Source organism: Orcinus orca, chromosome 2 (assembly GCF_937001465.1).
Source record: "Orcinus orca chromosome 2, mOrcOrc1.1, whole genome shotgun sequence".
Classification (NCBI taxonomy): Eukaryota; Metazoa; Chordata; class Mammalia; order Artiodactyla; family Delphinidae; genus Orcinus; species Orcinus orca.
This window is the reverse complement of record NC_064560.1, coordinates 107,932,666-108,424,128: the sequence shown is the minus strand read 5'-3', so window position 1 is coordinate 108,424,128 and position 491,463 is coordinate 107,932,666. Positions and strand designations below refer to the sequence as shown.

General features: G+C 37.5%; 5 protein-coding genes and 5 pseudogenes across 27 annotated transcripts; 3 read left to right on the top strand and 7 right to left on the bottom strand.

Annotated features, from left to right (window-relative positions):
* Positions 1–28,236: 28,236 nt before the first annotated feature.
* On the bottom strand, positions 28,237–107,866 carry GABPB1 (GA binding protein transcription factor subunit beta 1). 9 transcript variants are annotated; one of them, XM_004281282.4, is made up of 9 exons: positions 107,726–107,866; positions 63,455–63,562; positions 57,319–57,486; positions 55,523–55,717; positions 54,138–54,285; positions 53,673–53,786; positions 38,057–38,242; positions 34,699–34,814; positions 28,237–29,744 (listed from the first exon to the last, which is right to left on the bottom strand). In XM_004281282.4, exons 2-9 carry the CDS (start codon positions 63,560–63,562, stop codon positions 29,592–29,594), a joined length of 1,188 nt encoding a protein of 395 aa, XP_004281330.1. In that variant the 5' UTR covers positions 107,726–107,866; the 3' UTR covers positions 28,237–29,591. The 9 variants fall into 9 exon arrangements, with proteins under 9 accessions (XP_004281330.1, XP_004281331.1, XP_049562034.1 ...); XM_004281283.4 differs by having other exon boundaries at positions 54,174–54,285; XM_049706077.1 differs by lacking the exon at positions 107,726–107,866 and adding an exon at positions 107,665–107,687 and having other exon boundaries at positions 34,680–34,814.
* Positions 107,803–207,718, top strand: USP8 (ubiquitin specific peptidase 8). 6 transcript variants are annotated; one of them, XM_049706050.1, is made up of 21 exons: positions 147,798–147,931; positions 148,245–148,348; positions 160,173–160,341; positions 164,031–164,175; positions 169,184–169,269; positions 170,920–171,082; positions 173,875–173,917; positions 174,510–174,533; positions 176,039–176,183; positions 180,589–180,751; positions 184,074–184,218; positions 184,520–184,740; positions 188,117–188,701; positions 197,922–197,999; positions 198,409–198,671; positions 200,417–200,629; positions 201,656–201,866; positions 202,774–203,010; positions 203,735–203,877; positions 206,587–206,719; positions 206,888–207,718. In XM_049706050.1, exons 3-21 carry the CDS (start codon positions 160,238–160,240, stop codon positions 207,071–207,073), a joined length of 3,288 nt encoding a protein of 1,095 aa, XP_049562007.1. In that variant the 5' UTR covers positions 147,798–147,931; positions 148,245–148,348; positions 160,173–160,237; the 3' UTR covers positions 207,074–207,718. The 6 variants fall into 6 exon arrangements, with proteins under 6 accessions (XP_049562009.1, XP_049562008.1, XP_049562006.1 ...); XM_049706052.1 differs by lacking the exons at positions 147,798–147,931; positions 148,245–148,348 and adding an exon at positions 107,803–107,941; XM_049706051.1 differs by lacking the exons at positions 147,798–147,931; positions 148,245–148,348 and adding an exon at positions 108,515–108,693.
* On the bottom strand, positions 120,409–121,094 carry LOC101271389 (peptidyl-prolyl cis-trans isomerase A-like; annotated as a pseudogene).
* Positions 191,870–193,290, bottom strand: LOC105748604 (ATP synthase F(0) complex subunit C2, mitochondrial-like; annotated as a pseudogene). Its single transcript, XR_007475573.1, has one exon. The product of XR_007475573.1 is annotated as an ATP synthase F(0) complex subunit C2, mitochondrial-like (transcript).
* Positions 207,664–240,376, bottom strand: USP50 (ubiquitin specific peptidase 50). Of its 5 annotated transcripts, none has more exons than XM_049706080.1 (8): positions 239,769–239,877; positions 239,091–239,126; positions 238,002–238,196; positions 237,568–237,763; positions 235,728–235,937; positions 234,330–234,472; positions 230,908–231,040; positions 207,664–208,975 (listed from the first exon to the last, which is right to left on the bottom strand). In XM_049706080.1, the coding sequence occupies exons 2-8, from the start codon at positions 239,111–239,113 to the stop codon at positions 208,784–208,786; spliced, it is 1,092 nt and encodes a 363-aa protein (XP_049562037.1). In that variant the 5' UTR covers positions 239,114–239,126; positions 239,769–239,877; the 3' UTR covers positions 207,664–208,783. The 5 variants fall into 5 exon arrangements, with proteins under 5 accessions (XP_049562037.1, XP_049562038.1, XP_033264301.2 ...); XM_049706081.1 differs by having other exon boundaries at positions 239,785–239,871; XM_033408410.2 differs by lacking the exon at positions 239,091–239,126 and having other exon boundaries at positions 239,769–240,367.
* Positions 217,433–221,274, top strand: LOC105748603 (acyl-coenzyme A thioesterase 9, mitochondrial-like; annotated as a pseudogene).
* Positions 240,377–246,943: 6,567 nt separating the features above from the next.
* On the bottom strand, positions 246,944–247,043 carry LOC117197229 (uncharacterized; annotated as a pseudogene).
* An 11,207-nt stretch (positions 247,044–258,250) lies between these two features.
* TRPM7 (transient receptor potential cation channel subfamily M member 7) lies at positions 258,251–379,075 on the bottom strand. 5 transcript variants are annotated; one of them, XM_033408416.2, is made up of 39 exons: positions 378,809–379,072; positions 352,697–352,776; positions 348,532–348,570; positions 346,589–346,787; positions 344,261–344,474; positions 341,768–341,892; positions 340,786–340,957; positions 332,155–332,329; positions 330,951–331,074; positions 328,169–328,241; positions 326,281–326,381; positions 319,208–319,342; positions 315,794–315,847; positions 313,101–313,241; positions 312,677–312,811; positions 311,811–312,091; positions 310,559–310,787; positions 309,328–309,483; positions 309,107–309,250; positions 302,899–303,027; positions 301,146–301,424; positions 295,072–295,246; positions 292,614–292,740; positions 291,354–291,538; positions 290,211–290,343; positions 288,726–289,441; positions 286,644–286,711; positions 282,140–282,236; positions 279,740–279,810; positions 276,463–276,497; positions 274,498–274,523; positions 272,953–273,003; positions 272,801–272,866; positions 271,901–272,184; positions 271,693–271,775; positions 271,142–271,347; positions 268,479–268,530; positions 268,271–268,377; positions 258,251–259,691 (listed from the first exon to the last, which is right to left on the bottom strand). In XM_033408416.2, the coding sequence occupies exons 1-39, from the start codon at positions 378,809–378,811 to the stop codon at positions 259,687–259,689; spliced, it is 5,475 nt and encodes a 1,824-aa protein (XP_033264307.1). In that variant the 5' UTR covers positions 378,812–379,072; the 3' UTR covers positions 258,251–259,686. The 5 variants fall into 5 exon arrangements, with proteins under 5 accessions (XP_033264307.1, XP_004281326.1, XP_033264308.1 ...); XM_004281278.4 differs by having other exon boundaries at positions 258,251–259,738; positions 378,809–379,070; XM_033408417.2 differs by lacking the exons at positions 301,146–301,424; positions 302,899–303,027 and having other exon boundaries at positions 258,251–259,738; positions 378,809–379,070.
* Positions 379,076–392,700: 13,625 nt separating this feature from the next.
* On the bottom strand, positions 392,701–445,066 carry SPPL2A (signal peptide peptidase like 2A). The gene is made up of 15 exons (XM_004281277.4): positions 444,835–445,066; positions 427,467–427,586; positions 426,556–426,738; positions 426,043–426,132; positions 425,422–425,555; positions 421,361–421,512; positions 417,036–417,132; positions 416,511–416,612; positions 415,448–415,529; positions 414,409–414,483; positions 410,535–410,591; positions 409,752–409,854; positions 407,160–407,234; positions 405,209–405,369; positions 392,701–396,499 (listed from the first exon to the last, which is right to left on the bottom strand). The coding sequence occupies exons 1-15, from the start codon at positions 444,892–444,894 to the stop codon at positions 396,428–396,430; spliced, it is 1,563 nt and encodes a 520-aa protein (XP_004281325.2). The 5' UTR covers positions 444,895–445,066; the 3' UTR covers positions 392,701–396,427.
* A 39,950-nt stretch (positions 445,067–485,016) lies between these two features.
* On the top strand, positions 485,017–486,063 carry LOC101271137 (60S ribosomal protein L32-like; annotated as a pseudogene).
* Positions 486,064–491,463: the final 5,400 nt, after the last annotated feature.

Below are 491,463 nucleotides of genomic sequence, written 5' to 3'. Positions count from 1 at the left end.
CTCATGCAAAATTCTTATAAGCAGGACCAGTCCCAGACAAAACTGTGAAAACTTCCAGCACCCTTCTCTCTTCTTTGTGCTCTCCTCCAACCCTCCAATGGCCCGATGCCTTTCATAACTGCAGCAGCATCCCTCCAGAGCTCTGAGAGCCCTGGATCTAGCCCTCCACTTACCCAGGGACCACATGGAATGTTTTTGTGTTCCACTCACAGGATAAACATCCACAGCCGATAAAACCAGCTCTCGGCTGAGTGCCTTTGGAAAGCACTGGAATAAGCTAATGTCCACTGAAGTGTAAAGACTGATAGTCATTCAGCCTGGATGGGAGGGGAGTTTGGGGGAGAATGGATACATGTATATGTATGGCTGAGTCACTTTGCTGCGCACCTGAAACTATCATAACATTGTTAGCCGGCTATACTCCAATATAAAATAAAAAGGTTTTTTTTTTTTAAAAAAGACTGATAGCCACTTAGTGAGTTATGTCTGGGTAGATGAAAGAGAGGAAAAGTTGGATTTTTAACATGGGACCACGCCTTACAGCAAAGAAATTTTAGGCAAAATAACCTACTAGAGGGGATGAGGATATAAAACTTTATGGAGAGAGAAATTATAAGCAACTACTTACTTTCCCTCTTAGGACAGCCGTCCCTGAAGACAAGATAACCATTTGGTTTTGCTCATCACACAAGGCTTGAGACAGAGTAGGTGCTCTTTAAATATTTATGGAATGAATGACTAAATGAAAGAACTCTACAGACAGATTCACACATAGAGAAATGAAGAGGAAGGAAGATGAGATTTTGCATGACTGCAGAAGACTTAGGGAAATCCTTTTCTACTTCAGAACATGAATAATCCCCCTGCACCCAATTAGTATTTCAGAAACCCAAATCCCCTATTCCGTGGGAAAGAAGAAAGGAAAAGGCTGGCACAGTAGTGTGGACGCATACGAGAGTTGGTGTATGAGGGGGAGGATGAAAGAGAGGTTGAGAAAAGTTTTAAACTCTGATCCCACATTCCCTTCTCAGGAAAAATTTTGTGGAAGCCAACTCTCAGAAGGCAATTCTAACACTCCAGTCAAAAGATACCCCAAAGGGCTTCCCTGGTGGCGCAGTGGTTGAGAGTCCGCCTGCCGATGCAGGGGACACGGGTTTGTGCCCCGGTCCGGGAGGATCCCACATGCCACGGAGCGGCTAGGCCCGTGAGCCATGGCCTGAGCCTGCGCGTCCGGAGCCTGTGCTCCGCAACAGGAGAAACCACAACAGTGAGAGGCCCGCGTACCGCAAAAAAAAAAAGATACCCCAAAATCTAAGCAGCAGTTCCTACAAGAGTGGCAGCAGGGAAGAGGGCCAGGGATGCCCGTGCTCACCTCTCCTTCTGTACTCCTCAGGCTCCAACATCTCCCTGGGGCTTAGCTCCTTCTCACCGACAACACGGAGGAGGTGGAGGGTGTGCTCCTGGGCAGCCCATGTGCGCCCATTATTTAAAGGGTTCTCCTCTCTTCCACCTTAGCTCCGCCCTTCAGTGGCCCTTCCTCTAGGTTTAATTAATTCCACCCCTCCTCCCCCCAGTCCTTGCTGGGAACAGTGACCACAACTTTAGCTGGTCCAGAGATCTAGGATAAAAGGCACCTCTAAATTAAACAGTGCACTTAGCAGGCAGCCTCCAGGTGGATATGGTAAAGAGCCCTCATTTCTTTCTGGTCCCAGATTCATACAAGAGGTCCCGAGCCTCACACAAAGCTCCCAGCTCAGTAGCCCAGAACAAAGGCAAGGGTGTGCAGAATAAGTAGCAAAGATTATTATCATTCCTGCCACTGCGTCCCTGTCCATGGCAGGGAGGGAGAAACAGGCACTTACAGCGATGCTGCTTTTCTGGCCACGCTGTGCTCAGGAACAGACAGACGTTATCATCTAACACGATGGATTTTTGTTGTTGTTGTTACTACATAATACTTATTGCTGTAGAGAGATGAGAAAACGCAGATAAGCAAAAACCAAAAAAACAAAAATTGAAACATCACCCAGATTTAACACGGTTAGGACTTAAAAGGCTGTGTATGCATGTGCTTGTAAAGGGATGTGCAGAAACTACTGTGGGGAGGGGAAACACTACTCTTGGAGCTTTATTTCTGAGTAAAAAGTGAGCGAATGCTTTCAGGTTGCCGAAGAGAACAGACTATTTGGTTTGTTTCCAATCTTCATCTTCCTTGTCCTCGGGGTGGAGTTTGGTGGTTACTCCTTCCAAGACATCGCCCCTCCTTCTCCTACTGCCAGGTCTCTGGCTGTTTGTCTCCTCCATCTGGCCCTTAAATGTGGGCATGCTTCAGGGGATTGCCCTCCTCTCATCTTTCTTCCTCGGTGGCCATATCCATTTCTATGACTTTAAATGCTACCAGGTGATATTCTTATAAGTATAAACCCTGTGTCAAATTTATACCATGAGGCCCTGCCAGCCTTCTGAGCTCCAAAACCTTACATCCAACTGCCTACCTGACAAATAAGCTTGCATGGCTCTTAGGCACCTCAAACTTAACATGTTACAAAACCGAATTTTAGTCTTTCTCCAAAAATCTGCTTCCCGTTCAGTCTTCCCCATCTCAGTTTATTGTATCTCCATCCATCCAACCGTACAACAGAATATTATTCCATAATAAAAGGGAATGAAGTACTGACACAAGGTACAACATGGATAAACCTTGAAAACACTACGCTAAGTGAAAGAAGCCAGTCACAAAGGGCCACATATTATAGGATTCCATTTATATGAAATGCCCAGAATAGACAAATTTGTAGAGACAGAAGGTAGATTACTAGCTACCAGAGTTTGACAGCTAAGGGGAACAGGGTTTGGGTTTTTTTTGTTTTTTGTATGGGAGGAGGGGATGGTAGTGATTAAAATGTTTTTAAATTATTGTGATGGTTACCAACTATGAATATACTAAATGCATTGAATTGGACACTTTAAATGGTGGGATTTACTATGACAAAGGAGACAAGAATATACAAGGGAGAAAAGACAGCCTCTCCAATAACTGATCCTGGGAAAATTGGACAGCTACATGTAAAAGAATGAACTTAGAACATTCTCTTACACCATATATGAAAATAAACTCAGAATGCATTAAAGACCTACAAGACCAGAGACCATAAAACTCACAGAAGAAAACATAGGCAGGACACTCTCTGACATGAATTTTAGTCATATTTTTTTTGATCTGTCTCCTAAAGCAAAGGAAATAAAAGGAAAAATAAACAAATGGAACCTAATTAAACTTAAAAGCTTTTGCACAGTACAGGAAACCGTCAACAACGTGAAGATACAACCTGATGAATGGGAGAAAATATTTGCAAATGATTTGACCAGTAATGGGTTAATATCCAAAATATATAAATCAACACCAAAAAAGCCAAAAAATGGGCAGAAGACCTGAATAGACATTTTTCAAAAGAAGATATACAGATGGCCAATAGGCACACGAAAAGATGTTCAACATCGTTAATTATCAGAGAAATGCAAATCAAAACCAAAATGCAATATCACCTCACACCAGTCAGAATGGCCATCATCAAAAAGTCTATAAGTTGGGCTTCCCTGGTGGCGCAGTGGTTTAGAATCTGCCTGTCAATGCAGGGAACACGGGTTCGAGCCCTGGTCCGAGAAGATCCCACGTGCCTCGGAGCAACTAAGCCCATGCGCCACACCTACTGAGCCTGCACTCTAGAGCCCATGCTCCACAACAAGAGAAGCCACTGCAATGAGAAGCCCACGCACAGCAAGGAAGAGTAGCCCCCGCTCGCCACAACTAGAGAAAGCCTGTGTGTAGAAACGAGGACCCAATGTAGCCAAAAATAAATAAAATTTTTAAAATAAAATAAAAAATAAAAGATTCAGATTTTTCTTAATAAAAAAAAAGTCTACAAATAATAAATGCTGGAGAAGGTGTGGAGAAAGGGAACCCTCCTGCACTATTGGTGGGAATGTAAATTGGTGCAGCCACTATGGAAAATCGTATGGAGGTTCCTTAAAAAACTAAAAGTAGAGCTACTGTATGATCCAGCAATCCCACTGCTGGGCATATATCCAGAAAAAAAGAAAACTCTAATTTAAAAAACTACATGTGCCCCAACGTTCATAGCAGCACTATTTGCAATAGCCAAGACATGGAAACAATCCAAAAGCCCATCAACAGATGACTGGTTTAAGAAAATGTGGTATATAGATATAATGGAATATTACTCAACCATAAAAAGAATGAAATATTGCCATTTGCAGCAACATGGATGGACCTAGAGAATATTATGCCTAGTGAAATAAGTCAGAGAAAGATAAATACTATATGACATCACTTACATGTAGAATCTAAAAAATAAAGCAAACTAGTAAATATAAAAAAAAGAAAAGAAAGAAATGGGAGGGTTTAAAGTATGGCAATCTCAATAACGCTATTGACAAAGAAGGAGAAGAAGAAGGAGGAGGGGGGAGGAGGGGGGAGGAGGGGGGAAGAGGGGGAGGAGGGGGAGGAGGAGGGGAGGAGGAGGGGGAGGGGGAGGGGGAGGAGGGGAGGGGGAGGGGGAGGGGGAGGGGAGGAGGGGAGGGGGAGGGGGAGGGGGAGGGGAGGAGGGGGAGGGGAGGAGGGGGAGGGGAGGGGAGGAGGAGGGGGAGAAGGGGAGGAGGAGGGGGAGGGGGAGGAGGAGGGGGAGAAGGGGGGAGGAGGAGGGGGAAGGGGAGAAGGAGGGGGTAGGAGGAGGAGGGGGTAGGGGGAGGAGGGGGTAGGGGGAGGAGAGGAATGCCCCTGGAACATAAGGTCTTTGGTGAAAAAATGTCCTAGTGGATTTGGACTCCACTGATATTGTCAATAGTATAAATCTTTCTTAGGAGCAAGAGTAGGAAAAATAGTAATATTGACAGTGATAATAGCTAACATTTATTGAGCACATGAAAACCAAGTTAGGAACTTTAGATGAAAAAGTATCAGTTATTTTCTCTTCAAGTGTTGCTTCTGCTCCATTTTCTCCCTTTTATTCTTCTGCAACTCCAATTATGCCTATGTTAAACTTTTTACCTTATCTCATATATATATATTATATTTCTGTATATATATTACATATTATATAATATGTTATATAAATTATATTTTTATATTCTTTTCTTTGATTTCCATCTTCTTTTCCCTCAGAGTTTCAGCTTGGAAATTATTCTCTGATGTATCTTTGATTTCTTTCTTCAGATGTTTCTAATATGATGATAAACCTGTTTATTGATTTCCTAATATCAGTTATATATTTTTCAGTTGTAGAATTTCCATTTGGTCTTTTTTTTTCACAATTCTTATCTTCAACAGAGGATACATCCAGATATATAAAGAACACCCATAAATCAATTTTAAAAGGCAGTATACCCAATAGAAAAATAGATAACAGATTTGAGTAGGTACTTCTTCAAAGAGGATATCTAAACAGTCAATAAATATGCAAAAGATGTTCAATCTCATTAGTCATCATGGATGCTACCACAAAACCCAGAATGGCTAAAATGAGAAAGACAGCAAATATCAAGAGCAATTGGCTCTCATACACTCTGGTGGGAGTATAAATTGAAATAACTATCCTGGAAAATATTATCTCGTATCTTCCAGAGCTGAACGTATTATATGTATATATATATATGCTATAACCCAGCAAGTTTACTTCTAGGTACTTAACCAACAAAAATACTTTTATATGATCAACATAAGACATGTAGAAGTATGCTCACAGAAGCAGTATTCCTAACAGGCAAACACTGGATTCAAATGTTCATCAATGCTACGGGTAAATACATCCAGAAAAAAAAAAAAAATAAGTTGCATCCAATCCTCATATGAGGTACCCCGATAAATTAAAAAAAATTAGATTTAAATGTAAAAAATAAAAGCATAAAATTACATGAAACCATCACTATAATCATGGTAACAGACAGTTTCACAGGTGTATGCATATGTCCAAAGTCATCAAATATGCACATTTTTTGGTATATCAATTATACCTCAGTAAAGCTGTTTAAAAAATGACAATGAAAATTACATGAAGAAAACTTAGGTGCTTTTCTGGTTAACTTCAGAGTGAAGAATATCTTTCTAACTATGGCCCAAAAGCCAGAAACTATAAATTCAACCATATTTAAAAATAACCCAGGGACTTCCCTGGAGGTCCAGTGGTTAAGACTCCGCACTTCCAATGCAGGTGGCGCAGGTTCAATCCCTGGTCGGGGAACTAAGATCTTACATGCCGAGTGGCACAGCCAAAAAATTTTCAAAAAAAAAACATAAGGAAAGTCAAAAGACAATGACAAACTGAGGAAAAATATTTGCAAGTCACAGCACAAGGGCAAGAAGAAAAAGACCAGTACTCTGACATATAAAATGGGCGAAGACTGGTAAGAGAAATTAGCATAAAGGAAAACACAAAACCCATAACTAAGAAAATCAACTTAAATCTATACTCAACTACATATCAGAATAGCACACCCCCAGTTTGCTAATACAGCCTGTGGGCAAGGCTGTAGGGAAATGGGTGCTCACATGGAAAGAGAGGTGGCAGGGCAATCTGGAAATATCTACCAAAACTGCAAATGTATACTTGCCTTTGACCTAGCTATTCCACTTCAGGATATCCTTGTACATGTGCGAAATGACAAGCGTACGAGATTATTCTTTGCAGCACAGTTTGTAGTAGCAAAAGATTGAAAACAACACAACTGTCCATGGCTAGGAAACTAATTAAACTAAGGCACATGCACACAGTGCAACTCTACAAAAAAAGGAGTCTGCTCCAAGGGATGAGGAAAACAGCACGGTGCAGAACACAGTGTACCACTTGTGAAAAAAAAGCAGGGGAAAATGAGAATGCAGACTATATTTGCTTTTATGTGCCCCCACACCCCGTGCAAACAAACATTGGAATTATTAGTAAGCAAGTAATAACGGTAGTTACCTTGAACAGGAATTGAGCAGAGGGGCCCAGAGGTGGGAGGAGGACTTTTCACAGATGCCTTTTATAACTTTACTTTTTGCTGTATTTATTTATTTAATTTCTTATTTACTTACTCATTTAATGAGCATTTACTACCTATTAAAATTAAACTAATTTTTTTTAATTTATTTACCTTATTTATTTATTTTTGACTGCATTGGGTCTTCATTGCTGCGTGCAGGCTTTCTCTAGTTGTGGCGAGTGGGGGCTACTCTTCCTTGCAGTGTGTGGGTTTCTCATTGCGGTGGCTTCTCTTGTTGCGGAGCACGGGCTCCAGGCATGCGGGCTTCAGTAGTTGTAGCTCGCGGGCTCTAGAGCACAGGCTCAGTAGTTGTGGTGCACGGGCTTAGTTGCTCCGTGGCATGTGGGATCTTCCCGGACCAGGGCTTGAACCCGTGTCCCCTGCATTGGCAGACAGATTCTTAACCACTGCACCACCAGGGAAGCCCCAAACTAAATAATTTTTAAATAATGTAATTACAATAAAATTTAACCTTCTTAAAATGGCCTTCAAGACCTTGCATGACCTGCCTTTTTCCCCCGAGCTTCTCCCTCACTCGCACCCCCTACTCCCTTTTGCCACAGCCTCAGGATCTCCTTTTAGCTTCTCAAATAGCTCAATTTACTCTCAATTTATTTCCCACCTCATGGGCTGCTTGCCTAAAAGGTGCAACTCAAAATTCAGCTTAACAGCTCTCGTCAGAGGCAATAATGATGAGGCTGGGCACCAGGATCAGCTCTGTGGATCCCCCCGTGGATTCCTTTTCTCAAAGAAAGAACAAAACATTCCCGGAAGTTTGTTCAGAGGACACTTGGCAAAATCTGGAGACATTTATCGTTTTTAAAGCGGAGGAGGGAGGTGTTATTGGCATCTACTGCGTAGAGGCCAGGGATGCTGCTAAACACCCTACAATGCACAGGACAGCCCACAACAAAGAACTACTCAGCCTAAAATGTCAATAGTGTCAAGGTTGAGAAACCCTTGTCTCTTTGGAAAAAAAAAGGAAAAGAGCTAGGGTTAATTTCTGATGCTCATTACTTGGGGAAGTTTTTTTATCTCCCTCATTTCCCTGTCTGTAATATAGGCACAATTAGCATTATTTCATTTTTTTTAAACTTCATCTAGAAAAATTAGGAGCTCTGATACACGAGGAGAATGTAAAACACCCCACCATCCAGAGAACCAGAGCTGATTCTCACCCATTCATTCAACAGGTATTTGTCAGGGACCTTCCTTGTGTCGGGCACTCTTGTGAATGCTGAGGACATCACGGTGAACTCCTCATGGAGCTTACAATCTGGTGGGACAGAGAGAAAATAAACAAAGGAAACACATAATATATCAGAAGTTATAAGTGCAGGGAGGAAAAAAAATAAAAAAGAAAGCCAGGGAAGGGGTAAAAACGGTGTAAGACAGGATAAGTCAGAAAAGATCTCCCAGAAAAGGAGACATTTGAGCAAAAGTCTAAAGGAGGTGAAAGAAGGGAACTTAGGTATATCTGGACAAAAAATGCTCTAGGTAGAGGGAATGGTACATGCAAGGTGGTATGATGAGAGTGAGCATCTTGTGTTTGAGGAACAGCTAGGAGGACACTTAGCTTGGAGTTCAGTGATGGAGCCAGAGACTGGGAGGAAATGGGGTCAGAAAAGTAATGGGAAGAGGTGGGTCAGATCAGGGAGGGCCTCTCTAGTCATTATAAGTACTTTACCGTTTACTTTGAGCAGGATAGGAAACCGTGAAAGTATCTGAGCAGAGGAGTGACATGAGCCAGCTTCATTCTTGAAAGAGTCACTGTGGCTGTTGTGTTGGGAATTGATTTGGGGGAACAAGGAGTCAGGCAGACCAGATAGGAAGCGATTATAATTATCTAGAGAAGAGATGATGCTGGTACTAATGGACCAGTGTGACGTGATCTGACTCTAGATATATTTTGAAAGTAAGACAAACAAGATTTGCTAATGGTTTCACAGATGTGGGATATGAAAGAAAGAAAAGAGTCAAGGGTGATTTCAGTTTGGATCTGAGAAACAGGAAGGAGTAGAGAGGAGTTCAGTTTTGAGCACGTCAAGTTTGAGATGTGTATTAGAAGTGTCAGTGGGACTATCAAGGGAGTAGTTAGATGAGTCTGGAGTTCATGAAGAAAGCCTGGGCTGCAGATACAAATTTGGCAGTCATCAGCCTACAGATATTTAAAACCTTGAAACTGGATGAGATCATCAAGCAAGTGAATATTCAGATAGAAACACAAGGATGTTGTGTCACGTAGCCTTCCAAATACTTTTGTATTTAGAGTTCTCACACTTTATTCTCCACTCCTGCCCACTCATACTCCCAGTCTTCCTCCCCATCCCATCTCACCTGCCATACTCATACTCACATTGTACGCCTACTTGTAAGTCCCTCCTTGTAACTTGGTGTATAGACTCGTCACGCGCACACACCTCACACTTAGACATGTAACATAAAATTTTTGAAAATTTAATCATACTGCATTCAAGGAAAAGAATCTGTTTAACAAGTTAATGGTTGTATAATATTCTATCATGTGCATATACTGCAATCTTCAACCAATCCTGTATTTGGACAATTAAGTTTTGGGGTTTTTGCTTGTTTGTTACTATTAATAAGAAAGAGGTAGAACAATTTTTCCCCTTAGATATTTCCTTAAAATAAATTTCTAGAAGTAGAATTGCTGAGTAAAAGAGTTTTGGTCGGTTTTACAAAATGCCCTCCAGAAAGATAGAGTAAGTGTATCAGTGTTTCCCCATCTCTCCACACGTAGGGACAGTGACTTCTGTTCTCTCTTTCTTTTAGATGTGAACAGATTATATAAAACTAAAAGTTGTAGTAACAATTCTTCTTTTATATAATTTGCTGTTTGGAATGTTTTATTAAATTCTGCTTAAGAGAGCTGAGATGTGAAGTCTTCCACATTTGGTCCATCCTTCCTGCTTATAGCTGAATTTAGCGAAAAAAAGAAGTTAATGGCGTGTGCCTTAAAGCCAGGCAACAACAGAAATAAAAGCCTGGAACTCCAACTTCACTGAGAAACTCCATAAAGAAGTATTATGCTTGTCTGATTAACGGAGGGAGTGTGAACTTAAATGAAGTGGTGCAACTGTCACTATTACTGGAAACAGAGGGATTACTAGGACTTAAGACAGGGAGCTGTGCTCTCCAAGGAACTGCTTAGAACTGAGGAATTGGTTTCATTTTCAACCATGTATTGAAAGGGGATTTTTGTGCCCATCGTAATGGTATTTTGCCCTCTGAAAAAGCACTGGGTACAGACGTGATACAGATGTAGGCTAGGGTTAGTCTACAATAGGCTACATGATAGGAAGGAAAAGGAAGTCCAACTTCCTCCAGGGAGCAACCAGCTGTACAAAGAGCAATCAGGCTTAGCTGCTCACTTAGGAAGGTAGCATAAGGATGGAGTTGACAAATACTGCCTTAGGACAGCAGAAAATCACACATTTTTGTCCAGAGGGAGAGGGTGGGGCTGGGATGATTGACAGTCCTTTATATACCTTCAATAGGTTCTATCTCTTCTACATATTTCTTCAAAATATACTTAGCAAATGTTTACTATGTACTGACCACTGTACCTTGCACTTTTAATACATATGATTAGATTCAATCTTCACAACCTAGTGAAAGCCATCTTCTATCTCATTCTTGAGAAACTTAGTCTCAAGGAAATTGAAACAATTGGCTAAAATTACACAAAATAATAATTGAAGGGGCCAGGATTTGAACCCAGGATTATCTGATCCAATACCCATGTTCTTTACAACACACCAGGCTGCTTCTCTCAACTTTGGTATCTACAGACCTCTAGGATAAGGGGCTAGTGGAATTTTAATTTTTGGAGGCTCTGCTAAATGTTTCAGAACATTTTAGTATACATCATGTGCAATAATCCAAACACTCATTGTCCTTTCAAATATAATTTAAAACACACAACTATAAATATCAAAAGAAAAACAGTGTAAAAATGGAAAAAAATTACATTAAGTAGTATATTACATCTTCTAAAAATGGTTTAAGTGTGAAAATTACATCTTTCCCTCACTAATTATCTGGAAAAGCATATATTATAAAAAGGAGACATTATTCAGCTAAAAGAGAAAAAGATTCAAGTTGTAAATTAAAATTCCATTCCACCTTTAATAGGCTCCTTGAGTATTAGACCGATATAACACTTGAAATTCTAACTCAGCCTCGTATTGAGAGTTGCACATAATAGATACTCAGTAAACATGTACTAAGACAATTAAAAAAATTTTTAAGTCAGACAGTGGGAGAAGATATTTACAACTCATGCAACCAGCAAAAGATTAGTTTCCAGAAAAATATTAAACTTCAACAAATCAATAAGAAAAACTACCCAATAAAAAACAGGTCATGAACTAGCAATTCACAGAAGAATAAATGCTAACGGACCAGAAACAACAGGGGAAAAAATGTTCAGCCTCACTAATAATAGGGAATTGCAAATAATGAGAACAATTTCATATCAATGGAGGCTGGCAAAAACAGTGTGACAATATCATGTGTTGGTGAGATGTGGGGAAATGAGAATTCTCATCACTATTCAGAGCCACTCTGGAAAGCAATTTGACAATGTCTATCTAGTAAAATTACCTAGCCTCAATCTAACAATTCCATTTTCTGGGGAAACCTAGCACATCCCTGCACATAAGAAGATAAACATACAAGGATGTTCATTACATCACTATTTATAATAGCCAAAAATAGGAAGTGACACATCTATACACAGAACAAAGGATAAATACATATGGTATATTTATTTAATTTTATAAGTCAAAATGAATGATTAGATACTCAGATATGAATGTCTAAAATATTGATGAACTGAAAAACTCAATACGCAGAATGACATATGTATAAAATGATAACTTTAACAAAGTTTAAGAACCACAGAACCTTACCCTATATTTATGAAATTTGGTATGCAGAAAAAGCATGAAAATGTAGACAGAACAATACATTTCAACCTCAGGATAGTGGCTGTCTTTAGGAGAGAGGAATGAGATGAGAAAGGAGAAAAAAGGGACTTCAACTACACCTGTAACATTCAATTTCTTAACAGAAAAGATTTGAGGCAAAGAAGGTAATTTTAAGATTTATTAAATTTGTAGAACACTCCCTAACACCATACACAAAAATAAACTCAAAATGGATAAAAGACCTAAATGTAAGGCCAGACACTATAAAACTCTTAGAGAAAACATAGGCAGAACACTCTATGACATCAATCACAGCAAGATTCTTTTTGACCCACCTCCTAGAGAAATGGAAATAAAAATGAAAATAAACAAATGGGACCTAATGAAACTTAAAAGCTTTTGCAAAGCAAAGGAAACCATAAACAAGATGAAAAGACAACCCTCAGAATGGGAGAAAATATTTGCAAATGAAGCAACTGACAAAGGATTAATCTCCAAAATTTACAAGCAGCTCATGCAGCTCAATATCAAAAAACCAAACAACCCAATCCAAAAATGGGCAGAAGACCTAAATAGACATTTCTCCAAAGAAGATAAACAGACTGGCAACAAACACATGAAAGGATGCTCAACATCACTAATCATTAGAGAAATGCAAATCAAAACTACAATAAAGGATCACCTCACACCAGTCAGAATGGCCATCATCAAAAAATCTACAAACAATAAATGCTGGAGAGGGTGTGGAGAAAAGGGAACACTCTTGCACTGTTGGTGGCAATGTAAATTGATACTAAAAAACTAAAAATAGAACTACCATACGACCCAGCAATCCCACTACTGGGCATATACCCTGAGAAAACCATAATTCAAAAAGAGTCATGTACCACAATGTTCACTGCAGCTCTATCTACAACAGCCAGGACATGGAAGCAACCTAAGTGTCCATTGACAGATGAATGGATAAAGAAGATATGGCACATAGAACGCTGCTTGAGAGAGCTCCAGGGACGGGCGCGAGCCGCGGCTAAAAGTGCAGAGCCCAGAGACAGACATGAGACGCTAAGGCCGCTGCTGCCGCCACCAGGAGGCCTGTGTGCGAACACAGGTCACTAGCCACACGCCCTTCCGGGGAGCCTGTGCAGCTCGCCACTGCCAGGGTCCCGGGATCCAGGGACAACTCGCCCGGGAGATCGCACGGCGCGCCTCAGGCTGCAACGTCACGCCGGCCTCTGCCGCTGCAGGCCCGCCCCACACTCCGTGACCCTCCCTACCCCCCGGCCTGAGTGAGCCAGAGCCTCCGAATCAGCGGCTCCTTTAACCCCGTCCTGTCTGAGCAAAGAACAGACGCCCTCCGGCGACCTACACTCACAGGCGGGGCCAAATCCAAAGCTGAGCCCCTGGGAACTGTGAGAACAAAGAAGAGAAAGGGAAATCTCTCCCAGCAGCCTCAGAAGCAGCGGATTAAAGCTCCACAATCAACTTGATATACCCTGCATCTGTGGAATATCTGAATAGTCAACGAATCATCCCAAATTAAGGAGCCCTGTGGATGAAAGGCTCTTGGTGCTGCAGCCAGGAGTCAGTGCTGTGCCTCTGGGGTGGGAGAGCCAACTTCAGGACACTGGTCCACAAGAGGCCTCCCAGCTGCACATAATATCAAACAGCAAAAATCTCCGAGAGATCTCCATCTCAACGCCAGCACCCAGCTTCACTCAACGACCAGCAAGCTACAGTGCTGGACATCCTATGCCAAACAACTAGCAAGACAGGAACACAACCCCACCCATTAGCAGAGAGGCTGCCCAAAATCATAATAAGTCTACAGACACCCCAAAACACACCACCAGACGTGGACTTGCCCACCAGAAAGACAAGATCCAGCCTCATCCACCAGAACACAGGCACTAGTACCCTCCACCAGGAAGCCGACACAACCCACTGAACCAACCTTAGCCACTGGGGACAGACACAAAAAACAACAGGAACTACGAACCTTCAGCCTGCAAAAAAGGAGACCACAAACACAGTAAGATAAGCAAAATGAAAAGACAGAAAAACACACAGCAGATGAAGGAGCAAGATAAAAACCCACCAGACCTAACAAATGAAGAGGAAATAGGCAGTCTACCGGAAAAAGAATTCAGAATAATGATAGTAAGGTTGATCCGAAATCTTGGAGATAGAATGGACAATAGAATGGACAAAATGCAAGAATCAGTTAACAAGGACCTAGAAGAACTAAAGATGAAACAAGCAACGATGAACAACACAATAAATGAAATTAAAAGTACTCTAGATGGGATCAATAGCAGAATAACTGAGGCAGAAGAACGGATAAGTGACCTGGAAGATAAAATAGTGGAAATAACTACTGCAGAGCAGAATAAAGAAAAAAGAATGAAAAGAACTGAGGACAGTCTCAGAGACCTCTGGGACAACATTAAACGCACCAACATTCGAATTATAGGGGTTCCAGAAGAAGAAGAGAAAAAGAAAGGGACTGAGAAAATATTTGAAGAGATTATAGTTGAAAACTTCCCTAATATGGGAAAGGAAATAGTTAATCAAGTCCAGGAAGCACAGAGAGTCCCATACAGGATAAATCCAAGGAGAAATACGCCAAGACACATATTAATCAAACTGTCAAAAATTAAATACAAAGAAAACATATTAAAAGCAGCAAGGGAAAAACAACAAATAACACACAAGGGAATCCCCATAAGGTTAACAGCTGATCTTTCAGCAGAAACTCTGCAAGCCAGAAGGGAGTGGCAGGACATATTGAAAGTGTTGAAGGAGAAAAACCTGCAACCAAGATTACTCTACCCAGCAAGGATCTCATTCAGATTTGATGGAGAAATTAAAACCTTTACAGACAAGCAAAAGCTGAGAGAGTTCAGCACCACCAAACCAGCTCTACAACAACTGCTAAAGGAACTTCTCTAGGCAAGAAACACAAAAGAAGGAAAAGACCTACAATAACAAACCCCAAACAATTAAGAAAATGGGAATGGGAACACACATATCGATAATTACCTTAAATGTAAATGGACTAAATGCTCCCACCAAAACACACAGATTGGCTGAATGGATACAAAAACAAGACCCATATATTTGCTGTCTACAAGAGACCCACTTCAGACCTAGAGACACATACAGACTGAAAGTAAGGGGATGGAAAAAGGTATTTCATGCAAATGGAAACCAAAAGAAAGCTGGAGTAGCAATTCTCATATAAGTTATATATATATATATATATATATATATGTAGTTTGCTTGAGTGCAGTGTTTTTTGTTTTCTGTACTGAATTCATTAGCATGGGTCGGTATAAAATTTAGCATAGGTCAATATGTAATTTGTAAACTAATAAGGTCTTAAAAGTGAGGAATTAAGTCTTTTAAATTTAATTATTTATTGTAAAGAGCAGAATAGCATACATAAACAGGTGCCTAAGGAAAACTTGTATTCTAATATGGAACTCTCATGAACACCTTTTTTTTTTTTCTTCTAACGGTATGACAGTAGGCCATTTGATTATTTTTATGGCTTTAACTTTACAACAATGAAATATTCGTAAATTTTAAAAAGTATTTTTCTTTATTTGATGCGGGTGGGATACTGGAGAAATGAAAGGTCAAACATCTATTGAGGAATCCTTACTTGTCTATATATTGTGTACTTTTATTTCAAGAACTGATTTAAAATTCCTAAAAGGATGCTATAATAAGTTATTATGCCATTTTACAGACTGAATTAAGTGAATTTCAGGGAGGTATGAAACTTGCCTAAGGCTATCCAGCTACCAAGAAGTAGAAGTGAGAATTAAATCCAGGTATACCTATAAAAAAAAAAAAAAAAAAAAAAAAGAAGGCGAGGGCAGCACCAGGGTATGGGGTTGTTAGTTTTATAGGGGTGAGTAATTTCATACGCTGATGAGTGGGAGGAGTATTCCAGCTATTTTGGGGAAGGGGTGGGGATTTCTAGGAATTGAGCCACCGCCCACTTTTTGACCTTTATGGTCATCCTTGGAACTGTCGTGGCACCTGTGGGTGTGTCGCTTAGCTTGCTGATGTGTTAACAATGAGTGTATACTGAGGCTCAAGGTCTAGTGGAAGTAGACTCGTCCGCCATCTTGGACCTATTTTGTTCTAATCAGTTTATGTTGTGTCCTCGGGCTATGTAATTCTTTTAAAGGTTGTGCCCTGCCCCCTTTCCTCCTGTTTCATATTGAATATATAATATTTACCAGAGTATGTTTTAATAATTAATACACGATATATTGTAAAAAAAAAAAAAAGAAGAAGATATGGCACATATATACAATGGAATATTACTCAGCCATAAAAAGAAATGAAATTGAGTTATTTGTAGTGAGGTGGATGGACCTAGGGTCTGTCATACAGAGTGAAGTATGTCAGAAAGAGAAAAACAAATACCGTATGCTAACACATATATATGGAATCTAAAAAAAAAAAAAAAAGGTCATGAAGAACCTAGGGGCAAGACGGGAATAAAGACACAGACTTACTAGAGAATGGACTTGAGGACACGAGGAGGGGGAAGGGTAAGCTGGGACAAAGTGACAGAGTGGTAGTGTATATATGGACATATATACACTACCAAATGTAAAATAGATAGCTAGTGGGAAGCAGCCGCATAGCACAGGGAGATCAGCTTGGTGCTTTGTGACCACCTAGAGCGGTGGGATAGGGAGGGTGGGAGGGAGACACAAGAGGGAGGGGTTACGGGGATATGTGTATATGTATAGCTTCACTTTGTTATAAAGCAGAAACTAACACACCATTGTACAGCAATTATACTCCAATAAAGATGTTAAAAAATTTATTAAATTTGGGTGGTAGGTACATGGATGTTTGTTAAATTATTCTCTATGCCCTTCTATATGTTTTGAAGTTTTCATTAAAACAACTGAGTATTAAATTGTATCTAACAAAAGTAGTAAACATTCTTAATATGCTTCAGTGTTTGATGCTGAGAGTCTATTACTCTTCGCAGAAATGTTTGGAAGTAGAGTCAGTTCTCTGGCAGACCGATAGTTTTTTATAAAAAGAGACTACAGATTCATTTAAGTGTAAGCTTTCTTAATGTATGTTATTTTTGTATAGCAAAACATGCAAATGCAATTTAAACTTTAAATAATTCTTGAGAGTTATAAGGATGGCAGGCAAAGGATAATTATGAAAAATAGTAATACAAAAAATGAATGCTTTACTGACTTTTATCTGGCATGCAAGAAAAATATTTTCGGGCTTCTCTCGTGGCACAGTGGTTGAGAATCTGCCTATTAATGCAGGGGACACGGGTTTGAGTCCTGGTCTGGGAAGATCCCACATGCCGCGGATCAACTAGGCCCGTGAGCCACAACTACTGAGCCTGCGCGCCTGGAGCCTGTGCTCCACAACAAGAGAGGCCGTCATAGTGAGAGGCCCACGCACCGCGATGAAGAGTGGCTCCCGCTTGCCACAACTAGAGAAAGCCCTCGCACAGAAATGAAGACCCAACACAGCCATAAATAAATAAATAAATAAATAAAAAAGCCAAGCATTTGAAGCCCTTTAAAAAAAAATATTTTCTTACAGAAAAACCAAGGAGACATTAAAATAATTCATAAAATTCAAAATTATAATCCATGTAATTAATCAGTAGTAAGACTGTAATTGCATATATTTATATATGTAGAAAACATTACGTATCAGCCATGCACATGAGATCTAAACTGTTCAAATGAAAATTTGAGTAAGCAATTAATAAAGTACAGTGGATAGAATCACAGAGATCAGGTCAAAATTTTTCCAGGAAGAAAACAGTAGTTTTGGGGGGAATTACAATACTTAATCTAAAAATGAAGAGCCCCAAGAACTATATCTAAATTATATTCACTACTTGATTATCATTAATGTGAAATATTTTTAAAGGATCTCAGGGTATCAAAATGATGTAAAAAACTATAAGACTATCTATATATTTGGAAAATACTTTTAATAAGTCACAAAAATAATGATATCAAAATTTTGACTTGGAACCAGAAGCGTATTTTCCATCACAAATTACACAAAGTAATCTGAGAATGAATTCAAAGAGCTTACGTCAAACTGAGTCCATGTGCATTGAGATGTTCTCACCTAACATAGAGAAAGCAAATAGCAAACATCATTCAAAACTACAAGAGACTAGTTATCTATAATGAAATCCAAGTACAGTAAATATGACTTAATAAAATAACAAATATATTAGTTAGTTCATTCCTAAGTTGATCTGACATGATGGAAGGAGATATTTACTCAATAGAAGCTAGATGAATAGAATTTTTTTTTTTCTATTTGCTATATAAGCCTGAGTCCTAATGCCTTGGGAACCCATCCATATGGATATAAAGGTTCCTACAATTGTTTTGTGATTTTATCTGAAAAGGGTCTTCTTCTTTTTTTTTTTTTTTTTAACATCTTTATTGGGGTATAATTGCTTTACACTGGTGTGTTAGTTTCTGCTTTATAACAAAGTGAATCAGTCATACATAAACATATGTTCCCATATGTCTTCCCTGTTGCATCTCCCTCCCTCCCACCCTCCCCATCCCACCCCTCCAGGCTGTCACAAAGCACCGAGCCAATATCCCTGTGCCATGCGGCTGCTTCCCACTAGCTATCTACCTTACTGCGTTTGTTAGTGTGTATATGCCCATGACTCTCTCTCGCCCTGTCACAGCTCACCCTTCCCCCTCCCCATATCTTCAAGTCCGTTCTCTAAGAGGTCTGCGTCTTTATTCCTGCTTTACCCCTAGGTTCTTCATGACATTTTTTTCTTAAATTCCATATATATGTGTTAGCATACGGTATTTGTCTTTTTCTTTCTGACTTACTTCACTCTGTATGACAGACTCTAGGTCTACCCACCTCATTACAAATAGCTCAATTTTGTTTCTTTTTATGGCTGAGTAACATTCCATTGTATATATGTGCCACATCTTCTTTATCCATTCATCCGATGACGGGCACTTAGGTTGTTTCCATCTCCGGGCTATTGTAAATAGAGCTGCAATGAACATTTTGGTACATGACTCTTTTTGAATTTTGGTTTTCTCAGGGTATATGCCCAGTAGTGGGATTGCTGGGTCATATGGTAGTTCTATTTGTAGTTTTTTAAGGAACCTCCATACTGTTCTCCATAGTGGCTGAACCAATTCACATTCCCACCAGCAGTGCAAGAGTGTTCCCTTTTCTCCACACCCTCTCCAGCATTTATTGTTTCTAGATTTTTTGATGATGGCCATTCTGACTGGTGTGAGATGATATCTCATTGTAGTTTTGATTTGCATTTCTCTAATGATTAATGATGTTGAGCATTCTTTCATGTGTTTGTTGGCAGTCTGTATATCTTCTTTGGAGAAATGTCTATTTAGGTCTTCTGCCCATTTTTGGATTGGGTTGTTTGTTTTCTTGTTATTGAGCTGCATGAGCTGCTTGTAAATTTTGGAGATTAATCCTTTGTCGGTTGCTTCATTTGCAAATATTTTCTCCCATTCTGAGGGTTGTCTTTTGGTCTTGTTTATGGTTTCCTTTGCTGTGCAAAAGCTTTGAAGTTTCATTAGGTCCCATTTGTTTATTTTTGTTTTTATTTCCATTTCTCTAGGATGTGGGTCAGAAAGGATCTTGCTTTGATTTATGTCATAGAGTGTTCTGCCTATGTTTTCCTCTAAGAGTTTGATAGTTTCTGGCCTTACATTTAGGTCTTTAATCCATTTTGAGCTTATTTTTGTGTGTGGTGTTAGGGAGTGATCTAATCTCATACTTTTACATGTACCTGTCCAGTTTTCCCAGCACCACTTATTGAAGAGGCTGTCCTTTCTCCATTGTACATTCCTGCCACCTTTATCAAAGATAAGGTGTCCATATGTGCATGGGTTTATCTCTGGGCTTTCTATCCTGTTCCATTGATCTATCTTTCTGTTTTTGTGCCAGTACCATACCGTCTTGATGACTGTAGCTTTGTAGTATAGTCTGAAGTCAGGGAGCCTGATTCCTCCAGTTCCTTCTTTCGTTCTCAAGATTGCTTTGGCTATTCGGGGTCTTTTGTGTTTCCATACAAATTGTGAAATTTTTTGTTCCAGTTCTGTGAAAAATGCCAGTGGTAGTTTGATAGGGATTGCATTGAATCTGTAGATTGCTTTGGGTAGTAGAGTCATTTTCACAATGTTGATTATTCCAATCCAAGAACATGGTATATCTCTCCATCTATTTATATCATCTTTAATTTCTTTCATCAGTGTCTTATAATTTTCTGCATACAGGTCTTTTGTCTCCTTAGGTAGGTTTATTCCTAGATATTTTATTCTTTTTGTTGCAATGGTAAATGGGAGTGTTTTCTTGATTTCACTTTCAGATTTTTCATCATTAGTATATAGGAATGCCAGAGATTTCTGCATTCATTTTGTATCCTGCCACTTTACCAAATTCATTGATTAGCTCTAGTAGTTTTCTGGTAGCATCTTTAGGGTTCTCTATGTATAGGATCATGTCATCTGCAAACAGTGACAGCTTTACTTCTTCTTTTCCAATTTGGATTCCTTTTATTTCCTTTTCTTCTCTGATTGCTGTGGCTAAAACTTCCAAAACTATGTTAAGTAAGAGTGGTGAGAGTGGGCAACCTTGTCTTGTTCCTGATCTTAGTGGAAATGCTTTCAGTTTTTCACCATTGAGGATGATGTTTGCTGTGGGCTTGTCATATATGGCCTTTATTGTGTTGAGGAAAGTTCCCTCTATGCCTACTTTCTGCAGGGTTTTTATCATAAATGGGTGTTGAATTTTGTCAAAAGCTTTCTCTGCATCTATTGAGATGATCATATGGTTTTTCTCCTTCAATTTGTTAATATGGTTTATCACATTGATAGATTTGCGTATATTGAAGAATCCTTGCATTCCTGGAATAAACCCCACTTGATCATGGTGTATGATCCTTTTAATGTGCTGTTGGATTCTGTTTGCTAGTATTTTGTTGAGGATTTTTGCATCTATGTTCATCAGTGATATTGGCCTGTAGTTTTCTTTCTTTGTGACATCCTTGTCTGGTTTTGGTATCAAGGTGATGGTGGCCTCGTAGAAGGAGTTAGGGAGTGGTCCTCCCTCTGCTATATTTTGGAAGAGTTTGAGAAGGATAGGTGTTAGCTCTTCTCTAAATGTTTGATAGAATTCGCCTGTGAAGCCATCTGGTCCTGGGCTTTTGTTTGTTGGAAGATTTTTAATCACAGTTTCAATTTCAGTGCTTGTGATTGGTCTGTTCATATTTTCTATTTCTTCCTGATTCAGTCTTGGCAGGTTGTGCCTTTCTAAGAATTTGTCCATTTCTTCCAGATTGTCCATTTTATTGGCATAGAGTTGCTTGTAGTAATCTCTCATGATCTCTTTTATCTCTGCAGTGTCAGTTGTTACCTCTCCTTTTTCATTTCTAATTCTATTGATTTGAGTCTTCTCCCTTTTTTTCTTGATGAGTCTGGCTAGTGGTTTATCTATTTTGTTGATCTTCTCAAAGAACCAGCTTTTAGTTTTATTGATCTTTGCTATTGTTTCCTTCATTTCTTTTTCATTTATTTCTGATCTGATTTTTATGATTTCTTTCCTTCTGCTAGCTTTGGGGTTTTTTTGTTCTTCTTTCTCTAATTGCTTGAGGTGCAAGGTTAGGTTGTTTATTCGAGATGTTTCCTGTTTCTTAAGGTGGGCTTGTATTGCTATAAACTTCCCCCTTAGAACTGCTTTTGCTGCATCCCACAGGTTTTGGGTCGTTGTGTCTCCATTGTCATTTGTTTCTAGGTATTTTTTGATTTCCTCTTTGATTTCTTCAGTGATCTCTTCATTATTAAGTAGTGTATTGTTTAGCCTCCATGTGTTTGTATTTTTTACAGATCTTTTCCTGTAATTGATATCTAGTCTCATGGCGTTGTGGTCAGAAAGGATACTTGATACAATTTCAATTTTCTTAAATTTACCAAGGCTTGATTTGTGACCTAAGATATGATCTATCCTGGAGAATGTTCCATGAGCACTTGAGAAAAATGTGTATTCTGTTGTTTTTGGATGGAGTGTCCTATAAATATCAATTAAGTCCATCTTGTTTAATGTATCATTTAAAGTTTGTTTTTCCTTATTTATTTTCATTTTGGATGATCTGTCCATGGGTGAAAGTGGGGTGTTTAAGTCCCCTACTATGAATGTGTTACTGTCGATTTCCCCTTTTATGGCTGTTAGTATTTGCCTTATGTATTGAGGTGCTCCTATGTTGGGTGCATAAATATTTACAATTGCTATATCTTCTTCTTGGATCGATCCCTTGATCATTATGTAGTGTCCTTCTTTGTCTCTTTTAATAGTCCTTATTTTAAAGTCTATTTTGTCTGATATGAGAATTGCTACTCCAGTTTTCTTTTGGCTTCCATTTGCATGGAATATCTTTTTCCATCCCCTTACTTTCAGTCTGTATGTGTCTCTAGGTATGAAGTGGGTCTCTTGTAGACAGCATATATAAGGGTCTTGTTTTTGTATCCATTCAGCTAATCTGTGTCTTTTGGTGGGAGCATTTAGTCCATTTACATTTAAGGTAATTATCGATATGTATGTTCCTATTCCCATTTTCTAAATTGTTTTGGGTTCGTTATTATAGGTCTTTTCCTTCTCTTGTGTTTCTTGCCTAGAGAAGTTCCTTTAGCATTTGTTGTAAAGCTGGTTTGGTGGTGCTGAACTCTCTCAGCTTTTGCTTGTCTGTAAAGGTTTTAATTTCTCCATCAAATCTGAATGAGATCCTTGCTGGGTAGAGTAGTCTTGGCTGCATGTTTTTCTCCTTCATCACTTTCAGTATGTCCTTCCACTCCCTTCTGGCTTGTAGGGTTTCTGCTGAGAGATCAGCTGTTAACCTTATGGGGATTCCCTTATGTGTTATTTGTTGTTTTTCCCTTGCTGCTTTTAATATGCTTTCTTTGCATTTAATTTTTGACAGTTTGATTAATATGTGTCTTGGCATATTTCTCCTTGTATTTATCTTGTATGGGACTCAGTGCTTCCTGGACTTGATTAACTATTTCCTTTCCCATATTAGGGAAGTTTTCAACTATAATCTCTTCAAATATTTTCTCAGTCCCTTTCTTTTTCTCTTCTTCTTCTGGAACCCCTATAATTCGAATGTTGGTGCGTTTAATGTTGTCCCAGAGGTCTCTGAGACTGTCCTCAGTTCTTTTCATTCTTTTTTCTTTATTCTGCTCTGCAGTAGTTATTTCCACTATTTTATCTTCCAGGTCACTTATCCGTTCTTCTGCCTCAGTTATTCTGCTATTGATCCCATCTAGAGTACTTTTAATTTCATTTATTGTGTTGTTCATCATTGCTTGTTTCATCTTTAGTTCTTCTAGGTCCTTGTTAAGTGTTTCTTGCATTTTGTCCAATCTATTGTCCATTCTATCTCCAAGATTTCGGATCAACCTTACTATCATTATTCTGAATTCTCTTTCAGATAGACTGCCTATTTCCTCTTCATTTGTTAGGTCTGGTGGGTTTTTATCTTGCTCCTTTATCTGCTGTGTGTTTTTCTGTCTTCTCATTTTGCTTATCTTACTGTGTTTGGGGTCTCCTTTTTGCAGGCTGCAGGTTTGTAGTTCCTCCTGTTTTTGATGTCTGTCTCCAGTGGCTAAGGTTGGTTCAGTGGGTTGTGTAGGCTTCCTGGTGGAGGGGGCTAGTGCCTGTGTTGTGGTGGATGAGGCTGGATCTTGTCTCTCTAGTGGGCAGGTTCACATCTGGTGGTGTGTTTGTGGGTGTCTGTGGCCTTATTATGATTTTAGGCAGCCTCTCTGCTAATGGGTGGGGTTGTGTTCCTGTTTTGCTAGTTGTTTGGCATAGGTTTTCCAGCACTGTGGCTTGCTGGTCGTTGAGTGAAGCTGGGTGCTGGTGTTAAGATGGAGGTCTCTGGGAGATTTTCGCCGTTTGATATTATGTGGAGCTGGGAGGTCTCTTGTTGATCAGTGTCCTGAAGTTGGCTGTCCTACCTCAGAGGCAGAGCCCTGCCTCCTGGCTGGAGCACCAAAAGCTTTTCATCCACAGGCTCAGGATGAAAGGGAGAAAAAGTAGAGGGAATTAGTAGAAGTATGAGGAAAGAAAGAAGGAAAGGAGGGTAGGAAGGAAGGAAGAAAGAAAGAAAGAAGCAAAGAAGGAAAGAAGGCAAGAAGGAAAGAAAGGCGGGAGGGAGGAGGGAGGAAGGAAGGAAGGAGGGAAAGAAGGAAAAAAGACAGAAAGAAAGAAGATACAGTAAAAATAAAATAAAGTATAATAAAGTTATTGAATTAAAAACTTCTTATTTAGAAAAAAAAAAAAGGGACGGAAAGAACCTTAGGACAAATGTTGGAAGCAAAGCTATACAGACAAAATCTTACACAGAAGCATACACATACACCCTCACTAAAAGAGGTAAATGGGGAAAAATCCTAAATCTTGCTGTCAGAGACCACCTCCTCAATTTGGGATGATTCGTTGTCTAAAGGAGGGAAGGAAGGACGGAAAGAAAGAAAGAAAGAACGAAGGTAAAGTATAATAAGGTTATTAAAATTAATTATTAAGAAAAAAAATTAAAAAAGAAACATGGACGGATAGAACCCTAGGACAAATGGTGGAAGCAAGACTATACAGACAAGATCTCACACAGAAGCATACACATACACATTCACAAAAAGAGGAAAGGGGAAAAAATCATAGATCTTGCTCCTAAAGTCCACTTCCTTAATTTGGGATGATTGGTTGTCTATTCAGGTATTCCACAGATGCAGGGTACATCAAGTTGATTGTGGAGCTTTAATCCGCTGCTTCTGAGGCTGCTGGGAGAGATTTCCCTTTCTCTTCTTTGTTCTCACAGCTCCCAGGGCTAAGCTTTGGATTTGGCCCTGCCACTGCGTGTAGATCGCTGGAGGGCGTCTGTTTTTTGCTCAGACAGGATGGGGTTAAAAGAGCCGCTGATTGGGGGCTCTGGCGCACTCAGGCCGGCGGGGATGGAGGGGCACAGAGTGCGGGGCGGGCCTGCGGTGGCAAAGGCCGGCGTGACTTTGCACCAGCCTGAGGCGCGCTGTGCGCTCTCCCGGGGAAGTTGTCCCTGGATCCCGGGAACCCGGCAGTGGCGGGCTGCACAGGCTCCGCGGAAGAGGGGTGTGGAGAGTGACCTGTGCTCACACACAGGCCCCTCGGTGGCGGCAGCAGCAGCCTTAACGTCTCCCGCCCGCCTCTGGCGTCCGCGCTTTTAGCCGCGGCTCGCGCCCGTCTCTGGATTCCGCGCTTTCAGCCGCGGCTCGCGCCCGTCTCTGGATTCCGCGCTTTCAGCCGCGGCTCGCGCCCGTCTCTGGGGTTCGCGCTTTTAGCCGCGGCTCGCGCCCGTCTCTGGAGTTCCTTTAAGCAGCGTTCTTAAACCCCTCTCCTCACGCCCCAGGAAACAAAGAGGGAAGGAAAAGTCTCCTGCCTCTTCTGCAGGTGCAGGCTTTTCCCCGGACTCCCTCCCGGCTAGCTGTGGTGCACTAACCCCTTCAGGCTATGTTCAAGCCGCCAACCCCAGTCCTCTCCCTGCGCTCCGGCCTCAGCTCGCAGCCCCGCCCGCCCCCGGCGGGTGAGCAGACAAGCCTCTCGGGCTGGTGAGTGCCGGTCGGCACCGATCCTCTGTGCGGGAATCTCCCCGCTTTGCCCTCCGCACCCGTTGCTGTGCACTCCTCCGCAGCTTCGAAGCTCCCCCCTCCGCCTCCCGCAGTCTCCGCCCGCGAAGGGGCTTCCTAGAGTGTGGAAACTTTTCCTCCTTCACAGCTCCCTCCCACTGGTGCAGGTGCCGTCCCTATTCTTTTGTCTCTGTTTTTTCTTTTGCCCTACCCAGGTACGTGGGGAGTTTCTTGCCTTTTGGGAGGTCTGAGGTCTTCTGCCAGCCTTCAGTAGGTGTTCTGTAGGAGTTGTTCCACGTGTAGATGTATTTCTGGTGTATCTGTGGGGAGGAAGGTGATCTCCGCGTCTTACTCTTCCGCCATCTTCCGCCTTCTCTCAAGGGTCTTCTTCTTGATACATTTTGTCAGTTCTCAAGATCTTCCAGGTATTAAGACACAAAGAAACTTTATAGATTTCATCTGGAAGAAACTTTGTACAGAGTAAGACAAAAAATTAGTCATATCAGCATAAAGTATCCATGAATATCTATCAACTCATCAGTTCCTGTTATGGGCAAGGGTTTCTTCCGATTTTCAATAAATAGTATCATAAATGACCATGTTGAAGAAACATACTGGCATAGATTTTCATTAGCAATATGTTTTGGATAAACATTTTGTACACAGACCTTTTTGTTAAAAACAAGTATAGTCCAAATTATATATTCACATTTATTTCCTTCTCTCTTTAGCTGTTATTTTGAACATCACAGAAGAAAGCTCTCGAACTCCCAACCCTCCACCATCATAAACAAATAAAGCAATCCAGTGGTAGAGTAAAAGAAAAACTACCTGCTGTTGATATCAGGAAAGACTGACATAAAAAAATAACTTCTAGGGCTTCCCTGGTGGTGCAGCGGTTGGGAGTCCGCCTGCCGATGCAGGGGACACGGGTTCGTGCCCCAGTCCGGGAGGATCCCACGTGCCGCGGAGTGGCTGGGCCCGTGAGCCATGGCCGCTGAGCCTGCGCGTCCGGAGCGTGTGCTCCGCAACGGGAGAGGCCACAGCAGTGAGAGGCCTGCGTACCGCCAAAAAAACAAAAACAAAACAAAAATAAAAAATAAAAAATATAACTTCTAAAAGCCAGTAAAAATAAATGACAACACAAGCCCTTTGGGGAAGTAACTGAGACATAAATAAAGTAACAATAAATGAAAATTAGTTGAGAAGCACAGTCTCTGCAGATACCAGTTGTCAGATGAGGCTTTCTGAAATCATCACAGACCCAACCTAGAATTTGTAACCCCAGAGTTCTAGCGACTGTACACAGGGAAGTTTTAAAATCGTAAACGAGTAATTAGACAATCAAGACATCTAGTGAACTCAGTGTCTAGAAAGTACATAACCAGTACTATTCCAGATGCACGGAACAGAAACTAATTAATTACAAGGAATTAATTCATTAGGCCCTAACATTTAGGGCATCAGAGCTTGATTCTCTCGCAGAACCCTGGTTGAGAAGGGCTGCTCAAGGTGTTTGTTCATTTAAAATCAATATCTCATTCCCTTCATGAATATACAAACAGAAACATCCTCAACCCATACGAAAATATCCCCATGCATTTTTGTTTACCACACAAATATTGAAATAAAGGAAAGTGTGGACTGTTTTCTAAAAAAAATAAAATAAAGAAGGTGTTTGTTCACACATAAGTGGAAATAATTAGCCATCAATGTGGCAACCTGATGACCTTTAACTATGAATCCATCATTATGTACTGGAAACACATTAAGTGTGGATTTCTGAAAACTTTATTATTTTATTCTGTCAGTTCTCTTAATCTTCTGCCCATAACACCATTGAGAATAAGTAGAATGCAAAGCTTTCCCAGCCCACCTCAAAACGGGCTAAAAAGAAAAAGCAAATGCTTTTTTTAGTTATAAGTTCTTGTTGAAGTTCTGATTTCATAGTACAGTGAATCAGGTGTAGATGATTAAGGAATTACACAAGTCCAACATACAGACTCTGAAAAACGTGGACTTCCCCCCAAGACATTTCAATGTCTACCTGATACTATCATACACTTATTCCTCTTAAGTATCAATTATTTTCTCCCATCTATGGCAAATGTTATTATAGATCAAAATTCTTTCGTGCACCAGGTAAAGTTTCTAGCAGAACAAAAGACTAGAAATCAAAGAAGGCATTAAATTCACTTTCAGAAGCTAGTTTCCAACACTTTCTCAAGGATCTTCAGGGCCAATCTGGTCTTGGAAGCAAAACTATACAGTGGGGTGAACACGCTGCCCCTGCTCTACTCTGACACTGCACACGTTAGGGTACCCTCCCTAACATAACAAATCCATAAGTGCACTAACGTACTAAAAAACAGACACAGAAAAGCAGCTTCACTCAACTGAAAATATGACTTGGCATTTGTAAAACCCAGTTTTAGATACTTTTAAGACACTGTGAAGAATTTATAATATTTTCATACGTGGAATATGGCCGTAATACACAGAACAAACCTTTTAATGTGTGAACAAAATGTGGTCAAAATATAAGTCTACACTGAACATATGTGGAAAAGATATTTAATTGTAAAATAGAAAAGTAGGGCAGAGTACAGTTTTAAGGGTAATTGCTTCTTTATACAGTATAGGTAATCTAGAAGGGTCTTAGGGTTAAACATTTTCATAAAGCAATAAAACATTTAAAAATGAAACAAGAAAAAGAACTTGAAGTTATGTTTACAAAAAAGAAGGAACACTATGTCAGAGTTTAATGTCCATACATTGTGGAATTGAACAATATTGTGATGAGAGCCAGTCACAGCACAGACATACAGCTTTCACAGGGAAAGTAAAAGTTATGTCAGACATATCTATAGCATCACCGTAGTACAAAAAGTTCCTGTTCTACCATACAAAAGCAATTTTTTTTCGTAAGAATAATTTCCTGGGGAGGAAATGAGTCCATGAAATATTTCAGAAACCCATATGCTTTGAGTTTTCTGAAAAGATTATATTAAAATCCAGTGCCTTAAAGTGCTTTCATGTGGAAATCATGATGGAAGGCACAGAATTGTTTCACATCCCCACTATGAAATTTTCAAAAAAGCATAGATGTTGCAGTTTGCAAATTCAAGGTATCTTGTAAGCTGCTCCTTCCAAGAACATTGTCATTCCAATAAAACCAGCTGCTAGCTTACTTAGTTTCAATGACCTATAGAATAAAAGGGTTTCTTTCTTTCCTAGTAAGTTTCATCATCTTTGTGGGAAAAATACCTATGCAAGTGATGCATTTTGAAATTATAAAACATGCAGAATATGTACAAACAGAAAGTTTTAAAAATATCTGCTTCATATACATGTAAATCTACGTGGGTATAGCTGAAATTGAACAAATATAAAAATTTGCTTTCTAAAAAATGTTTTCAGAGAATCTGAGACAACTTAAAGCTGTACAAGATTTCCTGGGAGAAATCTTCTCTTCATATAGAAGTTTATACCTACAGGAGTAATTCCAGCATCAGTCCACCACATAATTATTACACAACATTTGGTCTAATCAACAACGATCACCCTTAAAACTGTTCTGTTTCTGAGAAATTAAGGTTTGTACTAAAATCAAAAAGAATTCACAAAAAACAGTGGCTTATTGTGTTTTGGGATCTCTTCAACAATCTTTATCAACGCATTTGGAACTGTAAAAAAAAAAAAACTATTTACAGAATTCAGTTTTAAATACATTTCACAACTTCTAAAGTAAAGTTTTATGTTACAAGAATCCAGAGCTCATGGCTTAAGTCCAATTATCAAGCTGCAGTCTCTTTTATTATCCTGTCTTCCCATGACTGCACCTTACTGTGTACAGTTCAAGACTGTATTCTTTCTTGACCAAAAGTAAACTCAAACTATATGTTCATTTCAATTAAACAGCTTCTTTATTAGTCTGAAGACGAGTCATAGCTTCTAATTTCTGTCTGTAGGCCTCTGCTTCCTGTTCTTTCTTTAGAAGTTGCTGTCGATATTTTTGTGCTTCTCGATTAGCTTCATCCAGCTGTTTCTGAAGAGCTTCTCTCTCCTAATTTAAAAAAAAAGTTTTTTTTCAATTGTTGCACAAATACAATAACACATACAAGCATGCATCTTTCAAATAAAAAAATTTGTAGTTGCTAGAAGTAGCCATGTATTGGTATTTCTGAGACATCTTGCCTTTTTCACCAATTCCCTTATAATTAAAGCCCTAGTTTCGAGCTCCACACTACGAGATACAGATTAGTTTCTGACCTCAAGGAAATTATTTTCTAATTAGAAATAAGACTAACATAATGAACCCAAATTGGGTACCTGTATTTTTATACATACTACAAAAACTAGTGAAGAACTTTAACAGGGAAATATACCACCATACCTCTTCACATCTTTATCTGTGATGTTAAAAAGCTACTAATTATAAAAAACTTAATATTTAATGAGCACCCATTATATATATAAACAAGGTAATTTCCAATAACAAGTCTCTAAGACAGACATTATGCCCATTTTACAGATGAGGAAAATGATGCTCAGAGACAATGTAGCTTTCTCATGGTAACACAATAAGGAGTCAGGGTTATGAGGTTCTAATATTACTGCCTTTAAAACTACCTTTCCTGGGACTTCCGTGGTGGCACAGTGGTTAAGAATCCGCCTGCCAATGCAGAGGACACGGGTTCGAGCCCTGGTCCAGGAAGATCCCACATGCCGCGGAGCAACTAAGCCCGTGCACCACAACTACCGAGACTGCGTTCTAGAGCCCACGACCCACAACTACTGAGCCCTTGTGCCACAACTACTGAAGCCCACGTGCCTAGAGCCTGCGCTCCACAACAAGAGAAGCCACCGCAATGGGACGCCCGCACACCGCAACAAGTAGCCTCCACTCGCCGCAACTAGAGAAAGCAGCCAACGCAGCCATAAATAAATAAATAAATTTTTATAAAAAAGTAAATAAATAAAACTATCTTTCCCTATGACAGCAAGCAAGATTCCTCATCTTTAAATGAACAGTGCTGGTCTAGATTAGTGTTTCCTAAATTATACCATTTTACAAACCAATAAAATACTAATTTCTTTACTGTGATTCATTATATTATATGCTGTAAAATATATGTATCAAATTCCTGAACAAATTGAGAGGAAAAACACAAATCTGGTCCAATGTAAGTGGTATTCTTTCTCCTCTCCTCACTCTGTCCCTATACAGTTGCCTAAGGGAAAACACTTCAAAGATTCCTTTCCCATACCTCTAGTAAGCACATGGACAAAAACTCAACTTGCCCAGGTCCAAGCTCAACCTCATTACAGAAGCCCAGGCCTTCTGCTTGGGGTGGGGGCTGAGGGTAGGACTACTAATGGCAAAGAGAGGCCAGGTTCACACTGGACAAGACACTTAAAAGAGAGAACTGAAGGTAAAGGCGAGGAGTAAGAAGCTTGCTGGGAAAGAGGGCACTGTGGTCTCTTCCACTGCCTCCTAGACCCTTGTCCATTGTGAACACCGAAAGATTCCCTACCCTCCACTATTCACATGGTCCACAAGGAGGAACATGTAAAATACTCCTGCCTTCCTGTGATCCCACTGCCTTCTCCACACTGAGAATGAAGCTAGATCTAACATTTATTTTTCCCATGAGTCCACCAAATGTAAGAGTGATTGATTATATAAGTAGTCTCCAAATCTTCCAATTACACAAAATGTACAAGTAGAAGAAATGCCTACGCCCTACCCTGCTATCCTTTTCTCCTTACTTCAGGCAAGATGCCAGCCTCACGTAAGCAAATGACACCAGTCCCTGGCAGTGAACTATGCAGGAATTTGGGCACCAGTGGAAGGGTGGGAGCTAGACCCCTACCTCTGGCAGGAGTACAGCCTGTGAGTACAGCCATGCATAAGTGTTTTATACTTTTACATGTACTAAGAAATAAGATCCTTTGGCAGCCAAAGTTTTGAATATGGATAAAAACTTGCCCTGATTTGGTTGGAAATATTAGAAAAGATTAACTCTAAGGCATCTTCTAGTATTACCTATTTATTCACACTTAGAAACAGCAAGAGATTCACAATTATTTCAGGAGATGAAAGCAGTAAGGAAGATACCTTACACTTCAACTCCAAGCCCAAGCAATATATTATGATTACATTAGGCAACAGAATAATAGAACAAAGAAAGACTTCGAGTTTGCTTTTTAAATTCCAAACAAGATTCTTGAATTCTGCTTCAGCTATTAACAATTATCTTTTAATAGTTTATATGTAATTTTCTAATATTCAAATTTATTTTACTTTAGCTATTATAAAGCAAAAAAAAATCATTAAAGTGATTTATCTTCTACCATACCACAATATAAATTTTAGAAGATAATAATAATACAACTAACAGTTACTGAGCATTTACTATATGCTCACCACTGTACTAGTCCTTCACATGCATTCTCATTTAAACCTTACAACACTCTGATAATGTAGGTGCTATTATTTTCCCCTTTTTACTGATGGGGAAGCCAAGCCTTGAAAGGCTAAATAACTTGACCAATCACACTCAGAAAATTATCATTCAAACCTAAATCTGCTTCCAGACTCATATTCTTAACCATTAAATGTTTTTTTTAAAAAAGAGATAAACTAGGCAGGGTGTATGAGCTCTCTCCTTGTCTATTGAGCTGTCCATTTTCTAACTGCCATGGGTCAAATATGATCCTGTTTTTATAGTTTTACTGAAATACAGCCATACCCACTCATTTCCAAATTGCCCGTGGCTGCTTTCCTACCACAACTGCAGAACTGAGCGGCAAAACACACATTGTAGGATGTGTATAGTGTTTAGCAGCATCCCCAGCCTCTATCCACTAAATGTCAGTGGCATGTCCCTCATTGTGACAACCCGAAATGTATCCAGACATTGCCAAATGTCCCCTGGGGTCAAAACTGCTCCAGGTGAGAAGCACTGCTTTAGAGAAACTTTTTGGGTTAATGGCTAAGCAATCACTTAGAAAGGAATATAAAAGTATACCCCCAAGATAACTCTATTGGTCACCTCAGAAAATAAAATCAAAAGAACTCTTATGTACTATAAGGAAATGATTACCTGGTTTTAGAAAACATTGGAGGTCTCTCTTCATTCTGTATCCCCTGCCCACCTCTACCATCTCTTCTCACTGCATGCTTCAAAGTCTCTCTGTAATAGCTCTAACATCCTGCAACTTTGGCTTGAACATTTCCAGTGATGGAGAATAAGACTTCCATTACCAGAAAGCTCTAATTACTAAAATTAAGCTAAAACTAACTCGTGAAGTTCTTTATATCAAGCTAAAATTCCATCTCCCTGAAGTTCTAATCTCCTTGGTTCTAGTTAATTTATATACCTCAATTCATACTTTCTTGTTATTTGCGATTATTCTCCTTGGTCTCTGAAAGACTGTAAGAGTGGAATTAGGTTGATCTTTGATGAAAACAGAAATTCTCACTGGTTGTTAGGTAAATAAAAGTACAGCCTGCACATTCATTATTTTGAAAATGTTGAATTGACATATTAAAAGAAATGTTGAATTGAGTCAGTTTATGTTCAATGAAAATTCAAGTAATTTAAAAATGTTTTATTAAATAGTTAAAGCAAAGTACATCACAAAATCTTTCTCACCTTATATGCCAGAAAACAAGATCCACTGATTTATCAGTAAAAGACATTAAAGATTTTAAAATAATAAGTATACTGATACCATTCAATGAAATAAATGGTTAGTTTATAAAAACTTCAGTGTACTGAATATCACTTTAAATTTTGAAGAATTGAAACAACTCACCCTCAATAATTAAAGTCACAAGTCTATCAAACATTCTGGTTAAACCATGAGTCAAATTCTTCGTAACTCAATAATATGTCCTTTGAGATTGTGGCCAAAGATGTACCAGTCTTACATGTAAACGAATTTGGGCAAGGATATTTTCTAATTGTCCTCAGTCAGAATTATGTTGCCTTTAGATGGCATTTTTTAAAATCCTCTCTTTTCTATGATAACAAAGAATTCCTAAATATTCACCAACATTTATTATTCACACATATTAGATATTATGAATGTGTATATAATGAGTATGCTGACTTTTTCAACTCTCATAAAACCCCCAAAATACAGATATTGTTATCTTAAATTCCAATTTGGGAGAAAATAAACAGGAACTCAGAAAGGTAAGATAACTTGCCTCAAAGCTAATAGGGAGGGGCAAGAGGTGGGATTCAAATCCAGCTCATGTAATTTCAAGTCCAATATTCTTTTCTTTACACTGCAGCTGCTCTTTCAAAGTTATTCAAGAATGATCTTATTTTCATTTGATATAAGTTAATATCAACTTTGGAAAACATAACTTTATTTACAGTCATGTGAGAAAAAAATCTGTGAGGTAATAACTATGGTTTGGTTACACTTACAAACTAGTTTACAATTACAAACTAGTTTGGCAGAGGGAAAAGAAGGTGAATCCTATCAACAGTCTAAATTTAATTTCCTTAAGGGACTTAATCGTGAAATAAACAGTTACCTATGGCTTTTTACAAAATAACTCAGCTGACAAACTTCAACATTCTTTAAGAGCACCTTCCAGCCCAAATAGGCATTCGCCTTTCACTTTTGAAAGAAAAAAATTTTTTTAGTCAATATATAGTGACATTCCCTTTAGTGACGTGGGAGAATGATGTACGTAAATTTAATAGAAAATAAAGGATGCAGTACAAGAACAAAAGACATTCCAATGTTACCATGATGACAGACTTTGTTACAAACAAATTCTTTACTCATTCATTCATTCATTCAATATTTATTTATTGAAGGCTTGCTATATGGATAAGGCCAAAAAATTAGACAAAAAAGTACTCATGCTATATCAAAACAATACTGTCAGTAATAAATATAAAAGACAAAAAAAAAAAAAAGAAAGAAAGAAAAGCAAATGGAATTTATTTTGGATGACTGCAGCAAAACACACCGGGTAAAAGACTCCTTACTTCTATTTCTGCAGACTCCACCCGGTTTTCAATTATTTCAATACATTGTCTCTTGGCTGGTGGTTCTTCACTTATAACAGTTTCTTCAGCAATGTCTGTTGCTGGTACTGTTAATACTAAAATGAAAAAATGTACACATTACTTCATTTACAGATAGGTTTAGAAGAATTAAAACTAGTCTTGAGATTGTTGATGCAACTCATCTAAAATAAATATATTCCAAAAACAATAATTTCAAAACACTGATTTGCTGTTTATGAGAAATGTCCATATTTGTCTTCAACTTCTTGTCTATTTACTGAAAACTACTTATTGTTTAAGGTACCTACTTATGTTTTTTAATTTTATAGATAATACATTCATTGGCTCAAAATCAAAATAATACTTAACAAGCATATTTTGAGAGGTCTGACTTCACCCTTGCTAAAACAGATACTTTTACTGGTTGCTTATACATTGTTCTTGTGTTCATTTATGTAAAACCAAACATGAATATACATTCTCCTTTTTCTCTCTCTTACACAAAAGGTAGCATACATACAAAACATACATTCAAACATACATAAGATAGATATATCGTTCTGTGTCTGCTTTTTTCACTCCATATATCTAGGGTATCTTTCACCAACACACAGAGAGCTTTCTTTCATTTAGCTGCATTATATTCCACTGTGAGGATACACCATTATGAACAATATCTGTTTATAAACTTTGCTTGTTTTTCCACTGGGTTGTTAGACTGTCCCAATTTTTAGTATCTCTTTACATAAATGTAAATATACAGACAGCAAGAGGCTGTCCTTGCTTTGCATAACCAGTGCGGGAACATAAACATGACTGTGCAAGCTAAAACTATGCAAAACAATCTTAATCATCAATGGGAAAAATTACAACTGTCCTACAGCCTTTAAGGTTGTCAAAACATTAAAAACTCTCCTACTGTCATTTATAAATGTAAATAAATGAAAAAATAGTAAAACTATTATTTATTTAGTACAATGTAATTAAAAACATTAGAAATATTGAGAATTAAAGTATTTCTTTTAACTCATACCATATTACATTACACTTATAAATTCACTCAAGAAGAACTGAGAATTATATCTGTTTCACTGGACTACCTAGTCTATATATTCATTTTCCAGTTATAATTTTTAAATTATGAAAGCTTTAAAAGTTTATTTTAATATTCAGTAGGGTCCTCTCATTGCTCTTCTTTTCTAGTTATCCTTATTCTTCTTCCCTCCTCCTCTATCAAAATAAACTTCAGAATCTGTTTGACTAATTCCAGAAAAAGACCTATTGGTCTTTGTTATGGCTTGAATTGTGTCCCCCTCAAAATTCAAATGTTTTAAGTCCTAACCCCCAGTACCTCAAAATGTATTTGGAGATAGGGCCTTTAAAAAGGTTAAAAAGGTAAAATGAGATTTTGGTTTTATTTTTGGCTGCGTTGGGTCTTCGTTGCTGTGCACAGACTTTCTCTAGCTGCGGCAAGCGGGGGCAACTGTTTGTTGCAGTGCACAGGCTTCTCATTGTGGTGGCTTCTCCTGCTGCGGAGCATGGGCTCTAGGCACGCAGGCTTTGGTCGTTGTGGCTCGCAGGCTCTAGAGCACAGGCTCGGTAGCTTTGGTGCACTGGCTTAGTTGCTCCGTGGCATGTGGGATCTTCCCCGACCAGGGCTTGAACCCATGTCCCCTGCATTGGCAAGCAGATTCTTAACCACCGCGCCACCAGAGAAGTCCAAAATGAAGTCATTTAAGTGGGTCCTAATCCAATATGACTGGTGTCCTTATAAGAGATTAGGTCGCAGACAACACACACAGACTGAGGGCTGACTATATCAGGACACAGCAAGAAGGCAGCCATTTGCAAGCCAAGGAGAAAGGCCTCAGAAGAAACCAAACCTGCCAACACCTTGATCTTGGACTTCCACCTTCCAGCACTGTGAGAAGATAAACTTCTGTTAAGTCACCCAGTCTGTGGTAGTTTGTTATGGCAGCCCTAGCAAACTAATACAGTCTTTTTTTTCCTATCACATTACATTTATCAATTAACTCAGGAAGAATTGAGAGCTTTATAATAGTGAGTCATCCTATCCAAAAACATGAGTTTCTTTCCATTTGTTCATCAATGAGATTAGACTGTGTGTATAATGTCAGGTTTTGGAAACAATGTTATATCTGCTTAAAACAAATACTTTGAAAGTTTCTTCTTTTCTATATAATTAGAATTAGTTCTTTAAAGTTTTGTGAAAGTACCTGGGCTTGATCCAAATCTTGGACCACCAGCAGGAGATTTCTGCATAGCGGTGAGAAAAGCCTCCCAGGCTCCACAGGTCAAGGGTTTCCTCCTCCACTGCTATGGCAACAAAATCATTCCTTGAGACCTGGCCTCTCTGCAGGGCCATACCTCCACTATCACTCTAAACCAAACCTGGTTTAGGAGAACTTCTACCTCCAGCCCTTCCGTTCCCTAATTCCTTCACAGGCCATGAAGAGGCTTGGTCTCTGCAATCCTAGTCGTTTTCTAAAAGGTTATGTGTGCACATACTTTTTTTGGTGGGGGGTGGGGGAGTACAGAGTACTGGGTACTGGGATGCTTGTTCAGATAGGAACTTTCTGCACCTTCTCTTTCTGCTTCCTCCAGCTTTCATGCTCTAGTCTATCTTAATCCTACTTGCAGCACTTCCTACTCAGATTGGGCCCTGTCTTACTGGAAGTGTATATTTATTGCTGATTTCTGAGCTCAACCCCTTTTCTTGATGCACGACTGGGGGTTTCCCTGATACTGCCCTGGCTTAGATGTTAAGATGTTTTTGGCAAGCACTTAAAATATGGAATTTTGTGGTTTTCTCAGTCTTTTAGGTTCACTAAACATGAAACTGGGGCTTATGTTTCATCTATCTTATTACTACTCTCTTATTACTCAAAAGGAAAAAATTGGGACAATTATCAACAAAGCTGCTAAAAGTTGTCACTATGTTCCTACCATAACTCCTAAGTCCAACTTCTTTTTAAGTAGCTTTTTTTCACATGGTGTTTTTAAAAGCCCGTATGATATCTGAATTGCATTAAATGGCCTAGGAAAGTATTGTCCAATACTGATTTTGAATTATTTATTTAAGCTCATTTTCCAACCAGAATACTTTGGGGCCAATTCCTCTTTGTACCTAGTATACAACCAGAGAAAGCAAGCTAATTTTAACAGTAGCCTAAGCAAATAAAACTAGGCAATTAAGTCTGCTGCAAAAGGTTACAAAAACAAAATTTAAGGCAAAAATAAATGCTTTGAAAAACATGTCACAATTTCCTGAGGATTAAGAATAAATGCAAACTTTATGTAAATGCCTTCTACCAACCTTGTTGTCCATCTGGCATGGTCACAATGATGGGCTGACCTATTCCACTGGTTGGAATGGAGTGCAAATTTCCAAGCTGAATTCCATCTGTAACTATTGTGATGACTTGCTGACCCCCTGAACTAACTACTTGCTGAATTGCACCATCCACAGATTCTGCAGTAACTACTTCCTCCGTAGCCACTACTGGAAAAAAATATATATATGTAAAAATCAGTGAACGTATATAAAAGTATGAACAGAAGTTTATTTTTGCTCTGCTACCTTTGCTGTCCGTCCTTCTTTCTTACACAGAAAAGCTTTTACATGATTTTTAAATTCAGTCTCCATTGGTGTTGTAGATACCTATGTAAACAGTTGACTACAAGTCCCACAATTTACAATAAGTGAGTTCCAACTATCTATGCCTGCACATGTTTAAATAAACTATCTTCATTTAGTTCTATGAGGTACGAAATTTAGAAGCTCTCCTAAGGTCACAGATATGACAAAGGTTATGCCAGCTTAATAAGATTCCACAATCCAAAAAATAAGATATTGTATGTGGTTATACTCCATTCAAATTTACATATATGAGTTGATATACATTTCCTATCCAACAAAACATGGAAATTTGTATTCTTCAAGCAGAGAGAATAAACAGTATTCCCTTTTTGGATTGTGTGAGCAAGGGTTGCCTTCATAATAAGTGGCAAATAGATCTGGTACTGTAGGCTATGAAAAAATATATTAACATTTACATAAATAAAATTCAAAACTATGTTCTCAATGTTTTATGAAAGGTTCAGAGAGGATTCTGGCAGCTGAACACAGCACTCCAGGTCTTGCCTAGGTAAAGAAATTGCCAAAATCCCTTCCCACAAGCTACGCCCAACTACTGATCCCAAAAGACTACACATAGCAGCTTTACTCATAATAGTCAAAAACTTGAAACAAATCAGATATCTGTCAAAAGTAGAATGAATAAACTGGTAGATTCATGCACTGGAATACTACACAGCAATTAAAGTGACTCCTGATGTGATGCAACAGGAGATTACAAAATATCCCTGTGTTCTTATTGGAAATGTTTGACCTGAATCTAATTATTAAGAAACAAATGAATCTAGAATGTGAGTGATCCTGCAGACAACTGGCTTAAACTCTACAAAGATTTCAGTGTCATAAAGAACAAGTGAGGCAGTAAGACTGTCCTAGATTGGGGGAGACTAAAGAGACATAATAATCGAATATAGTGTGTGAACTTTGATTGGATCCTGGGTGAAAACAAATAGTTATAAAGGACATTTTGGGGATAATTGAGGAAACTTGAATATGGACCATATGCCAGATAATATTACTAAATTAATACTGTTTTTAAGAAACATAATAGAACTGTGAATACATAGGAAGCTGTCCTTGTTCTTGGTAGATACATGCTGAAGAATTTAAGGATGAAGTGTCATGATGTCTTTAGCCTACTTTCAGATAATATGGCAAAATAAAAGCATGTGTCTGTGTTTGTGTGTGAACATGCAGGTGTGGCAAGATGTTAACAGGTGGTGAATACAGGTGCAAGGTATAAAGTTCATTCTCCAATTTTTCTATGGGTTTTAATAACTATCAACATTAAAAAACATTTTAATATAACTAATTCTGAAAAAAGAAATGACAAAAAAAACTATTTCTAAATGATATGGTTTTTTGAAATGTGTTATTTGAGGCAACACTTTACCAAAAGTGTAATGAAATAAAATCATTCTCTCCTGAAGTCACGCTACCCTTCAGATACAGTTACTCTGAAACACGCCAAGTTGCTACCAAATTCCAGCAGAATGTCATGGATATTAACGACCAAGGGATTTACTAAATACAGAGATGCTCTAATTAAACAAACTCCTTTTTTAATAAAAGGCAAGATAAGTACTAGGACCCTAGTTTTCAAGGATGAACTCATGGTAACAGGCCTGGCTGCAACCCTGTTACTGTGTTATTTGGGTAATCAAGGGTCACAAGGCAAACCACAGATGATATTCAAAATGCAAAAACCTTTATGTTTTGAGTTCTCTCATTTTTGTTTGTCTTAAACCATAATTAGGCTTTATCACCAAGCACTTAAGAAAATTTCAGGAAGATAATTATTAAAATGAAATGTAGAGCATAAAACAGTAATGTATTCAATAGAACAACTACTGAGGTTTTCAAAGACATTAACTATTGCTTTGATCTTGTAAAAAATATCCATATGAAAAACAAATGTTCACTATGGTTGAATGTTAACTATAAGTAGCAAGTATTTTTAAAAACATAATCATATGTAAGAAATTTCTGAGACCACATATGATCAAGGCACAACTCAAGAACTTTCATCTTTGCACTATTTGCAATGACTGTCATTAAGATAAGAGAGTTCTTGCCTTTCATCTAAAAAGCTTTCTTTTTAAGTTGTGCTATGGTAAGGAATTTAAGAAAAAATTATAAGGAAACCAATTATGTAAGAAAACAAAGAACCCCCTCAGTAATCCTAAAAACAACCCAGCAGTGAAATGTTGAAACATGTAAGAATAAAACAGAAAGCCTAAAAACTTTAAAAAGAATGTTATTTAAAAAAATATACATAGACAGATATATCCAAATATAAAACCCCCGGATAAAAAAATAACTAATAAATATTCATTGGTCTAATTTAAAAGTCAAGTTATAATATACAAAGAGAGCCTAGATAATCTACAGCATCTCTGAAAATGTTTGAGACCTCTTGTTCAACATGACTTTTGAATTTTAATGCCATAAAAGTCAACTAAGACAAGGAAAAAACTGTCTTTGAGATGTTACTAGAAGATTGAAAATTCTATATGCATATAAATATTTCAATAAAATAGAAACTAGGCTTACTGAAGAAAAAAATAACATTTCAAAAGTAGGATTGCCTGCAATAGAACCTGACATTTTTTTTAAAAAGGCAAAAACAAAACAATCTTACGAAGCCCAGTAATATATACCTGAAAGCCAATTCACTTTTATTGATCTACTTTAGGAACAGACAAAAAAAAATAACAACATGCAAAGGGGACCTGACTCAAATTTCACTATTAGGAGAAAGGAGGGAAACAGCCACCAGATGCATTATAACTTTGGAAAAAACCACCTTATTAACAATTAGCTGAAGTTGCTCTAAAGACAAAAAGAAGGGTAGTCACAGATGTCCATTTAATGGGATTATATAGCTGGGCCGCAAGAAAGAATAAGACTAAGCAATGCAAAATCAATGTAAAACTGTAGGTTAGAGCCATAAAATATTGTTTTATGAGAGTTTCATAAGGACTAAACTACACTGCAGATGTAAGGCCTACATCCAACCAATTTTAACTTCTGATTCTACAACTAAATAACTCTCAAATCTATTCACTTCTTATTATCCCTTTGCCAAATCCTAATCCACGCTACCATTATTTCTTCCCCAGGTGACTGCATTAGACTCCTAACTAAACTCCCTTCCAGAGCCCACCAAAGAAATCATTTTTAAAGTCCTATATAATCTTACCTTCAATTACCGTGACTTACTCTCCCACTTGCTGAGCTCAGCCACGCTGGTCTCTGAGTCCTCTGAAAGGACAAGCTTTCCTGCCTCAAAAGCTTCACATGTGTCCTCCTTCCTAAAATGTTCTTCCCCCAAGTTTTGCTCCACTAATTCCTATGTATATTTTTTAATATATATAGGAATTAGTTTAAATGTAGTATAGTAAATATATATAGGAATTAGTTTAAATTTAGTTTAAATATCTCTTCCTCTAGAAAGACTCACCAACTTGGTCAAAATCCTGTATTCTTTATATATACCACGAATCACAAGTATTTATCTGAGTGAATAACTTTAATATCTCATTCTACTGAAAGACTACGTGTTCCACAAAGGTTGGGACTGTATATGATTGTTTACCAGAACATAAGAGATATTCAACAACAATCTGTTCAATGAATGAATAAATATTTTTCTAATTGTAAATGAACAGCTATTTGTAAACCAATATATGGAAAACTTAGCTCAAGAACAGTTTTGAGTTATTCCTTTAACATAAGCATGATATATCCCTCCATGAATTTTTATTATTTGTACATTTTAATTTTGTCCTAAAGCAAGAAGTGAGAGTAAGGGTGAGAGCTTCCTGGAATTTTGATTTTCCAAATAGGAAACACCTGTAACAGACTGGTGTGTAAGCTTTGGTAGAAAAATAGGACAACATGATTGCCTCTGTTTAATAGTGTACCACCAGGGGTGGTTTTCTTATGAGGAAAAAGGCAGCTGCAATCCCCAAAAGAAAATATTTACTTTTTTGTATCTTCATTTTGGAATACATTCCAAAATGGAATAACTTGAAATGAGTTCTTATCTATCTAAATCCTTAAATCCCATTCATTCTTTAGGGTACAACTCAACCTCACCCCACTCCCCTAGCCCCATGCCCCAACTCCAGCTAAAAGTAATCTCTGTCCTCTGAAGAACTATAGTGCCGACCGGCACTCACCAGCCCAAGAGGCTTGTTTGCTCACACGCCGGGGCGGGCGGGACTGGGAGTTGAGCCTCGGGCTTCGGTCGGAGCGCAGGGAGAGGACTGGGGTTGGCGGCATGAACACAGCCTGCAGGGGTTTAGTGCGCCACGTATAGCCAGGAGGGAGTCCGGGGAAAAGTCTGGACCTGCCGAAGAGGCAAGAGACATTTTCTTCCCTCTTTGTTTCCTGGTGCACCAGGAGAGGGGATTAAGAGCGCTGCTTAAAGGCGCTCCAGAGACGGGCGCGAGCCGCGGCTAAAAGCACGGACCCCAGAGACGGGCATGAGACGCTAAGGCTGCTGCTGCTGCCGCCACCAAGAAGCCTGTGTGCGAGCACAGGTCACTATCCACAACCCCCTTCCGGGGAGCCTGTGCAGCCCGCCACTGCCGGGGTCCCGGGAACCAGGGACAACTCCCCCGGGAGAACGCACGGCGCGCCTCAGGCTGGTGCAACTTCATGCTGGCCTCTGCCGCCGCAGGCTCGCCCCGCACTCTGTGCCCCTCCCTCCCCCTGGCCTGAGTGAGCCAGAGCCCCTGAATCAGCGGCTCCTTTAACCCTGTCCTGGCTGAGAGAAGAACAGAGGCCCTCCAGCGACCTACACGCAGAGGTGGGGCCAAATCCAAAGCTGAGCCCCTGGGAGCTGTGAGAACAAAGAAGACAAAGGGAAATCTCTCCCAGCAGCCTCAGAAGCAGTGGATTAAAGCTCCACAATCAACTTGATGTACCCTGCATCTGTGGAATACATGAATAGATAACGAATCATCCCAAATTGAGGAGGTGGACTTTGAGAGCAAGATTTATGATTTGTTCCCCTTTTCCTCTTTTTGTGAGTGTCTATGTGTATGCTTCTGTGTGAGATTTTGTCTGTATAGCTTTGCTTCCACCATTTGTCCTAGGGTTCTATAAGTCCGTTTTTTTTGTTTTTTTTTTCTTTTTCTCTTAACAATTATTTTTTATTTTAATAACTTTATATTTTACCTTACTTTATTTTATTGTACTTTATCTTCTTTCTTTTTTTCCTTCCTTCCCTCCTTCCTCCCTCCCTCCCTCCCTCCTTCGCTCCCTCCTTTCTTTCTACTTCTACTAATTCTTTCTTTCTACTTTTTCTCCCTTTTATTCTAAGCCGTGTGGTTGAAAGGCTCTTGCTGCTGCAGCCATTAGTCAGTGCTGTGCCTCTGAGGTGGGAGAGCCAACTTCAGGACACTGGTCCACAAGAGACCTCCCAGCTCCACATAATATCAAACGGCGAAAATCTCCCAGAGATCTCCATCTCAAAACCAGCACCCAGCTTCACTCAACGACCAGCAAGCTACAGTGCTGGACATCCTATGCCAAACAACTAGCAAGACAGGAACACAACTCCACCCATTAGCAGAGAGGCTGCCTAAAATCATAATAAACCCACAGACACCCACAAAACACACCACCAGACGTGGACCTGCCCACCAGAAAGACAAGATCCAGCCTCATCCACCAGAACACAGGCACTGGTCCCCTCCACCAGGAAGCCTACAAAACCCACTGAACCAACCTTAGTCACTGGGGACAGACACCAAAAACAACGGGAACTACGAAACTGCAGCCTGCAAAAAGGAGACACCAAACACAGTAAGATAAGCAAAATGAGAAGACAGAAAAACACACCGCAGATGAAGGAGCAAGATAAAAACCCACCAGACCTAACAAATGAAGAGGAAATAGGCAGTCTACCTGAAAAAGCATTCAGAAAAATGATAGTAAAGATGATCCAAAATCTTGGAAATAGAATAGACAAAATGCAAGAAACATTTAACAAGGACCTAGAAGAACTAAAGATGAAACAAACAGCAATGAACAACACAATAAATGAAATGAAAAATACTCTAGATGGGATCAATAGAAGAACGGGTAAGTGACCTGGAAGATAAAATAGTGGAAATAACTACTGCAGAGCAGAATAAAGAAAATGAATGAAAAGAACTGAGGACAGTCTCAGAGACCTCTGGGACAACATTAAACGCACCAACATTCGAATTATAGGGGTTCCAGAAGAAGAAGAGAAAAAGAAAGGGACTGAGAAAATATTTGAAGAGATTATAGTTGAAAACTTCCCAAACATGGGAAAGGAAATAGTTAATCAAGTCCAGGAAGCACAGAGAGTCCCATACAGGATAAATCCAAGGAGAAATACGCCAAGACACATATTAATCAAACTGTCAAAAATTAAATACAATGAAGCATATTAAAAGCAGCAAGGGAAAAACAACAAATAACACACAAGGGAATCCCCATAAGGTTAACAGCTGATCTTTCAGCAGAAACCCTGCAAGCAAGAAGCCAGTGGCAGGTCATATTTAAAGTGATGAAGGAGAAAAACCTGCAACCAAGATTACTCTACCCAGCAAGGATCTCATTCAGATTTGATGGAGAAACTAAAACCTTTACAGACAAGCAAAAGCTGAGAGAGTTCAGCACCACCAAACCAGCTTTACAACAAATGCTAAAGGAACTTCTCTAGGCAAGAAACACAAGAGAAGGAAAAGACCTACAATAACGAACCCAAAACAATTTAGAAAATGGGAATAGGAACATACAAATCGATAATTACCTTAAATGTAAATGGACTAAATGCTCCCACCAAAAGACACAGATTGGCTGAATGGATACAAATACAAGACCCATATATATGCTGTCTACAAGAGACCCACTTCAGACCTAGAGAAACATACAGACTGAAAGTAAGGGGATGGAAAAAGATATTCCATGCAAATGGAAACCAAAAGAAAGCTGGAGTAGCAATTCTCATATCAGACAAAATAGACTTTAAAATAAAGACTATTAGAAGAGACAAAGAAGGACACTACATAATGATCAAGGGATCGATCCAAGAAGAAGATATAGCAATTGTAAATATTTATGCACCCAACATAGGAGCACCTCAATACATAAGGCAAATACTAACAGCCATAAAAGGGGAAATCGACAGTAACACATTCATACTAGGGGACTTTAACACCCCACTTTCATCAATGGACAGATCATCCAAAATAAAAATAAATAAGGAAACACAAGCTTTAAATGATACATTAAAAAAGATGGGCTTAATTGATATTTATATGGCATTCCATCCAAAAACAACAGAATACACTTTCTTCTCAAGTGCTCATGGAACATTCTCCAGGATAGATCATATCTTGGGTCATAAAACAAGCCTTGGTAATTTTAAGAAAATTGTATCAAGTATCTTTTCCGACCACAATGCTATGAGACTAGATATCAATTACAGGAAAAGATCTGTAAAAAATACAAACACATGGAGGCTAAACAATATACTACTTAATAACGAAGTGATCACTGAAGAAATCAAAGAGGAAAGTAAAAAATACCTAGAAACAAATGACAATGGAGATACGACGACCCAAAGTCTATGGGATGCAGCAAAAGCAGTTCTAAGAGGGAAGTTTATAGCAATACAAGCCCACCTTAAGAAACAGGAAACATCTCGAATAAACAACCTAACCTTGCACCTAAAGCAATCAGAGAAGGAAGAAGAAAAAAACCCAAAGTTAGCAGAAGCAAAGAAATCATAAAGATCAGATCAGATATAAATGAAAAAGAAAGGAAGGAAATGATAGCAAAGATCAATAAAACTAGAAGCTGGTTCTTTGAGAAGATAAACAAAATTGATAAAGCATTAGCCAGACTCATCAAGAAAAAAAGGGAGAAGACTCAAATCAATAGAATTAGAAATGAAAAAAGGAGAAGTAACAACTGACACTGCAGAAATACAAAAGATCATGAGAGAATATTACAAGCAACTCTATGCCAATAAAATGGACAGTTTGGAAGAAATGGACAAATTCTTAGAAATGCACAACCTGCCAAGACTGAATCAGGAAGAAATAGAAAATATGAGCCGACCAATCACAAGCACTGAAATTGAAACTGTGATTAAAAATCTTCCAACAAACAAAAGCCCAGGACCAGATGGCCTCACAGGCAAATTCTATCAAACATTTAGAGAAGAGCTAACACCTATCCTTCTCAAACTCTTCCAAAACACAGCAGAGGAAGGAACACTTCCAAACTCATTCAACGAGGCCACCATCACCCTGATACCAAAACCAAACAAGGATGTCACAAAGAAAGAAAACTACAGGCCAATATCACTGATGAACATAGATGCAAAAATCCTCAACAAAATACTAGCAAACAGAATCCAACAGCACATTAAAAGGATCATACACCATGATCAAGTTGGGTTTATTCCAGGAATGCAAGGATTCTTCAATATATGCAAATCAATGAACGTGACACAGCATATTAACAAATTGAAGGAGAAAAACCGTATGATCATCTCAATAAATGCAGAGAAAGCTTTTGACAAAATTCAACACCCATTTATAATGAAAACCCTGCAGAAAGTAGGCATAGAGGGAACTTTCCTCAACATAATAAAGGCCATATGACAAACACACAGCCAATGGTGAAAAACTGAAAGCATTTCAACTAAGATCAGGAACAAGACAAGGTTGCCCACTCTCACCACTCTTACTCAACATAGTTTTGGAAGTTTTAGCCACAGCAATCAGAGAAGAAAAGGAAATAAAAGGAATCCAAATCGGAAAGGAAGAAGTAAAGCTGTCACTGTTTGCAGATGACATGATACTATACATAGAGAATCCTAAAGATGCCACTAGAAAACTACTAGAGCTAATCAATGAATTTGGTAAAGTAGCAGGATACAAAATTAATGCACAGAAATCTCTGGCATGCCTATACACTACTGATGAAAAATCTGAAAGTGAAATCAAGAAAACACTCCCATTTACCACTGCAACAAAAAGAATAAAATATCTAGGAATAAACCTACCTAAGGAGACAAAAGACCTGTATGCAGAAAATTATAAGACACTGATGAAAGAAACTAAAGATGATACATATAGATGGAGAGATATACCATGTTCTTGGATTGGAATAATCAACATTGTGAAAATGACTCTACTACCCAAAGCAATCTACAGATTCAATGCAATCCCTATCAAACTACCACTGGCATTTTTCACAGAACTGGAACAAAAAATTTCACAATTCGTATGGAAACACAAAAGACCCCGAATAGCCAAAGCAATCTAGAGAACGATAAACGGAGCTGGAGGAATCAGGCTCCCTGACTTCAGACTATACTACAAAGCTACAGTAATCAAGACACTATGGTACTGGCACAAAAACAGAAAGACAGATCAATGGAACAGGATAGAAAGCGCAGAGATAAACCCACGCACATATGGTCACCTTATCTTTCATAAAGGAGGCAGGAATGTACAGTGGGGAAAGGACAGCCTCTTCAATAAGTGGGGCTGGGAAAACTGGATAGGTACATGTAAAAGTATGAGATTAGAGCACTCCCTAACACCATACACAAAAATAAGCTCAAAATGGATTAAAGACCTAAATGTAAGGCCAGAAACTATCAAACTCTTAGAGGAAAACATAGGCAGAACACTCTTTGACATAAATCACAGCAAGATCCTTTTTGACCCACATCCTAGAGAAATGGAAATAAAAACAAAAATAAACAAATGGGACCTAATGAAACTTCAAAGCTTTTGAACAGCAAAGGAAACCATAAACAAGACCAAAAGACAACCCTCAGAATGGGAGAAAACATGTGCAAATGAAGCAACTGACAAAGGATTAATCTCCAAAATTTATAAGCAGCTCATGCAGCTCAATAACAAAAAAACAAACAACCTAATCCAAAAATGGGCAGAAGACCTAAATAGACATTTCTCCAAAGAAGATATACAGATGGCCAACAAACACATGAAAGAATGCTCAACATGATTAATCATTAGAGAAATGCAAATCAAAACTACAATGAGATATCATCTCACACCAGTCAAAATGGCCATCATCAAAAAATCTAGAAACAATAAATGCTGGAGAAGGTGTGGATAAAAGGGAAGACTCTTGCACTGTTGGTGGGAATGTAAATTGATACAACCACTGTGGAGAACAGTATGGAGGTTCCTTATAAAACTACAAATAGAACTACCATATGACCCAGCAATCCCACTACTGGGCATATACCCTGAGAAAACCATAATTCAAAAAGAGTCATGTACCAAAATGTTCATTGCAGCTCTATTTACAATAGCCTGGAGATGGAAACAACCTAAGTGTCCATCATCGGATGAATCGATAAAGAAGATGTGGCACATATATACAATGGACTATTACTCAGCCATAATAAGAAACAAAATTGAGCTATTTGAAATGAGGTGGATAGACCTAGAGTCTGTCATACAGAGTGAAGTAAGTCAGAAAGAGAAAGACAAATACCGTATGCTAACACATATATATGGAATTTAAGAAAAAAAAATGTCATGAAGAACCTAGGGGTAAGACAGGAATAAAGACACAGACCTACTGGAGAATGGACTTGAGGATATGGGGAGGGGGAAGGGTGAGCTGTGACAAAGCGAGAGAGAGGCATGGACATATATACACTACCAAACGTAAGGTAGATAGCTAGTGGGACGCAGCCGCACAGCACAGGGATATCAGCTCGGTGCTTTGTGACTGCCTGGAGGGGTGGGATAGGGAGGGTGGGAGGGAGGGAGACGGAAGAGGGAAGAGATATGGGAACATATGTATATGTATAACTGATTCACTTTGTTATAAAGCAGAAACTAACACATCATTGTAAAGCAATTATACTCCAATAAAGATGTAAAAATAAATAAATTAATTAAATAAAATTAAAAAAAGAAAGCCATTCCTCTCTCCCACATCTTTTCCTTTTAGAGATTCACCTATGCACCCCATAAACAGTTGAATAAATATTAAATTACACATAAAAATGAAATAAATAAGAAATATATATTATTCAAGCAAATCTTTGCTGTAGTACACTCACAATCTTTAGATATTTACTATACAGTCTATTAGTAGTAAGAAATAGAACTTTTAAAATTTGGGTCAAATTCTTAAATTCTGGTGTGCCATAGGATCACTTTTGAGAGCATGTTAAAAATATGGATGTCACGGTCCCACCCTAAAGTTACTGAATCAGAATCCACTGGGGTAGAATTGGGGCAAATGATTGTTGAGAAGGTGATTCTGATTCACACAAAATTTAAGAATGCTGCTCTTGTTGATATTATCATATTAATTCAAACTAACTGAGAGGAGTTCAAATTAGTAGAAAACTTGAATCACAGAATATTTAAAGTAACACAGCCTTCTAATCATTGGGTACATAAATTAACAAGATAATTTCCAACTATTTCCAAGCAAAAATTCTACTAGTTTGTTTGAAGAACCTAGGGGCAGGACAGGAATAAAGATGCAGACATAGAGAATGGACTTGAGGACATGGGGAGGTGGAAGGGTAAACTGGGACGAAGTGAGAGAGTGGCATGGACTTATATACACTACCAAATGTAAAATAGATAGCTAGTGGGAAGCAGCTGCATAGCACAGGGAGATCAGCTCGGTGCTTTGTGACCACCTACAGTGGTGGGATAGGGAGGGTCGGATAGGGCGGGTGGGAGGGAGGGAGACGCAAGAGGGAAGAGATATGGGAACATATGTATATGTATAATTGATTCACTTTGTTATAAAGCAGAAACTAACACACCACTGTAAAGCAATTATATTCCAATAAAGATGTTAAAAAATAATAATAATGTAAAAGAGGACAATTATTATATTAATGTTAGAGATGCCTGATACTTCTGAATTATTCCACTCCAAAATTATGAAGGATGTTTTAAACAAGTATCTTGAAAACTGTGTCTGCATATTTTTAAAGGCTGTAAATTTTTTCACTGATTTGTTTCAAAATGAGTAAGGTAATTTCATGTATCAAAAGACAGTTGTATCCTCCCTTTAAAAGAAATTAAAAATAAATAACTTAGTATTTTGATTTATGTATCACTTTCTTATGAGTTTGCTGAGTGTGAGTAGTCCTTTATATTAACCCAGGATATATTAATAAAATATTTCTGAAACCTCAGAGCTGAAAACTAAACCTCAGTCAATGATAATATCTTAATTCAGATGACTATTGCGAGATGAGATAATACACATAAAGCACTTAGCATAATAACAAGCTTATAGCAAGAACCCTATACATATTAATCATTATTTTTCTATAATTCATCATGCCAAGTTAAATTTATGACTTACATCAAGTGTTTCATCATGTTTTTCTGGCCTGGCCTGGACCTAGATAGACCTAATGATTATTTAATATAATTATGCACATTAGCATAGGCCTGTGGGCTCAGGAACTGAAATAAAAACTCCCAAAAAACCAATTTAATAAAAATGAACATTAGCAACAAACTCTTCAGGGTATACTGAGATTTATCAAATTTTTTTTTTTGTACTTCTATCAAACAGACAAAGAATCATGAAAATTATGCATGGAGATTAAAAATTTAACAAGTTAAATGCTTGGAAGAATAAAGGTTTATGAGAAAAGAATAAAACTGGAAATATTTACATAAAAAATGCTAGTAAGGAAGCAATTCAATCATCAAACAGTGACAATCTGAAGTTATATTTGCTTGTAACATCAAGAAGACATTTCATTTCACAATGAAAGCATTATACTAGACTGATTTCCTTTATGATGTTCCCATTGGACTAACATTAAGATTTGTTTTATATGTCAAAGATAGTCCTAATGTAAACATGAAAGAACTATTTAAAGCCATAGTTCAAATGAAACAGCATGGTATTCTGGACTATCAAGGGTACCTCCCCTCTATATATAGGACCATGTCAGCCAGCTAGCTTCCATTTCAAATGCAGTCCATTTGCTGCTACACTGGCTATTTATTATCAGAAGATGTATTTACTGTACTACTTAGCCAGTAAAAGAAAAGAATAAGAGCAGTACCAGTTAGTGTACTGATGGTTCTTATATTTTTTTTTCAATCATTTAAAAAGGGCAAACAGGAGAACATTTATTTCAAAAGACTGCTCCAAAAGATACACCTCAGAAGTAAAACTAGGAATAGCAATGCTTTTGTTTCATACAAGACAAAGTGATGATTACACAAATATTTATTCCTATCACAAACCAAATTATAAACATTCTAGAAGAGACTCGGCCACTGATCACCTGAAGAAACTGCATAGAGGAAACAGTATATTTAGTGGTCACAGACACACAACTTGGGAATCAGTCAGACCTTGAGCACAAACTTCCTTTCACCACTTAATAGCCATGCTACATTAGACAAAACTATTTAACCTCCGCAAACCTCAATTTCATCATATATAAAATGGGAATACTACTTCATTTCCCAGATCCTGAGATGTCCTTGAAAAAACATATAAACATTTCTAAATCAGGATGAGTCTGACAAATAATGTTAAAAGAAACTGGACGGCCAAGAGGCAGAGAAATAACTTGACTGAGCATGTGCAAACTGACCTGCGAGAAGATATTTCTTTATGTGATTACACACCTCAGCTGAGTTGTTTATACTGGTGGCAATGTACTCACCTGAATTTTAACTTAATTCAAGCTCTTAAAATACCTTCAGAAAGATTTCACTATGATGTAGTATTGAAATAAAAAAATTGTTGTGCTCACAGAAGACTGTAAGTCACATGCAATAAAAATCAACTAAAATTGTCAATTCTCTCACACTAGACCACACATAACATTTTCAAAGGTAGAAGTTAGAGAAGTTGGTATGACCAATTTGTGGAGTCAAACATCTAAATGTAAAAACTTCGAGCTGACTTTGAAGAAAAGATTAATTTTCAGAGATATGTACTTTAATAAAGGCAAAAATTTTACAAGTTTAATCAAATAGAAATCCACCAATGAAATTAATTTTCTTTGATATACTTATGCAATTACAAAGGTGCTGAAGAGATCCAGGCATAGGTCATAAAAGCAGCATGTCAATAGGATGATACACGTAGCTGTTAATGGCCAAAAGTGATTCAGAAAAATCTTAAGACTCCCAAATATAAAGGTTTAGATTCAAACATTGATTACAATGCTAAAGAAGCTGGAGAATGAATAAATGTTTACTATTACTAGTTGAGGGGCATAGAGGGAGAGAGGGGGGAGGAAGGGGGAGGGGGGAGACGGAGGGAGAGAGGGAGAGAGAGAGGGGGAGAAAGGCGAGAGATAAGTAACCACCCCACCACCACCAAAAAATACATCATCCAATCATCACCTTGAAGAGTCAAAGCCAGTAATATCTACCTTCGATCTTTTTGGTGAGGATTAAATGAGATGTGTAAAACATCAGCCACAGTGCATAGCACACACAGTAAACATGCAGCGAACTGTTGCTGTTATTATTATTATTAGTCACATTTTGAAAAAAAATTAAATAATGAATGACAACAAATTATTCTTTACTTTCTTAAGCATTGGTCCAAATAAAATGGCTTAAACTACAGTAAGAAAAATAATTTTGTGGAGTCTTTTAAATTCCCTAATTAAAAAATATTTTACTTACATAATTATAGCAAGAATTATTTTGGTTAAGTATAAAGGTAAACCTTATCAAACCAGCTATTAATACTGTTTGTAATCATTTAACCCCAAGTTATACTTTAATGGTGGTTGTTGATGTGCTATTTCCTAGTTTTGTCAGTCATTAAGATTTTATGTCATTCTAATAGAGCTGCCAAAAATTAAAAGTTATGAAAAAGACAGCAGGTTCATATATACTTAGCTAATTTATTTATACAAAAAGTCAGACTAGTAAAACAAAGCCAAATGGGGTACACAGACATGTTTTCTGTGAACCACACAAGTTTGTTTTTAATTTTAATTAATTTTAATCCTAATTTAATTTTAAATAATTGCCAAGATTTAATGTTCTTTTAAAATCCAGATTTTCAGCTTCCCTTGAAAAAAACAGAGTCTGGCAACACTAACTGAGCATTTTACTATAATCAGTAAGAGCTGAGAAGGAGATGCACCCTTGCCCTGCCCCACTCTCCTCAGATGGCCATAACCTCAACCCTGCCCCCTTTAGTCTTTTAAATTTCCTTCCTGGCCTGTGCAAATATTTGAATCTCCAACTTTCGATGTACACATTTGACTCGTTTTTCTAACCTGGAGTTTCTGAAGAATTGGACAATGGAGCAGATGCTTCAGCTAAGGCAGCTAATGTAGCTAATACTGATGTAGAGGAGTTTCCAAATTGAACAGCAGATACACCCGTTTCATCTACGATAAAGGAGAAAACATGTTTGAATTTTTAAGGAATTTAATCTAGTGAATTTTTCTGATAATCTGTTTTACTTTATTCAACTCTTAAATGAAGCTTAGCTAATATTAGTTTTGTGAAAAATGAGCTTGGATAGCATTAACTTTTGAAAGGTAATACTGCAGTACATTTTGCAATATCACCTTTCTTTAGATTATTTTGCCTCATAAAAATTTTTTTGCCAATTATAACAAAGAAAACCAAGGTGGCTGATATAATCTTACCCTCATTCTCCAACAGTCCTTTCTTAAAAGGATGAATACCTACTAAAGCATAAAATCCCAACAGCTATCCTATATGCATCTCAATACCTGTTGCCTTGGATGAATTTTCTGAAGATACCAGACCTGTTAGGTTCACCACCCCTCCAGGTCCAATGATAAACTGTGGTGTTGCAGCGTGTATCGTCACAGTGTCGGGACTCTCTGGGTTTGTGTTGATTTGGTTCTGCATAGCAATCTAGAGGACAAATTACCACAGTGTTTTCAGAATTATAACCAGAACATATAGGACAGACTTTTAATGTAACATCCTGTAATCTAAGAATCATATAATACAAATGGAAATCTTTGTTTCTGGTCTACTGAAAGTATAGTGGTAAATCATAGATATGTATTTATATCCTGAGTTCCCCTCTTAGGTAAAGCAGCAAAATCCCATGTGAGGCGAAGTAGGTATCTGAAAGGATTGTATAGAACTCAGTTGAGTGAATTCCCTGGTGGTCCAGCGGTTAGGACTCTGCGCTTTCACTGCCAAGGGCATAGGTTCAATCCCTGGTCAGGCAACTAAGATCCCGCGAGCCACGCGGTGGGGCCAAAAAAAAAATCTGTGTTCTATATATAAATAGAACACAGTTGAAAGATATTCTGCTGCCCTGCAGCTACAGAAATTAAATTACTTAAATCAAATTATGTTCTCTACTATATTCAGCAATATATAACACTACCTATATAAAGCACATCCTTCTCAGTTAATTGTCCTCCATCCTCAACCCTAGGCTCCAAACTGCACTCTTGGGAGTAAAAGAATTGGAAGAAGCACAGCACAATTTATTTTCCTGAACACATAACATCTTTTAAGTAACTAGATGAAGTTCAACAGACTCAGATAGTCTTAGAGAAGAGTTCTACTGGGAAGGAGAACAAGAAGATAGGCAAGAAGACGCAATAAGTAAAGAAGAAAATTTACATCAATGTTGTCTAGCTAAAGAAAAGAGAAGTAATGTTGGTTAGTAGGAAAACTTGTCCAAAAACCATAAATAACTATGTTCATAAACAGATTTTTTTGAGGATGGTGAAAAAATAAAAGAAACCAATCAGAATGATGAAGACTGCATCACTCACTGAGGGGACATGATTATGATTCCTAAAAAAAAATGTTAGTGGAAGTATAACAGACTTGAAAAACCATAAGGTATCCAAACATGCATCAAAATAATTAATAGACTAAAATGTATAGAAGGGAATTCAGAACCTTACAAACACTGAAAGTAATCACTTTATCTAATCTTCTAATGTTACATGCAAAGACTGTGGTCTTACAATTAGGAAAATGAACAGCAATGAACAAAGAGGAAGTGAAAAAGGAATAGGACTGTCCAAAATAAGTCCAAAATGAAAAACTACAAGCTAAATAGTTCAAATCATCCATATGACAGAGATCCTTTTATTTTCTTAAATTAAAAGCCAAAAGTTACCTGTAGTATCTCTGCTAAATCTTCATTCCCATTGTCTATTGAAATATCAAACGCAGTTTTACAAAATTTACTTTGCGTGTGTACATCAGCACCATATTTGATTAAGAGTTCCACCACCTCTTGATGATTATGTTCTGTGGCCCAGTGTAGAGCTGTCATCTTCAACATGTCCTTTGCATTGACATCAGCGCCATGCTATACAAATATTTCAAAATAAGAAATTTCTAAAATACGAAATATAAAGAAGTCCTGATATGAAAATACTAGCCACTGTGCTTTAAACCAAGAATTTGCTACTAATATGACCAACTCTTTATTTTTGTGTGTTGAATGATCTACACGTTCCAGGAATCACCACACATCTGTCACGTAATCAGTTTCCTATCATGTTGGCTTTCCTAATTGCATTCCTTCTAATTTCTTAGGCGTACAGCAATTATTTTTTCAGTCATCCAGCCATGAGTATGAAGGGCTAGAATGGCATAAGGTGTGAAGGAAAACTATGAACATTCCTCCAAAACCCTCCAGCTCCTTATTTACACAAAAATATCCCTTGCTTTCAAAACCAGTGCAATATAATGAATTAATAGGGAGCTATCAAGAGATACACTATCCATTATGGTTGTCACTAGACACGTGTAGCCGAATACAGTTATGCTGTGCATGTAAATACACACTGGAATTCAAAGACCTCACACCAAAAAAAGGATGTAAAACATCTCAATAACTTTTAAATTGATTTCATGTTGAAATTATAATTTTTCTATATACCGAGTTAAATAAAATATAATATTAAAATTATTTTGTTTTTACTTTTTTAATGTAGCTATACAAAATCTAGAATTACACGTGACTTGTACTCGTGGCTTATATTGTATGTTTTTTGGATAAGTTGATCTAGAGGCCAGAATAAAAAGAATTAAGAATATCTAAATCTATCACTCTCTGTTTCAGAATTTTCTCTTTGGCATTTAGATGATTAAAGAAAAAGCCCTGCCTGTATTATTTGTTTGTTAATTATTCAAGCCTAACATTCCCTTCCATGTGCGTTTTAAATATGTTGAGTAAGACAAAGCTGTAGTCCCTCACCACAGCAAAGACCAAGATCTAAGAAGTCAATTGTCTGACTTAACTAAAAACATACAATGAGGAAGTTTTTCCCCCCACAAAATAACACTTTAAAATAATTTTCACTCAAATGAATGCTTACACACAAAAAATGAGATAACATGGGGGAAAAAAGTAGACATTCAATAAAACAGAGACAGGCTCGGACCTGGGACCCTTTGCTGCAGTGCTTTCACCTAGACAAACATCTCCTCCAGCGACAGAATACAAAGAAACTAATATAAGGGACTAAAAATAACTGCGTGCATGTGCAGTTGGGGCAAATTATGAAAAATAAGATACAAAAGACCAAAAACCCAACTGCCACTTCTGAGGTGTTGGGAGCAAAAGCAGGGTACTGCATACAGCACCACTAAGGGGGTGGGCAGACCACCCAAGCCACCCCTCCCATGTGACCCCTGGACTGGCCCCTACCTTCACTGCATTTAAGGGACCAGCTCCTCCCCTGTCAGGGAGCGAGCAAGGGAACCTGATACTTGTTTTCGCTCCCTAGTGCTATAGCACAAGTCCTAATAAAGCCTTGCCTGAATTACTTGTCTGGCCTTAAGGAGTCCAAGAACCCTGTCAGTAACAAAACTAGTTCCCTTCTCCCTCTTATAAAACCACTATGGTTTTATAGCCTTTGGGGTCTTACTTTCAAAAGCAAAGTGCAAAAAGAGAACACATACCTTAAGCAAAACCTCCACTATGCTGGCATGGCCCTCAGAAGCTGCCATATGCAGCGGCGTTCGGTCCACTTTGGTTCTGGCATCCCTACTTACACCGGCTCGGAGTAGTACTTCTGTGGTGGAATAATGTCCGTACTGTGCTGCCAGATGAAGTGGAGAAGTTCCAAGCTATACCACAAGAAAAAAAATCCACATCTATAGTCATTTTAAAATATACTTCTATCTTCTACTTTACATATTCTGTTTACAGAGCAAACAGATTCTCTTTATATCAAATGTTTACACAGTAACTCAAAACTGAAAAGGAATAATTTTTGCTGACCACAGTCTCTTCATAGGGGCCTTCAAGAATTCCCATTCATTTCTCAGTGAGGAAGAAATGACAATATTTCACTTAATTCAAACTTGCTTTCTTTATTTTGTTATCAGATAGTCTAAACAAAATTAATTTCATCAGGAATTAGACATAATTAGGGTCAGAAACTTTTAAGCATTAGAAAGTTTTCCTCACACCATTCACACAAAACTTTTCATCTATGAAATTCACATCAAATAATTGTAACAGTGTACATTTTTACATTAAACTGTTTCTAGGAGTTAAAAATAAATTAATTAAAGCACCTCAGTGATCTTTTTAAAGGAGTTCATATAGTCATTTTTCAAGGAAAAAATCTGATGTGAGGTGCACTTGCTAAAGGTGAGTTAAGACGGAACCAAAACATGCAGCAGAAACTAACACAACATTGTAAATCAACTATTCTCCAGTAAAAATTTTAAAAAAAGAACCAAAAGAGAGCCCAGTTCTCCTGAAATTGGTTCCACGTGGCCTAGTCACGCTACATTCAAAATATACAGAAGTACATACTAAAATGTGAAGAAGAGCCTTATCAGGGGTATATTTTTGTGTGTGTGTGTGTGTGGTACGCGGGCCTCTCACTATTGTGGCCTCTCCCGTTGCGGAGCACAGGCTCCGGACACTCAGGCCCAGCGGCCATGGCTCACGGGCCCAGCCGCTCCGAGGCATGTGGGATCCTCCCGGACCGGGGCATGAACCCGTGTCCCCTGCATCGGCAGGCGGACTCCCAACCACTGCGCCACCAGGGAAGCCCAGAGGTATAATTTTTAATAGGTGAAAACTAGAATTACATTATATCACATGCACTTAGAAGCACAAAAAGTCCCTACAACTCTCTGATTACCAAGGCACTCATGTTCTAAAGAACCAAGATAGTTCACTAGAACATGCAATTTGCTAAGACCACTGCTGTAATAATAGCAACTAAGGTTTTTATTTAAGCACTTTCCATAGCAAGCACTATTCTAAGACCTTTACACCTATTGTATCATTTAATCTCCTCAAAACACAGGTACTACTACTATCCTCATTTGGCAGTAAAAGAAACTAAGGCATGACCAGGGGATAAGGGGGGGATAAACTGGGAGATTGGGATTGACATATACACACTACCATATATAAAACAGATAACTAGTAAGAACGTGCTTTATAGCATAGGGAACTCTATTCAATATTCTGTAATGGCCTATATGGGAAGAGAATCTTAAAAAAAAAAAAAGAGTGGATATATGTATAACTGATTAACTTTGCTGTTCACCTGAAACTAATACAACAATGTAAATCAACTATAATAAAAAGTTTTAAAAATTTTAAGAAAATAAGTAAGGCACAAAGAGGTTACTAATTTGCCTGAAGTCACACAAGTAAGAGTCATAATACAAAGCTAGGTATGTGCTCTCAATATATGGTAAAAATGGAAATCATTTACCCTGGGAATAATTATTTTATTACTATTAAAAGCCTTGTATTTTTAAGGGAAGGTCATTCCTGCAGATTAAAGAAGATTTTTAAACAATCCTTTCTTCCTCCATGCTCTATCATACTTTTCTAAAACTGGCCTTTTCTATACTCTTAAATTCTAATATTTAATGAAATATCTCCATAGCCTATTTAGCAACCATGAGTTCTGCTCAGTGTGATAAAATGGTTTCTTTTGTAATTTTTTCTTCTCGAGACCTTACCTTTTTGGTTGATGATACAAAATATGTATATACGTACATATATGTAGTTTGAAGGAGGAAAATAAAGTAAATACCATCACAGTCTATAAATAAAACATTACCAGCAATTTAGAATCTTCCCACGTGCCACTCCCTAATAAGCCCCTCCCCCAACCCCTGAGGTAATTACTAGTCTGAATTTTGTAATAAAGATTGCTTTACTTTGCTTTTTTAAAAATTACTATGTATCCCTAAATAATATACTTTGGTTTTGTCTGCTCTGAAATTTATTTAAATAGAATCACATTGCATGTATTTCTCTGAGACTTGCCTTCTTTGGCTTAATATCATAAGATTCACCCACGTTGATGAATATAAGTATAGTTCACTAATTTTCTCTGCTCTATGATTTTATACCAAATGAATAAGCCATAATCAATTTAACCAATCCACTGTTGAGCATTAAGGTTTCCAGTTTTTTATTATGAATAATGCTGCTACTAAAAACAGTCTTATACATGAACAAGAACTTCCCTTGGAAATATTCTTAGAAGTTCAATAGTTATGCCAGAGGGTATGTACACATTTAAATCTACTAGGTACTGCCAAACTGTTCTCCAAAATGTTTCTATCAATTTATGGATCTCCTCACCAACGGTTGGTGCTGAAAGACTTTTTTGTTTAGTTTTTTCTTATCTGATGGATAAGCAATAGTATTTCATGATTTTACTTTGCATTTGCCCAATCATTAATGTAGCTGAGCATCTTTTCACGTTTATTGGTTATTCAAACATTCTCTTTAGTCAAGTACCATATCAAGTCATTTGCCCTATCTTCTTTGTCTTGTTTTTCATCACTGTCATGGGAATCCCTATGTATTATGGACACTAATCCTTCTTAAGATTTTTGTCTTTTTTTTTCAGGGTTTATACATTTTTTTTTAATTGAAGTATAACTGATTTACAATATTATATTAGTTTCAGGTGTACAGCATAGTGATTCAGTATTTTTATAGATTATACTCCATTAAAAGTCATTACAGGGGCTTCCCTGGTGGCGCAGTGGTTGAGAGTCAGCCTGCCGATGCAGGGGACACGGCTTCGTGCCCCGGTCCGGGAAGATCCCACATGCCGCGGAGCGGCTGGGCCCGTGAGCCATGGCTGCTGAGCCTGCGCGTCCGGAGCCTGTGCTCCGCAACGGGAGAGGCCACAACATTGAGAGGCCCGCGTACCGCAAAAAAAAAAAAAAAAACAAAACAGTCATTACAAAATAATGGCTACAATTCCCTGTGCTATACAATATATCCTTATTGCTAATATGTTTTATACATGGTAGTTTATATCTCTTAATCCTATACCCTATTTCGTCCTTCCCCACTTTACTCTCCCCACCAGTAACCACTAGTTTGTTTTCTGTATCTGTGAGTCCAGTTTCTGTTTTGCTATACACATTTGTTAATTTTTTAGATTCCACGAATAAATGGTATCATACAGTATTTGTCTTTCTCTGACTTATTTCATTAGGCATAATACTCTCCAGATCCATCCACATTGCTGCAAATGGCAGAACTTCTTTCTTTTTTATGGCTGAGTAATAGTCCACTGTACGTGTACATACCACATCATCTTTATCCATTTGCCTGTTGATGGACACTTGGGTTGCTTTCATATCTTGACTATTGTAAACAGTACTTCTATGAACATTGGGGTGCACGTATCTCTTCGAATTAGAGTTTTCATTTTTTCCAGATATATACCCTGGAGTGGAATTGCTAGATCATATGGTAGTTCTATTTTTAGCTCTTTGTGGAACCTCCACACTGTTTTCCATAGGGGCTGCACCAATTTACATTCCCACCAACAGTGCACGAGGATTCCCTTTTCTCCATATCCTTGCCAACATTTATTTGTAGACCTTTTGATGATAGCCATTCTGACAGGTGTGACGTGATATCTCATTGGTATCTTGAAGGCTCTTTTTGTCTTGATGTACTACGGGATCACTATGATGTATCTAGATATAGATTATTTTTACTGATTCTGCTGGCGATTTTCTGGGCTACTTGAATCTGTGAGCTGCCATCTTTCATCAGTCTTGGAAAAGCTAAACCATTATGTTTTAAAATTATTTCATCCCTATTTTCACTCTCCTTGTGGATTTATGATTAGATATATGTTAGACTTTCTCATACACTAGCCTTCATGACTCCTGACATCTTTTATATTTTTTTGTTTTTCTCTGCACCGCATTCTGAATGATTTTTTTTTGTTTTTCAGTTTACTAATTTTCTCTTCAGCTATTCCTAATCTGCTATTAAAATCTTATCTAAAGTCCTTATAGGTCTGCTTATGTTGTCAGTTGTTCCAGTGGGTTATTGTCCAAGCTGCCTTGTGTCCTTGTGTGTTCAGTTTTTGTTGGGTTTTTTTTTTTCGTTTGGCCGCACCACGTGGCATGCGAGATCTTAATTACCCGACCACAGATCAAACCCGCACCCCCTGCAGTGGAAGCACGGAGTCTTAACCACTGGACTGCCAGGGAAGTCCCAGTGTTCAGTTATTTTTGACTGTTCATTTTCCTTGGACTTTCATTTGTAGATATGAAGCCTGGGAGGAAGGTAGGTTCCTCCAAAAAGGATATTCATTTGCTTGTGTCAGGAACCAAGGGTAACCTCTAGTCCAAAGATAATTTTAAATTCATTCTTCAGTTCAGAGTTTTGCAGAATACATAAGTATTTATGAGTTAAGGCCACAAATGTGTGCAAAGGATGGCTTTTGACTCCAAATTCTCGTCAACAACATTTTTCCTCTCTCCATTTGGTACCTTAGTTCAAGCCAGTTCATTTGCCTTGCAGTATCCTAACAACAGGGGCAGGGGCAGGGGCAGGATCAGGTAGGAGGATGGAGGGGGTATTTCTGGTTTACCCTTACAACGAAGGTACATCTCTTTAGGATTCCAGTATTATGGGGAAAGGATCTCTAGGAGACTTCCCTCTATGAGCAGTCTCAGGTCTTTATCTTAAGTAACCTATGCCGGGGATGTAGAACACCAACTGGCAAATTTACTGAGTTAGCAAATGTTCTAAGGGTGAAATTTCTCTGGGTTATGGCCTTTGCTTAGTTTTTCAGCTTGATAATCCCTTACTTTCTTTCTAACTCATCAGTGCCCTTAAGATTTTTTTTTAATATACTCAGTCAAAAATTCTTTATCTTTTAAAGACAGATGCTGAAAGCTATGGATGAAACAAAATGGTTCCTGAAATTTACTTTAAAATAATACTAAACAAAGAAAGTAAATGGGGTTATAGAGGAAATAAGATTCATTTGATTTGATAATTTTTGAAGGGTATACAGGGGTTGATTTATGTTTGAAATTTTCCATACTAAAAAAAATTGTTTTGAATGAAAAGTTAAAAAGAACATGGAACAAGTAAGCTAAAAACAACAAAATCAAAACTCTGGAGTTTTTAGTTGTTACCAGTGGGAGAATTAATCCATATTCCTAACCCTCCACATTCCCAAGAATATCCCTTGTGATTTACCTGCAGAATTAAACAGAGTTATGGTTTCTGTCTTCTTCACAATTGCCTTCTGTAATTACTAAGAACTCCTTCTCATTCCTTTCTTCCTTCTGAGTGATGTTTGCAATAGTTTTACAAGTATCAATTGAAATGCAAACATTTTTCCTTTTTTAGAATCAATTATAACATTAACACCAAATTTGCTTTTTCTGAATTGTAAATTCTACCTGTGCTATTTATAAGGCCTTTAAATTAAATCCCAAGCAGCTACATTTTACATTCATCCTGCATTACTAAACTCCGTAATTTAAAGAAAAACCCATGTGTGGACAGAATATTTGGATAAGGTGGTCTATTATTAAAAAAAAGTATATGAACCATTCTCTTTAAAAGCAAGCTATAATTCTAAAATTGCAAACAAATTTGCAAAAAAATTAAATTTTCACCACTTATAAACACAATACTGGCTAAACTTTTAACTGGAAAAACTCAAAAATGAGAGGAAGAAGAAGAAGGAGAAGGAGGAGGAGGAAGAGGAGGGGGAAGAGGAGGAGGAGAAAACAAAAAACAAAAAAACCCCACAACATTAAAACCATTCTTTACCCAGTCTGTAGTAAAAGGAGCTCCATTAGCCATCAAAATACGAACTTCATCATCTTGACCTGCTCGAGCCGCTTCTAAAAGCTTCTTTCCCAAATCTACCAGGGACATCTAAACAAAACATAGATGAATTTAACATCTCCATTTATACATTATGACATAATTTTTTTCCCTTCTATCTTCACTAATAAGTCAGTTCTCAATTAGACCTTCAAAAGGTTGTGATATAGTTCCTCTGAAACTACAGATCATATAAAAGCAATTTTTATTTGAATTTTGGGAACAGATTTTTCTTTCTTATCAAATTTTTAACTAGGATAATAAAATTAATTTGAATTCTCCGAACACAGCTGGTAAAAAATAGAAGAGGTAAGTGGCAAAGAAAGCTTGTCTAAAATTTAAAACTAGCAACAAACTGTTTTCACTGGAGGAGTTGCAGCAATAAAGTTTTCTCACAAATGTAAATAGAAATAAGGTAAATATACTATCCTCTTTAAGTGGTACAAAATTTAAAATAAATCTACCATAACTTTTTTTAGCAACAGTGAATGTGCTCAGAATTTGAAAATAAGTATTTTCAACCCTCATACAGGCAATGTGCATGTAAGTTCTTTCAGAAAAAGGCACAATTCAGGGCTTCCCTGGTGGTGCAGTGGTTAAGAATCCACCTGCCAATGCAGGGGACATGGGTTCGAGCCCTGGTCCAGGAAGACCCCACGTGCTACACAGCAACTAAGCCCATGCACCACAAGTACTGAGCCTGCGCTCTAGAGTCCGCAAGCCACAACTACTGAGCCTGCGTGCTACAACTACTGAAGCCTCCGCAACAAGAGAAGCCACTGCAATGAGAAGCCCATGCACCGCAATGAAGACCCAATGCATGGGACTTCCCTGGCGGCGCAGTGGTTAAGAATCTGTTGCCAATGCAGGGAACACAGGTTCAAGCCCTGGCCCGGGAAGATCCCACATGCTGTGGAGCAACGAAGCCCATGTGCCACAACTACCGAGCCTGCGCTCTGGAGCCTGTGAGCCACAACTACTGAAGCCCACGCACCGCAACAAAGAGTAGCCCCTGCTCACCGCAACTAGAGAAAGCTTGCACGCAGCAATGAAGACCCAATGCAGCCAAAAATAAGTAATAAATAAAATAAATATAAAGAAAAAAAGACCCAATGCAGCCAAATAAATAAATAAAATTAATTTATTTAAAAAAAGGCACAATTCACATTCAGTGAAAATAATGAAAAGAGAGTCTAACAGTATTATCAATAGAGTATGTGTCTCACTAAGAACCTATAAATTAAGTATGCCCCACATCCTGAATACAAGATATCTGAAAATGTCACAGCCTAGGATGGATGTGTGTGTGTGCATGTGTGTGTATGTGTGTTTGTGTCATCTTGAATAAGAAATATTGAAATATGTGTTAAGGAAAGATCATGTCAGGAGTACATAGGAGAAGAAAGATTTGAAAGTATCAGAAATGCTCAAATTCAAAAGATGACACTTCTAGAAGAAGAAAGTTCCCAAATCCAGAAAGACTATTCAATGATGTTATATGTATCTGGAAGAAAGGCAAACAGGTAGAATTTGAAGGTTGTGGGGATGGGAAGATATGGAACCCCTGAAATTTACACAAGAAAAAATGTGCCTCAGGTATGAATTTGTCTCAAAAAGTGAATACTCTTTGAGTTGAGGGGAAATAAATTATAAGAGAGGAATGTCAGGTTGATTAGTATATCCCAATCTGGTATGAACAGGAATTACTCAAGAAAAGAGGGGAAAGGAGTATGTGTGTGAGAAGAATGTTGACAGAGCTTGCAGAGGTTATTTATACCAGAAAGGAACAAAATGCATCTCATAATTAGAGGTGTTAGGAAATCTAAAAGGGTTGATTAAAGGTTGATTAAAAAATGTCCCCAAAAGAACACAAGTTTGTGCTTAAATTATTGTATTTTTTAGTAGATTTCATAACACAGAAATAACCAAACATAAAAAGAGTGACCAGGAGCAGATGTTAATACTGGGAGGCTCACACAATGATTAGGTGAGATGTACATGTCCAAAACAGGCATTTGTCACCAAACAGGAAAGAATTTTTTATAGTTGTTCTCTTTGTAAGAATAGAAATAATTCATAATATATCCTATGGTGAAGAATAAGAAAAATAACCACATGCACTTGTGGGTTTTATGTGGGGGGTCTTTTATGCCTTTTTGTGACATTCACGTTTTCACCCTTGAATGTCTGATTTCCTTTCCTTTTTCCTCCCATTCTCTCATTCATACATTGGTGGAGTCACTGGAACCCAAAATATTCCTTAATCCCACTAAAAGCACTAAAATCAAGAGATTACTGTTCTTTAACGAAGGATTTTTCCTAGGGAATATGTACCAGCTGGATATAAATTAATAGCATATTCAATAGGCAAAGAATCAGAAATAATAATGTCCTACTAAAGGCAGAATAAGGTAAAAAAAAACTGATCTCTCTTCTACAGAAATACAGTAAAATCTAAACTGGCCATACTAACAAAGACAGTGTTCTATAGTCTGGATGACCAAAATTTAATATTAACCTGGTTTTACAATGAAGTAAGTATTTCCCCCAAATACACATTTTTAAATATGTCTTACACAGTAATATAAAATCAATCTGCATTCATTCAGCATAGATACTGCCAGATGGTTTAAATATCTGGATATCTTTTATGAAGTGGTGGTTTAGGGCTTTTCCTCATTCTTTAGAAATTGGATTGTCTGCCTTTTTCTTAATGATTTGTAAGCATTCTTATATACATTCTGGATATGAGTGCTTTGTCAGATATAATATGTATTATAAATATCTCCTTCCAGAACCCTGATTTCTTGACTCCACATCCCATGTTCTTTCCTTGATATCACATACTATCTTGTACAAGTAGATAACTGTCGTCTCATAAAAATAAAAATAAAATAATCAAACTAAAATCAAAGATAGCATAAAAATGAATGTAAGAAACATTGAAATATTATTTAAAAGGTCTGATTCGAAAAGAGAAAACAAACAAACAAAAAAAACCACCAAGCACCCAACAGATCAATAGTCAAAGGGCAGATCACACATTTTCTAAAAGAGAAAATAGAAATAATTCACTAAACATGTTCAGTATCACTGATGCTCAAAAAATGTGAAGTAAATAACTTTTAAAGTCAATTTGCAATTTTAACAGAAGTTATAAAAAAATGTAACTTTTGTTAAATATTAGCCTAATCCTAATGACCTAATAAATGACCCCAGTTCTGAAGACCTATCCTAAAGGAAAAATGAAAATACTGAAACAGATAAAAAATATGTGTGTATGTTTTTATAATGTGAACAAACTAAAGGTAGGAAAATAGTTAAATTGTGGAACCTAACAGAATAGGATGCAGTAATTTAAAATAATATTTTTGAAGTTATATAATAATATTAAAAAGTTATGCCATGTTGAGTGAAAAGACACAAAACTAATTTTTGAATGTCAAAATATGCATATACAGAAAAAAATACTGAAAATATTAACAGTTGTTAGGGTGGTATGATTATGGGAAAATCTGCCTCCATTTCACAAAGTTTCTGTAATATCTTCCAAATTTAAACAATGGGGTTTTTTTAAGGGACAAATTGTGTGACTGTTAAATAAGTAAACAGTGACATTAAAGAAAGTTATATACTACTGACTTACTAAACAGAAAGAGTGGAAAAAATAAAGACTATGGAGGCTACTAGGGACCTAAAATAGCAAACATATTGATCTGCTTATAAGAACTGCAACAAAACAATGATGCATTTGAACAAATCAACTTATTACATAATTCTGCAATTTTCTTAACTATTTAAAACATCATATTTAAGGACCTAGGATGCTTAAGTTACTTTGGTTTTGAAATTCCATGAGAAATACAGGTGTTTAGATTAATGTAGCTAGATACTTTTAAATTGGTGGTTCTCAATGTTAGCAGCACTGCCCCCTAGAGGATCCTCTGGATTTATATAGAGGCATTTTAGGGATTACTGGGAAGAGGGATGGGACGAATACTTTACCAGCAATTAAAAGGCAAGTGCCAGAGATACTAGAGGTCCAGCAATGCAGGAAACAATCCGGTATGGCAAAGAATTGTCATATGTCTTGTTGACTTTCAAAGGTCCCACTGAATATATCTAAGACTAGAACTAATATGTAAACAAAACGAATTTTCCCACATATTAATGCACCCCAAATTTTCTAGACTGCAACAATGCATCTCTTTGTTTTATTCAGAACTTTACTAAGAGTTTTTCACCATTTTGGAAAATCATGTCACCAATGCCAATGCCACTTGGGTATCTGAATCACCAATATGTATTATAATCAGCTTTCACAGCTATCCCATTCACAGTGATTCATAGTCATTCTATGTACAGGCGCAAGCATTTGACTACCTCTTGTTTCATCTAGTGTAGTCTGCTCCAGTACTTACATATTGAAATACACATTTTATTATAAATTGCTTTCCTTCTACTTCTCCTTTACATTAAAATTAGGGCATCATAATGATTTGTTGAAATTGTGCAGATAGATAATATTAACTATGATTTTCATTTCAAGTTAGTAAAATGGGCAATACTAAATATTTATTATAAAAGAGAGCAATAGAGGTAATAATATTGAAAATCAATGGAAGAAAATACATGTGAGATCAAGTAAGACCAAAATCAAAGATGTTCTAATTTTCTTGTCAAGAAATTTAGTGAAAGTTAAGATGACAAAAATACCAAACTGTAGCAATTTCACTCCTGATTCTCACTGGACAGGAACATGCACATCATAGTAGAATAATTCGGACCCTTAGAAGAACTCAATTGAGTTAGGACAACAAAATTGACCAAGGGGACCATAGTTCCATGTCGAGCCCTCAGTTTACTTAGTTCGTTACCTCTATATTAAATCCTCAGAGATAAAGTGTTGGATTTACATAAGATCAGTTAAAGGCTTAGCAGAAAAGGTTGCTTTTTTGGTGTGGCAAATAACTTTTCCACAAGCATATGGAGAAGTCTAATTAAATTCAATAAATTTTAATTAATGTTTAAAATACTTACTGAAAATATAATGTGTATGGTACTGAATGTCATTTAGTTTAACACTCCGTTCTTCTTGAGAAGAAAACCAAAAAACTCCCACTAATAAATTCCACCTTGAATTTCTTTACTACTTCTAAAAAAGCTTATCATATAACCTGATATAAACCATTTTTAACTCCAATTAAAATGTCTTTTAATAAGATCTATAGAGGAAATTCAAACTGTCTATAAACTTGCTACTTTTGCTCAAAAGTACATGCTGAGAGGGCCATCTAGTGGTAACAGGAATTACTACCAATAATTACATTTGCAAAGTTTAAAGTCTATTTTGTTGTGATTTTCTATAATTCATAGTTCAAAGAGCTATTGTGAGAATTATAGCATCTATTGGACATGAAAAATCTCTCTAAGACTACAAAGTACTAGTTCTATGCGAATTGTTATTAGCACTCAAAAAAATAATATGAATAAAAACACTTAGAAAATTTAAGCCTACTATAACAATTCTTAATGACAAACTTTGTCTCACTAAAAATTTTAGAATAGGACTTCCCTGGTGGCGCAGTGGTTAAGAATCGGCCTTCCGCAAAACCATAGAGGCGGACGAGGGGAAGATGGCGGAAGAGTAAGACGCAGAGATCACCTTCCTCCCCACAGATACACCAGAAGTACATCTACACATGGAACAACTCCTACAGAACACCTACTGAACGCTGGCAGAAGACCTCAGACCTCCCAAAAGGCAAGAAACTCCCCACGTACCTGGGTAGGGCAAAAGAAAAAACTGAGAAAAAAGAATAGGGACCTGCACCAGTGGGAGGGAGCTGTGAAGGAGGAAAGGTTTCCACACACCAGGAAGCCCCTTCTCACCAGGAAGCCCCTTCGCGGGGGGAGACTGCGAGTGGCGGGGGGCGGGGGGGAGCTTCGGAGCCGCGGAAGAGAGCGCAGCAACAGGGGTGCGGGGGCAAAGCGGGCAGATTCCCGTACAGAGGATCGGTGCCGACCAGCACTCACCAGCCCGAGAGGCTTGTCTGCTCACCCGCCGGGGCGGGCGGGGCTGCGAGCTGAGGCTTGGGCTTCAGTCAGAGCACAGGGAGTGGACTGGGGTTGGCGGCATGAACACAGACTGCAGGGGATCAGTGCACCATAGCTAGCCGGGACGGAGTCCGGGGAAAAGTCTGGACCTGCCGAAGAGGCAACAGACATTTTCTTCCCTCTGTTTCCTGGTGCGCGAGGAGAGGGGATTAAGAGCGCTGCTTAAAGGAGCTCCAGAGACGGGCACGAGACGCGGCTAAAAGCGCGGACCCCAGAGACGGGCAGGAGACGCTAAGGCTGCTGCTGCTGCCGCCACCAAGAAGCCTCTGTGTGAGCACAGGTCACTATCCACACCTACCTTCCAGGGAGCCTGTGCAGCCCGCCGCTGCCAGGGTCCCGGGATCCAGGGACAACTTCCCCGGGAGAACGCACGGCGCGCCTCAGGCTGGTGCAAAGTCACGCCGGCCTCTGCCGCCGCAGGCCCGCCCCGCACGCAGTGCCCCTCCCTCCCCCCAGCCTGAGTGAGGCAGAGCCCCCAATCAGCGGCTCCTTTAACCCCGTCCTGTCTGAGCGAAAAACAGACGCCCTCCGGCGACCTACACGCAGAGGCGGGGCCAAATCCAAAGCTGAGCCCCTGGGAGCTGTAAGAACAAAGAAGAAAAACGGAAATCTCTCCCAGCAGCCTCAGAAGCAGTGGATTAAAACTCCCCAATCAACTTGATGTACCCTGCATCTGTGGAATACATGAACAGACAACGAATCATCCCAAATTGAGGAGGTGGACTTTGAGAGCAAGATTTATGATTTTTCCCCTTTTCCTCTTTTTGTGAGAATGTGTATGCTTCTGTGTGAGATTTTGTCTGTATAGCTTTGCTTCCACCATTTGTCCAAGCGTTCTATCCGTCCGTATTTTTTTAAATTTTTTTCTTACTAATTAATTTTAATAACTTTATTTTATTTTACTTTTCCTTCCTTCCTTCCTTCCTTCCTTCCTCCCTTCCTCCCTCCCTCCCTCCCTTCCCTCCTTTAGACAATGAATCATCCCAAACTGAGGAGGTGGACTTTGAGAGCAAGATTTATGATTTTTTTCCCCTTTTCCTCTTTTTGTGAGAATGTGTATGCTTCTGTGTGATTTTGTCTGTATAGCTTTGCTTCCACCATTTGTCCAAGGGTTCTATCCGTCCGTTTTTTTAAAAAATTTTTTTCTTACTAATTAATTTTAATAACTTTATTTTATTTTACTTTTCCTTCCTTCCTTCCTTCCTTCCTTCCTTCCTTCCTTCCTTCCTTCCTCCCTCCCTCCCTTCCTCCCTCCCTTCCCTCCTTTAGACAATGAATCATCCCAAACTGAGGAGGTGGACTTTGAGAGCAAGATTTATGATTTTTTCCCCTTTTCCCCCTTTTGTGAGTGTGTATGTGTATGCTTCTGTATGAGATTTTGTCTGTATAGCTTTGCTTCCAGCATTTGTCCTAAGGTTCTATCAATCCGTTTTTTGTTTTCTTAAATTTTTTTCTTAATAATTATTTTTTAATTTAATAACTTTATTTTATTTTACTTTATCTTCCTTCTTTTTTTTATTCCTTACTTCCCTCCTTCCTTCCTTCCTCCCACCCTTCTTTCCTTCTTTCCTTCTTCCTTCCTTCCTTTTCTTTCTCTTTCTTTCTTTCTTTCTTCCTACTTCTACTAATTCTTTATTTCTACTTTTTCTCCCTTTTATTCTGAGCCGTGTGGATGAAAGGCTCTTGCTGCTGCAGCCAGGAGTCAGTGCTGTGCCTCTGAGGTGGGAGAGCCAACTTCAGGACGCTGGTCCACAAGAGACCTCCCAGCTCCACATAATATCAAATGGCAAAAATCTCCCAGAGATCTCCATCTCAAAACCAGCACCCAGCTTCACTCAACGACCAGCAAGCTACAGTGCTGGACAGCCTATGCCAAACAACTAGCAAGACAGGAACACAACCCCACCCATTAGCAGACAGGTTGCCTAAAATCATAATAAGTCCACAGACACCCCAAAACACACCACCAGACGTGGACCTGCCCATCAGAGAGACAAGATCCAGCCTCATCCACCAGAACACAGGCACTAGTCCCCTCCACCAGGAAGCCTACACAACCCACTGAACCAACTTTAGCCACTGGGGACAGACACCAAAAACAACGGGAACTACGAAACTGCAGCCTGCAAAAAGGAGACCCCAAACACATTAAGATAAGCAAAATAAGAAGACAGAAAAACACACTGCAGATGAAGGAGCAAGATAAAAACCCACCAGACCTAACAAATGAAGAGGAAATAGGCAGTCTACCTGAAAAAGAATTCAGAATAACGATAATAAAGATGATCCAAAATCTTGGAAATAGAATAGACAAAATGCAAGAAACATTTAACAAGGACCTAGAAGAACTAAAGATGAAAGAAGCAGTGATGAACAACACAATAAATGAAATGAAAAATTCTCTAGATGGGATCAATAGCAGAATAACTGAGGCAGAAGAACGGATAAGTGACCTGGAAGATAAAATAGTGGAAGTAACTAGTGCAGAGCAGAATAAAGAAAAAAAGAATGAAAAGAACTGAGGACAGTCTCAGAGACCTCTGGGACAACATTAAACGCACCAACATTCGAATTATAGGGGTTCCAGAAGAAGAAGAGAAAAAGAAAGGGACTGAGAAAATATTTGAAGAGATTATAGTTGAAAACTTCCGAAACATGGGAAAGGAAATAGTCAAGTCCAAGAAGCACAGAGAGTCCCATACAGGATAAATCCAAGGAGAAATACACCAAGACACATATTAATCAAACTGTCAAAAATTAGGGCTTCCCTGGTGGCGCAGTGGTTGGGAGTCCACCTGCTGATGCAGGGGACGTGGGTTTGTGCCCCAGGCTGGGAGAATCTCACGTGCCACGGAGCGGCTGGGCCCCTGGGCCACGGCCACTGAGCTTGCGCGTCCAGAGCCTGTGCTGCGCAACGGGAGAGGCCACAACAGTGGGAGGCCCGCGTACCACAAAAAAAAAAAAAGAAAAAAGTGTCAAAAATTAAATACAAAGAAAGCATATTAAAAGCAGCAAGGGAAAAACAACAAATAACACACAAGGGAATCCCCATAAGGTTACCAGCTGATCTTTCAGCAGAAACCCTGCAAGCAAGAAGCCAGTGGCAGGACATATTTAAAGTGATGAAGGAGAAAAACCTGCAACCAGGATTAATCTACCCAGCAAGGATCTCATTCAGATTTGATGGAGAAATTAAAACCTTTACAGACAAGCAAAAGCTGAGAGAGTTCAGCACCACCAAACCAGCTTTACAACAAATGCTAAAGGAACTTCTCTAGGCAAGAAACACAAGAGAAGGAAAAGACCTACAATAACGAACCCAAAACAATTAAGAAAATGGGAATAGGAACATACATATCGATAATTACCTTAAATGTAAATGGACTAAATGCTCCCACCAAAAGACACAGATTGGCTGAATGGATACAAATACAAGACCCATATCTACAAGAGACCACTTAAGACCTAGAGACACATACAGACTGAAAGTAAGGGGACGGAAAAAGATATTCCATGCAAATGGAAACCAAAAGAAAGCTGGAGTAGCAATTCTCATATCAGACAACATAGTCTTTAAAATAAAGTCTTTAAAATAAAGACTATTAGAAGATACAAAGAGGGACACTACATAATGATCAAGGGATCGATCCAAGAAGAAGATATAACAATTGTAAATATTCATGCACCCAACATAGGAGCACCTCAATACATAAGGCAAACACTAACAGCCATAAAAGAGGAAATCGACAGTAACTCATTCATAGTAGGGGACTTTAACACCCCACTTTCACCAATGGACAGATCATCCAAAATGAAAATAAATAAGGAAACACAAGCTTTAAATGATACATTAAACAAGATGGACTTACTTGATATTTATAGGACCCATCCAAAAACAACAGAATACACATGTTTCTCAAGTGCTCATGGAACATTCTCCAGGATAGATCATACCTTGGGTCACAAATCAAGCCTTAGTAATTTTAAGAAAATTGAAATTGTATGAAGTATCTTTTCTGACCACAACACCATGAGACTAGATATCAATTACAGGAAAAGATCTGTAAAAAAATACAAACACATGGAGGCTAAACAATACACTACTTAATAACGAAGTGATCACTGAAGAAATCAAAGAGGAAATAAAAAAATACCTAGAAATAAGTGACAATGGAGACACGACGACCCAAAACCTATGGGACGCAGCAAAAGCAGTTCTAAGAGGGAACTTTATAGCAATACAAGCCCAACTTAAGAAACAGGAAACATCTCGAATAAACAACCTAACCTTGCACCTAAAGCAATTAGAGAAAGAAGAACGAAAAAAAACCCTAAGTTAGCAGAAGGAAAGAAATCATAAAAATCAGATCAGAAATAAATGAAAATGAAATGAAGGAAACTATACCAAAGATCAATAAAACTAAAAGCTGGTTCATTGAGAAGATAAACAAAATTGATAAACCATTAGCCAGACTCATCAAGAAAAAAAGGGAGAAGACTCAAATCAATAGAATTAGAAATGAAAAAGGAGAAGTAACAACTGACACTGCAGAAATACGAAAGATCATGAGAGATTACTAAAAGCAACTCTATGTCAATAAAATGGACAACCTGGTAGAAATGGACAAATTCTTAGAAATGCACAACATGCCAAGACTGAATCAGGAAGAAATAGAAAATATGAGCAGACCAATCACAAGCACTGAAATTGAAACTGTGATTAAAAATCTTCCAACAAACAAAAGCCCAGGACCAGATGGCTTCACAGGCGAATTCTATCAAACTTTTAGAGAAGAGCTAACACCTATCCTTCTCAAACTCTTCCAAAATTTAGCAGAGGGAAGAACACTCCCAAATTCATTCTACGAGGCCACCATCACCTTGATACCAAAACCAGACAAGGATGTCACAAAGAAAGAAAACTACAGGCCAATATCACTGATGAACACAGATGCAAAAATCCTCAAGAAAATACTAGCAAACAGAATCCAACAGCACATTAAAAGGATCATACACCATGATCAAGTGGGGTTTATTCCAGGAATGCAAAGATTCTTCAATATACGCAAATCAATCAATGTGATAAACCATATTAAAAAACTGAAGGAGAAAATCCATATGATCATCTCAATAGATGCAGAGAAAGCTTTTGACAAAATTCAACACCCATTTATGATAAAAACCCTGCAGAAAGTAGGCATAGAGAGAACTTTCCTCAACATAATAAAGGCCATATGACAAACACACAGCCAACATCATCCTCAATGGTGAAAAACTGAAAGCATTTCCACTAAGATCAGGAACAAGACAAGGTTGCCCACTCTCACCACTCTTATTCAACATAGTTTTGGAAGTTTTAGCCACAGCAATCAGAGAAGAAAAGGAAATAAAAGGAATCCAAATCGGAAAGGAAGAAGTAAAGCTGTCACTGTTTGCAGATGACATGATACTATACACAGAGAATCCTAAAGATGCTACCAGAAAACTACTGGAGCTAATCAATGAATCTGGTAAAGTTGCAGGATACAAAATTAATGCACAGAAATCTCTGGCGTGCCTATACACTAATGATGAAAAATCTGAAAGTGAAATCAAGAAAACAGTCCCATTTACCACTGCAACAAAAAGTATACAATATCTAGGAATGAACCTACCTAAGGAGACAAAAGACCTGTATGCAGAAAATTATAAGACACTGATAAAAGAAATTAAAGGTGATACATATAGATGGAGATATATACCATGCTCTTGGATTGGAAGAATCAATATTGTGAAAATGACTCTACTACCCAAAGCAATCTACAGATTCAATGCAATCCCTATCAAACTACCACTGGCATTTTTCACAGAACTAGAACAAAAAATTTCACAATTCGTATGGAAACACAAAAGACCCCGAATAGCCAAAGCAATCTTGAGAACGAAAAACGGAGTTGGAGGCATCGGGCTCCCTGACTTCAGACTATACTACAAAGCTACAGTAATCAAGACAGTATGGTACTGGCACAAAAACAGAAAGATAGATCAATGGAACAGGATAGAAAGCCCAGAGATAAACCCATGCACATATGGACACCTTATCTTTGATAAAGGTGGCAGGAATGTACAGTGGAGAAAGGACAGCCTCTTCAATAAGTGGTGCTGGGAAAACTGGACAGGTACATGTAAAAGTATGAGATTAGATCACTCCCTAACACCATACACAAAAATAAGCTCAAAATGGATTAAAGACCTAAATGTAAGGCCAGAAACTATCAAACCCTTAGAGGAAAACATAGGCAGAACACTTTATGACATAAATCACAGCAAGATCCTTTTTGACCCACCTCCTAGAGAAATGGAAATAAAAACAAAAATAAACAAACGGGGCCTAATGAAAGTTCAAAGCTTTTGCATGGCAAAGGAAACCATAAACAAGACCAAAAGACAACCCTCAGAATGGGAGAAAATATTTGGAAATGAAGCAACTGACAAAGGATTAATTTCCAAAATTTACAAGCAGCTCATGCAGCTCAATAACAAAAAAACAAACAACCCAATCCAAAAATGGGCAGAAGACCTACATAGACATTTCTCCAAAGAAGATGTACAGACTGCCAACAAACACATGAAAGAATGCTCAACATCAGTAATCATTAGAGAAATGCAAATCAAAACTACAATGAAATATCATCTCACACTAGTCAGAATGGCCATCATCAAAAAATCTAAAAACAATAAATGCTGGAGAGGGTGTGGAGAAAAGGGAACACTCTTGCACTGCTGGTGGGAATGTGAATTGGTACAGGCACTATGGAGAACAGTATGGAGGTTCCTTAAAAAACTAAAATTAGAACTACCATATGACCCAGCAATCCCATTACTGGGCATATACCCTGAGAAAACCATAATTCAAAAAGAGTCATGTACCAAAATGTTCATTGCAGCTCTATTTACAATAGCCCGGAGATGGAAACAACCTAAGTGCGCATCATCGGATGAATGGAAAGAGAAGATGTGGCACATATATACAATGGAATATTACTCATAAATAGAATAAAAAAACGAAATTGAGCTATTTGTAATGAGGTGGATAGACCTAGAGACTGTCATACAGAGTGAAGTAAGTCAGAAAGAGAAAGACAAATACTGTATGCTAACACATATATATGGAATTTAAGAAAAAAAAATATCATGAAGAACCTAGGGGTAAGACAGGAATAAAGACACAGACCTACTAGAGAACGGACTTGAGGATATGGAGAGGGAGAAGGGTGAGCTGTGACAAAGCGAGAGAGAGGCATGGACATATATACACTACCAAACGTAAGGTAGATAGCTAGTGGGAAGCAACCGCATAGCACAGGTAGATCAGCTCGGTGCTTTGTGACCGTCTGGAAGGGTGGGATAGGGAGGGTGGCAGGGAGAGAGACGCAAGAGGGAAGAGATATGGGAACATATGTATATGTATAACCGATTCACTTTGTTTTAAAGCAGAAACTGACACACCATTGTAAAGCAATTATACTCCAATAAAGATGTTAAAAAAAAAAAAAAAAACCCATAGAGGCAAAATGTAGAATGGTGGCAGAGTGACAAAAAAAAAAAAAAAAAAAAAGAATCTGCCTGCCAACGCAGGAGACAGGGGTTCAGTCCCTGGTCCGGGAAGATCCGATATGCTGCAGAGCAACTAAGCACATGTGCCACAGCTACTGAGCCTGCGCTCTAGACCCCACGAGCCACAACTACCATGCCTGCGTGCCACAACTACTGAGCCCACGCACTGCAGCTACTGAAGCTCGCATGCTCTAGGGCCCCGCGTGCCACAACTACTGAGCCCACGTGCTGCAACAACTGAAGCCCTCACACCCTAGAGCTCACACACCGCAACAAGAGAAGCCACTGCAATGAGAAGCCCACATACCACAACAAAGAGTAGACCCCGCTCGCTGCAACTAGAGAAAGCCCATGCGTAGCAACGAAGACCCAATGCAGCCCAAAAAAAGAAAAAGTTAGAAATTTGCAATATCACCCCTCTGCTCAATGAGTACAATTATAAATCCAGTAAAATTCTTCTAAAGTTTTGCAACAAGAAATTTAGCACTGTGTATGCATCGAAAGTTTTTATTTATTTTTGTATAATTTTTAAAAATTTATTTATTTTATTTATTTATGTTTGAATGCATTGGGTCTTCATTGCTGCACGCGGGCTTTCTCTAGCTGCAGCAAGTGGGGGGCTACTCTTCGTTGTGGTGTGCCGGCTTCTCATTGTGGTGGTTTCTCTTGTTGCAGAGTATGGGCTCTAAGCACACGGGCTTCAGTAATTGTGGCACGTGGGCTCAGTAGTAGTGACTTGTGGTCTCTAGAGTGCAGGCTCAGTAGTTGTGGCACACAGGCTTAGTTGCTCCGCAGCACGTGGGATCTTCCCGGACCAGGGCTCGAACCCGTGTCCCCTGCATTGGCCGGCGGGTTCTTAACCACCTAGCCACCAGGGAAGCCCTGCATCTAAAGTTTTTTTAAATGTTCATACTCTTTCACCTAGTAATTCCACTCATATAAATCATAAGAAAACTATTTAAAATATAAATATATTAACAGCAATGTTATTTAAAATAGGGAAAAAACTGAAATGCCCTACTACAAACAATAGTTAAATTAAGATAGATCATAATGGAATGTTGGAGTCTTTTATTTATATTTTTTACTTTTTATTATGGACAATTTTGAGCATATATAAAAATAGACACAGCAGTATAATGAAACTCCACATCGCCACCACCTAGCTCAAATATAGATTATGCCCAGCCCATTTCCCATCCACACTCACAACCTTGTAATAGAGGAGAACAAATCTGACTCCATATTGGATCTGTTTCTTTTACTTTAACCTTTGTATTCTATTGCTTTTGCTACAAGTTAAGAATGTTGTCTATAGACTGAAATGTACAGGATAGCCCATTCTCAAGGCTCTGACCTTTAAAGGTATAACACTTTTCCATTCACACAGAGATATAAAATTGCAGAACAGATAATAGCATTTGTCTTATTGGAGGTTTACAGGAGCATCAATGACCTGACCTACGTGGACAGATGCAAGAACAAAGGATTCCGACACAAAGAAGTTTGCAACAACCAACCACGCCCCCTCCCCTTTTAGTATAAAAGAAGCCTGAATTCTAACTAGGGTAAGATGGCTCTTTGGGTCACTAGTCCACCATCTTCTCAGTCTTCTGGCTTTCTGAATAAAGTCACTGTTCCTTGCCCCAACAACTAGTCTCTCAATTTACTGCCCTGTTGTGCAGTGAGCAGTACAAGCTTGGACTCAGTAACAACATCGTATCTTTTTTTTTTTTTTAATTTTTGGCTCTGTTGGGTCTTTGTTCCTGCGTGGGCTTTGTCCAGTTGCAGTGAGCGGGGGCTACTCTTCATTGTGGTGCACAGGCTTCTCATTGTGGTGGCTTTTCTTGTTGCGGAGCACGGGCTCTAGGCGTGCGGGTTTCAGTAGTTGTGGCTCGCGGGCTCTAGAGCGCAAGTTTAGTAGTTGTGGCGCATGGGCTCAGTTGCTCCGCAGCAAGTGGGATCTTCCCGGACCAGGGCTTGAACCCATATCCCTGTACTGGCAGGTGGATTCTTAACCACTGCGCCACCAGGGAAGTCCCCATACCGTTTTATCTGTAAATATTTCAGTATGTCTGTCCAAATGACAAAGGTATCTTTTAAACAAAATAATGTAGTTATCTACAAATATTATTTACAAAGAATATGTAACAGTATAAGAATCAGGACTCTAATTTGAATACATCATGATCTTAACTACGTAAAAAATCTATAGAAAAATACCTAGAAACAATATACCATGATAATGAAAATTACGGATTTTTTCTCCTTCCTTCTAGTCTTCCCTATTTCTTAAGTTTTCCATAACGTGCAGATATTGCTCATGTAATTAAAAATAAACTTTTAGGCCCTTCTCACCTTCTGAGATGGCCCACGCCCTGTCTGTGGAGCGTGTTTCTCCCAAAGCTGCTCTCGCTTTCTGAGATGGCCCACACTCTGTCTGTAGAGCGTGTTTCTCTCTAAATAAATCCCCTTCAGGACTTCCTGAAGAGTAGCCCCTGCTTGCCACAACTAGAGAAAGCCTGCGCACAGCAATGAAGACCCAATGCAGCCCCAAAATTAATTAATTAATTTTCTAAATAAATAAATAAATCCACTTTTACCTATCAAATAAACTTTTATTAAAAAGTTTTTCATCAAAGTTAGATTACATATAAGCCTTTAATGTAGAAAATTAGATGTTGAAAGAACATTAATGGTAAAAAGATATAAAATGGGACTCCAAGTAAAATTAAGCATATTATTAACCATGTGTATAACTATATGTATGAAGACACTCTTGGGCATCAGATTTTACATTCTCATAAGCAAACAACTTCAGTAATAATAAAAGTAGTGCCTGGCATCTTGTTAAGTCTTAATCTGCATCTAACCTAGACAGTTATCGACTCCATTTTGCAAAAGAGGCAAGCGAAAAGTAAAAATTACCAAAGAGCACTGGTTTTGGTCAAAAGAGAAGATGCATATTATGACCTCCTTTCAATGTAGAAAACATTGGGAATCTGTTGGGATGTAAAATAGCATGTCCTCCACGGACTTAAGCTTAGTCTCTCCCTGTGTAATTCCTTTGAAGGGAAAAATCATCATATGAACTCCAATATATTTGGATTTTTCTCCCATTCCCATTTTGTCTAGTGGAATTTTTCCTGCTTTTTAACCTTAAAAATAAAACGACGTTTTCAAATATACCTTAAAAAAATGATCTCCCATTTACTTTTTTTTCAGAAAACCACTAGAAGATATGTTTCACCAAAGCCAGGAGTAAACAAGAAAGAAGAATTAAGGGCTTCAGGAAACAAGGAATCCAATATAAACAGAGTGGAGGAAGACCCCACAGATGATGGTAAAGGGAGACCCCAACATCCTGCAGACTTGGAAAGCAAATCCAGGCTGGAGCCAGAGGACAGAGTTTCCAAGGAAGGAGGTTCCCAAGGAAAAGACATGCTGGTAAATCTCCTAAGAGTAAAGCTTTTCTCTTTTTTGAGGTGGGTTAATAATGGGTCTAAGAAATCTCAGCAAAAGAAAAAGACTAGACAATTTCTTTTTCAGAGGGAAAAATAACTATACAAGAAAGGAATTGTAATCCCAATATATACATATATGACAGAGGTTAGCAAAGAATAATAGTTCTAGGGCTGTAGTAAACAGTGAAAACTAATCCAAGAAAAATTTTTGGTGTAATTCTATTGAGAGGATAAAGGGCAAGGAAAATATGCATAGAGATTGTTTGGTTTAAAAGAACTAAAACTTCATCTTCATAAGTAGGAAGTCAAAGATATCTAAAATAGAAAACTCAAGAAATAGCATACCCTTGTGATTTAGAAATATGAAGGGAAGTACTAGAGGAAAAAAAAACTAAAACATAAGATAGATGCCTCTGGGAAAGAGCGTTCTGGAATGGAAAGGGATGACACAAGGGACTGCAGGTTTTTTACCATAAGCCTTGTATTTTTTACTTTTTCAACTATGGACATGTACACTTTCATAAAAATAAAATTACAATAATATGTGTTCACTGTATACAAGAAATGTATAGTTCAAAATCAAAGTCATCCCCACACCTCCTTGTGTTTTTACTCCTGAGAAGTAACCACTATTTAAATGTTTAGTGTGTATCCTTCCTGATCTCTTCTACGCATGTTGAAACACACATACACACAATGCCTAGTTCTTTTTAAATAAACAAACCAAAAAAACACACACAAAAAGGGAACATATTACATTGTTTCGCAGCTTGGTTTTTTTCACTTACCAGGGATTCCCTTTTTTATCAGTGACATCTTTCTCTGTCAGTATACACAGACCTAAACATCCTTTTTACTGGCTGCACAATATTACGGAGTGTGGTAGGTAGGCTGAATAATGCCTCCCCACCCCCAGACATCTAGATCCTAATTCCCAGAATCTGTGAATATGTTAGTTTACTCGGCAAAAGGGACTCTGCAGATGTGATTAACTTAAGGATCTTGAGATAGGAAGATTATCCTGGATTGTCCAGGTGATCCTAATGTAATCACAAAGGTCTTCGTAAGAGGGAAGCAGGAAAGTCAGAGCCTGAGAGAAGGAAGCACAGATGAAAGAAAGGGAGATCTGAAGATGCTACAGATGCTAACCTTGAAGACAGAGAGAGGGGTCACCAGCCAAGAAATGTAGGCAGTTTACAAACTAGAAAAGGAAAGAAAATGGATACTCCCCTAGAGCCCCCAGAAGGAACACAGCACTGCTGAAATCTTAATTTTAGGTCTCCTGACCTCCAGAACTATAAAGTAATACATTTGCATTGTTTTAAGGCACTAAGTCTGTGGTGATTTGTTACAGCAAATAGGAAACTATTACACTATAGACAGAGGAGACAAATACACGGAGTATGAGTCCATTAATTATTCTATCCTATTTTAAATTTTCATTTTTACAAATAGTGCTGCAACACTACATACATAAAACATTCACTTGTGTTTGCATTTTTATAGAAATTATTATGAAAAGTTTACTTGCTAGATTTTTTTAAATCACATTTTAATTGTAACAGACACTGTCAAATTATCTACCAGAAGATTATACCAATTTACACTCCCACTATCAGTGTACAAGAGTGACTGTTTCTCCATAAGGTTCCCCACTCCCCTAAGAACTTGATCATAGGTCAAGATCTCCTCAAGTTAAGGCCAAGGATCCAGTGAAATCATATTCACAAAGCTGATGAGAAAACTTCCTTCCATAATAACTTTCTTCAGGAATCATGACCTGAAGAAATTTCACTACTACACCAGGAGAGCAAGACTTAAGTACAACTCTTTACCATCTTTAAAGCCTCTATTAAAAGGACATTCTTTGCCGCCAGCTGGGAGTCAAGGAGAAAATACCCTTCTTGGATTCTCCCATGACATTTTTCACCCACTTTACCAGTGAAAGCCTGCTCAAAACCCTGTGTGTTCTCATTTGACCCACCAACTCACCAATTATTAAATGACAATAATTTCTGACATTTATAAAACAGACAGTCTAAGAATTTTACACATATTAACTCATTCAATCTCACATAATATAAAGTAGGAATTATTATCATCATGATTTTACAGATGAGGAAAGCAAGGCACAGTAGATTACACTGCCCAAGGTCAGTCTGCTAGTGGGGATCTGAACCAAGGCAATCTGGCTCCAGAGTGCAGACTCATAGTCACTATGCTCTACCCCTGGTCTGAGCCTCCTAGTAACCATAGGCCAGACATCCCCACTGAATGCAGGCACTACCAGTGCTACTCCCTGGCCTAAACACTAACCACTATCTCTATCCACCTAATTTTATTTCACATTGAACATAGAGGTAAAACAACAAAACTCGCCACCAAATTATACTCTGATTTGCATTGGTCACCAAATAGTTCATGTTTATGTGTCTTATCTAAATTACAAAATGACTGGAGGCTAGGATGGTAGCTAATGTGTCTTTCCACAGGATTCCTTTTCTTTTCCCCTTAAATATTGGCAGTTCCTCAGTGTTTCATTTTTTAGCCCTTTTTTCCTTTCTCTACATTCTCTCCTCTAGCAGATTTTATCTTTCTTAGCCATGGTTACCTGATGACTTCCAACTCTATCTTCAGTCCAAGCCTCTCTCCAGAGCACTAGACCCAAGTATTCACCTGCATAGACACCTCCACCTGTACATCCCAAGGCACTTCAAAATTCAAATTGTCCAAGTACTGGCTTGTTCCCTAGGGTCAGAAACTTTGGAGTTGTTTTTGACTCCGACTCCTTCCTCAACCCCCTCAATTCCAAACAATCATCAAGACCTGCCACTTTTACTCCCTAAATCTCAAATACTCTACCTCTTTCCACTGATACATAGTGGGCCTTCAATAAATATTTGTTGACTGGATTTTCTCCTCTGCCACAATCCTTGCCCATGCTTCCAACCTTTCTCTCTTAGAGCACATCTAAACTAGTGTCTATGCCTCAGTCTTGCCTTCCTCTAATTTATTCTCCACTCTGTTACCAAACTTCTTAATCATTCTTAAAGAGAAATCATGTCCCTCCTCAGTTAACTCAGATAAAGTCAAACTCTTTGCCATGAGATTCAAGGCCTTTCACATTTGGCATCTGCTGCTGTTGCTCCCCACTCACACTGAATTCTATACTCCAGACAATATGTTGCACTAGGCTCTTTTTCTCATCTTTGGGCATCTATACCCAACATTCCCTCTGCCAAAAACAGTGTTCTTCTCTCCATACCCACTTTGCCATATTTATTCCTACTTGTTTTTCAGAGTTCAGTTTATCTCCTTGGAGAAGTCTTTCCTGATGGCCCCCAAATTAACTCAGTTATCTTTCCTGTGTGTTCTTCTAGCACCCTAAATTTATCTCTATCATGGCATTTATCAAACCACATTAAATGTGCCCATTTACTTGGCTACAACTTGTTACTGAGCCTGGGCTATGGTGCCTGGTAAATGCTCAAGTATTCTTTCACTGAATAAATAAACAATGTTTGGGCACTGTAGAAACTGCAGAAATACTTGGGATAACCAATAAAGTCACAACATTTGACTTTTTAAATGTAAATTTGGCTGAGAGCTTCACAAATTCTAGAAAATAGCAGAATCAGTAGAATGCTCAATGAATTCCTATCAACCTTGTAACTAAGTTCCTCATAACTGAATGAGGCTGGGACTTGCCTGGATATTCTCCTTTTACTGGCAGCAACTCAAATTGACAGATTTGATCCAAAATAATCTGAGGTCAATTCTATGTTTGCTGAGTCAAAGGAGAAAACTGTGAACATAATCAGTAAGTATGGATAATGGCTTTGTCTGGGACCCTCAGAATCACTCTTGGACCTGCCAGGTTAGTAATCTGGACAGCAAGCCAGAACTTATCTAATAACCAGCAACAGGAGAGTGAAGCAAGATCAGCTCAGGGCCACTCTCAATGACAGTGGATCAAATCAGTACCAAACTGAGTTCAAAGGTTTCAACTCAGTATGTCCTAGAACTGAACCGTCCAATACAGCAGCCACTAGCCATATGAGGCTACTGAGCACTGAAATGTGGTTAGTCCAAACGTAAAATATCTCAATAATTTTTATACTGATTACATGTTGAAATATTTTGGATATATAGGGTTAAATAAAATATTTTAAAATTAATTTCACCTGTTTTTATTTTTAAATAAATTTTACTTTATTAAAATTTTATTAAAATTTATTTAAATAAATTTTTTTGGCTATAAAAAGTTTTAAATTAAACATGTGGCTCACATTATATTTCTATTGGACAGAGCTGTTCTAGAACCACTAGTCAAAAATTCTTACAGGCACCGACCTTAGAATTTGCAAAAAGTTGCAACATTTTAAAGTAAGATATGGGACAGGGGTATGCTGTGGGAAATGAGAGAAATAAGTAAGGGACATTAAGATGCACAAATTTCTAGCTACAAAATAAGTGAGTTATGGGTATGAAATAGACAGTGGGGAATATAGTCAATAATAATGTAATATCTTTGTATGGTGGTAGATGATAACTTGACTTATTGTAGTGATAATTTTTAATGTATAGAAATATCAAATCATGATGTTGTGCACCAAGAAACTACCACAGTGTTGTAGGTCAATTATACTTCAAAAACAAAACTCATAGAAAAAGAGATCAGATCTGTGGTTACCAGAGGCAGGGGGTGGGGGGAGGGGGAATTGGATGAAGGCAGTCAGAAGGTACACACTTCCAGTTAAAAGGTAACTAAGTACTAGGGATGTAATGTACAACATGACACTAATGTTGTACAATATTAATGTAATGTACAACACTATATTAACATGGGTTAATATAATTAACACTGCTATATATCAATATAAAAGGTTTTTTTGAATTTTTTAATCTTATTTTATTTATTTTTTCATACAGCAGGTTCTTATTAGTTATCCATTTTATACAGATCATTGTATACATGTCAATCCCAATCTCCCAATTCATTACACCACCACCACCCACCCCCCTTCTTTCCCCCCTTGGTGTCCATATGTTTGTTCTCTACAACTGTGTCTCTATTTTTGCCCTGCAAACTGGTTCATCTGTACCATTTTTCTAGGTTCCACATATATGCGTTAATATACGATATTTGTTTTTCTCTTTCTGACTTACTTCACTCTGTATGACTGACTCTAGGTCCATCCAGGTCTCTACAAATGACCCAATTTCATTCCTTTTTATGGCTGAGTAATATTCCACTGTATATATGTACCACTTCTTCTTTATCCATTCGTCTACCGATGGGCATTTAGGCTGCTTCCATGACCTGGTTATTGTAAATAGTGCTGCAATGAACATTGGGGTGCATGTGTCTTTTTGAATTACGGTTTTCTCTGGGTATATGCCCACTAGTGGGATTGCTGGGTCATATGGTAATTCTATTTTTAGTTTTTTAAGGAACCTCCATACTGTTCTCCATAGTGGCTATACCAATTTACATTGCCACCAACAGTGCAAGAAGGTTCCCTTTTCTCCATACCCTCTCCAGCATTTGTTGTTTGCAGATTTTCTGATGATGGCCATTCTAACTGGTGTGAGGTGATACCTCACTATAGTTTTGTTTGTTTGTTTGTTTGTGGTATGCGGGCCTCTCACTGTTGTGGCCTCTCCCATTGCGGGGCACAGGCTCCGGACGCGCAGGCCCAGTGGCCATGGCTCACGGACATAGCTGCTCCGCGGCATGTGGGATCTTCCTGGACTGGGGCACGAACCCGTGTCCCCTGCATTGGCAGGCAGACTCTCAACCACTGTGCCACCAGGGAAGCCTCTCACTATAGTTTTGATTTGCATTTCTCTAATAGTTAGTGATGTTGAGGAGCTTTTCATGTGCTTCTTGGCCATCTGTATGTCTTCTTTGGAGAAATGTCTACTTAGGTCTTCTGCCCATTTTTGGATTGGGTTGTTTGTTTTTTTAATATTGAGATGCATGAGCTGTTTATATATTTTGGAAATTAATCCTTTGTCTGTTGCTTCATTTGCAAATATTTTCTCCCATTCTGAGTGTTGTCTTTTCGTCTTGTTTGTAGTTTCCTTTGCTTTGCAAAAGCTTTGAAGTTTCATTAGGTCCCATTTATTTTTGTTTTTATTTCCATTACTCTAGGTGGTGGATCAAAAAAGATCTTGCTGTGATTTATGTCAAAGAGTGTTCTTCCTATGTTTTCCTCTAAGAGATTTATAGTGTCCAGTCTTACATTTAGGCCTCTAATACATTTTGAGTTTATTTTTGTGTATGGTGTTAGGGAGTGTTCTAATTTCATTCTTTTACGTGTAGCTGTCCAGTTTTCCCAGCATCGCTTATTGAAGAAACTGTCTTTTCTCCATTGTATATCCTTGCCTCCTTTGTCATAGACTAGTTGAACACAGATGCATGGGTTTATCTCTGGGCTTTCTATCCTGTTCCATTGATCTATATTTCTGTTTTTGTGCCAGTATCATATTGTCTTGATTACTGTTGCTTTGTAGTATTGTCTGAAGTTGGGGAGCCTGATTCCTCCAGCTCCGTTTTTTTCCTTCAAGACTGCTTTGGCTATTCGGGGTCTTTTGTGTCTCCATATAAATTTTAAGATTTTTTGTTGTAGTTCTGTAAAAAATGCCATTGGTAATTTGATAGGGACTGCATTGAATCTGTTTTTAAGTTTTTAAAGGAATAAATCCTAAAAGTTCTCATCACAAGATTTTATAACTATATAAGATGATGGATGTTCACTAAATTTACTGTGGTAATCATTTCATGATGTATATAAGTCAAATCATTATGCTGTATACCTTAAATTTCTACAATGCTGTATGCAATTATAACTCAGTAAAACCAGAAGAAATATATATATGGCATTCTTTTAGAAAAACTGCATCTGATGAATTTTCCCTGTGTTGTTCCTGGATAGACTTTCCCTCTAAAAACTATAGGAGGATATAGCCTTTGCCCTTGTAAGACTTCACAAACTGATTTGGGGATGAAGGCATCCATAGATTCTACTAAATTCTCTTCATCTTTGCAACCCACTGTCCCTTTACCCCATTCAACTACTAGTCTCTTTTAAATCACATGTATTCACCCAAGGAAGAGACTGAGGCTTGAAAGGATTATGAGCAGAGAATGAAGATAAGGCTAGAATTCTATTAGACCTGGACCATTAGATGGTTTTGAATTAATCAGGAAAGCATACCTTACCTGTTTACTATAAAGTGAAACCAACAAACTGATAGATGTTGTAAGTCACAAGAGTGAACCATCAATATCCTGCCCAACGATAAGAATGCATACACTTTGATCTTTTCTCTCCAAGATTTCTCTCATAGTCATCCCTTCCTCTCCACTACCTCTAGTCTTACACACTCACTGCCTCATACTTTAAACAACACAGTAGCCTCTTAGCTGACCTAACTCTAGTTTCTCCATCCTGCTGCCAGGCAATCCCCCTAAAATACAATTTCATTCAATTTAAACATTTCTATATGGGTCTCTACACAGTACCTACCCTCAAAGAATTCACCATCTAGTAGAGAAGACATACGTTTCATGATCCCTTTGTCTAAAATTCTTAACAGTATAATCATTTTGAAGAACAATTCATTGGTATCTAGTAAAGTTGAAGAAGCATCTACCCTTTGATCCAGGGATTCCACTGCTAGGAAGCTAGCCTATTTCCTTGTGTACTCTACAATATGCATACAAGGAGAGGAACATGTGTAAGAACATCTATAGAAACATTATTTGTAATAGAAAAAAAGAAACTACAAGCAACTTAAGTGTCCATCAACAGAAAAACATTTTTAAAGTTTTTATTCTAAAAATTTTCAAATATAGAAAAGTATATGTATATGCATATATGTGTATATATTTGTGTATGTACACAAACACACATACCCATATGCCTATCACCCACATTCTAAATTAAAAGTTGGCCATCTTGCTTCATCCTACTCCTTTCTAAAAAAAGTACTTTACAGCTGACACATACTGCAGTTGGTTGTTACATCTCTAAATTAGTTTTATTCTAGGTAAATTTCCCTTTCCCCCATCTACCCCAATGTTTTTCTCCCCCGTGACATTAAATGACTAGTTCATCTGTATCTCACATTCTGGATTTTTCTAACTGCTTCCTCAAGGTAGTACTTAATTTCTTTCATCTTCCATATTTCTTTATAAACTGAAAGTCTTAAAAGTTTGACTAAACTCAGATTTTAAATTTTAGACAAAAATATTTCAGATGATGCTATATACTTGATATTGAATCACATCTGGAAGCATACATTTTTTGGTTCATTTTTAGTGATGCTACAATTAATAATTAGCCTGATCTTTCCACTGATCCAAAGTTTTATCATCTTACTTTGAGACCAACCAGTACTCTGTGGAGTTGCTTTGGTTCCATGAATATCCAATTCCCAATGAACCTTTTGCCTAATGGTTTTAGCATCCATTAATGATCCTGGCCCAAGTCAATTATTTCATAACAGCTTGTAATAAATTGTGATTTCTAAATCTATAATTTCTTCTATATTTATTACCTGGCATTCCTCATTAACTGTAATATAGTTTCTACTAAAAGGGCAGTTCGAATGTTTAATTACCAATTTTCAGAGTAAAGAACAGGTATAAAGGCCATTTCCATTTGTTTTGTTTTGGTTTTTGTTTCAATAAATACTCTCCTTATTCTTTTTTGTTTTTTTGTTTTTTTGTTTGTTTTGCGGGTCTCTCACTGTTGTGGCCTCTCCCGTTGCGGAGCACAGGCTCCGGACGCGCAGGCTCAGCGGCCATGGCTCACGGGCCTAGCCGCTCCGCAGCATGTGGGATCTTCCCGGACCGGAGCACGAACCCGTGTCCCCTGCATCGGCAGGCAGACTCTCAACCACTGTGCCACCAGGGAAGCCCTCCTTATTCTTTTTGATATTCAACCTGTCCCAATTTTGGCCAACAAGAGCTTCTCTGGGTTGGCTTTTTGTTATCTTTGAAAGCTTTCTTGCTTCTGGCAAAACATGTTCCAGTTTCACTATGTATGCTCCCTGCCCCAGTCCTGGAATCAGTCATTTCTTTGAGGAGTGCTGGATTCTAAGTAGAAGTATTTAAAGACCAAAATTAGAGTGAGAGCAGTACTCATATCTACCAAAGGGACACACTGTTTCTAGGTCCTTTCAATGGACAGAGATAAGAAAGAAATATGTATTTGGATAGAATTAAGAAATAAATATTTTAAATCGTGAATTCATATTGATATTTATAATTCAAGTTCAACATTGCCAGGTTTTTTGCTTAACTTCTTTGATTGTACACAAGTATCTCTACTGTCTCCTAATATATAAACATAAAAACTTATGGGCTTTATCCTAACAATACATAAAAAATGCTGTCAAAATAAAAATACCAATAATTCCTGAGCATATATCCAGAGAAAACCATAATTTGAAATGATACATACACCCCACTGTTCACTGCAGCACTATTTATAATAGCCAGGACATGGAAGCAACCTAAATGTCCATCAACGGAGTAATGGATAAAGAAGATGTGGTACATATACACAGTGGAATATTACTCAGCCATTAAAAAAGAATGAAATAATGCCATTTGCAGCAACATGGATAGACCTAGAGATTGTCATACTAAGTGAAATAAGTCAGACAGGGAAAGACAAATATCATATGATATCGCTTATATGTGGAATCTAAAAAAAGGGTACAAATGAACTTATTTACAAAACAAAAATAGAGTCACAGATGTAGAAAACAAACTTATAGTTACCGGGGGGAAGCAGGGGGCAGGGGAGGGATAAACTGGAAGATGGGGACTGACATACAAACTATTATATATAAAATAGACAACTAATAAGGACCTACTGTATAGCACAGGGAACTCTTCTCAAGACTCTGTAATGACCTATATGGGAAAAGAATCTAAAAAAGAGTGGATATATGTATACATATATTGATTCACTTTGCTGTATAGCAGAAACTAACACAACACTGTAAATCAACTATACTCCAATAAAAAAATTTTTTTTAGGGCTTCCCTAGTGGCGCAGTTGTTGAGAGTCTGCCTGCTGATGCAGGGGACACGGGTTCGTGTCCCAGTCCGGGAAGAGCCATGGCCGCTGAGCCTGCGCGTCCGGAGCCTGTGCTCCACAGTGGGAGAGGCCACAACAGTGAGAGGCCCGCGTACCGCAAAAAAAAAAAAAAAAAAAAAATTTTAAATACCAGTATTACAACTAGCAATAAAATGAATGAATAAGATTTCTTTGCAGTTCTTTTTGTCTTTAGCATATATGCCATTTAGTGTTGAGCTCAAAAGTCACGTGAGATACTGTTTTTCTTCATGTATTTAAATAACTATTTTGATATATACATTGGTTCATTTGTTCAAGTTCTCAATTTTAGGAATTGTTTTTCAACTACTTTGACTTAGTGTAATTTTTGAATATGTAAAATATTTCCACATTTCAAAAGTCAAAACTAAATAAAAAGGTAAACCCAGAAATCTCACTTCCATCCCTGTTTCCTTCATGTCATTCCCACCCACCCCACCACAGGGCAACAATTCTATTCTAGTTTGTCTTTTCGGTTTTTCTTTTTGCAACATAAGGAAATTAGTATATATATTCTTATTCCTCCCCCCCACACACCTCTTAACACCAAAAGAGCATAGTACATACATTGTTCTGCACTTTGCCTTTTTCTACTTAATATATAACCTTGAAAATCTCCTTAGAGATTTTCGTCATTCTGTTTTACAGTAGCATAGTACTCAGCTATGTGAAAATACCAGTTTATTTTTAATTTTAAAAAAAAACCCTAGCAATCGTTTACTCTCCAGCAATCAAGTCAAGACTTCAACTTATAATTCAAGGTCCTGTATCAACTCCTTCAACCTCACACATTCACCTCATCCAGTTTTCTCACCTCCCACTTAATAACCCCCAACAGTCATCAGAATCTAAACAGTTTTTCCTCATCCCATACATGCCCACCTTATTCCAGACCCAGTGCCTCCCCTCATGCTATTTTCCCAGTTTGGAATGGCTTCATCCCTTTTCTCCAAATCCTAGACTCCAACCAAAACCCATTTCAAAAATTCCCCTTCCCCAATAAGCTTTCCTTAAATGAGCTAATCCTTCCTTTCCATTTTTTCTGAGCAATTTATGCCATAGTTCATGTATTTCCCTTTCATTCATTACACAAATGTTTACTAAGCATACACTATCTGCCAACAGAAAGGTGAAAAATGACAGACAAATCCCTACCCTCATGGAGCTTGTGGTCTGCAAGGAGAGCCTGGAAATCAACCAATCAATCAGTAAAAGTAGTAGTAGTAGTAGTGATAAATGCTATGAATAAAATCTAAGAGAGGGTAAGAAAATATAAGGCAGGGTAAGAAAATGGAGAGTACTGGATTAGGGACAGAGAACTGCCATTTTAGACAAAGTCTAAAGACAGGCCTCTTTGAGGAGGTGACATTTGAGTAGAAACACAAATGAAGGGAAGAAGCAAAGCAAGGAAGGATTCCAGAGAAAAGCATGATGGATATGTCACTCTTTTAGCTGCTCAACATCAGAACACCTTCATATATCTAGGGAATTCTCCTCTTGAGTCTTGAAAGGCAGAAATGGCCACCTATTACTAAAGCTAGATATATACTTTCCCAGCTTTCCATGCAGCTAGGGCACAGTCATATGATCTCCTCTCAAACAGAGAAGTAACTATACTGGAATTTAACTTACATGATAATGCATATAAAAAGCAGGAAGTACACAGAATCCATTATGGCAAGAGTGGCAGCAGATTCCAACGACAGTAGTGGTAGCAGTTTCTTCCTCTGATAAATTCCTTTTCTGTGAAATTAACCAGAGGCAGTTTCTGGTGCTTAGAACTAAGAGTTCTGACTGTTCCTGGTGAACCAGGGAGATGCAATAGCAAGTATAAGGGCCCTGAGCTAGAGTGAAGAAGAACAGCAGGATATGCAATCACAGAGATATGAATGGGCCACTTCACGTAGGGCCTTATAGGCACTACTAAAGCGTCTGGATTTTATTGAGTTTACTAGGAAGCTGTTGGAATATTTTAAACGTGTTGTGATGTGGTTGATCTAGTTTTTAAAAACTACTCTTGTTATTATGTGGGTAATACATAGAAGGTGGCAAGAATTGAGGCAGTAATACTAGTTAGGAAAATATTTTGGGCTGATGGTGCCTTGTGCTAGGATGATACCTGTGTGATCATTTAGACATTTTACCTTTAAGTACTATCTATCTAGGTTTAAATCTAGCATCTTATTTTGTGCTTTCCATTGTTCCCTGTTGGGTTTCTTTTCTCTCTTTCTTGCCTTCTTTTGGATTGATTCATTTTTTTTTTTAACATTCTATCTATTTCCTCTAGTGATTTGGAAGTTATACCCTCTCTTCTTTCAGTGGTTCCTTAGATATTATACCATGCATTAAAGTCTAAAGTTAATCAAAATCTTTAGTTCCCGCTTCCCCAAAGAGCCTATAGAGTTTAGAAAACCCAAGCAACACATCAACCAAATGCCATGTGTGGACTCTGGATTCAATTTGAAGAAACTAAGTGTACATTTTTAAAAGTCATTTTTTTAGGGCAGTGAAAAAATACTTGTATGAGACCATAATGATGGATACTTCTCATTATACATTTGTTCAAACCCATAGAATGTACAACACCAAGAATGAATCATAATGTAAACTATGGACTTTGGGTGATCATGATGTGTCAATGTAGGTTCACCAATTGTAACAAATGTACCACTCTGGTAGGGGATACTGACAATGGGGGAGGTTATGCATATATGGGGAAAGATGGTATATGGGAAATCTCTGTACTTTCCCCTCAATTTTGCTGTGAACCTAAAACCACCCTAAAAAAATAAGTTAAAGAAATCATTTTGGAGATTACTGGGGAAATGTGATCACTGCTTAAATATGTACTGATATTAAGAAATTATGTTGACTGTTTTTCTGGATCTGATAATGATACTGCAGTTTAAGTTTATATCTTTTTAGAGATTAAAAACAATATATTTACAGATTAAATGATGTGATACTTGGAATTTGTTTTAGAATAATTGGGGGATATATCAATATATGAAACCAGATTAGTCATGAGCTGATCACTGTTGAAGCTAGGTAATGAATGTGGGGTTCATTATACTCTTTCCTTTCCTTTTATATATTTAAAGTTTTCCACACAGTTTTTTTTTTTAAATTTACCCTCCTACTAGATAAGGACCCTAAAACCCCACTTATCCCCCTTCTCCTATTGCCTTGTTTTTTAATCCATTAGATATTTTTTTTACTGTTTTATGCAGTCCATATTCATTTTCATTTTCTAAATATACATCACTTTCTTTTCAGCCCTTCATACATTTTATTCCTCCCATATGAGATTCATTCTGCCTGATGTATATCCTTTAGAACTGCACTAATATGGTACACGTGACCATTTAAATTTAAATTAATAAAACATTCAGTTCCGGGCTTCCCTGGTGACGCAGTGGTTGAGAGTCCATCTGCCAATGCAGGGGACACGGGTTCGCGCCCCAGTCTGGGAAGATCCCACATGCCGCGGAGCAGCTGGGCCCGTGGGCCATGGCCACTGAGCCTGCGCGTCCGGAGCCTGTGCTCCGCAACAGGAGAGGCCACAACAGAGAGGCCCGCGTACCGCAAAAAACAAAACAAAACAAAACAAAAAATTCAGTTCCTCAATCACAATAACCACATTTCAAGTGCTCAATAGTCCTATGTAACTTATAACTACAATATTGAACAGCACAAAGAATATTCCTATCATCACAGAAACTTCTATTGAATGGTGCTGGTTTAAATTATTTATTTATTTATTTTGCGGTAGGCAGGCCTCTCACTGTTGTGGCCTCTCCCTCCCGTTGCGGAGCACAGGCTCCGGACGCACAGCCCCAGTGGCCATGGCTCACGGGCCCAGCCGCTCCGCGGCATGTGGGATCCTCCTGGACCAGGGCACGAACCCGTGTCCCCTGCATTGGCAGGCGGACTCTCAACCACTGCACCACCAGGGAAGCCCTTAAATTATCTTTAATAAATGTTGGTAACAATCTGTTTTAGTTTAAAATATCTTTATTTCACTGTCATTCTTCAATGATATTTTCACTGGGTATAAAATTCTAGGTTGGCAGAGTTTTTTTTCATTTCATATTGCAGACATCATTTCACTATCTTTTGATTTCTTTGTTGTTGAGAAGTCATCTGTTAGCCTAATTCTTGCTACTTTGATGGTTATCTTCTTTTCCTCCAGCTACTTTTAGATTTTTATGGGACTGGTTTTCTGCAATTTCATTATGCTGTGTCTAGGTGTGGAATTATTTCCATCCTAATTAGGATTCATTGGGATTCTTGAACTCTGGTTTGGAATCTTTCATTGTTTCTGGAAAACATCAGCAATCACCTCTTTAAATGTCCTATTTTCTCTCTCCTCTTCTGGAATTCCAATTAAGGCTTTCTTACTCTATCCTCCATATCTCTTACCCTGTCATCTATATTTTCCATCTTTTTGTCTTTAACCTACATCCTGGATAATGCTGTCTGATCTATATTCCAGTTCAGTAATTTTCCTGATGTGTGTAATCTGCTGCAAATTATATCATTAAGTTTTAATTCAGTTACTCTATTTTTTATTTCCAGCAGTTGTATTTGGTTGTTTTTTTCAAATCCACAACGCAACCTTTTTTTCCTGTTTCCTGTCTTCAAGTTTGTTATTTATTTCTATAAACACAGTAATCATGGTTGCTTTATCATGTATCTTCTAATTCTAAAACTAATATATGATGCCTATGACAATCTTTTTCTGCTATTGCTTCCACTGGTTCTTGCCCATGTTTCCTTGTCTCCTTGTATGCTTGGTTATCTTTGACTATGTGCTGGTCATTGTCCTTCAAAAATTAATTGTGGGGAGGCATAAGATGAAGGAGCATTCCTTAAAGGAACATTTGCATTGCTTCTGCCAAACACCTGAGGGATAATACCAGTCAGGGACCAATCTAAATTAAGTCGTGACTTAAGTTTCCCTTACATAGCTAGGCTGTGATCACAGTTTTGTAGAGAGTTTTGTTTCCTTTTTTTTCTCCTGTTCTGCTCAGTACCAAGATAACCTGCCCTGAAGTCCCTTCATATTTGACTGGGAGGTAGGCAATGAAAGGGGATCAGGAGTTAGTTCTGGTTCATCCTTCCCTCTCAGGTGTAGACATATGGAGTTCAGGCCTAACAAGGAAGGATCTCTTAAAAGACTTTACCTGTCCACATGTGGGTAGGCTCTGAGTCTTGATTTCTGTCCATCTCATCCCACAAGGCTGATAAAGAGAAACCTAAATTTCCTGGTATCAGCAAACATACTCAAGGCAAAAGTGGCTTTAGTTCTCTAGGTATTCTGCTAACCTCTCTTGGTTTAGGCTTTCTTCCAGAATTTGACTTACCAGATTCCACTATCTCCCCAGTTCTTCAAAGCTCTTAAGGTAGTGCTTTATATATCTTATCCAGCCTTTTCAGTTGTTTCCAAAAAGAGAACTGGTTTAAGTAATCTATCCCACCATTACCCAGATTCAAGGTATATTTCAAAGTAGAGTTAACAGGTCTTCCTGATGTATCAGATGTCAATGCACACAAAAAAAAGAGGAGTCAAAGATAATAACTAAGTTTTTAGTCTGAACAACTTGATGAAAAGTGGGATTATTTACTGAAATAAAGATGGCAAAGTGGGATAGGGTGGGTCATGTGTTAAAGAGTTTGGCCACAGACTTGTTAAGTTTGAGATGCTTTAGCTAGGTTTAAATTCTTATGGGGAGAGACAAAACTTTCTTTTAGTGTCATTTGCACCCATAACTACTTTAGAGCAGTGCTACATACATAGTGGGTATTCAACTAGCAAGGCATTCTCCACATTTAGCAGCATCTCTGGTCTCTACCCTTAGATACCAGTAGCAACCCCCTCCCCATTTTATGACATCAAAAAAATGTTTCTTGATATTGCAAAATCACTCCAACTGAGAACCACTAACTAAATCCTTCTTGAATTAAAGTTAATTTCTATACACTGTGCTATCACCATCCTTTCCATCACCGTCCACTCAACTGGACATATCAAAGATATATAAGATATATATGAGTTGATCCAAGCCAAAACTGTAGCCAAGCCCAATTCAGCATTTCCCAAAAGCTCCAGAGGACTGCAGTACTGAGAAAAACATAGGGTGAAGGAGTAAGTACAGGTTGGAGGCTACAAAACAGTTTCACCCTCACTCAAATAAGAACATCTCCAGGGACTTTCCTGGCTGTCCAGTGGTTAAGACTCCACGCTTCCACTACAGGGGGCATGGGTTCAATCCCTGGTCGGGGAACTAAGATCCCACATGCCACGCAGCGCAGCCAAAAAAAAAATTTTTTTTTAAACAAAAACAAAAGAACAAGGCCATCTCCAATTGTTACATGATCCTATGTAACATTATTTGCAAATTTTAAAGCATTTTTAAAAGAAAACTATTGCCAGTTCAACATCTTTTCATCAGATATAAAATGGTTAAAATTTTAAATCTCAAGCAGGAATTACTTAACAGCTCTTTTTTGTTGCTACTCCACACCCAAATCCCTGTTAACATAAACCCAGAAAAGAACTACTAATTCATTTGCAAGTCCTGGCATGTATGTACTTTATCTGTGCTCCCCTTTTATTTTTTTCACTCTAGCCAAATAGAAATCAAAACTCATATGGATAAATTAGGGCCTCTAAAATCAGATTCTGAACTATAACTCATTCAAATAAAGTTTAAACCCAAAATTATACAGCAAGAGCTTGTTTTAGGCAACATCCATGCATTTCATGATTCCTTTCCTTCATTAGGTTAAAACCTCTTTGTCTTACAGTTACTCCCCAATGTACCATATAAAAAAAAATACTTTTATGATCTCCTATAAAGTTCCTTAACTCAGCTTTAATATTGTTTTAAATATTATAATATAATCTCAAATACCTTAAAGATCACTTTGTTATTCAAAAGCCATTTTTATTTCTTTGAATTTCAGGCATCAAAAGATGTAATTAATTTGGACCCATGCTAATAAATTCCTACTTCCCATATAAGCTATGTATTTGTCAGACATACATCCTTCTATCTACATTCTATCAGTATCTGTGCACACCAATGTCCCTATTTGACTGTAAAATTATGACATCATTACAAAGCTGTTCTCAAAAAAAAAAAGAATATGTCTGTAATCTAAGCATAAAAAATGTTTATTTATGACTGTTTACTATTCATGTTTAACCTCTAGTACCATATCTAAAGCACATAAATTATACACACACACATACACACAACAGAAAAGGAGTAAGCATTCGTCAATTGGCACGACCAGAACTTCTCATGCACATGTCAAAACCTAGTCTTCCTCTTGTATCCCTGATGACACTACCACCACGTTTACCTCCCAAATTAGAAATCCAGGAGCTATCCTCAACTCCTTCCTCTCTCTCATGTCTCTACATACAGTTGATCAAGTCCTACACAGGCTACTTCACTTCTCCTTTTCTGTTTTTTCAACAGTTCAAAAATCCAAAACACAGAAATGTATACATTGAAAAGTCTCAATGAAAGTATTTATGCTATTCCCATCTTCCTCCCAGCCACAATTATTCACCTTTACTAGTTTCTTGGGTATCCTTCCAGTATTTCTATAGTTACCAAAAGATTGCATTACTATATACACTGTTCTGCACTTGCTTTTCTTACTTAACACATCCTGAAGATCTTTTCCTATTAGTTCATAGAGAGCTTCCTCATTTTCTGTATAGCTGCTTAGTATGCTATTGTGTGGATATGCCTGTTTATTACAGGTGGACATTATTGCTATTATAAACAACACTGCATTAATAAGTTTGTAGATGCATCATTTCACTTCATATAACTGTAGGATAAATTCCCTTAAGTAGGGTTGCTGAGACAAAGGTAAATACAACTGTAATTCTGATAGATACCAAACTGCCCTCATGTCTTTTTTTTTTTTTTTTTTTTTTTTTTTTTTTTTTGCGGTACGCGGGCCTCTCACTGTTGTGGCCTCTCCCGTTGCGGAGCACAGGCTCTAGACATGCAGGCTCAGCGGCCATGGCTCACGGGCCCAGCCGCTCCGCGGCATGTGGGATCTTCCCGGACCGGGGCACGAACCCGTGTTCCCTGCATTGGCAGGCGGACTCTCAACCACTGCGCCACCAGGGAAGGCCTGGTTTGTTTTTTTTTTAAGTGGGTATGTACCACACATCAGTGTTTTTCAAACTGTGGTCATAACCCATTAGCAGACTATGAAATAATTTTAATGGGTTAAAACCAACACTTTAAAAAATATCAGCATATATCAAATATAGTAAAGTCATGTTTCATGAATTTCTTCCAACCATACGCATGTGCACACATACACACAATACACAAACAACAATACATTTGTATGCTAACAATGTTAAATACACTTCTTACCATGGGTCACAATAAAAAATAATTTGGAAGCTACTTCCATAGTTGCTAAATGGGTTTGGAGAAGCTTTAAATTAACAAACAAAAGTATATAGTCAGGAAGGCTTCTTCAGTGAAAGACTTAACCATCTGAAGCATCATCTGGCTCCCTACTACCTCTCTAATCTCATCTATCACTTCCCCTTATTTATTCTGCTCTAGCCACACAGGTCTTAGTAACTATTCAAACAAGCCAAACATGTTCCCAGCTTAGGATCTTGGAGACGTTCTTTCCTCTGACTAGAAAGCACTTTACTTGGATAACTGCATGATTTACTCCCTCATTTCAGGACACCCAAAGAGAGAAGCTTTCTCTGACCACCTAAAATAGGAGCCACTTCCCACCATTCTATCCCCTTATCCAGTTTTACTCTTCATTGCACTCATTACCACCTGACATTTGTTTACTGTGCCCTCTCTCCCCCCACCCTGAATGACAGCTTCAAGAAAACAGACTTTGTCTTCTGTGTTGTTCATTACTGTAACACTAGAGATTAGAACAGTGCCTGGCACAGAACACTGTTAAGCTGAATAGGTTTTGACAAGCAAGGAAAAGGAAAAGGAAGAGCACATAGAGTTATGCCTAAGCATGGTGTAGTACAGAGAGGAAATACTACCTTGGTAATGTTAAGGAGTAAAGAATAAGGCTGAAGAAGCAGACTGTAATATGAAAAGATCTGAAAGCCAGAAAGTAGAGTTTGGACTTTATCCTGCAGACAATTGGGAGTCGTTCTATGTTTTGAGCAAACGGTGATCCATTCAAACATTTATTCAGCACAAGTTCAATTCACTTTGCTTGGCACAATGCAGAGTGCAAAGGTCAACAGTACATGTTCTCTCTTCAGACTGCTTAGGTTTAGCAGCAATGGGTTCAAAAAAATTTTTAGGAAAATTATTCTGGCAGCCATATGAAGAATGGATTGGAGGAAGGTGACTCTAAAGTTAGAAAGGGCAAATAACAGGCAATGCAGAATCCCAAAAACAGAGATCCAGGAGAGAAATCTAAAGAATCATGCTGACTGATGGATATACAAAATAAAGGAGAAACATGTATCACAGACAACTTTAAGATTTAAGCATGGGGACTTCCCTGGTGGCGCAGTGGTTAAGAATCCGTCTGCCAACGCAGGGGACACAGGTTCGATCCCTGGTCCGGAAAGATCCCACATGTCGCAGAGCAACTAAGGCTGCGCATCACAACTACTGAGCCTGCGCTCAGGAGCCCATGCTCCGCAACAAGAGAAGCCACTGCAATGAGAAGCCCGTGCACCGCAACAAAGAATAGCCCCTGCTTGCTGCAACTAGAGAAAGCCCATGCACAGCAACGAAGACCCAATGCCGCCAAAAATAAATAAAATAAATTAATTAAGCAAAAAAAAGATTTAAGTATGATGATAAAACAAAGAAAAACAGAGTAGGTGGAAAGTGGGTAATAATAAATCAAAAAGTGAAGGAAATTCCTTGAGCCTCTCAATGGAAGTATTCAGTAAACCACTGGAGATACAAACCTGGAGAGTACACACTGACGAACATATAAACATATAAAACATCCATGGAGAAGAGACAAAGAGAGGTGAGCAGAGGGCTAAGTACTGAGAAGAATAACGACCGTGGTTAAGAGGATCATGACACAACAACTAAAAGAAAAAAAATAAACGTAGTAGCCAGAAAATCAGGATGCACACTAACATGAAAAGCAAGGAAAGAAAGTTAAGAAGCCTAGGTGGAAGTCAACAGTAACACATATACACTAACTGAATAAAATCAGGATGAAGCCAATACCATTGGAAAAAAGGATGTCCTTTGAAGCAGCAGTCTGAATACGTCACATTCACATGTAATGTCATTACAAAACTGCAGTAAGTTAGGGAAGAAGTAGTAAAAGGGCTGAGGGCAGCAAGAGCTGAGGGCAGAAATTTTAACTAAGATCTTAAAATTTTTGAAATAAAAAAGAGAAATGAGGAAGATAGCTAGAAAGAACAGTAGCAATAGTTAATCAAAGTTTATTTTCTTCTCCCAAAATATGGAAGTCTGTATATACTTGAAGGTAAGGAGGAAAAACCCCTGGAGATAACCATCGAAGTGATCAGAGGAAAAGTTAAGTATAGCAGCAAGATTCCTCTTCCATTCAGTTTACAAAATAAGGTGAAAGAATAGAGATTTGTCATGGTGAAAACAAAACAAAAAAATGCAAGCTTGTATTCTATTTTCTTTTTCAATTAAGTAGAAGTCAATGGCACCTTCTGAAAGAGAGGAAGATATATGAGACAAAAGCAAAATATTAGATTAATAAAATGATTGCCAAGTAGCAAGCGTCCATTGGATCTGTCCAGCATAAATTTATAGTGGCCAAAAATTTTCATAATTACCCACCTTCCTCCACAAATACACTGTGACCTATGAGGAAGAACAGAGGAAATAGATGGGTAGGAAAATTTGACAACAGGAGCCCAGTAAAATATGAAAAAGTGACTGATGCAAGTTCAGGCTATATATAATGCACACAGGAATAAGCTAAGGGAGAGAAATTGAGGGTCCCTATGGAAAAAAAATAGATAAAGGAACATAGGTGGAGTAATCGCAAAGATCAGAGTTCACACGAGCCAGTTAGGATGTAAGAAATTTTTTAGATCATTCACTTACACACCATACTGTATGCTATGGTCTGAATATTTGTGTCTCCCCACCCCTCAATTTTATGTTGAACTCCTAATGCCCAAAGTGATGGTATTGGAAGTGAGGCCTTTGGAAGGTGATTAAGTCTTGAGGGCAGATCACGAATGAGATTAATGTTCTCATAAAAAGACCTGAGAGAAGTCCCTTTGCCCCTTCTACCATGTGAGGATACAAGAGAAAAGTCTGCAACCCGGAAGAGGGTCCTCACCAGAGCCCAATGATGCCAGCACGTTGATCTTAGACCTCCTAGACATGCTTTAATATTAAAAATGTTTTAATATTAAAATAAAATAGGACTCAAAATTGAGTAAATTCCACAGGTTCCTTAACTGCAATTCCAAAACCAAAAAACAGCTCTGAAACCCAAAATAATGCATTTGGCAGTGAAACCTTACCGAAACTGACATGAAGCTATTTATAGTCTTTATTTACCCCGTTTAGTGTAAACATTCATACATTTTGCTGCAGAAATAGTAACTTGTTTGAAGAAGGCTACTGCACTGGACTGTTGAAAGGTTACATAACACTACCTTAGCTATATCCAAAAAATTCTTAATTCCAAAACCTATTAGACCACAGGGTTTTAGTTGACTATGATCCTACAATAATTGCTAACATTTACTGAGCTATTAACCATGTGTCAGACACTGTTCTGATCACTTTATATGCAGTAACTCATTTAATCCTTCCAAGCACCATGAGGCAGTTATTATAATTATTCAAATTTTACAAAGGAGGAAAGTGCGGCACAGAGAGATTAAGCAAGTCACAGAGCCAGAGAGTGACTAAGCTGGGATGAATACAACATTTAAAATATTACACTTAAGGTGAAGAAAACATTAACAAAATATAGAACTGATTATAGTAGGGTGGTAGGAGTCAGTGATATTTTTCTCTATTCAATTAATGTATTACTTTTAGAATGGTAAAGATTCAAACACTTCATGTGTTCATTAAATACAGAACACTTCATGCACTTACAAATTCTCATTTATGTGCAATTCCTTAGTCAACTTGCATAAACTGCACAGTATAAAATCCAAACTCCTCAGCTTATGCTAATATTTTTAATTTTTTATTGAAATATAACACCTTAATATCTTTTTAATCACAAGCAATACACAATAATATTCATTGTAGAAGTAAGAAAATTTGTATAAGTAAAAAGAAAATAATCACCTATAAATTTACACTCAAAAATAACCACTTAACTGTTTGGCACATTTCCTTCCAGATGTCAATGTATGTTATTTAATCAAAATAAAATCATGTTTTTAAATTTACTTTTTTCACTTAACATACACCAAGACATAATTTCAAGTTTTTATTCTTCTAACCATCATTTTAATGGCTAGGCAGTACCCCACTTTAGGGATGTACCCTAACAATCACTGTGAAATATTTAAGTTGTTTATAATTCCACAGCATTGAGTCACCGGCTCTGGGAGTCAAACTGTTTGGAATCAAGTCCATGCTCTACATTACTAACTCTGCTACCTTGGGCAAGCTACCTAATTTCTCTATGCCTCAGTTTTCTCTTCTGAAAAATGGGGGATAATATAACCTACTACATTATTAATGTGGGGAGGAGGGTCAAATGTGTCAATATACAGCTTTTATTATCAACAATGCTGCAATTGGTATGTAAACAGCTACCAATTTATTGGCATATCTTTACTACCCCAAAATAAATTCATTTAAATAGGAATTTCCGCATCAGAAGGTATGCCTATTTTTCAGGCTTTGAATCTGCCAAATCACAGCTGGGTTTAAAACCTTCATCAAATAGCTCTCTCACTTAATACTCATTTCTCTTTATCCAAGAAAATGAAAACTATGATCCAGTTAAGCTAACCAGCTTGTTTCAATTAGCTTTTGCTCTTCCACTTTTGTACATGCAAACCTAGACGGATTTCATAAAATCTCAGTTTGTAGGGAACTTAACGAAACCTGGCCCAAATCCTCATTCAGCACATCATTTCCTCTACCCTTGAATCCCTAACTTTAACACTGCCAGTGGGAGGGGACAGCCTGCCACCCAAAAGAACACATTATATTTTTACTGTTTTGAGGAAATTTTTCTTGGAAGAATGCTGAAATCTGCCTCCTTCTAACTTCTACCCCTTGATCCTACTTCTTTCTAGTCAAATCAAACCTGATTTTTCTGTGTGACAGACCTCCAAATATTTAAATACTACTATCATTTCTTAGATGAGCTCCTTTTTTTGGGGCCAAACATCACAGTTTTTCAACTTTTCCTCCTTTCCATTTCCCCCATGATCAGAATTCTCTGGCTATGCTCTATAGTTCAGTGGTTTTTAAACCTGATTGTCTGTCACCTAAGGAATGTGAGAAAAACAGAGTGGCCCAGTTCCTATTTTACTTAAGCTTGGGCCTCATGGTTTTTTTAATTAGCTCTCCAGGTGATTCTGATACAAAGTTTGAGAACTGACTGATGCAAGGTCCCACTTACAATATGATATATCATATGCTACCTGAAAATCTGACATAATACCCCAGGTATAACACAACTAGTAAAAAGTAAAGTGGGGCTAACACCTTGCTCTTTCTATATGCTGTTCTACCAACTTCAAAATGACATTTACTTTTAAAAAAATTATAAGTGTTGATTCTTATTAAATGTACAGTTAAAATGATCAAGTCTTTTCCACACTATTTGTGCATTAGCATCTTGGGCCCTAACTGCCAACCTTTATAATCATTCCCATTAAAAGGTAAGAGAACTCGGGCTAAGAGTTTAGATTTCTATTTCTAGAAATCTAGATCAATGGCCCTGCATGTGGATTTACCTTCAGTGGAGAAATCACTTCATGCTTAAGCCTCTACACTTACATTATGGACATACTCAGCCCAAATAAAAGTGCACTAGCCCACCAACGACTGAAATGACAGTTGACTGCACCAAAGCATCTCCTCTGTGCAGAGCACTGTTGTCAACATTATGAGGTAACACACTAATACTAATAAATTGACCTTCTAGAGAGCATGATGGAACAAACATCTTCAGAAAAAGTTAAGTATAATACTAATTATCGTTGTCCCAAGGTAGACACGTTAGTGCTGTAGAAACATATGATTACTAGTTGGAAAGCTCTGGAACCAAAGAAATGATTCATTAGAAAACTAAGTTGCCCTGAACGCTAAGGTTTTGTTTCAGTTTGTTTTTTAGCAATTGCAGAGAAGAGATGGAGCCCATCCACACTCAAGCTGCTTGCAAAAGGGCACTGCACCCTCAAAATTAATTCATGAGTCAAAATTTCTTGCAATGACTTCTGAATCCCTAACGATTTGTTTGCTTTACTTGTTACTATTTCTAACTTGAGGTACTCAAGGGCCAAAAAAAAAAGTCCATTCTATGGACAATGAGGCCCATTATAAATATATCTTAGAGTTGAGGGTAGGGGGGACAAACCAAGATCCAATCTATTTATTTTCATTTGAATAGCAAACATCAAAAATATACCTGGCATTTTCTAACAATTACATGAAGAATGACCAGATGCTTCCTGTTGATGGAACAGAACTACAGACTGACAGAATCAGACTAAAGTTCACAAAACAACTAAAAGTGGATTTAGCTTCATTTCAAAACCATTAAACCAAAGTAAGTATGGCCTTAAATTTTCACACATCTACAATTTAATTGCCCCCCAACCTAGAAAACCCAGATTGATTCAAAGAGATAGACAATTCGAACTCTAAGTTACAGACAGTTAACTCTAAGTTTGTATACACACTACAATACAAAAGCACTGTTTCACCAAAGGTTTCACTGCAGGATTCCTTTTAAATCTGGCACTCCTATATTGCTTTGAAAGTGTCCTATCTTCAAAAATTACATTTACATACAAGTTTTCACAAGCAAATCTAACACGGAATTCATGGTTTACTTGGTACATCATTAAAAATAAGTTGTGGAATTAAAAATTAAGTTTAATCACTTAAAATTTTTTCAAATGTTCTAAATCCCAAACTGAAAAAAAGTTGGAGTCCAAGAAAAAAGCACAGGAATCAACCTTCTTATCCATATTTTTAAAGTGTGTCTTGTATAATAACATCCTGATTTGACTTGTGAGACGATAGAAACGACACATTTTTTAGTTTTTTAAAAAAGGCATGAGCATACAGTGTTTTCCAGTGGTTACATGGTGTGACACCACATCACACTGAATGCAGAAGTAGGTTTAAGAATCTAGCTATCTTCTGTTAAACCTGACATTAAAGACTTGCAGCAATGCAAAACAATGTCACTCTTGCCTAAAAGGTCACTGATGTGAACATGCAATGGATTTTTCTTTTGTTATTTTTGGAAAAATAAATACTTCAAAAGAGAGAAAAGAAAAAAGATAAAGCCGTCTTTAGTTTCCTTAAATTCAAAATCTGAGCCTGAAAGTGGAAGTGTCAAGGTCGATGGTTACAAGTCAATGAGAAGAAATTTAAAGTAAGCTGGCTGGGTCTATGTGTGAGATAAATATCTGCAAAAAGAACTTTTGAACACGAATTTCTGCATAATAAACTATGGTGCTTCTTTAATTCTGGGATGGCAAACTACTGTACAAGGATCATTTACTCACTACATCAAACCATTTTCCAAATAAAAACTACTTCAGAAAGTAACTTGCCTGAATCGAGACAGCAAATCAGTGTCCAGAGACAGCACTTAAAATATTTCCATATTACCAAGCCCCCTTCAGAAGTACTGTGGTCTCTGCCCCTCCTTTGAACAGATGTCTGTTCGCCAGAGTCCAATCAGCTTTAAAGCAACAGTCTGTGTACTGAAAACAGGCTTCAAGTGGGAAAACACACACAAAGCAGGCCTATATCGTTCCTTTGGTTTCAGTTTTCACGATGCACTCTTGAGGCTAGGCACGCTGGTTCAACACGGTAGGAGAGTTTCAACGAAACACACTAAATACACACTGATTAACTGTGCCCAGGCAGAAATGACCTGGCAAAATTCCCAACTTCTTCCCCGAGGCCCTGCACCCGCAGATCCCGGCGGCTAAGTCCCAAGAACAGAAGTGCCCCAGCATCCTGAGCGGCTGGCTTCGTCCCCTCAGAGACTCGAGTCCCCAAGGCTGAGGCAGTCGACGGCGCGGCCCAGCGCAGGACCGGCCAGGCGCTCCCGTTAACCCTGTCCGGGCCGGCCGCTCCCGCCGCGGCCCATGCGCCACCCGGCCCCGCGGGCCCAGCAGCACAGCTCACCCGAAGCCGGCCGCCCCCGCCGTCCCTTCCCCGCTCCGGCGAGCCAGGCGGTGCGATCAGGCCGCCCAGACAAAGAGAGCGGCGGCTCCCGGGGCGGCGGGCGCCAAGGCCGTGCCGCGCCTGCCTGCCTGTCTCCCTCCCTCCCTCGCCCGCCTCCCGCAGAGCCCCCAAAGCCCCGGCCCGACCCCATTCCGCCCCGGGGCGGCCGCTCGGGACCGGCCGGGCTATGAGCCGCGGGGAGGCCGCAGCTCGCCAGGGCCGAGGAGGGGGCGGCGGCCGCCACCATGTCTGCCCGCCCCTCCCAGAGCGGGGTGCGAGCGGACAAAGCGCGCCAGCAGCGCGGGCGGAGCGGGGGCCCAGGCCGACCCCGCCGACCCCCGCGGAATAAGCGGGGCCAAGAGCCCCGGAAACCCGGCGCCTTAATGCAATAAACAGGAAATCGCGGGGATGATCTGGGTTCCGGGGGAAGTGGAATTATTTTTTACCAGCGAAGAGATCAACTTCCACATCCGGTGGTAACAGGGCCCTACACAGACCCGCACTGACCTGGAAAAGCTTCGGGAGCGGCGGCCGGGGAGCAGCAGGAGGTGGTTCGGGGACCCGAGGCGCCTCGTACCCGGCCGGGCTGACGCGGCCCAGCTAAACACAAAGCGCTTCAGCTGCACAAGGCGCTATTTTCCGAAAATGCCGCGTCTGGTCGGCGCCCAAAATCCCCACCGAAAAGTCCCCCGTGCTGCGCGCGGAGGGACACATGGTGTGCGAGTGAGTCAAAGCTCCCAGCATCCCTCCCGTACCCGGCCCTCGTCAGCCCCTCTTCTGAGCCTTTCCGCCCCTGCCCTGGTCAGCAGATCCCTCTCCCACCCACTCTCCGATCCCATTCCGGCGGGAGGAAGGGGGCGAGACGGCCTGGTTTTTCTTTTTAACAAAGGGGAGGAAAATATGCCATCTCTAGAACTTGAGCCACACAAAGAAAGCGGCGGAATGATCCGTTGTCGGCGACCGCAAGTCCCGGCTCGCCCGGCGCCTGCGCGGCACGGGGGTAGGAGCTGCGGCCGGCCATGTGCGCGGCGGGGCTGCAGGCCGGCCGCCTAGCCTTCCCGCCACTTTCTGCGGGGCTAGTAGTGGGAGGCTGAAGTGCGTGTGCTAACGTTATGTCTTCGGCATGAAAGCTGAGAGATGGGGAATCCTGCCTCCTTTCAGGTTAAGCTGAGACATCTAGCAGAGTCCTGGGAGACGGAAGGGCAGTGAAAAAGCTAGGATTTAACTTGAAGCCGCCCTAGATTCCACTAGGCTGACTGGGACAGGAGTCGCTGTTGAGGTACAAGGGGAGGAACTACGGATGTTATTTCTCCACTTCACCTAAACTGAGCAAGTCAAGTTCGTGACGAAAACGTACATATTCCTGTAGCCACCCCCGCCTTTTTTTTTTTCTTAAACATTCTTTTGATGCCTTATACTTCGTAGACCTTTCGTAACTGCTCGCCGAATTCCCTTGGATTACTGTCACCTCAGAGGTAGAAGTCTTGTTTTTCCGTGGCTGGAATGTCAAGATTTTTGTTGTGTTGTATTTTATTAAGAAAGCAGCAAAAGTTTATTTGTGGATGGTGATTTACAAAGTTAGAGTCTTAGGAGTTTAAATTACTTGTGATGATTTTGCTAGAATACCCACCACACTGGTAATGTTTTTAACAGATGAGCCTGGGAATGACTTTTCCAACCTTCTAACCGTACAATTTTTGGCTTCCTATATTTAGGAATTGGGAATATGTGAGAGAGCGCCAAGATTTTAATCTAGAAGAGTTTACAAACAAATGAAATAACATGTTGTCTACAGATTTTGGGTGGCCTCAGATAAACAGTCTTTCTCCACTTACCCTTTTGTGTTATTGATGTAGAGATTTGTAAAGTCTTTGTGTAACTTATTAAAGCGTTGTGCCTAAAATAGAAACAAAGTGAATGGCATAGGAGCCTGTATTCTATTTTTCTTTCAATTTAATATTTTCAGTGCTTCTTTCGATAGTCACATGCTTCTCTTTAACATTGAGTTTATCTGAGTAAACATTCAGCTAATGGTTGTTGTAGAATCCTTGCCCTCATTAATCTTATGCTGTAGAATGCAGACAAGTAGGCATCATCAGTAGTATAATGAGGGTAAACTGCTGAATGCTGTGAAATTTGTTATAGGAGGAATCCCTTACTTACCTGTCAGGGAGGCATGGAATGGGACTGGAGAAGCAATCAGCTTTAATAAGGGAGTCGGGGAAGAACCTTCCAGACAGGTGAAGCAACAAATGCAAAGGTTAAAAGGAAAACTCTGGAGAAATTGTTGGGCAAAGAAGATAATGCTTTTTCAGGAATGCCTAAAGATGTGTCTGAAGAGGTCTAGTCATAAAGGCCTTGAATGCCATTTGCAGAAATTAGCTTTTGAGAGCTAAGAGGATGGCATTGAAAGATTTTAAGTAGAAGCATAATCAGATTGGATTTGTATTTTAGACAGATCACTGTCATGCAAAAGTCAGAGGCAAAGAAAACAGTTTGGAGAAAACAGCAATCTATGAGAGAGTAATGACTTGGACTGAGATAGTGGCAAACAGGAGTGAAGAATATGACCAAAGATGTTGAGAGCTTGGTGATTTGGTTGACTGGATACGGAATGACTGAAAAGATGTCAAAGATGACTCCCAAGTGTGTTGAGGGAGCATTTAGGAGGATGTCTTCACTGAGATTGTATGTCTAGTAGGCACTTAGGTATTCTTTCATGTAAGTTGTCTCGAGAGCAACTGTCACTGGCACTGTTCTACACATTAGAACAGATTAAGCAGGAACAAGACCAACAAGGTTCCAGCTCCTGTTTCCGTGGAGGGAACAGACTATAAACAAGTTTTATAAAAGAAGAGGAAAGGTAATATCACATAATATCCTTTATGAAGAGAATAAAAGGGTATTTGGATGAAGCATTTCTCTGGGAAGAGAGAGCAGGCATAATTTGGAGATTGTTCAGAAATGGCCTCTCTGGGAGTTTCCTGGTGGCCTAGTGGTTAGGATTCTGGGCTTTCACTGCTGTGACCCAGGTTCAGTCCCTGGTTGGGGAACTGAGATCTGGCAAGCCGTGTGGCACAGCCAGAAAAAAAAGTGGCCTCTCTGAGAAGGTATTCTTTGAGCTAAGACCTGAATGGGAATAAGTTGAGGGCAGTGTTCAAGACCAAAGGGAATAGTAAGGCAAAATCTTTGGTGAGAAAGCAAGAAAGGCAATGTGGCTAAAGTCTAGAGAGCAAAGAAAGGAATGGCAGAAGATGAAGTCTGCAGCCTTGGTAAGTTTCAGAGCTCTAGAAGCCACTGAAGGGTTTTAAGGTATGGAGTAACATGGATAGTAACAGTAGAGATAAAGTGGATGCATTGAAGATATATTTTGTGATTAGACCCGACCTATATTGCTAATGAATCAAACAGGGAAAGGGAAAAATCAAGAGTGATTCCTAGGTTTGGGGCATGATTGTCTAGGCCAACACTGTCCAATATAAATATAACACAAGCCACATATGTAATTTTACAGTAGCCACATTAAAAAAGTGAAAGAAAACAAAAAGAAATTTAAAAAATCTTATTTGACCCGATATATCCAAAATAGTATCATTTCATATGTGATCAGTATTTAAAAGTATTAAATATTTTGCATTCTTTTTCTCATTACCAAGTAAGTGTTCAAAATCTGGTTGTTCTTTACATTTATAGCATATCACAATAATTGATTTCATAAAATTTACAGCTGAAAAAGTAGATTCACATACTCGAATCATTCCAAACATATTTCAAAAGTTTTGCAGTAATTGAATTATGTATAAGATTTTTTATTTTAAATTAAAGTTAAGATTAAAATTTTACTTACTAAATTAGCCACATTTCAACTGCTCCATGGCCACTTGTGGCTAGTTGCTACTATATTGGACAGTGCAGGTCTACGAGAATAAAGAATAGTGGAAAATCAGACCAAAAAAGTTGTGTGGAACCAGCCTGGAAGGCCTTTGATGCCATGTTAAAGGATTGGGATCTTACCCTTTAAGACAGAGGGAACAGTGGGTCGTTTTTAAGCTAAGGAGTGACACAGCGTTGTGCTTAAGGCTAGAAAAAGTCCAGTAGGCGACCAACTGATGACTCAGGACCAAGACTAACCCTTCAGTAGAGTCTCCACATTCTAGGACCTACCTCAGCCCTTCAAATTCAGAAGTCTGATTTTTGTCAGTGCGCTAGAGCAGTGCTACCGAAAGTATGGGCCACGGGCCACCGCCGATCTGTAAACCCTTTGTTATTGGTCCAAGGCATTTACAGAAATCGAGAGTAAGAATTTAGAAACTTTTATAGCAATTAGTGTTACACTAATTTTATGTTTATGGTTCTAATAAAAATTGGGGGCTTGTATTGTTGTATCTTGTATATGCCTTTGTTTTATTTCCCTTCTCTAGTTAATTTATTTTTATATTTTATAGAAATGTCTATGATCTTTCACCACATATTATTTTTGCTTTTGTTTTTGTTTTTGTTTTTGCGGTACACGGGCCTCCCACTGTTATGGCCTCTCCCGTTGCGGAGCGCAGGCTCAGCGGCCATGGCTCACGGGCCCAGCCGCTCCGCGGCATGTGGGATCTTCCCAGACCGGGGCACGAACCCGTGTCCCCTGCATCGGCAGGCGGACTCTCAACCACTGCGCCACCAGGGAAGCCCACCACAGATTATTTTTGAAGCACTGCTCTAGAGACACTCTGATGAAGGGAGTCAGAAGGACCAAGTTCCCAGAAGACTAATCTAAACCCAGTGCCTTTTTTTTTTTTTTTAACTTTATAGTGAGAACTATAATGGCTAAGAGGGGAATGGACATCTACTCAGTTTCTCCCACTATAACGAAATGGCAGGCTACATGGAAATAACCAAATTTATAATGGTTACCACTTATTAAATGTTCCTGTTTGCCAGCCACTATGCGAAACCTGTTACATATTATTGTCTCATTTAACCCTCATAACAACTCTTAAAATAGGTATTATTAGCCCCATTTTTCCAAAGAGGATACTGAGGCTAAAACAGTTTAAATAACTTGCGTAAAGTCACCAAGCTGGTAAATGTTAGAGACAGGATTCCAATACAGGTCTCTTTTCAAAGCTGTTGTCCCTAATCACTTTTTTTGACATTATATTCCAAGTATCTAGCAGATTCCATGGCACAATAACTCTACATTGGTTTAGAGAGAATGTGCAAAGTTGACTGCATTACCTCCCAGAGGGTCATTAGTGAATTTGGGGTTCTGCAGAGTAAGAGGAGTTTGTGGTATTCTAATAGCATCCAACAAATGCATTCATTTCTACAATAGAAATATGTCTGTTTTGCTGCCATTCAGAATTTATAGACTCCCACAAATCAGTAAAAAATAGAGACAACCCAACAGAAAAATTGGTAAGATTTAAAGTCACTTCACAAAAGAGGATATCTAAATGGCCAATAAACATGTAAAGGTGCTCGACTTCTGTAATCATTAGGGAAATGCAAATTGACATCACAATGAGATACTGTGGCACACCCACAATAATGGCTAAAATGGAAAACAAAATGTCAAGTATTGGAACAAATGAAACTGTACACTGTTGGTGGGAATGTATATTGGTATAGCCATTTTGGAAAATTCACAGTTCAAGAAAACACATGAAACCAAACTAGATTTAGGGATACAGGTTTAGGTAGTAAAATCTATGAAGAAAAGAAAGGAAATGATTAGCTTTGGGTGGGGGAGTAATGCTTGGGAGGGTATGTAGGGGTGCTTCTGCAGTGCTAGCAGCGTTCTGTTTCTTGACGTGAGTGGGGGTTGCATAGATGTTCACTTTGTGATTCATTGAGCTGTCAGTTTTGAGGTGGATGACTTTTCAGTATATGTATTATATATTTCATGGTTTTAAAATTTTTGCTGAAGTTAACAAGTTAGAAAAAATATCCCATGCTGTATACAGACTACCAACTATTACCTTACTGAGCCAAGCGTTACGGATGTGAAAGATAAGGCAGGCTTGAATTCTGAGGTTGGCAGTGGTGAAGGAGAGGAGAGACAGATGCAAAAAAATACTGCAAAACTTGAGGCAGTATGAGATGGTGAAAGAGCAGAGCAATTGGAGTGAGGAGTCCCAAGTTCAGGACTTAACTGGTTTTTCATCTAGACTAACCACTCTCTAGCTAATGACCTGGGCGTATCTCCTAACTTGCCTTAATATCATTTTTCCCACCTGGGGCTCAGGGGAGTTTGATAAAACGTACATTTTTGTTTTGTTTATAACACTTCGTAAGCTATTAAAATGTCATATAAAATTTTTACTGATGTTCAATTGGATGTGATGGGAAAGGGGGAAGGAGTTAGGATGATTGATATTTTGAGTCTGAGTGATGGAGGTTATGGTGATAGCGTGAACTTAATGATTTGGAGAAAGATTTTATTTAAACTCTATTTTATACATGTTGAGTTTAAGATCATGCCAGAACATCAAGGTGGAATTTTCAAACAGATTTAGAACCTAAGTTTTGCTACTCTGAAAAAAGTGTCAGAATTGGTGATAGAAATTAGAAATTACCCACATAAGGGTAATAATTAAAGCCATGGGCGTGAATACGATCATTGGAAGAGAATATAGAAAAACAGTACTGAGGACAAAGAAGGAGAGAGGTAAAGGAAAAAGAGGAAATCCGCACTTACTGAGCACCTGTTGAACTGTGTGCCAGCTGTTCTCTATTTGTTATCTCGTTTATTCCCCTCAAATTCCAGGGTAGCCAGTTGAGCTTCATTTGGTAGACTGACTTTGTAGACTCACAGTAAGGTAAAGAACCAGCATTTAAAAGCAGCTTGACTCCAGCTTGTATGGTGCAATACACCATGCCTGTAGAGCCAAGTATCCAAGTCCATGGGGAGAATTTGAGTCAAGGAAAGATATGCCCTGAGAAAAGACCATTGGATTTTTGTGATTTGCGACCAAGGGTTTCTGGAGCATAAAGCAGTGCCTGTACTGTCATATTTGTTGTGCTTCTGTGAGCATGGTTAATCCAGACAAACATTCGTGTTCTAGACCTCTGGCAATAAGAAAAAAGTCAAGGTGGTAACTGTGAAAACTAGTATAATGAAAACAAAGTCAGTTATTAAAGCCTAGCTAGATACTTTTTTGCCAAGTGCATTAAATCATGCCAAAGCATGAAAGAAATGGGAATAACTCATACGTGATTCATTGTTGTTTGCTGCTTTGTTCGCATACTGCCAAGAACCATCTCGCATATCACCAATGGTATGGGTCCTTCACATTGGAAAATGCTGAAATGTTATATAATAGTGTTCACTGTTCACAGGGCATTTTCAGTCACCTGAAATTTTAAGGGAAAAGATCAAGATGGCTTTGCCAGCCAAGGACATTATAACTTAGAATGAAAGATAATTTTGCTGGTGATAAACACTTGCCTTTTGGAAAGCAGCAATATCTCCTCAAAATTTAGAGTAATCCACTGTATCTACGAGGAAGACTTTTCCTTACTAGGTTTACTAAAACTATTTACTCTTAGAATAGCATCTTAACATTAAAAAAAAGTAAAAGAAGAATGTTCCGCCACAATACAATTACCGGTTTCTTACTGTGTGTTTTTAGATTTACAGATGAATAATGTGTGCATTTTTGGAAAACAGACTGTTGAGGAATTTTAACTTGATTGCAGGAGCATGATGTCTTCTGTCTTTATCTACTCCCTCTTTCCAAGTTCTAGAGAAGACCTCCAATAAGCAAGTGAAACTCTTTGGCATAGTCACTGATCTCAGAATCGCTTAGGAGCACCGAGAACTTTGATTTCCAGGAATTGGTTAGGCACAGCCACTTCACTCAACCTTATATTTTACACCCCAGAGTACAGGTTGCATTTGGGCAACCTGATTTTCTTTCTTTCTGTTTTAAGGCAGTGGGCAGTTAATAATTGTTGGTTGGTTACAGCCTCCAGCCAGATTTGTTAAAATAGATAATCCACCCACAGGTGCAAAAAACTTTTTAAACATCATCACTGTCTTCCATCTATACATTTCCCACCCCCAAGGTAACCTCTGCTCTTACTTTCTTGTGTATTTTTCAAGAGTTTTTCTTCATGCTTATACGTGTAATTATTTTCATGCCTTTACATGTTATTTTTCCCCATTTTTATATAAAAGGGAGGATACCGTATACAATATTCTGCACTTTGCACTTAGACATCTTGGGCTTTTCCGTATAAATGCATAAAATGCATCCTTTTTTCTTACCCCTGCAGATTATTTAACCAGTCATTGTCCAATTGAAGAACATGAGTTTCTTTTTTCTTTTTTTTTTTGGCTGTGTTAGGTCTTCATTGCTGCATACAGGCTTTCTCTAGTTGCATTACGTGGGCTTCTCATTGCAGTGACTTCTCTTACTGTGGAGCACGGGCTCTAGGAGCACAGGCTTCAGTAGTTGTGGCCCGCAGGCTCAGCAGTTGTGGCGCATGGGCTTAGTTGCTCCATGGCATGTGGCATCTTCCCGGACCAGGGATCAAAGCCATGTCCCTGCATTGGCAGGTGGATTCTTAACCACTGCGCAACCAGGGAAGTCCAGAACGTGAGTTTCTAATCTTTTATATTCTAATTAGTGCTTGGATGGGTATCGTTGTACACACATCTTTTCTTATATATTTAAGCATGTCTCATCTCAGTTCCCAGACTGGAATTACTCTGCAAAAGGGCGTATGTGTATTTTTAATTTTAATAGGTACTGCCATATTGCCCTCCATGTACCAAATGTTTCTCCACAGCATTGCTGATAGACTAGAGTATTACCAAATTTTTGGATATTTCCCTGTGAACTTTTGAAGGGTAGATTATTTCAAGTCCTACCTAATATTTTCAGGACCAGTAACAGAATCATTTGGTTAAACTGGGGGAAATGAGATTTGGTTTACACAGTTTGTTCAGGACACAAATTATTTGCTGCAGATCCTGCAGCTACACACCCACGACTAGTAAAAACATGGCTGCTTATGCAGTGGAAGCAGCCAGCAAAAACCTGGAAAAGTGCCAAGAATGACTACAAACAGCTCCACCTACTCTTTTTGTGTGTGTGTGGCAAATTTGCAAGCTTAGCAGTATCTAAAAAGATCCTTCAGCCTTTGTTTGAATTACAGAGAATCAACCTGGTAAGAGGGAGGGAGTTACTCATTTCATGGAAAATTCCCCTGATATGATAGGAGCTGAAAATGATTTTTATTTAATTTTGCTTCAGTGCTGAAGTGGCACAGGGAGGGAGAAAATAGAGCTGTTAGGCTGTGGGGTCCACCTGCACTGGGGTTTATGTTAGAGTGTGAAGAAAGATTTCCAGGAATGATAATCTCAGTTACTTGGAGCCGAGGTAATTTACAGAGGAAAAAACAGAGTTCAATGTGGTATGCTAGCTTACTGGCTTTTCAGACTTTTTTTGTTTTTGTAACATTTTTCTAAATTGAAGTATAGTTGATTTACAATGTGTCAGGTATACAGCAAAGTGATTCAGTTATATATATGTGTATATATATATATATATATATATATATATTCTTTTTCAGATTCTTTTCCATTATAGGTTATTACAAGATATTGAATATAGTTCCCTGTTCTATACATTAGGTCCTTGTTGGCACTTCTAAATCATTTTACAAATTTGTAGGCTTGTTATGGACTGAATGTTTGTGTCTCCCCCTCTCCCCCCAAAATATTCATAACTCCTAACCCTTAATGTGATAGTATTTGGAGATGGTGCCTTTGTAAGGTAATTGAGGTTAAATTAGGTCATGATAGTGGGGCCCTTATAATGGGATTTTGGCCTTATAAGAAGAGGATGAGAGAGATCTTTTCCAGCTGGAGCTCAGAAGCACAGAGGAAAGGCCATGTGAGGACCCAGTGAGGAGGCCATCTGCAAGCCTGGAATAGAGCTTCCTACCAGGAACTGAAATGGCCAGCACCTTAGTTTTGGACTTCCCAGCCTCTGGAACTGTGAGGAATAAATTTCTGTTGTTTAAACCACCTACTCTATGGTAGTTTGTTATGGCAGCCGAAGTTGACTAAGTGTATTTTTAGTTTTCCACAGATTCATAAAGGTCCATCCAAAAAAAATTGTGATGATTATTAAGTGTCACGTCTTTTGTCAAATTAACTACAACCAACATATTGTCTGTGTAGTTCCTGCAAAATTTGGAAACTGTTACCTCTTTAGGCATGGCAGGTGACTATTGGGGAATCCTTCCATTTATTTAATATACCCAAATGTTAACTTGCATCTCAGGAGTGGCTTAGAATTTGGAATCCTTCTGTCTCTTGAGTTTGAATAAGAGGCATATAAATGCAGGCCTAAACTCATTCACTTGATGGGCTGTAAGTAGTGGTACACACTGGTGATTGATTGGATATTCGATGATACCAAGAAAACATATTACTTTTATTGAACTTTGGTGTTTTGTTATGATAATAGTATTATGATTAAGTTTTTAAATCCAGAGTCTTTTAGACATGATATCTGGGGTTTGTTTCAAAAGAATGTGGTGTTGCAACAGGGTGTAAATTGTTGGCAGTATCAAGGAAGTAATAGTGGTCTAGGGTATGATCATTGGAGAAGCTAAATGATGGATACTTGGGGGTTCTTTGTGTTGTTCTGTACTTCTGTATATGTTGACATTTTCTGTACTAAAAAATTGTTAAAGTAATTTATCATTGTGTATAACTAGTGACTCATAATTTTACCTGCTGAAATTAACATATAAAGAATCCTCAACTTAAATGTCTTCTTAAGCGTGGAAATTTAAATGCTGGCCATGAACATGAATTGGACTTCACTTACCATGCATTTATTTAGCAGCTACTAAATGCTTTCCTGTAGATTTTTCTCATTTAATCTCTGCAAAGGTAGGTGTCATCCCCATTTTACAAATGAGGGAAATGTAAACTCTAGATAAGTAGTACACAGGTAGAAAATAGCATAATTGGAATCTTCCCCCCATTTGGTCTGTCTCCCAAAATTCATGTTTTATTTCTACCATACCATGCTGCTTCTCAGACCTACCTGACCACCTTTTCCTCCATGCTGTTTTCCTTTTAGTAGTGAAAGCTTGGCACGGCAGGTGGACAAACATATATGAAAATGTGGAAGATTTCTGGGGTCTTTGTCCTCTCCTTTCCTCTTAGGGGGTCTTTGTCCTCTGGGGTCTTTGTCCTCTCCTTTCCGCTGGAGTCCCAAAGCAGGAGTTAAAGGTTTGTTGCACCTAAAGGAAACCATGAAGCAATGAATTGATAAAATTCTAGACCTAACTCACCAACCTTTGGTTCTGCAAGAATTCATTTGACCATTATTACATATATTTGTGTCAGTTACTGTTCAAGATACTGAACTGATACTCTCATCTCACTTTCAGAACATAAATTAAGAGGTCAACCTTGAGGACTTTATGCTAACCTTGAGGGCATTATGCTAAGTGAAGTAAGTCAGAGAAAGACAAATACTGTATGATCTCACTTATATTTGAAATCTAAAAAAACCAAACTCTTAGAAACAGTAGATTTGTGGTTGCCAGGCGTAGAGTAAGGGGAGGGGATGTGATGAAAGAAGGAGGAATGGGTGAAGGTGGTCTAAGGGTACAGCCTTCAGTTATAAGCTAGATAAGTTCTGGCGATCTAATGTACAGAATAGTGATTATAGTTAATACTGTATTGCATAGTTGAAACTTACTAAGAGAATAGATCTTAAAAGTTCTCACCACAAAAAAAAAATACAAGAAAAAATGGTGAGTGTGAGGTGATAGGTGTGTTAACTAAACTTATTGCAGTAGACATTTTGCAATATAAACCTATATCAAATCATCATGTTATGAGCCTTAAACTTAATGTTATGCATCAATTATATCTCAGTAAAGCTGGTGGGGGATGGTGGTGCTCAGTCCTAACACACTTACCTCTCTCCTCCTCCCGCCTATATCTCTACTCCACCCTCAGAAGCAACGGCAACACAGCTCAGGAAATGGACTAAGTGCAAGGTAGAAACGCTGAGCAGCCTGTCCAGTCACTCATTGCTTTCTCCTTTCTCTTCCCAAGAACATGCCAAGTTTGCAATATAAGGGAACTTGGGACAACCCACTACTTCCATGCCAGTTGTAACAATGGAGCTTTAAGAATACTTAATATATAGTGTGGCACAGCTTAACAAAAGTCCCATCCTGAAGTGTGTGGAGAGAAAATACCAGATTTTATAAGCACTTGTGGTTAAAGCAAGACTTGAATCCAAGAAAGGCTTTATGTGCAATCTAGATATTTACACTCCCTTTATTCTCCGTCACCCACCCATCCCCAAATAAAAATCACCATACTTAGGCAAATCTAGACTTACCTGTGCTTAAAATAACCCCATGCTGACTAGCCTACAGAGTGGGTCATGTGGGATAGACTTTCAGCTCCATGGTGTACTTTCCCTGCCCCTGAATTTCCACATCTCTAGGCCAGAGAAACCTAACATGACAGAGTTAATAAGAGCACAAACTCCAGTTTTATCCACAGAGCTGTCCTTTGACCAAGCAAGAATGCTGAATTACTGGAGAAGCTATAGCATGTTTGATTCTTTAAAAAAAAAAAAAAAAAAAGATTTGATGCTTGAGCCCAAAGAGTTGGAAAACTAAGAAGAAATGAGAGATTGAGAGTTTCAAGTTAGAGTAAGAGAATACCTACAGGTTATTTAAGGGCATAAATTCAAAACTGCCCCTGCCCAGCCTCCTGAGAAGGCTTTCAGTAGGATGGAAAGCTGAGAGCCGCCTTTCCCCCTGGCTAACCCACCTTTCGCTGGCCGCAGGCAATCAATAGGTAGAGTAATGTATTATTTAGTACAGCACTGAAACCCATAGCTTGATTTAAATTTAGATGTTTAGTTTTTCACATGTACTAAAAACTGATTTGTCTGCCTTTCTGCCATCTGCACACATGTGTACAGGATCTAGAAGAAGGTACTTAGGTTTCGCTCTTCCCCTTAAACTCTTCAAATGAAACTTGTTTTGCTTTTTGCCTTCCCATCTTTTTTATCTTAACCAAGGTTCCACCTTTCTAAATAGGCCAGACTCAAAACTTTTTCATTTTTCTCATTTAGTTTTTATTTCATAATCATAAACTTAACTATGCAATCCAACTAGACTTGGAGGGGAATAAGGAAAATATAGAACCCAAAGAGCTGCAGCACATGAATAGATGTTGAGTATTTTCAGACAGCACAAAGATTATAGGATAGAGTGAGCAGATGAAGGTGGTGGGGTACACTCCTGAGCTATAGAAGGAATGGTATGGAAGTTAAAACACAAGTCAAATTTATTGGAGTTGTCTGTAGTCAGCATTAAAGAGCTACTTGGTGGTTCTCCCATTCCTGGACTGAAGCACTCCATAGCTTCCACAATATTCATGCCCTCTTCTACCTTGCCAAAGACCACAGGTCTGCCATCCGACCATTCCGTCTTGGCAGTGCAGGTGAAAAACTGGGAACAGTTTGTGTCGGCCCCAGCATTTCCCATGGACAAGATACTAGGACCCATATGCTTCAGGATGAAACTCATCATCAGATTTCACCCCGCACATGGATTTGCCACTAGTGCCATCATAGCCTGTGAAGTCACCACCCTGGCACATAAAACCCACAATAATTCTGTGAAAGCAGGAACCTTTACAACGAAGTCCATTATCCCCAGTGTTCAGGGCATGAAAGTTTTCTGCTGTCTTTGCAACTTTGTCAGCAAACAGCTTGAAAGAGATGTGGTCCAAGGGCTCACCGTGGACAGTGATGTTGAAGAACACAGCAGGGTTGACTGTGGCTGGGTGATGGTGATATCTGCAAAGCCAAACTTTCTTCATTCTTTAGTCCAAATTGCTTGTCCTCCTGGGAAGAAACCTCTTGTGTTTTTACCTGTATCTCCACAAGTAAGGACTTCACCCTAAATGAGTCTTTATCACTTTTCCTTAACGTGACTGAGTCTTGTTGCCCTCTTTGAATTTAACCTTTCCTTCCTGCCCCCAGACTACCCTGCCTGACTACCATTGTGATTTTCTTCACATATTGCTTTCATCTTGAGACTCCTCTGAGCATTAGCCTACAGAGTATCTAGGCCCTATCCAGCCCTGGGTATGAGCAGACCTGCAGTCAAAGATGATAGGATGTGAAAACACCTAGCATCGTTCCTGGCACATGGCAGGCACTGTTGACTTCTTCTTTCTCTTCTTACAAGTTAGTTTCTTTACTGTCCCAAAGACTACCAATGGTTGTACCAGCCTCATAGATTACAGCATACCTTGGAGATATTGCAGATTTGGTTCCAGACCACCACCAGAAAGCGAATATCACAATAAAGTGAGTCACATGAATTTTTTGGTTTCTCAGTGCCTTTGAGTTATGTTTACACTGTTCTGTAGTCTGTTAAGTGTGCAAAGTATTATGTCTAAAAAAAGATCTTAATTAAAAAACACTGTATTAAAAAAATACTTTATTGCTAAAAAAAATGCTAACCATCATGTGTCTGCAGTGAGTTGTAGTAACATCACAGATCACCATAACAAATACAATGAAAGTTTGAAATATTACCAGAATGTGACACAGAAACATGAAATGAGCAAATGCTCTTGCAGAGATAGCGCCAGTGCACTTGTTTGATGCCACAAACCTTCAATTTGTAAAAAAACACAGTATTTGTGAAGTGCAATGAAGTGACGCTCAAGCTTTTTGATAAAATGAAATATGCCTGTATTCTCCCTCCAAGAAATATATTCACTCCAATCTTTTGCCTCTCCAAATCTATCAAGCATGAACAGATACAAATTCTATATTAAAACTTTAAAACAAGCTTGAAGGTCACAGAAGTAGAAACAAATGGAAAACCATACTACCTTGTTCTTGGCTAAGAAATTTAACATCATAAAAACAATGTTATTTAACATGTCAAAAATACTAATAAGGTTCTGGGGGGAACAAAGGAAATGGGAGGAGGGGAGCTAGCCAAGCTGATTCTAAAGCTAATATGGGAAAAATAAAGCAAAAATGGGCAGAAAATTTTGGCAAAGAAGAGCGATAAAGGGAGATGAGCATCTGTTAGATATTAGTCAGATTATAAAGCCTAAGTAAGGGCACTAATCTACCCTTATGACCTAAACACCTCCCAAACATGCCACCTCCAAATACCAATACATTGGGGATTAGGTTTCAACAGAATTTTGGGAGGACACATTCAGTCTGTAGCATCAAATGTCCATCGATAGGGAGCTAGAGGAAAAAAAAAAAGCACAAAGTATAATATAAACAATATATCATTAAGGGCTTCCCTGGTGGTGCAGTGGTTAAGAATCCACCTGCCAATACAGGGGACACGGATTCGAGCCCTGGGCTGGGAAGATCCCACATGCCACGGAGCAACTAAGCCCTTGCGCCACAATTACTGAGCCTGTGCTCTAGAACCCGCGAGCCACAACTACTGAAACCCATGCACCTAGAGCCCGTGCTCCACAACAAGAGAAGCCACTGCAATTAGAAGCCTGCACACTGCAATAAAGAGTAGCCCCCACTCGCTGCAACTAGAGAAAGCCCGCGGGCAGCAATGAAGACCCAATGCAGCCAAAATAAATACGTTATTAAAAAAAAGTACACGCACATTTTCTAAAAATATATATATCACTAAGTTAAAAAGTAAGGTGCATAAATTATATATAGTGTGCTACCTTTTAATAAAAAGAGAAGATATAGATATATGCCCATGGGGACAGTAGTGGGAGCAGGACCTTTTAGTGTACCCCTTTTGATACTGTTTTGTTTTTGAACCATGTGAGTTAAATGTATTACCTGTAAAAGAGAAAAAAAAAAGATGCTTTCCCAACTATAAATAGAAATTTAAAAATTAAGAGTTGGGAAGGCCTTCAGAGATCACCTACAAGTTTCTTCATCTTAAAAGTGAGGAAAAAAAAGAATATAAGAGGGAAATGTTCATGAGATAGCATAGCTAATTTGTTACAGAACTAGAATACAGGTCTCTTGAGTGCTTTTCTCTTAGGTTTCTTCATAAGTGCTATCTACTCTAGCCCATGCTGATCTCCCTTTTTACTGACTCACTGATACCTTATTTGCTGATTTCATGGGTCTTAATTTTTTCTCATAAATGTTTACATCTTTGAAGGTATTCCCCTGTATTTTCTATAGCACTGCACATGGTGTTTGGCCCATAACTACTTTGTTCATTTATTCAATATTTTATTGAGTGTTCACTGAAAATGCCAGACACACTGCTTGGTTTTATGGATAGCTGTCAATTGGGATACTGGAAGTAGAGGTAGAAGTTTTCATCCTTGTTCTAAGCATTGAACATAAAGTCAATAAAGCCTGTAATTCATTCACCTACTTACGTGAAGCCATATTTATGTTTACTTTCTTAATAATTCTTTTGGGTAGGGCCTAAGCAGCGGGTGATATACATCCTGCTGCTCATATGTAGGTGTTAGATGAATAAGATTACTGCTCATCAAGCCCAGAGTTAAGTGAACAGAGAAAACCTTTAGCCTGCTTGTGTTAGTCAGATTCCCCTTCCATCCTACTTCTGGGGACTGGATCACTCTGGGTTTTCAGAAACGTTTTAGAAAAGACTCTCTCCCCTGGTACCCAGTCTCCTATTTCTGTCAACAGACTGCCTATGCCAGACTTTCAGTGTCTTGAAAGCAGGAACTCTTTCTTTGTATTCCTAGTGCCCGTTAAAGTGCCCAGCACAATCATTGTTAGTTGAACTGAACCAAACCTCTAGGGCCATACACACCTATACTTAAAATACAAATGTGTCTCCTCCAATGTGTTTCCACAAGACTGAATTTCGTTTCATTTCCAATCTATTTTAATGTTTCTGATTCCCAGCTATAAAACCTGTAGCCTCCATTCCCTTTTCCCATAACCATAACTGCCATCTTTCCTCTGTCCCTTCTGGAAAGTGTGCTAACCGTAAGTGCCCTAAGACTACTGGGAAGCAAGTGTTTCCCTAGTGCTCAAGATAAAACTTGGCAAATAGCCAAAGTAATCTCGAGAAAGAAGAATGAAACTGGAGGTTTCACACGCTGTGATTTCAAACTATACTACAAAGCTACAGTAATCAAAACAGTATGGTACAGGCACAAAAGCAAGACACATAGATTAATGGGACAGAATAGAAAGCCCCAAATGAATCCACACTTATTGACATATTTTGTTAGTTAATATATGTCAAAGGAAGCAAGAATATACAATGGGGAAAAGATTCCTCTTCAATAAATGGACTTGGGAAAACTGGACCACTTTCCCACACCATATACAAAAATAAACTCAAAATAGGTTAAAGACTTAAATGTAAGACCTGAAACCATAAAACTCCTAGAAGAAAACACAGGCAGTACACTCTTCGACAACATTCTCAGTAATATTTTTTTGGATATGTCTCCTCAGACGAGGGAAACAAAAGCAAAAATAAGCAAATGGGACTACACCAAACTGAAAAGCTTTTGTACAGCAAAGGAAACTCAACAAAAGGAAAAGGCAGCCTACTGAATGGGAGAAAATATTTGAAAATCATCTGGTAAAGGGTTAATATCTAAAATGTACAAAGAACTTACACAATAGCAAAAAAAAATTTTTTTTAATGGGCAGAGAATCTGAATAGACATCCTTCTAAAGAAGACATACAGATGGCCAGCAGGCACATGAAAAAATGCTCAACATCATTCATCATCAGGGAAATGCAAATCAAAACCACGAGATATCACCTCACACCTGTTAAAATGGCTACTATCAAAAGACAACAAATAAGTGTTCACAAGGATGTAGAGAAAAGTAACTATTGTGCGCTATTAGTGGGAATGTAAATTGGTGCAGCCACTACCGAAAACAGTATGGAAGTTCCTCAAAAAATTAAAAATAGAATTACCATATGATCCAGCAATTCCACTTCTGGGCATTTATCCAAAGAAAGTGAAAACACTAACTCGAAAAGATATATGTAACCTCATGTTCATTGTGGCATTATTTACAATAGCCAAGACATGGAAACATCTAGGTGTCCCTCAACAGATGAATGGATAAAGAAAAAGTGGTGTATATATATACAATGCAGCATTACTCAGCCATAAAATAAGAATGAAATTCTGACATTTGCAGCAATGTGGATGGACCTAGAGAGTATTACACTTAGTGAAATGTCAGACAGATAAAGACAAATAATGTATTACGCCACTTATATTTGGAAAAAAATAATACAAGTGAATATATGCAAAACATAAACAGACTCACAAATATAGAAAACCAACCAATGGTTGCCAAAGGGGAAAGGGGAGGAGAAAGGGGGAAATTAGGGGTATGGAATAAAGAGATTAAAAACTACTATGTATAAATTAGGCAACAAGGATATATTGTATAGCACAGGGAATTATATTCAATATCTTGTAATAATTTTAAATGGAATATAATCTGTAAAAATATTGAATCACTATGCTGATAGATCTGTAACTAATACTGTAAATCAACTACACTTCAACAAAAACAAAACTTTTTAGAGAAAGACAAATATGTGATCTCTCCTATATGTGGAGTCTTAAAAAGAAAACTCAGATACAGAGAACAGATTGGTGGTTGTCAGAGGCAAGGAGTAAAGGGTGGGCAAAATGGATGAGGGGAGTCAAACAACTTGCAGTTATAAACAGGTAATGGGGATGTAATGCACAGGGTGGCAACTATAGTTAATACTGTATTGCATTTTGAAAGTTGCCAAGAGAGTAAATCTTAAAAGTTCTTACCACAAGAAAAAAATAGTCTTTAACTATGTATGGTGATGGATGTTAACTAGATTTATTTCAGTGATCATTTTGCAGTACATACAAATAGCAAATCATGTTGCACACCTGAAGCTAATATAATATTGTATGTCAATTATACCAAAATTTAAAAAAAGATAAAACTTGGCAAGTTTATTTTTGTTCCTCAAGGATTTCCTCAATAAAAATTTCATAAAAGCCTGATCCTTGGTCCTGGCAGGTTATGCTACCCTAGATTCAAGTGTTTCTCTAGTGGTTTCTCCAAAAACCTTCTGAGTATATTACATGATAAAGTGAGAAAGAGCTTGTGCTTGACAGTCCCATATACTACCAGCCTTCAAATCTCCTTATTTGTAAATTTAGAAATAATAATGCTCATCTCATAATGTTATGGTGATGTAGAGATAAGGCATGTGAAAATCCCTGGCATATAGCAACTGCTCTAAACACATCCCACTTCTTATCCACAAAGTAGTTTACAAATTAATGAAGAAACAAATGAGCAGCTTTCCCAAGCAGTAATATTTACCTTATTTATAGAAACCTGTGCTACCAGTTCCTGAAGAAACCAGGTCTTCAGAAACCAGGTCTCTTAGTAGCTTGCCTTGGCCTGTCTCTAGCAGTTTAGTTTTGGAACATTGTGCTCTTGAGGTGTGTCATAGTATGTCCTGATCAAAGGACAAGCCTAGTTTTGTCAATGATATTGGTATGTAAGGATCCCTTTTACTAGGTTCCATGAGGTCCTCAGATATGACAAGGCAGAGTCTCTGCCCCTTAGGTGATAACCATCTATTAGAGAATATAAGGTATTTACATAAATAACAGTTACAAAGTAATGTATGTTTTAAGTATATAAGAGATATACAGATAAAAATGCTATCGCGATTTAATAAGGAAAAATTACAGCTGGAGAAGATCAAAAATGGGTTCACTCTGGGACTTCCATGGTGGCACAGTGGTTAAGAATCCGCCTGCCAATGCAGGGTACACGGGTTCAATCCTTGGTCCAGGAAGATGCCACATGCCGCAGAGCAACTAAGCCAGTGCGCCACAACTACTGAGGCTTCGCTCTAGAGCCCACGAGCCACAACTACTGAAGCCTGAGCGCCTAGAGCCTGTGCTCCACAACAAGAGAAGCCACCACAGTGAGAAACCCCTGCACTGCAATGAAGAGTAGCTCCCGCTCTCCACAACTAGAGAAGAAAGACCACGCAACAATGAAGACCCAACACAGCCAAAAAAATTAATTAATTTTTAAAAATGGGTTCACTCGGGCTTCCCTGGTGGCGCAGTGGTTGAGAGTCCGCCTGCCGATGCAGGGGACACGGGTTCGTGCCCCGGTCCAGGAAGATCCCACATGCCGCGGAGCAGCTAGGCCCGTAGCCATGGCCGCTGAGCCTGCGCGTCCGGAGCCTGTGCTCCGCAACGGGAGAGGCCACAACAGTGAGAGGCCCGCGTACCACAAAAAAAAAAAAAAAAAAAAAAAGAATTCACTCAATCATTCAATAGACATTTATCATAGATGTGTCTCTGCAAGGTATTAGGCTAGACACTAGGGATGCAAGATTTAAATTATATCACACTTGTTCTGGGAGAGCTAAGAGCTTAGTAAGGGAGAAAGTCACAGAAAGAATAATTGCGGTACTGTGTGGTAGGGACTGCTTTATAAGTGGGATGTTCAATGTGCTTTGGAAGTAGAGATCAAGAGTGATTAACTCAGTGTACAGAGACTGGGGAAGAAATGATGTTTGAGCTGGGTCTTGAAAGATAAAGAGGAGTTTCCCAGATAGAGAAGATTGGAAAGGGTATTTATTAAGAAGTTGCCTTTTTTTTTTTTTTTTTTTTTTTGCGGTACGCGGGCCTCCCACTGCTGTGGCCTCTCCCGCCGCGGGGCACAGGCTCCGGACGCGCAGGCTCAGCGGCCATGGCTCACGGGCCCAGCCGTTCCGCGGCATGCGGGATCTTCCCGGACCGGGGCACGAACCCGTGCCCCCTGCATCAGCAAGCGGACGCCCAACCACTGCGCCACCAGGGAAGCCCAAGAAGTTGCCTTTTTATCTTGAAAAATGGGAAGAATTTAGACATTCAGAAGTGGGGAGAATCCAGAATTGCATCAACAAAGATTGGAAAATCAGAAGAAAGCATGAAGTGAAATAGTTCTCATGGGTGAGTAGAAATGCATGAATTTGATCCAGTTTGTGGTGGGATTAAAGACAATGGAGAAAACTATTAAAGATCTTCAAACTGGGACAGGATAAGGTTAGAACTTTGGATTAAGAAGATTGAGCTTATAGTTTTGTACAGGAAAGTTTGGATAAGGCCACACTAGGAGCAAGGAGGGCAAGTAAGAGACTATTAAAATAACTAGGTAAGAGGTAACAAAATCATGTAGAAAGTGGCAGGAGGAATGGAAAGGAGAGGCCAAATAGCAGAAGTGTTGCAGACATGGGGTATGGTTATTGGCAACCTGAGTGCTTGAGAGGATGCTGTACCATTAACAGTAAGAAACATAAGAGTTAAGGCTCGGGAGAAGTGAAAAGTAGATGCACTAATTTTGAGAATCTGCAATAGACTGGTAGAAACAATAGACAAGATGGGACAAGTGGTTAAGGAGAAATGGGAAGTGAGAAAGAGACAACAAATGTGACAACTTTTTGTGAACTTTGGCAGTGAAGGAAAAGAGTTTATGAGGCAAATCTTGAGGGTTTTCACTGTATGATGAACTGGAGAGATTGAGCTAATTTGTAGGTGGAAAGGGAAAATGAAGAGCAGACCAAAAATTGAAAATGAAAGAGAAGGGGGTAAATGATGGAGCAAGGTCATAGTTTCAGAGGTATTAGTGGAGGAAAGGATGTGAACTGTTGCTGTGACAATTAATTTGTAGGCATAGAGGTGAAGAATTTCAGTTTCTACTTAAGATGATGTCAGATGATTTGCAGATAATTTTTTTCCAGTATGGAAAATCTCACCCTGTTTTGTTTTTCCAGTCCCTTGTCAATTAAACCAATTTCTGACTGGACATGGCCTACTTAGTAAGAGACACTTCGCTGTAGTAGAGTGGGAGTTGTGTAATTGTTTTCCCTAGTATTCCTGCTGCAGAGAGCTGCTTGTTCAATCACTTCAGATTTGATATCATAATACTCTGTGACTGGCTCCTCAAAAAAAGCTCTTCAATTTGGATAGATGTTGATTTTCACAACTTTCCCAACTCAGACATTTTAAAAGTCAGGAGTAAAAGAATAAAGCTTCTAGAAGAAAACATAATAGAATAGCTCATGACCTTAGAATAGGCAAAGATTTCTTAAATAGGACAAAAACCCGCTAATTATAAAGGGGGAAAAACGTGATTAATTGGGACTATTAAACAACTGTAAAGTCTTGTTCATCAAAAGACATCAATAAGACAATAGAAAAGACCAAGACACAGTGAAAGATGTTCTCAATATGTAAATAAAATAGACACACACTCAGAATACATAAAGAATGTCTATAAATCAGTAAGAAAAAGTTCAATCGCAAAATAGGCAAATAATTGAACAGGCATCTCATAAAAGAGATTATTTGAAAGACCAATAAACATTTTACAAGGTACTCAACTTCTTTAGTCATCAAAGAAATATACGTTAAAACCACAATAAAATATTTTAGCCATCAGAACTACTAAAATGAAAACACAAAATATCAAGTGTTGGATAAGGATTTGGAGCAACTAGAACACTGATACACAGCTGGTGAGAGTGTAAATTGGTACAACCACCTTGGAAAATAGTTTGCTCTTATCTCATAAAGCTGAACAAATGCATACGCTGTGACCTAGCAATTCCAATCCTAGGTGTCTACTCAGCAGAAACAACTGGATTCTATGCAAATGTCCTAGTAGAATGAATGAATAAATATGGTGTATTCATGCAGTGTAATACTACTCTACAATGAGAATGAATGAACGACAACTACACACAACAACATGGATGAATTATACTACATCATGATGAGCAAAAGAAGCCAGAGGCAAAAGAGTTCATGCTGTATGATTCCATTTGTATAGAGTGCAAAAACAAGCAAAGATAATCTATTCAGTTAGAAAAGAGGATAGTGGTTGCCCGTGGTGTTTGTGTATGATGTGGCGGGGGGGGGGGGGGGCAATGGAGCAACTGAAAGGGGGAACAAGAGAAATTAATGGGGATGGGTAACGTTATCTTTCTTGATCTGACAATAGGTACACAGGTGCATTCAATTTGTGAAATTCATTGAGATGTACATTCATAATTTGTGCACTTTTCTGTGTGCTTGCTATACTTCAGGATTTTTTTTTTTAGTCGGAGTTCTCAAGTCTGTCAACCTTGTTCTCATAATAGGCTTAAATCAAGACAAGATCAAAATTGTAATTTATCATTTTCCTTCTGATTTAATCTATGAATATTTATTAAAATTATTCATGTTTCTCAGTTTCTACCTTCCAAATCTTTAACTGCCCAGTTCTCCACATCTTGAAACCCTTTAACGGTTTCCACACAAGAGAATATTACCCCAAGTTCTGTGCTTTGTGGTCTGTGCTTTTGTGTTATAGAGCACAGAGTATCTCCCTTAAAATACACAACTCTAATGAAATTGATCAAATAACCAAATGGATAATAACATCCATTTAGTTTGGAGTTCACAACCATAAAGTCCTCTCAGCACTACTACAACTATGGACATCCTCAGTTTGCTCAGTGCTTTTGATGTTTCTTGTTGCCACATGCTAGTCTTCTGGTCTCCTGGAGAACATTTTGGATGTTAACACCAAGTTCAAGGGAAAATAATGATAATGGAGGGATATTAAGGTCAGGAGTTCCTTGTTTGGGGCAGCTTCCTAGTTTATTAGTTATTCACCATTCTGGAGAGACAACTAACTATGCAAAAATACCTTCAATATGAACATCTGGGTACTAGAGGAAAAAAAATGAAACATGAACTAAGTTTTAAAGAATAAAAATAAGCTTAATATCATGGATTCCTGGGATTTTTTAAATAATGCATTACTGGTTCAGAGGGCATGAACATTTTGATTGGTATTGCATTTCACTGAAAATGTGATTTGGAAGAAATGACATTTTTAATAATGTTCCATTTTCTAATCCAGGAACATGATGTGTCTTTCCATTTATTTTCTTGTTCTAATATGTAAAGTTTTAAAGATTTCTCATTTAGGCCCTGCCCATTTCTTATTGTGTTAATTAATTTCTAAGTAAACACGAGTGATGACTTTGAAATTCCTGAGGACTCAGGGCTCCCAAGGGAGCCCAAATGAGCACAAAGTGAATCCTTTTAACTCTTTAAATTGTTTCTCTCCTAGTATAATTCAGGAAAGAAAGATTTCCTACTCATGTAGCCTCAGATAAATCTGTCTTTTTATTTTGGCTGGGACAAAGGAAAGAAGAGAAACACATGGTCGTGTTTTACCATTCTGTTGTTGGGGTGGAAATATTAATGTTATCTCTCTTTTTTTTTAATTTATAAATTATTGGTTCACAGCTTTCATCCTCACGACACTGTGAAGAAAGGCTAATCATTCTTTATTATTATTATTTATTTATTTATTTTTGGCTGCGTTGGGTCTTCGTTGCTCCATGCGGACTTTCTCTAGTCGTGGTGAGCGGGGGCTACTCTTCGCTGCAGTGCACGGGGCTTCTCATTGCTGTGGCTTCTCTTGTTGCAGAGCACGGGCTCTAGAGCGCAGGCTTCAGTAGTTGTGGTGCATGGGCTTAGTCGCTCCGCGGCATGTGGGATCTTCCCAGATCAGGGCTTGAACCAGTGTCCCCTGCATTGGCAGGCAGATTCTTAACAACCGTGCCACCAGGGAAGTCCCAATATGTTACCTCTAATCAGCTAATTTTCTCATTATTATTGCCCTTCTACAGTACTGCCATTAGGCCCAGGAAAAAATAAATTATTAAAGAACACAGAAGTGTCTCTGACACTCAGGATGGGATGAAACCCTTAACAATCACTCCCATGATTATTTTCATTTACTTGTCAAGGAAGCACTTCACATCTCTTTCTCTGTCTTTGAAATAAAAGGCAACTATGTTCAAATGCCACAGAGCAGGGTTCTCAAGCGTTTTAACTCAAGACCCCTTTACATTCTTAAAAACTGACGGCCCTAAAGAGCTTCTGTTTATGTATGTCTATTGACATTCACTATAATCTAAATTAAAACTGAAAAAAATTATTAAATCACTTAGAAATAATAATAAACCCATTATGTTAACATAAATAATATATTTTATGAAAAATAACTGTATTTTCTCCAACCAAAAAAATTTAGTGAGAAGAGTGACATTGTTTTACATTTTTGCAGATCTCTTCAATGTCTGGCTTAATAGAAGACAGAGGGATTCTCATCTGCTTCCACACTCAATTTGTTAGAATATTACACATCATACAGCCTTTAGAAAATTCCATTGTACATTTGTAAGAGAATGAAAGTGAAAGTGCAAATGATGTCATAGTATTCTTAGGAAAATAGTTTTGACCTTGTGGACCCCCCAAATGGAATTGGTAACTTCCTGGGATCCCCAGACCACAGTTTGAGAGCCACTACCACATAGGGTTGGCAATTTCACATGGTTCAACCTCATATACATCTTTCTTCAAAATATTCAGTGCCAATAAGTCAAATAAATACTTACATCTTTTTAAACATGGTATTCACTGCTTCTTAATACTTGCCTTTTATAGTAATGTGTGGGTAGTGTGACACATGTATCCAACTTTTACCCACATAGATTCATGAAATCAGAAAATATACCAGTAGAAAAGTGCTAAAGGATAAATGATACATGTGGGAAGTTCAGGAAAAAGAAAGACTAATATACATATAAAAACATTTTTTCACTACCGCTAGTCAAAGAAACCCAAATAAAGCAACACTAGGTACTATCCTTCAATAGTCAAACTGACAAACTCTTGGGGGTTTTATTGTAAAAATATGAATCCATATCTATCATCATCACTTAATGTTATCATCATTTAATGTTATCAATGTAAATCAATAACATTTAATGTTATAAAGCTTTTTATAATATTGTTAAATAGGAATAATCTAAGTGCCCAATGGTAGAGTTAAATAATTAAGAGATTATTGAATAATACTGTGAGGTTATTAAAAATGATATTAGAATAATTCAATAATGACAAGGAAAAGTGTTCATGAAATATTAAGTGAAAAGGAGTATGACAAATCAGTATGTATAGCACAACACAATTGTGTAAATGTATGTGTGCCTTTGCAGAGAAAGGAGGTTAGAAGGCAGGTGTGCCATGTCCATGTTGCATGTTGAGCTCTCCAGAGGGAGCTTAACAGGAGAGTTAGAGCAGAGGTCAGGTTCTACTCCATTCGCCTAGCCCTGCACCTTGTGCACAGGGGCTGTCTACAGCCAGGGGAAGGGGATATCTTTTTCTGAATTGTTCAGAAGCATCAACTGGACTATTGATAGCCCTGGGATTGTGACCAGTATATATTTTCTTCTCCTGGGTAATCTGTATTTTCTATATTTTCATCAATGAATAAGTATTACTTCTGTGAAAGAAAAAATACAATTATTTTTAAAATTTATTTAATTTTTATTTTTTTATTTTTGGCTGCTTTGGTTCTTTGTTGCTGCACACGGGCTTTCTCTAGTTGCAGCAAGCCGGGGCTACTCTTTTTTGTGGTGCGGTGGCTGCTCTTGTTGCGGAGCATGGGCTCTAGGTGCACGGACTTCAGTAGTTGTGGCATGTGGGCTCAATAGTTGTGTCTCACAGGCCCTAGAGCGCAGGCTCAGTAGTTGTGGCACACGGGCTCAGTTGCTTTGTGGCATGTGGGATTCTCCCGGGCCAGGGATCAAACCCACATCCCCTGCATTAGCAGGCGGATTCTCAACGACTGCGCCACCAGGGAAGTCCCCAATTATTTATCTTTTTACAAACAGACAAGTGATAGTAGTTGAAGCTGGGGGATGGGCACCTGGGTATTCATTATACTGTTCTTTTTTTTCATGTGATATTTCCTATAGTAAAAATATCTTTTTTGACATGCTTATGGACATAATACTTTATATAACCTGCTCTTTGTTAAAATATGAACCCGTATCTTGTCATAACTGGAGCTTTGGTCTCAAAATCTCTGAAAGACTTAATCTAACACCTGAAGAGTCTTTAAAAGATTAACTTTAAAGCTATGCAGCAAATACAAGTATCTGCTAATTTAACCTGGAATGTTTCAGCAAGATTAATAGTGAGCTTTTAGACTCCAGAAAGCACTATACTTACCTCACATATCCACTTAAAATCTAAGCCTGTGGGAGTTTTCAATTTGAAAAAGGTTCATAGGTCTTGGTTGATAGTTCTGACCTGTAGCAGAAAAGTATTCAAAACTAGACACAGAAACTCTCTGTCCTTTTTTCCCCTTTCTTTGAGTAAATAAAATAATTCTTAACTTGATGAGCTGTTTACTTGACAATTATCAAAAGCTAAATTGTCACTTTCTGAAATGCTTGCTTGAAATTTGGTCTTTTAAGCTGTCTAGTTGTCCCTTGTGCTTCAATCAAAAGTCATAGGAAAGTTTTTTCTCTCTTACCAAATGTACTTATTTGCTGATCACTATTCCATCCTTAACTGAAGTTGTCTACTTTAACTTGAATGAGAATTTCCTTTTTCACCTTGACTCTGTGAATTCAAGAGAGATCAAGTCAAATTTTATCTCTAAGCTCTGGACCCATGTATCCAATTTCTCTAAATATCTAACTCCATTTGGAGGTCTCCTAGCCACTTCAAATCCACAGGTTCATGGCCGGGGGGAGATGGGGGACCGTGGCTGACTAAATTAAAATTTTTTATTTTTATTTTTTTAAGTATAGTTGTTTTATAATATTATATTAGTTTCAGGTGTACAGTACGGTGATTCAGTATTTTTACAGATTATACTCTGTTAAGTGTTATTACAAGCTAACACCTGTTCAACAGTGAGTCCTTCCCTTTTCTCCCTAAACCTGATCCTCTTCTAGTGTTCCCCATCTTAATGAATGGCTCTATCATCCACCCAGTGGCTCAAGTTAGAGTCCTCGGCATCATCATGTTTTTCCCCTCCCCCGATCTCCCCACATTTCCTCTCACCTACTTCAAACTATTCTCTCCCACAATAGCAGGAGTTATCTGTAAAAAAGCAGATCGGATCATGCCATCCCTTTGTTTAAAAACCCTTGAGAGGTTTTTCATGGCTTTTAGGATAAAAACAAAATCCTAAATCCTATGTATGGTCTACAAGGCCCCAGATGATCTGGTCCCTGCCCACTCTAGCCACTCTCAGTTCCCATCAGTTCTCCCAAACACCCTGCACCTCCTTCCTGCCTCGGGACTTTAAATATAATGTTTCCTCTATCTAGAAAGCTCTTTTTCCCCACTCCCAGCTGCACTTCTAATTAATTCCCATTAGCCATCTAGAATTAGCAACAGTTAATAGTTGGCTAATATTTAGAGGGAGCACTTCTTAGGTACTAAATAATTTAATCCCCAGAGCCACCCTGTGAGGTGTGTTATCATCTCCATTTTACAAATGACATAACTGAGGTTGCAGAGCAGTGAAATAACTTGGCCAAGGTCACATAATTATTAACTGGCAGAGCCCGGATTCAAAAACAGCCATCTGGTTCCAGAGCCTATCCTCTCTTAAATATTACCTTATGCTGCTCTGCCATTTCATCCAGGAAATCTTTGCTCTAGACCTCGAATTATACTTGCTGAGTAAATGGGAGGAAGAAAGAAGGGAAGAAAGAGGAAAAAAAGAAGGAAAGAAAAGTGAAAAAGGATTCTCAGTTTATGCATGTCAAGTTGCACACTCCAGTTGATTTCAATCTTCTTTGGTTGGAGGTTTTCTGTTACAATTGGCCGAAGATTTAGTTTCTTCAGTTTGATACCATTTGTGTAGGAAAAATATTTCCTGGAAAGCCTAAGAAAAAGGCATAAGAAGAAACATTGAGTGTACAATATACTATTATGTAACAAGAAAGAATTGGCAGAGACACATGAAATTTAAAGACATTTTTAGTAAATGTTATGAAACTTCTGTAGACAATCTAGAGCACTTCTGTGTCCCAATAAGGGGAATGTGCACCTTGGGGTAAGACATAGACATTATTAACAGAATGGTCTGGGTTCAAAGGCAATGTTTTTGAAGATTTTCAGAAGATCATCCATTATATTTTGCAAAGACCATCAGATCATCTGGCTGATAGACTGAGATAGCAAGATTCATTTTGATGGGAAGTATGGATTCCAAAAGGTCCATGAAGAGGAATGGCCTTGGGGGTGGAGAGTAGGAAGGTAGGCTGGGTCAGCTGGGAATGACAGGGTGGCAGCATGAAAGCAGAAAGTGCCTGGTGAGAGGAAGGAGCTGCAGAATAGGAGGAGGAGTAGACTGTGATTTATAGGCTGCAGTTGGTAGACTAAGAAGCAGACAATCACACTAAGTAGGATAAGTATGCGATGCTAAGGGAACTCAGAGGCAAAAGCAAGGAGGGGGTGAGAGTAGTGTCCAGAGAGAGAGAAAACTTGATATGAAGATTAAAAGGACAGTGGGAATTGCCAAATGGTTTCAGGGGAGGGAGAATATTCCAGGTGAACAGAGGGTACAGAAGTACATGCAAGAAAGCTAAGCTTATTGAGAGAACTGCAGCTAGTACAGCATGACTAGAAATTCAAGTGCTGTGGAGACCTGATGGGGAATAAGATTGGAGAGGGAGGAGTTCCCTGGTGTCCCAGGGGTTAGGATGCCACAGGTGTGGCCAAAACAAACAAACAAAGCCTCTTTGCTGCTGCACTGAGGGGGCTTTATCTTGAAAGTGATGGGCAGCCATTTAACATCTTAAGTAGAGAAGTTTTACTTATCAATTAATCAAATATTTTTTGATCACCAGTTGCCTACCATGTTCCAGACCCTACACTAGATGCTAGAAATTCAAACAAGATTTTTAAAAGAAGGGAAAAAAAGATTTATAAGGAATTATTCCATAAATAATGTGACCAGTGCTTAAAGGAACTATTATGTACAAGGTGCAATAGGAACATAGTTGCTTGTTCTGCCTGCCTCCTTCACAGCCTAGGTGAAGATTGAGCTGTGTTCTGAAGGGTGAAAAGTTTTCTAGATGAACAGAATGCAAAGGTACAGACGTATAGAAGTGTGGCAAGCTCTGGGAATGACCAAAGAGTCAGTATGAAAGGAGGAGAAGATGGATGTATAAAAATGGCAGGTGAGGCTGAATAAGTTGAAGACAGTCAGATCATGAAGATTCAAGTGGGTGTGCTAAGGGATTCAGACATGATGTATAGATGATGGGTGTATTAGTCACTGTTCTCCAGAGAAATAGAACCAATAGGAGATAGAGAAAGAGAGAGAGAGAGAGGGAGGGAGGGGGGAAGGAAGAAAGAAAGAAAGGTGGGAGGGAGGGGGAAGGAAGAAAGGATTTTAAGGAATTGGATCATGTATTTGTGGAGGCTAGCAAGTCCAAAATTCATAGGACAAGCTGGCAGGCTAGAGATTCAGGTGAGTTGGTGTTGCAGTTTTGAGTTTGAAGGCTGGAAACTCAGGCAGAATTTCTATGTTGCAATCTAGAGGCAGAATTCCTTTTAGTTTCTTTGGGAAACCTCAGTCTTTTGCATCTAAGGCCTTCAGCTGATTGGATGAGGATGAGGCCCACCCATATTATGGATTGTAATCTGCTTTACTTTAAGTCAACTGATTGTGTAAATGTTAGTCACACCTGGACAAACCATGACACCACTTATATGAAGAATCTAGAATAGTCAAACTCATGGTGATTGCCAGGGGCTGGTTAGGGGAGGAAGCAAGAAGGCACAAGGGTACCATGTACTCCTTTGATCAAAGGATATAAGGTTTCAGTTACATAAGATGAATAAGTCCTAGAGATCTATTATACAGCATAGAGCCTGTAGTTAACAATATTGTGTTGTATACCTAAAATTTGACTCAGAGGGTAGATCTTATAATTGTCCGTATCATACACTAGCAAAAAGTTAATAATCATAAAGAAGGCATCTTAGAGGTAAGGTATGTTTATAGCATAGATTGTGGTGCTAGTTTCACAGGCATATACTTATCTCCAAATTCATCAAGTTGTATACATTAAATACGTGCTGTTTTGTATGCCATTCATACCTCAATAAAGTGGTTTAAAAAATGTTAATCACATCTACAAAAACACCTGTAATCTAGCCAAGTTAACAAATAAAATTAAATGTCACAATGGGGAAACATACAGTCATAGGTGACTAGTGAGCTGTTTATATATTTATTTATGTATCTGGAGATCTGGAAGGAGTATTGGGCTGAATAACTTAGAGCCAAGGAGTAGTTGAAATTATGAATGAATGAAATTTCCTGCAGAGAGTAACAGTGTGAGATGGGGAGAGCACTGAGGGTGGACCATGGGAGACATCAACATCTTAGGGAGGGGGTGGATGAAGAAAGTGATATCTTTGAAGGTGACTGAGAAGGAGCTATCCACGAAGTTGGAGAGGTACCAAGAGAGCATAAAGTCACAGAAATCAAGGGAGGAGAGAGTTAGAATGGATGCTAGAGAAAGGCCAAGGGAGATAAGGACTGAAATGTCTTCACTGGATCTTGCATTTAGGAAATCCCTGGTGACCTCAGCAAGAAGAGTTACTCCTGAGAGAGAGGTGAGGAAAGAGAGACCCTGAATTTAAGCATTCTATTAAGAACGTGAAGGAATCTTGCATGTGAAAGGAAAAAGGGTAAGAGAGTGATGGTAAAGGAGGATATGAGATGGAAAAAGTTGGGGGGAGGTATGTGTTTAAGATAGAAGAACATGTTCATGTTCAGAGAGGAAAGGGCAATAAGAGAGAGACGGAGATAGAAGTTATAAGAAAAAAAGGGTAATTGACAAAGCAGAGTTCCTGAGGAGGCATGAGGGGATGGGATATAGAACACTAGTAGCCTAGGACTAAAAGAGAGATGGGTGGTGATAGATAACAACTCTCAGAGGAAGACATGGCTCTATGAGTGTTGGAGAATAATAAAACCTAGAGTTGGAATGGACTTCAAAATATTTTTAGCTTCAGTCAGGTAGTGCATTAATGTCTCCACTTTATAAATAAGAGGGCTGTGGCCTGGAGAAGTTCATAGTTTACCTATTCATATGACATTATCTTCAGAACCACTTTTTAAACCTTTGGGTAATAAGACTGCCAATTTGTGGGGCTTCCCTGAGTGGCACAGTGGTTAAGAATCCGCCTGCCAATGCAGGGGATGCAGGTTCGAGCCCTGGTCTGGGAAATTCCCACATGCTGCGGAGCAACTAAGCCCGTGTGCCGCAACTACTGAGCCTGCGCTCTAGAGCCTGCAAGCCACAACCACTGAGCCCACGTGCCACAACTAGTGAAGCTTCCGTGCCTAGAGCCCATGCTCTGCAACAAGAGAAGCCACTGCAATGAGAAGCCCGTGCACCGCAATGAAGAGTAACCCCCCTCTCACTGCAACTAGAGAAAGCCTGCACGCAGCAAGAAAGACCCAACAGCCAAAAATAAATAAATAAATTTATTTATTTTTTAAAAAAAGAAAAAAAAAGATTGCCCACTTGTGCCTTCCAGAAAGAACATTACTGCCTAAGAGATCTGTGACAAAAACAGGCTCTGCCTTATTTCACTATTTTTCTGATTCCCTGTAAGAGAACCCAGTTCTGTTCATAAGCTCTACTGACTCTTTTGCTGTATTTAAAATGAGATGCTAGTAAAGAGGTTCTGGGAATTCCGTGGCAGTCCAGTGGTTAGGACTCCGCGCTTTCACAGCTGAAGGCGTGGGTTCAATGACCAGGAACAAAGATCCTGCAAGCCATGTGGCTTGACTACAAGAAAAGAAGAGAGATTCTACTCTTACGTTAGTTATGAAGATGTTTACTTTCTTGTTATTGTTATGTATCACTTGTGAAAAATATTATTTTAATTAGAAATAACTCCTTTTAAACATTTTTATAGAACCAGGCTATAAACAAAGTTTCTATTTTGCCAAAAAGTAAAATGTCCTTAAGTCAGGTTCCTGACATATAAACTTAGAAAAGTGATAAATAGAACTCAAGATGCCCTTTAAAATTAAAAGTGTAATATTGTGTGTGCACCTTCTATATCCTAACAGGTCTTTTTCTTGCCTTTGAAATGCTGTAGGTGGTGTGACTTCCCTTCCAACTCAGCATTTTTCATGGGGGTTAGAGAAGGTATGAGCTAGACTCCGACCATCTCATCCTATAGACAAAGATTTTTAACCTACAGTTTGCATGTTATCAGCTGTGGAGTCTAATGTTTCTAATAATTGTGTAAGCAACAATTTTGTAGTGTTCAAGTGAGACCATTCATGAATTCATTGTTATCTGGCCCTTATAGACATAGCTTTTTGGAGTTTGTTTCCTATTTTTAACCATATTCCACTTCCTAAATCTGCCTTCTAAATTATACGTTCAATTAGGCATTAGCCAGCGGTGGATGACTCTTTTCCCAGAGGATAGCTAACTAGAGACACTTTCTTTTTTTTTTTTAATTAATTAATTTATTTATTTTTGGCTGAATTGGGTCTTCGTTGCTGTGCGCAGGCTTCTGTCTAGTTGCATCGAGCAGGGGCTACTCTTCGTTGCGGTGCGGGGTCTTCTCATTGCAGTGGCTTCTCTTGTTACGGAGCACAGGCTCTAGGCGCATGGGCTTCAGTAGTTGTGGCACACAGGCTCAGTAGTTGTGGCTCACTGGCTCTAGAGAGCAGGCTCAGTAGTGGTGGCGCACAGACTTAGTTGCTCCGCAGCATGTGGAATCTTCCCAGACCAGGGCTCGAACCCGTGTCCCCCGTATTGGCTGGCGGATTCTTAACCACGGTGCCACCAGGGAAGTCCCAGAGACACTTTATTGATGTCATAAACTTTTCTGCACAAGATGCTGCTTTGGAAATAGCTGTTGTCACCTGAGAAAACTCTGTTATATATGTGAGACATTGAACATCAAGGCAGATGACTTGAGGGTGGGAATTCAGGTAGGAATAAAAACAGGCAAGGAAGCACTGAGGGAGAAACATACAGGTTTTATCACTCTGTGGCCCACTGTTACTGGAATATTATAAAATTGTTGCTCACATGCTAGTATGTGACTTACAAAGCAACAACAGCTGAGATGCACGAGGACATGCATTCCATTTCTTTAATATCTGTTCCCCTGAAATCAATGAAATGATGTAGTGTTGAAGACATGCCTTGCAGTATGCCCAGATGTTAGAAGAAAGCAACTGTCAGTAGCGGGACATTCACCCACCCTTGGCTCAGGGTCTCTGGCCTGGTCTGACTCTGAAACCTTAGTGCTCTCTCCTTGGACTTGACCCTCAGTGCCGTGTAACCCCACTGGATCCTGTATTAACCCAGGAATACCTTGCTTGTTTCTGTGCATTTAGCTGTGAACTTAAGTACAATAAACTGAATAAATTGTTTATAAACAAAAAAAGTGGGGAGCTTTAGCCCATGTAACTTCCGTTGTGCACCCATGTGTTCTCCTTTGGTAGGGAGGAGTTCATATGTTCAAATCTCTTTGTGCTGCCTCTCAGCTGCCCAAAGCCTTCTATGAAACCTTGGTTCTCACAATACTCCCATCTTCTTATCTTCTTATCTTCACTTATCTTCACTTTCCAAATCCTATCAAAATTTACCTGTCCTCTGTTTAATTCTCTCTTTAATAGAAAGAGAATGATATGGGAAACTAGTTTAACACTAGGAAGGAAGGTTTTACACTAGGAAGGAAGGTTTTTTCAGAGATGCTCCATTTTCATATGAAGAAATGAATCTTTAATGGTAGCATTTCAAATACCATGATAAGTCAGAGGAGGGATTAAAAATGACCTTGTCTGTCTGTCTTGCTACTACTAGATAGAAGAACTAAATTAATTGTGGAAAACAAATTGCAGAAAGAAAGCAAGATTATTTCAAAGGCAACACATGTCAGTGAGTCAGAGAGCCATTGGCGGTTCCACAGTTTGTGTACAGGAGGGAGCACTGGAACTGTTGGAAGGACAGGCTTAAAGTTGCTTTTACATGTCACTTTACCAAAATACTGATAAAAATGTTAACTGATCCCATTAAAGAACAAAGGGGGGTGGTTGCTGATGGAGTCTATTAAAGGGTATTAAACCATTCCTCAATTTTTCCTCTTAGGTGCCAGCCACCTTTACAGTCAGGTAGCATATTCATTGAGGGCCAATTATGTACCAGGCATTAGTTATAATCCTTTAATTATACTTTTAAATCCATAAAAGTATAAATCATTTGATCTTTTCCATACAGTCCAATCATGAAGCAGTGGGGAAAAAAATCTACTTATGCATTTTTCCCTTATCCCAAATCATCACACTCCTAGACACAGACTGGTAAATAGGCTCATCCAGTCATCCCATTTTTACCTGTGAATATACTATACAAAGACAGGCAGAGACACTCACTCTATTACATTCTGAAATATGCTCACCTCTCCATAGAGGTACTGCATAATCACTGAGATATTTACCCAGTTCACAGACTAATATGACCCACTGAGAGGATGCATGTTCTTACTCTTTCTACATATCTATATATGCAATATACTCACACCTTTGTAATAAAACTCTAGCAGAATAACTGACATGGAAGAAACATCAACCAGAATGGCACCCTATTTTTACACATCTCAGCCACAAAAAGGACCATTAAAAATGGCTTGGGCAGGGCTTCCCTGGTGGCGCAGTGGTTGAGAGTCCGCCTGCTGATGCAGGGGACATGGGTTCGTGCCCCAGTCTGGGAGGATCCCGCATACCGTGGAGCGGCTGGGTCTGTGAGCCATGGCCGCTGGGCCTGCGCGTCCAGAACCTGTGCTCTGCAGCAGGAGAGGCCACAGCAGTGGGAGGCCTGCATACTGCCAAAAAAAAAAAAAAAAAAAAAAGGCTTGTGCATTGTACCTCTGCACTTAGCAGATTATAGAATGACATACTGATGGATTTAGAATTTTAAAATATTGCAGAGACAAGATTATTTATATACTCCCCAGTAATGTATAAAGAATCTCATCCTCTAGTTAAAATCTCAAAAATCTTCCATACGATTTCTCACAGACAGCTATTACAAAAGTAAATTCAGATGTTTTGTCATTTCTTCAGGGGGAATTCATGACCGCCAGCATCAGTATCACCACAGATATTTTTAAACGCAAATTTGTTGTTCCTTTTCCTTTTCTACTAAATGTAAACTAGAGGTTGGTTCTTATGCACACTTGAGTAAAGACACACTAGTCTGTCTGCTGGATAACCTGGGTGCTCTCATTCTCTTTCTGCAGCCTAGCAACAAGCTAGCTCAGCAGGCTGGCTCTAAAGGCTCAGGCAGAAACTAGAATTGATAAGGAAAACTTCACAGGCGATTGGTCTCAAAAACCTTGTTTTTTAAACCGATAAAATTGTAACCCCAATAGAAAAGCTTAGTTTTCCAAATTGGCTGGGTGATCCCTGCTCCCTCTCCACTCCTCTAGAAGTATGTGATGAGGCAGGGGGTTGGGATCCCTCATCCAGAACATTTCCCAAAGTGCATTCCAGTTGTGCCACGCCCAGGCACAACTCTCCATGTGTTGGCTAGCAGCTGGGGCATCCCAAGCATTGGGCTAGCCCAGAGTCTGTAAATTTTTGTTTTGGGTCTGCATTGTTGTTGTGTTTATTCAAGCCACATATTGCTTGATAATACTGAAGTTTGAACCACTGGGCATGTATTATTTAATATATTTACCTATAATTTGGAAGACGTAAATACCACATCAAAGATCGTACTCCTGTTCCCATAGACATTACATCACTTTAGATAGTTAAGAGTTGTATAAATGGGAATAAATTACAGAAAGACTTTTTTGGAATTTTGACTTAAAAAGTATCTTCTTTAAATTAGGTGCTTCATTAAAATGTCGTTATATCGAAAGCTTAATAAGGTTTTTTTTGTAAATATGTAGAAAAGGCTTAAGCATGTGTGTTGATTCTATGATCTCAATTCAATACACTGATAGCTCAACAGTTCCTATGGTTATTGAATGGGATTCTCTTTCTGCCAGTTAGAGTTAGCATGACAAAACTGCAGACAATTCTTAAGAAGTTTAAGTAACTCTTTGATGACCTCAGTCAAGTAGGTGAAAATTCTGTGATAGGATCAACAAACTGAAAACTTTATCTTTTGGGGATAAAACCATGTGCATCACCATTTGTAATATTGTATTCTGAGTATTACAAGGAAATATCTTTCTGCAAGGAAAATCTAATGGAAGCAGGAAGATCCAGAAGACAACATTACAATGGGGAACCACTTGAAGAACATAATAACCAGATTAAAACTTTTCAGTTTAGATAGAAAATCAAAGGGAGAAAGGAAAGAAGACCTAAATCTGTAAAATCATTAAGGGTTGAAAAAAGTAAGTATAGTTGTTCATTAAACCCTGAAATCATAGAATGAGGATATATCTCTAAAACTTTATTAAGTTTAGGCCAATTAGATAGAAGTATAGGGACTTCCCTGGTGGTCCAGTGCTTAAGAATCTGCCTTCCAATGCAAGGGACGCAGGTTCAATCCCTGGTCAGGGGACTAACATCCCACATGCTGCAGGGCAACTAAGCCCACGCACTGCAACTACTGAGCCCACACTCTTGAGAGCTTGCGTGCCATAACTAAGGGCCCACGTGCTGCAACGGAAGATCCCGCATGCCACAACTAAGACCCGATGCAGCCAAATAAATTTTTTTTAAAAAAGATAGAAGTATAACTTCACATTAAAAAAAAAAAGAACTCAAATCACCTTAAGTGGTGATATAGCAAATTTTTTACAACTTAAGATAAACCAATCTGGTAGAGTCTTAGTGAAGTGCAAAGAGTGGTGACTGCCTAAACTTTGAAGTTGATATCCAGGAGAATAGCCAAGACTTACCACCCCTTTTCTGGTGATGCATTCCCTAGAGATAAAATGTTTGATGGGCCATGCAACTGGCCCAATGCGATGATCATTATGATTTTAGGAAATAAAACCCAGATGAATAGAAAAGAATAAGTGATTAATAAAAAAAAACCCACAAGACACTTGTGCTTTGGCTAAAAGATAATTGGGATGAACATTTGTACATAATGTTGTAAATTTTATTATATATATGAAAGCTAAATTTTCTCATAAAATATTAACTTGTGATTCACTTCTTGTGTTATTTTGGGATAAACATGTTTTATTGGCTTACAAGGCCTATATAATCTGTGCTCTATTCTCTCCCCACCCCTTTGAGATCATCTTCTATCACAATGCCACTTATTCACCTTATGCTAGCTATACTGTCCTCCTTGCTGTCCCTCCAGCACACTCTCCTTTTCCTCCCTCACTGCCTTCACCTGTGCTGCTCCCATTGCCTGGATGCTTTTCCCCCACAGGTATCCATGGCTCTCTCCCTCTTTTCACTAAATGCTCTATGGAAATGTCACTTCGTCAGAGAGCTCTTCCCTATTTCACCAAAAATACCACTGTCTTTGCTGGCCGTTTACCCTGTTTTATTTTTCTTTTTAGCACTTAACAACACCTAACATAGTATACAGTTGATCTTTGAACAACACAGGGACCAGGGGCACCAAGCCTCTGCAGAGTTGAAGATTCCAGTATAACTTAGAGTCGGCCATCCATATCCCAGGTTCCTCCGGATCCGCCAGTTCAGTTCCGCAACCACAGATTCAATCAATGTCAGATTGTGTAGTACTGTAGTATTTACTATCGAAAAAAATTCACATTTAAGTGGACCTGGGCAGTTCAAACTCATGTTGTTCAAACTCATGTGTGTATGTATTTGCTTATCATATTTCTCGCTCATCTGAATGTAAGTCAGCTCTCTGTTGAGGAGGGACTTTATAACCCAAGTCCAAAATAATCCCTGGCATAGTATACATATTCATCATATACTTGTTGAATGGAAGGAGGATGAATCAGGTTCAATACATTTTGGACTACTGCTTATGCTGGATGGCCTGGGTACCATAGATACTGCCACCTGGTTTGTTACAGTACAAATTTGAACAAGTGTTAGGGTTTATAATTCCATTCAATAAGCATAGTTTCATCTAGGTAACCCTGCTCCTTAAGAACTCTCATTCCACTAATTTTGAAAAGTCCAGAGCCCGTCCCCAGATTTCTGTGAATTTCCCAGGAATGTTTTGTTTTTTCCTGCTTTCACTAACTCAGTTCAGTTTTGGAATCATCTTGTCATCTTGTGCCTGGTTTCTCTCCCACACCTGTCGACCCACATGTGGGAACTTCTTAGTTTTCAAAAAATGCACGCAAATGACTTATGTTTTAGCAAACTTGACTGATGCTTTAGGGAAGTTGGGGAATTCCACTTACTGGGAGGATGGGATTGGGATTGGGGCAATTACATCAGAGCAACAAAAATAACTTTAGGTGAATGTTAAAGAGTCCTATTTATTAAAACCTTTCTGCCATCCCAGCATAGGAGACTTTTCACTGGTTGATTCATTCTTATGGGCTTCGATCTTTCTTTATCACCTCACATTCCTAGGATCCTCCCTCTCCAAGATTGTCTTCAGAGAACTTTTCTTCCTCTGTCTTTGTTTGGTTCCTACTCCCAAACTAAACTCTGGATTTTTCTTTGCATACTCAAATTCATCAAGATGCTCAGCAGACCAAAAACAAACAAAAAAAAGCAAACAACCAATAACCAATTTACTTTCTTAAGATCCACCCTCGAAAGATGGATGCAATTTTTCCCCTTAGTTATGAAAAATTTTCTAAGGCTTCCTAGTTAGTAGTCTCAGGTAGTATAGTATATTTCATATTATATGTCTTAAATCCTTTGGGAAAATAGTGTATAGCATAGGTATAAAGAGCTACCGTATTTTTGCAGGTATTTCATTGTGATGGAAAGGAAATTACCATTAATGGAAAGACCACTGTATGTGAAACACTATTGGGTTAGGTCCTTTCATTTATTCATTACACGTTTACTGAACACCTATGTGACACACACTTTCACTTAACGCATTTGCTAGACCTCGCCTTCCAGCTTTTCCATCCCTGAGACACTTGGACTGTCCCTGGGGACTTAGTGACCATGGCCCGCAACTCCATCCAAGCAACTTTGTTTACAGATAATCGGAGCATTCAGTCACCTACAAAGAATCACCTCGCGAGAAAGTTCAGACCTCTCGTTTTGTTTCTGTAAGATTGAGCTTTTAACTGTGTATGTGTATATATAATGTGCTTTAGAACTATGTCTATTCTTCTCTTACCAGAGGCGTGGCTTCGGAGAACGTTAAACTTTTAATCAGAATTTGAGATTCAAATCCCTTTTCTAGTCTGCCTTAAATCTCCAACCTGAAGAGGAAGAGGCTTAGCTAAGGCGTTAAGAGCAGCCCTGCTTCCTTCACAGCAAGACCCAGGATGCGAGTAACACCAGGGTGACAGAACTAAGCCCGAGAAATGCAGGGTGCAGGGGACAGGCGGACAAGCTCGCCCCAGCTCAGTGTAGCCTGGACACTACCCAGACCGTCCATCCAAAACGTCCTCCTCGGCCCTCCTTCGCCCTCCCGCACAGCCCTCACAGGCTAGGATGAGGCTGGGAAATAGCAAATAGTCAAGGGCACGCGCGCGCGCGCCGCGCAGCCCCGCCCCTGCGTGACGTCAGAGACGCGACGCGTCGCAACGCAGTGCAAATTGGGAAAGAGGGATGAGCTGAGCTGACTTCCGTTGGGATAGAGATTTTTCTTCGGGTTGGTGGGAGATGGGCCTTTGGCGAGGAGGCCGGCATTAGCGCGCCCGGCGCCAAGGTGAGTGCGGGACTGGGTCCTGGCCTTTGTTCGTCGGGAATCTGTCCTCAGTGAACCCCTTTCCTTCCACCAGCTGCTGGTCACCCGGGAGACAAGCCGTGTCCTCGGAGGGGGTGGGACCACCCCGAACATAGAATCGGCTTTTGGAGGAAGGGCCCTACCTCGAGTCTTTCCCGCTACCCACCTAGGGTTGCCCAGCGAGTTCCGTGTGGGCTCCGGTTTTTCCGGTCTTAGAAGGTGGCCTTGACCATTCTTCCACCTTCTTGGACACTCAGACCGACTTTGACCTCTTTCCTCTTGCCTCCGTTTTCAGATTTTCTGCCCGTCGAGCTACATTCCCAGGCCTTAATACAACCTCTCAGAGTGTTTTCCAGTCCCTCCTCTGATCCAGTCAAACTTGCTTGTAGTGAAGTCCAGGTATGAGTTTAAAGAAACTGCGAGCGCATCAGAGTTAAAACTGTGACTTCCCCAAATAAAAGCTTGTCTTTCCTAAAACGTGGCCTTTCTCCTAGAGTTGTGGGACAAGTTAATTTCACCTCGGAAATTATCAGAACCCTGAATTTGTACTTAAAGCTGCAGACCACACTTCTCGGTTTATTTCTTGCCTCCAGTTCATTTTGTGACCTTGGAGCAAGTCCCTAATCACTAACAAAATATTTACCTGAAGACAGAGGTGTTGCAGAGTCTAAGGAATTTAATATTTGTTAAGAGCCCTGAGGGTTTCAGCTGTAGGGGATGCCGAACTAAGGATTTTACTCTCTCTACGTCAGCAAGCATCCTATGTACTTTCTACTGCAGCCATGAAAAATGTCAGGTGATTTTTGTTGGGGAAGTGTTCCTCTTCTAGGCTTGCGCTGCGGCTTTGCTATGTAAGCAGATTTTGCATTTCAGCAGATTCTGTTTAAGATTCATTGTTGAATGTCTTTCATGATGGATTTAGATCGTTTCTCGTGATTCCAGAGTACTGGACCAGTCTGTCTGAAAGGTTCCATAGGTTGTGCTATGTCTTTAACATGTTGAAATGTGTATTCCTTTTATTGTGACACATTAGGTGCATCTTTTAAATTAGATGGTAAGGACTCTATAATAACAACAACTTGTCATTAATGATATAAATTTATATTAGTTGCACATAGGTATGCATTGTTTTTGAGAAAACAATGCGTGAGAAAAACAAAAATATTTTAAAGATGTCTTTCTAGAATTTAATTTTTAATATATTTACTTGAACTTTGTCAGTCATTATGGTCATTTGTTTATTAGCGTGAACATAATGGGAAAGAACCAAAATGGCTTTTGTAAAGTAAGAGAGTCAGTATATCAGATTTTTTTCCCATAAAATGTCTAGCATTATATTTTATTATGAACATTTTCTACATAAAAATGTACTTATTTTGTAGAGATGAAAGGGAAAAAAGTGTCTATTAAATATGAAGTGTTAATAAAATTAGATATTATTGAGTCTTTTTTGTTTTAATCTTGGTCATTGTCCCAGTTGCCTATTGCTATATAACAGATCACTCTAAAACAAAGTGGCTTAAAACTACAATTCATTATCTCATGTTTCTGTGGGCTGACTGGACTCAGCTCGTTGGTTCTCGGTGAGGGTTTCATGTATTTGTAGTCAGATATCCAGCTAGGGTTGGAGTCATCTGAAAGCTCAGCTGGGCAGGACATCCGAGACGGCTCATTCCCATGGATGGCAATTGATGTTGGCTGGGAGTTCAACTGGAGTGCCTACAACATAGCCTCTTCATGTGTCTTGGACAGATCGTAGCATGGAGGCTGAGTTCCAAGACAGGTGTTTGAAGGGTCAGGAAGTGGAAGCTTTCTCTTAAAGTCTTTTAAAAGCCTGGACCCAGAAGTTGGCACAGCGTTACTTCCAACATTCTGTATTGGTTAGGGCAGTCAGAGCCCTCCCCCAACCAAATGATAGACCTTTTGAAGAGGAGAATGCCAAAGAACTTGTGGCCATCTTTAGCCTACCATAATTTTGTTGACTGATGTTTGGATATAATAGTAAATGCAGAATAAGTTACGCTTCTGATTTCTTTAGCCATTTCATGGCATGTTATAATTTTTGGAGCACTTTTTGTATATATTTTTTCATTGACACCTTTGAAAACTCTATAGAAGCAGATGAATTATTCCCATTTTGCAGATGATGATAAACTGAGCAGTGGCAGTGGTTGTGGTGGAGGATTTAAGGAATTTGCCCAGAGTTGTATGATAATAAGTGGAAAATGAGACTAAGACTTTAATAATACTTTTATAATATAAAATTTATTAGTAAATGATGAACTGTTATGTTAAACTTATTTGTAATAACATTTATAACCATACTAATTCAAGTAACACAGTACTCATGTACAGTGAATAAAGTTAGTGTTGAGATAGCTAAACGTTGCCTCTTCTAACATATTACAGTTTAGTCTTTCATAATACTAAATTCTCTGAAATGTACCAACAGTGATGTGAACCTGCATGTCTTTCTTGTTTTTTAAATTGAAGTATAGTTGATTTACAATGTTTCAGGTGTACAGCAAAGTGATTCGGTCATATATATATATATACTTTTTCAGATTCTTTGGCATTATAGGATATTACAAGATGTAGAATATAGTTCCCTGTGCTATACCATAGGTCCTTGTTGTCCTCATTGTTTATCCATTTTATATGTAGTAGGGTGTATCTGTTAACCCCAGATTCCAAATTTATCTCTCCGTACCCCCTTTCCTTTTGGTAACCATAAATTTGTTTTCTGTGTCTGTGAGTCTATTTCTGTTTTGTAAATAAGTTCATTTGTATCATTTTAGATTCTACGTGTAATATCATATAACATTTGACCTGATGTCTTTGTAATGTAGTAAAATGAAATTAATATGCATTATAATACCAATTTCAAAACAAATTGAAAAGCTGTGGGTGTAGGAATCCTGGGGTTTTTAATTTCTTAATTACAAAATATTAAAAATTTAAATGATTTCTCATAATTTTGGTAGGTTGGGCGTTATATAACTTAAGATGTTGATTTCATGTAAAATAGATAACTAGTGGGAAGCAGCTGCATAGCACTGGGAGATCAGCTCAGTGCTTTGTGACCACCTAGAGGAGTGGGATAGGGAGGGTGAGAGGGAGGGGCAAGAGGGAGGGGATATGGGGATATATGTATACATATAACTGATTCACTTTGTTATACAGCAGAAACTAGCAAAACATTGCAAGGCAATTATAATCCAATAAAGATGTTAAAAATAAATAAATTTAAAAAAATAAAATTCTACCTTAAAAAAACTGTTGATTTCCACTGAAAACTAACTGTCATCTTCATAGTGTTTTATTGCTTCTAGTAACATGCTTATATCCATTCTTTATGCCTATGGTTCCCTGTCTTGATTGCACGCTAGAATTCACCTGAGGAGCTTTATAGAAATACCTATGTGCAAGTCTCACACTCAGAGATTCTGATTGAACCATTTAGGAATGGATCCTGGGCATCAATATTTTTTTAAAGTTCTGTAGGTGATTCTAATATACAGCTAGGGTTGAGAACCATAGCTCTTTTTTTGGTACTTACTAAGTACAGTTGGGTTCCCAGCTCATCAATTTTGCATCTGCTAAAAAAAAAAAATTAAAGAGATAAAGAGGAAGAGGAGATAAGAAATGGATCAAGGTTATATAGGTAGATAGACACCTATTGTGTAAAACAGTTACCCTCGTGTTCTTTCTGGGAATGGTCCTTAATAAAACCAATATTTGGGCATGGTACGTTAGTGCCTGTAATATGGTACTTTGTTTTGTATTACCACTGTGTACTCATCTTTCATCCTAAGAGGTAGAAACTCTGTTAGGAGGTATATTCTTTGTATCCCCTACAGCCCCCAGTGCTACACTTTGAACAGATGTAGGTATTCTAAATGTTTACCACATTGAAGCTGGTTTTTAATCACTCTTCAGAACTAGGGCTAGTTATTTTACTCTGTTTTTCTTTTTAGCATTGTAAGAACTTTGTAACTTTGGACTTCTCTTTTTCTTTGGTTTCCATGATATTGCACTTTCCTGGTTTTCCTTCATTCTGTGTTTCTTTCCTCCTTTAGGAACCACCCCCACCCCCCCAAGTTCTGAGCCCTTCAGGTATCTTGTCAGCTGTAGAGAAACAAGATCTCATTTCCTTAGTGATTCATTCTCCTGATTTCAGTTACTAGTGTAAATGATGTTTATGTTTTTAAAACTATTACAAAAGTTTAAAAATATACATAAAAGTGAAGAGAACAGAATTATTTAAACTATATCCTAGATAGCATATTATTTCAATGTCAATACTTTGTTGTCTCCCAAAACACTGTGGATTATCGAAGTAACATTAACGCCTTAAAAGTTGATTTAATATCTGGTCTTTCTGTAAACGTGATGTCTGATTACGTATTTACATCTCTATCAAGGCATCCTTCTTTAGATGTTATTCCTTTTGCATACACTCAACATGTTCAAATTTTTTTGTAAATCAGTGGTTCTTATTTGGGGGTAATTTTGACCCCCCCCCCAGGGGACATTTGGCAATGTCTGGAAACAGTTTTAGTTGTCACAACTGGAGAAGGGTGGATACTACTGGCATCTAGTGGGTAGAGGCCAGGGATGCTGCGACACATCCTACAATGTGTAGGGCAACCCCACAACAAAGAATTATTCAGTCCAGCATGTGAGTAGTGCCCAAGTTGAGAAATGCTGCTGTAAACTGATCAGTTTTTTAAACTTTTTATTTTTGTTAACAGCACTACCATTCTTCACATTTCTCAGGGTTGAAAGTGTGTGTGTGTATGTGTGTGTGTGTATACTCAAGAGAGAAAATACTGTTTCAGTCAAAGCACATTTCTACCTTTCTGTGTTCTTTTTTGCCATGGCCTGCTAGTTATTCTTTTCTAAAGTATCATTCCCTTGTTCCTGTTTCCTTCAAATCTGTCTTGCGTATCCCCACTTTGACCTGCCCAGAGATACCATTTTCCCTTCAAGATCTGGCTTCTTATTGCCTACTGAATTAAATATAAACAATTTTGGGTGGCTTCAAAAGTCCTCCATCATGTAATTCCATTTCCTTACCTAATAGAATTTATGATTGTTAGGCAACAGTTATTAAGGGTTGACTATAAGGACTACTAAGGTAGATGTTAGAGATCTAGCATGTTAGAGTTATGACTTATAAAGACATGTTAGTATAATCCCTTGATCTTATTTGATTATTTCCTAATAATCCCTATAGCATTCTTTATTTTTCTTATTACCTTCCCGTACTGATTTCTCATTTTGTGTCTTTGTTCGTGTTGATTTCCTCTTCTGGCATGCCCTCCTTTCTCACTCTATTCATAGCTAACTCCTATCCTTAGGGCCGGTTTCTGACTCTATCACAGCATCATGAAACTGCATGCTTATGAGGTATGAGTATCTTAAAGCCTAGTCATAATTGTCATTTGATCCAAATTCTGTACTAAAGGAATGCTATAGATAACAAATATTGATAGTATAGGATTTAGATCAAGAAATAAACTCCAGGGCTTCCCTGGTGGCGCAGTGGTTAAGAACCTGCCTGCCAACGCAGGGGACATGGGTTTGAGCCCTGGTCCGGGAAGATCCCACATGCCGTGGAGCAGCTAAGCCTGTGCGCCAGAACTACTGAGCCTGCATTCTAGAGCCCGCGAGCCACAACTACTGAAGCCTGCACGCCTAGAGCCCGTGCTCCACAACAAGAGTAGCCACCACAATAAGAAGCCCTCGCACCGCAACCAAGAGTAGCCCCGCTTGCCGCAACTAGAGAAAGCCCGCGCGCAGCAACGAAGACCCAATGCAGCCAAAAATAGAATAAATAAATTTATATATTTTAAAAAAAGAAATAAACTCCAAGAACTGGGACTATCAAGGATGGAAGAGGTGGAACTTAAGTTGGTTTTTGCAGGACGAGGGATCAGCACAATAGAGTACACTCTGGGCTGGAAGAAGCTCCCCCCTCGCCCCAAGTTACAGTGAATTTTTCCCTCCTTTTGACTTCTCAGTGACTGGAGTCACGTATTAATGTACAGTGTAGGAATTAATTGTTGGCTTATTATTTAATGAGTATTAATTTGGTCTTGATAAACTAAGGTATTTGTGATCAGAAGCCCTGTGATACTCTATGTCCCTAGAGCAGTGTTACTCAAAGTAGCCAGTCTCTTATAGTCTTGCAGCTTGTGCTAGAATATAAATCAGTACATTGCTTTCTTTGTAAAGAAAGTCTTGCTGCTATGAAAAATTCAGTGTGCTTAATAGGTTTACATTCTGTTATAAGCTTATTTTATCACAGGCTGGTAACCAACAGTTCCTCAACCAGCACTGGTCTGTGGACCACACTTGAGTAGCATTGCTCTGCAGGAGTTTTACACTTTGAATTGTAACCTATAGACATTTCACATTTATACCCAGTGTTCTATATGTGCATACACAGGTACACAGCCAAAACTAAAGTTTCATGAAACAGTTTTAACCTTACTATGTGTGACATGCTCTGATATTTTCTCTTCAGGTTTTTTTTTGTTTTTGTTTTTTTAATGATGATTGTGACCTTCTAAAGGGATTTTAAAAAAACACTGCTATTGTCACTAGACTCATAGTAGATACTCAGAAAATACTAGAGGTTTTTTTAGCAGTGATGAATTCTTAAAAGGGTTGAGCCTTAACTTTAGGATTGCTTTAAAGCAGATTATTTCATCAGTACTTACTTGTCTGTAGCATTTTAACTAGAATGAGTATAGAATGGATTATATGAAATTTAAGATAGTCAGATGATGTAGTGAATACTGTTGCTATCTGAAGGCCAGAGATGGGGTGAGATGAGATGATGGGTGGCCAACAAGGACAAACTGCTTTCCTTTCAGTATTGCCAGCAACCTTGGCAGTGGTTGGTGTGAGGCCCTAGTTAAGATATCAGGACCAGTTTGAATGACAACAAACTTCAATCTTTACTTTTTTGCTTTTTAGTCATCACTCTGTGGTTCAGGTCATCCAATCTCTACTCCTTTCTTTGGAAGGATCAGAAAAATGTCAGAGAGAGAGAGGGGTATATATGCCTTCCATTTTCTCCCTATTGTCAGCTCGTTTTCAGCACTGCCTGGATTTCATTTTTGGAGCATTGCTGTTTGATTAAGCTGTTCTTAAATCTTTATCAGGTTTACACATCTTAAATTTTTTTTTTAGGAGAACTTTTTCTTACATATACTTAGTTATTTTATTTTTTGTACTTACAATCCTTTTTGAAGTATAACATAGTTTTAGTGGGTTATATGTTGTATTTAGTTCTAGAGCTAAACAAATAGATTTTAAAATTATTTGAGTTCTGTAGTTATTGAACATTCCTGTATAAGTATCAGTGGGTTTGTTTTTACTGTTGCAGCCAAAATAAGGAAATTGTAAATCCATTCAGTCATTCTGGCCTTAAGTTATTTTATGCCAGTCTCTTTTGAAATTTCTTTAATGGCAAAATGCAGCAGAATGACTTATCAAAAATTTAATACATTAAAGTTTACATACATTTAAGTTGGATATGTATTCTTTGCTTTCTCATATGATTAGGGAAAAATACCCTTTACCTTGTGCTTTGATTTCTGCAAAAGTATATGTGATTGTAGAGGCTAAAATAGCAATTAAGGCAATGCTGGAAGTATTTTTAACACCAGGCATCTTATTTGACAGCATAACGTATAATTTAATGAAGGAAAATGGAAACAACTGTGGTCCTTTCATGACATTATCAGAGCAAGTTCTTTATTTCAGCTGTTCTCAAAAATCAAATAAGGACAGAAAAAGTAACTTTAAAAAAGCACAATCTTTTTCCTGGAAACCCTCATTAAAACTTTGTTGTATCATAATCTTATCCCTGTAGTTTCCATTGGTGTGTCTGATCGGTTGTCACTCAATCGGAGTCCTGTCATTCTACCTTTGCAGTGTCTCTAGTATTTGTCTGCCTCCTCCATTCCATCTCTACTGCCCTAGTTCTGACCTTCATCATCTTTCCTTAGGATCATTATTATGGGTAACTAATGTCTTCCTTATCTCCAGTCTTTTAAAGCCTAACCTTGTACTGTTAGTTTAGATCATATAACTCTGTTCTTAGAATCCTGCTCTGGTTCTCTGTTACCTTTAGAAAACAAAGTAAATGCTTTAATGTGACATTCACAGCCTTCCATTTATCTGTTCCTAGACTATTTTTCAGGCCTTACTGCCTAGCAAATCCTTGTTGATTCTGTGTACTAGCTAGTTCCTAAAGATGTTCTTTACTTTTTTGACATTTTCCTCAAACTCTTTCTCATCTCTATCAAAAGCCTTCTCTCACCAAGACTCACAGAAATGCTATCTCTTCCATGATGCCTCACAAGATCCCTCTAGTCATACTTGATCTTGTTAATTTTTCTTATTGTGCATTATTTGTAACTCTTTATAGTTTGATATAATACATGTTGTATTAACACTGCTTACAACTTTCTCTTTCACATTAGTTTTTTAAACTTTGTGAGGAAATGGATCACATCTAATTTTTGAGTTCCTGGGAGCACAATGTCTTCTGTACAGTAGGATGCCTGTGAATGTTTGAATGGAATTTAACTTTGAAATAGCTAATGATTTATTATTTTAAGTTGCCTAGGTAGCATATATAGTTTTTATATTCTCTTGTCTTGTAAAGATCCAAGCTTTAAAGGTAATGATGAGAAAAAGATTTGACTGAGACATATTCTAGACCTTCATTTTAGAGGGTTCAAATAAATAGCTTTCTTTTCCCAACCAAGAAACCTAATTGTCATGAATCAACAAAATAGACTCTACCTGACTTTTTGAATATATGTCCTGTGGTTAGACCACTAATACTTAAGATGCAGGTAAAAGATAGAGTAGGAAAAACAGATACTGTCAGACTGGTACGAGGTCACTCTGCCTAACTCTGGCATTAATCCTTATCTTAGTACATTTAGTGTTGCCAGTAAAAAATCATTGGGCTTTTTGGAAATTACATTTCAAGAGCTAGCCTATATCAGGGGAGCATATGTTGGCTTATTGTGGTTGAGTAAGCTTAAGATCCTAGCTGAGCTAGGTGGGGGCAGAAAAGTCAGGAATAACTCTTGTTACTATTATCTTACTGTCCTTTAGCCCTCCTTAATAGTCCAAGCTCCAACATCCCCTGCCCTCTGCCACCATGGTGTCTGTTGTGGCCTCAGTAAGGACTCAAGTTTCCTTAAGCACCTTCCTGAAAAGTTAGTTTCTTGGCCTTACTGTGCTTTCCCTTAGTCAAAAGTATTATTTCTCAACTGTTGCTTATGTTTCAGTAGAAATCATGTTCCTGAAGCACCACTCTATCCCATCATTTTCTTTTTCATTGCCAATTTTTTTTTTAAGTTATCTACAGTCTACTTCCATTTCTTTATTCCTTAATGCTTGTACTCTTGCTTCCACTCACACCACTGTATGGAAGCTGTGCTCAATGAGGTTATATATACTAGGCTCTTAAAATATTCCAGATCTGTTTTTTTCTGAATGAGTATTTAAAAACATATATATTTTATGTTTGCTTGTTTCAACCATAACTTCCTAACTTTTACATCTCTCTGGGTATTCTTTTCATATTTGTAGACAATTTATTCATATTTGCATTGTTATATAATTGCTTTCTTTAAAAATTTTTGATGAAATACATTAAGTATATTACATATTATTTTATGTTATAAAAGCCTGATAATAAAATGATCATCTGTACAAACTATTATATGTAAAATAAGCTACAAGGATATATTGTACAACAGGGAATATAGCCAATATTTTGTAATAACTATAAATGGAATATAACCTTTAAAAATTGTGAATCACTATATTGTACACCTGCAACATATAATGTTGTACATCAGTTATACTTCAATAAATACATAAAACAAAACAGTCATCTCTGAGCATATGTGAACATACCACCCAACTTGAGAAATAAAACCTTACATATCGCTGAAGCTCTTTGTGTGTGCCTCCCTTATTGTATCTTCTACCTCTCCAGAAATAGAATTTTATATTTACCATTTCCTACCTTTATAAATTTATCTGATTTGTATCCTTAAGCAATATATTGCTCAGTTTAGTTTGTTTTAAAACTTCTTACAAATGGTGTCACGTGTCAACTTTTTCACTCAGCTTTAGGGGGATAAGCAGGGGTTGAGGAGGTGGTGAGCATGGGGGAGTAGGGAATGTTCTCTTGTTAAACTGTTTATTCTGGAAGGTCAGGGACCACTTCTTATGTATCCTTCGTGTCTTTAACATGTAACATAATGGTTTTTTACAAGGTAAGACACTCAATACTGTTGTTTGTATAAGTATGAGGAAATCCAGGGGATCCCTATCATATTCTGTAATGGATGCTCTTAGCTGTTTTGGTGGTGCATTGTTGATGAATTATATACCTAATCAAGAAATGAGAAAGTATTAATGTTTAATATAAAATGTGACAAGAATCAAAGCAAATTGGGGTGCTTTTGGAGTTTCACATAGGTGAACAGAAGCCTTTTCGCCCCTAAAGTTGTACCTTACTCAGCATTTTAGGATTCAATGTTCATTGATGTCCATTCGTCTAATAATAGTGAACTGATAGAATGAAGAGCATTAAGGTAGTGGAAATAAGTGACAGAAAAAAAGTTGTAATCTCTCTTTTCTTTAAATTGGAAGTATAGATGATTTACAGTGTTGTGCCAGTCTCTGCTGTACAGCAGAGTGACTCAGTTTTACGCATACATACATTCTTTTTTTATATTCTTTTCCATTATGGTTTATCACAGGATATTGAATATAGTTCCCTGTGCTATACATTAGGACCTTGTTGTTATCCATTTAAAATATAATAGTTTGCATCTACCAGCCCCAAATTCCTAGTCCATCCCTCTCTCTCGCCTACTCCCCCTTGGCAACCACAAGTCTGTTCTCTATGTCTGTGAGTCTGTTTCTGTTTTGTTGATAGGTTCCTTTGTGCCATATTTTAGATTCCACATATAAGTGATATCATATGGTATTTGTCTTTCTCTTTCTGACTTAGTTCACTTAGTATGATAATCTGTAGTTGCATTCATGTTGCTGCAAATGGCATCACTTTGTTCTTTTTTATGGCTGAGTATTCCGTTGTATATATGTTACCACATCTTTATCCATTCATCTGTCAATGGACATTTAGGTTGTTTCCATGTTTTGGCTTTTGTGAATAGTGCTACTATGAACATAGGGGTGTATGTTTCTTTTTGTATTATAGTTTTGACCGGGTATATTCCCAGGAGTGGGATTGCTGGATCATACGGTAATTCTATTTTTAGTTTTCTGAGGAACCGCCATACTGTTTTCCGTAGTGGCTGTATCAAAAAATGTTGTAATCTCTTAAATGTATTAATGCAGCTCTTTATTCAAATTGTAATTAGTTCTTTACAACTGAAGACCTTGTATAAATTTACTTGGGTTCCTGAAGTTTTCATTTGGTGACACTTACGATCTTGCCAAGATTCCCATTTAGTGTGCTCCGCTGATCTGCCCCATCTATATGCATCCCTGCATAGGTACACACACACACACACGCACACACACACACACACACACAACTTAATTGTTACATACCTAGCCTTTCTTCTTCATTTTTTTTTTTTTACTACCTCAATCTTCCCAGTCAGAATTTACCAGAGCAGATGAGAAAACAAAGAATGTCATGAAACATCAAAGACCTTTTCAAAGTAAACCAAAGTATTTGGGTGTATTCTACCAGAAACATGTTCATACATCCCCAGCTTCATATAATGTGCCCTGGCTATCCCTCCCCCCAGCTTGTTTCCTTTTGTAAACTGGTGAGAAAGAAATATTTTTAAATGAAACTTCCTTCTGTTTGTAAACTATACGTTAATGCAGATTTAACAGAAGAAAAATATAAAAGCTTTTATTATTCTGTTCCTTTGACAGGAAAGATTCCTAATACTTAATGCAAAATGATACAAACTAATTCATTTCGTTAATGAAAATTTGGAGGGGAAAGTAGATTGTTTATTGATACCCTGTATATTGAACTCCGAAAATAAATATTCAAGATAATTGAAAATTAACTCTGTTAGCAAAGGACACAGTTTAGGAGGTTTGTTTGTTTGTTTTTTAAACTGCTCACTTGTTTTATTGTTAATGAGGAAAACTAATGGGATTATTTGTGTTCATTTTGTTTCAGAAAAGAACTACTTTTAATGAAGTACACCATCCATTGTGAAAGTGGAGAAGTAAAGATTATTCATCATGCCTGCTGTGGCTTCAGTTCCTAAAGAACTCTACCTCAGTTCTTCACTAAAAGACCTCAATAAGAAGACAGAAGTTAAACCAGAGAAAATAAGCACTAGGAAGTGTGTATACTTTGCTAATTTGAGTCATATACAGGTATCCCCCACTATTCAAAACTAGAGTGTTCCTATGAAGCCTTTTGTAAGCCAAAATGGCATAAAGTGAGGAAACAACTTTTTTCATGAAAGCAAAAATCGCCTCTGTATTTCTTTCGATTAGTAAAAAAGGTACTTAGGTGTTCTGTAAAAGCAAAGTGGTGTAAAGTGAACTTTTGAAAAGTGGGGGGTAACTGTTAACTTTTAGTTCATTTCCATTTTGTTAAATGAGTTAGAGAAGTTCTTAATTTTATCTTGGCAGAATACATATATATTCTGCTAATAAGCATATTATCTGTTTTCTGGACAGTATGTTACATCATAAGTTTAAGAGGTGAAGACTGCGAGGATTCTACAAAACTCATTCAGCCACAGTTAATGTCTTTTCGTAAAACAGTGTAAAAGTACTTCTTAATTAAAGATCATTTTTATCCTTGTGTATTTCACATATAAGATCTGGTTCTAGCATAGTCTTTGATTAAAAAAGAAGAGATACGTATTTTTTATGCAGTATTCAGCAAAGTATTTATACCAATTTGACATGAAGTTTTAACCTAATGATTTTTAAAAATTTATTTTACTTATTTATGGCTGCATTGGGTCTTCATTGCTGCACACAGGCTTTCTCTAGTTGCAGTGAATGGGGGCTGCCCTTCGTTGTGGTGCACTTCTTGTGGAGCACAGGCTCTAGGCACGCGGGCTTCAGTAGTTGCGGCACGCGGGCTCAGTAGTTGTGGCGCACGGGCTCTAGAGTGCAGGCTCAGTAGTTGTGGCGCATGGGCTTAGTTGCTCCACGGCTTGTGACATGTTCCCGGACCAGGGATCAAACCCGTGTCCCCTGCAATGGCAGGCGGATTCTTATATATCCTCTTTTTTTTTTTTTTAAGTCTTGTTTGTTTGTTTTATTATTTATTTATTTGGCTGTGCCGGGTCATAGTCGCGGTACGTGGGATCTTTGTTGTGGCATGCATGTGGAATCTAGTTCCCTAACCAGGGATCAAACCCAGGCCCTCTGCATTGGGAGTGTGGAGTGGCTGCACCACCAGGAAAGTCCCCTAATGATTTATTTTATGTATTTCTATTTTTGAGGGCATGTAGTCTATCTATGTTGGGGTAGACTACATGTTGAGGTAGAGGCTAGAGATGATACTTTCCTGATAACAGTTGCAGAATTTGTCCTGAGATAAAATATAATAGAGATGGAAAGGTCCAGCTATTTTGATATTTACTGGAAGTTATTTTGCTATAAAAATGGGATATCACTAAAATTGTTAACTTGTTGATAGTTTTATTTCTGTTAAGGAGGGACAGGAGACAATAGGGGAACTTTTCCTCTGAATTTATTTTGACCAACAAAGGAGAAGATTTAGAGATATATAACTATATTATTATAGAGCTGGGAGTAAGAGTTTCAGAAAGAAAGGTGGGTCTAGCCAGCCTTACACCCTACACTTGAGGTAAGCAGATTTTAGAAATCGGGGAAAACAGGTGTTCTGTGGCTGGAGATAAATGTGAGGCTCTAAAAAATGATATGTATGATCCCAAATGAACCTGTGAAGAGGCATCTTAAACCTGTGTTTGCACAGGAACATCTTTATGAGTCATTTTCTAGAGGAAATAAACAAGATGGGAAGGAAATAAAACATTAAGGATGAAGACAGGAGAGTAGTAAGAACTTTAAAGAAGGTCAGGAAAGAAAATCCCAGAATTTTTTTACGAACTAATTTTACGAACTAATATTCGTAAACATTACTAAGTATAAAATGGGCTTTTGAAAAGATCTTTGGGTGGGGAAGGGATAGGAAGAGTAAGAGAGGGATTGGCCTACTTCTTGAGCTTAGTTGGTAATGTTGATGGGGTGATAGAGAAAGTAGCGCTGTTTAACTCACATTGAATGATTTTCAAATAGAAAATAGAAGGGTAAAACCACCTTGAAGCTTTCTCAGAGAGCTTCATCTAATCTTAAAACAGATAAATCTGTTTTAGCAATGTCTGGTTTAGCTCTAGGACTACCCTGATCCCACAGGAAGTGGTATGTTGGCCTAAATATACCACCACAACATGTAGCACTATTCTAGAGAATGCTAGAATCCTTTTAGGATATTTGGCTGGTTCACTGGACCCACAGTGACATTGCAGCCATCTCCGCTGGGCCTGCTGCTACATATGGGCCCATGAGATATACATGCATCATGATGAAAGAAATTTGGAAAAACCTAAGGACTGTTGTACCCACTCCTAAACTCCTAGAGAATCTCCTTACTAGCTTTGGTTTGATTTACCTCTATCCTGGAACTTTGATGCCATGCTTAACAGGGCATGCACACGGACTGAAATTGTCCTTGTGTAGGACCATCTTTGGTCTTAAAGACCAGTTTGGCCCTGTTCCTTTGTGTGGTGTTCTATCTAGTTCCTTGGCCTGACCAACTTCATCACTAATCCATGTCAATCGTAGAGCACAGTTTGAAAAATATAGAAAACAAGATGCACTGATTTGTAGAAATAAGTTATTGATAAAGCATATTGTGTATTAGCATTGGCACTACAACTTAGTTGCCAAAACTTTAGTCCTAAGTAAATGAATTCCTCTTGCAGAAATGTCTGTTTTATTAATTTGCTTTCTGAAGACTGTTAAACCAGGAAAATGTCCTTAGAATGAATGCCGTAGTGGACTTCCCTAGTGGCGCAGTGGTTAAGAATCCGCCTGCCAATGCAGAGGACATGGATTCGAGCCCTGGTCCAGAAAGATTCCACATGTTGTGGGGCAAGTAAGCCCATGCACCACAACTACTGAGCCTGCGCTCTAGAGCCTGCGAGCCACAACTACTGAGCCCACATGCCACAACTACTGAAGTCCACGCACCTAGAGCCCGTGCTCCACAACAAGAGAAGTCACCACAATGAGAATCCAGCACACTGCAACAAAGAGTAGCCCATGCTCTCTGCAACTAGAGAAAAGCCCATGCGCAGCAATGAAGACCCAATGCAGCCATAAATAAATAAATTTATTTAAAGAAAAAATAAATGAATGCCGTAGACCCCTCAAATTATTTTACTGAAGTGGAATTTTAAAATGACATGTTTTTAGACTTTAAATCTCTTCTCTTTTCAGGGCCAGTGAATCAGAGTGCAGTTCAGCCATTGTGTAGAAAACTCTAAAAGATTGAACTCATGTCCCCTTTCCTGTCCCTAGTTTCTTGAGTTTTTAGGTGAGGAGAATTTTACATCATGGTTAGAAAGGAGTAAGGAGAATTGAAAAGTATTTGTTTTAACATTAAAATAATAAATATTTTAGCTCCCCTACTTCAGTACAAGTAGTATGCAGCTATGTTCTTTATAGAGTATGACTATTATATGGGTGCCGGAGGACCATTTGCCTCAGGATTATCTATTGTAGCAAATCTTTTAAAACTGGATTTAGAATGCATTTTGTACAGTTTGGTGATATACAAACAACTATTAATGAAACATAAGTATTTAATTGTAGTATAAGGGAAATTTTCATGTTGCATCCAAACTTATATCTAACTTTGTATAATTCTGAAGTAGTGCAACCTAAATTATGAAATGTATTTTATTGAGTCTCTGTGGACTTTATATATGACTTTTTTCCCCCAGATGTCAAGTGTTTCAATTACTTTTTCTCTAATTTTAAGTTATGTACAGAGTGCCCTGAAGATCTTCAAGACCGCAGAAGAAAGCAGATTAGATCGTGATGAGGAAAGGGCCTATGTGCTATATATGAAATATGTGACTGTTTATAATCTTATCAAAAAAAGGCCTGATTTCAAGCAACAGCAGGTACCTTTTACTTCTATGTTTTTATTTGCTAAGTTATTTTTACACAGTGGAGCTATTGATCTCTAAAATTTTTAACTAATACTGAAATTTAGATATTATGTAGCAGCAAGTTCAAACTTCTGCAGATAGAAAAAGCAAACTAAAGATTTTGTTTCATTATTTGCAATATATGTGTATATGTATGGTTACACTCACACTATATACACATACTTAATTTGCTGTGGATTAGTACAGGTTTATAGCAACATACAGACTCATGATTAGTCTTCTGTTGTAATAAATCACTGCCAGGTCAAATAGAAGGATTCAGTTTACTCATGCATTCAATAAGAAAAATATGACTATAGTTGTACTTTTCAAGGGTCAAGGTTTAGTCACTTGTTTTTATGTGACAGCTTTTTATATTTAATTGACACTATAGCCATATTAAAGATCTCAGTTTGCAAAATTAATGTTGATTAATTTATTTAATTTAGATACTCATTTTTATCTATTTATTTATTATTTTTTGCTTTTAATCTTTTGAGCCAGGTGCCTTTCTTCCAATTTGCTGAAGTGTGAGGAGGGAGGGAGGATGGGAGAGGTATAAATGGGTAAAGAGAACTGAGGACTAGGATAAGTGTTGCTAGAGAAGAGGTTGCATTTTTATTACACCAGAAACAGACAAAAGAAGAAAATAGAGAGTGGGTTAAAGAAATGGGAAGAATATTGTGTTGGTGTTTCCACCTTTACCTAGGAATGATCTTGCTACTAGAGAATAATAGCAAAATACTGCTTATAGATTTCTTACCTGGTAGACAAGCCATTTTATTTTTTTGGCCACAGCATGTGGCATGTGGGATCTTAGTTCCCTGACCAGGGATCAAACCCATGCCCACTGCGTTGGAAGTGTGTATGGAGTCTTAACCACTGGACTGCCAGGGAAGTCCAAGACAAGCCATTCTTGAGTTAATATTGAGATTTTTATTTAGTTCACTTTTGGCAGAATTGTCTTGCCTCATTAAAAATTTTTTTTTAATTTGTTTATTTATTTTTGGCTGCGTTGGGTCTTCGTTGCTGTGCATGGGCTTTCTCTAGTTGCGGTGAGCACGGGCTACTCTTCATTGCAGTGTGCAGGCTTCTCGTTGCGGAGCATGCACTCTAGAGTGCAGGCTCAGGAGTTGTGGCGTGTGGGCTCAGTAGTTGTGGATCACGGGCTCTAGAGCGCAGGCTCAGTAGTTGTGTTGCACAGGTTTAGTTGCTCGGCGGCATGTGGGATCTTCCTGCCTCATTTAAGTTGACTTATAGAAGTGAAAAAAAAAAAGTTATCTTATTCTTCGAAATAACCATTTTTGGCCACAGTAGTGGGACTAATAAAATTTCTTTCGGTTGTTGGTTATGGGATAACTTTAATGTTTTATTTAATGGTGACAAATGATTGCTGGTGTTTCTTCTCACCAGCAAAATTATGCTGATAATCTTTATGGGGTTTTAGATCTAGCTTTGGAAAGGTAGCTCCTTGCATTTGGAGATTCATCTTCCTGTCTACAAATGGCTGGGTTGGTCCTGCCCTTGGAACATTCTTGGACATACTTATCTGCAGATAGAGACAGAGGCTTGTCTTGCTCACTCTTTGATGGTTTTTACAGTATCTGTTAAAAAGATACTGCTTAGAGCCAGGATACGGTTCGTGTGTTTAATACTTTCTGTCATCACTGATATTTTTCCTAACCCCACTGGAAGGTTTCAGAAAACAACAATGATGTAATGGTCATTTTACTCAGAGAGTCTTTGAGTCATGTTGTTTCTGCCCAACATAAAATTGAATAAAAGCTACTCTGCTATATACATGATCTATGGGATATGAAGGACTACCCACAACTAAAAGTTTGGCTTAGGGCTTCCCTGGTGGCATAGTGGTTGAGAGTCTGCCTGCCGATGCAGGGGACACGGGTTCGTGCCCTGGTCCGGGAAGATCCCACATGCTGTGGAGAGGCTGGGCCTGTGAGCCATGGCTACTGAGCCTGCGCGTCTGGAGCCTGTGCTCCGCAACGGGAGAGGTACCACAAAATAAAATAAAATAAAAAAAATAAAAGTTTGGCTTATTTATGAGATAATAAAGAGAAACCCAGTGCCGGAAGACCCTGGTGGCATGACAAAAACATCACAAACTGGGGTAGAGTAGACCTGGGTTGGGAATGTGCTCTCTTACTTTGGGCTCTTACTTCATCTTTCCTGAGCCCCCCAGTACGTTCATCTCTAAAGGGAACCTCCTTGGTGGGTTGCTATAAGAATCGAAGATAAGTCTTGTATTATCATTCCTGTCATACTATAAGTATTCTATAAATATTGAATGGGTGAATGAATGAATGGTGGCAATTAATTCTGCTTATTACTATTGTAAATGTATATTTTATTTATTAAAACATAAATCTGAAAAAAAACATAAATCTGAACCCTGTCAGAAATTTAAAAAAAAAAGATACTGCTTAAAAAGAAGTGTAAAAGTATTTACTGAAATAAATATTTTTGAAAGATTTGCGAATTTGGAGAACTTCAGAAGTTTTGGTGTTTCCTTTTTTGTCTGTTGTGGTAGGGCCAATTTTTTATGTACTTATTTAATTTTTGCTTTATTTTTCTAACTTACTGGTTACCTTTTTTCTTTGGCAAGATTGGGAGTGGTTTTGTAGCTACCTTTTTTTTTTTAACTTGAGAAGGTTGGGAGTAAATTTTAATCAGTAAGAAATTTTTCCATTTCCACAGAGTATCTATTGCATTTCCAAAGAGAGTATCTAGTTGAAAGTGGCAGGAGTTGTTCGGGTTAGGAAGCTCCCTGCAAAGGCTCAAGTAACCCAGCCTGTTACTTCATATGCTGTAGATGTTCAGTTCCTGATATTAGTAAAGGGACTGTTTCCATTTGCTCTGTCCAGGGTACCACATCTGCTTCTGTCTTAGAACTGTTTTTTTGTTTTATTTTATTTAGCTTAACGTCTCCAGTGCATTTTAAGTATGTGAAGTGTTAAATTTAGTAACTACATATTTTCTGGGTTTTACCCTTTAAATCAGGAAGTGACAGGATGTAATGTGACCAGCCTTCTTCAGAAACTTACATTTTTCACTTGTTTTACACTAAGATTTAGATAAAACTTGTTAATTTAGCAAGCTCACTAGTAGAAAACACATTACATTATTGTTTACTCATTGAAAAAATTAGTTTATGAACAATTTTTTCAGGGTTATTTGAAAAGGGGGAGAAGGCAAATATATTGAAAATATTAGTATAGCAAAGTCTAGATACAGTTAGAATATTTTTAAATATCCGTGGCAATCATGATAATTAATGCTAAATATTATTAGTAGTGAACCATTTTGTTTGGGAAATCATGAGAATTGCTTGAATTTGTGTGTTCAGGAGTAGGAAAGTTCTACTAAGTAAACCTAAGAAGCAAATGTTTTTAGTTGTATAAGAATTGGACTTTTTTTTTTTTCTGCCAATTGTCAATACTACTGAAAATTGGAAAAAAATTATACTTACTCCAACTGTGTTCCTTTAAGAGCACAGAGAGAGGTAATTATTGACAAGAAACCTCATTAATATTAGGGGAGTGTCTTCTGGGAGTTTGTACCAGACATGCCCAAACATGATTTTTTCAGCATTTCAGCAGTGTTAAGCTAGGCTTTTAAATGAGTTCATGTCAAAAAATTAATAGAACAAGTTATATAAAGCAACCATACTCCAATAAAAATTAATTTAAAAAAAAGTCATAGTGTTTTTTGGTTTTACTTTGTATTTTGTTTTTATCAGAGAAATATTACAGTAATGGCTAATTTTGTTTTCTCTTAAAAAAGTATTGCATCAGAAGTCAGGACATTGTGATAATGGAAGTGATTACAGTTTCCACTGTAATTTTTAGTTGATATAATATTGAACAAACTATATACTTTTATTAAAAATTACATAATGAATGGCCCTTTTATATATTTTATCTCTAATCTAGAAGAATAAAATCAAATAAAACATGATCTACTTTTAGGCTAGATAGACAGACATAGGATAACTGTTATCAACAGATCTATCTTATCAGCTCTTCGTAACTGCCTCTCAAACAGCCAGAGATGGATATTTCTGGCCTCCTGGACTTTCTTTTTATAACTTCTGATTACAGTATCATTTGTGATAAACTGTGTTAGTAGGCTCTATTTGCAAAGTCATAGTGATAAGTTACGGCAAGTTAGATACACTACTCAGTTAGCTGAGTCTCACTGCACTACTGTCATGTTAAACCAGACTTGATTTGGAATTATCTCTGATTGCAAGATCTAATGAGTGACCCCTTAGGGAAGTGATTTATTTTTTTCAATTCATTATGCTTGTTAATAAATTATGTGCTAAATCTTTTGTGTATGTATGTGTGTGTTTTAACGTAGATCATACTATTGATTTATTTTCTACCATTTGATTTTTAGTTACTCAGGGTTTCCTCAAGTGTAAAACTTATTTTATGTCTAAAGTGATTTGACTCCAGTTGGGAGGTAGGTAGGTATTATAAAATACAGGTGGAAGGAAACATCTCAGTTTAAAACAAGTAAAACAAAACAAATTCTATGCTGTGGATCAATACAGAATTTGCTTTACTGCTTCTGAGACTAAAAGAAAAAACTAAGTAACATATTTACAGTAGGAAAATATATTTTGCTTCTAACATATATGGTTTGCTTTTTGGCACTTATTAAAAAACAATAAGAATAGTATTTACACTTCATAAAGGTGCCTTACAAATAAGAAAATTATTACCTACCGGCTTTTTTTTTTTTAAGGTACTAATAGTATGAAAAAATATTTTTGAAACAATTGGAGAATAAGTTGTACACTTTTGTAGGTTAAAAGTTTTAAGAAATATTTCATTCAGTCATAATATTTTTATCTAAACTTTTGTTTATGTGAACACCATAATTTTGTGTTTTTAGCATTAGTGCTATGTACAGTGGCTAGTACTAACAGTATAAGATGGTTTTCCTATAATTTTAGGACTACTTTCATTCAATACTTGGACCTGCAAACATCAAAAAAGCTATTGAAGAAGCTGAGAGACTCTCTGAAAGCCTTAAACTCAGGTACAGACACTATTATGAAATCTTTAAAAGAATGTAAATTTAGAAGATTAAAATTATGTTTAGAATTTGTCCATTTATATATGACCATGCATATAAATCCCAATTCCTAAGAAGAAGTCTTATATTCATGTGTTACCATTAATGTTCTTTACTGAAAATTTTTAAATGTTTAGACTAATACATTGTTAAGATAAGCATTGGTCTATTAGATTATAGCTCAGGTCCAGTTTTTTCTAAGTTTCTGATAGGATTCTTCAGAAAAACATAATATTCTCATATGCTTCATGTCATAATGTGCTACTGGACACTGGACTTGTGGGAATGAAGTATTTAATGTTAGTTTTGACTTGCCTGGTTGCAGAAGTTACATATTTAAAAAAAAAATCTAACTCTAGTATTTGCCATGACTGACTTACCAGGCTTATAAAATAATTAGAAATTAAAAACAGTATGTTTCAATTTTTAGTCCTTAGTCACTCTTTAAATAACAAAATTAAAAGGGAACTATTTTTACTCCACTAGTTTTTTTAAACTTGGATCAGTTAACTGCTATAGTTACACAGGTTTTCCCCTGCTATCTGAAAGTAAAGTGTTCCTATGAAACTTTACCTAAGCCAAAATGGCGTAAGGCAAAGAAGCAACTACCTCAGGACATGTCTTGCTACAAGATGCACAAAATAAATCAAGATAAAGCACAGATGCTCACAGACACAGTTCAAAGCTATGGCAGCTTGATGCTGAGATGCTTGTGTAATTCCTGGGGAAGGAGCTTGGCGGTGCCACTCTCTGATCAGGTGTGGCTACTTCTCTAACAGCTGGCTGCAAAACAACTGCTAAACGCTATTTTCATTTTTCACCTTTTTTCCATAAGTGAATATCCTCTTCAGATTTCTTTCGGTTAGTAAAAACAAGTACTAATGTAGGTCTTTTGTAAAAGCAAAGTGGCATAAAGAAAACGTCTGAAAAGCAGAGATACCTGTATGTATCATAGCCTTTACTTAGAAATTATCTTTTTCAACTAGTGTGTTCCTTGGTCCTTTCCACAATTACTAATCTTGGGGCTGGAATATGTTAAGGTGGATGAAGTCATTTAGAATTACTATTCTCTTTTTCCTTTAGCCAGTTAATCAACTAAGTAGAATAGAATTTCTCCTAATCTTTGGGTTACCCATTATTAACTGTTCTCTCTTAGATTGCCTAATTTTTCCCTAATCATTCTACTGCTAGCAATAATCATGTTCTTTACTCCTCTATCTTTGGGGCTTTAGGTTCTTTCACTTATTTATTGTCTGTACTTTTTTGTATTTTGAGCTATTTTATAAGTAAATCGGGCTTTATAGTTAATTTTAGGATTTTAGGATTGTTGAAATTAGTGGGAGAGAAAGAACAAAAAGAATATTGAACAACTTCAACTTGAGAGCATAGAGTTTCTTTTCAAGATTTCTGAGCAATTTGAAATAAATCTACAGAGGACAAATTTGTGAGTTGTGATTTATAATGGAACACTGGCAGAGTTGAATTTCAACTGGAGGGAGAAAGAATGCAGCCATAAAATACCTCATGGCAGGATATTAACTTTATACAACTGGAAATCCTTTACTTTCCACCATCATGCCGATAAAAGACATGCTGACTTCTTTTTTCAACTAGATATGAAGAAGCTGAAGTTCGGAAAAAACTTGAAGAAAAGGACAGACAGGAGAAAGAGCAGCTGCAGAAACAGAAAAGGCAGGAAACAGGAAGAGAGGATGGTGGCACATCAGCTAAAAGTTCTTTGGAAAATGTATTGGATGCCAAAGACAAAGCCCACAAGGTATTTCAGATTTATTCTGCTAGGTAAAAAGACTGGTTCTTTTTGTCAGATGATTTGCTTAAGAAGAGTTGAGATACCACTATATCATTCTTTTGGGCAAAAAGGATAAAATTTAATGTGTTTTTATTAGAAATTGAATTAATTATTCTAGCTTTAGTTGATTCCAGGTTTTTCTTGAAACTTCTAAAGAAATATGTTGTGTGTATTTGTTAGTTTTTAGCAGTCACTATAGACTTGACTGGAGCAGTGGAAAGAGCATTTGGGCTGTGATTCAGTGTATCTGAGTTCTGGTCCCATATCAAGTCTTGCTTAACTGTTTTGGGACTCAGTTTGGCCAATTAAGATCTTGAAATAGATGATCTTTAAGGTCTCTCCTTTCTAATAAATGTAATTTACATTAGGGAAAGATTTGGTACACTATTTATTTGGTGTGAAACTTTTTTTCTATTTCTGGCGTCTCATTCTCTCCCCTTTGCTTTTTACTCCTTTCTCTGCCTGTTTCCCCTTCCTCTTTCTCTCCCTCTTGTTCCATGTGTTCAGCAACTACTTGTAGTCTTTTCAGCTACATAATTTGTTTGCCAGAAACTGTTAATGACTCAACCTGTACCTGCTAGCTGTCACTGTATCTCCCTCCCTTCACCTCCTCAGAAACTATTCTTTCTAAAATATAATTTCTTCTGCACTGTTGAAATTCATGGAAAGTTTTCTAATTTAATTTTTCTTAAGCATTTTGTAGCTTTCAACTGTCACTTGTATGTGGGTTATCACTGATTTCATTAAGCAGTAGTTGAATTGCTTGTGACATTGGGCTAGGCACTATGTAAAAGGAAGTGAAGAAATCGGTCTTTTGATTTTAGGAACTCATAATGTAAGATTAATAGTACTGCCTTAGAGACATGTTCATTTATAGGTCAAATGGCTGATATAAAAAAATACCAAGATTCCAAAGAACTGTATGAAAGGGACTTTTCAAATTCTTCATTTTGTTGCTTTTCCAACAGCAGGGCCAACTACCTTTCATTACCTTTACTTTTTTGTTTAGCGTTTTTTTGTTTTGTTTTGTTTTTGCGGTACACGGGCCTCTCACTGTTGTGGCCTCTCCCGTTGCGGAGCACAGGCTCCGGACGCGCAGACTCAGCGGCCATGGCTCACGGGCCTAGCTGCTCCGCGGCATGTGGGATCTTCCTGGACCGGGGCACGAACCCGTGTCCCCTGCATCGGCAGGCAGACTCCCAACCACTGCGCCACCAGGGAAGCCCTTGTTTAGCTTTTTTATGTTGAAAAGAGAATACAGTTAAATCCTGTCACCCAGCTTCAGTAATCAACTAAGATTTGCCATGTTTTTTTATCTGCACCTCTCACGTCTTCAGTCAAATTCCAGACAACATATCATTTTACCCCTAAATATTTCAGTATGCATCTCAAAGAAAGGAGCATTTTTTTAAGCTTTTTTTTTTTTTTAATTTTATTTTTGGCTGCATTGGGTCTTTGTTGCTGTGTGTGGGCTTTCTCTAGTTGCAGCTCTAGTTGCTACTCTTCGTTGTGGTGTGTGTGCTTCTCATTGCAGTGGCTTCTCTTGTTGCGGAGCATGGGCTCTAGGTGCACGGGCTTCAGTAGTTGCGGCTTGCGGGCTCTAGAGCGCAGGCTTAGTAGGTATGGCACGCGGGCTTAGTTGCTCCGCAGCATGTGGGATCTTCCCGGACAAGGGCTCGAACCTGTGTCCCCTGCATTGGCAGGCAGATTCTTAACCACTGTGCCACCAGGGAAGTCCAAAAGGAACATTTTATTAATAACCGCAGTGCTATTTTCCCACCTCACAAAATTAACAATAATTCCCTGATACAATCTAAAGCCCAGTCTATACAGATATTTTACCCACTTGCTCATAATGATTTTTCAGAGTCAGTATGTTTGAATCAGGATCCAAACATGGTCCACTCATTGTCTTTTGCTTGCAATTTCTCTTAAGTCTCTATAGCATTCTCTGATTGAGTTTCCTTCTCATTTTTCATTTCCTGCATTTGGCTTTTTATTACTGGATCAGTTCTGTAAAATCAGCCACATTGTAGGTTTGTCTGATTACTTCCTCCTTATGTCACTTAACTTGTTCTTCTGTCTCCTATATTTCCTGTAGGCTGGAAGTTCAATCTAAAAGCTTAATTAGATTGAGGTTCAGTTTTTGTTTTTTGGCCAGAATGCTTCACAGGTGATACTGTGTACTGCATACTGTGTCATATTAGGAGGCACATAATATACATTTCTTTTCTTTTTTACTTTTAGTGATGTAGAAATTGATCAGTAGGTTCTAGTGGGGTCCTTAGTTTTCCCATCTATGAAATGAGTTAGTACCTTAGAGAATTATCCCATGTTATCTTGGTTAGGAAATGCAAATTTATAAAACTTTGTATCACTTCATTTTCCTTTAATTCTGTAATGGAGGACACTGAAGGGATTGACCAGAATTTTTATTTCATTATAAGAAGTGCTCTCTTGTTAAGTTAAATACTAAATTTCTCTAATAATCTGTGCTTTGAAATCATATTTGGTCTTTCACTGGAGAAAATTTTGAGGAAATGACATATGATTGTGATATGCTACTAGTTAATTTTAGTTATCAGAGTAATCTGTTAATGCCATTACTGTTCATCTGTATTTTTATAAAATGCCAGTACTCTGCACATTTCATTTCCTAGAAGGCTTTCAGTTTCAAAGAAGTATTAAAGTTGAACTTCTTCTTTCTATAAAAATGTGTGTTTCTATTAAAGTTGAAACTTTTTTTTCTTATGAAATAGATAAATGGTGAAAAGAGTGAAAAAAATGAGACTACAGAGAAAGGTAAGTGTGCACAGAAAGAGGGAGTTCTTTTAGGCTATTATTGAGATCTCTTAATCAGAATAAGCTTCAGATTTTACACAGTGAGATTCTTAGCATTGTGTTTAGTTTATGAGCTTTATCATTTTTCCTAACCTGTACAATAATATTGAAAATGTATTATAGTCTGTATTTACATGTCATGGGGAATATTTATGGTAATGTGCATTTGAAAACATGAAAACCACAGTTGGTACTTGTCATTGCTTTTTTTCAAGATATAGTTTAGCATAGTGGTTAAGAGCATGGACTCTCAGAAGTCAGACTTCCTAGGTTTGAATACAGGCTCCTCTGAGTTTGCATGTCATCTTGAGCTTATTACTTCACCTTTCTACTTTAGTTTCGCCATCTGTAAGGTGGGAATAATAATCGCATCTATTTCATAGTGTTATTGTGAGAATTGACTGAGTTAATATATGTGACACTCTTAGAACACATAAACTTCATATAAGTAGCTGTTAGTATTTATGACTTTAAGTGGAAAACTTAAATATTTAAAGGCTTTTTCACTCCCCTCAAAAAAAATCTAAACCAGTAATTTGGATGTTATCCGTAGGTGGTGTTGATGCTCCAGTAACAAGTACGTGACCTAAACAACAAGACTTATTAGGCAATTGTCTAAGCTTTCCTCTCTCAGAAAAGGTTTAATTTAAACATTAATTGTATGTAACACTAAAATTATCTATTTAAAATGTTCCCATACAACAATTTAAAAAATAAAACTGAGTGTAGTAAGGTACCTTCCTAAAAGCTGTTATCAATTCATTCTTAGTTGTTGTTTTTTTTTATATATACATTTATTTATTTTATTTATTTAATTTTGGCTGCTTTGGTTCTTCGTTGCTGTGTGCGGCTTTCTCTAGTTGCGGTGAGCAGGGGCTGCTCTTTGTTGCAGTGTGCGGGCTTCCCATTGTGGTGGCTTCTGTTGTTGCGGAGCAGGGTCTTTAGGCACACGGGCTTCAGTAGATGTGGCACGTGGGCTCAGTAGTTGTGGCTTGCAGGCTCTAGAGCGCAGGCTCAGTAGTTATGGCGCACGGGCTTAGTTGCTTCGCGGTATGTGGGATCTTCCGGGGCCAGGGTTCGAACCCGTGTCCCCTGCATTGACAGGCGGATTCTTAACCACTGTGCCACCAGGGAAGCCCTAAGATTAGTTTTTATCCACATGTTCCTTTGTATCTCACCCTGCTTAGGTGTTGCACGTCTTGGTGGTTTGTTCTCCGCTTTAGATTGTTTTGTTATCAGAATGATCTTGATGGTTAGAAAGGGAAGTAAGATGGTTATTAGCAACTGGGTATTTTAGCTTAGGAGATGGTGTGACTGTGTTCTTCGTACAGCTTACTGCTGAAATAGTTCTTTCCATATTTAAGCTTCCTTTTAGTGCTTTTTAATCTTTCACTTCAGGTGGTAGAACCTGGAGGAAAATAGCAACATAGGGAATATTTATTTTGGCTAAATATTAAAGGGCTAGATATTAAACATTTTAGGCTTGGGGGGCCCTGTTGTCCTTTCATGGAAGCAGCCATAGACAATATGTAAACAAATGAGTGTAGCTGTGTTCCAGTGAAAATAACTGGCCATAGTTTACCAACCCCAGATGTGGAACACAGATAACAAATTTTTGGCTTATTATTCTAGGAAACCTATAAGTTTTTCAGATAGCCCCCATAAGACCCCATGGAGACTTTAAAAAAAGAATTTAGAGCCTTTCAAGAACTTTTGAACCACAGATATTTCTTCTGGTTGACATTTCTCAAATAGCTTGATTTTTTAAAATAGAATATTTTCATGAGACACCCATACTAATTTATTTTATACAGCAGCAGAGCCCACACCAGATGTAGTTGTAACATCACCAGCAAGTTTTGGTATTTAAGTCTTTATAAACAAAGCATTGAACTAGTTTTTTGATAAATGTCAAAAACATAAATTGTATTTAAAATTAGTTTAAAAGGTAATAAATAATATGACAGAATAGCAAGTATATGACAGTTCTAGGAAAAGCTATGCTTGTCCTGTATTTAGTGATGTAATAGCACACGGAACTAGGTGTTTCTTGTCACTTACATTGTCTCTCTCGATTCCAAGGAGCAATCACAGCAAAGGAGCTTTACACAATGAGGATGGATAAAAACATCAGCTTGATTATAATGGATGCTCGAAGAATGCAGGATTATCTGGATTCCCATATTTCAAATTCTCTCAGTGTTCCTGAAGAAGCCATCAGTCCAGGGTGGGTCGCTGTATATTTAGATAAAATGGTAAACTGTGGACAGTAGTAAATATTACTACTTAGCATCCAAGCTAAATGTGATAAAAGTACTCTTTTCTTTTCCTGTGGACCTTTTCATTCTTTACTCCTTAAGTGGCACACCTTACCCTTTCTGAAGGGTACTGTAAAGGACATTCCAGTTTGGCTGTTTTTTCTTATCTGTGGCATTTGGAGTCTTATTAGAAGAGAAATGAAACTCCCTTGTGTGTCCTCTTTCCCCAGGTGTTTGTTGACTAATTTCTCCTGCTATTTTTTATTTGAATTGCTTCCTATTTTGAAATTCCCCATACTATTATCTGTGGTAAAAGATTACACAAATACTTTTTCGAAGAAGAAGCAGGATAGCTAAGTGATTAAGAAAAAATACAGGCTCTAAAATCAGACTATATTTAGACTATATATTATAACTCCGTCTCTCATTAGCTACATTACTTCTAGCTAGTGGCCTAACCTCTCTAAGCCCATGTTTCCATCTGTGAAATGGGAATAATGATAGTACCTATCTCAGAAGTTTTGAGAAGTTTAAATGACAAATTTTATTTATGCACACAGATAACACAGTGCCTGGCATTAGTAAGACTTACTAAAAAAAATACCTTTTTCTTTCTTTTTTGATAAGAAGGCCTTTAACCTATTAAATAATTTAAAGTTACTTGCATGAATATATGGTATATTAAAAACTATCATAATAGCGATAGGGCTAAAACTCCAGTCCAGGGCTATTTTCAACTATTATGAGTGTTATAAAAATTATATAACCTCTCTAGGTCTTAGTTTATGGGACCGGATTAGTTAAAATCTATGGTCCATTCCAGTACTAACTTAAGCAACCTTAAAAAGATATATTTTTAAAGTTAAGTAATAAAATTTGCATAGTTTTTAGCATATTGCCGAGGCTTATGAATGTTCGACCTGAAGAATAAAGTGCTTTGTAAGTATGCTATTTAAAAATGAGATTAGAAAGGAAAACAAAAAATTAAAAAAAGAAAGACAAGAAATTTTTTTTAAATAAAATAAAAATTTTAAAAGGAAAAAAAAATGCGATGAGGGTGCATAGTCTAATCAAGTAGGTATGAATATATTTCCGGGATTTGAAAAGAGAAAGTTATGATTAATCTTTGATGATCTAATCTTTACTGACAGGAAGCTGGTGACTTTTATTAACTGTTTCCCAAAATGTGAGAATTTGACTAATCTGAAACTCAAGATGAGTTTAGGTTGAAGATTGAAGATGAATTGCCAAGAAATATGAAAAGATGAAATACCAAGAAAATTCTTACCTTTTAATTTCTGTTTCAGTCCTTCTGAATTAGTTAAAAGAAGTTTCAATTTGGTGCTAGCATTCCTTTTTAGTATTTGATAATATCCCTTTCTTACCAGAGAGCAGGCCTTAGAGCTCACTGTAGGCAACAGTATCTTCAGCTAGCTGATGGTGAATACTATATTACTAGTTTTTCATTGTCTGTTTTAAAATTTTAATACAGCATAATATACACACAAAATCACTCGTATCCTCAGTATTTAGCCCAGTCAGTTTTCAAAAACTGAATGCATCCATTTACCTAGCATCTGGACCAAGAAACAGAACATTACCATCATTGCAGAAGCCTCTCTTATGCCACCTGTCAGTGGCTACACTTATCCCAACCCACCCAAGGGAACCACCAACAGAATAGATTTGTTTTTGTAGTTTATATAAACGGAACCATACAGTCTAAAGTCTTTTATGTCTGGCTTCTTGTACACAACCTTATGTTATGAGAGTCATGTATATTATTGTGTGTAGTTGTAATTTATTTATTCTCATTGCTATATGGTGATCTATTATGTGAACATAGCATAATTTACTGATCTGTTTTATTTACTTTTAGGATTATCCTTTATTTATTGGATATGATGCTATTTTCCATGTATATAGGAATATAAATTTTCCTGTTAAAACAAATTTAAGTAAAGGATCACTTTCAGTTAAATAATTAAATTAAAACATTACACAGTAGACAAGGTAGAGCAGAGTTGCAGCAGCTTGTGAAGGGGTTACATGAAAGACTGAAGTTTGGGGAGTACTGACTGATATTATTGTTTCCCAAACTAGTATTCTGCAGAATACTAATGTTGAGTTTTTAGACAGAGTGATTTAGGCAAGTATATCCGTAGTGTCAGAAATTGTCCTTAAGAATATCATGTTTCAATTTTTCTCATTCTTTGTTGACCAAGCATCCTTCTAATCTCTACATATCAAGTGAGACTTATTACGAAACAGTATTTTTTAAATTTTTTTATTTTTTGCGGTACGCGGGCCTCTCACTGTTGTAGCCTCTCCCGTTGCGGAGCACAGGCTCCGGACGCACAGGCTCAGCGGCCATGGCTCACGGGCCCAGCCGCTCCGCGGCATGTGGGATCCTCCCGGACAGGGGCACGAACCCATGTCACCTGCATCGGCAGGCGGACTCTCAACCACTGCGCCACCAGGGAAGCCCCATGAAACAGTATTTTATATTTCTTTTTTTTCTTTATTTCCTAGAAGGTACAGTAACCAACATTATTATATAGGAACAGGATTTTTTCCCCTTCAATTAGTTAAACCATTTAGTTTTACTTAGAATACAAGTTTCTGCCCAGCTTGCCAATATCACCAGTTAAATACCTGAAATACCTAGGTGCTTTGCTAGGAATAATATGGAGTTCCGTTCCTGGAGGAGCAAATCTGTATTATTCATTCCATCATTCAGCAGATATTTACTGAGCACTTATTATGGGCTGAGTTACTGTGGTTCTAAGTGCTGGGGCTAAATCATTGAACCGACAAAAATTTTTGCTTCATGGAGCTTCTATTTTAACAGGGAGGTGGGATAGGTGAGACAGGCAATAAATCTTTTTTTTTTTCGCAGTACGCGGGCCTCTCACTGTTGTGGCCTCTCCCATTGCGGAGCACAGGCTCCGTACGTGCAGGCTCAGTGGCCATGGCTCACGGGCCCAGCCACTCCGCGGCATGTGGGATCTTCCCGGACCGGGGCACGAACTCGTGTCCCCTGCATCGGCAGGCGGACTCTGAACCACTGTGCCACCAGGGAAGCCCCGGCAATAAATCTTAAAATGTGTATCTGCTGTTGATAAGTGCTATGGAGATGGTTATGTCAAGTGTGTGTGTTGGGGTGAGCATTGAAATTTTTAATCCATGAAGCCTTCATGGAGAAGTTATTCCTGAGCTAATCTTGAGATAAGGGAAATGAGTGATGCAGTTATCTGAGGGAAGAGGGTTCCAGACAGAGGGGACAGTAGGAGCAGAGGTAATTAGGCAGGTGCATACTTGCATAAACCAGGAATTACAAGGGAGCCAAGGGTGGAGTGGAGAAAGGGGGAGTAAGTTAGTAACTAGTGATGAGGAAGTTGAAGTAATAGGACTGGAGAGAGGGGCCATGCATTGGGCCATGGGAAGGCCTTTAGGTAAGAACTTAAGCTTTTGTGTGAGTGAAGGAGAACGTGAACAGCATGCTTTAGTGTAGAGTTGGTATTGTTCACAGGTGATGATGTAGAAGGCAGCACAGCACAACAGCTAAGAGCATAGACGTGAGCCAGGTTGCCTGAATTTGAATTCTGGCTCCACTTGGCAACTGTAACCTTGGGTAGGTTACTTAACCTCTTTGGGCCTGTTTCCTCATCTGTAAAATGAGGATAATAATGCCTGTTTTATAGGAGTGTAGTGAGGATCTAGTGAGAGTCAATGAGAATAAAACATTTAGAATAGCACCTGGCACATAGTAAATGCTGTATGTGTTTGTTAATAAGCATTTTGTTATTTGGTTAACTATTAATTATCTCTATAGGTATAAGAGAACTGAAATATAAACAGTGTTACCCACGTGCCCCCCCCCCACCATTTATTTATATTTGGCTGAGACATACTCAGATGACTTCCTGTGTTTTCATTTTTGGCCCTTTTTTTTTTTACATAAAGGGTCAACTGAGTCTATTTATTTCAGTCTTTAATAATTACTAAAATATATTCCAATATTATGCAGTGGTAAAGGTGTTAAACACTTTAGGCTATATACTATCTTAACATACAGTCTGACCTTAGAAAGGAAGCTGTCTTAAAGTTTGCTATGGTATGGGGAAATTTCCTGGCAGTCCAGTGGTTAGGACTTCAAGTTGTCACTGATGAGGGCCCTGGTTCGATCCCTGTTCGGGGAACTAAAATCCCATAAGCCCCGCAGCATGGCCAAAAACAAAAACAAAAACAACAAACAAAAAAAACGTTTGCTATGGTATGATAAAGACTGAAGAACAAAACTCAGTGTCTTATATTAGTATGTTAGGACCTCTCATCTACTTTTGCCCCAATACAAATGTTAATACATTTCAGAGTCACTGCTAGTTGGATTGAAGCAAACCTCCCAGATGATTCTAAAGACACGTGGAAGAAGAGAGGGAATGTGGATTATGTGGTACTTCTTGACTGGTTTAGTACTGCAAAAGATTTACAACTTGGAACAACTCTGCGGAGTCTGAAAGATGCACTTTTCAAGGTTAGCAAGTTTCCTTGTTAGTTTACTGTAATTGCAAGCCTTCTCTGGTTGTTAGAAAGGTATGTCGACTAGTTGATTATCTTAAGGACATGAAGATCCGACATACTTTGGTTGTAGACTTTTAAAAAATTCAGATTTAAAAGACCAGTTTTGACTCACCCAATAACAATAAACTGATCTTTATAAAGTAGGATATTCGAATTTTCCAAAACAAATTGTCTGGAAAAAAGTGTTATTTTTTGTTACGAAACATAAAGGCAAAGAAAAAGCCACTAAGGAAAAAGAGATTGATAGATTTGACTTAATAAAATAAAAACTTAGGTGTGCAAAAAAGTACCAGATTTGAAGGCAGAAGACAAAAAAAAATATTTGCAACAAATATGGCAGTGATTTAGAACACCTGAAATCTGAAGAGCTTTTGCAAATAAATAAGAAAATTACTTAAGATAAAATGTTGAAATAAGCAGTGGACACAGATAGACGTGAACAGAAGAAGATATGCAAGTGACAAAAACATAAAAATGTCAACTTGACTAGTAATCAGAGAAATGCAGATTGAAACAGAAAATGCCACTTTAATGATCAAATTAACAAAGATAAAAAATAATACTCGGTTTAATTCGTTAAATTATTAAACAATAATAGCACTGAATGCTGGTGAGCATGGGTAAGTATAAAACTCAGTCTTCTGGTAGGAGGGTCAATTGATGGAACATTGCCCTCCAGGAGAGTAATCTTAAAAGCCTTGAAACAAATCATGCTTCAAAGTAAGGAATCTAGAAATATACCCAGATACAGGTCAACATGTGAGATTGCCAATATTCAACTACAGTTAAGTCCCCTACATACGAACGAGTTCCGTTCCAAGAGCGTGTTCGTAAGTCCAATTTGTTTGTAAGTCCAACAAAGTTGGCCTAGGTACCCAACTAATACAATTGGCTATATAGTACTGTACTGTATTAGGTTTATAATACTTTTCACACAAGTATTACATAAAAAACAAACACAAAAAAATAAAACATTTTTAATCTTACAGTACAGTACCTTGAAAAGTACAGTAGTATAACACAACAGCTGGCATACAGGGGCTGGCATCGAGTGAACAGGCAAGAAGAGTTACTGACTGGAGCAGGGAGAGGAGGTGGGAGATGGGAGAGCAGAAGAATCGTCAGCAATAGGAGACGGAGGGCAAGATGCAAGTTCACTCATTCCTGACTTTGATGGAATGCACATTTATATCTTTGAAAGTTCGCAACTTGAAGGTTCGTGTGTAGGGGATTTGACCTAAAAAAGTGGCAGCTTCATAAAGTTACCTGAAAGTTTAGTGTATGATAAAGATGACATAACAGATCAGTGAGGAAAAGATGGATTGAAATAACTGGTTTGAGGACAGCTGGCTAATCAGCAAGTAAAAGAAAGGGGATCCCTACCTTATTTCTTAGACCACACTAGATTCCAAATGGGTGAAAGGTATAAATATGTTGATTCAAACAATGAACTACTAGGAAAAAGCATTGATAAGTTTTTTTTTGTTTTATTTTTAAATTTATTTATTTATTTTTGGCTGTGTTGGGTCTTCATTTCTGTGCAAGGGTTTTCTCTAGTTGTGGCAAGTGGGGGGCCACTCTTCATCGCGGTGCGCGGGCCTCTCACTATCGCAGCCTCTCTCGCTGTGGAGCACAGGCTCCAGACGCGCAGGCTCAGTACTTGTGGCTCATGGGCCTAGTTGCTCCGCGGCATGTGGGATCTTCCCAGACCAGAGCTCGAACCCGTGTCCCCTGCATTAGCAGGCAGATTCTCAACCACTGCACCACCAGGGAAGCCCCTGATAAGTGTTTTTATTACCTTGATCCTGAACCAAGAGGCTAATATTTTTGACGGTGTTAAAAACACCACAAATAAAGTAAAAAGTCAATTAAGGGAAAATATTTGTAACAAATATGACAAAGACCTATTTTCTTTAATATTCAGAGTACATTCACTGTTTACCAAGAAAATAGCAAATTCTATAGAAAAATGAGCAAAAGATGAGATTAGTTAAGCCATAGACTATAAAGGGTTAATAAACATGAAAATATGTTCAGCTTCACAAATAAGTACTAATGAAAACAACCTGGGCTTCCCTGGAGGCACAGTGGTTAAGAATCTGCCTGCCAACGTAGGGGACACAGGTTCAAGCCCTGGTCTGGGAAGATCACACATGCCGCAGAGCAACTAAGCCCATGCGCCACAACTACTGAGCCTGTGCTCTACAGCCCACGAGCCACAACTACTGAGCCCATGTGCCACAACTACTGAATCCCACGCACCTAGAGCCTGTGCTCCACAACAAGAGAAGCCACCGCAATGAGAAGCCCGCGCACTGCAACGAAGAGTAGCCCCCGCTCGCCGCAACTAGAGAAGAGCCGGCACACAGCAATGAAGATCCAACACAGCCAAAATAAATAAATTAATTAATAAAATAAAATAAAACAACCCACTTTATGTCCACCAGTTTGATAAAAATTATAAAGACTTATAATGGGCATTCTCATACACTGTTGGTAAATGTGTAAATTGGTATTGTCTTTTTGAAGGGCAGTTTGGTGGCATCTACCAAACTTGTAAGCCAACAGTTCTCCTAGGAAATTATTGTACAGAATACACAAACATATTTTTAAAAGATCATTTCAGAGATTAGCAATGTACATTAAAAGCCTTAAAATGTTCATGACCCTTGGCTTAGCAGCTCCACTTGTGGGGATTTTCCCTAATGGAGTTGATTGGGTATGTACATGTATGAGGATCTTTAGTTTTTATCTCACCATTGTTTATAATTAAATAGGAAAAATAATAATTGTTCAAATGATTGATTCAGTTTTGGCGTGTGTGTGTGTATGTCTGTATAAAATACAATATTTGTTCATTACAGATGATGAGACAGTTCTTTATTAATAACAAATACTCATATAAGAGAAAAGCAGCATAAGTTTCATTGTTTTATAAAAATAAAATTTAAAAAGAAGTATGTCTATGTAGAAAACTAAAAATAAACTCTAAAATGTTAAAGTGGTATCTCTGGGTGATGAGGTTATAGAAGATTTTTATTGTATTTTAAGTTGTTTTCCTATTTTTCTTCTAAGATCATGGATTACTCGTGTGGTTTTAAAAACCTGATCTATCCATTTGTTTCACTTAATGCTGAATTTTGAATTCAGCTCTCTTTTTTTAAATCATTTAGAAGATGAATCTTTTAAGAGCAATTTTAATATTCAGTTTTGTTGTGTTTTTAGCTGTCAAGAGGCTGCCTCCATGTTAAACATACTATTTCCTTATTTTATAGTGGGAAAGTAAAACTGTCCTGCACAATGAGCCTTTGGTTTTAGAAGGAGGCTATGAAAATTGGCTCCTTTGTTATCCACAGTATACAACAAATGCTAAAGTCACTCCACCCCCACGAGGCAAGAATGAAGAGGTGTCTGTCTCATGTATGTATGTGAAAATTTTTGTTTAAAATTGCTTCGGTAAAATAAACTTTATTTATGTTCTCAGGGTAATGTTTTTGGTTGTGTGTGCATTTGTCCTGTCAGATAGCAGTTTGCTTTTAGGCATAAAAATACAAGATGTCCCCATCCTGGAAGTTAATGTTTATTAATTCTTTAAGGCTGTTGTGGCTGTCACCTCTTAGTTTACATTTAACTATCACATAGAACATGCATGAGATATGAAGTACTGTTTATGGGGTTTGCTTTTCTTTTAAAAATATTTTTATTCTTTTGGGGATTTTAGTGGATTTTACTTACCCCTCACTGGAAGAATCAGTTCCTTCTAAACCTACTGCCCAGATGACACCTCCTACAGAAGTCAATGAAAACACAGAATTGATAAACAATCAAGATGAGAGAGTGGGACCACTGAATATATCAACTCCAGTTGAACCAATTGCTGCTTCTAAATCTGATGTTTCACCCATAATTCAGCCAGTGCCTATTATAAAGAATGTTCCACAGGTATGTTCTTGATTTTCTTTCAACTTTTGTCTCTTTATTTTAATATTATATTAAATATATAGTATAGAAATATGTATCTAGCATATATATGCCTTCAGTATTTTAGAAAGAAAAATATTGAGAAATATCTATATGTTTTGGTACCTTTTTTGCTATAAAAAATTTTCATTGTAATTGTCTTACTGCCACAGCAATATTAGAATAACTAATTGGAAGGATTTTAAACCCAGCTGGGTCCATTTAGTACAGGCAGTACTAATGAAAGACAGTATTAGCACAGTGAAGTTGAACAACACTTTCAGGTGTTTTTTATTATAATTTAATTCATAGTATTTTCCCAAATAATTTGGCTTATAGATGATAGGTATGTGATGTCAATATTTTGGTTTTGAAATAGTATTTTAGTTCCATTTCCTTAGAATTTGACACATAAATAACAGGCATTTTTTATCAATAATTATTTAAAAGAGTTTAAATAAAAGATGTTACAATAGGGGGCTTTCCTGGTGGCACAGTGATTAAGAATCTGCCTGCCAGTGCAGGGGACACGGGTTCGAGCCCTGGTCCAGGAAGATCCCACATGTCACGGAGCAACTAAGCCCGTGCACCACAACTGCTGAGCCTGTGCTCTAGAGCCCGCGAGCCACAACTACTCAGCCCGCATGCCACAACTACTGAAGCCCGCGTGCCGAGAGCCTATGCTCCCAACAAGAGAAGCCATCACAATGAGAAGCCCGCGCACCGCAATGAAGAGTAGTCCCCACTCACCGCAACTAGAGAAAGCGCGCACGCAGCAACGAAGACCCAACGCAGCCAAAAATAAAATAAATAAATTTATTTTTTTAAAAAAGATGTTACAATAAAAAACTTGTAGCATCTTTCTCTTCATTAGATTTTACTTAAAGGAAGGTTAACTGATTCTTTCCTGTGTGTTTTCCAACAAGATTTTTTAGCATTTACTTTTAATTTTTTTTCCTCAGGTATATTTAAATAGTATTTCACATTTGAAGTGGATGACATCTGGTTTGTGGAGCAGAAAATTAGTCATTTTTTTGTTGTAAAATGAAGTGGTTCATTTCTTCATTTTTTATGGCCTGCTTTTAATATTTCTGATTAAATCTTAAGACTAAATAGTATTTGAATAAATTATTCTTAAAATGGAAATTTAAGAAATTTTAAAAAGGGCTTCCCTGGTGGCGCAGTGGTTGAGAGTCTGCCTGCCGATGCAGGGGACACGGGTTCGTGCCCCGGTCCGGGAAGATCCCACATGCCGTGGAGCGGCTAGGCCCGTGAGCCATGGCCGCTGAGCCTGCGCATCGGAAACCTGTGCTCTGCAACGGGAGAGGCCACAACAGTGAGAGGCCCACGTAACGCCAAAAAAAAAAAAAAAAAGAAATTTTAAAAAGAGCTTATGATATTGCACTTCCTTTCAACTTAATCAACATGTTATTTGCACCCTAATCCCTTCGTGACTTTCCGAGATATGTACAATTTATCAAACACATTTTGAGGATTTCCTATATGAAACAAAATATGAAGGTTTACAAATATGGGTCATCCATGGATTCTGTCTGATGTTTAGGAGAGACATGGACAAAATCAACCATAGCATAATGCAGAATATCCTAACTGTTTTTAATAGTCACTAGAGCACACAGCAAAGAGAGAAATTCTGACTGAGAGTGGGTATCATCAGGGGGTCTTCATGGAGGAGGTAGTATTTTTATCTGAGTTTTAAGGATTGAATAGGATTTGAGAAACAAGTGGAAAATTGTATGACTGAAGGCACAAAGCATGTTCTGGGGTCAGTGAGTAGTTTTGACATGCTTGGGCACAGCTCTCAGTTGGAGACAGGTGAGTGTGATAGTAGATAAGATTGGAAAAGTGGACAGAAGTCATCAGGAGAGACTTGGATCTCTTGGAATTTTATCCTGTAGGCGAAAGGAAAGCATTTAAAAGAATTTTAAACTTGAAAGTAACAAGATCATAGCTATGCCTTTAATATGAGTGGAAAATGGATTGTTGCCAAAATATGGATGAAAACATTTATTTTGGTTCTTGTTCACCTTTTATTAACCTCATTCTCATAGTGGTCCTTCCACTTCATTCTCAAATAAATTTAGAAAAGGGGGCGGGGAATAGTTTCATTTTTACTGAAGAGGCAAAAAGAGAAGTAAGGAGCAAAGGAATGATTCCTTCTTCCTATGGTAGTGTTTCTAATGGAAAAACATAGTTCATTTTGTAAGAACACTACACAGGTTGTTACTGGCAGATATTCTCATTTTTGTTTCAGTAAACTTCATTCTCAAGAAATGATGTTAGGGTCACTTTTAACAATTTTGTATGGTTAGTATGTTGTTAAATTGAGATAATTACTCAGTTTGTCTTTAGTATCTTATCTCTTATGAAAGTTGTTATGGAATATTTTATTCATTTGCCCTGCAACATTTATTTACTAAGTGTCAGGCACAATCTCTACCCTCCTGGAGCTTATGTGCTCAGAGGGAGGAAAGATTTTAAACAGACAATTATAGTTATTTAATCAGAATCCCAGTAAGTACTATGAGGGAAAAGAATAGGGTATTATGAGGGCATATATCAGGGGACTTGGCTAGTCTTAGGGATCAGGGAAGTGTTTAAGGAAGAGATATTTAAGCCAAGATCTAATGTTGTGGTGGGGATTATCTAGATGAATAGCTGGTATAAAGACCTGAGTTGGGAAGGAGCATGGCATCTTTGAGGAATTAAGTGGAGGGAGGCAAGTATGGCTGGTGTAACAAGTAGTATGAGATAAGACTGGGGAGATAGGCAGAAGTGAGACCACACAGGCATGGCAAGGATTTTAGATGTAATCTAAGTACAGTGAGTGGCTATTTAAAATAAGGTTTTAAGTAGGTGGTTGGATTTGTGCTTTAAAATGATTACTCTGGTAACAGTGTGGAGAAATAAATTTTCTGGTTTGAGCAACTATTTGCATAGTGGTCACACCCATGTGTTTGTGGGGCGAAATCATGAATTCTGTTTTGTCCGTTTTAGGTTTGTGGTATATGTGAGACACTCACATGAAGATATTGAGTAGGCAGTTGGTTATGTAGAAATGGAACATTAGGTATGTCCAGGTCTGGGTTTTATGTTTTAGAGTGAACTCTTCATGTACAGAACATATCAGTGTATTGAAAGTGTGGAATCAAGAGGACGTAAGTGCCAAGTGCCTTCTGAGAAATCTTGACATGGGATAATTTACAAGTAGATGTTTTGGTAGATGTTGTCTCCACACAGTGATGGTTCTTTTATCACAACTTGATATCAAGAACTGAGGTTACCATGTTCCTGGATTTTGACAAAAGTATGTTTTTCTCTGTTTTTGTTGATATAGATTGATCGTACTAAAAAACCGGCAGTCAAATTGCCTGAAGATCATAGAATAAAATCTGAAATTACAGATCATGAGCAACAGTCTCCTCAGAATGGAAAAGTTGTTCCTGATCGGTCCACAAAACCGGTATTTCCCCTTCCAACTGCCATGTTAACAGATGAAGAAAAAGCTCGTATTCATGCAGAAACTGCTCTTCTAATGGAGAAAAACAAACAAGAAAAAGAACTTAGAGAAAGGCAGCAAGAGGAACAGAAAGAGAAACTGAGGAAAGAAGAAGAAGAACAAAAAGACAGGAAGAAACAAGAAGCTGAAGAAAATGAAATCACAGAGAAGGAACAAAAAGCAAAAGAACAAATGGAAAAGAAAGAAAGTGAACAGGCCAAGAAAGAAGATAAAGAAACCTCAGCAAAGAAGGGCAGAGAAATAACAGGAGTAAAAAGACAAAGTAAAAGTGAACATGAAACTACTGATGCCAAGAAATCTGTGGAAGATAGGGGGAAAAGGTGTCCAACCCCAGAAGTGCAGAAAAAGTCAACAGGAGATGTGCCCCATGCCTCTGTGGCAGGAGATTCCAGTTCAGGCAAGGTAAGCAGAAACAAACAGTACAAGTTGCCAACTAAGTGTAATAAAATGCATATAAATAAATAATAAAATGTATATAAAAAGATGACACCAGTAGCATTCCATAAACAGGGCAGGCATTTTAAGTAATTTTCTTAGGAGATGATAGATTTGTACTGATCCACCTACATTTGCTTACCTACTGTTATTTGATTGGTTGGGAATGGAATTGCTTTTTGTGTCTATGAAATGCAACATATTTTCGATAATTGAGATAAATAGCTACGTTCTTCATTTTATTTTACTAAATTTATTTATTTATTTTTGGCTGCATTGGGTCTTCGTTGCTGCGCATGGGCTTTTCTCTAGTTGCAGCGAGCAGGGGCTACTCTTTGTTGCAGTGCTCGGGCTTCTCATTGTGGTGGCTTCTCTTGTTGCGAAGCATGGGCTCTAGGTGCAAGGGCTTCAGTAGTTGTGGCGCATGGGCTCGGTAGTTGTGGCTCACGGGCTGTAGAGCACAGGCTCAGCAGTTGTGGTGCATGGGCTAAGTTGCTCCACGGCATGTGGAATCTTCCCAGACCAGGGCTTAAACCCATGTCCCTTGCATTGGCAGGCAGATTCTTAACCACTGCACCACCAGGGAAGTTCTACATTCTTTATTTTTATTCTTGATGTATGATCATCAAAAGACTAGAATGAAATATAATACGATCTCCGAATGGAGGAATTTGCTGCCAAATATTTATATAATGAAGTTTGTCTCTGCTTAGAATATGTCCAAAATCAGTGACATCTGAATGAACCAACATTTATCTTTGTGTATAATGTTTTTTTGGTCAGGTCTATGTCATTTTGTTTGTTGATTCATGTAGTCAATAATCTTTGCAATAACCCCATTAATGTTGCCTTTTTCTGCCCTTGGCTATTCTCCAACACTGATTTTCAAAATTTTGGAGGAGATTTTTTTTTTTTCTTTTTTCTTTTTGGCTTCCCCGTGCAGCTTTCAGGATCTCAGTTCCCAGACCAGAGATTGAACCTGGCCACAGCAGTGAAAGCACCAGATCCTAACCACTAGACCACCAGGGAAGTCCCCTGGAGATTTTTTTTTAACCTAATAATATCATGTATGCTTTTCATGGGCTTCTTTTTTGCCTTTTTGTTTTATTTTGTTGCTCTTGTTGTTGTCTTACGCAATTAACAATGCCTTTCCCTTTTGAACACTAAACTAAATAAGTGTTTTGGGTTTTTTTAATCCTACTTTATTTTTTTCCTTCTAGTTATATTGAGATATTAATGACATACAGCACTGTATAAGTTTAAGATGTACAGCATAATGATTTGACTTACATACATCATGAAATAATTATCACAGTAAATTTAATGAATACCCATCATCTCATAGAGATACAAAATTAAAGAAACAGTAAAAAAAAAATTGTGTGATAAGAACTCCTAGGATTTACTTACTTAACATCTTTCATATGTAATGTACAGCAGTGTTGAGTATATTTGTCATGTCGTACATTACATCCCCAGTACTTACTTACCTTATAACTGGAAGTTTGTACCTTACAATTACCTTCATCCAGTTCCCCCTACTCCCACCTCCGATAAACACAAATCTGATCTTTTTTCCTATGTGTTTGTTTGTTTTTGAAGTATAAATGATTTATAACGCTGTTAGTTCCTGTTACACAACATAGCAATTTGGTATTTCTATACGTTTCAAAATGATCACCGTAATAAGTCTAGTTACGATATGTCACCATACAAGGATACATAGCTATTGACTATATTCCCCACACTGTATATATTTCATCCCTGTCACATTTATTTTGCAACTGAAAGTTTATACCTCTTAATCTCCCTCACCTATTTCTTTCCTCCCCACACTGTCCTCCCCTATGGCAACCACCTGTTTGTTCTCTGTATCTATAACTGTTTCTGTTTTATGTTTGTTCATTTGTTTTTTAGCTTCTACATGTAAGCGAAATCATACAATATTTTATCTTTTTGGGGCTGACTTATTTCACTTAGCATACTACCCTCTAGGTCCATCCATGTTGTCACAAGTGGCAAGATTTCATTCTTTTTTTTTTTTTAATGGCTGACTAATGGGCACCTGGGTTGCTTCCATATCTTGGCTATTATAAATAATGCTGCAATGAATATAGGGGTACATATATCTTTTCTAATTACTGGTTTTGGTTTCTTTGGATAAATAACCAGGAGTGGAATTGCTGGATCATATGGTAGTTCTATTTTTCAGTTTTTAAGGAATCTTCATACTGTTTTTCATAGCGACTGTACCAATTTACATTCCCACCAACAGTGTTGTAGTAAGGCTCCTTTTTCTCCACGTTCTCGCCAATACTTGTTATTTGTGGTCTTTTTGATAATAGCCATTTTGACAGGTGTGAGGTAATATCTCATTGTGGTTTTGATTTGCATTTCCCTGATGACTGGTGATGTTGAGCATCTTTTCATGTGCCTGTTGGCCATCTGTATGTGTTCTTCAGAAAAATGTCTATTCAGATCCTCTGCCCATTTTTAAATCAGGTTTTTTGTTTCTTTGATGTTGAGCTGTCTGAGTTCTTTGTATAATTTGGATATTAACCCCTTATCAGATATTATCATTTGCAAGTATCTTCTCCCATTCAGTAGGTGGCCTTTTCATTTTGTTGTTAGTTTCCTTCTCTGTGCAAAAGCTTTTTAATTTGATCTAGTCAAAATTTGTTTATTTTTGCTTTTGTTTCCTTTGCCTGAGGAGACATATGCAAAAAAATATTACTAAGACCAATGTCAAAGAGTGTTCTGCCTGTGTTTTCTTCTAGAAGTTTTATGGTTTCAGGTCTTACATTTAAGTCTTTAATCCATCTTGAATTTATTTTTGTGCATGTTGTAGGAGAATAGTCTAGTTTGATTCTTCTGCATGTAGCTGTCCAGTTTTTCCAACACCATTTTTGTTTTGTTTTTTGGGTTTCTTTTGTTTGTTTTACATCTTCTCTCTTGGTTTTTTTGTTTGTTTGTTTGGTTTTGGTTTTGTTTTTTGGGGGGCTGCTTCACACAGCTTTCGGGATCTTAGTTCCCCGACCAGGGATTGCACCCAGGGCCACTGCAGTGAAAGCGTGGAGTCCTGACCATTGGACCACCAGGGAACTCCTGGCTTATTTTTAATATTAATAAAATGTCAGTGCTCTTTGAATGCTGAACTTTATAATGCATACATACTTTGAATTATTTCGTCCAATAAAAAGAAGTGTGGAAAAAAATTACTTGCTTCCTTATGTATCTCAAAGACCTGATCCATCAACAACACCATTTATTGAAGAGGTTATCTTTTCCCCATTGTATATTCTTCCTCCCTTGTCATAGATTAATTTGACCATGTAAGTGTGGGTTCATTTCTGGCCTCTCTGTTCTGTTCCATTGATCTGTGTGGCTGTTTTTGTGCCAGTACCATACTGGTTTGATGACTGTAGGTTTGTAGTTGAAGTCAGGGAGCATGATTCGTCCAGTTCTGTTCTTTCCTAAGATTGCTTTGGCTATTTGGGGTCTTCTGTGTTTCTGTAAACATTTTAGATTATTTGTTCTAGTTCTGTGGAAAATGCCATTGGTGTCTTTTTTGTTTTGTTTTTATCTTTTTTCTTATTAATACAGTATTTATTTGTCTTCCTTCTGTCAAACCGTGAGCCAACCCCTTTCCCCAGGCTGCCTGGGGTGGTACAGGAAAAGGAACATACAGGGCAGACAAGACACGGGAGAAAGAACTATGGGAGGTAGAAACAGCCCCTTCACATGGTGAAGAGGATGAGAAAGGCCACCATCAGGCAAAAGAGTCCCATGGCTTCCAAGAGGCAAAGCCCAGAATGGTGTAGGAGAAGAGCTGTTGCTTCAGAGAAGGTTCCTGGCATAACCAATGATGAGGCTCCCAAACACAGTCCCAATTCCAGCCCCAGAGCCAGCCACCCCTACTGTGGCAGCCCCAGCTCCAGTGAACTTGGCTGCTGTGTCAGTGTCCCTCGAAATGGCACTGGTTTGGAAGCAGCGACTAGGAATAAGTGAGGTGGTCAGGGGACTCGGGGTTGCCAAGCTGCTGTGGCTCTCATCTGTCAGCATCTCCAGTTGTTTCAGCACCACTGCAGACAGTGATCGGCTCATTAGTGGAGAGGTTCTCCTGATCAAGGAGGGGATGGAAATGAACTTGGCACACGTGTACATTTTCAGGGGCTGAAGGGCCATGGCAGGAGAGCTGCTCCCAGTGCAGAGAAGACAATAGAGAGCACCATTGGTGTTTTGATAGAGATTTCATTGAATCTGTAGATTGCCTTGGGTAGAATGGACATTTTAACAATATTAATTCTTCCAATCCATGAACACAGTATTATCTTTTCATCTGTTTGGGGCATCCTCAATTATCTTTCATTAGTGTCTTACAGTTTTCCAAGTACAGGTCTTTTACCTCCTTAGTTAGATTTATTCCTATATATTTTATTCTTTTTTAATATTTATTTATTTTCTTTATTTAAAAAAATTTTTTTTTGGCTGCATCAGGTATTAGTTGTAGCATGTGGGATCTCTCGTTGCAGCGCAGGCTTTTTGTTGTGGTGTGGGCTTCTTCTCTCTAGTTATGGCATGTGGGCTCCAGGGCATGAGGGCTCTGTAGTTGTGGTGTGTGGGCTCCAGAGCACATGGGCTCTGTAGTTTGTGCCATGCAGGCTCTCTCGTTGAGGTGTGTGAGCTCAGTAGTTGTGACACGCAGGCTTAGTTGCCCTGCGGCACGTGGGATCTTAGTTCCCCGACCAGGGATCGAACCCACATCCCCTGCATTGGAAGGTGGATTCTTTATCACTGGACCACCAGGGAAGTCCCTATTTTATTCTTTTTGATGCAATTGTAAATGGGATTGTTTTCTTAATTTCTTTCTGGTAGTTCATTATTAGTGTATACAAATGCAACAGATTTCTGTATATGAGTTTTGTATACTGCAACTTTACCAAATTCATTGATGAGCTCTAGTAGTTTTTTGGTGGCATCTTCAGGATTTTCTATGTATAGTATGATGTCATCTTCTAACAAATAAGTTTTTATAATAGTAAGAACAGCTATAGCCCTTTTTACATTTCATATAAATGGAAATATATTTTTGGTAGTGTGAAAATGAATTCTAATTGGAGGTGAAATACTGTCTTTATTGAACATCAATTTCTATACTTCTCAAGCAGCAGTTTATGCATATACCAAAATTAACAATTCATATTAGTGCCACATTTATCCACTGAACACTTAACCTAGTAACTTTAATTATCAAAGATGTAGGTCCCATGCAAAAGCCTTCTAAACATCCAAAGTTAGGAAAATGAAGCTCATGTTCTAAAATTCTCTAACTTTATTCATAGAAGAATCAGAACTTAGGAGCTCTTACCATTTAAATATTATTCATTGTGTAGCTAGTATATGCCAGGTATTTCTACTATTGATACATAATCTTACTTATTCCTCCTAATGATAACTCTATGAGGAATTCAATTTACAGATGAAATTGAAGCTTAGAGGTTAAGTAAGTTGCCTGTGAATCACATATGCAGTTAAATTCCAAAGCCACCTTCTATCCAGAGGCAGGTAGTCTTAAGAACTTAAAGCATTCGTATTTCTGGGGTCACTTAGTATAGGTGCCAAATATGCATACAAGTCTAAATAGCCCTGAGATGATCACATGTAGTTTTTTAATGTTTCCTATAATGTAACACAAGGAAAAGTTAAGATTGCATTCATTGTATGATCCTTTTAAAAGTAGGCAAAATGTGTGATTTATTCTGGAATAAATTTTGTTTAAGTTATCACACTTTTAAGTTTTTACTTTACTGTAGTTATTTTTAAAATCTATAAGATTAAAGTGAATTTCTTAAAGCATCTATGAGAAGTTCTAAGAGGATATAAAATGAATTTTGCACTCCTGAATATTGCTCTGTATGAAATTCTATAATCGCTTCATTCTGTTACGTTAATGATTTTAAATCACTACCACTTTCAAGGTAGCCAAAATCATAAGAGATTTAAATAAAAGGATAATGTTCACAAGAGGCCATGGTGTGTGTACACTAATGACCTAACATCTTATATTTGGCCATGTATTATGAATCAGTGTGTCATAATCCACTGTGATTGACATCTCTTCCCCACCACTGATTCATCAAAGTTTCTTAGTTCTTTACCTTTGGAGTTAGGAAATCCCACATGGGCCCCGCCACCTTTAATTTTAAGTGTCTAATTTGACAGTAAAATCAAATAAACTTTTCAGAGCCTCATTTTTTTTTCTCTCTTTTTACATTTGCAGTCTGATGGATTTGCTTGTATTAGCTAGTGATAGGTAGGTTTTTGTTGGGGAAAAGTTAAAGTTTTGCTTCACTTCTGATTTTTTTTTTTTTTTGCGGTACGCGGGCCTCTCACTGTTGTGGCCTCTCCCGTTGCGGAGCAACAGGCCCCGGACGTGCAGGCTCAGCAGCCATGGCCCGCGGGCACAGCCGCTCCGTGGCATGTGGGATCTTCCCGGACCGGGGCACGAACCCGTGTCCCCTGCATCGCCAGGCGGACTCTCAACCACTGCGCCACCAGGGAAGCCCTCACTTCTGATTTTAATAATTTTATAGCCTGTTAAGATTAAAGGACAACCAGAAAGTGGAATTCTAAAGACTGGAACTTTTAGAGAGAATACAGAAGGCACTGAAAGAAATAAAGTAAGCAACAGTTCATTGGATAGGAAAAGAAAACATGGATTATAACCATGTGGTTATCTCTACCATATCATCCTCCTCCATCTTAAGATCTTCTCTATGAGGGTATCTTTGCTATCTTTGGTAGCATTTTTTGCTTGTTTTTGCATGATGGGTCCACTCATATGCTAAAGGGAATAGATCCTTATCTTCCTATTTAAAGTATGATGATATGTTCTATTCATTTTATGAAATTAAAAGATACTTAGGCCTTATTGTATGATCTAGCAATTCTACTTCTGGTTATATACCCAAAAGAATTGAAAGCAGACCCTCAAAGAGAAATTTATACACCCATATTCATAGAGTATTGTTCATAATGGCCAAAGGATGGAAGTAACTCAAGTATACACTGATAGATGAATCTATAAAAAATGTGGTATGTACATATAATGGAATATTATTCAGCTTTTAAAAAAGAAATTCTGACATGGATGAACCTTGATGACATTACGCTAAGTGAAATAAACCAGTCACAAGAGGACAAATGTTCTTTGATTCCTTTTATATAGGGTACCTAGAATGGTTAAATTCATAGAGACAGGAAGTAGAGTGGTGGTTGCCAGGGACCTAGGGGTTGGGAGAAGTTCGGAGTTGTTTAAATGGGTACAGAGTTTTAGTTTTGCAAGATGAAGAGAGTTCTGGAGAGTGGCTGCACAACAGTGTGAATATACTTAATGCCACTTACCTATACACTTAAAAATGTTCAAGATGGTAAATGTTATATTTCATCACAATTTTTAAAATATTTAGGCCTTTTATAAGATGTCTTTGCCTTTGTTTTTATTTAAGAGTTTTCTTGACGTATAATTTGAATACCATAAAAGTAATCCATTTTTAATGTACAGTTCAGTGATTTCAGTTCAGAGTTGTGAAACAGTTTTAATGCAATCCAATTTTAGGACATTTCCATCACACCAAAAAGATCTCTGTGCCCAGCTATAGTCACTCCCCATTCCAGGCACCATGAATCTAATCTTTGTCTCCACAGATTTACCTCTTCTAGGCATTTCATACAAATAATATATGTATAGTCTTTTGTATATTTCTTTCACCTACCGTAATTTTTTGACATTCATCTATATTGTACCACGTATCAGTAGTTTATTCCTTTTGTTGCTGAGTAGTATTCCATTGTATGGATATACCACATTTGATGGACATTGGATTGCTTCTGCTTTGGGGCTGTTATCAATAATGCTGCTGTTAACATTTGCATCTAAGTGTCTTTGTATGGAAATGTATTTTCATTTCTTTTGTGTTGACACCTAGAAGTGAAATTGTCTTTGTGTTTCTATTTTTTTTTTGTTTTGGGAGTTTATTTTGATGAAGTCCAATTTATTATTTTTTCTTTTCTTCTTTTATAAATTTATTTTTTTCTCTTTGGCTGCATTGGGTCTTCGTTGCTGTGCACGGGCTTTCTCAAGTTGCAGAGAGCAGGGGCTACTCTTCATTGTGGTGGGCGGGCTTCTCATTGCAGTGGCTTCTCTTGTTGCAGAGCACAGGCTCTAGGGCACGCAGGCTTCAGTAGTTGTGGCACAAGGACTCAGTAGTTGTGGCTCACGGGCTCTAGAGCTCAGGCTCAATAGTTGTGGCACACAAGCTTAGTTGCTCTGCAACATGTGGGATCTTCCCGGACCAGGGCTCGAATCTGTGTCCCCTGCATTGGCAGGTGGATTCTTAACCACTGTGCCACCAGGGAAGCCTGTGTTTGTTTTTTTAGAGAAACTTTTAAAAGTCACTGTTATTATAGGCTTGTGCACACACACTCCTTCCCCTTGCTGTGATAATTTTAGGACTTTAGAAAAACATATATAAATGGAATATTACTCAGCCATAAAAAGAAATGAAATCGAGTTATTTGTAGTGAGGTGGATGGACCTAGAGTCTGTCATACGGAGTGAAGTAAGTCAGAAAGAGAAAAGCAAATACTGTAATCTAATGCATATATATGGAATCTAAAAAAAGAAAAAATGGTACTGATGAACCTAGTTGCAGGGCAGGAATAAAGAGGTAGACATAGAGAATGGACTTGAGGACTTGGGGTGGGAGGGGGAAGCTGGGGCGAAGTGAAAGTAGCATCGACATATATACACTACCAAATATGTAAAATAGTTGGGTGGTGGGAAGCAGCAATATAGCACAGGGAGATTGGCTTGGTGCTTTGGGATGACCTAGAGGGGTGGGATAGGGAGAATGGGAGGGGGGATATGGGGACATGTATACATATGGCTGATTCGCTTTGTTGTGCAACAGAAACTAACACAGTATTGTGAAGCAATTATACTCCAATAAAGATCTATTTAAAAAAAGAAAGAAAACATGTATAGTTCTTCATCTTTGAACTTGTTTTAAAAAATATTAAGGGCAGCAACACAAGGCTTTTTGGTTCTTTGGTACAAGTAGCTTAAGTTTGTATATGGCAAAATGTAATTTAAAAATCTTTTACTTTTTCGTTTTTTTTTCTTTAGTCTCGAGAGCCTTTGACAAGAGCACGAAGTGAAGAAATGGGGAGGATCGTACCAGGACTGCCTTCAGGCTGGGCCAAGGTAAAATTCAAAATTAGCACAGAAATAAATTACATGGTCACTGTTTTTTTAAAAAACAAAACATGTATTTGTTTATTCTGCATCTTCTCTAATGCAGAGTGGATTCTGTTTCTTCATTATAAAGGACATAACTCATTTCCCTAATTACAGCAGGGTTAGATTTTTCAGTATCCAATCTGGGATGATGGCTACAGTATATGAACATCCTGGCATTTGTCATTGAGAAACAGTGTATCACTTTAAAACCTAAAGTTGTTTGAAAGTTTAATTATAGAAGTGATTATCACCATTTTATTCAAATAATTTTAATCCAGAAGTAAATTCATCAGTGAAATACTTTTGAGTGATATTTTTGTTGTTGTTCTCTCGATGTTCATCATTTTCTGACCTTTGTTTTTCCCCATGTAAGTTTCTTGACCCTATCACTGGAACTTTTCGTTACTATCATTCGCCTACCAACACTGTTCATATGTATCCACCGGAAATGGCTCCTTCATCAGCACCTCCTTCCACCCCTCCAACTCATAAAGCCAAGCCACAGATTCCTGCCGAGCGGGATAGAGAACCGTCCAAGCTGAAGCGCTCCTACTCCTCCCCAGATATAACCCAAGCCATTCAAGAGGAAGAGAAGAGGAGACCAGCAGTAACTCCAACAGTTAATCGGGAAACCAAGTAAGTTTATCCTGACTCCTAGAAACGAATCATCTGCTGTATTTGAAAACTTCTACTCTAAGCATATCAGTTTATTAACATCAGGGCGTCAGAAGATTCTGTGGATGGCTGTCCCAGCCTTTATTTACTAAAGAGGAAAAAAGAAATAAATGGATTAAATGTCCTTGGTTTTTCTCCCAAGTGCTAACTTAAATATATCACAGAGGATTATCATATGTAATCATGTAGATATAAAAGTATACACCTTGTTAAGTTTTAAGGCAGTGTGCCATAGACTGCTTAGATGTGTTGTATAAACTTCCTGTGATCCCTAAATCTCCTTTTGAGGACCATAATTTATGGAATTATTGCGTATGTCTTGTTGCAGCTCTTAAATTCCAAACTTTTTTTTTTTTAACTCAGCCAGTAATGTGGGAGTAAACTTACATAGTATTAAAGTAATGAGCATTATAGTGTGTATCAGCTTCTATTTACCACTTCTGATCATTACTTTTGGGGGATGTAGGATAGATGGAAGTGAAAATAAATGGATTTTTCTATTTATTAAATACAATCTCTTATTGCTAAGGAATTCTAACTAGGCTGTCTTTTTGGCCTCTTCAGAATCACCTCCGCAAAAAGTAGTTAATATATTTTCCTCATGAGAACCTTCCCTGCCAGGTAGGACTTACCTGGAGGAGATTTTGTAAAATTGGTAAATCTAGTTATAGATTTTAGGGCTCACTGTTAAAGCTGGTGAGGTGTAATTCCTTCTTGAATTATCATTCTTATGAAAGTTTGTTAATTTGACAGTTTTAAAAACTACAGCATATGCAGTTCATGTATTTTTTTATCTGTGTTGAACAGAGAAATAGCACATGAGTGCATACACCTGAGCCATGTGTAAAGAAAAGGTGGTTGAAATATCATCTGTTCTCAGTATTCCTTTCAGAGGTGGAAATATACTTAGGATCAATAATAAAAGAAAGACTTATCAATTAGGAGTTTTCTTAATGCTGTAGCAGTTCTAGAAGTTCCACATATACATCAAATACACTAAGTAACAAAAGTCTTGGAGGCATTCTCTAGTCTAGTGCTGTCCAATAGACATGTTGATAGAAATGTTCTGTATCTGTGCTGTCCAGTATGGTAGTGGCTATTTTGAATTGTGGCTAATGTAACTAAAAAGCTAAATTTTAAATTTTATCTTAAATTTATATAGCCACCTGTGGCTAGTGGCTACTACCATATTTGTCAGCACAGCTCTAGACTTTAGGTTATAGTACCCAAATAACCTCTGCCTGCTTGATAATATACTCCACAGTACCATATATACATATACACACATACACTTTTTTTTTTTTTTTTTTGATTCCTTGTTTGGCATTCTGGTTGAATACAACATATGGTAATGCTAAATTTCCTGGGATCATTTAAAGAAGTTTGAAAGAACCTTCTCTACTAGAAGACTCTACCTGTTCATGAGAAGCCAGAGAATCTATCTCAGGGTATCTGTAAAAAACCATGGACTCACATAAGAGGTTAAAGGTGTTTGTTTCATGGGAGGGTCACAGAATATAACCAGTGTTAACCTAGATACTAAATGTCCTGTAAGACCCATTACCTTATGAGCTAACTTAATAACTATTTGCAAGATTACTGAATACACTGGTACAGATGCTGGAGTTTACTGCCCTTTGTAGTGTGAACCTTCATTTCAGGTGCTGTGCATTTTAAAGTATCTTGTACACTTTTTTCTTCCTTAGGCCAACCAGCTACCCTAAAACTGAGATCACAAGGCTTTCTGCTTCTCAAATTCGGAACCTCAATCCTGTTTTTGGAGGATCTGGACCAGCTCTCACCGGACTTCGTAATTTAGGAAATACTTGTTACATGAACTCAATACTGCAGTGCCTATGTAATACTCCACATCTGGCTGATTATTTCAACCGCAACTGTTATCAGGATGATATTAATAGGTAAAGAAATATCATACTTTTTGCAGTACAGTATTAAAAGGGTGATCTAACCACGCTTCCTTACCAGCCAGTTCCAGAGATGTCAAATTAGGAGAGAGGAAAATATTCTTAAGAACAGTGTAGAAATTGCCAGGACATGGAAGCAACCTAAGTGTCCATCGACAGATGAATGGATAAAGAAGATGTGGCACATATATACAGTGGAATATTACTCAGCCATAAAAAGAAATGAAGTTGAGTTATTTGTAGTGAGGTGGATAGACCTAGAGACTGTCATACAGAGTGAAGTAAGTCAGAAAGAGAAAAACAAATACTGTATGCTAACACATATATATGGAATCTAAAAAAAAAAAATGGTTCTGAAGAACCTAGGGGTAAGACGGGAATAAAGACGCAGATGCAGAGAATGGACTTGAGGACACAGGGAGGGGGAAGGGTAAGCTGCGACGAAGTGAGAGAGCGGCATGGACATATATACACTACCAAATGTAAATAGATAGCTAGTGGAAAGCAGCAGCATAGCACAGGGAGATCAGCTCGGTGCTTTGTGACCACCTAGAGGGGTGAGATAGGTAGGGTGGGAGGGAGACGCAAGAGGGGGATATATGCATACGTATAGCTGATTCACTTTGTTATACAGCAGAAACTAACACACCATTGTAAAGCAATTATACTCCAATAAAGATGTTTTAAAAAAAAAAAAAGAACAGTGTAGAGAAAAGCCTCCTCTGATTGGTAAAGGACAACAGGAAAGGAACAGTACAAGAAGGTGGAACCACACTGTCTTAAACTGGAGCCTGTTGATAAGGAATAGGAGACCGTGCAGGGCTGGCAGCCAAAAAGAAGCAAGTTGGAGGGGTGTAATCAAAGTAAGATTCAGATAGGTATTTGGTAATAAACCTGTGAATAAGTATTTTAGTGTAGTGTAGGGTCACATATTACAGTATTGATGTCAAGAACCCACTGTACCTTGGCTTTTTATAATTCCTGTATTGCTTTTTTGTAACTTTAATTTTATTTGCAAAGGTCAAATTTGTTGGGGCATAAAGGTGAAGTGGCGGAAGAATTTGGCATAATCATGAAAGCCCTGTGGACAGGACAGTACAGGTATATCAGTCCAAAAGACTTTAAAATCACTATTGGGAAGATCAATGACCAGTTTGCAGGATACAGCCAGCAAGATTCACAAGAACTGCTTCTGTTCCTAATGGATGGTCTCCATGAAGATCTTAATAAAGTAAGAAATTTTTCTAAGTTGCAGAGGCCCCTTAGGGTTGCTTAACATTGTACTCATTTTTATAGCAATTTAAAATTATAGTTGGTGATTGTTCGGTGCTAATTTATTGAAACCTAGTGACTCTGTACTATGGCATGGAAGTTTAAAACAAATATAACTGATAGGTCTAATATTTGAAAGGAAGTATATGCAATTTGTATTTACTTATGAAAATGTTAACAGGTTGTATTACTGCAAGAAGTTTGTAAACGTTGTAAATTTGTAAAAATAGTTGTCAGAGATGCTGTGTTTGTGACCCACATGACCAAATGATTCATGTGAAAAGTTATTACTGAGGCATCTTAGTCTGTGTACTGTGGCTTCTTTTTAGCACCAAGCTGTCCTCTTTCAGAACCTTTGGGGTCACCTTTCTTACCAGCAACCACAGACATACACAAATAGATACACACACTTATATATGTATATGTGTGTGAATATATGTATGTTGTGTGTGTCTATATGTGTATATGTGTGTGAAGGTAGGTAGGTAGGTAGGTAGGTAGGTAGATAGATAGAATGTATCCATCCATGAGACTAGGACAGCAAAATAACATCTGTCTAGTTGTAGTCCTAACTCCCAGCTATATGTGGAATGTCTTTTCAAAACCAGACTTTTCAGCTCTTTAAATAAAAATTTGTTGAGCAATTGCAACAAGTTACATCCTTTTGATAAAGTGGGTTTTGGTATTTTAGGAGGTTTTCTTGGCTAGAATTTTTTTGTAGCACTTGATGAGATTAGAATTCCTTTCTGAAAAGAACAAGAAGTGTTTCTAAATCTGCAGAGTGTTTGTATTTAATATACTCTTTCAATTTTATATTTAAATGTTGACTTTGAGATATTAATATAGAGTCTAAATTTTATTTCCAGGCTGATAATCGGAAGAGACATAAAGAAGAAAATAATGATCATCTCGATGACTTTAAAGCTGCAGAACACGCTTGGCAGAAGCACAAGCAGCTCAATGAATCTATCATTGTTGCCCTTTTTCAGGGTCAATTCAAATCCACAGTACAGTGCCTCACCTGCCACAGAAAGTCTAGGACATTTGAGGCGTTCATGTATCTGTCTCTACCACTAGCATCTACAAGTAAATGTACATTACAGGTAAGTTTAGGATTGAGAGAAAATGATTTGTTGAAGAAAAATTCTGTTCATATGCACATAGAGGTGTACTTTATTCAGTAATTTATTTCTCTTGTTTGCCCCATAAACATTTTACAGGTTAAAACTTAAACAAAAATTTTGTTTTAATTAGGCCTCTGTAGATTAGGAAAAAACCAGCATTTTTAAAAAGAAATTTTCCTTTTTAAAAGATATTTTCCTATAAAATATTCTTTTAGAGTTAATAATTTTTTTTAAAGTTTGTATTTATTGAAGAAGTTTTAAAAGTTAATTTGGAAAATTGTATGTTGACTTTAATTTAGGTACAGTTTTATAGGAATTTGCTCTACATGGGTATGTCAAATAAATATGTTTTGCAGACAACAGCGGTGTGATTTAGAGAGCTTGTTGACACCCTTTAGTGTTGGCTTCCTGTTAGTCAGAACTTCCGAGCCACCAGGTAGAAGTTCCTCAGTGCTCTCAGGGCATGCAGGACTTCTTCCCTCCACCATTGGCAGCACCACCACTCGCCACACTCTTTGTCACTGTCAGCTCCCATCTGGGTCTGCATCCCTCACTAGATCATAAACTTTGTGGGGGCAGGAACTGTTTTGTAATAGTTTACTGTTGTATTCCTCATGCCTGGCAGAGTAACTTATTGAATAGATGCTCAGGAATACTGTGTTGAAAATATTAACAAGTATCTACTACTTGTTTTTGCCTCTAGGATTGCCTTAGATTATTTTCCAAAGAAGAAAAACTCACAGATAACAACAGGTTTTACTGCAGTCATTGCAGAACTCGACGGGATTCGCTAAAAAAGATAGAAATCTGGAAGTTGCCACCTGTACTTTTAGTGCATCTGAAACGGTAAAAGGGACACATTTTTCTTAGTGTTTAGTACTTTTTAGATGAAGGACTTCTAAGTCTTTTATTCTAAACACTTTGTTTTACTACCTGCTTAGGATGTATAACAAAGGAAGATCATCTGGTTAGGGTATCTCTAGGGAAACTAGGCAGAAATGATGAGATTCTAGTTCACCTTAGTGTTTGTAATAACAGGGCAAAGTGACAGCATCACTCTTTCATATAATTCTGTTTTTAAAAATCTGTGAAACTAGTGGGGAGGGATAGATTGGGAGTTTGAAATTGACATGTACACACTGCTATATTTAAAATGGATAACCAAGAGAATTCCCTGGTTTCCCAGTGGTTAGGACTCTGCACTTTCACTGCTGAGGGTGTGGGTTCAGTCCCTGGTCGGGGAATTAAGATCCTACAAGCCACGCAGCACAGCCAAAAAAATTAAAAATAAAAAATAAATAGATAATGAGTAAGGACCGACTGTAGAGCACAGGGAACTCTGCTCAATATTCTATAATAACCTAAATGGGAAAAGAATTTGAAAAAGGATAGATACATGTATATGTGTAACTGAATCACTTTGCTGTACACCCAAAACTAACACACATTGTTAATCAATGATAATCCAATATAAAATTTTAAAAATAAAATCAGTGAAACTAAATTATTGCATTTCAAATATGAAAATTTTAAATCATTACAAAGCATTCAGTGAAAATGTATAAAAATAATGTTATACAATATAACTAACACACTATTAGATAAAATTTATCATTCAAACAATATAGTAAACATAAAAAATACTGTGCTGAAAATGAAATATATGAGTTTTTTTAAAGTATAATTTTTAAAGATAAAACATTAAGGATGCCATTGTAGAGTGCAGACATATTTTTGCCCATATTTTTCCAGCCAATGAACAAGATCTGGACCTATAGCAGTAGAAGAATAATGGCGAGAGAGTTGTAAAACATGTGCCAGGTCTTTTGCTCTGATTCTTTGTCTTTATGGTATCCATCTGTGGAGTGATACCTTTAAGTCATTTTTTGGAAAAACTTTAAAAGGAAGTTTCATCTGTTTATTGAGAGCTCTAATTTTTGTTTCAAAGAAAGCATTTCTTTTTAATTTTTTGTTTCATCTTATATTATTGGAGATTCTTAGGCAGTTATTTATGTTAATTTCCACATTGATATATTCAAATTCCTCTTGTGTAAATTTTCTAACAAAAGCTTATATCAGTTGTCCTTTTCTGCTTCTTGCAGATTGTGGAGGTATAAACATTCTATAAATGATTACACATTTGTTCTGTTAAGATTTTTAATGCTGTGTATTACTCTTGGAGAATATCTAAAAGTATAAATGGTTCAGAGTTCATTTTTTAAAAAATAATTCTGAAATAACCAGTATTTTGGTGTTTAAAGAAGCAGAATATGTCAGGATAATGGAATGCCATTATTTCAGTCACTAATTTATGTGCTTGCAATTACCAGCTCTAGTGTCCCCAAAAGTACAAGCTTAAATCTAGAGCAGCTCTCCTCTGTCATTCCTCTGTACTTTTGTGGTGATTAGCATTATAAATGGGGGTTTTCATAACTTTTTACCTTTGTAGGAGACTAATCTAATAGCTTTAGCTGGGTCTACGGATTAAGGGACCAAGGTATGGCCCTACCTCTACCACTCTAGCTGTTTGACCTGCGGTTAGACATTTAACTCATTATTGATGGGGGATTTTTGCAGAAACTAACGCCTGCGGCTGGCGATTTGTTATGTAAATGAATATTGAAATGCCTACAGTCAATACGTTCGGGTAACAAAAGACGTATTAATACGTCTCTGGTCAATAATGTGTTAATATCTGTGTACGGCAGTTTCTTCATTTGTAAAACAAATGAAACCAAGTACAGCAAGTCCCCTATATACGAACGAGTTCTGTTCTGAGAGTGCATCTGTAAGTCCAATTCATTTGTAAGTCCAACAAAGTTAGCCTAGGTACCCAACTAACTCCACTATATAGTAATAGGCGTTACTGTAATAGGTTTATAATACTTTTCACACAAATAATACATAAAAAACAAACACAAAAAATAAAACAGGGCTTCCCTGGGGGTGCAGTGGTTGAGAGTCTGCCTGCCGATGCAGGGGACACGGGTTCGTGCCCCGGTCCGGGAAGATCCCACATGCCGCGGAGCCTGCACGTCCGGAGCCTGTGCTCTGCAACGGGAGAGGCCACAACAGTGAGAGGCCCGCGTACCACAAAAAAATAAAATAAAATATTTTTAATCTTACAGTATAGTACCTTGAAAAGTATAGTAGTACAGTACAACAGCTGGCATACACGGGCACATTCACGTCTTTGGAAGTTCACAATTTGAAGATTCGTATGTAGGGGACTTACGTTATCTTTTTCTTCTTCTTTTTTTCTCTTCTTTTTTTCTTTTTTGGCTGCACCATGCGGCATGTGGGATCTTAGTTCCCCAACCAGGGATCGATCCCACGCCCCGTACATTGGAAGCGCTGAGTCTTAACCTCTGGACCACCAGGGAAGTCCCAAACCAGGTGTCTTTAACAGGTCCCTCCACTATGAAAATTCTGATTGTGTGTTTGAAATGGATTTTATGGTCCTGTCTAAAAATCTGGATTGTTAATGAATGAATTAGGGTTCATTCTGATGTCTTTGGTCTGTCAGTGTAATTGCTGTAATGTTATGCTCTACAGTTTTTCCTATGATGGCAGATGGAAGCAAAAATTACAGACATCTGTGGACTTCCCATTAGAAAATCTTGACTTGTCACAGTATGTTATTGGTCCAAAGAACAATTTGAGGAAATATAACTTGTTTTCTGTTTCGGTAAGTATCTCATTAAACTAAATACAGTTTCTTTAGAAGCAAACTAAAAAACCCAGTTTCAAGTGGTTCCTTACCTCATAGGAAAGTAAGAGCAACATAAGTCTTTGAAATTATTGACATATTTTAAATAATTCAATTTGATTTGATTTTCTGTCTTGTTTGGCACAGAATCACTATGGTGGGCTGGATGGAGGCCACTACACTGCCTATTGTAAAAATGCAGCAAGACAGCGGTGGTTTAAATTTGATGATCATGAAGTTTCTGATATTTCCGTTTCTTCTGTGAAATCTTCAGCAGCTTATATCCTCTTTTATACGTCATTGGGACCACGAGTAACTGATGTAGCCACATAAGGAGAAGTAGGTTATAAGCTAGTTATCTTTTAACAGGCTGAGCAACACAATTCTTGAAATGCTTAAAGATTCTGGATAGCTATAGCTGGCCATTTAAAGGAATTCTAGGACAGTGAGAGTTGTGTTACTATACCATATACTTCAGGTCAGTGCTATTATCAAACAACTGACCAAGCACATTTAACGAGTATTGCAGTAAGCATTCCTTACAGGTACCATTTATTTCAAAACAACTTTTTTAGTTTGCTCCAAAGTTAAAATAATTAGCTAAGCATAATTATTCTACTGGTCTAAAAACCATTGTATCCTTTATTTTCCTTTTTACTGTTATGGCCTTTTCACATTTCTAAATCCCAGCTTGATCTATGAATACTCTAGAATGATGTAAAACAGATAGGAATGTATGTGTATATATTTATTGCACACTTGCACATCAAATCGATGTACATAGTATAAGATGTGGTCCTTTTGTGAAGCCTAGAACTCAGAGGATTGCTTTTTTTTTTCTTTCCTTTTGGCCTATTCTGAGTAATTGCAGTGCTTTCTTAGGCAAATGACAGGGCAAAGCTATTTTTCTGTTGGCTTTGGGCTGTATTTGTGCACTAAATCTTTATTCTAAAAAAATAAATGGAAACTTTTCTTTAATTTTTTAAATGAGAATTTTCATTTACACCTACATTAAAATCTTAATGAGAAAAATAATTTAAAACCCTGTAAGTGTTCTGTCTTTAATTTTATATTATTAAACATAGAACAGTAGAATTACAGATTTTATACATACACTCTTTATACCACTACAATGACTTAAAATTTAGTACACTTATTCCTTTGCATCACTTGATTCCACTCATCCTTTACCTTGACCCTGAACTGCACATAGCACTTATGATGCGCTCAGAGTTGGGAGTCAGAGTAAAATACAAATAACTTAATGCCCAGACTCATTCTATCAAGAGTAGTAGAATTCTTAGGATTAAGATAAAAAGAGATGAGTCAGACATGACTGCAAAGTAAACTGCATTATAAACCACATCTTTACAAAGTGATGTATTAAAAGGGATAGAGGAGCTTAGAATTTATCATTTACCTCAGGGACTTGGTTGTTATAGGTAAAGTCAATATATAAATATAAAAACAAGATTCTAAAGGTGCTTCTGAAAGATGTCACCATTAGTGGACACTCAGGAAGAAGATGAAAGGAAGGTGTTGAATTGTGAAACTGACAACTTTTCATGTTCTACAATTAGTCTGAGAGATTATAGTTTCTTGCCTAAATTATCTGAACAATTAAATATTTTCAAATCACATTCCTAACCTCACAGAGCCACTTGAACAAAAGTTATTTTGGTTTAGCTCCATGAAGTATCTTTGGAAAATAATTTGTTGGATATATATAATTATTATGAGATAGTTGTTTATGATAAAAATACACACTAATAAACACTGTACTTTGAAACCTGAACATAATACTTATAATCTGATTGCTTTGAAGGTCCCCATTCGTTAGCATTGCATCATTTTCATGCTGCCTTTTTCAGTGGGCCAGGACCCATCTTTTTATAGACTTACCTTGTGAAGGTTGCGTAACATTCCAGAAAGACTTAAAAATGTCAGTGACGCAAGTAAGTTGCAAGAGTTTTAATGACAAAGCAAAACTTAAGTACCAGGTTCTAATTGCTAGTTTTGCAATTTTCAGGAAACACCATTTTCCTAACTCTTGCGTTTTTGCATAGGTATAGAAAAGGGCTGGCAGCTATAGAACAGGAGATATGCTGTAGCAGTTTGAACTGAAGTATCTGGAATCTCACTGACTCGTGTGTCATCAAAGTTATACCAGGCGTGAGTCACTGAGTTTTTGCAGAAAGCAGTGTAGTGGCCACCATCCAGATCACCAGAGTGGTTCTAGGGGAGAAAGGAATGTCACACAGTATTTACATCTGAATACTTTAAATATTAGAACCCAAATGATAGGGCCAAGAAATATTTTTATAATTGTCCCTTATACTGGATTAAAAGCTAAATCATACATTATGTTAAATCATACATATAGCCTGACGACTGGTATATTTTTCAGGTCACTGAAATGGTTATATATTGTGTCCATCGATTATTTAATAGACTTGTGAATGAAATAGGATAGTATTTGGCATCTTCTAATATTTATCAGTTAATACTTACTGAGCACCAACTGTACATAGAGTATTAAACATCAAAGGAAATTTTAAAATAAGAAAATAGTCATGTTTCCTAAATGAGCTTATAGTTTAATTTTGAAGACAGTCTAAGATAGACATGAAAAAAGATATTTAACATTGGAACAAGACATTAAAACAACTGCATACTGCTACCACACAATTTGAGGAGGTTGTACAGCAACAGCTCCCTTGGTCATCCAAGGCCCAAAAAAGAACCTGTTCTATTCTCTTTTTCCCATGTCTTCCCTAACCCAGTAAAGCAATGTTTGAAACAAAGGCATTGGAGAACCTCACTTCTCAGAAGGTGGTATGGCATAGAGCAGGGGTTGACAAACCATTTGCGCATGGGTCAAAGCCAGCCTGCTGCCTGTTTTTATATGGCCTGTGAACTGAGAATGCATTTTATATTTTTATATGGTTGAAAAAAATCAGAAGAATAATATTTTGTGATGTGTGAAAATTATATGAACTTCAGATTTTTCAATGTCCTTAAATAAAGTTTTATGGGATCACAGCCATGCTCACTTGTTTATGTTTTTAAGTGGCTGCTTTCACACTACAACTGTAAAGTTGAATAGTTACAAGAGAGACTATAGAATACATGGCCTGCAAATCCTAAAATATTTACTATCTAGCTTTTTAAGTTTGTTGACCCCTGGGGTAGAGGGAAGAAAATGGATTTTTCTAGTCAGTTCTATGAATTCAGCTCTAATACTGCACAATGACCTTAAGGAAATTATTTAACCTTTCTGAGCTTTAATTCCCCTATCTTTTAAAATGGGTAATAAGACCTTGTCTTATACAACTACTGTCTCTCTTATAGTGCTAGCACATAGGAGGTACTTATTAAGTGTTCCCTTAGACCTTCATCTTCCCCACATCTCCTGTTAACTCTTAGAGAAATATCCCAAAGCTGACATTTTAAAGATTCAGACTCTGGTCCTGGTCTTGGCCATGTGACCTTAAGCTGATATGCTTGAAATTCCTTATTTATAAAATGGTGCCCATAATAGTGTGATGTAATTTGAGAAAAACAAAACATCTGGTGGATCCAGATGATGAAGTAATGTTCTAAAGTGACTACACAGATTATGGCTGGAATATGTTCTGTTCTGATGACAATGTAAACAAACAAAATTGACATAGTAGAATAGGGCAGGGTGAAGCATCATTCTAGACTTCCATTCTCAGTAATTTTGGCAATTAGCTAGCCTGAAAGCCTTAGTTATGAAACTGTAACGAATGCTCGATAGGGACTTCCCTGGTGGCAGAGTGGTTAAGAAACTGCCTGCCAATGCAGGGGACACAGGTTCGAGCCCTGGTCCAGGAAGATCCCACATGCCGCAGAGCAACTAAGCCCATACACCACAACTACTGAGCCTGCACTCTACATCCCACAAGCCACAGCTACTGAGTCCACGCACCTAGAGCCCATACTCAGCAACAAGAGAAGCCACCGCAATGAGAAGCCCATGCACCACAACGAAGGGTAGCCCCTGCACACCATAACTAGAGAAAGCCCATGCGCAGCAACGAAGACTCAACCAGCCAAAAAAAAAAAAGAATGCTGGATAAAACATGGTAAATACCCTTTGAAATATATGGCTAACTTTAAAGATTGTATAGTAAGAGTAATCTCCAGGGTCCAAGAACAGAGTAAATAAAAGATGAGCATGATGTGTGGTTAATGCTGTGACTGCCTGAGAGCAAAGACAGTTTCTGGTCCCTGGAACCACAGTGCTTGGGTTTTAAAGGTCACACAAGGGCTGGAGGTAAAGTCCTAAGTCCCTGCAAGGTGAGGAGTTGGATTGAAATCCACACACATAGCCACAACCTCTTAAAGAGAGGCACCCTCAATAAAAGAATAAACTAGGGGGGGGGAACAAATCCACCCTCCAGTGCTTAGCTTAGCTTAGGCTTTGGGTACAAAGAATAAAAGTCATTCCTGGAAAGTCGTTACCACAGACCTGGCTTCTCTTTGGTTGGGGATTCAAATTTACACTACTGTGTCTCAGAATCCTGTGAATTTAAGGTAAGAATGAAAAGTGTTTTGGGGTTGCTTGGCAAAAAGAATTACTTTCTGATTGATGCACCTTAATTCAGGCTACACAGGATACCCACATATAAAAACCCAGTGATGCTGAACTCACAATTCAGTATTACAGAGCATACAAGGAAACAATTCACCATGAGTAAGAGTTAGAGGGCAATAAATAGCAAGATTAAAAACTCCAAGGGGACGTGGGAAAGATGGCGGAAGAGTAAGACGCGGAGATCACCTTCCTCCCCACAGATACACCAGAAATACATCTACACGTGGAACAACTCCTACAGAACACTACTGAACGCTGGCAGAAGACCTCAGACCTCCCAAAAGGCAAGAAACTCCCCACGTACCTGGGTAGGGCAAAAGAAAAAAAAATAAACAGAGACAAAAGGATAGGGACGGGACCTGCACCAGTGGGAGGGAGCTGTGAAGGAGGAAAGGTTTCCACACACTAGGAAGCCCCTTCGCAGGCGGAAACTGGGGGGGGCGGAGGGGGAAAGCTTCGGAGCTGCGGAGGAGAGCACAGCAACAGGGGTGCAGAGGGCAAAGTGGAGAGATACCCGCATGGGGGATCGGTGCCGACCAGCACTCACCAGCCCGAGAGGCTTATCTGCTCACCCACCGGGGCGGGCGGGGGCTGGGAGCTGAGGCTCAGGCTTCAGTTGGAGCGCAGGGAGAGTCCTGGGGAGCGCAGGGAGAGAGGCCTGGGGTTGGCGGCGTGAACACAGCCTGCAGGGTGTTAGTGCACCACGGCTAGCCGGGAGGGAGTCCAGGGAAAAGTCTGGACCTGCCGAAGATGCAAAAGACTTTTCCTTCCCTCTCTGTTTCCTGGTGCGCAAGGAGAGGGGATTAAGAGCGCTGCTTAAAGGAGCTCCAGAGACGGGCGCGAGCCGCGGCTAAAAGCGCGGACCCCAGAGACAGGCAGGAGACGCTAAGGCTGCTGCTGCCGCCACCAGAAGCCTGTGTGCGAGCACAGGTAACTATCCACAACCCCCTTACAGGGAGCCTGTGCAGCTCACCACTGACAGGGTCCCGTGATCCAGGAACAACTTCTCCGGGAGAACGCACTGTACGCCTCAGGCTGGTGCAACGTCATGCTGGCCTCTGCCTCCGCAGGCTCGCCCCACACTCCGTGCCCCTCCCTCCCCCGCGGCCTGAGTGAGCCGGAGACCCTGAATCAGCGGCTCCTTTAACCCCGTCCTGTCTGAGCGAAGAACAGACGCCCTCCGGCAACCTACACGCAGATGTGGGGCCAAATCCAAAGCAGAGCCCAGGGAGCTGTGCGAACAAAGAAGAGAAAGGGAAATCTCTCCCAGCAGCCTCAGAAGCAGTGGATTAAAGCTCCACAATCAACGTGATGTACCCTGCATCTGTGGAATACATGAATAGACAATGAATCATCCCAAATTGAGGAGGTGGACTTTGAGAGCAAGATTTATGATTTTTTCCCCTTTTCCTCTTTTTGTGAGTGTGTATGTGTATGCTTCTGTGTGAGATTTTGTCTGTATAGCTTTGCTTCCACCATTTGTCCTAGGGTTCTATCTGTCCGTTTTATTTTCTTCTTTTAAAAAAATTTTTTTTCTTAATACTTATTTTTTATTTTAATAACTTTATTTTATCTTACTTTATTTTATCTTCTTTATTCTTTCCTTCCTTTCCTCCTTCCTTCCTCCCTCCCTCTCTCTCTCTCTTTCTCTTTCTTTCTCTCTCTTCCTTCCTTCCTTCCTTTCTTTCTTGCTTGCTTGCTTGCTTCTTTTTCTCCCTTTTATTCTGAGCCGTGTGGATGAAAAGCTCTTGCTGCTGCAGCCAGGAGTCAGTGCTGTGCCTCTGAGGAGGGAGAGCCAATTTCAGGACACTGGTCCACAAGAGACCTCCCAGCTCCACATAATATCAAACAGCGAAAATCTCCCAGAGATCTCCATCTCAACGCCAGCACCCAGCTTCACTCAACGACCAGCAAGCCACAGTGCTGGACACCCTATGGCAAACAACTAGCAAGACAGGAACACAACCCCACCCATTAGCAGAGAGGCTGCCTAAAATCATAAGTCCCCAAACACCCCAAAACACACCACCAGACATGGACCTGCCCACTAGAAAGACAAGATCCAGCCTCATCCACCACAACACAGGCACTAGTCCCCTCCACCAGGAAGCCTACACAACCCACTGAGCCAACCTTAGGCACTGGGGACAGACACCAAAAACAACGGGAACTATGAACCTGCAGCCTACAAAAAGGAGACCCCAAACACAGTAAGATAAGCAAAAGGAGAAGACAGAAAAACACACAGCAGATGAAGGAGCAAGATAAAAATGCACCAGACCTAACAAATGAAGAGGAAATACGCAGTCTACCTGAAAAAGAATTCAGAATAATGATAGTAAAGATTATCCAAAATCTTGGAAATAGAACAGGCAAAATGCAAAAAACATTTAACAAGGACCTAGAAGAACGAAAGATGAAACAAGCAACGATGAACAACACAATAAGTGAAATTTAAAATACTCTAGATGGGATCAATAGCAGAATAACTAAGGCAGAAGAATGGATAAGTGACCTGGAAGATAAAATAGTGGAAATAACTACTGCGGAGCAGAATAAAGAAAAAGGAACAAAAAGAACTGAGGACAGTCTCAGAGACCTCTGGGACAACATTAAACACACCAACATTTGAATTATAGGGGTTCCAGAAGAAGAAGAGAAAAACAAAGGGACTGAGAAAATATTTGAAGGGATTATAGTTGAAAACTTCCCTAATGTGGGAAAGGAAATAGTTAATCAAGTCCAGGAAGCATAGAGAGTCCCATACAGGATAAATCCAACGAGAAATATGCCAAAACACATATTAATCAAACTTTCAAAAACTAAATACGAAGAGAACATATTAAAAGCAGCAAGGGAAAAACAACAAATAACACACAAGGGAATCCCCATAAGGTGAACAGCTGATCTTTCAGCAGAAACTCTGCAAGCCAGAAGGGAGTGGCAGGACATATTTAAAGTGATGAAGGAGAAAAACCTACAACCAAGATTACTCTACCCAGCAAGGATCTCATTCAGATTTGATGGAGAAATTAAAACCTTTACAGACAAGCAAAAGCTGAGAGAGTTCAGCATCACCAAACCAGCTTTACAACAAATGCTAAAGGAACTTCTCCAGGCAAGAAACACAAGAGAAGGAAAAGACCTACAATAACGAGCCCAAAACAATTAAGAAAATGGGAATAGGAACATACATATTGATAATTACCTTAAATGTAAACGGACTAAATGCTCCCAACAAAAGACACACATTGGCTGAATGGATACAAAAACAAGACCCATATATATGCTGTCTACAAGAGACCCACTTCAGACATAGTGACACATACAGACTGAAAGTAAGGGGATGGAAAAAGATATTCCATGCAAATGGAAACCAAAAGAAAACTGGATTAGCAATTCCCATATCAGACCAAATAGACTTTAAAATAAAGACTATTAGAAGAGACAAAGAAGGACACTACATAATGATCAAGGGATCGATCCAAGAAGAAGATATAACAATTGTAAATATTTATGCACCCAACATAGGAGCACCTCAATACATAAGCAAATACTAACAGCCATAAAAGGGGAAATCGACAGTAACACATCATAGTAGGGGACTTTAACACCCCACTGTCACCAATGGACAGATCATCCGAAATGAAAATAAATAAGGAAACACAGCTTTAAATGATACATTAAACAAGATGGACTTAATTGATATTTATAGGACATTCCATCCAAAAACAACATAATACACATTTTTCTCAAGTGCTCATGGAACATTCTCCAGGATAGATCATATCTTGGGTCACAAATCATGCCTTGGTAAATTTAAGGACATTGAAATTGTATCAAGTATCTTTTCCGAACACAATGCTATGAGACTAGATATCAATTACAGGAAAAATTCTGTAAAAAATACAAACACATGGAGGCTAAACAATACACTACTTAATAACGAAGTGATCACTGAAGAAATCAAAGAGGAAATAAAAAAATACCTAGAAACAAATGACAATGGAGACACGACGATCCAAAACCTATGGGACGCAGCAAAAGCAGTTCTAAGAGGGAAGTTTATAGCAATACAATCCTACCTTAAGAAACAGGAAACATATCGAATAAACATCCTAACCTTGCACCTAAAGCAATTAGAGAAAGAAGAATGAAAAAACCCCAAAGTTAGCAGAAGGAAAGTAATCATAAAAATCAGATCCGAAATAAATGAAAAAGAAATGAAGGAAATGATAGCAAAGATCAATAAAACTAAAAGCTGGTTCTTTGAGAAGATAAACAAAATTGATAAACCATTAGCCAGACTCATCGAGAAGGGAGAAGACTCAAATCAATAGAATTAGAAATGAAAAAGAAGTAACAACTGACACTGCAGAAATACAAAGGATCATGAGAGATTACTACAAGCAACTCTATGCCAATAAAATGGACAACCTGGAAGAAATGGACAAATTCTTAGAAATGCACAACCTGCCACGACCGAATCAGGAAGAAATAGAAAATATGAACAGACCAATCACAAGCACTGAAATTGAAACTGTGACTAAAAATCTTCCAACAAACGAAAGTCCAGGACCAGATGGCTTCAAAGGTGAATTCTATCAAACATTTAGAGAAGAGCTAACACCTATCCTTCTCAAACTCTTCCAAAGTATATCAGAGGGAGGAACACTCGCAAACTCATTGTACGAGGCCACCATCACCCTGATACCAAAACCAGACAAGGATGTCACAAAGAAAGCAAACTACAGGCCAATATCACTGATGAACATAGATGCAAAAATCCTCAACAAAATACTAGCAAACAGAATCCAACAGCACATTAAAAGAATCACACACCATAATCAAGTGTGGTTTATTCCAGGAATGCAAGGATTCTTCAGTATACACAAATCATAATCAACGTGATACACCATATTAACAAACTGAAGGAGAAAATCCATATGATCATCTCAATAGATGCAGAGAAAGCTTTCAACAAAATTCAACACCCATTTATGATAAAAACCCTGCAGAAAGTAGGCATAGAGGGAACTTTCCTCAACATAATAAAGGCCATATATAACAAACCCACAGCCAACATAATCCTCAATGGTGAAAAACTGAAAGCATTTCCACTAAGATCAGGAACAAGACAAGGTTGCCCATTCTTACCACTCTTATTCAACATAGTTTTGGAAGTTTTAGCCACAGCAATCAGAGAAGAAAAAGAAATAAAAGGAATCCAAATTGCAAAAGAAGAAGTAAAGCTGTCACTGTTTGCAGATGACATGATACTATACATAGGAAATCCTAAAGATGCTACCAGAAAACTACTAGAGCTAATCAATGAATTTGGTAAAGTAGCAGGATACAAAATTAATGCACAGAAATCTCTGGCATTCCTATACACTAAGGATGAAAAATCTGAAAGTGAAATCAAGAAAACACTCCCATTTACCATTGCAACAAAAAGAATAAAATAGCTAGGAATAAGCCTACCTAAGGAGACAAAAGACCTGTATGCAGAAAATTATAAGACACTGATGAAAGAAATTAAAGATGATACAAATAGATGGAGAGATATACCATGTTCTTGGATTGGAAGAATCAACATTGTGAAAATGACTCTAGTACCCAAAGCAATCTACAGATCCAATGCAATCCGAATCAAACTACCACTGGCATTTTTCACAGAACTAGAACAAAAAATTTCATAATTTGTATGGAAACACAAAAGACCCCGAATAGCCAAAGCAATATTAAGAACGAAAAACGGAGCTGGAGGAATCAGGCTCCCTTACTTCAGACTATACTACAAAGCTACAGTAATCAAGACAGTATGGTACTGCCACAAAAATGGAAAGATAGATCAATGGAACAGGAAAGAAAGCCCAGAGATAAACCCACGCACATATGGTCACCTTATCTTTGATAAAGGAGGCAGGAATGTACAGTGGAGAAAGGACAGCCTCTTCAATAAGTGACGCTGGGAAAGCTGGACAGGTACATGTAAAAGTATGAGATTAGATCACTCCCTCACGCCATACACAAAAATAAGCTCAAAATGGATTAAAGAACTAAAATGTAAGGCCAGAAACCATCAAACTCTTAGAGGAAAACATAGGCAGAACACTGACATAAATCACAGCAAGATCCTTTTTGACCCACCTCCTAGAGAAATGGAAATAAAAACAAAAATAAACAAAAGGGACCTAATGAAACTTCAAAGCTTTTGCACAGCAAAGGAAACCATAAACAAGACCAAAAGACAACCCTCAGAATGGGAAAAAATATTTGCAAATGAAGCAACTGACAAAGGATTAATCTCCAAAATTTATAAGCAGCTCATGCAGCTCAATAATAAAAAAAAACCCAATCCAAAAATGGGCAGAAGATATTTCTAAATAGATATTTCTAAATAGATATTTCTACAAAAAAGATATACAGACTGCCAACAAACACATGAAAGAATGCTCAACATGATTAATCATTAGAGAAATGCAAATCAAAACTACAATGAGATATCATCTCACAGCAGTCAAAATGGCCATCATCAAAAAATCTAGAAACAATAAATGCTGGAGAAGGTGTGGAGAAAAGGGAACATTCCTGCACTGTTGGCGGGAATGTGAATTGGTAAAGCCACTATGGAGAACAGTATGGAGGTTCCTTAAAAAACTACAAATAGAACTACCATATGACCCAGAAATCCCACTACTGGGCATATACCCTGAGAAAACCATAATTCAAAAAGAGTCATGTACCAAAATGTTCATTGCAGCTCTATTTGCAATAGCCCAGAGATGGAAACAACCTACATGTCCATCATCGGATGAATGGATAAAGAAGATGTGGCACATATATACAATGAAATATTACTCAGCCATAAAAAGAAACGAAATTGAGCTATTTGTAATGAGGTGGATGGACCTAGAGTCTGTCATACAGAGTGAAGTAAGTCAGAAAGAGAAATACAAATACCGTATGCTAACACATATATATGGAATTTAAGAAAAAAATTGTCATGAAGAACCTTGGGGTAAGACAGGAATAAAGACACAGACCTACTAGAGAATGTACTTGAAGATATGCGGAGGGGGAAGGGTGAGCTGTGAAAAAGCGAGAGAGTGGCATGGACATATATACACTACCAAACATAAGGTAGATAGCTAGTGGGAAGCAGCTGCATAGCACAGGGAGATCAGCTCGGTGCTTTGTGACCACCTAGAGGGGTGGGATAGGGAGGGTGGGAGGGAGGGAGATGCAAGAGGGAAGAGATATGGGAACATACGTATATGCATAACTGATTCACTTTGTTATAAAGCAGAAACTAACACACCATTGTAAAGCAATTATACTCCAATAAAGATGTAAAAAATAAATAAATAAGAAAAAAAAAAACTCCAAGGACTTTAGGTAATAGAGACTATACAGAGAGTATATAGACATTTAAGAAAAGGAAGCAAACTGAAAAACTAAAAAGAACTTTCAGAAATGATAAATACTTGAAATTAAAAATTTAATGTAGTGAGTAAATAGTACATAGAATTGAAGAGAGAATGAATAAACTACAGAAACAAAACAGGAAATTACCCTGAGTGTAGTAGCAACGAGACGCTGAATGAGAGACTTCCCTGGTGGCACAGTGGTTAAGAATCCGCCTGGCAGTGCAGGTGACATGGGTTCAAGCCCTGGTCCGGGAAGATCCCACATGCTGCAGAGCAACTAAGCCCGTGTGCCACAGCTACTAAGCCTGCACTCCAGAGCCCACAAGCCACAACTACTGAAGCCTGCATGCCTAGAGCCTGTGCTCCACAACAAGAGAAGCCACCACAATGAGAAGCCTACACAGCGCAACAAAGAGTATCCCCCACTCGCCGCAACTAGAGAAAGCCTGCGCACAGCAACAAAGACCCAATGCAGCCATAAATAAATACATAAATAAATAAATAAAGTTGAATGAGAACATTCAGTATATGCCTTGTAGAAGTTCTAGAGAATATAGGAGCAAAACAGTATTGAAAGTGATAATGACTAGAAATGATTAATGAAAGGCATGAATCTTCAAATTTAGGAAATACAGTGAACCAAGGATAAATAAAAATAATACTGCAAGACAACAAATACAAAGAGAAAAGTTTTTAAAGCAACAAGAAAAAAAGATTACCTACAAAAGAATAAAATGATGGTAGAACTCCATGGCAGCCTTATAAACAGAAATAATAAAATTGTTTCAAAATGATAAAAGAAAGTCATCTAGAATTTGGTCTCTAGTTAAATTATTCAAGAATCAAAGTAAACTAAAGACTTTTTCAGTCAAAGACTTGGGAGACTTCAGGATAAAAGACCCTTGTTGAAAAGTCTACTGAAATATGTCCTACACAAATAAATAAAATTGAATACAAATGAAAAAGTAATATATAAGAGAGATTAGTTTGCAAGAAGGTTGGTAAAGATTCTGGTAAATCTAGCCTGCCCCTGCCCCCTCCCGTGGCCACACTGCAAGGGTGCGGTCCTGGTGAGCAAGGTCCAGTCTGGTGCCTGCTATCCTTCTCCCTCTCCTGCCATCCATTGCCTCAACTTCCCTCCACCGACCGGCACGCAGAGCCCAGGTCTGTGGTCATGTGCGTGGCGGCAGGCAAGCGTGATGAGGCGGGCAGTGTTGCAGCTTTGTACGCTGAGTGAAGGGCTCCTTGCTCCCATCAGAGAACTGACTCAAGGATCTCAGAATCCCAAGAAACAGAGAGGCTTCCACATTCATGAAATTCCAGATAAGTTGCAGGAGATAGTAGGAGCATCCACAAACTGGAGAGACCACGTGAAAGCAATGGAGGAAAGAAAATTACTTAATAGTTTTTTTGGCTAAGTCACAGAAAGGACTGCCACCTAAGGAGAATGAAAGACAGTTACATTGAAGTTCTCTTACCTTTGGGCAGTCAGCCTGAATTACAAGAGAAATATTTGACTGTTCAAATCACTGTAAGGTTTGGCAGGATTCTTGAGGATCTTGACAGCTTAGGAGTACTTATTTGCTACATGCACAACAAAAATCATTCAGCTAAGATGTCTCCTTTATCAATAGTTACAGCCCTGGTGGACAGGATTGATATGTGTAAGAAGAGCTTAATTACGCCCAGAACAGGACATCAAGTTCAGTGGCCATGTTAGTTGGGTTGGGAAGACGTCCATGGAAGTGAGGATGCGTATGTTCCAGTTACACCACAGTGAATTTTCCCGTTTTGGATGTGACATTTGTAATGGTGGCCCGTGATTCTGAAAACAAAGGGTGGGCATTTGTAAATCCACTCACCCTTGAAAGCCCAGAGGAAGAAGAGCTCTTTAGACAAGGAGAATTGAACAAGGGTAGAAGGGTCACCTTCAGCTCCATGTCATTACTGAAAATGGCTCCCACTGCTGAGGAGAGGACAACCATATATGAGATGTTTCTTAACATGCTGGATCCAAAGACTATAAGTTTTTGAAGTTGGGTTTTGCCTCCTAATGCAGTATGGATGGAGAAACCTTTAGAGAGAGTCATCAAGGAAAAAAAGAGAGAGGGCCCAAATCAATAAAATCACAAATGAAAAAGAAGTTACAACTGACACCACAGAAATACAAAGGATCATGGGACTTACCTGGTGGTTCAGTGGGTAAGACTCCATGCTCCCAATGCAGGGGGCCTGGGTTTGATCCCTGGTCTGGGAATTAGATCCCGCATGCATGCCACAACTAAGAGTCCGCGTGCTGCAACTAAGATGTCTGAATGCCGCAAATAAGAAGCCCTTGTGGTGCAGCTATGAGCCTGCATGCCACAACTAAAAGATCCCGCATGCCACAACTAAAGATCCCACGTGCAGCAACTAAGATCCCAAGTGCCACAACTAAGACTTTTCACAGCCAAAAAAAAAAAAAAAAGAAGTACAAAGGATCATAAGAGACTACTACAAGCAACTATACACCAATAAAATGGACAGCCTAGGAGAAATGGACAAATTCTTAGAAAGGACAACCTTTCAAGACTGAACCAGCAAGAAATAGAAAATATGAACAGACCAATGACAAGTACTGAAATTGAAACTGTGATTAAAAATCTTCCATCAAACAAAAGTCCAGGACTAGATGGCTTCACAGGTGAATTCTATCAAACATTTAGAGGACAGTTAACATCTACCCTTCTGAAACTCTTCCAAAAAGTTGCAGAAGAAGGAACACTCCCAAGCTCATTCTATGAGGCCACCATCACCCTGGTACCAAAACCACACAAAGATAACACAAAAAAAAGAAAATTAAAGACCAATATCACTGATGAACATAGACACAAAAATTCTCAACAAAATAATAGCAAACTGAATCCAACAACACATTAAGAGGATCATACAACATGATCAAGTGGGATTTATCCCAGAGATGCAAGGATTCTTCAATTTATGCAGATCAGTCAATGTGATACACATATTAATAAATTGAATAATAAAAACCATATGATTATCTCAACAGATGAAGAAAAAGCGCTCAACAAAATTCAACACCCATTTATGATAAAAAAAAAAAAACTCTCCAGTAAGTGGGCATAGAGGGAAACTTCCTCAATATAATAAAGGCAATATATGACAAACCTACAGCAAACATCATTCTCAATGGTGAAAAATTGAAAGCATTTCCTCTAAGATCAGGAAGAAGACAAGGATGTCCACTCTCACCACTATTATTCAACATACTCTTGGAAGTCCTAGCCATGGCAAGCAGAGAAGAAAAAGAAATAAAAGGAATCCAAACTGGAAAAGAAGAAGTAAAACTGTCACTATTTGCAGATGACATGATACTATGCATAGCAAATCTTAAAGATGCTGCCAGAAAACTACTAGAGCTCATAAATGAATTTGGTAAAGTTACAGGATACAAAATTAATACACAGAAATCTCTTAACACATTAAAAGAAACACTCCCAAGCTCATTCTATGAGGCCACCATCACCCTGATACCAAAAACAGACAAAGATATCACACACACAAAAATTAAAGGACAATATCACTGATGAACAGAGACGTAAAAATCCTCAACAAAATAATAGCAAACCAAAAGATTAGAAAGAGAAATTCCAGAAACAATCTCATTTACCATTGCATCAAAAAGAATAAAATACCAAAAAAAAAGAGAATAAAATACCAAGGAATAAACCTACCTAAGGAGGCGAACGACCTGTACTCAGAAAACTATAAGATACTGATGAAAGAAATAAAAGATGACACAACCAGATGGAGAGATATACCATACTCTTGGATTGGAAGAATCAATATTGTGAAAATGACTATACTAGCCAAAGCAATCTACAGATTCCATGCAATCCCTATCAAATTACCAATGGTATTTTTCACATAATTAGAACAATAATTTTACAATTTGTATGGAAACACAAAAGACCATGAATAGCCAAAGCAATCTTGAGAAAGAAAAATGGAGCTGGAAGAATCAGGCTCCCTGACTTCAGACTATACTACAAAGCTACATTCATCAAAACAGTTGGTACTGACACAAAAACAGAAATATGGATCAGTGGAACAGGATAGAAAGTCCAGAGATAAACCCATGCACCTATGGTTACCTAATCTATGACAAAGGAGGCAACAAAGTACACTGGAGAAAAGACAGTCTCTTCAATAAGTGGTGCTGGGAAAATTGGACAGCTACATGTAAAAGAATGAAATTAGAATGCTCCTTAACACCACACACAAAAATAAACTCAAAATGGATTAAAGACCTAAATGTAAGATCAGACACCATCAAACTCTTAGAGCAAAACATAGGAAGAACACTCTTTGACATAAATTGCAGCAAGATCTTTTTTGATACACCTCCTAGAGTAATACAAATAAAAACAAAAATAAACAAATGGGACCTACATAACATTAAAATCTTTTGAACAGCAAAGGAAACCATAAACAAAACAAAAAGACAACCCTCAGAATGGGAGAAAATATTTGCAAACGTAGCAACTGACAAGGAATTAATCTCCAAAATATACTAACAGCTCATGCAGCTCAATATCAAAAAAAGAAACAACTGAACAATAAATGGGTGTAAGATCTAAATACACATTTCTCCAAAGAAGACATACATATGGCCTAAAAGCACATGAGAAAGATGCTCAAAATCACTATTAGAGAAATCAAAACCACAATGAGGTATCACCTCACACTGGTCAGATGGCCATCATCAAAATATCTACAAACAATAAATGGTGGAGAGGATGTGGAGAAAAGGGAACCCTCATACACTGTTGGTAGGAATGTTAATTGGTACAGCCACTATGGAGAACAGTATGGAGGTTCCTTTAAAAACTAAAAATAAAGCTACTGTATGATCCAGCAATCCCATTCCTGGGCATATATCTGGAGAAAGCCATAATTTGAAAAGACACACGCACCCCATTGCTCATTGCAGCACTATTTACAATAACCAGGACGTGGAAGCAACTTAAATGTCCATCAACAGAGGAATGGATAAAGATGTGGTACACATATACAATGGAATATTACTCAGTCATAAAAAAGAATGAAATAATGCCATTTGCAGCAGCATGGATGGACCTAGAGATTGTCATAATAAGTGAAGTCAGACAGAAAGACAAATATCATATGATATCGCTTATATGTGGAAACTAAAAAAAGGGTACAAATGAACTTATCTACCAAAAAAATAGAATTACAGATGTAGAAAACAAACTTATGGTTACCGGGGGGTAAAGAGAGGGGCATAAATTGGGAGTTTGGGATTGACATATACACACTACTATATATAAAATAGATAACTAATAAGGACCTACTGTATGTATAGCACAGGGAACTCTACTCAATACTCTGTAATGACCTATATGGGCAAAGAAGCTTAAAAAAAGGGTCTATATATGTATATGTATAACTGATTCACTTTGCTGTACAGCAGAAACTAACACAACAATCAACTTACTCCAATAAAAATTTTTTAATAAATAAAATAAATAGCATTAAAAAAAGAAAATCCCAAGATCCCATCAAAGAACTACTAGAACTCATCAATGAATTCGGTAAAGTTGCAGGATACAAAATTAATATACAGAACCTACTGCATTTCTGTACACTAACAACAAACTATCAGAAAGAGAAATTAACACAAAAACGACACATGGATCAGTGGAACAGAATAGAGAGCCCAGAAATGAACCCACATTTACATGGTCAATTAATCTATGACAAGGAAACAAGAATACACAATGGGGAAAAGACAGCCTCTTAGAGAAATGGTGTTGGAAAAGTGGATAGCTACATGCAAAAAAATCAGACTAGATTACTCTCTCACAACATGCACAAGAATGAATTCAAATGGATTAAAGATGTTAAGTTTCTGAAACCAGAAAACTTCTAGAAGAAAACATAGGCAGTATGCTCTTTGACATTGGTCTTAGTAATATTTTTTTTGCATATATCTCCTCAGGCAAGGGAAACAAAAGCAAAAATAAACAAATGGGACTACATCAAACTAAAAAGCTTTTGGACAGTGAAGCAAGCTATCAACAAAACAAAAAGGCTGCCTACTAAATGAGAGAAGATATTTGCAAATGATATATCAGATAAGGGGTTAATATCCAAAATAATAAGTAACCCATACAACTCAACATCCAAAAAACAAAAACCCTATTAAAAAATGGGCAGGGGCTTCCCTGGTGGCGCAGTGGTTGAGAGTCCACCTGCCGATGCAGGGGACACGGGTTCGTGCCCTGGTCTGGGAAGATCCCACATGCTGCAGAGTGGCTGGGCCTGTGAGCCATGGCCACTGAGCCTGCGTGTTGGAGCCTGTGCTCCACAACGGGAGAGGCCACAACAGTGAGAGGCCCGCATACCGCAAAAAATAAATAAATAAAAATAAAATAAAATAAAATAAAAAATGGGCAGAGGAGCTGAATCGAATTTTTTCCAAGGAAGACACACAGATGGCCAACAGGTACATGAAAAAATGCTCAATATCACTAGTCATCAGAGAAATGGACATCAAAACCACAATGAGACATCACTTCACACCTGTTAGAATGGCTATTATTAAAAAAAATAAAGTGTTGGTGAGAATGTGAAGAAAAGGGAACCCTAGTACACTGTTGGTGGAAATGTAAGTTGGTGCAGCCACTATGGAAAACACTATGAAAATTCCTCCAAAAATTAAAAATAGAACTACCATATGATCCAGCAATTCCACTCCTGGGCATATATCCAAAGAAAACCAAAACACTAATTTGAAAAAATACATACACCCTTATGTTCATTGCAGCATTATTTATAATAGCCAAGATATGGAAGCAACCCAAGTGCCCATCAATAGATTAATGGATAGAGAAGATGTGTGGCATATATACACAATCGAATACTAGTCAGCCATAAAAAAAAAAAAAGAATGAAATCTTGCCATTTGTGACAACATGGTTGGACCTAGCGGGTAGTATGCTAAGTGAAATAAGTCAGCCCGCGAAAGACAAATACTACACAATTTCACTTATATGTGGAATATGAAAAATAAAACAAATGAACAAACAAAACAGAAACAGAGTTATAGCTACAGAGAGCAAACAAGTAGTTTCCAGAAGAGAGAGGCATAGGCGAAGGAAAAATAGACGTGAGGGAAATTAAGAGGTACAAACTTTCAGTTGCTAACAAATGAGTCACAAGGATGAAATTTGTTCAGTTGCAAACAAATGAGTCACAAGGGGAATATAGTCAATAACTATATAATATCTTTGTGTAGTGATATAGCATAACTAGACTTACTGTAATCATTTTGAAATGTATAGAACTATCAAATCACTCTGTTGTGTGACAAGAACTAACATATTGTTTTAAGTCAATTATACTTGAAAAACAAACAAACAAACTCATAGAAAAAGAAACCAGATTTGTAGTTACCAGAGGCGGGGGGGTGGGTGAAGGAGGAATTGGAGAAAGGTGGTCAAAAGGTACAAACTTCCAGTTATAAGATAAATAAGTACCAGGGATGAAATGTACAACATAAATATAATTAACACTGTTGTATGTCATATATGAAAGTTGTTATGAATAAATCCTAGGAGTTCTCATCACAAGGAAAACTTTTCTTCTATTTCTTTAATTTTGTATTTAAATGAGATGATGGATGTTCATTAAACTTACTGTGATAATTTCATGATTAAATAATTATGCTGTACATCTTATACAGTGCCGTATGTCAATTATATCTCAATAAAACTGGAAGAAAACAAAAGAAAAGAAAGAAAAGGACAGAAAAAGAACAAATAATATCATCCAAAAGAAAGCTGGAATAGTTTTTTCAATATCAAACTAGACAAGACTTTAAGTGAAAAGGTATGGCTAAGTATAAAAGATTCCCCTACCATGATAAAAGGAATAATTCACTACAAAGATATAAAATTGCACACATAGCTTCAAATTATGACAATTACTGGAAAATTTTGGCAAAATCACAGTCTTTTTTTATCATATATCTTTCAGTTATTAATCTTGTTAAAGCAAACTAAAACTTATTAAGAGTATATATTCAAACAACACAATTAATGCATTATATTTAAAGGACATATGGAACCCTGAACCTAATTTAAAAATTCTTTTCAAGCACACACAAAACTATGACACAAAGTGAGTATCAACACGTACCAAGAATAGATAACATTTGGACCATATTTTCTGATAAGAATGCAGTTAAGTTAGAAATTAGTAACAAAAAGATGACTAAATAAAATTATGTTTGGAATTTTTCAAATGCACCTCTAAATAACATGTTGATGGAAACTCAAAGAAAGTATAAGAAGGGAAATAAAGACCAGAAATTAATGAAATAGAACACAATGGAATAAAGAATCAACAAAACCACAAGCTTGTTCTTTCAGATAACAAAATAGATAAACTTTGGCAAGACTGACCAAGAAAAAACAGATTAGACACAGATAATATTAACAATAAACAAAGGGAGAACTGAGAATTCAATAGAGATATTAAAATGTCAAGAGTATAATGTGAGCAATTTTCTGCCAATAAATTTGAAAATGTAAGAAGTTGGAAGTTTTCAATATAATTTTTTAAACCATGCTAAAGTAAAAGAAAGCTTTTATAAGATAGAATAGGTAAGTGTCTTCATGATCTTTGGGTAGAGCAATTTGTGGTATTTTCACACAGTGTAATACTATACAGCAATGAGAAGGAACAAACTACAATACATGCAACAATATCAATGAATGTTGCATAATTTTGAGTAAAAGAAGCCAGGCACAAAAGAGTACACACAGTATGATTCCATTTCTATAAAGGACAAGAGCTGGCAAAACCTATTCTGTCAGCAGCCAGTGGTCTCCTGGACTAGAAGGGGGCACAAGGGCAGTTAGGGTGCTGGTAATATTCTACTTGAACTGTTTTCTGGTTACATGGGCAGGTTACCTTTACGAAAATTTATTGAGTTTTACATTCATGGCTTGCATTCTTCTATATGTATGTTTTATCTCAATAAAAAGTTTATTTTTTCAAAAATGAAGAAACAGAAACTCCTGAAATAGTCTCATCCTGGCTAAAGCAAATTGAGCAAATATTTTAAAATCCACCCACCAAGAATAAAAATTTCAGGACCAGATAGGTTTTTTGTTTAATTCTACCAGCCTTTCAAAAAACAAGTTATTTTTATCTTCTGCAGACTGTGCCAAAGAATAGAAAAGAATGGCCAGCTTATTTTATGAGGCTAGAAACAGGCTGATCCTCAAGACAAAAACAGAAAAGAACAGTATGAGAAAGTTACATGTTTCTCGACTGTGAAAATAGATATAAAAAATGTGAAAACATTTTTAGCAAAGAAAAAAGAAATTAAGTGTTTTATGTTAATAGATTAAAGGAGAGATTCAGGTCAGTTATCTTCAAAATGTGATCTGGGAGAACACACACACACACGTATATATAGTTTCATGTGTTAGCACATGACAATGCATTATGCAAAGTTGTAGGAGCAGAATGCTGGAAACAACCTAACTGTCCAGCAACAGGAGAAATGATAAATAAATAGACACAACGAATTAGTAAATGCAGTAAATGTACGCACTAAAGCTAATATATCAGTATGGATTAATATCATAAAAATAATGCTGAGGAAAAAAGTTACAGAAGGATATGTACAGTTAATGATACTAGATTTATAAAACACGCAAAACACACTATATCACACATGTGTGATAAAAGTATGAAAGTATAGTATAGACACATAGGAAAGAATGCATGGGTATAATTCCCTCCAAATTCAGGACAGAGAAGGGGGGGAGTGGGGTTGTTAAAGATACACAGGGGCTTGATTTTTTTCTACAATATTCTATTCTTAACATCTGTGTGCACACTTACTGTATTGTTTTCTGTGCCTGAAATATTTCATAATTTTAAAAAGTTTTTCTAGAAACCAATCATCTGAAATGGGCTGAAGGAGGTAAACATTGTTGGTGTATGATCACTATTTTCTAATATTTGAACGGTCATCATGTATAAGAAAGAAGAATGTGTTCTGTTTAACTAACACATATGTACAAGCATTTGTTAACCAAAAAGCCACGCACATATTACTATTACTACCTCAGAGGACAGAATTAGGACAAATGGAAGGAGTTACAAGGATGAAGGTAGATTTGTGCCCCATACAGAGAGACAAGTTAACAGTCAGAGGCAGCGTAACATGGCAGTGCGAGCAGGACTGTTTGGAGCCAGCCTGCCTGGCTTCAGGTCCTGGCTCTGCCCTTTGTAGGCAGTAGATTGGAGCAGATTATTTAACCTCTGTTCCTGTTTCCCATTCTGTAAGATGGGGATAATAATAGTGCCTACACTTCACAGGGCTACATAAGGATTAAATGATTGATTATTCATAAAGTGCTTGGAAGAGTGCTTGGTACATAGCAAGCACTATATGTTTGTAAAATAAATCAAACAAATCTGGCAGATAAAGAGCCTTCCTTATAAAGCAGGAAGCTCTTTAAGGGCTTATTCAAAAGCTGGATAAATCTCTGTTAAGGGTGGTGTGGAGGTAATCCTTCTCTTCTGGTCTGAGTACTGCTCAAACTTCCATATGCATTCAAATCACATGGGGATCTTGATAAAATGCAAGTTTCTAGTCAGTAAATGTGGGGTGGAACCTGAGATTCCTTATTTCTAACAGGTGTCTCCTGGGGACGACACCTTGAGTAACCGAGCTATGGCTGGCCTTTCCCTATGACCATACATCGTAGTTTCTAAGATGCTTAGTTCTTGTTTCTGATCAATCATCAATTTGCAGCAAATCCTAGATATATTTCTCTTTCAAAACCAATTTTTACCCTTCAATTAACAAATAATTTAAACACTAAAGGATTAAGAATTTATAGGAAGCTTGGGTGACTCTTTTTATCTAACTGTAGATAATTACCACGTAATTTTTTATAAATTCTGCTTTTGGATTTTTTTTTGAAGCAGAAACACTTATAATGAGATGTTAAAACAGTAAAATATGGGGGGGGCATATCATTTTGGAATTCACATTAGAGTTTATTATGATAGGGAAGAGGATGTCACTCTAGATTTCCAAATTGGCGAGTGAGACAAGGAAAATCATATTTAAGGGCAGGATAAATTAGAAAGGAGAATGTGAAGGTTTGAAGTAAAAAGGAAAAAGTAAAGAAGGATTTTTTTTTAAGTTTGAAGTATGGTTCTGAGAGATGTTAAAGAGAAAGACCAGTGGGATCAACATTTTATATTAATTCAGTGATAAGCCCAAAAGGGAAATTAGACTTCAGTACACTGGAGGGCTCTGGTGAATCATACTGGGCTCCAGTGCGAGCCCCGCCCATCTGACATTGGACACAACTGGACCTCCAGGTTCAACTGAAATCTGAATGTTCTGAAGCAGATCTTTAACACTGTGATCCAGAACAGAAACCCAGAAAATGTCCTGTTGCTTGGGGTGGTTGATGTTGTGGGAAGTTCTAGATGATTTGGTCTGAATTATACTCCATGCTTTCTTTCCTTCAGGGAATCCTCAATGATGACAGTTGATTTAGAGCCAAAGGGAACCCCCAGAGTTTCCTTAGGACTGACGCACACAGGTAGTGAGTCTATGACTACCGTGTACCTAGTGTTTGGGGCTTTCACCATAGAGGGGCTCATGATTATTCAACATAAAGCTACTGGAACCGACTTCTGCTGCCCCCAGAGCACAGCTCACAAATGTCCCTAGATCTGAAATAGCCTGTCTCTACTATTGTTATAGTATTATTTATTAGTATAAATACTAATAAATAAATACTCTGTAGTATTATAGAGTAGAGGGACAGTGGAGAGGCAGCATAGAGGACATTGTATTCTTTGATGTATTCTTTCACTGCTCTACTGTTCAAGGTCAAAGCAGGGAGTTTCCAGGCTCTATATTTTGTTTTAAAAAGGGCAGTATAGGAGAAGTCAGGGAGAGATAGAAGTAGTAGTCATTCAAACAGATAATTCTACAGTTTTCTTTAAACCTGTGTTACTTTAAATAGTTTCAGTATTTTACTCACCACCACTGCACAGAGGTTATATTTAGGATGTTTCCGAAAAATTGGACAAATGTAAGGAGTAAGGTCCAAGTTAGTGAGCGGGTAATGAATATCTGTCCTCAGTTTCCTTTTCATTGTACCCAGAATGTCAAACCTGCAGAGATATAAAAAATGTGTAAAATAGAAAGTAAGTTTGTGAACCACTCATGAATGAAGTGCACATACCTTCACAAGTTCTAAGTACAGTTAAAAGTAATTTCTTGGAAAGATTATTTGGTGTAGACTTATACATAAATTATTTTTTTCTTATCTATGTATATTTGAATCTCCACAGCCAAAACTGAGGCTGAAGTGGGCCAAGAGCCTGAGTCAGGGAGTGAGACAGGGTAGAGTCAATCCAGCGGGAGAAAAAGAAAGGGATAAAGCCAAGCTCAGCATCGGGGGGAGTAGAAATCACATTGATAACTTCCAGAAGTCTTCCCTCCATCTGATGCTGTTCACTCTAACCAAGCTGACTCAGCTTTTCCGTATGTTGATTTCAGCACACACTGTCTTCGCAGTGTCCTGTTTTCCAACTTGGAGGTTTTAATATATCTTTAATAAGATAAAATTTTGTGAAAATCTTGTCACATTCTCTATGTGTTATACAGATCAGCAATTCCCAAATCTGAGTTCATATCAGAATCACCCCAGAGCTTTTTAAAGAATAAATTATGTTCATTTTGGAAAAACAGCTGGTTTAGGTCAGGGGAAGGGAAATTACTGGGTGAGGCTGAGATATTCTTGTGCCAGAAAGCAAGAAACCTTGTTTGCAAAAACTAAGGGACTATCATATCATATGACCCAGCAATCCCATGCCTAGGTATCATCTCAGAAGAAACAAAGACTTATATCCACACAGAAACCTATACGCAAAATTTATAGCAGCTGTATTCATATCTGCCCCAAGCTGGAAACAACTCAAATGTTCATCAACTAGTGAATGGATCAACAATTTTGGTACATTCATAAAAGAGTATACTACACAGCAATCAAAAGGAAGGAACCATGACTACATTCCACAACATGGGTTAATCTCATTGTGCTAAGTGAAAGAAGCCAAACTCAAAAGGCCATATCTGGTATAACATACGACATGCAGGAAAAGGCAATAAACATGGAACTCAGATCAGAAGTTTCTAGGGGCTGAGGGTGGGAGAAGGAATTGATTATAAAGGAACATGAGAAAACTTTTTGGGGTGATGGAAAGAATCTCTGTTGGCAGTGATGGTTACATTACATTTGTCAAAATTCATAGAACTATATAAAAGAAGGATACATTTTATATATGTAAGTAAACTTAAATTAACTAATGGGGCACAGGAGCTGGCTTGAAGGGGATCCCACTGGCCAACTTTGAACAATTTGAGCATGGAGGAGAATGATAATAGTAATGCATATTAAACCAATTAAGTTTAAAAATATCCACGAGTCCAGAGTGATACTAGTTACAGAGGGGAAAACTACTATACCTTTAAATGGTGAGATCGTATAGTCACCACCTTAACTAAGTGATCAAATTAACATTACCAGTAGTGGGACAAACTTTTATTATCTGCCTCCTGATGTAATGTAATGACAAGTCCATAACATCAGCTATGGCAAATTCTTGCTAAAAAAAAAAAAAAGTTTAGCCTAAATCTAACTATGGGGAAACAATTAGACAAATCCAGGATGGGTGACATAATCTAAACAAACTCAAAATGAGAAAAAATTGTTTAAATATGAAAAAAGAGGGAAGGAGTCTTCTAGATTAAAAGAGACTAAAGAGACAGCCAAATGCAATGTATGACCCTTGACTGGATGCTAGATTGGAAGAAAAGTTATGAAAGATATTTTGGGGATGGGGGAATTTAGATATGGACAGTATCTTGGGTGATATAAAATTATTGTTAAATTTCTTGGGCTATATGATAATGGTGTGATTATGTAGGAGAATGTCCTATTCTCAGGTGATACCTGCTGAAGTATTTAAGCATGAAATGCCATGGTGTTTGCATCTTACTTTAGACGGTTCAGCTAATAAATTGGAAGGGAGGGCTGGAGGGAGAAACAGACAGGAAGAACAAAAGGAAATGTGGCAAAGTGGCCCCAACTAATGAAGATTCTAGGGTATATGGGTATTCATTATATACGTTTTCAAATTTTCTGTAGATTTGTAACTTTTAAAAATAAAAACTGGGACTTCCCTGGTGGCGCAGTGGTTAAGAATCTGCCCGCCAATGCAGGGGACACGGGTTCGAGCCCTGGCCCAGGAATATGCCGCAGAGCAAGTAAGCCCACGCTCCACAACTACTGAGCCTGTGCTCTAGAGCCCGCGAGCCACAACTACCGAAGCCCGTGTGCCCTAGAGCCCGTGCTCGGCAGCAAGAGAAGCCACCACAATAAGCCTGCACACCGCAACCCACGCTCCACAACTAGAGAAAGCCCACACAGCAACTAAGACCCAATGCAGCCAAAAATAAATTAAAAAATAGGGCTTCCCTGGTGGCGCAGTGGTTGAGAGTCCACCTGCCGATGCGGGGGACACGGGTTCGTGCCCCGGTCCGGGAAGATCCCACATGCCGCAGAGCGGCTGGGCCCGTGAGCCATGGCTGCTCAGCCTGCGCGTCTGGAGCCTGTGCTCCGCAACGGGAGAGGCCACAACAGTGAGAGGCCTGCGGACCGCAAAAACAAAAACAAAAAAAATAAAAATAATAACTGAGCGCGGTGGGGGGGGGGGTGTTAAAATTTTAAATAGTGATTCTTAGATTCCACCTCAGACCTGTGTGAACAGAATCCCCAAGGGTGGAGCTAGGGAATTTATTTATTTATTTTATAACATCTTTATAGGAAATTTATTTTTTAAAAGCACTCAAGTGAGTGCCAAATGTCCATCGACAGTTGAATAGACAAACAAAATATGATGTACATACATACGATAGAGTATTATTCAGCTATAAAAAGGAATGAACTTCTGGTACACGTCACAACAAGGATGAACCTTGGAAACATGCTAAGTGAAATAGGCCAGCAAAAAAGACAAATGGTGTGTGACTACACTTAAATGAAGCATCAGAACAGGCAAATTTATAGACACAGAAAGTAGACTGGAGGTTACCAGGGGCTGGGAGGGAAGAGGAATGGGGAGTTATTGCTTAATGGTCCCAGAGTTTCTGTTGAGGGTGATGAAAAAGTTTTGGAAAATCGATGCACAATATTGTGAATGTAATTAATACCAGTGAAATTATATACTTAAAGTGGCAAGTTTTGTTACATATATTTTACCACAGATTTTAAAAAATTAATGTAATATACTCAACACCATTGAATTGTACACTTAAATAGGTGAATTGCATGGTATGTGAATTATATCATGATAAAGCTGTTCAAAAAATCTTCTCACAAAATGTTAAAATCCATACCTTTTTAAGTGAAAGACAATTATTTTTGGTGCTTTAGAAATATTGGCCTTCACAGCTGTTTCTTGCTTGGTTTCGCAAAAGGAACAGTAAATTTGGTTGTCCCAGGCCAGTGTGTCTTGTTGAAAAAAACACTGGAGACAGTCCTGTTGAGGGAAGAAGCATTTGGTGACCAAACTGAATCCACTTCAACCTGGGGTCCTGTCTATATTAGAACTCTGAAAGAGCTGCGGAAATGTAATTCTCTGTGCTTTTCTCCAAGTCCAAGAGATGCCAGCGCCGCAAGCTGCAGCTTGGATATAGTCCACCTGGCAAAGGAGGTGCTGCCTTCTCACTGAGTTATTGAAATAGATCCAAATGTCCATCTCATTTCTAATCTCTGAATCAGCATTTTAACATTTCTGGTTTGTTTCAGAATAATACCAACTATGCAATTTCCACTAACCAAGTCAGGCAGCTGCTTTAAGTTATTCATCTCATCAGAAAAATGATCTGGGGACTGAAAAATGACCGTATCCCTGTATTTGGGGGTGGCCCATAATAAAGACAGCAGAACAGAGAGAATTAGATCTCATGCCCACAGGAGACATCCTCAACCAGCCAGGCTCCCCGCTCTGCAAACCATTAACCTAAAGAGGAGGACGAGCACAGATTGCCAGCACCTCACTTAGAGGCTTTGGAATTCATCTTCAGTAGTGTTTAGCAGTTTGATCTGAGAACAAAGCCCAGTTCTGAATAAGTAGTAGGATTATTTTCTCTAACTCTGGTATTTCAAGACTTTTAGCAATTTAAGAAGAAAAATATAAATGTGTGTTTTCCTGCAAGGAAACTTATTGCTCCCTCCCTCCTCACAGTTCCCTGGCTTTTACTGCCACCTTCCACCCACCCCTGCCCCCGACTCCCACCACTCCTCCGCTTACAGATTAACTTTTGGTATTATGGTAAAGAAAACTCGAGAGGTAAACTAAGGCACTATTCCATTCTATCTTCCCCCCAGATTCCTCAGCTTTTGTCCAAAACATAAGAGCTCAAGAATAAGAGTCAAAGTCATTTCCTAATATGTACCTACAGACCTCTGGGATGAGAAAGGGCCATAAAATTTTTATAAGTATAAATTCCCTATATGCGCCAAGCCATCTCAATAGACTGAATAAAGCCCACCCATCTTTCCAGTTTTACAGTGAGGCTCTTTCATTGAGCACATTTAGAGATACATCTGAATTCATAGTAACTTTTGGCTGTATGTCACTTTTCTACAAAACGTTCTCATCACGGGTTTCCAATTTTTTTAAGTTATAAAGTAGCTCCCCTCATACTAGAAAATGTAGGAAACAGCCTTGGGAAAACCCAGGGTTGGGGTAGAGAAAGACAAAAGAAGTCTCATGGAGTAAGAATCCCTACCTGAAGAGAGCACTCGTATTTGGATGGAATGGGGAGGGAGAGGACGGTGAAGACTTCATTCTTGTAGGTACAGTTCTCACACTTTAAACATATGATGCTATAATTCAGCTGCCCTTCAAACAGCCGGGTGATGATGGAGGACTCGTTGGCAATCATCTTCCTGCAGGATCTCGGAATAGATCTTTTTTCATATGATCTTCTTCGGTGGTACTGAATAAAGGAACAAATTCACCCCAAATCAACTACTGGTTCTCAAAATATTTTTAATAGAATGACCTGATTTTTCTAACAGAATGCTACCCAAAACCACTTAGTTTTGGATTCAGAAAATAAACAGAATAAGATCTTCTTAAGAGCATATAATATGTGTGATTTCTGATAATTCAGTTATTTCCCTCTTTAAGTGTACCTGAGGAACGAGGACACCCTAACCCTGGTAAAACATATATCCATGGCGCCATAAACTGACAGTAAATGATAATGTGATATAGGGTCCTGCAGGCAGTTTTTCCTGGGCAGAGGGTAAGCTGCAAACTAGCTTCTGGTCATGCAAGCTGATCTAGAGGTAAGATAAAGGAATTGGATCTCTCCTCCAGTCCCTTCAGGTTACGTTCCTTAGTCTCTTTATTGTTAGAAAAGAATTTTTTAAAGAGCAAATCTTAAACTCCAAGGGCAGCCCAATTTCACTAGCCTTGTAGCCTGATTTGAATCTAGCTGATGCTCAGGAACAGTATTTCCGGGAGCATACCCTGACTGGTGATTCTACAGCCTCAGCAGAATATACATTCTGAAGGTGCTTTAGCTCCACAGTCAGCTACGCTTTGGAACTGTGCACAAGGCTCCGCTTTGGCTGCTTCTTTCATCACACCCACCTGCCCGTGTCTTCCACCTGACAGTAGTTTGATGCCTCTAACCCCAAGTTTAACCTTGAGAACCAGAACGCTATTTATTTCAGACTCGCTGCAGATGAGGACCTCAGTGATTTTTACTGACCATCACCCTCCCCTCTGGCTAAAAAAAGTGCTGCTGTGAATATCTCAGTAAAAATTAAAAATGGAGCTGAGGATTGCAGATGAGAGGGATTAACAGTAATAGTTTGTGGTCTTTCATGCTAAGTGTCTCCTGGCTATGAGGTAAGCTAACAGCAGCATAAAGACACTGCATAAAATCTAGGGCATATCTTTGGAGAGTGTGGGTCTCAGATCAAGGCTGAAGGTAGTGAGTCTTATAAATAAAGGCAACCTCCTTAGTAACTGGCAATTTCATGTTTTATTAAATGTATGTCCTAATCCAGTGAAGAACTCAGGTTAGGCACATTTAGTATAAAGATGAAACTGCAGTTTACAGATCTGTCCTTTCACCTTACACCAAGCTTAATATTTCCTCGGGTTTGTAGCTACCAAGAACACTTGTTTTAAGTTGTAAATTTTATATATTATACCTCATGAGGAATATATTTTTATAAAAAAATGTAATTTTCACTCTAAAAAGTAGTCAATGCAGATGTTACTGCAAAGGGAACTAGACCAGTGGTCCCCACACCTGCTGATTACTGGAAATCCCAAGTGAGTTTTCCCAGAAGACAACCCAGACATTCTAATTCAATAACACCAGAGGGCCTAAGAAGCTGTGCCATAAAATCTCCCCAGGTGATTCCGATAAACAGCTAAGTTTGGGAAATACAGGCCCATTCAAATACTAACTTGAATGTTCCCCATAGTGACCCCAGCACCTGTGCTCAGCACAGAGTAGGCAATACTGACTGAACAAATAAAAGAATGAAAAGTGAAAGTTGCTGATAGAGCTAAAGGTCTATTTCAAGGCCATTAATTCTACTTACCTTTTTCAGAGTTTCATGAAGTTCATTCAGGACATAAATCAAGAATTCCTGAGCATCTTGCTGCGTCTTTTTCATAAATGCTGGGTAGAGTTTGCCAAAAGCTGACCAAAATATTTCTGGTGAGACACAGTCAGAGTCTCCAAGCCACATGTCTGTCATCACGTAGGCAAAAGCAGTGGCAACCTCACTGCAATCCCTTGGAAGAAGGAAGGGAAATGATTCCGGCTAAGCATGTGGCATCAGACCCCAAACAAAGCTTCATTCATTTCTTGGTTGACCTTCCCATTTTACTCACCCTAGAAATGGGATCTGGGGCACTGCAGCCTCTCCTAACTGGTTTAGCCCTTCATAGGGACTCCAGAGGGTCCCTTCCCTAACCGCACCTTGGAGAGGAGGGGTGAGGGCCCGGCTGCAGGGATGGCAAATTGTCTTACTTTTGAAGAGCGGTAATGTACTTCCCAGAGAGAAAGTATTCCACCAGCGGTGAGATGCTGCAGAGACACTGTAAGATGGCATTCATGTAGCATGTGTTGCCCAGGTTCTGCAGACCAGTCACGCCCTGGAAATGGGGCTGGTTCTCATCAGCCTCATTAACTGGAAAGGGGTCATAGTGATCTGTGCACTCTGTGCTGTGTTGGTGCCACATGGAAAGAAAGGACAGCATTTTGAGGAAACAAAATACGTACAAATGAAATAAGGCCGTCTCAACCTAATGACACAAAGAAGAGTCCTTCATAAGACTTCCACCAAATACATTCCCTATTAAAGACAGAAGTATTCGGACTTGGAGTCTAAAATTGCATTACTTTGTTTGGGACTCTTTGAACAGTGCCTGCGGCCAAATAAGCAGAGATAAAGTTTCTTCCTTAAACCAAAGCAAGAGGACAGAAAAAATTGGCCTTTCAGAGACCTAGAATTGCTTTGCTAAAATGCAGACTTCCTCTCTAAATACCAAAGTATTTCCTTTTTTGCTGGGCAAGTAATTTAATTATTATTACCAGTAATAATAATAATAGATAGTAGTTAATAACAATAGCTATCTTGTATTGACCTGACACTATGTTAAGTACTTAACATGAACTTTCCCATTTAATTCTTTCAACAATTCTATGGGGTAGGTACAGTTATTTTTAAATCCTGTTTTACAGGTGAGATATCATGTGTAAATAAATGGTTTCGTCATTTGCCCACGGTAATATACTAAGGCATGTGCAGTGGCACACAGAGAGAAGGGATATCTATCTATCTATCTATCTACCTACCCATCATCTGCCTGTCAAGAGTTATTTGGATTTATATATCAAATATTAGGAGTATATATGTGTGTGTATATACATATATATGCCATATATACATTTGAGAGCATAATATATACACATATTAAGAGAATATATACATATATTAAGAGCACATACATATGTGTGTATGTTATATATGTATATATAATACATACATATATAAACACACACACATAGAGAGGGGGAGAGAAAGAGCATTTAGTTTAAATTTTGATGGTCATTTACCAGCTACATGATCTGGGACTCATATCTGTTTCTCATCTATAAAGTAGGAATAGTGTTACCTGCCTTATAGGATTGTTGGATTGTGAGGATTAAACAATGCAAGGAACGAGGCACAGATTACATAGTTAATGGTAACCTAAAAAAATTTCTTTAAAGAAATGACTGATCCAGGATGTCCTTAACAGTAGCTACGGAATTCGTGTGTCCATGTGGATCAACCAGACCTGCATAGAGGAGAGGGTCCTCTTCTTTCCACACAGAGCTTCCTTTTGTAATTTGGCTACTGTACCAGGCAGCCCAATATCTTCATCCTTTTAGGTTTTCTTTCCACGTAGTATCTAAAATTGGGACTCCAGGAGACAGCTACCTCATGTCAGTACCTCTACTTACAATTCTGCCAGTTTGAAAAGTGCTCGCTTTTACACGGAGGGACATTTCCCCTTTTATTTACCAATGTCACAGGAGGCCCTGGGCTGTCACTCTTTAGGAACAACTATTGGCTAGATATTAAATAACATCTTCCCATCCCTTCCCTTTGGGAGACCTCCAATGGGTCAACCCTGAGGAATCCATTCAAAATTCGGCATGTACCTCATGACCCCTTTAAGCATGGCTTCCCCGCACCCCACCCCAGCCCAGCTAAACTTATCTAGAAAACCGTAGTAGACAGAGGCTCACAGGACACAGTAGATACCGAAGTCATCTGCAGTGAAAGGCTGTTGTGAAGCCATTTTAGTGAAACGACGTTGGTCTTTCACTTCTATTCAGGAGCTACATCTAATCCTTTTAACTTCATTTCTCCAAGCCTATTACTTTGGTTCTTCTTGTTTGTAATAAACAACTTACATGTTCCTTCCTACTTTCAGTAGCTGCAAACTGATTTCATCTGTACTTCAGGTACCTTCCAACTTGGATTTCCCATACATCACAATCCTTTACATTACACTTCAAAATTCTAGAATGCTGCCTGAGATACTGTTACTTGGTTGCTTTAAAACTTAAAAGATTAGATTTCAGAGAATTAACTGAACATATAACCTCTCTTCATCTTTCCAAGTTTCTCTTGTATATATATATTACAGACACACACACACACACAAACACATACACAGAAGATTTGCCTCCACATCAGTGGACACTATGGCAACTCTGCCCCCTTAGGGCACTCATCCAGCTTCCCAGTGACCACACCACTCCAGGGACTTTGAGGGACTGTGTCTCACACCGGGGAAAGAGGCAGATGGCTTTTGCTGCTTCCCAAAATGCATAGCATTGGGATAGACTGGAGTATTTCCCTTCACGGTCATCAATTATAGTGCAGAAGAGGTATACACACACACACACACACACACACACACACACACACACACACACACACACACACACACCCCTAATGCCACCCTGGGCAAATAAAATTATTCATCAAAGAAGAAGTTATAAGTTGAGAAATAGCAAAGCACACATGAGCTCCTGAGCTCTCATTTTCTTCACAGAGAAGTGTGCTTAAGAAAGCACTTCAAAAAAAAAAAAAGAAAGAAAGCACTTCAGCCACATAGCACACGGAGATCAGCTCAGTGCTTTGTGACCACCTAGAGGGGTGGGATACGGAGGGTGGGAGGGAGGCGCAAGAGGGAAGAGATATGGAAATATATGTATACATATAGCTGATTCACTTTGTTATACAGCAGAAACTAACACACCATTGTAAAGCAATTATACTCCAATAAAGATGTTAAAAAAAAAAGAAAGCACTTCAATAGAGAGGGACCCCCCAACCCCTGCAAAGAACCCCTACCCAATGCTCTGTCTAGATGAAAAGGGTCAGAGAATACATGTTACCAATAGCAGTGATGGCAACCTGGTCGAGGAAGTGGCCTAGTTAGAAAGGGGGAGCCTCTGGAGTTCCGGAGCTAATACCAACATGTTCTTCCTCTGAGCTAACTTAGAATCTGTAGAGAGTAGGTAAAGAAAGAGCCATTAGGGCCAATTCATCTTTTCTCAGCTCTCCATCTAGTAAAATGAATGAGGTAACAAAAGGAAAAAACTCTTCAAAAGTGTCAATGTCAGGAAAGAAAGAAGGCTGAGAACTATTTCAGATTAAAAAGAAACTAGAGAAACAAGACAAATACTCAATCCTGGGTGGGATCCTTGGTCAGGAAAAAAAATAGTATAAAAGGACATTATTGGGACAACTGATGAAATCTGAATATGGATTATATAAGAATAGTTTTATATCTGAATTTTATAAAACTGTATTCTGTTTATTAAAGATAATGTCGTTTTTAAGAAATACACACTGAAGGATTTAGGGATAAAGGGGCATGATTTATGCAACCTGCTTTCAAATGGATCAGGAAAACACACATAGACACAGACACACATGAGGAAAGGAGGGAAGAAGGAGTGATAAAGCAAATATGAAGCAGATGCAGCCCAAATGTCTGGAATTGGTGAAGCCGAGTGAGGGTATATTGGAGTTCTTTATCCTCTTCCTGAAATCCTTCTGTAAGTTTGAAATAATCTCAAACTAAAAAGTTTAAAAAATGAGAATGTAGTAGACATATCTGTAATTTGGATTTATCTCCAAGGTACAGTACTGGTAAGTCAAAAAGCAAGGTGCTTAAGAGTTTGCCTATAGTGTGTCCAAATGCTTATACATATACATTTAAATTTATATATTTATACTCAGGCTACACAAAGACATTAAGAATAATCACTTTTTGACACCAGGATAAGGGATCCTGGCAACTAGAGGTGCTAACTCTTGCAGCTATTTGATCTTTGCAGCCTATTTACAGAGGAGTTTCTTGAAGTCACCACAGTGGTGATTCTGGAGGATGTGAATCCTATCATCCTGCTCCTTTTGTCAGTGAAGTTCTCCCAAGACCTTCAGTTTCTCCTAATCAATATAGTCTTGCTAAAATTTCATTTTAATTTGATGCTGGGAGGTAAAAATACAATTCATATTCATATGTTGATCTTGTATCCAGGAACCTTTATAAACTTACTTAAGTCTAATTTTTATTTAGGTTCTTTGGATTATTTCCTTTCCAATTTCTTATGCCTTTTATTTTTTATCTTTTGAACTAGCTAGCACCTCTAGTAAAACATTGAATACAAGTGGGATAGTAGGTATCCATAGCTCATTTCTGAACTGAGGAAAAGCTTTGTATAATTCACCATTAAGTGTGATGCTTACTAAAGGCATAGTTGTTGGGTTTTTTTTTGAGAGTTGTAACCATGAACAGATTGTGAATGTGATCAGGTTTTTCTGTATCTTTTGAGGTAATCATGAGATTCTATCTTCTTTATTCTGTTATCATGGTTAACTATTGATGATGGTCACATATTAAACCCATATTCTATTTCTCGGAGAAACCTATCTTACTTGTGATATAGCATCATTTTCATGAATTGCTGGATTCTATTTGCTAATCTTTTGTTCAAGATTTTTGTATCTATGTGCATGAGTAAGATCACCCATGGATTAGTGTTCCATGCTGTGTAACAAATTACCAAAAACTTAGTGGTTTAAAACAACACCCATTTACAATATTATCTCAGTTTCTGTAGGTCGGAGTCCGGGCATGGCTTAGCTGAGATCACATATTGCATTTTGTTATCACATCTCTCTGGGATCCTTCAACCTGAAAGTTCTTATATACCTCCTTGACTTTCAAGAACTTGGCCCTTTTGAAGATTACTGGCCAGTTATTTTGAAGAATACTCCTTAATTTGGGTTTGTCTGATGTTTCCTCATGATCAGATTCACTTCATGCATTTGTAATACAAATATCACAGAAGTGATGCTGTGTTCTTACTGCATCACATTAGGTGCAACACAATTTGATCTGTCCCAGCACTGGCAATGTTAACTCCAATCACTCAGATAAAGTAGGGCCTTCCAGATTTCTCCAATGTAGTTACTTTTCCTTTTTGTAATCAGTATTTTGTGGGGAGGACTTAGAGACAGTGTAAATGGTCCATTCTTCATCAAACTTTCACACATTAATCAATGTTGCTTAGCTGGATTAATTATCACTATGGTGGTTGCCAAGTGGTGATTTCCTAATGCTGTTATTCCAATTACATTCATTAGCTGATCCTCTACTACAAAGAGAAGTTTTATCTTTTCCTCATTTGTTTTTTTTTAAAAATTAATCATGGTGGACTCACGAATTTCTGTTTTATTCACTGGATTAGAATCTGTTATTATCATTTATTTCTGATGTATAAATCGTCTCAAGATTAGCCAGCAGGAGGCCCTTCAAGATGTTTTCTGTACCCATTTGACATGTCCCCATCATTCTTTGGGCACTTCCTTACTTTTTGGTACAGCAGGGTCTTCCAGACTTACCTTGTCTTGTCCCTGTCAGTCTTGAAGTCAGCCATTTCTCAAAGAGCCCTGGTTCCTGTTAGAGGAGAACAGTATTTAGAAGATCTGGGAGCTAGGTATACTCACACTATTACAGTGTCACAGCCCCCCACTACTCTCAATATGTTTCCTTATTTGATCAACCCCTATGCATGTAAATTATCTCCTGTTGCTGCCACCCCGATCCCCACCCTATTACACTACACACAGACACCATCCTTACCCTGCTTCTCTGACACCCCACATCAAGTCACTGCTGCCCTGCAACAATATGAGACGTAACTAGATTGGTCTCAACTATGGCTTTTAGACTAAAGTGTGAAAGAACGAAGGAAGAGAGGAAGAAAGGAATCAGGCTCTCCCTGTTATTTTCTGCTTCTGATTTTGATGGTTTACTTTTTTTTTTTTTGGTCTCTTTTCTCAGATGGCTTTAAGTTCACTAAAACTGCACCAGAAACTAAGCAATATGGCTTTTTAGCCTGAGAGTGAGTGTACAAGTGTTGGGGTGGGATGAGGCTGTCAGCAATTGTAGTCAAGTCTTAGCGGACTTTCAGTGGGAACAGGCTGCAAAGACGTGTGGGAAAATAATTCTAACACACGTGGGTAGATTGCAAGTGTTCCGACAGAGGCCAGTAATGCCCACAGAGGCCACTCACACTTTGTCATGGGAAGAACCCGAAAAACATGGGTCTGTCCTGCAAATGTCTGTTGTTGTACAACTATTTGAAGTATTCTCTTATGATTGTATATCTTACCTGTGATATTGATTGTAACTTCTCTTTCATTTCTAATTTTCTTTATTTGGGCCCTCTCTCATTTTTCGGAATGAGTCTGACTAAAGGTTTATCGATTCTGCTTATTTCTTGACTTAGGCCTGTATTGCTATAAACTTCCCTCTTAGAACTGCTTTTGCTGCTTCCCATAGATTTTCAAAATTTGTGTTTTTATTTTCATTTGTCTCAAGATATTTTCTGTTTTCCTCTTCAATTTCTTCATTGACCCACTGGGGTTTTTCTTAGTAGCAAGTTGTTAGGTCTCCATATGTTTGTTTTTCCAATCTTCTTCTTGTAATTGATTTCTAGTTTTATCCTGTTGTGGTCAAAAAGAAGCTTAATATAATTTCAGTCTTCTTAAATTTGATAATTGTTTTATGGCCTAGCATGTGATCTACTCTGGAGAAAGTTCCATGTGTACTTGAAAAGAATGTGTATTCTGCTTTTTTGGGGTGGAATATCTTGTACATATCTGTTAAGTTCACCTGTTCTAACATGTCATTTAAGGCCAATGTTTCCTTATTGACTTTTTGTCTGGATGATCTATCTATCCACTGATGCAAGTCAGGTGGTAAAGTCCTCTACTATTATTGTATTACTGTCAATTTCTCTCTTTATGTCAGTTAATATTTGCTTTATGTATTTAGATGCTCCTATATTAAGTGCAGATAGGCGCACATTTACGAATTTATAGCCTCTTTTGGACTGACCACTTTATCATTATATAATGCCCTTCTTTGTCTTTTATTATAGACTTTGTTTTAAAGTCCACCTTATCTGATGAGTACTGCTACCCCAGCTTTATTCGTTTCCATTTGCATGGAACATCTTCCATCCCTTCATTTTCAGTCTGTTTTCAGCTCTGAAGTGAGCTTCTTGTAGGCAGCATACAGATGGGTCTTGTTTGGTTTTTTTAAATCCAATCAGCCACCCTATGTCTTTTGGAGCATTTAGTCCACTTACATTTAAAGTGATTATTGATAGGTAGGTACATATTGCCATTTTGTTACCTGTTTTCTGGTTGTTTTTGTAGTTCTTTTCTGTTCTCTTAGTCACCTCTTTGTTGTTTAATGATTGTATTTAGTGTTATGTTTGGGTTCCTCTCTAATTTTTGCATATATATTTTTGGTTTTTGATTTGTGGTTACCATGAAGTCATATATATCGACTTATATCAACTTGTTTTAAACTGATAGTCATTTCAGCTGAATACATTTTAAAAGATCTCCATTTTTCACTCCTCCACCATGTTTTATGTTTTTGATGTCATATTTTACATCTTTATGTCTATCCCGTTACTGTTTATTGTAGTTACAGCTGATTTTACAATTTTGTCTCTTAATCTTCATGTTAGCTTATTTCAGTGGTTGATCCACTGCCTTTACTGTTATTTGCATTTGCCACTGAGATTTTCCATTTCATATATTTTATTTCTTGTTATAGCTTTTTCCTTTTCACTTAAAGAAGACCCTTTAACATTTCTTTTAAGGCCAGTTTAGTGGTGATGAACTCTTTGTTTTTGTTGTCAGGCATACTATCTCTCCTTCAATTCTGAATGATAACCTTGCTGGGTAGAGTATCTGAGGTTATAGGTTATTTCCTTTCACCACTTTAAATATATCATGCCACTCCCTTCTGGCCTGCAAAGTTTCTGCTGAAAAATCAGCAGATAGCCTTATGGGGGATGCCCTGGATGTACCTCTTTGTTTTCTCTTGCTGCCTTTAAAATTCTCTATAATTTCTGCTGTTTTAATTATGGTATGTCTTGGTCTCTCTTTGGGTTCATCTTGCTTGGGACTTTCTGTGCTTACTGGACCTGGGTATCTGTTTCTCTCTTTGGGTTAGGGAAGTTTTTAGCCATAATTTCATCAAACACATTTTCTGCCCCTTTCTCTCTCTCACTCCTCCTTATGGGATCCCTATAATGTGAACCTTAGTACACTTTATGCTGTCCTAGAAGTCGCTTTAACTATCATTAAAAAAAAATTTTTTTTTTTTGGCTGTTCTGATTGGGTGATTTCCATTATTCTAACTTCCAGGTCACTTGTACGTTTTTCTGTATCACCTAATTTGCTATTAATTCATTCCAGTGTATAGTTTTCATTTCAGTTATTGTATTCTTCAGCTCTGATTGGTTCTTTCTTATATGTTCTGTCTTTGTTGAAGCTCTGAGTTCCTCCATTTTTCTCCCGAGTTCAATGAGCATCTTTATGACCATTTCTTTATACTCTTTATCAGGTAAATTACTTATTTTCATTTTATTAGGGTTCTTCCCCCCTTGAGGTTTTATTTTGCTCTTTTGTTTGGAACATATTCCTGTCTTCTCATTTTGTTTGATTTTCTCTGTCTCTATGAAATCAGGTGAAAGTTACCTATCCCAGTCTTCATGGTGTATGGGAACATCCCTATGCAGTCTGTGTGTGGCCAGTGGCTTTAGTGGGAGAGCAGGACATGAAGTGAACAGGGGCCATGTCTTCTCCTGGGGTGCATCGGCAGCTGCCTCCTTGGTGGGAGGTAGGGCTGGGGTTGGAAGGGCTAGAGTCAGTTGCAAGCTAGAGCTTCTCCTGGTTCAGTGGTGGTTGCTGCCATCAGGGGGGCGAGTCCGGGGCCCAAGGGGCTGGAGCAGGAGCCCTGAGGGAGCTGGGCTTCTTCTAGGAGCAATGGCAATCTCTGCCATGGTTGAGGGCATGGCCGGGGTCTGAGGAGAAAAATATGGAACACTTCACAAATTTGTGTGTGATCCTTGTGCAGGGGCCATGCTAATCTCTGTATCATTCCAATTCTAGTATATGTGCTGCTGAAGCAAGAATTAGATTTTTTCTTTTTGCTTGAGTTTATCCTTAATATTTTCCAAGAAAATTGTGAACTTTCTGAGAAAGCCATTAAATAGCTGGGTTCAAGCTCCCTCTTTTCACTTAACAATATTGCTTTCTTGTCTCCTAGATACTATAGGACAGGTGAAAATTCTTATGTCAATCTGATTTTTCTCTCCTTTGTATACTTACCTTTTTTTTAAAAAATTATTTATTTTTGGCTGTGTTGGGTCTTCATTGCTGCACACGGGCTTTCTCTAGTTGTGGCGAGCTGGGGCTGCTCTTTGCTGTGGTGCGTAGGCTTCTCACTGCGGTGGCTTCTCTTGCTGCAGAGCATGGGCTCTAGGCACGTGGGATTCAGTAGTTGCAGTACACGGGCTCAGTAGTTGTGGCTCACGGGTTCTAGAGCACAAGCTTGGTAGTTGTGGCGCACAGGCTTAGTTGCTCCGTGGCATGTGGGATCTTCCCAGACCGTGTCCCCTTCATTGGCAGGTGGATTCTCAACCACTGTGCCATCAGGGAAGCCCTGTATACTTACTTTTTTGCTCATTTGCAGAGTGACCAAAATGTGGCATTAAGTAGGTCTTTTCACTTATTTCCTCTCTTCTAGGTCTTTTAATCTGGAATGCCTATTAGTTATTATATTTCATTTATTAATCTAGAAGATATTTATTGTGACTCTACTTTGTACCAGTCTCTGTGCTCGGTGTTTAGCAGTGAATAAAATACAAGTCTCTACCTTCAGATAACTCACAGTCTATTGACCACTTAGATTTATTCTCTGTGCTTTCAACTCTTCCCACAAATTCTCCATTATTTTGAATTTCGTACACTTACACTTGTATGGTTACTTGACTTGAATTCTCTTGATGTTTTAGTTTTACCTTTGTACTTACGGCAACGTTTTGCATCCTTTTTTTTTTCTCCTAATCGCACTCTTAAAGTCTTAAAGGATAACATAAAAGTGCCTTCAATTGTTGAGATGATGATGGAAAAGACATACACTTTGAGCACATTATACACATATACATGTCTCTTAAGCATGTGCTGATATTTTAACTATACTAACAAAAGAAGCTACAAGATAATAAGTTCCTTTATAAAGAGAAAAATCACTCTCAGAATGTTCTCTATTCATCATCACACCCTCCTCTCCCTATTAGAACTTGCAAGAGAACAAAAGGTAGCATGAAGAGACCTATTATTTGAGTACTTTTATTTGCTGAGTACTTAACTCACTGCACCTTCACAATATGAGACAAATATTGTCAAATAGGCTTGCTCAATAAGTTGGTCAGTCATGGAATAAGTGGCAGAGCAAGAATAAGAATCCGAGTCTATCCAGCTTCATTTTGCACTGTGGTGTATACACAGTTACTACAGAATTGAAAGGCCCATGGGATGTTGTAGGCTATATCAATACTTCCTTTTATAGCCAGACAATATTCAACTTTTGGATAAATCGTATTTTATTAATCCATTCATCCAAAGGACATTTGTGTTGTTTCCACTTTTTGGCTGTTATCAATAACGCTGCTATCAACATCTGTGTACAAGGTTTTGTGTAGACATTTTCATTTCTCTTGAGTATAAACATACACCAAAGATTAAAACTGCTTTGTCATGAGCTGTCTTTTTATTGATGTAAGTTCTTTACATAAGTCCTTTATCAGATATATTACTTGCAAAATTTTTCTCCCATGCTGAGTTGTCTTTTCACTGCTGATGGTGTACTTTGAAGCACAAAACTTAAAAATTTTGACAAAGTTCAATTTGTCTATTTTTTCTTTTGTTGCCTTTGCTGTTGGTGCCGTATCTAAGAAACTATCACCTAATCCAATGTCACAAAAATTTACACCTACATTTTCTTCTAAGAGTTTCATGATTTAGGCTCTGACATTTAGGTTTTCAATCTTTTTTTTTTTTTGGCTGCATTGGGTCTTAGTTGAGGCCCACAGGATCTTTGTTGAGGCATGCGGGATCTTTCCGTTACAGTGCACTGTCTGCTTGGGCTCCTCTCTAGTTGCGGCGTGTGGGTTTTCTCTCTAGCTGTGGTGCATGGGCTCCAGAGAACGTGGGCTCTGTAGTTTGTGGCAAGCAGGCTCTCTCCAGGTGCTGAGCACCTCAATAGTTGTGGCACGCAGGCTTAGTTGCCCCACAGCATATGGGATCTTAGCTCCCTGACCAGTGATCAAACCCACATCCACTGCATTGGAAGGCAGATTCTTTACCACTGGACCACCAGGGAAGTCCCTTCAATCCATTTTGAGTTGACTTTTGCATATGGTGTGAGGTACTGATTCAACTTCATTCTTTTGCAAGTGGGTATATAGTTGTCACAAAACAATTTAATGAAAAGTCCATTCTTTCCCCATTGAGCTGTTTTGGCACCCCTGTAGGGTGCCAAAATTAACCACAAATTTCTGGACTCTTAATTCTATTTTATTAATCTATAAGGCATAACACACTGTCTCGATTTGTCTAGCTTTGTTTGGGAAGGAGTATTTTAGCAGGCTTTTTAGATAGTTGTGGACATTCTTATTTGGGACAATACCAAAATTTGACAAATGGAGGTTTCTTAAAGGTCAGCTGCAGTGTAGAATCTGAAACCCCTGTAAACTTCTTCTACCCTGCTAGAGTTTCACTCACTTCTTCACTCACGGACCATTTTGTAATCCATGCACAGAGCATCTGGAGAACATTGGTTGTTTTGCAGATCGTCCGAATGTTGACACATTTCATATAAACTATCAGAAACAACTGTTGTTAAATCAGCACTGATTATATTGGAAAAGTATTGGGAAGCTGTCATGCTACAGTGTTAAGAGGCAAGTTTTCTAAAATTCCAACTTTCTCTTGAAAGTTCAAATTTTAGCAGTAACAAGTACTGTTAGTTTTCTGCCAAATACTCAAGTCAGAAGAACCCTGGTTTGTCTGCCAGCCATTCTTCCAAGCAGACATGTTCAATGAAAAAAGTGACTAGTTCAGTTTGTAACTCACACAATTGCATAATTGCCTTTCCTTTGAAACAATCATCACACTTCATTATGTAGCAAAAGTGCTTTATGCATATTTTTCATTTTGTTCCACAGACTATTAAAGACATGTTTTCAAGGTCAAGATTAATTAAAAATTGAAATGAACTTTTTAAGAAAAACTGTGGCATGAAAGTGAAGACTATAATGAACAATAGTACAGTTTGGTGCTACTGTCTTGATTCATGCTAAGGTCCAGCAGCTTTACCCATCAATAATTTTGCTACATCAATAAAACTTTCAACACATTGAAAAAGGTAAATAATAACTTAGAGTTATGAGGAGTTTTGACCTTGTACGCCCCGTGAAAGTGTCCTGGGGACTCTCAGGGTCTATGGTCCACTTTGAGAACCACTGACCTAATTAATACATCTAAGCAATGACCACCAAAAAGACAAGACCTGTGTCTCCTAGTGGAAGTACACACCACCACCAATGAAGCATCCTTCTCAAAACATCAATCTTGAATTTGACCAAGCCGCTAAACATAACAACTAGTTTATGGCATATACAGGAAACATAAACATAAAATGACAACTAAGGAAATAATCAGCAAAACCTTTTATGTGGGAAACTTTTTAGAATGAATGAGCTGGTTCTTCAAAAAATAAACTGGAAGAAAAAAGGTGGGAGGAGAAACCTATATATTAAAAGAAAATTTAAAGACAAATCAAGCAACTGCAAAACATGAATCTTATCTGGGTCCTGATTCAAGCAAATTATAAAAAATATTTTTTGAGAATGACTATATTATCTGATATTAAGTAACTTAAGTTTTTTAGATGTGAAGATACTACAGTTCCTGTATTTTAGAAACATATACTAAAACATGTAGTTCCATAATGCAGGACTCCAAACAAATTCCAATGAAAAAACAAGGGTGAGAGCTAAATGTGGGGTGGGACAGTGCATGAAAGAAAGTACCCTGATGAAAAGTACTGTTTACTGTAAACTGGCGCATGTCGCTTTTCTGAAGAATAACCATACCCTTTCCCACCCCTCTCATGCCCACTAAGGTAGAATCAAGAAACCCAGGAAGAAACTCTGCTTTGAGGAATTTCCAAAAGGCCTAGAAAGAGGAAAACATATTCCAGAGAGGATCAGAACCTTACCTTGGGATTTCTCCTAAGAAAAAGCTCACAGATCATCTAATATTGGAAATCTTCTGTGGTGCTTCTTCAATACGTACTTATTGAGTACCTATATTGTATGCTACAAAATCCAGCAAGGATCCAAGGGAAATACAAAAATAAGACAACTCTTTGTTGGTAACACAGACGATCTAGTTTTGAGAGACACACATAGTGGGTGAGTAGTTTTATTCCAATATAAAATTACTGAGTATTTAACTAGGTGTTTAACTGTGACAGATCTGAGGAACTGGGTTCCTCAAATACAGATGCCTTGTGTGAAATCTAGCTAGGAAACAATCAGAACAGATGTGGTAAACAAGGAGTACTCAAAAATCCCTCCCTGCCCATAGATGCGCCCCTTCCTGCAAATAATTATTTCATCTCTCTTGTGATAAACAGCTGGGTCTGCACTGGGTGCTTCTGCCTTGTCTACATAAATACACAAGATGGTATCATTTTGATCTATCTTCAAGAGAAAGTTTGATATTGTGGAAAAACACTTAAAAACTCAATTATTTTTACAAAATGTCTGTCACAAGGCCATGTGGTATACAAGGTGGTGGGTGCTACAGGAGCAAAAAATCTTAAGGGTCCTTTCCTCTGCGAATTGTACAGTCTAATGGGGTATAAAGACACATGGTAACTATGAAAGCAACATAGTTCAACTTAAAGGTCGAAAAGGAGGGTAATTCTATATTTTTCTTTACATTTAAAATTGTTTCCATATGTTCCAATACAATCAACGTGCATTACTTTTAAAATAATAGTGGCTCACATATACCACCAGACCAAGGAAGGCACATTATTAGAGAACATCTGCAGAAGATATTTTATGAAGTAATATTTGGTAAAGAGGTGGAGCTCTGTTCTAAGTAGGATGAGACTGACAAGAAATGTTAAAGAGATTAAAGTAAAGGACACTTTCAGACCATGGAGTAATAATGAACTTGAGTAATCTAAAAACAACACTTCTTTGGAATGAGAAATGTGGTTTTCAGGTAAACTGTTACTTTCTACAATTAACAAAAAAAGTTAATGGAGTAAATCTGTTTCAGAAAAGTGACTAGGAACTGGTACAGAAATCATCATTGGTCATTACGCTTGAAAGTTAATACGGCACGGGGCTTAAAAGCATAGATAAAAGCCTATCTGCCGCTCATCCACCAGAGGGGAGAGAGCAAAAGCAAGAAGAACTAAAATCTTGCAGCCTGTGGAACAAAAACCACATTCACATAAAGATAGACAAGATGAAAAGGCAGAGGGCTATGTACCAGATGAAAGAACAAGATAAAACCCCAGAAAAACAACTAAATGAAATGGAGATCAGCAACCTTCCAGAAAGAGAATTCAGAATAATGATAATGAAGATGATCCAGGACCTCGGAAAAAGAATAGAGGCAAAGATCGAGAAGATGCAAGAAATGTTTAACAAAGACCTAGAAGAATTAAAGAACAAATAAACAGAGATGAACAATACAATAACTGAAATGAAAACTATACTAGAAGGAATCAATAGCAGAATAACTGAGGCAGAAGAATGGATAAGTGACCTGGAAGACAGAATGGTGGAATTCACTGCTGCAGAACAGAATAAAGAAAAAAGAAAGAAAAGAAATGAAGAAAGCCTGAGAGACCTCTGGAACAACATTAAACTCAACAACATTCGCATTACAGGGGTCCCAGAAGGAGAAGAAAGGACCCGAGAAAATCTTTGAAGAGATTATAGTCGAAAACTTCCCTAACATGGGAAAGGAAACAGCCACCCAAGTCCAGGAAGCGCAGTCCTATACAGGATAAATCCAAGAAGAAACATGCCAAGACACATAATAATCAAATTGGCAAAAATTAAAGACAAAGAAAAATTATTGAAAGCAGAAAGGGAAAAACGACAAATAACATACAAGGGAACTCCATTAGGTTAACATCTGATGTCTCACCAGAAACTCTACAAGCCACAAGGGAGTGGCATGATATACTTAAAGTGATGAAAGGGAAGAACCTACAACCAAGATTACTCTACCCGGCAAGGATATCATTCAGATTCGATGGAGAAATCAAAAGCTTTACAGACAAGCAAAAGCTAACAGAATTCAGCACCACCAAACCAGCTCTACAGCAAATGCTAAAGGAACTTCTGTAAGCGGGAAACAAAAGAGAAGAAAAGGACCTACAAAAACAAACCCAAAACAATTCAGAAAATGGTCATAGTAACATACATATTGATAATTACCTTAAACATGAATGGATTAAATACTCCAACCAAAAGACACAGGCTTGCTGAATGGATACAAAAACGAGACCCATCTATATGCTGTCTACAAGAGACCCACTTCAGACCTAGGGACACAAACAGACTGAAAGTGAGGGGATGGAAAAAGGTATTCCATGCAAATGAGAATCAAAAGAAAGCTGGAGTAGCTATACTCATATCAGATAAAATACACATTAAAATAAAGAACGTTACAAGATACAACGAAGGACTCTACATAATGATCAAGGGATCAATCCAAGAAGAAGATATAACAATTATAAACATACATGCACCCAACATAGGAGCACCTCAGTACAAAAGGCAACTGCTAACAGCTATAAAAGAGGAAATCTACAGTAACACAGTAATAGTGAGGGACTTTAACACCTCACTTACACCAATGGACCAGATCATCCAAAATGAAAATAAATAAGGAAACAGAAGCTTTAAATGACACAACAGACCAGATAGATTTAATTGATATTTATAAGACATTCCATCCAAAAACAGCAGATTACACTTCCTTCTCAAGTGTGCATAGAACATTCTCCAGGATAGGCCACACCTTGGGTCACAAATCAAGCCTCAGTAAATTTAAGAAAACTGAAATCATATCAAGCATCTTTTCTGACCACAACGCTATGATTAGAAATGAATTACAGGGAAAAAACCGTAAAAAACACAAACACATGGAGGCTAAATAATACATTACTAAATAAACAAGAGATCACTGAAGAAATCAAAGAGGAAATCAAAAAATACCTAGAGACAAATGACAATGAAAGCACAATGAATCAAAACCTATGGGATGCAGCAAAAGCAGTTCTAAGAGGGAAGTTTATAGTTATACAAGCCTACCTCAAGAAACAAGAAAAATCTCAGTAAACAATCTAACCTTACACCTAAAGGAACTAGAGAAAGAAGAACAAACAAAACCCAAAATTAGCAGAAGGAAAGAAATCATAAAGATCAGAGCAGAAATAAATGAAATACAAACAAAAAAAAACAATAGCAAAGATCAATAAAACTAAAAGCTGGTTCTTTGAGAAGATAAACAAAATTGATAAACCATTAGCCAGACTCATCGAGAAAAAGAAGGAGAGGACTCAAATCAATAAAAGTAGAAATGAAAAAGGAGAAGTTACAACAGACACCGCAGAAATAAAAAGCATCCTAAGAGACTACTACAAGCAACTGTATGCCAATAAAATGGACAGTCTGGAAGAAATGGACAAATTCTTACAAAGGTATAACCTTCCAAGACTGAATCAGGAAGAAACAGAAAATACGAACAGACCAATCACAAGTAATGAAATTGAAACTGTGAATAAAAATCTTCCAACAAACAAAAGTCCAGGACCAGATGGCTTCATAACTGAATTCTATCAAACATTTAGAGAAGAGCTAACACCCATCCTTCTCAAACTCTTCCAAAAAATTGCACAGGAAGGAACACTCCCAAACTCATTCTATGAAGCCACCATCACCCTGATACCAAAACCAAAGACACTACAAAAAAAGAAAATTACAGACCAATATCACTGATGAATATACATGCAAAAATCCTCAGCAAAATACTAGCAAACAGAATCCAACAACACATTAAAAGGATCATACACCATGATCAAGTGGGATTTATCCCAGGGATGCAAGGATTCAATATAGGCAAATCAATCAATGTGATACACCATATTAACAAGTTGAATAAAAACCATATGGTCATCTCAATTGATGCAGAAAAAGCTTTTGAAAAATTCAACACCCATTTATGATAAAAACTCTCCAGAAAGTGGGCATAGAGGGAACCTACCTCAACATAATGAAGGCCATATAGGACAAACCCATAGCAAACATCATTCTCAATGGTGAAAACCTGAAAGCATTTCCTCTCAGATCAGGAACGAGACAAGGATGTCCACACTCACCACTATTATTCAACATAGTTTTGGAAGTCCTAGCCATGGCAATCAGAGAAGAAAAAGAAATAAAAGGAATACAAATTGGAAAAGAAGTAAAACTGTCACTGTTTGCAGATGGCATGATACTATACATAGAGAATCCTAAAAATGCCACCAGAAAACTACTAGAGCTAATCAATGAATTTGGTAAAGTTGCAGGATACAAAATTAATGCACAGAAATCTCTTGCATTCCTATACACTAATGATGAAAAATCTGAAAGAGAAATTATGGAAACACTCCCATTTACCATTGCAACAAAAAGAATAAAATATCTAGGAATAAACCTACCTAGGGAAACAAAAGACCTGTATGCAGAAAACTATAAGACACTGATGAAAGAAATTAAAGATGATACCAACAGATGGAGAGATACACCATGTTCTTGGATTGGAAGAATCAATATTGTGAAAATGACTACACTACCCAAAGCAATCTACAGATTCAATGCAATTCCTATGAAATTACTAATGGCATTTTTTATGGAACTAGAACAAATCATCTTAAAATTTGTATGGAGACATAAAATACCCTGAATAGTCACAGCAGTGTTCAGGGAAAAAAATGGAGCTGGAGGAATCGGACTCCCTGACTTCAGACTATACTACAAAGCTATAGTAATCAAGACAATATTGTACTGGCACATAAACAGAAACATAGATCAATGGAACAAGATAGAAAGCCCAGAGATAAACACACTTATGGTCAACTAATCTATGAAAATGGAGGCAAGGATATACAATGGAGAAAAGACAGTCTCTTCAATAAGTGGTGCTGGGACAACTGGACAGCTACATGTAAAAGAATGAAACTAGAATACTCCCTAACACCAAACACAAAAGTAAACTCAAAATGGATTCGAGACCTAAATGTAACACCAAACACTCTAAAACTCTTAGAGGAAAACATAGGAAGAACACTCTTTGACATAAATCACAGCAAGATCTTTTTTGATCCACCTCCTAGAGTAATGGAAATAAAACCAAGAATAAACAAATGGGACCTAATGAAACTTAAAAGCTTTTGCACAGCAAAGGAAACTATAAACAAGATGAAAAGACAACCCTCAGAATGGGAGAAAATATTTGCAAACGAATCAACGGACAAAGGATTAATCTCCAAAATATATAAATAGCACATGCAGCTCCATATTAAAGAAACGAACAACCCAATCCAAAAATGGGCAGAAGACATAAATACACATTTCTCCAAAGAAGACATACAGATGGCCAAGAAGCACATGAAAAGCTGCTCAACATCACTGATTATTAGAGGAATGCAAATCAAAACTACAATGAGGTATCACCTCACAGCAGTTAGAATGGCTATCATCAGAAAATCTACAAACAACAAATGCTGGAGAGGGTGTGGAGAAAAGGGAACCCTCTTGCACTCATGGTGGGAATGTAAATTCATACAGCCACTAGGGAGAACAGTATGGAGGTTCCTTAAAAAACTAAAAATAGAATTACCATATGATCCAGCAATCCCACTACTGGGCATATACCTAGAGAAAACCATAGATCAAAAAGACACATACACCCCAATGTTCATTGCAGCACTATTTACAATAGCTAGGTCATGGAAGCAACCTAAATGCCCATCGACAGATGAATGGATAAAGAAGATGTGGTACCTATATACAATGGAATATTACTCAGCCATAAAAAAGAATGAAATTGAGTCATTTGTTGCAACGTGGATGGATCTAGGGATTTTCACACAGAGTGAAGTAAGTCAGAAAGAGAAAAACAAATATCATATATTAACGCATGTATGTGGAAGCTAGAAAAATGGTATGGATGAACCAGTTTGCAGGGCACAAGTTGAGACACAGATGTAGAGAACAAACGTACGGACATCAACGGGGGAAAACCGTGGTGGGGTGCGGATCATGGTGTGCTGAATTGGGCGATTGGGATTGACATGTATACACTGATGTCTATAAAATTGATGACTAATAAGAACTTACAGAATAAAAAAACAAACAAACAAAAAAGCCTATCTGCCTGTGTGCAAATTCTAGTGCTGCTACTTACTAAGTATAAGAATCTGAGGAAAGTTACTTTACCTAATGCTGTGATCTTCTAATCAGCATCACAGATAATAACACCTATTTCATAAAGGATTAAAAGGGTTAATGTATGTAAAGTACTTAGAATAGTACATGACACATATTAAGTACTAAATAAGTGTTTAACTACTATTATTATTATTTGTTTTTAAATTAATTAATTTTATTTATTTTTGGCTGCGTTTAGTCTTCCTTGCTGTGTGCGTGCTTTCTCCAGTTGCGGCGAGCGGGGGCTACCCTTCATTGTGGTGTGCGGGCTTCTCATTGCGGTGGCTTCTCTTGTTGCAGAGCACGGGCTCTAGGCATGCGGGCGTCCGTAGTTGTGGCTCGCGGGCTCTAGAGTGCAGGCTCAGTAGTTGCAGCTCACGGGCTTCGTTGCTCCGCGGCATGTGGGAACTTCCCGGACCAGGGCTTGAACCCACGTCCGTTGCATTGGCAGGCAGATTCTTAACCACTGAGCCACCAGGGAAGCCCTCAACTACTATTATTATCATGTGAAAATAATCAACAAAATATTAAATATCAGTAGACAATTCATATCCCTCTTTTCTGACATAACAAGAAACAGATCCAAAAATAAATAACTAAAAACACAGTAGGAAATCAAGATCACTTTAAACACTGTACAGGACAGGAGATCAAAATGCACAGGCATACAATTGGTTCATTTGAAAAGAACCTGATATTCTGAAAAAAAATTAACAGTGAAAATATTAATTTTTCAGAATGATTATACTCAGTAAAACATCTTTAAACAAGAATAAATTTATTTAATTTCTTTTAAAGATTTAATGACATACAAAATGTATATAGTATAATATCTTTAATACATTTTTTCTTTCTCCCCCCCCATCAATATTAAACACTATTTGAACAGCTTATCTCTTTTTCCCTTGTCTGTATCTATGAGATACACTACTGAATACAAATAAGATTTACACTGCTCCCTCCCAAATAAAAATTAAAATTAGTACCTAGGGGAAAAAAAAAGAAAGAAAAATAGTCAAAGCACAGTACTTCAGACGGATTGAAAGCTTTTCTTGTTGTTGAATATTCAACAATATCTGGGGCAGTTAAATTACATTTTATTGGCATAAAGTTGCATTGCAATCTCCCAACATCACAAAATGATAATCCAATTCAATTTCTTAAGTACCACAAACAATATTCATGTTCAGATGTTCCTACACAATTTTAAATATATGCAAGAATTCATGTTTACATTCTGATTTGATATACTGGTCAATAAAATCTTTTGAGAAGTATGTAACTTCCAAGTTGTAACTATAGTAGATATAGATAAGAAAAAAGCACTTTAACTTTTCTCACAGGGTAACTTCTCTTGGACAGTGAGTTAAGTTTCTCCTTTGATATATTTAGGTTATACCAGTCTACCATGGCTTTCTTCTACTTAACAATGTTTTAAAAAAAAAAAAACACACTAATACTTTGCACAATTTGGGCTCTATTTAACGAAAAAACTGGCTCTACCTTTTAAATAGGAGCCTAACCCTGATTCATAAGGTCCCTCTTAGAAAATGGTTTTCTGCTTGGGCTTTCTATATCCCTGTAGATCTAGAATTGTAACAAGCCATCTCCTTTCCCATGAGATGGGAAACAAGCATCTAGCTGGGCACTAGTGACATCATCACTGAACACACTGAAACACACTGAGGAAGACACCTGACTGCCATTTAACCAAAAGACTGGGTGATTTCTTCATTTTGCTAGCTGAATGGCAGTAAACCAGCTGCCAATAAATCTGCACGGACACCTAACTTTGGTTAATGGTATTGCACCACATGAAGAGAGGGTATTACCCTCATCAGAACAAAGTCAAATGAAATCCTCTGTTAAAAAGAGCCCTTTAAAAAGTTATAAATACTAATTTTTCTTTACCTTTAAAATTTAACAGCTGCCAGCTGTATTGTATAGGGAGTTCCCGACTAATTTAATCAGGTCAAAAGAATATTGACCTTTTAAATGTGCCAGTTCAGCATATTCAATTAGCACACGCTTTTCTTTATTACCAAACAGTTCCCTCCTAAATGAAAAGTGACAGTAACATTTTTGTGAGATGTAGGCAAAACCAATGATTCAGTAATATTATAACATCAGACGAATAGAATTAGTTGATTCTGATTCTTTGGTGGAATTTCCAGGCTGAAGAGTCAAATCAGAAGGCTCATCCTGAGGAAATATAATTTTGTCAGGTGTATAGTCATTCCTCTTCAGATCTATATTCATGACCCCCAACAAAAAAAGAAAAAAAGAGTATCGCTTAGAAACAAAAAATTAAGAACATTTTCTAAATCAATTTCCCTCTAAACATGCCAGATCTATTTTCTACAAGGTTGTTATAAATTCAAAAGTCACAAAATTTATACACATAAAAATGAAATCATTCAACAAATAATTATTACACTCCGACCATGAGTCAGTAACTCATGTAAGTGTAGAAATGCAGCAGTGAACAAGGCAGGTAAGGTCCCTGTTCTCATGGAGCTTATATTCTTGTAGGTGAAGAAAAACAAATAGAAAAATGACAATTATAAGTAGTAGCAAGTGCTTTGAAGAAAATAGTGTGATGAGGGTCAGGTGGGAGACGGTATGAGGTGATTCTTTTCTTTTAGAAAAGCCACAGGAGGTAACATATAAGACCTGAATACTAAGAAATGACCTATCAAAGTCCCAGGAAGAGTACTCTATGCAGAGAAAGTTAACTGCAGACTGCAAAAAGGAAATGGACTTGGTGTGTTCCAAGAATGGCAAGAAGCAGCATGGCTTGCATGTAGTGAATGAGGGAAAGACTAAGAGAAAATGAGGTCAAACAATCATTAACGGTCAGCAGTTGTCAAACTACAGCCTGTGCGCCAAATCTGGCCTACTTGTTTTTGTAAATAGTTTTACTGGAATGCAACCATAGAAATTTGTTTACAGATTGTCTATGGCTGTTTTTGTACTACAATGAGAGAGTTGGGTAGCTGTGACACAGGCCATATGGCCCACAAAGCCTAAAATGTATACTTCCTTTGTTTGCCTTTTACAGAAAAGTTTGCTGACCTCTGATTCATGGTTTGCAAACTAAGTATAGATTACGGTGAAAACCCACTGGAAGGTATTAAGAAGTCTTAAGGGAGGAATGTAATCAAATTTGTTTAAAATGACCATTCCAATCGTCACATGAAGTCATGTTAGAGGGCTACTGGTAAGAATCCAGGAAACAAAATGGTGGCAATGATGATGAAGAGAAATTGATAAATTCTAGGGAGATTTCAGAATTTGAGCAGACAGAATTTGACAGATTGGTTATGAAAAGTAAGAGAACAGGGCTTCCCTGGTGGCGCAGTGGTTGAGAGTCCGCCTGCCGATGCAGGGGGCGTGGGTTCACGCCCCGGTCCGGGAGGATCCCATGTGCCGCGGAGTGGCTGGGCCCGTGAGCTGTGGCCGCTGGGCCTGCGCGTCCGGAGCCTGTGCTCCGCGGCGGGAGAGACTGTGACAGTGAGAGGCCCATGTACCGCAAAAAAAAAACCAAACAAACAGAAAGTAAGAGAACAAAGGAACTGGCTAGCTTTTAGGTTTTGAGCCTGAGCAACTGGGTAACCATTAATGAGACAGGGAAGCAGAATTTCGTGGGTAGGGGTGGAAAATGAAAGTCAAGAGTTCTGGAGTGAAAGTGTTACTTAAAAGTAATTCAAGTAGCAATGTAGGAAACTCAATATAGAAACAGGAGCTCAGGAAAGAAGTTAGTCTTCAATTAAATTTGGTACTATCAGGATGTAGACTGCCTTTATAGCTATGGGATAGGATGAACTCAGGGAGTAATAGACATATATGACAATGGTTGCAGAACTGGAAAACAATGCAGTAGTATCAAATTTATACTTTATAAACAAACCATAGTCGTGTATATACCCTTATACTTTTATCTCCATGTAAAATAGAACACTCAGAATATGAACTGTTAATTTTAATTTCAGTAATAGTCTATATTCAATGATCCAAATACATATTTGCTACAGTATGAACAATTTTTTTTTTCGATATGCGGGCCTCTCACTGTTGTGGCCTCTCCTGTTGCGGAGCACAGGCTCCGGACGCGCAGGCTCAGCGGCCATGGCTCACGGGCCCAGCCGCTCTGCAGCATGTGGGATCTTCCCGGACTGGGGCACGAACCCGTGTCCCCTGCATCGGCAGGCGGACTCTCAACCACTGCGTGACAAGGGAAGCCCCAGTATGAACAATTTTTGATAAACTTTAAATTCAAGACTTTGCCAGTAAGGCCTTAGGGAATGCAAATTAATTTGTAGCTGAAGTGTACACAAAGAACAATGGACAGAAACACAATTATAATTCAAACACAATTATAATGCTGTTAACTAATGGTGTAACCATGGGCAAATCATGTAAACTCTTATTTTATGTTCTGTAAAACGATGGACTTGGACTGGGTTGCTTTTAAGGTCCCTTCCAAGCTGTAAAATCCTTTAAATGACAATTTAAAAAACAGATATGCTATTAAATATTGCATTGTATCAAAACCAAATAAAAATTATATCTGGGCTGCCTGTTAAATTCATCATTGTGTGTTCTACTTCTGGCTTAAATGGACTAAGCATATTTCATCCTCTCTCTCTCACTGATTACAAATAAAAACTGATTACAAGTAAAAACATGATACATAAAGCAACTATCTCAGATTTCTGAAAAGTAACAGCAGACATATAGGAGAAGGAAATCAGAACTTGAAGAACGATTTATATGGTGGTGAGCTTCCTGTTTTTTTCCCATCTCTTATTTCTGGGCTTAGACTTGAAAATAGCTCAATCATAGAAACATACAGTGAGCATGGACACAAAAAGCTCCAAGACCTTCTGGCCACAGGATAAGGAAGGAGGACCCTGTGGGATGGAAAATGTTGAGGGGAATTCCCTCTTTTTAATTATTCTTTTTGCTCTTCTGCCCTTTACCTAAGCCCTGGTCATGAAGAGGCATTCCTACAGTGGTGGCAGTTGGGCAAGAACCTACAACTCCAAGAGAAAACCCTTCTCTCTGACCAGAAGAACTGAGAATATGTACCTCTATGATCCAAAAAGTATTATTTTCAGCACCAGAAACAGACCTAATTGCAGAATGTGTGTGACAGCACAGGGATGCCAAAATCCTGGCTTTCTAGTCAGTGTACCAAAAAAAAAAAAAGGAAAGAAGAGGCCCCCAGGAGTCACAAAGTTTAGAAGAAATCATGGAGAGGAGGAAAATGGAGAGAGAGATACCCTAAATTTATGTATGAAATCCCAGACTCAGGCTTGAGTGGCACATATATGGAAAGACGGCATAGCATAGGCTTTGAGAACTAAACTATGGTGCAGACCTTCACTTGTGTCCCAGACTTGCCCTTGTTTGACACACATGTGAAAGAGACCTGGTTAATAATGCAAAGCCTTTAAAAACTAAACTGACAGTAGAGGGACAGCCACACAGAAAACAGACTGGGACTTGTGAACTGAATTTAACTGAGTTGATTGCCTACTAACACCAAAAATCTCAAGGATTCAAAATTCAAAATTCTCTATAGAGGATTTTTAATAAGACCTCAAAAATCTTATAATATTCAAAATATCCAGGACACATTCTAAAATTACTAGAGATACAACAAACAGGAACATTTCAAAGATTCTCAAAGATTCTCAAAATCTTATAACATAATATTCAAAATATCCAGGACACATTCTAAAATTACTAGAGATACAACAAACAGGAACATTTCAAAGATTCTCAAAGAAAATCTTTGAATTCTCAAAGATTCTCAAAGAAAAATTCTTGAAAGAAAAAGAATCTTTCAAAAGATTCTCAAAGAAAACCAAGAGAATCCAATCCCAAGGTTACTCAGATGGTAGAATAATTAAAAGACTTTAAACTACTAGAACCATACTCCATGACGCAGGACAAACAGACTTGAAATGAAAGGAAAAGTAAGTTTTCAGCAGAGAAATAATCAGTATAAAAAGACCAACAGGAAATTATAGTACTGAAAAATATAACTGAAATAAAAAATTCAGTGTATGAGCTTAATAGCAGAATGAAGAAATAAAGAATGAGGAGTCAGTGAATTTGTGTGTAGATCAATAGAAATTATCCAATCTGAACTAAAGAAAAAAATTAATTTTTAAGGAAGTAATCAGAGCCACAAGTTCCTGGGTGACAATATCAAAAGGTCTAACATTCTTTTTATGAGAGTCCAGAAAGAGAAGAGATTGATGCGGACAAATATTTGATGAACTAAGAGCTAAAAACTCCCCAAATGTGATAAAAGTCATAAATTGGCAAATTCAAGAAGCTTAGTAAAACTGAAACAGGATAAACTCAGAGAAAGCTACAACTAGACATAACTGCTAACTACAGTTAACATAACCACAGAATCAAACTGCTCAAAACCAAAGATAAAGAATAAATCTTGAAAGAAGATAGATTATAATGATACATTATGTATAAGGGAAGAACAATTCAAATGACTGGAGTTTTCATCATAAATAACAGAGGCTAGAAGACAGCAGAACATTTTTTAAGTGCTGAAAGAAAGAAATGTCAAGCTAAAATTCTAGATCCAGTGAAAATACCCTTCAGGAATGAAAGCGAAATACATTCTTAGGTAAGGGGAACTAAGATCAACCACTAAAAGAACTAAACATAAAGATAAAACAGAATACTAAAACAGAGCGAGGGCTGTGGGGTGTGTGGGGGAGAAAACAACAAAAAAACCAAACCAGAGACATCAAACAGAAAACAATAAAACAGCAAATCAAAATCTAACCATATCAATAATTACATTAAATGTAAAGGGTCTAAAACAGCTATTATAAGATGGAAATGGTTAGATTTTAAAACACAAACCTAGGAACTAACTATACGCTGTCTACAAGAAAACCACTTTAAATAGAATTAATATATACAGGTAAAAAGAATGAGAAAAGATACCTGATGAAACCACTAATCACAAGCTATGTTAATATCAGACAAAGCAGACTTTAGAACAAGGAGAATTACCATGGCATTAATTTAATAAAAATTAAATCACCAAGAAGTCATAACAACTGTAAATCTGTATGTATCTAAGAGCAAAGCTTCAAAATACATGCAGGAAAAATTGATAGAACTGAAAGCAAAGCAGATAAATCAACAATTATACTTAGAGACCTTTCTTCTAAGTAATAAATAGAATAGACAGAAAATCAGCAAGGATATTAAAAACCAGAACAACACTATCAAAAAACTTTCCTTCATTGGGACTTCCCTGGTGGCCCAGTGGTTAAGAATCCACCTGACAATGCAAGGGACATGGGTTTGAGCCCTGGTCTGAGAAGATCCCACAGGCCGCAGAGCAACTAAGCCCGTGTACCACCACTGCTGAATCTGCGCTCTAGAGCCTGTGAGCTACAACTACTGAGCCTGCGTACTGCACCTACTGAAGCCCGCGCACCTAGAGCCCCTGCTCTACAAGAGAAGCCACCACAATGAGAAGCCCGCACACCGCAATTTAGAGTAGCCCCCACTCGCCGCAACTAGAGAAAGCCCGTGCATAGCAATGAAGACCCAATGCAGCCAAAAATAAACAAACAAAAAAGACACCTGTAATTAATCCATAGGTCAAAGAAGAAATCTCAAAGGAAATAAGAAATATTTAAAAAATAAAACTAAAACATACCAAAAAAAATTTTTTTAAATACCAAAATTTGTGGGATGCAGCTAACACAATGCTTAGACGAAAATTTACAGCACTAAAATGTTTTGTTAGAGAAAAAGTCTCAAATGAATATTTTAAATTTTTACCCTAACAAACTAGAGAAAAAACAAACTAAACCCAAAGCAATCAGAAACATGGAAATAACAGAGAATAAATCAATGAAACTGACAACAGAAAATAGAGTAAAACAATGAAAACAAAAAGTGGTTCTTTGAAAGTATCAATAAAACTGACACACCTTAGCCACACTGACCAAAAAAACAAAAAGCACAAATTACCCTAATGAAAGATGGGATTCACCACAGACCCCCCCACAGACAAAAAAAAATAAGATGATGGTATCATTGACTCTATGTCCATAAGTTTGACAATTTAAATAAAATGAAGACAAATATTGTATGATCTCACTTATACATGGAACCTAAAAAAACAAACTAACTCACAGAAACAGATGACTTGTGGTTACCAGAGGTAGAGGGGTGAGGGGAGGGAGAACTGGAGGAAGGTGGTCAAAAGGTACAAATTTCCGGGCTTCCCTGGTGGCGCAGTGGTTGAGAGTCCGCCTGCTGATGCAGGGGACACAGGTTCGTGCCCTGGTCTGGGAAGATCCCACATGCCACAGAGTGGCTGGGCCCATGAGCCATGGCTGCTGAGCCTGCGCGTCCGGAGCCTGTGCTCCGCAACGGGAGAGGCCACAACAGTTAGAGGCCCACGTACCGCAAAAAAAAAAAAAAAAGTACAAACTTCCAGTTATAAGATAAATAAGTACTACGGACGTAATGTACAACATGGTGACTACAGCTAACACTGTTGTACGATATACAGGAAAGCTGTTAAGAGTAAATACTAAGAGTTATCGTGAGGAAAAACATTTTTTTTCTTTCTTTTTATTCTATCTATACAAGAAGATGGATGTTAGCTTAATCTAGTGTGGTAATCATTTCACAATATATGTAAATCAAACCATCATGCTATCCACTCTAAACTTATAGATATGTATATCAATTATTTCTCAATGAAAGTGGAAAAAAAAAATAAAATGGACCAATTCCCCGAAAGACACAAACTACTAAAACTCACTCAAGAAACTGACATCTATTTTAAAAAACTAAAAATTAAAAAGCATCTGACAAAACTTCAGACTGAGATGGTTTTGCTAGACAATTCTATCAAACATTTGAAGTTGGGATAATATCAATTCTATACAATCTATTCCCCAAAACAAAAGAGGTATAAACACTTAAAACTTATTTTTAAGGTCAGTATTATCCTGACACCAAACAAGACAAAGACAGTACAAGGAAAAAAACCCCATAGACCAATATTCTTCATGAACATAGATATAAAAATCATCAACAAATATTAGAAAATTGAACCCAACAACACATAAAAAAGATAATATACCGTGACAGGGACTTCCCTGGTGGCGCAGTGGTGAAGACTCTGCACTCCCAATGCAGGGGATCCGGGTTCAATCCCTGGTCAGGGAACTAGATCCCACATGCATGCTGCAACTAAGAGTTCACATGCCAAAACTAAGGAGCCCGTGAGCTGCAACTAAGAAGCCTGCCTGCCACAACAAAGACCCAGCACAACAACAACAACAAAAATATATATATAATAAATAATATTATATATAATAATATATATATATATATATATATATATATATATATATATATATAAAAATATACCATGACAAAGTGGAGTTTGTCCTCGGAATACAAGACTGGCTCAACGTTTAAAAAGTCAATCAATGTAATTCGATGTAATACTAACCAGTTGAAGAAAAACCAAATGATCATACAAATAGATGCAGAAAAGACATCTGACAAATTCAGTGAACATTTAGGATAAGTGTCTTCAAGAAATGAGGCATGGAAGATTAGTCTACTCTCACTACTCCTATTCAACATTGTACTTGAATTCCTTGCCATTACAAAAAGTCAAGAAAAAGAAATAAAAGGCATACAGATTGGAAAGGAAGTAATAAAACTGTCTCTATTGTCTACCCAGAAAATTCCAAGGAATTTACAAACAATAAACAAGAACCAAACAAACAAAAACCTCCTAGAAGTGAGTTTAGCAAGAACACAGAATACAAGGTCAATATACAAAAATAAATAATTTCTGTATCTATTAATAATGAACAATTTTTAAAAATTTACAGATAGTAGTATTAACATGCTTACTATGTGCCTGTCACTGTTCTAAGTACGTCACAAATACCAACTAATTTAATCCTCAAACAAACAAAAAACAACAAACCTCTATGATGTAGGTATTCTCTGAGGCCCTGGAGTCTGGCTCCCAGGTCCAAGCTCTTAACTACTACTATATTATTGGTCATAATGAGAGGGACTTTTAAAAATACAGCTCAAGGATGAGTGCCAGGCACCTGTAATTTTGAAAAAGTTCCACAGGGGATTCTGACACACACCAAAGGGTGAGAACAACTGGTTTGTGATACAACTTATGATTCAATAATAACTTGTAATTCTTCGAATATAAGATGAAGTTACTATCGTGAGAGACTGTATCTTCAGTTCCTCTTCCAGTTTCACAGAATACTCTTTTCCCAACTCTTTTCCAGGCTAACTTGAAAGTCTATTCATCCTTCAGTTTTAGGCAAATCTGTTAGTTCCCCAGGTAGCATTCCCTGACTTCTAAGTTTGTGTTAGGTGATCTGCTTACCTGTTCTATTTTTTCTGCTTGGCATTTATGATAGTCCTATAATTCTCTGTTAATCTTGTCAGTATCCAAGACCTGGCTAAACTCCACCGAGTGCAGGGACCATGTTTGTCTTGTTCACTGTGCATTGTTAATATCTAACACAATTCCTGGCATCCAGCAGACACATAATAAATATGTATTAAGTGAATGGACTTTGTGTTTTTATAAGTAACAAATGAAAGCACAGATCCACTTATAACCAAAAATATGTATTTATGCTTCTGGCCTTATGAAGTTCTGTAGTAATTAACTTTGCTAACAATTTATATATTATACTGATTAAGAAAATGCTTACCTGGAAGTTTAAGCTTTCTACAGCAAGAATTACAGTGATGTTTTGCTCTGAAGTTTTTTATTGCATCTTCTCCTAGGTTTGCTGGGCCAAAAACCATATCACAGGATCTGTGGAATTGGTAGTTAAAAGAAAAAGTCAGTTAATGAAAATAGAAATGTAGAATTTGAAATTACAAAAATGTCTTAATGAAATTATTAAAACTTATTACCTCTTTTCTTCTGCCTTTATCACAGATGGGTCAGTCAAATTTTCACCCACACCTTTATATGTATATATTAAAAAGACAATTTTATTATATAATTGATATAAATACATAAGTATAATAAAAAGTCACAAGAGATTCTATAGCATCATCAACCATTACATGATGTTAAATTATTCAAAAGAGGATAGGTTTTTCACTCTTGATATTTCATAACTTGACTTATGACCTCAACATTGCACTAGGAACAAACACAGTTCCTTTGACATGAACAACAGTTAAATGTCAGAATAGGTAGGTAGGCATGTAATCTCCTGGTGACACCAGTTTCTGATGCAACAAGGCCAAGCTGGAAGTAAATATCTCCTTATTTACAATTTGCCCTTGTTTCACCTTAGTTAGCGAAGAACAATTAGGTACATGAAGGCATGATCTATAAGTCATTTTACAAGTCTTTTGGATTTTTTAAAATCACAGGCTAATTACATTTTCTTGCAAAAGATTTAGATTACATAAAGAGTAAGATTGTGAACATCTTCCTTCACCTCCAGCCCTCTCCAGAGGTGTTAAAAGTGTGGTTAAATCTTTTCAGTCTCATCTATTCATTCGTATAAAGAACAACTACTGATATTTGAATAATCATAAAATATTTAACCCATTAGAATGAAACCTAATAAAACGGGTAGAATTTCACAATAGGAAAAGCTAGAATTAAAACATGAGTCTAATTTCTACTCAGATTGGCAAAAATTAAGTAAATATTCAGTAATGAAGAGATGGCGAAGAAATGGGCGCAGTGATGAGTGCTCACAGTGCTGAGTATGAATTCACATAACCTTTTGGAAAAGTAACCTGGCCGTTGCTATTGAAATTGTACTCATCTCTAAAACTAAAAATAGGATGACTGTCTCATAATAGAGGATGTAAATCATGCTATGCCTCCATACTACAGCTGTTAAAAGGAATGCCTCAGATTTATCAATAATGATCCAGAAGATGGCCATCATGTATTATTAGGTAGAAAAAAAAAAAAGTGAAATACACACACACACATACATATATATAGCATGATCCCAGCTGAAGGAAAATCACAACACAAAATGATTAAAAGTAAGTTTAAAAATTTGTAATTTGTCTTCACAAAGGTAGAGGAACAGTAAAGATGGGAACATTTTGTTCTTTATATTTCTATATTGTTTAACTTGTTTGTAGTAACTGTCTAAAATATTTCTATGAAAAAAATGGCTCCATGAACACATTAATTTTGTAGAGAACATCACTATTACTCTGCTTGTTAAAAATAACTGCCATCTTTTAATTAACAGTTTGGCCTCACTTCCTAGGCATATTTGAAGATGGACTAGCCCGTCTAATAATATACATCAGAAATTTCACTATATATATCACTTAATCATTTATGTAAAATGATGAATTTACTGAAAAAAGGATAGCTATTTTTACAAAGATTTTCTTTCTTGAGTTGGTATTGAAAATCAATACCAACTGTTTGCTTTTCAACAAATTGTTTATATTTGGGAGTATCTATATAATGAAAGAAGTCATCAAGTGATAAATATTCTAAACAATTGTTTTTATGTGATTGGAAATCTGGTCTTTGTTGACATTTGAAATTAAAGCTGCTCTTTAGGGGCAAAAAAAAAATGGAACCTATAATGTGAAAGTGCCATCCAGGCAGAGCTGGCAATTTGCTCAATTTCATTTTTCTTTGACCCTGCTGTGAAGCTGCATAAATATTACTCTAAGCAAATCACTGCTCTCTCCTAGTCATAATTTCTTTTTTTTCTCCCTTTTACATGTATGAAGGAATCTGTCTACAAAGATGGCTATGCTCAGTTTTCCCCTCCTTGTATACATGCTGCTCTACCTTCCAAGTGCTTGAATCTATTCTCTACCTCTTAAATCTGAGCTGTCCTTATAACTTACCTTGACCGGTAAAATGTGGCAGAAGGGATATGGGCCCATTCTGGTCCTAACCTAAGAGTTTCTGCTTTCTCTCTGGAGGAAGCCAGCTGTCATGTAAGAAGTCTAATTACCTGAAACTACCATGCTACAAAAAGTCCAAGCTACCCAGCCATGTGGAAAAATCACTTTGTGGTGAACTGAGGAATTCAGCTGTCTTGAACAGAGACCTAAGACATTTGGCTCCAGTCAAGCTGTCCAAACTAGTCTCCAGCCATTCAAACCCTCCAAGGGGACAGTAGAGATGAGCCATCCCCAAATTCCTTAACCAAAGAAGTGTAAGCAAGCAAAATGGTTGTTTTAATCCACTATTAGGTAGTTTAGTTCACAGTAATAGATAACATAAACACCAGGAACAATACAGATAGTTGTTATTGTTTTAAAGAAATGGTCTTTATACTTTTAAAGAAATTAAGGCTACAGATCTATGAGTGGAATAGGGGATTTCACATGATTTTGCTTATTAAAACATCTGTATTACCTAAATAACAATTAAGATAGCATCTCACTCTTCAGGGCCCTGACAGCTATATACTATGGCTGTTATTGACTTGCTTTTTTAACAGCTTCTGCTGACCTAAGATTTTACCTATCCATAAATTAGCAGATTTCTGTATATTGCTCATAACACATGAATAGATGAGAACCTAATGCATAATTCCCTTTTAGCAATATTTTAATAAATTTACCTTGTAAATCAAGTACCAGTAACTCCCCTCTTGTATATTCATAAGTCCAATGGCTAAAGGCTAGCATGATCTCTTCCAGTGTATTTGTTGGAATAATCTCATCACCATTATTGTTGTTGTATTTTCTAAATTCTCCAGTCATACATTCTTCCACAGCGAACCACTGTCCTGCTGAATGGCAATACAGCAGGAAAACTTCAAGGAACCTTATGAAAAACAGTTATAGATATTACTAATAGTTTTTTTTTATGATAAACAACCGAATGACAATTTTTATTGATTTAATCTTAACCAATACACAATCTATGCCATATATAATTCTTTCAGCTCTGCAACCACCTACACTTATTCTCATTTTTCAACTCAAGTTCAGTGCCCTCAGAAAGGTTCCTGCTCAATTTAGTCATTTTATCCTATACTAGTAGTTTTCTTAATAAAATTCTAATCCATCTTTAAAATGGGTAAATAATGAAATAGCATCAATAATGAAGGTCAAAAGAGAATGCTATCCACATAACACTAAAAGATCTCAAAAATTTTAAGAGATTTACCTTGGAGAATATGGTATGGATTTGGGTTTCATTTGGTTGAAGGCAAATGTGAGCTTTTGTGCTGCTCTCTGTTGTTGAATTTCCTACAGAACAGAAAAAAGAAACCCTCATTCAACACTGAAATTAAGATTACTTGATTTATCATACTTTAGAAGTGAAAACATGAAGCTCAAATAATGCTTCACTGTATGCATTCACTAGCACTTACTCTAAGACAAAGATGCAGAACTGTATCTTCTTTATAAATACTTGACCATGTATTAACCACCTCAGGAAGAAAAGATTTGATAATATAAAGATGTCCTGATTTGAGGATATCATGTTCTGACCAAGTACACTGTACTTTGACAGCTCTTCGTAAACCTCCTCCCATCTCCTCTTTACTTAAAAACTCTATTTTGGCACAGAGGCCTAGCTGTGACCACGAAGACATGCTGTTATTCAGTATGTTGGGAGAACTCTCTTCCAAGCGATACACTGTGACAGGCTCACCTGCAACATGAATAGACATATTTTAAGGTCAAAGTATGACTCTGAAAATCACAAGGTAGAAATTGGCAGGTATCTTTGGTTAAGATTAAGTGAGGAATAGAATACGAGATGGACCAAGTTGTAGTTTTATAAAGAAGTTTAAGGGCAAGAAATACTCAGAAACCAAGGATCTAATATCTCTAAATTCACCTGTATTTGGTAATAATAAGCATTTTTGAAATCATGAACATTTTCGAGAAAAACTTTTAGAAAGCAATTAGACGTCTAAACACTTCTAAACTTTTTAACAGGAGGTTAGATCTGTTCCACAAACCCTGTGATATCAATTTATTAATGCTTTCATTGCTAAACTACGGATCAAGAGCTTTTCTGAATTAAAATACACCACTGCTTCCGATATGCCAGAAAGAGAGAAAATCAATACTTCTGATGCTTCCTTCAGTTTAAACATACCTGAATCTTGTAGTAATCAGACTGATTAAAATTTATATGAAATTAACAATTCTTAATGTGATCCTTCCTCTTTCTGTCACCACCCATGTTCTATATTACAGTTAAAACCACATGTTAATTAAGGGTTTATTTTCCCTCTTATTTCTTTACTTTTTGGATTTACCTCTTGGAGGCACAGGTGTAAATGGAATGCTCTGGGATAATCTCATCAAGTTATTTCTTTCCACAGCTGCATAAAAATGAGAGAGAAATAATGAAATCCCTAAAAGCTCAAAGAACTACTAAATTTTGTTTTTAATATTTACTATTACTAACCTGAGTAATAGTAATTTGTATCCATAACTGGTTTAAATGGAGAAGCAAGACCTAAAATGGTAAATAAACAAATGAGACCCTTTTAAAGGTACTAATGCAGCATAAATTTTTGTTCAAGCATTCTCATTTAATCATCCCAAGTTTCCTTCATGTAAGCTCTGTTCACAAAAACAGAAAAAAACAAGTAATAAATTATGTCCATCATGTGCTTTATTACCCTACTTCATTATGCCAGATTAGTGGTTAACTGTGTAGTATGACACCTGGAAGGGAAAAAGCACATGATGGTTCACACTCTCCTGTTATAAACTGCATTCTTCCCTTATTCCCTACTCAAAAAGAAAAGTGTCAGACCTTTGGGGTGTGGGGCTGTAGCCCTGTAACCATTTTAATGGGTTGACCATGAGAAGATATAAAATAACAAAAAAGCCCCTCTTCCATCTCTAAGTATATCTGAGGACTTTACTTTTTTAAATTTTTTTATTGAGGTATAGTTGATTTACAATGTTGTGTTAGTTTCTGTGAGGACTTCACTTTTTTTTTTTTTTTTTTGCAGTACGCAGGCCTCTCACTGTTGTGGCCTCTCCCGCTGCGGAGCACAGGCTCCAGACGCGCAGGCCCAGCAGCCATGGCTCACGGGCCCAGCCGCTCCACGGCATGTGGGATCTTCCCGGACCGGGACACGAACTCTTGTCCCCTGCCATCGGCAGGCGGACTCTCAACCACTGCACCACCAGGGAAGCTCAGGACTTCACTTTTTTATTTTTTGGCCACGCCGCGCAGTTTGCAGGATCTCAGTTCCCCAAACAGGGATTGAACCTGGGGCCATGGCAGTGAAATCCTGGAATCCTAACCACTAGGCCACCAGGGAACTCCCGAGGACTTCACTTTTTAACTGTACTGAGAAAGATGGAGAATAAATTGAACCAGGAGAATAAATTGAACCTGCTACGTGTTAAGTTTCTAGAATATAAATGAAAAAGAACCTATCGTCTTGCAGAAGAAGAAAGCTAGTTAACAGTTGTATCATTGTGTGAGAAGTATAAAATATAGTGTGTGTGTGTGTATGTGTGTATGTGTGTGCATGTGTATGTGTGTTCTCACACATGCACACAATACAGGACTGTAGAGGAGGGGTACCAAATGTCTCCTGGTTGAAGAAAGGTTGAAGGATATCTCAGAGGAAGAGGGCTTTGTGAGTGCAAGGTCAAGGGGGTCAAGAATACCTCCTGCTCAGGTTTCACTTAGCTGACTGAAAAAGTACCATTCACTAACACACGGAATATAAGGGAAGAAGCAACCTGGGTAGCAAGGATAAAGGGGAGTGGGGAGACTTTTGTAAAACGATCATCATTCACACGGTGAGTTCTTGTATTTGTGAAACACTTATAATGAAGAGAAACAAGCTGAAGGGAGAACTTTCTACTACCTTGGCTTTTTCAAATATGAAGTCTAAAATTTCTTCCTTAGGACAATGTAGTATTTGCTAAAGTATATCATATACAATCCTCAGTTTTTCGCATTAAATCTACCACACAGACTCACCATTCAACGTTCCTTCTTCAGATGGCCTAAAGAAACAACAAAAAATATAAGTTACAATTTTAGTAACTTAAAATTAGTTTTGGCTACCACAAAATTTTTTATTTTATGAAGTTACTGTTATTTAATATAACATTATTAAAGGAATTCTGAGATTCAGATTCACTTTTGTTTGAATATTTGCCACTTCCCTTAAGCTTGTACCAAATTCATACACGGATATGTATAAATCCATATGCATATACTTTATCAACAACTTTTACTTCCAATTTATGCCTACATAAATATTACTAGTAGTTTGATGCCAAACTGAAGGTTCAGTACTAATACAGTAAAATATTCCATGACTCCTCTATTTGTGGAGATTCATTCCAGTACTTTAATAATGCCTTGAAATGACTTTGCAGGATTCTAAAAATACTTCAACAGAACTGATGGGCAAAGAACAGAGAGAACAGCAATTGTATATCATTTTGCAAAATTCAATTGCTAATGTTGAAAAAAATTTTTTTCCAATGTGAATATGTTTATTTATAACAACATATACTGGTACCAAGTGTAGGTTCTATTAATCCCAAAGATTCCAGTGCAAATTAGAGACAAGTGTAGTGGAAAGGAAAGGGGAATGGGAATCAAGAAAAATAGATTAGAAGCTTAGCTCTCCCATTATACAGTTATGTGGCCTTGCTCAGGACTAGAAGGACTAGATCTAGAAAGAACCACTTGAGCAGGAGACATTGGTAATCTCTTTCTAGCTCTTACATTCTATCTGATCCTAATATTTCCCGTTGGCTTTCACCTTAGTAACATCAATATTTCCTATAGGAAATACTTTGACCCTAGCATCAGCCCTTTGTCTACTGCTGATAAACCACTGTTAGCACATCCAAAGAGTACTGACCAACTCCACCTTTCTGGGTACTTCTATGGGTCAGCATTCTGTAACTCAAAGTTCTCTTGTTAGCCGAATTAACATCAACTTTAAGTACTGATTCTGCATTTCCATCCTACAGTTCTACTTATAAAAGACATTATTCTCTGAAGAGGTCTGATTATAAATAGATTTTCCAAATGCCATTCAGGGCCAGGATACCTCCACAATTTGAACAACTGCATACCCACATAGCACCTGGTTTATTCTCTTCTCCATATATTCACATCTATTTCTGATACAGAGAAGGAAATAGGGAAAACACTATATAATATATGATAAATTCCCTCAAATTGGCCTCCCTTCTCAAGCAGTTCACATTGGAGAGTAACTTTACCATGCTTCTAGTATCAAATGGGTGTCAAAACAAGATTACTTTTTTAATTACTCTTTTTTAATGTCCTTTGGAATCCTAAAATACTAATTTCGAGGCTGGAAAACAGAGATTATCTTTGATTCTTCTTTATCGTTATGTTTAATCTGTACTGAAAATTTTCACTTTCTGGGGATGACTACTTGTAAGATTGCCTTTTGTTTCTACTTTTGGTTCTGGATTATCACATCAGCTTTCTCGTGGAGCTTCCTGTATGCAGGCTTTCTAATGTACACTGTGTATTACTGCTCTAATTATCAAAGTGCTTCCCAAAAGCAGAAGAAAGCCTTGTTGATTAGAACGATGGGCAGAGAAATTATTAGCTAAAGTGTCAAACTAAGTTGTTGAACAAGTTTATTCAAAAGCAAGTTGGAAACAGGACTAAATAATAAAATCATAACTGTATCATTATAATGAAAATTTTATTTGAGTTGTGGTTATAATATGACTAATGTAACTATATAAAATCATAAATTAAAATATATACATTAACTTATAATAAATGATTCCCTAATCTCTTCTATGTAAAGACAGGAGATCACAAAATAAATAATCAGCAATAATTTCAAGAAGTGTTAAAAAAGATGATGCAAAGAGCAGGAAAAAAACAACATTCAATACCTATGATACTTTTCACACTAACGATGAGAAAAGGCTTACTTACATTTCTCTATTTGATGGTCTATCTTGTAGCCAATCCTTTAGTCAGAAACAAACACAAACAGAAAGTTAAAGAAAAAAGTCTCTAGATAAAGCATAACTGTTTATCTGTTTTGTATCCTACATGTTTGATGAATGAAGGGTTGAAAAGTTAATATGAATTTGTTTTATACAACTGAATAAAATAAAAAACTGGTATAAAAGCTACCATAAGGCCATTCCACAAAGTAGAATAAACAATTTCATGAGTGTTATTTCCTACAACATAACTGTAATTGTCTGCTGACAATTTTATTTTCTTAAAATACATATTTGTTTCTATGACTCTAAAAAAAAATATGTGCCTGGTGCCAAAACACATCAAAGTATAAAGATAAAAATTAAAATCATGCAAACTGTGACAAAGAAATCACTAATAACAGGCATATTTCATTGAAGCCCTTTTGTGTGTGTACGTGGTGGGCTTTATTCTGCAGTTTTATAATTATTTTTCTAGGTGTGGATTTATTTTTACCTCCCCACTTTGGGACTTATGCTTCCTGAATTTGAATCTTCATATATTTCATCAATTTGGAAAATTCTAAGTCATTTATAATCTCTTCAAATTGTCTACTCTCTCAAGGCCAATTTAGAGGTATTTTTCCATCTCTTTACGCTTAACACATTTTCCACCTAATTATAATTCTATGTTACATTGTGGTCCAATTTAGCAAAATTCTCCATTCAGCTGTGCCCAATCTGTTATTTTAACCCCCACCGAGATTTTTTTTTTTTTAATTAACTTATTTTATTTTTGGCTGCTTTGGGTCTTTGTTGCTACGTGTGGGCTTTTATCTAGTTGTGGCAAGCAGGGACTACTCTTTGTTGCGGTGCGTGGGCTTCTCATTGCGGTGGCTTCTCTTGTTGAGGAGCACGGGCTCTAGGCACGCAGGCTCAGTATTTGTGGCACACGGGCTTAGCTGCTCCACGGCATGTGAGATCTTCCTGGACCAGGGCTCGAACCCATGTCCCCTGCATTGGCAAGCAAATTCTCAACCACTGCGCCACCACGGAAACCCCTGAGATTTTTTATTTTTTCCCAAATTTTCCAGTATTTCTGAGTAATATCTTTTCTTTTTTAGAAATATTTATAATACTTTTTAATGGCTTTAATCAGACTTATAATCTGTAACCAATAATTCTACTATCTCAAGTTGTCAGAGATCTAATATGTTTGTATAAGCTGGCTCCCACAAGTTTTGTAATTTGGCATCGTGAGGTCATCTTCAATGGAACCTTATTTGTAGCAAAACTGTGCAGCTTAGGTTCAGGATGAGTCCTTCAAGAAAGGAGGATTTGTTACTGTGAAACTCTGCGTTCACTAAACACCCTTCCCACTGAAATAATTTTTTTAATAAAATGATTTTTAATAATACAATCTATCTCCTTATAGCACACTGTAAGTTAATATGGTTAATATGTTCTTTTTTTCTTTTCTTCAGGCTTCTAAAATGTTTTAATAAGAATGGGCATCTGGGGGACTTCCCTGGTGGTCCAGAGGTTAAGAATGCGCCTTCCAATGCAGGGGATGCGGATTCGATCCCTGGTCGGGGAACTAAGATCCCACATGCCACAGGGCAACTAAGCCCAAGTGCCGCAACTACTGAGCCCGCACGCTGCAATGAAGATCCCGCGTGCCTCAACTAAGACCCAACGCAGCCAAATAAATACATAAATATTTTTAAAAAAAAAAAAAGAAGAGAAAAAGAATGGGCATCTGGGACAACCGGCAGGCGAGTGAGCAGGGCAAACTGGGATCACTGGGCGGCTGGAACTCCTTGCTGGACCCGATCCTCCTGGTGAGCATTTCTCCGCTCAGGGTCATAGACTGCAGACTGGGCAACACTTTTCTCAAATGTTCCTGGGCAAGGTACGACTGCCAGGGAGGGGATGGATTCCTCACTCCCCATGCTGGGCCGGTTGTGGGCACTGGAATTCACTTCCAAGATTCACTGCTGGCTGGCCTCAGCTGGTGCGAGTGTCGAAAAATTTTTCCCATCATCTTCAGTAAACATTGCAACCTTTGTGCATGCGTGAAGAAAGTTTCCTCTCCCCCAACCCCCTTGCTGTCGCCACAACAAAGGAACATGCATAAATGAGATGAATAAAAATACAGTAATATTTTTTTAAAAAAAAGAATGGGCATCTGATGGACTTAGAAGATCCTCTTGTTTCCTTTCTGCATTAGATGATGGAAATGAGTGAAACAATAGCAGCAGCAGGTCAAAGGCTTCTAACAGGATAAGATAAAAAAAAAAAAAAACCTGGTGTACAAATACACTGACTGGAATATCCAAGGGGTTTCCCTTTCAGTTTATCACAGAAATGAATCCACATCCCATTCGCACACTGAACCACTTATAGTGCCCAGTTCTATGCACAACCTGGGATTTCTCCCCTGCCTGCTCTGGCAGCTTCCTGGAATCTTCTCCATCACCTTTGCTTGCCCCACCTGGGGCTGATAACACCTGGTTGAATGACTTCTTTGTCTTCTGAAGAACCTCCAGGCTCTCATGGTTGCCTTGCTTGCCAGGGTGGGAGCAAGCAAGAGGGTGTGAGTACATGTGTAGCGTTCAGTCCAGGGGGATGGGGCCAAGTTAATATGTTCTTGATGATCCAGGATCATAATTATGAGCACTAATTTCTATACTTGACTAGAAAGGAGCAACTGTTTTTGCTTTCTCCCAAGCTATTTGTCTTGGTTGCCAAAGTCTGCTTTTAAAGAGTGTTTGTAAAATCAAATATTACTCCAGTTGGCTGGGAATAATTTCATATCATTAGCTTCAATTCAAACAGAGATTCCTACCTTTCTTTCTTCTGCATACATTTTTCTTTAATAATTCCTGACTATTCACTACAGGAAGAAACTCTTTTCCATAACTGCTACTATGCACTGAGGTCAGTTTTCTAATGTTAAAAATTTTTTGAAAGCTAGATATAATCTCAGATAAAATATCACCATCTTTTAGCTCTTATCTAATAAATAATTTTTTTTTTTTTTTGCGATACGCGGGCCTCTCACTCTTGTGGCCTCTCCCGTTGCGGAGCACAGGCTCAGGACGTGCAGGCTCAGCAGCCATGGCTCACGGGCCCAGCCGCTCTGCGGCATGTGGGATCTTCCCGGACCGGGGCACAAACCCGTGTCCCCTGCATCGGCAGGTGAACTCTCAACGACTGCGCCACCAAGGAAGCCCTAAATAAGTATTTTTAAATACGCATATGTTTAATTGAAATGTACAAACCGGTAGTAAAGCTGCTTTGGAATCTACTTCATGACTGTCTTCTATAGATGGCCTTCTACTGTTACTTTCCACTAAAAGAAAATTTAAAAAAATAAAAAAGTTATACAAGTAAAATAAATTTTTTTTAATACCAACTAACCAAACACAAAGTGTTTCGAGGCATAATATAACTTACCTAAGATAACTTATCCTCTCCCCAACACTGATGAATGTAAGAGTTATATGAGTCTCACGGGTCTCTTGACAGGATATCAAAATTATTCAATTTATTTTTGTGAAAAGGCAATATGAAATAAAAGAGTATGGAAAAAAAAGTGTCTTGCTCTTCCTCTGTTCCCAAATTTCTTGTGTATCCTTCCAAAGATATTTTGTGTTTCTATATATACCCCTGAATCTTCTTTTTTAACATAAATGCTAGTATAATATATATATCCTCAGGTTTTTTGTTGTTGGTTTTTTAAATTTAAGCTTGGAGATCTTTCAGTATCAGTACACAGAGGATTTCTCTATTCTACTTTGATATTGTGCTGAACTTCATACAATGGATATACAATAATTTATTTAACCAAACTCCTATTGATGGACATTTGGCCTGATTTCAATCTCTTGCTGTAACAATGTTGCAATTAATAATCTTAAACATCATTTTACAGTAATGGAAAAAAAATAGTTCATCTTTCCCCCCATTTAAGATGCCACTTTTGTCACATTTTGCTTGTTTATGCTAAACAAACTTTAGAATTAAGCCTATTTTCCAAAAAAAGTGAGGATGTTAAATTTTAAATTAATTTAGAATTTACAACCTCATGATACAATAAAGGAAAACCTCAGAAAGAACAGTGAAGAGAAATCTTAGAACGAAAGCATGAACGGTGAAAGGAAATCTTAGAACATTCCAGGTATAGAGGGCAAAAAGAGCAGATTGAGATATATTAGGGGACTCTGGGCAAGTTTTTCAAGATGATGAAACTGAATATTTTGAAAAAATTTATTCAAAGAGCAGAGAATCCAGTGTTGATCTAACCAAAATCATGACATAACTACACTGGTGGGACAGGGTAAAGACATCTGTGCATGCATGTGGGCTAGGGAATAGAGAGGGGTGGGGACGGCGGTAGGGAAGAGCTCAATCCTTGTCTTCTTTAAGTGGGAGGTCAATAGATACTGCCTAAAACTGAAATACGAGGATATAAAATTACAGGCATCCTAACTTTAGAAATAATATCCATGTTATCCAAAAATAGTGAGTTTTATTTCTTCCCTCCTAACCCTTCTACCATTTATTTTTCTTCCTTTTCTTCTTTGGCTAAAATGTTAAATAGAATCCTTGTCTTGTTCTCCTTCTGGGGTGTTCAATATTTCACTATGAAGTATGGTATCCGTGGCAAGTTTTTGTCAGATACCCTTTATTCAGATTAAGGACACTCCATTCTATACTTACTTTGCTAGGAGTTTTAATCATGAATGGATGTTGAATTTCATCAAATTCAGCCTTTTCTGCAGCTATTAAGATAACCATATGATTTTCTTCTTTAATTTGTTACTATCATGCCTTATATTTTTGAATGTTAAACTAATTTGCACTCCTGGAATAAACCCAACTTGAAGAGAATAAAAGGAGAAATGATGGTGAGGGGAATAAGGAAGTACTGCTTTTCTTAAGGAACCTTATAAAGATTAAATGTACATAACTGAAAAGTTAGATAACAATAAATTTATACGCATATAACTATGATCCCAAAAAAGCATGATATGGAAACATCTCCAGATCATTCAACTTTTTAAATGAAAAATTAAAGGTGCAGGACAACATGTATGGTATGCTACCTTTTGTGTAAAAGATGAACAAGTAAAAAAGACTACTGTCATATATGACTACATAAGCATGAAACTAGAGAAAAAACAAAAATAACAGTGGTTACACATGGGGTTGGTGTGAGACTGAGACTGATTTTCAAAGTGCTTGTGTGTGTGTGTGTGTGTGTGTGTGTGTGTGTGTGTGTGTGTGTGTGTGTATTTTAATTTTGAACCAAATAAATGTATTAATTATTTTTAAAGGTTAAAGCAGAAAAATAAGTTGATTAAATGACTATACAGATTAAAATACAACCGATTCATTTGTAAAAAAGTCAGCATATTTGTAAAAAGTGAGTCTTTGCCTTTCATCTTTTAAGTCTAAACAATCTGTTGAAAAATATTAGAATGTTCAGATTATGTATTATTCAAGGTTAAGAACAACAATGATGGACCAGAATCTTCATTTTCTTACTTCTGCAACATTCACTGCTCAAGCGTGTGACATACATAAAATACATTTAAAGTTTAATGATGTCCATAAAATACCTGTAAAGCTTAAATGAGTATATTTGTTAGCATAATTCATGAAGTCAAAATACTCACCTTGCTCTGAATGAAGAGGAACAGAAGTTTTGTGACACTCAGTAAATCCAGCATGAGAACTCACATGTTTCAGAGTGTTTTCAGAAGGAATATCATTCTGCATATTATACATATACACAATTTTAAAACAATTGAACTAAATTTCAAATCATTGCTCTAAGTAGTATAAGAGCCTCTGGATCTATTTAGCTCAATATGCTTTAATCTACCTGGACTCCAAGGGGTATATTACAAATTACAGTTATTTTCTTCAATGTCAATTTCAAAAACTGCCATCAAAACACCTTACTTGCTTATTGTTCATAAATCCATCTGAATGAGTTCTTTTTCATAGCAATACAAGTTCATTTAAAAAATTGGAGGAAAATAGGAAACTGTAGGGAAAATAATAAAACATTTATCAATTCACCTTAAAAAGAAAAAAACTATTTTACACTAAAATTGAAACAGCAATACTTTCTTCTTTGGAGAGTAAAAAAGTGGAGGGGAAATTTATTTTGGGGAGTTTTGGTAGCTTTCTTATTGCTTTGTATAAGCTATTTGTATAACAAAGATCTATCTGGTCATTATTTGTCAAATTTCAATTTTTTTCATATTTGTTTTATCTATGCTTTTATATTTTTAGGTACTCATCTCTTTTCATCCTTCCCTTAATATTTGTTCTAAAAGCCCTCCTGGCTTTACTGACTTAATATTTCTATTTTCTTAAGTTTGTTTATACTTTGAATTTTTATATTTAAATCCAGAATTCATCTGAGCTTATGAAGCGATATGAAACAGACGTTTCCTAATTTCTACCCAGTTGTCCAATCTGTGTGTTTACTGACAAAGCATTCCTTTTCTCATCAATTTCTAATCCAACTCTTATTAAATTTGTATTTGTAGAAGGGTTATTTTGGAGTCACCAAAATGTTTCACTAAATATTCATGTTTCAATTATACCACTTGTATAGATATTTTAGAATCTAACAACTAATTCTCCCCCATTTTCTTCTTTTTACCTATTCGTTTTTCCAGATGAACTAACGAAATTCATTAAACTAATGCAGAAGATCTGATACCTTCACCCTGTTTTTTTTTTCAGCTATACACAGGTCATACTACTATGTAACTTTAAAATATTTCCAAACCTCTACCACCGCTCAGAAACAATGAGTTTTAAAATGTTACTACCACAATAAGCTATTACTTTCATTAAATAAATTTAACTTAAACGTCTCAAGAAAATTAAGTTTTTCTACCTTTGATGTTTCACATTCTTCACATTACAGCTGATTTATTGATATATAGCCAAGCAAAAAGTGCTAACCTTTTTCCTATTGTCACAAAGCAACTCTGATTTCCTTTCTGATTTTAGTTGTTCCTTTTGGAACCAGTTCTAGCTATTTCTTGATTGTTTTACTTAAGTATTTTCCTTGATATATACTCTTTGATACAATGACACATCAATTTCATAGAACCGTCTTTGATAGAAATTCTAGTGTAGGACTGATGAGTGGGCTTCAAGGTATTTGTAAAACTCTATACTTTAAAAGAAAAAAGTTTGTATATGTGCATTTGCCTGGGAAGGTGGTCTGTAGTTTTCATTAAATTTTCAAAGGGATGTATAACCCACAAATGTTCAAGAACTCAAAACCTCTAACCGTCATGAGCTAGAGCTCATTATTCTATTATTACAGTTCTTTTCCTCTAAGTAAAGTACTCACAGTTGTTAAATTTAAAACATAGCCACCACTTTTCTTCCCACTCACAGAAACTTGTTATTTCTTCTTGTTTTTACCAGGAAGTTATTTGCTCACTTAAAAATTTTCAGCATACTCCTGTTTTAAGTTTATTTAATAGGTCCATTGTTAAAAGGTGCAATCTGTGGGGAAACCCTAACATCTACCATTTACCATTAGGAAATGTCCATTCATTATAAATGATTTCCCACCATATATCAAGTGCTTCACAACAGCAAAATGCCCTCAGAGTGTCATCAAATTCCTTCAACTACTGTTGTGACACCTTGTTAAAGATACCTTAAAAGTTCAATGAAATATAAATTAGAGAATTAACAGCCTAAGTCAGGGTAACTATAACTACTATAACTAAGGATTGAGAAAAGTAGAGGCACTAAAAAAGTATTTAGGAAGCAAAACCAGGTAGACTTGGCTGTTGACTGGAAGGGTAGGATGCTGATGCTATTAACAGAGGTAGGAAATACAGGAGGAAAAGAAATATGTCTGCTGAGAAGGGAGATGACGGTGAATTTGAGGTTTTGACATGATCAGTTTAACAACTCTCAGAGTTCCAGCTAGTTAGCAGTTCTAACCTTTTACTGTGGTGTCATGTCAATTCTCTAAGTCATAATCACTCCAAAGATTTACTTTCTCCATATCCATTCCTAGCCCTCAGAATTTTCCTGGCTAAAATTGAAGTGTACAGGTTTAGAGTCAAACTTGGGGTCAAATGCCACTTAGGCACTAATGCCCCTATTACTAAGTTTTATAACTAACTGCTAAAAGGTATCAATAAATATCTCTAAAATTCTAGGATACCAAGTACTCAACTATAATATTTAAACATTTAAAAAATTACTTTCACTAATAAAAAGTGAACAAATATACTACCCAAATTATCATGTACATCTCTCTTGAACAACTAATTATACTATAAGGAAGGACTAAAATAAGAGGCATTGGGCTCTCTTACACTGACATAAATGGACTCTACAATTGAGCAATATAACATACTGGGTCCATATTTTTAATTAAAGGGTATCTGCATATAGGAGAAAGAGAGTGTGATAGAAATTTTATTAAACTTAAATAATTCCAAATTACAAAAAAACTCTATTAAAAGTTACGAAGGTCCATAAAAAACTTCATTTACTATAAAATCCACTTCAGTTAAAACCTGTTCAAGAAAAACCCCATATGGAATGTAGATATATCACGTCTACATTTTAAGAATTATAAAACCAACTCTGGTAGAGCTTTGTCAGTTCTTCTTTCTACTTATTACTTTTTCTCATTCATTTATTCTTCCCTTGTTTTTCATCATCATGTGTCAGCTAATGCTACCTAAATGCATTCAACCTATTTATTTAGTTCTCTTCTTCTCTGTAAGGCATCATATATAATGGAAAATTCAGATCGTTAGAAGTATGTCACAGAATTAAAATGGTTAGAATACATCATGCAAATTAGTCTTATGGTAAGTTTATCTTACCTACTTCCTCCATCTAAATGTATATGTATATTTTAAGTTAACTTTTTGACTCCCACAAGTACTAAAGAGACTTTACCTGATATTTACGCATCTTTGAATACTCCATAATTGTTATTTCTTACATCATTCTGATGGTCTTATTTGAGTTAAGAAATACAAACTTAAAGGCAAATATGGAAAGAAAGGGACCTCATGGAATCACTACATCTCAATTTCCATATAGTCACCAATTAAATCCAAAGTTAACAAAATCTAGTTAATAGACATTAAATTATTCACTTTCATACAATAATTCAATCAAAATATATGCTATTAAAAATACAAATGTTGGGGAATTCCTGGCGGTCCAGTGGTTAGGACTCTGTGCTTTTACTACCAAGGGCGCAGGTTCAATTCCTGGTCAGGGAACTAAGATCTTGCAAGCTGAGTGGCACGGCACCCCCCCCCTCAAAAAAAGTCGGCATTTATATTATAAAAAATGCACTTGAGTCTACCTTTTAGATGTAGGGTAATAAGTAACATGTCCTGACAGCAATTTCACAATTAACTATAGATCATATGAGAAATAATCATTTATAAAAGCTTATATTATATCATTACCATTTCCTTGACTCTAGTTTTAGGAAAAACTTTATTTCCGTTATATTTATCACTTGATCATTTCTACAACTTAAGTTCTTAAGGGATGGAGAAGCTTAGCACTTTTCCAGGTCTTCCTAATTATCTCGATGTAGCTGTTATTACCCTTAAAGCTCAAATTAGTTATTGGTAATTTATGAAAGCAACAGTTAAAAAGTAAAAATTTTCAGCCAGGAAACACACCTTTTTGCTAGTTGTTCTGTATACTTTAAAACTCATTTAACCAACATTTACTGAACAGCTTACACTTGCACGCGATACTGTAGTTACTGGCATATTCAGCTTTTTATTGCTAGACCACAGGGTCCTTGAGAAGCAAGGTTATATTCTAATGAATTTTGGGGCCTGGGAAAGAGTTGAGTTCAATGAGTAGTCTGTGGAAACCATACAGGGAGAAGCACTTTTTAAGAGAAATATTAAATAGGTGATTTTTAACTTCAGTTAAAAAATGCAAGCTATTTGTACATTTTTTCATATTCTTCAACTGTTTCTTCTTTTTTTCAAATTACGTATAAGCTTCAAATATTTGGAACTCTCATGTTGATGATGGTTTCTGCTAACACTGTATTTTTCCTGAAAAATATGTTTAATTCTATTTTGAACTAAACTCCAAAATAGCAAAATAATCGCACTGCTATAAGGATTTACTTACGGATAATATTTCTTTTATCTTGTTTGACGTTTCTTTAAACCTCTGTAAATCCATGCTATCTCTGTGTCCTTAAAAAAGAAAAAAGAAAAGATTACAACAAAAAATACTTGTTTTTTTTAGTTCTATCAAAATAATGTCATTGCCTAGTCTATTCAAACAAGTGACGTATGTTGTCTTGTGAGTAGTTTTGATGGCTCTGAAGTTTCCTGTAGCTTTCCTGATAAATACTGAAAATAGGTATCAAAAAGCTGGAGAAGATGAGTAGTTCAAGTTTACAGTAACAGGATCCTAAAAGAATCCAACATGTGATATGAAGTAAACTGCTTGAAATTTAGAAGAGGGGGAGCAGTCATTTTTACTCTCAATAAAAAAAGCATTATATATAATTATTATACATATATACATATTACATATAAATATAGACATCAAACATATGGATATCTATATCTACATATCCATACCAGTGGCAATATATTAACAAACAGACTAAAATATGTTTTTAAAAAATAAACTGGGATAGATTTTATGTAGGAAAAGTTGTCTCTATAAACCCACAGTGAATTCACATAGCCTAGCAGTAGAGATCAGCAGGCTCAGTACCTAGATAATCCATGGGGTTGGCCCTAATGTGGAGAATTTTACATGGACATAACATTCTGTGAACCATCTCTATACATGTTCTGTGACTAGGTAAATTCCTAGGCTGGGAAGGCTCATATAAGTGTTAAAGACAAGGTTGGGAAGCCACCTGAAGGAAAAATTCTATCTTGAAGAGACAGAGGGCCTGCTTCAAACCTTGGAACATTCTGGTTATGTCCACGAACAACCCAAGTTGTTTTCTAAGAATTCTTTGTTAAATACTTTTATCTTTAATAATCTAGGAGGAAGGCTGTTAGAACACTATATTCTACAAATATTTGGGGCTTAGCTAGCTCTACAAAGCATTCCCTCTTCATCTTTTCCTTCCACGTGGCATAATGTCAACATTTAAATAACAAAACATCATCATTAAAAACAAAACAAATAAAACCTTAAACATACAAACCACAATATTAGTTCTTTCTTTCTGCCTTCATTGCCAAGCTTTTGAGTCGCCCCCCCATCACTCTCCACATTCACTCCCATTTGTACTTTATTTCACTATAATCAGGCTTCTTCCTCTATCACTTCCTTCACTGAAACAGTTTTCACCAAGGTTATTAACATGTTATCATTGCCAAAATAAATATATTTTCAGTCCTTATTTTACTTGAGGTGAGGTATAAGAATGAATCATTCCTTTCTGAAATGATCTCTGGGTATATACTCTCTGGGTATATAAATGGGTTGACCATAAATACTCATTTTCCAAGTAGAGTCTTGGCTTTCCCTATTATCCTAATGTAAATATCAGTAACATACCCTTTCACTCTCAAAAGCGTACTGGCTTGGATGAAAAACTATATGGTCAGCCTATTTATAAAACACTGTTCTTTTCCAGTTACTTCTAGCCTCCCCTATACCTTTGTCTTGCAACACTTACACATCACTCAAATTCTTTCAACAAAAGTTGATCAAATTCAAGAGACTATGCTTAAATTCAAAAGACAGAGTCCAGGGCTTCCCTGGTGGCACAATGGTTGAGAGTCCGCCTGCCGATGCAGGGGACACGGGTTCGTGCCCCGGTCCGGGAAGATCCCACATGCCGCAAAGTAGCTGGGCCCGTGAGCCATGGCCGCTGAGCCTGCGCATCCGGAGCCTGTGCTCCGCAACGGGAGAGGCCACAACAGTGAGAGGCCCGCATATTGGAGGAAAAAAAAAAAAAAAAAAAAAAGTCCAAATAAGTTTTCCATACAATTGTTATTATAGTAAGTTGCACCAAAGAGGTATGTGCTAATATAACTAGTATAGCCCAATTCAACCTACTTCCCCGACTTCTGACTCCTTAAAAAATTTTTAGAACTATACTCTATGAAAAGGTAATCCACTTGTCACACAAGTACATGATTTTATTAATTAGCAATTTATTTTTATTTCTAAGGTGATAATTATAATTAAAAAATAAATAATATTGATATACAAATATCAGTTTGCCAAACTTACCTACGAATGCTCCAAATTCTACATTATCTCCTTCTGCAGCTTTAGAACAAACAGTTTCTTGATCTTTGGTTATAGTTTCCAAGTGGCTTTTGCAACTTGGCTGGGATGGTGTACTAACAAAAAATTTGGTTGGTGGGGATGATAGATGTGGTATGCTATTAGACGAACTGCCTGATTTTTGATTTTTACTAAACATTTTTAAGGTTTCTACTCCATGTTGTCTCTGTCGCAGTTCTGGAGGAGAGACAGCACTTGGGAATAAGGCACCACAAGAGGAACCAGCCTCTGGAAAATTGAATTCTTTTCTCTGGGGTATTACAGGTAAATCCTGACCTGATATGTTAAATTGGGAATCTTTTTCATCTTTCATAAAAATATTACAAAGAAAAGGATTATTACTTTCAAGACCACCTTGAGGAAGAGAGGAGCTAAGTGTATTTACAACACTGTGCTTTTTCCATACAGAAGGTCTTACAGGACCATCATCAATAAGGTTTTGAGCCAAATGTTTGGAAATGCTCAATTCTCGTGTGATTTCATTGTGAACTTTGCTAGCTTCTGAAGCTTTCTGGGCAGTGAGTGTTTTTAATGTATCTACAGTCAGGGCCGAAAGATCTTGCAAATGGCCAATTTGAGAATCTAATGATTGTAATGATCTTTTGATATAGTTGACGCGATCTCCAACTTCTTTAATCTGAATGGACATCTGCTCCACTCTGTAAGGGAAACACAGGAGTTTTACAAATGTTAAAAATTAATGGTTTCGAAATATCCGCCTGCCAATGCAGGGAACATGGGTTCGATCCCTGGTCAGGTAACTAAGATCCCACGTGCTGTGGGGCAACTAAGCCCGCGTGCTGCAACTACTGAGCCCACAAGCTCTGGAGCCCACACACCACGACTAGAGAGCCCACGCACCATAACGACTGAGCCCACACACTCTTGAGTCCGCACGCCGCAACTAAGATCCAACGTGGCCAAAAATAAATAAATAAATAAATAAATATTTTTTTAAAAAAAGGATCAAGTGCTAATCCTATTATAATAAAAATATAAGATTTTAAAACACACTTTTGTACCATAGGCTATTTATTCCCCCATCAGAGTAACACAAAACTGTGTATTCAGCTACATACACATAAACTACTATTACCATTATTGTACCTACACAAATACCATATACTTTTAGAACGTAGCAAAACTAATGGAAAGAAACATGTTTTAAAATAATTAAGACAGTTTAACTTTTCTCCACCGACTCTTTTCTGCCCTCTGTAAAAAGGGTCAAAAAACGGTTAAGAGACTGACTGACTTACATGAAGTCTTAGAAGTAAAGAACTGAACTGTCTCACAATATATTATGTAAAACCATTACTAAACTTACTTGTTTGACAAACATAAATTGAACAATGACCATGTGTAAGAGACATAACTAAGAGATCCCACTCTGACATAAAATCAGTTATAATTAAAGAGTTTCTGAACCTTTCAAAAGTGACACGAATTCTCTCTTCACTTCCAGAATGGAATTTGTCATCTTTTTCATTAAAATACATCTCAACACACTGCTCTTCAAAATCATGAAGTTTCTTTTGATCTTCTTCTGTTAAAAAAAGTTCTAAGGAGGGAAAAGAAAAAAAAAATCAACAGAGACATCAAGATAAACTTTAGCTCACGAGTTTTATGTTATTAAGAGTTCATAAGGCTATGTAAATCATCAGCATTTTTTTTTTCTCTTTTTACTGGTGTGTTTCTAAAGCCCTAAACAAGTATTTCTACTTCTTTCTTCACTCACAGTGTGATGTTGGAAGAATAGTTTCCAGTATTTCCTCCTTTTCGAATCTCCTTTTCCTATAAAATACCCTACCCATCTATCTCTCACACCTCTCCTTCGCATACCCAGGTACAAGAATATAAGAACTGATCTGATAGAATAAAAAGCCACTGTAAAATTTTAGGCAGAGTTTATTATGTCTCACGTAGTATATAGAATGTACTAAAAGTGTTATTGTTTATACAGCAGTCAAAATGGTTTGTAGAATGACAAGTGTTATGGTTTACACTAGCATTTTAACAAAACCGAATTGAGATGCCATACCAAAAAGAAAGTTTAATACTAAATTTACTTTTATAGATAAACATTGCACTTTAAATTCTTTTATGTTTAGGCAAATTCAACAAAAGCCTTTACAATAACATTAACCAGTTAAGTCTTCTGAATAAAATTAATACTTAGCTTTCAGGGACTTCCCTGGTGGCACAATGGTTAAGACTCTGTCTGCCAACGCAGGGGACACAGGTTCGAGCCCTGGTCTGGGAAGATCCCACATGCCACGGAGCAACTAAGCCCGTGCGCCACAACCACTGGGCCTGCACTCTAGAGGCCGCAAGCCGAGAGCCTGTGCTCCACAACAAGAGAAGCCACCACAATGAGAAGCCCGCACACCACAATGAAGAGTAGCCCCACTTCACCACAACTAGAGAAAGCCTGCGTGCAGCAACGAAGACCCAATGCAGCCAAAGATAAATAAATTAAAAAATAAATGTATTTAAAAAAAATACTTAGCTTTCAGTGTGATACTGATAAGTGATAAAATAAAAACATTTGCCTTAATATATTTTACTTACTTGGTCCATCCGAAGTCTTGTCTTTTTTTCTTCTTTTACATATGCAGCAAAACAGAGAAACTATATGGCTGAGAATGATAAGTGGTGGAGGCAGAACTGGTTTCTCGTGATAAGCCATAATAAAATGATAACGTTGGTACTTCCATACAATATTGGAAATTGCCTTCACTTGTAAATACACATTGCTTGAATAACAAAGAATAAAAATAAACTTAGCTAATCACATTTTAAAGTTTTAAATACTAAAATTTTATTGTAATTCTGCTCTAAATAAGAATTCAAAGGAGTACTCCACCATAAACAAGACTAAAAGGTAAATGCGAAACCGGAAAAAAACACATGCAACAGTATAAGGCAAAGTTTGATACTGCTGAGGGTCTTAATTATAAACTCCCAGAAAAATAGGCAGAAAATATGATTTTAAGCTTTTTAAATTACATATAAATGACAAAAACAGAAGAAAATATTCAATCTGAGTAGTAACAAAATAAGTGCAAATAAAAACAAGACTCTTATGTACTGTCAAATCAGCAACCATTAAAAAGATAATACCTACTGTTAGCAGAGATTTGGAGACACAAGGCCTATTTTGACTTAAATAGAAGTCCGAAATATACATATATTGAATAGTTCTGCTTTTAGGAAAACACTCTAAGGAAATACATAAGGATTAATAAAAAATTTAACCACAATGTGGTTTTGGGGAACAAAAAATTATCAACAATCGAATGGAGCAATATAACATATTGGCTTAAAAATTACAGTCTATATCATGGAATACGAGGTAGTCATTAAAAAACTGGAGAGGGATATTTATTAATGTAGGATAATATTCATGTTTTGCTTAGTTAAAAACAGTATACAAAATATGAGAACATTATTTTTAAAAAGAAAAAGTTGTTCATATATATAAAATATAAAAAGGATGTATACCAAAATACTAAGAATGGGATTACTGAAGAATTTTCTATTTGCCTTTCTGTTTTGTATACTGCATGTGTATTCCCTGGCCACCTTGTAATAAATACCAAATAAAGATTAAATTTATAAAAGAACTGTATGTTGAAAGATAGAGTCTCAAATTTAGAATTAATTTGATTTTGAAAATGCATGCTTTCTTATTTGTAATTTTCAAAAATAATTTTTAGTAGTTTAAGCCTCAATAAAATCTTTATACTTTAAATTTTGTATAGTTCCTTCAAAAAGAGAACTATATATTAAATGATCTCATTACAATAAGCAATCAAATAAAATTCTTACTTGAAAAATGCAATAAGAAGATTGACCATAATGATATACTGTACAAAGAGGTAGACTGCTTGAAGAAATGGAGTCAACCATGTCCCAGGACCACAGATTTCAGTGATAGTGGAATCCTTTGCACAAACTTGAGAAAGAAAAAAAAAAAAAATTAAAACAGTAATTTACCAGTTACTGCTTCTAGTCAATATTTGTGTACGTTTGTTTGAAGAAGTTTTGATTATGTACATATCTGTTTCACAGATTCTAGCAAAAGCTTCTGGGCAGGCAGCCATACAAACACCAACTTAACAGTATTCCAAAAGAGAAGAATTTTGTGAAGGATGTGGGTACTATTCTACGACTCTACTCCATACAAGGAAGTATATATTTCTGTATTATGTCTACCCTCCAAGGTAGGGTTTAGCCAGAGAAGCATTAAGAAGAATAAAACTCCCAGATTCAGCCACACATTTCTATAAGAAAAATAACTGAACCAGAAAAGAGTATGATAAACTCATAGTAAATCTACAAACATAATGATTACTGACTTTAGCTTATTATGCCACAAAGGAGGGTTGAAGGAATGGTTAAAGTGCCTCTTAAATATACAATGATTAGATTTGAATTCCTTGCATTTTATTGCCTCCATCTGGAATGTTTCTGAAGCCATAACACAGCTGAATTAAGGAAGGGAAGAGCTTTAATACCCACCAGAGTTATGAGGAATAAAGTAAAATAAATTCAAGTACGGCAAGGATTTGAATTAAATAGTCTTGAATTAGTGACAAGTTTTATACAAATATTTATAATACACTTAGCACCTGGTGTTTTGTAAGCATTTAAAAAATATACATCATTGAAATTCTCATCATGGCTGTATCATTCCTTTCACATAAAATGGTTTTACGGGCAAACTGATGCATAAGGTCCTTTCACTCATAAAAAAATTTTTTTTTTTTTTTTTGCGGTTCGCGGGCCTCTCGCTGTTGTGGCCTCTCTGGTTGCAGAGCACAGGCTCCGGAAGCGCAGGCTCAGCGGCCATGGCTCACGGGCGCAGCCGCTCTGCGGCATGTGGGATCTTCCCGGACCGGGGCACGAACCCGTGTCCCCTGCATCAGCAGGCAGACTCTCAACCACTGCGCCACCAGGGAAGCCCCTAAAAAATTTTATGAATTCAGATTAGTTTGATGAAGCAAATACCCAAGAAAGAGAATGCAGGAGAGTAAAAAACTATATCCAATGCTGTATAACTAAACTAGAGCCACATAAGAAAAAGCAGACAATAAAAACCTGGAAATGACACTAAACAGGAAGCCATTAAACACAAAATTTTACCAGGCTGGTAAAAACCTCACTGTTTTAACCAACATCTCATAACAACTGATGACTACTATGTGACCATCCCCTGATCTAATCACCTATAAATAGGTGGGTAAGGAGCAACACAGAATGGGGGTGATGGAGGAGTAAAGTAAGATGGGTGAGAGAGAGCAAGAGAGAACATGAGCAAACTAACAAAATAAAGATTCTATAACTCAATGTGAAGGTCAGAAGAACATCCTTGAAAGTTGGCAGTATCAACTATGTCCACAAGTTATCTAGCCTTTTTAACTAAAACAACAGAATAGCTTTATGCAGAGAATGTATTCAGAGTTGAATTTTACAATTCAAGAATATACAATCCGGGCTTCCCTGGTGGCGCAGTGGCTGAGAGTCCGCCTGCCGATGCAGGGGTCACGGGTTCGTGCCCCAGTCCAGGAAGATCCCACATGCCTCAGAGCAGCTGGGACCATGAGCCATGGCCACTGAGCCTGCGCGTCCAGAGCCTGTGCTCCGCAACGGGAGAGGCCACAACAGTGAGAGGCCCGCATACCACAAAAAAAAAAAAAAAAAAAAATAGAGTATATACAATCCAACTAATCAATGTAATTCCATTACTCTTGCCCTGGACAGGTAGACTGAAGCCAATCTGAGCTAATGAGATTAAAAAATAGGTTCAATAGAAGGCATCTGGGAAAGGGACTTTTTCCCCTGAAGAGAACCAATGGAAAACAGTGTCTCTTTCCTCCTGTTGCTTGTGACAGAGTCTTACAATTGTAAAGGAAAACCTGTATGAATCAGACACTTATTACAGAGGACTGGGATGAAAAAGAATGTGTCCTTAGCATGAATTAACCAGTCCCAAAGACCACAGACCACTCTACCTCTGAACTTTCTGTTATGTGAGCTAATGTATGTCCTTATTGTGTAAGCCAGTTTAGGCCAGATTCCATTATTTGCAGCTAAAAAAAATTCTGAAATACTTTTTTTTCAATTAATTTTTGTTATGTTTCTTCTGGGATTAACTAATGTATCATGGGAGGACTTAGGCTGGTTAACAGTTTGATTTGTGAAAATTTGTAATATTACTATAATGCAATTTTGACTTTGAAATATGAAATAACCAAAAGATATATCTGTACACGTAAATCCTTACCATCAATTTCATATGCATAAACTTCACCAAAAATCATCCAGTATGGATGAAAAACTATGTCTTTAGCAAGAGTCCAAGATGGTGCTTCGCGAGGATAAAGTATTGCCTTTCTGGGAACACCAAAACTAAGTAATACAAGAGCCATAATCACTACAATGTAGAACATATTGGCCACCTGTTAAAAAATGAACACTGTTAAAATACATGGGAATTTAAACACAAAGACAATTCTTCATCTTAAAAAACAGTTTCTAATGTTCCAACAGATAACTTGAATCTTTGAGTTTCTTTTTATTCCTAGCCATTAGCATTCAAGAAACCTCATCACTACATAAAACTTAACATCCAGGAAATTATGTAAAAACTGATCTGAACATCAGGTAAGTCATAGGCATCTTCTACATAATGAACCATATCACAGGCTCAAACTGGAGTCTGCCTATCTCATGTCCATGAAGATTTTAAAGAAGTAAAGACATAAGGGGCAGATTCAGGGAACCAATTTCCATGAGAGTTCTTTCCTAAAACTGTTCTGTTCTTATACAGGAGGTGCAGACTATCTTTTCTACCTTCCTTTGATAGTATCTTTTGCCCACTTCACAAAAGAAAGGCATTCTTCTCACCCATCGTGAACCCTACCATGGTGCCTTGTCTCCTGGGCTGTGAAAACCTCCTAGGAGGTAAATAAAACAACAAACTGAATTATCAGTATGGGTGTTGAAAAAATTAGTGATACCCGTATCTGGTTAACAAATTCTTTTGCAAGTCACGTAGTTTGCAATTCTTTAATTTCAACAAAATTGAAAAAGAGCCTAACTGAACTATCACATAATAAATCATTAAAAAACAATTTTTATTACTAAATCACAATGTGAATTTTGACATCATTACTCAGGAATTCAAAGAATTAAGTGAAATGCTATAATGAAACTTCAATTTCTATCCACTTATTTATGTGTACAAGTGTTCAGCACTTACATCTAAGAAAGTGAATGTAGTGTCACTCTGGTAATATGTAATAATATTCATCCACAAATAATAATCTAAGGGGAAAATCCCATGGAGATCAAGCGACTACATTTACAATAAATCTGTACTTTAATCTACTATGAACTAACAATAATTGCAGTAATAAATCTATCTAAAAGAAATTACTAAGACATTTTCATATGTTTTGAACAAGTATATAGTGAGAGTAGAAATGGAAGGCAGGACTGTGAAAAGTAAAGAGGACAGTAAGTCTACACTAGATGGAGAAATTATAAAATATTTATTTATAAATAATCATTTAGTCTTGATCCTTTACCTTTAAAATTGTTAGATCTGCCAATAAATTTTTTTAAAATTAAGTTAGAGTTCAGTCCCTGTGACTTACAATAAAAAAATCCCATACACCGCCCAAGATTCAGTTTTTTTCTTTGTAAAATGGTTAAATAATGCCTTATTTGACCACTTAAGAGAACTACTAAAAGAATATATGTTTTCAATAAACAAAATCTTGGGATAAAAGATTTTTAAAGGCAAATAATTCATCAAAACATTACTTGCGGCATTTGCTGTAATTTGGAATCCAAATTAAATAAAGAAAAAGCCCAACTCAAAAGTTCAAATCAAAACCCAAACCTGAAATATTCTAAATTTATTCAAGGTCTGTTGGCTGATGATTCAGAGTTCTCTGGATTTCATACCTTTCGCATAAAGCCTATTTGACAATCTTCCTTATATTTGATCTAAATTTAACTAATTAAAATATCTGAATATTCCATTTCTTATATCTAAAATGAGGGTTCCTAGCTTGAATGTATAGGTATATGGAGTGAGTAGGACGAGTTCAGCATTTACCATGTAATTTTCATCAGTCTGATCTCTATTAAAGATGTCAAATGTGAAGATTTCTTCTACTTTAATCTTTCATATCTTTATGAAAGATATGAAGCTGTTTTCTCTGATTAGAAATTCCCTGCTCAGGAAAAATTCCTACCTATTTTCTAAACTTTTTTCAAATACCATGTTCCTTGTGAAAGCTTTGTCTTCACAAAACAGCTTATCATATCTTTCTCTATCTGCTCACATGCTTGTCTTATATAGTAGACTGTGAATTCCATGAGGATCTGGACCACGTCTTATTCATCTTTGTAGTCTCAGCTTAGTATAATGCATAACATAACGGATACCCAATGATTAAAAAATGTTGTTACTCTAGGAATCTACTACATACTATAAAATCATCTCCTTTATTCATTAAAGCTATACTTTAATGAAGGATTTCTTATACTTTGCAGCATCTACTTTAAGCAGATAATTAGAACATTAACCATCTGGGAGTAATGAAGGAGGTAGAAAGGGAAGATGGCACTAGGAGAAAAGAGATAATGATATGATAAATAAATGGTTGACAAGGGGAAAGACATAATCCTGGTGGAGGGTGGTTCTAAAGAAGATCAAAGGTAAAGAAGAAAATGAAATATATATTTCAGCTCCCTATAATTGGGATGGGAGAACCGGTGGGAGTGTTGGGAGTACATTAGAGGTAAGATTCAGATGGAAATCCAGACAGCTCCACTCTCTCTTGGCTTCCTTACTTTTCCCATCTCCATCTGTTATTAAGATTGTTCACTTTTATACTTCCTGCACCTTCCATTTACTGTATATCACCATTAAATTAACCCAATAACACTAAGTCACTAAATAATCTGGTAGACAATGAGAGCTAGAGTGGTTTTTTGCCCTAAAACTTTAGGCTAAAACCAGTTCCTCCCCCAAAACCTTAACTCCCCTAACTTTTCCTGGAAATATCACTACTTCATGAAAGAATGCAAAATGGATAATAAGTACTTCTTTGATGTGACAAATAATAAACCAGTAATTCTTAACTGGGGAGAGTAGGATACACTCTCCTAGAGGGAAAATGTGTAGTGCGGAAAATCAAGTATAATAATGAAACTCTGTATTCAAAAAATGTAAAAATTTTGTCTTCATGATGCAAAGCAATGCTGATAATCCTGTGAGCTAGTGGGGTTACTTAAAAGATAAATTTAATCTAGAAGACCAATTTTAAAAAGAACTGAGAAACAGCATACACATAATGAGCCCATTTCGATAAAACTATTATATACATTTATTCGTGTGAAGTTTGACACAAATAAACACACGTATTCATATATACGTCTTGAAGGATGGAAAGGTATACATCAAACTGTTAATATTGGATGTCTCTGGAGGGTAGTTTGTCTGCACTTGCTAAAATTTTCTACAATGAATAGTAATTTTAGAATAAGGAAAGAAAAGTTACGTTCACAAAAGCAACAGAAGCATAACAGAGTTTGCCTTTTTCAACTTAAAACCGGAAGTAATTTATGGCAGGAGTAGGCCCAAATTTATGGCAGGAGTAGGCCCAGTACATTTTAGATTTTTTCAGCTCAGTGCATAAAATACTGCACATTAAACCTGACATCTGTATTTTAAAAACAAAACCTGCCAGTTGGTTAAGCCTATGGGAAAGAGCAAAATATTGGGCATATTATACCAGGAAAAGATTAGATGTTCTGGATATAAATTTTAAAAACAGTCTGGGTCAGTAAAGATAGGAGGAAAGAGATACCTAAAGATATAAACCACTGACGGTATTTGTTTAGTTAGCATTATCCTGCAAAGTGCATTAATAAGGGACAAGATTAGTGTGGTGGGTTGGAACTGAGCATGAGGAACCCTTGTGAGACTTCTTCAGACTGCCCCACTGGTTGAAAATCATCATAATGAACAATCTGACTAGCTGCTTTCAATATCCATACACTGAAAAGTCACTCCAAGATGATAAGGAAAGACAGAGAAATGTCAACCTACTTCTTTTATGGTAAAGAAAAATCAAAAATTGGCGGGAAAACTCTTCAATGGTTTCCCCTATATTTTTCTTCTCTAAAGTCCTAGTTTTCAATGTTCTATATACTCCAAGCTACTACGCCCTGTCTAACCAATTTGCTAACAAACTATACCTCATCACAAAAAAATTTCCAGTCAGTCTGTTCCTTTTTACTCCCATCTCTCAAGCTTTCGAAGAATGGCTCAGATTCCACTGCTTTAACAAAAACCTCCACAAATTTCTCTCTTTCCATGCATCCCTATATCCCCTACTCATTAACTTAATCAATAAACCACATTGATAGTTTTACTAATATCTCATATAATTTCCTAAAATACTTTATGTAGGATAGGCTCCTCAAGCTAGATTATGTAACTGTTAAAAATAACTAGAGGACTGATAAAGTCAAAAAAGAGAAATGTGGTTTCACAAAGTTCAGGGACAATATCCTAATAACCAATCTGCACTGTCTTGCATAACAGTGAAAATATAATAAACATTAAAAACTACTTGGTGAACAATTACAGTTTTTTAATTTATAATCTGCTGCTAAGGATATAAAAATAAGAGAAAAAAATCTTAACTACCAACCTATGAAAATACAATTAATGTTCAGTATTTTTATGTTGTTTTTTTCCTACTTGAAATGGCTTATCCACCCAACCAACAAATATTTACTAAGGAGGAATCTACTAAAGTGATAAGTATTGAGATACTAGAGATATAAAGGTGACCAACACCAGACAAGGTTTCTACTCCAAGGAATTTAAAGTCTAGAGGAGAATATAAATAATACAATAAGAATGTAGTTTAAAATACAGTTAGACACAGATAAATATTCTGAAGGGAAAAACATGGGTCCCATAAAATTATACAGCAAATAAACTTGATCTAGTTGAAAAAGATCAAAAAAGCTTCCCTGAAAAAAAACATGTTGAAGCCAAGATCTGGAGGACAAAACTAAGTTAATTAATGAAAAAAGCTAAGGATATGAGTGTAGATGAGGGTGATCATTTTACACAGAAAGAACATGAGCTATTCTTGGTTCTCTGATAGGGGCTGTGTTAAAGGAAAAAGATAAAGGTTTGTGTGACTAGAACACAAATAAGAGGTCAAAAATGGTAAGAGGTGAGACTTAAGAAAGCAAGGAAGATGTTACTACTGGAGGAAACTAGGTAAAGAGTACACAGAATCGCTCTGTATTATTTCTTACAACTGCATGTTAATCTGTAACTATCTCAAAATTTAAAGGGAGGGAGGGAGAGAAGAAGGGAAGGAGGGAGGAAGAAAGGAAGGAAAGCAACAGTCAAACTGGACAAGGCTTATGGGTTTCATTATTAAGTACACTGACTTCTAGCAGTAATGCAAAATCATTAAAAGATGTTTTTAAGAAGGAGAACTGACATATACAGATTTGCATTTTGAAATATTACTCTGGCTATAATATAGATTGAAGACAGGCCAGAGTGCTTGTGAGTAAACAGATTACTATACTACTGCCAGTGCCAGATGATGACAGATTGGGTTTAGGGTAGTGGCAGTAAAGATGAAAAGAAACTCATAGATTGGAGCTGGCAAGTTCATATTTTTCAAATAGCCCTAGCAAGTAACATTTAAAAATTAAAGTATTTCAAGAGAAAACAAATAAAATAAGGTTTCCTAACTTTATCCCCTCAAATATTTTCTTCAAAAGTTAATATCCTGGGCTTTCCTGGTGGCACAGTGGCTAAGAATCCACCTGCCAATGCAGGGGACACAGGTTCGAGCCCTGGTCTGGGAAGATCCCACATGACATGGAGCAACGAAGCCTGTGAGCGACAACTACTAAGCCTGAACTCTAGAGCCCGTAAGCCACAACCACTGAGCCCACATACCACAACTACTGAAGCCCATGCACCTAGAGTCCATGCTCTGCAACAAGAGAAGCCACCGCAATGAGAAGCCCGCACATCACAACAAAGGGTAGCCCCCGCTCACTGCAACTAGAGAAAGACCACGCGCAGCAACAAAGACCCAACTCAGCCAAAAACAAATAAATAAATAAATTTTTAAAAAAGCTAATATCCTTAGGAATGGGTCTATTTGCAATATGAGGCAAATAAACATGAACTATCATTCTCTGGTTCAAGTAAAACTATATTAATAACATATTTTTATGATTTTAAGAAAAAATATCAATAAACCCATGAGTATTGTCAGACACCTCTCAACTTACCATTTTTCCAATCATCATTACATAAGGTCCTGCCTGTTGATTTACAGCTAGAAAATCTAGCAAACGCACATACCAAAATATTATGTTAAGACAGTAAATTAATCTTCCAGCCACAAAAACATGATTATCATATGCATTCTCAAAGTTCCATTTTGCTCCAAATCTTAGTCCAAATCCAATGAAGAAAGAAATTATGGCAATTGTATCACTGATATTGAAGTAATCACTAAACCACACTTTAATCTTCTGGCTTATTTTTCCAGCTTCAGACATAAAGATCTACAGGTTTAAAAAAAAAAAAAAAAAAGGTTTCATCACTTTCTTCCTATTAAAACATATACCAGAATTCAATTATACTGTCAGAGCAGAATTTTATATATCATTTAATATTTCAAAGTATTTTGACTGTCTTGGCATTTGATCACCAAAACAATTCAATAAGATATCAAAGGCAGATACTTCTTATCCTCATTCTCTATACATAGGGGAAAAAAAGGTAAAAAAAAGACCCACAAATAAATGACCTGCTCAACCAAGGTCATCCAACTAAGACACTGAAAATCCTGGATTAGAACACAATTCTCTAGACTTGGAATGTGAGATACCTATCAAAAGTTGTTTTATTTTTCACTGAAACAACACTAGGATATCCAGGTAGGATCTTCCAAAGGTGCCTTATTTGCAGAAAGTAAACAACTCAATGGTTTAAGTAGCTATACTTAGCTCTTTAATATAAAAAATATTTTAAATTTTTTGTGGGGAATGGTAATACATTTAGAGCTTCAAAATCATAGTGTATCAAAAGTAAATACTGAAAAGTCTCCCTTCCACTCTTCAACCCAGCCAACTAATTCTCCTTCCCACTAGAGGCAATCACTTTTATTACTATCTAATAAATCCTTGCAGAACTGTTTTATGAATAAAAAAATTATATGCAACTTGCTTTCACAATTTAACAACTTAATTTCTTCAAACATGTTAGTAAAACAACAGATTTCATAAACATATGGGCTGTGGCACTCAAAGGCATTTAAAATGCATAAGCTATTAAATTCCTATTATACCTAAGTGGGAGGGAAGTACAATGCCTTCTATTTTTGCAATTTCATGTACTCTCTAAATGTAGAGACATGAAATAATTCATATGTATTTAAATAACTGTGTTATAAAACAACATTTATATAGGTACTAGATTAAACAGAAAGTATAAAACTTTTTTAAAAACCTTTTTTTCCAAAATCAGGATATTAGAAAATTTACAATTTTAAACTGAAAACTCTGATAGACATAGGGATCTAAATCTAAATGATAATTCAATGGGCAACACAGTACACTTTAGAGCAGTACAACCTACAAGCAAAGTAAGAATATACTTATAATTTATCTACCTGATTGGCTATATGTATATTTAATACTTTTTGAGAATGGCAAAGAACACAAATATGAATGTTGAGGAAATAAGACAAAAACAAATCTATTTTTTGAGACAAATCATTATCTTTGTAATTGTGACAAAGTTAACCACACAATCTCTATTCTTTGGCCATCACTTTTAGAACAGCAAAACCAAACAATCTATATACTTCAATAACATCACCTACTGGGTGATATAGGTGGGTATATGAATATACTCACCTACATCATGGTTATGTGTGTGGGTATGAATAACATATACCCACACACATAACCAAAACAAAACGTAACACCCTCCATATATACACTAAGTTATTGGTAGGAAAAACTAAAGACATACCTCACGGACTTTCTCAATAGCATAGGTAAAAATATAAGCAATAACAATCCATTCTTGAACTGAAGGTAATTGTTCCATTTGTACAAGAACGACAAATGTATAAAGCATCAGAAATCCTAAGTATGCCAACTAATAAAAAAAGAAAATACAAGATATGAATAAAATTTATTATAAAATACAATTTCTTTACTATGAAAATTTCCAAGCATACACAAAAAAAGAGATGAAATGAGCCCCGGTGAAGTATCTCCCAGCTTCAATCATTAAAAAAGTTTCGGAAGTAACTCTTCTTCCATGCAGACATTTCATTTATCAATCAACCATTTATAAATGGTCCCCAGGGTAAAAGTGTGTTATTCTAGACTTTAGTTGACTTTTTAGTACTTCTCATAGGAAGAATTTTATAATACCAGGTTTATGTTCTCAGTATAGTCCACATAATTCCACTTAACTTATATTATACCTCAAGTATCATACTATAGAACTTCATCACCATCAAGAAACACATAATATGTGGCTCCTCCTTCCCCCAACCAAGTAGTGTTCCTAAGAAAGACAACTGGTATTGGATTAGCCAAACAGTTCCTTTGGTTTTTAAGTAAAAATAAAAGACACATTTTTCATTTTCACCAAGAACTTTATTGAACAACGTAGTCACCCTTTTGTTCCACTACCTTCTGCCATTTTTCAGGCAACTTCATAATTCCATCTTCCCAAAATTTTTGAGCAAAGAACTGTTCCAGATGCCTTTTACAGTCTCCCAGGGAATGGACATTTTTTCCATTAAGAGAAGTTTGCAAAGGCCAAAATAAATGGAAATCCGAATGTGCATGTCTGGTGAATACGACGGATGAATGAGAACTACTCAGCCAAGCCATAAGAGTTCTTGCCTGGTCATCAAAGAAACATGTGGTCTTGTGGTATCCTGATGGAAGATTATGCATTTTCTGTTGACTAATTCCAGAAGCTTTTCATTGAGTGCTGCTTTCAGTTGGTCTGACTGGGAGCAGTACTTGTTGGAATTAATTGTTTGGTTTTCTGTAAGGAGCCCATAATAGAGGACTCCCTTCCAATCCCACCATATACACAACATCGCCTTCTCTGGATGAAGACCAGCCTTTGGTGTGGTTGGTGGTGGTTCATTTCACTTGCCCCATGATCTTTTCCAGTCCACATTATTGTACAGTATCCAGTTTTCATTGCCTGTCACATTTTAAAAACGGAATATTTTCGTTACATTTAAGTAGGGAATCGCATGCAGAAATACGGTCAAGAAGATTTTTTCCACTTATGTGGAATCCAAACATCAAAGTGATTAACATAACCAAGCTAGTGCAAATGATTTTCAACGCTTGATTTGGATATTTTGAATATGTCGGCTATCTCCCATGTGGTATAACGTTGATTGTTCTCGATGTCTTGATTTGATCATTATCAACTTCAACTGTCTACCTGACCACGGAGCATCGTCCAGCGAGAAATCTCCAGCATGAAACTTCGCAAACCACTTCTGACATATTCAATCAGTCACAGCACCTTCTCCATACACTGCACAAATCTTTTTTTGCATTTCAGTTGTTTTTATCTTTCTTGAAACAATAAAACATAATATGCTGAAAATGTTGTTTTTCTTCCGTCTTCAATATTAAAATGGCTACACAAAAATTCACCAATTTTGATAAGCTTTTTTTAAATGCACGCTGATATGACAGCTGTCACAATACAGCCTAACAAAATTGTTTTGAATGAAGTTGAAGACAACTAAGTGCTACTACAGCCATCTTACAGAAAAGACCCAATGAATTTTTTGGCCAACCCAATATTTTCTTAGCTCCCAATCACTGAGGTTGAATCCCAAGAAATGTAAACAAATATGGAAAACATTCTCCCTAGGTAAGAGAACATCCCACCTTTGAGACTCTTAACAAGAAAGGTTATAAGGAGATGATAAGGAACAATATATAATAACATTTGAAGAGTCATTTCATTTCAGAGGAAAACCCAGACTCTCTGACCCTTGAACAATTGTGGCTGAGAATTCTCTCATCGTTTTCCTTGCCTCTACCAGTTTTAAAATAAGCCATATCTTTGATTTGAACTATGGTGGAGTAGAGAAGTAAACTGCAATACGCAAAGAAAGAAGAAAGAAATTCCTAGAGCCACCTGAATTGTCCATTTTTAAATAGTTGTTCATACGAATGCAAACATATGAAACCTATGTTATTTCCATTAGTGGAGACAGAATTTGGGGATTATATTAGGTAATTCAGATTTACAATTTCAACATCTGAACAAGATGGAGCAAGAAAATTTTCGTATTGGGAAGGAAGCGTAATGAATTAGTCTCAGATTAATGGGTATGTGTGTAGGTGAGAAAGCAATGGTTGAAGGAACAAATTCTCAAATGTTCACATTAGCATAAAGTTAACAGAGAACTAACATTTGCATACTTTGGCAATTCAAAAAAAGCCTGATAATGATGAAAATGAAACACAACAAACATGACAACAAAAACCAAAAACAACTTAAAAGTTTTCCTGGGGAGTAAAAACTCATTCACTCGGCCCCTGGAAAAAAGTAGGCACCAATCTCATGTGTTTCTCAGATGGAGTCCATTCCTCTATGGACATGTATGCTCTTTAACCTGGTAGTAAAATTTGTTCTTCCACTGGCAAGGGAAAAACCAATTATGTGACAGATAACCAAACATGTACTATGATTAAAGAAATAAGCTATCATACCACTGAAAAATAAAACTATATGAATAATCTAGATTACTTTTCACCATCAACTAACACTGCAGAAAGATTTCCAAAATTTTAACATTATCTGCAAAATCCAAAAGCACGAAGAAATTATAATTGTGTATCAGAGAACGTACTATTCTTTTAAGTGGAAAATGGATTTCCAGTGATCTAAGTTATATCAAGATTAGTATGGACTCTAAACCAAAGGTACCCTTACAGCCTATCTTTTAAAAACATTTTGCTGGCTCTGCGGGGACCTGGGCTCCAGCTCCATTCCGGGCGGGGGGTGGGGGGCAGTGAGGGTGGGGCCGCTCCGCCCTCAGTCACTTGGGGGAGAGTGCAGAATGCATGGCCCCACCCCTAGAGGGTTCCTGGAGGGGGTGCCCCAAGCCGGGGGTGGGGGGCGGGCGCCCACTGCGGCCACAGCCCCAGCCAAATAATACCTAAATGTTGGAGTTTGGAGCAGAGAAAGGTTTACTGCAGGGCAATGCAAGAAGACTGGTGGCTCATGCCCCCAAAAACCCAAACTCCTGAAAGGGTTTCAGCAAAGCATTTTTAAAGGCCAGGAGCTGGTTATTCCTGAGACAAAGGATGAGAGAAATTGGCCTTTTCAGCATTTCAAAGTCAACTATGAAAGTTCGGCTTGTGGGTAGGAGCTGGTGAGGGAGATGTGCTGACACCTTTGAAGGTATATTCTCAAGATGCTGATGTGTTTCTTCAACATAATATTGATGAAAAAACAACCCAGAGCAGGAGGAAGAACAGGAGGAAATGGCAGCTTCTCAGGGACTGCTGACATTCCAAGATGTGGCCATAGATTTCTCTCAAGAGGAATGGGAATGACTGGACTTTGATCAATGGGAATTGTACAGGGACAGATGTTAGAGAGCTATAGGGATCTGGTCACCTTTTTGGAGCAAAAAAAGGATCTCTAGGATGTAAAGGAAATGGAGACAGTAGCCACATACCCAACTATGTCTTCTTACGACACCCAGATTTTGATGACCACAAAGTAGGCACGGAAGATTTATTCCAAAAAATGCTGCTGGGAAAACATGAAAGTTGTCGACTTGGAAATTTAAACTGCAATAAACTGTGTATGGTCTTAACCAAGAGCTCTATTTTTCAATAACTACAACAGCATTTATAATGGAACAACAAGCTATCCCTGCATTGAATCAGACAATAACTTTGACCAAGACTCAAGTCTTATGAAACATCAGGGCACTGAATTTTCAGAAAACCATTCTAAAAGGAATAAATACAGGAATGTCTTTTATCAAAGCTCAAATATTACTACATATAAGAGGATTCATATTGGAGAGAAGACTTACAAATGTAGTGAATGTGATAAAGGTTTTAATCAGTCTTCAACATCAACTTACTCAACATCAGAGTATTCATACTAGAGAGGAATATTACAAGTGTAATAAATGTAGGAAAGTCTTTAATCAATCATTAAATCTAAGTAGACAAAGGAAAATTCATACTGGAGGGAAACTTTATAAATGTAAAGACTGTGGAAAAGCCTTCAAATGGTGCTCAAAATGTACTCAACATCAGAGAATTCATACTGGGGAGAAACTATACAAATGTAAAGAATGTGGCAAAGCCTTTACCCAGGGCTCAAATCTTAAGCAGCATCAGATAATTCACACTGCAGAGAAGACTTACAAAAGTACAGAATGTGGCAGTACCTTTAATCAGCATTCATATCTTATTCAGCAGAGATCTCATACTGGAAAAAACCTTACAAATGTAGCAAATGTGGCAAAGCCTTTAACTGGCTCTCAAAAACATCAGAAAATAACAGTAGAAAAAGTAGAAAAAAACCATAATAGCAAAAAACATACAAATGTAGAGAATGTGACAAAGCCTTCAACCAGACCTGTTACCTCGCTCAACATCAGAGAATCCATAGTGGAGAGAAACCCTACAAATGTAATAAGTGATGAAAGACATCAGTCCTAAATGTATACTTCAGAAAACACCTGAAGAGTTCACAGTGGAAAGAAACTTGAATGATGAAAAAAATGTGAAAGTACTTAATCAAAAATCAAATCTAAACAAATATCAGAATACATAGTAGAAAACATTAAAGTCAGTAACTTTTCTGGCGTTACTCTAATTGAGAATATTACAGAAAATAATCTAAAGTTAAAACACTTATAAAATTTGTTTGTGGTATTGATCACAGGATCACAGGGAATGATGTTTGGGCAGGTGTAATTATTATCAGCATCTTTTTTATACTGGCATTATTTGAGATTATTTGAAAATAATATTAGGTAGGAATCATTTATTTTTACTACTCCATGGATGTTTAAAGAGCCTGTAATGTAAAATGTACAATGAAAATCTAAACGGAGATGACATGTCATTGATTTAAATCATTCCTATAGATCACCATTAGTTAAGTGTTCAGGGAATCATTCTTTGTATTAAAGACAGAGGATCACTGTAAATTTTAAATAGTTGTGACCATTTGCTTTTAGGATAAAAGGATGTTAATTCATTAAAATCTTGATAAACATTCATTAAATCAACAGATAGAAGTCATGAATATTAGTTGGCATATATGAAACAAATACATCTTCATCAATAACTAAGAAAAATACAAGTAACCCTTCCATAAGAAGTTATAAAATTACTGTACATCCATGTTTACTAAATAACTAGGCTTCTTTGTGTAAATCAAAAAAATCACAATTCTCAGATCATTCTATCCAAAGAACAAGAATTCTTCTGAATTACTGTAATCTGTATTTTGATAGAGAATCATAGATGGATTGTTAAAGGTTTATTTAGACCATGTAGGAACTTAATACGTTAACTAATAAAACTGAATGGTTTTTAATGTGGTAAAAACAATTTTTGCTCAATTTTAAAATACACCATGTTACTAATTCAAAAAGATACATGCACCCCAATGTTCATAGCAGCATTATTTACAATTGCTAAGATATGGAAGCAACCTAAGTGTCCATCAACAGATGAATGGACAAAGATGTGGTAAATATATACAATGGAATATTACTAAGCCATAAAAAAGAATGAAGTTTTGCCATTTGCAGCAACATGGATGGACTTGGAGGGTATTATCTTAAGTGAAGTCAGACAGAGAAAGACAAGTATTGTATGATATCACTTATACGTGGAATCTTAAAAATACAACAAACTAGTGAATATAACAAAAAAGAAGCAGACTCACAGATATAGAGAACAAACTAGTAGTTACCAGTGGGGAGAGGGAAGGGGGGGAGGGGCAATATAAAGGTAGGGGATTAAGAAGTACAAGCTATTAGGTATAAAATAAGCTACAAGGATATATTGTACAACATGGGGACTATAGCCAATATTTTATAATTTTATAAATGGAGTATAACCTTTAAAATTGTGAATCACTATATTATACACTGTAACATATAGCATCAATTATACTTCAATAAAAAAAATCATACCGTGTTAAACCAGAATTTTACAATTGGTGCATGATAAAAGGCATAAAACTTCCGTGTGATTGGAAGCTTTTTTGATTTTATTTGTATCTCCAATTCATTCTTCCCTTCATTCCTGTCCAATATTCTTACTTCTTTAAATACTTCCTAAAATAAAAAGAACATTTATTGTACATTTATTCACAACAAATTTATATTTACTTTAAATTTTTTCTCCTCCTTACCATGGGAATCTCTTCTGTTATGTTTTGAAAGTTGTTCTCACTGTCTTCCATTGTCATTTGATGAGCATCTTGAGATTGTGGAATATGAGACATTTCAGCCTTAGTTTTATATTCTAACATTAATATGGCAGGTGGAACTAAAATGCTTAGTATGACCTAAAAATTTTAGAAACACAAAAGTTTACATTTTAAAATTAATGGCCTTCAAGAATACAATAAAGGCAATAAAAAGCTATACAATCTCCTGATTATTAGTTAGCCATTTTTCCCCTGGTGGTGCAGGGAAAAAAAACTTCATTTTACTTATATATAAAGAGGCCAGGTTGAATTGTTTTAAAGAGTAACAAAACATTTGAGTATTATGATATAAGGGTATAGAAAAGATTTAATAATTATTATACACTTGTCCTGTTAAAAAATCAGGTTACAATTTGTTCAGAAAATACATTTTTGTCTAAATAAAATGTAAGCCTTATGAAGTTAATATGTGCTTAATTTTATCCTAAATCTCTCTGCAAGTGTTCCATGTCACAACGTGATTACTCAGCTTGTGCCTCTATAAACAAAAAGGTTTATTTCCAAAATTTTATGTATTACCTGCAAAATCCTCAAGCACAAAGAAATTATAATTGTGTGTCAGGGTTTCTATTATAATTGTATATCAGGGTTAATCCTTCACCATTATTTTTAGTATATGATCAGTATTTACAATGATCAGTGATTAAACTACTTGCCTGATTTCTGCCTTCTATATTTCTATACCTTTTTCCAGACATAAAATAACAAAAAGGAAAGTTTAAAGTAAAATCTCTCACTAATGAAACTGAAAGTACCAGACAACATTTTACCCCAATTTTTAACCATAAAAACCGAGCAGATCCAATATACTTCAAGCAAATTAAAAGTAACAGATTATTAAGTTAGTAGATAGGTCCTGAATTTTAGAATTTGGGAATCATCTTTTCATAAAGCAACAACTTTTTTTTCATGGCTGCTATAAATGCCAATACTCCCATTTGTTGCTCTCATGCTCCTGGCTCAGACTGGGGAAACAATCACTATACACCACACCTGAAAAGGATTCAGAGTGAAGACTGAGAGGGATAAAATGCCAACACCGCAACCCCTACCACCCTCACAAATCAAGGCATTTTACTATACAGCTGAGCTAATTCCTCTGTTCTTTTTTATCTAATCACACACTTTATATTAAATTATTTCTAAGGTATACCTTGTACCAGGAATTTTTCCTCATATTCAGCCTTCCCATCCACATATCAGATAACAACATTTGTGTACAGGTGTGGGCTACAAAAGGTCTAAGTCTTGAAGAAACTGCTAACTTAAGACACGTGGAATTACTCCAATTTTTCAGTTCGTAAGTGAGCAATTTCATAGCCATGGTTTCATCTTGTCTGAAGGATTGTTCTAATAATTCAACTGCCAGTTGACCAAAATCACTATCAAAAGATAAAAGCCAAAACATATTCAGATTACCAAATTGCAGTTTTAAACCATTATCCTTAAGTCATTCATAACATGTTCCAGTTTTTAGTATTTTCACACACACACTTAGGGAAATGTGAGGCATCAGAATCATAGTAGCCCTACGTTTACAGATATCCACTACTATGTGAAAATCACAAAATATTAAAATATGCCACATTAGGAAAAAGACTGAAAATGTGACTCCGGAGCACTTTCCCCTGGTCCTAGAAATAAACCTATAGACTCACAGGAAACCAAAACTGACAATATTCAGATGCTCTGTTCAGAAAGTCTCTATATAATATTTCAAACACAGAAGAGGGTTGGTACCCAGTAGAGAGGAAGAATAATGTGAATAGGGACTAACCTAATATGAAGAACATCTTAATCTTAAATCCCTGGTAACATGATCACAGGATCTCTATTTGAGTTATTTCCAGTAACAGCTCTTACTCTCTTCCAAAGACAGCCCATTTTTGGGGAAGGTGGTCCTATTCTCTATTATAAAGCTTCCTACAAACTACTTTTCTAGCTTAATATTCTATTACTCCCCTAAGTAGACTGTAAAACTTGTGAACTATTTTATTCTTCTACGTATGTAGTCCCACCAGCTGAAATGCCCTTCCAGCTGAATTAAATTTATTTCCTTGGACTACAGCTCAAACCTCACTTTCTTCCTTTCCCTACCACTTCAAATGGAACTTTTCCTAATCTAATTGCTATTATGTACAACTAATTATTAAACTGATTTCTGGCATTTCTTCTTTCTTGTTGAGATATTTAACTCTTGAACTGCAAACAATATACATGCCTAGGCAGCAAAGTTTCTTTTTGAGTTTTTTAAAAAAAACTTAAACATTTAGAAAGTGGGTTTCTCTTAATTTTTCCAGTAAAATTATAATATGTAACCTAATTAGTGCATGGCACTATAATCTCCACTTAAACCCCCTCTATTTTGTATTTTAAAATGTTTCAAATGATAAAATGTAACTTACTTGGAATATTGTTTCAATTCCTCTGAAGTATCATCTACGAGGTCACTCTGCTTTGCTTCATATGCCATTGAACGATAGATCTTACAGGCAACTAATGCTTTAGCCATTGATTCTTCACCATGCTGCCACAAAAAACGGGCCATGACCTGCCTCTTCATAAGGCAAGCCCAAATTAGCAGTTCATTAAGTGGATAAGGAAAGCGCTTGGTTTCTGGATCATCAATATCTACAATTTCATCTTTGGTTCTTTTCTTCTTTCCTTCTTCCACAGCTGTATCAATCTTTAAGAGAAAATAAATGTTATAAGGCTCATCAAAATAAGGCCATATGACATTCATGTGAGAATTTTAATAAAATACCCTTTATTATTCAATTTCATAGAGCTGCACAAATCAAAATAGCATAAATTTTACACACTTGATTTTTATTATAGCTACTCATTTTATAGAAATGTCATTTCCAAAAAAATGTCTTTGCAACGAAGTTTTCCAGGATTAAAGAAAGGGCCTAAATATTTCAACTAATATCCAATAAAACACAGTATTAATGAAAGGAAAGTTTGGATAACACCTCTGTCTTGCATGTTGTTAATCAAGTAAATATGGAATAAAAGGAGGCAGTTAAGCAATAATCAAAGCATCTAAAAATTCTGGTCATTATCATAGTTAAATACTAAAAAATAACAGAATCATTAACAATGAGTATCTTTTGGCATATAGGAAAATGAAGAATCAAGGATATAATACCATATCTAAAAACAAAAGATAATTCTTACTAAAACAAGTAGTTTTTTGCTTCATAATACTAAGTAATTTAGAAAGAACAAAATGTGAAAGCCAGAAAGGGTAATATTTAAACAAATATACCTTTGGTCGGTAGGGCTGTGCTGTTTTAATGAAATGATTATGCCTCATTTTTTCCTTTTTATCTGCTCTATTGCCAAAAGATTCCTGACTCTTTCGCAATTGAGGAGTGCTGCTGGAGGTATTTCTGCCAGACCTCTGAAAACAAAAGCTTATTAGATTTTATAGATTTAAATATGCTGTTATGCTATAAAAAAATCAGTTTTTACTCATGTATGTATATATAAATATGTGTACGCACACCAAAAAAAATATATAGTTTCTTCAGGATTTCAATTACAAAATATTTCTAAGTACTCTTAGTTTAAAATCTCATGTTTTTAAGGCAATCCCACTTTTACCATTCTAAGTAATTTTTAACTTTTAAAGTGTGTAAGTTCATTTTAAAGCACATCTATAGACTTCCCCCCAAATATTAATTACATACCCGATTATTTCCACCAAGACTATTATATATTAATCGAAAACGTTTCCGAGTGTAGGTGCATCTATAGGTTCCTCCCATAAGATATTCAATAACAAGTCCTATATCAATTAGAGTGATCTTATATCCTGGAGGAAGATTCCCCTGAAAACAAAGCATTAGTTTTAAAAAGACAAAATAGTATTTCTCAATATTTCCATGCCATGCCTAGAAATGTGCCTACTACTCTCCAAAATAACAAATGTTTACTTGTTACAGGAAGCTGGAGTTGCCAGCAGCTAACTTTACAGAAGAAGGGAGTGATTTGTTTCTGTTTCCTTTTGTAAGAAGAGAGATTCTGAAGTTTTGAAGTCCCAACGGTGTGGCTCAGGACAGGAGTATGGCTTACAACAGGAAGATAATTCGATCTCTCCACTGTATTAATACTTCACACACACAGGCAAAGAAACCTCTAAGTGCCAAGTATTCTGTTTCGCCGTGGCACATAAGTTGCATTTTCCTGCATAAATAATGCTATAAATGTTTCCTGAGGGGCCCATTAATACTTATAAATATTTTTAACCAAAATTATATTGGCCATATTGTAGATTACACGTTTTTATAGCCTTGACTAGAATTCAACTGCCGCCTATAACATTGTTCAGAGATAAAAATTCATTTTCCCAGGGTATCAATTTACAAATGAACTTTTGGAACATAATCCATTTGTGAGTTTGGAAAGACAGTTTCAGAATGAATTATTGGTTAAAGGGTTTAATCATCAGATGAGTTATATATGTTAACCAATTCTGCCCTCTTACACCATCCATCACCATTCTTTTCATTTCCCTAATTATAACTTCATGAACTTAGTACTTTTTAAAATGCTTATACTTTTTATATTTTGGCTGCATCTGTGAAGTTTGTAATTTCTAGATACCTATATTCTTTAGCTCGCTAATTTAAAAACTAATCAAAAAACATATTTTCACCTTAAATACAAGATTTTTGTTTTTATTTCATCTTAAGCAACCTCAAAATATGCTCTATGATTAAGGATGTCAGGTATGATAGATATTTTAGTTTTATTTTTTTTTAAATCTGACAAATACCCTTATGTTATGAATTCACTTGTATGGGAAATACTTAATTTAAGGAAAATAATGTGAGTTATCTAAAAAAAAGATAAGCAATTTCTCAAGCTATACAAATAACTCTTAGAAAACTCATTAATTTGAATTAGAAAATATTCAATTACTGCTTTTACTTCAGGATTTTTCACTTATGCAAGTAGAAAAACTGGGCTTATTATTATAGCCATCAATGTAAAAGAAGTTAACATATAACAAATCTCCTATGTGAGGTTCCCAGAATTAATAACTATAGTTCTGCTAAACCACATAAGTAAATCATAATGCAAATGTGTTTAAGAAATCCCTGGACTGAAGGTCTCCCTCATTATTCAAGCTTTCTGGGAAGAAAAAAAAAAAAAAGAAAGCTTTAGTTACTTAAACAAAACAAACAAAAATTAATGTGAACTGTCCAGAATAGGAAAATCCACAGAGATAGAAAAGAATTAACAGTTGCTTAGGGCGGGCTCAGAGGCAAGGAGTAGACAAGTAGCAGGAATGGGGAGAGACTGCTAATGGGTATGAAGTTACTTTGGGGGGTACTGTAAATACTCTAAAATTGTGGTGACGGTGGCACTACCCTAAATATAGAAAGTCACTGAACTATATATACACTTCACATGGATGAATGTTATGGTATGTGAAATACATTTCAATAAAGCTACAAAGAAAAGCACATGGAAAAAAATAAAAAAAATTTTAAGTATTACAAAGTCTAAGTTCTTTCTATGAAATGTTAGTTTAGTATTAAACATATTACAAAACACAGAAAATGACATTTCTATCAAGTTTTCCATTTTTTAATAGTATACTCACACTTAATGGCAAGTAAAACATTTGAATGAAGAATTCTAGAAGGAAAGCATTTCAGTTCAGAAACTTTAAAAATAATTCAGTTAACTAAATATGAGTACTTTTTCATCAAGGGAAATAAAACTATTGGATATCAATAGTTTAAATTGTTATAATTTTTAAATAAGCGTTTAAAACTATTAATTCACAGAGAATTCAGTAGAAAAGAAGAGGAATATCAGTGTATCAAATTTAGTCACCACAGAATGGCTTCAGACCATATGAGAGCCTTACATATGAAATCACTACCAATACTGAATATAAAAGAAGGGGGAAGAGGGAGAGAGACAGAGATGGTGGCGGGGGGCGGGAGAAAGACATACACAGAAAGACAGAACATTTACAGCCTTTTTATTGGCAAAATCTGCCATTGAAGATCACCAATCTGTGTTTCTCTCAATGTCCTTTACATGCCCAGGGAACAAATTTCTTCTTAACACAGACAAAGAAGACCTTCCTTTATGAACAAATGAGCATTAAGAAATTCATCATACTGTATCCTGGATGACTAGAAGCTCAGGTTTTAATTTCATAAACTTTCCTTTCTCTTGATTTCTGATACATTATGCTCTTTACTCCTGTATTACTACAAATTTATCCCTTATTTTAATCTCGATCTAAAAAAAGTCACTTTATTGCTAATTTTAAGATGCACTGAAATGCTTTCTAGAAACAGATGAAGTATAAATGACTTTTTTAAAATAACATTTTTCGAAAACAAAAATAATCTTTTACCTGTTTGACATCTCGAACAAGATGAAATAGCATTGGATTAGTTGGGCCTTGTTTCTTTAAGGAGAAAATAATTAGAGCAAACTATTATTTTTCTTCTAAAATAACTTAAACAACTTCCTTTTTGTTACAGGACTTTTGTTCTTACACAAATTATATTGTTTTTGAGTTATACAAGTTCTGTTCATAAAATGGAACAAAGAAAAAGATGTAACTATTTCATGTTGTCATATTTACCTTTAACAAGATATATAATTTCTTATGCTCTTACATTTTTACTTATGCAAAACACAAAAGCTTTTCTTTTCTAAAAGTCATGCAAACATTGCAAGCTTCACAATTACATGTTAAATTTAATTTATATTTCATTGATAATGGAGGCATACATTCTCTTTCCTCTTGTTAAAATGTCTGTACCTCTGTTTCTGCCACTAATCATCAAGCTGTAGCAATACATTAAATATTTTGGGTAACAAACTTTTAACATTTATATAGGCCATCTTTTCCCTATTATCTTAATTCTATTTAAATATAATATTACAGTAGACTAATGACAAGTTTCATTTTTACATTACTCTTATTTTGATGGTATCCTGTATTTTGAAAAAATACCCAGGAGTATATGTTCCCCCATCAAAACTGAGATAAATGGGCCAAAAAGATATTCTTCTAAACTTTTTGGACAGTGCTCTGACCTATATGAAATTTACTGCAATTGATTCTATGTAGCACAAATCAAGAGAATTATTGTCAATACTTTAAATCTATTGTTTAAAAGAAATACCAAATGAGATTTTTCTCCCACCACTGTGTTACTGTTAATTTTTATGAGGTCATTGTAGTAATCAATTCAATGTACTTCTCCATTTTGATTACATATACTTGGTAATACATTTTCAAATCTAAGTGGGTAAACTTATTATTCCTTTGAAAACAGTATTGTTTTCTTTGATTTTACTGGCTTTCAAATTCTATATAATATCTAAAGATGGCTATAACTGATACTGCATTCTTTTTACAGTATTTAGTCTATAGACTTAAGAGCTGAGTTCCCTCAGCTCATTCTCCCCTGTAAGTTAATTTTTTTTATTTAAAATGTCATTTATTTTTAACATAAAGAAACTTAGTAGAAATATTTACAAAAAATTGGTAATATTTTAGTGCACTTAGCCTTACAAAATATTTACAGCTCAAACATTTCTGAAATGCAAAGGATTATAAAAAATAAAGACAGAAGGCCTGTAAGTTAATTTTTTAAAAATAAATGTGTCTTCTAAGTGAATGTGAATTATTTCATAGTTTTTAAGTATTAGGAAGCTTCATTGTATTTTCTCTAATAATATATAATCAGAGAGAAACGCAATTTTTGTAATTCTATTTTATCTTAATTCATTAATGTTTATTCATTAAATATAACTTCTTAGTAAAAAATAAGTATACTTTAACACAGCAGTTCTCAAAAGTACAATCTGGGGACTCCTGAAGGCCCCCAAGACCCTTTTAGGAGGCCCACAAGATCAAAAGTGTTTTCAGAATCATGTTAAAATGTTATTTGCATTTATTCATTCTCATTCTCTCAGTGTTCAGTGGAGTTTTCCAGAGGCTTCATGATGTGTGATATTAAATTCAAAAGCAAACATGAGAATCCAGCTGCCTTCTATGAAACCAGACATTAAAGAGATTTGTAAGCCATAAAAGTATTCTACTCTCCTCATTAATTCTTTTTTGTTTTCTTGGGAAATGTTATATACATTAACATGTAATGGATTTATTATTTGTATTGAAGTACAAATTAATAAATATTTTTAAAATTTCTTGGTGTTACATTCCAATATGGTACATATCAACACACATAAGCAAAACCTCTCTAGAACAGCTCTTTGATGTCCTCAATAATTTTATGTAATAGGATCTTGATAACAAAAAGTTTGAGAACCACTGCTTTATCATGTTATATATAATCCCTTAAATTTAAAAAATTTTATCAATAATTGATGCTGAATGTTAACTATTATCTTAATAACTTTGAGTTATACAGTTAAAAAAATTACTTTCCTTGCTAATGGGATCAATTTTTATTTTTAGTGTTTTATATTTGCTTTACATTTCAGGGATAAACCTTACTTCGGCACAATGAATAATTTTTACATCTATTTGCTAGAGACAGTAGAACGCCAACAAATCCCTACTCAAAGGAAATTTACAATCCACAGTAGAAGACATAACTGTACTTAACAAACTGCACCACTGGGCTTCAATGTAGTACTGCCTCGGCATTTTAACTAGGTTCCAAACAAAGAATAAAATCCAGTAAGTGGGTAGTAGTAGCTGGAAGAAAAACACATACCAGCACTGTGTAAACAATTAATGCTTTTTTAAAAAGTTTATATTTTGGGGAAATAGTACGTAGATGACATAGTTGAAATATCCACTATGCGGAGGTGGGAGATAGGAATTAAAAGGCCAAGTGAGAGAGAGAGCTGAGGCACAATTTCAAAAGCTGAAGAGCTCTGAAAATCAAGCGAAGGGTTTGAGTATTATTCTATACATACTGAGGAGCCATCAAAAGTTTTTAAACTGGGGAAAGATATGATAAAATATGTCACTATAAGAATATTTAGGTTAAAGATTTGAAAATAGACAAGGAAATGAGATTACTGAAGTAGTATAGGCTGGAAATGATTGAGTAGTACAAAGACATTAGGAATGAAAAGAAAGAGATAAATAGGTAGAAACTGATAAATAAAAGTAAACAGCTTTGCAGAGAAGTCAAAGTTAGAAAGCTAGGATTTGGTCCTAGTACTCCTCAAGGTATACTTCTATTAGTAATGAAAAACCATTAAGAAGAGTAGTATTTACCCTCTCCAATGTTAGTGATATGAAATTTGAAACAAAATGAGAAAGGCTTTGTAAAAGGAATAATTAGTTTTCAGGAGCTCTTTAAAAGAAAAATTGAAAAACAGTACGTAAGCTGAAAGTACGACACCACAAGGTCAAAATCATGAATGTAAACAACAAAAAGGGGAAAAGAAAAAGCAATGTGTAATTTCTCCATTGGTCAAAGGAATCAAAAGAAATTTGGTGTAACAAATGACCACCAAGAAAAAGAAGAAATATAATGACTCTATAATTAAGAACTTGATCTTATAGTTTTAAAAAGGGTTGAGGTGAAGGAAAGGGTTAACACTAACTACATCTCTTTCCTATGTGGCTATGGTGACAGAGAAGGTCTCCAGAAACAGGGAAAGGGTTTCAGACTGTCATATAAACAATCTATACTAAGACTGGCTGTAATTTTTCCATGTAATCCAGCAAAATATTAAAGGTTTTACCAATAGGAATGAATATACTCAGGTAAAATGACACTTTCCAAAGATGATAAAGCTTAGTCCACAAAGAATTTTAACATACACTTACAGTGTTGTAAAGTTCTTCCAGTCTAGGAATGGTAAGGAATTTATGCATGCTTACTCCATTTTCAATAAGAAGTTTTACAAATGCAACTCTATCCATTACAAGAGCATCAAGCATAGCTTGTTCCAAGGATCCAACCTAAAACAGTATCAAAATTAATAAAATTATACAAACAGTTCTACATGCAAGTCCTTAGGATTTATACATATTTGTTCCTAAACAGTTTTAAAACAAAATAAAAAAGATGCAAAGTAATAAAAGGCTAGGACTTAAGGTATATAGGGAATAGATAAAAAGACCTCACTAGGGTAGCATTCCCTAAAAAACATTCTGTAGGACAGCAAGGGTTACGTGGGGGTGAAAACAAGAAAGAATCCACCATCAAGTAAATTTTGGGAAAAATACCTTAGAGCAATGGTTCTCAGTGTTTAAGAAAGGTTTTTTAGAGGGATCATTTCAATAATTGGGGGCCACTACTACATTTAATGGACACGGTCAAAAGATACCAGAAATCATGCAATATGCCAGACAATGTCACTCAAAAAGGAATTGCCTTGTATCTCATACAACTTTCTATTATCCTGTTAGATTCTCACAAATGAAAATCCAGTAATTCTGCTTTACATATAAACACAAAGTATTCTGTCACAAACTTTCCAAAAATACAACTACTATGTAAGTCAGAAAAGATTGTACTTAGTTTTCTTTAGAACTTTAACAGAAACCATTCACCGTCAGAGAAAAATCATATCTCTTAACAGCAATACAACATGCGGCACTGCAGTTTAATATAACACGCGTATCAGTCAGCATTTGTAGCGCTCCCTTGTAAGTTTTTAGAGACACTTTTACAGACTTCAACAGACACTGAATCAAACACTCTAAAATCAGTAAAGACACAAATACAGAAATTTCACTGAGAAGCATTATAAAAGTCATCTTATTAATGTAATAATATTAGTATGTTTAGTATTACTGATATATTAATATTTTAATAATACCTCATTGCTTCTGTAAAATTTTAAATATTTTGGTATCATAGGATAAAAAACTTTGTGAAAATCAATACCAGAATCACTGGGTTTGGGCTTCCCTGGTGGCGCAGTGGTTAAGAATCCGCCTGCCAATGCAGGGGACACGGGTTCGAGCCCTGGTCTGGGAAGATCCCACATGCCATGGAGCAACTAAGCCTGTGCGCCACAACTACTGAGCCTGCACTCTAGAGCCCATGACCCACAGCTACTGAGCCCGCGTGCCTAGAGCCCGTGCTCTGCAACAAGAGAAGCCACCGCAATAAGAAGCCTGCACATGGCAAACGAAGAGTAGCCCCCACTCCCCGCAACTACAGAAAGCCCGCGTGCAGCAACAAACACCCAACGCAGCCAAAACTAAATAAATAAACTAAATTTTTAAAAAATCATTGAGTTTTTTCACCTCGTTTTTAAATCTTTATTGTCTTCAAAAGTTTACCATACAACTATACAACTTCTCTACAGCAGTTTCTATTACCATTTCTTTACCCAATCTACCCGATTTCCATTACTTTGCAAAGGATAGGGTCTCCAAAATCTTTTTAGCATACAGACTAAATGCACGCCTTATGCATGATGGATGATGATCAGACAGCAGATATGTTTTCTGTCATTTTTTTTTCACCACTCAGTTCTATTTCATAACAAGGAAAATATTTTGGCATTGCACTTAAAAACAAGGCACAACTAACTTATAAGAATGTAATACTTATTCAATTTCTCATATATTAACAGCCTATAATTGATCATGGCATGTTATTCCTATTTTAGTTAAGATTATCTCCTACTTTCTCGTATCACATACAAATCTGATTTGTTATTAACTTATTCTAACATTAACAACATTTACTCTATTGCTCAGTTGGTCTTCTCTCCTTTCTTTTCTTATCCTGTACTTGTAAGGGGTGTTCTTCTGTTCCCCATGGGTTTTAAGTTACCAACAATAACATTCCTGTATTAGTCTGGTTAATTAAAAAAATCATCACCAAAACCTATGTCAAGGATCTTACCACCTATGTTTTCTTTTAAAAGTTTTATGGTTTCAGGTCTTATGTTCAAGTCTTTAATCCATTTTGAATTAATTTTTGTGTGTGGTATAAGACAGTGGTCAAGTTTCAGTCTTCTGCATGTGGCTGTCCAATTTGCCCAACATCAATAATTGAAAACACTGTCCTTCTCCCATTGTATATTCTTGACTACTCTGTCGTAAATTAATTGACCATATGTGCATGAGTTTATTTCTGGGCTCTCTATTCTGTTCCACTGACCTATATACCTATTTTTATGCCAATACCATACTGTTTAAATTACCATAGCTTTGTGACACAGTCTGACATCAGGAAGCATAATGCCTCCAGTTTTGTTCTTCTTTCTCAAGATTGTTTTGGCTATTCAGGATCTTTTGTGGTTCCATACAAATTTTAGAATTGCTTGTTTTATTTCTGTGAAAAATGCCATTGGAATTTCGATAGAGATTGCACGGAATCTGTAGATTGCTTTGGGTAGTATAGACATTTTAGCAATACTAATTCTCCCAATCAATGAGCACAAAATATCTTTCCATTTCTCTGTATCTTCTTCAATTTCTTTCATCAACATATTATAGTTTTTAGTTCACAGATCTTTCACCTCCTTGGTTGAATTTATTCCTAGGTAATTTATTCTTTTTGATGCAATTGCAAGTGGGATTATTTTCTTAATTTCTCTTTCAGATATTTTGTTATTAGTGTATAGAAACACAACAAATTCATGCATATTTATTTTGTATCCTACAACTTTGCTGAACTCATTTATTAGTTCTAACAGTTTTTTGGTGAAGTCTTTAGGGTTTTCTACACATAGTATCATGTCATCAGCAAAGAGTGACAGTTTTATTTCTTCCTTTCCAATTTAGATGCCTTTTATTACTTTTTCCTTCCTAACTGCTGTGGCTAGGGCTTCCAATACTATGCTGAATAAAAGTAGCAAGAGCGGGCATCCTTGTCTTGTTCCTGTTCTTAGAGGAAAAGCTTTCAACTCTTCACCATTGAATATGATGTTAGCTGTAGGCCTTTATTATGTCATATATGCCTTTATTATGTTGAGGTGCCTTCCCTCTATACCTGCTTTGTTGAGAGTCTTTATCATAAATGGATATAGAATCATGTGAAATGTTTTTTCTGTATCCACTGAGTTGATTATACGATTTTTATCATCGTTTTTCTTAATGTGATATATCACGTTGACTGATTTGCAGATCCCCCGGAATAATCCCACTTGATTATGGTATATGGTCCTTTGAAAGTATTGTTGAATTCAGTTTCCTAAATATTCTGAAGATTTTCAAAAGATGTTGTCTGAGGGTATGGATTCCAGTCAGTCTGAATCTGGATGCTGAAATACTCCCCTTAGGGACCCTGATAGGTAACTGCACATTCTCCACTACTGGGAGCTAGTAAAAATACAATACGTTGCTTGAACAAGCAGAAAGGTTTGAGAGAGAACAAAAAGCTAAGTCAAGGTTGATTGACAAGGCTCATCCCCTACACAAGGCTACTTCTTCAAGACTGGAAGAGGTGGTTATTTCATCTACTGTACAGAAACCAAAACACAGTCAAGTAAAATGGAGAAACTGAGAAATATGTTCCAAATGAAAGAACAAGATAAAACCTCAGGGAAAAACCTCAATGAAATGGAGATAAGTAATTTACCTGATAAAGAGTTCAAAGTAATTATTATAATGATGCTCACCAAATTGTGGAAAAGAATGAACACAGTGAGAACTTCAACAAAGAGATGGAAAATCTAAGAAAGTACCAAATAGAAGTCACAGAGCTGAAGAATAAAAAACTGAACTGAAAAATACACTAACAGGGTTCAAGAGCAGACTAGATGAAGCAGAAGAAAGGATCTGTCAACTTGGAGACAAGGTAGTGTAATTCACCCAGAGTAGCAAAAAGAACTTTTAAAAAAGTTAAGTTAGCTTAAGGGACTTATGGGACAACATCAAATGGACTGATACATTTTAGGGTTCCCAGAAGAAGAGAGAGACAAAGGGGCAGAAATTGTATTTGAAGAAATAATGGCTGAAACTTCCCTAACCTGGGGAAGAAAACAGACATCCAGATACAGGAAGCTCAGAGAGTTTCAAATGAACCTATAGAGACTCACACCAAGACACATAATTGAAATGCCAAAAGTTAAAGACAAGGAAAGAATATTAAAAGCAGCAAGAGAAAAACAACTTGTTACATACAAGGGAACCTCCATAAGACTATCAGCATATTTTTCAGCAGAAACTTTGCAGGCCAGAAGGGAGTGGCATGATATATTCAAAGTACAGAAAGAAAAAACTTCCAACCAAGAATACTCTACCTGGCAAAAATTCTTATTCTGAATTGAAAGAGAGAAAGACTTTTCCAAACTAGCAAAAGCTAAAGAGGTTGATTACCACTAAACCAGCCTTTCAAGAAATGTTAAAGGAGCTTCTTTTAAGCTGAAAAGAAAGGGTGGTAATTAGTAACAAGAAAACACATGAAAGAAATCTCACTGAAAAGGTAAATATATAGTAAAAATAGTAGATTAATCACTTATGAAGTTAGAATAAAGGTTGAAAGACAAAAGTAGTAAAAATAGCCATGATTACAATAATTAGTTAAGGGATACTCGAGGTAAAAAGATGTAAACTGTGACATGAAAAACAGAAAAGAGGAAAATAAAAATGTTGAGATTTAGAATGGGATCAAACAAATGGTTATCAACATAAAATAGACATTACAGATATAAGTTATTATATGTAACCCTCATAGTAAACACAAAGCAAAAACCTATACACAAAAGACAAATACACAAAAGACAAAGAGAAAAAAATATAAGCATATCACTAAAGTCATCAAATCATAAAAGAAGAGAGCAAGAGAGAGAGAAAAAAGGAACAGAATGGAACTACAAAAACAGTCAGAAAACAATTAACAAAATATCAGTGAGTACATACTTATAATAATTATTTTAAATGCAAATGGACTAAGTTCAACAATTCAAACACACAGAGTAGCTGAATGGATAAAAATACAAGACCTATCTATACACTGCCTATAAGACACTCACTTTAGATGTAAAGACACACATATAGACTGAAAGTGAAGAAATGGAAAAGGATATTCCATGCAAATGGAAACCAAAAGGAAGCTTACTTGTATCAGACAAAATAAACTTTAAAAAAAAGACTGTAATAAGAAACAAAGATGGATGGCACATAATGATAAAGGGGTCAATTCAACAAGAAGATACAATATATGTAAATATTTATGTACCCATCATAGGATCATATAAATACATAAAATAAATATTAACAGTCTTAAAGGGAGAAACAGACAGCAATACAAAATAATAGAGGACTTTAATACCCACTTACATCAGTGGAGAGATCATCCAGACAGAAAATCAGTAAGAAAACATCAGCCTTAAATGACACATTAGACCAATGGACTTAACAGATATACAGAACGTTCCATCCAAAAGCAAGAGAATACACATTCTTCTCAAGTGCACACAGAAAATTTTGCAAGATAGACCATGTTAGACCATAAAACAAGTCCTAATAAATTTAAGAAGACTGAAATCATGTCAAGCATCTTTTCTGACCACAATGGTATGAAACTAGAAATTACACAAAGAAAACTGGAAAATTCATAAATACATGAAGATCAAACAACATACTACTCAACAACCAATGGGTCAAAGAAGAAATCAAAAGAGAAATTAAGAAGTACCTTGAGAGGGCTTCCCTGGTGGCGCAGTGGTTAAGAATCTGCCTGCCAATGCAGGGGACACGTGTTCGAGCCCTGGCCCAGGAAGATCCCACATGCCACAGAGCAACTAAGCCCGTGCACCACAACTACTGAGCCTGCACTCTAGAGCTTGCGTGCCACAACTACTGAAGCCTATGTGCCTAGAGCCCGTGCTCTGAAACAAGAGAAGCCACTGCAATGAGAAGCCCGCACACTGCAACGAAGAGTAGACCCCGCTCGCCGCAACCAGAGGAAAGCCCACGCACAGCAACAAAGACCCAACACAGCCAAATAAATAAATAAATAAAAAGTACCTTGAGAGAAACAAAAATGGAAATATAACATACCAAAATTTGTGGGATGCAGCAAAAGCAGTTCCAACAGGGAAGATCACAGCGATAAATGCCTACCTCAAAAAACATGAAAAGTCTCAAATAACCTAACTTTACACCTCAAGAAACCACAAAAAGAAGAACAAACGATACTCAAAGTTAGTAGAAGGAAGAAAGTAACGAAAATTAGAACAGATATAAATGAAACAGATTGAAAAGACAACTAGAATGAAACTAGAACTAGTTCTCTGAAAAGATAAAATTGACAAACCCTTAGCTAGACTCAGGAAGAAAAAAAAGAGAGGACTCAAATAAATAAAATCAAAAATGAAACAGATGTTACAACTGATATCACAGAAATACAAAGGATCATTAAGAGGTTAATATGAATAATTACATGCCAACAAACTGGACAGCCTAGAAGAAACAGATAAATTCCTAGAAACATACAACCTATCAAGACCAAATCATGATGAAACAGAAATTCTGAACAGTCTGATTACTAGTAAGGACCAGACAGCTTCACTGGTGAATTTAACCAAACATTCAAAGAACTAATACCAATCCTTTTCAAACTCTTCCAAACTCATTTTATGAGTTCAGCATTACTCTGATACCAAAACCAGACAAGAACCCCAGAAGAAAAGAAAATTACAGGCCAACATTCCTGACAAACACAGATGCAAAGAGCACTATTTCTAAAACTTTTTTCAGTTACAGGATTTTTAAAGATCTATACCCTATAAAAAACACAGTTTTTATCAAGAGGCAAATAGAACTTATTAAATCCTAAATGGATCTGAATGTTGCAGAAATGTTTGGCTACAATAAGTTTGCACTTTTGACTGACAGGTAAATGTCAAGTTAGGTAACAGTTGCAGCAAATACTTTGATATTAACTTAGCTTAATTAAATTATACTGTTTATATAGATTATTTACATACCAGCCACTGCTGTCCATAAACAAATACATGATTTTTGGCAATGTCAACTCTATCCCATGCCAATGTAAGGATGAGCTGGTCAAATGCAGATGCATTAGTGCCTAATCAAATAAAGAAAACAGTCGACAAGTTCAATTAATTTATCTCCATAAAATATGAACACTTATGAATTCCCCTCCTCCCCCTTTAATTACACAGCTGGTGTCAGTCACTATTCAGAGGTAGCCTGCCTCAGAAAGATAAGGTTACCCCAGGGTTGAGGACTTTTATTTTCCAACTATAGAAAAGACACAGCCTCATCCATTGCAAACAATTCAGAATGCACAAGAATGAACAGAAAAGAAAGATGATCTGTTTCTATCACAGCGATAGTATTGACTGTTAATATTATGAAAAATATCCTTACAGGTGTTTTCTGTGCATATATAAGTTCATACATATACTTTTAATTGTTTATGCAAAAGCAGGTCATACTATACAAAATACTCAGCCTGCTTTATGTATCATATTTAGTTTTCAATAACAGTACATACAGATGTACCTTATATATATATAAATACCTTTTAAAGGTGAACTAAAATTTATTCAACAAATATTCTAACTAGTGGACATTTCATGTTATTTTGAATTTTCTGGTGAGTGTATCTTTGTGCACATATTTAACAGGATGAATCCGTAGAAGCCAAATTGCTGTGTAGAAGGGTATATAATTTAAAGCTTTGGATACACTGCCAAAATATATTACAGAAAGGTTATACCATCCATCAGGAGTATACAAATACCCAGTAGGAGGATAAAAAGCTTTTTTTTTTTAATTTATGTTTTTTTTTAAATTATAACATCTTTCCATCATTTCCACATTTCCCCCAAGTATTTGTATTCTGCTAAAATCTTTTACTTAAATTTTGACTCATTTTTCCATGAGGTATTCATCTTTTTATTACTAATTTACAACACCTTTTTGTGATCCTTCCACATTCCTGTTCTCAGTTTTCTCATCTATAAAATGAGGAAAATAATAGGAAATCTTCCTCTTAGGGCTGTCACAAGGGTAAACAACATAAACCACTAAAGCACAGTAGCTAGTACACAGAAAGTACACAGCAAATATTAGGTGCTCTCTTTTTATTTTTTATTTTTATGCAATCGCATTTATTGATCTTGCCCTTTATGGTTTCTAGGCTTCCTATTACTTATGATCTCTTATTCTCAGATGATGTAAATATGTTATATTTTATTATAGTATTTTTCAAATGTCTGATCTATTGGCAATTCATTGTAGTCTAATATTTGGGAAATTCTTGTGAATGATAAGATAGTGCCCTCTTGCTCTGCTTCTGCCACCTCACTGCATATTGGACTTTCAGGTACTCAGACAGAACAACATTTTAATTTCTAATTTTTGAAAAGATTTTTCACTACAGTATTGTTTGTCTTATCAGTTAGATGTCTTTGGAAAGATAATAAGAGGAAAATAATTGAACTGCGTGTGCATTAACCCCTTAGTCCTAAAAGATACCATTAGTTTTCTTTCCAAATTTTCCTCCCTAATGAAAATAGCACATTTAAGAATGCTATCCTTAATTTCTATTAACTAATACTCTATTACTTTTAAACACTTATTTTTCAGCCAATTAAAAATGTGACATGTTTGACACATTCTTAACAGGATAATTAAATAGGTCTAATGGCATAAATCCTGGTATGAACTTTTTAAAAAGTTATAAGATTAAAAACAAAAGCAAATTTGTCAAAGAAAGTGAACACTGTGTCTTTTTCAAAGAAAAACTATTGAAAAATTCAGTTCTCAAACATTTAGTCAAATTAAAAAATCCTAACTTATATAAAAACACCATAAATGAAAGACCTAACAAATTTTAAGTCTTACCTTTAAGCAGTGCAGTAAGTATTGCTACATCTATATCTTGATGTTCCTCTGATCCAATGTGGAAAACAGTAATCTATTTAAAGATCAATTCATAATATTATGCCTTTATATTTTATAAGCTAAGACATAAGGCATATAAATCGCAAAGTAACTGCAAACTACTTGGCAGATATAGTTTTTTTGAGTCAGGAATAATTTCATGACAATCAAAACACAGAAAATTAAAGAATTTGTATCATTTACCAAATAAAATTCAAGTAGGGACTTCCCAGGTGGCACAGTGGTTAAGAATCCACCTGCCAATGCAGGGGACATGAGTTTGATTCCTTGTCCAGGAATATCCCACATGCCGCGGAGCAACTAAGCCTGGGCGCCACAACTATTGAGCCTGCGCTCTAGAGCCCGTGTGCCACGATTACTGAGCCCATGTGCCACAACTACTGAAGCCCGCGCGCCTAGAGCCTGTGTTCCGCAACAAGAGAAGCCACTGCAATGAGAAGCCCACACACTGCAACGAAGAGTAGCCCCCACTCGCTGCAACTAGAAAAAGCCCACGCGCAGCAACGAAGACCCAACGCAGCTAAAAATAAATAATAAATTTTAAAAAAATAAAATTCAAGTATATTCAAAATGTTTGGTTTCATATTATATTAATTTTTTATATATTTTATGTCCATTACTAGAATAAGCAATTTATGAGCTAAGGCTATAGATTACTAATCTGAGTAAATCCTTCTGTTTCTTCTGCAGAGTGGACACTTACTCAGTTCAAGTAAATATATGTGTTCTTGAATGAGAAGTGTTTTGTTGAATCCTTTTACTGGAAATTTATTTAAAATTATTTGAAACATAATACCATTAGAGAGAGGTTTTCATTTAATAACCTTTTCATAAAATAAAAGTCTATTGTTATAACCCCAATACGAATTTTTCAACTAACTTCATTTCACAGTATACAAAAATGAAATGCATGAAAGAAAACACCAGATCAAACCATGTTATCATCCACCTACTTAGAGAACTGTTAAAATTTTTTGTCTCTGTAAACTTAAGCCCATGTCTAGATGACTGAAATTAAGCAACACTGGTCTCTATGTTTTTTTATTGGAGTATAATTGCTTTACAATATTGTGTTAGTTTATACTGTAGAGCAAAGTGAAACAGCTATACGTATACATATATCCCCTCTCTTTTGGGATTTCCTTCTCATTTAGGTCACCACAGAGCACTGAGTAGAGCTCCCTGTGCTATACTATACAGCAGGTTCTCATTAGTTATCTGTTTTACACATAGCATCAATAGTGAAGCAGCACTGATCTTTAATTTGAGCACTCACTCAGAGGAAAATAGGGTTTTTTCCTCCAAATATATTTTAGAGAAGCCAATAATAACTCTTTAGAGTTCTTCCTTGATCCTGAACATAATCTACTGAGGCTTAGTTATGAAACTTTTCCAAAAATAGAAGTGTAATACATGTCTCCACACCATATAAAAACTATATTCTAGGGGCTTCCCTGGTGGCACAGTGGTTGAGAATCCGCCTGCCAATGCAGGGGACACGGGTTCAATCCCTGGTCCGGGAGGATCCCACATGCTGCAGAGCAACTAAGCCCATGCGCCACAACTATTGAGCCTGTGCTCTAGAGCCCATGAGCCACAACTACTGAGCCCACGTGCTGCAACTACGGAAGCCCGTGCACCTAAAGCCCCTGCTCCACAACAAGAGAAGCCACCACAATGAGAAGCCCGCACACCACAACGAAGAGCAGCCCCCGCTCACAGCAACTAGAGAGAGCCCGCGCGCAGCAACAGAGACCCAAACCAGCCAAAGTAAATAAATAAATTAAATAAATTAATTAAAAAAAAACCCTACAATCCTTCTATGCTATCTCTTAGCTTGAACAAAATTATAAATGACATCTTTACATGGTTAGAAAAGATTTTAAAATTTTAAATCCAAAGTTTTTAAAAAAGTATTTCTCCAACTGGGAATTCTCTGGAGGTCCAGTGGTTAGGACTCCATGCTTTCACTGCAGAGGGCCTGGGTTCAATCCCTGGTTAGGGAACTAAGATACCATAAGCCATGGGGAGCAGCCAAAAATTAATTAATTAAAAAGCATTTATCCAGGGCTTCCATGGTGGCGCAGCAGCTGAGAGTCCGCCTGCCGATGCAGGGGACGCGGGTTCGTGCCCCGGTCTGGGAAGATCCCACATGCCGCGGAGTGGCTGGGCCTGTGAGCCATGGCAGCTGAGCCTGCGCATCCGGAGCCTGTGCTTCACAACGGGGGAGGCCGCGGCAGTGGGAGGCCCGTGTACCACAAAAACTAAAAAAAAAATTTTAAATTAAAAAAATAAAAAAGCATTTATCCAATTTAGAATGTATTTGAATGAAATAAAAAGGCTTATTCTGGGCCTCCCAGGTGGCGCAGTGGTTAAGAATCCACCTACCAATGCAGGGGGACACAAGTTCAAGTCCTGGTCCGGGAATATCCCACATGCTGCAGAGCAACTAAGCCTGTGCGCCACAACTACTGAGCCTGTGCTCTAGGGCCCGTGTGCCACAACTACTGAGCCCACGTGCCACAGCTACTGAAGCCCATGTGCCTAGAGCCCGTGCTCCGCAACAAGAGAAGCCACCACATGAGAAGCCCACTCACCACAACAAAGAGTAGCCTCCGCTCGCTGCAGCTAGAGAAAGCCCGCGCACAGCAATGGAGACCCAATGCAGCCAAAATAAATTTATATTAAAAAAAAAAAGGCTTATTCTGTGAAATGTACTTACGAGCTCCTTCCTTTTCATACATTCCATCAGTGTTTGAAATAAATGAACTGCTTCACTCTGGCCAAAGTTAAATGTTTTTTTGATGGTTGAAATAATATCAGGCTCTGCTGCATCATGAAGATTCCTAAAGTAAGAGGAAACATAACTCAATCCACTGATTTCAAATTCCATTATTTGCAGAATCTAATATCAAGTCCTAGTGGATCCAGGCAAGACATTTAAAGATACTGTATTAATATTAAATACTTGACCCTGAGTGAAATTTTCTCCTTCATTAGACTCCTACTATAACTCATAAGGGTGGAAAATGGAATGGAGTGATTTTTCTCTTTGAATTATTTCTAATTTTTTTTATAAGGCATGTGTTAATGTTATCAGTTATACAGTATCTTATCATGTAAGATATTGTATAAAGATAATTTTAAGATAATATGGTGTAAAAAGCAGTATTTTAACAAAATGTGTTAAATATCAGCCCATTTGCACTTTTATTTCTTTTTCTCAATACGGAATATATTTACATGCTCAAAAATATAATATAAAATATAAAACTGTGAAAATTCATAGTGAAAGTGTCTTTCCCACTGTCTTCCATCAGCCATTCCACCTCAACTGCTTTCAAGAAACACTATTACTTTGTATAATGTTTGAGGATCTCTTTCAATACATACAATTATCTCCTTGTCTTTTTTCCTTCATAAAAGGTGCCAAAATCTACATGTTACTGTACATTTTCCTTTTTTTACATATATATTTTGGTAATCTTTCCAAATCTAATATACAGATACCTTATGTAACTACAAACTACTCCGTTGTGCAGAGGTACCTTAAGTTATTTATCTAGTCCCCTTGATATAAATGTTCTATTTTGTTCCAATCTTTTACTGTTACAAACCACACTGTATTGAGTAACTTTATATAAGTTATTTCACATGTGTGCAAGTACATTTGTAGGAACAATTATCAGAAATGGAACTGTTGCGTCAAAAGATACGTGCCTCTGTCTATTTAACAGGTCTTTGAAAACTGTCCACTACAAAGACTTATATTTTAATTCATTCCAATAATGTATCAGACAGGCTATTTCCTCAAGACTTAAGAAGGTATTTTCATATTATTAAAACACTGAAATGAATCTAATATTCTAAAAACCACAGCTTCTTTACATAAAATTATTAAAAATATGTTGTAATCATACACTTACCCTCCTTCTTCTGTCTGTTTATGAATATATGCTAGTAGATCTGCAGCCCTGCCTGTTCCTTCACATACGACGACTGGAACAGGAGGACTTTCCTGAAGGTATTCTAAAACTGTGAGGATAACGTTTGGCCCACCCTCAAATATAAGTGCCACCACAGGAACACCTTGACCAATTCCTTAAAAAAGGTAAAAGATTAATTATGATATTAGGCAAAATTCAGTAATTTAATCTTAGTTTTCACTCAATCAAAAATAAAATGCCGAAATATAATTTCTTATAAGACTGTGTTGACTTAATTTTACGTACTCAACATGATATATATAGTCTGATATAAATAAATTAAATACTGAATAAATTACTTTTGCACTGACTTTAAGTCTGTTCTAAATAACAAAATTAGAAAATCCAATATATAATGAGGCACACACTATAATTTATATATTCACTGAAAAGCAATAATTATTTTGTATATTTCACTAACTTTAACTCGACAAGAAATTAAAACACCAATTTGGTTTTCAGTTTTTTAATACTTTATGAGTTGAACTTCTCATATGTATTTGTCTTTAATCACTTTTAAAATGTCTATTGTTGATTCCAAATGCATTGAGACATTAATATAGAAATTAACAGAATCAGGATTACATAGGCAAAACAGATCAAAAAAATCCAAGACCTCTATTAAGAGTAACAAAAAATTCAGTGAATACCAATTTTTGTTTTACAATAACTTGTACTGCAGTGAACGAATCCAAAATATAGGTATTCCCTAGTGGGGTATGAAGGATAATAAGATATTCCTAATTTTTAGGAAATGCTATGACTCCATCATAATCTGAAAATACTGTTCTATAAGTTTGTATTTCTATTTCACTTTGTCATAGAGCTCACCTCCTTGGTCTCCTAAAATTATAAAATTTTTTTTTTGGAAATAAAAATCCAGATGTTGAGCCAGAAAGTTTGACCATGGTCAGACAGGAAGACCAGAAGACGAGGGGAAGATGGCGGAAGAGTAAGATGCAGAGATCACCTTCCTCCCCACAGATACACCAGAAATACATCTACACGTGGCACAACGCCTACAGAACACCTACTGAACGCTGGCAGAAGACCTCAAACCTCCCAAAAGGCAAGAAACTCCCCACGTACCTGGGTAGGGCAAAAGAAAAAATAAACAGAGACAAAAGGATAGGGACGGGACCTGCACCAGTGGGAGGGAGCTGTGAAGGAGGAAAGGTTTCCACACACTAGGAAGCCCCTTCACGGACGGAGACTGCGGGTGATGGAGGGGGAAAGCTTCAGGGCCGCGGAGGAAAGCACAGCAACAGGGGTGCGGAGGGCAAACTGGGGAGATTCCCGCACAGAGGATCGGTGCCGACCGGCACTCACCAGCCCGAGAGGCTTGTCTGCTCAACGGCCGGGGCGGGTGGGGCTGGGAGCTGAGGCTCAGGCTTTAGTCGGAGCGCAGGGAGAGGACTGGAGTTGGCGGCTAGAACACAGCCTGCAGGGGGTTAGTGCACCACGGCTAGCCGGGAGGGAGTCCGGGGAAAAGTCTGGACCTGCCGAAGAGGCAAGAGACTTTTTCTTCCCTCTTTGTTTCCTGGTGCGCAAGGACAGGGGATTAAGAGCGCTGCTTAAAGGAGCTCCAGAGAATGGGCGCGAGCCGCAGCTAACAGCGCGGACCCCAGAGACTGGCAAGAGATGCTAAGGCTGCTGCTGCCGCCACCAAGAAGCCTGTGTGTGCAAGCACAGGTCACTAACCACACACCCCCTTCCAGGGAGCCTGTGCAGCCCACCACTGCCAGGGTCCCAGGATCCAGGGACAACTTCCCCGGGAGAACGCACGGTGCACCTCAGTCTAGTGCAACGTAACGCCGGCCTCTGCCACAAGCTACCCCCCCCACCGCACTCCGTGCCCCCCCCACCCCGGGCTGAGTGAGCCAAACTCCCTGAAGCAGCTGCTCCTTTAACCCCGTCCCGTCTGAGCGAAGAACAGACCTACATGCAGAGGCGGGGCCAAATCCAAAGCAGAGCCCCGGGAGCTGTGAGAACAAAGAAGAGAAAGGGAAATCTCTCCCAGAAGCCTCAGAAGCAGTGGATTAAAGCTCCACAATCAACGTGATGTACCCTGCATCTATGGAATACATGAATAGACAACGAATCATCCCAAATTGAGGAGGTGGACTTTGAGAGCAAGATTTATGATTTTTTCCCCTTTTCCTCTTTTTGTGAGAATGTGTATGCTTCTGTGTGAGATTTTGTCTGTATAGCTTTGCTTCCACCATTTGTCCTAGGGTTCTATCTGTCCGTTTTTTTCCTTCTTTAATTTTTTCTTAATATTTTTTGTTTTAATAACTTTATTATATTTTATCTTACTTTATCTTACTTTATCTTCTTTCGTTCTTTTCTCCTTCCTTCCCTCGATCCCTCCTTCCTTCCTTCCTCCTTCCCTCCCTTCTTTCCTTCCTTCCTTCCTTTCTTTTCTTTCTTTCTTTCTTTCTTCTAATTCTTTCTTTCTACTTTTTCCACCTTTTATTCTGAGCCATGTGGATGAAAGGCTCTTGGTGCTGCAGCCAGGAGTCAGTGCTGTGCCTCTGAGGTGGGAGAGTCAACTTCAGGACACTGGTCAACAAGAGACCTCCCAGTTCCACATAATATCAAACAGCGAAAATCTCCCAAAGATCTCCATCTCAACACCAACACCCAGCTTCACTCAACGACCAGCAATCTACAGTGCGGGGCACCCTATGACAAACAACTAGCAAGACAGGAACACAACCCCACCCATTAGCAGAGAGGTTACCTAAAATCATAATAAGTCCACAGACACACCAAAACACACCACCAGACATGGACCTGCCCACCAGAAAGACAAGACCAGCCTCATCCACCAGAACACAGACACTAGTCCCCTCCACGAGGAACCCTACACAACCCACTGAACCAACCTTAGCCACTGGGGACAGACACCAAAAACAACGGGAACTACGAACCTGCAGCCTGCAAAAAGGAGACCCCAAACACAGTAAGATAAGCAAAAGGAGAAGACAGAAAAACACACAGCAGATGAAGGGACAAGATAAAAACCCACCAGACCTAACAAATGAAGAGGAAATAGGCAGTCTACCTGAAAAAGCATTCAGAATTATGATAGTAAAGATGATCCAAAATCTTGGAAATAGACAAAATGCAAGAAACATTTAACAAGGACCTAGAAGAACTAAAGATGAAACAAACAGCAATGAACAACACAGTAAATGAAATGAAAAATACTCTAGATGGGATCAATAGCAGAATAACTGAGGCAGAAGAACGGATAAGTGACCTGGAAAATAAAATAGTGGAAGTAACTAGTGCAGAGCAGAATAAAGAAAAAAGAATGAAAAGAATTGAGGACAATCTCAGAACCTCTGGGACAACATTAAACGCACCAACATTCAAATTATAGGGGTCCCAGAAGAAGAAGAGAAAAAGAAAGGGACTGAGAAAATATTTGAAGAGATTATAGCTGAAAACTTCCCAAACATGGGAAAGGAAATAGTTAATCAAATCCAGGAAGCACAGAGAGTCCCATACAGGATAAATCCAAGGAGAAACACGCCAAGACACATATTAATCAAACTGTCAAAAATAAACACAAAGAAAACATATTAAAAGCAGCAAGGGAAAAACAACAAAAACACACAAGGGAATCCCCATAAGGTTAACAGCTGATCTTTCAGCAGAAACTCTGCAAGCCAGAAGGGAGTGGCAGGACATATTTAAAGTGATGAAGGAGAAAAACCTGCAACCAAGAATACTCTACCCAGCAAGGATCTCATTCAGATTTGATGGAGAAATTAAAACCTTTACAGACAAGCAAAAGCTGAGAGAGTTCAGCACCACCAAACCAGCTTTACAACAAATGCTAAAGGAACTTCTGTAGGCAAAAAACACAAGAGAAGGAAAAGGCCTACAATAACGAACCCAAAACAATTAAGAAAATGGGAATAGGAACATACATATCGATAATTACCTTACATGTAAATGGACTAAATGCTCCCACCAAAAGACACAGATTGGCTGAATGGATACAAATACAAGACCCATCTATATGCTGTCTACAAGAGACCCACTTCAGACCTAGAGACACATACAGACTGAAAGTAAGAGGATGGAAAAAGATATTCCATGCAAATGGAAACCAAAAGAGAGCTGGAGTAGCAATTCCCATATCAGACCAAATAGACTTTAAAATAAAGACTATTAGAAGAGACAAAGAAGGACACTACATAATGATCAAGGGATCGATCCAAGAAGAAGGTATAACAATTGTAAATATTTATGCACCCAACATACAAGCACCTCAATACATAAGGCAAATACTAACAGCCATAAAAGGGGAAATCGACAGTAACACATTCATAGTAGGGAACTTTAACACCCCACTTTCACCAATGGCCAGATCATCCAAAATGAAAATAAATAAGGAAACACATTCTTTAAATGATACATTAAACACGATGGACTTAATTGATATTTATAGGACATTCCATCCAAAAACAACAGAATACACTTTTTCTCAAGTGCTCATGGAACACTCTCCAGGATAGATCATATCTTAGGTCACAAATCAAGCCTTGGTAAATTTAAGAACATTGAAATTGTATCAAGTATCTTTTCCGACCACAACGCTATGAGACTAGATATCAATTCCAGGAAAAGATCTGTAAAAAATACAAACACATGGAGGCTAAACAATATACTACTTAATAACGAAGTGATCACTGAAGAAATCAAAGAGAAATTAAAAATACCTAGAAACAAATGACAATGGAGACATGACAACCCAAAACCTATGGGATGCAGCAAAAGCAGTTCTAAGAGGGAAGTTTATAGCAATACAATTCTACCTTAAGAAACAGGAAACATCTCGAATAAACAACCTAACCTTGCACCTAAAGCAATCAGAGAAAGAAGAACAAAAACACCCAAAGTTAGCAGACGGAAAGAAATCATAAAGATCAGAGCAGAAATAAATGAAAAAGAAATGAAGGAAATGATAGCAAAGATCAATAAAACTAAAAGCTGGTTCATTGAGAAGATAAACAAAATTGATAAACCATTAGCCAGACTGATCAAGAAAAAAAGGGAGAAGACTCAAATCAATAGAATTAGAAATGAAAAAGGAGAAGTAACAACTGACACTGCAGAAATACAAAAGATCATGAGAGATTACTACAAGCAACTCTATGCCAATAAAATGGACAACCTGGAAGAAATGGACAAATTCTTAGAAATGCACAACATGCCAAGACTGAATCAGGAAGAAATAGAAAATATGAACAGACCAATCACAAGCACTGAAATTGAAACTGTGATTAAAAATCTTCCAACAAACAAAAGCCCAGGACCAGATGGCTTCACAGGCGAATTCTATCAAACATTTAGAGAAGAGCTAACACCTGTCCTTCTCAAACTCTTCCAAACTATAGCAGAGGGAGGAACACTCCCAAACTCATTTTACGAGGCCACCATCACCCTGATACCAAAACCAGACAAGGATGTCACAAAGAAAGAAAACTACAGGCCAATATCACTGATGAACATAGATGTAAAAATCCTCAACAAAATACTAGCAAACAGAATCCAACAGCACGTTAAAAGGATCATACACCATGATCAAGTGGGGTTTATTCCAGGAATGCAAGGATTCTTCAATATACGCAAATCAATCAACGTGATACACCATCTTAACAAATTGAAGGAGAAAAACCATATGATCATCTCAATAGATGCAGAGAAAGCCTTTGACAAAATTCAACACCCATTTATGATAAAAACCCTGCAGAAAGTAGGCATAGAGGGAACTTTCCTCCACATAATAAAGGCCATATATGACAAACCCACAGCCAACATCATTCTCAATGGTGAAAAACTGAAACCATTTCCACTAAGATCAGGAACAAGACAATGTTGCCCACTCTCACTGCTCTTATTCAACACAGTTTTGGAAGTTTTAGCCACAGCAATCAGAGAAGAAAAGGAAATAAAAAGAATCCAAATCAGAGAAGAAGAAGTAAAGCTGTCACTGTTTGCAGATGACAGGACACTATACATAGAGAATCCTAAAGATGCTACCAGAAAACTACTAGAGCTAATCAATGAATTTGGTAAAGTAGTAGGATACAAAATTAATGCACAGAAATCTCTGGCATTCCTATACACTAATGATGAAAAATCTGAAAGTGAAATCAAGAAATCACTCACATTTACCATTGCAACAGAAAGAATAAAATATCTAGGAATAAACCTACCTAAGGAGACAAAAGACCTGTATGCAGAAAATTATAAGACACCGATGAAAGAAATTAAACATGACACAAATAGACGGACAGATATACTATGTTCTTGGATTGGAAGAATCAACATTGTGAAAATGACTCTAGTACCCAAAGCAATCTACAGATTCAATGCAATCCTTATCAAACTACCACTGGCATTTTTCACAGAACTAGAACAAAAAATTTCATAATTTGTATGGAAACACAAAAGACCCCGAATAGCCAAAGCAATCTTGAGAATGAAAAACGGAGCTGGAGGAATCAGGCTCCCTGACTTCAGACTATACTACAAAGCTACAGTAATCAAGACAGTACGGTACTGGCACAAAAACAGAAAGATAGATCAATAGAACAGGATAGAAAGCCCAGAGATAAACCCACACACATATGGTCACCTTATCTTTGATAAAGGAGGCAGGAACGTACAGTGGAGAAGGACAGCCTCTTCAATAAGTGGTGCTGGGGAAGCTGGACAGGTACATGTAAAAGTTTGAGATTAGATCACTCCCTAACACCATACACAAAAATAACCTCAAAATGGATTAAAGACCTAAATGTAAGGCCAGAAACTATCAAACTCTTAGAAGAAAACATAGGCAGAACACTCTATGACATAAATCACAGCAAGATCCTTTTTGACCCACCTCCTAGAGAAATGGAAATAAAAACAAAAATAAATGGGACCTATGAAACTTCAAAGCTTTTGCACAGCAAAGGAAACCATAAACAAGACCAAAAGACAACCCTCAGAATGGGAGAAAATATTTGCAAACGAAGCAAATGACAAAGGATTAATCTCCAAAATTTATAAGCAGCTCATGCAGCTCAATAACAAAAAAACAAACAACCCAATCCAAAAATGGGCAGAAGACCTAAATAGACATTTCTCCAAAGAAGATACACAGACTGCCAGCCAATAAACACATGAAAGAATGCTCAACATCCTTAATCATTAGAGAAATGCAAATCAAAACTACAATGAGATATCATCTCACACCAGTCAGAATGGCCATCATCAAAAAATTTAGAAACAATAAATGCTGGAGAGGGTGTGGAGAAAAGGGAACCCTCTTGCACTGCTGGTGGGAATGTCAACTGGTACAGCCACTATGGAGAACAGTATGGAGGTTCCTTAAAAAACTAAAAATAGAACTACCATATGCCCCAGCAATCCCACTACTGGGCATATACCCTGAGAAAACCATAATTCAAAAAGAGTCATGTACCACAATGTTCATTGCAGCTCTATTTACAATAGCCAGGAGATGGAAACAACCTAAGTGTCCATCATCGGATGAATGGATAAAGAAGATGTGGCACATATATACAATGGAATATTACTCAGCCATAAAAAGAAACGAAATTGAGCTATTTGTAATGAGGTGGATAGACCTAGAGTGTGTCATACAGAGTGAAGTAAGTCAGAAAGAGAAAGACAAATACCGTATGCTAACACATATATATGGAATTTAAGGGGAAAAAAAATGTCACGAAGGACCTAGGGGTAAGACAGGAATAAAGACACAGAGCTACTAGAGAATGGACTTGAGGATATGGGGAGGGGGAAGGGTAATCTGTGACAAAGCGAGAGAGAGGCATGGACATATATACACTACCAAACGTAAGGTAGATAGCTGGTGGGGGGCAGCCGCATGGCACAGGGGGATCAGCTCGGTGCTTTGTGACCACCTGGAGGGGTGGGATGGGGAGGGTGGGAGAGAGGGAGACGCAAGAGGGAAGAGATATGGGAACATATGTATATGTATGGCTGATTCACTTTGTTATAAAGCAGAAACTAACACACCATTGTAAAGCAATTATACTCCAATAAAGATGTAAAAAAAAAAAAAAGAAAGGAAGACCAGTGTCAAAAATACCAACTTTTAAGACATTATCTACCAAAGAGTGATACCTACTCGTGTTATCAACTTTAAGCAAGGTGATTCTTACTTCACAATAAAGTATATTTTTCCTCTTCAATCTTGAATTTCAAAGTCGGGTATTGGAATATGTCATACATTAAGAATATTTCTGAATTCCTTGAGCTGCAGTGGGATTACAATAGCAACAAAGCTTCCAATGAACCTCTGTGGCTTTGGCTTTGTTATCTGAGTACCCTATTTAATCTCAGACTTCCTTTCCTAGATCTTATTTTGTGTAAGGTCAGTCATTCATGGTTGTTTTGTATGTTATCCTGCTACATAAGGAAATGAACACTTAAAGAACAGTCTACCTTTTTTAGAATGCTGCTGGCAATTAATACAGCCCAGGATAATTTCAACAACAAAAAATTTATAAATTCCCTTACTAGCATGAATTCTTTGCTGATTAATAGTTTTTTCAAGTTCTCTTCTCAGTCTGACTTCTGCCCCATACTTTCCAACAGTGCCATCATCCACCAATATGAAATGGGAATGTAGATTATTCAGAACATTCAATTTGCTCAGAGGGTTCAATAACGTTTGGTAAGGAGCAACCACCTAAACAATAGCAAACATTGAGAGTTAGTGGGCAGGATTAAATTTAATATAAAGTAAAAACAAATTTTGAAATAATCTGTAAAGGCAAGTAGGAGGTAAGATTCTATTTATGCATAGCAACAAATAGAAAATGTAAAAGAATATATCAAAAAGCATGAGCTTTTAAGCAGCTGAAGATTATTCAATAATGGGTTGAACCACAGTATTGTATTTCGGCTATCATTGCAGAATATACCATATTTCATCATCCCATGCAAAGGAAACAGCAGCAAACAAGCAAATAAACAAACAATGTGAAGAAACTATTAAGTTATTACTGAATAAAGTGAAATATATAAAGGACACTGAATAAAAGCAATCAAATGTCATAGTTATTTTTCCAGTCATAAGTAGAATCTTTAAAATTGATGTTAGAAATTCAATTGCACTTGAAAGTGATCATTATAATTCAGTAATTCCTTTTTAATAATCTCTTGAAAGATATCTATAAGCAATTCATATGTCTTTAACCTACTTGAATAAAACACCGGTATTTGATTACTACTCTTACAGACAATACAATTAATTCTTAATAGAATGTCACCATTAAAAATTTAATAACAAAGACTGGCATGACATGGAAACGGTGTGAAATAGTTATACAAAAGAAGGCAGAAACAATGTATTAACACTACTTTTTGTATCTATGAATGCATTTTCGAAACGGTCGTGGTATGATCATGAATATTTTAGGTTGACTTCGCATTATTCTTGCTCTAATTCTGTTTATACATAAGTTTAAATGTAAGAAAATTTAAAAAGCACTCTTACATCTCTCCCAACAAGATCATTTCTGTTTTCAATCACTCCCCACGGAGCTATTCCGATAGTGCAAATCTTTCGAGATGATCTGGAAGTATGTTCTTTAAGGGCATCACCAACATGTTTTGCCACACCTGTTCATACAAAATTTAATTCATTTTATTTGGAAGTCTTTACAGTGTTCAGAAGAATCCTTTGCTCAATAACATTACAATTGGTGGTATTTTTCTTTACATACACTAGATAAAAGGCAACAAGGTCCAAAAGACAAACTTACAAAAGAAAATACAAGGACAAAAAAGAAAAAAAACCCCCACAATGTCAAATCACTACAACTGCCTGAAACACACATAAAACTAACTTTTACCATGTTGTTAGGCCTAGTCTCCTCTCTTAGATTCCTCATGTTAACTGTAGTTTTTGTTACTGCTCTAAACATCATCTTAAAAAAAAGAAGAGTATGGCTCAGGACTATAAGCAAAGCACACATGCTCACAAAAAACTACAAAAGTTTTCCAACTGAGTCAAAACTGGGAGGAAAGTAGAAAAGATAATTCAAAAGAGCACACAACTTCTCATTATCACTTGTTATGGACTGAACTGTAACCTCTCCAAAATTCCTATGTTGCAATCCTAATCCCAGTACCTCAGAATGTGACTGTATTTGGAAATAGGTTCTTTAGGTTATCATGTGAAAATGAGGCTGTTAGGGTGGGCCCTAATCCAATCTGACTGGTGTCCTTATAAGAAGGGGAAATTTGGACACAAAAAGAGACACCAGGGATGCACATGCACAGGGGGAAGGCCACAGGAGGACACAGGGAGAAGAGAGCCATCTGAAAGTCAAGGAGATGCCTCAGGAGGAACCAAACCTGTTAACATCTTGATCTTGGGTCTCCAGAACTGTGAGAAAATAAATTTCTTTTGTTTAAGCCACCAAGTCTGTGGTATTTTATTACAGCAGCCCTAGCAAACCAGTGCATCACTCGATTTGATTTTTATAATGCATTAGATCTCATTCCTAACATGGATTATGGAAACAGCACCTTCACTGTTCTTCCAAGTGATGCCTTGCCTGTTTACAGTCTATTTTTAAACCATCATTCAAGTGATCTTTGCTCTTGTCAACTCTCTGTTTAAAATCTCCCCTTCTCATTCGATTAAAAGTCATAGTGCTTATGATGGCCTACAAGGCCTTATATGATGATCTGTCTCTTGCCCATGCTATTCACCACCCCACCCCACGCCAGGCCTACCACCACCACCACTCACCCATGACTTTCTGATTTCATCATTTGGCACTCCTTGCTCATTCCAGTCAAGCTACACTGGACCTTTCTTACTATTCTTCCAACACTTGCCACTTCTCCTTTAAATGCTCTGCCCCACATTATTCTTATCTTGCTCACTTCATTTCCTTACATCTCTACTCAAATGTCACCTTATCAATGAAGTCCCCTCGACCATCCCTCACTATCCCTCCTCTGTATTTCATGTGTCTCCAAAGCACTTATCATCTAATTTATTATACACTATTTAGTTATGTTTGTTGTTTGCATCTTCCCCACTAGAATATAAGTTCCACGAAGGTAAATATTTTATTTTGTGGAATGATATATTTTCAGCAGCCAGAAGAGTGCCTGACACACAATGAGGTTCAAAACACAGTTGCTGATAACAAATTAGATTTTTCCAAGCTAATTTAAATAATAACTATGTTTTACTTTGGATATTAAAATTAATTTGCCTTCAATATATCCAACCTGTCTATCTGACAGGGAAGACTTAGAATGAAAGATTATAGTACATTAAAAATTAATTTGAAAAGCTATTTCTTACCAGTGTCTAGGCAATGAATTGCCATTCTTCTCTCAATTTACCAGTAGTCACAGAGAGACAAGAACAACACTTCACTTTACAGTAGGGAGTCAACAAACTTTCTTATAAAGGACCAAATTGTAAATATTTTAGGCTTTGCAGGGCATACAGTCTTTGTCAGACCACTCAGCTCTGCTTTTGTAGCACAAAAGTATGATACAAATGAGTGTGGCTGCATTCCAAAAAACCTTTATTTACAAAAATAAGGAGTAGGCTGGATTTGGTGCATGGAGCCACAGTTTGCAAACCCCTGCTCTAAAGCATATTATTCTTGGGGATTCCCTGGCAGTCCAGTGGTTAGGACTTGGTGCTTTCACGGAGGGACGGGAGTCCCGGATTCAATCCCTGGTCCGGGAACTAAGATCCCACAAGCCGCACAGCATGGCCAGAAATAAATAAATAAATAAAGTCTTAATTAAAACAAAGTGAATGATAAAGCATATTATTCTTTTAAAAGAATAAATGAAAACCAAATACTTTTTCAGTTAGCATTTATACTTAGGAAGTAGATTATTTAACAGAAGAATTGAATATATTTATATTCAGTGTTGACTTTTCAAATATCTAATTGATATTATGAAGAATTTACAAGCACATCAAATAAAATTGGTATAATCACATTACCTGTGTTTACTCCTCCTGTTAAAATCCAGGCTCCAGTTGTAACTGCAGCTTTAATAAGACCCTTTCCAAGCAACTGCTTGATTCGTGGGTGAAGCTCAAATTTCTGCATGCCACCGTGTACAGAGATAACAAGTTTGGGTAATTCCATTTGCCATTCTTTAAGCAGAAGTTGTAGAATGACTTCAGGTTTGGTGTCATATGATAGCCTCACATACTAATAAAAAAGATTTTAAAACAATAATTAACAATTGAATATTCATAGGTTTCAAAATGCAACATTATATGACTTAAGAAAAATTTTGTTTGGATCAGATTATTATAAAATAGATTTCACAGGCTACTTGCAATATATTTACACTTCTAGGAATAAGCAATAGCAAACGATTTTAAAGTTGGAAAATCATTCCATAAGAGCTACAGAAGTAGTGGCACTGTAATTTTTAAACCAAGACGTAAATTTGTTACTCTTTCTGTTTATATAAACTTAATTACCATTCATCTGATTTACAAATTTATCCACAGTACTCATTGCCTTGTTTAACTATAAGTATGCATTGAGTGAGAAGTGTTAAGGATAGGTATGATGATGGGAAAAGGGAAAATAAGAGAAGAATGGTGAAAACATGGAGACTTCTACAACTCTTGCAACTATGAGAGGCAAATACTGAATTATCTGTTTGAAAGTTTGATCAATGATCTAATCCATTGATCAGAATTGTGACTATGCAGTAAAGTAACACAGATTTTTTTAATACAGATGATTGTTTCCTTCACTGGAAGTAACTGTGGATTTGACTCACAAATTGCTGAAAATAATAAATTTTGCTCAGTATTTCAAGGTGTTCAGATGGAATCACCACTTTAATTTTTGAAAAATCATTCTATAAGAAAATAAGCTATCATATCTGTGGAGTAAGTTCCTCTGGTTTGAAAGATTAAAAAAAGGATCTTTCTGGTAGGTGACATCACAAAATTTACTTGCTATGACTACTGTAATTCATTTTCTTTATCTAAAGCACCTATGACTTAGCTCGTAAGAAATCTAAAATATTCAGATGTTGGAAGAAAAACACTTTTTTTTTTGTGGTACACAGGCCTCTCACTGTTGTGGCCTCTCCCATTGCGGAGCACAGGCTCCAGACGTGCAGGCTCAGCGGCCATGGCTCACGGGCCTAGCCGCTCTGCGGCATGTGGGATCTTCCCGGACCGGGGCACAAACCCGTGTCCCCTGCAACGGCAGGCGGACTCTCAACCACTGCGCCACCAGGGAAGCCCAGAAAAACACTTTTAATCATCTCTAATAAAGGTTCTTTGCAAAACAACATATTGCCAATTCCTTTACAAATAGAGATCAAACACCAAGGAAAATTATCCCAAAATATCAGAATTATATAAAACTGAGAAGACTCCAGAATCCTTTAAGAATGATTTGTAATGAGATTTGTTCTGTACTCTTTCTGCATTAGTTCTGTTTAACTCATTACTATACTTGGGTACATTAAGTAATGTTTGGAAAACAATCTAAAGTTAATTTTTTTTAAAAAAAGATTATGTTAGTAATAAATGAGGAATTCCATTTCCAGCAATGATGGACTAGGTTGTTTTCAACTAACTGCCCCTGGGAACTAAAGAAACTAGAAACTAGATAAATAACACCTGTTGTTAAGCTATCAGTGAGCTACCAAAGCAGTGACAACTTGTGGGATCAGGATCCAAGAGAATAGAAAAAATGGAGAGACAGGCCCAGCATTTGGCACTGCTTATCAAATCAAGGCAGGGAGGGAGGCAGGTGGAACAATCTACGGGATAATATGTTGATACATCTAAATGAATAATAATTATGATTTGGAAGTTTAATACACGAAGAAATAAAATTCATGCCAACAAGAGCACATTAGTCATGAGGGAAAAAAATGTAGTCACAAGTATTCTAAAGTTTCTTGCGTTGTCCAGGAAGTGGTAAAAGTACTAATTTATAACAGTAACAAGTTATAAATGCATTTTATAGTATTTATTATAAGATTAATCTAAAGAATAGAAAAACAATGTATAAATAAAATGCTATAAAGAAGGAAAGCTTAATAAAAAAATACTTAATCCAAAAGATCAAAAAGAAAAGAAAAAGTGAGATAGTAGACTAAACTAAAAAAAAAGGTTCAATTCAACAAGATATAACAATTCTATATTCATATATGTACCTATACAAAGAACTTCAAAATACATAAGGAAATGATTGAAACTAATTTTCTGACACAATATTATTGTCAGGTAATAAACGTACATTATTAGGTAATAAGGTAAATGAAGAAACTCAAATACATGACATACCTTAGCTCTGTAGGAATGAGAACCCCCTTGAAAATTTATGACTCCATAAGCATCCGTTGGGCTCTGTTCTGTATGTTTTTCCACAGACCACTCTTCTAATGTCTGATTAAAATGGTCACCCAATTTCACATCTGAGTATTTCATGGCAAGACTTGCAGTAAAACAAGCATGTTGCTTGACCAAGCGACCACAAAAACACCTAAAGGAAAAAAGTAATAAAATTTTAAAAAGACCTTTTAAAAAATTAGTCAATGAAAAACCATATGAAAATAAATGAACTCAGAGTATGAAAATTAATCTTTTTGATTTTAGGATATCAGTAAATTAATACCTTCACCATAGAATTAAAATAGTATAAATACATTAGTATTTGATGATACAGTCTTCTAAATTTAGTATGGGGCATCTACTTCCTACTGGATGGGCAAAACAGCATTGGAGATTGCAGAAATAAGTGTTAGTGAACCTGAAGACAGATCAATACAAATGATCTAATCTAATAAATGGGAAAAATTATTTTAATTAAATAAAAATGAAACAGGGCCTCAGTGACTTGTGGAAAATATCAAGCAATCTAATATATGTATAACTGGAGTTTCTGAGGGAAGAGAGATAGAGAATGGGGCAGAAAAGTATTTTAGGAAACAATGGCTGAAAACTTATAAATTTGGTGAAAAATATGAACTTGCAGATATTTATGCAAGAAGTACAAAAAGAACCATTCCTAGGCACATCATAGACCTGCTGTTGAAATCCAGAATTACAGGGGAAAAAAAAAATCCTTAAAATAGCCAGAGGAAAAAAAGACCCATTACACACAGGAGAGCAACTACACTAACGACAGCTGACTTCTCACTAGAAACCAACAGCTAGAAGACAATATAATGGTATCTTCAAAGCACTGGAACGAGAAAAGTGTCAACTCAGAATTCCACATTCAGTGAAAATATCCTTTAAAAATGAGAGTAAAATAAACATATTTTCAGATAAACCAAGCTGAGAAAATTCCTCTCCAGTATATCTGCATTATACCAAATGCTAAAGAAAGCTCTTCAGCCTGAGTGTAAAGACACCAGACAGAAAACTTCCCATCTAGAGGAACAAATTAACAGGACTGGAGATGCTAAAACAACTCAATATATCTAAATGAACATATTCTATGCAATTCTTTTCCTAGCCCACCACCAAGAGACCTTCTCATCTTCCTCTTGTCTTCTTTCATCACAGCTTAAAAGAACAACATTACTCTTTAATTAGTTGCCTAAGTAAGAAATTTAGGTACCATCCTCAAATCTTCCCTTTCTCCATACATCCACCAAATCCTACTGAATTTGTCTGATTAATCCCTTCAAATATGCCTACTTCTCCTTCATCACCATAGCCACTATCTTAATTCAGGCTCTCATTTTTTGCCAGAATTACTCCAAAAGTTTCTAAACTATTTTTTTCTCCCAATCCAATCTCCTCAAAATACCAACTGCTTTTATTGAGGAAAAAAAAAAAAACTAAACATGTTACTTCCCTATATAATACCCTTTTAACATGAAATCAAAACTGTGTGGCATAGTACACAAAGAGCTTAAATGATCTGGCCCTACTTATTTCTCCAGACTCTGATCTCTCCAATATCCATCTTACATTCTACAGCCTATAGTTTCCTGACAGAACCATAATCTTTTTCACTGCCAGGCCTTCCCACATCCTGTTCTCTCTGCCTAAAATCCCTTTCCCTCAATCTTTACCTAAGTCACATTCAGCTTTAGAACTCTGCTCAGATACCTACACTTGAGTTTCAAGCAGCTTTGCCTGATCCTTCACCTCCCAAGTCTGAGTAAAGTAACCCTTAAACATAATGGCCTGTGAATTTATCCCAATGTATTCTGATTTCTTTTATACATTAGTTTTATTTTTCAAAATTTGTGCAATGAACTTATGAAAATTACCTGACGAGTTGTTGACAAATTTGACATCCTGGAAGGCACCTATAAAACAAGGTAAATCTATTACTTAAAGGGAAAAATTTTTTTTAGTTTAAACTATATAAAATCCATTAAAAAATACAAAACAAAGGAAAAATTATGTATTTAGTTTAATTTTTCAGTAGATAGCACAAGACATTTATACCTTAATTTACATATTCAAATAACTACTTTTTAAAACTAACATGATTTTCATATTTTAAATATAATTAGTTGTGACTTAAAACCCAGAAACCATAAGAGAAAAGACTGACAGATTTAACTACATAAAAAATACAACATTTTTATGTGGCAAAAATATGTCACTCATAAAGTCTAAAGGTAAACTGAGAAAAAATATTTGCAGACAAGATGTTAGTTTTCCTAATATATAAGAGCTTCACTGAATCAATATAAAATAGGAAAATATATAAACAGATAATTCACAGTAAAAACAAACATGAAAAGGTATTTGATTAGAAAAAAAAATTTTTTAATCCTTTAAGACAGTATCTTGGTGAGAATATAGAGGAAAGTTGCCTCATATCTGCTGGGAGGAGTATAAACTGATAAACTCTCTATGGAGGGCAATTTGGCAATACTTATCAAAATGAAAAATGCAGACTCTTTCTCTAAGTCTAAAGTACTAAGAGTGAAGGTCAAAAAATATCTACAGCATATGTGTAAAATGATTCACTTATAAGGTTATTTACTATAGGATTTTTATTCATTCATTCATTCATTCATTCATTTATTGTGGTGAAGGAAAGACCAGCATTTATTGTAAGGTACCAAACAAGGAGTCAGGGACGGCTACTGCTGAAAAACCTAACAGAATTTTTTTTTCTAACAGCAAAAAAACAGAATAGCTAAAATGTCCTAAGGGAATACTAAAATTATGATCCAGATATATAATTAAAAAGGATGCAAAAATTAAGAGCAAAGTGGTTATTGCCAAGATAATAAACACGAGATAAACAGTATGAATTTAATAGGGAAGAGGGAGGAATAAATATACATCTGCTTGGTCAGACAAAGAGTATATCTATTTCTGAAAGGTATCCCAAGGAATAGGTAACACCAGTTTCCTTTAGGGAGGGGAACTTATAGTTAAGGCACAGTGGTAAAAACGAGGCTTTCACTTATAATTTTTGGTACCTTGTAAATCAATGATTAACCTATTCATATTAAATTAATTTTAAAATCCAATTAGTGTAGGAAAAAATGACCAGCTAATGGTGTTTGTAAATTAGGTCTCATATGGATGGCTACAGGCAAGGGTATTTAATAACAGCTTGAGATTTCTTTAACACCTAATGAGGACTTGTATTATTTCTACTGCAAAGTAAAATTAACAAAATTACAAGAAATAAGCTCCTTAATGATAATACAATCTATTTCTTAATAAAGCAAAACTATAATTTTCTCTAAATGGAAGAACAACACAGTCTTATTTAGAACTGGCAGATCTAAATTCTAATCCAATCTTTATGAATTATTAGCCATGTGACCTGGGAAATGTCACTTATGCTCTCTGGTTAAGAAATGTAATCTTATCTTGTAATAAAACCTATCTTTAATAATTAGTAAGAAATACAAATAAATCATAGAATAATGATTGGAAGAGACATTAAGGTTATCTATTTTAATGATCTAAAAAGACATTTACAGAAATTAACAAAAATTGGGGGAATATTAAAGAATATTAAAAATGTTTTCTCAACAGTAATCAAATAAATGCAAATTTAATACATACACTATTTTCTACTCATCACTTTTTCTTGAAGATGATGGATCATATTACTCTAGTCAATATTCAGGCAATCTCGTCACTACTGGTGATAATGTGTATTCTTTTATCTTTTGTAAAGTTTTTTGGCATTACACATACTAAGCGGGAATAAAACTTTAAACACAAAAAAGTTTTATCCACTAAGATCTCCATTGTGACCTAATTTTAATTTATAATGCTAAAAACTGAAAATAACTCAAACGGCAAAGAGTAGGATAGGTATATGAATTGTGATACATACACTAACAGAATATTAACTACCGTTCTTATAAAATATCTGTATCATGAAAAAATGTAATTCCTATAACATTTTGTTAAAAAGCAGATTCAAAGCTTTACGTATAGACTGAATTTAGCAATATTTTAAAACGAAAGCTATGCACTGAGAAAAGATTAAAAATAGGTGCAATGTTATTAATAATGACTGTCTTCATGTTTTGAAACTGAGTATTGTGCCTACTTTCTTTTTTTTAATGACAGAGTAACTTTTTTAATTAAATAAATAAATATATTTATTTATTTATTTTTGGCTGCTCTGGGTCTTGGCTGCTGTGTGCGGGCTTTCTCTGGTTGTGGCGAGCGGGGGCTACTCTTCATTGCGGTGCATGGGCTTCTCATTGCAGTGGTTTCTCTTGTTGCGGAGCACGGTCTCTAGGCGCACGGGCTTCAGTAGCTGTGGCTCGCAGGCTCTACAGCGCAGGCTCAGTAGTTGGGGCACACAGGCTTAGATGCGCCGCTGCATGTGACAACTTCCTGGACCAGGGATCAAACCCGTGTCCCCTGCATTGGCAGGTGGATTCTTAACCACTGCGCCACAAGGGAAGTCCCTGAGCCTACTTTCTGCATCTCAAAACTTTCCAAAAGTTATTATGCACATTCCTCTTATGATGGAAATTTGTTTAAGTGAGAGATATATTCAAAATAGGTATTTTTTGCTGTTTAAAAAAAAAGAGAAATGTTGAATTCAAACAGCAGGTTTATGTAATGTAACAAACAAAAGGTTCAGAAATTCTATTCAACAAATATTTACCAAAAACTCACTATGGACAATAATGGTGACAGGTGCTATAATTTAAAATACATCAGTTAATAAAAGATTACTTACTTGGCTGTATTTTCATAAGAGCCATATAGTAAATGGAAGTAAAGTTGCAGAGAAGATTACTACATAGCAAACAGGGTTTAACAGGAGACAGCAAAGGTAAGAAGACTAAAAATCCTTGTAAATGCCTTTTTCAATTAATTTTTCCTAAATGCCTGTGAAAAGAGGTGCTCTGTAGGCCAGAAAATAACTGTATTTTTGATTTACCCTTTTAAGCTTCTTGCTATTTTTAGGTCTAAAGAAAAAGAAAAAAATTAGGAAAAATATTTCTTCAATAAATACCTCAACAGGTCTTTTTCTTGAATTCTAACTACTGTCCTTTACTTAAAATTTTTTCTATTATCAAAGCCATTTTAAAGACCAAAAGACAATCAGAGATGCCAACAGAATCTCTGGTGACAAGTTTTCCACTAAGTGCTCATTATAGCTATATTTTGGCAAACAAAACCAGCAACTATTAGGTTCATATTGGTTTCTTCAGCATAAACCATAGTGTTGGGCACTCAGTAGATGCCCATTAAACCGATACACAAACATTTTTAAGTTCTCAGTATCAGTGAATCAATTAAAAAAGAGAGCCTTAACTGTCTTTGTAATACACTAGTATGATACGGGGGAGATTAGGGATGGAACAACACTTTGAAGAAGAGATTAGGGATGGAACACCACTTTGAAGAAGATGTTGTGAAATGTCATTAAGAACTCCAGAACACTGATATTTTGCTATGATAGCTCCTTCTCCTAATCCTAAAAGAATAATTAAGAGTAAGCACAAAAGTTAACAGTAACTACAAATAATAATTTAAATTTTTAATAAATAAATAGCAATATAATTTACATCTAAATTTCTAGAAGAGGGACTTCCTTGGTGGTCCAGTGGTAAAGAATCCGCCTTCCAATGCAGCAGACGCAGGTTCAATCCCTGGTCAGGGAACTAAGATCCCACATGCCGCGCGGCAACTAAGCCCACGCACCTCGACAAGAGAGCCCACGCACCACAGCTACAGAGCCCATGTGCACTGGAGCCCTCGCGCCACAACTAGAGACAAAAATCCCACACATCGCAACTAAAGAGAAGCCCAAGTGCCACAACAAAGAGACCGTGCTCCATAATGAAAGATCCTGCATGCCTCAACGAAGATCTCGTGTGCCACAATTAAGACCCAACGTAGCCAAAAATATAAGGTAGGTAGGTAAATAAATTTATTTATTTATTTATTTCTAGAAGAACCCAGAAGAAAGAGAAGTATGCTTACCTGTGAGGGTCTTTTGAACTTGGTATAATGTATACACATTCCCTCTTGGTCAAAGTGCTTTCTATCCAGGATTTCTGGGACTAAAACAGAAAGTTTAAAAAAGATGGTTTATAAATTAACCAACTAATATTACAAGGAAAAATTTAATGATAAATACATTAAAATAATTTAATTCACTAAATATTTACTATATACAAACATGTTGACTGACGACAGCACACCTAAAATATTAGAATCATTCCATTTAAGTCCAGTGAGATTGAGATTACTAAATCAACAGTGCTATGCAGATACTGTGGCTTCAAATAACCAGAGAGGAGGGAAATCGAGTTTCAGCCAGAAACTTCAAGAGGGGCTGGTATGATCCTGGGAAGTGGATCATTTTAAGGCCAATTAAAAGTGACTGTCTGGGCTTCCCTGGTGGCGCAGTGGTTGAGAGTCCGCCTGCCGATGCAAGGGACACGCGTTCGTGCCCTGGTCTGGGAAGATCCCACATGCCGCGAAGCGGCTAGCCCTGTGAGCCATGGCCGCTGAGCCTGTGTGTCCTGAGCCTGCACTCCGCAACGGGAGAGGCCACAACAGTGAGAGGCCCGCGTACCACACACACACAAAAAAAGTGACTGTCAGATTCAACTAAAAATAAAATAAAACCTAATAATAGCTATACTCTGTTTCTAAGACAAATACCTAAAGCATAGGCCATGGAATGGCTAATGGTACAGGGACAGAAAGAGATATCAAGCAAATTCTAATCAAAAGAAAGACAATACTAAAAAAAAAATAGATGCTAAACATCAATAGGGATAGTGCAGGTTATTATATGATTTCAAATATTCACCAGACTACTACAACAATCTTAAATATGAATCACCAAATAGTCTCAAAATGCATAAAGCAAAACCATCAATATGGAGAATAAGACAAATCTAGGACGACAGTGGAAGATTAACACATTTCCATCAATTACTGTAAACCTGAAATAATTTCAAATTTAAAAGTTTTTTTTAAATTACTTTTTATAAAAGCAAAACCATCAATATGGAGAATAAGACAAATCTAGGACGACAGTGGAAGATTAACACATTTCCGTCAATTACTGTAAACCTGAAATAATTTCAAATTTAAAAGTTTTTTTTAAATTACTTTTTATACCACCACTTAAGCTTCTGCTGGATCCCTAGACTCTGTATCCTGCTACTGGTGATTGATTAAAAAGGGATGAGGTGGACTTCCCTGGTGGCTCAGTGGTTAAGAATCCACCTGCCAATGCAGGGGACACGGGTTCGAGCCCTGGTCTGGGAAGATCCCACATGCCGCGGAGCACATAAGCCCGTCCACCACAACTACTGAGCCTGCACTCTAGAGCCTGCGAGCCACAACTACTGAAGCCCACACACTTAGAGCCCATGCTCTGCAACAAGAGAAGCCACCGCAATGAGAAGCCCGTGCACAGCAACAAAGAGTAGCCCCCACTCACTGCAACTAGAGAAAGCCCGCATGCAGCAATGAAGACCCAAGGCAGCCAAAAATAAAATAAAATAAATAAATAAATTTATTTTTTAAAAAAAGGGATGAGGCATTACATACTGAGATAGGTGAAACTCCATAAATTCGGACTGAGTAGATTGAAGATCTTGAGCTTCATCCTCCACATAATATATATATTAGACATATAAACATTAAACATCTAATATATCTATAGATATTAGATATATATTAAATATAGATATTAGCACGCTCTCTCTCTCAAAATCTCTCGCCCTTATCTCCCTCTTTCTTACCAGTACAGTACAAAAAGGAAGAGCCTGTATTCCAAAAAGAAACCTCTAGGGAATTCTCTGGGGGTCCATTGGTTAGGATTCTTCTGTGCTTCCACTGCAGGGGGCATGGGTTCGATCCATGGTTGGGGAACTAAGATCCTGCAAGCCACTACCTTCTTTTTCTAACTAAAGTCTGGTAGTATTCCTTTGAAGAATCTGCTTCCCTACATACCCCTCGGGGGGGGGGGGAATAGGAATCTCTCCAGTTTTACTGTACTAGGAATACACCTAGCAAACACAACCCTGATTCAATCCAATTCCCCATCTATTCCATAACTGCCTATATTAATATGACTACGGAAAAAAACAAACAAAACAACACCCTCTGGTTTCACTTTAAAGCCCTGACCACAAACCTCAAATGTCCCTTCATGATGCCCAACAGTCACACCATATTTCCCTGGTCCATTTTCTCATTCTTCTGTATGATTTCACACCACCTCCTCCTCCCTCAAACCTCCAACACTCCTTCACCATTCTTACTCTCAAGTGATGACCTACTTCCCATTTCACTCAGAAAATTGAGCAGCAAGAAGAGAACTTCTACAAACCTCTACCACATCTGTCCACCAATGAGTATCTATACCCACACATTCTGCCTTCCTTCCCGTGACTGTGTTCCTATTTAAGTCTAATCACTCTTGTGCTCTAGACCCCATACCCTTACTAACTCTCCACCAGTTCTCCCTGATTTTTTCCCCTTCTTTATTAACTTATTCCTATCAGCACGTAACATGCTATTATTCTTCCCATTTTAAACACAACAAATTTTGCATGACTCCATTTGCCCCTCAAGCTAACACATAATGTTTCTGTCTCTATCTACAGTAAAGATCATTGGAAGAAGTGTTTCCCTCTTTTCTTCTCCTCCTATGCTTTCTAAAACCCACTCCAGTCAGACTTTCAAGGCAAGCACTCTCCTAAAATAAGTTTCAACAAGATCATCAACGATTTTCTCTAAATCCAAAGGTCAACTTTCAGGACTCATCTTCATTGATATATCAGCAGCATTTAACAATATCAACCATTCTTATCTTCTTAAAACATTTTCATCAGTTAGTTTGATTTTCTTCCCTTCACTGGCCACTCCATTGTTGATTTCTCCTCTTCTCCTCAATCTTTAGACTTCTTTTTTCCAATTACATTCACTCAGACTTTGGACTTCTTTTTTCCAGTTATATTCACTCAGACTTTGGACTTCTTTTTTCCAGTTATATTCACTCAGACTTTGGACTTTTTTTCCAGTTATATTCATTCTTTTAGTGCTCACATCCAGTTTGCCATCAATACACTGGATAACTCTCTAATTTGTATTTCCATGTCAGATCTTTCCCTGAACTCCATGCTCAAATATCCAACTGCCTACTTAACAGCTTCATTTTGATGTCTAACAGGCATCTCAAACGTAACATGGCCAAAACTGAGCTCATCTTTCACCCAAACACTATTTCTCATAAAGTCTTCCCCATCTCAGTAAATGGTAACTCTATTCTTCCAGTTGTAATTCTTTCTTTTTTTTTTTTTAAGGCAAAAAATCTTTTTCTTTTTTTTTTTTGGCTGCATGGCATGCAGGATCTTAGTTCCCCAACCAGGGATCGAACCTGTGGCCCCTGCAGTGGAAGTGTGGAATCTTAACCAATGGACCGCCAGGGAAGTCCCTTAAGGCAAAAATTTTAATGTCATCTTTGATTTCCTCTTCCTATGTACTTCATATATAATCCCATGGCAAAACCTGTCAGCTTGCCTTCAAAACACATCCAATATCCAACCACTTCTCACACCTCCACTGCTACCATTCTGGCCCAAGCCATCATCACCTCTTGTCTGGCTTACTGCAGAAACCACTCATGCCACCCTTGCCAAAAGAAATAAAATAATCTTTTTAAAACATTTTTATTTTATTTATTTATTTTTGGCCATGCCACACAGCATATGGAATCTTAGTTCCCTGACCAGGGATCGAACCCATGGCACCTGCAATGGAAGTGCAGAGTCTTAACCACTGGACCACCAGGGAAGTCCCTAAAGTAGTCCTTTTAAAATATGTCATTATGTCACTTCTCTGCTCAAAACTCTCCAGTATTTTCACATTTTACTCAAAGAAGTTTTATAAAAGCCAAAGTCCTTACAATAATCTTTAAGGTCCTAGTGCTCTGCATCTCTGCATCCTGACTCATTACTTTCATTCTATCACCTCCTTCAAGTCTTTGAGCAAACGTCACCTTTCTCAATGAGACTTACACTATTTAGGAATGCAATCTCCATCACCCCCTACTCCCTTATGCACCTGTAGAGCAATAGAACCATCCCCAGGATCACATTTAGAGCATTCTCCTGAGAACCAAAAGATCTGGCCATGTCAGTTAGACTGCTGGTATATTATTGCTATCCTGGCCCCTTCTCCCACTCCACAACCATAGTACACTGAAGGTAGGCAGAGCATCTGGACCTGAAGACATTTATTCATGTGACTTCTGCTTGTAACTTGAAAAAAATACCATTTGGTAGGCTGCTCTGACACGTGATAACGTGAGGTTGAATTTCTACCAAAACCAACTTAACCTACTGCTTTAAACTCATGAAATTTTCATTAAGCTCCTATTATTAAAAATGCAGGGTTTAGGGGTAGCACTAAAATTATACTGTAATTTATCATTTAAAGGGTTGCTTCTCTCTTCTAGAAAAAATTGGAACTGGTTTGAGGGGGAAAAACAGATTAGTGGTTGTACTTGCTGCTATATTTTTACTGGTTGTTAAAGCAAGACAAAGATTTGTTTGGAATTTCTCCCTGTGAGCTTCTTTGCAAACAAATGGCAATGACCACAGCTCAGTCTCATGCTATGGTAATGAAGTCCACCAAAATCAGATTCTAGAACTAGACATTTAACATATGCAAATAACCTACTAAAATAATGGCAATATACATGCATGAGAAGCACTCAGACTACTCCGGTACGAATTATATATATATGTTTTTAACTAAATCATTTGCAGTTCATGAGCATATGTCTAAAGCCTACAATATGAATGAAAGATGGGCAAAAAGGGAACACAACATGAGCAAATTTATTAATTAACAGTGGACCTTTCTAAGGAGTTCTGTCAAAGACAACCACTTGACAAAAGAGGAAAACGTCTTAGGGAGAACTTGGAAATATATGGGCATAGATAAATGCTATGAAATGCAATCCTATACAGTTCACATCCTCTTTTTTTTCTTTTTTTTTTAACCTCATCTTTTTCTTGATAGGAAAACTAGAAAGAATAGAGTAGACTTAAACAACACTGTCAATCAATTTTACCTGATGGAACTTATAAAATACTCCACCCAAAATAGCATATACTGATTTAGGACTTATTTGCAAATAAGATAAAGGAGTCAGAAAACTCAACATTAAAAAAAAAATCCAATTCACAAATGCGCAAAAGACATGGAGAGACATTTCACCAAAGAGAATATGCTTACTTTACCAAATAAGTATAACAAAAGGTGCTCAATTTCACTGGCTATTAGGGAAATGCAAATTTAAAACTACAATGCAATACCACTTCACAACCACTAGAAAGGCTTTAATCAAAGGCTGACAATACCCAGTGCAAGCACAGATGTATAAACTGGAATCTCATACTTTACTAGTCGGAATGCAGAATGGTATCAACACTTACAAAGGAAAAGTTTGGTTGTTTATTGAAATGTTAAACATAAACTTACATATGACTCCAAGATTCCATTCCTAACTATCTTCCCCCAAAAAATGAAAACATGTCCACACAAAGATTTGTATTTGAATGTTCTAGAAACATTATTCATAATAACCAACAAAGTGATATATCCATGCAATGATATATACTACTTAACAATAAAGAGGGACAAACTAAAGATAACACGCAACACTGCTGGACCTCAAAAACATTATGGTAATGGAAAAACCCAGACATAAGGTATTATGATTTCATTTACATGAAATTTCTAGAAAGGCAAAACCATAGAAACAGTAAGTTTAGTAATTACCTGGGGCTGAGAGTGAGAGCAGGGATAAACTGCAAACAAGTACAAGGGAACTTTGTGAGGTATCTAAAACTGGATTATGTTGGTTATAAAAGTAAATAAATTTATTAAAAACCATCAAATGAGAAAAAAAAAAAAAAAAAACCCACCAAATGGGGAACTCCCTGGCAGTCCACTAGTTAGGACTCTGTGCTTTCACTGCCGAGAGCCTTGGTTCAATCCCTGGTTGGGGAACTAAGATCCCACGAGTCACACAGCATGGCCAAAACCAAACAAACAAAACAAAAAAACCCATCAAATGTGTATACTTACAAATGGCAAATTTTATAGTATGAGCATTATTCTACAACAAACCTGTTAAAAAGGCAGGGGAGGGTTACAAGACATGTAAAACAGAATGAGAAGATCAAACGTAAGTTTAATCAGAGCTCCAGAAAGAGAAAAGACAAGGTATGGGCAGAGACTTATAGACATGAAAGTTACAAGACTGTCCAAAGTCACACAGCTAGTAGTTTACCCTGACTCCAAAGCCTCTACTAGCTTTCTTTTTTTAGCTTTTTAAAAGAAATTTAAGATAAGCATTTCAAAATCGTTTGATGATATGCTTTAAATAAGCACCTTTCTTACATCTTTTTTTGAAACCAATGAGTAGAAATATATTAATTACTTTCAAAAGTAGAATTCCTATGTAATCACTATGTATATAATTTTCTGAACATGGAGAAAAATAGAAAGAACAGAGAGTTAACATACCTCTCCTAAAAGGTATTGTTAATTGCTAACTACTGCTAAGCAGTATTAGCTTTTCCCCTTTTCTTTCTCCAATTCCACTCCTCAGCAACAGTCTACCTGAAGCAACTCTAACTATAGCTATTCAAACCCAAGTGGCGATAGGGATGGAAGAATAATATCAATAGATTTCAAAATGACTGTTCTACAGCAACGAACTAATGCCCCAGTTAAGTCTAAATGCTGGCTTGTAAAACTTTGGATAGTTATTAATTGAAATACTCATAAAAGTGAAACACAGGTATATATACTTTTCATACCTTATGCCTTCCTATTAAATGTAAATATAAACATTTTCATTGACATTTTAATTTACATACGGAAGAAAAATGAATCCCAAGTAGCATTTAACATAAGAAATCATCAGAGCTCTCTTTAGGAAAATTAATCAGGGAGATAAGTAAAAGTAAGCTAGAGCCACCAGTCTTTTGGGGAGGGGCAATGGGAGCCTGGACTAGTAAAGGAATGGATACAACAGATAATTTCCAAATCCTTTATAGTTTAACACAATGCCTTACAAAAAAATAAACACTACAGATCAATTATTAATATAGTCCTGGTTTCTCATCCTTCCTTCAAATTCACCTCTGCAATTATTTGTCCAACAACAGACAACTCATCAGGGCCCAAAGGAACACCTTTCCCCTTAAACTGATGCTTCCTTCAACTTCCCCGCTTCTTAGAGAAGTATGGCTATACTCTAAATAGGCAATCAGTAAATTTTTTCTATTAAGAGCCAGATGGTAAATGTTTTAGGCTTTTTGAACCACATACTGTCTCCATCACCTATTCTTTGTTTTGTTTTTTAACCACTAAAAAACATAAGAACCATTCTTAGCTCAAGGCCATACAGAACAGGCCTTGGCCAGATTTGGCATACATAACATAATTTGCCAACTCAGGCTCTAAATCCCACAAAAGCTTCCCACAAAAAAATCTCACCATTCCACTGAGTCAATTCAATCTAACAAGTACGTGCCAAGCCCTTCAGATCCTTCCCCTACACTGTTTCTTGGATATTACTAATGTCCCTTCTACCAGCCCTACAATCCCAAAAGATCCTTGTATTAAGAGTTGCTTTCTAGAGGAGGAACCAAGATGGCGGAGCAGAAGGACGTGCTCTCACTCCCTCTTGCGAGAACACCAAAATCACAACTAGCTGCTAGACAATCATCGACAGGAAGACACTGGAACTCACCAAAAAGATACCCACATCCAAAGACAAAGGAGAAGCCACAATGAGACAGTAGGAGGGGTGCAGTCGCAGTAAAATCAAATCCCATAACTGGTGGGTGGGTGAATCACAGACTGGTGAACACTTATACTACAGAAGTCCACCCACTGGAGTAAAGGTTCTGAGCCCCACATCAGGCTTCCCAACCTGGGGGTCCGGCAATGGGAGGAGGAATTCCTAGAGAATCAGACTTTGAAGCCTAGGAGGAATTGATTGCAGGACTTCGACAGGACTGGGGGAAACAGAGACTCCACTCTTGGAGGACATACACAAAGTAGTGTCCGCATCGGGACCCAGGGGAAGGAGCAGCAACCCCAGGGTAGAAAGAGACCTACCTGCTAGTGTTGGAGGGTCTCCTGCAGAGGCAGGTGTGGCTCTGTTTCACCGTGGGGACAAGGACACTGGCAGCAGAAGTTCTGGGAAGTACTCCTTAGCGTGAGACCTCCCAGAGTCTGCCATTAGCCCGACCAAAGACCCCAGGCAGGTTCAAAGGTTGGGTGGCCTCAGGGAGGGAACCCAGCCCCACCCATCAACAGTCAAGTGGATTAAAGTTTTACTGAGCTCTGCCCACCAGATCAACAGTAACCTCTACCCACCACCAGTCCCTCCCTTCGAGCCTCTTAGATGGCCTCATCCACCAGAGGGCAGACAGCAGAAGCAAGAAGAACTACAGTCCTGCAGCCTGTGGAACAAAAACCACATTCACATAAAGATAGACAAGATGAAAAGGCAGAGAGCCATATACCAAATAAAGGAACAAGATAAAACCCCAGAAAAACTAAATGTAGTGGAGATAAGCAACCTTCCAGAAAAAGAATTCAGAATAATGATACTGAAGATGATCAAGGACCTCGGAAAAAGGATGGAGGCAAAGATCGAGAAGATGCAAAAAATGTTGAACAAAGACCTAGAAGAATTAAAGAACAAACAAACAGAGATGAACAATACAATAACTGAAATGAAAACTACACTTGAAGGAATCAATAGCAGAATAACTGAGGCAGAAGAACAGATAAGTGACCTGGAAGACAGAATGGTGGAATTCACTGCTGCGGAACAGAATAAAGAAAAAAAAATGAAAAGAAATGAAGACAGCCGGAGAGACCTCTGGGACAACATTAAACGCAACAACATTCTCATTATAGGGGTCCCAGAAGGAGAAGAGAGAGAGAAAGGACCAGAGAAAATATTTGAAGAGATTATAGTCGAAAACTTCCCTAACATGGGAAAAGAAACAGCCACCCAAGTCCAGGAAGTACAGCAAGTCCCATACAGGATAAACCCAAGGAAAAACATGCTGAGACACATAGTAATCAAATTGGCAAAAAATAAAGACAAAGAAAAATTATTGAAAGCACCAAGGGAAAAATGACAACATACAAGGGAACTCCCATAAGGTTAACAGCTGATTTCTCAGCAGAAACTCTGCAAGCCAGAAGGGAGTAGTATGAAATACTTAAAGTGATGAAGGGGAAGAACCTACAACCAAGATTACTCTACCCAGCAAGGATCTCATTTAGGTTTGATGGAGAAATCAAAAGCTTTACAGACAAGCAAAAGCTAAGAAAATTCAGCACTACTAAACCAGCTCTACAACAAATGCTAAAGGAACTTCTCTAAGTGGGAAACACAAGAGAAGAAAAGGACCTACAAAAACAAACCCAAAACAATGAAGAAAATGGTCATTGGAACATACATATCGATAATTACCTTAAACGTGAATGGATTAAATGCTCCAACCAAAAGACACAGGCTTGTTGAATGGATACAAAAACAAGACCCATCTATATGCTGTCTACAAGAGACCCACTTCAGACCTAGGGACACATACAGACAGAAAGTGAGGAGATGGAAAAAGATATTCCATGCAAATGGAAATCAAAAGAAAGCTGGAGTAGCTATACTCACATCAGATAAGATAAAATTGACTTTAAAATAAAGAATATTACAAGAGACAAGGAAGGACACTACATAATGATCAAAGTATCAATCCAAGAAGAAGATATAACAATTATAAATATATATGCATCCAACATAGGAGCACCTCAATATATAAGGCAACTGCTAACAGTTATAAAAGAGGAAATCGACAGTAACGCATAATAGTGGGGGACTTTAACACTTTACTTACACGAATGGACAGATCATCCAAAAATGAAAATAAATAAGGAAACAGAAGCTTTAAATGACACAATAGACAACAGAGATTTAATTGATATTTATAGGACATTCCATCCAAAAACAGCAGATTACACTTTCTTCTCAAGTGCGCACGGAATATTCTCCAGGATAGATCACATCTTGGGTCACAAATCAAGCCTCAGTAAATTTAAGAAAACTGAAATCATATCAGCATCTTTTCTGACCACAACACTATGAGATTAGAAATGAATTACAGGGGAAAAAACGTAAAAAACACAAACACATAGAGGCTAAATAATACATTATTAAATAACCAAGAGATCACTGAAGAAATCAAAGAGGAAATCAAAAAATACCTAGAGACAAATGACAATGAAAGCACAATGAATCAAAACCTATGGGATGAAGCAAAAGCAGTTCTAAGAGGGAAGTTTATAGCTATAAAAGCCTACCTCAAGAAACAAGAAAAATCTCAAGTAAACAATCTAACCTTACACCTAAAGGAACTAGAGAAAGAAGAACAAACAAAACCCAAAGTTAGCAGAAGGAAAGAAATCATAAAGATCAGAGCAGAAATAAATGAAATACAAACAAAGAAAACAACAGCAAAGATCAATAAAACTAAAAGCTGGTTCTTTGAGAAGATAAACAAAATTGATAAACCATTAGCCAGACTCATCGAGAAAAAGAGGGAGAGGACTCAAAACAATAAAAGTAGAAATGAAAAAGGAGAAGTTACAACAGACACCGCAGAAATACAAAGCATCCTAAGAGACTACTACAAGCAACTGTATGCCAATAAAATGGACAACCTGGAAGAAATGGACAAATTCTTAGAAAGGTATAACCTTCCAAGACTGAACCAGGAAGAAACAGAAAATATGAACAGACCAATCACAAGTAATGAAATTGAAACTGTGAATAAAAATCTTCCAACAAACAGAAGTCCAGGACCAGATGGCTTCACAACTGAATTCTATCAAACATTTAGAGAAGAGCTAACACCCATCCTTCTCAAACTTCCAAACAATTGCAGAGGAAGGAACACTCCCAAACTCATTCTATGAGGCCACCATCACCCTGATACCAAAACCAGACAAAGACACTACAAAATAAGAAAATTACAGACCTATATCACTGATGAATATAGATGCAAAACTCCTCAACAAAATACTAGCAAACAGAATCCAACAACACATTAAAAGGATCATACACAATGATCAAGTGGGACTTATCCCAGGGATGCAAGGATTCTTCAACATATGCAAATCAATCAATGTGATACACTATATTAACAAACTGAAGAATAAAAGCCATATGATCGTCTCAATAGATGCAGAAAAAGCTTCTGACAAAATTCAACACCCATTTATCATAAAAACTCTCCAGAAAGTGGGCATAGAGGGAAACTACCTCAACATAATAAAGGCCATATAGGACAAACCACAGCAAACATCATTCTCAATGGTGAAAAACTGAAAGCATTTCCTCTCAGATCAGGAACAAGACAAGGATGTCCACTCTCACCACTATTATTCAACATAGTTTTGGAAGTCCTAGCCACGGCAATCAGAGAAGAAAAAGAAATAAAAGGAATACAAATTGGGAAAAGAAGAAGTAAAACTGTCACTGTTTGCAGATGACATGACATTATACATAGAGAATCCTAAAAATGCCACCAGAACACTACTAGACCTAATTAATGAATCTGGTAAAGTTGCAGGATACAAAATTAATGCACAGAAATCTCTTGCATTCCTATACACTAATGATGAAAAATCTGAAACAGAAATTATGGAAACAATCCCATTTACCATTGCAACAAAAAGAATAAAATACCTAGGAATAAACCTAACTAGGGAGACAAAAGACCTGTATGCAGAAAACTATAAGACACTGAGGAAAGAAATTAAAGATACCAACAGATGGAGAGATATACCATGTTCTTGGATTGGAACAATCAATATTGTGAAAATGACTACACCACCCAAAGCAATCTACACATTCAATGCAATCCCTATCAAATTATCAATGGTATTTTTTATGGAACTAGAACAAATCAACTTAAAATTTGTATGGAGACACAAAAGATCCCGAATAGCCAAAGCAGTCTTGAGGGAAAAAAACAGAGCCGGAGGAATCAGACTCCCTGACTTCACACTACACTACAAAGCTACAGTAATCAAGACAATATGATACTGGCACAAAAACAGAAACATAGATCAATTGTACAAGATAGAAAGCCCAGAGATAAATCCACGCACTTATGGTCAACTAATCTATGAAAATGGAGGCAAGGATATACAATGGAGAAAAGACAGTCTCTCCAATAAGTGGTGCTGGGAGAACTGGACAGCTACATATAAAAGAATGAAATTAGAACACTCCCTAACATCATACACAAAAATAAATTCAAAATGGATTCCCGACCTAAATGTAAGACCGGACACTATAAAACTCTTAGAGGAAAACATAGGAAGAACACTCTTTGACATAAATCACAGCAAGATCTTTTTTGATCCACCTCCTAGAGTAATGAAAATAAAAACAGAAATAAACAAATGGGACCTAATGAAACTTCAAAGTTTTTGCACAGCAAAGGAAACCATAAACAAGACGAAAAGACAACCCTCAGAATGGGAGAAAATATTTGCAGACAAATCAATGGACAAAGGATTAATCTCCAAAATATACAAACAGCTCATGCAGCTCAATATTAAAGAAACGAACAACCCAATCCAAAAATGGGCAGAAGACCTAAATACACATTTCTCCAAAGAAGATATACAGATGGCCAAGAAGCACATGAAAAGCTGCCCAACATCACTAATTATTAGAGAAATGCAAATCAAAACTACAATGAGGTATCACCTCATACGAGTTAGAATGGCCATCATCAGAAAATCTACAAACAACAAATGCTGGAGAGGGTGTGGAGAAAAGGGAACCCTCTTGCACTGTTGGTGGTAATGTAAATTGATACAGCCACTATGGAGAACAGTATGGAGGTTCCTTAAAAAACTAAAAATAGAATTACCATATGATCCAGCAATCCCACTACTGGGCATATACCCAAAGAAAACCATAATTCAAAAAGACACATGCACCCCGATGTTCACTGCAGCACTATTTACAATAGCCAGGTCATGGAAGCAACCTAAATGCCCATCGACAGACAAATGGATAAAGAAGTTGTGGTACATATATACAATGGAATATTACTCAGCCCTAAAAAGGAACGAAATTGAGTCATTTGTTGAGACGTGGATGCATCTAGAGACTGTCATACAGAGTGAAGTAAATCAGAAAGAGAAAAACAAATATCGTATATTAACACACGTATGTGGAACCTAGAACAATGGTACAGATGAACCGCTTTGCAGGGCAGAAGTTGAGAGACAGATGTAGAGAACAAACGTATGGACACCAAGAGGGGAAAACCGCGGTGGGGTGGGGGATGGTGGTATGCTGAATTGGGCGATTGGGATTGCCATGTATACACTGATGTGTATAAAACTGATGACTAATAAGAACCTGCAGTATAAAAAAAAAACAAACTAATACTAAACTCTCTTTGGGTTAATTTGTATGGAAATATGTTAATATAAATGTTTCAGACATTACATGAAATTTCTAAAAATCTTACGTGTTCTGATATAATGTTATAAGTCATAATTCTAGTTATTACTTTAAAATGTATATCTCAGAAATAACTAAATTTCCTTGTCAATTATTATGAACTTTCACCAAATCTTTAACCGTGGTCATTTTTAAGTCTTTTTTCATTTACAGACAGTTCTGGATGTACTCTGATGCTTTTCCAAAAATGTTCCTGTAAAAGGGTTTCATCTTCAAGGAATTCATGGAAAAGACTCTGACAAGTACAGGTTTCTGGTAACTGACTATACTGCTGAACTGAATGAATAAGCATTTTCAGAACTCTAATGGAAAACTGATGAATTCATAAAAGTGCTAACAAAATATCAAGATAAATAAATTAATTACATGGGACTGAGTGAACTGATTAGGATGATTATAATTTTTGTGACTTTCTGTTTGAATAAAAAAAAAAATCCCATAAGGACTCAGGCAAAAAACATACAAATCAATTTTCACTGCAAAGTAAAGGAGCTGTTACAGTAGAGGATTACTGGACTGAATGTCAATATTATGACATAGTATGAGTGTATTTCGTGTTTGGTAAACTGCAGTCGTTGCTTTTGTTGTGGTCAAAAAAATAAATAAAAATAAATAAAAATATTTTTAAAGAAAAAAAAAGAGTTGCTTTCTAATGAGGTGAAAAAAGAGGTGGGGCTAAAGAGTTTTAGAGGTAGATTAACAAAAGTTGTTTTTCCTGCAGGTTCCCTATAGCTGATAGTCACATATCCCAGCTGATAACTGCAAATCCTTCCCAATGACTGGTTTCTGCAATTTCTGAAATTCTGAGTTTCTGCTCTGCCATCAGGTATCCAATCAAATGTACCCTGGATTACAAATATATGTATATTTATATTCCTGATTTTATACTTCTTTTGCTAGACTGTATTACTGAATTTTACCAAAAGGTGGCACACTACAAACACAAATCTGAAAATTCCTAACTTAGGAACTTTTACTAGGTAAAGTAAAAACTAACTATATCCACAGAACATTAGCAAAAGAGGGAAACTTAGGGATCACTTAGTGATCTTCAGTGGTTAAAGAGCACAGATTCTGGAGTCAGATTAACCTGTTAGAATTCTAGCTTTGTTGTTTATACTGTCGATGCAACCTTAAGCAAGTTTCTGAACTTGTACCCTCACCTATAATATAGAAAAATAACAGTACCTAATTCACAATGTTGCTCTGAAGACTACGGTCCATGTTTTAGCAAAATGCCACACACACAGTCATATTTCAACAATTCTTCAAAATTCAGTTATAAATTCTTCCTATCTGTCTCCTAGCAATAAGGGGCATATATGCTATAAATAAACCTTCTAACCACATACGACTCTTCAAACAAGTCAGTAATAGCACATCCTTCTTGCCTATATGCTGAGAACAAAAATTGGGGGAAAAAAAGATTGCTTTAAAAATTCTACTTTCAAGGTAATATGTGAAAATCAATCTATTTTTACAACTAAATACACTCTATGGTTCTATATATTAATATTAGAAAGGAGCTTCCAGCTATGGAGGTTCTACTGGATTAACCCTCCCACAGATAACCATAAACTCTCGACAAAATAAAAATTAAAAAAAAAAAAAAAACAACTACTTAACGGCACTGGAGAGGCAACCAAAAGCAAGCAGAAATCAGATGAAGTCTGTACTTAAGATAAAGGGACAGCACTGAGCGAGTTTCCCATTTTTTGCCTAAGACAGTCCCCACTCCACATCTACTACGTAGCTAAAACTCCAATAGAAATCCCACAGTCTTACTCGCTTGAAGAACCAGAACAGCAACTTCAAGGTGACAACAGCAGCTGGAAAGTGATGGGAAAAGTGACTCTGCAAAGGACAGAGTCACAGAAAGGGAAGCTTAAATGCTGCACAATAACTCTGTTCAAATCTAGCTGACCCATGAAGTACGTATACATGGGGCAGATTTCAAGCATGTCAGTTAAGAATAAAATAACTGAACAGATATTTTTGCTGCCCACTGAAGGAGACACAGTTTGGAATTTGAGTACAGTCAAGTTAATCAACTACTATCCTAGTCTGCTTTGACTGCTGTAACAAATACTGGAAGACTTAACTGTGGTTTCAACAACCAAAATTCATTTTCTCACTTCTAGAGACTGGAATCCAAGATTAAGGTGCTAGTAAGGTCTGTGTCTGGTGAGAGCCCCCTCCTTGGGTTGCAGACAGCTGTCTTTTCACTGTGTCGGGGAGAGGGAGCAAGCTCTCTGGTGTCTCTTCGTATAAGGACCCTACCTTCATCACCTCATCTAACTCTAATTACCTCCACAAAGCCCCATCTTTAAATACCATCAACACTGAATTCTGGGAAGACACAAACATTCAGTCCATAACAACTACTTTAAAAAACAAAATCAGTAGTCTTCAGAGGACTATAACAGAACCCAGAGTCTCTCCAAAGTAACATTCACAACACCTATGATAACAATCCAAAATTACTAGATATAAGAAGAAACAGGAAAATGTGACCCATACTCAAGAAAAACGGCAATCAAATTAAGAGGAAGTTTGCCTACTAATAAAATGCAATAGCTTAAAAAAGTTAAATGACACTACAGATCTAGAAATTTTGAGTTACATGATAATTTGTACATAGGTCAACATGCCTGCCAGCAACAGCACAATGACAAAGAAAAATTAAGGCTAGCCTGAAGCAAAATGTTGAAAACAGCTGGCACTCTTTGACTTCCTCTGTCAAGTCCAATTTATTTGATCTCCTGGCACTCCTACAGGCCCTTACGCTAGAGTTCTGCTCTTGTGCTTAATTGGCTGCCAACCACTTAACTAATTAATAATTACATATTACTGATAATTCAAATATGAATCCTCTGAACAGGTTTTTAAGACACTGTTGAAAAGCTTCTGTGGAATGATAAACAGTTAGGGAAGTTTTATATATTAAAAAATAAACAGGGCTTCCCTGGTGGCTCAGTGGTTGAGAGTCCGCCTGCCGACGCAGGGGACACGGGTTCATGCCCTGGTCCGGGAAGATCCCACATGCCGCGGAGCAGCTGGGCCCGTGAGCCATGGCCACTGAGCCTGCACGTCCGGAGCCTGTGCTCCGCAATGGGAGAGGCCACAACAGTGAGAGGCCCGTGTATCACAAAAATAAATAATAATAAAAATAAATAAATAAACAGAATCAGATTCAGACCATGACTATGTTTGTAAAGAGTCCAACTACTACAACCCATCTTATTTTCTGTTGGTTTTGCTGTCCTGCTGACCTCGTGGAGATTGCTACCCTGACTGCTTACCAGTCCAATACTGCCCTCAATTTAAGGGATAGAAAATGTTTGATAAAGGTAAGTATGAGCAGTTGCCATCATGCCATACCATCGAGTCCAAGACATTAAATAATTGAAGACTAGACATTGAGTCTTAAAAGTGACCAACCTCCATTTAGCTCAAACAGCAGTAATTTTTTCCTCAGGTATTCCAGATAAAGTCTTACCCAGAATAATTCATTTTTACCATAAAGAATTATTATTAAAATGAAAAGGAATCAAAATTCATCATTTTAGGAGAAAAAAAGATAAGTATGTTGGCAAAAAAAAAAAAATTAAATTTTTTACACTAACTCAAGAAATTTTACCAGACTCCTAAGATTGCTAAAAAAACCAAATAAATATATTGACACAAAAGACAAACAGAACAACTGAGTAAATCACTTAGAAACTTGCACTTAAGGAAACTTGGTGTGTGACAGACACAGCAATACAAATCAGGAGATAATACCAATATACTATATGTATATGAACTATCACACTAGAATTCAAAATGAATACTAGATGGGTTAATAAAGTCGTAACTTTAAAACTTCTACCAAAAAATAAATAACTTTATAACCTCAAGATAAGAAAAAGCACATGCTATAAAGAAAAAACTGATAAATTATTACACTAAAATTAAAAACCAATGTATACCAACAACCTAAAAATAAGTAAATAGCCCACCATTAACAAAGTAAAAATTTTAAAAGCTAGAGACTGAAGAAGGTATTTGTAGCTCATAAAACAAACAAACAAAAAAAACAAAAATTAGTATCCAGAATACATAAAGAACTTCTAGAAGTAAATAATAAAAAAGAAAAAGATAATCCATTAGAAAACTGAGCAAAGCAATTCATCAAAGAGGAGGTAATCATAGCCAAAAACTTGTAACCTGAAATGATACACAACATTATCGGTGGACAGGGACATGCAAATTAAAACAATGAGGAACTACTACACATTCATGAATCTGGCAAAATAAAAGAACCGCATCAAAAGTGCTGGCAAAGGCGTTGGGGGAAAAAAAAGAATTCTCATATATTTCTAGAGGGAGTGGACACTGCACAACTACTTTGGTCAACACTTTGGCAATATCTACAAAGATGATGATGCACCTACCCTGTGACCCAGCAATTCTACGTCTAGATATGTACTTCCTAGAAAAATTCTCACATGTGTACATAAGACGATACATATAAGAATGTTACATCATTATTTGTAAAAAAACTGGAAACAACCTAAATGCCCAATAACAGTAAAATGGACAACATACAGCATATTCCTATCGTGGAATAATATATAGCAGCTGAAAGGGATAAACTAAACCTTACATGTATCAACATGAATTAATCTCCAAAACCAAATGTTCATTAAAAAGAAAAAAAAGAGGTCTTCCCTGGTGGCGCAGTGGTTGAAAGTCCGCCTGCCGATGCAGCGGACACGGGTTCGTGCCCCGGTCCGGGAAGATTCCGCATGCTGCGGAGCGGCTGGGCCCATGAGCCATGGCCACTGAGCCTGCGTGTCCGGAGCCTGTGCTCCGCAACGGGAGAGGCCTCAACAGTGAGAGGCCAAAAAAAAAAAAAAAGCTATAAGGATATACTGTTCAGCACAGGAAATATATCCTGTATTTAATAATAACTTTATTTTTTAAATATCTTTATTGAAGTATAATTACTTTACAATGTTGTGTTAGTTTCTGTTGTACAACAAAGTGAATCAGACATAAATGTACATATATCCCCATATCCCCTGCCTTATAATAACTGTAAATGGAGTATAATCTATAAAAATATTGAATCACTATGTTGTACACCTGAAACTAATATTGTATATCAATTATATTTCAATAAAAAAAGAAAACGAAAAAAGATTCATAAAAAGATGTACATAATTCTATATATATCAAACACAGAAATACCAAAAGACCACTATATAGTATACATACTCTTGGTAACAACATTACAAAAGCATCCAAAGGAACAATAAAGGCTAAATTTAGGATAAAAGTTATGTCTGAAAAAGTAGAAAGTGGAATGGGATTTTGATGGGGTACATCAAATTTTGTCTGTAATATTTTATTTCTTAAGCTGGGTGATAAGCACTGTCTGCTATATTATGATCTACACACCTGAATTCCATAACAAAAACAACCAGCAAAGAACTCAAATTATATACATTTATTTTAAAATATTATGTACTTTCAGTCAAATAGTATACAATTTAAATTCTGCACCTTTTTTCCTGGCTCCTTATTACCTAATAAAATATTTTTTCAAAAGCAACAGCATCTGTTGAATTAAATGGATCTATCACATATACCTAATTCAATGACCATTGATTGATATGTTTTCAGATGATACCACAAAAATTAATCTGAAAAAGAGAAATCTAAAGAAGTATTGGACATTCTCTATTACAAATCTTGAGCCTTCATATTGGAGTAAACCATAACAACCTATTCTCTGTCCCTGAGTAGTGTGATGATACTTTGTTGATACACTCATTATAGGCATCTATGGTTTTTATTAATGAGTTCTACCTGTAACAAAATCTATTTAGTTTAGTTAATGACTTTTCCAATCTATTAAGGATTCCCTCAGAATAGTAAATCTCTGCACTTCGTCAAAATACCATGTAAACAACTGAGTTATAAATAACCTATCCTAAAGTTATTACATAGAAATTTGGTAGTAAAGGAAATTCTACTAAGCTTTATAGCATTTAAAGAAAATATGGTATGACAAAATTTTTTTAAAGGTGACACATCTTTTTTTTTTTTAGAGGATGCACCTTGCCTTTATTGAAGAGTCTTTAAAGAATTCAGGAGCTTACTTCATATTTTTTTTTAACATCTTCATTGGAGTATAATTGCTTTACAATGGTGTGTTAGTTTCTGCTTCATAACAAAGTGAATCAGTTATACATATACATATGTTCCCATATCTCTTCCCTCTTGCATCTCCCTCCCTCCCACTCTCCCTATCCCACCCCTCCAGGCGGTCACAAAGCACCGAGCCGATATCCCTGTGCCATGCGGCTGCTTCCCACTAGCTATCTACCTTACGTTTGTTAGTGTATATATGTCCATGACTCTCTCTCGCCCTGTCACAGCTCACCCTTCCCCCTCCCCATATCCTCAAGTCCGTTCTCCAGTAGGTCTGTCTCTTTATTCCTGTCTTACCCTAGGTTCTTCATGACATTTTTTTTCTTAAATTCCATATATATGTGTTAGCATACGGTATTTGTCTTTTTCTTTCTGACTTACTTCACTCTGTATGACAGACTCTAGGTCTATCCACCTCATTACAAATAGCTCAATTTTGTTTCTTTTTATGGCTGAGTAATATTCCATTGTATATACTACTCAGCCATAAATGACACATCTTTTTAAATGACCTTAACTTTTTTACTTAACAGTAACACCTGTCATCTGACATCTCGCTAATAAAGATCCTTCTCCAGGTTTCTATAATTTGGCAAGTCAACACCTACTCTTCCACTTATAAGCCTTATGACCTCTGGTGAGTGATTCTGCTTCTCTGTTCTTTATACAAACAATGGAGGGCGGAAAAAGTGTCTACTTCATAATGGAGTCTTGAGAGTGATATATGTAATTGATGTATGTAAAGCATTTAGAACGATGGCCACAAAATGCTAATACATGTTAGCTACTATTGTGAAAATTTGTCTAAAGCCTATAACACACTTTGTTTAGTCAGGAGTACCTTCTGGGTAGAGCACCTTCCAGGTGCTGGGTGTGGTAAATTATACTCAAAAACAAGGAAGACTGCTAGTTCACATACTGAAGGGTAATTTACAGTCCCATCTTTCTATTCTAGTTATTGTTTCTCCAGTCTCCTCCTTATAGTATTAGTCTGCTTCCCAGATAACTTTCCTTCTATCATTCCTAATGTACTACCAAACTGTCAGAGAAAAGTAGGTAACTAAGCCTATTAAATTTCACTTTGCACATATTTTTCAACCAGTGAACTCTGGGCTTAAGGGTGCTATATTTCTGATAATGGCTTGGCTCAAAAGCTTTTTTTCTTTCTATGAGGAGTTGGGTTTCCAAAGGATGAAGTTTTCAGAAGTCTGGCAGCTGGGATAGTTGAGGTGTTAAGTTATTAACATGTTTTCATGACGCAAGGAGGGACAAATAGTGTTTCACAGACTTTAATCCTAGTACTGCTCCTGAGGTGAAGTAGAAAAAAGATTACCATCTGTCTTTCACAGAGTAACAGTGTGACTTGGCAAAGATGCTTAGGTGAACAGGCAAGTCTATCAATTTCAAAGAACTGCTTACCGCCACACACCAAAATTTCTTCAACAGGGTTCTAAAACCTTTAGATAGTCAGGAAACTAAACACATATTCCCCCAAAAGATCCAGAGTAATTTTCTAAATCCTAGGTGAACCGAACCAAAGGGTCAACAAAATATCTAAAAGTAGTAACTTAATTCAAATTAAACCAACATTTTTATAAAGATAAACTAGAAGAGGTCCAATTCTCCAAGTCACACATTTCACTTATATTCAAACTAATCTAATAATTACAAAGCCCCTTCTAAGAGTGACACACATCTAAGTGTTTTTATACCAATTCATATAAATGACTCAGTTCAAATTCCCATAGATAACCAAATGTTCCTCATGTTCTAAACTAATCTCAACCACTCTGAACTTTGCCTCCAGGCAACAAACTTAAAACAGGCATTTTTAAGACTGCTCATTTTAAGAGCAGTCTCTTAAAAACAAAAACAAAAAAAAAAAACTGTAAAATTTAATCATATGCTGAAAGGTTCCCCCAAAAAGAAAGGAGAAACAGAAACCCAGAGTGAAATAACTGAGCAATGGCAATAATCATCAATTGCTACTATTATGTGAATGTATGATGGGGAACGTCACAACTCAAAGATCAGGCAGCTGACAACACCAACCCACTGGTCAATCTTAACATCAAAAAAAGAAAAACAACCAGACAGCATGTGCCTCTTAATGTAATGCAATAAAAAGTACACAGCACCACCTGTGAAGCAGTCTTGCCAAAACATCCAACTAGAATCTCATAGAGTCTTTAGATTAACCACTCGTTCACAGGAAATACAGAGGAGAAAGGAACATGTTACAGGATGCTATATGGATACATTCAACAAAATCCAAACTGTGGGAAATTCTACAGGGCAAATGATCTGGATTTTTTTTTCATTAAATAAATGTTAAATGACAAGACCAAAAAAGGGGGGGGAGGGGATACAAGAGACTGAGATTTATCAACCAAATGCTGTGTGGACTTCTTTGGATACTGATTCAAACAAACCAACTGGGAAAAAAAAACATGAGAAAATTAAGGAAATATACTGAATATTTAATGATATCAAAGAATTATTAATTTTAGGTGTGCTAATAGTACTGTGGATATGTTAAAGTTTTAGAGATACACATAATGAAGTACCTGTAGATGGAACATGTCTGGGATTTGCTTTTAAATTATCCAGTTGAGGAGGAATGAGAGGGATAATAGCAGAAACAATATTCACATGTTTCAAACTGTTGAAAAGGGTCATGGGTATATGGTGATTCATTGTACTATTATGCCTTTGTAAGTTTGAAATCTCCCACATTAGAATGTTAAAGAAAGAGATTATCAGAGTACTGTATCAAAAATATCTACGGTTGGCAAAACTCTCAAACTTAAATTTTAGAAGTGTTTGCTTCAATAGACCTTCATTTAAAAATCAAAACCAGGGACTTCCCTGGTGGCAGAGTGGTTGGGAATCCGCCTGCCAATGCAGGGAACAAGAGTTCAAGCCCTGGTCCGGGAGGATCCCACATGCCACGGAGCAGCTAGGCCCATGCGCAACAACTACTGAGCCTGCACTCTAGAGCCCGCGAGCCACAATTGCTGAAGCCCGCATGCCTAGAGCCCATGCTCTGCAACGAGAGGCCACCGCAGTGAGAAGCCCGTGCACTGCAACGAAGAGTAGCCCCCCCCCGCTCACTGCAACTATAGAAAGCCCGCGCAGCCATGAAGACCCAATGCAGCTATAAATAAATAAATTTGTAAAAAAAATAAATCGAAGTCAAAAATACAATTTTAAGTACTGCCTTTAAATATTATATTTGCACATATTAAGTAATGACTTCAACTATTGCATGTTTTCATTTTATGTCTGGTTCTTCTTACTGACATTTGCTAACACACACACACACACACACACACCCCTCCTCGAAAGGAACCAAGTTCTAAATATTCTAACGCCTAAACATCTCAATCAGTTCCTTCTTTTCTTCTACTACTTCTTTACATCAAGCCCTAAATATTTTGGTCAGTCTTGCTACAGCCTCCTTATGGGCTCTCTTTTCAGCTTAAACACACAGCAAGTCACCCTCCATACTGATTCCTTCAGTGGACCCCTCATCTCCAGAATAAAATCCAAACTTCTTTGCATAACATACATTGCCCTCAGAAATCTGGTCCCTGCCTATCTTTATAACACTCCCAGACTAGTACCCCATATATCATCCCATACTCCACTCTTTCTAAACTACATACAGTACTCGTACAACAGATCTTAAGATAAACTATGGATGCTTTTTTTTTTTTTTTAGCCGCACAGCACAGCTTTCAGGATCTTAGCTCCCCGACCAGGGGTCGAACTCAGGCCCTCAGCAGTGAAAGCGCCGAGTCCTAAACACTGGACCAGGGATTTCCCTGGATGCTCTTCTCTTCTAAAGCTCAGTTCCCTTAGACTAACACCACCAATACCAAATTCTACATACCTTCTATTTCCAGGTTAATTAATTCCTATTGCCTCTACGACACTCACTTCTCCTATCAGCTCCTTTGCAAGCCTAACTAGACTTTCCTTTCTCTCTCCCTGACTAGCCTATACATTCACAGTAATCTATGCAGTAATATCAAACTACCTTTTTGCTTTTTGCATATCTATACTGCCCTTCAAGACAGAGTATCACAGAGCCTGCTAGACACTAAATGTTTGTTTTGTGATGTATGCATCTCCCATTGACAACAGACAGGTAGTTCTTTTATAAATAACTGGAATGTAAGCGGTTTGAAAGTGGGAAACTTGTCTAACACATCTTTGCCACTCCAGTGCTTGGAATATATTAAACACTAAGTGTTTTCCAAATGAATGAAACAAGTATTTCTAATAGCCATGGTTTTTAATTTTGTAACAAAATTTATTCCACTGCAGTTTCCCTTGTGTTTCTTGGTATTTTATTTGTTTTGTGTTGTTTTTTGGTCTGTTGGCTGATTAGTTTTAAAGCAAAGGCCTTAAACAAGAGTTTACAATAAGAATTATACAGTGTAGCTACAACATACTTAGGGAAACTTTCAGGTCACAGTGTTTACCTTAAAGTTGAGGAGGCTCAACGAATTATCATTATTGGAGAACCTCAGTATTAGGTTATCCTAAGGTTTCACTGTAATTTAATTGGAAATTGTTGGGAAAAATCACAAAACTCAATAGCAGTCAGGACCCAAGCAACGTAAAAAATAAAATCAGATTCTTAATTTCAAATTTTAAAGTGAAAACTTCTCCCTGTAGAAACAATGCTGCATACAAACGTTGTTTCAGAGGCGGGGGGGTGCATCTGCCACAAAAATGGAAAGACAACAAACACAAGAGAAACTCTGACCACGTCAATTTGTGAAAGCTAGATTTCAAAGTGTGTAGATAGCGACATTAAGAGGCTGAACTTAAGAACAGCACCTGAGGTAAGACTAAGAAATTGACTTTCACTAGAATGTCACTAGAAACAAAGTCATCTGGTTGCTTTAACCAAACAGCAGGAAGCAATGGCTTTTAAGATGATGAATCGTCTTCATTTCCATTTTCTAACGTATCTAAATTTTTTTCTAAATACTTAAGTGGCATGTTCAAATGTATGCTATTTACCATATAAAAAAAGAAAACTAGACACATCACTGAACAGTATTAATGGTTTGCTTTTTTTTTAATGAAAGGCACTTTGATTCAACTTCCCGCCCCAAATAGAATTCCCTTAAAATCCACTTAAGTAATAAATGTTAAAATTTAGCGTCGGTAGAGGAACTTAACAAATCCTTCTTTTAAAAATTACGAAAAAAGGTAAAATGACGTTTTTATTGACGTTACCGAAAAATGTGGAAAATAATGGAAAGGTGTACTATTTATTCAAAGCATAACTACTTTCGTGGTTTCAATTTGTATGGTACTTGAATTCGTTTCTAGAGAAAAGTAAACCTGCCAGACTCCAGCAAAGAGAGAATTGTTTGCATGAAGCCTATCTAGTTCAACTATTGACCAGGAATACCTACCCGCTCGTCAAGTCTCTGATCTAAATGACTTTCTCTGGGAGAAATCTTCTAATTTTATTCCTGGCCTTAACAAAAACCTCTATCAGAAGGTGAAATGCGCCGCATCCCTCTCGCAACTTTGGTTTAAAACACGACCAACCCTTCTCTGGGGCAACGGATGAGGCGGTTCGACACAAATCCAGACAACACATCGCCTCGGTACCTACAGCAGCGCCCCAATAAAACCCTTAATTCTTGCTAAAGAAAATTCCAAACCAGATTCAGCGTCAATATCGTCTAATCCCTCCTCTTGGGCTCCAGAGGAAAATGGACCTGTGGAGTACACGCTGCGCAGCAAACAAGGCACAGCTCCAAAGCCGTATCCTCTATCCCGTTTTTGCTCCCTCTCAGCCCTCCCTCTGCTTCCATGCAGAAGTTGAGCAGAGCATTTGGCTGCCTTATCTGCCAGCAACAAGCGCCAGGAGGAACGCGCTCCCGGGAGATGCGGAGCTTGCAGGCTGAGCGCTGCCTCTGGCGCGCTGCGGCCGCTCAGCTCTGCCAGGTCCTCCGCGGCTCCCGCCTCTGCCGCCCCGAAGAGCCCTCGCTTGAGCCCGGGCTCCGCTCAGGGGATTCCCGCGACGAGGTGTCGCGCCAGATTTGCTACCTGCTTCCTGCTCCTCACCCGCGAAAGAACTGCACTCCCGTCCCGCCACGGAAAGTCCGGAAGCCTCAAGGCAAAGCGGCGGTGCATAGCCCCAGAAAGAGCGGCTCCGCGCACACACTTGCCAGCCGAGTCCTCCCCCTTCCCTGCCCGCAACCCCCAGGGCCATTCCCCCGCCTGGGCCTGCGTGGGTCCAGTACCATTCTCCTCACGGGGCGGACTCCGGAAGGGCAGCAACTCCACCTCCTCCTCCTCCGCGGCCTGTAGCCATCTATCGGGAAGCGTCTCCGGAGGCGGCAGCAGAGGCCGCCGGACAAGGACAGCCCAGGGAAACCTTCTCAGAACTAACTCAGCTCCGGCACTAGCAGCAGAAACTGAGTCTTTCATAATTGTGCGACCAACTCCGCCGGGTGACTGGCCACAGGGACGCGCCCGCGCCCGCCTCCGCCGGCGACGGGGCTGGAGACAGACCACGTGAGGGGCGCGTCGTGTGCGTAGCCGCCCGCGGCCCGGGTCACGTGAGAGGCGCGCGCTCCCTCACTTCCAGGCCGCCTCCATGCGCGCCGCGCGTACGCGTCGGGCACGAGCGCCTCCAGTCCCAGCGCTTCGGGTATGCCGAGTTGGGTGAGGTGTTCTCCCCAGATCTCCGTGGGATACCTAGGCGGGACTTGCACAAACATCTGCCTCAGCTCGGGGAGTGGAACTTAAGGAAGCGATAGTTGAGGTTTAAGGTTTCAGGCCCCTGGGATCCCGCCGGGAGTTGTGGCGTGGTCTTGTCTCTGTTAACTGGGCCTGGCGTCTGCCTGCAACCCCGTAGCTGTGCCTCAGCGAGGGTGGAGGCCTTCCATGTTTTTCTCTCCTAGTCCAAAATGGAAAATTATCTTGACCCAAATCATGTTCTTCCTCTAGCTTCCCCTGTTTGTGCCAGCAAAAATTCTTCTGGCTTTAACTGTGGGCACTAGCCTTTCCCTCCAGAGATATCTCCCGCCGGCGCAGACACACCACACACCTGAACCTAATACTGTGGCTTTTCTGTCTTTCCTTTTCCTTTGCTCTCACACCAGCCCAGGTTTGACCATTAGGGTTGCTTTTCACACTCCGGAAAAACGTCAAGAGTTCCTCTGTCTGATGCTAATCTCATCTCTTTTTTAAAAACAGTTTTATTGGGACTTCCCTGGTGGTGCAGAGGTTAAGAACCTTCCTGCCAATGCAGGGGACACGGGTTTGAGCCCAGGTCCTGGAAAGTTCCACACGCCAGGGAGCAACTAGGCAGGTGCGCCACAACTACTGAGCCCGCAAGCCTAGAGTCTGTGCTCTGCAACGAGAGAAGCCACCTCGATCACCTCGATGAGGCACCTGTGCACCGCAACTAGAGAAAGCCTGTGAGCAGCAACAAAGACCCAATACAGCCAAAAATAAATAAATAAAGTAAAATTATTTTAAAAACAGCTTTATTGAGGAATAATTGACATGTCAATTAAGTAACCTATGCCTATTTAAATGTACGATTGGACAAGTATTGACATATTTATACACCCATGAAATCGTCACACTCAAGGCAGTGAACGTATTCATTACCTCACATTTTCCTTCTGCCCTTTATAATTCTTCCATCCTGTCCCTCCCCATCTCCATCCTTTAGCAACTACTGATCTGCTTTCACTCACTATAGATTAGTTTGCATATTCTAAAGTTTTATGTAGTGGAATTATACCATATGTACTTTTTTGGGGGAAGGGAGAGGAGGTCTGGCTTCTTTCACTCAGCATAGCTATAACCTTGTAAACCTTTTAAAACACAATTCACTGAAGTAGGATCTTCTCTTCAACAAAACTGATCCACCCATTTTCCCTAACAAGCTTTGGCCATACTTGTGAACAATCTTCAATTACAGACATACCCTGGAGATATTTCAAGTTCCATTCCAGACCACTGCAATAAAGTGAATATTGCACTAAACTGTGTCACATAAATGTTTTGGTTTCCCAGTGCCTATAAAAGTTATGTTTACACTATACTGAGGTCTATTAAGTGTACAATAGCATTATGTCTAAAAAAAACTACATACCTTAATTTAAAAATACTTTATTGCTTTGAAAATAGTATCTTTGGGCTTCCCTGGTGGCGCAGTGGTTGAGAGTCCACCTGCCAATGCAGGGGACACGGGTTCGTGCCCCAGTCCGGGAAGATCCCACATGCCGCAGAGCGTCTGGGCCCGTGAGCCATGGCCGCTGAGCCTGTGCGTCCTGAGCCTGCGCGTCCTGAGCCTGCGCGTCCTGAGCCTGTGCTCCGCAACGGGAGAGGCCACAGCAGTGAGAGGCCAGTGTACCACAAAAAAAATAAAATAGTATCTTTGAAGAGCAATAAAATGAAGTGCAATAAAACAAGGTATGCCTGTATTGTATATTCCTTCCCCATCTGGCAGGTCCAGCAGGACCAAGGTTTAAAAAAATGGTTTTTTTTTTCTTTTTGGCGGTATTGGGTCTTTGTTGCTGAGCGCAGGCTTTTCCCTAATTATGGAGAGCGGGGGCTACTCTTCGCTGCTGTACGTGGGCTTCTCATTGCGGTGGCTTCACTTGTTGCAGAGCACAGGCTCTAGGCGCTTGGGCTTCAGTAGTTGTGGCACGCAGGCTCAGTAGTTGTGGCTCGCAGGCTCTAGAGCACAAGCTCAGTAGTTGTGGCTCACTTAGTTGCCCCGCGGCATGTGGGCTCTTCCCAGGCCAGGGGTTGAACCCATGTCCCCTGCATTGGCAGGCAGATTCTTAACCACTGCGCCACCAGGGAAGTCCTAAAAAAATGTTTTAAAACATGTGTCATACCTTTCCTACTAGATTGTCAGCCCCTTGGGGCAGGGATCTAAATGTTTATTTTCTAGATCTCAGCTGGGCCTACGCACTTTCTGCCTTTAGGGAGTTTATAATCTAGAAGGTGGAAACAAACCAGAAAATCAAAATAAAATGAGATAAGAGTGCTCTGTTCTCCTTGGTCTTTGTGTCTCTGGCCTTTTTGTACCCACAAGTCCCCTTGCTTGGATGGTGTAGAAAAGAAACAAGAATAGCTCAATGATAGTTGGTCTCCAGAAATTTTTGGTAAATTGGAGCATTTAGTGTAGAGTTAGAAATGTTGCTTGCCATTTCAGTAAACAGCAAATGTTGCCCATGATCAAGCCATCAGCCACTATCACCTTGTGCTCTGAGGGGAATTCAGGATAGAGAAAGACAGGATACTGGCTCTAGATAGTTAAGATGCATATCAAAGGAATAATTTCAATGAGCCCAGACCCTTATTTATTTATTTGACTACATCAGGTCTTAGTTGCAGCATGCGGGATCTTTCATTGCGGCACACGGGCATCTCGCTAGTTGTGGTGCACAGGCTCAGTAATTGCGGCATGTGGGCTCTAGAGCGCTCAGGCTTAGTTGCCCCGCGGCATGTGGGATCTTATTCCCGCTCCCCCCCACCCCGCCAGGGATTGAACTGGCATCTCCTGCATTGGAAGGCAGATTCTCAACCACTGGACCGCCAGGGAAGTCCCTCAATGAGCCCAGACTCTTGCATCTTCCCATACATAGAAAAGCACTAATATCATTAACTTGAGATATCTGTTTTTTTGTAATTAGCAGTAATGTTTTGATGTTCGACTACATGTCTTTTTCTAGCAAAGACTCCTACATAACCTGGCTCCTCCCTTACCTCTTTGAAACAGTTTCTCAAAGCTATCTGAGAATCTGTTTCCAGGCTATAGTACTCAGTAATGTTCTTGAATAAAACATAATTCTCAACTTTTAGGTTGTGCATTTTTTCCCACTGACACCTTAATTGAACTACTGAAAATAAATTATTTAATTTACAGGTGATCAGACAGCCCTGAAGTTCACATATGCTGACCTTCAGTGAGCAATCAGTTCTGGAGGATGAATATATTCATTCAAAAAAAAGTGTTGGGACTTCCCTTGTGGTCCAGTGGGTAAGACTCCGCGTTCCCAATGCAGAGGATCCGGGTTCGATCCCTGGTGGGGGAACTAGACCCCACATGCATGCTGCAACTAAGACACGCCTCAGCCAAAGTAAATAAATATATTTTTTAAAAGACACTCAAACAGCCTCTGAAGAGGTACATGTGGCAAGGGGCTGAGACCTCCCAACAGCCAATACCAAGTTACTGGCAAGAAAGTGGAGCAACAGGAACTCTCATTCATTGCTTGTGGGAATACAAAATAGTAGTGACACTTTGGAAGATAGTACGACAAAAACTAAACATACTCTTTTGATAGGATCCAGAAAGTGTGCTCTTTGGTATTTACCCAAATGAGGTAAAAACTTTTGTCTACATAAAAGCATGCAAATAGTTGTTAATAGCAGCCTTATTTATAATTGCCAAATATTCAGAGCAATCAAGATGTCCTTCAGTGAGTGGATAAACTAACTGTGGTACATCCACAGAATGGAATATTATTCTGTGATAAAAGAAATGAATTATCATGCCATGAAAAGACATGTAGAAAACTTAAATAAATATTTCTAAGTGAAAGAAGCCAATCTGAAAGGCTACAAACTGTATGATTCCAACTGTGTGACACTCTGGAAAAGGCAAACTATGGAGACATTTAAAAGATCCGTGGTTGCCAGAGGTTTGAGAGGAGGGAGGGAGGGAGGGATGTATAGGTGGAGGACAGGGCATTTTTAGGGCAGTGAAACTACACTATATGATACTGTAATGTGGATACCTGTCATTATACATTTGTCAAAGCCTGTAGAATGTACAACGCAAAGAGTGAATGCCAATGTAAATTATGAACTTTAATTAATAATAAAGTATCAATATGTGCTTATCAACTGTGACTAATGTACCACACTAATGCAAGATGTTAATAATAGGGGAAACTGGGGGGAGGGAGGAGGGTTGTGAAAGGGGTATACGAGAACTTTCTATACTTTCTCACTCAATTTTTCTGTAAATATAAAACTGCTCTAAAAATAAAGTGTATTAATTTTTTTAAAAGCATATGGGCAAAGTAGAATAGAAACACAAGTTAAGGACAAAAAAAGAATAATGCAAAATTTCCTATTCTTGAGAAGGTTACCTTTCTTAAATGAATAATGATGGGTATCAAGTCATATTTAAAATCTAAGTGATAAAATTTACATTTTAAAGTCTATAAATTTTTAATATTCTGTTAATTACATTTATTGCAAATATTTTAAATTATGATAAAATATACAAGGGTTACATAGTATTTTTTACACTGATACATATTTTATTGAGATATAATTGACATATAATATTATATTAGTTTCAGGTGTACATCATAATGATTTGATATATGTATATATTGCAGAATGTTCACCACAATAAGTCCAGTTAATATCCATCCATCCATAGTAGTTTCTCAAAATTATTTTAAGTGGTATGTAAACAAAAATACTTGAAGACCATCACTCCAAGTCTCTTTCATTATTTTGGAAGAAGATAGATACAGCCATAGTGTTTTAGACTTCACGTTTCATAAGGACATTTAAAAAAATAAGATTAAGAACCATGAGAAAAGAAATGGATTATATAACTTCCAAACTGCAGAGGAGAAATGGATTAAAACAAAAACAAAAACTCGGTCAATCTAAAATATGTCAGTGATTAGTCCACAATTTCCTCTTGGTTTTTGTAATTTAAATTTGTTAACTAAAATATACAATACTTGGTGTTGTATTTACATTTAGAATGTTTCAGAAGCACATTTTGCTGTTTTAAACACATCAACAGCTGCAGTAAGGATGTGGCAATTATAAAACAACCATTTTAAACATTAGCAGATTCTTTGTGGTTTTAGGGTATTTAATAATAAAGAGGCTAAATTTTAACCTAGGAAAAGTATTTTTAGAATGCTGCAAGTTTATTGTAATTTATATTTAAAGGGACCAATAAATAGTGCAGTTTATGAGTGATGACTATCTCTGACACTAGCCAGGTTTTATGACTTCCCACAATTATTTAAAACATGTTTCACCTTGATGTCCACACAAATGTGTATAGAGGTTTACATTCAGATAAGTAAAAGCAGGCTCCATAGTAAAACAGTTGGAAAGCATCAGAGTCCTTACTTCCTAACACTGAAGAGCAAGCATTTATTGAATGGTTTCTCTCTGCCAGGTATTATTCTAGTCACTCAACTTGTATTAACTTAAGTCCTCTGAACTCTATGAGCTACATACTATTATTATGATCCCTATTGTACAGAGGAGGAAACTGAGGCACAGGGCAGAACCACAGTTTCAACCAAGGCAGCCTAATTCCAGAGTTTATGTCCTTAACACTTCTGCTATATTACCTCTTGTGACAGTAAAACACATTGAGAAAGCTGTTACTAATAATAGAGAACAGATTATATATGATTCAGCCTTTCACAAAATCTTTTCTTCAAACTACTTAATCAGCTAATCAAGATTCTTTATTTACTTCACTAGGTCCAAATATTTGGCTTATATGATTGTTTTCACATTAATCATGCTCTAACTTCTCCCTAAACGGATTTGCCACCAGCATTAAGTCCCTGAGCAACCTGAGAAGGGGACACTGTGTTGAAAACTGAAGAACACTGGCAACATTAAAACAATTAAAATTGATTAAAGCATCAAATTAAAACAATTAAAAAGAGAGCCAATATATAAAGTATATGTTTTATGATCAATTTCCCTGTCACTTAAAATTAGACCCTCATAAATGTTTGGCAAATCCTTTGTATAAGCAGAGCTATTAAACCAGTTCCAAGAAATTTTGCAGTAATTTGGATTGAGGATTAATGGATTTTCTTCCTTAGGCATTCTTTCAAAAGAATTAACCTGTTTTGTAAGAGGAAAGCTAATAAAATAGCACCAAAAATACCTGGAATCTTTCAAATATTTTTTTAAATTAATTAATTTATTTTTGGCTGTGTTGGGTCTTCGTTGCTGCGCGTAGGCTTTCTCTAGTTGGCAGTGAGCTGGGGCTACTCTTCGTTGTGGTGTGCGGGCTTCTCACTGCGGTGGCTTCTCCTGTTGTGGAGCACGGGCTCTAGGGCACATGGGCTCAGTAGTTGTGGCACACTGGCTTAGTTGCTCCGCGGCACGTGGGATCTTCCCAGACCAGGGCTCGAACCCATGTTCCCTTCATTGGCAGGGGGATTCGTAACCACTGCACCGCCAGGGAAGACCCTCAAGTATTCATCTCTAACCCCAATAGTTTAGTACAGTGCCTGGTATATCATAAGTATTCAATAAATAGTTCTTGAATAATTGAGAGGATGAAAATCAGGCTTCTTGAATTAGAGTGTATGCATATATGTTATTTATGCAATATACAAGTAATAAACATTTTTTATAACTGTTTTCTTTGCCCCTAGTTTATTTTTAAAATAAATGAAAATCATAGGGCTTCCCTGGTGGCACAGTGGTTAAGAATCTGTCTGCTGGTGCTGGTCAGGGATGATTCCACATGCTGTGGAGCAACTAAGCCCGTGCACCACAACTACTGAGCCTGCACTCCAGAGCCCTCGAGCCACAACTACTGAGCCTGCATGTCACAACTACTGAAGCCCACACACCTAGAGCTGGTGCTCTACAACAAGAGAAGCCACCGCAATGAGAAGCCCGCATAGCACAACAAAGAGTAGCCCCCATTCGCTGCAACTAGGGAAAGCCCATGCCCAGCAACAAAGACCCAATGCAGCCAAAAATAAATTAATAAAATTATTTTAAAAATAAAATAAAATAAATCATAGACATCATGCCATTTTCCTTCTCTATACTTCAAAATACATCTGTTTAATAAAATGGACATCTAAAAAAAAACAGTATTATTTGGTATTGTTTTATATCTGGTTCATAACCAAATTTTCCCAGTTGGCTCACAAATGTCTTGTTTAATTGGTTTATTAAATTGGGATCCAAACAGCATCCACACAAGTGATTTGGATGTCATGTCACAGAAAAGTCTTTTAATTTAGAGCAGCCCTTCCTTCCACACTTTTTCCCCCTATGGTATTCATTTATTACAAGAACCAATTCAGTTGTCCTTGAGAATGTTGCATATTCTGTATTTGTAAATTTGCTCCCTTGAGTGTCGTTTAACTTCTCTCTTCATCCTCTATATTTCCCATAGTTGGAAGTTTGTGCTGTAGATTTGATGAGATTCCAGGTTATCTTTTTTTTGGAGGAACACTTCATGGTGCTTTGTGCTTCATACTATACCATGTTGAAATGCCTACAATGTCTGGTTGTCCCACACTTAACAATGCTAAGATTAATCAATGATTTCAGGTGCTGACAGATTTAGCCCTCCTCTCATCTAATATACACTGAAGATCATTGCCTAAACCAATTATTTCGTGTGGGATTACAAAATTGTTATTTTCTAATCCTATCATTCATGAAGAACCACAGATCTCCTCTTATACTTCATGTAGCTGGGCAAATTTTTTTCCCTGACTCTGGCAGAAAACTGGAGCTTTGTTCTTTGGAGAGAGTAAAACAGGGGTTTTACTGACTGGGATGATACCAGTTACAATTGAGGGTGTGCATGGGTAACAGACTGAAAATTGTGTTTGAGTGAATGTTTGCATGTAGAATGCTGAGACCCTCAACACTTTCCCAACCACATGACTCCAAAAGATTTGGAGACATTTTTCTGAGAAATCTGATCATCCCAAGAGAAAACATTTAAATATACTGGTATTGGGGTTTCCCAGCAGCAAAGCCAGATCATCCTACAATGTACCTCACATTTAATAAGCCCATTTATGTGCTCAGAGTGTCCAACTGTATTTTTAGCCTCTCACTCTTAAACATGAGCAGAAAACTAAAGATTACCTTCTCTCTGAAGAAAGCTTCTAAGAAATAACACACAAAAATGGAGTTGAAAGAAAACGGTGGTTATACACAGAGGACAATTTCAAAAACAAGCAAACAGAAACCCTACGATTAATATTTTCAGAGCGTTAAGAGAATATATGGCATCAATGAAACAGCAATAGAATACAATAAAAAAAAAGTATCAGAGAGCAAAAAAGAGCTCTTGGAAATTTTTAAATGTTAGCAGAAATAAATTCAATAAAAGGATTAGATACTGTTAAGGAAATCTTCCAGATAATGGGCAAAAAGACAAGAGGTGGAATATTTGAGAAAACAGGTAAGACAGGAGGTACAACATCAATATATTAGGGATTCCAGAAAGAAAGAACAGAGAAAATGAAGGGGAGGAAATAACCAAATAATTTAAGAAAATATCCCAAAATTGAAGGACAGAGGTTACTAGGCTGAAGGGTCCCATTGTAAGATCAGCATAATGGATGAAAATAAACCCTTTCTAAGTATACTTTGGAAAATACTTATACTAAGAAGTATCCATTGTTTATCTAAAATTCAAATTTAAATGGGCATCATGTATTTGATCTGGGAAACCTACATTGACCTTATCATTACCAGTAATGGCAATTCCTCATAATTTCCGCTTCTAACAATCATCTTGGACCACCACTTTCCATCTATTGAACTTTTTCTACTATTCCAAACCCAACAATCATTCAGTTCTATAGGTATCTATAATGCATTTATCCTAACACCTTTTCACCGTCATTTACTGCCCCCCAAACCCTCATGTTCTTCTTTACCTAGCTTAAATTTCATGGTTAATAAGTTATATTCACTCCTTCACACACATCCTAAATTCCCTTCCTCCTCTTTTGCTTTTGAATTTGCTTGGCTAAATCACAGCCCTGGTTCAATTCAATATTATACCTGTATAACTGAATGTGGCTGGGGAAACATACACACATAAACAGAAAGTCCAATTTAAATTTAAGACTATGGACCTCATGATATGCCCCTGATGCAACTATATCATACTATATTTCCTTAGACCAGTAGTTCTCAAAGTGTGGTCCGCTGGCCAGCAGTACCAACTTCATCTGGGAACTTGTTAGAAATGGAAATTCTCGGTTGGGTTCCACCCCAGACCTGAATTAGAAAATCTGAGACTGGGGCCCAGCTGCCTGTGGTTCAATAAGCCTTCCAAGTGAGTCTGATATGCCTGGTCTCAAATTTTAGCTTGTAAAAGAATCACCTGTAAAGCTTGTTAAAAACCAGATTGCTGTGCCCCACCCTTGGAGTTTCTGATTCAGGTCTGGGTGGGGACCAAAATTTTGCATATTTAACCAAGTGATGCAGTTGCTGAGCCAGGGACCACACTTTGAGAACCTGTCCCTATACCAATTATTCTTACTTTTGAAAGATTAACTTTTTTCTTTCTCTTCAAACTTTCTGCATCTGCTCCCGAAACTGACTCAGCTGATGACCCTGATTAGCACTTCATTGGCAGAATATAAAAGCAATCAGAATAGAACTTTCCATGCCCACGCCTATCACATCTACCTCCCTATTATGCATTTATACTTACATACACTACCTTATCTCCAGTTACTGGAGGCGAACGCTCCATATTTCTATTTAATGCAAGCCCTTCCACTTGGGCACTAGATCCCATCACCTCTGGCCTACTTAAGGAAATAAACTTAGTTAATTCTCCAATCTCTTCCCAACATCATCAAAATATCCCCTTTTATTGGATCCCCATTAACATTCACAAATGCTGTTATTTCTTCCCTTGTCAATACCCCACCCCCATTCCAAACTTCTTTTTTAAAAAAATTTTTAATTTTTTTAAACTTTTTATTTTATATTGGAGTATAGTTGGTTAACAATGTTGTGACAGTGACAGTTTCAGGTGTACAGCAAAGTGATTCAGTTATACATGTATCTATTCTTTTTCAAATTCTTTTCCCATTTACCAAACTTATTTCTTGAGCCCATTTCTCATCTTCCTTTTTAATAAAACTCCATAAAGGAATTGTATTTGTTCTTTCCACATTTATCTCTTCCCATTCCAAACAGTGATACCTAAACTGAGATTTGAAGGGGATGGCTGGGTGTGGGAGGTGGGAGTGTGTTTAGAAGAGCTTCCTAGGAAGAGTGTAAGGGGGCAGGAATGAAGGAGAGGAAAATAATGGGAGATTAAGTTGGAAAGAAACAGGGACTAGAAAAACCACATTAAGGTATCTAGACTATTCTTAAACAAATTTGGTGCTATTAAAGGTTTTTTTTAAAGTGCTTGAATTGCATGATTAGATTTTCATCTTGGAAAGATCACTGGGGATTGATAGTGAAATTAGTATTTGGAAGACCAATTAAAAGTCTGTTACAGTACAGATGAATTAAATTGAGTTAGTGGCAGTGGGGATAGCGAGTACCAGGATTCTTTGAGAGATGTTTAGAAGAGTATGGAGAGGACTTGGCACTTGAATTTGTCTATTTTATTTCTCTGCACTGAAAGGGGCTGGGGTAGATTTTATAGAAAAAATAATAATACGTGAGGCTTCAATCAGTGTTCCAAACACATATAATAAATTTTTGGATGAAGCACTCTTCATTTGTAAAAAATTACTTGGTTTTCCATAGCTAGCAGAGCCTATTAACACGTAACTATTAATTAGAATCCAATTGATACCTTTCCCACTTATCTAAAGAAGTGACCCTATGATCTAAACTGGAAAGTTGTTTTTAACATAAGGACATGCCAAACCATAGACTTTCATTTACAGCTATGGTTAAGAACTATTTACAGTAAACTTTCAAGTTGTGAACTTTCAAAGATGCAAACCTGTGTTCACGTGTCCAATCACGTTAGTTCACATGTCTGGCATACATTGTCACGTGCATGCATCCTCTACAAGTGGTTGTGCTGTTGTGGACTTACCTTGTGTAGCTTACTAATGAAGACCTGATGGAATTGGAAGCCCAGAGACAGGATGAAGAGAGACAAGAGGAAGAAGTAATTGAAGAACTAAAGAGATTTACTATGCAGGAAATGGCAAGGGGATAGTCTTTATTTGAGGAGGCACTATTAGTTTGTTTTTGTTTTTGTTTTAATTTATTTTTGGCTGTGTTGGTTCTTAGTTGCCGCATGTGGGATCTTTTGTTGGGGCACACGGGCTTCTCTCTAGTTGTGGTGCCTGGGCTCAGTAGTTGTGGCATGCCTGCTTAGTTGCCCTGCTACATGTGGGATCTTAGTTCCCTGACCAGGGATCGAACCCTCATCCCCTGCATTAGAAGGCGGATTCTCAACCACTGCACCACCAGGGAAGTCCCGAGGCACTGTTAGTTTTTGAGGCACAGGACCAGAACATAGAATGGTACACGAAGTTTGCAGCAGCTGTTCAGAATGCAATCCACTGCTACCGTGTCATCTATGACGAGAAAAAATGAGCTACTACCCAGACATCACTGGATCGTTTTTTCAAGAGGGTAGATAGAATTGAATCCAGCAAGGAAACAGAACCTGTGCCATCAATGTCAGGCATGAATGAAATTGCAGCTTGCTCTCCTTGTCTCCTATTGCTGACAATCCTTCAGCTCTACCACCTCCCACCTCCTCTCCCTCCATCAGTCAGTAACTCTTCTTGGCTCTTCACTTGATGCCAGCCCCTGTATGCCAGCTGTTGCATTGTACTACTATACTTTTCAAGGTACTGTACTGTAAGATGAAAAATGTTTTATTTTTTGTGTTTGGGTTTATGTATTATTTGTGTGAAAAGTATTATAAACCTATTACCCTATATAGCCGATTGTGTTAGTTGGGTACCTAGGCTTTGTTGGACTTACAAAACAAATTGGACCTACGAACACGGTCTCAGAATGGAACTCGTTCGTATGTAGGGGACTTACTGTACCCATAACCTCCTAAGAGAGCTGTTAAGAATTAGTGCCTTACTGCAATTTACAGAGCTCTCTCTCCAGAATTCTGCTGAGTCTGGCTATTGCTGCAAGTGCCAAGTGTCTATTCTAAGAGCTCATATGCAGGTAGTTGAAATTTCCAAAATTTTTAGGAAGGATACTTTGTTATCATTAGTGTTGCCTGGAATTGGACATTGTTTTCCATTGTCAATGCTTTTCAGTGATTCATTATTTTTACTTTTTATTTTTTTTTGGCCAGGTCACACAGCTTGTGGGATCTTAGTTCCTGGACCAGGGACTGAACCCTGGCTCCAGCAGTGAAAGCACTGAGTCCTAACCACTGGACCGCCAGGGAATTCCCACTTTTGCTTTATTTTTAATTTGTGTGGGTCATTTGGTTAAGGGCCACAAAGAAATATTAAGTTGAGAACTTCTGATCTCAATTCTAGAGTCTTTATGGGATTATAGAAATGGGAATGAGCTCATAAAATTTAGTTCTACTCTTATTTTCTAGCAAAAAATGAATTTCAAGCTAATAAATTTGTACAGAACATAAATTTCAAGACAAAAAACATGACAACTGGTTATTTCTCCCTCTTCTCCCACTATACATATTAGACTGTTTCCAAGGCTTACTATCTTAAGAAAAATGAGTAATTTATTAGTTAACCATCTATTAGTATGAATACCTATTAAGAGGAAAATAATTCAACAGATTTTTATGATTTGTATTTTGAATCTTAATAGAAGTATATGATAGAAAATGTAAAAGGTACTAAGTCTCCCTCTCACTCCTGTGCTCAACCCATCTTATCCCCTCTCTTCTTAAACAGAGCCTCTCTTTCCAGTTTCTTATGCATCTTTTCAGGTATATGGGCCTGTGGGATGAAACAAGCTTCCTCTGAACAGGACTCCTCAACATATGGTCGAGACAAAACCACTACAGATACATATCTGGGCCATCCACATCTAAGTTTAAAAAAAAAAATTACCCCATACAATGGCAGCAGGGATCTTAGTAATTTGTGAGAACATAAGCAAAGCTGCAAATGTCAGGGATGTTCATTACAACAGGTAGGATAGTTTCTTGGTAAAAAAAAGTCTATAGATATATCAATTCAATAAATATTTATTAAGAGCTATTATGTGTCAATATAAATTTCCAGTAAATGACACTTATGGAATCTAGGTTTTATGGATAATTTGTCAGATTTAAAATAACCACACAATTTCATAAGTGATTATTATCATTTTCACCTTATGTGAACATGATCTAGTAGCTTTTAGTTCATTTTCAATTATTTTTCACCATTCAAAATAAAACAAACTCAAATTTTATTTTAAAATAGAATTTATTGAATACCATAGTGAATTCAATACATTAAAAAAACTGTTTTTCTTGTCAGTATTGGCACATAATGAAGAGTTTTAAAGCACTGCCAGATTAACACTTCAAAAAATTTTAAATCATGTTCCATAAAAAAATAAAGCCTAGTAGTGCTATTAAAGTACTAATTTACACTAGCATATCAAAGTGTTAAAAGAAAAGAATTTCACACTCAAACCTCCATCTAAGAAGTAAAAATTCAGTCATGTACTTTAAAAAAGGTTCTCATATGATCAAAATACAACAGAAGGTATAAAACAAGCAAAACCCACGTAATTTACATTGACTTGTCTCATTGGGAAATCTCAAGGCTAACCAGGTAAACTTTAGATACTGAAAAAAAAATCCATATTCCAAAGCAAAATAAGTTGTTTACTTTTTATGCCTAATCAAAGAAACAAATAATGACATTAAATATTCCACATTTTTTTCTTCTAGTTGCCCCTTAATTGCAAATAATGTAGGACTATTCTAAAAAATTTAGTTAAAAAAATTTTCCCCAATGAACATTTTCTTAGATACAAAAAGCTGTCCTTATGGAAACATTAAACAAGAAAATTTACATATATGATTTTCACTGTAATATGGCCTGTATATTACTCTTATAAATCATTTTGTTTACTCTGAAAATTCAGTAACCCAAATTGTGAGTACTACATAATTTCTTTCAAATTCCAAAAGGTTAAGTCATTTGATTCAGATCTCTTGAATTTATAGAGTATTTTTCTTCCAGGAAGCATAAACTGATTTTTACTCAGTATTTTGATTTTATTTTCATTACCCTCCCCTACCTCCTTTAGAATTACCTCTGAGGTAAATAGAGCACTGAAAATAAATTTTTTAAACTGTAAAATGGGTTGTTTGGCATAACAACTTTTTTCCTTGTTAATGGGAAAATATAAAGCCTTTCAAACTAGTACAATCCACTAGTCTGAAAAGCAATTCCTGTTTGTGAAGTCTCATTAGCTGAAATCAAGTTGACATTTTAGAGACCAAACTTAAATAAATTAGTTTCTGCTTATATCTAAGGCAGAAATTAAAAAAACAAAGGAAAACTGGAAAGCTCATTTGTATTTACTCTAAATGTACCATTTCATCAAAATCTCTATGAACATGTAACTAAAATCAATGAATGCCAACAGCAGATGGGTTAAAATTTTCTTCCTTCAAAAGAGAAATAAATTGCTGAGTCTACTAATAAGGTATTGCTAATCTAAAAAAAAATCTACAAGCTAGAAGGAAACATAACATCGTAAAATATCAAAGTCCTTTCCCACAAACCTCATATTTATCTTTGCTGAACTAAACTGAAGTAAAAATCATTGACTTTACAATTTGAGGTATTTAATAATTTGTTTGATAAACTACAAAAATGTTCATAGGGAATTTCTCAGACTTTTTTTTTTTTGCAGTAAGTAATCTCCTACAATATTTATTGTTTTAAAGACATGTTTAGGAAAAAACCAAACTTCTCTTCCCCTTAAAGTTATTGGTGGTGGGAGGGCAAGAGAGGAAGAAATGATACAGTCTTCTAAAGCCAAATTTCCATCTCCGCTATCTTTTGCTTATATTTTGATTCCCCAAATATTTCTGCACTTTATTGTAATTTCTATAAATATTTTCAGTTCAGTTGCTAGAAGGACTAAGTACAATATAAAGTTGATATTGAAGATGGAGAAACTTAAGAAAGTTCACTTTTTATGTTATTTCTATTTAATCTGTAAGATTTAAATAGCAAACTAGAACAAGGTTATACCTTCTTGATAACTAATGGTTGGATAAAGTAGAATTTGCATCAAAGAATTAAGATTCCAGACTTCTAGATGTAAAATTTTCTCTTAACATTCTTCATAAAATGTGGTTGAGGCTTTTGAATATTCTAAAGCTGGGATAAGAGTGCAGATAATTTTACTTAAAAAAGCTGTATTTTGGCAAACATTTTATTGATATTATAAATGAAAATATAGTTGGAGCTTTAACATGGCACTTAATCTGTTCTCTCTATCAGAGTCTGCCAAATAAATTAAATTCTCTGGAAAAAATTCAAACTTTATATTATAGAGGCAAAATTAACATGAACTCTTACTTGTCAGATACTTGTCATTTGCCATAAACCAAATGACCCATAAGTGTATTAAGTAGAAAGAAGGGCTGACTGTCAAGGGAGCTTCTACATCTATAAATTACGTAACTTAACAATTAACAATTAATCAAAAGCATCTAATTCCCTCAAATACTAAATTTAGTTCAAACATCAAAGGTCTGATCCATTTTTAAAGGCATTAGCTTTATCTTTTAATCAGTTAAACTGGCCTTAGGATGAAAAATCATGGATTTGTTCACATTATCTTGTACATTATTCACAGAGAAATACAAAATCCTGCTGTCTTTGCAATCACTTTTCATTTGGGAATTTCTTAGAGAAAATAAAAGAAAATGGAAAGATAATGTGACCTATGACTCCCAGGATAATGTTCAAGTCCACATCTGAGATTTAGCAAAGAATGAGAAAGATTTTTTCAAGTTGGAAGATACCAAAGTGATTAGTTGGTCTAACATACTCATTTTGCAGATGAGAAAGCTGAGATACAGTTTTATTGCGCTAATAAAATTTACTCAAACTCTTGTAATTAAATTGAGACTAACACCCAGTCTCCTGTCTTCTGTCTCCAATTCTTTTCTCTGAAGCACACTTTGTATATTAGTAAACCACTCTCCATCCAAATTTTAAAAAGTTAACAGTGGTTTCCTATGGAGAAAGGAGTAGGGATCAGGGGAAAAAAAGGTAGGGGAGGGGATTATTAGGGATGTTAACACTCAAACAATGAGTCATATGTATTAATACATAATTTAATAAGAAAAATAATTTTTACAAAATATTAAGTCTTAACATTAGCAGAACCAAACTTCAGAGATCAGAAATACCATAGTGGAATTAAATGTTAGTTTAGAAATTTAAGCTACATCTTCAAGGAAACAGCAGAACTGAAAACTGTGGATTTCAGTTTTTGTTTCCTTTTAATGACTAGTTCTATATATTATGTTTCTCTATATCTGGAAAAATATTCTAATATAATACACATGTAGTCTGAAGTAATTTAGGTTCTCAAGTTTAAAAAAGGATTGGGATTTTTTTAAACTTATGCTACAAAAATACACATTTATATATATTCTCAAATTATATATTTCTAACCTCTGCAGTGATAAAAGGTCTAAAATTCCATTGCTGAACTGCCTTCTTACATGGTCTTAAACAGTTGTTTCTATACAGCATAAAATTTGCATAATTCTTTACAGTAAAATCTGCTCAGAAATTCACTTTGACAAATACTTTTAACTATCATTAGAGTTGAAAGAAAGAGATTTCAGTAAGAAAAGTACAGGGGTGGGTGAAGACTTTTTTTTTAGAAAAATATACTGTATATATTACATCTTAAAAATTACACAGACCATATGCTTTTATTTAATGTGAAGGCACAACTTTAATGTAGTTAAAAGCAAATGTATTTTAATTACTTATCATGTAGTCGTCAGTACCAGCTCTTAAAAATACATATTTGCAAGCACAGCATTGAAGTTTCTTTCAGATTGTCAATTCAAAAGCCAATTTAAAATGGCCAACTCTATTTGTAGAAAGTCAATTGACACATTATTGCAAGTCCACATAATATTATTATTGGACAATCTGTTCACCAGCAGTCACAGGGTTTTCTTCATTTGTTGCATAGTCCAGATGGTCCATCATCTAGGCATAAATAAAAGATGTTAGGAAATGCAAATTTTCAACTTGCCCCTAGCATTCACTAATTTGGCAAAAGGAGTCCCAGTTTTTAAGAGACACAGAGTGCTCCATGGAACTGAGCACTCCTTTTGGAGCAATGTACTGTTTCAACATCCACACTCCTAAGGAAGGACATGCTCAGAGTCATTACTCTTTCAGGAAGCTTAATCATTAGACTAGGGCCAATCTGATAAGTGCTTTCTCTGGATCTTCCACTATTTCCATCTCCCAATATGAATACTGCCCTGCATGGCAGTAGGAATATCCATCACAAGATATTCCTGATGCTTATTCCAGGACACTATTCCAAGCAGTGTCCACTCCTACAAGTGGAAAAACTAAAAATGGCACCACAAATCACTGTGAGAATACTAGCTGGTTCAGGGACAGTATAACCTGGTTGACACCTTGAATTGACCTTAGGATCATTTAAAAATGATACATGAAATATTAAAAAGACTGTATGACAAAAATTTCTACTAAGGGCAAAGAAATTAAAGTCAAATGATATCTGAAAACAAAAACAAGAATATACTTGCCATAGACTATTTTAGGGGAATTACCAGTTGAACTTCTCTCAAATGATCACTTCAGTTCCTCCCATATTCTCATAAAAATCTTTACATGTTTGGGAATGAAGGAAGAAACACTTAAATGTTTTCAGTGTTTTTACCCTGTTCTTCAGATAAAACTAATTAAAAATACGAAAAAAGGGACTTCCCTGGTGATGCAGTGGTTAAGAATCCACCTACCAATGCAGGGGACACAGGTTCGAGCCCTGGTCCAGGAAGATCCCACGTGCCACAGAGCAACTAAGCCCGTGCACCACAACTACTGAGCCTGCACTCTAGAGCCCATGAGCCACAACTACTGAGCCCACGTACCACAACTACTGAGCCCACGAGCTGTAACTACTGAAGCCTGTGCACCAAGAGACCGTGCTCCGCAACAGAGAAGCCACTGCAATGAGAAGCCCGCACACCACAACGAAGAGTAGCCCCTGCTCGCCGCAACTAGAGAAAGCCCACGTGCAGCAACGACCCAATGCAGCCAAAAATTAATTAATTTAAAAAAATAAAGTGTGACCTATAAAAAAAATAGGAAAAGAAAAAGTACTTAATGTCTTTCTGAAGATTGGCAAAGATTTTTAGATTGGTGATTAAATTTAAGTATTGTGATGTAGTTTTCCCCTTCTCCTTTACTAAGAAGTAGAAGACAAGCAAGATAAATGTTCCCATTTTTATAAACTGATTCTAAAAGCTTTAGTGTTTTTTGGAAGAGGAAGCAGAGAGAGCAATAATTTTCAAATGGGGTCTCTGGACGTGCCAGACAAAGAATACAAACATGAGCTGAGGCTTTCAGCTGACAACTGTCTCAAGTGACGGAGACACCTTATAAAACCCAAACCTGCTGATACTCTGAGTCATTTCAAGCCCCTAAACAATCAGTTTTGAGGTCCTCTATTTGCCAAAGATATCCCCTAGATTAATGTAGTTGCATATTCATAGCGCTTCTGCAGGTCAGTGGGGGGGGTGGGTGGCGCATAAAAGCCAAATCAAGATAGGTAACAAAAAGACGAAGTTGTTGAAGAGCTGATTTTAGTCACAATTTAAACGAGAGAGGGAAAGAAGAAGCACATAAGATATATTTAGCCTCCCTCTTTTTCTATAGACACTCCAGTGTAAGAGGCTGGAGCTGTGGGGACAGAGAACTGCAGAATGGATGTTGGGGAAAAACCCTCTTTCTTCCCCAAGACCTGCTGATCCTGGTAACTATAACCTAATGAAATAATAGCCTACATAACTCTAAGTTATAATGTGCCTCTTCTTTCCTAATCTTCTGGTACCTCATTGGCACTGTAATCTAATCTCTAAATATAGAAATATATTAGTTAAAAAGAAAAAAACTTGCAAAATCAACCTATTGAGAAGTGACATCTCTACTCTGTATTTACTTTTCTTTACTGACTTTTCAAAAAAAAACAACACAGAGAAATAAAGAGCAAACTTGAAACAGGATTTTAAAAACACAACAAAAATTAACATAGATAATAAAATTAACCAGAAAATTCATGTAAATTTTTTTCTTAATATTTGTAAATAGGCAAGGTCAATTTAGAAAAGATGTTCTCTGAAACTGGGTCGACTAACCTGGCATTACTGATAGCTCTGAACCAATCTCCAGAAACAGCCTAATAAAATGCTCATTAAAGTGCAGGAACTGGAGAGTTGTTGATAGTACAGCAAAGTTGTTCTAAGTATTTCTGTATTCTGACTTGTCAGTTACAGCTTGTGACTTCTAAAAATAATTAGAAGCACTAGTGACATTTAACAGAGACAAACCCACTGTTTACTGGATCTTCACAAACTGAAAACTTACTTCCCACCCAGAGTAAAACAGCCCATTGGAGGTTGCTGCATAAATCTAACTCCACTGATTTAGGATTAGAAACAAAAAAAATTCTCCCCAAAGGATGATTTCTATTAATTGTTCTATATGCCAAAGTAATTATGTCACCGCTTAATTTTTCTCCTTAGAGAAAAAACACCTTAACTTTCTCTACACTCATTATAAAATAAGGGAAACTGAATATTGTAGCTCTTAAAGCACTCCAGAAAAATAGTTCATAAAAAATATAGTGTAAGTAGCTTTGAGGTACAGAAAAGAATATACAATTAAGATTTCCAAACTAGTATCATTTAATGAAATCCTATAGGAAACTTTACTTTTTTGATTAGAGAAATTCATGGAAGGGCTGAATGACTCCAAGTAAAATACTAAAGTATCTCTATGAAGTCTCTAAGTTTCAGCAAAAAACAAGGTATAATTTGCCCTTTGAAAACAGTATAAAAAGGCTATCAGGGCTACCCATGACTTTTAAAAATCTCCAGTGGAAAAGTCCTGCTTTCTGCTACTCTTACACTCAATGCTAATATCAGGAATTAGAATGAATCAAATGATAACAGCATAAACAAATGTGCTGTTAGATTCTGATTTTAATTTATATTATTTGCTTTACATTTGATTTTTTTTTCAAAACAGTAGCAAAAACTTTTGGTACTTGCATAAAATGGTTATATATAAAGACTGTAGAGATATGTCTAGTTTAATGTTTCAAAAGTGCCACACTTTTACAATACCTTATTAACATTTTTGGTAATTTTATGAAGGTTGCTTAAACACAACCCAGAAGTTTACACACATACACAGAAGTGATTAAAGGTCAGTGCCTTAAGGACTGAACATTATAATTGCTTTGCATGAAGAATTTCAATAACATAGACTGAGAATTTACAGTGTATAAAAACACTGTTATCAGCACTGTGGGTTCCTAACACCTAGGAGCTAATAACTTAAGTGAGGGAAGCATACACAAATATCTACACTACAAGGCAGGTGTCAATAAGTATTTAAAGTCAAAGTCTAAAGAAAATATGGGGAAAGGTGAACCTGATTTCAATTGGAGAACTCCTGGATATCTGCTTGGAGAAGGTAGATTTTGAGTTGGGAGTTATATAAGGGATATTCTGGAAAGAGATACTGGAGGTAGGGGGAGAAGAGGGAAAGGATTATTATACTGTTAGCCAAAGAGATGAACTAGTAATGGCCTGAGGGTTGTCTTCAGGGCTGATTCTCAGGCCTCTCCTACACTAAGTCCATACCTAGTCTCCCTTTATTTTCCCAGGCTTGTTGAGGTTCCCTGTTCTACTTCCAAAGCCTCTGCTAGCCTTATCTGATTTCAACATCCACTTGCCTCACTAAGCTTTGGGCTAACCTACCTCTATAGATTAGATTCTCCTACCTCCCTGTAAGTCCAACCTCATTTTATGAACGAGGAGTCTTCAGAGATTAAATAATTTGCCAGAACTGATGCCAAAGCTATAATATACTGTCTTCCACAAATGACAACATTTGAGCTAAATTAAGTTGGACTTTAAAGGTTGGACAAAAGGAATGAGAGATTTTCTTTTTCACATTAACAGAAGGCATTACATTCTATAACTTTTAAAAAGGCTAGTTTTTTTGAAAAATAGACTCTCTCCTGGCAGCAGTTCATAATATTCTGCAACTAGCTTGCCTAAAATTTCAGGAAATGTCCATGCTTAATATTTTCTGTGGGAAAATGACCATGTTTAACAAAATCTTTTCTCTGAGGCTTCTGATGGCCTTTTACAAATAAGTTAAAAGGAAACAGATTTAACAAAGACCCAAAGTTTTAATATCCAAACCAGGAAAGTAGAAATCAGTTAATGAATTGAAAAATAACCACCAAACCAACAAATAAACCAAAACAAGAAAACTCAATTCCTACAAATAATAATAGCAAATACATTTATAGTGCTAACAACGTGCCAGGTACTGTACTAAGCAATTTGCGTCTATTACAGCAACATTCTGAAGCAGGTTGATTATTATCCCATCTTACATTGGAGGAAACTGAGGCACCGAGAAGCTAAGTAACTTGCCTAAAGTCACATGGCTAATAATTAACAAAATCAGAATTCAAACTTCGGCAGTCTGGCACCAGACTCCATGCTTTTTATTACTATGTGGTATTTTATATTCTGAATGTCTTATGTAATAAAATTATGATACCACACTACAAAAGTGAGAAGTGTATTACCAAAATTGTCTTATTTTTTGACACTTTAAGATGGATTTTCCTACAATCAACTGTCTTATTTACTGTCTCTGTCTTAGAGTGAAGGCCCTGGAGACCATCCTTCTGTAACTATTTACTATGGCTTTGTGTCCAGCTGCAATGATCTTTAACTTTATATGTAGCTGTTGTGAATCAGAATCATCATTTCTTTCAAGGTCACAATTGTTAAGAATGAAACTTGAATGGTCCAGGGCAGAGCACTTATTCATAGGGAATATAAATGCATCCCTTGGTTGAAGTCCATTCTTACCTACCATCCCCATTCTCCTCAATAAAAAGCATGGAGAGAGAAAGGTGCTATAATAAACCACCCGACCCTTAAAGCTGCATTAAAGGGGAAGGAAAATTTTACAAGTAAAAATAAAATGCTGGTGATGAAAATAACAACAAACATACTTAATTCTGTAAGATAGTACCATGTGCTCTCATTAACTGTCCCAAATTTAAACTTTAACCCTAAACAAAGTTTCCCCATGTTGCTCATCCTCTTTGTCCTGATTTGCCTCATAATCAGTTAATAAGATAAGTGCCCCTAAAAGGAGAAACCTCTTGGCCACAGTTCTGTCCTGAGCCTTTTCTTCTCCCTCTACATTCTCACTCACGGAGTATGCTAGTGACACTCCCAAATTTCTGTCTCTAGCTAGGCCTGTCTCCTGCATATCAGGAGATGTTTATTCAACTGCTTACTTCTCTTTTCCTGGTAGTCCCATAGGTATTCTGAAATGTCCAACATTGAATCATCATCTTATCTCTCAAATCTGTTGCCCTTCTTAATCTCAGTGAGTGGTGTCACCATCCACCCACTCAGCTACCCAAGTCAAAAATCTTGGACTCCACTTCCTCTCCCTACACTGAATCTATCACCAGATCACATTAATTATGCCTCTAAATTTCTCTTGACCTTGTTCTCTTCTCTCAATCTCACTACCTTTCTAACTCTGGCTACCACTGCTTCTAATTGTAATAGCTACCTCAAGTTTTGCTCCCTCCTCCAATCCATTTTCTAGATTTCTTAAAACTCTTAAAATGGTCTCCAATATTCTTAGGATAGAGTCCAAGCCCTTGAACGTGGCTTACAAGACCCTACAGATTCTTTCCCTTGCTTCCTTCTCCAGTTTTCATCTCCTACTGCTCCCCTATTCTTACTCAATAGGATAGCCATCCTAAACTTCATTTCGTTCCTAAATCTGTCAATGCTCTTCCCTCCAAGCCTTTTTTTTTTTTTTTTTTGCACTACACGGGCCTCTCACTGCTGTGGCCTCTCCCATTGAGGAACACAGGCCCCGGATGCACAGGCTCAGCGGCCATGGCTCACGGGCCTAGCCACTCTGAGGCATGTGGGATCTTCCCGGACCGGGGCACAAACCCGTGTCCCCTGCACTGACAGGCAGGCTCTCAACCACTGTGCCACCAGGGAAGCCCCCTCCAAGCCTTTGAAGTTATGGTTCTCTCAATATGGAAAACATGGCTCAGTCTTAAAGTCTCAACATAAACTTAACATTCTTTTTTTTTCTTTTTGGCTGTGTTGGGTCTTTGTTGCTGTGCACGGGCTTTCTCTAGTTGTGGCCAGCGGGGGCTACTCTTTGTGGCAGTGAGCAGGCTTCTCATTGTGGTGGCTTCTCTTGTTGCAGAGCACAGGCATGCGGGATTCAGTAGTTGCAGCACGTGGACTCAGTAGTTGTGGGTCGCGGGCTCTAGAGCGCAGGCTCAGTAGTCGTGGCGCACAGGCTTAGTCGCTCTGTGGCATGTGGCATCTTCCCGGACCAGGGCTTGAACCCTTGTCCCCTGCATTGGCAGGCGGATTCTTAACCACTGCACCAACAGGGAAGTCCCATAAACTTAACATTCTTTAAGAAGCTTCCCTTCCTCAAATCACCTTTGACTGTCTCAAAACCATAAGCACTGGGTGTCCCACTTCTAGTTTTCATGGCACCTGCCATAACTAACATTCATCACACTTTATTGTTAGTGACTCTATTTGTATCCTCCACTAGACTCTAACTTTCAAGAGGCCATGAGAGTAGGCCTGCTTCTAACTTGTTCATCTTTTATCAACAGCACATACAACAGTACCTGGCTCAACAGAACTGCTCAATAAACATTTGCTAAGTGAAGAAATAGAAAACTATTTTTAAAACATGATGACAAAGAGCACTTCTTGGGATGTGACTTTCAAAAACTAGTATTAGGGACTTCCCTGGTGGCACAGTGGTTAAGACTCCGTGCTCCCAACGCAGAGGGCACAGGTTCGATCCCTGGTCAGGTAACTAGATCCCACATGCATGCCAGAACTAAGAGTTTGCATGCCACAATTAAGGAGCCCATGAGTCACAACTAAGGAGCCCACCTGCTGCAACTAAGGAACCTGCCTGCCACAACTAAGACCTGGAGCAACCAACCAAGTAAATAAATAAATATTAAAAACAAAACAAAACAAGTATTAGAGTATGTGTTGTAGGACATACTTTTACTTTTCAAAATCTATAAAACATTCCATGTGGGTGTCCTCTTTATGGGAGTTACAAGCTGTCTTACTAGTTTAGTCAAGGACCTTGTGGCCATAAACTAATTCTATGTGTATAAATACAAGTTGAGACAATGGCATTGTGAGGTAGGAAAGGCAGGTATTTATCCTAATCTCAAAGAAATTATAAGACTTAACCCAAAGAATTCTAAGCTGGTGCTTTTTTCAATTATAGTAGTCTAACTTAATGTGCTAATCACCTCTTGTTAAATAAAGATGACACTACAGGGCTTCCCTGGTGGCGCAGTGGTTGAGATTCCGCCTGCCGATGCAGGGGACACAGGTTCGTGCCCCACTCCGGGAAGATCCCACATGCCGTGGAGTGGCTGGGCCCGTGAGCCATGGCCACTGAGCCTGCGCGTCCGGAGCCTGTGCTCCGCAACGGGAGAGGCCACAACAGTGAGAGGCCTGAGTACCGCAAAAAAAAAAAAAAAACCAACCACAAGGTGGATATGAACTTTGAACTGTTTATCTACTAACAGAATTGCAGCCATCTACCCAAAGTATCTCTATTTTTGTTCATGTGATCACTGACATGCATGCATGAGGGTGGATGACAGAGGGTAGTTTGTTGTAATAGGGCAAAGAAGAGCTAACTGCCTCATGAAGGGATCAATGTCATGACCATGACCTCAACAGGCAAGGGTTTCCCAACCCTCTTTAATTTCGAAGCAAACAAACAAACTTTACAGGAATACCAAGAACATTTAGGAAAAGAAGAAAGGGGTTTAACTTCAATGAAGAAATAACTCAAACATGATAGATTCTGGTATCTGATATTCTCTGTTCTAGGAATTTTACAGAAAGGTTAATCTTGATCAATTTAAATCTGAGGGGCTTCCCTGGTGGCGCAGTGGTTGGGGGTCCGCCTGCCGATGCAGGGGACATGGGTTCGGGAGGATCCCACATGCCGCAGAGCGGCTGGGCCCGTGGGCCATGGCCGCTGGGCCTGTGCATCTGGAGCCTGTGCTCTGCAACGGGAGAGGCCGCAGCAGTGAGATGCCCGCGTACCGGAAAAAAAAAAAAAAATCTGAAATGAGTGCCCTCTTTCACTTCGTTAGGCCCATTTAGATGCTGGAGAGAGTACTTTTTATCTGCAAAATCTCAGGACTCTTACTATAAATAGCTAATGTCAGTATCAAAATTTATTACTTAAACAAGGGTTTTATCTTTCATGAAGGCGACTTTTGTGTGGATTTTGAAAACTCATGTTGAAATGCCGTTTTGGTTTTCCCTGATGCCCTCCCATGCTTCTTGGTAGTTTTATCTTGAGTCACCAGAATTCTGGCATCAGATTGCAGTGGGGATGAGAACTGATGATGCAGCAGGTGAATAGTAAGAGGGTAGTAGTGGAAAAAACTTAGGACATCCTGACAAATTCAAGGCAACTTTTTGGCATGTAAAAGCTTTGACATATACAAGCAGTTCCCATCCGAAGTTAGGCAGTGTCATAAGATAACTTGGTAACCAAGATATAAGCACATACCTGATAGCCGCTACCTTTCCAGAACTTTTTCATTTCCTTACGTCTCCAAGCAACAACTGAGGCAGTAATAAGTGTGCAAGGTACTAAATAGAGGAGAGCAGGTTGCCCCTTTTTCATCAGCACCAGAACAACAAATGTAAGTATCATACCGACGGCATAGGCTGCAAGAATAATATCAAGTATCAGCAATTTCTATATGCTATCAAAGGTGGATTTTAACTCTGTCACTAAAGTACTGGTTTTCGAATACTTCTAAGGACGTTTTTGCCCTATGACTTCTTTTCATAATTTCATTATTTTCCTAGATAGTAGTTAGGAGAGACATTCTACAGAGCTTTTGAAAAATTTGGAAACTGGTTAGTGTTTTCATTATAATTACCCTAATCGTTAATCATTGATAAAGATAATAATTCAAGGAAGCCTCAATTATCTGCCACTATTAAGGATGTTGAGTTGTTCCACATTTTAGGTAACTAAAATCTGTGCCTCTAGGTAGTAAAGTTTGCTTTTAAAAATCTTCCTAATATTGATTATATACTTCCTGGTCTTCTTCAACAAGTGCACACCAAACGTCATTTGATCTTTTATTAATGATTGAGGGTCTCATTATGAACACAGGATCTCAGAATATTGGAGCTAGAAGGGCCTTTATGGACAATGCAGTCCACATTCTTGCTTTATAGATGAGACAATGGAGGACCAGTGAAGTTAAGTGAGTTGCCCAAAGTTACACAGCAGAGTTGACAGTCCTATTATCTGTCTTTTCATTGAGTTCTTTTATTCTATCACACTGATTGGTGCTGGACTCTAATATGTTCATACCTTTTGGGAGTACTATACTTAATGGCCTCAGACTGCTTTTCTTATTCCTTTATAATTTCCCCTTTTTCATCCTTTCACTTACTTAGCTGTTCTTTCTTACTGTCAGGGTAACTATTTCTAGCAACACCCTTTTCTACCACTAATGTACACTTTTAATTTACTAGATTTAATTCCACTGTGGAATTGAAAACCTTGCTAGAACAGTATCTAAATGGCTCTGGTGCAGGCCATTTACCTAAGCATAAAGAACTTTGGTGTACAGACTTTGAGATATCTATTTGATATGTTCAGAAGCAGAAAAGTATTTTTTGGCTTACAGCCTGTTCCTGTCTGTTTTCGATAATAGAAATAAAAGGATGAGTGACAACTACCGCTGCTGTCCCAGGTGAAATGTTATTGTGCCATAAATTTATTTATATTAATACGTAATTATTGTACCGTATTTTTAAAGATTTATTATTTATTTATTTATTTAATTTTTGGCTGCATCAGATCTCAGTTGCGGCACGTGGGATCTTCATTGAGGCACACAGGATCTTTCGTTGTAGCACACGGGCTTCTCTCTAGCTGTGGCGTACAGGTTCTCTCTCTCTAGTTGCGGCACACATGCTCCAGGGTGCATGGGCTCTGTAGTTGTGGCGTGTGGGCTCTGTAGTTTGCTGTAAGCAGGCTTTCTGAGGTGAGTGAGCTCAGTAGTTGTGGCATGTTGTTGTGGCATGTGGGCTTAGTTGCCCCACAGCATGTGGGATCTTAGTTCCCTGACCAGGGATCGAGCCCATGTCCCCTGCATTGGAAGGTGGATTCTTTAACAGTATAGGGACCACCAGGGAAGTCCCTATACTGTATTTTTTAAAAATCCAGTATTATAGAATTTATTGACTACTTATGTGCCATGTGCTTTAATAAGAATTTTATGTGTAGAACCTAAAGTTTTTCTTTCACATATAATTTCCTTTTTAAACCTCCAAAACCTTGTGATATAGGTAGTAAAGTATAATTATCTTTTTGATGGAAAAAATATGTCTGATTCATTCATGGTGAAGAATTAGAATCCAGGACTCCTTATTTTTAGACCTTTTCCTACAGACAGTACAATTCAATATAATAAAAAGAAAAAACAAAAACTTACCAACTGTGGAGGAAACATAGTATATAGAAGAACCAGCCTGAACATCAAATCTTCTACAGTATGCAATCAACAGGCCTAAAAAAACACTCTACATTATTTTCTTAAAACAACAACAGCAATACAAATTCAACTGTTAACTATGGCAACAGAACATGTTGTATTGTATCTAACCTTCATTTTTGCATCATTAGAACATTAAACTACCTCAAATTCTGGACAAAATTTTATATGCTGATTTTTTAAAACTTAATACCATATATTAAACATTTTCCTAAGCCATCAGTCTTTAAAGATATGATTTTTATTAGCTGCTTAATATTCCATCTCATGGAGAAATTTTTCTAATATTTCTGTGGTATCACTTGTAATGTCTCCTCTTTCATTTATAACTTTACTGATTTGGACCCTCTCTCTTTTTTTCTTGGTTAGTCTAGCTAGAGTTTTGTCAATGTTGTTTATCTTTTTAAAGATTCAACTCTTGGTTTTGTTAATCTTTCCTATTATTTTTATGTTCTCTATTTATTTTTGCCCTAATCTTTATTATTTCCTTCATTCTGCTAACTTTGGGCTTAGTTTGTTCTTCTTTTTCTAGTTCTTGTAGGTGTAAAGAAAGGTTGTTTATCTGAGATCTTTCTATTTTCTTGATGTATATGCTTATCAGTGTAAACTTCTTAGAACTGCTTTTGCTGCATCCCATAAGTTTTGAAATGTTGTGCTTCTCTTTTCATTTGTCTCACAACACATTTTTACTTCTCTTTAATATTTTCTTTGATCCACTGGTTGTTCAGGAGTGTGTGTTAATATCCAGGTGTTCGTGAATTTTCCAGTTATCCTCCTGTTACTGATTTCTAGTTTCATTCCACTGTGGTCAGAAAATATACTTGGTATGATTTCAATCTTCTTAAATTTGCTAAGATTTGTTCTGTGGCCTAACATATGATCTATCCTAGAAAACGTTCCCTGTGTGCTTCGGAAACGTGTATTCTGCTGTTGCTGGATGGAATATTCTGTATATGTCTCTAGTCTATTTGGTCTCTAGTGTTGACAAAAATTTTTAAATGTATCATCAAAAAAAATGTATTGAAAGAGCATCAAGGAAGACAATTTCAAATTGTGATCAAAGAAATCTCTTTTCCAAGGAGAATAAAATAATTTGGAATTTTAATACAGAGAGTTCAAATGGCAATGAAATATAAGCTTTAATTTGTAAGCATGCAAGTGTACAGGAAAAAAAAATTTATTACCTATTTAAGAAATGTGTTGAACCTCTCCAAAGAAGAAATCTCAGACTGTATTTATTTGCTAAACACTATTATGAAACAGTAAGAATGACATTCAACTGCTTAAAAATATCAGAAAATAATTTTACTATCTTTATTAGTTGTTTCAGTTAATTAGTTTTGGTCCTTACATAATTAATCAAATACGATTCTTGGTAGTTCCTTGTTATTTTTTACTATATTTGCTGTTTAATCAACATTTCCATACATTAAAAACAGTGATATCCATCCCCCCAAATTAGAATTTAGCTTTTAGAATTAAGTCACATATTATAAAACACTCTGCTTTTTGGGGAAATATTTGTTAGTGACCTTTGTCATTTACTTCAAGAATGCAGTATTTACATACGATCACACTATTTTCACCAATTCTATGCTATGTGCTTTTTATAGCACATGGTGTGGGACTTGTAAAGTTGGGGATAAGTTTAAAGATATTCAAGAAACCTTAAGTTTACTCAACAGAATGCTTTCCCTACTTAATCAATTATGTGAATGGAGACTCACTGAGCTAAGAGAGCTGCTACACTGGTCTTTGCGATCCAGCTCACACGGCAACACTTTTTGCTTATTTCTCTATCCAGCTTTACTATGTCAATGAAAGGGCTTTTTCAGAAGAGCCAGTACTCTTTACCCAGCCACAGGCAGTTAGTACATAAGGAGACTATAAGAAAAGTGAGGAAGGAAAAACTCTCAGCTGATTGAGAAACATTATTAATTATTTCTACACTATATTATTCCTGGGCTGGGATTAACTTTATTCTACAGGTAGCCCAGTGAGGAAAATAATGCAGAACTGCAATAACTGTCAGAGAAGACATGCTAGGAGAAGGTGATCAATTTCCACCACATGCTGTATTTTTTTTGCATTATAGTGCCCTACAAGCTATTGTTGTTCTACTATGTTTTCCACTTGGTCATGACCTTGCTTAGTATTCCTAAACCACTTTTCCTAGAATATAACTATTATTTTATTATGATACATTTGGTAATATTAAATTCAACTTTTAAAGGGGGATTTGTTATATACTTTCTTGGGAAAGAAGGTCAAACTGATACTAGTTACTTCTTCTAAGACACTTTTTGAGCCATGGAAAATATACTTTGGTTGTTACTATTTGGACTTTATCTTTTACCCCCCAAAACACTTTTTCTCCACTTCTGTCTCTGTGGCTGATCCCAGCTCTAGCTATAGCCAGAAATACTTAATACAGAGTAGATAACTTTTAACATTCGACATTTGATACTATACATATGACAGTGTTAAACCATCAGTATATTTCCACTCAAATTGTTACAAACAACCGCTTACCTGGTACAATAATGTCTCCAAAACCCAATATTGAAACTGGCATGAGGCACACACTCATTACTGAGAAATAGGCCAGCTTTGGTACTCTGATGACTACTGGTAACTGTAATTACAAAAAAAAAAAAAAAGAGGCCACCAATAAACCTCTTAGGAATCTTTACCCATATCTTTAGAAATGGAAGGAATGATATTAGAATAATTGTTTTAACATTTGAGAATTAACATTTTAGGAAAGCTTAGAATCAGAGAACATAAATTAGGCATATATACTCTGAATTTATAGAAAGCTTGAAAGAAATAGATATGTAGTTTTGGAAAAACAAAACCCAACACACATGTAGGGTTAACAGTATTAATCCAGTATCCGCATATCTAACCTTTTTCTCTTTCCTTTTAACCAAAAATAGGACTCAGGCCTTGAAACTTTTTTTTTTTTTTTTTGTGGCAATCTGGATTTTTTTTCCCCAAAGAAGAGTTTTGTCTCAGAGGGTATGATTTAAAGTCCAATGAACATATCTGAAATACAATCCTTACTTTCTCATGGGGAGCTGAGGGTTGAGCAGTGGCTTCCACCAAGTTTCCATCATTCTAGGATGAAACCCAAGTCAATAGGTATTTAATAATTTAGAATAACTAATAAAAGGGCTATATTTTGTGAGAAATAAAGTTTTACAATACCTTAACATGCACTACGTGACCAATGAATTACACAAGAAGGTAAAATTATTAACTGGACACACACACATACACTGGCAGCCATTTGTATTTAATTGCCATCCCTACCTTTTCATTATTTCCAAAAGGTCCAGCTGCAAGTTCAATCATGATACTCTCACCATTCTAAAATTGAGAAGAAAGGTGAAAGAAATTGTTCAATCACTTAAAGGGAACAATCTGCCAGTGTTCAAGACAGATTTGACCCCATGGCTCATGGCCTACTGTAAGCTGATGAAAAATGGGTTGTAGACTGATTTTTTCCTAAAACGGTCTCTGTAGATAGCAAAACTTGGAGTCATCTAAAACAAATTTCATCTAGCATGCTGTTCCACTTTATCAGAGCTCAACAATTGTCAGAAACTTACAGATAAACCACACAAAGATTATCCAATTGAGTTTGAGCACTGATTTATGCTGACAACTAATATCTAGCATTTCTAATGGGCTATAAATTTTAAGTGCTTTTAATTACATTTGTCATATACTATGTGTCCTTAGTCATTCTTAGCAATAACAATGAACAGAGACACAAGAAATATTGAAATTTTTTATATTTAGATTTGTAATAAATATTGGTAACTTTATTCACATTTGACCTTCCGACTACTCACCACAATAACAATGAAGCCAAACTTGAAAAGACCCAGCCCTAAAGAACTTGAGAACATTTCTCTATCCTGACTCCTGTCCAATTTCAGCCCTCCCTGCTTTTTATGCACCAATCAAAATATTAACCTTAGCTGAAGTTTTTCTTTGTGTATGCCTAAGGTCTTTTTATGTGGGCTGTGTTTATTAAAAAGTTATTTCCTGACAGCCAAATCTACTGGGGAGAGGGAAAACATTTAGATGTAGCTAAGACTGCATGAGCACCCATCTTACACTTCACATTATGATAAATACATGCCCCAAATAGGCAGTCGGAAGATAAATAAATGCTGAATTTTAGGAAAATTTGATTGATTAGCTATACTATTTGCCATGTGGGTGCGGTGCATAGGAGAAATTACTTGAGTATTTTTAAGAAGACTTAAAAATATTTTTAAGACTCACTGACACCTGAGCTGAGTAGAAAGAAGGCTAAAATCCTTAGTTACAGAAATCTTTTCCTCATGTTAAGCTTCGGGTTACAGAAGGGTTAAATCACAGGAATTTATGAAAATAAACTAATATTAAATACAGTTCTTTACAGCAAACTCCCATGATATGATTCAATTTCCAGATAGAGTTCACATTGGTTCATTTTTGAATTGCTATTTAAAACATTTAACTGAAGACCATTATTAACATCCTCTTATACATTCATAGATATCTACCTGAGTAACTACTATTTGCAAGATACTATACCTAGTGTGGTGGTGGATGAAAAAAAAAATGAAGACAGGCTCTTATTACCGGTACTCCTATGGCTACCTGTCCTGCCAACTCATTAACAGTCTACTAATACCAGGGTCAAGAACATGTTTAGAATGTCTAATATTTAATCCTTGAAATTTTCAGTGAAAACCACAAAAATCAGAAATTACGTATCTAATTTTCATTTTGAGTTGCCTAACAAACAAACCAGACTGAGAAGAAGGTGTTAAGGTAAATCTACAACAGTGAACACTAAAGAGCACTTCAATCTTTTCCAGTGGATCAGATTACTAGAAATCACATTCCTAGTCACTGGGAACAAAGAAGGAAAAAAAGAAGATGAAAAATTCCCTAAGCACAGAAGAAAGAAGACTCAAAGATATCTTTATTATTACCATATACCTTTAATATACTAAAACTTTTTATGGGTAGCGAATGGACATAGTTTGCTGGCAGACAAGTTTGGCATTTATAAAGTGATACTAGTGTTAAAACAGAATGGAAAAATAATTTTTTAAAGAGTTTAGTTAGGGGCTTCTCTGGTGACGCAGTGGTTAAGAATCTGCTGCCAATGCAGGGGACACGGGTTCGAGCCCTGGTCCGGGAAGATCCCACATGCCGTGGAGCAACTAAGCCTGTGTGCCACAACTACTGAGCCTGTGCTCTACAGCCCGCGCGCCACAACTACTAAGCCCACGTGCTGCAACTACTGAGCCCATGTGCCGCATCTACTGAAGCCCGCACACTCTAGAGCCCGTGCTCTGCAACACGAGAAGATACCGCAACAAGAAGCACGCGCACCGCAATGAACAGTAGCCCCCACTCGCCGCATCTACAGAAAGCCCGTGCACAGCAATGAAGACCCAATGCAGCCAAAAATAAATAAATAGAGAGTTTAGTTATAGTTTATAGCTATGCCCACTGTGCAATATATGTATCATATGGTATAACTACGTGTTGACTTATGGAAATGCCTTTGTAGAGAGAATGCTTTACTTTCATTATGAGATCTCTGATGGAGTGACTTATAGAAACATTTTTTTTTAACCAAATAAATTGACACAAGCTAGAACAGCTTTGGATAGAACTTTAAAATATGCTTTAGTAAATTAACAATTTTGTTATAATCCATAATACTAGTGCTATGCTTTTTTAGGTTACTATTGCAAATGAAGTCAGTGAGCCAGATGGCTCATCATTAAAGCATGGAAAGGTGCTAATGTTTTGGGACAGTTAACTACATTTGTTACCTAGTTGCAATTTTAGCTCCCCAATGGAGCACATGTTTGTCTTATGCCATTATAGCAAATATCAGAAATGCAGAGATTTCACAGATAGTAGGGGCTAAAGAATAAAGAACTACTAGGGAAAAAAGCAGTGATTATAATATCAATCACTAAATATATGAGAGTGACAAAGGATAAAGAAATGATATAAAGTTACAAAGCAAGACTCAAAGTGGGGAAAGTGGAAGAATTAAGCAATAATTAAAAATATGTTCATGAGACAGGAAAAGGCACAAGGTAGAAAAACTGGGCAATGAAGGACTACCACACTCATCCAACACCTCTCCCTTATTCTAAGAACAGCACCAGGATTTTATTGAGGAGCTAATGGTAAAGCTGGGAATAGATGAACTAATTTTTTTTAATTTACTTTCATTTATTCCAAGGATATTTATTGATCACTTATGAGGGTCAAAACACATGAGAAAAGTAAAAATACAAATATGAGAACAAATATAACTTATAAGTGAAGGGACTATTATTTGTGTTACAATAATTACTTTCAAATTCATTCATAGCAGAATTTATTAAGATTTAAAACGTGACAAGTGATTCCAGATTTTTGATCAGTCAACATTCAACAGATATTTGAGTGCTATAATTCTAAACTCATGGAAAAAGCCAGTCTGAGACAATGAACATATGGACAGAAGCAGAAAGGAAGAGCATGTGCCCCTGAGTCTAGTTTCTCCTGAGGCCAGGCCCAACCTGGCCTTTGCACATGTCCTGGGTAGATGGGACCTCTTTCATATAGAAAGGTTAGGTTGGGTTCTGGCAGTGGCAACCAAAAGAATCCTACTGATGGAAAGAGAGGATGGAATGCTAGCAATACTCCCTCACCTAACTGATTAGGAAACTGAGGGCTAAGTGACTAGCAGCCCAGGGTTATAAAGTTACAGACCTACACTTGAGGTCTTCAGACTTTCAGTGTGGTGCTCTTTCTTAGTCTCACACTAGGGTTACGGAAATCAAAGTAGCAATGACACTTTTTTTATTCTTTTCGCTGTCTATATTCTCTATAGCACATATTTATAGTTTTACAATAATAAGAAAAGTTACTTTAAAATGGGTAGGAAAATTTATATTCTCATGTTTACATCAATCAGGACAGATATTTTTATTTAGCAGAATGGCTTAAAGGCTTAAAAATATCCTCTACTAAAAGGCCAATTTCAATGATAATTCTCTTAAGAGAATTAAAACTCAGTCAGTGGTAAACATCTGCAAAATCAATACTCTAAGAGCATGTTTAAGATTCTCATCTTTTAGCATGTTTCTCATGGATTTCAAAAATATCATACCTTTGTGATGAATGGTGTTATGAAAACAAAAAATACATCATAGAGGAGGAGAAGGCTTAGAAGTATCACACATGACTGTTGAAAGAAACAAATTTAAAGGTCAAACTTCCCATATCTAAATTAAGAGATATTATTTTACAAATACAAATAAACATGTAACATACATTTGAACACTTTTTAAAGGCATTTAATGTTATTACTATTTGTAGTTTTATTCTACAAATCACATTCAAACTTTTATCTGCTTTAAGTCATTCTTTTTTTTTTTTTTTTTTTTTTTTTTTTGCGGTACGCGGGCCTCTCACTGCTGTGGCCTCTCCCGTTGCAGAGCACAGGCTCCGGACGCGCAGGCTCAGCGGCCATGGCCCACGGGCCCAGCTGCTCCGCGGCACACGGGATCCTCCCAGACCGGGGCACAAACCCGCGTCCCCTGCATCAACAGGCGGACTCCCAACCACGGCACCACCAGGGAAGCCCTAAGTCATTCTTTTAAAAAAAAAAATCACTGAAGGACTTCCCTGGTGGTCCAGTGGTTAAGACTCCGCGCTCCCAATGCAGGGGGCCTGGGTTCAACCCCTGGTCAGGGAACTAGATCCCACATGCATGTTGCAACTAATAGTTTGCATGCCGCAACCAAGGAGCAGGCAAGCCGCAACTAAGGAGCTGCCTGCCGCAACTAAGGAGCCCACACACAAAAAAATCACTGAATCAAAGAAATGTTCTTCCCTGATATCTAGTCTTGCACAGATTATATGAATTTGGCATATTATATGAATGATTAAAAATATTTTAGCTAGCAAATTAGTGGTTGCTTGGGGTTGGGGATTAGGATTGACTGCTAAAGGGCATGACAGAGCTTTTGAAAAGATAAGAAATATTCTCTAATTGATTGGGATGTTGGTTACAAAGTTACATATTTGTAAAATTTCAACAATCTGTACACCTGAAATGGGTGATTTAATTCTCTGTAAATTATACCTTAATAAAGTTGTTTTAAAAAGAAAAAAATTATTTTAGCTAGCAAAGTAGTATACTTTACCTTGAAGTTGGGTAACTTCAGTGTTTTAATTAAATTCAGACAGAAAGCAATCCCTAAAATATCCTGTAAAATCCAAGCCCACCTAAAATCAAAAGAAATTACTCTATTGTTTTACTCAGTTATTTTTAAATGGAACATTTCAAAAGAAACAGATCACTAAAGTAATACTGTTCAATTGCTATGATATGAGTATTCAATTATTAAGCAGCAATTATAACAACAGAAAAACCTCTTATATTCTCCATATTTAGTAATTTACTGCCCTAGTAGAATAATGAATACTACTACTACACTAAGAAAAAGTTGAAAGGCTACCTCAGAAGAATGTATATCATGTAAGTGCATATTTATCTTTAATCTTTGATTTTATACATGTCTCTTTTAAGAAAGGTAGCTCATAACAAAGGACATTGATGTTAATATACATCCAGATAGCTAAAACATAAAGGAAATGAGAGCTATACAACATACTGTACCAGAAACTGACATGAATAATTATCAATTATCATACCTGAAGCTGCCTAAAATTGTATGAGCTTTGCTCCCAAACTTTAGGCTGTTAAATCCTTTGGGGTATTAATAATTTTATTAATAAACTGTTAAATTTTTTATTCTTCGTGCAAATGGACAGATACCTATATATTTTCTGATATTTCCTTTCTCATATGAAAGGTAACATACTCTAGATATTCTTTCATATTTTGCTTTTTTCACTTAAAAATATATCCTGGAAATCACTGCATATTAATTCAGAGAGATCTTCATTCTTTACAGCTGCATTGCACTCCACTGTGCGGCTATACCATAATTAAGTATATTTTTGAAGCGTATTTCAGCTTAGATGTTTAAATCCTAATTCATTATTTCCTTCTCTAGACAACCTCAAATCCATTAGCACAAGATCTGCTTATTTAAGAATTTATTTAGCATGTTTCAAGACTATGATGTTCTGGGATAAAAGCCAAAAAAATCCATAATAATCATAATGAACAATTATAAAGGCAAGATATAAAGTAATCCATCCTTAGACTAATCTAAAAGTAAATACAATGAGTATTCATACCTATCTTCATTTCGAAATACAGCCCAAACAACAGCTATTGCTATGCACAGTCCAGAGAGAAAAATAAGTCTCACTTCAATGCTTTTGCCACGACACATAATCCTAAAAGAGAGAGTGAAATAGGTTAATTCACCCTGCAGATGAAACACAATGTTCAGTTAATGTAACAAATCAATGTTAGCCACAGTGACAAGAAAACTTCTGAAATATCAATTTAAAAGTCTTGATTTTAAGTATAACAAATGATACATAATAAAATATTTATCAGTTCAGTAGAACTGTGATGATGAAAATGCTTTATATCTGTGCTGTCCAATACTGTAGCCACTAGCAACATGTGGTTATTTAGCACTTGAAATGCGGATAATGAGACTGGGCAACTGAATTTTTAATTTTATTATTTTAAATTAAAATAGCGACATGCATATTGGACTGCACAGGTTTAAAATAACGTTCCTGTTTTTCCTTGTATTATTTTAAATTACAAAAACCAACATTATAGGCTTCCTCATAAGAGATACATACATGCATTGTCCACATGGTATCTTCTGAATTAGTGCAGCAAGACAGTTGTACAGACTCATCGCTGATGCTATGCAGAAAATTGCTATCATAACATAAACTAGAAAAAAAAAGACACTAAATTACATGAGAACAGAAAGAAACATGATAAGAAAATATTTATACAATCAATATTAATTCTTTAGCTTTTTTACTGGATCATAATACTTTCAATGCAGAGACCATACCATAATCTGAATTGGTTACTAAACTGAAAATATTTAGATCTTGAGCTTTAAGGGTGGGTATTTTATGTGTTGTTTTAGTTCCATTACACACTGGTAGGATTTCTTTAGGGGCTGAAGCTGGCTCCACAGTTTCTTTCTTTTTGAAAAAATTTACTATTTTTTTTTATTGAACTATAGTTGATTTACAATATTGTATTAGTTTCAGGTGTACAGCTTCAGATTCTTTTCCATTATAGGTTATTACAAGATATTAAATATAGTCCCCTATGCTATACAGTAAATCCTTGTTTATCTTTTTAATATATAGTGGTGTGTATCTGTTAATCCCATACTCTTAATTTATCCCTCCCCCTTCCCTTTCCCCTTTAGTAACCATAAGTTTCTTTTCTATGTCTGTGAGCCTGTTTCTGATTTGTAAATAAGGTGATTTGTATTATGTTTTAGATTCCACATATGTGATATCATATAGTATTAGTCTTTCTGTCTGACTTACTTCATTTAGCATGACAATCTCTAGGTCCATCCATGTTACTGCAAATGGCATTATTTCATTCTTTTTAATGGCTGCATAATATTACACTGTGTGTGTGCGTGCGCGTGTGTGTGTGTGTGTGTGTGTATATATATATATATATATATATATATATATATACACCACATCTTCTTTATCTATTTATCTATAGATGGGCACTTAGGTTGCTTTTATAATTTGGCTATTGTAAATAATGCTGCAATGAACATAGGGATGCATATATCTTTTCTAATTAAGTTTTTTCTTAGAATAAATACCCAGAAGTGGAATTGCTGGATCATATGGTAGCTCTAATTTTAGTTTTTAAGGAACCTCCATACTGTTTTCATAGTGGCTGCACCAATTTACATTCCCACCAACAGTGTAGGAGGGTTTCCTTTTCTCCACATCCTCTCCAACATTTATCTGTAGACTTTTTGAAGATGGTCATTCTGAGAGGTGTGAGATGAAACCTCATTGTAGTTTTGATTTGCAGTTTTCTAATAATTAGCGATGTTGAGCATCTTCTCAAGTGCCTATTGACCATCTGAATGTCTTCTTTGGAGAAATGTCTATTTAGGTCTTCTGCCCAGTTTTGGATTAGGTTGTTTGTTTTTTTGATATTGAGTTGTATGAGCTGTTTGTGTGTTTTGGATATTAACCTCTTGTTGGTTGCATCTTTTGCAAATATTTTCTCCCAGTCCATAGGCTGTCTTTTCATTTTGTTTATGGTTTCCTTTGCTGTGCAAAAGCTTATAAATTTAATTAGGTCCCATTTGTTTATTTTTGCTTTTATTTCTTTTGCCTTCGGAGACTGATTTAAGAAAATATTGCTACTATTTATGTCAGTGGCTCTGCATTTTCTATCATTCAATGATTCAAACTCACATGTTTGCTAAAGATGTCTATAAAGTGAGTTGTAGACATTTGTATTTAATTTAAATGTAACGAATGGAGCAATTAATAAAACATTATAAATGCTTTTTAAATTGCAGCTTAAGGATGAGAACTGACACCTACCTTGGACGTTAATCATGATGTCTATATTTTCCTACAGTGGAATTTATCTCTAACAACTTTATATGTGTAAAACTAAATCCACTTAAACAAACCTCTTTGTCTAGATACGATACTAAGGTAGTTAAAATTCACAAATGTTTTTCTATATTAGCTATACTTATTTGAGAATTATTTAAAATTAAAAACATTTGATCTCGCTATTGTTAAAAAGGGGGAGAAATTATTGTACTCTAAAAGTGTTTGTTTTCTGAACTTTCTCAAAATTTCACAATGGAAATACAAATTTTAACTGAATTTTGCAAATTCCACTAGATTTCAGAAAACTATAACTCTGTTTTGTATGTGAGAAAAGAGAGTAAACTAGAGACAGTAAATAAGGGATAGACACTTTCTAATTGGTGACCTTGGACAAATTATTTTTTCGTTCCCTTATTATTCGTTATTGTTATTATTGGATACATATGGTAATCTGAGTAGTAAGATTGACAGTCAAAGATTGCCAAGTTGAGTTTGGTTAGTCATCCACCAAAGGTCTCCAACCCAAGATTTAAAACTCTGGTGGAAATCATGCTCTGGAGGCCCTAAGAGAGTTTTAAGGTGTCTCATTCAATGTCATACTATACCTAAGAAAATGATTTGACATGAGAAAGAATTTGGTTAATATAACTATCTTTAGTTACTTTCTTGTGTATGACAACATAAAATGGTAAGGAGAACCTGCAATTTCGTACATTGAACATATTAAGAAATGGCAGCAATTTTAGCCATAACGAACCATTTGAAAGTATACTAAATCTTGCAATATCACACACCATTGTCAGAGTCATAATTAAATCCCATGTCCTAGGATAACCATGAGGTTAATTGATTTTCCTCCTACATTGAAAATTAGTTATAAGCAGGGTTAACTTTTTAAATACGGATGAGTTTAAGGAAATTCCTTACCAAAAATGAAAACATGCTTTAGGGTAAGGTAGAAAAATCTCTTTTTTCTGTCAAAGACCTCTATATATATCAACTGAGGGTCAGACACAAACAGTTGAAAGCTGAGAATTAAATCAGAAAAATTAGCTGTGCAATGATGACCTAATACAAATATCACCCTGGTATCCACTCTCCCAGCAACATATTGAAATATGAGTGATATTCAAAGAAAATTTTTTCTAATTGGAAATATATGTCTTAAGTATAGTTTTAAAGCTGCTGCCATAGGACAGGAGAAATTGAACAATAAGCTGAAACTAACCTTGGGGCCTCATTTTTCTAATCCAGAAACTTATACTAATATTCTCTAAATAAGCATTATAGCCTGTGGTGGTTTTTACAAAGGGTTTCTAATTCTCATCAGGCACACTCTCTCTTTCCCTGGGCTCCCTCCTCTTTTTGCTATATGTTGGCCACAAATAGCAAATTTCCATCCTAATAGACCACTAAGAAGACAGGCCAGGGGATGGGCAAGCCATTATCCTACCTTCTTAAAGGAAAAAGTATAATTTATTCTCTAGACCACAGGCAAGTACCTGTGTGTTTTTAGATGTAGTATGATCTGAAATGTTTATATAAGTAAAACAAAATTGGAGCAATACAACATCTTGGTTTGCAAAATGACAAAAAGAACAAACAACACTTTGGGGGTAAGCAGAAGCAATAAATCCATAATTTGAATAATCTTCTATTTCATATAACTATATATAGCCACCAAGAAATCCTTAGTCTGCTGCTTAGATACTGGCCTATTATGCTTTAACTGCAGAGAGGGAAACTTAAGGGCCATAGCAATTCTTTCAAGTCATCCATGAAGAAGTGTTCTTATTTCAAGACACTGTATATTTTTTTCTTTTTTTTTTTTTTTAAATTGGGGTATAGTTGCTTTACAATGTTGTGCTAGCTTCTGCTGTACAGCGAAGTGAATCGGCTATACGTATACATACATCCCCTCTTTTTTGGATTTCTTTCCTATCTAGGTCACCACAGAGCATTAGTAGAGTTCTCTGTGCTATACAGTAGGTTCTCATTAGTCATCTATTTTATACATATTAGTGCATATATGTCAATCCCAACCTCCAAATTCACCCCCTCCTCCCTTCCCACCTTGGTGTCCACACGTTTGTTCTCTACATCTGTAGGACACACTATTTTTTAATTTTTACTATTTTTAAATTGCTTTTCTTTTCTTTTTTAAAAATTTTTTTATTGGGGTATAGTTGTTTTAAAATGTTGTGTTAGTTTCTACTGCACAGCAAAGTGAAGTAGAGTTCCCTGTGCTATACAGCAGGTTCTTATTAGTCATCTATTTCATACATAGTAGTGCATACATGTCAATCCCAACCTCCCAGTTCATCCCACCACCACCCCCACACCGGACACAGTATTTTTTTAATTGGAATATATTTTTTTTAATCCCAGAGTAATAGGGGCCTAACACTTCTGACAGTTTAAAAAGTTCATATCACTCTTTAACTATTCACTTAAGTTTTCCAGGTAGAATGCCTTAAAGGAAAAGATAAATCTGGCAAAGTAAATAAAAAGATGTATGCTAAAAGTAGCAAATATAAAATATGATTTCTTACCCAACCATTTGTAGAAGAAATAAAGTAAGACCATCATAACACAGCAGATGACCACAAATATTACAACTGTTAGAGGACTAAAAGTAAAATATTCTTCCTTCTTTTTCCTCATTTCTCTATCTTCAGTGTTTGTCACTGCCTTCATGCTTTCCCTGCATAAACATACACAGGAACTTCAGCAAATCTCTGCCAAGTATAGTTATTTTAAAAATCTATCTCTAACACCAACTTAGATTTGTTTCTGATTACAAAGTAATATACTTAAAAATTACACACCAAAAGGAAATATTTAATCTAGAAAGTAAAAACTCCCTATAATTCTACCCTCAAGAGTTGATCTGTTATTAACCACTAACTTTTGAAATAGCATTTTTTTCTGGAGGCAAAATTGTTGAAACAGATGACATTTATTACATAAACAAATTAATGTGTATATTATCTAAATTGGAAACTACATTGACGTAATAAGTTTCAAATGATAACCAATTCTTTTTACACACTTAATATTACCAACTTGCAGATAGGAAAGTACTTTTAAAATTAGCTTCTCTTCAATGTAAAATACTAAATTCTTCTCTCAGTCAACTCAGTATTTTCTATATGTCTGTTCAGGGCTCACTGACATACTATGCAGGATTCAAAAGGAGTTCAAGACATAGCTTTGTCCTACCTTGATATAAGATAGCAAAATAGTTTCTAATTCTCCCAACAACATTGCTGGGTCACACAGCTAATAAAAGGCAGACACAGGAGTTGAAGAGGAAAGGGTCACAAGCTTCTTTTGTTGAGCAGTGAGTCTCTGTTCTGTCACCTAATTGTCTCTTCCCAGTTATATGGAACCCACTACATACTTTTCCAGCTCCAGTTCCTTCAACTCTGGTCTACTAAATTCTGTTCCCTTTTCATATATCCTGACCCTTTTCATCAGGTCTGGGCTCAATACAAACTTTAGGTTAAAAAAAGATTTATTTCTATGAAACTGTACATTTGCCAAACTGCTTATTTACCAACATGCCACTTTCTTATTAGAAAACTGTGGATTGGGATGGTTACTATTCTAGGCATCTGTGACTCTAGGGAGGCTGCCTGGGAAAAGAGCTGGGAGAGGGTCTGGGGAGAGACACACAGTACCTCCCTGAAACTGTAGAGCTGGATGACAGGGTATTAACAAAAGTTTCAATGAAAGTAGTACCTGAGTGGGAAAACATGCCAACCTTTGGTATCTATCATTGCAAACAGATTCATTTAAAGACATTTCTATCACAGAACATATATAAGCCATAATAATCAAAGAGTCATATATTCATATTCAGTGTACTAAAAAGCACCAGGCAATTTCTTGAAGGAAAACATATACTAGATTTAAATCATGTTAAAATAATATGATTCATCTTTTTAAAAAATCGTACTCTTAAATCAGCTCAAGAGCCACATGCAATGAAAAGCTAAGCTTTCTTTCCTGCCATCTTGAGTTTATGATGAGAACCAGTTATAAGAAGGACTCATTATAATAGACTTTAACTCTCTACTGAAAAGTCTTTATACAGAATCAAGGCATGTTTCCCTTTTGCAAAAAGTACCTCTTTCATTTGGCAGGGTAATTCTGGGTTATGAGATCCTGTTCTGATAAATTTTCCATTCCCTAAGCCTCATTCTCTTTTCCTTTTCTTTCAGTCTAACTCTCTTTACTTGCTAAATAACAGTCCTTGTGTTATTTTTTAAATTAAGATATAATTGACATATCATATTAGTTTCAGATGTACGACACAATTTGATATTTGTATATACTGCAAAATGATCACCATAATAAGTCTAGTTCACATCCATTACCACACAGTTAAAACATTTATTTTCTTGTGATGAGAACTTTTAAGAACTACTTTCTTAGTAACTTTCATATATGCAGTACAGTATTATTAACTATGGTCACCATGCTGTACATTACATCCCCAGGACTTATTTATTTTATAACTGGAAGTTTGTACCTTCACCCATTTTGCCCCCTCCCCACCTGTGGTAACCACCCATCTGTTCTCTGCTCTATGAGTTCTTTTTTTTTTTTTTTTTAAGATTCCACACATAAATGAGATCATTTGGTATTTCTTTGTTTGACTTATTTCACTAAGCATAATGCCATCAAAATCCAGCCATGTTGTTGCGAACAGTCCTTATGTCCTCAATAATTCTACTTTTTATGAAACTTTCTCCATTTTATTACTGATTCATACTCTCTTTCTCTATACTGTCACCCCCACCACCACCAACACACACACTTAGTTCTTTCTATCTTTATCCTGCTCTTAGAATCAGCCTCCTCAATTTCAAAATCCATAATCCTGCAGGTAAAGGACATCTCTCCCAACCCGGCTACTGAAGGCAACACATTCTTTGCTTTTGCCCATCATGTTTTATGAATAAAAGAACTTATACGTGCTGCTCTCCCACCTCCAATTTTCTTGAGGAGGAGCCTGCCCTGACATGTATATGAAGCTTGCCTTGCTAACTCAAAGTGTGGTCCACGGGCCAGTCTGTCAAAAATGCAGAGTCTCAGCACGCATCCCAAGCCTACTAAATCTGAATTTTTAAAAATTTTAATGAGCTCTCAAGACAGTTTGTATGCACATTACAGTTTGAGAAGCACTACTCTAGAGAAGAAACAATTTACATTATAATGTAACTATAGTGAAGATATATATTAAATGGAAAAACATTTTCAATGAATCAGTAGCTTTTGGGAAATTATTTATAAAGTTTCACCATATAATCTAGAAAATGATTTTGGAGCTCTTACATACTATGCTTTATAAAGATTAATAATGAAGAAAAATAATGCTTACTCATGTGAAATCATGTGACTAATACATGCTGAAATGTGTTTTCCAAATATGTAAAATATTTTAAGCTCAATACTCTAGGAATCTACACATGTTAAACCCTAGACTTCTCTCTTGATGAAAGTCAATCAAATTTTAGTACTTTAAGAAATTACAAATAAGCTTATTAGCTTTGGCTAGCGTCAAGTAAGCCCTTTTTAATGGAATCTATAGATCAATTCACAAGTGAATATATCGTCCTTTATGCATAAAATAATATGCTCTGAGCACAATTTTTTACTCAGAGTTATAAATATGAACTGATCCTTCTAAACTACATTGCTGGGACTTTCCTGGTGGTCCAGTGGTAAAGAATCTGCCTTACAGTGCAGAGAATGTGGGTTCGATCCCTGGTCAGGGAACTAAGATCCCAAATGCCGCGGGGCAACTAAGCATGTGTGCCACAACTACTGAGCTCACACACCACAACTAGAGCCCGCATGCTGCAAACTGCAGAGCCCACGTGCTCTGGAGCCTGTGCGCCACAACTAGAGAGAAGCCTGTGCCCCAACAAAAGATCCCGCATGGCTCAACGAAGATCCTGCGTGTCACAGCTAAGACCCGATGCAGCCAAAAGTAAATTAAATACATAAATAAATAATAAATAAATCTTTAAAAAAATAAACAAACTACATTGCTTGCTTTAGTCTACAGCCAAAGGTACGTAACTGTAAGAAGACTGGGCCTAGGTTGTTATTAAATAGAGAAATCTAAATTTCACATACATTTGGCATTTCTATATTTAAATTAAAATATGGACATGTTTAATTAATATCCTTAGAATTACTAAAGCATTAAATAGAATGATGAGGTCACACTGTAATGACTCAACTCAGGAGGAGCTGAAAAACTTCCCACCTTCTCTTGTTTATTTTCTTCCAATCTAAATAGGCACATTAGAATGTTAACTATCTCCACCTTTTCTGGGAGAGGTAATTAAACATTTTAATTTAAGAGTCTCTGGTGAAATTTCAATGTTTCCTTCCCAGCAGAAGAACAAGAGGAACCTGTGACTCCCTTCTTCTCAGTGAAAAGTTAAAGACCTGTATGAGGACAAACCTGGCAATCTAATGGTCAGCACTATATTCTAAGAACAAGCAGAACTTTATCTGTTGTTACACGATAAAATGATTAACAAACAATTTTTAACCATTTATCTTAAAAACAATGAAGTTTAATTAAGCTTACAATTCAATTAGCCCACTCCAGTATCCTCCTAATGCCACAGTGAACACAGCAATTACAAAAATAACCACCATAGTATAGTCAAAGTTAGGCCACGATGGAGAATACATTTTCACAGTAATGTTATCTCCGAGAGTCTGAAAGGCAAAATAACAGTTAATACACTGGAATTAGTTATCTTTTTACTATAGCATATGGCAGCAATATTCCAATTTCATTCTGGAATGGACACTATACATAAGATAGCCAAGAATAATAGAACTGTTTTCACAACATGATATATAGTCTCTTGTCAAAATTATGAGGCTATGCTTTGGTTTATTAAATCTTGAAAGTGCAATGTTCCACACATCACATTTTGTTCAAGGATTTAAAGTTAAATGATACAACACAAAGATTTTTAAAGAGGTCAAAGTAAAGAAATATCCCTTCTAAAGTCAGGACTCTGAAACACCTTGTGCTCAATGGGGGGGGGTGCATACTTTCCAAATAAAAACTTGATAGGCCTTTATAACTTCCTGTTAGCAAATGGAACACATATAATAATTTAAATTAAATATCATGGTTAAAAGTAAAAAGCTGTACTATTTATCAACTTTATCTAATATATAATTACTAATTTACCTGCTTTGTATCTTTAAAGTCTTTGTGGTTTATAAATGCAATCAGTATTTTCACATCATGAAATTCAGATTTGTTCCCTGAGGGAGGAAACTAAAAGAAAAAAACATATTGTGAAGACTTATGAACTACTAGTGTATTTACAGAATAAAATACAAGTTATTCATTAAGTACAAACATTACATCTTTTTAAAGTAATAAAACGAAGTTTCATGTGTTCTTAATGTTATAGTAAGAGTTCTCAAACTGGAATCCTTTTAGCATAAACTTAAACTGATATTTTACACACACATACACACACACACACATTCCTAACATAGTCTTGTCTACTTTAGGAATGGAAAAGAAACAAAATTTTCCAAACACCTATCATAACCAGAATGTTTATTTAAAAAGAATCCTACCATCAGATTATTCAAAACTCAGCCCCTAAACCACACACAAAGAAGATAGTTCAATTCCTGTGAAATTTGATATCATGAATTCAAAAGAAGTTATTATAGTTTTATAACTTACGAGGACACTGTTATTGGCAACCAACAATGCTTCAGCACCTCCTGTTTGTGCAATTCTGGCTTTTTCAAGAAAATGGCACGTTCCCCACTGTACCACAACTGCTTTGTTCTTTATTCCATCAGGAGGAATATCAGAAAGGTTGCACAGTGGTGTGGTAGTCAGATTCATCAAACTAATGGAAGTCTGGAAAGAAGAAATGTCTTTAATATTATAAATATCATATTTCACCCTAAATGCATTCAATGACAAAGTGTCAACATTGGTTTAATACAAGGTTCTTTTTTTTTAAAAATTTTATTTATTTATTTATTTTTGGCTGTGTTGGGTCTTCGTTGCTGCACACGGGCTTTCTCTAGTTGTGGTGAGCGGGGGCTACTCTTCATTGCGGTATGTGGGCTTCTCATTATGGTGGCTTCTCTTGTTGCGGAGCACGGGCTCTAGTCACGCGGGCTTCAGTAGTTGTGGCACGTGGGCTCAGTAGTTGTGGCTCGCATGGCTCACAGGCTCTAGAGTGCAGGCTCAGTAGTTGTGGAGCCCAGGCTTAGGTGCTCCGTGGCATGTGGGATCTTCCCAGACCAGGGCTCGAACCCGTGTCCCGTGCATTGGCAGCTGGATTCTTAACCACTGTGCCACCAGGGAAGTCCCAAGGTTCTTTTAAATGAGAAATATTTGATGACAATCAGGCTTTGAGGCAAGTATTTTTATTTTTATTTATTTATTTATTTATTTTGAGGCAAGTATTTTTAAATTCTCTAACTTGTTTTTCTCACAGACAGAAATACTTAAGCAAAAGCAATAAATATTTATTAATCATAATATAACTAGTTTACATTCTAAAACATAATAATCACTCATTCTTACCATTCAATATTTTTATGTTTATAAATAAATAGAAGCTGTGATTTACTTACTGCGTTTTCTAGGGTACTTGGAAGAGCTGTCCAATGAGGGTTATATAGCATGCAGTAGTCCTTAGATGGTGAAGGCATGCCATTTCCAGATGCATGCAGGATTGCTTCCTGAGCAGCTGTCTAGGACACAAACAATAATTTTCACAGTGGCAATAATTCGGCTTGCCAAGAACTAAGGATTTTAATAAAGCTATTTATATACAGGTTTGACCACATTTCCTTAAGGGGGAAGGTCCTCCAATAAATTGATTTCTTCTTGTTTGAGGAAGTGGTAAAACTGTACATGGTTGCCCAGAACACATTCTTTAAGGAAGATAAGTCACTTTCTTACAGGCCCTTGTTATAAGGGCCATATCCCAGGGAGGAATCTTGTTATGATTTTATAAGTTCAATACTCCCTTTACAGTCTGAAACTTTATTTCCCAATCTCTTATGAGTTATTATTCCATTGTTCATATTCTATAAAAGAAAATGAACTTGAAGTCCCTCAACCTATATTACCTTCCATATTCTACGAGTAACTGGGGTGAAAAAAAAAAAAAGGTATCATTATTTCTAAGTGCTATCTTTGGAAGAGAACCAGAGCAACTGGAAATCTCAAGTTTTCAAGACCCTGCAACTGCCTATTCCAAAAGACCAGTCTAGAGTTTAGAGTGGAAAAAGAAGATATAGAAACATGTTCGTTCCTTTTACCTCATTTCTCACTACCTAGAAAAGAGAGACAAGAGGTAAGAAGTGACTAAAAAGAACATCCATTGTACATGGGGGTGGGGGGTGGGAGTGGAGCCTATGACATGAAGAAACAGCCTAAGATAACTAGAATACCACTCCACATCTCAATTCCCTTCAAACTTGCATCAGTCCAGATCCTTCCTCTCTCCTCCTTTGAGAAAATCTTACTCTACAACATAAGGGAGAAAAATGATTGTTTGGCAGATAAATATGTTGTACTACTAAGCCTCTGCCACTAAAGCATGCATTAGGTCGAGCTACAGGAAACTGCTGATATTTGATCATTTTTGATCTATAAAATTGTTTATTACATAGAAGTCAATTTACATGTCTAAGAAGTACAGAAATGCTCTAATCCATGCTCTCCTACCTGAAATCTCCCTTGAACATTCGAGATTAGAAAACTTTCTAGCATACTTGGGACTTTATTAGCTTATGGATCTAAACAAGTATAGGGAATTCTTGAAACATGCCATCAGATTACATAAAGTAATTACATAAGGAATCTACTTCTGGAAAAAAGAAATGTAGTTTTCATTCAGCTATATACTTGGTGGCTATGAATGGATTCTGACAGGAGAGGTAAACTGATATGTTAAATTCTTACTGTATACAAACTATTTTTAGGTGTAAACAAACTACACAAATTCAACAAAGTATATTTAGGTTATTGTCATACATTTATTTGATTCACTGTCACTGTTTTATAAATGATGGCTCTGAGACTCAGAGTAGTTACTAACAACCTACGTAAGGTCACACTAACATCATCTACAGTTCTAACTATTGCTGGTAATTTTACAGATAATCATAAGGGTTGATTAGACCCTTATGACATTAAATATTTTTTAAAGAATACTATGTAAGTGAATTGGGTACTTCTTATTGCACCCAACAAAATGGGTACTTCTTATTGCACCCAACAAAATGGCGCATGATATCAGGATGTCCCGCTATTAGCAATGCTGAGTTTGATTATTTGGTTAACATAGTAACTGCAGGGTTTCTCCAGTGTAAAGTTAAATATTTTTTCCCCTTGTGATTAGTAAGTAATCTGTAGTACAATGTGAACAGTTCAGCAACTTATCACCTAGTGTTTTAGCCTCCATGCCTGAATTTAATTTTACATATTATGTTGGGGGTTGTGAAATGGTGAATGTCAATCCTCTATATTTATTAGCTTGTACTCTTCTTTTTTTTTTATAAATTTATTTTATTTATTTATTTTTGGCTGCGTTGGGTCTTCATTGCTGCGTGTGGCCTTTCTCTAGTTGCAGCAAGCGGGGGCTACTCTTCGTTGCAGTGTGCGGGCTTCTCATTGCAGCGGCTTCTCTTGTTGCGGAGCACGGGCTCTAGGCACGCAGGCTTCAGGAGTTGTGGCACACGGGCTCTAGAGCACAGGCTCAGCAGTTGTGGCACATGGCCTCAGTAGTTGTGGCTCGCAGGCTCAGTAGTTGTGGCACGCGGGCCCTAGAGCACAGGCTCAGTAGTTGTGGAGCACGGGCTTAGTTGCTCCGCGGCATGTGGGAACCTCCCAGACCAGGGCTTGAACCCGTGTCCCCTGCATTGGCAGGTGGATTCTTAACCACTGCACCACCACAGAAGCCCTTGTACTCTTCTTTTCTAAAAAAAAAAAGAGCTTTACTCTCTCTCTCTACCACCTTTTGTTTACTATCACTAGAGATTAATTGACTTTTTAAAATTCAATGTAGTGCAATTACAATTATTTGTCTGATGTTCAAATTACCCCAAATTTGGCCAGTAGGGCCTCTTCCACCTTGCTCTTTGTATCCTTTTGGCAAGACCCCATTAGTCTTTGAGGACTTCCTTGTTTTAGGCTGACTTTATCCTTTACCTGCCATAGGTTGGAACCAGTAATTCTACTAAGCTCCTTTTAGAGAGAACTGTATTTAAATTAGGATTTGGGTTTTAACAATGCACACTGCTGAAGTGGTATAACCTTTACAATAGACAATTGGCAATATCAATCAAACTTTTTTAATACTTATAATTCTCTGATTCATATCCTACAGATGTATTACATAATGCACAAAGATTATACAAAGATAGATGTACGAGGACATTCACTGCAATATGTTATAGCAAAAACAAAAAACATCTTCCACAGATAAGAATCCATTACATTATGGTATGCATAGTACACAGCTATTAAAAAGAAAGAACTAGAGGACTTCCCAGGTGGTGCAGTGGTTAAGAGTCTGCCTGCCAATGCAGGGGGCACAGGTCCGAGCCCTGGTCTGGAAATATCCCACATGCCGTGGAGCAACTAAGCCCGTGCGCCACAACTACTGAGCCTGAGCTCTAGAGCCCGCATGCCACAACTACTGAAGCCTGAGCGCCTAGAGTCCATGCTCCACAGCAAAGAGAAGCCACCGCAATGAGAAGCCCACACACCACAACAAAAAGTAGCCCCACTTGCCACAACTAGAGAAAGCCAGTGAGCAGCAATAAAGACCCAACGCAGCCAAAAATAAATAAATGAATAAATAAATTTATTAAAAAATTTAAAAAAAGAAATAACTAGATCTACCTGTAGAAATAGATGTCCATGGTGAGAAAAGCAAGTTCCAGAAAGATATTTATAGTGTTTTCTATTTTTATAAAAATGACCCCCCCCTCAAAGCTCCCTATATGTATTTGTACTGTAATGTGAACCTAAAGAATGATGTGGAGAGAGATCAGGCTATTAAAAAAAAGGAGAGGAAAACAAAAGCAAAGATGAGGGTGTAAAAAGATTGGAATGAGAAAATTTAAAAAGGAAAGAAATAATCAAACAAAACAAAAAGGTATGAAGTCCCTCTCCTCTCATCCTGGTTCTCACAGTCACCCCTTAGGGGCTTCTCTTATGTCTTTCCAGATACTATCTATGAATATTTAAGATAGATAGATGTTGGGTTGGCCAAAAAGTTCCTTCGGTTTTTAAGTAAAAATAACAGACACATTTTTCATTTTCACCAAGAACTTTATTGAACAACGTATTCACCCTTTTGTTCCACTACCTTCTGCCATTTTTCAGGCAACTTCATAATTCCCTCTTCCCAAAACTTTTTATATTTTTGAGCAAAGAACTGTTCCAGGTGCCTTTTACAGTATTCCAGGGAAAGGAAATGATTTCCATTAAGAGAATTTTGTAAAGACCAAAATAAATGGAAACCCAAAGGTGCAATGTCTGGTGAATATGGCGGATGAATCAGAACTTCCCAGCCAAGCTGTACAATTTTTGCCTGGTCATCAAAGAAACATGAGGTCTTGCGTTATCCTGATGGAAGATTATGCATCTTCTCTTAACTGATTCTGGACACTTTTCATCAAGTGCTGCTTTCAGTTGGTCTACTTGGGAGAAGTACCTGTTGGGATTAATCATTTGGTTTTCTGGAAGGAGCTCATCATAGAGGACCCCCTTCCAATCCCACCATATACACAACATCACCTTCTTTGGTTGAAGACCGGCCTTTGGTGTGGTTGGTGGTGGTTCATTTCACTTGCCCCACAATCTCATCTATACCACATTATTGTACAGCATTCACTTTTCATCACCCATTACAATTTGTTTTAAAAACAGAAACTTCGTTACGTTTCAGTAGAGAATCGCGTGAGGAAATATGGTCAAGGAGGTTTTTCTCACTTAACTTATGTGGAACCCAAACTTCAAAGTGATTAACATAACCAAGTTATTGCAAATGATTTTCAACGTTTGACTTGGATATTTTGAGTGTGTTGGCTATCTCCTGCACGGTATAAAGTTGATTGTTCTCAATTAATGTCTCGGTTTGATCGCTATCGACCTCAACTGGTCTACCCGACCATGGAGCATCGTCCAGTGAGAAATCTCCAGCATGAAACTTTGCAAACCACTTTTGACACGTTCGATCAGTCACAGAACCTTCTCCATACACTACCCAACTCTCTTTTTGCGTTTCAGTTGCATTTTTACCTGTCTTGAAATAATGAAGCATAATATGCTGAAAACGTTGCTTTTTTCTCCCATCTTCAATTTAATAATGGCTATACAAAAATTCACCAATTTTGATTTTTTTTAATGCACGCTGATATGACAACTGTCACATTACAATCTAACAAAATTGCTTCGAATGAAGTTAAAGACAACTAAGCCTTACCAGAGCCATCTTATGGAAAAACCGAATGAAACTTTTGGCCAACCCGATAGATAGATAGATAGATAGATAGATAGATAGATCTCAAACATATACATTGTTGTCTGTTTTACACATATGGGATCATACTATATATACTACTGTGTAGCTTTTCTCAAATTTTACTTTTTAAAGTTTATTTCTTTGAAGTATAACCGATTTACAATGTTAGTCTCTACTGTATAGCAAAGCGATTCTGTCATATATATATTCTTTTCCATTATGGTTTATTACAGGATATTGAATATAGTTCCCTGTGCTATACAATAGGACCTTGTAGTCCATCCTATATATAATAGTTTGCACCTGCTAATCCCAAACTCCCAATCCTTCCCTCCCCCACGCCCCTCCCCCTTGGCAACCACAAGTCTGTTCTCTATGTCTGTGAGTCTGTTTCTGTTTCATAGATAAGTTTGTGTCATATTTTAGATTCCACATGTAAGTGATATCATATGGTATTTGTCTCTTTCTGACTTACTTCACTTAGTATGATAATCTCTAGGTCCGTCCATGTTGCTTCAAGTGGCATTATTGCATTCTTTTTTATGGCTGAGTAGTATTCCATAGTATATGTGTACCACATCTTCTTTATCCATTCATCTGTTGATGGACATTTAGGCTGCTTCTATGTCTCTGCTACTGTAAATAGTACTGCTATGAACACTGGGGTGCATGTATCTTCTTGAATTATAGTTTTCTCTGGATATACGCCCAGGAATGGGATTGCAGGATCATATGGCAACTCTATTTTTAGCTTTTTGAGGAACCTCCATACTGTTTTCCATAGTGGCTGCATCAATTTACATTCCCACCAACAGTGTAGGAGGGTTTCCTTTTCTCTATACCCTCTCCAGTATTTGCTATTTGTAGACTTTTCAATGCTGGCCATTCTGACTGGTGTGAGGTGGTACCTCATTATAGTTTTTTGGTTTTTGGTTTTTTTTTGTCGTACGCGGGCCTCTCACTGTTGTGGCCTCTCCTGTTGCAGAGCACAGGCTCCAGACGTGCAGGCTTAGCGGCCATGGCTCACGGGCCCAGCTGCTCTGCGGCATGTGGGATCTTCCCAGACCGGGCCACGAACCCGTGTCCCCTGCATCGGCAGGCAGACTCTCAACCACTACGCCACCAGGGAAGCCCTGTATGTCTTTTTGGAGAAATGTCTATTTAGCTCATTTGCCCATTTTTCAATTGGGTTGTTCTTTTGTTGTTGACTTGTATGAGCTGTTTGAATATTTTGGAAATCAAGCCCTTGTGGGTTGCCTCATTTGCAAATACTTTCTCCCAGTCTGTAGGTTTGTCTTTTCATTTTGTTTATGATTTCCTTTGCTGTACAAAAGCTTGTAAGTTTGATTAGGTCTCATTTGTTTATTTTTGCTTTTATTTCTATTGCCCTGGGAGATTGACCAAAGAAAACACTGGTATGATTTATGTCAGAGAATGTTTTGCCTATGTTCTCTTCTAAGAGTATTATGGTGTCACATCTTATATTTAAGTCTTTAAGCCGTAAAATTTAAATTTTATATGTTAGATTTTCCATATTGATACATATACACTACCTCCTCTTACACAACTGTATAATAGTCAGTGTTACTTTTATAATTACAAAAGCTAAGGGATTTTTTAAAAAGCTTAAAAGTACAAGGAAGTACAAAGGTATCCAACTATGAGTAACATTTATTGCTATAGACAGATTACAGTCTTTTCTACAGTGGTAGAAAATTTATCATTGATATAAGCAAAATTCATTGATATGGGAATTACTAAGGCAAAACACAAATTTTAGTGGAAGATTAGTATGAGAGAGGAAAGTATAACCATACATAATTGTAGAATAGTTCATATTGGATGTGCAACATGCAGCAAATTTCATGAGCAAGCTAATATACCCAAATAACTTAAGCATTTCCACTACATTTTAACATCTTAGTAAAATTTCTCATAGAGATGATATAGTTTTGAAAATTCAGTTTATCAACAATAGATATCGTATGTTCTGGAGTTAGAGACCTGGGACAGAATGGCAATTTCACCATTTACTGGCTATGTTACAAGTCATTTAAACTGTTTAAGCGTCAACATCTTGGTTTTTTTGTTTTTTGCTTTTGGTCCCGCCTCGAGGCTTGCGGGATCTTAGTTCCCCGACCAGGGATTAAACCTGGGCCCTGGCAGTAAAAGCACGGAGTCCTAACCACTGGACCTCCAGGGGATTCCCTCCTCAGCTTTGAGATGACAAAAAATGTCCAGACCTCACAGAGCTGTCATGATGATTAAGTCAGATGATGCAAATGTTTACACATATTAAGCTCTTAATAAATGGTAACTATTATTATTAATAATACATCTAGCACCTTGCCAAGTACTTGCACAATGCAGAAGAAATACAAGATGATTAGTGGTTGCTTAGGGTTTGGTAGGATGTGGGGATGGGGGTGATAGCTACAGAATATGAGGTTTCTTTCTTTCTTTTTTTAAAATAGACCTTATGTTTTAGATCACCTTTAGGGTCACAGCAAAACTGAGCATGAAGTACAGTGTTCCTACATATCCCCTTACCACACACACGCATAGCCTCCCTCCAACCTCCATTATTAACGTTTGTTACCATCTATGAACCTACACTGACAATTCATTACCACCTAAAGTCCACATTTTACATTTAGGGTCTTTCCTGGTGTTTTACATTCTATAGGTTTTGACAAATATGTAATGACATGTATACACCACTACAGTATCGTATGGAATATGAAGTAGTTTTATTGCCCTAAAAATCCTCTGTGCTCTACCTATTTGGTTTCTTTTTGAGGTGATGTAGATGTTTTAAAATTGACTATAGTAACGGTTGTACATATCTGTAAATATACTAAAAGCCACTGAATTGTACACTTTAAATGGGTGAATTTTATGGTATATGAACTATATCTCAATAAATCTGCCCCCACCAAGAAACACTAAACAAGAAATTATAGTCTTACTGGGAAGATTAAAAAGAAACCTGAAAAAGATAATGACAAACAGAATATGATTTAAGTCAGTCTCTAGTAAAAGCTTTAGTAGTTCTTAGGGTGTTGGAAATGCAAATTTTTGGACCCTATTCCAGACCTACTGAATCAGAAACTCTGAGAAGTTTATTTTTAACAAGGCCTTATGGAGATTTTGATGCTTGTTAAGGTTTGAGTACCATAGCTATATGAGCAGTGCTTCTCAAGATTTAACGTGCATACAAATCACTTAGTGATCATATTAAAATGGAGATTCTGATTCAGTTGGCCTGGGTGGAATGTGGGATTCTGCATGTCTAACAAGCTCCCAGGTGATCCTGATGCTGCTGCTTTATGGGCCCAATCTTGAGCAGCAAAAGCTATATGGGAACAAGAGCACAGTCATCCCTCGGTATCTGAGGGAGACTGGTTCCAGGACAGATAACAAAATCCAGGTATGCTCAAATCCCATAGATTTGATTCCACACAAATTCAACAAATTGTAGATCATAAACAACGTATATGTATTGAAAAAAATCCAAGTATAAGTGGACCCGCGCAGTTTAAACCCATGTTGTTCAAGGGCCAACTGTAGTAGAAACCACATCACTGTGGGCCAGTTAGGTTGGGAAGCACAGAGGCCTGAAGCTCAAGCGTCCCTTTAAACATTACAAGTACCAAATCAGGAAAGACCTGTGGTCTACCTGCGCTAGTATTAGATCATCTGACAAAGACCCTACGGTGGATGGACAGGATACCTTCCTTTATATTTTTCAAGTTAGAAACATGCTTCAAGACATCTGAATTTTCCTTTGTAATCAATTGTGGTCTTTATGTGGTCTTCTATGACTTTACTCAACCCTTAAAAAATATCTGTTTATATTTTCAACTAATAATGAAAATATTCTCTTAGTAAAAAGCTTAGTATCAAGAGCTTGAAGGGATTTAGGGATATCTAGTCCCTTCATTTCACAGCTCAAACAGGTCCAAAATGATCAAAATGAAGTCTCAGGGGCCAGATTAGAATTGAGCTCTCTAAAACCCAGACCAGCAGTCTTTCAGCTCTGCTATCACTTCAAGTTCCCTTATGCAGCTAGATCTGCCAGCACCCCTTAGTACCCAATCATCACCCTCCAGTTTTAATATTGGTCATATATATCTCTGCATTAGCTGTTAACTCCCTCTCTGCTGTGATTCTGGGCATGGGTCTCCTACCACCACTCAAATTCCTCTAATACCCAATTAGTTCCTCCCACACCCTAAACATACCAAACTCTAACTCCTTTCCTTACCCTCTTCCAAGTACCCCCACTTCTAGGACTCTAGAGTTTCATGGAATTCCTTTCCCTATGACAAATGCTCCTTACTGCTCACCCCAAATCCTGCCTCTTAATGGCAGTTCCTACAACCACTGGCGGTGGAATCAAGTGCTCTTCATGGCCATCAAATCTTTATATTCCACATCTTGCTTGATCCTCACACGCAAGGGAAGCAAGTTTACTAGCCCACAGTGTGAAGCAGTACTTCCTGTTTTTCCGATTCAAATATACCTCACATAAAAATTCATCGGATGCCTGTTGTTTGTGAACATTTCCAAATTTACTTTACCCAGATCACTTGACTTCAGTCTTATTCCATATCATCTTCTTTTTAAATCAATGTTTAAGTCTATCTTAATGTCAGAGTTGCCTATTCTTTTGCTCATTTTTCTCCTAAATAATTTTTGGTATGATAAGTGCCAAATGATTACTCAAAGTCTAAAAACACCTCAACTGTAATGGAGTACACTATACTCACATCCTTGCAGGTGTCCTATTTCCTCATTTTCCCAAACCAATCAGAGCTTAAACAATAGGACATATATAAAGAGCTTTATTTCATCAGTGTACTTTCACTGAGTCAGTCTTGCACTGACCTTCACGTCCCTGTCTCTTGAGGCTATATCTATGCTTTATACTCCAGTCTCTTGGTAGTCCCAAGCATGGGCATTTGTATTCCTGGCCTCTGTTCAAACGGCCTCCTGATGCTGACTCACCAGCCCAATATTAACCTAGGAAACAGGCCTTTCTACTCCTGTCCAAGCTAATAGCACAGTTCAATTCTTCTGTGACTTTGTTTCACAGGTTTAGTTTGCCTTCTACTCTTCTTTCTCCTTCAAAAGGTATCTACCAGCACTGGATCTACTTTCCAAATTTAAGTCTTCACACATTCCTTTTGAAAATAAAAATTCTTTAGCTAAAAATTTATCTAATATACTACCCCCTACCCTGAATCCACGCCATACTTTGGGTCTGCCAGGACTCTGTATCTTGGCCCATTTTCACCTCATCATGATGGAGCTCTGACTAATACAATGCTAACTTTTACCTACGTATATATTTAATTCCCTTTAAAAGCCTTAAAAGATTAGTCAAGCATGGCTCTTCTTTTTTCTTAGAGATTATGGTGAGTAATCTGGGCAACAATTTCTTACCCTTTATTATAAATCAGTGCTTCTTGAATTTAATGTTCTGTTAAAATCAGATTCTGATCCAGCAGGTCTTAGGAGGAGCCCATGATTATACATTTCTAACAAGCTTCCAAGTGATGCTCTGATGTTGGTCTGCAGAGTACATGGTTATAGACTTCATCATGAATAGCAGTGAAACTCATCAGATTTCCAGACATTACTCGGGTTCTCCTAGGAATTTTCTTAAGAGGTGAAAGTCACACTGTACCTGCAGTATGCTGGTGTAGCCAACGTTCATGTATTGGCCAGCAGTTCCCCCATTTCACCCATAAGTTCACTCAAAACTCTTCAGCATTTGTATCACTGGGTCCCAGCTTCCCCACCCACCTCCACAGTCTGTCAATTAAACATGGTTCACATTATTCATATTGTTATCCATTAGATATACTTAATCCTTTGGTTTCAAGGGACAATGTGTGAATATGATGAACTCTCTCTCCAATGAACCCCCCTTACAATCTTTCTTCATAAAATCTACAAATTAAACTACTCCTCTATCTTTAGATACCAAATATGAGGGCTAGGGGTTTGGGGCAAGTTTTGCTAATAAACAGAATTTATTTAAAATGAGAACTAGCAATTTAAAAAAAAATTATTTCTAAACCAGAAGGTAAAAAGTTAAAATGTAATCACTGAGTGCTAGATGCCAAAGAGTAATAGTCATCTACCCATTACCCTTATTTCATAGCAATGTAGGAGGTATCCTTTTCTTTACAAATATCTTTCTCCTTACACAGATTGAGTTTTAAGTCAATAGCAATACATTAAGAGTTGAAAGCAGCCTCTACAAGAAAGGCAGAATTGGGGTTATATGTCTGAATGACACATGTTCCAAAGCCAGGTCTAAATAACTTCCAGATTCACTATTCACTATTATATTTTCTATGCCTCTTTCCTCACTAATAAGTTAGATAATCAAGACAATCTATGTTCTTTCTACTCCTACTTCCAATATTCAAGGTTTATGGAAACCATGCACTGAAACTGACTAGACTCAGACCCTCAGAGATGAAGTGAAATCTTGATTACTTAATTAGTGGCTCAGTGGGAGCTAGGGCACCAAACAGGGATTTATAGAGAATCAGAGGAGTCTGTGGGACATGGGGAAAGTAGATCCCCAGGATCATTCCTTACACTTGGAGAATCTGGGGCATGTAACAGGCTAAGATGTACTAGGGTGGAGGGAAGAGACAAGGTAACCATTCTTCATTCAGTACTCTGCAAACTATGAGGTGCTAAGGGAGACAGCAGAGAATGAGTCAGGTAGCTTCTCCTTCATGGGGCCTAGATCCAGCCTTCTCCCTGGGTTTCCTTAAGTAATCTTACTACTTAACTATTATAGAATTTACAATTTACACTAGAATTCATAAACTCAAATGCGTAAAAGGCCAGGCAGGTAAATAAGAGTTGATTTAAGACCACAGGACGTGGTAACATTTGGCAAATTCTGGCCTAAAGGCAATGAAATTTTTGAAAAAAAATTTAGTATCTTGGGGTAAGAATCCATACCTGGAGACTTTATGGTCTAGATTTCTGTAAACAGAACCAATTTCAGGTAAATTTTTAACAAAGATAAATATTAAATATATAATAAACATGACTTCTATCTTTAAACCTTTTTTCATGAAAATAAATTCACAAATTTTTCCAATCAGTCTTGTGATCTATTTTTGATCAAAAAAAAAAACCACTTAGTGGAAATGTATAAACAAATGTCTTAGAAACTCTGGGTTCTAGTCCTCTTTTTCATGACTTTCTATCTGGTCTAGGACAAATTGTAATCTTCCTGAAACTTCTCTCAGGATCATTTTGAGATTCTAAGGAGATGTATGTTTAGGTGTTGTATTTTGAGAAGGAGATAACACAGCAATTAGTGACTTAAAAATTGGACAATGGGATGCAGAATCCACAGAGACAGCTCTGATTGTGAAGAATCTGACAGTTAAAGGAGGAATGTGACATAACCAGCATGTCTAAGCTTGGGCTTAGACATGTACCACAGACTAGGTGGTTTAAACAACAGAAATTTATTTTTCACAGCCTGGAGCCTAGACGTTTCAAGGTGCCAGCATGGTCCAGTTCTAGTAAGGGCTCTCTTCCTGGCTTGTAGAGAGCCACCTTTTCACTGTGTCCTCACATGGTTGTGGGGGGCAGAGGGAGAGAGAGCAAGGCAATAATCCCATTGTAAGGGCCCCACCCTGATAACCTCATCTAAACCTAATTATCCTCAAAGGTCCAGTCAATCTCCAAATACCATCACACTGGGAGTTAGGGCTTCAACATGAGAATTCAGAGGCACACAATTCAGTTCACAGCATTTCTCCCCTGGCTCCCAAAATTCATATCCTTCTCACATGCAAAATATTTATATTCATTCCATCCCACAGCCCTAAAAGTCTTAATTCATTCCAGCATCAACTCTAAAAAGTCCAAAAGCTCATCTAAATGTCGTCTAAATCTGATATGGGTGAGATGCAAGATTCTTCATGAGGTAAGATTCCTCTCCAGCTGTGAACCTGTAAAACCAGACAAGTTATGTGCTTCCAAAATATAATGGTGGGACAGGTATAGGATAGACATTCCCATTCCAAAAGAAGAAATCAGAAGGAAGAAAGGGATGAGGGGACCCAAGGAAGTCAAAAACCTAGTAAGACATAGATCTTAAGGCTCAAGAAGTATCCTTTTTGGCTCTATGTCCCACTTTCCAGGCCCACTGGGGAGGAAGTGTCACCCCCATGGCTCTGTGGGGTAGCCTTTGGTTCTGTGGGATACCACCCCCAAGGCTCCTGGTAGAGGCCAAAAGGCTTGTTGAAACTGAAGTTGTGGCCCTGATGATCTCTGAATCACCTTTGGGGGTCATTTATCCCTCTTCTTGAAGAATAATGCACGTTCACAGCCTAATAGCTCTATCATCCCATCCTGTCAGATCCAAAAGGTCCAACAGCCTTTCTTCATTTCATCCTGTCTCCTTCCCCCGGAGTTAAAAGTGGCAGTGTTTTTGCTCATAGAATCCCATAAGCTACTTATCAAGTGATTGTTCAGCCACACTCTTAGTGTTCTTTCCAGAACAAACTTTCTCTCTCTTTTTTTTTTTTTTTTTTTTTTGCAACATGGATAGGCTGAGAATTTTCCAAATCTTCAAATTCTGGTTCCTTTTTGCTTAACAATTCCTTCTTCAATTCCTCTCTCCCCTTTGCATTTCACTAAAAGCAGTTAGAAAGAACCAAGCTGCTCCTCCAATGCTTTGCTTAGAAATCTCCTCAGCTAAATATATTTCACTGCTTACAATTCTTCCTTCCACACAACACTAGAACATAGTTCAGCCAAGTTCTTTACCATTTTATGACAAGAATTGCCTTTCCTCTAGTTTCCAATAAACTGTTCCTCATTTCCATCTGCGTTCTCACCAGAATCACCTTTAATGTTCATATTTCTAGCCTCTACCCATTACCCAGTTACAAAGCTGCTTCCACATGTTTAGGTATTTGTTACCACAGAACCCCACTGCTGGTACCAAAATCTTAGTCAGCTTGGGCTGCCATAAAAAAATACGATAGGGAGAGGGGGAGGGGGCAGGGAGAGCAAGCTCTCTGGTGTCTTTTCTCATAAGGGCACCAATCCCATCACAAGGGACCTACTCTCTGACCTCATCTAAACCTAATTATCAATATCTCCCAAAGGCCCCATCTCCAAATACCATCAATACTGGGGGTTAGTGCTTCAAGATATGGACTTTGGGAGGACATGATTCAGTCCATAGTACAGTAGCTCAGCATGTCTCTGATAGGTTGGGTAGCAGAACACTACTAGTTTCTGCAGGAGGTTGAGGCAGGAGGACAGAAGAGAAGGAATTAAAGAAGACTCTTTGAGTTGGTGTAGTATACCAAAGGAATGCAGATTGCAGTAAGAGATTTTCCTGTTGGGGATTCTGATTACCACTTCATTTTCATAAGCTCAAGATGTGGCTATATGACACTTCAAATTCTTTGAAGTAATGAAAACATGAATACAACTTTTATAAAAACATTATGAGAAAGACTCAGGATTCTTCAGAGAACTCTGAAGCAATTTTAGAAAACAGATCCAGGCTAAATTTCACTCATTGTCTTTGAAACAGAACCCTATGACTGGGTCCGAATAACACTAAAATAAAGGTCTAACAGTTGGGGCTAGCGGTGGGAGTTGGACTAGGGAAGGACAAGTGTGATATGGAAATATGTCAAAGGCAAGAGAGAATTAATTACCCGCCAGGCACTCTTTTCATGTCTAGACTTAAATGTTTAATGGGTTTAGAAGTTATTAAAACAGCCAGATGTGCTGTAGTTTGTGTTCAAGATACACAGTAAGGTCACTCTGATGTGATGAGGACAAACAGAGTAGGGTAGGCTACATGATGTTGAAGGGGCTTTCCAATGCTAAATACTCTGCCTCTTCTACAAGGATGTGACTCTTTCTGGAGATTAAATGCTGCTTCTACATGAGGATGATGACCCTTATTTTTTCTTTTAATTTTTGGCTGCATTGGGTCTTCGTTGATGCACATGGGCTTTCTCTAGTTGCGGTGAGGGGGGGCTACTCTTCGATGAGGTGTGAGGGCTTCTCATTGCAGTGGTTTCTCTTGTTGTGGAGCATGGGCTCTAGGTGCGCAGGCTTCAGTAGTTGCAGCACGCGGGCTCAGTAGTTGTGGCTCACGGGCTCTAGAGTGCAGGCTCAGTAGTTGTGGTGCACAGGCTTAGTTGCTCCGCGGCATGTGGGATCTTCCCAGGCCAGGGCTCGAATCCTTGTCCCCTACATTGGCAGGTGGATTCTTAACCACTGCGCCACCAGGGAAGCCCATGATGACCCTTTTCTAACATGACCAAGGGGAAAGAGGCTCAGTAGGGCCAGCTTCCAGAGACCAGAAAGAAGAAATGAAATGATTAAGCTGGCATCATTCATTCAAATGAACTCAGAGAGGCCACCTAGGGCTGTAAGAGTAGGGAAGAGGAGTAAACAAGGGCTTCAGGGAGAAAATGGTTAAAATAACAAAAAACTTAAAATAGTGGAGGAAAGGAACTAGGTATCTAGTAAACAGAAGGAAAGAGAGAGCTCCTGCTGAGAAAAAGGATACCAGATTTATTTGAGTTCCTCAGAAAAGGAAAGGAATGAGAAAGAGATCCTTTCATGAATTTAAAGGAAGAAAGAGTGTAGAAGAAAAAAATCCACTATGGAATCACTAAGAAATAGAAAATCAATAATACTAGTTAGCACTGAAAAAGATCTTCCCAATTTCGAAACATCTTGTCAGTGTATTCACAGTTACCAGCACAGCTCCTGGCATATAAGAGATACCACACTAAATATTTGTGGAGTGAAAGAATGCTACTGAGTCCTCACAACAACCCCGCAACCGGGGAATATAGAACTCAAGATTAACATGGTGAAATATGACAAAATATATATGTGCAATATAAAAAGAATAAAATCTAGAATATGGGAGAGACAGACTAGCTACAATTTAGAACACGGACAAACTTTAGACTTGTGAAGCACTTGAAATTACATGAAAATTTTGCTTCCATTTTTCTAGTGAGAGGCTTCAGAGCTTTTATTAAGAATTTCAATAAGAGTTTTTGAGCAATTGATGTATTATTAGGTTAATTATTAATTTGTGTTGAGAAAGGACAGGTGGGAATTTATACACACATGTATATATTCTTACAATTAGCTTAAGAAGTTCAAATGAAAATGAGTGCAAAAACACTCAAAAAATTTCATACCTAGGTTATAGTTTTATGTGTATTTACATACTACCTGAATTATCTTCTGGACACGTCTGATTACAAGGTAAACAACACCTCAAAGATTCAGACCAACACTGCCACTTTGCTATTCTCTTTATATCCTACTCCTCCCCCCGACCCACCTCAAGCAATTTTTAGATACATTCTTCCCAATGCTGCCTAGCAAAGTTATGAATACAAGGAAGGCACTTAACCACTTCAGGCTTTGAGTTTGGTTTCTCAATAAATGTTAAAAACACTTTCATATTGAATATATTCACTGGTAGTAATCATTTAAACTGGAGAGTAAGCAAAATATACTCTTTCAGAGAAGTTACACATTCTAATGGAAAGAACTAGACAGGCATACACCATACCAATTCTGTATAAAGCTCATAAAAGTTTCCAACCTGAAACTCCCTAAGTGAAATTTACAAGAAACAAAAACTTAACACTGGCGTCCTTACCACCCATTCACTGAACCTTCTGCTTGGTGTTGAATTTTAAGACATTATTACTTTCCTCTAATTACGAAAACAAACTTGTGTACACATATTTGTTACTGTTACTTAACCGGCTCTCCTCCCCTTTAAACGAGGCAGAGAATTGAAACCCACTAAAACCCACTAAAAGAATTACACTTTGGTGTGTTCTTTAAGAAATTATTTTAAATTATTACTGTTACCAGAAAGCCCCAGAATGGAATCAAATGAGCCCTAAGGCGAAACAGAAACTAGAGGAAGAAAAAAATCTGTATGAGAGCAATTAAACTAAAGCGCAGTCCTTGAACTGCTAAACATCCAGGGATCGCGTATACGTTTTTTCCTTCTTTCGGGGTTGGGGGTAGTGCGGCTTAAGCAGCGGTAAGAAAGACTGGACAATAAAATTCAGAGGTCAATTCAAAACGCCTGGAACAGTGAAACTACAGAGGAGAAGCACCAAAGTCCGAGTCGTATTAGGGGGTCGGCAGGTAGCTTTCGCGGGGGTAGGTACCGGGACTTCAAAGGACGGGAATGGGGGCTGGACCAAAAGGGAGTAGTGGGACAGGGATGGGTATGAAAGCAAAAACCCAGAGCAGGCCGCGTAGGCGCGGGAGAGGGCAGGCCGGCAGGGAGCCAGTGGGGGTGAGGCGGCAGCAGCGGCGGCGGCAGGTGGGGGGGCCCGGCCCGGCCCCGCCCCGGGGAGGCCCGAGCGCCCGCCCGTCCCCCTTACCAGAGGGAGCAGAAAGCCCCACAGCAGGGCGGCGGGGGTCAGCGGTTGCTGCAGCCCCATCAGACTGCCTGGTGAGCGCCCGGCGGCGCGACGCGAGGCGGGGCGGGTTCCGGGGTCACCTCGCGGCGCTGCTTCGGTGGCTGGGCCGGACAGGGGCGGGCAGCGGGGTTGGGTTGGGGCCGCCGCGGCTGCTGGAGCCGCCACTGCAGCGCCGACTTCCTCTTCCGGCCCCGCCCGGAGGCCGCGGAAATCCCCACGGGGCAAGTGGAGGCTGGGTCAGCGCGCGTCGCCCGCCCGGCTCTCTCAGGCTCCCGGCGCTGGCGAGCACCGGCAGCGGGTCTGGGCGTGTCTCTTTACAGCTGCGTGACCTGAACTGTTCCCCGGTCCGGGCAGGCGAAGGGACTTTTTCAAGCCCTCCTTCTTCCTAGAAGCGGCGGAGCCCCTGTTCAGTTCCCCACCAACTACCCAGGTGCTCGAGCCAAAAACCTACATGCTCTGAGTCTTAATTCACCTGCTCATCAGCCGTCCTAGGCTCTCTCACATGTATGTCCCCCAAACGCCCACCTTCTCCTAAACCGCAGTGACCACCCCCAGACCACCGTTGCTTCTCTCCTCCAAACAGGTTTCCGTTTCCACTCCCCACAGCCCATTATCCACACAGCTGTCCTGGAGAGATCTTTTTGAAAATGTAAATCAGATCATGTCACTCCCAACCACACTTAGAATAAAATCAAAGCTCTACTCCGGGACTTCCCTGGTGTCCCAGTGGTTAAGAGTCCACCTGCCAATGCAGGGGACAGGGGTTCGAGCCCTGGTCCCAGAAGATCCCACAAGCCATGGAGCTGCTGAAGCCCACGCGCCTAGAGCCCGTGCTCTGCAACAAGAGAAGCCACCGCAATGAGAAGCCTGCCACTGCAACAAAAACCCAACACAGCCATAAATAAATAAATTTATTTTTTTTAAAAAAACGGAACACTCTACTCTGGAGGACAAAGTTTATATAACATGGTCCGTGCCTGCTTCTCTGACCCCATCTTCACTGTTTTCCCACGCTCGTTTCAAGCCACATGGGCCGCCTTCGGTTCTTCCGGCCTTTGTACTGGTAGTCCTCCCTGCTGGAACGCTCCTCTCTCTGAATACCTGGCACGCTGGCATTCACTTATCAGCTTAAATGTCACTTCCTCAGAGGGAACTTATTTATTTACTTTTTAAGTTAATTAATTAATTAATTTTGGGCTGCATTGGGTCTTCGTTGCTGCGTGTGGGCTTTCTCTAGTTGCAGTGAGCAGGGGTTACTCTTTGTTGTGGTGCGTGGGCTTCTCATTGCGGTGGCTTCTCTTGTTGCAGAACTCGGGCTCTAGGTGCGCGGGCTTCAGTAGTTGTGGCACATAGACTCAGTAGTTGTGGCTCACGGGCTCTAGAGCGCAGGCCCAGTAGTTGTGGCACACCAGCTTAGTTGCCCCACAGCATGTGGGATCTTCCCAGACCAGGGCTTGAACCCGTGGCCCCTGCATTTGTAGGCGGATTCTCAACCACTGCGCCACCTGGGAAGTCCCGAGGGAACTTATTGACATACCCAATCTAAAGTAGCCACCCAGTCACTTTCATATCACATGATTTAATTCTCTGAACAGCACTTTTCACTCTTACTTATTTATCTCATCGTTTATTTATGATGTAGATTCCCACTTGATAGAAAGGTGTATCTTTGCTTTGGTCACTGCTGTATCCATTACAACATTTGGCTTAAATTTGGTCCTCAAATATTTGTTGGATGAATATTCAATACCAAACACTGAATAGAATGCTGTCCCTGCCATCCCACAGCTCATGGTTTAGTGAAGGACATAGATGTGTGAGCAAACAGTTCAGGGTGAGTAGTGACCCTTTTGTTTGCACAAGATGCTATGGGAGTATCAAAGGGACATTTTAAAGGGGTGCCAGGAAAAATTTCAACCTAAGCTGAGTCTAGAAGGCTGAGTTAATTTTAGCCAGGCAATGGGTAGGAGAAGGGGGAGACTTCCAGGAAGAATGAACCATTAGTGTCAAAGCCAAAGGTGACATTGGAGGAACTGCAAAACTTGGGCTTGGCTGAAGTTATGAGTGATGATAGATGAAGTGAGAGAAGAAGGCAGAGGCCAAATCACAAATAGATAGGGGTATCCTGCTTGGAACTTTAGGCTTTGTCTAGTTGGTGATGGAAAGCACAGTGACAGACAATTTTTGTTTTAGAAAGCCCCCTGTGATGGCAGGAGGGGTGGCAGATGGATTGAAACAGGGCAAGAGTAGAAGCCAGGAGACCTATTGGACAACAGTAGTAACCTAACCCAGGCAGGGATAGTGAGGGCCTGAACTGAGACAGTGGCAGAAGAAATGGAAAGGAGGAGGAGGTGGTGGATCTGAAAATTCGTAGCAGAATTTGGTATAACTGAGGGTACATGAGAGATGAAGGAGAGGGATAATTCCCAGGATCCTGCCCTGGGCCCTTTATTGAGATGATCATCCCAGGAGATGGAGGAGGTGGGGGATGGGTGAGGAAGAGGAAAGAATTTTGGATTTGAGTTTGAAATGTTTGTGGGACATCCAATTGCAAATGTCTGTAGGTTGATGGCTAAGTGGGTTGGTCTGAAACTTAGTGGCACAATGAGACCAGAACTCAGGTCTCCTGCCTGTCAATCCGAGACTTTTCACGTTTTCTAGCTGCCTAGGGCAAGCCAGATTTCCCTTTTGTAAAACTGTGATTAGATGACTTCATCTCTAAATATTCCCTTCTGTCCATAATGGCCCTTCGCCTAGTGAATCTCCAAGGTGGCTCCTGAAGCTGAAGATCTCTGGTTTTCCTGTCTAGAGTTATGCCCATTTTTTCTTCCCCTCAGTCGGAGAAAATTTTGTACCTGCAGTCAAAGAACCTGTGTTATAGGCTAGTTCCTTGTGCAGTCTCTCTTTGCCTGCTTTAGTTTTCTCAGCTGAAAAATATGGAGAGTAATACCTGTTCTGCCTGTCTCAGATGAGTATTGTAAAAATTACATGACTTGTAATTTGGGTATAATTACTCTGAAAATTTTTTAAAAAAGAAAAAGAGGGAGAGGAGAGGAAAAACAGAAGGCTGTGTTATTGCTGTAGTCCAGTGTCAGCACTGTTTGTCATAATTCTTCTGCCAGAATTTTTCTTCTTGGTCAAAGTCCCTGTGCATGATGAAGGAAAATAGGAGGGTTAATGGAATATTGAAAAGATTCTTATTTCATGACTTTACTGTTGGAATGGCTGTTAAAGGATATTTGGAGTATACCTCTATTACACAAGAATTTCCCTGGAAGTATTAGGTAGGATAAAATTTACCTGCATAATTTTTAGTCGATATTTTTCTTCTCTAAATAAGCTAAGTATAAAAACCCAATTATGGAAAATAACTATCATTAAAGATTGTTTTAATTTCTAAATATAGTTAATGGAATTTTTTCCCCAATGATAAAAGATAGAATGTTATTGGTTGTCAGAACCTTTCTATAGTCTAAGAAATGGTCAAGAACTATTGGCTTCATTTTACAAATGTGTTAGATGACAGCAGCAGAGGAGGAGCTAAAACTCAGTCTCCTACCTTAGTACACTAACAGTAAGTAAACCTGTTGTTTGCTGGTACTTCCACAGTGTTTTTTACTCAGAGAACATTGATGAAGTGTTGGTAATGAGCCCTAAAGACTTTCTTGGGCAATCTAGATCATTACTTTAGTATAGAGCAGTGATTCTTAGTCTTGATTATTTATTAGAGTCACATAGGAGAGCTTAAAGTATACTGATGCCTGGGTCCCACTACTCCCCTTTCCCCATGCAGATCCTAAATTTAATTGGTCTGGATGTAGCCTGTGTATCATAATTTTTAAGGCTCCTCAGGTGATTCTAATATGCAACCGAGGTTGAGAAAGTGGCTTAATCAGTGATTTTTAAAATGTGGCCTCGTGGACCAGCAGTATTGACACCACCTGGGAACTGTGAGCACTGCAAATTCCTCCAGACCTATAGAATCAGAAACTCTGGTTCTTCTGACTATAGAATCAGAAACAAAAGCAATTGGTGTTTTAATAAGCCCCCTAAGCAATTCTGATGCGTGCTAAAGTTTGAGAACTATTAGTTTCAGAGCAACATTCCTTAATTCTGCCTGCATATTAGAATCAGATGCAAAGTTAAAATAAAAAGCAAACCATTTGCTCCAACACTAATCAAACTGAAAGGAAAAACAGACAAATCCACAATTACAGTTAAAGATTTCAACTCTTCTCTTTCAATAATTGAAAGAATGAGTAGGCAGAAAATCAGTAAATACAGAAGACTTGATCAACATTATCAACCAATTTGACCTAATTGGCATTTATAGAACACGCCACCCAACTTATGCATGATACACATGATTTTCAAGTGTACATGGGACCTTGACCAAAATAAACCATTTGGCCATAAAACAAGTCTCAATAAATTTAAAGTTTCCAAATCATACCAAGTATGTTCTTTGCCCACAACATAATTCAATTAGAAATTAATAACAGAAGGATACCTTGAAGATCTTCAAATAATTAGAAACCCAACACACTTTTCTAAATTACCCATGAACCAAAGAAGTCACAGGAATTAAGAAAATATTTTGAATTGAAGGAAAATGCAAACATGACATGTCAAAAGTTGTGGGGTGCTTAAAAGAAATTTGTAGCACTTACAATAGAAAGGTATAAACATTTAAAATCAATGACCGGGACTTCCCTGGTGGCGCAGTGGTTAAGAACTCATCTGCCAATTCAGGGGACGTGGGTTTGAGCCCTGGTTGGGGAAGATCCCACATGCTGCAGAGCAACTAAGCCCGTGTGCCACAACTACTGAGCCTGTGCTTTAGGGCCCCCGAGCCACAACTACTGAGCCCATGTGCCACAACTACTGAAGCCCGCGCACCTAGAGCCCGTGCTCTGCAGCAAGAGAAGCCACCGCAGTGAGAAGCCCGCGCGCCACGACAAAGAGTAGCCCCCACTCGCCACAACTAGAGAAAGCCTGCGTGCAGCAATGAAGACCCAACACAGCCAAAAATAAATAAGTTTAAAAAATAAATAAATTTATTTATAAATAAAATCAATGACCTAAGCTTCTATCTTAAGAAACTAGAAAAGAAGAGCAAATTAAATCCAAAGGTGAGCAGAAGAAAGGAAATTAAAATATCTGAGAAGAAATCAACAAAATAGAAAACAAACAAACAAAAAACAATAGAATTGGTGAAGCCGAAGACTGGCTTTTTGAGAAAATTGGTAAGTGTTGGGAAAACTCTAGTCAAACTGATTAGAGGAAAAAGAGAAGATCCAAATTACTAATATCAGGAACAATAAAAAAAAATTACTAAACATCCTAAAGACATTAAAAGGATAACATGTAAGTATTATGAACAACTTTATGCCAATAAATTTGACAACCTAAGTGAAATGGAGAAAGTCCTTGAAAGACAAACTACTTAAAAAGAAATAGATATTAGTGATAGATTATCTGTTTAAAAATTTGAACTTGGGGAATTCCCTGGCGTTCCAGTGGTTAGGACTCCATGCTTTCACTGCTGAGGGCCTGGGTTCTATCCCTGGTCAGGGAACTAAACTCCCATAAGCTGCATGGTGCAGCAAAAAAAAAAAAAAAAATTAATTTGTCATCAAAAACAAGAAAAACTCTAGGCTAACAGAGAAAACTCTAGGCTCACGCGGCTTCAAGAGTGAATTTTACCAAACATTTGAGGAAGAAATAATATCAATTCTACACAAACATTTTCAAAAACTTGAAGGGGGGTAATACTTCCCAATTCATATTTTGAATCCAGCGAAATAAAAAAATGATATATCAGTTCTAATTAAGATTCATCCAAAACATGCAAGATTATTCAACATTTGTAAATTAATCAATGTACCTCACCATCTCCACACTACAAGGTCAATAATAAAAGAATCAACTGTATTTCTCTACACTAGAAACAAACATTTGGAAATTGAGAATACCATTTACTATAACATCAAATAATATCAAATACTTAGGGATAAATTTGGCAAAGATGTGCAAGACTGAAACATCAAAAACTACAAAACATTACTGTGATCTCTTGATTATTAAGTAGTGTATTGTTTAGCCTCCATGTGTTTGTATTTTTACAGATTTTTTCCTATGTTCATTGCAGCTCTGTTTACAATAGCTAGGACATGGAAGCAACCTAAATATCCATCAACAGATGAATGGATAAAGAAGATGTGGCACATATATACAAGGGAATATTACTCAGCCATAAAAAGAAATGAAACTGAGTTATTTGTAGTGAGGTGGATGGACCTAGAGTCTGTCATACAGAGTTAAGTAAGTCAGAAAGAGAAAAACAAATACCGTATGCTAACACATATATATGGAATCTAAAAAAAAAAAAAAAAGGTTATGAAGAACCTAGGGGCAGGACAGGAATAAAGACATAGATGTAGAGAATGGACTTGAGGACATGGGGAGGGAGAAGGGTAAGCTGGGACAAAGTGAGAGAGCGACATGGACTTATATATACTTCCAAATGTAAAATAGATAGCTAGTGGGAAGCAGCCGCATAGTACAGGGAGATCAGCTCGGTGCTTTGTGACCACATAGAGGGGTGGGATAGGGAGGGTGGGAGGGAAACACAAGAGAGAGGAGATATGGGGATATATGTATATGTATAGCTGATTCACTTTGTTATAAAGCAGAAACTAACACACCATTGTAAAGCAATTATACTCCAATAAAGATGTTAAAAAAATTACTGTGAAGTGTTAAAGGGGGACCTAAATAAATAGGGAGATACACTATGCTCATGGATTGGGAAAGTCAAAATACTGTTAGGTTGTCAGTTCTGGGACTTCCCTGGTGGCGCAGTGGTTAAGAATCTGCCTGCCAATGCAGGGGACACGGGTTCGAGCTCTGGTCCTGGAGGATACCACATGCTGTGGAGTAACTAAACCTGCGAGCCACAACTACTGAAGCCCACGCGCCTAGAGCCTGTGTTCCACAACAAGAGAAGCCACTGCAATGAGAAGCCCGGGTAACACAACAAAGAGTAGACCCCACTTGCCGCAACTAGAGAAAGCCCGTGCGCAGCAATGAAGACCCAACACAGCCAAAAATAAATAAATAAATTTATTTTTTAAAAAGTCAGTTCTTTCTAAATTGATCTTTAGAAATAATGCAATTCCAATCAAAATCACAGCCAGATTTTTGTTGTTGTTTTTGAAACTAGGATGCCAATTACAAATTTATATGGAAATATAGAAGAGCTAGAGTAGCCAAAATAATTTTGAGGAATAAAAAAGAACCAAATTGAGGACTTAAATACATGATTTCAAGACTTTTTAAAGCTCGACAGTAATTGAGTGGGGTAGTGGATATATATATATGTGTGTGTATATATATATATATATATATATACACACACATACACACATACATATATACATATAGATCAATGAAAGAGCATAGAGAGTCTGTAATTAGACCTACACATATATAGCCAATTGATTATTGATAAAGATGCTAAGGCAATTCAATGGGGTAAGGATAATCTTTTCAATAAATAACTGGGTTATTTGGTCATGCCTCCCAAAACAAAACTTCCCCCAAAATGAAACTCAGTTCTTACCTCATAACATATTCTAAATTTAACTTGAAATAGATCACAGACCTAAATGCAAAGGCTAAAACCAAAAAATTTCAAAGAGAAAACATAGGAGAAAATCTTTTTCTCCTTTTTCTCTGCTACCTTTTGTTAGGCAAAGATTTCTTAAATAAAACACAAAAACCAGAAACTATAAAAGAATAAAAATTGATAAACTGGACTTCATCAAAATGAAAAGTTTCTTTTCTTTGAAAGATAATGTTAAGAGAAGTAAAGGCTAGCCACAGACTGGGAGCAAATATTTGTAAAACATATCCAACAAAGACTTGTATCCAGGATATATAAGAAACTCTCATATCTCAATAATTAGAAGACAAAAAACGCAATTGAAAAAATGAAGAAAATATTTGAAAAATATAATCTTACAAATAGTCACCAAAAGCAGATTCATCGTTCCCTGGGGAGGGTATGGATGGAGGGATGGGATATGAGAGTACATAAAGAAATTTTGGAAGATGATAGAAATATTTGTTATCTTGATTGTGGTGACGGATTCACAAATGTATATTTACATCAAAACTTGTCACACTTTCAATATGTACAGTTTACTGTAGCCATATATACCTCAATAAAGCTGTAAACACACACACACATACACACACAAACACACACACACACACACTAATAAACGATACCAAAAAAGATTCTATGCCCAAACCTCATCCCCAAGAAATTCTGATTTATTTGGTCTGGGGTAGGGCCAGTCGTCGATATTTTAAAAGCTCCCTAGGTGATTCTACTGTGCAGCCAGAGCTGGGAATTACTGGTAGAGCGAAATCAACTCATTATTACTAGTAAACTCAGACTTTCTAGGCGTTTCCAATAGAGGAGGCTATAGGCCAGATCTCCTTCCTTCCTTCTTCTCTAAGAGTGGGAAAAAGTATCCCACGAGTTTTCATTTAGCGTTTGTGTTGTTGGGGTTGGATACATGTGTTGGTATCTATCTCTGATCGCAACTTATAGGAGACAATCTTTTTTATTATTTTATTTTATTTTTGGCTGCATTGGGTCTTCGTTGCTGCGTGTGGGCTTTCTCTAGTTGTGGTGAGCGTGGGCTACTCTTCATTGCGGTGCACAGGCTTCTCACTGAGGTGGCTTCTCTTGTTGCAGAGCATGGGCTCTAGGCGCACGGGCTTCAGTAGTTGTGGCACATGGGCTTCAGTAGTTGTGGCTCGCGGGCTCTAGAGCACAGGCTCGGTAGTTGTGGCGCACGGGCTTAGTTACTCCGGGGCACGTGGGATCTTCCCGGGCGAGGGCTCGAACCCGTGTCCCCTGCCTTGGCAGGCGGATTCTTAACCACTGTGCTACCAGGAAGCCCAATCTTATTTTTTCTTAAACAGCTCTTTTGAGGTGTAATCGACATACAAGCATTGTATATGTTTAAGGTGTACAACTTAGTGGTTTGATACATATACATTGTGAAATGATAGCTACAACAAGCTAATTAATATATCTATCACTTCCACATAGTTACCATTTGTGTGTGTGTGTGTGATGAAAAAACTTCATTTAAGATCTACCCTTTTAGCAAATTTCAAGTATTCAATACAGTGTTGTTAACTGTCATTACCATGCTGTATGTTAAATCTCAAGAATTTATTCATCCTGCATAATTGAAACTTTGTACCCTTTGACCAACTTCACCCCATTTCCCCCTTCCCCCAGTCCCTGGCAACCACCATTCTATTTTCTGCTTCTATGAGTTTGACTAATTGGATTCACATATAAGTGAAATCATGCAGCATTTGTCTTTCTGAGTCTGACTTATTTCACTTAATATAATGTCCTCTAGGGCTTCCCTGGTGGCGCAGTGGTTGAGAATCTGCCTGCCAGTGCAGGGGACACGGGTTTGAGCCCTGGTCTGGGAAGATCCCACATGCTGTGGAGCAACTGGGCCCGTGAGCCACAATTACTGAGCCTGCACGTCTGGAGCCTGTGCTCCGCAACAAGAGAAGCCGTGATAGTGAGAGGCCCGCACACGGCGATGAAGAGTGGCCCCCGCTAGCCACAACTAGAGAAAGCCCTCGCACAGAAACGAAAACCCAACACAGCCATAAATAAATAAATAAATTTTAAAAATAAACAAATAATGTCCTCTAGGTTCATCCATGTTTTTGCAAATGGCAGGATTTCCTTCCTTTTAAAGGCTAAATAATATTCCACTGTGTATCTATTTTATCTATCTATCTACCTATCTATCTAAATGTGTATGTGTGTGTGTATCACATTTTAAAATCCATTCATTCATTGAAGGACATCTGAGTTACTTCCATGTCTTGGCTATTGTGAATAGTGCTGCAATGAACGTGGGAATGCAGGTATCTCTGCGAGATCCTGATTTCAATTCTTTTGGAAATATACCCAAAAGTGGGATTGCTGGTACACATAGTAGTCCTAATTTTAATTCTTTTTCAAGAATCTCTGTAGTGTTTTTCATAGTGGCTTCATCATTTTACATTCTCACTAACAGTGTGCAACTCTTCTAGTGTCTCCACACTTGTTATCTTTTGGGGTTTTTTAATAATGGCCATCCTAACAGATATAAAGTGATACATCAATGTGGTTTTGTCTTGTATCTCCCTGATGATTAATGATGTTGAGCATCTTTTCATATACTCGTTGGCCATTTGTATGTCTTCTTTGGAGAAATGTCTGTTCAAGTCCTTTGCCCATTTTTAAATTAGCTTTTTAACTATATAGAGTTTTAGAAGTTCTTTATACGTTTTGGAGATTAACCCTTTATCAGATATATAGTTAGCAAATATTTTCTCCCATTCCATAGGTTGCTTTTCATCTTGTTGTTTGTTTCCTTTGCTGTGCAGAAATTTTTTAGTTTGATGTAGTCCCACTTGTTTGTTTTTGTTGCCTGTGCTTTTGGTGTCATTATCTATGAAATCATTACCAAGCCTGAAGTCCTGAAGTTTTTCCCCTATTTTTTCTTCTAAGAGTTTTATAGTTTCAGGTCTTATGTTTAAGTCTTTAACCCATTTTGAGTTTATTTTTGTGCTTATAACTCTTTCGATAGGAATAATCAATGTTGCCACCTCAGCCTCAGTAATTATCCTGTCTGCAGATTAAAAAGCTGCTTAGTTTCCTGGTATTGTTTTTCTGTAGCAACTACGTGGCTTTGGTTAAACACTTTCCTCCTCTAATACCTGTTTCTGAGGTATTTATCCTTGAGCAGAACATGTGATTTGAATGCTTCCTGGGTCATAGGAGGTGACTAGGAGCAGAGACGCAAGCTGACAGCTGTGGTTTTATCACCAGATCTTCTGTTTACCTGTGCAACATATATACTCCTCTTGACGGAGCTGCCTCCCAGTTGGAATTTTGTCAGTAAGTGAAACATAGTAGACACTTTCTACTGAGAGGTGAATTTACGTATTAACTTGAATCTCAGGGCATGCAGAAGAGAAATATGCAATGGACGGAAATACTCTGAGAAAAAATTCATGAAGCTCACAGTTGTGGGGGAGCAGGTGACCCAAGGTGACAGGACCAAAATGCAGGCTCTGGTCACCTTCTCTTGGGAAATCTTTGTAAGCTCTTAGCAAGGGAACTTCTTGAAGGCAAAGCAATGCAAAGTTTAATAATAATGTCTTATAAACTACTTTATTATCATTTTAAAGCTCCTATTTACTTCTGGGTTAGATGCTTTGTATACATTATCTAATTTAATTAATTTGAAGCAATTTTATGAGATAAATTATTGCTCCCGTTTTGCAGATGAGGAAATTTAGATATCAAATTATGCATATGAAATCTCCCAGCAAGTTATAGAGCAGGAATTGAAACCAATCAGAGAGGATTCTGGAAAGATAGCAGAGTAGGAAGCACCGGGAATCTGCCAGTTGGATTCCTATGTATATCATTGTAGGTGCTCAATAAATGTTTCCTAAATTAGTAAAATTTGTCAATAATTAAGAAGCCTGTATTCTGGTTTTGAATATTTTTGGATTCAACTAAAGCACCATCTCAAGCTTAAAGAAATCTAGTCTTTTGAGGAATAGCCAGATCTAATTTTTCAAACAAAATCAGTTCTTTGAATTTTGATTTGCCTGGAATATCTGAGTCTCCTCACTGACTGGTAACAAGGAGGAAGAAAATTAAGTTGCATATTCAATATTAAGATGAATCATTTTGACAGTTAAGACTTATTAAATCCCAGAAATTTTTTTAAAGTTTTGTAACTTTCTGAACAATTTAAATTTACCAAGTGAGTCCCTAATAATAGCTTTGATTTTTTTCCTTCCAAGACATATTTCCACACTAAAAATGAAAAGATAACCTGATACATACATAAGATAATCTTAAAGATTATAGAATACCCATATGTGTATATATACTTTTGTACATATTTGTATGAATGAATTTTTTAAAGTAAACTTTCTGAAAGTGATAACCTATTGTTTTGTAAACTAGAGTTATATTGTTCTTGCTGTTGAGGCATAACAAGAGGTGCTATTGTCTGTATAAATCAGTGTGAGGAGCAGTGGTTGATTTTAGATGTTTCTGGGAAGGACAAAGCCTAGCTCGTTCCCAAGCTTCTCAGGCAGAGCAGATTGACTCACATGTTGCTAAAATCCCCCTCTGGCTCCAGATGAATGAATGAATCGATGCGGTATTCTTGCTTGGGCATTACAGTATTGTCTATTGACATGTTGAGACTACTCTGGACTTTTAAAACCAAAGAAGCTTATTTATAGGAGCCTCCAGATTAATAACTTATCACCCTCAGCAAGTAAATGCAACTAGATGCTCTTTGATACACAAGGATGCTTTCAAACCTCTAAGGTGCCATACATTATACAACAGAGTATTTTTCCACATGACTTTTCTGGCTCTATTTTGCTGTGATTCTATGAACTATTACCTGCTCAGAAGAAAACGGACTCAGGACTTTTTGGCTAATAGTGCAATTCAACAACAAAACTGTATTCAGCCTCTATTATGTGCAAGATGAATAAGGGATATTCTGGGTCATAAACCAGTACCCTCCCCACTGCCAGATAAAGGATGACACAAACTCACAAAAATAAATTAACATTTTAAGTCAATGTTTTATCAACTGTCTGATTTAGTAGGAAGATTATTACATTCATCCCAATGTGTAGGCTGACCTCCATGAGTTATTTGCTGAAAATGCAAAGTATATAATTATATTCTCTAATTAACAAGCCTTGACAGTATTGAGCTTTTCCCCCGCCTTTCCTTGTTTTTCATTAACCTACACCTGCCATTCTGTGTCAGGTGTACATGCCAGAGATCCCGATGATAGGGCCATGTGATATTGACAGCCCAGTCTAGGGATTAGTGTGCAACCCAGTCAGCAACTGCAGCTGGTCATTTCCAGCCACTTGGATCAGCTGAGATGAGAACATCAATTTAAATGAAAGTGTAATTAGAGTGGTGACCCACTGTCACGAGATACAGACTTAAGGCCAGGAGTTTAAAATTCAATAACAAAAGTGTGGAGAACAGGAAATAGGAAAGAGTGAGAGAAGTATTTTACAATTTATGAAGATGAAAGAGCTCTCTATACCTTTAAATTAACTTTTTCTTCAAGTACAATACACAGACAGGAAAGCACACATATTGTAAGGGTTCACCGCAGTTCTACACATCTGTGTATCCAGCACCTAATCAAGAAACTGAACATAACTAACTCCTGAGAAATCCCTGTTGTATTTCCTTCTAGCTAGTATTCGCTCCCAAGAGTAACTGCTTTCTGACTTCTTTATTTCCCCAGTGTTATTGAGATATAATTGACGGACGTACAGCATTGTTTACCTTTAAGGTATACAATATGATGGCTTGGTATTTCTGTATATTGTGAAATAATTACCACAATAAGTTTAATTAACACATACATTTCCTTACATAGTTACCTTGGGGTTTTTTGTTTGTTTGTTTGTTGTTTTGGTGGTGAGAACATTTAAGATCTTCTCTCTTAGCAACTTTCAAGTATACAATACAGTATTGTTAACTATAGTTACTAGGCTGAATATTAAATCCCCAGAACGAATTCATTTTATGACTGGAAGTTTGAATCTTTTGAAAAACATCTCCACGTTTCTGCCACCCTCCAGCCTCTGGCAACCATCAGTCTACTGTTTCTATGAATTCAACTCTTTTAGATTCTACATATAAGTTAAATCACACAGTATTTGTCTTTCTCTGCCTGACTTATTTCACTTAACATAATGCCCTCAAAATTCATGTTATCACAAATGGCAGGATTTCCTTCTTTTTTTATGGTATTGTAGCATATTCCATTGTATATATATGCCATATTTTCTTTATTCATTCATGTTTTTCTTTTTTTTTTGGCTGCGCTGGGTCTTCACTGTGGCACGCAGGCTTATCTAGTTGTGGTGAGTGGGCTCCAGAGCGTGGGCTTAGTAGTTGGGGGGCTCAGGCTCTCTAGCTCTGGCACGCGGGCTATAGAGCACACTGCTAGCATGGGCTTAGTTGCCCCGAGGCATGTGGGATCTTAGTTCCCCGACCAGGGATTGAACCTGCATCCCCTGCATTGAAAGGCGGATTCTTAACCACTGGACCACCAGGGAAGTCCCTATTCATTCATCTGTTGATGGACACTTAGGTTGTTTCCATGTCTTGGCAATTGTGAATAGTGCTGCAATGGACGTAGGAGTACAGATATCTCTTCAAGATCCTGATTTCATTTCCTTCAGATATATACCCGTAAGTGGGATTGCTAGGTCATATGGTAGTTCAATTTTTAATTTTTTGATGACCCTCCATACTATTTTCCATAATGGCTCTATGAATTTATATTCCCACCAGCAGTGCACAAGGGTTCCCTTTTTTCCATATCCTTGCCAACAGTTGTGATCTTTTGGGTTTTTTTGGTAATAATCATGCTAACAAGTATGAGGTGATACTTTACTGTGGTTTTGATTTGCATTTCCCTGATGATTAGTGATGTTGTACACCTTTTCATGTACCTGTTGGAATTGCTTTCTGATTTCTATCACCCCATATTTAGTTTTGTCTCTTCTTAAACTTCAAATAATCGAAATCATACAATTTTTACTCTTTTGTGTTTTGCTTTTCTCTCAACATTGTGAAATTCATCCACATTGTTGCATATGGTTGTAGTTCAGTCATTTGCACTGCTATATAGTATTCCATTTTATAAATGTACTACAATTTTTTATCCATTCTTTGCTCATGAGTATTTGGGTAGTTCTCTACATTTGGTTAATACAAAAAGGAAAAACACATATCTTAAACAATGAAAAACTTGATTTTACAAGGTCCTGGTGACCTGGCCTGAACTCATTCCTCCAGCCTCAGGCCTTGTTATTTCCCTGGTCTCATTGAAAGTTCCAGTTATACTGAATTTTCTGTTGTAGAATCCATCTCTTGCTCATTTCCTGGCCTTTGAACATTCGGTTCTTTCTTCCTGGAATACGTGTTTCCCACTGCCTATGCCTTAACCTGGATAACACCCACTCCTCCGTTGGGTCTCAGTTTGGATGTCTTTTCCTCTAGAAAACAACCACCTCCCTCTAATTGACTAATTAGGTTATCCTCCTGCATTGCCAGTTTACTCGAATATGTCCCCAGGAGACTGCGGAGAGAGGCTGCCTTATTCTCTGTGTATTCTATCTCTGGTGCTTAGTGTAGAGTGGGCACAGGTTTGGCTGGATACATTTATTTATTACAATCTAATAAGTAATTAATCCAGTGATACACACTCATCACTTTAAGACCTAGTAAACTTTCATAGAAACAGGACATGATCTGGTTATTTTGTAATTTCTCCTCAGTTTTGATGAATACAGAAATCGAATATGCACATTTTCAAAAGGAAAATATGTTTCTTTTCAAACATCATTCTTGAAACACAGCCTCCTACATATCCTGCTGTTTCAATGGTATTTTATACTTGTTGGTTAGAGAACTGGGACCATTGTGAAGCTAGATTCAAAATATGTCTGCAGTACTCTCAAGTCTCCATGTTCTCTGGAAAAAGAGGTGTGTTGAAGGTTTGTCAGGAGTTTTCCCATCGAGTCTCTATATTTTTGTTTGGATGATAGGCTGGTTTCTCCAAATTCTCTGGCCGAAGGCTAGTTTTCAGCTTTGGAAGGAATAACCTGAGTTGGAAGGTGAATGTGGATTGGGCTACCTTGACGATAAGAAGCACGTAGGGTATTTGTTAAAAATATAAATTCCCGGGACTTCCCTGGTTGCGCAGTGGTTAAGAATCTGCCTGCCAATGCAAGGGACACGAGATCAAGTCCTGGTCCAGGAATATCCCACAAGCCGCAGAGCAACTAAGCCCGCACGCCACAACTATGGACCCGCATGCCTAGAGCCTGTGCTCTGCAACAAAGAGAAGCCGCTGCAAGGAGAAGGCCGCGCACCGCAATGAAGAGTAGCCCCCACTCGCCACAACTAGAGAAAGCTTGCGCACAACAACGAAGACCCAATGCAGCTTTCTCTTCGTTGCAGTGTGTGGGCTTCTCATTGTGGTGGCTTCTCTTTGTTGCAGAGCACAGGCTCTAGACACGCAGGCTAATTTATTTATCTATCTATCTATCTATCTATTTATTTATTTATTTATGGTTGCATTTTATCTTCATTGCTGCGCAATGAAGCAATATATATATATATAACTCCCAATGTAAATTGGTGAAAGCACTATGGAGAACAGTATAGAGGTTCCTTAAAAAACTAAAAATAGAGCTACCATGATCCACTCCTGGGTATATAGCCAGAAAAAAATGAAAACACTTTTTTGAAAAGATACATGTACCCCAGTGTCCATAGCAGCACTGCCTAGAATAGCCAAGATATGGAAGCAACACAAGTGCCCATCAACAGACGGTTGGATTAAGATATACACATATCTGTCTATATATATATATACACAATGGGATATTATACTTAGTGAAATAAGTCAGAGAAAGACAAATACTATATGATATCACTTACATGTGGAATCTAAAAATAAAATAGAAATGAATGTATATGCAAAGCATAAACAGACTCTTAGACATAGAAAACAAATGTGTGATTACCAAAGGGGAGAGGGAAGTGGAGGTGGGACAAATTAGGGGTATAGGATTAACAGATACAAACCACTACATATAAAATAGATAAATAACAAAGATATACAGTTACAGCACAGGAAATTATACCCATGATCTTTTAAAAACCTATAATGGAGTGTAATCTGCAAAAATACTGAATAACTATGCTATACACCTGAAACTAACACAACTTTACCTCAATTAATAAAATCAAATTCTCAGTTCCCATCAGAGCCTCTTAATCAGAATCCCCAGGGGAGGGGATTAACTAGGTTTTACCCTGTTTAATTTAAGAGCCCCGGGTAATTCTTATCAAGAGCAAAGTATAGGAAATGCTGTTTGACAAATTCCAAGTGTTTTAGGAATTGGGGTATAGTTAATGGTGTGCTAGAGCTGGCTTGATTTGCAAGTTGATTGTGCATATCTCTTCCCAGATCCACGTTGGGTAAATTCTTGTTGGTAAACTGAAATTGTTCATAGTAGGAGTACTTATACCACAGAAATTGGCAAATGCTACAAATCAGGGCATTTCCCTCCCAAAGAGCCAGTTTTTAAACATTTATGTGCATACCACTGACTACAGAAGTGAACAAACCAAGGAAAATCCTTGCCCTCGTGGAACTCACATTCCATTCTAATTGGGCAGATGGACAAAATAAGTAAGTGAATTATATTAGAAGTATGTTAGAAGGAGCTAAACACTAAAGAGACAGAGTTGCAGAAAGAGATAAGGAGTATGCGTGATGATGGGCATTGCAATTCTAAATAAAGTGGTCAGGAAAGTTTTCACTGAGAACATAATATTTTAGCATTAATTTGAAGGAGAGGAGGGAGTAAGCCATGCATATAGCTAAGAGAACAGTGGTTGAGACAGAAAGAAGCATCAGTGGGAAGGCCCTGAAACAGGAATGCTGCAAGGGGCCCACTAGAGCTGGAGCTAAGTGAGGAAGGGGTAGAGTACTAGGAGCTGAGATCCTACAGGTAATGGATGAAGAAGCAGGAGAGGGGTGGAAGGCCAGAATATGAAGAGTCTAGAAGGCCATTGTGAAGACTTGAGATAAATTAATAGGAGCAATTGCAGATTTTTACAGAGTTAAAATATATTATCAAATGTTAACTTGTTAGATTCCCTGCTGAATTCAAAGCTGACTTCCGAATTGCTTTCTTTCCGCTGGTTTAACCTCTAGACTTGCCTTGGTAGCATTAGTCACAGATAGCTACTTAAATTTAAATTAATTTAAACATTAATTACTAATTTAAATCTATTAATTTAAGTTAAATAAAATTAATTTAAATTATTAAAAATAAAATAAAACTAAGAATTTAGTTCCTTGCTTGCAGTGGCCACATTTCAACTGTTCAACAGCCACAGGTGGTTAATAGCTACCACGTAGGACAGCACAGATGTAGAACATTCCCATCATTGCAGAAGGTTCAATTGGATGGGGCTGCTCTAGGCAGTAACCTTGGTGAGATTAACTATAGACTGGGCACGAAGAAGAACTACAACCTGCAGCCTATGGAACAAAAACCACATTCACAGAAAGATAGACAAGATGAAAAGGCAGAGGGCTATGTACCAGATGAAGAAACAAGATAAAACCCCAGAAAAACAACTAAATGAAGTGGAGATAGGCAACCTTCCAGGAAAAGAATTCAGAATAATGATAGTGAAGATGAACCAGGCCCTCAGAAAAAGAATGGAGGCAAAGATCGAGAAGATGCAAGAAATGTTTAACAAAGACCTAGAAGAATTAAAGAACAAACAAACAAGATGAACAATACAATAACTGAAATGAAAACTACACTAGAAGGAACCAATAGCAGAATAACTGAGGCAGAAGAACAGATAAGTGACCTGGAAGACAAAATGGTGGAATTCACTGCTGTGGAACAGAATAAAGAAAAAAGAATGAAAAGAAATGAAGACAGCCTAAGAGACCTCTGGGACAACATTAAAAGCAACAACATTCACATTATAGGGGTCCCAGAAGGAGAAGGGAGAGAGAAAGGACCAGAGAAACTATTTGAAGAGATTATAGTCAAAAACTTCCCTAACATGGGAAAGGAAATAGCCACCCAAGTCCAGGAAGTGCATAGAGTCCCATACAGGATAAACCCAAGGAGAAACATGCCGAGACACATAGCAATCAAATTGGCAAAAATTAAAGAAAAGAAAAATTATTGAAAGAACCAAGGGAAAAATGACAAGTAACATACAAGGGAACTCCCATAAGTTTAACAGAACTGATTTCTCAGCAGAAACTCTACAAGTCAGAGGGAGTGGCATGATATACTTAAAGTGATGAAAGAGAAGACCCTACAACCAAGATTACTCAACCCAGCAAGGATCTCATTCAGATTCGATGGAGAAATCAAAAGCTTTACAGACAAACAAAAGCTAAGAGAATTCAGCACCACCAAACCAGCTCTAGAACAAATGCTAAAGGAACTTCTCTAAGTGGGAAACACAAGAGAAGAAAAGGACCTACAAAAACAAACCCAAAACAATTAAGAAAATGGTCATAGGAACATACACATTGATAATTACCTTAAATGTGAATGGATTAAATGCTCCAACCAAAAGACACAGGCTTGCTGAATGGATACAAAAACAAGACCCATCTATATGCTGTCTACAAGAGACCCACTTCAGACCTAGGGACACATACAGACTGAAAGTGGGGGGATGGAAAAAGATATTCCATGCAAATTGAACTCAAAAGAAAGCTGGAGTAGCAATACCCATATCAGATAAAATAGACTTTAAAATAAAGAATGTTACAAGAGACAAGGAAGGACACTACATAATGATCAAGGGATCAATCCAAGAAGAAGATATAACAATTATAAATATATATGCACCCAACATAGGAGCACCTCAATACATAAGGCAACTGCTAACAGTTATAAAACAGGAAATCAACAGTAACACAATAATAGTGGGGGACTTTAACACCTCACTTACACCAATGGACAGGTCATCCAAAATGAAAATAAATAAGGAAACAGAAGCTTTAAATGATACAAGAGACCAGATAGATTTAATTGATATTTATAGGATATTCTATCCAAAAACAGCAGATTACATTTTCTTCTCAAGTGCGCACAGAACATTCTCCAGGATAGATCACATCTTGAGTCATAAATCAAGTCTCAATAAATTTAAGAAAATTGAAATCATATCAAGCATCTATTCTGACCACAATGCTATGAGATTAGAAATGAATTACAGGGAAAAAAATGTAAAAAGCACAAACACATGGAGGCTAAACAATACGTTACTAAATAACCAAGAGATCACTGAAGAAATCAAAGAGGAAATCAAAAAATACCTAGAGACAAATGACAATGAAAATACGTCAATCCAAAACCTATGGGATGCAGCAAAAGCAGTTCTAAGAGGGAAGTTTATAGCTATACAAGCCTACCTCAGGAAACAAGAAAAATCTCAAACAAAAAATGAAACCTTACACCTAAAGGAACTAGAGAAAGAAGAACAAACAAACCCCAAAGTTAGCAGAAGGAAAGAAATCATAAAGATCAGAGCAGAAATAAATGAAATAGAAACAAAGAAAACAATAGCAAAGATCAATAAAATTAAAAGCTGGTTCTTTGAGAAAATAAACAAACCATTAGCCAGACTCATCAAGAAAAAGAGGGAGAGGACTCAAATCAATGATATCAGAAATGAAAAAGGAGAAGTTACAACAGACACCGCAGAAATACAAAGCATCCTAAGAGACTACTACAAGCAACTGTATGCCAATAAAATGGACAACCTGGAAGAAATGGACAAATTCTTAGAAAGGTATAACCTTTCAACACTGAACCAGGAAGAAACAGAAAATATGAACAGACCAATCACAAGTAATGAAATTGAAACTGTGATTAAAAATATTCCAACAAACAAAAGTCCAGGACCAGATGGCTTCACAGGTAAATTCTATCAAACATTTAGAGAAGAGCTAACACCCATCCTTCTCAAACTCTTTCAAAAAATTGCAAAGGAAGGAACACTCCCAAACTCTTTCTATGAGGCCACCATCACCTTGATTCCAAAACCAGTCAAAGATACTACAAGAAAAGAAAATTACTGGCCAATATCACTAATGAATATAGATGCAAAACTCCTCAACAAAATACTAGCAAACAGAATCCAACAACACATTAAAAGGATCATACACCATGATCAAGTGGGATTTAACCCAGGGATGAAAGGATTCTCCAATATACGCAAATCAATCAATGTGATACACCATATTAACAAATAGAAGAATAAAAACCATATGATCATCTCAAAAGATGCAGAAAAAGCTTTGGACAAAATTCAACACCCATTTATGACAAAAACTCTCCAGAAAGTGGGCATAGAGGGAACCTACCTCAACATAATAAAGGCCATATATGACAAACCCACAGCAAACATCATTCTCAATGTTGAAAAACTGAAAGCATTTCCTCTCAGATCAGGAACAAGACAAGGACGTCCACTCTCACCACTATTATTCAACATAGTTTTGGAAGTCCTAGCCACGGCAATCAGAGAAGAAAAAGAAATAAAAGGAATACAAATTGGAAAAGAAGAATGAAAACTGTCACTGTTTGCAGATGACATACTATACATAGAGAATCCTAAAAATGCCACCAGAAAACTACTAGAGCTAATCAATGAATTTGGTAACGTTGCAGGACACAAAATTAATGCACATCAATCTCTTGCATTCCTATACACTAATGATGAAAAATCTGAAAGAGAAATTAAGGAAACACTCCCATTTACCACTGCAACAAACAGAGTAAAATACCTAGGAATAAACCTACCTAGGGAGACAAAAGACCTGGATGCAGAAAACTATAAGACACTGATGAAAGAAGGTAAAGATGATACCAACAGATGCAGAGATATACCATGTTCTTGGATTGTTCTAGTATAGTCATTTCTTGTGAAAATGACTGTACTACCCAAAGCAATGTACAGATTCAATGCAATCCCTATCAAATTACCAATGGCATTTTTTTTTTTTTTTTTTTTTTTTTTGCGGTACGCGGGCCTCTCACTGTTGTGGCCTCTCCCGTTGCGGAGCACAGGCTCCGGATGCGCAGGCTCAGCGGCCATGGCTCACGGGCCTAGCCACTCCGCGGCATGTGGGATCTTCCCGGACCGGGGCATGAACCCATGTCTCCTGCATCGGCAGGTAGACTCTCAACCACTGTGCCACCAGGGAAGCCCTACAATGGCATTTTTTATGGAACTAGAACAAAAAAATCTTAAAATTTGTATGGAGACCCAAAAGACCCCAAATAGCCAAAGCAGTCTTGAGGGAAAAAAACGGAGCTGGAGGAATCAGACTCCCTGACTTCACACTATACTACAAAGCTACAATAATGAAGACAATATGGTACTGGCACAAAAACAGAAACATAGATCAATGGAACAGGATAGAAAGCCCAGAGACAAACCCACACACCTATGGTCAACTAATCTATGACAAAGGAGACAAGGATATACAATGGAGAAAAGACAGCCTCTTCAGTAAGTGGTGCTGGGAAAACTGGATAGCTATATGTAAAATAATGAAATTAGAACACTCCCTAATACCATACACAAAAATAAACTCAAAATGGATTCGAGACCTAAATGTAAGACCAGACACTATAAAACTCTTAGAGGAAAACATAGGAAGAACACTCTTTGACATAAATCACAGCAAGATCTTTTTTGATCCACTTCCTAGAGTAATGGAAATAAAAACAAAAATAAACAAATGGGACCTCTTGAAACTTCAAAGCTTTTGCACAGCAAAGGAAACCATAAACAAGGCAAAAAGACAACCCTCAGAATGGCAGAAAATATTTGCAAACAAATCAACGGACAAAGGGTTAATTTCCAAAATATATAAACAGCTCATGCAGCTCAATATTAAAGAAACAAACAACCCAATCCAAAACTGGGCAGAAGACCTAAATAGACATTGCTCCAAAGAAGACATACAGATGGCCAAGAAGCACATGAAAAGCTGCTCAACATCACTAATTATTAGAGAAATGCAAGTCAAAACTACAATGAGGTATCACCTCACACCAGTTAGAATGGGCTTCATCAGAAAATTTACAAACAACAAATGCTGGAGAGAGTGTGGAGAAAAGGGAACCCTCTTGCACTGTTGGTGGGAATGCAAATTGATACAGCCACTATGGAGAACGGTATGGAGGTTCCTTAAAAAACTAAAAATAGAATTACCATATGATCCAGCAATCCCACTACTGGGCATATACCCAGAGAAAACCACAATTCAAAAAGACGCATGCACCCCAATGTTCATTGCAGCGCTATTTACAATAGCCAGGTCATGGAAGCAATATAAATGCCCATCGACAGACGAATGGAAAAAGAAGATGTGGTACATATATTCAATGGAATATTACTCAGCCATAAAAAGGAACGAAATTGGGTCATTTGTTGAGACGTGGATGGATCTAGAGACTGTCATACAGAGTGAAGTAAGTCAGAAAGAGAAAAACAAATATCGTATATTAACGCATGTATGTGGAACCTAGAAAAATGGTACAGATGAACTGGTTTGCAGGGCAGAAGTTGAGACACAGATGTAGAGAAAAAACATATGGACACCAAGGGGGGAAAGCCGCAGGGGGGTGGGGATGGTGGTGTGATGAATTGGGCGATTGGGATTGACATGTATATACTGATGTGTATAAAATTGATGACTAATAAGAACCTGCTGTATAAAAAAGTAAATAAAATAAAATTTTAAAAACCCCAAAACCAAAAAAAAGCTATAGGCTTGGCACTTGTTCTTAGCCTTTTCATGGATGGTGCATTTTTTAAAAATTGAAATATAGTTGACATACAATGTTATATTAGTTTCAGGTGTACTACATAATGATTTGACATTGTATACATTAGTAAATGATTACCATGGTAAATCTAGTAACTATCTGTCCCTATACAAAATTATTATAATATTATTGACCATATTCCTTATGTTGTATATTACATCCCTGTGACTTACTTGTTATATAACTAGAGGTTTGTAGCTCTTAATCTCTTTCACCTATTTTGCCCACCCCTCACCCTTTCCTGCTGGCAATTGCCCATTTGTTTTCTGTATCTATAAATCTGTTTTTATTTTGTTTTGTTTGTTTGATAGCCTCTAGATCTAGCCATACTGTCATAAATAACAAAATTTCTTCTTTTTTATGGCTAATGTTCCTCTGTGTGTGTGTGTGTGTGTGTGTGTGTGTGTGTATGTGTATATACATACCACAATTTCTTTGTCCATTCGTCCATCAATGGACACTTAGGTTGCTTTCATATCTTGGCTGTTGTAAATAATACTGCAGTGAACATTGGAATGCACATATCTTTTTGAATTAGTGTTTCTGGGTAAATACCCAGAAGTGAAATTTCTGGATCATATGGCAGTTCTACTTTTAATGTTTTGAGGAACCTCCATACTGTTTTCCACAGAGGTTGCACCAATTTACAATCCCACTAACAGAGGGTTCCCTTTTCTCCACATTCTCACCAACACTTGTTATTCCTTGTCTTTTTGATGATAATCATTCTAACAGGTGTGAGGTGATATCTCACTGTGGTTTTGATTTGCATTTCCCTGATGATTAGTGGTGCTGAGCATTTTTCATATGTCTGTTAGTCATCTCTATGTCTTCTTTGGAAAAATGTCTATTCAGGTCCTCTGCCCATTTTTTTTTTTTTTTTGTAAAAGAGAAAATTCGGTTGAACTTTTTATTTATTTATTTATTTTTATTTTTGCTGTGTTGGGTCTTCATTTCTGTGCGAGGGCTTTCTCTAGTTGTGGCAAGCGGGGGGCCACTCTTCATCGCGTGCGCGGGCCTCTGACTATCGCAGCCTCTCTTGTTGCGGAGCACAGGCTCCAGACGCGCAGGCTCAGTAGTTGTGGCTCACAGGCCTAGTTGCTCCGCGGCATGTGAGATCCTCCCAGACCAGGGCTCGAACCCGTGTCCCCTGCATTAGCAGGCAGATTCTCAACCAGTGCGCCACCAGGGAAGCCCCCTCTGCCCATTTTTAATTTATTTATTTTTTTGGCTGCACCGCGTGGCTTGTGAAATCTTAGTTTCCCAAGCAGGGATCGAACCCAGTCCCTTGGCAGTGAAAGTGTGGAGTCCTAACCACTGGACCACCAGAGAATTCCCTCTGCACATTTTTTAATTGAGTTGTTTGTTTTTTTGATGTTGAGTTGTATGAGTTCTTTGTATATTTTGGATATTAACTGCTCATCAGATATATCATTTGCAAATATCTTCTCCCATTCAGTAGGCTGCCTTTTCATTTTGTTGATGGTTTCCTTCATTGTGCAAGAGCTTTTTTAGTTTGATATTGTTCCATTTGTTTATTTTTAGTTTTGTTTCCCTTGACTGAGGCGACATATCCAAAAAAATATTGCTAAAACTGATGAACTGATTACTGTAGCTTTGTACTATAATTTGAAATCAGGGTGCATGATACCTCCAGCTTTGTTCTTCTTTCTCAAGATTGTTTTGGCTATTCATGGTCTTTTGTGTTACAAATTTTAGAATTATTTGTTCTGTTTTGTGAAAAATGCCAACAGTATTTTGATAGGAATTGCAATGAATCTATAGATTGCCTTGGGTAGTATGGTTATTTTAAATATATTAATTCTTCTAATCCATGAGTGTGGTATATCTTTCCATTTGTTGTATTGTCTTCAATTTCTGTCCTCAATGTTATAGTTTCCCAAGTACATGTCTTTTATCTTCTTGGTTAGGTTTACTCCCAGGTATTTTATTCTTTTTGGTGCAATTGTACATGGGATTGTTTTCTTAATTTCTCTTTCTGATAGTTTGTTGTTAGTGTATAGATGTACAACAGATTTCTGTATATTAATTTTGCATCCTAAAACTTTACTGAATTCATTTATTATTTCTAATAGTTTTTTGGTTGCATCTTTAGGATTTTCTATATATAGTGTCATGTCATCTGCAAACAATGACAGTTTTACTTCTTCCTTTCCAATTTGGATTCCTTTTATTTCTTTTTGTTGTCTGAATGCTGTGGCTAGGGCTTCCAATACTATGTTAAATAAAGTGGCAAGAGTGGGCATCCTTGTCTTGTTCCTGATCTTAGAGGAAATGCTTTCAGTTTTTCACCACTGAGTATGATGTTGGCTGTGGCCTTTTTTATGTTGAGGTATGTTGCATATATACTCACTTTGAATTTTTATCATAAATGGATGTTGAATTTTGTCAAAAGCCTTTTCTGCATCTATTGAGATAATCATGTGATTTTAATTCTTTGGTTTGTTAATATCATGTATCACATTAATTGATTTGCAAATACTGAGCCATCCTTAATTCCCTGGAATAGATCCCACTTGATCATGGTGTATGATCCTTTAATATACTGTTGAATTTGGTTTGCTAATATTTTATTGAGGATTTTTGCATCTGTGTTCATCAGTGGAATTGGCCTGTAATTTTTTTGTCGTGTCTTTGCCTAGTTTTGGTATCAGGGTGATGTTGGCCTTGTAGAATGAGTTCAGAACTGTTCCTTCCTCTTCAGGTTTTTGGAATAGTTTGAGAAGGATAGGTGTTAACTCTTCTTTAAATGTTTTATAGAATTCACATTCTAAGCTGTCTGGTCCTGAACTTTTGTTTGTTGGAAGTTTTTAAATTGCTGTGTTAATTTCATTGCTGGTAATCATTCTCTTTGTATTTTCTATTTCTTTCTGATTAAGTGTTGGGAGATTGTACATTTTAAGGAATTTATCCATTTCTTCTAGGCTGTCTATTTTATTGGCATGTAATTGTTTGTAGTAATCTCTTATAATCCTTTGTATTTCTGTGGTGTAGATTGTAACTTCTCCTCTTTCATTTCTGATTTTATTGATTCAGTCCTCTTTCTTTTTTCCTTGATGAGTCTGGCTAAAAGCTTATCAATTTTGTTTATCTCTTCAAAGAACCACCTCTTAGTTTCATTGACCTTTTCTATTTTTTTAGTCTTTTATTTATTTCTGCTCTGATATTTATTATGTCTTTCCTTCTACTAACTATGGGTTTTGTTTGTTCTTCTTTTTCTAGTTCCTTTAGATGTGACATTAGATTTTTTATTTAAAGTTTTTTTGTGTCCTGAGATAGTCTTTTATTGCTATAAACTTCCCTCTTGGAACTGCTTTTGCTGCATCCCATAGATTTTGGATTGTTGTGTTTCTATTTTCATTTTTCTGCAGGTATTTTTGATATACTCTGATTTCTCCAGTGACTTATGGATGGCGTAGTTGCCCTAGCAGAACTTTTGGCAAGGACAACTTGGTACAGGCATCCTGGAGCCATTTGATTTCTGCTCAGATTGTAAGTTTCTATTTCAGGACCTTATTTCTGAAAGCAGCTTTACATAAAACCTGTAATCTTCTCCAGAGACATCCTCCAGTTCATTTATATATTCATAAAATGTGAGTGGTCACTGGCTATTACCTGGCTTGTATAACCTGTTGTTGTGAAAAGCAAGGATGAGGTAGATGCAAATTACTGGTCAAAAATGGCCCAAATTATAGCCTAGAGACTTTAATTTATTCATTTATTTATTTTGTGGTTGTTTTCAATACTAAGGATTCACATTAAATAGTGATTAAATCTAAGATGTATATTGCTCAGAGTCAAGAAATGCAAAACAACTCTTTAAAAGAAAGGATGTTTTGGAGGGTTAGCTCAGGGTTCTTCACCTCCTACTTCTCCAGTGCTTCCTGAATTGGGAATAGAACCATCAAAACTTAGTGGTCTGACCAGAGACTTTTCTCTAGCTGGCTCTGTGTGATGAAGGGAATGCAGTCTCTAAACTTCATAAAAATGGCAGTTATCCTGTGAGTATCTAAACTGGCTTATTTGGAGCAAGGTGATTCATAAGCAGCTGGGAGCTCGTCCTTTATATTCTGCTAGAAATGAGATCTTTATATTCTGCTAGAGATGTGTCCCCTGGGGCTAGGTGAGCATGGATCCTTTGGGCCAGTGAGGCTTGCCCGGCCCTTGTGGTTCCTTGTGGATATTTCTCTGAGTTAAGACTAGGTCTTATGGTCAAGGTCATCCTCAGACTTCTCCAGCTTCCCTCATGCAGTGTTCTTTCCCTTTTCCCTCAGCCAAATACAGTCCAGAATTCAACCGACTGGCTTTTCCTCTCCCTCCAAGCTTGCCCTCTGGGAAGAATCTGAAAGGTTTATTCATGTTAAAATATAAATTACTGGACTTCCCTGGTGGGGCAGTAATTAAGAATCTGCCTGCCAACGCAGGGGACACGGGTTCGAGCTGTGGTCCGGGAAGATCCCACATTCTGTGGAGAAACTAAGCCCATGTGCCACAACTACTGAGGCCCACACACCCTAGAGCCCGCACGCCACAACTACTGAGTCCATACATCGCAACTACTGAAGCCTGCAAGCTCTAGGGCCCACGTGCTGCAACTACTGAGCCCACATGCTGCAACTACTGAAGTCCACGTGCCTAGAGCTCGTGCTCCTCAACAAGAGAAGCCACTGCAATGAGAAGCCCACGCACAGCAACGAAGACCAAAAGCAACCAAAACAAATAAGACAAAGAAATAAAGCTCTAATTGTGGATTTCAGACATCAGCTGAGGATCTATCTACTTCCTCAGAAATAACATCATGGTTATAATTAGAGGAATTATATACATCTGATTTGCTTGGGACAGTCCTGATTTATACCTATTACTCTTGTATATTTATTAACCAGTGTTCCCTTTCACTTTCAAAATATCTGCATGATAAATTAGTTACCTTATTTATAACCCTTTCTCTGCCTAAAGCCTGAAGAATAGGTGCAAGGCAGAATCTTCTCAAAGTCACTTCCTTGAGTTGGCTGTCCCTAATAATCTGTAAGCCTTTCCCTCCTTTTTCAAATTTCATTCTCAAATTGGAAAGCACCAGGAAACAAATGACAGCATGTGGAGTATTACTTTTTTTCAGCAAGTGGTTAAATAATGTAATAAGTCTTGATCCTTGAATAAAATCCTAAAGGGGCACATCTTTTCAAGGCTACTCATCAATTTAGTAATCTTGATTTCAAATATTTTCCTTTCTGCTTGTCTACGAAAACATGATTCCTCTGAGAACTCCCTTTTTTGAATTATTTCCTCATATTAGCATTGTGATTGGATTGATTCCACTTTCTATTTTTAGAACTGCAGTGACTTTATTCACAGATTTTTGTCTGAAGTGTACACAATTAGAATTTGTTATAATCTTGCCTTTGGGCCCCACATCTTATCTGAGATAAGAGCCTGGAGTATCCGGCATTTTCAAAATTCATTACCAGCTAGACTAGCCTAGAGGCAAACTGGAACACTAGTCACTAGCATGAGTTACACCTGCATGCATATAAATGGCATTTTAAGAAGAAGAAAGCATAAAGCCAGAAAGTCATAACGTTAATTTACAGCTGGACTGTAACTATAAAAATCACACCATGTAGGCACTTACATTTTTAGCTGTTCTAAGTTCTCCACTGGTTTTTATGAAAGTAAATGTGTATTCATTTGGATTTTTATATCAAGGAAATAGTCTGACAGTTCTCTTTGCTCGTGCAGCTATTTTCCTTAAAAATTTCATTATTTATCTTTATAAGCCAGGCCCAAAAGGATTTGTCTTGACACTTTCCTTAGCACTTTAGATTATAGAATTTCCAAATGCAAGCATGACCTAAGCATTTTCATATTTTTGTCCCTGTAACCCTTGGATTCCAATTAGTTAGAAATTAACCTATTTAATGTCCTTGGGAGCAAAGGGTTAAATCCTAGCATCAAAGTTAATTTAAAACAACAGTTGGCCTCTTGTGCAAATAGTCTCTTCCACTTAAGGACACACTCCCCCCCTTTTTTTTTCCATTCCAAATGCCAGTTTATGATTCAGTGAGCTACTTTTCTATTTATAGTCTCCTCACCTTAAATGTAGTCCCTCAAATAGTATCAGGAGTTATTTCTAAAACACAAGAAAGGGATATCTATCCTCATACCAAAAAAAAAATCTATGTTGGCCAGGAAAATTATCTGGGTAGTAATAGCAGTGACAATATGAAAACTATTAGTGCAAATGAGAAGATATTAACAGTCTAACTCGTTCCATTAACCGAAGAACTTAGACAATGAAACAGTAACTGAGTAGAAATAAAAATGAACTTTCTATCTGAAGGAAAGGGAGGATGCATTCTAGCTAGACAGAAAGGTGATATCCAACTTTAATAATTAGAATCTCCAAACTTAAGGTTATAGTTAGAGAGATGTGCTGGTTGTGGACTACGAAGGCGGATTACTCAGGGGAGCTGACTTTGATGTGGGTCTTTAGGCCTTGGCTCAGACTGAGCACAGGCCCTGAGACTCGTTTTTGTCAGGACATCTACAAGAAATCACAAGAAAGGGAAGGAGCAAACAAGAATCTTCATGTGTTCATTTTTAACTTTTAATAATTTGTATCAATATATGTATATATAAATAACTATGTCTGTGTATATGCTTGCCTGCAGGTGCTAAATTATTTATTTGGATCTCAGGTGCAGAAGGTTCAGTTAATGACATTCTTCAATTACTGGCATGTTATCATTATCGGTACCACTGAGACCACTCTGTCCTATTTATATATCTATCTATCCATCCGTTCATTTTATTGATCATCATACTCTACTCCCATTCCCCATCCCCATAGGTAATTTAATGTATTTAATGTGTATCTTTTTTTTTTTTTTTTTTTTTTGCGGTACTTGGGCCTCTCACTGCTGTGGCCTCTCCCATTGTGGAGCACAGGCTCCAGACGTGCAGGCTCAGCGGCCATGGCTCACGGGCCCAGCCACTCTGCGGCATGTGGGATCCTCCCAGACCGGGGCACGAACCCGTGTCCCCTGCATCAGCAGGCAGACTCTCAACCACTGCGCCACCAGGGAAGCCCTAATGTGTATCTTTTTATTTGAATGTGTTATGCAAACTGTATATTATGTGCTTGTATTTTTAGTTTATATGAATAGTATTGCATTCTATATCTTTTGTCATTAAGTATTATATATTAAAGACCTATTCTTGTTGCTATATGGTACCTCTAATCCATTGCATTCAACCTGTTCACTCTCTCAGTGATGGCCACCCAGGTTACTTTCAACTCTCCAGAACCATAATCAAAGCTCTAATGAATGCCCTCCTGTGTGTTCCCTAAGAGACCAGTCTAATTGACGTAAACTTGATGTCTCATTGTCTTTGTGAAATTTTGTTTAAAATTTTTCTCCCAAATGGGGAGCCAGTTTTCCCAACATCTCCTAAACAACTTGTTCCTTTTACAGTGATTTGTGTTTCCACTTTTATTGCATAATAAGTTTCAATTTGGACATGGGTATGTCTCTGAGCTCTTCTCTCTGTCCAAGTGCAAGTATTTATTTCCAGTGGGAACTCTGTACTCTCAGAGAAACAATAATGCCTGTAGACTCACCAGGGGAGCTCCCTCTCCCTTCCTGGTTTCTGCTTACTTGGCAGATCAAATGAAGAACCAGAAAATTTCCTGGTGAGCATGGAGTCAAGAGAAATCATTTTCAGGGATGTTTTTATGTGTACATCTAATCCAGCTGAACAATCTCTGCCCCATAGAAGAACAGTTCTCTGCTGAGCCGCGTCTTTGTGAATTGTGCTTATATGGCTCTTCATCTCTAGGCTCCAAACAAATCCATTCCCTTTTTTTAGATAGCATACTCATTCTTCAGGCTGCCATGATAAAAGTAATCAAAGTTGAGCATGTTTAGAACAATGGCATTCCAGGTTTGCCTTCTGAGATGACTTCGGGTCACCTCAGCTACAGTTAATTCAACAGATGCAAAGTAGTATAGCTTTGGATACAGATGGGTTGAATCTTGGCTATACTATTTCTTAGCTATGGCATACATGTTTAATGCCTTTCCCCACTTCCATTCCCCACTTACCTCCATGTCTTCCTTGCTAGATTTTTTTTTTTAAGCTGGCAATGTGTCCAGTCTCAGGGGGAATGAATTGTGTTTCTAGCCACATACAGATGTGACACTTGGAGCAGAGATGGCCATCTTGTGACCATGAGGAAATAGCCTAAGATAAAAAAACTTATTTATGATGACACATCAGATAGATGGAAAGAGTCTGTGTCCTGAAGGACACTGTAGAGCTGTTGAATAAATCCTGGAACTGCCTACCTCCAAACCTCTCACTAAGTAAACAATAAGTGTTTTTGTGGTTAAACACTTGCTATTCACTGTATGGTCTCCAGACCAGCATTGGCATCACTTGGTTGCTTATTGAAAATATAGAATCTCACCCCCAATTCCCAACCTACTAAACTAGAACCTGCAGTTAAACAAGATCCTAGGTGATTCTTATTCACATTAAAATCTGAGAGGCACTGGTATTAGCCACTCCTCATAAGTTTTTATTTCTTGCAGCCGAATTCATCCTAATTGACACACTGTGACATTGACCACGTTCCCTAAAGCATCTAAACCTCTGTTTCTTTATCTGTAAAATAGGAGGGATAGTAATAATCATAGCACCTACCTTGTAAAAATGCTGCAATGAGTAAAGGAGTATGTAAAATGTGCTGCCCAATATCTGGCATATAGTTCACACTCAGTGTTAGCTATCTCACTGGATTCTGCAAACATCCTTAGTGTAGATAATAAAGTTTGAGTGAAAAGCCATTCTAGGATGGAAACTGGGTGTTTCCAGAACATCTGTAGGGCAAGGCTTTTATTGTCATTGTTGCTGCCAGGAGTATAGGACAGACTACTTCTAGTAGCTGCTTTCCCGAGAATTGACTATTGGCAACTTGTACCTACATGTAGCAAGTTTGATTTTATTTTTTAATTTCCTTAAGCTCAATAATAAAAGTCATTGTTTAGAAATGACTTTGTCTATTTAGCTGGACAGTAAAAATACAGGCCAGCAAACGAAAGCAAGGCACATTAGAAAAGACTGTAGGACAAAAATGAGATTAAAGAAGAAAGGCACTTTAAATGCTTGGGTATTTGGTGACTGTGCAATAGGACGACTGGCTAGGACTTTAGTAAACTTGCATATTAAGTCATTAACTGTTAAGCTGAGGTACCAGTAGACTTGATTTAGTGCAATAAAATAATGTTTGCATGCCAAGCATGCCCTAAATGTAATGTAGTGTATCCATATCTCATAAAAATATAAGGCTCTAAAACCATTAACCTATTTGCTATACTCTAAAATTAAAGTATATTTATCACAATATAAAACATTCACTGAAATACTAAATGCAATGAAAAACAAAGGACCTGATGACATCTGAACTGTGCTAATCTCAGAACGTCCCTGTGAGGCTGCACTGCTTACTCTAGGCTGGAGAGGAATGTCAGGAGGATACTTTGCCCCAGACCCACCCATCCCAGGTGGTGAAAGGAAGGTGTGGGCCCAGCTGAATGTAAAGGCTCTGACAGCTCAGCAGGGCAAAGGTGCCTCAGTGAACTGCAGGAGAAATAGACATAGTTTAAGCAAATGTTTGGTCTGCAGCTAGGTCATCAGGGCAGAGCGAGGTTTCCCAGCATAAGTTATGAAGGGGGTAGGCAAAACTCAAGACTACAAACAGACAGAAAGCCAACTTACCATGCTCACCATGGTTAATTAACATGTAATGGCCTTTGGATTAGGGGGCAGAGCTCTGGTGCAGGACCCAGCAAAAGCGAAGCAAGGTCTCATTCTTAGGAACTCCTGGGATATTAAGCTAAAAAATCCCAAAGCAGGACTAAGCTTTATAAACAGTGTTGGAACCCAGCCTCAGGAAGCAGTGCCCATTACCAGAACAGGGCACCTCGTGGGCATAAAGAACTGCAACTCCTTAGTTCTCCGCTGGCAGCACTGACCAAGTCCCATTCTAGATCTCAGTCAGGGAGGAAGTGGTGGAAAACACAGGAGCCAGGGGTCAGCACTGCAAGAGAACCTGCTTCTTTCAAGTACTTACAGATTGGGGGGGATGACTGGTGTGTGCCAGGCTGCTTAAGTGCTTTTTATCCCAGCCTTGGATGGGTGAATATAAGGCTCTGAAGGTGATAAACAATCCAAAATCCCAATGCCTAACAGAATAATCATTTCTTATTAATCTCATAGTCCAATTTGATTGGTTGGGATGAAGTAAGTAGACGTTTACTCCACACAGTCATTCAGGCACTCAAGCTCCAAGCACTTTTCATCTGGTGGCTCCAGCATCTTCTCAGGTATTGGTATCCTCCATTGGTTTCTCTGCATCCAACAGAAGGAACCAATGGATAGGGAGGATCTCAAGGAAGGTATTTTATGGCCTCAGCTTGAAGGAAGATACATCATTTCTGCTTACTTTCCATTGGTGAGAATTAGTCACAAAGCACTGCCTAGTTGCAAGGGGAATGATAAATGTTTTCCAGAAGTATGTTATGGAAGAGGACACAATTTTAATAAATAGGTAGCCAGTCTGCCATGAGAGAAGAAAGCAGCAGGAATGAGATGAGGCTTATAGGAAGTAGGTTAAAATGGTTCCCCTTTGAAAAAGTCAGTTTACTTATGGGGAAAGGCAAGAGATAATCATTTATTCATTGCTCTATTCATCCAATCAATAAAAATTTATTAAAGATGGACTGTGCTGAGCACATCAAGAAGAGTTTACTTAACAAATATTAGTAGAATACTTCTTATTGCCGAACAGAGTGTTCTAGGTGCTGGGAATAGAACTGCAAACAAAATCAGACAATGCCACTAACTTCTAGTTATTCATAGGTTAATGGGGAATATAGACATGGATGTAAAAAAATATAATGGAAGACAGTTAATGTTATAATAGAGGCACTATGGAAACCAAGAGGAAAATGCATCTGAATTGAGCTGGGGTGGTGGAGGCCTGGAAATTATAATACAGCTAGTATTTTTCCTATGTGGTAAACATTGCACTAAGCAATTTATACCCCTGATGTTATTTAATCTCACAAATATCCAATGAAGTTATTTTCCTCACTTTGTAGATAAGGAAACTAGAGCAGAGAAAGGTTTAATAACTTTTCTCACGTTGCCTAGCTTTTAAGAGATGGAACCACATTTGAACCTGAGCCTAGCAAATTCTGAAACCCATACTCTTTCCTCTGTATGTCATTCTGCATTTCATTAGGCACAAGATACTGGGGCTGGATCCTGAAATAAAGAGCTGGCTTGATGGTTGAGGTGCCAGGACCTTTCAGGTATTGTGAACAGCATGTGCAAAAGCATGAGGAGTGAAAGAACAGGTTGCATTTAAGGAAGTATTGTGAATTGGGACAGACTAAATTAAATTATTGTAAAAAACAACCCCAAAGTTGCAGTGGTTTAAAACAACAAAAATTTATTTCTCTGACACACTGTTCCAGGCTGGTAGGCAGTGGGTTTTACTCCACATTGTCACTCAAGGACCCATGAGGCCACTCGAGTCAGAGTGGAAAGAAGGAAATCTAGAGAATCAAGCACTGGCTTTTTTCTGCCTTGACCTGGAAGTGACACACATCAGTTCCCCTTAAAGCCCATTGACCAGATCTAGTCACATGGTTCCAACTACTTGCTATAAGCTGGGCAGAAGTGGGAGAAAGTGTATGAGAGAAAATGAGTATTGTGTGAGTATACTGTCTGCTGCACCTTGCATTTACTTAAAAAAATATATTTTAGGTAATTTTTTAAAAATAATTAAGGTAGAATGCATCAAAGTGAAAAATTCTCATCCCCGACTTAGACCTTGGTCTGATTTTAACTTGTTTTAGGTAAATTCTCATTGGAGGATTTCTGGAGGGACTAGTTCAATTCTAGGCCAAACCAAGGTTTTGAATCTCTTTGAGCTGGTAGAGAGGTCCAAATTTTCGGATCAAACCTTCCTTAGGTCCAGAACTGAACCATTATGCTCTGTGCAACACAGATTAACCTGGGCTGAACTAAACCTCTTAGCACTTGAACCAGATAAAAGTGTATTAAATTATAACTTCAGTGTATTTTATATAATTTCATTGAAAGCTTTTCTTAGAATATGACTGCATGATAAATCAGTTTTAAAATGAAAATAGCTGTATAAAAAAGAAAATAGAAATGATTTTTCAAATTTTAATGTTTATAAAATCTCTCAATAGGCTTTCTGTTTAACAGTAAACAATTGGAAAAAATGCAAGCAATCCCAAGATTATAGTTCCTTAATAATATGGAACATTAGTATATTTTGATAAAATATTTCATATTCCAAAACTGTGTGTATAAACTTTTAGTATTAGAAGGGTGAAGGGGTTAGTGAGAGGTTAAGGAGATTAATAAATTGATTATTTGTACTAAAATCTCCTGTTACCAGTCTTGTTTTTGTTTTTTTAAAAATATTTTTCTGGGCTTCCCTGGTGGCGCAGTGGTTGAGAGTCCGCCTGCCAATGCAGGGGACACGGGTTCGTGCCCCGGCCCGGGAGGATCCCACATGCCGGGGAGCGGCTGGGCCCGTGGGCCATGGCCGCTGAGCCTGCGCGTCCGGAGCCTGTGCTCCGCAGCGGGAGGGGCCACAGCAGTGAGAGGCCCGCATACTGCAAAAAAAAAAAAAAAAAAAATTTTTTTCTATTTATTTATTTTTTGCTGCATTGGGTCTTTGTTGCTGCGCGTGTGTTTTCTCTAGTTGTGGAGAGCGGGTGCTACTCTTTGTTGTGGTGCGCGGGCTTATTGCAGTGGCTTCTCTTGTTGTGGAGCATGGGCTCTAGGTGCACAGGCTTCAGCAGTTGTGGTGCATGAGCTTAGCAGTTGTGGCTCGCAGGCTCTAGAGCGCAGGCTCAGTAGTTGTGGCGCACGGGCTTAGTTGCTCCACAGCATGTGGGATCTTCCCGGACCAGGGCTTGAACCCATGTCCCCCACATTGGCAGGCGGATTCTTAACCACTGCGCCACCAGGGAAGTCCCCTGTTACCAGTTTTGTGATTAATCCCTCAGGAGTTTTTAGATTGGTATACTTTATTTCAAATTTGTATCAAAACCTGGTTCTCAATCTTTTAACAACAAAGCACAAAACAGTTCCTAGGTATTCACCATTGGTCAGTGCTATTATGTTCTTGTTTTACAGATGAAGAAAGCAATCACCTGAAAAGTTCAATAATCTGGCCAAGGCATAGCTGGAATTTGTATCCAGGCTGACTGATTTCAGAGCCTATAGCTTTTTCCATGTTTACTTGTTCAGTAGACAAGGTGAGAGCAAGCAACAGGATAATTGGCAAGAGGATGAATGAAAAGTGCTGTTTATCCTATGGCCTATATTTAAACCTGGGCCATCAAGCAAATTTTCAAAAAAATGTTCTTTATTTTCCCAATCTGCTCATGCAAGAAATGTTCTTGCTGCATACCCTTGGGATCCTTTTTTAATTCCCTGAACCATTGTGGGTAGGCTGGACACATTAACAAGTCATAACATGAAATCAGCCGTGACAGGCCTTTATCTGTCCTGTCATCAGTTTCCCAAGTGTCAGAGAGGTGGCTCAATCTGAGCTTCAGTTTATGTTGTCACCAGCTAGAGAAAAAAAAAATGTACTGGGAATACTCTGTGCCAATCATTTCAAGATAAAACTCTAGTAATTTCTTTTTAATAACATAATTATCCCATTAGAGAAAGTATTTATAATTATAAGTTCAATTCAGTAATGGTGAATAGAATTTTTAATGGACTTTATTTTTTAGAGCAATTTTATGTTCACAGCAAAATTGAGTGGAAAGTACAGAGAGTTCGCACACGCCCCATGCCTCCACACATGAATAGCCTTTCCTATTATCAACATCACTCACCAGTGTCATACATTTGTTTTTTTTTTCGTTTGGTTTTTTTTGGCCACATTTTGTGGCCTGTGGGATGACCAGGGATTGAACCCCGGGCCCACAGCAGTGAAAGCGTGGAATCCAAACCACTAGACCACCAGGGAATTCCCACCAGAGTCATACATTTGTGACAACTGATGAAACTACACTGACACATCATTATCACCCAAAGAATAGAATTTTTTAAAATTAATTAATTAATTTTTGGCTGCATTGGGTCTTCGTTTCTGCACGCGGGCTTTCTTTAGTTGCAGCGAGCAGGGGCTACTCTTCGCTGCGGTGTGCAGACTTCTCATTGCGGTGGCTTCTCTTGTTGCAGAGCATGGGCTCTAGGTGCACGAGCTTATGGCTCACGGGCTCTAGAGCGCAGGCTCAGTAGTTGTGGCGCACAGGCTTAGTTGCTCCGGGGCATGTGGGATCTTCCCGGACCAGGGCTCGAACCTGTGTCACCTGCATTGGCAGACGGATTCGTAACCACTGTGCCACCAGGGAAGCCCCGAATTTTTTTACTTGAAAGATTTAGTTGTGTCATTTCAAATGACCCAACCACAGCTGATGAATTCATTGTGAATATTAAGACTAAGCATTATCAAATGTCACCTTTAGTTAGAAATACATATTTCCAGTATGATATTCAGAGATTTTCAGAAGATTTTGATTTTTTATTTTTGCAATGGCAATAGCTTTATAAATTTTTTGTTGCTGTTTTTCCTCCCTGGTTTTATTTTATTTTATTTAAAAAAATTTTTTTTTGGCCATGCAGCTTGCGGGATTTCAGTTCCCCTACCAGGGACTGAACACAGGCCATGGCAGTGATAGCCTGGAATTCTAACCACTAGGCCACCAGGGAACTCCCCTCCTCACTGGTTTTAAGTCCCTAGGGGCAGGGAAGAATGGATTGACAGGACACCCAGAAAACAAGGTCTGTGTGCAGACTGACTCTAACCCTGACTAACCCTGAGCCATTCTCATTCTCATTATCATAAGGTAATCAGAGTGAGAGGAAGCACTGTCTTTTCTCCTCTAACACAAGTTGGAAAAACAGAAATTCAAAGTTTTGTTTGGAACCAGCAGAAAATGTTAGAAATAATAACATGAAAAGTTAATAGTATTTATTGATTAAATAGCATTTATACTATGTGCCAGACACTGTGCTTAGTCCTTTGCATATGTTGTCTCATTTAATTCTCACAAGCATTCTGTAAGATAGGTATTATTATTATTTCCATCATAAAAATGGGTAAATAAAGGCTAAGTACCACACAGAAAGTCACACTACACTGGTGGATTATAGTGCTGGATTTTAATCTCAAGTGTATTAGGGTAGGGTAACTGGTTCAGCAATGCCAAAATCATAGTAATGTAACACAATAAAATGTGTTTCTTGCTGGGGCAAAGTGCAGCGTGGATGGTCCTCATCAGGTGGCTCTCTTAGGCAGCTCACCTCTAAGCAGTGACTCATGTACACAGGCCCCTTCCATCTTACGGCTTAAGCATATTGTAGCTTCAAGATCTCCCCATCATCAGTCAGCCTGGAGTGATGGAAAGAGAGCATGGAAGACTGAATAGGATGTTTCAAGGTCAGACCTGGAAGTAGTGACATCACTTCTGCCCACATTCCATCATCTAGAACTCAGTCTCGTGGGAATCTAGGATGCAAGGGAACCTGCGAAATGTGGTTTAGCTCCATGTTCTGGAAGGTGAGGCAACCTGTATATTGGTGAGCCCAAGAAATCTCTCCACAGCAGGTTTGTCTGACTCAGGACCCTTAACCACTAGACTCTGCTGTAACTCTAATCTCCACCCCTACTCTTTGACCAGAGGGAAAGTATCAAGTCTCTCTGAGACTTAACACTACATGAAATAAATCCATTTGGGAGTTTAAACAGCAAGAAGAAATGGCATAGTGCAGCCATTATGAGCCTGGGAACTAATGCTAAATCTGATGACCTGTTTATTAACTAGGTGACCTTGGGCACGTTTCTGAATTTCTGCTTTTCCTTATCTATAAATTGAAAATAATATTTTCCTTTGCATGTCTTGCAGATTGCTGTGAGAGTCAAAGGGAATAGTTTGTGTAAAAATACTTAGTAAAAGGTAAAATGATACACAAAACACAAATGTCAGAGGTTGTTGGTGTTATTATTGTTACTTCCTAAGTGTCAATATGATTGATATAGGTAATAATCACTCTGTAATATCGGAGAAGAAATCACTGTGAGTTGGGCTGGTCAGGGAATGCTTTACAGGAGAGTGGAATTTGAATCTGATCTAGAAAGATGAATAAGATTTACATAGTAGAGGAGTAAGGAAAAGGCATTCAAGGCAGGGAGTATTGGACCACCAAAGAAGTAGAAGCCAGAATGAACAGAGTGCTCCTGAAACACTGAAAAAACTGTTTGCTCTTGGAGGCTTCTGAGATTGGGTTGGGCAGGAGCAAGTGAACTTCAGGCTGCTGCCACCTCTGCTTCACTTCAGCCGTCTGTTGAGACATTTCTCTGTGGGTCATTCCCATTTCTGCAAGTCCTGTAAATGAGGCACCAACTGCACTTTGTTCCACACTACCTTTTCAAGAATGTTTGATGGCAACAGGGTGTCCTTCTGGAGTAAAGGGTAGGCATATTTACTGCCCATTATAAAAGATTCAGGGGAGGTAGCAGCCATCTCCAACCCAGCATCATGACTGTTCTCAGACACCTTATGAAGCCCAAAGTGATCAAAGAGAAGACCAGGAAGTTCATCCAGCACCAGTCAGGCTGATATGTCAAAATTAAGTGTAACTGGCAGAAACCCAGAGGCATCGATAACAGGGTACAGAGAAGATTCAAGTGCCAGATCTTGATGCCCAATATTCGTCATGGCAGCAACAAGAAAATGAAGCACATGCTGCCTAGTGGCTTCTAGAAGTTTCTGGTCTACAACATCAAAAAGCTGGAAGTGCTGCTGATGTGCAACAAATCTTGCTGAGATGGCTCTCATTTCTTCCAAGAACCTCAAAGGCATTGTGGAAAGAGCAGCCCAGCTGGCCGTGAGTCACTGATCACAATGCCAGGCTGCACAGTGAAGAAAATGAACAGTTCACGTGCAAGTTTTATTTGTGTTAAATAAAACCATGAAAATTCTGCAAAGTAAAACAAAGATTTTGGCTCCCTAAGCTCAGAGTTCTTCATGTACAGGTGTTAACTGGCCCTATTCCCATTGCTCTATGGAAACTAGGTCTTGGGGAACGGACTTTAAAAAGGCAGATACTCTAGCTACTACTATTGCTATGAGTAATAAACCATTTTTGACTCTGACACAGGAGTCTCATGTCTTCTACCAGCATCCATGAAACTATGACAGGCTAACTTGTTAACTTGCAAGTAGGGTAAAACTCAGACTCTTTACAGTTCTTGACAGAATCTATCTCTAGGAGGGATTTCACTGAACAGTACTACATACCAGGCAGGGTACTAAGTGCTGGGGATACAGAACCAAAAGGCACAGTTCTTGCTTGCAAGGAGCCTCCAGTGTACAAATTAGGAGCTTACTGAGCTTGGTACTAATAGAGTTTCAGAGTAGTTAAATTGCTAAGCTAGTGAATACACACAGAAAAAGGTCAAACTCAGACTAATAAAATTCTAGCCATGATTGCAACTATATCCCAACAACAGGGTGGAGACCATATGGTTTTTCAGTCCTCTGAGAACAGGTGTATTCTCTATAGATGGCAGAAGCTGAGAAACACAGAGGTACATGGAGCCTTATTGAAGGCTTTAAAACAATACCCTTCAGTCCTCAGTGCCAAGAAAGAAGGTTGCTTTTAGATGGACTTGCCCTTTCTACAACTCTTCCCTAAATAAATTGCCCTGAAGGGTGACAGTAGAAGCATCACTTTCTGGCTCAGAGATCAAAGGGTATCTCTCGTGTGGATAACTGGTGGTGTTGGTAAGGGAATTTCTAACTTTGGGATTGTATCTAGGATGGGAGAGAAGGCAGGTACTATGTTAAATGTGGGCACAACCAAGGAACAGAACTATACTATGAAGGGTGGAAAAGTTGCATATAGATGGAGAAGGATCTAGAGCCCTAAGGCTGTGGTCTCTGAAACAGAATTGGTTTCACATACAGGGCCAAAGAAACCCTGGATCTATGATAGGGGCTCCATCAGAAAAGTGGGATTAGGACTTAGGAAGGGAGTGAGGAAAACTGGCAGGCGAAGTACTTAGTTGACTGTGCATAACAGACAGTGCTAAAGGTGCTAAAACAATTTAATAAATAAACAGGGTATTCTAGGCTCATCCGACACATTAGATACAAAGATGTATTATATGGCATTTGGCAAAAATGAGTGCCTGACACTGACACCTAATATGTGACAGCACAAAACCAGGAGCTTTACACAATGTGGCAGGTGGGAGTTTGGTCCTTGGCACTGAAAGCAAGAATCCATTCATTCAACAAAGTGTATTGGCACTGTTCTAGGTGCTAGGGATAAAGCAGTGAACAAGATAGAGAAAAATCCGTGCCCCTATTTTGTTCTAAATGAAGTTAAATCTGGCTCTGAGCCACCTAGGTCAAGGGAGATGAGAAATTCAGGATCTGTCATGTCTACTTTAGGGGGAAGACAATTTATTAGGGGTTTCTATACCATCCCAGGGTCCTACACATTCCATAATATTCTGAGATGGGCTCTCTGTTCTTCAGACCACATTAGCTACCACTGTTGGTTGTTCATGATCCAAGTCCTTATGGCCCCTTTTCCAGGCCACCCCAAATATTTACAGGGCCTAGGACAAGAATACAAATGGAGGTTCATATACCATATGTTAAATATCTTAAAATTATAAATCCAGCCGAAAAACTGTTAAATAGCTTCTATCATTCTATCTTGACACATACAATTTTGTAACAAGCTGGCCACCATCAGAGGCCCTGGATCCTGCTACTGTGTGGGAGTAGGGCACATGTCCCTGACTCTCTTGAAATCCATAAATGCATCCCCTCGAAACATGGGGAGGTGTTTCCCAAATAGTTTACTGTCTAGTGTTGGTCCACTTCTTCTCCCAACCCTTAATGTCTCCTGCCATCTGCAACAATCTAGCTGGATCACCTTCAGGACTAGACCAAAGGTTATGCTCTGAGTGTCAGACAACTTTTAATTTTGGCCCTGCAACATTAAAGCCGTTAACTACTCCTGGAGGCAGACATGGTTGCTTTCCTTGGATCGGGGAGGCAGAAATACTTATAGCAGCCTGAACAAGATATAAATTAACATCTCAAACAGCTGCCCCACCAACTACATATTATCTCATTCATTTCTTTATAACAGTCTTATTAAGGAAATAAAACTGAAGCTCAGGAAGATTAAACAAACTTGCTGAATGCCATAAAAGGAAAAGAACAAGAATTCAGTCCCAGAGTTGTCACCATCCACACTTCCATCTACCACACCTAAGAGCTTTGAAGAAATTCAGAAACAAATTTGTGAAACTGCCTGCCAAGGTGTACAAACTTGTATAACTGTTCCATTCACTAGAATAGATCCTGAGATTTGTTTTTGAGACTTCAGAGTACAGCAGTCCCCCTTATCCGTAGGGATATCTTCCAAGACCCGCAGTGGATACCTGAAACCTCAGATAGTACCAAACCCTAGGTATGCTGTTTTTTCCTATACTAACTAGTGGGTAGTGTATACTCCATGGATATTCTGGACAAAGGGATGTTTGCGTCCCAGGTGGATGGAGCAGGATGGCACAAGATTCATCACGCTACTCAGAATGGTGCCCAATTTAAAAGTTATGAATTGTTTATTTCTGGAATTTTCCATTTAATATTTTCCGACAGTGGTTAACCACAGGTAAAAGAAACCATTGATAAGGAAAGACTACTACATTATAAGGGATGCAGTGAGAGAGAAATCAGAGCCTATTAGAGGATGCATTTCTGTTATGTGATCTTGCAGCATTTTATCAAAATGTCGATCAACTCATTTTGCACTACAGTTTTAGTTCCAAAAGGCCACTAAGAAGCTCAGCAAAAAAGCCAGACATTGTCAAAAATAAAATTAGATAAATATCACTTGTAAATAAAATAAAATCGATTGTGAAATGCTGTTTGGTCAGTTCTTATTGTTTGCTGTTCTTTTGTTCCCTTATTCCTATTATCCTGCTCAGGGCAGAATGTGTCCTCCTAAAGGGCAGGGCAGAAAGACTCTCCAGTCTTGGTTTTGTTGATGGTTTTATATTGCTCATTATGAGTTTCAAGAATATACACCCAGGGTGAAGAATAAACAAACATTTAAATCTTGGAACACAAAAGTTTTTTTCCCATTATTTTTATGCAAAAACTCAGACACTATCAAATTCAGATCCTGTCTCGAAGACGCCCTTTTTTAAGGGTGTAGAGGGAGTAGGACAGGGATGGGGTAAATGAAGCAAGCACGGGTGCCGGTGCCGTTTCATGAAGCCCTGGCCTTGGCCTGATCCTGTGAGGAGCTCTGGAGCATAAATTATACCTCAGGGTTCATCCACCCTTGAGGCAAAGGTGGTGGGCTTTCTATTCAAGCACCAATCAATCAATGGCTATGGTTCCCCCAGGGCAATTCTGAATTTCTGCAAATACTGACAAAGCATCTTCTTTGGAAGCAAAGCAAACACAGAAGTGTTTGATCACAGAAGTGATCAAAAGTGATCAGAGGGTCTGTGAGTGATACACCAACAGCGTCAGCTATGCTGGTGACCGTCTATTCTGCAGTTTGTAATTCTTTCACTGTAGGTTTGACTCTTCTGATCAGCAAAGGGTCCATTAACAATCAGTAAGTGGTGGAGAAAGAAATTCTAAGTGATTTGAATTGTTAGAGCAGCGAAGGATTTTTTTTTTTAAGTTCTCCAACAATTTATATATTGTATTTTTTTGGCCGTGCCACACTCTTGTGGGATCTTAGTTCCCCAACCAGGGATTGAATCCAGCCCTGGGCAGTGAGAGCACAGAGTCCTAACCACTGGACTTCCAGGGAATTCCCAAAGGAATTTTTTAAAATCCGCTACTCAGAATTCTAGGGGAGTCAGATTGGCAGGAATATGCTCATATATCCTTGTACAGTGTAAAAAAAAAAATCCCTTTAGGCAATTGATCACTAAGTATATACCACGTCACCAGCCCTGTAGGGAAGGCAAATTTATCTGACTCAGTCCTTATCTTGAGATGCTTACACTATAGTCGGGTAGATGAGGTTCACATGCATGAAACAAGTATAAGCAACATCAACACTGTATAATTAAAGACTGTTGGATTCTGAGAAAAGAGAAATAGAATTCCCTTGGCTACATTTTTTTTCAGATACTCACAGTAGGAGTGGTGAATAAGGTCACATCAAGCCCATGCATGCATTGATTCCATCAATCTAAGTGACCTCTTTGTGCCAGATGATAAGCATGTTAGGCCTGGGGAAAGAGATGGTAAGATACTGTGATAAATACAATAATAAAGGGTGTACTTTGGAGGATTATTTGGGTGCTATTAGTATTTTTTAGCAGAAAGCTCAATTACTCTATTTCATTGAATTTAAGATGCCATGAATTTTAAGATTTGCCATTATTTTATTTAGCATTAAGAAAGAAAAAACCCTGCTAGTTAAGCAGTGTAAGATGTATCCCTATTGCAGAGGTGTTATAATGTGAAATAAATGTTCATTTTAGAATTGATGAACTGGGGCTACAAGAGACATGACTTGGCTTAATCCTCTTCTCTGACTATCCTGTGCTTTCAGAGGACAGACAGAAGAGTGCCTGCTTTTCCCTTTCTATAGTTCCTAATGTTGTCAGTCTCTGCATTTCCTAAGGAAAGAGGGAAAATGATAACAGCAAGGCCTTTGATTTCTTTCTCTTATTTCTAATAAGAAATAGCTCGATAGTGTAATGGAAGCCAATAACAGTATTTGAAATAGTTGCTAATATTGATCAGGTGCTTAATATGGATCCAGGACTGGGCTAATTGCTTTTTACCCATTACTTAATTCTTACTTAATCCATTGGGAAAAGGTATTAATATCTCTATTTTACTGATAGGTAAAGTGAGATTAAAAGATGGTAAGCGGCGCCTTTCCGGCTCTGCACGCGGCGCCGGGGGAGAACCCTGGGGGCGCTGTGCTGCAGCCTCTTGGTCCCTGTTATATCTGTTCGAGCCCTGCACTCAGGGGTCCGTCCCTTGCCACCCCGGTACCCTTACGTCTCTCAGCCCCCAGCTTTTGCTCTGAGAGGCCCTGACCGGGCGCCGAGAGGGGGGCAGTGTTGTGTTCTACCGCCCCTCTCCCCCGAAGGCAGCGTCCTGTGCTGAAGAAAGGACTTGAGAGGAAGAACCACCGTAGGATGGTGAGCTGAAAGTGAGAACCTATAGGCAAAGTGTAAAGGGCAGCTTCCCAAGTTTATTGCTCCCTTGTATCTCCACAGCAATTAAAACACTGGAGGTGAACTGGAAAGATCTGGAAAGACCTAGATCCTACCACCTCAGATCAGAAGAAATGTCAGCAGCAACCCCTGCTCACCAGAAGGAATCAAGAAAGGACAGCTCTCCTGCTCAAATATTTGTCCTGCTCTTTTTACCATCCCAGTCATCATTGCACAGAGTTTACGTTTAATACCAAATGCTTGTAGGGCTACCAGGTCCCATCTCTTTTTTTTTTTTTTTTTTTTTGCGGTATGAGGGCCTCTCACTGTTGTGGCCTCCCCCGTTGCGGAGCACAGGCTCCGGACGCGCAGGCTCAGCGGCCATGGCTCACGGGCCCAGCCGCTCCGCGGCATGTGGGATCTTCCCGGAATGGGGCACGAATCCGTGTCCCCTGCATCGGCAGGCGGACTCTCAACCACTGCGCCACCAGGGAAGCCCCCCATCTCTTTTTTAATTGTATTCTATTTGTATCTTTAAAGTGCTTCTCTTATAGACAATACAGGTATGCACTGCTTTTTGAAAGTTTGCTTTACCTCCTTCACTTTGATGAAAGACCTACATTGGTACCTGC

Coding starts and splice junctions, on each gene's coding strand:
- GABPB1 (XM_004281282.4), bottom strand. CDS start 63,562: ATGTCCCTGGTAGATTTGGGAAAGAAGCTTTTAGAAGCGGCTCGAGCA. Junction 53,787..54,137: donor AAATTCATCCAAGGCAACAG/GTATTGAGATGC, acceptor CCTTTATCGTAG/ATGAAACGGGTGTATCTGCT. Junction 34,815..38,056: donor CATGCCAGATGGACAACAAG/GTTGGTAGAAGG, acceptor TTTTCATTTTAG/TATTAACAGTACCAGCAACA.
- USP8 (XM_049706052.1), top strand. CDS start 160,238: ATGCCTGCTGTGGCTTCAGTTCCTAAAGAACTCTACCTCAGTTCTTCA. Junction 171,083..173,874: donor CCAAAGACAAAGCCCACAAG/GTATTTCAGATT, acceptor CTTATGAAATAG/ATAAATGGTGAAAAGAGTGA. Junction 203,011..203,734: donor CAAGTAAATGTACATTACAG/GTAAGTTTAGGA, acceptor TTTTGCCTCTAG/GATTGCCTTAGATTATTTTC.
- USP50 (XM_033408410.2), bottom strand. CDS start 239,821: ATGGCTTCACAACAGCCTTTCACTGCAGATGACTTCGGTATCTACTGT. Junction 237,764..238,001: donor TACATTACCGCTCTTCAAAA/GTAAGACAATTT, acceptor CCTTCTTCCAAG/GGATTGCAGTGAGGTTGCCA. Junction 208,976..230,907: donor ATAACCTCTGTGCAGTGGTG/GTGAGTAAAATA, acceptor TTTCTCCCCTAG/AACCACTCTGGTGATCTGGA.
- TRPM7 (XM_004281278.4), bottom strand. Junction 312,092..312,676: donor CACAGCCCTACCGACCAAAG/GTATATTTGTTT, acceptor TTTCTCTTAAAG/ATTGATACAGCTGTGGAAGA. Junction 303,028..309,106: donor TAAAATTCTGGTTTAACACG/GTATGATTTTTT, acceptor TTTTTTTATTAG/TTGGCATACTTAGGATTTCT.
- SPPL2A (XM_004281277.4), bottom strand. CDS start 444,894: ATGGGGCTGCAGCAACCGCTGACCCCCGCCGCCCTGCTGTGGGGCTTT. Junction 410,592..414,408: donor TAACACCATTCATCACAAAG/GTATGATATTTT, acceptor TCTCAATTTTAG/AATGGTGAGAGTATCATGAT. Junction 407,235..409,751: donor TGGAGACATTATTGTACCAG/GTAAGCGGTTGT, acceptor GTGTTTTTTTAG/GCCTGTTGATTGCATACTGT.